At 37.2% G+C, this 576,716-nt stretch overlaps 19 protein-coding genes across 40 annotated transcripts in view; 9 read left to right on the forward strand and 10 right to left on the reverse strand.

Moving 5' to 3' along the window:
* Positions 1-19,527: 19,527 nt before the first annotated feature.
* Positions 19,528-65,308, reverse strand: pms1 (PMS1 homolog 1, mismatch repair system component). Of its 2 annotated transcripts, XM_073854628.1 has the most exons (14): positions 65,163-65,308; positions 64,841-64,982; positions 63,065-63,247; positions 62,856-62,958; positions 62,598-62,761; positions 60,194-60,310; positions 52,115-52,237; positions 50,170-50,319; positions 49,858-50,089; positions 49,323-49,749; positions 35,654-36,133; positions 35,349-35,479; positions 23,142-23,302; positions 19,528-19,810 (listed from the first exon to the last, which is right to left on the reverse strand). In XM_073854628.1, exons 2-14 carry the CDS (start codon positions 64,970-64,972, stop codon positions 19,619-19,621), a joined length of 2,595 nt encoding a protein of 864 aa, XP_073710729.1. In that variant the 5' UTR covers positions 64,973-64,982; positions 65,163-65,308; the 3' UTR covers positions 19,528-19,618. The 2 variants fall into 2 exon arrangements, with proteins under 2 accessions (XP_073710729.1, XP_073710728.1); XM_073854627.1 differs by having other exon boundaries at positions 49,323-50,089.
* Positions 65,309-65,782: 474 nt separating this feature from the next.
* Positions 65,783-71,815, forward strand: ormdl1 (ORMDL sphingolipid biosynthesis regulator 1). The gene is made up of 4 exons (XM_073854629.1): positions 65,783-65,939; positions 68,678-68,859; positions 69,246-69,397; positions 70,575-71,815. The coding sequence occupies exons 2-4, from the start codon at positions 68,686-68,688 to the stop codon at positions 70,708-70,710; spliced, it is 462 nt and encodes a 153-aa protein (XP_073710730.1). The 5' UTR covers positions 65,783-65,939; positions 68,678-68,685; the 3' UTR covers positions 70,711-71,815.
* A 1,347-nt stretch (positions 71,816-73,162) lies between these two features.
* On the reverse strand, positions 73,163-77,922 carry adat3 (adenosine deaminase tRNA specific 3). Its single transcript, XM_073854632.1, has 2 exons — positions 77,744-77,922; positions 73,163-74,415 (listed from the first exon to the last, which is right to left on the reverse strand). The coding sequence occupies exon 2, from the start codon at positions 74,379-74,381 to the stop codon at positions 73,359-73,361; it is 1,023 nt and encodes a 340-aa protein (XP_073710733.1). The 5' UTR covers positions 74,382-74,415; positions 77,744-77,922; the 3' UTR covers positions 73,163-73,358.
* A 145-nt stretch (positions 77,923-78,067) lies between these two features.
* osgepl1 (O-sialoglycoprotein endopeptidase-like 1) lies at positions 78,068-82,414 on the forward strand. Its single transcript, XM_073854631.1, has 7 exons — positions 78,068-78,417; positions 79,784-80,171; positions 80,254-80,458; positions 80,663-80,811; positions 81,420-81,550; positions 81,637-81,708; positions 82,286-82,414. The coding sequence occupies exons 1-7, from the start codon at positions 78,221-78,223 to the stop codon at positions 82,368-82,370; spliced, it is 1,227 nt and encodes a 408-aa protein (XP_073710732.1). The 5' UTR covers positions 78,068-78,220; the 3' UTR covers positions 82,371-82,414.
* Positions 82,415-84,495: 2,081 nt separating this feature from the next.
* On the reverse strand, positions 84,496-103,065 carry ankar (ankyrin and armadillo repeat containing). Its single transcript, XM_073854635.1, has 21 exons — positions 102,326-103,065; positions 100,353-100,790; positions 99,920-100,083; positions 98,775-98,890; positions 98,508-98,688; positions 98,188-98,410; positions 94,562-94,763; positions 94,256-94,464; positions 92,781-92,885; positions 92,422-92,669; positions 91,534-91,702; positions 91,171-91,409; positions 89,853-90,006; positions 89,073-89,234; positions 88,883-88,989; positions 88,666-88,788; positions 88,410-88,568; positions 85,107-85,224; positions 84,902-85,011; positions 84,631-84,827; positions 84,496-84,550 (listed from the first exon to the last, which is right to left on the reverse strand). The coding sequence occupies exons 1-21, from the start codon at positions 102,918-102,920 to the stop codon at positions 84,496-84,498; spliced, it is 4,074 nt and encodes a 1,357-aa protein (XP_073710736.1). The 5' UTR covers positions 102,921-103,065.
* Positions 103,066-103,521: 456 nt separating this feature from the next.
* LOC141350156 (mannose-1-phosphate guanylyltransferase catalytic subunit beta) lies at positions 103,522-107,112 on the forward strand. Its single transcript, XM_073854633.1, has 8 exons — positions 103,522-103,974; positions 104,064-104,153; positions 104,227-104,306; positions 104,379-104,494; positions 105,234-105,331; positions 105,425-105,493; positions 106,794-106,852; positions 106,937-107,112. The coding sequence occupies exons 1-8, from the start codon at positions 103,783-103,785 to the stop codon at positions 107,055-107,057; spliced, it is 825 nt and encodes a 274-aa protein (XP_073710734.1). The 5' UTR covers positions 103,522-103,782; the 3' UTR covers positions 107,058-107,112.
* asnsd1 (asparagine synthetase domain containing 1) lies at positions 107,031-110,389 on the reverse strand. The gene is made up of 3 exons (XM_073854630.1): positions 108,992-110,389; positions 108,710-108,891; positions 107,031-107,515 (listed from the first exon to the last, which is right to left on the reverse strand). Exons 1-3 carry the CDS (start codon positions 110,387-110,389, stop codon positions 107,269-107,271), a joined length of 1,827 nt encoding a protein of 608 aa, XP_073710731.1. The 3' UTR covers positions 107,031-107,268.
* On the reverse strand, positions 110,298-111,683 carry asdurf (ASNSD1 upstream open reading frame). Its single transcript, XM_073854634.1, has 4 exons — positions 111,307-111,683; positions 111,133-111,186; positions 110,518-110,593; positions 110,298-110,442 (listed from the first exon to the last, which is right to left on the reverse strand). The coding sequence occupies exons 1-4, from the start codon at positions 111,382-111,384 to the stop codon at positions 110,402-110,404; spliced, it is 249 nt and encodes an 82-aa protein (XP_073710735.1). The 5' UTR covers positions 111,385-111,683; the 3' UTR covers positions 110,298-110,401.
* A 215-nt stretch (positions 111,684-111,898) lies between these two features.
* Positions 111,899-112,899, forward strand: gemin8 (gem (nuclear organelle) associated protein 8). Its single transcript, XM_073854636.1, has one exon. It carries the CDS (start codon positions 112,033-112,035, stop codon positions 112,669-112,671), a length of 639 nt encoding a protein of 212 aa, XP_073710737.1. The 5' UTR covers positions 111,899-112,032; the 3' UTR covers positions 112,672-112,899.
* Positions 112,900-118,439: 5,540 nt separating this feature from the next.
* Positions 118,440-124,794, forward strand: slc40a1 (solute carrier family 40 member 1). Its single transcript, XM_073854637.1, has 8 exons — positions 118,440-118,749; positions 118,878-118,945; positions 120,103-120,262; positions 120,378-120,493; positions 121,163-121,289; positions 121,582-121,830; positions 121,917-122,543; positions 122,729-124,794. The coding sequence occupies exons 1-8, from the start codon at positions 118,716-118,718 to the stop codon at positions 123,040-123,042; spliced, it is 1,695 nt and encodes a 564-aa protein (XP_073710738.1). The 5' UTR covers positions 118,440-118,715; the 3' UTR covers positions 123,043-124,794.
* Positions 124,795-126,884: 2,090 nt separating this feature from the next.
* On the reverse strand, positions 126,885-180,838 carry wdr75 (WD repeat domain 75). The gene is made up of 21 exons (XM_073854638.1): positions 180,682-180,838; positions 180,194-180,323; positions 178,537-178,602; positions 178,337-178,436; positions 177,154-177,278; positions 172,344-172,414; positions 143,212-143,328; positions 143,037-143,125; positions 142,791-142,949; positions 140,216-140,275; positions 140,019-140,134; positions 139,611-139,786; positions 136,397-136,548; positions 136,094-136,278; positions 131,322-131,412; positions 130,960-131,055; positions 130,595-130,764; positions 130,455-130,514; positions 128,134-128,274; positions 127,621-127,712; positions 126,885-127,444 (listed from the first exon to the last, which is right to left on the reverse strand). The coding sequence occupies exons 1-21, from the start codon at positions 180,765-180,767 to the stop codon at positions 127,246-127,248; spliced, it is 2,481 nt and encodes an 826-aa protein (XP_073710739.1). The 5' UTR covers positions 180,768-180,838; the 3' UTR covers positions 126,885-127,245.
* Positions 180,839-181,803: 965 nt separating this feature from the next.
* Positions 181,804-228,397, forward strand: stat4 (signal transducer and activator of transcription 4). The gene is made up of 48 exons (XM_073854794.1): positions 181,804-182,086; positions 182,464-182,598; positions 182,844-182,979; positions 187,067-187,165; positions 187,676-187,768; positions 190,296-190,374; positions 190,521-190,606; positions 190,902-191,053; positions 194,837-194,995; positions 198,813-198,905; positions 199,035-199,094; positions 199,464-199,484; positions 199,677-199,767; positions 200,048-200,092; positions 200,281-200,364; positions 200,516-200,614; positions 202,157-202,292; positions 202,372-202,424; positions 202,543-202,637; positions 203,652-203,788; positions 207,590-207,781; positions 207,959-208,004; positions 208,087-208,189; positions 212,436-212,526; positions 212,686-212,726; positions 213,163-213,289; positions 213,775-213,920; positions 214,028-214,123; positions 214,333-214,422; positions 214,644-214,722; positions 215,180-215,274; positions 215,386-215,537; positions 215,685-215,843; positions 216,048-216,140; positions 216,284-216,343; positions 218,422-218,451; positions 219,049-219,139; positions 219,237-219,272; positions 219,372-219,455; positions 219,539-219,637; positions 219,719-219,854; positions 219,938-219,993; positions 221,858-221,952; positions 223,626-223,765; positions 223,855-224,043; positions 225,943-226,015; positions 226,325-226,380; positions 227,583-228,397. Exons 2-48 carry the CDS (start codon positions 182,471-182,473, stop codon positions 227,603-227,605), a joined length of 4,524 nt encoding a protein of 1,507 aa, XP_073710895.1. The 5' UTR covers positions 181,804-182,086; positions 182,464-182,470; the 3' UTR covers positions 227,606-228,397.
* Positions 228,398-229,918: 1,521 nt separating this feature from the next.
* glsb (glutaminase b) lies at positions 229,919-277,149 on the reverse strand. Of its 7 annotated transcripts, none has more exons than XM_073854640.1 (18): positions 276,706-277,149; positions 263,128-263,224; positions 262,653-262,774; positions 256,400-256,529; positions 256,226-256,305; positions 253,579-253,742; positions 251,389-251,447; positions 247,927-247,956; positions 247,780-247,838; positions 245,861-245,927; positions 245,638-245,688; positions 245,003-245,179; positions 244,503-244,634; positions 242,819-242,911; positions 235,555-235,616; positions 235,405-235,481; positions 234,316-234,379; positions 230,070-231,279 (listed from the first exon to the last, which is right to left on the reverse strand). In XM_073854640.1, exons 1-18 carry the CDS (start codon positions 276,993-276,995, stop codon positions 231,123-231,125), a joined length of 1,911 nt encoding a protein of 636 aa, XP_073710741.1. In that variant the 5' UTR covers positions 276,996-277,149; the 3' UTR covers positions 230,070-231,122. The 7 variants fall into 7 exon arrangements, with proteins under 7 accessions (XP_073710745.1, XP_073710746.1, XP_073710741.1 ...); XM_073854641.1 differs by having other exon boundaries at positions 230,071-231,279; positions 247,927-247,959; positions 263,128-263,218; XM_073854639.1 differs by having other exon boundaries at positions 230,071-231,279; positions 247,927-247,959; positions 276,706-277,148.
* A 14,689-nt stretch (positions 277,150-291,838) lies between these two features.
* On the reverse strand, positions 291,839-323,034 carry nab1b (NGFI-A binding protein 1b (EGR1 binding protein 1)). Of its 2 annotated transcripts, XM_055215425.2 has the most exons (8): positions 322,538-323,033; positions 315,600-316,408; positions 313,529-313,662; positions 309,464-309,515; positions 304,421-304,540; positions 301,108-301,273; positions 296,121-296,261; positions 291,839-292,249 (listed from the first exon to the last, which is right to left on the reverse strand). In XM_055215425.2, the coding sequence occupies exons 2-8, from the start codon at positions 316,404-316,406 to the stop codon at positions 292,167-292,169; spliced, it is 1,503 nt and encodes a 500-aa protein (XP_055071400.1). In that variant the 5' UTR covers positions 316,407-316,408; positions 322,538-323,033; the 3' UTR covers positions 291,839-292,166. The 2 variants fall into 2 exon arrangements, with proteins under 2 accessions (XP_055071400.1, XP_055071401.1); XM_055215426.2 differs by lacking the exon at positions 304,421-304,540 and having other exon boundaries at positions 322,538-323,034.
* A 31,087-nt stretch (positions 323,035-354,121) lies between these two features.
* nemp2 (nuclear envelope integral membrane protein 2) lies at positions 354,122-365,611 on the forward strand. The gene is made up of 9 exons (XM_055215676.2): positions 354,122-354,653; positions 355,161-355,270; positions 356,063-356,294; positions 356,373-356,445; positions 356,560-356,653; positions 358,451-358,565; positions 360,140-360,365; positions 361,189-361,377; positions 364,349-365,611. The coding sequence occupies exons 1-9, from the start codon at positions 354,563-354,565 to the stop codon at positions 364,650-364,652; spliced, it is 1,434 nt and encodes a 477-aa protein (XP_055071651.2). The 5' UTR covers positions 354,122-354,562; the 3' UTR covers positions 364,653-365,611.
* Positions 365,612-367,180: 1,569 nt separating this feature from the next.
* On the reverse strand, positions 367,181-390,928 carry mfsd6b (major facilitator superfamily domain containing 6b). The gene is made up of 7 exons (XM_055215456.2): positions 390,652-390,928; positions 387,032-388,520; positions 380,503-380,600; positions 376,549-376,710; positions 371,246-371,344; positions 370,890-371,161; positions 367,181-367,798 (listed from the first exon to the last, which is right to left on the reverse strand). Exons 2-7 carry the CDS (start codon positions 388,516-388,518, stop codon positions 367,562-367,564), a joined length of 2,355 nt encoding a protein of 784 aa, XP_055071431.2. The 5' UTR covers positions 388,519-388,520; positions 390,652-390,928; the 3' UTR covers positions 367,181-367,561.
* Positions 390,929-398,574: 7,646 nt separating this feature from the next.
* On the forward strand, positions 398,575-517,257 carry spegb (striated muscle enriched protein kinase b). Its single transcript, XM_073854646.1, is given in 44 exon segments — positions 398,575-399,078; positions 399,321-399,781; positions 443,349-443,391; positions 447,987-448,021; positions 448,294-448,395; positions 453,872-453,992; positions 457,598-459,141; positions 459,301-459,442; positions 459,563-459,747; positions 464,388-464,563; positions 464,699-464,787; positions 466,085-466,260; positions 471,586-471,846; positions 472,322-472,480; positions 472,567-472,756; positions 474,402-474,635; positions 474,739-474,854; positions 476,356-476,460; positions 480,079-480,285; positions 480,380-480,503; positions 482,680-482,852; positions 482,932-483,044; positions 483,511-483,679; positions 485,755-485,854; positions 493,058-493,258; positions 493,663-493,720; positions 493,900-493,977; positions 494,079-494,251; positions 494,352-494,378; positions 495,878-496,030; positions 496,162-496,204; positions 496,419-496,487; positions 496,576-499,207; positions 499,613-499,762; positions 499,926-500,042; positions 500,914-501,081; positions 501,733-501,855; positions 504,498-504,662; positions 506,285-507,050; positions 508,369-508,608; positions 508,714-508,937; positions 510,722-510,797; positions 511,398-511,547; positions 513,527-517,257. Coding segments are annotated over 43 exon segments (10,842 nt in total). The 5' UTR covers positions 398,575-399,078; positions 399,321-399,354; the 3' UTR covers positions 513,765-517,257.
* A 3,432-nt stretch (positions 517,258-520,689) lies between these two features.
* On the forward strand, positions 520,690-556,068 carry ctdsp1 (CTD (carboxy-terminal domain, RNA polymerase II, polypeptide A) small phosphatase 1). 2 transcript variants are annotated; one of them, XM_055215512.2, is made up of 7 exons: positions 520,690-521,641; positions 538,484-538,638; positions 545,547-545,648; positions 549,058-549,114; positions 549,919-550,011; positions 552,366-552,551; positions 554,193-556,068. In XM_055215512.2, the coding sequence occupies exons 1-7, from the start codon at positions 521,566-521,568 to the stop codon at positions 554,319-554,321; spliced, it is 798 nt and encodes a 265-aa protein (XP_055071487.1). In that variant the 5' UTR covers positions 520,690-521,565; the 3' UTR covers positions 554,322-556,068. The 2 variants fall into 2 exon arrangements, with proteins under 2 accessions (XP_055071487.1, XP_055071486.2); XM_055215511.2 differs by lacking the exons at positions 520,690-521,641; positions 538,484-538,638 and adding an exon at positions 539,165-542,476.
* Positions 556,069-559,389: 3,321 nt separating this feature from the next.
* obsl1b (obscurin like cytoskeletal adaptor 1b) overlaps positions 559,390-576,716 on the reverse strand; it is a 34,903-nt gene continuing 17,576 nt past the window's right edge. For 5 of the 13 annotated variants that reach the window (XM_055214984.2, XM_055214994.2, XM_055214991.2 and 2 more), the window contains 25 exons: positions 576,272-576,532; positions 575,851-576,144; positions 575,308-575,586; positions 574,342-574,629; positions 573,838-574,113; positions 573,323-573,598; positions 572,584-572,859; positions 571,819-572,094; positions 571,420-571,692; positions 570,912-571,187; positions 570,541-570,816; positions 570,110-570,448; positions 569,760-570,035; positions 569,126-569,395; positions 568,447-568,713; positions 568,058-568,327; positions 566,857-567,123; positions 564,947-565,213; positions 563,907-564,019; positions 563,348-563,501; positions 562,996-563,157; positions 562,793-562,897; positions 561,844-562,110; positions 560,367-560,636; positions 559,390-560,152 (listed from right to left, as the gene is read on the reverse strand). In XM_055214984.2, coding sequence (XP_055070959.2) covers positions 560,142-560,152; positions 560,367-560,636; positions 561,844-562,110; positions 562,793-562,897; positions 562,996-563,157; positions 563,348-563,501; positions 563,907-564,019; positions 564,947-565,213; positions 566,857-567,123; positions 568,058-568,327; positions 568,447-568,713; positions 569,126-569,395; positions 569,760-570,035; positions 570,110-570,448; positions 570,541-570,816; positions 570,912-571,187; positions 571,420-571,692; positions 571,819-572,094; positions 572,584-572,859; positions 573,323-573,598; positions 573,838-574,113; positions 574,342-574,629; positions 575,308-575,586; positions 575,851-576,144; positions 576,272-576,532 — 6,089 coding nt within the window. In that variant the 3' untranslated portion in view covers positions 559,390-560,141. The remainder of the gene's footprint in view (positions 560,153-560,366; positions 560,637-561,843; positions 562,111-562,792; positions 562,898-562,995; positions 563,158-563,347; positions 563,502-563,906; positions 564,020-564,946; positions 565,214-566,856; positions 567,124-568,057; positions 568,328-568,446; positions 568,714-569,125; positions 569,396-569,759; positions 570,036-570,109; positions 570,449-570,540; positions 570,817-570,911; positions 571,188-571,419; positions 571,693-571,818; positions 572,095-572,583; positions 572,860-573,322; positions 573,599-573,837; positions 574,114-574,341; positions 574,630-575,307; positions 575,587-575,850; positions 576,145-576,271; positions 576,533-576,716) is intronic. The other 8 variants (XM_055214997.2, XM_055214996.2, XM_055214995.2 and 5 more) reach the window with 6 other exon arrangements.

Below are 576,716 nucleotides of genomic sequence, written 5' to 3' on the forward strand. Positions count from 1 at the left end.
TACTTCATTGCCTGTGCTCTGTTGTGATGCGGAGTGCCTCCAATATGGCGTCTTCCGCTCTGATGACGCGTCGTGAAAACCCTCTATTCAAACAGCACTGCACCCCAGTTGGGTTGATGCGTACGGAGGGGGGAAATTCATTCAACTATCAATGAAACGACCCAAATATTAACCCAACTAACTGATTGGGTTACATGAAACTACCCAAAAATCTACCCAAGACTGAGAAAATAACCCAATTAAATGACCCAAAATGCCTAACCCAGAATTTGGGTAAAAAGTGACCCAGCATTTTTTGTAGAGTATTCATTTAATGTACCTCTGAAGTACAAATATGAACGTGCATATGTCTGTTTCTGACTGTGTAGCTTGCAGCCAAATGACATTGAATAAGTTGCAACCATAAGTTGCAACAAAAAGCTCTTCACAACAAAAAAACATTTTTAGTTTCCCAAAGATCCATTTAGGCAAAGGTTATAGAACAACTTCTTTCTTATCTTTTAAAGGGGACATTTCACAATAATTTTTTAAAAATGTTAAATAAATCTTTGGTGTCCCAGTACGTATGTGAAGTTTTAGCTCAAAACACCACATAGATTATTTATTATAGGATGTTAAAGTTGCCACTTTGTAGGTGTGAGCAAAAATGTGTCCTTTTAAATGCAAATGAGCTGATCTCTTTACTAATTGGCAGTGCCATGGTTGGTTGGTGCAGATTAAGGAGCGGTATTATTATAATAAGATCCCCTCACAAGGGGAGCAAGATTTCAATTACCTATTTTTTCACATGCTTACAGAGAATGGCTTACCAAAACTAAGTTACTGGGTTGTTCTTTTACACATTTTCTAAGTTAATAGAAGCACTGGGGACCCAATTATAGCACTTAAAAATGGAAAAAGTCAGATTTTCATGATATGTCCCATTTAAGGCACAATCCAAAATTGGTTCTTCTATGGCAGTGCTTCCTAATCCTGGTCCTCGAGGACCCACTCCCAGAAAGTTATAGATGTCTCCTTATTTAAAACCCCTGATCCATCAGCCTCCTTCCAAAATGGTAAACATGTCTCCCTAACAAGCTGATGAGTTAATATGTGTTAAATAAGGAGATATTTCAAACATTCTGGGAGGGGGCCCTCGAGGACCAGGATTGGGAAGCACTATTCTATGGTATCTTGTAGCACCTCTATTTTTAAAAGTAAACCAGTTTAAAAAATTAAATTCTGAAATAATAATTGGTGTGATAACCAAATATAAAAACTTAACTGTCCTCTCAAATGCATGGCTCAGTGTAAGCCAATATTTAGTACATTGATTATGATGTAAAAACATACAAAGAGAATGGACCACAAAACCTGTCATAAGGGTACTTTTATTAAATTGAGATTGATACATCATCTGAAAGTCGAATAAATAAGCTTTCCATTGATGTATGATTTGTAAGGATATAAGAATATTTGGCTGAGATGCAACTATTTCAAAATCTGTAATCTGAGGGTGCAAAAAACCCTAATATTGCAGAAAATCTAGCCTGATCTCACAAGAATTTGTACATATTTTACCAGTTAGCTAATTCGTATGAATTTATACAAAGTTAATTGTGCAAAAATGTACGACTATCTAAAAAAACAATTAACAAAAACCCACCCCTAACCCCAACATCACGGGGCAAAACCAATTTTATTTAAAAATAATTACGAATGTGGTAATACAAATTAATACGAATTAGCCACCTCGTAAAATACTTATGAATTGCCATGAGATAGCGTTGGAAAATCTCCTTTAAAGTTGTCTAAATAATGTCAACTGCATCCACTCACAAAAACATTACGTTTTGGTATATTTACAGTAGGAAATTTACAAAATATCTTCATGGTCTTAAAGAAAACTCAATAATTTTGACCCATACAATGTATAGACCCCTTCACGGTTCACGTCACAGGCAGTTTCCACTGCGCATGTCAGGGTCAGAAAAGCCATTACAGCAGATAGAGTTGCGTATTATTCGGCATCGTCAAAAATGCCTACTTACGTCGTGGGCTGTGAAAATCGCACCAGGTCTTTCGTTAAGTTTTCGCGATTCATGCAGAATCTCAAAAACAAAAAAATACAACATCTGCAGCTGCAAGCAATTAACGTGCAGACTGGGACAATGCAAGTATCAAAGAGGCTTGTGTTTGTTGTGTTCACTTCATTTGAGGTAAGTCATAATTTTTCAGCCCTGTTAGATTACATTATAAAGCCTGGATGGTATGAACAGTTTGACCCCATGCTGCGCGCGCACCCGATAGTCATTCAATGTTTACAAACTTTGAAGGGGTCTATTGTATTGGCTTTTGCTACAAATATACTTGTGTGACTTAAGACTTACGTTTTGTGGTCCAGAGTCACAATTTACATCTATAATAATCTAACTTGGAATGATAAGCATTTTGTAAATCCTCCTAAGTGACAGAAACGTTTGCCTAACATCGGGACGAAACACGGAGAACTCAATAAACGTTTTAACATCCGAATTGTAGCCCTGTACACTAGTAATCAGGTGCATCCCTCAATAATTCATGACATGACTCAGTTGCAGGATGATTGATTTGTTTTCTCATGAATCTGACTTTCAACACAGCCCCTTGAGCCAAGTAAAGACAAGTGCATGATAAACAGGAACAGCAATGGTTTCTCCGAGTTGTTATATCTGTCACACGGGAAAAGTTTTCCTGGTCTCCGTGGCACGACGGTTGCCAGCACATTCCCAAGTTGACAGGAGAGGAAGTGACTGTGACAAAATGGGAAGGCAAGCGTGGCTCCTTGAGGGACGAGAGAGTCCGGCGGGAAACACATAGCTCATCTCAGGATTCCCCATATCCGCACGAGCTGCAGGGGAGCCGAGTAGAGACGTGGTCGGACGAGGGAGAGCACGATGTGCGTGGAGGGAGAGGAATAGATGCCAGGTGTGGTCAAACATCTGCATCTTCACACTACTGTGCGTAGATTCTGAAACAGCTGGGGAAACACTTGGTTTGAGTAATGAGATAAAGGTACGGTGCTGTCATAAGACAGGTTGAAAACTGATATGGAGGTTTAGGACAGGCCGCATGATGCATTTTGTGCTATTGACATCTCACCTGCTCAATTGTTATATGTTATGAGGTATGAAAGTTGAGTAAAACTGGTAAATGCAATTATAACAAAGGCCAGCTGAAGTGAGAACGCTGTATAAACCTCACTACTCACTTGAAGACGTGGCTTTCGTGGATTCAAGCAGGACTGGTTACGGTGGTGCCGTGACCCAGGTTGGAGTAAGGGGGACATATCGAGTGGACCCTCCCCCTCATTTAAAACTAGCCAATAGTACTTAGTTTATCCAATATCCAGAAATCTGATAAAGAGCTGAAGTGCAGAATAATGTCATAAAAATCAAAGATTTGTATTAGGTGCAGTGAGAAAAGTCAGTTTTGAATGCTTGTTTGCTCTTTTAAATGCAAATTTTTTCAATGTTTTAGAGCGCAGTAGTACATATACTTGAAGCTAACGCATGCATACTAAAATGTAATTGTTTTAATTTGGTATGGGGACATCAAAAATGATTGATTTGATATAGAGGTGTGAAAGAAACTTAAGGTTGGTTTATATGGGCACATTTTTATTAAATGTAACTCTGTGTACAAGCTGTCACTGGGGTGAAAAAGTTCACTTTTGTAGGTGCATAGTGGTACCTCAAAGGTACATATCTGTACCAAAAATGGTACATATTAAGACTTTTTTAAAGGTAACGTCCCAGTGACAGCTTTTGCACATTTATTTTTGAGAGTGCATGATGTTACCAAGAGTGCACCATGAACACTCTCAGAAATAAAAGCTGTCACTTGGACAGTACCCTTTCAAAAAGGTACAGCTTTGTACCCAAAGAGTGCATATATTAGGTACCTCAAAGGTACATATCTGTATCAAAATGGTACATATTAAGACCTTTTTAAAGGTAACGTCCCAGTGACAGCTTTTGCACATTTATTTTTGAGAGTGCATGATGTTACCAAGAGTGCACCATGAACACTCTCAGAAATAAAGGTACAAAAGCTGTCACTGGGACAGTACCCTTTCAAAAAGGTACAGCTTTGTACCCAAAGAGTGCATATTAGGTACCTCAAAGGTACATATGTGTACCAAAATGGTAGATATTAAGACCTTTTTAAAGGTAACGTCCCAGTGACAGTTTTGTACCTTTATTTTTGACAGTGAAGAAGCCTATTTTGACGTATTATTTTATTAAAATTAGAAGCACATCACATATTAGCGATCAGGTGCTTTTAACAGTCTCAAGCTGAAGGTTTTTTATTAAAGATATTAAATTATGAAAGTAATAATCGCCTCGGTTTCCAGGGGACACTGGATTCAGTCTCATCCGTAGAAAGCAATAAAAGGCATCGGCCTCGGTCAGCCACTGACGGCTGCCTGTCAGCACTCTTGATGGATTTATCCAACGCATCCACATTGGGCCCTGCCTTCAACACCACTTGTTTTTTCACTTAGCTACGAAATAGACATCCGTCTCTCCCAAAACATGAATGACCCTTGTGGAATCAACATTTGATTGATTACATCGTAAAGCTTCCGGACGTCGAGGACGGGAATGTGTCCTGTTTTAGCAATGTGTAACTCAAGATCACATTCGGGCTGGAATGAGTCATTCAGCAAGTTTTGTCCATAAGTCTAAGTTCATTTACAAGGCACACTAATGACTGGAGTGGAAAAGGTCTGTGGCAGTAAACCATACGCCCTCGGGAGACCAATGACTGACAGTGATGGAGAATAGATGCGACTCTGAGGAGAACGCGAGATGTCTGGATCATTTGGAAAAACGTGTCATCACAATGCCTGTCGGACAGCTGGATGTGCAGGAATGCGAGGTGTCTCATATGGAGAAACAGTTTTCCTTTGTTATGAAATCAAGGCAATAATCTGTGTACAAAATAAATGAATTATTCAAAGAGCCCAAATAATCACTGGGTTTTTACATATTTGGGATTTGAAATGTATTATTATGTTTACAAGTGGATTATGTAAATGTATTTGACATTTGTTTCACTCTCTGGATGTTATGGCATTCTTTATGGCATCATGTAGCACCGATACTTGAGTCATTATAAAATCAAACCTTTAATTGAAACTTATCTTAAATTATGATGCTGGTATCAGATTGAAAGTATGCAAATTATCTGGTTACCCGAAATGTTAAATAAATCTAACACTGATAGGTTGTAATGGCCTGCAATAAACTCTGGCGATTGTACCAAACAATAAGTTATGCCCACCTGGGATGCTTATTTAACAGTACTACCGTGCTACGCTGAACACTTGTTGGCTCTTTTTCCTTTACTATACAGACCAGCTCATCTATTAAAAAATTGCTTTAAGTATTTACAGTTTTTCTCAGTTGCTTTGGAGTGTTTCTTCAATCATTCTTAAAATTTGCTAAATATTTTCAGAACAATTTCACTCTTAGAAAGGATGTGTTCATTTTTTACACATCTTTTTGTGTTAAGCTTTTAACACATTGTGTGTCATTTTCTGTTGATTTTGTGTTAAAATAAAAAACAAGTTGTGTTAAAAGTAAGACAAAATGTGTTGTTTCAATAATAACAAAGAGATTCTAGGAACGCATTTAGTGTGTTGTCCCAGAATCAACAATAATGTGTTGTATTTAACACATCTGTTCTAAGAGTGTTGTACAAACTGCACAACATAATGGATTTTCTGCAAAAGCCTGTAACTTGTTCAAAATCCTTAATTCATGTCTCAAAAGTACATTTTTGTGTGGTCCTGGTCAAGGCAATCTCCTGAACTCCAAACTAAATGTCAGAATGGGAAAGAAAGGTGATTTAAGCAATTTTGAGCGTGGCATGGTTGTTGGTGCCAGACGGGCCGGTCTGAGTATTTCACAATTTAGCTCAGTTACTGGGATTTTCACGCACAACCATTTCTAGGATTTACAAAGAATGGTGTGAAAAGGGAAAAACATCCAGTATGTGGCAGTGATGTGGGCGAAAATGCCTTGTTGATGCTAGAGGTCAGAGGAGAATGGGCCGACTGATTCAAGCTCATAGAAGAGCAACTTTGACTGAAATAACCACTCGTTACAACCGAGGTATGCAGCAAAGCATTTGTGAAGCCACAACACGCACAACCTTGAGGCGGATGGGCTACAACAGCAGAAGACCCCACCGGGTACCACTCATCTCCACTACAAATAAGAAAAAGAGGCTACAATTTGCACAAGCTCACCAAAATTGGACAGTTGAAGACTGGAAAAATGTTGCCTGGTCTGATGAGTCTCGATTTTTGTTGAGACATTCAGATGGTAGAGTCAGAATTTGGCGTAAACCAAATGAGAACATGGATCCATCATGCCTTGTTACAATTGTGCAGGCTGGTGGTGGTGTAATGGTGTGGGGGTGTTTTCTTGGCACACTTTAGGCCACTTAGTGCCAATTAGGCATCGTTTAAATGCCACGGCCTACCTGAGCATTGTTTCTGACCATGTCCATCCCTTTATGACCACCATGATGTACATATCCTCTGATGGCTACTTCCAGCAGGATAATGCAACATGTCACAAAGCTCGAATAATTTTAAATTGGTTTCTTGAACATGACAATGAGTTCACTGTACTAAAATGGCCCCCACAGTCACCCGATCTCAACCCAATAGAGCATCTTTGGGATGTGGTGGAACGGGAGCTTCGTGCCCTGGATGTGCATCCCACAAATCTCCATCAACAGCAAGATGCTATCCTATCAATATGGGCCAAAATTTCTAAAGAATGCTTTCAGCACCTTGTTGAATCAATGCCATGTAGAATTTATGCAGGTCTGAAGGCGAAAGTGGGTCAAACACAGTATTAGTATGGTGTTCCTAATAATCCTTTAGGTGAGTGTATATGTGTCAGTATTTTCTGATTTAAACTGTGGACAAATTCACATTTTCACTTTTATTTCTGTAAACAAATTACACACAGTGTTTTTTTTTTTAAATGATATTTTACAGTACAAATAAAAAATTACAAAATTAGAAAGGTTCACTGTACATTGTAAGAAAATGTTCAATTTTATATTTCGCTTGAGGGCAATTTATTAATTCAGTTCACATTTACAAAAGACTAAAACAAACCTATGAAAAACTTGCTTACAGTAACAGATTATAACACAAAGGTCAACAATTCTGCATGTCATGAATTATGCAATGAACTAATTTCTAAATGTTTTGAGATGCGAGACTATGCAGAAACCAGTATAATGTATCTTGATGATAATTACATAAGCAATTGAAAATGTAGCAAACAGCAAACAATTATATATAATCATCTGCATGATTGTATCAAAGCATTTGCAATGAAAATTTGCTCTTATGATGTGCGCAACTGACTTGATGTGGAGGTTAAACAAAGTGTTTGGAAAAATTCATTTCTGATCTGATAAATGCTCCAAAGCGACTAAGAAAAACTGTAAGTAAAGGTTTATGAGAAACATAAATGTAATCATGTCCACACATTTGAAGGAAACTGTCATATCTAGAATGCTAATATGTTCCCGGGCCGCACAGGAATCTGTCTATGAGCCACTGTGTTTTTTAACCTTAGCTCCTTGTTGCAGAGGCACTGGGATGGTATTTGGCAAGCTCACTGACCACTATATGCACTCCATCTCATGCCAGACCCTCCTACAGTCCTCAACCAGTGCCAGCTGCTCACTCTTTATTTAATGAATGCCATTTGACAGCTAGTTGTAGCCTATCCTTGCATCTAATAAATGTTTGGAGATTTGCACTTTATGGGGTGGTATCCCGGACAGGGCTAGGCCTCAGTTACATTAAAGGACATTTAAGTTTTTACACATATTGCATTGGTTCATAGCAGCTTTACATAAAAGATAAAAATAAATTATATTAAAAATAAAGTATATTGAATATAATTTGAAGAATTCAGATGCAAAACCCTTTTAGTGTGTCCGACATCATTTCTTGTAAATTTTAATTTTTTTATCAGGCTTTTATGTTTAGGTTCATTCATTTCACTTTAATGGTGAGGAAAAGGTTATAAGTTACTATCAATATTCTTTATTTTCACAAATGTTACTTCAGTCTTTTCATTGGAATTTAAAGAGCACTTATTGTCCAATTCACGTTTTTAAAGTAAACCAGTGGTCTTCACTATTTTTTTCATGAGAGCCACACTGATAGGAAAGGCTTAATAGGAGAGCCGCCTTTACCGCAAAGTATCAAAAGTTACATCCAGTCATAAATAGCATGTCTGACTTATTAATCTGTTGTAATGCAATAAATACAAGGGCAAATCATTCTTTATCATTTACTAGTCAAATTTGGAACTGAGACAATATGATTTCCCTTAATGACAAAAACTGGATTTTAATGCTAAGCAATCTTATAATATGCTTATTCAGTGCCCCCCAAACCACCAGGGGGCCACCTTTCTCGTAATTTCATGCAGCGCTGCACAGAACGGTTGGTAAGTGACATTACTGTGCCACGAAAGCAATTCGAAGCAGTCTTTGATGTCTCTCATGGTACTTTGATGTCATTTGACGATCGTTCTGTGCAAGCGCTGCATGCGATTGAACACGCTTATCTACGTGCATCTTGATCTAACATGGTTTTCTAACAAAGTTGGCGTCCGGAGCAGAAAAGACAGAAAAAGCGCATGCCTGCATGATCATAACACTGTATTACTTACTGCCATGTGAGCCACAAAATAAAGCCTGCCGAGCCGCGCAATGAAGAACACTGAAGTAAACGATGACGCAAGTTATCATCTCCAACGTAAATCTCTTTTCTTGGACTACAACAAACACACAGATTGTAGGCAACAGTTTACTTCATGGGATTGGTGATGTAGACAAGACCGACATTATCATAATTCCTCCCACTTCGGACTCACAGCCTGTAAATTAAGTCCTGTTAGCAACCAAATCTTTCAAACATGGTAAGGAGCGTCACATTTCCGGGTGACGTCAGAGGTATCAGGTCAATCACAACATACAGATTAGCTGGCCAATCAGGGACAGAGTTTTTAAAATCCATGCATTTCAGGAAGAGAGTGAAATCTGGAGCTACAAAAATGTACAGTATGTGGAAAAAAATGTATTATTTTTTCACATTGTATTATATCAAATACACAAAATAACATGTTTATGAGCAACATGTGGCTGCCACATTCGGGTTGTATTCAAGTACTCACGAGGGACCCAAATCTGCAGACTCCGAGAGCATTCGGTTAATATCATTATCAAATTTTTGACAGAGGTGACGTTTAGTGGTTTTTGGATCTGGACTTTTCATATAAAGTATTATTGTCCTTAAAAATAGATTACAATCCAATAAAACTGAATGGTTCTTTGGTGAACCGAAAACACAGCGGCATCGCTGTGAATAATTGAGGAGCTCAGATGCAAAAGCTTCTAAACGCCACCTCCGTCAAAAAATTGCTAATGATTTTAACCGACCGAAAGAGTCGGCACGTATTATACATTCATCAAATACTTTCGCATCAAATCTGCCTAATCCCATCTTCAGGCCATTTAAAAATACTGATTTGTTGGCAGAATCCATTAAGAGTCTAACATGAGATGCACTTAGGCGGTTTTGCATCGGAGCTTTTCAATTATACATACTATTAGGTAAGAGGAACATTTTACTTGACAATAACGGGAAAACAAGACGTAATTATCAAATGCAGGCCCCCTCGTTTTTTTTTAGCCAAATGGATTTTGCATGCAACCTCCAAATAAAAGAAACGTCCATATATCTGTTACTCGTCTTTTTATCTGTTCAATATCCACAATATTATCTAGGGCTGCAACAATTAATTGTGCAAATGTGCGTTTTCTCAATGAATGAATTTTAATGAATTACGGTAAAATCCCGGCACATCCCAAAGCCAGGGGGCGCTCTCGTGCAAAAACTCCCTTTGTGCCACAGTCAAGTAGCATTAAAAACGCTAATCCAGGAAATGATTATGGAATATTTATATCGCTGTTCTTTAAATTGTTACAGGTATTTTCATGATAACATTTATAAAAAATAATATTTTGAATGCTTTTGTTTAACGCGTATTGCTTTTTTAAAATGCACATTATGAAAATCCGACTCATAATGATTTTAGATTGATAAGGACTTCATACTAACCAAATGCCGTAGTACACGCAAAAGCTGTGCATGAAACACAATTTCAGAGGCATTTTTAATGGGACACATGATTAATTGTTGCAGCCCTAATATTATCAGTTCTGTCACAACCTTGACACATTTCACAAATTTTTGCCGTTTTTAGACATCATCAGTAAGCGCGGTCTCCTTGCTGCCGCATTTTGCTATCTGAAAAATTAAAACATTGTCAGAAACACTAACAACATTTGAAGAGTTTGACTCCAACACCAGATAACTCGGTTTTAAAAATTTTTGTCAAAACATGTTTATTATTTTGTATCATGTTTTTATTGTGCTACTTAGCTGTAATTTTTTAGTTATGAAGGCTCTAATCAAAACAAACCTACTGCAGTTGGAATGATATTAATTGGAATGCACAATCAAAAAAATATTTTTTTATCAATTATTTCGTGTGCCCCCTTAAAAAATTGGCGCATGTCACCCCTGATTGTTTCTTCAGTGTTTAAAAAAACTTTGTGTACCAGTTTTGTGTATACTTGGCAGGCTGTAGTGTTTTTGCACTTAAACCACATTTAGAAAAACACATTAGGACTAATGAGCACACATGTGCTGAACCTGAGCGCAGAGCCCACGTGGCAGTGAATCCGATCATGCAACAGGACTGTAACTCGATAGCACGTCTTATGATAATATTGTATTTAACATAGGGAAAGGTCAAACCACAGCACGCGTTTTAGTTTTCACCGCCCTCTGCTGCGACTTCAGCACTTGCTCTCGCATAGCTGCAGGGTGCAAATTCTCCAGCGAGGGAAAGCAGGGTAGAGGTGAGAGGCTCCGGGCACTCAAGGGCCTCATTTCTCACTGAGCCCTGTTCGAAACCTGCGTTTAAAGTGCACCCTCGAAACAGCCAGAACAGATCAGATTAGATCGGGCTCTACTGTACATGCTCTGGCATAAATATCAGTCTGACTCGTCAGGATTAGACGATCATTTCTTGAACATATGATCGCTCTGTTAAAAAAGGTTAAAAAAGGTCACACTGGATTCATTTTAACAGCTGTCATTCAATTTACTCTGACTTATTCAACTAAAACCATTTCATTTAGAAGACTGCAAATGGTTTTTACAGAATGAAGTGTGTGGTGTAAAACACTCCTGACAATATTTTTAAATGGTGTTTTATAAAGTACTGCGCCCCCTCTTTGGCTTCACATACAGAAACTTTGCACATTTACCAGTCCTAAATGAAATTACAGGTGCTATATGCATCTACTCCATGCTACTTTTAGCTCACCTCACCAATGAGGATTGTGTAAGGACCCAAGCACAACATCCACCTGCTTTAATATAGCAATGGAAACATGGTGTAGGGCATGATTAAGCAAAAATGTTTAAAGCAGAATTTTTGTGCATGACTTTATGTGCTGAATTAAGCGCAATTCTATTCACACTCCTTTGTATGACACATACACATACTACAATCTCAAAAAACATGGTATAAAAGCTGTCCCTGGGATGGTACCATTCCTCATATGTGCCATTTAGGCACAGAAATGTATACATTTGGTATAAATATGTACCTTTGAGGTAGTAATATGCACCCCTTATAAAGTATGTGCTTTTTGCCCTAGTTACACCTTTTGTACCTTAATTTTTGACAGTAAACTGTATTGAATATTTTTTTATTGTATATTATTGGATTTATTACTACTTTGGTGTCTTTCTAGAAAGTAAATGAAGAGTTTGGTTCCAAAACGCAATAAATTTTGACAAATTTTGGTAAAAACGTGTTTTCTATACCAAGAAAGTGACAAGATGAAAACCACTATTTTCTGTTAGAAACTTTCCCATAGCATCTTTAGGTTATAAAAACATAAAAAAATGAAAATCCATAACTTGATTTTCAAAGATTTATTATAAAAACGAATTATTTTTTCCACAAAATGCAATAAATCCATGACAGTTTTTGTTTCAAAATGCTAGAAATCTATTAATTCAATGTACAAATGTGCATTCATCTTTACCATTTTATATTCATTTAGTTGAACAGTTGTACACACTGACTAAAAAAATAAACCATAATGTCATTAATCAAAACACTTACTTTGTTATATTAAGAACACGGTCATTGCTGCGGTTATACTTGACGTCGTTGCTTAGCATTTTTCACAGCAATCAGCTGTAAAATGTTGACTTTGAGTAAAATAATGTAAAGTTATTCATAAGATCCTCTGGGGTCAATGTGTTAGCATGAGAAACTTGATGCTGTCGGGAGATAAGCACCAGTCTCCCGAGTGCTTCGCGTAAATTATTAGATGTTGATGACAATCTTTCCCATCACAGAAAACCATCACAGGTTTATCAATGCCATTAGTGCCAATGCCAAGTGTTATTTTGTTTTGTTTGTTGATCACGAAGTACAAAGATGAGGAAAACTAAGATTCTGTGTACTTAACGCTCCGCCATTGTTTGTTTACATTGCGTGAACGGTGGGCTGTAATTTCTGGAATGGATTTATTGCGTTCTGTAAAAAAGGAGGAGTGACGTTTATCGCATTTTGGGAAAAAGGGAGAAAAGATGACAGAATAACACGGCAGATATTGGATTTTGCGTAAAATTAATTATTTACTTTTAAATACTGACCTGATATAATACTGATTTTGGCAGTAACTCATTTTTTTCAAAAATTGCGTTTTGGAACCAAACTCTTCAAATACAAATGACTGGATGACCATGTCACTCTTTTCCCATTATAAAGTCTTTATTGGCTCACAGCTACAAACATAAAGTTAAAGTGCACCTATTTCATTGCTAAAAACAACGTTATTTTGTGTAGTTGGTATAATACAATGCGTTCACGTGGTTTATGGTTAAAAAAACGTTATTTTGCACATACCATACAGATTTCCCTCTCTTCCTCAAGCACACTGATTTTGTACTAAACTCATCGATTTGAAAAGTGCGATTGGCCAGCTAATCTGTACGTTGTGATTGTGATATTTAAATACATCAAAATATATAATGTTTAAAGGTAAAGTGAAACATTACAAAATGAATAATGTGGTTGTAATACTTTGGACCCCTCTGTATTGACCACAAGTGAGTGTACTGCAAATCCAACTTTAAATCAAGTGCTAAAGAAAATGTTTTAGTCAAATAGTAAATGCCCTTGTTTTAATGGCTTGACTGGTTCAAAGGTCTTTCAAATGACAATAAAGACTAAAACATGTTTCACATTAGTGATATTTAACACAGAGCATATGGTTTTGAGTACCAGAGTGAAAGGCAATTGCTTTATGGCTGTCGACTGGTAAAATTATGGCCGCATGCGGACATGCATCAGAGTCATTTAGCGCCGCTCAAATGCTGCGTTGAACTCAACAGCTCTGTTAAATAAGTATAATGTTATCTCACCCATGAACCAACCACAACTGGTACAAATGGCACAATAATCACTACACACTGTTAGAGAAAATTAACAAAATTTGTACCCCTGCTGCCACTGGGGCAGTACATTTTATAAAGGTCCTAATACCATTAGATAGGGGAGATCAGGGGCGAAAGTATCATTTTTCAGAAAAACTTCATTTTAAAAGATGTTATAGACAGAGATATATTTTTGTTGTCGTCAATAACTCACAAGTGTGGTCTATCAATACCAGGTGGAATTTTGTAAAAATGTAAAATTACTTCAGTATAATTTCACTTTCAACATTAGTCGCGCATTGTTACACAACTGAACAAGATAGATTTTTGTGTTACACTTGTGTTTAGTAACCTTGCAAATATGTAACCGCACACATATTTTGTCATTTAATTTAGCAAAAAATAATTAAACATTTTGATTTTAAATTTCAGTTTCATCAAATGTTTCAAAAGGGGACATGGAGCAAAAATTAAATAAAGTTTAGTTTCGCTTGCGCAGGTGAAACTATCGCGTGCTCACATAAAACAACTGTTTAGTTTTACGTGCGCACGTGAAACTATCACTTTTAAGTGCGCACACAAAAGTTTGATGTGAGCACGCAACAGTTTGACGTGAGCACACGAAACTAAACTTTAAAAAAAAATCTGCACATAAAGGTTTCGCGTGAGCACATGAAACTAAACTTTCGATTTTTTTACTCTAATGTCACCTTAGGTACTCGGTAAAAAAGCAACAAACAGTACAAACTTTAATTGTTGAGATAAAAAAAAATCAACAGTTTCTATGAAAATTTTATTGAATCACATCACAGAATAATATGTTTTTTTAACATAATGCAACAATATTAGCAGCAGGACAAAAGTACAGAAAAGGAACTCCTGCCATTTAAAGCTGATTTACTTTTATTTAAAAAAACTCAGAAAAGACAAACTTCAGGATTTGTTAGAGTACTAAATAACCTATAGATTGTTCAGTACTGTTAAACATAAAATGAGAACTACAACGCGCTATTAAAAAATGGCCGCTTTAGGAATTTAACTATCATGGTCAAAAACAGCTTTCTGGACCTACATGCGCAAAACGGTGACAAAATAACGCAATATTTGTCAGCTCTGTCAAGGGTTACGTGCTAAATAACACGGTCTCACACCCATGGCGTCAATATTTGACGACACTTGACCATGCGTCAATATGTTGACGCGGAGGGTATACCTTTCGCGTCATTTTTTGACGAACTGGGGACTTCAATACTATTAGGTACGCGGAATTAAACAGTTGTCGCCTGGCATTGGGGTTAGGGAAAGGTTTGGGTAGGGATGTCATTATGTAAATCTAACCCTAAACCGACGCGAAAATGGTCGAAAATGGTAAGAAAATAGGAAAGAGAATGCAACGGACTTAATAGTATTGAAGTCCCCAGTTCGTCAAAAAATGACGCGAAAGGTATACCCTCCGCGTCAACATATTGACGCATGGTCAAGTGTCGTCAAATATTGACGCCATGGGGTGAGACTGGGTTGTGCTAAAAATGCTGTCATAGTTTGGAATGCAAATGTAATCAGGGCTCAGAGAAAATCGCTTTGTTACTTTTGTCCCGCGTTACTTTCTCCGTGGTTCTCCCCTACCATACAGATATGAGGTACTATTAAAGCTGTACTTTTTGAAAGGGTACAGCCCCAGTGACAACTTGGGTACAAATTTTTACTTTTTCTGAAAGTGTATGTGAGGATTAATTTGAAATATGTTGACAATATGGACACCAATATGTATACCAATAGGTCAGACATCTGACAAATTCTGTCTACACAATCAAAAGAAATGTTAAAGAAAAGATCCTTAGCTATCACTGGGGCAAAAAGTACACCTTCATACCTAAAAAGTCCATATTAGTACCTCAGACGTGCATATTAGTACATCAAAGGTATATCTTTAATATCTGTACTTTAATGATACACATTAGGAACTCTTTAAAGGGTACTGCCCCAGACAGCTTGGGTCCGTTGTTGTTGTTTTTTTGACAGTGTATTAAAGGCGCTCTAAGCGAATTGACGCGTTTTAGACCATAAAATTTTTTTGTTACATACAGCAAACATCTCCTCACTATCTGCTTGTGCCTGTCCGCTGATCAAACTGTAAAAAAACTCGATCTCTGTAGACAGCTCAGGCTCGACAAACGGCAATATCAACATAGTAGCACAACAAAACATAACAAAGTGTTCCAGCCAATAAACGACAAGAAGGATTTGGGGGTGGGGGTTGGGCGCGTTCATGAAAGCACGGACGGGAGAGGGAGGGGGAGGTGTTAGCTACGCTCCATTTGTTTGAAAACAGTTCAAACATCAACAGGAAGTGACGTCGCACATTATTCGCTTAGAGAGCCTTTAAGAAATAAATTAAAACGCACTGAGATAAAATTGCATTTTGCTAAAACAAAATGACAAAAATGCATATTTAAAATTTTTAATGATGCATTTCTTGCCAAGTTATGCCAAATCGCAGTAACTGCAGGGGTGCGTGCACTACACAATACATCGGTATATTGTTTCTACATGGACTCAGCAATACATGAACAGAAGCTCTGGATTCCACAATGCCATTTAAAATGCAGTTCGTGGAAGTGATCAAACGCAAAACCACATGGGTAAATACGACTGCTATACCACAAACCACATGGCTACAGAGGACCAACAGTTAAAACTTCACAGATTTTCAGATGGTAATTGGAGGTCCCTCACTGCGACTGCACACTTTTCTGGCGAACCCCATTTCTTTGGTTTTATGAGTCCCCAGCACCAGCTTTCACGATGACCATTTGAGGTGCTGATTTTTGGGGGAGAATGAATTTACAACCATACTGCATTCAATTTTGTGGTTCACTGGCATCTGCTGTGGGTCAGTAGTTAGCTAGCTTGTTTTCTTTTCTAATCTAGTCATTAAAGCAAAATTTTAAAGTTGGGTACCGGCACTATTTTTAATTGCCAGTAATGCTGAAGACATTAAAAAAGCATACTCCTTAGCACCATAAAAATAAAATCTTAAACGAGTTGTCCTTACATTTTTATTGTTTTTCTCATAAAATGGTTAAAAGTATAAATCATAACATACGGTCTGTCAAATCCTGCTGTATGGACTGGACCCTGCTATTTTATTGACATGTAAAAATAACATTGCGTAATGCCGCTTAGCTCATTCCACAAAGGGTTGTGTACACATTTAATCTTGCCTTTTAAATTCAAGCTACGTCATGCACCATAAACCTTCCCTCAACTCAGCAGCTAACCTGGGTCATGCAAAAGTAAACTAAGAGAGAGAGCAGGGCTCCGATTTCTGTGCTGAAACCAAAGTCTGCGCCCGTTGACTGATGTGCTTACTTGAACAGATGCCTAATACATATGCATCTCCCATAGGGAACCTTCAGTTTAGGAATTGGAATATAGCTCCAGTTTCTGTAGCTCAATCTGCACTGCAAAAAAAAGAAAAAAAAGGAAAAATCCCGGTACCTGGGGTGCCGGAAAAATACGGGCACAATAAATTAAAGAAATGTTCTGTAATACAAAAATACATTTGTTTTTTTTTATTTTACATTATGTAGAGCATTGTGTTAGCAACACAAATATCCTGGGTTCGATCCCAGGGAACACACATACTGATAAAATGTGTATATAACCTAATGCATCGTAAGTCGCTTAAAAGCTAAATAAAAGCTTCTGCCAAATGGAGAAATATAAATATTTAAATAGTTACCTCCCTAAACAAACATTATTTGTGACCCTGGACCACAATACCAGTAAATTGAGATTTATACATGAACTCAAAGTTTAACCCTTTAACTGGCGCAGCCCTTTTTGAATGGGTGGGTGGTGAAAAGGTGATGTACACCTTTAAATTAAAATAACTCTGGCATTTTTTTGGTCTACAAGCCTAATTTTGGTCTTGTTTAAAAGAAGACACTTTAACATTTTTTACGGAGGTGTCTGGAGGTGAAAATATATTTTATTATAGCAGTTTACACTTATTTGTAATAAATAAAAATGCAATATAGTATTATTTTTAAATACATAAAATTATCAAAAAACTGAGATTTGTGTTGGTTTGCTGCATACTCTTGTCACAAATGAATAAATTACAGTTGCATTATTATTACTGCTAAAAGGTTTTGAAATATGAAAACTACATTCTTAGACCTTTCCAACAATATATAGTTTGTCGTGATAAATTAACATTTACATGAAAAATATTGAAGTAAACTTAGGTGGGTTAATTAATAAGGTTTACTTTGTTGTTAGGAAAATATTTGTCTGAAAAAAATCTAAATATTTAGAAAATCGCCTTTAAAGTTGTCTAAATGAAGTCCTTAGCAAAATATATTACTACTGATAAATACACTTTAAATATATTTATGGTAGGAAATGTACAAAATATCTTTATGGAACATGATCTTTACTTATATACTAATGATATTTGGCAGAAAAAAATCTATAATTTTGACCCATACAATGGTTATTGCTATAGACCTTTTGCGTGTTTGCAAGCAGAGACGTTTTTTGTGGGCGGAGCCCAACTGGTGGCAGAAAGTGACAGCTCCGCAATAGGGGTGTGAAGTGTTTTAGCGTTAAACTGGGATTTTTTGGATCCGGTGTTCTGTAGAAGTCTATTTCCCTTATATTTCTCTTAAGTGTAATGTTTCTTATAACGTTTTCACCAAGTTACGTTTATTTTTTAAATAAATTAAAAGTTTAAATGACTTGGCTACTGATATGTGTGCATGTATGTAATGTATATGTATTGTTTTTTATTGGTAAATCAATTATTTTTATGAATCGCTGAAGTATAAGAGAAATACTATCATGTATTCTGTATAATATCATTTATTAAATATTTCATCATTTCCTGTTTTCAATTTCTTCCTTATATTTTTGAGCCTAATTGTTTGTTCTAAAACTATTATGTTTACATACAAATTAATTTGTATAGGCCTGTTTATATATTATTAACACTTTACATCGTGTGTGTGTGTGTGTGCTATGTTTATATATTTATAAGTAAACATCATAAATTAGAACAAAAAGGAAGAAGACATAGGCTAAGATATAAGGTAAAAAGAAGTAATAGAAAACAAAAAAAATATGAAAACTTTAATAAATGGTAATATTATTGATAGTATGAACTCATTCAAATCTTTAATCTTTCTAAATAAATTATAAACGTAATGTGATGAAAACGCTATAAGAGACACATAGAGGGATCAGACTTCGACAGAACACCGGATATCTTCTCTAATTATTTTCTATTCTGATTATTAAAAGATTTCCAAATGATTTCATCACTCCAGTCTGTCCGGTTGAGGGCTTATTGCAACCATAAACACCTACTTTTATCTTCAAATGGTGTCTTCGATGACGGTATACTATAAAAATGAAGGTCATATATTTTGGCATTCCTATTCTGACACTCAACAGCACAACAACACATTTTCTAGTGAGTTATAATGTTCGTTTTACTCGTGTCTTATTCATTTCCACTGTTTTTCTGCCACCACATGACGTACGTAACGTGACGTAACTGTGACGTCGACTCGCAAAAGGTCTATTAACCCATGCGACTTGTGACGAATTTCTGTAAACTATTCCCTAATATAACCCAGCAGGCATATCGATACCATACCGACCTTCAACGTTGAAATATGGTTGAAATAATGTCAGTTCTTATTTAAAAGTTGAAACAACTTTGACACAACAGTTAATGCTAAACGGTCAACGTTAAAATTCGGTTGAAATTAAGTCAGTTGTTTGTTCAACGTTGATCCCATTTGCAAAATCAAAAGATTTTTCACCTCTGTCAAGGACAAGGTTGAATCAACGTTGAAATGCCGTCTGGTAATTATATCACCTTAAGAAATTATATCTCACTGAAAGTAGCCATAATCTAGAAAAAAATATCTTTATTTTCCAGAAGACAACTCTGCAACATACAGAAAAGAAAAAAATGTATGACCTGTAATAAAGATATTAACATCCTTAACTAGACATGATCTGAAGAGCGTCCTCTTCTGATTCAGGAACAGTAAGTAGATCATGAAAAAATGGTCGTCCATGAAGGCAGACTTGACTTTCTTCAGTAAGTTCCTCTGTCATTCGACTGAGTGTGTTTGTTACATCAGCTCTGGAAAGATTCAGTGGTAACTGTCGAGCTAGTCTTACAGCCTCACTCTGCATGAAAAATGGTAGAAAGTTAGCATGTTTCATGAACAATAACTAACAAGATTAAAGTACTACAACAAGTCTATATGGGTTAGTTCTCCCAAAAAGTGAAAATTCTTACATCTGTCAATAGTCCCTTTTACACATACAGACTTTTCTGGTAAATTACTGCCAAATTGCAGTTAAAAGATTAAGTGTGAACAGAACCTTTCTGGTAAATCAGTGCTGCTAATTTACCAGTAAGAGAGGTTGTAAAATTAGCAATAATTTACTGGTAAGCGTTATGTGTAAACGGAAAATAAGGATTACCGAATTAAAATAGATGATGTCAGAAAGCGCTGACAGCTTTGGGCCAATCATAACGTTTTGAATCAGATGACGCATTAACCCCCGCACTGTTAACGTCCATATCTCTTCACCAAAGTTGTTTAAAACAGTTTCAAGATGCAGGTTGAGACTCTTCCCCAGTTCAGTTCCGTTTGAAGTTACCTAATACAATGTTTGGTCACGAGCAACTGCACGACTGTCAGCGTTTGCCACAGATGTGAAAACAAAATACGGACCATGGATATGAAGTCATTACCTGCCATTGTTTACAAATACAACACTGAGCTCGCCACGCGGCAGTTTAGAGATAACTTCTGCTTTGCCGGTATTTTGATACTGTACTGATGTTTGAATGATATCTTACTGGTAAAAAGACAGAACTGTGCTGTTCACACACACACATTTACTGGTAAAGTCGTTCTGGTAAATTTATGGTAATTACTGTGTGAAAAAAAGCTAATGTGTGACAAATATTTTTTGTTAAACATGACTTTACATGACTTTAAGTGAATGTTATGTACTAGTCTTAATCTTTAATATAAAGAATTTGGTTCCAAAACGCAATAAATCAATTTTGACTAATTTGGGTAAAAACGTGTTCAAGAAAGTGACAAGATGTAAAGCACTATTTTATGTTACAAACTTTCACATAACATCTTTAGGTTATAATAAAATAAAAACATTCAAATCCATAATTTTATTTTTCAAAGATTTATTGTGAAAACTGATTCTTTTTCCGCAAAATGCAATAAATCCATGACAAGTTTTTTTTAAATGCTACAAATCTATTGAATCAATATATAAATGTGCATTCATCTTTGCCATGTTATATTCATTTAGTTGACTAGTGGTATACACTGATTAAAAAAACAACACATTAATTTCATTAATCAAAACACTTTGTCATTTTAATAACACTGTCATTGCTGCTGTCATCCTTGGGATGTCGTCGCTGAACTTTTTTGACAGCGATTAGCTGTAAAATGTTTTGGTTCTGCTCGATTTTCGTTGACTTCGAGTAAAAATAATGGAAAGATCTTCTAGGGTCAATGAGTTAGCATGACAGAAGCTTGATGCTGTCGGCAGAACAAGCAACAGTCTGCATTTTTCCTTCGCCAGAGTGCCTCTAACGTTAATTATTCGATTTTTATGGCTTACTTTTCTTCAACGCCACAGAAAACCACCACAGGTTTAGCAATGCCATCAAAATTACTATTTTGTTTTTATTTGTTTGTTGATCACGAAATACAAAGTAGATGAGGAAAACTAGGAATCTGTGTGTATTCAAAGCTCTGACATTATTTAGCGGATTTATTGCATTCGGCAGAGGACTGGCGTTTGTCGCATTTTGTAAAAAAGGTAAAAAGATGACAGAATAACACATTGGAAATTGGATTTTGCATAAAATAAAATAAAATATTTTTAATACTGACCTGATACAATACTGATTTTTGATGGTAACAAATTTTTTTTAAATGGCGTTTATCGTGTTTTGGAACCAAACTCTTCATATAATAAGCTTTGGTAAACAGATAAAATAACACAAAATGTGCTTCTGTTCCAATATTTATGGAGGTATACATTTAGTACCAATATGTACCTAATATGAACTCTTTAGGTGTAAAGGTGTACTGAAAGGGATTTTTTTACCTTTTTTTTCTGACAGTGTGTCATGTTTTCTGCTGTAATTAAATCGGCCAACTTTTCTAAAATTCATGATTTTGTAAACTAGATTAAACTTATTGGGGTGGTTTCTTGGACAGGAATTAGCTTAAACCAGGACTAGGCCTTAGTTTAAAGGCGAAGTCCATGATGTTTGAAAGCCAATGTTAATATTTGAAATCACCTAAACAAACACGCCCCTACCCCAATAGAATCTGAACCTTCTTTTGATAGACCCGCCCCACACATACGCAACCCGGCAAGGATGTTGGTTAGTAGACACGCTTCTTACTGCTGATTGGCTATAAGTGTGTTTTGGTAGTCGGCCCGTCTCCTTTTCCAAAGCGTTTTTCAAACATCGTGGACTCCGCCTTTAATTATGAAATATAACTAGTTTTAACAAGCATGCCTTACTAAAAACATTTTTTGGCAAAACAAAGGGTACTGATGTATTTTAAGATATGTCAGCGCAAGTTGTTTTCAGTTTGGACAGCTCTTAAATTGATTTTAGTCTAGGACTAGTCTAATCCCTGTCTGGGAAACCGCCCAATTAACTAAAAAGATGACTAAGAAAAATAATCACTTCAACTAAGAGGAGTAGTTCATTCAACAAACTGTAAAAAACCCTGTAAAACAAAGATTTGTTGGTTCAACTTAAAAACTTAAGTTACCTGCCTTAAAATGTTTAGTTAATTGAACTTAAAAAATGTATGCAATTAAAAAACAACATTGTGTAAAAATTGTGTCTAATACTTTTAAGTTAAATGAACTCAAAATGTTAAGGCAACCAGGTAACTTGAGCCAAGGAGAGCCAGGGTGAAAATTTTTAGTAAGTCAGAGACTTTCGGTTTTTCCCAAAATTTTAATCTGTTCCTTAAATAAAAAAAATCATGGACCACTTTCTTGGGGGGGTTTTTTCTAGGGGGTTTTTCAACCCGGGGAGGCAGCCTTCTTGGGCTTAACTTCTATACGTTACATTAGTAATACATTCGCTTTAATGTTGATTTATAGCCGCAGCAAATTTTGCTGCTTGTGCTATTGTGTATTATGTTGTGCTATCTGTCGATTTTCTGTGATTTTCACTGCTGCTATTAATGTAAAGCTGCTTTGATACAATTACCAAATTGTGAAAAGCGCTATATAAATAAAATTGAATTGAATTGTGCATGTAACTCAATGTAACTGGATTTCCTCTTTCAAGTTATGTGGAATCAGAAAAGTCATACGGTTTTGGAACAACACAGAGGTATAATTTTCACTGTCGAGTGAACTACCGCTTTAAAAATCTCTCCCTATTCAGAAATGGTACAATGGCTAATTGAAAAAGTGTGTTCCAAAACGCTTCTCTCACCTCTAGGTAGTTTGACACTTTGAGAGGTCTACAATGCTCCACGGTTTTTGCATCCCGAGCTTTAATAGCCTGCAGAATCTCCCTCAGGTCTCCTATCCCGAAGAAAGGCATGCAGTCAGCCATGCCTGTCACTTCAACACATCTCTCAGTAGACGAGGAACCTGGCCAAGAGAAGCAACAAGCGAGGATTAATTAACTCCAAGTACAACTTTTCTCCAGGAAAAAATAATAAATAAATATTGTGATTTACACGCTGGCTGGAAACTGAGTCAAGCGGGCACTGCACCAAATTATGCTATTACCATGTCTTTGCGGACTGGAAAGAAAAACCAAGATGGAGCAGCTTTTCAACAGATGATATAAAGATGATTGCTTTTACCAAGAGACATCTCAATGAAAATCACTGCTCTGGGTCAAATGCATGGAAAGGTCATCAAGGAAGCGCAGGCTAGATGTCTTCCTTCCCTAACTGCCAGACACATGGCCATTTAAACATCTACCAATAACATGGATGATATTGTACAAACTGACTATTTAAAAAAAACACCTTTAGCTTTACAGCTGTTGCAAAGGAGTTGTTTACTGGCCCATTTAAAAAAGCCTTTCTCAACTCCTGTCCTCACAACCCCTTTTACAGAATGTTTTAGATGGCCATCTATATAAAACACCTGATTGAATTCATCAGCTTGTTAGGGGCCAGTCACACCAAAAGCGCTTTAAACGCTTGCAAACGCAAGGCGCGACGCACTGCCTTTTTTTAAAAAAGAGCAGTGCGACGCGCCTTTTTTTAAAAAAGAGCAGTGCGACGCGCCTTTTCATATTGCTAAGCAACCACCGAGTCAGCTGTCTTGTCAATCAAATATTGAAGCGTGAGCGCTCTTTTGCTGTTAACTGTCATATTAGCAGAAACTTTAAAAAGAGGACGCTTGCTCTGACCTTGTTTGAGGGTGAGAGATGCACAAACACGCAGGAGAGAGTGAGCGAGTGGAGTCCGGTTCTTCAAAGCAACTGTAAACTTCCCTCACCACAACGTAAGACCCGCCTCTCCCCTCATTCGATTGGACAATGCAAAGAAGTGAATGACGTCGGGCGCTTCTCCGCTCTCAACGCTCCTTCAAAAACGCGTGCGCGGTAGGCGGCAAAAAACCGCAAGGCGCTCGGCGCGCATTAACAGCGCGCAAACGCGCCCTGCCCATAGAATATCATTCAAAAAAGGCGCCTGCAACTGCCATAAACGCTTTTGGTGTGACTGCAGCCTTAGTGTGTTAATTATGAAAACAGGTTTATTCGACTTCAGTGGCACTGTACACACCAAACGGCGAGGATTCTATATGCTTTTTAATCGAGCAAGCTTTTTATGGAAGACAGCTGATTAGTTGAATTTAATGTTTTTTTTATTTAGAGAGGCAGTGAAAATGTTCTGAGAGGGGAAGTTTAAAAACTTTGTATTAAAACACTGTATAAGAAAATTTGATATGCGTATTTGCTTAATAGCACTAAGTCCCCATGAAATCAAAAATGAAATTCTTATTTTTTAAAGAGCACCATTTTCATTGCTAAAAAAACATTAATTTGTGTATTTGGTATAATAGAGACAGAGCGCAGTTATGCAAATTTGAAAACCACGCCCACCGGGGGGGAACTCAATCCAACCGTCTCCATTGACTTTGTATTGCGAGAAGCCGCCTCCTCGTTTTTTGGGGTCGACAGCTTATAAAAACGTATTTACAGATTAAACTTAAAAGCAAAATATTACAGAAAAGCTGCTGTATGACAAGTTGTACATCTAACAAGCCAAAAAAAAAAAACAAATACGTTTTTATAAGCTGTCGACTTCAAAAAACGAGCGTTTAAAGACACAGAAATGGAAACAGGCAACTTTTCCTGGTACTCATATTAGTAAAACTGCGTCCAATAGGGGGAAACGTAGTCGGTGATCCACTTTATTCTCCTTAAAGACTGGGTTTTACGGCTCGACAGCTTATAAAAACTTATTTCTGGGTTCGTTGGACATATTGTCACACAACATCTTTTAGGCATTATTCAGTTTTTTGTTATAAGCCAGAAATGACAAGGAGGCGGCCTCTCGCAATACAAAGTCAATGGAGACGGTTGGATTGCTCCCCCCGGTGGGCGTGGTTTTCAGGTTATGACGCGCTGCGCTCTGTCTCTATACAATTTTCCTGAAAAGCACAGATTTGAAAAGCTCCCTGATTGGCCAGCTAATCTGTACGTTGTGATTGGCCTGAATTCCTTTGACGTCAGCCAGAAATGTGACGCTCCTTACATGTATGAAACATTCACTCACAATGCAATGCTAACAGGAGTTAACTTACAGGCTGTGAGTCCAAGCGGGAGGAATTATGACAATGTAGGTCTTTACTACATCACCAATCCTAGGAAGTAAACTGTTGCCTACAATCCCTGTGTTTGTTGTAGTCCAAGAAAAGAGATTTAACGTCTCCAACGTCAATAGCAATTTCCTGTTCATGGGGACTTTAAATAAATTTTTTATGAGAAAAGTAATGCACAGGCTTGTTTGACAGTGCTCTTTAGGTACAAAGATTAACATTTTTTAAAGGTACTGCCCCAACATTTGTACCTACAGTGAGGAAAATAAGTATTTGAACACCCTGCTATTTTGCAAGTTCTCCCAATTAGAAATCATGGAGGGGTCCGAAATTGTCATCGCAGGTGCATGTCCACTGTGAGAGACATAATCTAAAAAAAATCCAGAAATCCCATGTAGGATTTTTTAACTATTTATTTGTATGATACAGCTCCAAGTGAGTATTTGAACACCTGAGAAAGTCAATGTTAATATTTGCTACAGTAGCTTTTGTTTGCAATGTCAAAACATTTCCTGTAGTTTTTCACCAGGTTTGCACACACTGCAGGAGGGATTTTGGCCCACTCCTCCACACAGATCTTCTCTAGATCAGTCAGGTTTCTGGCCTGTCGTTGAGAAACACGAAGTTTGAGCTCATCAAAGATTCTCTATTGGGTTTAGGTCTGGAGACTGGCAATGCCATGCCAGAACCTTGATATGCTTCTTACAGAGCCGCTCCTTGGTTATCCTGGCTGTGTGCTTCAGTTCATTGTCATGTTGGAAGACCCCGACCCATCTTCAACGCTCTAACTGAGGGAAGGTGGTTGTTCCCCAAAATCTCGCAATACATGGCCGAGGTCATCCTCTCCTTACAGTGCAGTCGCCCTGTCCCATGTGCAGAAAAACACCCTCAAAGCATGATGCTACCACCCCCATGCTTCACAGTAGAGATGGTGTTCTTGGGATGGTACTCATCATTCTTCTTTCTCCAAATAAGTTTAGTGGAATTATGACCAAAACGTTATATTTTGGTCTCATGTGACCACATGACTTTCTCCCATGACTCCTCTGGATCATCCAAATGGTCATTGGAAAACTTAAGACGGGCCTGGACATGTGCTGGTTTAAGCAGGGGGACCTTCCGTGCCATACATGATTTCAAACCATGACGTCTTAGTGTAATACCAACAGAAACCTTGGAAACGGTGGTCCCAGCTCTTTTTAGGTCATTGACCAGCTCATCCCGTGTAGTTCTGGGCTGATTTCTCACCTTTCTTAGGATCATTAAGACCCCACGAGGTAAGATCTTGCATGGAGCCCCAGTCCGAGGGAGATTGACAGTCATGTTTAGTTTCTTCCATTTTCGAATGATTGCTCCAACAGTGGACCTTTTTTCACCAAGCTGCTTGGCAATTTCCCCGTAGCCCTTTCCAGCCTTGTGGAGGTGTACAATTTTGTCTCTAGTGTCTTTGGACAGCTCTTTGGTCTTGGCCATGTTAGTAGTTGGATTCTTACTGATTGTATGGGGTGGACAGGTGTCTTTATGCAGCTAACAACCTCAAACAGGTGCATCTAATTTAGGATAATAAATGACATTTTAAAGGCAAACTAACAGGTCTTTGAGGGTCTGAATACTAGCTGATAGACAGGTGTTGAAATACTTATTTGCAGCTGTGTCATACAAATAAATAGGTAAATAAAAAAAAAAATTAGATTATGTCTCTCACAGTGGACATGCACCTACGATGACAAGTTCAGACCCCTCCATGATTTCTAAGTGGGAGAACTTCCAAAATAGCAGGGTGTTCAAATACTTATTTTCGTCACTGTATGTATGTATCTTATTCCTAGAATTAGTTAAGGGGATTATGCTTCTTTGGTTCTAACTTCCTATTCTGAAAGTTTCATCAATTGTGCATAATGCCATGTGCAACAACTGCATAAAGTTAAGTCTATTTAGTATTTTTCAGTAATGCAGTTTTTTTGGGAAAATGTGAATAATTGCATTGTAATAATTGCAGGCTTAGTTAAGGTGTGCCCTAATTTTTTTTTGCTGGTGCTCCTAAAATTTTTAGTCAGGTGCTCCTAATAACAAAAAAGTTTTGTTTAAAAAAAATGGGGGGGGGCACTTCAAATGTGGTCATCCTGGGGCACTACACTGTGTTAATCTGGGCCTGTGTTTAATCATTTTTTGTCCACCAAATAAAAATGCTACTTTTCAAGTCTGTTAAATTATAAAATTAAAAAATGACCAACTCGGCAACTTCACATGGAAGCACCTACAGGATTGCTTAAATCCCTAACCCTGCCTTGGCCAAAATAATTTAATTTTAAAGTTGGCTCAAGAAAGCCTTGCCTTTGGTAAAGGGCAGTTTTTCTCCACATCACCAAAATTTAGTGCCAATCCACTGTGCTGGCAAAAGCTCAGGCAGTGAGCCAGCATCAACCAGGATGCCCCTTACCAGTGCCAAAACAACACTTACAGGAACAAGGCAAAGTGGGGAGTCTTGAGTGCATTTCATAACCAAGAAGCCAAATAAGGTCAAATGAGGACTAAGATGGCAGCCTCCAAGGAATAGAACAACACTAAAGATTAGATTGGTTAACCACAGAGACCAACATACCACAACACATTTGTAATATTGGGACGATTAAAAAAATATTACATTACATTTATGCATTACATTAGGTCTACATTTTATCAGTAAAAAAACATTTTCATCAAACCCATGATCTTTGCACCGCTCTACGCAATGAGCTTTACACTGTAAAAGAAAGATTTCTTGGTTCAGCTTAAAAAGTAAGTTACTTGTTTAATTTTTTTTATATTTTTAAGTTGAACCATTTTTTACAGTGAGGAATTGCATAGTTTGGAGCATCCATGGAGAAGCTATTTGACAGCTTATACATAATATAAACAGAAAATACTATTAAATATTATTTAAGTCTTTTCTAATATGAAGCATTTGTCACCAGCCCGAAGATTGTCATAAGGACATTTAAATACCTGCGGTATCTTATTGTAAAATGAAAAAGCATCTTATGAAACAAGAAACAGTACTTCAAATGCTCACTAGTCAAACGCAAGCATTTCTGTTAAAAATAATTGACAGTAATCCTGTTATTCAAGCCGTAATGTTTGACATTTCTAAATCATTTGTGAACTGTGGCATTAATGATGTCCAGCGGGTCTAACCTTTGTTAAATCAAATTGGACAATCCTTAAGACCTTTAAACAGCATGACCCTTGAATTAATAAAGGCACATTTTCTCAGGGGAAACCTGGCACAGAAAAAACAACAAACCGTGTATGGAAGTATTTCTGAATCTCTCCCACTCCACAGCACACGAGGAGTACGAGGCGGGAAGGTGGGGTGCAAATTCAAGCGTACGCGCTTAATGACCATCTCAAAAACCCTTACAATGGCAGAAGAGGTTGAGTCATACAGGAAGTAGACTAATCCCATAGAATTAGACCCCCTTTAAAAAAAACAGGTTTATATTGTTAAGTGTGCCCACTATGAGCTGCGTAGGGAAAGGGAATGCTGACCAAGCGCTTTCCACTTAAGCAATTTGTATAAACAATGACCTCATCACTGTGCACAGCGGGAATTCATTTCTCTAAAGTAATAGTGTGGATATTAAAAGTTATTAAAAGCTCTGAAAATATTTTCATGCTTAATTAACATAAGCTGAATGATATCTTCCAGTACTTATAGGTCTAGGTTACCACAAAATAAGATCTTTTGTATTTCATTTGCAACTCGTTTTATGAACCTGTCACATGTTTTAGGCTTAAACAAATGCGTGTGAGGATCAAATCTAGGCTTTGACCACATTCTTGGACCATGTTGTGGAAAAGCGAAATGCAGATAATTAAAGTTGAGTAACCGTGTCTAAGGAGGTGGGAAGTTGAAATTAAATCCCATCAAATACAATTACATCATACGTCAAAAACATGAGCTTTAAGACACACTTCTAAGAAAATGACGCAATGTTTTTAACTTTTTATTTAATGATCACTGTAAATTTAAAGTTTACTATTGTATAGTGCAACTTTTGTGTATTTACTGTAATGTACCATGTTTGTTGCATGTCTAGGGAATTATACATAAGATATAAGAGCGTATAGTAATAATGTGTTGTATTTGTATTTATTTATCCATTATTTTACCAGGAAAAATCTCATTGAGATCCCTCTTCTTCCAGGGAGTCCAGGCTAAAATAGCAACATCAAAGTTTCACATAAAACAGTTTAAAAATACTAGAGCTGGGCATAGATTAATCTAGATTAATCTCATGCAAAATAAAAGTAATTTTTTGCATAATATATGAGTTTGTGCTGTGTGTAATAATTATGTTTAAATAAATACACACACATTCAGATATGAAACATTTACATGTGTATATATATTTATTTATATTTTTATATATTCTATATTATATATAAATAAAAAATTATATATAAATAAAACATTTCTTAAATGTACATATATGTATGTGTGTTTACATATACATAATATTTACACACAGCACAAACTCACATATTTAGCAAAAAATTACTTTTATTTTGTATGAGATTAATCTACATTAATCTATGTCTAGCTCTAAAAAATACACAAAATGCAAACACACAAAACCAACAACACACACTGTCAGAACAATTGTCAAAATTGTTTACCATTTAGGCAAAGAAATGTATATATTTGGAGCCAGTATGTACAGTTTAAGTACTAATATGCACTAATGAGGTACTATTATGAACTTTAAAAGAGGGTACTGCCCCAGTGACCCATTTTTCACTATTGATTCCAACAATGCACAAGTAAAATTTTCTCAATCCCACACAGGGCTTGACATTAATCTTTTTTGCTTATCAGCCACAGTGGTTTTCAAAGTTACTAGCCACTCAACATTTTCACTGGCCACTGGGAAAATATGCAGCTTGACCACCCCAAATTAAGACTAAATACAGTTAGGCCCATAAATATTGGGAGAGAGGCACATTTTGTGTTATTTTAGCTGTTCACCAAAATTTATTCCAGTTACAGTCATATTATGAATATAGGCTTAAAGTAAACACTCTCAGCTTTATTTTGAGGGTATTTACATTCAAATTGGCTGAAGGATTTAGGAATTACAGCTGTTTAATATGTAGCTCCCCCTTTTTTTAAGGGGCCAAAAGTAATGGGACAGTTGACTTAAAAGCTGTTTTATGGACATTTATTGTCTATTTTTTTTATGATTTCCCCATAAATGAAGCATGTTAAAGGTCTGGAGTTGATTGAAGTGTGGCATTTGCATTTGGAAGCCACATCATGTGGTTCAGAGAGATCTCCATGCAAGTGATACAGACCATATTTTGGTTTCAAAAACACGACAAATCCATCAAAGATATAGCAGGAACATTAAGAGTGGCCAGATCAACAATTTGGTATATTCGGAATAAAGAAAAACACACTGGTGAGCTCAGCAACAAACAAATCCTAGACGTCCATACCAGATAACAGTGGTGAATGATCGCATTATCCTCTCCATGATAAAGAAAAAACTCATTCACAATATCATGAGAAACAAAAAATGAATCTGGATGTTTCTGCCTTCTGTTACATCCCCAAAAAAACAACAGTGCCCAGTGCCTTAGGAAACCATGCATGGAAATGCACTCCCACTGCCTGAACACTATTTTACTGAAGATGTTGTCTGCTGATATCATTAGATGTTTTTGGCCTTCTTCATCATTTTTATTCTCATTAGTCTTATACAGGTTAATATTAATTTAATCTCTCCAAATAAAGCTTTTTGAGAGCTTATCAGACTTTTTTGGAGTCTAATCTCCCCTTCCTATTCTTGTGGCTTTTGTATCTTGAGGTGAACCCTCTGTATTTCATCTTGTAATATCTTCTCTTTATTGTTTTGATTGACAATGACATCTTTACCTCCTGTAGAGTGTTCTTCATTTGTCTGGACATTGTAAATGGGGTTTTCTTTATCATGGAGAGGATAATGCGATCATCCACCACTGTTATCCTATATAGACATACAGGATTTCATGTTGCTGAGCTAACCAGTGTGTTTTTTTTTAGTCAGGATGTACCAAATTGTTGATCTGACCACTCTTAATGTTCCTGCTATCTGATGGATTTTTCGTGTTTTTGAAACCTAAATATGGTCTGTATCACTTGCATGGAGATCTCCCTGAACCACATGATTTGGATTCACAGCCACAGCTTTCAAATGCAATTGCCACATTTAAAAATAAACTCCAGACCTTTAACATCTGTCATTCATAAGGAAATTATTTAACAAATAGACAATAAATGTCCATAAAACAGCTTTTAAGTCAACTGTCCCATTACTTTTGACCCCTTTAAAAAGGGGAAGCTACATATTAAATGGCTGTAATTCCTAAATCCTTCAGCCAATATAGATGTGAATACACTCAAAATAAAGCTGAGAGTGTGCACTGTAAGCCAATATAATATGACTGTAACTGGAATACATTTTGAAAAACAGCTAAAATAACACAAAATGTGCCTCTGTCCCAATATTTATGGATCTAACTGTATATCAGATGGTATATATAACACTACAGATCATATCATATGTTTAGCTGCATGAAAAACATGCAGTAGAGTAAGGCATAAATGGAGTAGCTTCTACTAAACATTATAAAAGTGATGCGAATTTTGAGATTTAAACAAAAAAAAAAAATGTATTAACCCCAATTGTGCAAACAAATAAAACACATTAGAAATATGCACGAAACAGTTAACATTTTAATGAAATTTGCAATTTTACTGTCAACTTGTTTGTGCAGATTGTTTTTGTGTAAAGTGATTTTAGACTTCAAGGCGCTATTTTAATGACAAGAGTAGAGAGAGGGCATTATTGTTGCACAAAATACATTAATATGATGCGCAAGTGCGAACCTCTCATTTCAATGGTCTCATTTGCCTTCCACAAAACTGGAACAAAACACTCTTGCCCAGATAGTGTGCACGATTCAATCGCGTATCTTTCCCCTTGCCTAAAGTGTGCTCACACTGCGTCCCATGCATTCGCAAATTCATCAGTGCTCGTTGCGCTGGGTGCAGGGAGTGCTAATGGGAGTTGTATTGTCACACTGCGCATTGTTTATTAAAGAGCACGAATTACCCGATTTTATATTTCATTTGGTGTGTAAGTGTGTATTAGTGCGTTAACGATATGCAAAAGGTACATACCCCAAAGTAAACGATGACGCAAGTTATCGTCTCCAGCGTAAATCTCTTTTCTTGGACAACAACAAACACATGGATTGTAAGCAACAGTTTGGGATTGGAGATGTAGTAAAGACCAACATTATTATATTTCCTCTAGGGATGGGCACGGATATTCGAATATTCAATCGGCAATAATAATTCGAATTTAAAAAATGCTATTCGAATGTTTGTTTGTTTTTAATGTGCCACCAAAGGGTTACGACTTATTTAATGCTTTTTCACTTCATCTATACTGTCTTTTACAGACTTACATGTAAGATATACATGAACATTAACTCATATGTATTTCTGATTGTTTGGCAATGCAGATTGCAGACGAATTTAAGTTTTTCCATTTATCTCCAGGTTTGGCCGCGCCGCGCCGTATTTGGCCACTGGCTCAGTGAGGGCTCACGTGTTATTAAACGTGCTTCTCTGCCGCCCGCATCAACACATCATGAGAGATTTGTAAGCTTTCCGTTATAAAGTCTACTTTATTTTGTTAATAACGAGACAGACACGGAGAACGAAATGAAACGGAGAACATTTATTATATGTGGTGCTCTTTCGAAAATGAACCGGATAACTGCACATGGCAGTTTAAAAGCAAAGCTCCGTCTTTGTGAAATGTTGTTAAATTAAGCTAACGTTAGTAACTTTGCACAGTCAACAAAAATCTATTGAGCCAGCTTACGTTATTTGTAAAATAATGTTAAACACAGATATTCAATCTTGTTCAATCCGTCTGTTGTTTTTATCGGATAACCATCATCACGAGGAAGAGTTTTCTCCGCAGCACCGGCATTATTGTCTCTAGTCAGAAGAACGGGCTTTCACCGAAGCAGGTAGGATAAATAGGGTTTTCTTTATTAACAAATACATGTCAAACTAAACTGAGAAGATATTTATATGTTGACTGAGCAGTCGGTTATGTAGATGTGTTTTTTCGTTTGCTCCGGGCTCTTACTTGGAGTCTGTTTAAGGGTTTAAATGATGATAGCGTACTTTGTCAAGTCCTCAAACTTTAAACTTCGCAAGTCCTCAAACTTCACTTAGATTTGGGGTTAGTGTATAATATTTAGTATAGTATAATGTATGTAAGATCAAACAGTAATGAATTCATACTAACGACCGACTTGAAACTAAGGGTTTGACTGACTCAGACTTCGCTCCGCATGGGGTTTTAACGCCTTTTTTTCTGTAGGATATTTTTTAAGAAGAATTAAAAAAAAAAATATATATTTTACAATGTTTTCAACTTAAAAATACATATATACATACATACATATCATAAGTTTAGCTTGTTGTGGATATTTCCTAATTATAAGCCTTCCGTGAAATTATGACAAAATGAAAAATACAAAAGACGCATGTCTTAATTAACATAATTTAAATAAACGAATATTCGAATATTCGTTCTTTATGAGCTTAAATATTCGAATAGTAAATTACTGGAAAATGCCCATCCCTAATTTCCTCCCGCTTTATCACAGCCTGTAAGTTAACTCCTGTTAGCATTGCATTGTGACCGAATCATTCAAACATGGTAAGGAGCATCACATTTCTGGTTGACGTCAGAGGTTTTAAGGCCAATCACAACGTACAGATTAGCTGGCCAATCAGGGACACAGGACTCTTCAAATCAATGAGTTTTGTACATGAATCAGTGCGTTTCAGGAATATAGGGAAATCTGGAGCTACAAAAAATGTATGGTATGTGGAAAATGATGTGTTTTTAACCATAAACCACGCGAACACATTGTATTATACCAAATATACAAAATAACATTGTTTTTAGCAATTAAATAGGTGCCCTTTAAACTATAATTTAGAAATGAAATTCAACCCGCTAAAATGGCTAGTCTTACCCGCCACAACTGAGATCTATCCACATTTGGCAGGTTGGTGGGTATTAATGTCGAGCCCTGAACTTGCGCTGTGTAACTGCGGTGACACTTTGGGGACGCCTCCAGGGGTAAGTGCGTCTGAATGTGTATATTAAATTCAACCAATAGTGAGGCTTAACAACAAAGACAGGGTGACGCAGGAGCCAGGAAGTATATCGCTATCTGAAATATTGCCAAAGACGGCGTTACAGGGATGCAGGAAGTATGTCAAGGGAGACGCAGCGTCTCGTTCCCTTCTCAGGGAACAACAGTTACATACATAACCCGAGACGTTTTCATGTGTCAAACACAATTATGCAAAAAATCATTTTGGTATGAATCAACATTCACATACAGAAGATATAAGCATTTAAAGTGAACAGTTTAGCACGTGTGCTTAAAAAGTCTAGAATTTTTGTGATATTATCCTACACTACACAGGGAATAATATGGATTTTTTTCCAGAAAACTTCTTGCATAAAATAGATTCAAGCACTTTCAATGACCTGTATCTATGTATGTAGATTTTCAAAAACTTCCCAGGGCCTTGAATTTTTCCCCCCAGATTCACAAACTTTCAAGGATTTCAAGGACCCGTGGGAACCCTGAAAACAGGAGTCACTAACATGTTGTAATATGTGATACATTCTGTGCACCGGACACAAACATAATCTGGCTGCTAGTGCAATTTCTGGATGACCCTGAATTTCTGGTTAAAAAAAATTGTAAAAGTACAGAACACTGTTACCTGGAGTAAGCTTAATCTCAAAACCATTTGCCACAAGCCTAGGATCAGTAAAGTAGGTGTCTCCATTAAGACATGGACTGCCTTTCTCCATGTTCATAAGAACATCCATGTACTCCTGACCACCAAGTACCCTAAAAAAAGACAGAAACTGTACGTTAATGTACAAGGCTAAAATAAAAAGGCCTATTGATGATTGTAATGAATATACATTTTTTTATAATAATTCTATCATCATAAATCCAAAACAGAGCTATAGAAACAGAAATCATGGTTTTGTACACATCCAAATTAAGAGACATCGCTACCCATCTGTCAGCTGTACAGGGGTCTGCAGTCGCGCTGTTGGAAGTATATTATTCTTCAGAAGTCTTTTAAACAGCAAGACCTCCTCCACTCGAAACGGGTTCAACAACATGAGCTTTCTGCCGCATAAAACGACCCAGGCACCGTGAGAAGCCAATCGGTTTACAAGCCTGAGGCCCTGCGCACTCGAGCTCTTCTGGTAAGAGAGGAGGTTAAGACTCCGCTTGAGGGTTGCAATACTGAACGGGAGGGGTTTGGAGATCTTGGCAGGGCTCCTCTTGCTCGAGGGCTGTGTGGAGAAGAGTTTGTCCAGGGCCTGCTGGTTGGAGAGGGGGGCCTTGCGCTTCACGCCTTGAGCTTTGTTCAATGAAGAGTCGGCATTCATCTGCTTCTTGCCCTCTGCACACTGGCCACCTCCCTCTGTTGCCCTCTTCCTTTGAAGGTTGGAGGAGTTCAGTGATTCTTCTGCCTTGCTTTCATACCTAAGAAGCGATACGAGAACATTTAGTTACAGAGCAAGAAGCACATTTTGTATTTTATTCAGCGTGACTACTTGATCTGCGTCGGGAGAGACACACTTTGTAAGGAAGTGCAACAGAAAACGTGATTAAACATCATTTACTACCTTTCTAAAAATCTTGACTGAATTTGTTTCTGTTGATCCTAAGAACCTGTAAAACTTTACGATTTACTAAACAAGTACTGTGAGTTACATTTTTTTTACAAAGTCAATGCATCAAGTATCAAGAAGTATACAATAATTATAAATCTAGGTTAAAGGGACATTCCACTTTTTTTTTTGAGAGTATGCTAGTTTTCCAGCTCCCCTGGAGTTGGGCATTGGTTCTTGCCGTTTTGGGGTCCATTCGGCTGGTCTCCGGGCCTGGCGCTGGCACTTTTGGCATGGCTTGGCACAGTTCATTGAATCTGATTAGACCATTAGCATCACACTAAAAAATAACTGAAGAGTTGAAGAGTGAATATTTTTCCTATTTAAAACTTGATTCTTCTGTAGTTACATTGTGTACTAAGGCCGACGGAAAATTAAAAGTTGTGATTTTCTAAGCAGATATGGCTAGGAACTATACTCTCATTATGGCGTAATAATCAAGGACTTTGCTGATGTAACATGGCTGCAGCAGGTGTAGTGATATTACGCAGTGCCCGAAAATAGTCCCCTGCTATAGAGACAGAGCGCAACGCATCATAACATGGAAACCACGCCCACCGGTGGGGAAAACAATCCATCCGTCTCCATTGACTTTGTATTGCAAGAGGCCACCTCCTTGTTATTTCTGGTTTATAACAAAAACAGAATAATGCCTAAAAGCTGCTGTGTGACAAGATGTACAGCTAACAAGCCAAAAACCCTGAAATACGTTTCTATAAGCTGTCGACCCAAAAAAAATGAGCGTTTAAAGATTCAAAAGTGGAAACAGGCATCTTTTCATAGTACTACTATTAGTAGAACTGCGCCCACTAGAGGGAAACATAAGGGGTTTTCACACTGCGCTTAACCCTGGGTTATCTTCATTCTAAACCCCGCTTTTAACCCTGGGTTAAGGAGCGTTTCACACCTGTAATTTGAAAGCGGTGTTAGCACCGCTTTTTACCCAGGGTTATGAAACCCTGCTCTGGAGCAGGGTTAGCACCGCATTTGTGGTGTTAACCCCCCATTGTGGTGCCAAACGCATGCAGGGTGAAACGAAGCAGGGTTAGAATGTTATGACCCTAATTAAACACAGCTGAAGTAGCTAATCAAGGCTTGATAATTACAGACAGGTGTGTTGAAACTGGGTTGGAGACTCCTGACCCAGGGTTTAGGAATGCACAGTGTGAAACGTCAAATTATGAATACCCAGGGTTATCTCTTAACCCCTGGTTAAGTTTGAACAGTGTGAAACATGAAAAAAATAACCCAGGATTCCGTTAACCCTGGGTTTAGAATAACCCAGGGTTAACAATTTCAGGTGTGAAAAGCCCTATAGTCGGCAATCCACTTTTTTCTCCTTAAAGGCTGGGTTTTACGTCTTGACAGCTTATAAAAACTTATTTCTGGGTTTTTTGGCTTGTTAGCTGTGCACCTTGTCACACAGCAGCTTTTAGGCATTATTATGTTTTTTGTTATAAGCTAGAAATGACGAGGAGGCGGCCTCTCAGAATACAAAGTCAATGGAGATGGTTGGATTGCCCCCCCCCCTGGTGGGCGTGGTTTTCTAATAAGCATAACTGCGCCCTGTCTCTATTGAAAGTAACCAAGGGGACTATTTTCTGGCAGTGCGTATTATCACTACGCCGCTGCAGCCATGGTACGGCAACAAAGTCCTTGATTATTATGCCAGAATGAGAGTATAGTTCCTTGCTATATCTGCCTAGAAAATCGCAACTTTAAATTTTCCGTTGGTCTTAGTACACGATGTAACTACAGAAGAGTCAAGTTTTAAAATATTGAAACTCTTTGTTTATTTTTTTAGCGCAATGCTAATGGTCTCATCAGATTCGGTGGATTGTGCTAAGCTATGCTAAAAGTGTTAGCGCCAGACCTGAAGATCAGCTGAATTGATTTCAAAATGGTAAGAATCAAATGTTTAACTCTAGGGGAGCTGGAAAACTAGCATATTTAAAAAAAAAAAATGGAATGTCCCTTTAAAGTTAGTTTATAAATATACCTAGGTTAACTGTTCATTCAAACATAAAGCATTTAATCTAAATGTTAAAAAAAATTAAAAGCAGATGTAAATTGTGTCTATGTACACATCTTTTCAACAAAAGGTTTGAAAAATGTATATGCGCAATATATAGGATTAGCATTGACATTGCAATGCACACATCTGCAATAGTCACATCGCAGACCATTTAAATCCAAAATAAAAACTATTCTGGATGCTTTGCACTCGCAATATCTACAGAAAAAATAGCAATGTCAGTCACTCCCACGAAATATTGTGCAGGCCCAGGATAAAGCTAATAAATCTATTATATCTTAAATCTAGTTTGGCTACTTTGATGATCAAATTACGGAAAACATATTTAACCAATTTGTTTTTTCACAGTTTTGATAACTTTCGTATTATTCTAAAAAACTGAAATATATGTGTGTGTGTGTGTGTGTGTGTGTGTGTGTGTGTGTGCTTATTCAAACTCATAGTGCATAAATAAAACATGATTTGGAAACTTAACGTATGGTTTAATAAAGGCTCCTAACAAAACTAGGACTGTGACTTAATAACATATGAGAAACAATAAATAATTCAGATGTGTCACAATTCCAGTGCAGATGAATTTGTATCGTCCTCTTCACCAAAAACTTTCAGAAAGTTTGAACTTGTCAGAAGTTGTAACTAATGAAATAACTTAAAGTAACCTTGATTTGATTTGCAAGTGTGATCCTAAATGGGCTGCTTTAAATCACAGCGCAGAAAACCCACAGAAACAGGCGAGATAAAAAACATCTGCTACCTGTGACCAGATGGGGGCCGAAGAGCAGGAGGGAGGGGGGAGAGCCTGTAAAAACATGCAGCCTTGACCCTCCACTGGAAGTTTCTGCATGGGTTTGCCAATTAACAGCTGTGCCATTGCATGGAGCTCGCTACTGTACAATAGACTGGGCACTATTTCAAATGCGCTGTGTGGTTTCTCAGCTTGGGTGCGAGGAAAAGATGCAAATCAAGACCAAGGCATGAAATGTGCTAAAAACAAGAGAAACGCAATAACAGGCCAATGGGGGAGATAAATGATTTCATAATAGAGCAGAAGGTTGAAGCTGGAGGCTACGCCCGGCCATGCACACTGAATTGGATTTTAACCTGAGGGCTTTTGGACTTCAGTTTGCTGTTTGAACACACAGTGGAAATGCATAAAAGGTCTTTGTGGTTGACATTTAAGTGTACCAGGTTAGAAAAAATAGAAAAAAAACATGTATTTAATTTTTTCTGTCAATTTTTTTATCCTAGTTTAAAGGGGACATTTCACAAGAAAGTGCCGGAGGCAATCACAGCCGTGATATAGAGCTATATCACACAACTCCGAGAGCGATATTGCTTTTATACAACAGTTCGACGGCACACGTTTGAAAAACGAAAACTAGAAAACAACAACGGAGCAATTTTAAAAGCCTCTTTGTTTGAGAACTACTTCTTCCGCCACGTATTTAAAGGCGGCCAGAATGACAGGTAACACTTTCGGCTGCTTTGAATCTCATATTAACTCAATGGACGGATTCGCCGTTTTTAAATATTACAATTTCTTGGTCACAAAGTGCAGTTTTAAGATTAGTTCAGTCGAGAATATATATGTATTATATTTAAATCTACAGTCGATTAGTAAAGATAGCACCTGTTTGAACGTTTGCTTAGTGAGATTCGGTACGTATGAGAACCAAAGCATAAGCGGACGTCAGTGTTCACTTGCCCCGCTGACCACCGCCCTCTCTGGGCTACATCTCTGACAGGGATTCCCTGGCTCTCATGTTGGCCTTATGGTCAAAAATTTGATCAAATCACCAGTATTTGGTGTCATGATGAAACTATTACTTGTTTTCTTATTCATATTTAGTGTCTTTTGTGTTGTTATTGTTTTGGTGCGAGGTAAAAGTTAATAAAACTATACTTCTATAATGTTACTATTGGTTTACCATTTCATCTTAACGCGATACGAGCACTCGGTTATTATTAGACTTCGTTCTTGTCAGTACTATATAAAACGGTTTTTTATAAGTGTCAGAGAGATGTTTTTGCATGCTGCTTATAAATATACCAGTGGCGATATCTCATAACATGTTTTAATAGTCACGTCGCGATTAAATAAATGATCAATGTCCACATTGAAAAGCTGCGGTGCTTACCTGCAGTTCCACGGTGTTTTCGCGTTCTGATAAGAGATATAGCTCCAGAAAAAATGAGTGTTTACATTCCTCTTTCCAAGTGTCCACACGATGTGACAAGACATTAATCCCATTAACTTTAACGTAACATCCAAGAGCGCTGATCTTTGACGGAATAATAACTTCCGATTGGGGATTCACAGACTGATTTATGAGCTATAGTGAACTAATGAGACACACGGAGAGTGTTGAAAAACAGGGCGTCTGTGTTTTTCCATTCAGAGATGAGCCTGTTTAGGACCTCCATTCACAAGGTGGCGGAATGATATGAAAGGTGAAGCGGTTACTGTGCCGTTATCAGTACAATATCGCATAGCTCGTAGCCAATCAGACTCGAGAACCAGAAAGAACAGTTGTATAAAAAGACATAATATATAAATACAAAGTTACTTTCAAATACGAAGTAAAATTATTCACTGGCTTCTATGTTGACTCAATGAGGTATGAGTAAATGTCCGGGTAAGACACTTCTGGCCACTGGGTAGCGTTGTTACAAATTTGACGCTGGGAGAATGAAAGGGACATGTTTTTAAATTGACCAAATTAAATCTGATGATGTATCTTTCACGCTCTATGACAGGCATGGTGGACATATAATAAATTGACATGTTTAATCTGAGTGATTTTTTTGTTATTTACGCCTGTTGGCTGTGTACGGACGTTGATTTGTTCTGCTATTTTGTATGAAAGTCTATGGGAAGTCTAGTTTCTTTTCCCCCAAAAAGGGGTGGTGACAAAATTGACAGTCAAGTTCCCAGATGTGCAGGTAGTCCGTATAGGGGAAATCGCAAGAGTCAGAATTACTGGGAAGTCCCACCTCCCAGTAAAAAGAGCCAATCGTCAATCAAAATCTTCTGGGAGAGTAAACAATAACGGGAGTTATCGTTTCCAACGAAAACCTCTTTTCTTGGACTACAACAAACACACGGATTGTAGGCAACAGTTTACTTCCTGGGCCTTGACGTAGACAAGACCGACATTATCATTATTCCTCCCGCTTGGACTCACAGCCTGTAAATTAACTCCTGTCAGCATTGCATTGTGAGCAAATCTTTCAAACATGGTAAGCAGCGTCACGTTTCCAGCTGACGTCAGAGGTATTCAGGCCAATCACAACATACAGATTTATTAGCTGGCCAATCAGGGACACAGCACTTTTCAGATCGATGAGTTTTTTACAAAATCAATGCATTTGAGAAACGCAGTATTTCTAGAGCTACAAAACTGTATGGTATGTGGAAAATAATGTGTTTTTTAACCATAAACCACGGGAACACATTGTATAATACCAAAAACACAAAATAACGTCTTTTTTTAGCAATAGGTGCACTTTAATTCGTTTGACCACATTCATACATTTTTGTACGATTTGCTTTTGCCACGTGACGTTGGGGTTAGAGGTAGGGTTTCGTTATTGTTTTTTTTTAATGCCAAAGCCAATCGTATGTTTTTGCACAATTCACTTCATTCGAATTCATACGAAGTTGCCAACTCGTAAAATACGCACAAATTCTCGTGACATCAGGCTGGTTATTTTTACCCCAGCAATGGGTCAAAAACGGACAAACCCAAACCATTGGGTTGGAATTTAACCTGTGCTAAGTTGTTTCAACCCAAAATGCTGGGTTGTTTTGATTTACTGTTGGGTCCAAAAAAAAATCTGGGTTAATTTAACACAGAGTCTGGGTTATCAGAATTTTTTGAGTGTACCTCAGGGATGACATAAAGGCGAGTAAATCATTAAAATTTTATATTTGGTTGCAGCCTTTTAAGAAACGGACAGCATTTCACCTCCACGAGAAATCTTGTGACATAATTAATTTTGCAATACATATTCAATCGTCGCACGAGATCTCGTCACACCCCTAGAATGTATAATACGTGCCAAGCGCATTTGGTCAATATCAATATGTAATTTTTGAGGGAAGATGGTTTTTAGCAGATTTCGCATCTGAGCTCTACTATTGTTTCTCCAATGTGCAGATAACAAATTCAAAGCAAACTTACAGTAACTTAGTATGGTGATTAAATGGGTTCAAGCATATACCCCAAAATAACCTGTTTGATTGGTTATTTCTAAAGCACCCTCTATTAAAATTTCAAATACAATTTTATTACACTGCGCCTGTCCAAAGCGGTTTCTGGAGGTGCCTTCATGAGCAAAAGCTCATGACATTCTAAGCAGGTGTGTTTGATTAGGTCTAGCTAAACTCTCCAGGACGTGGCCCTCCAGGAACAGGACTGTAGACCCCTGCATTAATAGATACCATGCACCCTGCCCAGAGGGTGATGGCATCAAATCTCAGGTGGGTTACCAGAGCAATGACCTGCAGTCACAGAGCGTAACCTTAATAAGCCATAATATCTCAAGCACATGGAAAAATAAGACGCTCTTAGCTTTTTCTCTCACCTCCTGAGATAGACCTTAGTGGACACTAAAAAGCCACTTAGGGAGCCCAATATGCATTTTAAGCCTTGAATTCATAACGAGCATCAAAAGCACATAAACTGTGCAATAAGCAAGCCATGCTCCCTTGTTGTGGGCACTTTGGACACAAACCAAGTTCATATAGAGTCCCTGGATCAGTGCCAAGCCATTTTATTGCTGCATCAGAACACCGCAACCAAAATATAACAAGCATTGCGTGGTTCTGTTGAAACTATACCACTCTTGATCTCCCTCCCCCAAGCATCCATGACAACAATCTCTGACCCCCATAGCTCAGCATGCCCATATGTTACATGGACCTATGTTACATGGATTCATGTAAATATCCTTTAGAAGTCCCTGCGAGCATAGAGCTGCAGGAAAGGGGGCAAGTACTTGATAAGGCCTATTTTTGGTTTAAGAGAGCAGTAATGTGCAACAGAATTTAAACAGATGTCTTTTTCCATACATTACATAAGCGCCACCAGCTATGCTGGCATTTCCATACCATTTAATTATGCATCCCTTACTTTAGACTGTTTTTTTGTTGGTATATGTATGAAATAACTAGAGGTAGACGATAAATCGGTTTTGCAGATTAATCGGCACCGATAGTTCAATGGTGAAACAATTGCCATTGGCAAAAAATAACATGCCGATAGTTGTTTTCCGAGTTGCAAGTGATTAATTTGTTAACTAGATGCTGCATTAGCAGAGAAACAAAAGCAGAAACACAAGTTTTTCCTCAAGGCTGACATAATGCTAATATCAAGTAGGACATCAAACAGTTACGCGGATAAATCCAACCCAAATATTTTACGTCATGATTATTACCATCTACTTGCATTAGTTCATATACATCTGGTTACTTTTATCCATGATTTAGCCGGCTAAGCTGCATATTATAAGTTAATAGGTAGAGAAAGCGAACTACTGTATATTCAGCTATAGGCTACATTAATATATCCAGCGTTAGGGTAATCCATTACAAGTAACGTGCATTACGTAATAATATTACTTTTCTGAAGTAACAAGTAAAGTAACGCATTACTTTATAAATGTACACATTAGTATTCTAGTTACTTTTTGGTTTAACTAATTGGATTTAAAAACAACACAACGTACTGAATTAAACTGAACGTAGTCACACAGAATTACGCACTATAGAGGGTATGCATTGGCGTCACTTTTGCACGTGACCATGCAGGATCACGCCCTGTTGAGTTGCAAAACTTTCAACAAAATGGCTGGTTTCATAGCGGCTGCTGCGAAAAGGCCAGTAAAACTGACTATTATCAGCTTAAATTGAATTTAGTTGGACTTGACAGCAGAGGTGAACAATACTTAGTTATATTTTCCAAGCATCTGTGCTTTATTAGGGTGTTTGTCTTGGGAAAAATTTTACTTCACTACATTCTAAAGCATAGAATCATACTGTGTATTATTTTATATTGCATATTAAAATGTATTTAAAACCTTATTAGATTATGTTAATGTACTTAAATATTAAATGTAAAACAAAAACTTGTATTTATTAAATGTAATATAGTAAAAACTTATGATAATATGCTTTGGTATGTATGTTTTTCAAAGAAAAACACTGATAAAGTACAAATACTTGAAAAAATACTTTTAAGTAGAAAGTAAAATACTTAAGTAACTTAAAAGTAACAGAAGCATTACTTTCCATGAAAAGTAACTAAGTAGCGCAATTATTTACTTTTTTGGGAAAAACTTAATATTGCAATGCATTACTTTTAAAAGTAACTTTCCCTAACACTGTATATATCCAATAAATCAAATCTGATTTCAGTTCTTTTTTTATCATCACTGCAATACTTTTGTTATTTTGATTAGATAATCATTATGGGCTCTATCTTACACCTGGTGCAATGCTGCGCAAAGTGCAACGCAAGTGTATTTTGCTAGTTTCGACCCGGTGCAATTATAATTTTCACGTTTAACGCCACGTTGTTTAAATAGCAAATGCATTTGCGCCCATGTTTGCGCTCATGGGCGTTCTGATCTAAAAACAAGGTGTGTTCAGGCGCATTGTTGGCGCGTTGCTATTTTGAGGCAACTAAAATAGACTACGCCATTGACCCACAAAAACCTGGTCTAAAGTCTAAAGTCAATCGCGCAATATGTTTTTTGTTATTTAAAGAGCGCGTTAGAAATATGCGCTATATAAACGGGACGAAAACGCAGGTTTGCTTATCACATATGAATGCTCAGCAGCACAAAAACGCTTTTCAAATATAAAAAGATTAAATGATTGAAACGTAAAAGATTATTATTGAGTCTCTTGGACGTAAATGAGGACCAATTATGAGACGTTAGAAGGCGCAAAGAGCTGCTTCACCTGTAGCCTGGTAAGTAAATAAATGCTTTGCTTTAAACAAATGCATTTGTTTTTAAATGTGTTTTTTTAATGCTACCTCACGGATTTATTGTATATAATAACTCTGTACCTGTGGATAAGGTTAGATGAGAAACATTTTTAAGTAATGCTTAAAAACTCTCTGCTTCAAAACGCTGTCCAAGTGCTGAAACGTTCGGCGAGCCGTTTGTAAATTCTTTATCTCCTGTTTGTACAAAATAAAGTATTTTTAGAATACAAATCTTTTCTTACATACTTAAATAATAAATTAAATAAAGTAAACAATTTTTTATGATATTTGATAGCCATACATTTGAAGCAATTAAAAGCCTGCTTTTTTACTTCCATGACTAAAAGAAAACGGGTTTTAAAGGTTTTAATAAAATAAAAAAATTCAAAACAAGTGAAAAACAACACAATTATTTAACATTAATCTTAAACTGGGGATCTTCTTCATCCGCTTAGTTTTTCAGTTTACAAAGTCCGTCATCTAAATAGGTATTAGACATAGCGCCAGCGCAACTGGCTTTTAAAGGGGATGAGAGCTGAGACTCTCATTGGTTTATTGCACGTTATGCCCATAATACTCCCATTACTCAATAAAAAAATAGGACCAACCCTTTTCGACCATGCGCTCGGCGCACAAACCATATTTCCCGTCGTTAAGTTAGCAAAAGTGGATTCGGACACGCCCATGTAGACGTTGCGCGGTGCGCTTTAGACAATGCGCTTAGATCGTTAAAATAGGGCCCTAAGGGTTTAAATAGAAGCAAATAAAGTACAAGACTTATATAATATACAAGTGCACATATAATAACTTCAATACTTATTAATATAAATAATACATTTTATTTGTATTTTTACACTTTTTATTTACTTTTTTATGGTTCAGTACTGTTGATTTATTACTTTTGTAATAAATTTCAGCACTGTTTTGACTTTGAGTTCTATGTTTGTTTTTATCCACATTTACATTTGGGCATTTACGCTTTTGTCCAAAGCAACTTACAAAGATTAGGAAACAATAAAGGCAATGTGTCATAGGGAGGCAATAGTACAAAAGGTTCTTATAACAAGTTTTCACTATTTCTAAACAATACCTGTTTGAAAGAAAAGAGTTAGTTTAGGTATTGAAGATACAACGTCTCCCTCTGTGACAGACTCTAGGATAAGTCACTGGTTGGCACACGGAATCCCTTACAAGTACCAGAGTCCCACCCCGACCAGTGGGCTTAACACTACAAATCAATACCCACCAAGGGTCATCAAAAAACGGTTGAGTAAGGGAGTAATGGGAGACGGAGAATGCATCAGCCATCTCCCTGATGCCTCAGGAGGAGGGCCGAGCAAGTGATAACATTATGCAATACTTATCTTTAATCTTACTCTTTGTTTGGGAATTAATAGCCCGATTTGGGGTTTTATTAGTCTTGTTTTAGACTCATGGCCTCGTTTAGTGGACTTATTTTAACTGAAAAGGGAGAAGAGAAAGAATTGTGGTCAATATGTATGTCAAGTTTTATTTTTATCTATTTTAAAAACTATTGGTCAATTAATCTGTTATCGGCAACCACAAACCAACCTAGTAATTGGTAAAATCCAGTATCGGTCGACCTCTAGAAATAACCATATTCATTATGTCTTAAAATCATATTAAGTATATTAATGTTCATTCTCATGGCATGTAGAAGAGCTACATGCTCTACATTAAGTTATAGACACCTCATAAAATTGATTGAGAAACTGCCGGATGTGCAACCACCTAGGCAAATAATACTTCTTTGAGGAATCTAAAATATGAGATTGCTTTGATTTGTAAAAAATTATGTTATAGTTTCAAAGACATTTTTTTAAATGTCGAAAGGGGCTTGCAAAATTGCTAGCCCGACGTCCCTGGGCTATTGTGTCTTGCAGTCGGGCTACCAAAATAAATCTCTGCTCTGCCCATCGGGTTATCTTGACTTATAGGGAGGAAAGATATATTTAAATGCTTATGCATTCTCTCACAGATTTGAATGGGTAATTATGGTGTATGTAGTTCAGACATCAGGTATTTAAATTGCGTTTGAACGCGCGCTCGCGTTTACTTTCGCGAACTGTACAGGAAGAAAGCAGTACTGATTTGTCATTGACGATCTGGATCTGTTGCGCAAAATATCCTTTAACGTCATCCGGTCAGTCATTACTATCTTTGCGTAAAAAATGAAATCTCTCGCAGCAAGCTTTAAAGTGATAAAGATTGCATATGTGTAGTGAAGAGAATTACGAAAAACACTACAGTATATGGAACTCGCTCTTAAAGCGACAGTAGCCACTATCTTTCTATCTAAAAATTATCCAATCTGTAGTTGGAAAAGCATTATATGATCCAAACTGTGACCCACTGAACCACTATTAAATGGTGAGTATATCCAGTGTTGAGATGAGCAGGAACAGTTGGCTTGTATGGAAATCCAGATTTTTTGTTTGTTAAAAAACAACAACATGAATAGCAGAATAACTATTATGATCAGTGGCCCTATAGGCTTTGTACTGGCCAAATTTGTTCCGCGGTGAAAACGAAATGAGGAACACAACTGTGCTATGCCCACAACTTCGAGTGGCATTTTCTTATCTGTGACTTCAGTTAATATTTCAGATTCAGAATATGAAGTTTATAAATGTTTCTATTTAGTTAGAAGCAAATATTTGTCTTGATGATTGTAATATGATTATTTTATGTGTTATTTGTGTTTTGCTAGATGTTTTGTCTCAATAATCTACATTAAATGTCTTTTTATTCTGGCTACTTGCATTCATTTCGGGCTACCAAAAACTGAAGAGTGCCTGGCCGAAGGGCTACCAGGGAATTTAAAATTGTGTGAGCCCTGTTAAATATAGTAGCCTACACTCTAACTGTGCATTCACACCAGACGTGGAAGAGGCAGCAAGCGCGAGTGATGTACATGTTAAGTCAATGCAAAGCCACGAATAGGCATCCTGCAGCGCAATAAGCGTGAATGGCGCAGCACGATTGGTGCGGAACGTGCAGAAAGCAAGGCGCAAATCGTGCAAATTGAGCGTTGCCACGGGAAACGCGCGAGCTGAAAAATCGTAACTTTGGTGGATATTCGCTTCGCGTGAACCAATCAGGAGCTTGCTTTAGTAGTGACGTGATTACAAGAAGTGAGCGGAGTCGCAGAAGCCCCTCCCATGATGCGAATTTCCACGTGAATGTCTTGATTGACAAGAATGTAATGCGCAAATGAAGCGAATGAACTAAAAATGTTCAAGCGTTTATCTACATGCGAATAGCGCATTTTTAGTCGCCTCTACCGCGTCTGGTGTGAATGCACAGTAAGAAAAAATTGTCAAAAAATGGGCCCTAGCTGTCACTGGGGCAGAACCTTGGAAAAAGTACACATTTGCACCTAAATAGTTCATATAGTACCTCAGAGGTGCATACTGGTATCAAATGCAAAGACATCTGTACCTAAATTGTAAATTTAAGTACATTTTTAAAGGGTACCGCCCCAATGAAAGCTTGGGATGGTTTTTGACCATTTTTTTCTGACAGTGAATCTTGATAAAGATTATACAGCTTTAGCCATCTATAAAATCTGAATATTCCCAGAGCTCATAAATAACCAATAAATTTGGCTGTAAAAGCCTTCATCTGCTATAGAATAAACCAGATCACCTGGCATCTGGGAATTCAGGATTGTGAAAGAATGTGGCATTCTTGAAAAACAAAATACCTCTTTTACAATGGAAAATTGAGCGATTGGCCATCAAACCATCAAGTAATCAAATGCAGTTTTCTGGAAAATACAAACAGTTAACAATTCTTCCTGTGGGCAGCAACACGAACAGGCCAGACAGACTTTCCAACCCATATTTTACACATGCTAGTGGCAGGTCTATTTTTCTCTTTCTACGCAGAGAAAGTAAATCACAACAACTGGAAACTGAGTCTTCGACGGGTGAAATCTGGAAACTTACTTCTTTCTGTCTTCCTCCCCCAGGCTTTCCCATCGCTCTTTTACAGCAGTTGTGACATCCTGAGGACTGGCTGTTGGGTTCTCCTGGAGGACTTGCGATCTGGTGTCTTGCTCAAACAGCGAAAAGGCAGACAAGGGCTGACGCACAGAGCGGTTGCTGATCAGGTCGTAGGCTGTCAGCTTGGCCATCTTCTCCATGATCACACTAGATGGCTTCTTGGACGGGCTATCCCCCTTAGCTATGGGCTTTGCTTTCGGAAGATGGAGTTTCACGGGTTCTAGGCCCTCTCCTGTGATTGGATTCGAGAAAGACTTGCCCATGCTCCAACTCTTGGCAGATATTATAGGCTCTTGACTTTCGCCACTGTCACTCTTTGGAGAGTTAGAGTTAAGATCGGCTGTAGAGTTCATTGCAATGTCGTCCACAGCTGAGGAATTAACACTGTCAAAATCACTTGATCTGTTGATTATCCAATCCTCTGATGATGATGAGGAACTGGTATTTGTGGTATTGTCCAAAGATAGCTCATGTTTACCTGCATCTGTAGAAGTGTCTTCTGGTGTTGGGTCCAATAAGCTGATGTCTGTGGTGTTTGTGCGCACAGCTATGCTACGGTGTTCAGGTGGGTCATCCTTATCGGCACAAATCGCGTGTTGATTTTGGACATGTGCAGTGCTAGTTTCTCCCATTTTAAGATTATCATCGCCAATTGAGTAAGACCCATACAAGGAGATCAACATAGTCTCCACAGCCAATAGCACGTCTTCCTGGTAGAAAATGTTAAAATGTTTCATCATTGAGGGAACAACATTTTATTCATGTAAGTAAGGGCATCTGAATTTTGTACCTTATTCTGCAGCATGACTTCAGTTTTGTCGGGTGTCAGATTGACGTCCAAAGTTGAGGCAGGTATGGTGATGTTCATCATTACATGAGGATACCGGCGGCTTACAGATTCATTATTAGAATGACTATTGGTGTAGTACTGCTTGACCAGCTGACAGGTAAACAATTAACACGAGTTAACACATGAATTAACAAGAGTCTATACTTAATGGCCACATAAAAGCACATTAAATAGGATCCGGATACCCAAGATGCGGCATCATTTCCATCACACATTTGGCAGATACTTCTATCCAAAGCGGCTTAGAGTGCCTTACATTATATGAAGAGTTTGGTTCCAAAACGCAATAAATCCATTTTGACTAATTTCGGTAAAAATATGTTTTCTATACAGAGAAAGTGACAAGATGAAAACCACTATTTTCTGTTACGAACTTTCACATAGCATATTTAAGTTATAATAACATTAAAAATTCTAATCTATAATTTGATTTTCAAAGATTTATTATAAAAACTGATAATTTTTTTCAAAATGGTATAAATCTATTGAATGAATATATAAATGTGCATTCATCTTTGCCATGTTATATTCATTTAGTTGACTAGTGGTATACACTGATTAAAAAAATAAACATTAAATGGCATTAATCAAAACACTTACTTTGTCATATTAAGAACACTGTCATTGCTGCTGTCATACTTGGGACGTCGCTGAACTTTTTTGACAGCGATCAGCTGTTAAATGTTTTGGTCCTGCTAGATTTTCATTGGCTTCGAGTAAAATAATGGAAAGTTTTTCATAAGATCCCCTGGGGTCAATGTGTTAGCATGACAGAAACTTAATGCTGTCGTGTGAGAATTACCAACAGCCGTCATTTTTCCATCGCCTCCAACGTTTCTTCCCCGCCGCAGATAACCACCACAAGTTTATCAATGCCATCAAAAGTATTATTTTGTTTTATTATTTGTTTGTTGATCACAAAGTACAAAGTAGATGAGGAAAACTAGGATTCTGTGTGTATTCAACGCGCCGCCAATGTTGTTTACAGTTCGTGGAATGGTGCTCTGTGATTGGTTGAGCGGATTTATTGCATTCTGCAGAGAAGGAGGACTGGCGTTTATCACATTTTGGGAAAAAGGGGGAAAAGATGACAGAATAACACGGCGGATTTCGGATTTTGGGTAAAATGAAGAATTTACTTTTTAATACTGACCTGATACAACACTGATTTTGTTGGTAACAATTTTTTTTAAAATGGCGTTTATCGCGTTTTGGAACCAAACTTCTTATATGTTTTCCTTGGGAATCGACCAACTGAGCTACAGGAACATCATCATTGCGATAATTAAGTGAAGAGTTTCGTTGCAAAACGAGATGAATCCATTTTTTAACATTTTTGTCAAAACATGTTTATTAATATGTTATCATGTTATTATTTTGTTTTATGATGCTACTTAGCTGTATTTTTTAAGTTATGAAGGTTTAAATCAAAACAAACCAACTGCAGTTGCATTGAAATTAATTGTAATGCACAACCAAAAAACGAGATTTCTGAACAATTAAAAAAAAACGGTGGTTTTCTCGTTTTGCAACGAAACTCTTCAAGTATAATAAACATTACACATTAGTACACATTGGATCAATAGGTGGAGGCTGTGTTTTGTGGCTGCTCGAAAACATGTGCGTCTGTTCTCGACTTCCTCTGAATGTGGTCGATAGTGGACAAGCTCAAAATGTTTTACACCCTATTTACACCTGTATTTAGCATCGTCCACTTGTGATCCAATCGATCAAAACGCATCTCAATACCAGGTGTAAGCAGCCTTTTAAATACAAAACATATATCTTGAATGCACTGCAGCGTCTGCCAAATGCATAAATGAATTGTAAATACAGTAATCAAGAAATGTAAATTGGTGTCGATGGTGTGTGAGGGTCACATTACCTTCAGTATTTCTTTTTGATGCACTGGTCGGCTATTAACAAAGATAAACATTTTATCGGGGCTTGAAGAACTTGTGGAATTAAAATCTGAGCCTGGTTTGGGAAAGAAGCCATCGATGTTGATCTGTAAAAAACATAAAATTGAAAATCACCTCACGCCAGAAGAGCAGTAAAATAAAGAATAAGCATCTATGCTGTTGAGTAATAATCTTAACCCATCCAAATGGATATTAGGCAAAAGTATCCAGACCTTAAGTCATTTCAAAATCAGTTATCTGTCGTTATACTGTACTTATAAATGTCAAACCACATTAAGGTTTCCCTAATCGCTTTTACAAGACAAACAAAGTGACACTTTGCATGCATGACACTGTTGCACTTTAGCCCACTTTGCAGCAACCAATTAAGATTTCGCAGTGCTATCAGAGCCCATTTGTCAGCTCCTAACTATGAAGTGGCCAAGCTGCAATGAAAACAGTTTCTGTTGGCTAAATGTACCACCGGCGAGGTGACGGGATGAGAAACGGCAACAAATTATTCAGTGATCTCGCGCTAAAGTGTGATGCTTCAGCTCACAATTTAGAATTAACAAGCACAGCAGTTGGCTGGCAAAAGGACATTTTAATTGGAGTCTCTGACAAATTTTATAATCAGGGGTATTGTGACTTTCACAATCACCACTTATGGTCCGTGTACTTTGCCACATTTGTCTGTTACGTAGCGTAGGTGACACAGTCGTTTCTGTTCCAGGCTCTGAATGGAGGTTATTTTTGCGGATTTTTAATTGCAGAAAGATCCGGCCACGATGCAAAAACAATCGAGTGATAAAACCCGCTTCATACGAAAGCATTGCTATTTAGAAAACCTGAGTAAAGAAATTAAGAATTGCAATGGGATATAAAAATTTATTTACAATTATACAAAAATAGAATCAATATAATAAAATATTTAGTTGCTGATTTATGCTAATGAAATGATGACATGACACCATCACAATCTGAAAAAAGATGCGAGTGTTGTTTGTCTGTGAAAAACTCGGAGCCTGATGGTGGTTGTCATGTGGTTGCTCAGCCTGATCTCACATGAATTACCTATGATTATTATAAAATACAATTATATTATTATTATTATATAATATTATATAAAATAATTAATGAAACCTCAAACCCAATGTCACAGAGTCGAAAGCAAATCGTAAAAAAATGTACAAACGTAGTTGTAAAAATTCATATAAATTAGCCATCTTTTAAAACATGTATGAATTGCTATGACATTGTCTAGGGCTGTAACGATTAATCAATTAATGAATTTAATGAATTACGGTTAAATCCCGGCACATCCAAAAGCCAGAGGGTGCCCTCGTACAGAAACTCCAATTGTGCCACAGAAGAAGTACCATTATAAACACTATTCCAGGAAAGTCTATAAGAATATTTATATTGCCATTCTTTAAATTGTTTTTAGGTATTTTGATGATGATAAAGAATATTTTGAATGACTTTGTTTAATGAGTGTTGCTTTATTTAAATGTACGTTATAAAGGGTTCCGACTCATAATGCGGCTTTCACATAGGACGCGGTGTGCGCCGCTGGGTTCAGCGCAGCCAAGCGATTTGTGCTCTGATGGTCAGACCAAAGTAGGCAGGGTTTTCAGTAAATTACTACAGTGTTTATATTTGCGTTAAATAGTCGATGAGAAATACAGAGACTGATGTAGCCCGTCTCCATTTCACGTAACTTTAAGCTGCCTACCTACAAAAAGCTACTTGACACGGCTTTCCTTACGATGTCTCTGTAGTAGGAGCATAAACTTGTATTATAAAGCTCCGGGAATTCCGAGTATAAGATTTTGGTCCATTTTGCTTGTTTGGATGCCCCATTTCTATTGGCCGCGCGGGCAACTGTCACAGAGCGCAGCGTAAAAGTTAAACTATTTTGAACTTTGACCTTGATTTTGAGCTTTGTTCGACGCAACAAAAAAACTGCCCTCGCACGGCACAAGCCATTAAAATGAATGGGTTTCATAGTGCAGCGCATACCGCGTACTATGTGAAAGCCGCATAAGGACTTTTTACTGACCAAAACGCTGTAGTACACGCACAAGCTGAGCAGCCTCGCGATTCAGAATCGATTTCAGACAAATTTTTTAATGGGACATGCGATTTATTGTCACAGCCCTAGCATTGTGTTGGGTTGCTAGCCATCATATGTGTTTTGGCCTTACAATTTAAAAGCTATAGTTTATGTCCATGTCACAAATGGTACCACTAAACCCAACGTCAAAGGGTCAAAAGCAAATCATACAAAATTGTATAAATGTGGTTGTACAAATGAATATGAATTAGCAATCTCGTAAAACGTACGTATTGCCATGAGATTGTGTTGGGTTGCGAGCCATCAAGCGTGTTTTTTGCATCATATTTTGAAAGCTATGATTTATGTCTATGTCACAAATGGTACCACTAACCCCACCGTCACAGGGTCGCAAATCGTACAAAAACATACAAACGTAGTCGTACAAATAAGTATGAATCAGCAACCTCGTAAAACACATATAATGCAATCATGTGTTTTGGCATCACATTTTGAAGCTATGGTTTATGTGAATGTCACAAATGGTAGCCCATACCCCAACTTCACAAGGTCGAAAGCAACCCGTAAAAAAAACGTACAAACGTAGTCATACAAATAAATATGAATAAGCCACCTCGTAAAACACGTACAAATTGCCATTACACTGTATTAAGTTGCTAGCCATCGTGTGTTTTGGCATCACAATTTGAAAGCTATGATTTATGTCCATGTCACAAATGGTACCCCTAACCCCAACGTCACAGGGTTGAAAGCAAATCGTACAAAAAATGTACAAACGTGGTCGTACAAATAAATTTAAATTAGCCACCTTGTAAAACACGTACAAATTGCCATTACACTGTATTAAGTTGCTAGCCATCGTGTGTTTTGGCATCACAATTTGAAAGCTATGGTTTATGTCCATGTCACAAATGGTACCCCTAACCCCAACGCCACAGGGTCGAAAGCAACCCGTAAAAAAACGTACAAACGTAGTCATACAAATAAATATGAATTAGCCACCTCGTAAAACATGTACGAATTGCCATGACATTGTGTTGGGTTGCTAGCCATTGTGTGTTTTGGCATCACAACTTGAAAGCTATGGTTTAAGCCCACGTCACAAATGGTATCCCTAACCCCAACATCACAGGGTTGAAAGCAAATCATACAAAAAATGTACAAACGTGGTCGTACAAATAAATTTAAATTAGCCACCTTGTAAAACACGTACAAATTGCCATTACACTGTATTAAGTTGCTAGTCATTGTGTGTTTTGGCATCACAATTTGAAAGCTATGGTTTATGTCCATGTCACAAATGGTACCCCTAACCCCAACGTCACAGGGTTAAAAGCAAATAATACAAAAACATACCAATGTGGTCCTACAAATGAATATGAATTAGCCACCTCGTAAAACACGAATTGCCATGATATTATGTTGGGTTGCTAGCCATTATGTGTGTTTGGCCTCACAATTTGAAATCTATGGTTTATGTCCATGTCACAAATGGTACCCCTTACCCCAACGTCACAGGGTCGAAAGCAAATCGTACCAAAATGTACAAACATGGTTGTACAAATTAATATGAATTAGCCACTTCGTAAAAACACATATGATGCCATCCTATGTGTTTTGGCATCACAATTTGAAAGCTATGGATTAAATGTTGCAAAAAAAGTTAAAGTTGCCATGAAACGGAAGTAGCGATGGCCTTATTATTATTATATTATTTATATTTTACGTATATCCGAGTGAAACCGGCTTCTGAAATAAGGCAGGGCTGGATTTGAATTTGTCGAGATCTGATTGGATCATTTGAAGTTGGGTCGTGTTGCTAATCGCAGCGATCTTCTCCCGGACCCTGCCCACCTGCCACACCATATGACCTGAGGTAAAAAGAGATCGTTTTGAGGAGGGGAGGAGATTTGCGTTTTTTATTAAAGACTATGAGGGCACATAAATTTTTTTTAAATAATGAAGCTCACAAATAAGTCATTTGTAAAACAAAATACCAAAATATTCCCAAACAACTGATAGTTTTTCTTTTTATTTTCATAGCGACTTTAAGTATTACTGACTGAAAAAGCAACATTAATAAAATAATACAATATTAATACAACTACTAATAATAATAATCTTGGTGACATTCTAATAAGAGCAGATGTCATGTTTATTAATTCATAACAATTATGGCAGTTGTGAATTTCAAAATAGCCAAACGATTATGTTTGCACGACATGGTTTGGTACGGAGGTTTATGAAAAATCCAACACTCCACTGCAATCTACATATGGCTTCGCATGTCAAAGCCACGAGGGGGGCTGAAAGGTTTGCAAAGGTCTTGGCATGGTGCTCGACCTGACGATGATTGTGCAAGCTAATGACTGATTACTCCAACAGATCCTCCTCTCTCAGGCCATAAATTAACTCCTGGTAAAGCTCACCAATTCCTAGAATGCTAGGACGGCTCGCAACCAATAAACATTGAGCGAAGGTGCGTTCTCGTCTGGCACATGGCTTTAGAGAACATTGGCAAGACTCAGCGAAATCCATCCTTGAGCGTAGCTGTATGCGCAATGTGTTCTGATATACGTTCAGCGGGAGATGACAGGGCTGCCAGTATCCAACCGAGCCAAATACTGTAGTGTGCCTACAGAGAATTATTTTTTACACGCAAGCGGGGACTCTATACAAACTGCACGGCTCCGCTAAATGCGTATTCTGTAGGAGGATGCTTATCGTGAATAAATCACAGTTAAATGATCCAATGCTAGCGTTCTCCATCAACTTCACATATCAAAGTAGGACACCATGTGTGCACCAACAATAGCATCCTCTCCAGCAGGGCAGCGATGAGATCGGGCCAAATGCCTGAATTAGATTCACCATGTCATGCATGTACCGTATGACCCATAGGGTTCTTCACAGCGGGGGGATAATTATAGAAGGAGAGGCAGATTTTGTGATAGGGGAGCTTTTGCTGAAAGAAAGAGGGTTAAGAGTGTGCGAATGCTGACGAAGGTGGAAGTGTCAAGTGCATCATAAGAAGGTGAAAAATAGAATCGGGTCATTCCTATAATGTATGCATCTTTTGAACTCGTTAACCTTTATAAAATGAATATTCTTGTGCGTTATTTCCCTAAAGTATCTCTATAATAGGATACAGTAGACCTTTGGGAATATCCTTTGGTCAGCCACATAAACTTTATTAATATTTATATTCATATTTAATCTTTGTTTATTTAAAAGAAGCAAAACAGTACAATAGGAGAACAAAAATTAGGACAGGGTTTTTTTTTCACTTGTTTCACAAGTTTTTAAAGGAGAACACCACTGTTTTCAATATTTTACTATGTTCTTACCTCAACTTAGACAAATTAATACATACCATATCTTTTTTCAATGCGTGCGCTTACTTTTTGTACAGCGCGTCGTGAATGTGTTAGCATTTAGCCTAGCCCCATTCATTCCTTAGGATCCAAACAGGGATGAATTTAGAAGCCTCCAAAAACTTCCATATTTTCCCTTTTAAAGACATGAGTAGTTACACAAGTAAATATGGTGGCACAAAATAAAATGTGGCGATTTTTTAAGCGGATAAAAAATGAGAACTATGTTGTACGGCGGACTTAGCACTTAGTTTGCAGCACTTCGACCTCAGACGCAAGTTTGAGTAGTCAGGAGTGATGATGTTACTGCGCGCCATTTTATTTTGTGCCACCATACTTACTCGTGTAACTACTCATGTAACAGTCTTTAAATATGGAAGTGTTTTGTGGCTTCTAAATTCATCCTGTCTGGATCCCAAGCAATGAATGGGGCTAGGCCAAATGCCAACACATTTACGAGGCGCTGTACAAAGATTAAGTGCACGCATTGAAAAAAAATAGGCATGTATTAATTTGTCTAAGTTGAGGTAAGAACATAGTAAAATATAGAAAAACTGTGGTGCTCTCCCTTAAGCAAACATTTTTGGCAGTATACATAACAAAAAGATCAAATTTGCAAACATTTTAAATAAAGTGATACAGATTAAAAAACCTGTTTAAGCTTAACAAATATAACAATATTCTGTTTAAGTTACACTATTTAAAATTCACCCCATGCTTACTTAGTTGTTATACTGAGATAAAAGAAAATTTGCTAAGGTTTAATAACTTCAAACTTATTATAAAATAGTTTAGGTAATAGAATACAATGGTGACATGAAAATACTGCATAGTGGGAATAAACTAACTAAATTTATTTAAGCAGGATTAGGAGAGTGTACACCAAAGCATTTAAACATGGCTAAAAATGCCAGGCGGATGCCAACTGTGGGCGCTTGCCAGCGTTTATTAAGCTAAGCGCTTTGGTTGCTATGACACTTCCTGTGATATTTGTCCCGCCCTTCCTCCACTGTGATTGGCAGCTGTGTGAGAGTGACAATGACGAGTTTAGCGTTTAACCCAAAGTTAAAAAATGTTCAACTCTGGCCGCTCAGCGTTGAGCGCGGAAAGAATGATGAGTGCGGGCACTCGGCGCAAAAAACAGCCACTTCCATTGAAAACAATTAAAAACATACGCCCGCCGCCGGCGTAAACGTCTTGGTGCACGCCCCTTAATAAGCACAGCATGCAGTGAGCCTGTTACACCTGCAAGTATCATTAAATGTTTGCAGCACAGATACGCTGCCTGTTATGAATGCTGCAGCAAACAATAAAGCTCAAAATGTGTATATTTGTATTTAAGAGAAAAAAGTCTCCAACTTTAGTTGAAATCACATTGTGATAGCCCTCAGCTTTCACACGTTCATTGCATTTGTGGCACTATGTTAAAATGGTGCCAAAAGCAGTGTGATTCTGGCCTCAGGTTATGATCCCCCAGGGCCCTTTTACCACGTACACCGCAGTCTCCCGTAGTCACCTTTAATTCACTGCTGCATTTGTTGCAAAGTTTGCCGCATTCAGTCCACAGGTCCAATGCTGAAACTGATATGTAATCCACCGCTGAGGAAAGCGACGCATGACAGCAAATACAACAACACATGGCGCAGCACGTTACGGTTATTAGGCCTGCATGATATTAGGAAACTTGCGTAATAGATATTTATTGCTTTTCTGCTTTGTATATTGCGGGATACAAATATTGGAAGACTTCTCCAAATGACTTAAATAGCTCTATTGGGGAGGAATTAACTTTTGCCTTGTATTTCTCATATAGCTCTGGGATGGCAACTTGAGGAAACTAGTTGCGAGGTGGTATACATACCTTTTGTCAAGCGACCAGATTGTGTTATTAAACCTTTTTGGAGCTGTAGTATTTGGTACCACCATGTCTTTGGTGAAATGCTTTTTTTATGTTTTTTGCCATAAGAAACCATTCTTGTATAGTAAAACACTATACTATTGGGTACATTGCAATGTCAATGATGAAATGATATATTGTGCAGCCTTTATTATCACACATTATAAAACATTTTGAATTTAAAAAAAAACTTTGCTTTTTGCTATGCAAAATCTTGCTAACCTTGTGCACATGGCACACAACACAATGCTTTTTAATATATTGTGGCAAGTAAAGTAATTACTTTACTACACCCACCTTTTCAAAATGTGCTTATTTGTACACATTACAAATATTGCATCTAAATATGAGCGTATCATAACTCATAAAGGCTTTTATGTAAGATACAACCTGGGTATGAAAGCAGAGTCTTTCATGCAAAAAGTCATTGCTGCGGAATGCACAGCCAAGAAAAAGAGAAGCAGCTCTCCGGGGAGAGGAAAGCCGCTGGGAATTAAATTATTACACAAGTGTTTGGTTTAAGCAACTTGACAGAAATGCTTAAATCTAATAATGTTTTGCATACATTTTAAATGATTAATTTAAAGAAAGTTTCACATCGCAAAGTCAAGCGAGTACTTTCATATGACGACCCTTGAGCCGGTGCATCTGTGGATCCCTACTGCTCATAGTGGGAACGATAAATATGCCGGTGTTTTCTCAGTACTTCACTGACCTCTGGTTGCTCCTGGCGATGCTGGACGGGGAGCAAGTTGGCTACGAAGGCAGCTCCGAGCACGGCCATGAGGGCAGCTCGGTGATCCGACACCCTGGATTTCTGCCAGACCACAGCCTGTAACAACATGGTAAAACGGGTCAAGTTATTTTTTGGTCATCCTAAAATAAGACCACCTGTGGGAATGTATGCTCGCAAACAGCCATTATCTACCAATCAGGTCTTCATAATAAACAATTATCCTCTGGGAATGTTTGGATATACCAAAACAACTATCCAGTGCACTGTTTGCAAAGGCACTAACCAAGACTCACCAAAACATGAGAAATGCATTAGTCATCATTATAAATCTTTTATATTGGGCACCGGCAGCACATGACATGTCATTTAAACGTAAGGAGCGCTTATTTTCACACCCATGATTTTCCTGTCGTTGGAAAAGTATATATATCCAAGGTGTTGATTTCTGAAAGCATGCGGTCCGCAGCACACATCCCTGCTACGAAATATACAATTTGGTGTCTGTAAAGAGATCAGACTAGTAAACAGCTTTTGGAAAAGTCATGAAACCCAATGCAGGACGAAGTGCAAAGTTTGTGATACGAGATATGCCCTGGAAATGCTGATGGCATGAAATGAGCGCACGGCCCTCCCCGATGATCTACAACCTGAATGATATGAATTTAATGAAAGTTACGAGAGGTCTCACCAAGCAAGGCCAGATACATACGCTATAATGAGAGCAAGCTGTTGTCGGACGCAAAAAAAAAACAGTCTGTAAACTTATACCGCGTTGCTTGTTACTTTAGGATCATATGGCAGTGTTGTATTTGAAGGCTTAGTGGCTCGTCCTGCGGTTGCGCTGCTAATTTTGGATTAGAAGCAGTTGAAATGTCTACTTTCTCTTCCTCGTAAGAAAACAAACACAGCTTGAGCTCTAATTGATGACAGACCAGCATCCTTAGACAAACATGTTTAAATCCTGGTCATGTCCAGGCTGTCATCAAAACAAGCACAGGTTATTAGATGAAGGATCTCTAAAAATGTGCAGATTTGTCTGCATACGTGTGCCGCCCAGTTTTACATATAAATTATCCTATTTAATAAACCTCATTACATTCAATATGTACTTGTCAGCATTTAAAAATGTCATGGAATGCAGGAATGTCTGTTATAATCTTTGCTCATTCATATCAGGGCCCCCAAAAATGTATGATTGAAATAGCTAGAAAAGGTCACAGAGTAAAAACATAGTAAAATACTATAGTAATTCATATTATTAGCTCAACTAATCTAAGGTTGTATAAATAGTTAAAGGTCGGTAAATGACTATGTGGGAAAAACAATACATACAGTTATAGCGCTGTTATATCACTGTAGTATTTGTTGATGTCTGAGGCCACCTTGTGGTCAGAAAAAAAATGCCTTATTTTCTCAAATTAAAAACATGTATGCTCTCGTGTAAATGTATATTTATCTACACCTCTTGTCCAATTAATTTTTATGATTTTTCCATGATTAGGATTTTAAAAATCGTTAAATATAAGTTGCACTTAAAGGAATAGTTTACTCATTTTCAATATTAAAACATTTTATTACCTTAACTAAGAATTGTTGATACATTCCTCTATCATCTGTGTGCGTGCACGTAAGCGCTGGAGTGTGCTGTGACGCTTCGATAGCATTTATCTTAGCCCCATTCATTCAATGGTACCATTCAGAGACAAAGCCAGAAGTGACCAAACACATCAACGTTTTTCCTATTCAAGACGAGTAGCCACACGAGCAAGTTTGGTGGTACAAAACAAAACGTAGCGCTTTTCCAAGCGGATTCAAAAGAGGAACTATATTTTATGGGGTAATAGCACTTTTGGGAGTACTTCGACTCGCCTGAAAAGTCCGCTCCCCTTCTCACTCTCATAATGGGAGAGGGAGGGTGTTACTGCGCCGAGTCGAAGTACTCACAAAAGTGCCACCACGCCACAAAACGCAGCTCCTCCTCCAAATCCGCCCAGAAAAGCGCCACGTTCCACCCTGTACCACCAAACTTGCTCGCACAACCACTCGTCCCAAATAGGAAAAACGTTGACGTGTTCGGTCACTTCCAACTTTATCTCTAAATGGTCCCATTGAATGAATGGGGCTAAGCTAAATGCTATCGAAGCGTCGCAACACGCTCCAGCGTTTACGTGCACGCACACAGATGATAGAGGGATGTATCAACAATTCTTAGTTAAGGTAATAACACATTTTAATATTGAAAATGAGTAGACTATTCCTTTAAGAGCAATATGTAGTTGCTGAAGTATTCCCTTTAGAAATTTACTATTTAAGATTATATTCACATCAAGGAGTTTCGGCCTACTTATGAGATAAAGCAAGAACTACATAATTTATAACAAACCCTGTTGTGACTCAACGTGATCCTTAATTCAGGCTTAACAACTGCATAGGCCGTCAGTAAGTTCTGGACTCTTCTCAGTTCCTCTTTGCATTTCTTAGTGTTGGAGTAATACTGCCGTCTGACAGGGAGATTCTTGAACAGATTTGTAGCACAGACTGTGGTACCTAGGGAGAAGGTATATTAAAAGTGGTCTGATCCTATAAATCAAGAGTATTAAAAAATACTGCCTCAATCAGGCTCTTATTAACCAACACCTACCATTGCCAAGATGAGATGGTTTCTGAGAGACAATTTGACCAGTGTGGTCAACAGTATATTGGATGCTAAAATCATCATCTGCTGTTTTGGTAGTAATGACCACCTGGAAGCAAAAGAAAAGATTCATTATTAAGGGAACATATTCAAGATTTGTAATATACTGTTTATGAAGATTCTTATGGGGTTTCATAAAAGACGAGAGATGTAACCTCTGAAATAGCACATATGGAGGCCAGTGCTTCTCCTCTGAAGCCGTACGTCACTAGGTGCTCCAGGTCTTCGTGACAGGAGATTTTAGATGTGTAGTGTTTTACAGCCATCACGGGAACGTCAGAAGCTTTGATTCCAGAACCGTTGTCTCTGACCTCAATGCGATCCAATCCATAATTATCCTGATTATAAAATATTAAGAACTGTTTAATATTAAGTATTGTAAAATAAATGAAAAATAAAAAAATAAAAAAATAAAACTTTGATGTTTTGTTAAAGGAATAGTCTACTCATTTTCAATATTAAAATATGTTATTACCTTAACTAAGAACTGTTGAATCATCCCTCTATCATCTGTGTGTGTGCACGTAAGCGCTGGAGCGCGCTGCGACGCTACGATAGCATTTAGCTTAGCCCCATTCATTCAATGGTACCATTTAGAGATAAAGTTAGAAGTGACCAAACACATCAACGTTTTTCCTATTTAAGACGAATAGTTATACGAGCAAGTTTGGTGGTACAAAATAAAACGTAGCGCTTTTCTAAGCGGATTTAAAAGAGTAACTATATTTTATGGCGTAATAGCACTTTTGGGAGTACTTCGACTCGGCGCAGTAACACCCTCGCTCTCCCATTATGAGAGTGAGAAGGGGAGCGGACTTTTCAGGCGAGTCGAAGTACTCCCAAAAGTGCTATTACGCCATAAAATATAGTTACTCTTTTAAATCCGCTTAGAAAAGCGCTATGTTTTATTTTGTACCACCAAACTTGCTCGTATAACTACTCGTCTTAAATAGGAAAAACGTTGATGTGTTTGGTCACTTCTAACTTTATCTCTAAATGGTACCATTGAATGAATGGGGCTAAGCTAAATGCTATCGAAGCGTCGCAGCGCGCTCCAGCGCTTACGTGCACACACACAGATGATAGCGGGATGATTCAACAGTTCTTAGTTAAGGTAATAACATATTTTAATATTGAAAATGAGTAGACTATTCCTTTAACTAATCCGGTGTCGTTTACATGTATTAAAGGGGACATATCATGAAAATCTAACTTTTTCCATGTTTAAGTGCTATAGTTGGGTTCCCAGTGCTTCTATCAACCTAGAAAATGTAAAAAACTAAATGTGTGGTAAACTATTCTCTGCAAGCATGTAGACATCCCCTTGTGATGTCAGAAGGGGATAATACTGCCCCTTTATCTGCAATATCCAAGCACAGCAATGCCATTTAGTGCAGAGATCAGCTCATTTGCATTTAAAAGGACACACCCAAAAACGGCACATTTTTGCTCACGCCTACAAAGTGGTAATTTTAACATGCTATAATAAATTATCTATATGGTATTTTGAGCTTCTGACTTCACATATGTACAGTGGGGACACCAAAGATTTATTTGACATCTTAAAAAAGTCTTGTGAAATGTCCCCTTTAATCTAGCATGCTTTTATCCAAAGCAATTAAGGTGCATTAAAGATGTCATCTATATACATACATATCTATATCTATATTTATTGTATAAATGTATACAATTAATGTATACAAATATGTGTATGTATATATTCACTATCCACATATATAGATTTTTGTGTGGTTTGTATGACAAAATACTTTTGGGGATCACTAATGTGGTCAAAAAGTCATCTAATTATTGCATTTTTTAAATGTACCTCAATGCATGTGATGTCCCTGCTTCTATTTACAAGAAATAAATTGACACCCAAAGTACACAACAAGTTCAAACAACTACATTTTTATAAAAAGTTAATTTACCAATTTGACTTCAAGGCTTGTAGAACCAGCATCAAGTGAATTTTCAACAAGTTCCTTGACAACATTCAGGACAGATGTTATAACCTGTGAACTGCACAGCAAACGCACAGTCTCCGCTGGAAGTGCCTTCATGGTGTGGACCCTAAGGAATAAGTAAGTTAACAATTATTAAGTAAAAATGAATACTAAAACATTAAGACAAGCGATGATCACTAAGCTTTTCGTTTTCAGAATGTCATGAAAAGACTTTCGAATGGAAATGAATCAACACGCCATTAAACAATTGTATTTATTATTTTGACTAGTATAAAGACCTACTTACTTTGAGAAAAAGTAAAGAAACCGTTAAAAGATATCCAAAAAAATCATATCAAAACTGTAATACACGAATGTTTACACGACTTCGCTATCAGGCATGGCTTGACTGGGCGCCTAAATGACGTCATTCTTGTTCTCTACTGTGATTGGTGTCTCCCCTGTCAATAAATGAATGATTGCACTTTTTCATTTCTGCTTATGCTTGTAAGTAACACATACTCATTGTGCAGGTTGGACATTACATTTAGTATTACATTCTCGAATAATCGTATGAGGGTGAAGAGAATTGGGACAATATGAGATTTACAATGACTTTTATTTCGTAAAAAATATGCTGCAAAAAGGCAACATGCCTGAAGAGGTTTATCATATTCACATTATTAACATTAGCGGCTAGATTTAAAAAAAAAATAAATGTACATGAATATGACTGAATTACAAGCGTTACATGTTTAGCACGTTTTTTGTCATAGTTTATTCCAAATGGTTAATTTATAATTTAAAATAATGTATAATTTAAAGAGAATCCACTTGTTTTATGTAAATGGAATTTTCCTAATAAAATGCTAATAATTATCAGCGTTTTCCCGGCTTTTATTTTGTGAACCTTTCTCCCTCTTAGTAGGCGTGGCTCGCCGGTCTCGCGAGGTTTGCTGCTCTGATCTCGTTAGCTAGGTAGCCCGTGAGCTAGCGGTGTATGTGTGTGTGGTGAGTCAACCGCAGTACGCGCAGCGGAGGCCGGCGGCAGCGCTCCAGCCTGCTCAACCTGAACGCAAATAAGGTACCGTTACACATTTGTAATGAAGCCAGTTTATTCTTATTCGGCGTTTTAAACGAGCCGTTTTCGAATGTGGCGATAACTGCATCATTGATAAAAGCTTTTATTGATGTTTCGTGTGTTTTTTCCTAAGTATAGTGAAACAAAAGCAACTGGTGTTTGTAATCAAAGCAGCTGATGTTAAAAACCATGTGTCAGCCTCTAAAGCAAAACAACTCTTTGTAAAATGCGCAGGCTGGTGGGGTAAATGTGTTTAAAGAGTATTATAAAAAAATGGTTGCAGATGGAGGAGACAGTGTGAATTGTGCAGAAATGAAGAGTGTTTTGTAACGTAGCTGTGCTGCTAACTATCTGTGGTGGATTTGTTTATTTTCTGCAGCTGCTATTAGAAAGTTAACATGCATATGATGCCTTAATGCTTATACTGTCTCTTGCCTTTGTTATTAAGATGAAGGAGCTGTTTAAAGGAGTAACTTCGTTTTTTTATATTCCTGTCTCCATACTGTCTTTTGCTTTAGGGGTTATGAAATAAACAAGGTGTCCTCATTGAATCATTAGTGCCTGAAAAAAATGAATATGTTCATGGAAGTCACACATGCTTTAGTTGTTATTGAGAAATTGTTGACTTTTTATGATCAGATCAGATGAAAGACTAAAGCTTTACTTTGATCTGTTTCTGCTGTATTGCATTTATTAATTATTTTTAAATTAAATAAATATCAGTATTAAGTACATATTTTTCAGATATCGAATCGCAGGTGACAGAATAGATTTGGTTGAGACATGATAATAGAGCTAACTTTGTGCCAGTGATAAAGCTGTTGTATTAGGCAACACTGAACTTTGATTTTCAAACATCTGTCTGAGCTGGTCTGTGCTGTGACCGATAAGCCCAAAGTTTTTGGTTATATGCCAGTGTTCCTGTAGCTCAATTGGTTGAACATTGTATTTGCAACACAAAGATTGTACGTTTGATTCCCAGGAAACACACATAACTGCAATGTATACCTTAAAGGGATAGTTCACCCAAAAATGAAAATCCCGTCATTATTTACTCTCAACCCTCATGTTGTGCCAAACCTGTATGTGTCTCTTTATTCTGTTGAACACAATAGATATTTTGATTCACGCACGCTTTATAGGTGCTAATTTCTCCCCAATATTATCATATGTGTAGTATAAAAAGGTAGGGGAGAGGGGGGGCACAACCTAACGCTTTTTTGTTAATTATATTTTTACACAAGCAACACGCACATTCTTTGCTACAAATGAACATTTAAAGTTTGTTTCTAGTACTTACCATTCTTGGACAATTACATCAAACGTGACAGAAGTGCAAACGTTACAACTTACCCCATATGTGGGGTTAATTGTAACAGGCAGGGGGTTAGTTGTAATACTTGCTAAAAATTAAGTGTGCAGGAAAATATTCCAATACTATTTTGTCCATACACCTGAAGTGGATATTGTTTATATATCTGTCTATAATAGACACATATCCACACTGTATTCATTCATATAGCCCTTTTCTAACAATAGTTCAATTATAAATGGATACAAATGTCTAAATATGTGAGAAAAAGCAGTACAATTATGACAAAAAAAAGTTTATATGTGACCCAGTCTGCAACAACCACACCACAGGTTCAAAACCAAACTCCGAGACAATGAGCATCAAAGTCTGATTTTAGCCATTTCATTATGATTTCAATCTTTGAAGTGACCTTATTCAGTCAATATTAAAGATATGAACAAAAATACATTTGACACACGATTTTTGATAAGACAGGCACATTTATTTTGTTGGCAGCCAGAAATGATTCATGTGTAGCCTATTTAAAACAACAGCAAGAACTACGCTAACGTTACCTGTTTTCATATCGTAAGTGCTGAGGGGTTAGTTGTAACACAGTGTTACAATTAACCCCGCTGGGTCAAAATATTTTCAAGCCCACCAAAAAAGTTGCTAAGAGCTGCAGACATATTTCAAAACGATGCTATGTTTTAGTCAACAAGACACTGATTAATATGATATAGCATTGGATTTGTTATCTTACACACCCAGCTTAGAAACCGAATAAAACATATGATGAAAAAATGTATTTACATGCCACCAAAACACTCGTTCATCAATAACTCTTTGGAAACACATTATACATTTCCAGTAATTTGCGGTAGATCGTCTTACCAAAATACTAGAAAAACGAAAAGCTCAACCTTGTGCAATAATGTAAACAGTCCATCTTACAACTAACCCCGCATTAGTTTTTGCCCTGTGCACACCTATATCTTAATTAATTAACAGGTATTATATCACATGGTATTTGCAATAAAATCTGGTGTTCAACAGGTTTAAACAATAAATTTGCTAGTATAGTACAATACATTACTAATTTATTTAATTTTCTTGAAATGGTAAGCAATCAGCTGGTCCAATTCTCTCACACTGGCCTCGGGCCAGGTTGTGTTTAGCCTTGTGTTAGCTGGCATGATTAGTAATACATGAGTGTGATGTATTATTATGATGAATCACCCTCTTGTGAGTGTGTAAAGTGTTTCTTTTGGCATGGACAAGACATCATGCAGACCACATACTGTAAGACACCATCTACACCCTAAACAATATGGTTGGAAGTCTCAGCTGCACTATTCAGAGCTATTTTTCATACTATTTACTCATATCCATTCATATTCTTAGACCGTCTTTTAAACATTATATGTCTGTTTGTGTCTCCTGACAGAAAGCAAGATGAATGTCGGCGTGGCGCACAGCGAAGTAAACCCGAACACTCGAGTGATGAACAGTCGGGGGATATGGTTGACGTATGCACTTGGTGTGGGAATGCTTCACATTGTACTGCTAAGCATTCCTTTCTTCAGTGTTCCTGTTGTGTGGACCCTCACAAATGTTATTCACAATTTCGTAAGTGTGCCCTGTGTCGCGACAATTAATGCTTCCTTAGTAGTCTGTGCAGTATTGTTAGGCATGGAATTGACTTGGAAAAAAGAATACAACAGTATGACATCACTTAGCAAGTTTAAGCTCTTTGGCACATGATGATGTGTAATGCCAGTGTCTGCAGTACAATGATAAAAGAAGCTATTCAGATGGAAACTGTATGCTTTCTGTTGTCTGGAAGACAAATTTAGTAAGCTTGTAGAAAAATCGGTCATGATTTCCTATGGAATGCCATTTAAAGACATCTACTTTTACAGTATTAACCAATATTATTTAATTTTTAACGGTACGATTGTAAAACTAGTGAATGTTATGTGTCTAAATTGATTCAGATCATGGTCTTTCCACAGGGTATGTATGTGTTTATGCATGCAGTTAAGGGCACACCATTTGAAACTCCAGACCAGGGCAAGGCGAGACTTCTCACACATTGGGAACAGCTGGACTATGGTGTGCAGTTCACATCATCCAGAAAATTCTTTACAATCTCACCAATCATTTTGTAAGTAATTTATTTTGGTACGTTTTGCGCTGTCAGCATGTTGCAATGAGTTACAGCCCATGAATCAATAAAGTTACATTCATCCGGTATCAAAATATGCATTTGTGCATTTAGCTGAATATTGCTTTCTGATACAGTATTTTATTTGGTGGGGCATGGTACCAGCAATGCCAAAGGCATGGGTGTGGTACCCAAGCAAACCATACAGTATACTAAATGGGTGATTCCCAGCCACGAAATCCAGACTTAGAAGGTGTCCAGCATCAGATTTTTTAAAAAGCCCTTGAAGCCAATTTTTTTTGCCCATATAAGATTAAGGTCTGAACTTACTATAACCATTACTTTTAGAGGATTTAAAACATATTTCCTATAGAATTATTTACATTTTTTAGATTATCATTATAAAAAAATCATTATCGCAACATGATATTACATTAAATATATGCATTTACAAACTCATGTTTCGGTAATGAGAACTAAAAGGTTGTCTAGGTACTATGACAAACAAAATTTCAACTTTTATCTGGAGAGAAAAAATAAGAACTGCTTACCTGGTAGCCATCTTGAGTGTCACAGTCAATTATGTCCCTTCCAACTAAATTTATTTTTTAAGTGTTAGTTCCTTGAGGGTTTAAACAATGATTGAAAATTGTTGCGGAGGATGAGAAATTTGGTCTTGGACAGATTTATATTCCTTATTATTGTCTCTACATTTACCAATGATCATCAAATACCACATGTTTCTTTACTGTAAATGTTTATAGTATAACATGCACTAAAGCTTTTTATTTTTATTTTTTTTAGATTTTTTTAATTATAAATATTTCCATGTCAAAAAAAAACAAATCCAGTCATGGAAACATTGCGTTAATGAAAATTTTCCCCTTAAATGTGGGAAAAAAAACAAAATTGGTTTGTATGATGTCATTTGAAATCATGTGCCAAATAGTACATGAAGAGATGTTTGTAACTGTATGCTTCTTATTTTGATACTTTTATTTGCATTTACTTTTTTATCAAAATGTTTCATGACACCTCATAAGTCTAATTTCGTGAGAATCACCCAAATGCACTGCAAGTTGCATTAAATAAAAATCAACCAAATGTATGCAAATGTAATATGGGACTTTAACTTGTTATAAATGCATTACTCCACTCTTTTTTTTTTTTTTTGCAGATATTTCCTTGCCAGCTTTTACACGAAATACGACCCAGCTCATTTTGTGATAAACACAGCTTCCCTTTTGACTGTTCTCATCCCAAAACTGCCACAACTTCATGGCGTCAGGATCTTTGGAATAAACAAGTATTAAAACCCAGTATTCAGAAGGCACAGGTCGACACCGTTGCCTGATATGGGAAAGATGATAACCCTTTGTACTTTGTACCGCGGTTGTGTACATTTAGCAGTTTTGTACAGTGTGTGTACTTTGTGAGTCTTCTTGTTTGATATATCTGGACAAAACCATTTTAGGGATATGTTAGGAGGACAATTCCACAAGCATTAATAATTTAAGATATTTAATATTTGTTAGATGTTTTGTGTGCCTTGTGGATCTGGGCTGGCCCAGGTTTCATGGTTATTTTTAGGTTTTTGTTGTGTGTTTTGTTTGTTTGATACACTAAAATTAATGCTTTTAGTGTCATTTCTAAATGCATTCTTTAATGATGCCATATACTGAGAAAAATGTGTTTTTAAATCATTTAAATGCCATGAAACCGTTTGGTGGTTCTTGGGTTTTGCTGATGTTATCATAGACAAATAAAAAGTCAATTTGCATGAAAGATTTCTGTTTAGTCACAATATTCTGTATAGGTTTATATTTAGGTTAATGCTAAAGTTAAAGGTCACAATGAAAAATTCATTAACAAAACTTTAGTGTTTAGGTTAGGTATTTTTACATATTCATTACAGTCAACATAAAATCAAAATTGTCCTTATTTTACATATACTCTTATGTTATTGGTCGTATTGTGCACACTTCATCTGTGCAAATTTAAAGTATTTTTTAATCAATTTCACCTCTGAAACTCTTGCAGAAGACGTTCAGTAGAAGTCCTAATCGATGATAAAGTCATTTTGTTAAAAATTCTAACTCTGATATACGTCACATTATGGAAATGGGTTGTAAATGCTATTTCATGTTGACTTTAAACGCCACCGTATATTATACTGTGAAACTGAATCTTTACCAATCATGTCCACAAACTGTCTGGTTTCTTTGATCTCAACTTAAACTGAAAAACTGTAACAGCCCGTTTTAACATCCGTACCCTTCCACCGTTTTAATTTTCTTTTGACAACACCTGCAATGGTTGAATTGTGCCAATTGTTTGTGTTTTTAAGAGGTATGGACATAGTATGTTATGTGCTGTATGACATGCTGCAAGCAAATAAACTTTGGAAAGTATTTTAAACATTGTCGTTTCCTAAAATTAAAACTATGAAGAAAAACGGATAACTTTGACATACATTATTTACAGCGTTGCTGTTTTAAAGAGCACCAATGGTCCGATTCACGGTTTTATATTTCCTTTGGTGGGTTAGTGTGTATTAGTACATGTTAAAGGGACACTCCCTTTTTTTTTTTAAATATGCTCATTTTCCAGCTCCCCTAGAGTTAAACATTTGATTCTTACCATTTTGAAACTTATTCATCTGATCTCCAGGTCTGGCGCTAGCACTTTTAGCATAGCTTAGCACAATCCATTGAATCTGATTAGACCATTAGAATCGCACTAAAAATAACCAAATAGTTTTAATATTTTTCCTATTTAAAACTCGACTCTTCTGCAGCTACATCGCGCACCAAGACCAACAGAAAATCAAAAGCTGCAATTTTCTAGGCAGATATGGCTATGAACTATACTTTAAAACTGGTGTAATAATCAGTGACTTTGCTGATGTAACATGGCGGCAGCAGGCGTAGTGATAATACGCAGCAGCCGAAAATAGTAATCTTGGTTACTTTCAATGGCAGGGGACTATTTTCGAGAAGTGCGTGTCACAACAGCAAAGTCCTTGATTATTACGCCAGAATGAGAGTATAGTTCCTAACCATATCTGGCTAAAAAAATAATCACGACTTTTAATTTCCTGTCAGTCTTAGTACACAACGTAACTACAGAAGAGTCAAGTTTTAAATAGGAAAAAATATTGAAACTCTTTGGTTTTGTTTTAGTGGGATGCTAATGGTCTAATCAGATTCAATGGATTGTGCTAAGCTATGCTAAAAGTGCTAGCACCAGACACGAAGATCAGCCTGAATGGATTCCAAAACAGTATATCAAGGGGCGGTTTCCCGGACAGCGATTAGACTAGTCCTAGACTTAAACACTTTTAAGAGCTCTCCAAACCGAAAACAATTTGCACTTACATATCTTAAAATACATCAGGGCCCTTTGTTTTACCTCAAAATGCACACAGGTAATGTTTTTAGTAAGGCATGTTTGTTAAAACTAGTTATATTTCCTAATTAAACTAAGGCCTAGTCCTAGATTAAGCTAATCCTGGTCCGGGAAACTGCCCCCAAGTGTTTAACTCTAGGTGAGCTGGAAAACTAGCATATTTTCAAAAAAAGAGTGGAATGTCCCTTTAAGACAGCTTGCAGGTTCCTGCTATTGCTCAAGCGTAAGGGGGTCTCATACTACACACTTGACACTTAAGTTTACAGTTTTATTCTGTTTTAAATATTGCATACAAATTTCCTGTATTTTAATTAAAAAAATTATACCATTGCAAAAACAACATATCTAATGGTGGCATAATGGCCTACGACTTTCGCACACTACTGTATGCCTGATATCTGATGAAATAATAAATGAATGTAGTTTTAAAAGCAAACAACAACCCAGTTTTTTTGCCCATACTTTTTATTACAGCCCCATTAAAAATGTTATAAAACAAATAAAATGGCATCAGTGCTGTTGCATACATAACTTAAAAACGAACAATAAAAAATCACTTTCTAATTAAAGCCTCGCATGTTTTTATCATCACCCCTTTAAACACTTCAAAGCGGTGATTTAAATCTTTTTGACAATGAATTTTATACTTGGTTCCCATGGCACCATCCACAGAAGATGCTCCATAAAACACTCTGCTTATTCTAGAGTGAACCAATGCCATTGCACACATCACGCACGGCTCCCTAGTGACATAAAGGTCATATCCAGTGCAGATGTATGGCAGGCCGGTGTCTTTCTCATTGACGTCTTTGCAGGAATTCCTAAAGGACTCTTGGCTGCTGTACCGACAGGCTGGATATCTGTCATAGTTGTAGGCACCACCTCCCTGCCCACAGGCCACAAGATCAATACAGACCATGACAGCATGATGAAGCGGATGTGAGCCGTTCTTACAGTCATGACCCACGGCGACAATCTGCTCGGATTCTGGATCAACAATCACTGCACCAACAGCGTCCATTCCTCTTTCCTGCCCTGATTTTGCTGCCTGGATGGCTGCAGTCATGTACTCCTGAATTTTAGCTTTCTGAGCGGCAGTGAATAACTGACCTTTCAGAGCTGACGTAATTTGTTTATCCTCATGAAACGATGTGGGCCAGTGTTTGCTAGCTTTTTCAAACTGCGGTCTGGTCAGTGGAGGAGTAGCTGGGATTTGAACAATAAAAGGTTCTCCCAAACCACCTGAGTCAAAGGACAGATCGGCAAGTGTGACACCTTTGCCGTCTGTCACTTCTTGCACGTCTTTGACCAAACACACAATGACCTCCAAGGGATGAGGGCTGTTTTTGTTTTTGCAGGCCCTTACTCTTTTAATGTGTTGAAGTCCAGGTAAGGGGTAAATTAGGGAAAGCTCTCTGACCAAGCGAGATGTTTCTCTTTTCTCGATGATGGGTGCTGCATAGGCTGGTAACAATTCGGTGTCCTGAGACTGCTCATCGGAGAGAACGGGAAGAATATCCCAAGATTCTGTGTCATATCCATCCATTTCCTTTCTCCGTTTGGCCTGTGGCTCCATCTTGTTTCATACATCAGGACTGTATTGATGTCATCTGTGAAAGGTAAATGTAAAGCGGCAGTACATATATTATATTAATATTAAAAGTGGCAATGCCTTATTAAAGTCAGATTCAGTAAACAATAACCAAAACTGTATTCATGTAACTCAGTTGGTAGAGCATTGTTTTAGCGATGCAAAGGTCACCGGTTTCATCCCCAGGGAACACATATAGAATGCACTGTGAATCACTTCGGATAAAAGTCTGATAATTGCATAAATGCAAAACCACATTAACAGCAAGAAGTGAATTTAATAAATAATGTTACTGTTTTTCAAAAAAAAATCTCTCTTATGTTTTCCTACATAAACCAGTAAAGCATACTTGCAGTATTTGCATTCTTGTATGTAGTGTATGAAAGTAATCTAATCTAGCTGTTAGTTTGCTTTTAGTGTATTTGAATAAATAAATCATATTTATTTATGTAGACATACAAATTTAATAAATGTAGAAATACAAAAATAAATAAATAAATGCATAAATAAATAAGTGATTAATTAAATGCATAAATAAATAAATGCATAAATACGGAAATAATTAAATAATATAAATACGTACTTTATTTTTTATTTATTTCAACATGTAATTATGTATTTATACATTTATTTATGTATTTCTACATTCCTTTATTAATTTATTTATGTATTTGTTCATTTATATACATTCCACCCACCATATCTTCATTAATTTATTTATGTATTTCTACATTCCTTTATTAATTTATTTATGTATTTTTACATTTATGTATTTACTCATTTATATACATTTCGTCCACCATATCCTTTCACTCTTTAACTATCATACTATTGTATTATATAACTATATGTAACTATTTAATAATTCAATCAAGACTAATGGTACATGGTATTTATACCCTGTTGATAAGCTCATTTGTTATAAAATACGTTACATAAAACTAAGTGCAAGACTAGTTAACGATTAAAAGTGATGTTTTTATCAGGGTTCCCACTCTTTTCTTGAAAAGATTTTCCAGGACGTTTCCAGGACATTTTCAGGACATTTTCAGCTGCTACAGTGTGAGTCAAGTTATCACAACTTAGGCTGGGTAGTAGTGATAGTATCATATCATCGTTGCTGATATCAGTTTAAAAATCCAAACTCTCACAGTCAAGCTGTATTCGCAATCAGTCACTAATGTTAGAAAATATTAACTATTATCGGACTTCTAAATTAATTGCATCTGCTCGCACCAAGGCACATTACGCATCTGGTATAGCATAAACTGATGAGTTATGTGTTTTTGACTCTAAATTATTTCGATTTATCCTATCTTTGTAACTGTTTTGTCAATTATATTGCTGAAATGGATAGACCTTTTGTAAAGCTAAATGTGTTTAAATGCAAAATCCATTTAGCCTACTGGTGTATGAAATGGATCTGAAGTATATCATATATCCCAAGCTTTGGAGAAGCTTTGCTATTTTCTACAATTGTACCTTATATTTTGTACATTTAACCAGATTGCTTAAAATGTTTATTCATTTTATTCATAGACACTTTTTCTAGCCATTCCCTGAACTGGGGGTTTTCCTTCCACTCAGTTTTGAATTTGCTCTGTCTTCCTGACATCGTCACTAACTCCTGCCTATAAAGGACAACAGAAATTTGAAAGTCTAAAACTACTTAAATTGACTGATTACTGAAATTAGGCCTACTTTTCATACCTTAGCATTTTCATATCTTTCATATTCTATTAGGGGTGTGACGAGGCACTTAATCCACGAGACGAGACACGAGATTGGGTTCACGAGAACGAGACAAGATTTTTATATTTCTTAAGAAATCCTCAATTATAAAATAAATAAATGGGAAACTGAAATCACATTATTTTGAAATGTTTTAACTAATCTAGGACTGTCCCTAACAATTATTTTGCTAATTGATAATGAAGTAATTTGATATTTTTGGTAATAAAATAATAACCTTTAACATTACATAATAATGACAATGCAATAATAATTTGTCCAAATAAAGTATCAAAACTAGTAAACACATTTATATAGCCTAAAAAAACAGAATTATGTACTATAACAAATGCCTACAGGGGGCGGTAAATGACCCACTTCAGTTACTTTAATTTTAAATGGATGCTTTTAGCCAAACAACGTTTAAATCCATTTAAATCTTTAATATTTGTCCAATTCTTTACAGTAGAAATGATACAGTCACTGTTATTATTGAGCAAGATTTAAAAAGCAAACGCAGTAAAAGAAAGAATATAATGCATTTAATTTATGACGTATGCAGTCTACAAATGCAACCTCTGGATGCAGCATTTTGTATAAGAAACGGCCAGCATTTGACCTCCCCGAGAAATCTCGTGACATAATTAATTTCGCGATACATATTTAATCGCACGAGATCTCGTCACACCAGTGCCATTGAGTAGAGCGGTGCTGAGGCAGAGGGGAGGAGGAGAGGGACGGGAATGTTACGTTGTAGGTTCAGTAGACTTGTTATTCTCTGCTTTTCTACAATGATTAGCTGAAACTGCTTCACCACGCTGCTGAATCGTGTTGTCAGACAGGAGTACCGCACGTGCATATTTGCCACAGAACTCACATGTCCGTAGTTTAGAGGAGCAAGTCCTACCAGCGTACTATGTCGTCAAATTGCGCACTTGCTACGCAAACGCGTACATTGGCAGGTATGTGTCACGTGGGGCGGTGTGCTGGCTACATGCGGAAATGAAGGAAGAAAGCGCTCCAGCCCAATATTACACGTTAAAGGCAGGTCAAAACAGACATTCATGCATAACATTTTTAACCCGTTTGCGTTCATCCTACCAGGAGGGAAAATAATTTTCCAGGACAACGCAAGCGTTTCCAGGACATTTGACGTTTCCCCCCATTTTTTATGTGTTTTCCAGTACTGGAAAATTGGTCTTTCATTTTCCAGGTTTTCCAGGTTTTCCAGGACGCGTGGGAACCCTGTTTTATTTAAAGCCCTACTGAAAAATCCAGCTAAGACCAGCATAAGCTTGTAAGCTGGTCTCCTAGCTTGGTTTTAGCTGGTATTGCTGGTGTAGCAAGCTGGTCTAGCTGTGTTTTGGTCACTTTTTAAGTTGGTCTAGCTATGTTTTGGTCACTTTTTATGGTCAGCTTTGCCAGGCTGGGAGAACCAGCTTAGACCAGCTGGTTTTGCGGGACTTTTCAGTAGGGAGCAAATCAATGAAAGTGTATTCAACAGTTCAATCACGTCATTCAGAAATATACATGGAGCGGTTCGAAGGTTACCTTATTTTTTAGACAGTTATGTACTCTAAATGAGACAAAAAATATTTTAAAAACATTATACGTACGTTTTTAGATCAGCCACAGTCCAAAGATTGTATCTGTCAGTGCAAAACATCTCTCCCACGTGAATCTCTAACTTTCCGTCCAGTATCATCGTCCCCTGCAATGACTCGATATGGTTCCTACAGTATAATTTATTTTCCACTAATTGCTAACCCGTTTACAAGGCATTCGTTAGCATATTTATTATTATAACGTATAAGTCGATATGAACCATCTGCTTGTATATCCAAATCGTAATTTCCAGTTTAAATCGTCCAACGGAACACAGCTGATCTTGTTTAGAGTAGGAATTATTTATATGTAACACACGTCGCTCCTTACAGTTTTAACATTGAACTTTAATAACATACGAAGGTGATCAGGCTTTAAAAAGAACATAATCGTCTTTCTTTTAAAAAGTACATAATCGGCTGTGATCTGGTAGTTGACTGTCGGAGGTAATGAGAATATATTAGTGTTAATAAGTGTACGATTACAGCATGAATACGGGAGCTTGGACCGGACCGGTTCGGTTCTGGATGAAGCGCTGCATGACCGTGAGAGGATTTAGTGTGGATCGGCCGAGATTAGTACTGGGAATTGAGACAAGCTGTGATGAGACGGGTGCAGCGGTACTGGATGAGAATGGAGTGATTTTGGGAGAATCTTTGCATTCTCAAAAACAGACCCACCTAGAGTAAGTAGTTAAAGTTTAGGGGCATTTATATTTTTATAAATTTGAAAATAATGGTAAACTCATCAAAGTTATTGAATAACATAAATGTGTCTTTTAAGAATTCTTTTTTGACAAAACAATTTCAAAATAAATAAAATAATTATTATTTTTAGTGTAGTCACCTAAAATTTGTTTAAAAAATAATCTTGGCCTTTTATCAAGCATCTTATCCGGGTGCCCTCAACAAACTTTCTCAAGATGACTTTGACTTTAAAGGAAAACACCACCAATTTTTCAATATTTTACTATGTTCTTATCTTAACATAGACAAATAAAATAATACATCCTATTTTGTTTCAATGCGTGCACTTAATCTTTGTACAGCGCGTCGTGAATGTGTTAACATTTAGCCTAGCCCCATTCATTCCTTAGGATCCAAACAGGGATGAATTTAGAAGCCACCCAAACACTTCCATGTTTTCCCCATTTAAAGACTGTTACATGAGAAGTTACATGAGTAAGTATGGTGGCACAAAACAAAATGTGGCGATTTTTAAGCGGATAAAAAATTAAGAAATAGACTGTATGGCGGAAGAGCACTTAGTTTGCAGCACTTTGACGTTCGAAAATGTTTTTTCCTTTTAAATAAATAAAAAAGACAAAACAACCCCATTAAAATAAGCTATAATTTGAGATATTTCTTAGTGATGGTTATTTCTGTAATTAATTCACATCTTTCTATGCCAAGAGGCATTTTATTTAGTGATGCTCCGATGTATCGGCCGCCGATATTTATCGGCCGATTTTTTATGAATTTGAAACCATCGGCATATCGGCAAAAGCACGAGAAAGGCCAATACTGATCGTTTATTAATTAACTGCATAAAGAAATCCATTATATGTAAAAAATGAGTTAATGTTGTTAATAAAATAAATGCTGAATAGCAAAGACCACCTTTGAAGGTTGTCATGCTGTCTTATTATATTTGTTTTAGCTTAATTTGTTGGTCAGTTGAATGTTAATTAGATTAAATCCATGTTCAGTAAAAATAATTTGATGCAGAAATAAACTAGCTAATAGACCAACTGTATAGCATTGTATACAAGTATTTAATATCTTTGACAAGACACGTGATGCACATAGGATCCTTCGACGCGCAGAACACATATTTTGAAATTACAAACTACACACATGACGGGCTACATACATGTTGTAACAAACTTCGCATCGAGCGCCCTCGAATAAAGAAGTTACCGGCCGCCACTGGTAAAAGTTGATTGAAAAATGGTGAACCGTTCTTGCACTTTGTGAGTGTCCATGTGGTTTGTCAGCTACCTAATTTTTGCTTTATTGTTGATTGTTTATTGTTAATTTGTTGTCTTATAGTGCTGGTGGCATTATCCCAACCGTAGCCCAACGTTTACACAAAGAAAACATCAGCCGAGTTGTTCAGGAGGCCTTAAGCAGGAGTTCAATTGAACCCTGTGAACTCACAGCTGTAGCCACAACAGTGAAACCCGGTCTCGCCCTCAGCCTAGGGATCGGCTTGGAGTTCAGTCTGAAATTCGCAAGGCTTCACGAAAAGCCGTTTATTCCTATACACCACATGGAGGCACACGCCCTCACAGTAAGAATGCTTCACCCGGTAGACTTCCCATTTCTCGTGCTTCTTGTCTCCGGAGGTCATTCCCTCCTTGCATTGGCCAAAGGCATCGATGAGTTTCTCCTCTTAGGCCAATCACTGGATGAAGCAGCGGGGGACACTTTAGATAAGGTATCAGGATATCACATCAAATTGTAGTCCTTTGAGTGGGTGTGTCTGTCATATGAATAATCATCTTTGCTTTGAATGATAGATTGCCAGGCGGCTTTCCCTTAGGAATCACCCCGAGTGTTCCACGTTAAGCGGTGGACAAGCCATAGAGCTTTTGGCAAAAGAAGGGAACCGACTCGAGTTTCATTTTAGATCACCAATGGGACAACTCTTCGACTGCAACTTCTCATTCGCTGGTTTGCGAAATCAAGTGACCATGGCAATAATCAAAAAAGAGAAAGAGGAGGGTACAGCTTTTTTTGACCTAAACAATTCAGACACCATAAATGTTGTATACATAGGCCACTTACCTGGATTTGGTAAATTATTGTAATTATTTCATAAAATGATTAAAAAATGTAAGGAAATTGTGGTTATGTTTGATATGCAGTATTACTTCAGAGGCCTATTCAGTATTTTATTAGTTTCAGGAAAATGTATTGTTTTCTCAGGTGTTGAAACAGGACAGTTATTATCGTGTGTTAAAGACATTGCCGCTGCCGCGCAGCACACCGTGGCATCTCATATAGCTAAACGTACACATCGTGCCATATTGTTCTGTAAGGCCAAAGGTCTTCTACCACACCATAATCCAACCCTGGTAAGTTCACAACACCACATGACTTGTTAACTCTTTCACCGCCAGCGTTTTTAAAAAAAAGTTGCCAGCCAGCGCCAGCGTTTTTCATGATTTTCACCAAAGTTTAATGCCTTCCAGAAAATGTTCTTATTTAAATATATAAACATACAATATACCAAATGAAAGAACAGACCCTCTGCTTTCAAACTAAAAAAAATTTTGTCATCCTACCTTCAGTGGTTCTTTTGTAATCAGCTTTTGAATATGGGTAGGTTTCTGCAAAATCACCACATTTTGAGCAAAAAGCAGAGATAATTCCATTTTTGTGACGGACCTTTCATAGAGATCCCATTCAGAGCGATCTTTAAAACAGACACGGACATGCAGCCGCTTGCCATAGGGCAATACTTCCGGGTTTAAAAAGTTGTGGAAGGGCCTGGTGGATAATAGCGGTATTGCGGGAAGACGGAAAATCACGTCATTGGCGGGGAAGCGTTTTCTCTTAATTGACGAGATATCTCGTCAATGGCGGTGAAAGAGTTAATGACATTTCACATATAATCCCACTCCAGCTCTTTTATTTCAACAAAAATCTTTCCACTGTCTCTTGTGCACGACGCCCCCTATAGGTTCTTTCGGGAGGTGTAGCGAGCAATGAATACATCAGACAGACTGTAAAAATCATCACGGATGCCACTGGGATGCAGTTGGTCTGCCCTCCATCAAAGTTTTGCACTGATAATGGAGTCATGATTGCTTGGTATGAATACAACATGGGCTTACTTTGCTTTACACGCTCAGTGTAATGCAGAAGACCCTTACTTTTGTCCCTTACTATTGGTTTAGGAATGGTATAGAGAGACTTAAGCATGGAAAGGGGATTCTGTCGCATGCTGAAGAAGTCTACTATGAACCAAAGTAAGTGAAAAGTGTTGACATTAAAGTCTAAATGAATTTAAAGAGCCCCTATTACGTTGCTAAAAAACAATGTGTACGCAAGATTTATGGATAGGCGCAATATTACCCAGTGCCCGAAAATAGTCCCCTGCTATTGGAAGTTACCAAGGGGACTATTTCCGGGTGCTGCGTGGTATCATTGCGCCTCCTGCAGCAATGTTACAGCAGCAAAGTCCTTGATTATTGCGGCAGAATGAGAGTATAGTTCCTAGCCATATTGACTTAGAAAATCACAACTTTTAATTTTCCCTCGGTCTTAGTACACGATGTAACTACAGAAGAGTCAAGTTTTAAATAGGAAAAATATCCACACTGTTTAGTTATTTTTGAGCGCAATGCTAAATGGTCTAATCAGATTCAATGGATTATGCTAAGCTATGCTAAAAGTGCTATCGCCAGACCCAAAACACCAAAGGAAATGTAAAATCATGAATCGGACAATAGGTGCTCTTTAAAATCGCTGTGTGCATCACCTAAATAATAGTCTGTTTTAAATATAAATAAAAAATCTGTTATAAAAATGTATATTTATTTTTAGGGCACCACTTGGATTGGACATAACAGCAGAAGTTAAAGAGGCTGCAATCAAAGTGCCACCATTAAAACTGAGGTTAAATTCTTGATATTGTTCCTAAACAGCTTTCCTTCTTGTTAATAAATTATTTTTTATTAATTTTTAATGTTTCTGTTTTTTATATGCATAAATTCAAAGTATATTATTAAGCATTTTGGCATGAATGGCAATGCCAAGCTATGATAAATGTACATTGTCATGACCTGACCATAATAAACAGTCGGAGAGGCTTTAAGGCGTCTGTCCCACCCTGACTCTAGGGTTAGCGGTTCTTGCCCTGTGTTTTTCATGGTGCGGCACACTGGCTGGTGTCTCCCTCGCACGGCTTGCTGACTGACTACGTCCAGCACTCCAATTATTCCGCCCTGAAAGTGGTATAGCACAAAAAAAAACTGTGTTTGAGATGTATTTTACTTTCTCTGAAGAATGTTGTAAAAATGTGACCTGTGAAACCTAGCTAAAGTCATTTTTTGTGATTTACATAAATGATTCTACATAATGTAAATAACATACCTTGATACACTCACCTAAAGGATTATTAGGAACACCATACTAATACTGTGTTTGACCCCCTTTCGCCTTTAGAACTGCCTTAATTCTACATGGCATTGATTCAACAAGGTGCTGAAAGCATTCTTTAGTAATGTTGGCGCATTTTGATAGAATAGCATCTTGCATTTGATGGAGATTTGTGGGATGCACATCTAGGGCACGAAGCTCCCATTCCACCACATCCCAAAGATGCTCTATTGGGTTGAGATCTGGTGAATGTGGGGGCCATTTTAGTACAGTGAACTCATTGTCATGTTCAAGAAACCAATTTGAAATTATTCGAGCTTTGTGACATGTTGCATTATCCTGCTGGAAGTAGCCATCAGAAGATGGGTACATGGTGGTCATAAAGGCATGGACATGGTCAGAAACAATGCTCAGGTAGGCCGTGGCATTTAAACGATGCCCAATTGGCATTAAGTGGCCTAAAGTGTGCCAAAAAAACATCCCCCACACCATTACACCACCAGCCTGCACAGTGGTAACCAGGCATGATGGATCCATGTTCTCATTCTGTTTACGCCAAAGACTTTATTCCAAATTTTATCAGACCAGGCTACATTTTTCCAGTCTTCAACTGTCCAATTTTGGTGAGCTTGTGCAAATTGTAGCCTCTTTTTCCTATTTGTAGTAGAGATGAGTGGTACCCGATGGGGTCTTCTGCTGTTGTAGCCCATCCGCCTCAAGGTTGTGCGTGTTGTGGCTTCACAAATGCTTTGCTGCATACCTCGGTTGTAACGAGTGGTTATTTCAGTCAAAGTTGCACTTCTATCAGCTTGAATCAGTCAGTCCATTCTCCTCTGACCTCTAGCATCAACAAGGCATTTTCGCCCACAGGACTGTCGCATACTGGAGGTTTTTCTCTTTTCACACCATTCTTTGTAAACCCTATAAATGGTTGTGTGTGAAAATCCCAGTAAATGAGCAGATTGTGAAATACTCAGACCGGCCCGTCTGGCACCAACAACCATGCCACGCTCAAAATTGCTTAAATCACCTTTCTTTCCCATTTTGACATTCAGTTTGGAGTTCAGGAGTTCACCCCTTAATGCGTTGAAGCAACTGCTATGTGATTGGTTGATTAGATAATTGCATTAATGAGAAATTGAACAGGTGTTCCCAATAATCCTTTAGGTGAGTGTATATTTAAAGAGATAGTTCAACCAAAAATGTATCATTTATTCACTTTCATGTTGTTACATACCAGTATAAATGTCTTTGTTCTGATGACCACAAAGGAAGATATTTTGAGGAATGTTTGAAACCAAACCGATCATGAGCCCCATTGACCTCCATAGTAGGAAAAAAGAATACTGTACTATGGAAGTCAATAGGGCTCATGGTCGGTTTGGTTTCAAACATTTCCCAAAATATCTTCACTGCATCAGAACAAAGAAATTTATACAGGTTTGTAACAACATGAGAGTGAGTAAATGATGGCAGAATTTTAATTTTTGGATGAACTATCCCTTTAATATTGACTTCGTAAGATCATGTCAAAGATTAAAATCAGTGACTGAAATCAAACTTTGATAATTTCATAGTTAGATTAAGGCTTTAGCCTGGATTTCAAAAATGTCACAAATGTTCAATGCAGTATTAAACTGCTAAACACTTGTCAATCATATACCTTTATTGGTACGCTGAGCCACAGGGGGGCCACCATTTATCTCCAAACTGCAATGAACAAAAACCAAAAGAAAAAGATTATGCTTTGTATTGCAAGGTCTCATATTCATTTACTTCCTGTGACACACCTGAGGGATGGAAGCCCTGTTCTTTTATGTCTTTCAAACTCTGCAGTGAAGAATTGTGATATTTTAGCATCTCTTGCTATATTCTTCATTAGAAGATCATATGTGTCAGGGACCCGTCTGCATTTCCCCAAAAGTTGTCGATGAGCTTGACGATTGAAGGTGAGGTAACCCAGAGCGCTTGCACAAGCCGTTCGAACCTGAAATATAGAACAAATTTGGTATATTGTTGCAGACACTAAAGATTTGCATAGGGTGAATATAAAGGATCTACCTCTTCATCCTCTGAGTTCAAATGAGCACAGAGATCCTCTACAGTGCCAATGGTGACAATAGCATCAGTTAAACCTGCTCTCATGTGTGCCAGACTAGCAAGGTGTTGTGCTGAAGTAACACAGACATTAAAAGCTGTGTATTGGTTCTCATTCACTTTTTAATTTCTAAGGACAATGTAATGATGTTTTTGTGGGTTGCCTCACCTGCGATGATAACAGTAGTAGATTGCAGGGACCGCAATAATTCAACAAGAACAGTGATTCCCCTTGCAGTCAAAGCAACTTCATCTGACTCTGTAATCGCTCTGGCTAACGCAACTATCTGACATACAAAAGACAAGCATGTTGAAAATGAGCACAGAATATTGTTTTACCTTTGGGTTTGTTATTGTCAAATTATATTGGAATAACAACTAATAACTAGAGTTTTGCACAAACTTATGAAGTTTATTAAATGACTTTGTTTCATTTTTATCAGTAGAATTTTACACAGTTATTGTTATTATCTTTACAAAGTTATTTTCTTTTATTGGTAGATTAAACATTTTGCATAAGGTAAATTGTAGTGTTGTGTAATTGTCACGTGACATGCAGATTAAACAAATAAAGTATAGTGCTTTATTTAGACTTTTTTGTTCTACAATTATTTATTTACATGGTAACACTTTACAATAAGGTTGTATTAGTAAACATTAGTAAATGCATTTACTACTTTGAACAAACAATGAACAATATAGTTTTTTAACATGAATGTATGTTAGTTAATGTAAATACAGTTATCCATGTTCATGGTGCATTCATTAATGTTAAAGGATTATTTAAAATTAAATCCCGATAATTTACTCACTCCCATGTCATCCAAAATGTTGATGTCTTTCTTTGTTCAGTCGAGAGGAAATTAGTTTTGAGGAAAACATTACAGATTTTTCAAAATTTAATAGACTTTATTGGACCTCAACAGTTTACAGTTTCAATGCAGTTTAAAATTGCAGGTTCATTGCAGCTTCAAAGGGCTTTAAACGATCCCAAATGAGGCATAAGGGTCTTTTGCAGCAAAAGATTGTCGGCAAGAAAAAAAATGAACTTCTCGTCTTGCACTAGCCGTGTGACACGCTAGCGCGACCCTACGCGTTGCGTAAGCACGTGGAAAGGTCACGCATGATGTACAGTATGTGAAATTACCGCTCCAGTGTTTACAAGTGTGTAGAAAGAGGACCGTTCCAACATTGTTGTATGTGGAACGAAACTAATTAATGTATTTGTGTCAGTTTATTGTTTAAAATGGTCCGCAAATGTGTGTTTCACATATGTGATGCATGACCCTTTGACGTGCTTACGCACAAACGTAAGGTCACGCTGGCATGTCACACGGCTAGTGCAAGATGAAAAGTTGTGGTTTAAAAGTGCTTTTTTTTTATTCTTCTTGTGGAAAATGACAATCGTTTCACTAGATAAGACCCTTATGCCTCGTTTGGGATCGTTTAGAGCCCTTTGAAGCTGCGTTAAAACTCCAATTTTAAACTGCATTAAAACTGTGAAATGTTGGGGTCTAATAAAGTATTTTAAAGAATAAGTCCATTTTCATAAAAAAATCCAGATAATTTACTCACCACAATGTCATCCAAAAATTCTACGTCATTATGCAATTACGAGAGGTCGCGCTGGCGCGTCACATAGCCAGAGGAAGAACAGAAGTTGTGGTTTAAAAGTGCATATTTTTAATATTTTTCTTGCCAAAAAATGACAATCGTTTATGCCTCGTTTGGGATCGGTTAGAGTCCTTTGAAACTGCAATTTTAAACTGCATTAAAACTGTTAAGTGTTGGGGTCCATTAACGTCCATTAAAATGAGAAAAATCCTGGAATGTTTTCCTCAAAAAACATAATTTCTTCTCGACTGAACAAAGAAAGACATCAACATTTTGGATGACATGGTGGTGAGTAAATAAACTTTTTTTAAGAAAATCGACTAATCCTTTAAAGGTGCAGTGTGTAAATTTTAGCGGCAAATAGTGGTGAGGTTGCAAATTGCAAACAACAGCTCAGTTCACAGCTCACCCCTTGCTTTTGAAATGCATAGAGAAGCTACGGTAGCCGACACAGGACAAACATGTCATTGTTGGAGACAACTTAATAAAAAGCTCTTCGTTAAGAGACATGGTGGCACAAAATGGCGTCTTCCATCTAAGGGGACCCTAGGGGGTGTATGTAGATAAAAATGTCTCATTCTAAAGTAATAAAAACAGAACGGTTCATTATGAAAGGTCTTTAAACACCCCTGATAATATAGTTTTGTGTATTATTTTGCATTTCTGTAAAGAGATCCTTTTAAAAAATTCACACTGCACCTTTAAAATGAGAAAAATCCTGGGATGTTTTACTCAAAAAGTTTAATTTCTTCTTGACTGAACAAAGAAGGACATCAACATATTGGATGACATGGGGATAAATTATCAGGATTTTTGTTTTATGAAAGTGAAATCTTCATTTAATAGTTAAAATGCTTAATTTTAAAAATGTATTAGTAAATTAACATGAAGTAAGATTTATAAATGCTGTCTGTTAGCTAATGGATTAACTAATTGTTAACAAATACAACCTTATTGTAAAATGTTACAATTTACATTTTATTATTCAATTATATTTAAAGGAACAGTATGTAAGAAATGTATATCAATGAATCATAAAATGGCCCTGATATCTCACTAGACATTAAGAAATCATTTTCATTTCAAATACTTATATCACTCACAACAGTTGTCTGGCCAGGATATTGTCATTTAAAAAGTGCAGCCCTCAACTGATGTTTATGTTCATTTTGTGTATTGGCCACCAGTTGTGTGATTGCTGTACCAGTTTTAGCCACAAGTTTTGTGATTGCAATACCAGTTTTGGCCACAATCCTACATACTGTTCCTTTAAAGGCACACAAGGCAAGTCTGAGTATTATTTCTCTACTAGCTCCCCCTAGTGTCTGGGAGTAAATGCTATCTATATCTGAGACTTTACGAGACTGAAGGACACCGGGTCGGATACAGCGAACCTGCAAGTGGGGTATTCTTCCTACAGATGGTAGGGACGGACGAGAGGGTCTTCATTCGTCATGTAATGAGTCATTTAACCATATACCGACCTACGAAGATGATTTATTAACATAAAAATGCTGCCTTGTGTCCCTTTAATCCTTTTTGAGTAAACTTGCTCAAAAAAAAAAAAAAAAAAACTCAAATTCCCCTGCAAACCACCAGGGATTTGCAAACCCCGAAATATGCATATTTGTTATTTTGCATAAACTGATTTCTGTCATGACCATCACAGAAACATTCTAGAGAACGGCTGAGCTTTCCAAACAAATCTTTATATTTGCCTATCATGACAACGAGAAGTGACGTGAACCAGATCTCTGCCAGCAACAGACTGACAGTTTCTGATGAATCAGTCTTTAATGTGAAGTTAAAGAGAAAGAATGCATATAAGAAGCATAAACATAAATGTTATTAGAAATACCTGAAATGCACCCTCAGCTCTTTCGATCTCATTGTCTGAGTTCAAAAAGGTATCATACATGTTCATTGAAATTGCATTCATTTGTCGAATTGCCCTCTGTTGAGATTTGCTGTGAAATACAAATAGAGATAATGCATATCCAGCATCCAGGCAAATGTTCTGAAAACCAAAAACATAAAATATCTCAATAAGCAGGTAAATTGAATGACAAACAGAGCATCATGAAAAGTTAAATGTCAATCCAAATGTAAATTACTTTGTCTTCGGCTTTTAAAAGTTCCAGAATGACCTCATAAGAGAAGTCCTCTTTTTCCCAAAATGCGTTTTGGAGTTTTTGGTTTCCCAGCAGCAAACGGGCAAGTGTCTGAACCACTTGCACCTAATGTGGTTAGAACACAAGTAACCCTTACTCCAATGTCACATCCTGATTCGGTTTATTTAAAGTTTCAATACTTAACAAAATAAATACTCACCTTGACCTTCAGATTTTCATTGACTTTTAAAATCTCCAATAATATAGGAATGGCATTTGCCCGGCAGATAATATTTTGACTGTTTTTATTAGCGGTTAGTGCCACTCCTGCAACCATGGAGGAAAGTGTATCATGTGCACTGTTAAACAAATTATTATTTTAATACCAAATCAAGAAATAAATACATTACCGATACATAGAAAACCCAAGGCGTTGATGGCACTAAGCAAGGTCTTCTGGGATATTTGAGACCCTCGAAGCAAGCGCACCAAAGGCGGTACCCCATTCACCTTGCAGAAACCATCCTGATGGGCACGACTATCCCGGGATAAAGCAATAGCCACTTGGCACCCTGCAACAAAAATTATGTAACCAGAAAACATCCAAATTTGTTTTAAACATTCTAAGGTGAAGACAGTTCTGTCTGCAAATAAGCTTTTTACAAAAACATCTGCTTAACAAAACGCTTAAGCAGATGATCCAGAGTACAACACAAGCCAAACACCTGTCTGAAAGGGAAGTACTTTTGGAATACCCCATAGTTTTATAATCACCGTCTGTAATCGGGTCATAGCTTAACATTAATAGAAATACAAGCTACGGAGACGATCTTGTAAGCAATGTTTACAGAGAAACCCACTGGAGGGAAAACATTCCTCTATGCATGCCTTCCTGTCTTATGACTCTAACAGATTGACACCGTCTCAAGACAGGAAGTGCTGGCCGTTTACCCGCTGGACCGGACCCGTGCTGTCAGAATAGACTTTCCAAACAGCATCTGCCTAGTTTATTTAGTCCCTGTCAACACTCAGTAAATAGGAAGTGCTTTTATTGCATTTGCTGAGGCGTCTGTCTGGACGACAGCTTTGTGGAGAGTTTTCCTTATATTTATGTGACTCAAATGTGAATAGAACTGGCTGATCACTTTTGGGACTGTGCATAATGACAGCAAAAATTCATCAGGCCTTACCTATGTATTGTAATTTATTTGAGGAGGAGAGGAGAAATTCTAGTATGAGAGGGTTGCCCATCTGCTCTGCCATGAGTTTCTGTTGCTTTAGAGTTTGTCCAGCCAAAGCCCACAGAGATGCTGCAGCCTGTTCCCGGACGTCCATCTGAAACACCTTGACATGGAGAGTAAAGGACAGCTGGTTAATTGTGCTCCACCACAGGTTGACTTGGTAACATTTAAACAATTCCACATAACATACAAATTTATGACTCAGAATATGAAGTTTACACTTTAAAAAAAAGTTGAGTTGTTTTAATCAGTGCTTGGGTAAAATATGGACAAACCCAACTGTTGGGTCAAAATAAATGTCCATATGTAACCCAATTAAGAGAAAACATTTGCACCAAAAAAAAAAACGTGTTCCTGATTAATTTTTATGTTAATCTGCAATTAACTTTGATTATCCACTAGATGGCGCATTTACCCAATTTATGAAAAAACTGGAGCCAAAACGTTATTTACTCATTTTAAAATCTGTGTATGTTTTGATAATCGTTCTGAATCTGATCTCTAATGTTGAGTTTACACCAGCCGCGTTTGAGGTGTCAAAATCGCCTAGTTTGCAAAAGTCCGCAAAAGTTAATATTTTTCAACTCGGGCGTCAGCCGCAAATATTGTCAAACGCAAAAAGCACCATTCACACGTACCGCACCAGACGCTCAATTCGCGCAAACTAAACGCACGAATGAGGCGGAATCGCGTCAACCGCACCCCGCTAAACGCCTTATTCGCGCTGCGAGACCTCCAGACACGCATCAACGCGTCTTCACATTGACTTAACATTGAAATTTACTCGCGCTTGACACGTCTACCGCAGCTGGTGTAAATGCAGCATAACAAATTTCTTCACAAAAATGCAATTATTTCAGCTTTTTGCATAATTTTTTTTAAAGAAAAATACCTATATTTAAGAGTTTATAAACAGAGAAAAAAATTAAGATAGGATGATGATTTTTTTTCTCCGTTTTGTTTGTTTGAAAGCAGAGGGTCTGTTTTGTATTTGATATATTTTTAAGTTATATTTTCCTTGAAGGCATTTTGTAAAACTTTGTGAAAATCACAAAAAATGCTAGTGGGCAACTTAAAAAAAAGGCTGGCGGGGAATGAGTTAAAAACAAAATACAAATCCTTTCAGTGCATTCTCTTTTTTGTTTTATTTGTTACTTAATATTTACCAGTTATTGTTGTCATATATGCCTCAAGTCCTTGCAAAGTGAAGAAAATGTGTTTTCGTGAGGCAACGTGTGCAAAAATATGATACAAAAACTGGAATTACCTTTAAAAGTTGTAAAAGATGTTTGACAGCTGATTGCTTAAGGAAGCACTGCTGTATGGCTGGATTATTGCTGGCTATATATTCAAGTGCTTTTGCTGCTTTAACCCGAACTGACATCTGCCTCTCTTGAAGAGCTTGCACCAATGCCGCGATCGCTCCTGCTCCACAGATGAGCTCCTGGTTTTCCTTGTGATCCCAAGCCAACTCTGCAAGAGCCAAGCAGGCCTCCTCCTGCAGTACTTTTGTCAAAAAACAATATGCTATTGCTTATCTTTCTTATATTTTTAAAAGTGATCAGCCAGTACATATTTATTGTTTTGTTAATGCACATTTTTATCTCTCTTTCCTGTATTTACACAGTACCAGAGTTCAAAGACAGGAATTCGACAAGATGTGGGATTCCTCCAGCGTGTGCGACAGCAGATTGGTTGCATGGGTTTCTGGTGCATAATGCATTGATGCACCTGATGGCGTTTACCAGAACATCTTGGAGGTCAGAGATCAGGAGCTTCACTACCAGGGCCACCCCACCCTATACACAAAAAGAGAAAAAAAGTAAAAAAAAAATAAAAAAAAAAAATATATATATATATATATATATATATATATATATATATATATATATATATATATATATATATATATATATATATATATATATATATAAAATGAATGCACTGCAAAATGGGATGAAAAAAAGCGTCTAAAAAATGCATAAATCTAAAAGATCTTTGTTCTTTAAAAGAGTTCTAGCACTGTTTTGGCCAGTGGCGGCTCGTGACTGCTCATCCGAAGGGCACTAATTCAAAATAAGTGTTCGGAGTGTCATGTGTGTGGTTCCTTTTTTCAAAATATGTGTTCTGCGTGTCGAGAGATCCTGTGTGCATTATGTGTTTTGTCAAAATAGGTGCCTGCTGCACACACGTCAAAACCGTTTATGATAAAAGAGATGCTCACGTTCACAAAATACATGCAAGACACTCCCTTAACAGTAAACTTTGATTACTTTGAGTATCTGGCAAGCACGAGCATGTCTTTTTTATCATGAACCCTTTGGACGCATCTGCAGCGGGCACTTGTTTTGGCGGAGCATGTGATGCACGCGGGATCTCTCGCCGTGCAGAGCGCGTGTTTTGAAGAAAAGAACCACACACATGACGGGGTACATACATGTTGTGACGAACTTCGCATCGAGCCCCCTTCGAAAAAAAGAAGTCACCGGCCGCCACTGGTTTTGGCTTCAGGTCTCACCAGTTGAGCAATAAGGGTTTGGTACTGATAACTTTGTCCTGCCAGATCAGCCAGTATGACAGCGCAGCGAGACAGCAGTTCTGACTGGTGGCTGCTGAGGAGGTTGATCATGACCGATATGGCCCCATAATGCACCAGATCTTCAGCAACTTTGACATCTTCTGAGATGTGACACAACACAGATGCAGCCATGCACTGCACCACCTGTTCACCTGAAGAAAGGAGTCCCACCAGAACTGGAACACCTCCTGCGGTACAGTAACATACATATAAAGTATTATCGGTGACCCCTGTCTGTGAAATCCTATCCTACTGCTCCCCAAATGCAAAAGAACAATCCAAGTGTATGCCTGTGTGACCTGCTTCCATGATGTTTTTACAAAAGGACTCTGTGTTTACACAAAGAACCTCAAGGGACCTGAGAGCCATTTCCAATCGCCTGGAGTCTTCACTCTGAATCATCTCTGATGAAAAACATGGACATCAGGTGCACATAAATCCTTTATTTATGAGATAATAAATATACATTAAAGGTCACGTTCTTTCTGATCCCATTTTTTAAACCCTAGTTAGTGTGTAATGTTGCTATAATAGCATTAATAATACCTGTAACATAATAAAGCTCAAAGTTCCCTACTAGGCAATATATTTTTTCTTTAACAGAATTCACCTTTCAAAGCCTACAGGGAACGGCCGGTTTGAACTACATCCCTCTACTTCCTGCTTTAATGACGTTACTAGAACAGTTTTTTGACTAAACTCCGCCCACAGGACTACGTCAGTTGCCAGCTAAGCTAACGGCAAGCTAAGCTGCTATCGAATCACAACACACTAAACAAGCTATACAATCAGAACTCGTTACGTATTTCTGAAGGAGGGACTTTATAGAAGAAGGAAGACATCAGCCCGTTTTGAGGACAGTGAAAACAGCGCTATACAAATAAGTAAATTGTGTGAAAAATAACACGTTTTTTTACACTTGAAACATGAACACATGTTATATTGCGCACTGTAAACACAATCAAAGCTTCAGAAACACAGAAAAAACGGGACCTTTAAAACACTCTTGAAAATAAAGGTTTGGAAAAAGGTGCTTTACAACAAAGTCATAGACAAACCATTTTTGGTTCCCCAAAGAACCAGTTCAAGAATCATTTCTTTACCATTTTTTATTGTCTGTAGAGCTTTTTCCACTACAAAGAACCTTTTTTGAAAAAGAAAGTTTCTTCAGATGTTTAAATGAAAACACAGCCGTTTTTCAATATTTTATTCAACTTTTAATATTAATAAATATCATTCTTTTTCAATGCGTGCACTTAATCTTTAGGTAAAGTAATATTGACGGAAGGGGGGAGCAATCAGGAGTGATGATGTTACTGTGCGCCGAGGTCGAAGTGCTCTTCCACCATGTATAGTTCTCATTTTTTATCCACTTAAAAATTGCCAGGTTTTATTTTGTGCCACCATACTTACTCGTGTATCTACTCATGTAACAGTCTTTAAATAGGGAAAACATGAAAGTGTTTGGTGGCTTCTAAATTTATCCCTGTTTGGATCCTAAGGAATGAATTGGGCTAGGCTAAATGCTAACACATTCAAGACACGCTGTACAAAGATTAAGTGCACGCATTAAAAAAAAGATAGGTATGTATTAATTTGTCTTAGCTAAAGTAAGAACATGGTAAAATATCTAAAAACGCTGGTGTTTTCCTTTAAGCTTCACACAGTTCTTCATCATGTAGCACCTTAATTTTTAAGAGTGAAGATGGAAATAATGTTCCATATAGACAGTTATAGAAAATTGGAGCATTTGTCAATATATACAATACCATACCAACAAGAATCTTCCAGACACGAAGCCCGTCCAGATTTAGCTGAATGAGGAGTCTAAGAACATCTGTGTGAAAGTAAAGTGCAGCTAGGTGCACTATGTTATTTCCCCTGCTGTCTTCATCTCTCCAGTTTGCCTCGATGGACAACAAGAAGCTCAAAGCCTCCACTGAACCCGAGGTAGCTGACAACAGCAGTGGTGAACTGCGATACCTGTGAAATACCTTGCTATCACTGGAGTATGGAGATAAAAATCCTATTGAAAACGTATGCATCTATTTAACTTTTCTTTTGTAAATAGAAAACATACTCAGCAGAAGTTTTAATCTCCAGTAAAGTAGGATCTTTTCTGTATAGTGCTTGGATGCAAGCCACCTGGCCATAAAAGGCTGCAAAATGAATGGGCATCCAGCCTCTCCGGTCCACAACTTTGTAGCATGCTCCCAGTGCAAGAAGGCAGTTCAGAGACTCAAGGGATCCACATTGTGCAGCGAGGTGCATTGGTGTGAGACCTACAAAAAAAGGTGTCCACCCATATTTATTTTTCAATCTATTTTATGAAGATACAAACAGAAAATACAGAAAATATGTAAAAAAAATCCAGGACTAAATGTCGTCTTTAGGCATCGTCAGTGTTTTGTTGTGTGACCTCTCCTGGCACTAAACACATCTTGAGTTTTTGAGCAGAATGAAGTAAAAAGACTAATCTCTTTAAAATAAGAAATTAGGATTTAATTTTATTTAGGTTTAAGAGATCCTGCAGTTTCCTGCTATTGCTCAAGTGGAAGGGGAGTTTACCCTAAAAATTTGACACATCAGTTTACATTTTTATACAGTTTTTAAAATTATATACACATTTTCTGTATTTTCTGTATTCTACTAAAGAGACTGAGAAACAATTAACATTGCTAAAACAACAAATCTAATTCTGGCATAGTGGCCTAAGACTTTTGCACAATACTGTATATATATTTATACAACAGTTCTTTCTGGTTCTCAAATCTGATTGGCTAAGAGCTATGCAATATTGTACTGATAACGGCACAGTAACCGCTTCACCTTTCGTATCATTCCGCCACCTAGTGAATGGAGGTCCTAAACAGGCTCATCTCTGAATGGAAAAACACAGACGCCCTGTTTACTCTCCGTGTGTCTCATTCGTTCACTAGCTCATAAATCAGTCTGTGAATCCACAATAGGAAGTTATTATTCCGTCAAAGATCAGCGCTCTTGGATGTTACGTTAAAGTTAATGGGAGAAATGTCTTGTCACATCGTGTGGACAATTAACACTTGGAAAGAGGAATGTAAACACTCGTTTTTTTCTGGAGCTATATCTCTTATCAGAATGTGAAAACACAGTGGAACTGCAGGTAAGCACCGCAGCTTTTAAATGTGGACATTGATCATTTATTTAATCGTGACGTGACTATTAAAACATGTTATGAGATATCGCCACTGGTATATTTATAAGCAGCATGCAAAAACATCTCTCTGACACTTATAAAAAACAGTTTTATTTAGTACTGACAAGAACGAAGTCTAATAATAACCGAGTGCTCGTATCGCGTTAAGATGAAATGGTAAACCAATAGTAACATTATAGAAGTATAGTTTTATTAACTTTTACCTCGCGCCAAAACAATAACAACACAAAAGACACTAAATATGAACAAGAAAACAAGTAATAGTTTTATCATGACACCAAATACTGGTGATTTGATCTCATTTTGACCATCAAAAACAAACAAGGCCAACATAAGAGCCAGGGAATCCCTGTCAGAGATGTAGCCCAGAGAGGGCGGTGGTCAGCGGGGCGAGTGAACACTGTCGCCGCTCATGCTTTGGTTCTCATACGTACCGAATCTCACTAAGCAAACGTTCAAACAGGCGCTATCTTTACTAATCGACTGCAGATTTAAATATAATACATATATATTCTCGACTGAACTAATCTTAAAACTACACTTTGTGACCAAGAAATTGTAATATTTAAAAACGGCAAATCCGTCCATTGAGTTAATATGAGATTCAAAGCAGCCGAAAGTGTTACCTGTCATTCTGGCCGCCCTCAAATCTGTGGCGGAAGAAGTAGTTCTCAAACAAAGAGGCTTTTAAAATAACTCCGTTGTTGTTTTCTAGTTTTTGTTTTTCTAAACGTGTGCCGTCGAGCTGTTGTATAAAGCAATGTCGCTCTCGGAGTCGTGTGATATAGCTCTATATCATCACGGCTGTAATTGCCTCCGGCACTCGGAGCTATATCACACTCCTACTTGAGCGATATTGCTTAAATATATATACACACACACAACCTCAGGTGTGCATTATTTTCAAATAATTCAATAGACCATTACTATGGTCCATGAGAATAAAATATTGTTCAGGTGCTTTATTTTAAGACATTTGACAGGTTTTTGATTATAAAATGTTATTGTGAGTAAACCTTTCGGAGTTGGCCTATCAATATTTATATATTTTATTTACAATATTTATTCATTAATTTCTTCTAGTTTTATATTATCAAGCAAAAAGCAGGTAATCTGTTTATTTACTGCTTCATTTTCTTCTATTTTTAATTATTTTATTTACTTTTTTAAATTTATTTCTTTGGCTAGCAAACATATATTAGTGCTTTATTTCTTATTATTAAAGGAATATTCCATTTTCTTAAAAGAAAAATCCAGATAATTTACTCACCACCATGTCATCCAAAATGTTGATGTCTTATTTGTTCAGTCGAGAAGAAATTATGTTTTTTGAGGAAAGCATTGCAGGATTTTTCTCATTTTAATAGACTTTAATAGACACCAACACTTAAATCAATACGTAACGTTTTTTTTTCAATGGAGTTTCATAGGACTATAAACGATCCCAAACAAGGCATAAGGGTCTTATCTTGTGAAACGATTGTCATTTTTGACAAGAAAAATAAAAAATATGCTCTTTTAAACCACAACTTTTCGTCTAGGTCCGGTCCAGCGCGACCTAATGTAAATGCGTAGTGGCGTAGGGAGGTCACGTGTTACATATATAAAGCGCAAATTTGCGGATCATTTTAAACAATAAACTGACACAAAGAAATTAATAAGTATCAGTTGACATACAACAACGTCGGAACGGTCCTCTTTCAACACACTTGTAAACACTGGGGCGGAGTTTCGCGTTCGTCCTCTGTGACCTCATGACGTATTGCGTCGGGTCACGCTGGTGCATCACGACCGGATCTAGACGAGAAGTTGTGGTTTAAAAGTGCATATTTTTGATTTTTCTTGTCAAAAATGACAATCGTTTCCCTAGATAAGACCCTTATGCCTCATTTAGGTTCGTTTATAGTCCTTTGAAACACCGTTGAAAAAACTGTAAAGTGTTGAGTTAAGTATTAAATGTTGGGCTCTATTAATGTCCATTAAAATTAGAAAAATCCTGCAATGTTTTACTCAAAAAACATAATTTCTTCTCGACTGAACAAAGAAAGACATCAACATTTTGGATGACATGGTGGTGAGTAAATTATCAGGATTTTTCTTTTAAGAAAATGGAATATTCCTTTAAATTAAATAAATGTGTTATTACCGTTAAACGTGGCGTAGTGATATGGAACTGTAATGCGATTGATAGACCTGGAAATACTTCATAGGTGTGCATTTACTGAAAAACAATGCACACCCTTAGAAGGTTTGTACTATATATACAATATGTATTATTACATTATTATTGTAATGTATTATGTATGTACATATAAAATATATTTTTTTCCCACATAAAAGTTTCTCTTACCTACACCTTCTATGAAGAGGCTGCCATCTCTTGGTTTTCCTAAAAATAAATAACATATAACATTAGAACTACTCCAGTTTCTCCTACAGTCTAAAGACAAAGTGATGAATTGGATTTTATACAGCTGTACATTAACAGACAACATGTCAAATGTTTCGACCCGCTTTAGTGAATCGGATGCTGCGTGTTTGATTGAGGTTCACGCCTGCTGCAGCGAGCTGGATGATGATGTGCGTTTTGTTATTGGCTGCAGCGTGGTGCAACAGAAAGAGACCCTTCTCATCGTGTCCATGCAGATGTGATGAACCGTTCATTCGAATTAATGAGTGAAACACTGCACACAGTCCTCTCTCTGCAGCTGCCTTCAGTCCAAACGCCACATTCTGCATTACAAACACATTTTTACAAACATTTTTAGCTTCAGTACAGAACACGTTTGTGGAGGTATTCACAATCCAAAGACGAAATGCCATTTATCACCTTGCACTTGATAGTTTTCGCATGGCCAAACGTTTTCTTAAACTGTTCATGTAGCTCAGTGTCTGTCAAGGGAAGTCTCTTTGCTTTTAAAGTTTTGATACTCGAGTTCAAGGCTCCCCACCACTGAACCGTGTTATGGTGGGTATAAAGTGACTCTAACTCGAAGCAGATGACATTATAGCTGCAAAACACAAATGTATGTTTAGATGGGATAAAATGTAAAATTATATAATTGGGTGTGTTTTTATAAAAAAATTACATGTTGACCTTTTCTCCTCAATCTCACTGAGTGGTATTGGAAAGTCTGTTTTATAAGTGAAGTCCTGATGAAGCAGCTCATGCAGGTAATTCACAGCTTCTGTATGCAGAGTCTTGAAAGCCACCTTAAAAAAAAAAAAACATTAAAGGAATATTCCATTTTCTTAAAAGAAAAATCCAGATAATTTACTCACCACCATGTCATCCAAAATGTTGATGTCTTTCTTTGTTCAGTCGAGAAGAAATTATGTTTTTTGAGGAAAACATTCCAAGATTTTTCTCATTTTAATGGACTTTAATGGACACCAACACTTAACACTTAACTCAACACGTAACAGTTTTTTTCAACGGAGTTTCAAAGGACTATAAACAATCCCAAACGAGGCATAAGGGTCTTATCTAGGGTCTTAACGATTGTCATTTTTGACAATAAAAATAACAAATATGCACTTTTAAAGCACAACTTCTCGTCTAGATCCAGTCCAGCGCGACCTAATGTAAATGCGTAGTGACGTAGGGAGATCGTGTGATATAAATATATAAAGCGCACATTTGCGGACCATTGTAAACAATAAACTGACACAAAGACATTCATTAGTATCAGTTGACATACAACAACGTCGGAACGGTCCTCTTTCTCCACACTTGTAAACACTGGGGCGGAGTTTCGCGTTCGTCCTCTGTGACGTCATGACGTATTGCGTGGGGTCACACTGGCGCATCACGACCGGATCTAGACGACAAGTTGTGGTTTAAAAGTGTTTATCTGTTATTTTTATTGTCAAAAATGACAATTGTTTTGCTAGATAAGACCCTTATGCCTCGTTTGGAATTGTTTATAGTCCTTTGAAACTGTTACGTGTTGAGTTAAGTATTAATTGTTGGTGTCTATTAAAGTCCATTAAAATAAGAAAAATCCTGTAATGTTTTCCTCAAAAAACACAATTTCTTCTCGACTGAACAAAGAAAGACATCAACATTTTGGATGACATGGTGGTGAGTAAATTATCTGGATTTTTCTTTTAAGAAAATGGAATATTCCTTTAATTCAACGGGGAAGTGTATCATCCTGCAGCATCATACAGAACTGCAAAAATCATTGTTTGGGTATGAAAATTGAAATTAAGTTTGAAATGTTTGTGAACTTGTGGCACCTCCATTTCCTCAGTAATGTCGTTCAGGGGAGGAGTCCCAACATCAAATTCAATCCCTCCATGTAGGTGAAAATATTGATCCTGCTTGTATGGAAAGTGCTTGCATGCAAATTCTGGTCCGACAATATGTGGTGGTACCTCTCGTTCGGTTTTCAGTGTGTCTTCTTTACAAACAAATAAAGAAAAGTCAGTAATAATCACGTATACATACGAGTACAGTTATATATCGGCCAATAATCAGTATTCACTATTGGCTATTGGCCAATAGTTAAAAAAACAGCCAACAGTCGTGGCCGATATATCCTGTGTACAGAAAATGTTAAAGGGACATTCCACTTTTTTTTTAAATATGCATTTTTTCCAGTGGAAAAATGTAACATTGGTGCATCTTTACTTATGAGTCTATACAATTAAATTTAAAAGGCTAACAAACCTGACCAAGGTGGAAGCATTTGAGACAGGTTAGGAATCAACATCTTTTTTCTCAAGGAAATCAGCAGGGGTACCAGGAACGTTATCAGTTTCAGATAGGCAAGATCCCTGGAGACTTCTGCGGTTCTTCCGAGGTGATTTCTCACCAGTCTTATGTGACCAGAGAGTTTTTTCTGTAACCTCTGGTAGGTGGCAAGGTCCATCTCTTCCTCGGTGAGTCGAACAACATTAGACAGGCTATGAGTCCCCTCAAACACAAACAGATTTTGGTGCTGGCGGACAGAGGTCAGGTAGGAGCTCAGTTTAATCAGGATGTCTTCAGAGTGTTGTGAGAAGAGGGTCTCTTCTTCTATGCCGTTGGGATCGTAGGTTGGGTCTACATACATGTCATCATTATAAATGTCCTGATAACAGGGATTATGTGAGATGTCCATTAAACCTGGTGAGAAAAATTTTAAGAAAGTTACATTTATTAACATCAATATATCATATATACACTCACGCAAAGGATTATTAGGAACACCATACTAATACTGTGTTTGACCCCCTTTCGCTTTCAGAACTGCCTGGCATTGATTCAACAAGGTGCTGAAAACATTCTTTAGAAATGTTGGCCCATATTGATAGGATAGCATCTTGCAGTTGATGGAGATTTGTGAGATGCACATCCAGGGCACGAAGCTCCCGTTCTACCACATCCCAAAGATGCTCTATTGGGTTGAGATCTGGTGACTGTGGGGGCCATTTTAGTACAGGGAACTCATTGTCATGTTCAAGAAACCAATTTGAAATTATTCGAGCTTTGTGACATGGTGCATTATCCTGCTGGAAGTAGCCATCAGAGGATGGGTACATGGTGGTCATAAAGGGATGGACATGTTCAGAAACAATGCTCAGGTAGGCCGTGGTATTTAAACGATGCTCAATTGGCAATAAGAGGCCTAAAGTGTGCCAAGAAAACATCCCCCACACCATTACACCACCACCAGCCTGCACAGTGGTAACAAGGCATGATGGATCTATGTTCTAATTCTGTTTATGCCAAATTCTGACTCTACCATCTGAATGTCTCGACAGAAATCGAGACTCATCAGACCAGGCAACATTTTTCCAGTCTTCAACTGTCCAATTCTGTTGAGCTCGTGTAAATTGTAGCCTCTTTTTCCTATTTGTAGTGGAGATGAGTGGTACCTGGTGGGGTCTTTTGCTGTTGTTGCCCATCCGCCTCAAGGTTGTGCGTGTTGTGGCTTCACAAATGCTTTGCTGCATACCTCGGTTGTAACGAGTGGTTATTTCAGTCAAAGTTGCTCTTCTATCAGCTTGAAACAGTAGGCCCATTCTCCTCTGATCTCTAGCATCAACAAGGCATTTTCGCCCACAGGACTGCCGCATTCTGGATGTTTTCCCCTTTTCACACCATTCTTTGTAAACCCTAGAAATGGTTGTGCATGAAAATCCCAGTAACTGACCAGACCGGTCCATCTGGCACCAACAACCATGTCACGCTCAAAAGTGCTTAAATCACCTTTCTTTCCCATTCTGACATTCAGTTTGGAGTTCAGGAGACTGTCTTAAAAAGGACCACACCCCTAAATGCATTGAAGCAACTGCCATGTGATTAGTTGATTAGATAATTGCATTAATGAGAAATTGAACAGGTGTTCCTAATAATCCTTTAGGTGAGTGTACATCAGATTAGTGTTTCTCAACCAGGGAACCTCCACAAGGAGACCCCAACAAACCTCCATGGGGAAATCAAAATGACTTAAAAAAGATAGAAAAATTAACTGAACAACTTAAAATCAAGAAACTGTATATCTTAGTTTTTTTTAACAAATACACATCTTTATCTAAAGTATTTTATTAGGTAGAAATAATGAGTTTTACTCTTAATAAATTGTGGCTGATGTGATGGGATGATGGATACAAATGTGTAGACTCACTGCTTTAGTAACAATAGATAAAAAATCTCACCTGCATTGAGAAACTCAGCAAGAATATCTTTCTTGGTCTGAGGCATACCATCTGCATTCACATCCATGCTGGTTCTCCAAAAATCTGAGAAACCTACACGTTTTTCTCTTGGAAAATAACAACCATGCCAGAGAGTCTTCATTGTGTAATCGATGTTAATTAGAATCTGGCCAACTTTTGTATTATAATATGCTGGTGGTAACTGGCACGTGGAGCTCTGGTCATAGTTTGGTTCAAGACTGATAACTGGCAGCTGGTTAAACCCATATATTCCCACAGTCAGCTCTCTCACAATCTGGTGAACAACCTTGTAGTCTACGGGCAGACGTGAATCAATTGGAGCAAGAATGATTATGTTGGGGTCTGAGATGCCGCTCATTTGCCCGATTATTCCCGGAGGTGTATCCAGATGAAGACCGTGTTCTCCTCCACCGAACAGCCAACTGCAGGCGGTCATGCTGAGTAGCTCCTGCAGGTCCCTGCTGTCGTATTTCTGCAATAAAGAGTTTGCAGTCGTCTGCGCAGCCAGCGCAGCTTGGACATTTTCCCCACTGCACTGATTTAATGGTAGAGAGCTCCGGTACACGCTCTCCATGATCGGAGGAAAAACTGAATGCACAGAACCTAAACGACAAACGATCTTTAGAGTGACATTAAATCATACATTTATTTCAAAACAATGTTTCGGTTAAAATACTTCGTTCCTCGGTGAAGTGTATGAGTTTGAACCGCGTTGTCCTTGGCAACCAGCGACGCATGTCAATGCTTAAAATCGACCGCTAGATGGTGACGTTGTACGTCTTCGCGGACACGTCAGTGCAGCGCGCAAGCTTAGCTCATGAATATTAATGAGATGTGTTGACGTGGAGACGTCCTTTACGAAAAGTCTCCGCACTCCGCTGCCATTTTTGCAACGACTCCGGCAAATGGTACAGTCTTACACGACAAATTCTTATCGTCTTTAATGGGGAAAGACTGATGTATTTATAATCGTTCGCTAAGGTCACAATTAAACAAAATATTTCTGACCAACACTTAAACCTAACATCAACTGTACCCATTTTTTTTCTCTTACGCTCAAATTAAGCCACAAATACTTTTGAGGATATTCAAACTTTCCATGCGCATGCGCACCCATTGACAACACTCAGAGCCGAGCCCCTCCCCTATGGAATAGAATTGATGATTGGCTCTTTTTACTGAAAGGCGGGACTTCCTTCTTTTCAGCGCCGTACTGTACAATTCATAATAATAGTGCGACATCTTGGTAATATTTATAGTCTTTGCAAGAGAAAGCGCATTTCTGGGTCCAACTAACAAAGTTGAGCAACCTTTGACCAAGAAAAGACAGCACTCGATTGTCACACGAAATCTGAAAGCCAAACAACTTTTAGACTTTACCAGACCTATTGAAAATCACATGTTGATAATTCCTCCTGTTATATTTTCTACTGACAATGAAAGCTGTCATTTTAGCTGCAGGTTATGGAACAAGACTGCAAAGGGATATCGAGAATGACACGACTGGGAATTTCAAGAAACTGGAAGGAATTGCCAAGCCACTGCTTCCTGTTGGTCCGTGTGCTCTTATCTCACACTGGCTTCAGGCTTTGACAAAAACAGCATGTGTGGACACAGTATATGTAGTTGTGAGTTCATAATAACAGTTTTTAAATGATATATACCTAGTTGATGTACCAAAGAATTGTGGGTAATCAAATGCACCATGCGTTAACAGACAAATGATCTTTACCATGAAGCATTTCAACTGTGGGCCAAAGAATTCCCTAATGTTCAAGTTATAACTGATGGCACAACAAAAAATGAGGTAAGTATAGTAAAACAGACCATTGCATCGGTATTAAATATATTTTTTAATTCCCGTTTAATTATATCTGCAGGACAGACTTGGGGCTGTTGCCTGTCTGCAGTTAGTGGTCAAGCTCTGTGCTGTGGATGATCACTTGCTTGTTATTGGAGGGTATGAGTAGCATCAGATTGAAGTTTTGAAGCATTGCTGCTATACTTTGACTAATTTATTATTATTTTTCAGAGATACTTTATTCAAAGAGGATTTCAGCATTCAAAAATTCACAGAGAGGTTCTTTGAAGTGCAACATAAAGACAAAGAAAGCAATTTAGTGCTGTCATACCAATGCAAAAATGAGGGTAAGTATGAGTGCAGAATGATGTCAATCATGTGAACAGACTCAGACTTTGACTCAGATCTTTAGATTATTTACAGCAGTGGTTCTCAAACTTTTTCCGCGTGCGGCCCCCCTTGTGTATGGTGCATTCCTTCGCGGCCCTCCCAAAGAAAATTTATGACAAAAACTGTTCTAAAATGTAACATTTTAATTAAACAAAACATATTAAATTATACAAAACTAGTGCTGTTGGTTGTTAGCCTTATTTTTTTTAGGTTTAATTACACAGAATTCATGATAAATTAATGTATTTTATAAAATGTCATAAAACTGGGGCCCCCCTGGCACCATCTCGCGGCCCCCCTGGGGGCCCCGGACCCCAGTTTGAGAACCACTGATTTACAGACTCATTTGTGACCCTGTACCACAAAACTAGTTATAAGGGTACATTTTTTTTTATATTATAGAAATTAAGAGATTTATAAACATTTGAAGTTGTCCAACATTTTTTAAATAATTACGGTATGAAATTTACAAAATATTTTCACGTAACATGATCTTTACTTAATATCCTTATGATTTTTGGCATAAAAAATTATAATTTTGATCCATACAATGTATGGTTTGTTATTGCTACAAATATACCCATGCTACTTATGATTGGTTCTGTGGTCCAGGGTCAGATTTTTCATTGAAAAATGCACATTAAATGATTCATTTATAATTTCCACATCAAGTATTCTCTACATTTGTCTGCTCAGAAACTTCCAAGTATGGGATTTTGGAACTGGATGAAGACCTTAAAGTACAATGCATGAAGGAAAAGCCTCGACCAAGTGAAACAAGTGCACGCAATGCAGTGTGTTTTACATTTGTTAGGAAAAAAATTGTGTTATGTCTTATACACGTATCATAATATAATATACCTTATTTGTTTTCATTCATTTTACAGTGCCCTTGTTTCTACCTGTTTTCAAAGACCTCACTTCCACTTCTAGACACCTTTCTCAATGAGAAGAAGGTAGAGCTTGTTGTTATTTTACACTTCCAGATGTTCTAATGCAGTGGCTTTCAAACACTACCTGTGTAGGGTGCATCCCGTCGTGGCCCCCGAAAGAAAATTCATGATATAAAACAATCAACAAACAAAATAAAGCAATCAAACTTAAAATTTAAATATTATACAATGAAGTGCTGTTGGTTGGTAGCTATATTTTTTGAGGTTTAATTACAGAATTATGAGAAATGTATGCATATAAAAAATATAGTGCCAGGAGGGGCCCAGTTTGAGTACCACTGGGTCTCATTCATTAAGCATACGTACGCACAAATTTGATGTTTTCACGAACAAATCATGATTCAACAAAAACGTTTGTATCAACATTTCTTCTAGATGTATGCAAAAATTCAAGAAAACCTAAAACCACTGTTTATATTGTAATAATGTTAATATATAACATTTGCATGATTCTATATTATATTATAATATTTTCTGTATTATATATTATTATACATGATCTATATTATTATTATAATATACATTATATATACATTATTATAGCCTACTTATTTTTTCTACACACAAAGAAGATGCATGTAATGACAAATCTTCACACTTTCCTTTCTCACTTTTTAAATCTCTATATGAAAGCGTCTGCTTAAAGGGGCACTCGACTTTTTTTGAAAATATGCTAATTTTCCAGCTCCCCTAGAGTTAAATATTTGATTTTTATCGTTTTGGATCTCCGGGTCTGGCGGTACCACTTTTAGCATAGCTTAGCATAATCCACTGAATCTGATTAGACCATTAGCATCACATCATTAGCTCAAAAATGACCAAAGAGTTTTGATATTTTTCCTATTTAAAACTTGACTCTTCTGTAGTTACATTGTGTACTAAGACCGTCGGAAAATTAAAAGTTGCGATTTTCTAGGCAGATATGGCTAGGAACTATACTCTCATTCTGGCGTAATAATCAAGGACTTTGCTGCCGTAACATGGCTGCAGGAGGCGCAATGATATTATGCAGTGCCCGAAAATAGTCCCCTGCTAATTTAAAGTAACTGTCGGTCTTAGTACACGATGTAACTACAGAAGAGTCAAGTTTTAAATAGGAAAAATATCAAAACTCCTTGGTCATTTCCGAGCGCGATGCTAATGGTCTAATCAGATTCAATTGATTGTGCTACTGCCAGACCCGGGATCAGCTGAATGGACTACAAAACCGTAAAAATCAAATTTTCTGTGGACCAGCGCAACTATTAGTACACAATTATTAGTAAATGAGACCCACTGTTTTAATGTAACATTTTTCATGCAGAACGCACCCATTGAAGAACGGGATGCACCAGGGAACTTCCTGTCATGGCTTATATTAAGGTATAATAAATTAAGTTTGCAGACACTGGTAAAACATTATGTTTACTGTTATTCTATAATATTACTTACATCATTTTATTTCAGGAGACCCGTGTATGTTCAAAGGATATCTGGTCGATTTGACGTGGGGAATCTTGCATCATACACTGAATGTGACAAATACTTTAAGGACCAACTACAAAATCCAACTGTTTATTTATTGTAGTCCAGACAATTACAATCAAACTCTGCACAAGAATAAAACTGGATATCAAACTTGATTTGTATTCTCATTGAATGAATTGATTTGTACTCAATGACCCAAACCAGTAATGACTTCTAAAATGTAGATTAACAGACCAACAGTGTATCTATATTAAAATTAAATTACCTTTTAACCCTAACCCTAATGTTCCAAGTCCTTACATAATGTTAAATTACACTGTGGCAAGCCTTTGGCACTTATCTGAAGCCTTTTCGTGGTTGTTCTCCAACTTGGCGATTCTGGAGCCGAACTGCATGGCTCTCTTAGGTAACAGAGCCGAGAGTCCCAGTCCTAGCTCAACAGCTGCTAACCTCAATAACAACTTTTCTCCAAGTCCTCTGGGTAGAGACAAATCGGCCTTCTCCCACACAGGCAGACTGTTAAGAAAACTGACGACATCTTCATCCAAATACGGAAATCTGAGTTTCAACGAAAAACATTTATTATACACAATGTTATTTCATAGACCAGATTCATCAGGTGGACTACTTTTATGGTTCTTTATTGGTGTTGTTTAGTGTTTCACAGTTAAGGTCATTATTACCTGTCATCGTATGATTTACAACAAGCTAAACAGAGGTTTCATATTCAAATAACCTAAACCTTTAAAGGACAGGTTTGGTATTTTGCACTTGGAGCCCTGTTTTCAGATTGTTTGAACGGTTTTGACATTTTGACGTGTGCGGCTGCCCCGAGAGTTTTGGGTGTTTGTTGTTTCGCCTCCCACCTCTACAGTGGCTGTGTTGGTGCACTGGAACAATCCTTCCTAAAATGTTTACAAAGACGTGAAACTCACCGAGTGGTCACAGGTGTTCACTGATATGCTCACACAAAAATCGCTGCAAAAGATGCTTTCCAACAGGTGTTTTACCATTCGTTGTAAACTTGTGGACCTATTTTTCCAAACGCCTCACACCCGTACATTCTTCTGCTGAGAGCTTGAATAATAGACACTCCAGCCCAGTTGGTGGCGATAATCCGCCTTTTCCAATTGCAAGAATACAAACAAAGTTCCCGGCGCGGAGTAATACCGTACCTCACAGCACATCTAATACAAGTCAATGGAGTTGGCAAAAACTACGATAAAATCTGTTAGAAAGCATCAATTGCAGCGATTCCTGTGTGAGCATATCAGTGAACACCCCCGACCACTCGGTGAGTTTCACGTCTTTGTAAATGAAAGTTTAATGCATTTTAGGAAAGATTGTTCCTGTGCACCCACAGAGCCATTATAGAGGTGGGAGGTGATACAAGAAACACCCGAAAATTCTCGGGCCAGCACCACACGTCGAAATTTCAGCCAAAACTGCTCCACTCCATCACAAACAATCTAAAAACAGGGCTCTCAGTGCAAAACACCAAACCTATCCTTTAAAGTCCCCCTGAGGTGAAAATCAAGGTTTTTTTATTGTTTATATGTCTATATGGTGTTTTAATATGCTTTAAGACGAACCATGTGCACTCATTATTCAACACCATTGCAGAGTATTTTCTTCATAAAATTTGAGTTTTCCAAAGATGGTCTCATTCCTGATTTTGAATATTGAAAAACGGTGATGTTTTCCTTTAACACTTATAATTTTGTTTATTTAGTGTCAAAATTTAACTCTTGCCTGGCTTCTTTTCCATGGTCCCCAATGATCCGGTCATCCCTTCCCAGATTTCTTGAGGATATTCGGCCCAGTTCCATAACCAGCTCTTTGACAAGCCCTTCTAGCCCAGAGGTTTTATACCGCACCCTGTGTCTAGAGTATCCAGCTAGCTGTTCGTCGGCTCCGATGCCAGTCAAAACCACCTGCAAGAAGACACAATGTTATACATGAAAACCAACAGTGTGACCAAGGCCTAGCAGAGGTTTTAAGCCTATACTATTTAAATGTAACCACAAACATTACCTTTGCCTCTGAAGTATAATGCTCTTGTTCAGTGACGTCATTTATAAAGCCACTTCCCCTGGCCGCAAACCATAGGGCACATCCAAGGCTGTCATCCAAAACGGTGTCCAAAGGATGCACTAAATGACAGATGCGTTTCTGACGCAGTTCTTTAAGCTCCTCTTGAGTTACGTTGACTTCGATGAAGTTCCACTTGCGCTGCGGATTAAGATTTTTTAGTTCCTGCAGACCAGCTCTACCCGTAACTCTGTCTGGTACATCAAAACAGTTTAGGCTTTGCAGATTTGATTTTGCGTTAGCAACATCATCAGGGTCGCTTTTCTTATTCTTTCCTTTCTTCGAGGACTTGGGCGGCACCTTTGCATCTTGAATTTTGAAAGCAACATTGAGCAGGTCAATGGGTTTTTCTGCAGGAATGTGTCTATCAGCAATGGCGGCTAAAATCATTGAATCAATTCCCCCTGAGAAGAGAACAGCAACATCAGCTTTGGCATTGTTTAAGGGGAAAGCCGACTGGTCTTGAGAAGGTAAGTACTGTACTCTTTTACGGATTGCCTCACTGAGAACATCAATAAGCGTGTTAACCATTTGTCTCTTCTCAGCATTTGTTAGAAGTCCTTTCAGATTTTCAATAGAGGTTTGTGAGGCATTCTGGTCATGTTCAACAGTTCCAGGTGGAGAAATAGATGTGTTCATTGGACAAACAGGGGAGGTCAGGTAAAGTCCAGAACTATTTATGTTTACAGAGACAGAACTGGAAAAACCTTCCCATTTCGATTCCAGTATGTGATTTGGCTCATTGTCACTTGGAAAAACCCATGGATAAAGTTCAAAAGTAAATGTCCCTAGGTCGAACCTGTAAACTCCATGAGGTGGTACTTCCTGCCATTGGGAATTAATGTTGTCCGCTGGCTGGGATGCAACTGACGTGAGTGTGAAAAACGATCTTTCCGAATTAAATTTCCAAAGGAGACTTCTTCTTCCAAAAAAGTCCCTTCCAAACCAAATACAGCGTTCCATTTTTTGGTAATAGATAAAGGCCCAGGGTCCCTTCAGTTGTGACAGTAAAGACACCATATCTGAGGCACTCTGCACCATTCTCAAATGATGGAGAAGAACTTGTGTGTCATTTTCATCCTCCCCTACTGTAAGACCACCAAAAACCTCTCCGTTCCAAAGTAGCAAATTACCATTTTCGTCTTGAAGAGGCTGAGGGGTCAAGGAACCCCTCATGTGAAGGACATGGGCAGAAAAATGCAGACTGCAATTTGGATTTAATATTGTTTCTGTGATGTCCTGGCTACAGTTTGGTCCTCTGTTTTTAAGCTCTTCACGCACACTCTCCTCGAGTGGATTTTGCAGCGTGGTCAAACTGACCACACAACAGATCCCACACATTTTCACACAGTCCTATATATCTTGATAGTCCTTTCTCATGGTGTCTAATTCCTCTGTAAGAAACAAATGACGACAGTATTAGAGGCAGTCAAATTTGTACCGTGGTATTGTTCAAGTGTGAAACTTACTTTTACAAGAGCTGAGAACCTCTTCCTTGTCTGCCATGAAGAATATATTGCTGTTGGGGTGCTGCTTGTAGACTCTCTAAGCGAAACCAGGTAAAAAAAAAAAAGGGGAAATTAAATACAATTTAATTCAATTATACTTTTTTTAAGCACTTACATCAACTGTGATATTTTGAGTCACGGTTTATTTCCATACACTAAAAATCAAATCAAGTATTATTAATATTTAGTATACTTTATCAAGTGCACTTAAGTACAACTGTAAACGCTGCGTCCAAACCACCTACTTCCATACTATATAGTAGGCAAAGTAGTGCTTTTTGCATACTATATAGTATGGTAGTAGGCAATTTCGGACGCAGCAAAAAACTATACTTTAAATTAGTATATTTGTAGTGTATTACTTTTACCCTGACTGATATTAATGATATTTGAGCAAATTTGCACACATCATCATAGGGGTAATTTTACAACTGTAGCGTCATTTTCATCTGAAACCTGTTTAAAATGTGTATACATGCATGCAGCTTTGAGTTTCCACCATCTACGTTAAAACAGACAGCACTTGGCACGTGGCTGTAAAATGACGAACATAGTTCAATAACACGACTTACGTACCCTGTTTTTCTTCAAATTGGACAATTCGTCGACTACAATCTTTTGTTCTTTGATCTGTGAATCGCAAATGTTTGTAAACAGTCAATACAAACAAGAATAATTAAACAAACGTGTTTAAATTGTGACCGCTAATGTCAGACACGTATGAAATGGTACATAAACTGTTTTAATAACCTTCTTGTTAAGTTCTTCTTTTACCGCGAGCTCTTCCTGAGCATCGACTTCTGTTCGCTGGAAGTTTTGAGTGGACATTTTATATCAAAACTTTTCGGATTGTTTAGGGAAACATTTTCACAGGCAGTAGCAGTGGATGAGTGGTTGTGGCTAGAAGGAATACAGCTACGGCCAAAGTCTCGTGAAATCTCGCCGGAAGAGCGATGTTTTCATCCTAATCATACCCGCAAACCTAGCCCTAAATCCGACATTTCACGATATTTAGGCGGTATTTGTATACGTTCTAGCCAGAACAGCTGTTTTCGTCCTAATTCTACCACAAACCTAACCCGAAACCCAACTTCTCGCGAGATTTGGTTGCAGCTGTATCCCTTCTAGCCTGAGTGGAACCTTTCGTCGCACACAAATGATGTAGCGACTATCAAGAGTGTGGCGCTTTAAAACTACGACAAATGCCTGCATATGATTGCGCAACTATGATATCACAGTACCGCGAGAGTGATGCAAAAATCACAACTTTTAAAAAAACTCTCGCGGTACTTTGGTATAATACAGCGATGAGTCTGCGCAGCGCCGTCTCGAATATTACATATTAAACGGGCGGGTTTCGTTTTAGAGGAACCATGCGACTTTTCAGAAACAACTGCTATCTGGTGCTGTCTTGTTTTAATTGATCTCTTTATTATCAACCGGAAACGGATACATACAAGTAGTCGATCTGTCGTAATGGCCAGTCAAGGTGAAATGGATTTGTGGTATGCCCATCCAGTTTATTCCCGCTACTGGCAGCACTACCAACAGGCCATGAACTGGCATCAGAGGCATAAGCAGACATACAAAAGAGCATTGGAGGCTGGCTACATGCAGTCCCTGTTCTTCATGTACCCATCCGCTGTGCAACGGTACTCAGATTGGCAAGCAGATGAGAGCAGGGTGAACAATCATGGAGACAGAGCCACAAACGAAAACCAACAGATTGTTGATTCGGATAGCGAGACCGATGAAAGTTCAGATGAGAGTGAGATTGAGTGTAATGTCAGCAACATGGACATCTCTGAGGAGCTGCGGCAATACTTTGAACAAACAGAGCAGCACAGGGAAAAGCTCAAGAAGCAACAGCAGATGAACGCAGAGGAGCTGGACTCTTATGTACTGGCCGACCAGGACTTGCACAGAGTTTCCAGGCAGAGCATCCTGCCTCCTTCTGAACGACCTGGAGAGACGAGGACTGCAGAAATGAAGAAGCTGTATGGCAAAGATGCAGCAAAGATTCAGGGGATGGAGACAGCTATGCAGCTCACCTTTGACCGTAACTGTGACAAAAAGCAGCCGAAGTACTGGCCTGTTATACCACTAAACTTGTAAAATGACCAATCTCCATCAGTAGCCTATACCCATATCTAAACCCATTTTCTGACCTGATAATAGACTGTATAGAATTTGCCATACTATGTCTTTTGTTTCAGTGTGATTTTTTTTCATGTTGTCAACTGCCTTCTGTGATCCATTTTTTATAATACAGGGATTTCCTTTAGTTGATTAATGTAACTGAATAATAAAACATTGCATTGAAATAAAACCTTTTTAATTATATGTACGTCTTTTTTAAGCAAGCCTGAAGAGGTTTATTTTGCAATAACAACTGGCTGGATTTTTGTTATCCCACTTATTACACAACTACTTGCCACATAAATAATTGGGCACACATTTTTTTTCTTAGAATTTTAAAAGAATGAATTCGCTCATTTGTACCTAATTAAAATCTGGCATGAATATAGAAACAGCAGATTGATACAGAATCCATCTAGCGGCCGATGTTTAAAGGGACCATGTCATGAGACTTTTTTAAGATGTAAAATAAATATGTCTCCCAGAGTGCACAAGTGAAGTTTTAGCTCAAAATACCATGTAGATAATTTGTTATAACAAGTTAAAATTTACTTTAGGTGTGAGCACAAATGTGGCATTTTGGGTGTGTCCTTTAAAATGCAAATGAGCTGGTAAGCAAACACTAATCGCAATCATGGTGGTTTGTTGCAATTGAAACTTAATTGTGCGTTGAATTATTTTCTCTCTATCTCTCTCTTTCTCTCTGCACTAAATGGCTGTGCTGTGGTTGGACAGTGCAGATTAAGGGGCGGTATTATTATTATAAGATCTCCTTATGACATCACAAGGAGAGCCAAGTTTCAATGACCTATTTTTTTACGTGCTTGCAGAGCAGTGCTTCTCAATTATTTTCTGTCACGCTCCCCCTAGGAAGAATTAAACATTTCGCGCCCCCCAACTCTCCGCCGTGACTGTAAATAGTATAATTTGTCTATAAAATGACACATCTGCAAAACATTGTATCCTTATTAACATTAAAGAAAACACAAAAATAGAAATATCGATCAACAACAAAGAATAACTTTATTAACATTGTTTTAGTCTGTAACAAAAAAGACTTAAAATGCATCAATTTGCCTGAAAAAACACAATCCTTATTTAAAGTATAATATTTTTTGACCATTTGATACTGAAAAATTAAATTAAATATAATCAATAAATAATAATAAAAACTCAAGCGGCTTATCAGCGTGATAATGTCTTTAAGTGACAGTGCAAAAAAAAAATCACTTCCTGAAAAAGTATTTTCCCCGGGGTCTCGCGCGCCCCCCGTGGTGTTGCTTCGAGCCCCCCCTGGGGGTCCCGCCCCACTATTTGAGAAGCACTGTTGCAGAGAATGGTTACCCAAAACTAAGTTACTGGGTTGACATTTTTCACATTTTCTAGGTTGATAGAAGCACTGGGAACCCAATTATAGCACTTAAACATGGAAAAAGTTAGATTTTCATGCCATGGCCCCTTTAAAGTCATGTAGTGTGAACTTGCCATAAGTAATGGTCAGGATGCTTTGCAGTACACAGATGTGTATTGCTGTGTTATCAGTTTACCCAGCTGTTATCGGGGAACAGCAGACCTTGAAATCTCTCTAGTGACCAATCAGAATCAAGTATGTTAGAGAGTAACGTATAATGCCAACTGTCACACTATCAGTGTGTTTAGAAAGAAAAATAAATCATAAGTTATTATCATAAAATAAGAAGACTTTTATATTTAAAAAAATAATAAAAAGCCAAATCAAGGGGAAAGGCCTGAATAAACATGCTATTACACCTGCCTGGAGCTGTTTTGTATAGTGTTCGTGCAATATAACGAAATCTGGTTTCCAAGAATAACAGCTCAGCCAGGTCAACACCACAATGCCTTCAAACATATTTTATAACCACTAAGGACGGTAACCCAATAGTACTAAAAAGTTATTGTCACTTGAAACGACCAAACCCAAAGTAAAAGGGTAAACAGATTTAATAACTGAGTGCAAAACATCTAAAATGATGTGGGAAATTTTTTATGTTCACAGAATAATTAAGACTCTTTATTCATACATATAAGGAGATATGGCCTAATGGTTGCTTGTAACCGAGAATTGCCGGTTTGAGTCTTTCACTGGCAGGTTGTGACTGAGGTGCCCTTGAGCAAGGCACCTGTCCCCCATTGCTCCCGGATGCTATAGCTGGCCACTTCTCCGGATGTGTGTGTGTTCAGTACTCACTGCATGGGTTAAATACAAAGGTCACATGGGTTACCATACATTGGTCATTACGTCACATTCGCTTACATTTATTCACTTAGCCGACCACTTTATCCAAAGCGGATTACAAATGGGAGAGCTAAATATTGGGTATACTAGTAAAGGCAAAAAGATTATTAAAAGATTACAGGAGCTAAAGGACCTATACATATTCCTTTGCAAGTATATGAGTAAGTTTAACCTATCAAAATTTTAAATGCCAACTCCGTACATAGATTAAACCTATGCAGGAAGTCATTGTAATAAATCTGTTTTTCTTCAGTCCTTCATATTTGTCATTTCTAATTTAAGCATTCCTGTTTTTAATGCCTGTTAAATCCCACTCTCCGGTTTCGTAAACTTTAAACCTCATTCATGAGTCGCGACATTGAAGACCAGCATTTAGAGAATTACAGTGTTTGTGTTTGTGGTTCTGTTGATTGTGCATTAGCCCCTGTCCTGTATAGTTCTGTTGATTGTGGTCACCCATAAAGGCTTAAGTGCTAAATCACGTGGACAGTGTTGTTCAAGTGTTGCTAATATCCCAAACACACAAGTTTGTTTGGGTTCAGTCATGGTCATTGCAACAGGTGACTGTGTATTGATTCCGCACACCTGTGTAATGTTTGCACCCTTATCATATCGTCAATGTTCAGGGTTAGGAAATGATTTGGGGTAGCCTACAGCTGGAATGTCAGGTCAAAGAAAATCAAGTTAGAAATAGCTAAAAAATTTTTTATCTTAAATAGATTATAGATTGTAGGCATGAAAATATAGATTTATCAATGTGGGTCGATTCTTTCATGTCATAGATGTGATGTTATGTGTTGATGTTATGTGCTTAAAAGTAAAGGATATAGGGAATCAAGGTGTGAATCCATCAGATTAGCAGAGCTAGAACACGTTAGTAAAATTGTGGTGGGAAACAATAAAAAGTCTGTGAACTGAGTAATCTGTTTCCTCGTCTCAGATTTCTATGGACAGGGTGAATCTGCACGCAGCGTGACTCAGCTTAGAGTCCTCCATGAATGGGATGCTTCCCTATTGTCAGACTTCTTAATCAAAACCACAACAGGTTTTAGGTTTTGTCTTGTCATTGCTTGCAAACAAAGCAGGCACACAGTGTTATAACCATGAACAAAATATAATATAATTACTTTGTTATTGAATGTATCCTATCATTGCATGCTATTATTTAACAGTACAACAAAGCTTCAAAAATATAAAAAATATTTAATTAAATGACTATTCGAATGGTTCTTTTTTTTAAATAAAAGACTGCTCTACACACGCCAGTCTCTTATTAAATCTTTTTTTTTTATATTTTTGAAGCATTGGGTGTGATTTTTTGGCGACCCATGTGAGGTCCATGTGCGTGCTTTTGTTTTCTTTTGTCATTATTTAAAAGTACCCAAAGAGATAAATCATACTCAGTTTTCATTTTATAGGCCTTTTTATAATGCATTTTGTTTCATTGCTGTTCACAAAAACGTATAAACGATGTAACTTTAATGTATTGTTATTTACAAAACGACAATAAAAGTAAACAACATACACAATAAACGTGTTTTAGACTGTGCCGATTTACCAAAGAACACACATCATGATATGGAATTTGCCATGACTTTCACGTAGCCAATTCTGAAACAAAGCATCTTCTTTGAGAAATGCTGGGTTATTTTCAACCCAGTGTTGGGTCAAAAGGCATAAACACAGCTTTGGGTTATGGGTTAAAACAACCCAGCATAGGTTACATTAATTGGGTTTGTCCCTTTTTGACCCGAATAATAATAAACCAGCATTTTTGGTGTATACCTTTATAGTGTAAAATAATCTTGAGAAATTATAAAGACTTACTTTGCAGTTCCTCTCATAATCAGGTACTGCAAGTGAGCATGCAATAAAGCAACAACTTTCTTTAAACCAGTAAAGGTGGGCAAAACCTTTTCACAATCATATACATTACTAGACATACATTACCCTTTGGGTATACTATATCTTTTTATGTTTGTATAAGTTATGTTTGCTTCCCTGCTGAGGGCCCCTGTTATCATTTTTTACTAGGAGCACTGGCCTAAATAGACCGGATCTGGATTTTATTGGGAAGAGCACTGCCAAGATGTTGGGAAATAGCTGTCATTGCTCCAATACAGAACAGAGTACAGCTTAAAAGAAAACTGACTGATGGTTTCTCAATGTTAAAAACCACATGATCTTGAAAATTACATTTCCGAAACAGATAAGGCGTCCACAGTTCACTTATCTCCAGGTAAAGACAGAACCAGTTGAACTGCAGAGTTCAGAAACTGTCTGGAGGGCAAGGCAATGTGCTTGTATCAACCCAGAATTGGGTCAAAAAGGGACAAACCCAGACATTGGGTTAAATTAAGATAGAATTTGACTGGGTTCAACAAGCCATTTGTTCCCTTTGACCCAATGCTGGGCTTTTTATTGGAAATATGAGAAAATATACACAAGTTGTCTTCTCATTGTCTTAATGAAATTTAGGTTTAATTGCAACACTAAAATGCTTTATGCTAAAATATCAAATATTCTAATTGATATTCAATATTTGGGCTGTTTTATTTATTCACAATCACAAGTGACTTGGCAACCCACAGTTTAAAAAAATTATACAGAAATCAAAAGTAGACTGAAATGAAAGTCACTAGAAAGCAGCACAGTGCTATAGATTTAATGTTTAGTGAATGCATTAGTTTTCACAAATTAATATTTAACAGCACAGATTAATCTCTGTTTATGTTGGTTAATGCAAATACAGCTGTCACTGTTTGTTTATTTTAGCTCACAGGGCATTAAATAATATTAGCACCTGCAAAATTTGATATAAAAATGTGGTAATACTTTACAATAAGGTTCATTAGTTAACTACATTAGTAAACATGAAGTAATAATGAACTGCACGTATGCAAAATTTATTAATCTTTGAAACCAGTAATTTTTGGTAATTTTAATTAACAATTACTAATATTTTATTAAAATCTTGTTAACGGTAGTTAATACACTGTGAACTAACATGAACAAACAATGAACAGTTTTATTTCTATTAACTAACATGAACAAAGATTAATAAAGACTGTGACAAATGTATTGCTCATGACTTGTTCATGTTAGTTAAATTATGACCCTTATTGTAAAGTGTTACCAAAAATGTATAAAATGTAAATAAACTATTAATTTTGGTTTAATAAATGCTAGATTAATAAATGCTGTAATATTGTTCATTGTAATTACCTAATATTAACAAAAATTAAAAATATTATTATAGGCAGTGACAGATTTTCAACTCTGATATAAGACATAGCCTATAGATATAAACATGAACACATCCGATCATGTATCTAGTGCATTCATAAAATCTGATTCAAGAAATTTACCTCGGATCATCAGATGAGCTTGTCTTATTAAATGTAGGCTACTGCTGTGTCACGGAAACACTGGCTGTCCTTTTGTTGCGTGGAGGAAGGGGGAGGAGTATATATATAAGCATATTTAACAGCAGTCCGTCCGGTCACAGCAGTAAACACGGTCCGTGCGCGCGGTTCTACCGCTTTCGCAAATTATTTAATCTCACACATTTAGGCTTCATCTAAGGCTATTTCTCTCCAACTTCAGCTACAGTGATAGCTAAGTTTGGAGAGGAGAAAAGAGAAATATTCGTGTTTTTGCCAGGAAATATTTGAAACGAGGATTTGTTTATCGCGAAATCTGCAGAGGAATTTAAACCCTGACAAGTAAAACCGAACAAAATACTGCAAATATATAAAGCGACATGGACAACTCCGAGACAAAGAGAACTTGCTGTGGTAAGTTATGGGATTTATGGATTAGTCGGGCAATGCATGTATGTAGTACATTACGCGTTGTAGCAAAAACGATAAATGAAGCATTGCTTGACAAACAATAAAACCTTGAATTTGTGTTTTTTTTCCAGAAAGAACTTCCCAATTCTTCACATCTTCGAAATTCCTTATTTACCTCGGCCATGCGATGTCAACCTGGGTAAGCGCGTGTTTACATTAGGATCTGTGTTTGACAGCTATTGTAGGCTACTTGTAAGTCACTAAAGCCGCACAACTAAAACCAAAATTTGTATTTGTTGTATTATATATTGTTATATTTGTTACAATAAATCTATTTATCGTGTTATGTAGTATGCCATTTTTTATGGTATATATATGTATATTTTTTCGTTTATTTTTATTGTTACAATAATAATAATAATGCTATCACTTAATAAGGTACAAAAGATTTAATTTGTTATTACACGCCTTTCGAAAATTAACCGTGGTTTTACTATAATAGTTAAGCCATTGTTACCACAAAATAACCATGGCTTTGCTACAAAAAAAGGTAGCCTAATCCATACACCAAAAACATGGTTAAATTTCGTAAGGAATTAGTTAACTTTAATTAACAGTAAATAATACCTCAACAACATGGATTAATCTTAATATCTACCAATTTTTCAATTTTTTTAAATCTATAAATTGTATCTGTTAACATTAGTAGCTTTACATTTCTCATTTATCTGCATGATACCTTATTGTAATGGTTTACTGAAATAATAATACACTGAAAATATAGCATAAATATGATTGACAACTAATATATATATATATATATATATATATATATATATATATATATATATATATATATATATATATATATATATATATATACATATATATATATACATATACCTGGAATATATGTATATATATATATAATACAGAATGTTATGAATATATATAAAATCTATATATATATATATATATATATATATATATTTATATTCATAACATTCTGTATTCTATATATACATATATCCCGGGTAATATATCACTGTATATATTATCTATAATCTGCATATTCGTATATATTTATATGTATATGCACCCTGTACTTTTATGCATTCTGTATAGTATATATTTTATATATATTATATATTTTTACATATTCTCCACATAATTTCACATTCTGTATATTCACATAGAAATTATATGTATATCTAGGCTATTTATTTTGCATATCTGTACATGTCACACTGCGCTGCTACTACTACTACTACTACTACTACTACTGAATCTAATGTGGTGTAATGTAGAAAGAAATAATGTGTACTATTGATTTATTATTGTATTTTTTGATTACAGGGGGATCGCATGTGGAATTTTGCTGTGGCCGTGTTTTTGGTGGAGCTCTATGGCAATAGTTTACTCCTCACAGCCGTGTATGGTCTGGTGGTCGCAGGGTCTGTCCTCTTGCTGGGCGCTATTATTGGTGACTGGGTGGACAAAAATCCCAGACTAAAAGGTAACTTCCAGATGTTTATTGTGCATTATACATTATTGAGGTTCTGTTAAATAAATAATTATTCTTCATTAATGCATTTACTGTAACTCTCCTGATTTGTTTTTTTACATTACAGTTGCGCAGACGTCTTTGGTTGTGCAGAACAGTTCTGTCATTCTCTGCGGCGTGCTGCTGATGGTCGTTTTCCACTTTAAAGAGCAGCTTTCTACCATGTACAGTGGATGGTTGCTGGTGAGTGCCTAAACGTTGCATCTTATTTATAGTTTGATGTTATTTTTAGTTATCAGAACAATGACCCTCTGTTATACACACATAGTTGTAGTTTCTGGCAAAATGCAATGTCCAAGGGCAAAACTTTCTTTTTATTTAGTTTAGTTTCTGCGATATTTCCTTACACTGAACTAAATTACTGTTTTAAGTTTGGTAGGGCTAAACTGGTATTCTGGATAATTTAAAGTTTAGTAACAATTTCAAACATGCATAAAAGCAATGCTGGGTCAGTCCGAAAAAGCAGCCCACCCCCCTTTTCCTGCATGGGCTCAACTTAAGTTCATGTTCTCGTCAGGGGTGAAACACGACACCTTCCTAACAAACGCTGACGTGTTGTCAGCAGAATCCAGTGTTGTCACATGAACATAAAGCTTGTTGCTTGGTCAATATTTGTCCTTTGACACAGTTTAAGGGCTGGAAAGTTGTAATTTCAAATACTCAATGGAAAACAAAACCTGCTTTTTGTTTGTACGTCACCGAGTTTGGAAAAACCCATATAGCAGATACCCGTATACGTTGTGGACTATGCCTGAAAATCATGTTCGGCAACATCAAGGGCATTTGTAACAAGTGGATGTCCTATTATTGTTACAATAACATCTTTTAATCTCCATGTTTGTTGCATTTCAGACAACATGCTACATTTTGGTCATCACCATTGCTAACATCGCTAACCTGGCCAGTACAGCAATGTCCATCGCCATTCAAAGGGACTGGGTGGTGGTGGTGGCTGGCGAAGATCGGAGCAAATTGGCAGGTCAGAACCAAATGGACGCCTTCCACCTTTGAATTGCAAAAATTTTTTGCACATAACTTTCTATTTGCTAAAAGCTTATAAAATACATAACAACTGCTCAGCTGTCACCATACAACGTCTTATCTTTACAAAGTGCTGCATCAGCTGTCACTCTTTATAATCTACGTTTTAAACCTGTCAGTGAACCCACTGACCTAAAGGAAATCCATAAAAACTAGAACATAGTTTCATCATGTTATTCAAGTAAATTCATTCCCAGAAATAAATGTTTAATATTTTTGTATCTTACTAGATATGAATGCCACCGTCAGAATAATCGACCAGTTAACCAACATTCTGGCCCCGATGCTTGTGGGCCAGATAATGTCGTTTGGTTCCCATTTCATCGGTTGTGGTTTTATCTCCGGCTGGAACTTGATCTCCATGTGTCTGGAGTACTGCCTGCTTTGGAAGGTTTATCAGAAGACTCCAGCGCTGGCCATCAAGGGAGGACAGAAGGACTGCGACGACCAAGAGTTGAGACAGCTCAACGTACAAACAGGTAAACTATTGCTATTCATATGCTCTTATAGCCAATATACTCAGAAATTAATTTTTTGTATCTCGTGTCCCAATTTAATGTTGCAGAGATCGGAAGCAGTGAAGCTCCAGTTGAAGGCTCCCAGCTCATGAACGAAACCGCTGAAAAAAAGAAAGACCCGGAGAAGGAACCCAGTTGCTGCTACCAAATATCAGAACCGATTCGTACCTTCAAGGATGGCTGGGTTGCTTACTACAATCAGTCTATCTTCCTCGCTGGCATGGCTCTAGCGTGCCTCTACATGACCGTGTTGGGCTTCGACTGCATCACTACAGGTTACGCGTACACACAGGGTTTGAACGGCTCTGTACTCAGTCTGCTCATGGGAGCCTCGGCTATATCTGGGATCTGCGGAACGGTTGCCTTCACATGGATCAGAAAGAAGTGCGGCCTGATCCGAACGGGCTTCATCGCTGGAGTGACCCAGCTCTCTTGCCTCGTACTCTGCGTGGCATCCGTCTTCGCTCCCGGCAGCCCCTTTGATCTCAGCATCTCGCCCTTCGATGAGGTTCTTAGACATCTGTTCGGAGATGGGAAGCCTCTGCGTGAGAGCCCAACCATGGTTTCCACCATTGCACCAACGGTCAACTCAACCATTTTCGAGGAAGCCCCCCAAATAGAGTCGTATTTGTCTGTCAGTCTTCTCTTCGCTGGTGTAATTGCTGCTAGAGTTGGTAAGTAAATGAGTAACCAACAGGAAACAATACTGAAGAGTTTTATTCTCTAAATTGTCATCAGGGGAAAAAGATAATATCCGGATCTCTTTATCACTATAGCCATAAAGTCAACCTTTGAGTCATGTTTGCGATAATGTACATTTTACATGACTTTGGATTCATTTTCCCCAATTGTTTTTCAGGCCTTTGGTCTTTTGACTTGACCGTGACTCAACTGATCCAAGAGAATGTGATTGAGTCAGAAAGAGGAATCATTAACGGCGTCCAGAACTCAATGAACTATCTTCTCGATCTCCTGCACTTCATCATGGTCATCCTCGCACCAAATCCAGAGGCCTTCGGACTTCTCGTCATCATCTCCGTTTCCTTCGTAGCTATAGGACATATGATGTATTTCAGGTTTGCCTATAAAAGCCTCAGGAGTCGGCTCTTCCTCCTCTGTTCACCCGAGCAAAAGCCGGATCCCAATATTCCCTCACTTCCAAACTCCGTTTAACTCCTTAAAGAGACCGTACTCCCACTCGAGTATTCTTCGTGAACCCAATTATATCCGTTTTACTAACATGCAGCTCTTATCGCTTGCGTATCGGAATGCTGAATGGAGAGCTGTTGGAGACTGACTGATGTATATAAAAGCATGCTTTGATGTGTTCAAGGTGCTGTATTATTGGCTAACAAATTGTAGGGGTAAAGATACAAACGGAAGCTATGGGTCTTGCTTTAATGACTTTTTAAAGAGCTCCAAAGCAAACCAAGCATATTTATTCTAGTTTTGTGTATTTTATGGTTTTTATGATCATAGTAAACCTTTAGACTAGGCATGCAAGTTTTGCAGTGCATTTTCTTCGCTCGTTTTGAAAACTATGGGTAAAGTCTCTTTAATAGTTATTCGGAGTATACTAGTTATTCAATTAGATATGTTTATATATCTGTAGTCAGTATTGCATATTAGCTTTCGTGGTGCTAGTGCTATACTATATACAAAAGCTATGCAGACACACAGTTTGTAACCAAAGTGGACCTTTTGTTGGAAGTGAGGGAATTCTAGCCGTTTTCTTGGTATACATTCCAAATATTGTTGTCATTCAAAATGAAGGCCCTGATATCTCAGCCCATCGACACTTTTTATAGCACTGTAGTTCATTTTCTGTCCTGTTTGATTCGAAAGTGATTTTTAGCACACAACTCTAATTTTTTAAGATTGTTACACATGCACTTTACATGATTATACTTTGTTAAATATACAGAAGATGAACGCAACTACACACTTCAGGTATTATAACATTTGCACAAGACGCCTCAATGCCTACTTAGGCAATGCCTGGCTGAAATTTTTAATTTTTTTGGATCAAAACTTGGCATTTTGTGATCAAGAATGGGATCCTGAGCACCAGGTGCATGCACTTAAAACTACCGCCGTGAACCTTGTGATTTCATCTGCCCGCCACGCCTCAAATTTGCCTTCATTCAAATCAGTATGCTAATCATGTAACACAAAATAAACAAACGTAGGTTTTAAGTGACGCTTGGTACTCGTGCCAGTCTCAAAGCCACAACCTTTATACTTGTGCCACCAGCATCCTTATGAAAACCACTGTTGGTTTGACATACACGTGAGGTATTTTGTAGCAGTTATGTAATATTGATGTTGGACCTCAGCACAACGGATTTATTCAGTCGACCGTCTGTGAGTCAGCAAAAGTGGTTGGTTTGTTGGCTTTAGGCAGTGCAGGTGGTTACCAACACAGGTGCCAAGTTGATCCTTAGCATTGACCAATATTAATTTTCAATATACTACTAGACAAAAGGTTACATCAGCCACTTTGTCCTGCTGTTTTACTTTACTGATAAAATTTAAAAATATATATATATTGTGTGCATTGTGTAAGATGCATTATACATTGATGCATTATACATTGTCTGTTTCTTTGTGAATGTGAAGCCTTATTTACATCTCTACATTTTTTATATTCTTGTGTCTCGTGTTAGTTTGAAGTTTTGTCCACCTATCCTAAAAGATTTTTCCCGCAAATCATACAAGGAAAGATTAAACATGTTGTACAGACAAAAAAACAACACCCGGTTGAATGTAAAATAAGCACATATGCAAGCGTTGTTTCTTTTTCGGGAGCAAGATGATTTTGCTCCCGTTGTGTGTATTGCTTGCAATAACTGTGGTTCACACTCCTTCAGGATGGACAGACAGCTCAAGATTTGTAGTACAGAAATAAAAAATATTTACATCCAATTGCGACGTCTCAGTCATTGCAAGCAGTTCAAGTGGCCACTCAAGTGTAAACCAGCTTGAAATGATGTTTGGAAGAACGCCAGCTACAATGGTACAGGGGTCAAATTCCTGAGAAAACCTTGCTATTAATTTTCTTTGAAGGCTTTTCAAGTCTTGTTTAACACGTAGACAATTCGTGTTCATTTTGTGGGAACTAAGTGGATGACAGAAACCCATTCTGAGTGAGCAACAAAACAGGCCAGTCTTCTGGACGTTAAGACGTTAAATTTGCATGCAACAAATACAGACTTTATGTTGTAAGAACCAGCCCTGTAAAATAACCTCTGCTTTAAATAGGTTAGATTAAAAAGCTTAAACTGGCGACAAAAGTGGGAGCAAAGGTCAATGTCTACTTTGCTTGAACTAAAGATCCAGATGCACTAAACAGATAAGATGCAATTTTCTCCTTAGTGATTTAATGTTGTATTTGTCAACACAAACTCACAAGGAGTGATATAGGTTATACACATTTATTAATCTTTGTTTAATGCTAGTTAATGCCAATACATTTGTTCATGTTAGTTCATTATGCATTATAACTCATGTTAACAGTTTTAACTATTGATTTGAAAAATGTTTTAGTAGATGCTGAAATAATTTTGAACTAAGAAGAATAAATGCTGTAGAAGTTTGTTCATTGTTAGTTTAGATTAACTAATGCATGGGTCTTCAACAAGGGGTCTGGGGACCCTTGGGGGTCCGTGGTGGTATTACTGGTGGTCCCCCAAATAATGTTTGAATGCAAATTTATTTTATTTATTTATTTTTAAATATAAAGTTACTAAGAAAATAAACATTTTAAATAGAGGGCTTAACTTTCTTATGATAAAATCTATTAAGTTAAACGAAATGTTTTAGTAAATTCTTAAATTATTTTGAACTAAGAATAAATGCTGTAGAATTATTAGTTCATTGTTAGTTTATATTAACTAATGAATGGGTCTCCAACAAGGGGTCCGGGGACCCTTGGGGGTCCGTGGTTGTATAACTGGGGGTCTTCCAAATAATGTTTGAATGCAATTTTTTTTTAAATATAAGGTTAATAATAAAATAAACAAAGTATAAAGGGCATAACTTTCTCATGATCAAATCTATTCAGTTAATTAAAATGTTATGTATGCCCATTTTTTTAAAAATAATTTTGTAACGTAACCATCATAACAAAGTATGTGTTATAAATAATAATAATAATAATAATATTATATACAGTCTTAATTTGATACATCCTTGGCCTGAAAAAGGTTGAAGGTTGAACTAATGCATTAACTAATGTTAAAAAATGCATCCTTATTCTAAAGTGAAAAATTAAAACCGCCTTAATCATTTTAAAATAGTGCAAGCTATATAATGCTATATATATTGTTTTATAAAAATAAAATGTTTAAATTATTTTGACTTATTTAATATTGACTTCAGATACTAAAAATAGAAAAGCCTCTGTTCTGTTTTAATTTAAAATCATTTTAGCTGATTTTCATCTAAAACCTGTGGCAAGTTGCATAAACATAGCCACTAGGTTAAGACTTTGCCTTATGAACTAATCTGACAAACTAACAATTAGTTAAGACTAAACAGACTCACTTTTGGCTTTAAATTAGGCCAATATACCTTTGTTATTACAGACTTTAAAAAGATAAAGAAAAAATTAAATGACAACTTTTTAAGACTAAATCCAAGCAGTTTATGCAACCAGCCCCTGGCCCGGTTAAAATCTATATTGCGAAACATATTTAAGAGTTTCGTGCTTGTCCTCACATAAAAACCATATAACCATCAACAAAAGACCTTTGATACATGGATTTTTTCCTGGAAGCACTTACAGTTCGGGGGGGGGGGGTCGACGTTTACATTAGGATACAGAAAGAAAAAAGTAACTAGGAGCAAATAATGAGCTTGATCTTGTCTTAAACCATTTTGGTGAAATGAAAACACATTGAGGGGTAAATTATGATGGTAATTATCTGCCATGAAAACTTCAAAGCACTGTCAAAAATAGAGGATTTTCCACCGGTTCCCTTCAAAACAGAAAAAATGTGCAAGGTTTCACACAATTTAACCAATTCATGTTCCAGCCTTTTAATAACAATAATAATTGAGTATTATTTTTTTTATAAAGAGTAAGTATTTGGAAGGACAGATTTAAAACACAAATGCACAAATATACTGTAATAAAAATTCGACTGCACTGTACACGGTTCAAACGTTGTTTTTTTATAAATTATTGTTGACGCAAATAAGCTGAACGTTACAATAATCTTCACAATTACAAAATAGCATTCATGTTCCTAAATTACTTAGAAAGTCCTCAAAATAAACCCCTACAGGTTTGCTGTAGTCCTGTTGACCAAACACACGTCTCTCCGGAGTCGAAAGAACTTAAACGTATTGTGAAATTGCTACATCATGATCGAGTCAAAGGCAAGTTATCCAGCTAAAGTCAGTCTTTCTGACTTTCTTCAGTTCCTTTTCCTGTGCTTTAGACAGCTTTGGTGTCACCTCATCCACAGAACCCTGAGCTCGGAGCTCTTGCTGACTGTCATGTGTCTCCATTTCCCCCTCCGACGACTCTTCCTCGCTGTCCATTTCTTGCTCAGATGATTCCATTTCCTCTCGGAAAGCGCGAGGCAGCAAATAAAAAAGGAAAGGAAACAGTTTATGTACTTTCATTTCAGTAACTTTCTCATAAAAAAAGGAAGAGAAACAGACAAGGTGGCTTTAGCTTGAGTAAACATTCAAAAAACAAGTATCCATCATGATATTAACAATGAACTGTGTGCCGTGTCTTACCGGACTCCAGTATTGGAGATCAAGAGGGAACTGATGAACAGCGAGCACAGGACTGAAGCACCCGGCAAAACATGAGCCGGCGTGTGTAACAACTTAAAGAAAGCAGAGAGGAAAATAAATGGGAAAATCTCATCACGTTAGCATTCTGACAAGATGAACACTATGAAGAATTTTCTCCAGATTGTAAATAATTGTGTGCGAGCTTTGAATGCCATTTAATTTAATTTTCATTAAATTTTATTAATTGAGAAAACAAAATGAGAAACAGATATTGGTTGTAAAGGCATGTTGGAGTAACACGGCTCTATATTTTAAGGATACACATACAAAAGTCCTGAATCGGTTTTGCAGAATTTGTAAAGTTGCACAAAACCCCCTAAGCTAATGTATGTTTTTACACTGTATAAAGTTAAGTCAAGCTCGATTTGTTTCACAAATTGAACCATTTCTTTGACTCCCCTTCATATCATCTATATTGCCCAGCCATGCTTGCGTTCATTCTGATAGTCTTACCTCTTTGATAGTAGCTGAACTCTGTGGCTGTTGGTGTTTGTCAGTCAATGGATGGGGTGTACTGGGTTTCTCTTGCTGTTGTCTGTGTTTTCCCAACAGCAGGTAAAATGGAGTTACAGCAACACTGTCGTCAATGACCAGCCGTACCGGAAAGACACATGTTGAGTATACAGGCATGACGGCCTTAAATGATCACAGTAACCAGTCCTTCCAGAAATAGACGTTTTTTTGTGGTTGTTGCGGGCAAAAATCCTTGATCTTGTGGCACTTTTTCTTAAAAAATGCAATGGAGTAAGAGGAATATTTATGCAATTTTATAGCCTGGGTGCCAGCCGATCTTAGCCCCGCCCACAAGAATTTGAAAACGGGAAGATCGGTCTGGCGTTTCTCCGTTACGGAGCTACTATGCTAAGACAAATGCTGGTCGAACCAATCAAATTGCCAGGGCGGGCTTTATACGATGATGGACAGATAATCAACAGTAACGTAATGAACCACGTCACCAAAGAGCGCGTGTGTTGAATGGCTGCCGCTGTAGAGTTCAGATGTGTGGATTCTGACATTGAGTCTGTTCTAAAAGATATCGACAGAGCATTGATTTTAAAAGAGGAACAGAGAAACGCGAGCAGGGCATTTGTTGACGTTTTTGCCGTCCTTCCTATTCGGCAAAAGTTGGTCTCAACTGAAATGGCTAACGTTATCACGGCAATGCAACTCAGCGTGCACGATGAGATGGATATAATTAGCGGTCGTTGCCAGCTTCTTTTTCGGAAGCCCGGAATCGTGGTTGCTGAATAAGTGGAGGGACATGCAAGGCTCCAATAATTTCAAGCCAACTAATTGGGTATTGTCGTGGATGAAGTTCACCTAACGTACAAATGGTAAGAGATAGTCTTACTCTATGACTTAGTAAATACTTCATGTTGTGATATAAACGAAATGTTGTAAACATAATAGGTGTTGATGTACATTCGCTAACTCAGTATAATCACAATGTTAGTGTCATTGTAGCGAAATAACTAGCAGTTCGGTCAGGCTGCAAAGACGTAATTTCAACATACATCACACACTCCGTTGCTCTGATTGGTCGTGGGTCTATCCAATTGAGTGCAGAGGCATTTTTCGGTTGAGACACGCCTCATAATTATAGCTCAATGGAGCGGTATCAGACTCAAATTCTGACTAGAATTGAGTATGACAACGTCAGGCTAGCAATTTTATGCAATGAACGTGCAAAAAAAATCGAGCGAACTTGCAAAAAAAACAACAACAAAAAACGCGTGAACTTGAAAAAAACCATTTACAAGTAAAAAAACTGCGTGAACTTGCAAGAAACCCCGCGCAAACTTGCAAACAAAATAAACGTGAGAAATTGAAAAAAAAAAAACGCATAAACTTGAAAAAACTGCGTGAACTTGCAAAAAAGAAGTGCAAAATTGCAAAAAAACAAACATGTGAACTTACAAAAAAAACGTGCAAACTTTCAAAAAAAAACCTGCGTGAACTTGCAAGAAACCAAGCGCAAACTTGAAAACAAAATAAACTTGATAAATTGAAAAAAAAAACGCATGAACTTGAAAAAACTGCGTGAACTTGCAAAAAAGAAGTGCAAAATTGCAAAAACACAAACAAACATGTGAACTTACAAAAAAAACTTGCAAACTTTCAAAAAAAAACCCTGCGTGCACTTGAAAAAAAACCCCGCAAACTTGAAAAAAAAAGATTGAATTAAAAATAAATAAATACAAAAACTGTGTGAACATGCAAAAAAAAAAAACGCTAACTTGAAAAAAAAACCACGTGAACTTACAAAAAACAACAACTTGCAAACAAAAACTGCGTGAACCTGAAAAAAAGTGCGAAATTGCAAAAAAGCGTGAACTTACAAACAACCTGCGCAAACTTGAAAAAAAAAGTTTGAATTAAAAATAAATAAATAAATACAAAAACTGTGTGAACATGCAAAAAAACGCTAACTTGAAAAAAAAAAGTGCGAACTTGCAAAAACAGTTTGCAGCTTTTTAATGATGTTCACATCACATAATTAATAATTACGTCACTTCCTAACATTCCCATGACAACAGGGGACATGGCGGCGCATGTGTGAAGTAAATGCTACATTTTTCAACTTTCTGCTAAGATATATATATGACTTTTTGAAAATGCGGGGATTATAAACTTATGCAAGGTTGCATATTTCTGCTCGGAAGCATATTTATGCAGACTTTATGCGATCGCATGATTCAATGCATTATCAGCCAATCACTTTTTCTGGAGGGACTGAAAAACACCTAGATGAATAAATCCAGAATAAACTGTACCCGTTTACTTGAAGCCAACATCCGATCATCTTCTGTTGCCATGCTGAAGGTCAATAAATCCTGTGAATTGCATGCGGTCAATATTAACAACACAGATTCATATAAATGAACAAAAAGCAAATACATAGAATTATCTCTACCATGTCTTGTGTGAGGAAGTATAGTTGAGATCTGTTAAGCCACTGGGAACCTTCATCACATCTGGCCAACGGCTCTTCTCGGGGAACGAAGACGGCACGGTGCACCTTCTTCGAGCACACTGACTTATGAGTAAATAAAGGCCGGAGCTCGCTGGGTTTGAAAACAAACACTGCACATATAGCGGAGAATAAATTAAAGACAGCTTGTGGCACGGATGACAAATATGCTACATATAAAGAGAGACAAAAAACGTTGCACGTTACACTGTCGTGCAGCCGGGCGCTGAATGTTTGCATTGGATTTGCATAAGAATGTTTTTTTCAAAATAGGTCAAACTGGCATTGACCAACCTGCAAATACTTACAGTCGGTTTGTTTAGAGTGGTATGAAAAAGCAGCCACGTGTTCAGAAAGAGGGTCCAGCTGCAGCGTGCAAATGTCTAGGTGAGTGATCCATTCCACTGTGAACAAAAGATTCACCAGTCACAACTAAGCATAAAAACCCAAACAATAAAACATGCCCGGTGAATTTTAAAACTGGTTAGACTTGGTCTATGTATAGTTTCAGCAGAACTACGCAGAAAGAGAGGAATGTGCACAAAAACATTTCCACGAAGATAAAAATGATTAAATATTATTATTAGTATGGAAACATAAGAGGGTCATTTATTTGACTGACAAATTCCTGTAAAGTTTGTTCTGATAAAAACATTTTAAATGCACATACATGCGCAAGTGAGGAGGTTCCAGCAGAACAGACGGCTCTTGGTGTTGGTGCCAAGTAGGTATTTGGAGCAACCTAATCGCCCGAAACAAAGGTCCCTGTTGGATCAAAGAGGTTGCCTTTAGTTAAAGCATTGCATGCATTCAAAGACCACCGTGATCAGCCCATGTCACTCACTGTACATTTTTTAATAGATTAGTCTCAATGCAATAAGCCTCTCTGATATTTAGTTAACTTACTGTTTATTAAAAACTGACAGGGCAGAGCATAAAAGTAAAAATGCAGATTCTCAAAAGGTGTCATGAAGTGCATTTCAATGTTTATAATGTTAGCAAACATCCTGTTTTTGACCTTCTCTGTTAAGGGTTCTGAAAGCTGTGTCACAATCTAGATTTTAAAGTAAAAGCTCACTACTATAATTGGCACGGTTTTGCATATTAAAATAATTTCATTAGCATTACAACACACTTACACTTCAAATACAACAATAACTTCAATCAATAACTTCAAAACTCAAGTGTGTGATCTTCATTTATTTTTTATGTATTTTTGAGGTAGTCATTCTATTATTGTTTAACTGAAAAGGTCAAAGAAGGATGTTTATACTGTTATATAGTAAAAACATTTGCCTACCGTGAAATATTTACATATTCTAAAACACTGTTACTCACACTTGTGTTACGACATTACTGTCACTTTAAAAATTACATTGTTAAAAAAGTTTTAAACTATTTAAGGTTTATAAAGGTTTTAAACTATTTAATCAGTGTCTTACTGATGCAATTTAAAAAAAAAAATGTGGAGGCACTTCATTTTTATCAATGTAAAAATCAAGGATGCATAAAAGAGTAATCGTGATTAATTTATAGCAGAATAAAAACTTTTGTTTACATAATATGTGTGTGTTTGTTTACATAATATGTGTGTGTGTGTGTGAACTGTGTATATAAATATGCACACATGCATGTATAATTTTAAGGGAAAAAAATCTATATTTATATATTAAGTATTTATATTTAAATATAATGTAAATTATACATAAATATACAACATTTCTTAAATATATACACATGCATGTGTGTGCATTTATCTATAAAAAGTTTTATACACAGTTCATATACACGTATATGATAAACAAAAACTTTGAATCTGCTATAGATTAATCGCCATTAATCGTTATGCATCCCTAGTAAATATCCCATGAAAAGCAATGCAAAGACACTGCAATCTTGTAATCCTTGAAGGAAAAAAACGTTGTTGGAGAGAACAAAGCTGCCTTGACCTCATGACTTCAGTGCAAGATCAAATCCACTTCAAAAAGCATTTAACACTCTCCCTAAAATCCCTTATTATTGTAATGATCAAGTATCACATCTGGCAGATGCGTTTATTCAAAGTGACATACATAAAAAATAAGGTATGACAGGTTGTGCTTTATCGTGAAAAAGTCATGCCATTGTTAGGCACGACACAAAGCAAAGTCAATGTAAAGCCTTTTTCATAATACAGTACTAGCCTCCAATACCTTAATGCTTTAATATTTGTATGGTGCAGTAACCATTTTATAAAAGCAAGATATGTATCAAAGCAACTTTCAGGATGTAAAATCACTAAAAGCATTCCTTCCGCTGGAAAAAATAGTCCCTGACCAACTGTAAACAATGTTTTCAATTTATACATTGCCAAGGGTGCCATGCAGTGATGCACGGAATCATGGGGTGCAATGCTCTGTTCTACCAATCAGAATCAAGGACTGGAACTTACCACTTTATAAAGTAAATTTATTACATTAATAATTGTAAATTTTTTAAAGATGTAAATTAAGTCTAACTGTGCTTTCACAATGCCACCAGCGAGAGCGTCAATAAAAGCTCTTGCTGCTCTACTAACGACGCTATAGAAAACGTGTAGTGGACGCTCTGATGCTAGAATGCATTCTCTGGAATTCTCTCAAGCTGAGGTTTCTGCCTTCTGATTGGTTGCCCCCGAACGCTTCCGCCTTTCGATTGGTTGCCGCCGAACCGCGTCATAGCTCATTACCATACAGTTGATCTGATTTCAACTCTCCTTGACGCTCACACTGTACATGACGCACCGCTGCTCCACATAGCTCACTGCCAGCTCTCTTGGAAAATAAATGACTTCCGGCCTCTATGACGCTCTCGTCGCAGGCGGTGTGAAAGCACAGTAAGGTGTCCCGAGATTGTGTCTGAAGTTTCAGCTCAAAACACCTCACAGATCATTTGCTGTAGCATGTCCAAAACGAGTGAGAGCAAAAAAGCGCTGTTTTCAAGCCTGTACTTTTAAATGGAAATGAGCTACAACTTCTCACTCACTCTGATTCCTGTAAATACAGTCTATTGCTACGTACACATCAAACGCAGGGCATTGCGTTACTCACTCTAGATTACTCGCAGGATTTACCTTTGTTTAATGCGAATTTTTCGCTCGAGATGAATATTTTCAGCTTGGGCGAAGGCGCGTTTGAGGCGAATACAGGGCCGGCATCAAGGGGGGGCAACGCGGGCCGTGCCCCCCCCAAACAGGTTGTTGTGCCCCCCCACAGTTTTTTATTAATTTAATATATATCAATTAAAATAAATTAAACATCGAATGTTTCATGACTTTTAATGTAATCAAATGAGGAAAATATAGTGGATATATGTTTTCTTTAATTAAAATAGACCAGTTTCTTTGATTGGTTGTATTGCGGCATCTCATGCGTCTTTACGTCTTTAGCATATTTGTGACTTGATATTAGCAACGTGTTTTTTCGCGGCATTTTATGGATCGTTAGAACATTTAGAACAAACCAGAACCGCCTGCTCCATCTGACTTCATGCAAACACCGATTGACTCAAACGCGGAGATTAGAGGTTGAGGTGGAATTTTCAAATCTAACGTTACAGGACACTGTTTTAAGGTAGTTTAATGTTCGTACACCCCGGCTTCAGCTTTTTTAAAGGCAAGTTAGCTTTGTTTTCATTTATGTAAGCTTATATGTGAAGTGTGGCTATAGACCGTTAACAGCATTACGACGTGATTATGGTAAAGGGGCTTTTAGAACGCGATGTGCGCTGCACTATGAAACCCTTTCATTTCAATGGCTTGCGCCGCGCGAGGGCGGTTTGTTTTTGCGTCGAGCAAAGCCGCGGTTGCGCACAGTTTGTGATCTTCTGTACTATATATGTGAAATGAGCTGACAGTCTGTACCAGTTGTATGAGTGTGTGCTTGCACTGTATTTGTTGTTTTAATGCCTTGTTTCTGCAAGTTATTGCTGCTAATTGCGTGCCCCCCGTTGGAAGCCACGTGCCGCCCTGTTAGTTATGGTTTGGCGCCGGCTCTGGGCGAATAGCGCGTGTTTTTGTGATAAACGCGCCGCCCATATCGCGTCATTTGCATCGGCCCACGCAAGGACGTGTCTGATCGCGTCTTTGCATTGACTTGGTATGTAATCTACTCGCGCAAATCCTTGAACTCGCGTCTGGTGTGAACCCACAGTAAGACTTAGCCACATTAGCACTACAATGTGCAATGAGAAACACATTGGAAATGCTTCTGGGCAAAATGAACCAATCAGTGGCCATGGGGCAAAGCTTTGTTTTTGTGATATCACATTAACAAGTGAAACAAAACAGCACTTTTAAGACTGCTTTGGTTTAATGGGAATTAAAGAAGTACTGGCTGGATTTTTTTCTTTGTAGGGTTCTTGAATTCACACACATTTATGTCCAAGCACATTATAAAAGTGGATTTTGCATAATATGTGCCCTTTAAGTTTTCCTTAAGTTAACTGGTTTGCACTTCATGTTACAAAGCAAGGAAAGGCAAAACGGGGTACATCTCTAGTAAGTGTGTGACATTCCTGGTCAAAAACAACTCCAAGTGAACCCATTGAACTTCCTTTTTAAACACAATAAAGAAGCAAAACTCCAGTTATTGGCTCGTGGCCAGCTCCTAAAGCGGCCTGAATCCCTAAAGACTCTGGCTAGCAACTAAAAATTAAAACACACGGTTACTACTATTTAAACTGCATGCTGGACATTAACGTTTGCTTGGGATAACCACTAGAAAACGTTGGCAAGTTAAACTTTGAATAATTGTGTCTGATTGTTCAACAAATTCTTGCAGTCCTTTAAAACCGCAAACAAAGCACAAAATAAACGTGACTGATTCAGGGATTATGAACGTGACACACAAACAATATCTAACCTCATTTAAAAGAATTTAAATGGTGGGAAACTTGTGCAGATTTGTATGAAATATGACTAACAATGACAATGCAGTCTCACTGCATTAAGGTAAGTATGCAGTATTTTTGTTTGATTTTAACTTATTGCATAGTAAGATAAATAGACATGCATTCAAAATAGTATTAACATTTATTAACGTAACTGAACCACGCACTGGGTTGGGTGATGGTTGGGAAAAATACGGACAAACATAACAATTGGGTTTTAATTAACCTAAGTTGGGCTGTTGGGTTAACAATGGTTGTGTCAAATATGGACATAAATGTGTCAAATATGAACGCCGGTCAAGTTTATATTTTCCAAATCAAATTATAAGGTTATTATAAGTTTTGTAAGAGTTTTAAACATGGCAATCAATCATGCTTGGATCTCAAGACATGAAACAGTGTGAGAAACACCTTTAGTGGAAAGTTCAGACTCAAAAAAACTCTGAAACCTTCACTTCAAATCAGGCGATCCAGACTCTTTCTGACATGAATACAGGAATTGTCTGCAATGGCCTTAGCGGTTGAGAAACAAAGGTCCCTTATTTCTCCAGGTGGCTGGCAGAAGGTGGTGAGCAGCTCCCAGGTCTCTGGGCTCCATATGGTGACGACTTCCTGAAAGCTCACGGCCAAAAGAGAGCCATCAGCCGAGAAACAGCTCTTCATGGCCCTTAGGTTATGGTAGCTACCCACAAAATCACATGACCAGAAGGCCTGGTCCTCTGAAATACAAATGGAAACACTGCGGTAAGACGGGCATGTCTAGATTCAGTCGGATAACCTTTCCGTTCACCTTTTCATTCCAACACTAACACTACAAGTCTACAGCGATCGACTCACGTTGCGTGTCTGCGTCAGCTCCCAGCACCCATGCTTTAAACTGTCGGTCTTTGGATGTGGTCACCAACATGGTGGTCTCCTCAGAAGAGCTGAAGCACATGGACATAATCTGATCCTCGTGGGCAGCGGCAATGGTGGTGTTAAGCACAAAACTAAAGGAGAAGAAAATGTGCAATTATTGTACCACCATCTAAGATTTGTATTAGGAAAGAGAAATAGCAATTGCATGGGTCCAAAACATACATTTTAATGAACTGAAAAGATTTTAAAGGGAAAAATATGCTCATTTTCCAGCTCCCCTAGAGTTAAACATTTGATTTTTATCTTTATGGAATCCATTCTGCTGATCTCCAGGTCTGGCGCTTCCACTTTTAGCATAGCTTAGCATAATCCATTGAATCTGATTAGACCATTAGCATCGTGCTCAAAAAATAACCAAAGAGTTTGGATATTTTTTCTATTTAAAACTTGACTCTTCTGTAGTTACATCGTGTACTAAGACCGACAGAAAATTCAAAGTTGTGATTTTCTTGGCAGATATGGTTAGGAACTATACTCTCATTCTGGTGTGGTAATCAAGGACTTTGCTGCCGTAACATGGCTGCAATGATAATAGTCCCCTTAGTATCTTTCAATAGCAGCGGACTATTTTCAGGCGCTGCGTAATATCATTGCGCCGCCTGCAGCCATGTTACAGCAGCAAAGTCCTTGATTATTACACTAGAATGAGAGTATAGTCCTAGCCAGATCTGCCAAAAAAAAAATCACAACATTGAATTTTTTTGTCGGTCTTCATACACAAAGTTACTTCACAAGAGTCAAGTTTTAAATAGGAAAAATATCGAAAGTCTTTGGGGTTTTTTTTGTGCGATGCTAATGGTCTAATCAGATTCAATGGATTGTGCTAAGCTATGCTAAAAGTGGCAGCACCAGACCCGGAGATCAACCGAACGGACTCCAAAACGGCAAAAATCAAATGTTTAACTAGGGGAGCTGGAAAATGAGTACATTTAAATAAAGTGGAGTGTCCCTTTCAGGCCGTTATAAAATATGAATAAATTCACAAGACTGATCAAACACACATGCATCATTTTGTGAAATTAAGAAAAAATTGACAACCAAATTATTTGAAAATAATGCACACTTAAAGGAATAGTCTACTCATCTTCAACATCAAAACATGTCACCACCCCAACCAAGAATTGCTGATACATCCCTCCATCATCTGTGTACGCAAGCGCTGGAGCGCGCCGCGACGCCCCGACAGCACCCAGCCTAGCCCCATTCATTCAATGGCACCAATCAGAGACAAAGCCAGAAGTGACCAAACACATCAACGCCTTTCCTACCCAAGACGAGCAGCTACACGAGCAAGCCTGGTGGTACAAAATAAAACGTAGAGCTTTTCTAAGCGGATTTAAAAGAGGAACTATATTGTATGGCGCAATAGCACTTTTGGGAGCACTTCGACTCGCCTGAAAAGTCCGCTCCCCTTCTCCCTCTCATAATGGGAGAGGGAGGGTGTTACTGCGCCGAGTCGAAGTACTCCCAAAAGTGCTATTACGCCATAAAACACAGTTCCTCTTTTAAATCCGCTTAGAAAAGCGCTACGTTTTATTTTGTACAACCAAACTTGCTCGTATAACTACTCGTCTTTAATAGGAAAAACGTTGATGTGTTTGGTCACTTCTAACTTTATCTCTGATTGGTACCATTGAATGAATGGGGCTAAGCTCAATGCTATCGAAGCGTCGCAGCGTGCTCCAGCGCTTACGTGCACGCACACAGATGATAGAGGGATGTATCAACAGTTCTTAGTTAAGGTAATAACATATTTTAATATTGAAAATGAGTAGACTATTCCTTTAACTTCTGGATGTCTCCACATTACCATCTCGGGTGTGCGTGATTATTAAAATTTTACAAAATTTTGATTAACATAAATAAACATCTATTTAATGAACATTGATGTCTTATTGTATTGCTGTATGGCAGGTTTCAGGCTATATGGCAATAACAAACTTTACATGTGACACACCCATGGAAAACAAACAAAAAAATCCTCATCCAGGCATTTGTAGGATTTGCGCATTTTGAAAAGCCATTATATGCAAGGATACATTTTATAAAAGGACTTGTATTACTATAAAGGGCCTAGTTTTACAATATGCAGCTCTGCAAACACAGGCTTTTTAAAAAGTAAAATCTATTTAAGTGCCTGGACTTTTTTCCTTTCATGAGAATGATCCATAGTATACTATTTAGATATTTTTTGAGTACCGGACAATTATTTTTCAAACTCATGTATAATCAGACCTAGCTTTCTTGGCACATGTAAAGTTTTTGGGTGGCACAGTGGGTAGGACGTCGCCACACAGCCCTGGATGGGTCAGGTGGCATTTTTGTGTGGCGTTTACATGTGCTCTCCGTGTCAGTGTGGGTTTATTCCAGGTACTCAGGTTTCCTCACACAGTCCAAAAATACACAGCTTAGGTGAATTGGAGATATCGATATGTACATGTACAGATCAACTTGCACGGATTAACTTGTGTACAGATCAACCAGTTTTCACCATGAATATAGCTATAGATGCTGGAATGGTGTTAAGAATAAATACATAAAAGCCTGGTTTTACAGACAAGGCTTAGCTAATAAGGCTCATTTTAATGGACCCCAACACTTATTAGTTTTAATGTAGTTTAAAACTGCAGTGTCAAAGGACTCTTAACGATTTCAAACGAGGCATAAGGGTCTTCTCTAGTGTCATTTTTGGCAAGAAAAATGAAAAATATGCACTTTAAACCACAACTTCTCGTCTTCCTCCGGTCCTGTGACGCGCCAGCGCAACCTTTGTGATCATTTAGAGTCCTTTGAAACTGCAATTTGAAACTGCATTGGAACTGTTATGTGTTGGGGTCCATTAAAGTGAGAAAAATCCTGGAATGTTTTCCTCAAAAAACATAATTTCTTCTCGACTGAACAAAGAAAGAAATCAACATTTTGGATAACATGGTGGTGAGTAAATTATCTGATTTTTTTTTAAATGGACTAATCTTTTAAATGTGTAACACTGTGGCCTGGTGAGACACAACATTTGGTTCCTCTGTATGTCTGTACACATTAAAGCTCAACTTGACTTTAGAAATAATGTGTGATTCTTCGATTGCATTACAATTAAAAAAATTTTTTTTATCAAGAAACAGTGCTTCAGTACCTTTGCGTTTGCTTATCAAAAGCCCAAAGTTTAAGGTAAAACTCTAGGCAAGAGGATTTTTGTCCTCTTTCCTCCACTGTTGCGAGCCAGTCGCCTTTAACATCGAAGGCCGCCTTGACCACCTCAAACTGATCCAGTCCGGCTTCATAAATATACTCTTGTTGCACAATATCCAGCTGTAAATGCACAATATGAAACAAAATATAAAAAAAAGCATCACAAGATAAGGAGGACCAAGCTCACATGACTTCGCCAGACATGTGCTAGCTCAGCTGAATTTTGATCATACCTTCATAGATGAAACTTTCTAACCTTTCCCAAATTACTTCCCCATATACTTGCTTACATATACAAAGGTTTGCAAACAACGCTGACTGTCACAGTATTAACTGTCCTCAAGTGACTTACGTTATAGAGATGCTTGTCACGCGGAAGGGAGTAAAACTGCAGATGACCGGGTTTCCCATTCAGCACCAAAGATTTACTATGCGGGTCAATCATTAGATCGGTCAAAACGGCATCTCCTGAAAGCATCAAGGACATTGGAAGACATGAACCTTTATTGTAGCAGTTATGAAATCTAAACGGTAAATGACTCCACAAACCTTTAACTAAGCCCTGAATGACTCCAGTCACTTTGAAACTGCTCTCGATAATCTTGATCTCTGAAGAGAAAACAAAAAGTCAAATATTAAACACGTTGCATCTAAAGCACAAAGCCTGACTTTAAAGGAATAGTTTATCCAAAAATTTTAATTCTGTAATAATTCCTTCACTTATAGACGGTTTCATCGAACACACGTGCGGTGACGCGATACGCGTCTGGTCCGACTTTACTTCTGGTTTCAGTTTTTTAAATGGTCCGACTAGTTGCTAAACTGAACTCTCGTCGAATACCTCGTCGAAAATAACAAATGTTTTGGTTTCCTAGGTAATCTACGTGTTGTTTATTTTGCTTGTCATATAAATAAACTACGTATAAAGTACTTTGTTGTTATTTATTCTTAGCGGAGTTTACCGGAAGTTACGTGTTGACCACGAACGCCTCTTGTTTATGTTGTTACTGCTGAAACCGTCTATAGCTTGAATGCACTGTAATGGTGCGTTTACACCGGTCGCAAATGAAGCATTAAGCAAGAGTGATTTACATGTTAAGTCAATGCAAAGATGCAAATGACGTGGCACGAACTGAGCGTTTCGGGCACTGGACGCAATAACGCTTGATTCGCGCTATTTGAAAAATCGGAACTTTATCCCTATTCGGACGGGATTAGTTTTACAGGGGGACCTCTGAGAAAATCGTGCTTCTCAGAGGTCCTCGGTGTTTTTAATCCTGTCCGAATCGGCCATGTCTGTGTTTTTCTCTGACGACCTCCGTAAAAATTCCAGAGCAATTTACCTACTGTTTTTCCGCCGAAGTCAGAGTTCCTCTGAGAAATGTAATCCCGTCCGGATGCAAATGTCTGTGTTTGCCCGCAATATCTTTTGAAAACGCGGTTCATTTCGTGTTTTGGCCAACGTGATCTGCCGTAAGGTCTTACTAATGCGCGTATATTGTATTTCCTGAGTCCCATTCATTCAGATATGAATGTTTTTCGCATTCGGCAAAATAAAGTTATTAAATCAAGATGAGATGAATATCATACACTGTTAAGACTAAACACTGTAATATCATTAACATTATAAGAAACTCAGTTGAAAGTTGTTCAACTCCGATGTGGTAATGTTAATTAATAAAGATATTAAATTTTATTAATCATTATTTCTTCATTTCTTTGTGTTTGTTATAAGCAGACAGTTATATAAAACACGTAGGCTAACGTTACTTTAGTAGGATTTGTATATTTTATTTTGATTTGTTAAAATAAAATTAATAAATTACATGTTCTGTCATAATTTTACATTTAAAGCAAAATATTTAACATTACAAACACGCGTATCCAGAGCATGTGCTACTGCAACGCTCAAATGCATGAAACAGACACTCCCATCTCTGGAATAGCCTGCATCATTTTAATCCCGTCCGAATCGGTACATAAAAATCACAGACGTCCTGGGGGACACGCTGAAACTCAAACGTCGTTTGGAAAACTAATCCCGTCTGAATAGTGCTTTTGAATAATATTTGCGCTGCGTTAACCAATGATGAGCTTGCCCTAGTAGTGACGTGATTATGACGTAGCGAGCAGAGGCAGAAATACGAAACAACAATGGAGGACAAAATCATTGTCGTGTATTTGGACACCTGGAGCTGTGTGACACATCTTCGTACTTACAGGTTTTTTTTACATTTACTTGATTGATAATAATTGGAATGTACAATAAAAAAATAAAATAAAAACGGAGTTTTGGAACAAAACTCTTCATATATACACACATACATACATACATACATACATATGGAGACTACAAGCCAGCTAAAGACGAAAAATTGAGCGTATTCGCGTCTCAATTTCACGCGCGAATAAAGCGAGTTAAAGGGCCCGTTCTTTCTGTGTTTTTAAGCTTTGATTAAGTTTACAGTGCGCAATATAACACGTGTTCATGTCTCACGTAAAAAAACACGGTATTATTCACACAATTTACTTATCTGTATAGCGCTGTTTTCACTGTCCTCAAAACAGGGTGATGTCTTTCTTGTTCTATGAAATCCATCCTTCAGAAATACGTATCGGGTTCTGATTGCCTAGTTTGTTTAGTGTGTTTTGATTCGATATCAGCTTAGCTTGTCGTTATTTTAGCTGGCGACTGACGTATTCCTGTGGGTGGAGTTTAGTAAAAAAAAAAACTGTTCTACTGACATCATTAAAGCAGGAAGTAAAGGGCTGTAGTCCAAACCGGCCGTTCGCTGTAGGCTTTGAAAGGCGAATTCTGTTAAAGAAAATATATCGCCTCGCAGTGAACTTTGAGCTTTATCATTTTACAGGTATTATTTATGCTATTATAGCAACATTACACACTAACTAGGGTTTAAAAAAAATGGGATCAGAAAGAACGTGACCTTTAACTCAAGATGTTCAAGCATCCAACTACGCGTGAATGGCGTCTGGTGTGAACGTAAATGTAATCATTAGGTGATCATAATTATTGCAAAAAAACATTAGATTTAGTTATGCAAAAAGTAAAGACTTCAACACATTCATTATTTTTAAAGATTCTCCTCCCAAAATGCGGACGTACTGTTGTCTGAATGAGATGTGCAGTAAAACTGTCCATCAGATGATGCAGTTATGTGTAAGATTGATCCTCCGAGACGGGGCAGGAACTGTTTCGTGTTGTTTGCCCCATAGTGCCACTGGACAAGCACTGACTCGATGCCTCCACTCAACAGATTAGTACCTACACACACGGTAACACATGTTAATACAGCATTAAAAACACCCCTAGTGGTGAAAACTTCAAATGACATTGTGTCGTCTTTATTACCTTCTGAGGTAAAACACAAAGTGTTGACAATATTGTGATGCCAGTGCAGTGTAGTACATGTGTATTTCTTCTTCTGATTGAAGTTTCTCCTGTGGAAGAGAAAAAGGGATCAGTATGTGTTCATTTATTTAAATCATGTGACCTCCACATGAAAGAAAGCTGGAGGAACACTCACCAAAGGCGGATTTTGCCATCCTCGTGACCGGTGGCGATACAGTCATCTTTGGGATGACAGGCTACGCACGTGAATGTATTTTTGGTCCCGTGCTTACCCGTGAGTTTTAGCGAAAAACTACACGGAGAGAGAAAAAAGTCAATTTACAAATGAATTACAAGTGAATTTATAATAATGAAAAATCTTATATTCCCCCAACCCTTATGTCGTCCCAATATTAAAGGAGTATTTCGCCCAAAAATTCAGATTTTCACTATTTACTTAATTCTTTTAAAGTAAAATATCCATCCTTTATGCAATTATATAGATCACAAAATGTGGAAACTGCACAAAAATTCATCATAATAGTAACACAAATAAAGTAATCCATACTTTTATTTTGTATGAAGAAACCTTTGCGTTCAACTACTACAGGGTTCCCAAACCTTAGTTAACTTCAAATTCAAGGACCTTTCAAGCACTTTCCAGGTGCAATACCCTGAAATTCAAGGACTAAATGTGGGGACATATTTCAAGTGAGAGCAAGGTTACATCGTGTTACCTTTTAAGATACATTACCGTTCCCTTTTGAGGGAACTCCGCTGCGTCACTTTGGGGACGCCTCCAGGGGTAAGTGCTTGATTAGTAGCCTTATTTGTTTTTTTAGGTTTAATTACACAGAATTCATGACCAGTTAATATATTGTAATATAGCTGCAAGCAGCGATACCGGGGTCAAGCCAAACATGGCAAAAAATGATTCATACGTGATGACTGTCATGATTTAAGATCTAAGTTTGCATTAGTTTTATGAATTTTTTCGTATCTTGAGACCACTAGGTGGCGCTGTGCCGAAACAATAGATGGTGCCTCAGGTCATTACTGTGATGACACCCACCAAATTTGGTGTAAATACAATAAAGAGATGCAGAGATATAGCCTTAAATGACTTGACCACTAGGGGGCACTGACCAAAAAATAAATTGTGACTCAGGTCTTGATTGTGATGACACCCACCAAATTTGGTGTAAATACGACAAAGAGATGCAGAGATATAGCTTCAAATCTCTTGACCACTAGGGGGCACCGGAAAGTTTACAAGTCCTCCTAGAACATGTTGCTGATGAACCATACCAAGTTTCATAACAATACGCAATTGCGTTTCTGAAATACTTGAACTTAAAGAAAAATTCAAAATGGCCGACACACAAAATGGCCGACCAAAAACCATTTGGTATCGTTTGACTCACCATGCCCACGAAATCTAACAAGACCTGTCTCATAATTTTACATTCAAATTTGCAGTAGTTATAAGCAAAAATAGACATTTTTATATCTCGTGACCAGTAGGGGGCAGTGTGACGAAATGGTGCATGCACCCTCAAGTCATCACTGTTATGACATATACCAAGTCTCATATTAATACGCAAAATTTTTTGAAGATACAGGCACAAACACATTTTGGCGTGCTCGCCCTCGCATTCTTTGATGCGTTATACGACAACGGATAGGTCTACCGAAAATCTTTTGATAACTTTTTGTCTAGAGTGTCTCTACATGATGCATACCAAAAATCAAGCCAATCACACGAGCGCTGTAGGAGGAGTTAGAAAAAGTAGGTGTTCAATATAATTCAAAATGGCCGACAGGAAGTAGGTTTGACTCAGACATATTTGGTACAGTCGGACTCAGCATGAGCCAAGGGATCAATAGACTGAAGTTGTATGTCATAGTGGCAATTTAATCAAATGATATAAAGATTTAAATTTTTTTTTTACATATCCTGACCACTAGGTGGCGCCGTCCTAAAGATTTATAGGTGCGCTCAGAACATGTCACTGATGAACCATGCCAAATTTCGTAGCGATACGCCATTCTGTTTGTGAAATACTAAACTTAATGAGAAAATGTAAAATGGCCGACACCCAAAATGGCCGACCGAAAACCGTTTGGTATCGTTTGACTCGGCATGCCTCAAGGAATCTAACAAGACCACCTTCATTATTTTAGACTCAAGTTTGAAGTAGTTATAAGCGAAAATAGGCATTTTTCGAATCTCGTGACCACTAGGTGGCGCTGTGACGAAACGTTGCAGGCACCCTCAGGTCATGAGTGTTATGACATATACCAACTTTCGTGTCGATACAATAAAGTTTTGCGAAGATAAGGCCTCACGTCCGTTTTGGCGTGCTCGCCGCCATATATGTTGTCAATTTATATGAGAACGCAATAGTCTATCAAAAAGCTTTAGATAACTTTTTGTCTTGGGTGTCTCTAGATGCTACATACCAAAGGACATGCAAATCGGACAAACGGTCTAGGAGGAGTTCGAAAAAGTAGGTTTTACGAAAAATTCAAAATGGCGGAAAGATGTGCATGACACAAATGACATCAATGTGTGCATTTGAATCATCATGAGCCAAGGATTCAGAGGAAACAAGAATTTAGTTTCTAGGACTCACGGGTCAGAAGTTTTGAGCATGAACATAAGTGGAGTTTTGGACTGTTGGTGGCGCTAGAGGGTTTGAGTCAGACACACCAATGTTGCTACAGTAACTTCTGAGACCGTCCTCTACATGTGTGCCAAATTTCATAACTTTCCTATGTACGGTTCTATGGGCTGCCATTGACTTCAATGGCGGAAGAACAAGAAGAAGAATAATATATAAATATAGCTGCAAGCAGCGATACCGGGGTCAAGCCAAACATGGCAAAAAATGATTCATACGTGATGACTGTCATGATTTAAGATCTAAGTTTGCATTAGTTTTATGAAAAAATAGCAATTTTTTGTATCTTGAGACCACTAGGTGGGGCGGTGCCGAAACAATAGATGGTGCCTCAGGTCATGACTGTGATGACACATACCAAATTTAGTGTAAATATGATAAAGCAATACAGAGATATAGCCTTAAATGACTTGACCACTAGGGGGCACTAACCAAACAATAAATTGTGACTCAGGTCTTGATTGTGATGACACCCACCAAATTTGGTGTAAATACAATAAAGAGATGCAGAGATATAGCCTTAAATGACTTGACCACTAGAGGGCACTGACCAAAAAATAAATTGTGATTCAGGTCTTGATTGTGATGACACCCACCAAATTTGGTGTAAATACGATAAAGAGATGCAGAGATATAGCTTCAAATCTCTTGACCACTAGGGGGCACCGAAAAGTTTACAAGTCCTCCCAGAACATGTTGCTGATGAACCATACCAAGTTTCATAACAATAAGCAATTGCGTTTCTGAAATACTTGAACCTAAAGAAAAAATTCAAAATGGCAGACACACAAAATGGCCGACCAAAAACCATTTGGTATCGTTTGACTCGGCATGCCTCAAGAAATCTAACAAGACCAGTCTCATAATTTTACATTCAAGTTTACAGTAGTTATAAGCAAAAATAGACATTTTTTATATCTCGTGACCAGTAGGGGGGCAGTGTGACGAAATGGTGCATGCACCCTCAGGTCATCACTGTTATGACATATACCAAGTCTCATATTAATACACAAAAGTTTTGCGAAGATACAGGCTCAAACACATATTGGCGTGCTCGCCCTCGCATTCTTTGATGCGTTATACGACAACTGATAGGTCTACCGAAAAGCTTTTGATAACTTTTGGTCTAGAGTGTCTCTAGACGATGCATACCAAAAATCAAGCCAGTCACACGAGCGCTCTAGGAGGAGTTCGAAAAAGTAGGTGTTCAATATAATTCAAAATGGCCGACAGGAAGTAGGTTTGACTCAGACATATTTGGTACAGTCGGACTCAGCATGAGCCAAGGAATCAATAGAGTGAAGTCTTATGTCATAGTGGCAATTTAATCAAATGATATAAAGATTTAAAACAATTTATTTACATATCCTGACCACTAGGTGGCGCCGTCCTAAAGATTTATAGGTGCGCTCAGAACATGTCACCGATGAACCATGCCAAATTTCGTAGCGATACGCCATTCGGTTTGTGAAATACTGAAATTAATGAGAAAATTCAAAATGGCCGACACCCAAAATGGCCGACCGAAAACGGTTTGGTATCGTTTGACTCGGCATGCCTCAAGGAATTTAACAAGACCTCCTTCATGATTTTAGACTCAAGTTTGAAGTAGTTATAAGCGAAAATAGGCATTTTTCGAATCTCGTGACCACTAGGTGGCGCTGTGACGAAACGTTGCAGGCACCCTCAGGTCATGACTGTTATGACATATACCAAGTTTCGTGTCGATAAACAAAAGTTTTGCCAAGATACGGCCTCACGTCCGTTTTGGCGTGCTCGCCGCCATATATGTTGTCAATTTATATGAGAACGCATTGGTCTATCAAAAAGCTTTTGATAACTTTTTGTCTTGGGTGTCTCTAGATGCTACATACCAAAGGACATGCAAATCGGACAAACGGTCTAGTAGGAGTTCAAAAAAGTAGGTTTTACGAAAAATTCAAAATGGCGGAAAGATGTGCATGACACAAATGACATCAATGTGTGCAATTGAATCATCATGAGCCAAGGATTCAGAGGAAACAAGAATTTAGTTTCTAGGTCTCACGGGTCAGAAGTTGTGAGCATGAACATAAGTGGATTTTTGGACTGTTGGTGGCGCTAGAGGGTTTGAGTCAGACACACCAATGTTGCTATAGTAACTTCTGAGACTGTCCTCTACATGTGTGCCAAATTTCATAACTTTCCTATGTACGGTTCTATGGGCTGCCATTGACTTCAATGGCGGAAGAACAAGATGCAGAATAATAATAAGAAAACTAACAATAACAATAGGGTTCTACGCCCCTTCGGGGCTTGACCCCTAATAATAATAATAAATATAGCTGCAAGCAGCGATACCGGGGTCAAGCCAAACATGGCAAAAAATGATTCATACGTGATGACTGTCATGATTTAAGATCTAAGTTTGCATTAGTTTTATGAAAAAAATAAGCAATTTTTTTCGTATCTTGAGACCACTAGGTGGCGCTGTGCCGAAACAATAGATGGTGCCTCAGGTCATGACTGTGATGACACATACTAAATTAAGTGTAAATACGATAAACCGATGCGGAGATATAGCCTTAAATGACTTGACCACTAGGGGGCACTGACCAAACAATAAATTGTAACTCAGGCCTTGATTGTGATGACACACACCAAATTTGGTGTAAATACGATAAAGAGATGCAGAGATATAGCTTCAACTCTCTTGACCACTAGGGGGCACCGAAAAGTTTACAAGTCCTCCCAGAACATGTTGCTGATGAACCATACCAAGTTTCATAACAATACGCAATTGCGTTTCTGAAATACTTGAACTTAAAGAAAAAATTCAAAATGGCCGACACACAAAATGGCCGACCAAAAACCATTTGGTATCGTTTGACTCGGCATGCCTCAAGAAATCTAACAAGACCAGTCTCATAATTTTACATTCAAGTTTGCAGTAGTTATAAGCAAAAATAGACATTTTTTATATCTCCTGACCAGTAGGGGGCAGTGTGACGAAATGTTGCATGCACCCTCAGGTCATCACTGTTATGACATATACCAAGTCTCATATTAATACGCAAAAGTTTTGCGAAGATACAGGCTCAAACACATTTTGGCGTGCTCGCCCTCGCATTCTTTGATGCGTTATACGACAACGGATAGGTCTACCGAAAAGCTTTTGATAACTTTTTGTCTGGAGTGTCTCTAGATGATGCATACCAAAAATCAAGCCAATCACACGAGCGCTCTAGGAGGAGTTCGAAAAAGTAGGTGTTCAATATAATTCAAAATGGCCGACAGGAAGTAGGTTTGACTCAGACATATTTGGTACAGTCGGACTCAGCATGAGCCAAGGAATCAATAGAGTGAAGTCTTATGTCATAGTGGCAATTTAATCAAATGATATAAAGATTTTAAACAATTTATTTACATATCCTGACCACTAGGTGGCGCTGTCCTAAAGATTTATAGGTGCGCTCAGAACATGTCACTGATAAACCATGCCAAATTTCGTAGCGATACACCATTCTGTTTGTGAAATACTGAACTTAATGAGAAAATTCAAAATGGCCGACACCCAAAATGGCCGACCGAAAACCGTTTGGTATCGTTTGACTCGGCATGCCTCAAAGAATCTAACAAGACCACCTTCGTGATTTTAGGCTCAAGTTTGAAGTAGTTATAAGCGAGAATAGGCATTTTTCGAATCTCGTGACCACTAGGTGGCGCTGTGACGAAACGTTGCAGGCACCCTCAGGTCATGACTGTAATGACATATACCAAGTTTCGTGTCGATACAATAAAGTTTTGCGAAGATACGGCCTCACGTCCGTTTTGGCGTGCTCGCCGCCATATATGTTGTCAATTTATACGAGAACGCATTGGTCTATCAAAAAGCTTTTGATAACTTTTTGTCTGGGGTGTCTCTAGATGCTACATACCAAAGTACATGCAAATCGGACGGACGGTCTAGGAGGAGTTCGAAAAAGTAGGTTTTACGGAAAATTCAAAATGGTGGAAAGATGTGCATGACACAAATGACATCAACATGTGCAATTGAATCATCATGAGCCAAGGATTCAGAGGAAACAAGAATTTAGTTTCTAGGACTCACGGGTCAGAAGTTGTGAGCATGAACATAAGTGGATTTTTGGACTGTTGGTGGCGCTAGAGGGTTTGAGTCAGACACACCAATGTTGCTATAGTAACTTCTGAGACTGTCCTCTACATGTGTGCCAAATTTCATAACTTTCCTACGTACGGTTCTATGGGCTGCCATTGACTTCAATGGCGGAAGAGGAAACATAATAATAATAATAATAATAATAAGAAGAAGAATATAGCTGCAAGCAGCGATACCGGGGTCAAGCCAAACATGGCGAAAAATTATTCATACGTGATGACTGTCATCATTTAAGATCTAAGTTTGCATTAGTTTTATGAAAAAAATAGCAATTTTTTCGTATCTTGAGACCACTAGGTGGCGCTGTGCCGGAACAATAGATGGTGCCTCAGGTCATGACTGTGATGACACATACCAAATTTAGTGTAAATACGATAAACCGATACGGAGATATCGCCTTAAATGACTTGACCACTAGGGGGCACTAACCAAACAATAAATTGTAACTCAGGCCTTGATTGTGATGACACCCACCAAATTTGGTGTAAATACGATAAAGAGATGCAGAGATATAGCTTCAAATCTCTTGACCACTAGGGGGTGCCAAAAAGTTTACAAGTCCTCCCAGAACATGTTGCTGATGAACCATACCAAGTTTCATAACAATACGCAATTGCGTTTCTGAAATACTTGAACTTAAAGAAAAAATTCAAAATGGCCGACACACAAAATGGCCGACCAAAAACCATTTGGTATCGTTTGACTCGGTATGCCTCAAGAAATCTAACAAGACCAGTCTCATAATTTTACATTCAAGTTTGCAGTAGTTATAAACAAAAATAGACATTTTTTATATCTCGTGACCAGTAGGGGGCAGTGTGATGAAATGTTGCATGCACCCTCAGGTCATCACTGTTATGACATATACCAAGTCTCATATTAATACGCAAAAGTTTTGCGAAGATACAGGCTCAAACACATTTTGGCGTGCTCGCCCTCGCATTCTTTGATGCGTTATACGACAACGGATAGGTCTACGGAAAATCTTTTGATAACTTTTTGTCTAGAGTGTCTCTAGATGGTGCATACCAAAAATCAAGCCAATCACACAAGCGCTCTAGGAGGAGTTCGAAAAAGTAGGTGTTCAATATAATTCAAAATGGCTGACAGGAAGTAGGTTTGACTCAGACATATTTGGAACAGTCGGACTCAGCATGAGCCAAGGAATCAATAGAGTGAAGTCTTATGTCATAGTGGCAATTTAATCAAATGATATAAAGATTTAAAAAATTGTTTTTACATATCCTGACCCCTAGGTGGCGCCGTCCTAAAGATTTATAAGTGCGCTCAGAACATGTCACTGATGAACCATGCCAAATTTCGTAGCGATACGCCATTCTGTTTGTGAAATATTGAACTTAATGAGAAAATTCAAAATAGCCGACACCCAAAATGGCCGACCGAAAACCGTTTGGTATAGTTTGACTCGGCATGCCTCAAGGAATCTAACAAGACCACCTTCATGATTTTAGACTCAAGTTTGAAGTAGTTATAAGCGAAAATAGGCATTTTTCGAATCTCGTGACCACTAGGTGGCGCTGTGACGAAACGTTGCAGGCACCCTCAGGTCATGACTGTTATGACATATACCAAGTTTCGTGTCGATACAACAAAGTTTTGCGAAGATAAGGCCTCACGTCCGTTTTGGCGTGCTCGCCGCCATATATGTTGTCAATTTATATGAGAACGCATTGGTCTATCAAAAAGCTTTTGATAACTTTTTGTCATGGGTGTCTCTAGATGCTACATACCAAAGGACATGCAAATCAGACAAACGGTCTAGGAGGAGTTAGAAAAAGTAGGTTTTACGAAAAATTCAAAATGGCGGAAAGATGTGCATGAGACAAATGACATCAATGTGTGCATTTGAATCATCATGAGCCAAGGATTCAGAGGAAACAAGAATTTAGTTTCTAGGACTCACGGGTCAGAAGTTGTGAGCATGAACATAAGTGCATATTTGGACTGTTGGTGGCGCTAGAGGGTTTGAGTCAGACACACCAATGTTGCTATAGTAACTTCTGAGACTGTCCTCTACATGTGTGCCAAATTTCATAACTTTCCTATGTACGGTTCTATGGGCTGCCATTGACTTTTGGGTGGAAGAACGAGGAACAAGAATAACAATAATAATAATAATAATAATAATAATAATAAGAAAACTAACAATAACAATAGGGTTCTACGCCCCTTCGGGGCTTGACCCCTAATAAATATAGCTGCAAGCAGCAATGCCGGGGTCAAGCCGAAAAGGGCACAAAATGATTTAAAATTGAGATCGGATAAGCAGATTGAAGAACCTAGGTAAACCTAATAACTTTAGATGAAAAAACAAAAAAGTTATCAACAAAAATAATCTAAGTTCTTGTCTACTGCAATCGTCCTTCTGTTGTTGACAATAATGGAACATTAGAGCACTGAAGGACATGTGAGTGGTGTTTTCAGTGGCAAAACATGGGTCACATCATGTTACAACAAGTTTCATTAGTCAAAAGAGACCATCCCCGTGTCTCTACGATGTTCTGATGCAGAGATATAGCTCTTGCAAAAACGGTTGATAAGGTATTCTCAATGGTTGCTAGGGAGTGAATTGGCAACCACCAGTGATTGTAGTCAAAGCCATGAAAGGAATAATCCATGATGACTCATGGTTTTAGTTGTGTTGTTGCAGTAGTTTAAAAATACCATATTCTATCTCTAAACCAGTAGGTGGCGCAATGAAAAAATTGTGCATGCAACATCAGGTCATGATTGTGTTACATCTAGCTAGTTTTATGACAATACACTTTAGTTTAGTTAAGAAACAGTTGTATGACCATAAGGCTGGCTTGTTATCAAAGGTTTTGTTCAATTATAAGGCCATCTAGTGGTGCAAGCATACAATTTTTTTTGTGTTGCCTCAGAATGTGCTCATGCATCAGCGTATCAAATCTGGTGATAAAATATATTTTCTTTACGAAGTTACAACCATTTATATGTAAAAAACACAAAATTTGAATGTAATTTTTCGTTTTTTGCAATTTTCGGCCATTTCTGATGAAAATTTTAATATAACGCCAATAGAACTTTTTGTTCAGAAGGTAAGGTTAGTTTCTTCCTATGGTGTTTTCGAGTCGATCGGAAAAACGCTCGCGGAGATATTCACGCGTGTTTTTTAAGCGCTATTTTACTGTGCAGGGTTAACCGTAAGGCGAATTCTGGCATATTTGGTATCTTTGGACTCGGCAACTATTCAGAACTCCAAAGAAATAAGTCCCGTGAAAAAACGTCGATCGGAGCCAAAGTTATAGGCATGTAAAGCATAAGTCTGACCACTAGGTGGCGCTGCGACGAAACTCTGCATGCACCCTTAGTTCCTGACTGGCATCACAATTACCAAGTGTCATGTCAATAGGCCTAAGTTTGGCGAAAATACAGCCTAAAATCAATTTTTTTGCGCTCTACATAAAATTCGTTAAGGCGGTTTACGAGAACGGATTGATGTATCGAAATTCTTTTGATAACTTTTTGCCATGAGTGTCTCAAGATGATACATACCAATTTTCGTGGCAATCGGACAAAAGCTCTAGGACGAGTTCGAAAAAGTAGGTTTTTTGATTAATTCAAAATGGCGGGAAAATTTACATGACGGAAAATGACATCATAGGGTCCAATCGAATCGTCTTGAGCCAAGGAATCAGAGGAAACAAGAATTTCGTTTCTAGGACTTACGAATCAGAAGTTATAAACAAAAACATAAGTGCAACTTTGGACTGTTGGTGGCGCTAGCGGGTTAGACATAGAGACTCCAAATTTGCTGTGGGGACACATTGGAGTGTCCTTTATCAGTGTGCCAAATTTCATAACTTTCCTACGTACGGTTCTATGGGCTGCCATAGACCGCAATGGCGGAAGAAGAATAACTAATAATAAATATAGCTGCAAGCAGCGATACCGGGGTCAAGCCAAACATGGCAAAAAATGATTCATACGTGATGACTGTCATGATTTAAGATCTAAGTTTGCATTAGTTTTATGAAAAAAAAAAACATTTTTTTCGTATCTTGAGACCACTAGGTGGCACTGTGCCTGAAAGAATAGATGGTGCCTCAGGTCATGACTGTGATGACACATACCAAATTTAGTGTAAATACAATAAAGCGATACGGAGATATAGCCTTAAATGACTTGACCACTAGGGGGCACTGACCAAAAAATTAATTGTGACTCAGGTCTTGATTGTGATGACACCCACCAAATTTTGTGTAAATACAATAAAGAGATGCAGAGATATAGCCTTAAATGACTTGACCACTAGGGGGCACTGACCAAAAAATAAATTGTGACTCAGGTCTTGATTGTGATGACACCCACCAAATTTGGTGTAAATACAATAAAGGGATGCAGAGATATAGCCTTAAATGACTTGACCACTAGGGGGCACTGACCAAAAAATAAATTGTGACTCAGGTCTTGATTGTGATGACACATACCAAATTTACTGTAAATACAATGATGACTGTCATGATCTAAGATCTAAGTTTGCATTAGTTTTATGAAAAAAATAGTAATTTTCTTGTATCTTGAGACCACTAGGTGGCGCTTTGCCGAAACAATAGATGGTGCCTCAGGTCATGACTGTGATGACACATACCAAATTTAGTGTAAATACAATAAAGCAATACGGAGATATAGCCTTAAATGACTTGACCACTAGGGGGCACTGACCAAACAATAAATTGTGACTCAGGTCTTGATTGTGATGACACCCACCAAATTTGGTGTAAATACGATGAAGAGATGCAGAGATATAGCCTCAAATCTTTTTGACCACTAGGGGGCACCAAAAAGTTTACAAGCCCTCTCAGAACATGTTGTTGATGAACCATACCAAGTTTCATAACAATACGCAATTGCGTTTCTGAAATACTTGAACTTAAAGAAAAAATTCAAAATGGCCTACACACAAAATGGCCGACCAAAAACCATTTGGTATCGTTTGACTCGGCATGCCTCAAGAAATCTAACAAGACCAGTCTCATAATTTTACATTCAAGTTTGCAGTAGTTATAAGCAAAAATAGACATTTTTTATATCTCCTGACCAGTAGGGGGCAGTGTGACGAAATGTTGCATGCACCCTTAGGTCATCACTGTTATGACATATACCAAGTCTCATATTAATACGCAAAAGTTTTGCGAAGATACAGGCTCAAACGCATTTTGGCGTGCTCGCCCTCGCATTCTTTGATGCGTTATACGACAACGGATAGGTCTACCGAAAAGCTTTTGATAACTTTTTGTCTGGAGTGTCTCTAGATGATGCATACCAAAAATCAAGCCAATCACACGAGCGCTCTAGGAGGAGTTCGAAAAAGTAGGTGTTCAATATAATTCAAAATGGCCGACAGGAAGTAGGTTTGACTAAGACATATTTGGTACAGTCGGACTCAGCATGAGCCAAGGAATCAATAGAGTGAAGTCTTATGTCATAGTGGCAAATTAATCAAATGATATAAAGATTTTAAACAATTTATTTACATATCCTGACCACTAGGTGGCGCTGTCCTAAAGATTTATAGGTGCGCTCAGAACATGTCACTGATGAACCATGCCAAATTTCGTAGCGATACGCCATTCTGTTTGTGAAATACTGAACTTAATGAGAAAATTCAAAATGGCCGACACCCAAAATGGCCGACCGAAAACCGTTTGGTATCGTTTGACTCGGCATGCCTCAAGGAATCTAACAAGACCACTTTCGTGATTTTAGACTCAAGTGTGAAGTAGTTATAAGCAAAAATAGGCATTTTTCGAATTTCGTGACCACTAGGTGGCGCTGTGACGAAACGTTGCAGGCAACCTCAAGTCATGACTGTAATGACATATACCAAGTTTCGTGTCGATACAATAATGTTTTGCGAAGATACAGCCTCACGTCCGTTTTGGCGTGCTCGCCGCCATATATGTTGTCAATTTATACGAGAACACATTGGTCTATCAAAAAGCTTTTGATAACTTTTTGTCTGGGGTGTCTCTAGATGCTACAAACCAAAGGACATGCAAATCGGACGAACGCTCTAGGAGGAGTTCGAAAAAGTAGGTTTTAAGGAAAATTCAAAATGGCGGAAAGATGTGCATGACAGAAATGACATCAATGTGTGCAATTGAATCATCATGAGCAAAGGATTCAGAGGAAACAAGAATTTAGTTTCTAGGACTCACGGGTCAAAAGTTATGAGCATGAACATAAGTGGATTTTTGGACTGTTGGTGGCGCTAGAGGGTTTGAGTCAGACACACCAATGTTGCTATAGTAACTTCTGAGACTGTCCTCTACATGTGTGCCAAATTTCATAACTTTCCTACGTACGGTTCTATGGGCTGCCATTGACTTCAATGGCGGAAGAACAAGAAGATGAATAATAATAATAAATATAGCTGCAAGCAGCGATACCGGGGTCAAGCCAAACATGGCAAAAAATGATTCATACGTGATGACTGTCATGATTTAAGATCTAAGTTTGCATTAGTTTTATGAAAAAAATAGCAATTTTTTTGTATCTTGAGACCACTAGGTGGCGCTTTGCCAAAACAATAGATGGTGCCTCAGGTCATGACTGTAATGACACATACCAAATTTAGTGTAAATACAATAAAGCAATACAGAGATATAGCCTTTAATGACTTGACCACTAGGGGGCACTGACCAAACAATAAATTGTGAATCAGGTCTTGATTGTGATGACACCCACCAAATTTGGTGTAAATACGATAAAGAGATGCAGAGATATAGCTTCAAATCTCTTGACCACTAGGGGGCGCCGAAAAGTTTACAAGTCCTCCCAGAACATGTTGCTGATGAACCATACCAAGTTTCATAACAATACGCAATTGCGTTTCTGAAATACTTGAACTTAAAGAAAAAATTCAAAATGGCCGACACACAAAATGGCCGACCAAAAACCATTTGGTATCGTTTGACTCGGCATGCCTTCCGAAATCTAACAAGACCAGTCTCATAATTTTACATTCAAGTTTGCAGTAGTTATAAGCAAAAATAGAAATTTTTTATATCTCGTGACCAGTAGGGGGCAGTGTGACGAAACAGTGCATGCACCCTCAGGTCATCACTGTTATGACATATACCAAGTCTCATATTAATACGCAGAAGTTTTGCGAAGATACAGGCTCAAACTCATTTTGGCGTGCTCGCCCTCGCATTCTTTGATGCGTTATACGACAACGGATAGGTCTACCGAAAAGCTTTTGATAACTTTTTGTCTGGAGTGTCTCTAGAGGATGCGTACCAAAAATCAAGCCAATCACTCGAGCGCTCTAGGAGGAGTTCGAAAAAGTAGGTGTTCAATATAATTCAAAATGGCCGACAGGAAGTAGGTTTGACTCAGACATATTTGGTACAGTCGGACTCAGCATGAGCCAAGGAATCAATAGAGTGAAGTCTTATGTCAGTGTGGCAATTTAATCAAATGATATAAAGATTTAAAATTTTTTTTTACATATCCTGACCACTAGGTGGCGCCGTCCTAAAGATTTATTGGTGCGCTCAGAACATGTCACTGATGAACCATGCCAAATTTCGTAGCGATACGCCATTCTGTTTGTGAAATACTGAACTTAATGAGAAAATTCAAAATGGGCGACACCCAAAATGGCCGACCGAAAACCGTTTGGTATCGTTTGACTCGGCATGCCTCAAGGAATCTAACAAGACCACCTTCATGATTTTAGACTCAAGTTTGAAGTAGTTATAAGCGAAAATAGGCATTTTTCGAATCTCGTTACCACTAGGCGGCGCTGTGACGAAACGTTGCAGGCACCCTCAGGTCATGACTGTTATGACATATACCAAGTTTCGTGTCGATACAATAAAGTTTTGCGAAGATACGGCCTCACGTCCGTTTTGGCGTGCTCGCCGCCATATATGTTGTCAATTTATTCGAGAACGGATAGGTCTACCGAAAAGCTTTTGATAACTTTTTGTCTTGGGTGTCTCTAGATGCTACATACCAAAGGACATGCAAATCGGACAAACGGTCTAGGAGGAGTTCGAAAAAGTAGGTTTTACGAAAAATTCAAAATGGCGGAAAGATGTGCATGACACAAATGACATCAATGTGTGCAATTGAATCATCATGAGCCAAGGATTCAGAGGAAACAAGAATTTAGTTTCTAGGACTCACGGGTCAGAAGTTGTGAGCATGAACATAAGTGGATTTTTGGACTGTTGGTGGCGCTAGAGGGTTTGAGTCAGACACGCCAATGTTGCTATAGTAACTTCTGAGACTGTCCTCTACATGTGTGCCAAATTTCATAACTTTCCTATGTACGGTTCTATGGGCTGCCATTGACTTTCGGCGGAAGAACGAGGAAGATAAATAATAATAATAATAATAAGAAAACTAACAATAACAATAGGGTTCTACGCCCCTTCGGGGCTTGACCCCTAATAAGAAAACTAACAATAACAATAGGGTTCTACGCCCCTTCGGGGCTTGACCCCTAATAATAATAATAAGAAAACTAACAATAACAATAGGGTTCTACGCCCCTTCGGGGCTTGACCCCTAATAAGAAAACTAACAATAACAATAGGGTTCTACGCCCCTTCGGGGCTTGACCCCTAAATATAGCTGCAAGCAGCGATACCGGGGTCAAGCCGAACATGGCAAAAAATGAATCATACGTGATGACTGCCATGAACTGATGACACCCACCAAATTTGGTGTAAATACAATAAAGCAACACGGAGATATAGCCTCAAATGTCTTGACCACTAGGGGGCGCTGGTTAAAACAATAGATGGTGACTCTGAACATTACTGTAATAACACCCAACAAATTTGGAGTAAATACGATGAAGAGATGCAGAGATATAGCCTTAAATATTTTTGACCACTAGGGGGCACCAAAGAGTTTACAAGTGCTTTCAGAACATGTTGCTGATGAACCATACCAAGTTTCATAACAATACGCAGTTGCGTTTATGAAATACTTAACTTAAAGAAAAAAATCAAAATGGCCGACACCCAAAATGGCCGACCGAAAACCATTTGGTATCATTTAACTCGACATGCTTCAGGAAATCTAACAAAACCACTCTCATAATTTTACACACATGCTTGCAGTAGTTATAAGCAAAAATAATCAATTTTTAAATCTTGTGACCACTGGGGGGTGCTGTGACGAAACGGTGCATGCCCCCTTACGTAATCACTGTTATGACATATACCAAGTCTCAAATCAATACGCAAAAGTTTTGCGAAGATACAGGCTCAAACACATTTTGGCGTGCTCGCCCTCGCATTCTTTGATGCGTTATACGACAACGGATAGGTCTACTGAAAAGCTTTTGATAACTTTTTGTCTAGAGTGTCTCTAGATGATGCATACCAAAAATCAAGCCAATCACACAAACGCTCTAGGAGGAGTTCGAAAAAGTAAGTGTTCAATATAATTCAAAATGGCCGACAGGAAGTAGGTTTGACTCAGACATATTTGGTACAGTCGGACTCAGCACGAGCCAAGGAATCAATAGAGTGAAGTCTTATGTCACTGTGGCAATTTAATCAAATGATATAAAGATTCTAAACAATTTCTTTACATATCCTGACCACTAGGTGGCGCCGTCCTAAAGATTTATAGGTGCGCTCAGAACATGTCTCTGATGAACCATGCCAAATTTTGTAGCGATACGCCATTCTGTTTGTGAAATACTGAACTTAATGAGAAAATTCAAAATGGCCGACACCCAAAATGGCCGACCGAAAACCGTTTGGTATCGTTTGACTCGGCATGCCTCAAGGAATCTAACAAGACCAACTTCATGATTTTAGACTCAAGTTTGAAGTAGTTATAAGCGAAAATAGGCATTTTTCGAATCTCGTGACCACTAGGTGGCGCTGTGACGAAATGTTGCAGGCACCCTCAGGTCATGACTGTAATGACATATACCAAGTTTTGTGTCGATACACATAAGTTTTGCGAAGATACGGCCTCACGTCCATTTTGGCATGCTCGCCGCCATATATGTTGTCACTGTATACAAGAACGTATTGGTCTATCAAAAAGCTTTTGATAACTTTTTGTCACGGGTGTCTCTAGATGCTACATACCAAAGGACATGCAAATCGGACAAACGCTCTAGGAGGAGTTCGAAAAAGTAGGTTTTACGGAAAATTCAAAATGGCGGAAAGATGTGCATGACAGAAATGAAATCAATGTGTGCAATTGAATCATCATGAGCCAAGGATTCAGAGAAAACAAAAATTTAGTTTCTAGGACTCACGGGTCAGAAGTTATGAGCATGAACATAAGTGGACATTTGGACTGTTGGTGGCGCTAGAGGGTTTGAGTCAGACACACCAATGTTGCTATAGTAACTTCTGAGACTGTCCTCTACATGTGTGCCAAATTTCATAACTTTCCTACGTACGGTTCTATGGGCTGCCATTGACTTCAATGGCGGAAGAACTAGGATGAATAATAAATATAGCTGCAAGCAGCGATACCGGGGTCAAGCCAAACATGGCAAAAAATGATTCATACCTGATGACTGTCATGATTTAAGATCTAAGTTTGCATTAGTTTTACGAAAAAAATAGCTATTTTTTGTAACTTGAGACCACTAGGTGGCACTGTGCCGAAACAATAGATGGTGCCTCAGGCCATGACTGTGATGACACATACCAAATTTAGTGTAAATACAATAAAGCGATACGGAGATATAGCCTTAAATGACTTGACCACTAGGGGGCACTGACCAAACAATAAATTGTGACTCAGGTCTTGATTGTGATGACACCCACCAAATTTGGTGTAAATACAATAAAGAGATGCAGAGATATAGCCTTAAATGACTTGACCACTAGGGGGCACTGACCAAAAAATAAATTGTGACTCAGGTCTTGATTGTGATGACACCCACCAAATTTGGTGTAAATACGATAAAGAGATGCAGAGATATAGCTTCAAATCTCTTGACCACTAGGGGGCACCGGAAAGTTTACAAGTCCTCCCAGAACATGTTGCTGATGAACCATACCAAGTTTCATAACAATACGCAATTGCGTTTCTGAAATACTTGAACTTAAAGAAAAATTCAAAATGGCCGACACACAAAATGGCCGACCAAAAACCATTTGGTATCGTTTGACTCGCCATGCCTCACGAAATCTAACAAGACCAGTCTCATAATTTTACATTCAAATTTGCAGTAGTTATAAGCAAAAATAGACATTTTTTATATCTCGTGACCAGTAGGGGGCAGTGTGACGAAATGGTGTATGCACCCTCAGGTCATCACTGTTATGACATATACCAAGTCTCATATTAATACACAAAAGTTTTGCGAAGATACAGGCTTAAACACATTTTGGCGTGCTCGCCCTCGCATTCTTTGATGCGTTATACGACAACGGATAGGTCTAACGAAAATCTTTTGATAACTTTTTGTCTAGAGTGTCTCTAGATGATGCATGCCAAAAATCAAGCCAATCACACGAGCGCTCTAGGAGGAGTTCGAAAAAGTAGGTGTTCAATATAATTCAAAATGGCCGACAGGAAGTAGGTTTGACTCAGACATATTTTATACAGTCGGACTCAGCATGAGCCAAGGAATCAATAGAGTGAAGTCTTATGTCATAGTGGCAATTTAATCAAATGACATAAAGATTTTAAAAAAATGTTTACATATCCTGACCACTAGGTGGCGCCGTCCTAAAGATTTAAAGGTGCGCTCAGAACATGTCACTGATGAACCATGCCAAATTTCGTAGCGATACGCCATTCTGTTTGTGAAATACTGAACTTAATGAGAAAATTCAAAATGGCCGACACCCAAAATGGCCGGCCGAAAACCGTTTGGTATCGTTTGACTCGGCATGCCTCAAGGAATCTAACAAGACCACCTTCATGATTTTAGACTCAAGTTTGAAGTAGTTATAAGCGAAAATAGGCATTTTTCGAATCTCGTGACCACTAGGTGGCGCTGTGACGAAACGTTGCAGGCACCCTCAGGTCATGACTGTAATGACATATACCAAGTTTCGTGTCGATACAATAAAGTTTTGCGAAGATAAGGCCTCACGTCCGTTTTGGCGTGCTCGCCGTCATATATGTTGTCAATTTATATGAGAACGCATTGGTCTATCAAAAAGCTTTTGATAACTTTTTGTCAGGGGTGTCTCTAGATGCTACATACCAAAGGACATGCAAATCAGACAAACGGTCTAGGAGGAGTTCGAAAAAGTAGGTTTTACGAAAAATTCAAAATGGCGGAAAGATGTGCATGACACAAATGACATCAATGTGTGCATTTGAATCATCATGAGCCAAGGATTCAGAGGAAACAAGAATTTAGTTTCTAGGACTCACGGGTCAGAAGTTATGAGCATGAAAATAAGTGGATTTTTGCACTGTTGGTGGCGCTAGAGTGTTTGAGTCAGACACACCAATGTTGCTATAGTAACTTCTAAGACTGTCCTCTACATGTGTGCCAAATTTCATAACTTTCCTATGTACGGTTCTATGGGCTGCCATTGACTTCAATGGCGGAAGAACAAGAAGAAGAAATATAGCTGCAAGCAGCGATACCGGGGTCAAGCCAAAAATGGCAAAAAAAGATTCATACATGATGACTGTCATGATTTAAGATCTAATTTTGCATTAGTTTTATGAAAAAAATAGCTATTTCTTTGTATCTTGAGACCACTAGGTGGCGCTGTGCCGAAACAATAGATGGTGCCTCAGATCATGACTGTGATGACACATACCAAATTTAGTGTAAATACGATAAAGCGATACGGAAATATAGCCTTAAATGACTTGACCACTAGGGGGCACTGACCAAACAATAAATTGTGACTCAGGTCTTGATTGTGATGACACCCACCAAATTTGGTGTAAATACGATAAAGAGATGCAGAGATATAGCTTCAAATCTCTTGACCACTAGGGGGCGCCGAAACGTTTACAAGTCCTCCCAGAACATGTTGCTGATGAACCATACCAAGTTTCATAACAATACGCAATTGCGTTTCTGAAATACTTGAACTTAAAGAAAAAATTCAAAATGGCCGACACACAAAATGGCCGACCAAAAACCATTTGGTATTGTTTGACTCGGCATGGCTCACGAAATCTAACAAGACCGGTCTCATAATTTTACATTCAAGTTTGCAGTAGTTATAAGCAAAAATAGACATTTTTTATATCTCGTGACCAGTAGGGGGCAGTGTGACGAAATGGTACATGCACCCTCAGGTCATCACTGTTATGACATATACCAAGTCTCATATTAATACACAAAAGTTTTGCGAAGATACAGGCTCAAACACATTTTGGCGTGCTCGCCCTCGCATTCTTTGATGCGTTATACGACAACGGATAGGTCTACGGAAAAGCTTTTGATAACTTTTTGTCTAGAGTGTCTCTAGATGATGCATACCAAAAATCAAGCCAATCACACGAGCGCTCTAGGAGGAGTTCGAAAAAGTAGGTGTTCAATATAATTCAAAATGGCCGACAGGAAGTAGGTTTGACTCAGACATATTTGGTACAGTCGGACTCAGCATGAGCCAAGGAATCAATAGAGTGAAGTCTTATGTCATAGTGGCAATTTAATCAAATGATATAAAGATTTTAAACAATTTATTTACATATCCTGACCACTAGGTGGCGCTGTCCTAAAGATTTATAGGTGCGCTCAGAACATGTCACTGATGAACCATGCCAAATTTCGTAGCGATACGCCATTCTTTTTTCGAAATACTGAACTTAATGAGAAAATTCAAAATGGCCGACACCCAAAATGGCCGACCGAAAACGGTTTGGTATCGTTTGACTCGGCATGCCTCAAGGAACCTAACAAGACCTCCTTCATGATTTTAGACTCAAGTTTGAAGTAGTTATAAGCGAAAATAGGCATTTTTCGAATCTCGTGACCACTAGGTGGCGCTGTGACGAAACGTTGCAGGCACCCTCAGGTCATGACTGTTATGACATATACCAAGTTTCGTGTCGATACACAAAAGTTTTGCGAAGATACGGCCTCACGTCCGTTTTGGCGTGCTCGCCGCCATATATGTTGTCAATTTATATGAGAACGCATTGGTCTATCAAAAAGCTTTTGATAACTTTTTGTCTTGGGTGTCTCTAGATGCTACATACCAAAGGACATGCAAATCAGACAAACGGTCTAGGAGGAGTTCGAAAAAGTAGGTTTTACGGAAAATTCAAAATGGCGGACAGATGTGCATGACACAAATGACATCAATGTGTGCAATTGAATCATCATGAGCCAAGGATTCAGAGGAAACAAGAATTTAGTTTCTAGGACTCACGGGTCAGAAGTTATTAGCATGAACATAAGTGGACGTTTGGACTGTTGGTGGCGCTAGAGAGTTTGAGTTAGACACACCAAATTTGCTATAGTTACTTCTAAGACTGTCCTGTACATGTGTGCCAAATTTCATAACTTTCCTATGTACGGTTCTATGGGCTGCCATTGACTTCAATGGCGGAAGAGGAAGAATAATAATAATAATAATAAGAAAACTAACAATAACAATAGGGTTCTACGCCCCTTCGGGGCTTGACCCCTAATAATAATATAGCTGCAAGCAGCGATACCGGGGTCAAGCCAAACATGGCAAAAAATGATTCATACGTGATGACTGTCATGATTTCACATCTAAGTTTGCAATATTTTTATGAAAAAATAGCAATTTGTTTGTATCTTGAAACCACTAGGTGGCGCTGTGCCGAAACAATAGATGGTGCCTCAGGTCATGACTGTGATGACACATACCAAATTTAGTGTAAATACGATAAAGCGATATGGAGATATAGCCTTAAATGACTTGACCACTAGGGGACACTGACCAAACCATAAATTATGACTCAGGTCTTGATTGTGATGACACCCACCAAATTTGGTGTAAATACGATAAAGCGATACGGAGATATAGCCTTAAATGACTTGACCACTAGGGGGCACTGACCAAACCATAAATTATGACTCAGGTCTTGATTGTGATGACACCCACCAAATTTGGTGTAAATACGATAAAGACATGCAGAGATATAGCTTCAAATCTCTTGACCACTAGGGGGTGCCAAAAGGTTTACAAGTTCTGCCAGAACATGTTGCTGATGAACCGTACCAAGTTTCATAACTATACGCAATTGCGTTTCTGAAATACTTGAATTTAAAGAAAAAATTCAAAATGGCCGACACACAAAATGGCCGACCAAAAACCATTTGTTATCGTTTGACTCGGCATGCCTCACGAAATCTAACAAGACCAGTCTCATAATTTTACATTCAAATTTGCAGTAGTTATAAGCAAAAATAGACATTTTTTATATCTCGTGACCAGTAGGGGGCAGTGTGACAAAATGGTGCATGCACCCTCAGGTCATCACTGTTATGACATTTACCAAGTCTCATATTAATACGCAAAAGTTTTGCGAAGATACAGGCTCAAACACATTTTGGCGTGCTCGCCCTCGCATTCTTTGATGCGTTATACGACAACGGATAGGTCTACCGAAAATCTTTTGATAACTTTTTGTCTAGAGTGTCTCTAGATGATGCATACCAAAAATCAAGCCAATCACACGAGCGCTCTAGGAGGAGTTCGAAAAAGTAGGTGTTCAATATAATTCAAAATGGCCGACAGGAAGTAGGTTTGACTCTATCATATTTGGTACAGTCGGACTCAGCACGAGCCAAGGAATCAATAGAGTGAAGTCTCATTTCAGTGTGGCAAATGAATCAAATGCTATAAAGATTTTAAACAATTTATTTATATATCCTGACCACTAGGTGGCGCTGTCCTAAAGATTTATAGGTGCGCTCAGAACATGTCACTGATGAACCATGCCAAATTTCGTAGCGATACGTCATTCTGTTTGTGAAATACTGAACTTAATGAGAAAATTCAAAATGGCCGACACCCAAAATGGCCGACCGAAAACCGTTTGTTATCGTTTGACTCGGCATGCCTCAAGGAATCTTACAAGACCACCTTCATGATTTTAGACTCAAGTTTGAAGTAGTTATAAGCGAAAATAGGCATTTTTCGAATCTCGTGACCACTAGGTGGCGCTGTGACGAAACGTTGCAGGCACCCTCAGGTCATGACTGTAATGACATATACCAAGTTTCGTGTCGATACAATAAAGTTTTGCGAAGATACGGCCTCACGTCCGTTTTGGCGTGCTCGCCGCCATATATGTTGTCACTGTATACGAGAACGCATTGGTCTATCAAAAAGCTTTTGATAACTTTTTGTCTGGGGTGTCTCTAGATGCTACATACCAAAGGACATGCAAATCGGACGAACGGTCTAGGAGGAGTTCGAAAAAGTAGGTTTTACGGAAAATTCAAAATGGCGGAAAGATGTGCATGACACAAATGACATCAATGTGTGCAATTGAATCATCATGAGCAAAGGATTCAGAGGAAAGAAGAATTTAGTTTCTAGGTCTCACGGGTCAGAAGTTATGAGCATGAACATAAGTGGATTTTTGGACTGTTGGTGGCGCTAGAGGGTTTGAGTCAGACACACCAATGTTGCTATAGTAACTTCTGAGACTGTCCTCTACATGTGTGCCAAATTTCATAACTTTCCTACGTACGGTTCTATGGGCTGCCATTGACTTTTGGGTGGAAGAACGCGGAACAAGAATAATAATAATAATAATAAGAAAACTAACAATAACAATAGGGTTCTACGCCCCTTCGGGGCTTGACCCCTAAATATAGCTGCAAGCAGCAATGCCGGGGTCAAGCCAAAAAGGGCACAAAAGGATGTAAAATTGAGATTGGATAAGCAGATTGAAGAACCTAGGTAAACCTAATAATTTTAGATGTAAACACAAAAAAGTTATCAACAAAAACAATCTAAGTTCTTGTCTACTGCAATCGTCCTTCTATTATTGACAATCATGAAACATTAGAGCACTGATGGACATGTGAGTGGTGTTTGCAATGGCAAAACGGGTCACATCATGTTATAACAAGTTTAATAACCCAAAAGAGACCATCCCCGTGTCTCTACGATGTTCTGATGCAGAGATAAAGCTTTTGCAAAAACGGTTGATAAGGTATTCTCAATGGTTGCTAGGGAGTAAATTGGCAACCACCAGTGATTATAGTCAAAGCCATGAAAGGAATAATCCATGATGACTCATGGTTTTAGATGTGTTGTTGCAGTAGTTTTAGGCAAAAATACCATATTCTATCTCAAAACCAGTAGGTGGCGCAATGAAAAAATTGTGCATGCAACATCAGGTCATGATTGTGTTACATCTAGCTAGTTTTATGACAATACACTTTAGTTTAGTTAAGAAACAGTTGTATGACCATAAGGCTGGCTTGTTATCAAAGGTTTTGTTCAATTATAAGGCCATCTAGTGGTGCAAGCACACAATTTTTTTTGTGTGGCCTCAGAATGTGCTCATACATCAGTGTATCAAATCTGGTGAAAAAATATTGTTTCGTTGCGAAGTTATAACCATTTATGTGTAAAAAATACAAAATTTAAAGGTCAATTTTCGTTTTTTGCAATTTTCGGCCATTTCTGATGGAAATTTTAATATAACGCCAATAGAACTTTTTGTTCAGAAGGTAAGGTTAGTTTCTTCCTATGGTGTTTTCGAGTCGATCGGAAAAACTTTCGCGGAGATATTCACGCGTGTTTTTTAAGCGTTATTTTGCTGCGCAGGGTTAACCGTAAGGCGAATTTTGGAATGTTTGGTATCTTTGGACTCGGCGACTACTCAGGACTCCTAAAAATCAAGTCCCGTCAAAATACGTTGATCGCAGCCAAAGTTATAGGTGTAAAAATCATTTGTCTGGCCACTAGGTGGCGCTGCGACGAAACTGTGCATGCGCCCTCAGTTCCTGACTGGCATCACAAGTACCAAGTGTCGTGTCAATAGGCCTAAGTTTGACGAAGATACAGCCTAAAATCAGTTTTTATGCGCTATATGTAAAATTCTTTAAGGCGGTATACAACAACGGATTGCTGTATCGAAATTCTTTTGATAACTTTTTGCCATGAGCGTCTCTAGATGATACATCCCAATTTTCGTGGCAATCTGACAAAAGCTCTAGGACGAGTTCGAAAAAGTAGGTTTTACCAATAATTTAAAATGGCGGAAAAAATTTCATGACGGAAAATGACGACATAGGGTCCAATCGAATCGTCTTCAGCCAAGGAATCAGAGGAAACAAGAATTTTGTTTCTGGGACTTACGGATCAGAAGTTATAACCAAAAACATAAGTGCAACTTTGGACTGTTGGTGGCGCTAGCGGGTTAGAGATAGAGACTCCAAATTTGCTGTGGGGACACATTGGACTGTCCTCTGTCAGTGTGCCAAATTTCATAACTTTCCTATGTACGGTTCTATGGGCTGCCATAGACCGCAATGGCGGAAGAAGAACCAGAATAATAATTATTATAATAGGAAAACTAACAAATACAATAGGGGTCTTCGCCCCTTCGGGGCTTGACCCCTAAATATAGCTGCAAGCAGCAATGCCGGGGTCAAGCCAAAAAGGGCACAGAAGAAAGTAAAGTTGAATTGGATAAGCAGATTGAAGAACCTAGATAAACCTAATAATTTTAGATAAAAAAAACAAAAAAGTTATAAACAAAAATAATTTAAGTTCTTGTCTACTGCAATCGTTCTTCTGTTATTGACAATCATGGAACATTAGAGCACTGAAGGACATGTGAGTGGTGTTTGCAGTGGCAAAACATGGGTCACATCATGTTACAACAAGTTTAATAACTCAAAAGAGACCATCCCCGTGTCTCTACGATGTTTTGATGCTGAGATATAGCTTTTGCAAAAACGGTCGATAAGGTATTCTCAATGGTTGCTAGGGAGTAACTTGGCAACCACCAGTGATTATAGTCAAAGCCATGAAAGGAATAATCCTTGATGACTCATGGTTTTAGATGTGTTGTTGCAGTAGTTTTAGGCAAAAATACTATATTCTATCTCAAAACCAGTAGGTGGCGCAATGAAAAAATTGTGCATGCAACATCAGGTCATGATTGTGTTACATCTAGCTAGTTTTATGACAATACACTTTAGTTTAGTTAAGAAACAGTTGTATGACCATAAGGCTGGCTTGTTATCAAAGGTTTTGTTCAATTATAAGGCCATCTAGTGGTGCAAGCACACAATTTTTTTTGTGTTGCCTCAGAATGTGCTCATGCATCAGCGTAGCAAATCTGGTGAAAAAATATATTTTCGTTACGAAGTTACAACCATTTATGTGTAAAAAACACAAAATTTGAATGTAATTTTTCGTTTTTTGCAATTTTCGGCAATTTCTGATGAAAATTTTAATATAACGCCAATAGAACTTTTTGTTCAGAAGGTAAGGTTAGTTTCTTCCTATGGTGTTTTCGAGACGATCGGAATAACGCTCGCGGAGATATTCACGCGTGTTTTTTAAGCGCTATTTTGCTGCCCAGGGTTAACCGTAAGGCGAAATCTGGCATGTTTGGTATCGTTGGACTCGGCAACTATTCAGAACTCCAAAGAAACAAGTCCTGTGAAAATACGTCAATCGGAGCCAAAGTTATAGGTGTATAAAACATTTCTCTGGCCACTAGGTGGCGCTGCAACGAAACTGTGCATGCACCCTCGGTTCCTGATTGGCATCAGAAGAACCAAGTGTCGTGTCAATAGGCCTAAGTTTGACGAAGATACAGCCTAAAATCAGTTTTTTTGCGCTCTACGTAAAATTTGTTAAGGCGGTATACGACAACGGATTGCTGTATCGAAATTCTTTTGATAACTTTTTGCCATGCGTGTCTCAAGATGATACATACCAATTTTCGTGGCAATCGGAGAAAAGCCCTAGGACGAGTTCGAAAAAGTAGGTTTTACGAATAATTCAAAATGGCGGAACAATTTTTATGACGGAAAATAACGACATAGGGTCCAATCGAATCGTCTTGAGCCAAGGAATCAGAGGAAGTAAGAATTTTGTTTCTAGGGCTTACGGATCAGAAGTTATAAGCAAAAACATAAGTGCAACTTTGGACTGTTGGTGGCGCTAGTGGGTTAGACATAGAGACTCCAAATTTGCTGTGGGGACACATTGGACTGTCCTTTATCAGTGTGCCAAATTTCATAACTTTCCTACGTACGGTTCTATGGGCTGCCATAGACCGCAATGGCGGAAGAAGAATAACTAATAATAATAATAATTATTATAAAAAGAAAACTAACAAATACAATAGGGTTCTACGCCCCTTCGGGGCTTGACCCCTAAATATAGCTGCAAGCAGCAATACCGGGGTCAAGCCGAAAAAGGCACAGAAGGATGTAAAGGTGAGTTTGGATAAGCAGACATAAGAACCTAGGTAAACCTAATGATTTCAGATAAAGAACGCAAAAGTAAGCAACAAAAATAATCTATGTTCTTGTATACTGCAATTGTCCTTCTGTTATTGACAATCATGGAACATTAGAGCACTGAAAGACACGTGAGTGATGTTTGCAGTGGCAAAACATGGTTCACAACATGTTACAACAAGTTAAATGAGTCAAAAGAGACCATCCCCATGTCTTTACGATGTTCTGATGTAGAGAAAAAGCTCTTGCAAAAAAACGGTTGATAAGGTATTGTCATTGGTTGCTAGGGATTGAATTGGCAACCACCAATGATTATACTCCAAGCCATGGAGGAATAATCAAGGAATAATCCATGAAGACTCATGGTTTTAGATGTGTTGTTGCAGTAGTTTTATGCAAAAATAGCCATTTTCTATCTCAAAACCCCTAGGTGGCGCTATGACAAAACTGTCCATGCAACCTTAAGTCATGACTGCGTTACATCTAGCTAGTTTCATGACTATACACTTTAGTTTAGCTATAAAATAGTTGTATGATCATAGGGCTTGCTTGATATGAAAGATTTTGTTTAATTATAGGGCCACCTAGTGGTGCAGGCATACAATTTTTTTTGTGTGGCCTCAGAATGTGCTCATACATCAGTGTATCAAATTTGGTGAAAAAATATTGTTTCGTTGCGAAGTTATAAACATTTATGTGTAAAAAACACAAAATTTGAAGGTAATTTTTCGTTTTTTGCAATTTTCGGCCATTTCTGATGAAAATTTTAATATAATGCCAATAGAACTTTTTGTTCAGAAGGTAAGGTTAGTTTCTTCCTATGGTGTTTTCGAGTCGATCGGAAAAACGCTCGCGGAGATATTCACTCGTGTTTTTTAAGCGCTATTTTGCTGCCCAGGGTTAACCGTAAGGCGAATTCTGGCATGTTTGGTATCGTTGGACTCGGCAACTATTCAGAACACCAAAGAAACAAGTCCCGTGAAAATACGTCAATCGGATCCAAAGTTATAGGCCTATAAAACATTCGTCTGGCCACTAGGTGGCGCTGCAACGAAACTGTGCATGCTCCCTCAGTTCCTGACTGACATCTCAGGTACCAAGATTCGTGACCATAGGTCTAAGTTTGGCGAAGATACAGCCTAAAACCTGTTTTTTTGCACTCTAAGTAAAGTTTGTTGACGCGCTATATAACAACGCAATGGTTTATCGAAATTCTTTTAATAACTTTTTGCCGTGAGTGTCTGTAGATGTTGCATACCAATTTTCGTGGCAATCGGGCAAAAACCCTAGGACGAGTTCGCAAAAGTAGGTTTTACGAATAATTCAAAATGGCGGAAAAATTTTAATGACGGAAAATGACGTCATAGGGTCCAATCGAATCGTCTTGAGCCAGGGAATCATAGGAAACAAGAATTTTATTTCTAGGACTTAAGGATCAGAAGATATAAGCAAAAACATAAGTGCAACTTTGGACTGTTGGTGGCGCTAGCGGTTTAGAGATAGAGACTCCAAATTTGCTGTGGGGACACATTGGACTGTCCTTTATCAGTGTGCCAAATTTCATAACTTTCCTACGTACGGTTCTATGGGCTGCCATAGACCGCAATGGCGGAAGAAGAATAACTAATAATAATAATTATTATAAAAAGAAAACTAACAAATACAATAGGGGTCTTCGCCCCTTCGGGGCTTGACCCCTAAAAACTAACAATAACAATAGGGTTCTACGCCCCTTCGGGGCTTGACCCCTAATAAGAAAACTAACAATAACAATAGGGTTCTACGCCCCTTCGGGGCTTGACCCCTAATAAAATGTCAAAACTGGGGCCCCCTGGCACAATCACAGGGCCACCAGTTTGAGAACCACTGAACTAAAGGATGTTATATACATCTGAGATGGCCTAAGAGTGAGAATTTTCATTTTTGGGTGAACTACTCAGACTAATCTGCTGTTTCACAATAAAATGGTTATATTTTGAACAAAAACAAAAGCCAAAAACAACCAACAAGATCCAAGTCATGTGTTCACTGAGGCCAGAAAATAAGCAGTGCGGTCAAACACGTTCCTACATGTTCACTCAAAATACAGTATTTATTACCTGTTTGTTATCTGCTTCCTGAAGAAAAAAACTGTAAGTTTGAGGGCTTTGGCAGACGCTATATATTCACCCTGAAAACACAAGAAAAATATTATGAATAGATAATAAAATCTTCATGTAGTTTCAAAAGCTGCGGGACATAACAGTAGATGAGCAAAGCTTTGAAATCAATGCAAATGTATTTCTATAGCACTTTTCCCAATGCTGAATTGTTGGAAGAAAAATAAGGAACAAATGTCAAATTTGTAGCAATAGCCAACAATACATTGTATGGGTCAAATTAGCAATATTTTTATGGCAAAAATCAATAGGATATTAAGTAAAGATCATGTTTAATGAAGATATTTGTACATTCCCTACTGTAAATATATCAAAGATGGATTTATCATTAGTAATGTGTTGTCAATGACTTCATTTTGACAACTTTAACCTTTTAAGCGTCACCCCCCCCCCATTGAGTTAAATCTACACTATTGGAGCTTTCAAACAATATACAGTTTGTCATGATTATGCAAACATTGAAGTAAATGTAGGGGTCCTGCTGGTGGGACAGTGACATTTAGCAGAAAATAAATGTTTTGAGACACACTCTCTTCATAAATGAATCAATTACTCTCCCTACATAATTTATTTTATAAAACACTGTTGAAATGTTTATTCTGGAGGCTTAGACCTTTCCAACGAAATATAGTTTGTAGTGATAGATTAAAAATTTACATCAACAATATTAATGCAAACTTAGGTGTCCCGTATTCGGGACGGCGACGCTTAACAGTAAAGGCGGGGTGCATGATTTTTGAAAAACACTTTGGAAAAGGGAGTCGGGCCTAGTATCAAAACACACTTGTAGCCAATCAGCAGTAAGGGGCGTGTCTACCAACCAACATCTTTCATGGGTTGCGTATGTGTGTATGGGTATCTGGGGGCGGGTCTATCAAAAGAAGGTCAAGATTTTATTGGGGTAGGGGCGTGTTTAAGTGATTTCAAATATCAACATTGGCTTTTAGAGATCATGCACCCCACCTTTAAAAGGCGATTTTCTAAATATTTAATTTTTAGAAAATCGACATTTTCAAATAGTTGTATCTCGGCCAAATAAAAAAAAATTAACCCTTAAAAGGGGACAGATCATATGTTGTAATTGGGTCCCCAGTTCTTCTTTCAACCTAGAAAATGTGAAAAAGATCAACCCAGTAACTTAGTTTTGGTAAACCATTCTCTGCAAGCATGTGAAAAAAATAGGTCATTGAAATTTGGCTCTGGCCTATAACAAAACAAACAATCATAAAATACACGTCATTACAGCAAAAACATTAAATGGATAAAATCAATCCTTATTCATATACCTCAAACAGCAATTAAGTGCACGGTCATGACTCATGACTCTTCAAAACCTTTCCCTGTGTTACACAGAGCTAAGTCACATTTACACACCACATTAAAAATTCAGAAGTCATGGTGAGTAATGACTTTACCAAAACAACTAGCTATCATGTAACACGGCTACTGACGCTACAAAAATAACACCTGTGCTGTGCCACACTAATTAACCTTCAGAGGTTTAAACTGTTTACCGTACCACATCAACCAACTTACAAAGGCAATGACTACGCAGGTTGGCAACAAATTTTACCATAACAAGAGGAGTATGTTTGATGTAGTGTTTGCCTAAAGACACCTCCCGTCTACCAAACACGACCCATTTTAAATATTTCTTAACGAAATACACACACGTTTTGCTCTGGTGTAAAGACATTAAATTAAGGCAATTGTTGTCATTTATGACAGTATCTTCATTGCTTTGTAGGCTTGCACTTTATTGGGGGAAATGACAATGCAATATTTTGTTTTTTTGTGATGATATTGCAATATGAGAAATACTGAAGTGAAAGGGACATGTTTGTTAAGTATGAAATGCATACTCGAAGTGTGTCCTCTGCATTTAACCCATCCCAGGGAGTAGTGAACACACACACACCCGCTCAGGGCAGTGTGCAGCTTTCCCAGCACTCATGAGGCGTACACACCAGACGTGAATTCAATGATCTGCGCAAGTAGATAACATACAAAGTCAAAACGAATTGGCGCTGTGCGATGTGAATTAGGCAGCACGATTGCTTGGAAAACATGTGCTACTTACCTAAAATGAGTGTTCATGCAAGTTGAAAATATTTAACCGAGTGAAAAATTTGGATGACACAAAGTTAATACTACGAGTAATCTAGAGCGAGGAACGCGATGCTTCGCGTGTGTATGCTGCATCAGGGAGCATTTAGGGTTAAGGTGCCTTGCTCAAGCGCACCTCAGATGCAACCTGCCGGCCGTGAGTCTCGAACCGGCAATTCTCGGGTTACATTAACCCTTTAACTGGCGCTGCCCTTTTTGAGTGGTGGGGTGGTAAAAAAGGTGATGCACACCTTCAAATTGATATAACTCTGGTCTAACTTCTAGACAAAAAATATATAATTTTTTTGGTCTAGAAGCCTAATTTTGGTATTGTTTTATAGACACTTTAACGTTTTTGTGTCTGGAGGTGAAAATATATTTTTTATAGCAGTTTACATTTATTTGTAATAAAAATAATACTATATTGCTTTTTTTATTTAATAGATAAAATTATCAAAAAACTACTACTAATAGGTTTTAAAACATAAAAACTACATTCTTAGACCTTTCCAACAATATATAGTTTGTCGTGATAGATTAACATTTACATAAGTATGTTACAATAAGTAAAAATAAGTAAACTTGCTCATGGCACAGCGTCAGTTAACAGTATTAACCAACAGCAGAATTTTTTTATAATGGGTTTTACATGCATGGCTTTTGTGAATTTGTGCTTTATTAACACAGTTATATCTGCAACAAAGTATTCTGTCGTCAAATAATTACATAACAGTATATTTTTGTTTTACTTCCTTTGACTATATTTAACAATCTGTATTATTTATTATTTACCCTTTTATCTTAGATGTGACCTTTCTGTGAAAATCTAGCTGACTTCCTTTGACTATATTTAACAATCTGTATTATTTATTATTTACCCTTTTATCTTAGATGTGACCTTTCTGTGAAAATCTAGCTGAAGTATTTACTGTTTTCTACTTAAATCATCATAATGTAAAGAACATTTTTTGAAAATATAATCTTAATAATAATAATAATAATAATAATAATAATAAAATATATATTATATTATATTATATTATATTTTATATATTATATTATATTATAATTTCACAAAAAAATAACGCGTTAAACATTTTTAACGCATTTTAATCGCACTTAGTTTTGCACCGCGGAACATTTCTCATTGGATGAGTTTCGGCGGACCGATTATACTGGAGCACCGACTAGCGTTCATGACTTCAGACAACAACAAACCACAGTGAACATGAACGAAGAAGCTGATGAGATCGCTTTGGTTGGCCCCATGGATGGGAAATTTTTAAAATAAAAAACAAACGGATGGAAGGGTCGATAAGAGCATGTTTGTGTGTAAGCTATGCAACAAGGAATTCACATATCACCGCAGCACATCGAGCCTCAAGTATCATCTCAATGCAAAACATATAGCAGCTAGCGTGGACATTAGCCCGACTCCGAGTACAACAACTTGGTTGAACAAAAATAAACAATATTTTGTTGCTTAAGCTTATGTATTCAGTCATTATTCATGGGGTGGGTTGCACCAACAAGGATTAAATTAAGCAGAGTTTAGAGCTAATCTAGGGTTTGTTGATCCCAGTTTAATTTTAATTCGAGTTGTGTTGCACCACTTAAATTTAAACACAGATTAACAAATCTTAGATTAAATCTTTAAACTGTATTAAATCCTTCATCTGCGATTTATTTTGTCCGCCATGTTGAATTTTCCGGTGTAATTAAACAGCAACAATGTTGACGTTGTCATTCAAAGAGGAAATAAACAGTTTATGCAAGCAAAGGTTATGTAATTGTTGTATTATAAATCACCTACATACACCGGTAGGATAATCTAAAGGTCTGATTCAAATAAAAACATTTGACAATCTTTTAAAAACAATTAACAGACCAGGAAATATTGTGACAGGAAATATCGCAAAGCTCAGATATTGTGCTATAATGAACAAGATGTGTCGACGCATTTGTCATGAAGCACCACCGTGTGTCCGTACATTCACAGTCCTTCGTCTGACTGGAGCGCGCGTGACAGAGGAGAAGCACATACGAGCATCGGTAGCTGTCACCGGTGCTGTTAATAATCTTTTTGAGCCGCCAAACTCACTTTGTTGAGATTTTATAATAAACGCATCTTTAAATAGCGCCACCACGCTCGCGGTATGTGTTTCTAATAATTTAGCCAGACATTAAATTGTAAAAAAACATATTTAAACCTCCTCATATGCAAGTTTAAAGTTAATCCCTCACTGAGATTTAAAACGGAGTTTAAAGTAATGGAGCAACAGGATTAAAGATAATCTAGATTTACTGTAAGATTTAAACCTGGATCAAAATGACAGTTTAAATTTAAACCTGTTTATTTTTAAACAGGTTTAAAGTTTGGTGCAACGGAATTATTAAATAAGCTTTGATTTAAACCAGATTTAGGCCTAATCCTTGTTGGTGCAACCCACCCATGGTATACTAAAAATCCATGTGAAAAAATAACTTCTCAATGTTCTCAGATCAAATATTTATATGTGATTAAAATGTGATTAATTTCGATTAATTAATTACAAAGCCTCTAATTAACTAGATACATTTTTTTAATCGAGTCCCGGCCCTAATATATATAAAGATCCAAAACAGTGGTGAGGGAGATTCTTACCTCTCTGCCAAACGCTGTGCAGGTGGGGTTTGGACTGATATCGCCCAAAACAGCTGACAGCTCTTTGACCTCCACTTCCTGTTCTGCTGACTTGGGCAGATGAGCGGCAACCAGCTGGAAACACTCTGGACATGCAAAAAAATCAAGGCCAAAACCTCAGAAAAACTATAGTCAGTGATATGGCCTGCAACAGTTTCATGTCCTTTTACCTCATGAACTTGACATGCTATTAAATGGTACCAAGTTTAAGGGTTTTGGTGGTTTGATGAGAGCATGTTACAAAACAAGTTGTGTCTGAGCTAACCCAGCAAGCAAATTTGGGTTTAAAAGACGTCTAATAGCCATCCAAACAAAGCCCAGACATCTAGGCAAAATTGAGGCTGTCAGTGAAAATTTAAGAGGTATAACAATAGCCCAAAATTAATAAAGAAAAAAAAAACAAGCACCTTATAATCACTGTATAAGACTATATAAGATATTTTGACAAAAATGACATGCAACCAAATTCAAGTTAATTTTGGCTAGAAGTGGGTTACTCATAGCTGGTGTATATCAGGTCTATAGTAAGCCTAGACAATGAAATGACAACTACAGCTTGCTGGGCTTTGTGTGACTACCCACAGTGCATTTCCGGACCCCTCCCACAAAAATATTGTGGTGCCTTTTAATTTTTTATATAAATTAAAAAAAAATCTTTATAAAATCTTTAAGAATAGGCTTTATGCCCAGCAGCATTACTTCCTGAACTTCAGCCAGCTCCTTGTTTCCTGTCTGCCATTATTGGACAAACTGATTAATCCAGGCGTGTCCGATTATTGTTGTTGTGACTACTGAGGTCAGGCACACCTGGATTAATCAGTTTGTCCAATAATGGAAGACAGGAAACAAGGAGCTGGCTTAAGTTCAGGAAGTAGTGCAGCTGGGCATAAAGCCTATTGGGAAATAAATTTTTCCTTTTGACCCATAAAGAGGACAAAACAAGTTTATGGTCACAAAAAATTAAATGTCGGACATAGTATCATTTCTTAAAATAAAAAAAAAACACTCTAAAACTCATCTCCTCATGTCTAAGATAAGGCATGTGTCTGGTTAAAAAAACTTAAATGTGAATCAAATAAGTTTGATGCCTACTATTGAGTGCCAGCTATCAATGACTTCATTATTAGACCTAAAACCTACATACCAGCGACTGATTCTTTAGCCAAAGGGAAAAGCAGGAAAATGACTCCCTCGTGTTTCTGGGACACACACAGTGAAAACAACGGATATCCAAAGACAAACGTCTGAGAAAAAGAAGATAAAAAAACAGTAATATGAGAGGAATGAAAACATTTGTACTAGTTACTGTAACAGTAGCTTTGTCATTCAAATCACGAGTCATACCTTGATGAGAATGCCATCAAGGAAATCCCATAATTTAACAGTGCCATCTGCTGAGCAAGAGTAGACCTGCAGAAGAATAAACAAAGACAGCAAGTAAACAAACTGTTGTTCAATTACTTTTAAGACACAATAAAGAAATGGCATGATGGTTTAGATCAGGGGTCTCCAACCTTTTTGTGAGCAAGGGCAACCACAATGGATAAAACAATCTGAAGGGCTACTTTTTTTTATATAGTTTACTTAAAACCTTTTTCTTTTACTTGTTGAAATGATTTATAATTGTTAAAAATGTTAACATGCATAAAAGAAGCAATGCTAATAAAAAAATCTTAAAACTGGAGCTATTACAGAATGTGCTTTGGCGCACAGCTCACAGACTCTGTATGGGCAACCTGGTGGAGACCACTGGTTTAAATGCTTTGTAAAGGAATAAAATCCTGTTGTGTTGTTCAGTGAGCTAACTTATTACAACAATCTATGAACTATAGCCTGTAGCTTGCAATATTATTGACAAAAATTATTCTTGTTTTATTAAAAACCTGCAATTTCTAAATGCATCCATCATAGCAATAAAGAATGTTACTGTCAGAGACTAACCTTAGTGTCAATAGCTGCATTTCCATTACAAATTTTCGTAAAACTTTAGCATTATAATCTAAATATCGACAAAATTATTGGGAAATGACAGCATTATTTAACGATAATAGGCAACTAAAGAGTAGTTTTTCCTCTTGCAAAAAGTCATTTCAAACATCACCTCCACCACTGTAGGTTTACTAGTATCATATCCACCAAATAGGCATTATTTTTAACCGAAGAAAACACAAGAGTATCCAAATATTAATGCCAATACTTATAATGCCCTTATACTTAGGAGCGGCAACGTATAGGTGTTGCTCAGAGGTATTAATACATTATTTTAAATCAAACGAGATGCAGGAGTATTGGCAAGGAAGTCTTTTTTTCTCTCGAAATTGTCGGAGTAATATCTGATCAAAGTGTACTTGCTGGAACAGAAAAGATTTCCTACTAAAAAAGACCCTCTAAAACAAGACAAATCTGATTGGCTGGTTTTAGCTGTTCTTGCAGCCTGGTTTTAGCTGCTTAATCTGGTGTACCAGGATGGTTTTAGATGGGGTTTGACCATTCATTTTTTAGCTGGTCTTAGCTGCTCAAAACTGCAACAAACACAGGTTCTGTTATACCATTTTCAAAATATACATTCACAGTAACAATCTACCTTCTAGTATGATTGACTATACATACAAAAAGGCCATATAAATGTCAGTTTTGAGCTTTAGGGTTCTCTATAGTACTTTAATGATACAATCACAGCATCTCTATGATCATCCTAAACTGATCAAACATAACATAGGCTTGTCTTACATAATCATGCCTGCCCTAAACCCTGTAACATACAGATCTGACAGACCAACTTTAAATTGCATAATAACATAATAAAGACCAACGTGTCTCTCTTAAGAAAAGAGAACCCCAATTCATCTTACCATACTTTTTTTCTTGTAACTCTTGTGTTTCTTAATTTGTACATATATGTTTTTGAGTACATCACAGTCTAATGTATTATGTCTATGGTCCGAGGAGAAGCATTTAAGAGTTGAATACGACAATACAGGACTCTGATGTTCACACTAACCTGTAGGTGATTGGAAGGGTTCAATGCGATGCCGGTTACTTGTTTGGTGTGGCCCTGTAGATTATGTATCCACTCTTCTGTCCGTGTGCTGTAGACCTTTATTAAATCTCCAGATATGCACAATACAAACCTGCAAGGATGAAACAACTTTCAACAACTTTGAAACAATCTGTGGTATGCGTCATGTCTATGCTACTACACTGTACTTCCAACATAGTACCACCAACACACACTGTTAGCAGGGACCAACAGAGTCCATTATAGTTCCCATTTAAACCAAAACAATTTCCATTATAAACGTTAGATCCATTAGCATTTCAGTGATGGTTTCTACGTTTAATTTTCAAAAGAGGTTAATAAATAGGAACGTTGTTCTCTGAGGGAACAGCATTCCATTCACCACAGCACACGTTTGTTAGTGTTGACGTTTAAGTTATATAACAAAGAGAAAAACACGCATAAAAATATATTCATGAATTAACAGATACCTCGAGTCTTGGGAGATAATCGGCGGTCTCAGGTTTATTTTGCTGCCGCCGCAGCGAACCACGCGGATGTCACTATTCTCCACCATATTTTTAACTCCGAAATGTTCACATGTGGCCGCTGTGCAGTTCTGCTTCGGCTGCAGTGAAGTGACAGTCTGGAGCTTAGCGCCATCGTGCGGCCCGGAGCAGCGTCCATAGAAAAAACTGTACTCGAAAAACTAAAAAATAAAGTGCAATCTTAAATTAATACGCTCAGATATAAAAAAGCAGAGAAAAGAAAGCAGAGACTCAATACTTGTATGTTTATAATTATTGGCGTTCATAGTATCTGAAAAGGACAAAAACTTAATGAGATAACTGGATTTGGGTTTTTGACCCCCGGGCGTCCTCTAGTGGAAGTTGTTTATGCCTCATAGAAAACATACATTCTTGCATAAAACAGCCCTCAGTGTGATGTGAAATCTTGTTATATAATTAAATATTATATAATATTAATATAATATAATTAATTTTTAATGATTAATTAATTTTTGTTCACTATAAAGGAAGACTATGATTTGTTTGTACATAATAAATTAATATAACATTCAAATTGACATAACAAATTAATAAAAGTACAAATTCAACACACTAAAATGTGATAAAATACAAAATATAAATTGTTTATTCATGTAAAAATATATTTTTAGTATTGTTTATTTGCATGGACTGTCTTTCCATTTATGTCCAGTCCAGCATCATTTCTTGTGTTACGTTTACTTTACACATATAAATAAAGGTCCAAAAACAGGGACATGTCCTAGTCTGAGTACTTTTAAAGTTGGGGTCATTGGCTCAGATCTTCCTTTAACTTCTTACTACAGCCACTTCATGAATGAACATATGTGTTTATACTTGATAGAGTGCGCAACTGCTGTAAGGTCTGCAAAATACAAGCATCAAATAAACATCATCTTACACTAAAGCTGAAGCATATTATTAAAATAAAATAAAAATCTGTTTTTTAACAAAGTTACAGAATGTCCGAGGCTTGTTGTCAATAAAAATTGAAAGTAGCTAATGTCAAGTTGGGGGACTTCCCCTCGTGCTTTTCTTTTACGTTTCCTCGTTCGTCAAGTGCTCAACATTTCCTTGAAGAAGCCACCTGTTTACTGGATGTAGTAGCTGACATTCATGCTTTTGAGCTCGACCAATGAACGGAAACGGGTCATTAAAACCATTTCCAGACCTCTAGGAACATTTGATGTAAATATAATTTCATTTCAGTTCTCTAAAAGCACCGTCGCGAGGTCTATGGGCACGACGTTTGAAGTAACAGAAGATTTAATACGTGCTTATACCGAAGGCTGATCGAGCAATATTGTGTAAAGGGCATTCGAGATCGACACTTTTATATAAGACACAGGTAAGCAGCCACGTGATGGTAAATAGTGTAATATGCAAACTATTTTCTTACAAACTATTTTCTGTACCTTACCATGGTAAATATTAAAGTATAGTACAGTGTAATGCATTTTATCAGTTCACTAATACTGTAGTATATAATAACAAAGCAATGATTACAATAGTATAACATACTATGGTAGTTTTGCATGTGGACAGTGATATATTTAATTTGAAATCAATTTATGAATATTAAAATTGAATATGTCATTTTAGGTATCGATTTGTAGGTTCAATAATTAAGATAATGAAAGTTTAATGGATGTAGATAGATTCAGGAAAGGAGTTAAATATAAAGAAATATAAATAGGATCTAACTGAATTTTTCTTCCTCCTCAGTGCCACTATGAGTCAATGGAAACAAATTCAGCAACTGGATATCAAGTTTCTCGAACAGGTGGATTATTTTTATGATGATAACTTTCCTATGGAGTTGAGACAGGTGTTGGCCACCTGGATTGAAAGTCAAGACTGGTGTGTGTTTTTTTTTTACATATTTATCAGAAATAGATTTTTGAATGTTTAGATTACATTTTCAATTTTCTTTCATTTTGTAACACAACTGTCACCGCGTTCCTGTAGTTGGTAAAGCGTTGCACACATGCATTGAATACACATATTGTAGCTTGAATGCACTGTATGCACTTTGGATTAAAGTGTCTGCCAAATGCATAAATGTAGACGTATAAGGAAATGTGTTTATGTTTATATGCCTATAGGGAAACAGCTTCAAACCATGAGTCCATGGCTACGGTCCTCTTCAATAACTTCCTCATTCAGTTGGAGAGGCAATGTTCCCAGGAGCAGAACTTTCTTCACAGACACAATCTCAAACGAATATTTCATCAGATCCAGGTAAAAACACACCCAGCACGTCCCAAAACTGTTGAATTGGCGTTTAAACTGAATAATTATAATTGAAAGCCAACATAATAGTTGTATTTAGTGATGCCGTGCCGTCTTTGTGCTTTACAAAGAGAAGTTGGAGGGGAGGTGTTGTGATTGTGCATTTGTCAGTAAGGCAAAAGAAACATGAAAATTATACATTTAAGTATAAATAAATATAGGTACTTTTCAGTTCAGTGGAAAGAGTCCTAGGTTACCACTAAGGTTACCCTCCCAACCCAAAATTTACCACATTTAGTGAGAAAAGTTTTTATTTGTTACAAGTATATGCCAGACCCTTAAAATAAGGGATGCCATAGAAGAACCACTTTTGGTTCCTCAAACAACTTTTGTATTTAGTTAAATGTCCTTTAATGAAACATTTCTTTCATACCTTTTTATAATCTAAAGCCTTTTTTTGACTGCCAACAACTTTTTTTTAAACAGATGTTAAAGGTTTAGCCAAAAATGGTTCTTCTATGGCATCTTGAAGCACATTTATTTTTAAGAGTACAGGTTGCTGAAGACACCAGTTTATTAAACTGTATGAAACCATATTATTCAACTGACTTTTGAACACATTTCTTTATGCAGTGTTTTCTAATGAGTGGGTGTTGTGGGGATTTCTTAGTATGCATATCGAGCTTACGCACAAAACCAAATGTCAGGGGTTTCGCTTGGGGAAAACAAATTGCATATCTGTCTGTAGCTGGTGTTGCAATACAAATACAAAATATGATGAACACTGCACGGAGGAATAGCAAAAATGAATTTTCACACGCAGTGCTGTTGAAAAATGTATTTATTTTTGTCTTTGTTTTGTTTTGAACATACTTTCCACTTTTATCAACAATATCTGGAAATGTTGTCATCAAAGTCTGAGCAAAAAACACCTAGACAGAACACCTACATGATGTCTAGAAGATTTCCCATATTCATTCAGACGAATCTTGCATATGTGATCATTGTCACCTGTGAATTCCTCTTAGACAAGGCCTTCTTAAACTGTTTAAAACCAATGAGACTTTCTGATACACTAAATCTGTTGTTTGTACACAGGATGTTTTGCAAATGACACACTGTAATTATCTAGAGCAGTGGTTCCCAAACTTTTTCAGCGTGCGGCCCCCCTTGTGTACGGCGCATTCCTTCACAGCCCCCTAAAGAAAATTTGTGACAAAAACTGTTCTAAAACTCAACATTTTAATAAAAAAATATTAAATTATACAATTTTGGTTAGTAGCCTTATTTTTTTAGGTTTAACTACACAGAATTCATGATAAATTAATGTATTTCATAAAATGTCATAAAAGTGGGGCCCCCCTGGCACCATCTCGCGGCCCCCAGTTTGAAAACCACTGATCTAGACTAGATCAAAAAAAGATCCCTACTGAAAAGATCAGCTAAAACCAGCCAACCAGCTTCCAGCCTGGTTTTATCTGGCTAAGCCGGTGGTTTTAAAGGGGTGTTGGACACTTTTTTAGCTGGTCAGGCTGGGTGACCAGCTGACCCACCATCTTAAACCAGCTTGTTGGCTGGTCTTTGCTGGTTTAAGATGGCAGTAGCTGGTTGGTCTTCCAGCCTGGTCAAACTGGTGGGTCAGCTGGTCTCCAGCTAAAATGTGTCCAAAACCCGTATACCAGCCTGCTACACCAGCTAAAACCACACTGGGAGACCAACTAAAACCAGTACAACTAGCTCTTCCAAGGGGTGCAAATTCAAAAAATGAGTTTGGAGTGTCATGTGTGTTACTCGTGTCATGTTACATAATGTGTACCATGTGCATCACGTGTTTTGTCAAAATAAGTGCCTGCTGCACACGCGTCAAAACCGTTTATGAAAAAAGAGACGCTCGCGTTTACAAAATGCACACAAGACACTCCCTTAACACTAACCTCTGATTACGCATGAGATTTTGGGAGTATCTGGCAAATGCGAGTGTTTTTTTATCATAAACCTTTTAGACGCATCTGCAGCAGGCACTTATTTTGACAAGACACGTGATGCACATAGATTAAAGGGGGGGTTTAATGGTATTTCAAGCATTCTGACTTATTAACACAGTTATAGAGTTGTTTCCTCATGCTAAACGTAGGCAAAGTGTCAAAAATGCAGTTGGGCGTGTTTCAGAGTATTTCTGTGCCGAATGCACTTCACCAGGGTTCGTACAAGTTTCGGCTAATTTTTTTCGATTACGGTTCTAACTAACGTTTCAGGGGTTTTCGATACGTATCACTTCTTTATATGGGCTTCCGCCGGAAAACTTCCCCCGGAAAACCCCGCCCAGCCTTCAGTCAGCGGGCGACGCTAGAGCTTGCTAACAGCTTATCACGTCACTCAGCTTTGTTTAATTTCAAAAGTCAACAATGGCACAAGAAGAAGTGTGTTTTTGGATGTAAGGAGAAGACATCCAGCCTTATGGAAACAATGGATATAGTTTATTATCCGGATTAGCAGCGGAGTTTTGCGTGTGTGTTTGATGCGGTGGATTTTCAGAACCGGGTCATGACGAGTTACACGCGGTAAGTAAGACTTCTGTCATATGTTGGAAATAGTCGCGTGTATATTATATAAATGACACGAACATGTAGTGAATCATAAGTTAAAACAGTGTTGTATAGTGTTGTATGACTCGTACTCGCTCCTCCCGTGTTATAACTCCTCCTTCTTCATTTTTTCGTACGTTATCGGAAAGATTCGGTAAAGCTAATCTTTCTTTTATAAATCTGATTAAACTAAAGACTCTTCAGAGATATAAAGGATGTCATACTACTCCATAGGTACTCCAGATTAATATCAGAAATGCAGAAACAGCGTGTGTTACGTGAGCTTTAACTCAACGCGCCAAACACATATTTTGAAATGACGAACCACACACATGATGGGCATACATGTGGTTACGAACTTTGCATTGTGCGCCCTCGAAAAAAGAAGTCACCGGACGCCACTGTTGTGATGTATCTGTAATATCTCATTTTATGCCTGTATATTTTGCTTTTTGGTGCTGGTTGTTTAGATTTTAGGCTGAAAACTGTTCATTGTAGGTTAGGTTACAAAACTTTATTAATTAAAATTAAAACCTAAAGAATTCTTTAGATCAAATGAATGGGAAATATCTAGAGAGTGAAATATCTAGTGTTTCAAATTGTTTGAATAATGTGGCAGTGAGATATTCGTTCACAATCTAGAAATTCTCAGAGTACCTCTTGGTTATTTAGACAGACCCCCAAATTTCTACATTTTTCCCACAATCTAAAAAATGCTGGTTATTTTCAACTCAGCGTTGGGTCAAAAATGGACGAGCCCAGAAAACGTTTATATTTGACCCAACAATGGGTTAAACAACCAATCATTTTGGGTTAAAACAACCCAGCATAGGTTAAATTAAAAGGCAGGAGGTTGAGTGCAGTGTAACATTGGGGGTGATAAACCTCTTTAACTTTATGCATGCTTTTAAGGGATAGTTCACCCAAAAATGAAAATTCTGTCATCATTTATTATACTTTCTTTGTTCTGATGAACACAAAGGAAGATATTTTGAGAAATGTTTGTAACCAAATCATTTTGTGGACCCTATGTACTTCCATAGTATTCTTTTTTCCTACTATGATGAATGATGACAGATTTTTCATTTTTGGGTGAACTATCCCTTTAATCACACCAACAGTTTTAACTTACACTTACCCACATTGCATCATTCCTTGCAATGCCACATTCCTGGTAAAGCATGATTCCTGTAACTGTGACGAGATTGAAACACGCGATCAAATTTCTGAAGAACTTCGGCCACAAGTTATACATTGAGGGTTTGCTGATCTTAAAAATGTCTGTGCAATGCTACATATCTGCTGACACAAAGGAAATGCATATATTTCACTTTGTTTGTGGTGAGCATATTTGTTATGAAGTGTTATACTTAATGTACTCAACATCACACAACTGTATTCTGTTGCATTGAATGTCAGCATGCATCGCAGTACAACTCACCCTGACTCATGTAGCCGCACAGTATGGGCATTCACGCAGTTAACCATTTCTCATTAAATCACGTTTACAGGGGAAATACAAGGCAAATCCCCTCCACATGGCTGCTGTTATCTGTAACTGCCTAAGGGAGGAGAGACGCATATTATCAACAGCCAGCATGCAGGAACAGGTAATGCAAAACGTGACAAAAAACTTGCAGAAACCACATATGTAACTGTCCCACCATGTTGTTAACCAGGCTTTAAAGTTTTGCAAAGACCCTTCATGACATTTTGCCAGTGTGGTCTACACCACTAGTGAAAGTTCTTCTGTTTAGTATTTCTGTAATTTAACACAATTTTTTTAAGCAAGTTATATTAAGAATTAAAAAATAATTTAAGGACGACAAACACTTGAGCGTGCATAGACTCATGCAAGATTGTTTGGTCTTTTGTACAAAGCAGTTCACTTGATCAGTGTCACACAAAGATCAAAGATTGATTGTTTTGGTGACCTAAAACTTAACTAGTGTACAATTGCATCTGTTTTTTATTCGTATTATGTCATAATGTTTATTTGTTTTATTATTAATGCATCTTATATATTTAGATTTAAATTAGATTTTTTGACTCTCGGATGGTTCAGTATGGCCTCTTATTCTAATACTTTCAACTTCTTTCCTTTATTTCTTTCATGACAGGGTCCTCTGGAGAAGTCGATGCAAAGCTCAGCGGTTCTAGAAAAGCAGAAAGTCCTTGACAACAAAGTTGCAGTGATAAAAAGCAGCGTTCAGGTAAGTTATGTCTAGTATTGGTTCATTACAGCCATACATAGATTTACATACACTACTGCTCAACAGTTAAAGGTGCAATGTGTAACTTTTAGAAGGATCCCTTAACAGAAATGCAATATAATATACATAACTATATTATGAAGGGTGTATAAAGACACTATAAAATGAACTGCATTGTTTTTATTAGCTTAGAATGAGCCGTTTTTTATCTTCATGGAAGTTGCCGTCATGTTTCTACAGTAGCTCTAAATGGACAAACTGTACTATAGAGCAGTGGTTCCCAAACTTTTTCAGCGTGCGGCCCCCCTTGTGTATGGTGCATTCCTTCGCGGCCCCCCAAAGAAAATTTGTGACAAAATGTTCTAAACTCAACATTTTACTAAAACACATATTAAAGGTATAGCGGAAGATTTTCCCGAATTATTTAAAAGAACCGCCCCTCCATATTTTTTAAAAAATGCACACGAAACTCTCTACCTCCTCCCGAGAGGGAACGCCTGTTAAACGCGTGCACGAGACAGAGAGAGAGAGAGAGAGAGAGAGCATGCAGGAGCCTAGTTCTTCTATTCGCTCTGTTTACAAGTTGCTGTCGGCATGTTTACCGTGTCTGTGCGGTTCGTGACTCGTGCCAGGGCTAGCATCGCTAATCATAACTTACATCAACTTTACTAGCAGTGTTTTAAATGGATTTCTCCAAATAGCATGACAAAATGTACCTTTCCTGTAGAAACTTCGCGTGGGAAGCCCAACCTGTCCTTTTAGCTCACACCAGCAGCCAGCGTGTGAAATAGTCTCCCATAAACAGTCTGGTCTTGTTTCTTTCTTTATACGGTAGTCCTTTCTCTTCTTGTCATATAATTCGTAGACACTTTTTCTCTTGCGACCCTCAGACATTTTGAAAAAAAAAACACAGCGAGAACGCGAGCTTCAATGAATGGTTGAAACCGTAGCACAACACACATACACGTGAAAGTGCGCATGTGCAGAAAGCGAACCGAGAGGCGAGCACGTACGACGGTTATACGTCAACATATAATCAGAATGATTGACATCTGGGATGACCAATAACAGAGGTGATCCACCCGGAAAACGAAAATCTTCCGCTATACCTTTAATTATACAAAAAAAGTAGTGCTTTTGGTTAGTAGCCTTATTTTTTTATGTTTAATTACACAGAATTCATGATTAATTAATGTATTTTATAAAATGTCATAAAACTGGGGCCCCCCTGGCACCATCTCGCGGCCCCCCTGGGGGCCCCGCCCCCCAGTTTGAAAACCCCTGCTATAGAGTAGAGCTGTGACGATGCATCGCATTTCCCATTATAAAAACCTGTCTGAAATTGATTCTGAATCGCAAGATCGATTCTGTGTTTCATGCATAGCTTGTGCATGTACTACGCGTCTTTGATCAGCAGGAAGTCCTTATCAATTTAAAATCATTACGAGTCGGAGTCGTTTACAACGTGCCTTTAAAAAAGCAACACTTGTCAAACACAATCATTCAAAATATTCTTTATTATCATGAAAATACCTGAAACAATCTGTAGAACAGAGTTATTAATATGTCTCTAGACATTTCCTGGAATAGTTTTTGTAATGCTACTTCTTCTGTGGGACAAATGGAGTTTCTGCACGAAAGCGCCCTCTGGCTTTTGGAATGGATGTGATGGCATTTTACCGTAATTCATTAAAATACATTCATTGAGAAAACGCGCATTTGAACGATTATTTGTCCGGCCTTACTATAAAGCGCGTTTTGTAACTACATTGTCTCGATGACGTGTTTGTCATATGGTGGCTACCATAGCTTCACCATGCGTTTCGAAAGGAAGAGGTGAGCTGTGAACTGAGCCGCTAGATGGCGTTAAAAGTCCCACATTGCACCTTTAAGATTTGCTGTGTGTGCTAGTGCAAACGGCTCTTTTGCCATTAAAAAACTAGGGGTTACTAAAGACACCCATTGGAAAATTTGTGCTGAAAAGGCTGCTGACCTTATTGCATATGCATTTGTTGGAATTTCCCTTTTAGATGCAAAATGTATAGGAGTATTTAAATGATTCACGCAACATGATTTACTAAGGTTTGGCTCATCAGTTTACTGGCATTTGCGCTATTATATAACGCCCAAATACCATGTATTAAATTGCGTTGGTCAAATGGAAATTAGATTTTGAACCTGTGCTCTTTAATGTGCGCCTTTGTCAGTAAAATTTCACATTAGCATTAGAATGTCTGATATTTGCAGAAAATATATAATTGTGCCATCAAATAATTTATTATCAACCTATAAAATAAAAAAGTTGACTAGAACCACATAATAAAGAAAATCAGAAAAGCATCCCAAGCTGACATCTTAAAGGTTAAAGGCCAAGAGTACATTTTGCATATATTTTGTACTTTATATACTTTGTATAAATACTACAAATATAACATAGTTTTGATTTATTTTTGATTTTTTACATAATTCCCAGCTACATTTTTGTTATTTTTCATAGTTGAAATGAGTTATTTTTGCTGTCGTTCAGATGCTGGATCAGGCAGTGAAATATCTTGAGGACATGCAGGATGATTTTGATTTTCGCTACAAAACGCTCCAGCTTCGAGGTGGGTTTAAAATTTGGCCGTTTGTCTGAATGCGTTTAGAAATGTAGTCTTTTACCCTACATTTTTATGGTATGTCTATGAGATACAGCATAGGAACAGTTGGTATGCAAAGTTGTATATAAATATATCTCTCTGAAATACTTTAGATACTGCTGAGAGGAACTCTTTGACTATGAAACAAGAAGTCACTACACTTCAAGAGATACTGAACCGTCTGGATTTTAAACGAAAAGTATGTTTCTATAGTACCATCACACCCTCGACTTTCTGTTTTGATAGTTACAGACAGTCACTGTTTTATGATTCAATTTAGTAACCCTTGCTGTCTTTAGTTGAATGTTTAAATTAAATATGGATGGTGTTTTGCTTTTTGTGAGGTACTCTCTAGTGACATCCTGCCTCAGCTAAAAATATCATGGGTGTTGTTCACACGTATATGGTTTATTTTTTTGGTTATGTTATGCCACGTGAGTGCTGTTGTTGTTGATCGGTTACTATTATCATGCCTTTTTGACCTGTCTTTGCAGGAGATTTTGTCAAAGATCGCAGATGTTATAAAGGAAATCGATGGCCTGATTTCCTCACAGCTCAACCCTGAACTAAAGGACTGGAAACGGAGGCAACAGATTACCTGCATCGGAGGTCCGGTTCTGATAGGACTGGACCAGCTTCAGAACTGGTATCACTTTTTAATAATAATAAAAATAATAATGATATAAACTATAATCATTTTAGTATGATTTCTGGCTGGTTGCTATGCTGTTCTGTTGCCACATAGCAGCTTGTGTCTCTTGAGTTGTGGCTAGAAGGGATATAGCAACAGCCTAAATCTTGTGAAATCTTGATGGATGGGTGCTGTTTTATACTAATACTTCCACTAAACCCAACATTTCATGGGATTTAGGCTGTAGCTGTATCTAATCTAGCCAGAAACGCTGTATTATTCTAATCCTACCCCAAACCTAACCCCAAACCCAACATCTTGCGAGATTGCTGTGGTAAGATTGTTGCTAGGGTGTTGTAACAAGATTGGGGACTGCTATTACTATGAATAGGGGACAATACCTAACCCCAAACCCAGTGCTGGGCAAGCTACTTGGAAAATGTAGTGAGCTAAGCTACCAGTTACTTCACATTAAATGAAGCTTCACTACACTGAAGCTACCCCCCTGGGAAATGTAGCAAGCTAAGCTACATCAATAGTAGCTTGCTACATCCAAGCTACTTTTTTATTTTTAACCAGTTTTTATTATGTAATTATTTATTCAGTTTCAATTTATCATTTTGGTAATTTTAGGCAATACAAGCATAATATAGGCCTAGGTACTTCACATTTTGGGGCTGTTTGCTGGACTTATCCTACTCCCAGAAGAAAATGCATGTTTGAGCTGTCTTTATTCAAAAACCCCTGGCCCTGACATATCTTAACACAAGGGTCTCCAACGTGGGCCCGCAGGCAGCAGGTAGCCTGCACAGAGTCTGTGAGGTGCCCGCCAAAGCACATTCTATTAATAGTTTCAATTGTAATATTTATTACATGTTTTTATATTAGCTTTGCTTGGTGACATAACCCAGTCAGAGGTAGAGCACGAGTCTTCACAGAATGCGAGTGGTAATGTTTTGTATGAATGAAGGCTGCACAACTCGAAAATACGGAACAAACAACGTCCTGTGTCGATTCAAATGACGCGCTTATTCTCAAATTCAGGACGACTTCAGAAATGTTTGGAAAATTGTAGCTTGTGTGGAAGCTACCTCACTACTTGGTCAAAAAAAAGAGCTTATAGCTACTGAAAAGCTATTTGATTTAGAAAGCAGCTAAGCTACCGCCAAGCTACTGAAAAATGTAGTTAAACTACTAGCTTCGCTACTTGTAGTGAAGCTACTGCCCGGCACTGCCCAAACCCAACATCTTGGGAGATTTAGGCCATAGCTGTATCCCATCTAGCTAAAATTGTTTCCTTGCTGTGGTAAGATTGTTGCTTGGGTGTTGGACATTGTAGCAAAGATATTGGATATAACAAGATTGGGCACTGCTATTACTATGAATAGGAGACAATACCCAACCCCAAACCCAACATCTTGGGAGATTTAGGCCATAGCTGTATCCCATCTAGCCAAAACTGTTTCCTTGCTGTGGTAAGATTTTTTGCTAGGGTGTTGTACGTTGTAGTAAAGATATTGGATATAACAAGATTGGGCACTGCTATTACTATGAATAGGAGACAATACATAACTCCAAACCCAACATCTTGCGACATTTAGGCCATAGCTGTATCCCATCTAGCCAAAACTGTTTCCTTGCTGTGGTAAGATTGTTGCTAGGGTGTTGCACAGTGTAGTAAAGATATTGGATATAACAAGATTGGGCATTGCTATTACTATGAACAGGGGACAATACTTAACCCCAAACCCAACATCTTGGGCGATTTAGGCCATAGCTGTATCCCATCTAGCCAAAATTGTTTCCTTGCTGTGGTAAGATTGTTGCTTGGGTGTTGGACGTTGTAGCAAAGATATTGGATTTAACAAGATTGGGCACTGCTATTACTATGAATAGGAGACAATACCTAACCCCACAACCAACATCTTGCGACATTTAGGCCATAGCTGTATCCCATCTAGCCAAAACTGTTTCCTTGCTGTGGTAAGATTGTTGCTAGGGTGTTGTACAGTGTAGTAAAGATATTGGATATAATAAGATTGGGCATTGCTATTACTATGAACAGGGGACAATACTTAACCCCAAACCCAACAAATTGAGAGATTTAGGCCATAGCTGTATCCCATCTAGCCAAAACTGTTTCCTTGTTGTGGTAAGATTGTTGCTAGGGTGTTGTATTTTGTAGTAAAGATATTGGATATAACAAGATTGGGCACTGCTATTACTATGAATAGGAGACAATACCTAACCCCACACCCAACATCTTGCGACATTTAGGCCATAGCTGTATCCCATCTAGCCAAAACTGTTTCCTTGCTGTGGTAAGATTGTTGCTAGGGTGTTGTATTTTGTAGTAAAGATATTGGATATAACAAGATTGGGCACTGCTATTACTATGAATAGGAGACAATACCTAACCCCACACCCAACATCTTGCGACATTTAGGCCATAGCTGTATCCCATCTAGCCAAAACTGTTTCCTTGCTGTGGTAAGATTGTTGCTAGGGTGTTGTATTTTGTAGTAAAGATATTGGATATAACAAGATTGGGCACTGCTATTACTATGAATAGGAGACAATACCTAACCCCACACCCAACATCTTGCGACATTTAGGCCATAGCTGTATCCCATCTAGCCAAAACTGTTTCCTTGCTGTGGTAAGATTGTTGCTAGGGTGTTGTATTTTGTAGTAAAGATATTGGATATAACAAGATTGGGCACTGCTATTACTATGAATAGGGGACAATACCTAACCCCAAACCCAACATCTTGAGAGATTTAGGCCATAGCTGTATCCCATCTAGCCAAACCTTTTTCCTTGCTGTGGTAAGATTGTTGCTAGGGTGTTGTATATTTTGTAGTAAAGATATTGGATATAACAAGATTGGGCACTGCTAATACTATGAATAGGGGACAATACCTAACCCCAAACCCAACATCTTGAGAGATTTAGGCCATAGCTGTATCCCATCTAGCCAAAACTGTTTCCTTGCGGTGGTAAGATTGTTGCTTGGGTGTTGGACGTTGTAGCAAAGATATTGGATTACACAAGATTGGGCACCGCTATTACTATGAATAGGGGACAATACCTAACCCCAAACCCTTGGGAAATTTAGGCCATAGCTGTATCCCATCTAGCCAAACCTGTTTCCTTGGGAAATTTAGGCCATAGCTGTATCCCATCTAGCCAAACCTGTTTCCTTGCTGTGGTAAGATTGTTGCTGGGGTGTTGTACATTGTAGTAAAGATATTGGATATAACAAGATTGGGCACTGCTATTACTATAGGTAGGGGACAATGCAACACTCAATATGGCCGCTCTTAAGTCTCGCCTTCCAGTTTAAAGAACCAATCATCAATGATTCTCTGGGGAGGGGCTCTGTACAGAGGCGCTTTCCAACCTGTGTGCATGCACAGTAGCTGAAACAACCTTGAAAAAAAACTTTTTTTATTACAATTAAGATTAAGAAACAAAAGTTATGGTACAGTTGATATCAGGTTTAATTGTAGGTCAGAAATGTGTTGTAATCGTAATTTTAGCACATGATATTAGAGATATCTGTGAAGTAGATAGAACTTTATTCTTGCATGACTGAAATAACTACCCAGATGCATTGCAACATGGCCGCTTAGTAGTTAGGACATATGCTAGAGTAGGTGGGTGGTTGCTAGGTGGTTCCTAGGAGGTTCTGACCGGTTGCTCGGGCGTTGCTAGGTCGATGCTGTTTCAACATCCTGTTTTGTCACTATTACATTTTGGGATTATGCCTAATTTTGTCTGATATCACTTTTACAGGTTTACCCTGACAGCCCAGAGTCTGTTCCAGATTAAAAGACAGCTCGACAAATTGGGGGAACTGATTCTGAAGGTCACTTATGAGAGTGATCCAATCCCACTCCAGAGACCTCAGATGGAGGAGCAAGTCAAATATTTAATCTACCATCTCATCAAAAGGTAAAATATCTGAACTGAATTTACTATGGACCTATCACATGTGACACAGTGTATGAACAGATGCAGCACAACTACAGTCAACATTATAGCTGTTAGTAATTTAGTTATACATTCACAGATTTTTATTGACAGGTATAGTTTATATTAGTAATTTATATTAGTTTATATTAGCACTTCTGTATAGCTCAGCGGTAGAGCATTGCGTTAACAGCACTGGCGGCCGATGACTTTTTTTTTCGAGGGCGCACGATGCGAAGTTCATCACAACATGTATGTAGCCTGTCATGTGTGTGTTCTGCGCGTCGAGAGATCCTATGTGAATCACGTGTCTTGTCAAAATAAGTGCCTGCTGCGGATGCACCTAAAGGGTTTATGATAAAAGAGACGCTCGCGTTTGCCAGATAATCCCATAATCTCATGAGTAATCAGAGTTTACTGTTAAGGGAGTGCCTTGCGTATATTTTGTGACCTTGAGCGTCTCTTTTATCATAAATGGTTTTGACACGTGTGCAGCAGGCACTTATTTTGGCAAAACACGTGAAGCACATGGTTCACATGATGCGACAAACACATATTTTGAAAACGCAAGCCACCACACTCCGAACACTTATTTTGAATTAGCGCCCCTCAGATAAGCAGTAACGAAAAACAATGTCGTAAGGGGCATGCCGTAGTGAGGACCAGCGTGTCATCGCAACAAGGAGTTATGTTTCAGCTCTTTGACACAGGGATTTAAACAAAGATCAACATTCACAACGAGAAATATCGGCAAATTGGACTGAATCAGAGCTCATCACTAACATGAAAGAACAGCACATCACACGCTCCTTATGATCTCGAGAGAGAAATCCCGGATAATTACCACACTTCAGACAAAGCGTAAGAAAACCTAGGAAGTGCAGGACTTTAAATACGTCACTTGTCTTTATGGGATCTTTACGATATGTGTGTGAATGCACACACAGATTTCGGAAAATCATTGGCAGTGTAAATAAATTAAAACGATCTCGGACAAATCCCGCACGCTTTTTACATGTATTTTCCGTAATCTCTGTGAAAAGGACTATACTACTGATATAAGATGTATACCTTGTGATGCACTGTATGTCACTTTGGATAAAAGCATCTGGCAAGAAATGCAATGTGCTTTCCATGATTTAAACCCTGCGACTTACAATACACTTGTACATAGAATTTGAAAAAAATATGGACTATAGATATAAAATAAGGAAAACATTGATGTGTGGTTCCCCAGACAGGGCTTAAGCCTATTCCTAGACTAAAATGCATGTCTGAGCTAAAACTATCTTTCATGCACATATCTTATATATACCGTTTACTTAATAAAGTGCATCTTTCCGTGCCGTTTTATGTATTGGCTTGTTTCCGATTTTTTTACCATTGTCGCTTGGGTTTGAGGTTAGAACAACTTTTTGTTACATAAAATGACATCCTAACCCAAACCCCAATTCGAACCCTAACCAAGCAACCATGGTTTAACTCTTTCCCGACATTGACGAGTTAACTTTTCAATTAAGAGAAAATGCTTCCCTGCCAATGACGAGTATTTCCGGCTTTCTGCAATACCGCTATTATATTATTCTGCAACTTCTAAAACCTGGAAGTATCGCCCTAGGGCAAACAGCTGTACGTACGTGTAAGTTTTGAGGATCGCTCTGCATCTGATCTCCATCAAAAGTCCTTCACAAAAATTTTATTATCTCAAGTTTTGTCTCAAAATTTTGTGTTTTTGAAGAAACCTACCCATAATTGAGAGGTGATAAAGAGAAGGTAGGATAAAACTTTTTTTTTTGAAAGCAGGTCTGTTCTTTCATTTGACATATTGTATTGTATGTTTATATATTTAAAGAAGAACATTCTATAAGACATTACAGAAAAAACGCTGGCGGGGAAAGAGTTAAAAATAGAAAAAAAAAACATGGAGAAACCTATATACTAAATGCCATCCAAAAGCAAATCCCAAATCTAACCCCAAGCGACAGAAAAATACAGTATGCTAGGAAATTTTAGAGCTCTCCATTTTACTACAGTAAAAACAAAAAAAAAAAGTTACTACAGTTATACCATTATTACCAAAAACATGGTTAAACCATGGTTACTGTAGCAAAACCATGGTTCTCCCAATGGTAATCAATACAACGAAATAAACATGGTTAAAAGGATTGAAGAAGAGCAATACTTACAGTAATTCATTCATTTTGTTAATTTCCCAAACAAGCATAACTATTGTGTTATTACTGTGGTAAACACTGCTTTAAACGTCCCAACTCCCAACACTCGGGCAGTTATTTAAACAGGTTGTTTGCCTGTCGCAAGCTACTTATCAATGTCAACTGACCTCATGCCATGATTCAATATATATGTACCATTGTTTTGTCTCAAGATGTACCCCAGTAATGTTTTTGTAATGTATATTTGTATAAAGTTTATAGTATACTATAAATATACTATAAACTACTCAAATGCCCAAATATAACTAAGGACTAGTCCTGGCTTAAACTGTCACGATCGGTATTAACCGGATTGTGGAAATGAAAAAGGAGAACCCAAACGCAGATCAGATGTAAGAAAATAACTATGTAGTTTAATCAGACGGAACAAAACAAACCCACGTGGGGGTAAAACAGAACATGAAATAATAACACTGTGATGAACACAAACTAAACACTGGTAAATAGGAACAGATATGGACACGAAGCACATGAACAGAGTTTTCTCAAACAACGCACGCACACCACACAGAGAACACGAGGGCATTATATAGACAGCACATCAATGGGGAACAGGTGAACATAATTAATCACTTAAGACACGAGTACATAAGGGAGTAGGGTAAAAGTGACAAGAGACTGGGAACACGTGTTACACATACATGATGTGAAACAACACGTATTCCCACATAAACACCATGCTGCCATAGTCTTGCCCTCTAACATACCACCTGGATAATAACCAGGGTCAGGCAAGACTATGACAGCCACAAAACACTGGGAACACGTGTTACACAGACATAATGTGAAACACACGTGTTCCCATGTAGACACAATGCTGTCGGGATCTTGCCCTCTAACATAGACCTGAACTTATACTAAGGTCTGGCAAGATCACGACAGCAACAAGACACCGGGAACATGTGGAAGCCACACACACCATGTGACTCCACATGCGCCCACACAGAACATGATACTGCCACGGTCCTGTCAGATGCACTCAGACCTACATCTAGCAAAGATGTCTGACAAGACCGTGACATAAACTAAACCCTTTCTGTGGAACTGGCCAATATTGTTTCTGTAGCTCATTTGGTAGAGCATCGTCTAAGCCAGTGGTTCCCAAACTTTTTCAGCGTGCGACCCCCCTTGTGCGGGGTGTTTTTTTCGCGGCCCCCCGAAAGAAAATTTATAAAAAAAACAGTTTTAAAATGTAATATTTTAATTAAACAAAACATATAAAATTATACCTAGTAGTGCTGTTGGTTAGTTGGCTTATTATTATTTAGGTTTAATTACACAGAATTCATGATAAATTAATGTATTTTATAAAATGTCATAAAACTGGGGCCCCCCTGGCACCATCTCGTGGCCCCCCAGTTTGAAAACCACTGGTCTAAGCTGTGCAAAAGATCATGGCTGCGATCCCAGGGAACACACATTCTGATAAAAGTATATATTGTAATGCACTGTAAGTCGCTGTGGATAAATATCTGCCATATGCATAAATGTAAAATATCCATGCAATGCCATTACATATGTCAAGCTGTGTGCAATCTGGACTCTTTTCTTTGTCATGTTTGCAGTTCTTTTGTGGTAGAAAAGCAGCCATGCATGCCTACACACCCTCAGAAACCTCTTATCATTAAAACACAGGTGCAATTCACCACCAAGGTCAGGTATGAACCACACCTCCCCACCAAAAACAATTCATGTAAACACATATGAATGTATAAGATATTAAAATTTAATATTTCCTTACTATTCTAATTATACTGTTTATGTTTTCTCCTATGTTTTTTTTTTAGATTACTGGTTAAGTTACCTGAGGTGGATTATCAACTCAAAGTTAAAACAACATTTGACAAGTAAGATCATGTATACAAAATCACTAAGCTGACGTATTTCAACAAAATGGTATATCAAACATTTTAGAAACATCCTGTGGTAATTTTATTAATAATTTTGTGCTCATTTCTAAAATGGTTTTCCCAGGCTCGAATATACATAGTAAATAAAGTATTAAAGTTACCCATCGCGTACTAAGCTGATGATTTATAGCCACCTTTTCAAATATACATTTCTTATGATGAAATATTTATCAGTGAGACTACCGCAGAATATCACAGATTTAATAACACATGTCTGTAATGTTTCAGTGTGTTTATATCACCTGTGCGTTTAGCACAATGTGACCTCACTGTTTTCTTTACTCTCTTTTGTGTGTATGTTTGCAGAGACCTTCCACCAGGCAAAGTGTAAGTGCACCCAACCGCAAACAGAAGAAGCAACTTCCTGTTGTTTATTTAGGCCACATCTCAATATGAGTATATGGGGAGGGGTGAGGAGGAGGGGGTTACAGCAGAAAAACAGTTTTGGTCTAAAATAAACAGAAGATATAGCCATATAGTATGAGACCTGTTTCAAATGTTTCTGATGTTTTCCTTTAGGAATAGACAGTTCTTCATCCTTACCAACAACACCAAAGTGATGGATGTTGAGGAGTCGACCGGCTGCCTTTCTGTCGAGTTCAGACACCTGGTACTGATGTTGAATTCTTGCATGAGATTCTAGTGCTAGATGTTAAATGGTTCCTTAAAGCATAGTTCAGCCAGAATGTAAAAAATCGGCTATCATTTACTTACCCCTATCTTGTTCCAAATCCATACGCCGTTTTTTCTTTTATTAAAACACAAATATGAGAAGTTCTGCATTCTGGAGGTCAGGACAATGTCAGGGTGATAAAATAATGGCAGAATTCTTGCAATTTTGTTGTTATTTTAAGAGGCAGCCAATGTTATGAAGTGTGTGTGTTTTGCAGCAGTTAAAAGAGAGAAAGTGTCCCACCGGGGGAAAAGGTAATGAGGTAAGACTACATTATATCTTTTTTGTGGCCCATATGTGAATTAATAACTATTATGTTACAGGTCTTCTACCTAATGTCGTGTCTTGTTAGGACTTGTTATGTTTTGTGATGGTGCATTATTAAATGCACCATCATGCCAGTAGAGGGCAGATTCACACAGCTGATTAGATGTAATGATTATATTTCAGGGGCCTCTGTCAGTCACAGAAGAGTTACATTCTCTTAACTTTGAGGCCATGCTGATGTTACAAGGCCTGGATATTGATCTTGAGGTATATTTTTTATTTTAAAATTATTTATTTAACAGTTTACTCTTTATATTTGTGGTCAGCATCAGCCTTGTGGTCAACTAATATCTTACTTTTAAATGTTTGACTTGACGTCTTATGCCACTCATTGGGTTTATATTTTGTTCCCGTGTAGACTTGTTCTCTGCCACTGGTGGTCATATCAAATGTCAGTCAGCTTCCAGGGGGCTGGGCCTCCGTCATGTGGTACAACCTGCTTACTGATGATCCAAAGGTGAGGACGACTTAGATATGATGCAAAGATGAAAAATTCCAGGGTTCCCACGGGTCCTTAAAATCCTTGAAAGTTTGTGAATCTAGGGGAAAAAATTCAAGGCCCTGGGAAGTTTTTGAAAATATACATACATAGATACAGGTCATTGAAAGTGCTTGAATCTATTCTAGATTTCTTAAGCACACGTGCTAAAGTGTTCGCTTTAAATGCTTATATCTTCTGTATGCGAATGTTGATTCATACCAAAATCATGCTTTTTTGTTGTGTTTGACACATGAAAACGACTCGGGTTATGTATGTAACTGTTGTTCCCTGAGAAGGGAACGAGACGCTGCATCTCCCTGCCATACTTCCTGCGTCCCTGTAACGTCGTCTTTGGCAATATTTCAGATAGCGTTATTCTTTCTGGCTCCCGCGTCACCCTGTTTTTGTCGTTAAGCCTCGCCATTGGTTGAATTTGATATACACATTCAGACGCACTTACCCCTGGAGGCGTCCCCAAAGTGTTCCTGCAGTGAAGCAGCGCGAGATCCCTCGAAAGGGAACTGTAACAATGTATCTTAAAAGGTAACACAATGTAACATTGCTCTCACTTGAAATGTGTCCCCAAATTTAGTCCTTGATTTTGAGGGTTTTGGACCTGGAAAGTCCTTGAAAGGTCCTTGAATTTTAAGTTAACTAATGTGTGGGAACCCTGAAAAAATATATATATTAAATAATTGGACCAAATAATGTAAAAAAGCAGTCAGTCAGATCCCATAGTAAAGAGAGGTCCTTCAGTATTGTTTATAAATCATCTCAGGGTGAGACTACGGTGGCCGAGAAGTGCAAAACAAATTTAAAATCAAAATAACAAATTATTATTCCGTAGTTCAGGTGCAAAAATATCCAGGTTTTAAAAGAGACGCGACAGAAAACAATTTACCTCATATCAATAGACGTTACGGACATTTTCTGTCTTTTGACTACTTTTTTAGCAGTGACAGAAAAATCATTTTGACATTACACTGAGCGTGATTTAGTGTAACTTGTAAATGTAATGCCCACCGATGTCCAGTTGGTGGCAACTGCATCATTCATTCATTTATCTGCTTTACATGCTGTTGAACATGTAAAGTGAGACAGAAATGATAAAGTCTAATGCCGAGTTCAGACTGCACGATTTTAGCTCCAACCTTGACTCGCCGACAGGTTTCGACTAGGTCGCAGACAGATGCCCAAAATCACAGGCAAATCTGTGCCTGTGCACACAAGTGACAATGTGAGTTATCAAATCTGAGAGAATTTGAAAGAAACGCTGACGTTTCGCCAACACTCGTGAGATATCTGGTATGCTAGATATCTGGACCTGGCGGTGATTCAAAATAATGTCGTGTGAAATATGTTCTGACTGAAAATAACATTGGCAATGATCTACAGCCAATTAGAGAGCAACATATAGGGCAGCTGGAAGTTCAGGGAGGAGTTATGAAGGTACAGACCACAATATTAGCATATTTTTAATAATAATCCCAATTTTCACATGTTTTCTGTCTGGTTTAGAATCTTGGATTCTTTAGTAACCCATTACGGGCGAGTTGGAGTCAACTCTCTGAGGTGCTCAGCTGGCAGTTCTCAAGTTTTGCTGGACGAGGTCTCAACAGGGAGCAGCTTAACATGCTGGGCGATAAACTTCTGGGTACACTATCAATATCTCCTGTTTTTCGGAAATGCAGCATGGCCTCGGTCTTAACTGAGTTTTGTAATTGTTTCTAAAGGTCAGCATGCTTCTTATAATGACTGTCATGTGTCTTGGTCAAAGTTCTGGAAGGTAATGTTGAATTATCTAAATATTATGCTTGCACTATTTTTAAATGGCTCTTCAGCATCTTAACAAAAAACATGTAATAAATATCTGATATTGACTGTTTCTCTATGTGCCTTTCTAGGAGAACATCCCTGGCAAATCGTTTAGTTTTTGGCTGTGGCTGGACTCTATCCTGGACCTCATTAAAAAACATTTACTTCCTGTTTGGATTGATGGGTTAGTGAGTTTATCTTTCTGTATTTTAAGTTCAAATATACTGTAAATGATGCTCAAGTTTGTTCTTAATTCACTACTACATGGGCCTCCACTTTATCAAAATGTTTACATAAGAGTACATTAGAGCAGTGGTTCTTAAACTGAGGGCCGTGGGATTGTGCCAGGAGGGCTTGACATTTTATAAAATACATTAAAGGTGCATTGCGTAACTTTTTTTTGTGTAAAGTTTGCATTTTTATTTGGGAGGTTTTGCTGTCACTGGAGGAAGCCAGTGCTGGCCACCGACCGGAGTAACATTAAATAATTATTGGATTCGCTAACAAATTTGACATTTAATTAATATGACAGAGACGTGCATCTGTATCTAAAATAAAACAAGCATGAGATCAAGGGATTGACGTTTGAACTTCTCATTACATTTACATGACGTTTACATTAGGCATTAAGCAGGCACTTTCATAAAGAGATTTAAAAATTAAGGAAGGAAAGCGTGAAGATTTGTCAATGCGTGCATCTTCTTTATATGTGTAGAAAAAATAAGTAGGCTATAATAATGCATAATATAATGTATATAATAATAATTTAGATCATGCATAATAATATATAATACATAAAATATTATAATATAAAATATAATCATGTAAATTTTATTTATCAACATTATTATAAACATTATTATTATAGCCTAGTATTTGATTATAGCATACGTGATTATTGCGTATGAGTGGTTTTAGGTAATCTTGAATTTTTGCATACATTTAGATAAAATTTTGATACGAACGTTTTTGTTGAATCACGATTTGTTCTTGAAAACATTGTATATATACATTGTATAATTTGATATGTTTTTTATTCAAATTTTAAGAATGTTTTATATCAAAAATGTTTGTTTGGGGGCACAAAGGCATTCACGTACACAAGGGAGGCCGCATGCTGGAAAAGTTTGAGAACTGCTGCATTAGAGTCAATCAGTCTTCCTGGTATCATTGATTTCTGCTGTTTCTTTGTTCTCAGCTACATTATGGGATTTGTAAGTAAAGAGATGGAACGTGCCTTGCTGAAGGAAAAGGAGCCTGGTACCTTCCTGCTCCGCTTTAGTGAAAGTCACCTAGGAGGAATTACCTTCACTTGGGTAGAACAAGATGAAAATGGTGTGTTTTTGTCCATTATATGTTATTAACCTGTTGTCTCAAGTGTCTTAACTCTTTCCCCGCCAGCATTTTTAAAAAAAGTTGCCAGCCAGCGCCAGCATTTTTCATGATTTTCACAAACGTTTAATGCCTTGCAGAAAATGTTCTTCTTTAAATATATAAACAAACAATAGATCAGATGAAAGAACAGACCCTCTGCTTTCAAACAAAAAAAACGTTTCATCCTACCTTCATTAGTTCTCTTGTAATCACCTCTCAAACATGGGTAGGTTTCTTCAAAAACACCCAATTTAGAGCAAAAAGCTGAGATAATTAAATTTTTGTGAAGGACTTTTAATAGAGATCAGATGCAGAGCGATCTTTAAAACATACACGGAGTTCTTTCTCTTTTACGTGAGGCACTACTTCCGGGTTGTGTAAGTTGCGGAAGTGCCACCTGGTGGATAATAGCGGTATTGCGGAAAGACGGAAAATCTTGTCAATGGCGGGGAAGCGTTTTCTCTTAATTGACGAGATATCTCGTCAATGGCGGCGAAAGAGTTAAGTGAGGAGTTCAAATGCAAAACCCTATAAGTGCGTCCGACATGAACCCAATTCACACAGCACTTTGATCCCAGAAAATTTGCAGAGAGGCTTCTGTGTGAACACAAACGCGTCCTGTAAATGTTCTGGGATCGCTACCATAAAGAAAACCTAGTAACATTGCCGTAACATTCACGGAAAGTGTTCTGTGAGAAGACGCAGAAACAATGCTGTAGTGAGGACCCGCGTGTCATCGCAACAAGAAGTTATTGTTCAGCTCTTTGACACAAGCATTAAAATGCAAATCAACATTATTGAGGAGAAATGTCTGCAAACTGGACTGAAGCAGAGATCAGCGAGCTCGTCACTATCCACTCTGAAACTGAGATCATTTATCAGCATGACAGAACAGCGCATCACAGCGTGGTTTGTCGAGAGAGAAATCCCGGATAATTAGCAAACTTAAAGGAATAGTCTACTCATTTTCAATATTAAAATATGTTATTACCTTAACTAAGAACTGTTGATACATCCCTCTATCATCTGTGTGCGTGCACGTAAGCGCTGGAGCGAGCTGCGATGCTTCGATGGCATTTGGCTTGGCCCCATTCATTCGGTTGTGCCATTTGGAGATAAAGTTAGAAGTGACCAAACACATCAACGTTTTTCCTCTTTAAGACGAGTAGTTATACGAGCAAGTTGGTGGTACAAAATAAAACGTAGCGCTTTTCTAAGCGGATTTAAAAGAGGAACTATATTTTATGGCGTAATAGCACTTTTGGGAGTACTTCGACTCGGCGCAGTAACACCCTCCCTCTCCCATTATGAGAGTCCCAAAGAGTAACTAAACCCTAAACCAACTTTTTTACTTAATGATCTGTAAGAATGACGCTTTATTAGTGCTCTTCATTGATTTTAGTAAGTTTTTTGACATTTGTATATAAAGTGTTTCAATACTACAATATATGGTGTAAAAACGTCTGAGTGCTGCCCTCTTCAGGTTGAACGGTGGCTACTGCAGTTGAATTTTCCTATTGGATGTTAGGTCCAAAAAATAACTCGTGACGTAAGCAGGTTCAAGCTCACCACGCCCTTGTTACGATCTCACCACACACTTGGTACGAGCTTAGTTCTTAATATTGCCAGTGGGTGGAGTCAGGCTCTGACCAGGGGTTTAGTTGCGCTTTAAAGGCAGGATAGGCAGCAATTATCTAAAAAAACTTTTTTAGAAATTTGTTTGGACTGTCTTTATATACAAATATGCATAGTTAAAATGTGGGTACTCTAAAGGGGGGAGTGTGGAACTCGAGTGTCTGTAGACCTCTCACGATTGTTTTAAACACAGCTCATTATTTCCAGACGAAACAAATGATTGGCTTGCGTAACTATCACTCTCTCGCGCGACCATGGCACCACCCCTGTTGCTATGGATCTGCCCACACATGCGCACACCGATTGATTTGAACGTGCACGAGGCACTCTAGGAAGAGCAAAAGTATGGCAGAGAAAGTGCATTCAGAACTCACAGTACCTGCATATCCAGTCAGCGAAGGGCAAACAAGGCAAAAAAAGGAAGAAACGAAGCAATCAACGAGAGTAAATATTGCGTGGCTTTTCCTCGAGTCGACGATGCGGTAGCGGTATTGTCTCTGGAGTGTAGTCCTCATCAGAGTCAACAATGCTTTCATCACGGAAACTCTTACATACAAAACACTGGCTTAAAGGAATATTCCATTTTCTTGGGGGAAAGATCCAGATGGTTTGCTCACCACCATGTCATCCAGAATGTTGATGTCTTTCTTTGTTCAGTCGAGAAGAGGTTGTGTTTTTTGAGGAAAACATTGCAGGATTTTTCTCATTTTGGTGGACTTTGGTGGACACCAGCAATTGACACTTGACTCAACATGTAGCAGTTTTTTTCGGTGGAGTTTCAGGGGACTATAAACGATCCCAAATGAGGCATTAGGGTCTTATCTAGCAAAACAATTGTCATTTTTGACAAGAAAAATTACAAATATACACTTTTAAAGCACAACTTCTCATCGAGATCTGTTCGTGATGCACCATATGTCATGACGTCAAGAGGTCACAGAAGACGAACGCGAAACTCCGCCCCAGTGTTTACAAGTGTGTTGAAAGAGGACCGTTCCTACGTTGTTGTATGTCAACTGATACTAATTAATGTCTTTGTGTCAATTTATTGTTCACAATGGTCCGCAAATGTGCGTTTTATATATGTAACACGTGACCTCCCTATGTCACTACGCATTTACGTTAGGTCGCGCTGGACCGGATCTGGACGAGAAGTTGTGCTTTGGAGGTGTATATTTTTTGTTTTTCTTGTCGGGAGTGACAGTCGTTTTGCTGGATGGGACCCTTGTGCCTCGTTTGGGATTGTTTGTGGTCCTTTGAAACTCCATTGAAGGGGGCTGTTGAGTGTTGAGTTGGGTGTTGATTGTTGGTGTCTATTGAAGTCCATTGGGGTGGGGGAGGTCCTGCAATGTTTTCCTCAAAAAACATAATTTCTTCTCGACTGAACAAAGAAAGACATCAACATTTTGGATGACATGGTGGTGAGTAAATTATCTGGATTTTTCTTTTAAGAAAATGGAATATTCCTTTAATAGTGAGTACTTAAACCTATCGTATTTGTTTATATTCATGGTGATAAAGTTAATTGTATTATTACATGTGATTGTGACATGATGTTACTACATGCACCGCACTCCTTCCCCTCCGCTCGTCTGGTAATGCTTCTCCCAGCAGAGCTGGTCAGCGTCGTGCGTTCATGTGTTTTGTGGGCGTGGCTTTAGAAGAAACCCAGAAGGGAGGGGGTGGAGTGAATTGAAAAATGAGCTTTGTTAAAAACAGTGGTGAGAGGTCTACAGACACTCGATTTTTATACTCCCTTTTTCAAAGTACTTACATGTTACTTATGTATTGGTATATAAAGACAGTTTAAACAAATTTGTAAAAAAGTTTTTTTTAGATAATTCCTGCCTATCCTGCCTTTAAGTGTAGCACAATGAGAAACCATGCAAGGTTTATCAGCTGTCAACAGTTTAAATGCTCTGCTTACAGTGACACAAAAGTCAAAGTTGGAAGAGTTTAACTACTTTTGGTTATGAAACTGTTTTTCTTCTTGGCATGAACTAACAGGAATTGATTTGGGAATTTCCGCGCTGGAGCTTTTCCAAACTATACCATTGTTCTCCATGCTTGTTTTTTTCAACATTTTCTTCACATTATTGTTCCTAAGCCCATGTTATGTATCTACAGGAGAGAGAAAGTTCATCTCTGTTGAACCGTACACCAAAATGCGTCTTAATGCTTTACCCATTGCTGACATCATACGTGACTATAAGGTCATCGCTGATGGTGTCGTTCCAGAGAATCCTCTGAAGTTCCTCTACCCTGACATCCCTAAAGATGAAGCTTTCGGGAAACATTACAACAGTCAGCAAAACAAAGGTACAGTAAGCTGCTTGTAAACTTCAGCTAGTTCTCGTTTATGATATAGTGAGCATTTCAGAGTAGGTCACTAAATGCTCTTATTCCAACTTTCCAAGTCGTATTATTTACAGTGTTTTAAATAAAAATTGCACATGCTGTTTCTAAAAAGTGCCTATATTTTTGTTTTTTTTACAGTTTGTCCTTACATTCAAACACATTTAGTTCCTGTTTCGCATCTAAAGTGAGTATCCAATATTTTTGGTTTCTTTTTAAAGCATGATGTTATTGCATGATTTGATGATTTTTTGTGATCATTTTCTTAGTGGACCAGTCCAACATGCATGCTCTTCTCCTGAACCCCCAATGTCTCCTGGAATGTTTGACATTCTGAGCCAGCACCTCAGTCCATTTGAGATTGAAAGCGCTGTAAATAACATTTCTAACTTAATTTAAAGCTTGCTATATATTTACACTACCATTCAAAAGTTTGAAAACACTAACTCATTCTTCATGCTTTTTAAATGTTACTAAAGGGGTTACCATCTATTCTGGGCTCTTATTGGCTGCTTTCTCTTCATTATTCAGTCATCCATTTCAAAATATATATTTTTTTAATAAAATTGTAGTTTTCTAATATAAGAAATGAATATTATTCTGTACAAAAGTAATTTCAAACATTTAGAAATAATCCTTTTTAAGATTATTAGAAACATTTAAGTGAAGTGTTATATATCTTTGAATGGTAGTGTGTGTGTGCGCATGTGTGTGTGTGTGTATATATCTCTAGGACACTGATCAAATGTAACACCAGTTTAACTTATTTGTTCAAAAGATCAGATTTCCTAGCTTCTATTGAAGCACACAAGATGACCTTTGAAACATTTTAAGTTGTGCATGGGTAATCTTGTTTTCCATAAACTTGTAAAATAGGTAAAATGCATGCTGTCATGCAAATAAATGGCGTTACAGACATTCTGAAATAAGTTTTCAATGTAGGGTTTTTAAGTTATGCTGACAAACCTTAGGACTTAAAGGTGCAGTGTGTAATTTTTAGAAGGATCTCTTGACAGAAATGCAAAATAATATACAAAACTATATTATCAGGGGTATATAAAGACCTTTTTATAATGAACCGTTATGTCTTAGAATGAGACATTTTTATCTACATACACAGAGGGTCCCCTTACATGGGAGTCGCCATTTTGTGACGCCATGTTTCTACAGAAGCCCTTAACAGGCAAACGTTTTTACTAAGTTGTCTCCGATGATGACATGTTTTTCCGGTGGCGGCTACCGTAGCTTCTCTATGCGTTTCAAAAGCAAAGGGTGAGCAGTGGACTGAGCCGTTGGTTCGCAACCTCACCACTAGATGCTGCTAAAATTTACACACTGCACCTTTAAGACCTCACTGTATATTATTGACACTTTTCAAAATAATGGCTTTTATGTGTAACCTAATATAACTTAGACAGTTTTTTCTTGTTTACATTGCAGATGAGTTCGCCCTAAAAAGAAACAACCACATTTTGCTTGGATCCAAGATTTTGCATGAGTTCAGTGCTTCTCATAACCGTATTCATATTTCTGTACTTTTCTGGCTTCATTCCACTATAATATGTCATCTCTCTTTATTGATGTGCAGAATAGATTGCAAGTATATATTGCCAAGTATTGTTAATATTAAACTATCACAGATGAATAATTCATGTCAAGATTCAGGTTAGTAACAATCAATTTATTGTATATATATATATGACCAAAGTTCTCCCAATCTGTACATTTATCTGGTTTGCCCAAACTTTCTGCGGTAACATTATACATACTCTTGATGTACATATTTATGACATGTTTTCCGTATTATTCTTATTTTTAAAATAAAAATCTCTATATTTATTTTGTTATTTTTTATTCAGATAAAATTGTTATTTTCTTACGTATACCATTATAAACAGGATACATCTTGCAATGTAAGGTGGGTAGGCCTACGTGGTGGTAGTATTAGTAATAGTGAGAGTATTAGTGGTTAACAAGTTCACTGGTGACTTAAAAACAGTCAAAATTACCCATCAGTGATGAATGATGTAAAATTAGGGAATTGCAGTATTCGAGCAGTAGCCTATTTATGCGGTGGCTGACTAATGATAGTTGTTACATAGAAACCTTTCTAAGTTGGTAATAAACAGAAACTGAATTTCTTGGTAGGATGTGGAATAAACACATTTGCTTCAGTATAGAGAAATAATTAAAGAGCATATATTGTCCGATTCACGTTTTTACATTTCCTTTAGTGTGTAAGTGTGTATTAGTACATGTTAACTATACTACCCTAGAAAGGCTAAGTGCAGTAACTATGCAAACACTGAAACCAAGAAAAATGCCCTTAAAGTTTTTTTTACTCCAGCCAGTCAAACATGTTACTGCAATTTTGGCACACACGTTTCTCTGAAATGCGACAAAATTGAACCAGGAGACTCTGTCACAAGACACAACAGATCTCACAAAGCCCATTTCAACCGTTAACTCAAGTTTGACCGAAAGCATAGTTACTGCGCTTTGGCTTTGTAGGGCATATGCGAAAGGTAAAAAAACCCAATGTAAAATCTCTTTACAAAAACACGGATTGTAGAAAACAATTTACCCGATTCCTCCCTCTTCGGACTCACAGCCTGTTAACTCCTGTTAGCATTGCATTGTGAGCTAATCTTTCAAACATGGTAAAGGGCGTCATATTTCCGGCTGACGTCAGAGGTGTTCAGCCCAATCACAACGTACAGATTAGATGTCCAATCAGCAACACAGAGCTTTTCAGATCTGTGCGTTTCAGGAGTGAAATCTGGAGCTACAAAAATGTAAAGTATGTGGAAAATAATGTTTTTTTTTTAACCATAAACCACGTGAACACATTGTATTATACCAAATACACAAAATAACGAACAATGAAATAGGTGCACTTTAATGCTACAGCATATAATAGAGGGTATGCATTGACGTCACTTTTTCACGTGACCATGCCGGAACTCGCCCTATTGAGTGGCAAACGTTTAACAAAATAGCTGGTTTTCATAGCGGCTGCTGTAAAAATGCCAGTAAAACTGACTATTTTCAGCTAAAATTGAATTTAGTTGGACTTGATAGCAGAGGTGGACAATACTTAGTTACATTAGTTACATTTTCCAAGCATATGTGCTTTATTAGGGTGTTTGTATTGGGAAAAATTTTACTTTAAACCCTACATTCTAAAGCATAGAATCATACTGTGTGTATTCTTTAATATTGCATATTAAAATTTATTTAATACCTAATTACATTAAAATTGCAATGTTTTACTTGAGTAAAAGTATGTTAATGTACTTAAATATTAAATGTAAAACTTAGAGTAAGAGTAAAAATTCTGATAATATGCTTTGGAATGTATGTTTTCCAAAGAAAAACATGGATAAAATACAAATACCTGAAAAAATACTTTTAAGTTGAAACCTAAAATCTCTGTTTGATAGTGACGCTAGCAACTTGTCAACCCAAATGTGGTCTGTGGACGTTCGTTGCACGAACGATCTATTTACTTCTCCTTTCGGTGTTTTTTGGCAGTCTGTAAAACAATAGCTCCGAATTCTTGTTAAATCTGTTAGTACAGTCTTTTGCACAACAGGTGTTTCCCATTTAGACCCGTTTTCCCCGTGTTTTCGCTGATTTCACGTACACAAATACTGCTGCTCTGTCTTTTGCCACTCAGTGGGTGTAACCGCAGGCACTTTTGCCGAAGGTGACGTCACGTGCATACAAGTACCCTTACGATAGAAACCATCACATCAGTACTATATATATATGTGGTGGTCCCAAAACACACAAAAAGAATTCTGTTTAAAAACTAATGGTTCCTAGTGGTATTTTAATGGAAACCATCAGAATTTCTATGTGTGCCTGCATAATTTCTTCAATTTTCATTATGAAATATAATTGTTTCTTGTTGGGCTAGCAAATACAACATTAATTTTGTATTGTACAGGGTTCGATTACCAGGAAACACGCATGCCGATAAAAATGTATATCTTGTAATGCACTGTGGGTCAAAGCGTATGTCACATTCACATGCACACACAACACGGTGTACTGTCTTTTTAAATATCTGGCGTTTCGACGTTCATTGCGTAAGTCGCGTCTGATCCTCTTTATATGTGTCTTTTGTAATACGAATAATAAGGAAAACCAACTGCTCTCCTTAAACATCCCTTGTCATTTCTGAAATTTCGTAGGATAGGAATTGACACACATCCAAGGGGCTTTAAGTTTCGTTTCTGTCTCATACTCTCGCTTTCTCAGAAAGCGCGTGGTTACATGGGCTGTTCCGTAAGTTTCACTTTGCCCCTCCACCGCGTGAGCGCTCTTCTGTGAACAAGTCTAACGTCACATACCTTATTTATTTAACCTTACAGTTTCTTTCAAATTGCTTTTACAATTAATTAAATAAAAACATACTGCTGCAATGCTTTTGCTGTTATTTTTCCAAGATTGTCAGCGACGCACGCGGAATGTTGATCTTTTATACCCATATTTTTTTTTAACCATTAATAATACTTAATTAATTATCACTGTAATGAAAGTCAAGCACTTGTCAAACTGGATTGCGTGGCTTTTTGCTTAAAAGCCAAATAAGTTTCTATTTTCCCATCAGTTGCGCATCTGTAGGACTCACAAAGTCATGGGAGGGAGCCGCTTTTCTCACAACAGCCATTCTCTAAAAGGGGCGTGGTTTATCACACGCAGTCAGAAACTGATTGGTTGTCATCGCAGAGCTGTATAAATATTACAAACGCAGCGTTTTGATGGGTTCAAAATCGCAAAGTGGGCAGAACCTGCGGCACTAGATTATGGTTTACACGTTTTTGGAGTCATTAATGAGAACCTAAATCTGAAGAGATAAGACGATCTGTATACACGCTTGAAACCTCTTCCATGTTTAAAGGTAATTTTTGGTTTGTTATAAACATTTAACTATGTGAAACTACTATAGCATTGACGGCTTAAGAGTCTTTTTATTTAAAGGTGGGATATATGTTATGTAGCCTTTAATATAACATTGCTTATTGTTGTAAACAATGCAAAATGAGCAGAATATCTCAGATAAACCTTTTAAAATGATATTGTAATATTAGTTAGTGCTTTAGTTGTATTATCATTTTATAATTTATTATTAAATGCGTACTTTTACAATATATATTAAGAAGTATTTACAATACAAAATTATAATTTGTAATTTTTTGTTTGTTTTATAATTAACTGTCATTTGCAACGTATTGATGATTGTTAATCTCTAAAGTGACACATGAAACAATAATGTCAACACGGATAGGATGTTGTAATGTAGGAATCTTGTTGGTAATGGTTTGTGGTGTTTAAAGATGACACTGTGGAACCAGCTACAGCTGCTGGACTCTATGTATTTAGAGCAAGTGGATCAGCTTTACGATGAAGCTTTTCCTATGGAGATCCGTCAGTATCTCAGTCAATGGATTGAGAGTCAAGACTGGGAAGATTTATCAAAACATTTTACATTCCTCTATTTTGGATGAAGATAATGTTTGAGTTTTGATAGATCAATAGTCTCTGTGAAAATACTGAGACATTCCCATATCTGTACTTAAGAAGAAAATGCAGACCCAACATAAGATTAAACTATAATACAAGTAATGTAGAATGGAAGATGATGAGTTCAATAAAATCAATATAGGCTACAATAAAAAGAATGCAAAAATGGACTATATAAAAATGAGTAGACTAGTAAATACATACAGTATAAGAAAAATAAAAGAAGTAAAATACAACACAGATGTACAATACACAAACATACATACAGGTTGCTTTTAAAAAAAAATTGTGTTGTAAGATCCTTCAGTTTAATGTTTTCATTTTATTAATAAATTCCTAAATTGAAATCATATTTTATTTAATTATTACACCTTTGTTATTTATTCTGTGCCATCCATATTTGCTTTACCCTATTGTTGGTTGTAGGGAAACAGTAGCAGCAAATGTATCTTTGGCAACCGTACGCTTTCATGAGCTCCTAAGTCAACTCGATGAGCACTACAGTCGCCTCAGCCTGGGAAACAATTTCCTGTTACAGCATAATATACGCAAAATCAAGCGTAACCTACAGGTGAGCAATGTTTTTTTCTTAAACTACAATACAACGAAAACAACAATGGCTGTTATCATCCCATAGTATATTTTATGGGACAGTCATAAATGATCGTGTTTTATTAGATTCACTTTCTGGAGGATCCCGTTCACATGGCTATGATCATAGCTAACATTTTGAACGAAGAGCGGAAGATATTGGAAATTGCAATGAGCTGTCAGGTAAGGCACATTATAAAAAATGCAGCATTTTTGTCAAATAAACATATATTTACAAATTGACAAATGAAGTTAAACAATTTGTTTTTTCACTTGCAAAACCAAGTTGTTTTTTTTACAGTGCATTTTTTCTTGATTCCCTGACACTCTTAAGCTTTTGTTGTGTAAAGTTGTTATCTTTCGTCTAAGTACATGTCTGGATTTGTGTATAGGGTAAATCTGATTCATCGCAGGGGAGTAATATGATGGAACAACAAAATGAGTTGGATAATAAAGTCAACGGTTTGAAGAGGAGTGTGCAGGTAAACCGTCCGACTGAGGGATTACGTTTTAGAAAATAAAAAAGTTAAACAACTGCATAATTTACTTAAATCATATTCTGTAACATTTCCTTTTTAAACCTGAACAACATATAACAGTAACAGTCTTACCACATTTCCTTTATTGTTTCACCACAGTAATGCATTATACAATAAACAGACATATCAGTTCTGATGTGTGAATTAAAATCTTTTTCCCCCAGGGAACTGAACAGGACATTCAGGTTCTGGAAGATGTACAAGACGAGTATGATTTTAAGAAAAAGACCTTGCAAAGTCGAGGTAAAATAAGATTTAGGATCCTATATATATATATATATATATATATATATATATATATATATATATATATATATATATATATATATATATATATATATATATATATATATATATATATATATATATATATATATATATATATATATATATATATAAGATTTAATGTAAATATCAAATCTAATCTGATTCTGAATATTTGTTACCCTGTCTTAAAAAAGAGATATTCATGGATGGACATGGACATGGATAGAGATAGACATGGCGTTACTAAGTCAATATTAAGGATATTTTATATTGTCACAGAATATTCTTTACATTATGTATAGGACTACTTTATGTAGAAAACAGCAAATCTCAAAAAATTACTTTACATATGTGTGTCATGCAATCGGTTACTGAATAAAATAACATGTGAACTGAAAAGTGAAACTTGTATGGTTGTTGCTTCTTTGTATAGTGGAAGTTGAGATGAATGGTCAGATAACCAAAGAGATTCAGCAAGAGGAAATGGCCATACGACAAATGCTTATTGGATTGAACATAAAAAGAGAGGTAGGTCAACGGGAAAAACCAACACACCTATTTAACCTATTTAAGTGTGAGCACATGACTATTCAGATTTATGGCACAATGACTCTTTTTTTTGTATACTCTTATGTGTAGGTGGTGATAAAAGAAATAGCAAATGTGCTGACTCTAGCCGATCAGATTGAACACACACTCATATCAGATGAGTTACCTGAATGGAAGCAAAGACAACAGATGGCTTGCATTGGAGGTCCACCTAACGCTTGCTTGGATCAGCTGCAAAATTGGTAAGAAACAGGAGTTTTGTTTATACAAAATTACACATCATTTTTGGAGTTGGACAAAGTTATTTTGATGGGTTAGAGGATTGCTTAGTACCCAAGTCAAGCCCATGGAGAACACATGGAGATAAATCAGCATGAATTGTGTTACAGGTTCACCATAGTGGCCGAGTGTCTGCAGCAGATTCGTCAACAGCTGAAGAAAGTTCAGGAATTGGTGCAGAAATTCACCTATGAGAACGACCCGCTCACGCTGGGCAAAAGTCAGCTGGATGAACAGGCCCTGTCACTCTTCAAAAACCTTTTATTAAAGTAAGATTAACATACCAACACACTTTATCCTTAACAAGCATTTTTATATAGGTGAACAAGATGTATTAGGAGTTATTGTCGGCAATCTTGTTTGAGGTAGGGTGAAGTGAGGCTTTAAATGTTCACAGGGGAATTTAACTGTCATTTGTGGTAAATGATTTAAATATTGGGTGAGGATGAAAGTGTTTGTGATGTGTCTTTCAGTTCTCTTGTGGTGGAGAGACAGCCTTGTATGCCCACACATCCACAGAGACCACTGGTGATAAAAACAGGAGTTCAGTTTACTGTCAAGATCAGGTAAATTCCTTTGAAGTTGTTGTTTTTGTTGGGTTTTGCACAGACATTGAAATGACACATTTTTCATGAATAGTAAATATTTAAGAAAATATATTTTTTAATGAAGATTGATTTGTGTAAATCCAGTATCATTTGTTTTGTAGGTCACTAGTCAAACTCCCAGAACTGAACTGCCAACTCAAAGTAAAGGTATCTATTGACAAGTAAGTGTCTATCTGTCTGTCTATCTATCCTTCCATCTGTTCATCTATCTATTTCTGTCTGTTAATCTGTCAGTCTGTCTATCTATCTTTCTGTTTGCCTGTCTGTCTATCCATCCACCCATCTATCTCTCTGCCTCTCCATCTGTCCATCTATCTACCTTTCTGTCTGTCTGTCTGTCTATCCATCTGCATGCCTGTCTGTCTATCCATCTGCCTGCCTGTCTGTCCAACTGCCTGTCTGTCTGTCTATCCATCTGCCTTTCTAAATATCTATTTGCCTGCCTGTCTGTCCATTTGCCTGTCTGTCCGTCTGTCCTTCTGCCTGTCAGTCTGCCTGTCTATCCATCTGCCTGCCTGTCTGTCTATCCATCTGCCTGCCTGTCTGTCCAACTGCCTGTCTGTCTATCCTTCTGCCTGTCTGTCTGTCTGTCTCTCCTTCGGCCTGTCAGACTGTCTGTCTATCCATCTGCCTGCCTGTCTGTCTATCCATCTGCCTGCCTGTCTGTCGGTCTATCCATCTGCCTGTCTGTCTGTCTGTCTGTCTGTCTGTCTGTCTATCCATCTGCCTGCCTTGTCTGTCTGTCTATCCATCTGCCTGTCTGTCCATCTGCCTGTCTATCCATCTGCCGCCTGTCTGTCTGTCTATCCATCTGCCTGTCTGTCTGTCTATCTATCTGCCTGCCTGTCTGTCCAACTGCCTGTCTGTCTGTCTATCCATCTGCCGCCTGTCTGCCTGTCTGTCCAACTGCCTGTCTGTCTGTCTATCCATCTGCCGCCTGTCTGTCTGTCTATCCATCTGCCTGCCTGTCTGTCTGTCAAACTGCCTTTCTGTCTGTCTGTCTGTCTGTCTGTCTATCCATCTGCCTGTCTGTCTGTCTATCCATCTGCTTGTCTGTCTGTCTATCCATCTGCCTGCCTGTCTGTCCAACTGCCTGTCTGTCTGTCTATCCATCTATCTGTCTATCCATCTGCCTGCCTGTCTGTCTATCAATCTGCCTGCCTGTCTGTCCAACTGCCTGTCTGTCTGTCCATCTGCCTGCCTGTCTGTCTATACATCTTTCTGTCTATCCATCTGCCTGCCTGCCTGTCTGTCTATCCATCTGCCTGTCTGTCTGTCTGTCTGTCTGTCTGTCTGTCTGTCTGTCTATCCATCTGCCTGCCTTGTCTGTCGGTCTATCCATCTGCCTGTCTGTCCATCTGCCTGTCTATCCATCTGCCGCCTGTCTGTCGGTCTATCCATCTGCCTGTCTGTCTGTCTATCTATCTGCCTGCCTGTCTGTCCAACTGCCTGTCTACCTGTCTATCCATCTGCCGCCTGTCTGTCGGTCTATCCATCTGCCTGTCTGTCTGTCTGTCTATCCATCTGCCTGCCTGTCTGTCTGTCAAACTGCCTTTCTGTCTGTCTGTCTGTCTGTCTGTCTATCCATCTGCCTGTCTGTCTGTCTATCCATCTGCTTGTCTGTCTGTCTATCCATCTGCCTGCCTGTCTGTCCAACTGCCTGTCTGTCTGTCTATCCATCTATCTGTCTATCCATCTGCCTGCCTGTCTGTCTATTCATCTGTCTTTCTATCCATCTGCCTGTCTGTCTGTCTGTCTGTCTATCCATCTGCCTTCCTGTCTGCCTGTCTATCCATCTACCTGCCTGTCTGTCCATCTGTCTGTCTATCCATCTATCTGTCTGTCTATTTATTTGTCAGTCTGTCTATCTATCTTCCTGTTTGCCTGTCTGTCTATCCATCCACTCATCTATCTGTCTGCTTATCCACCCGTCTGTCTGTCCATCTATCTACCTGTCTGTCTGTCTGTCCATCTGCCTGCCTACCTGTCTATTTATCTGTCTGTCTGTCTGTCTATTTTCCTGTTTGCCTGTCTGTCTATCTATCCACCCATCTATCTGTCTGCCTATCCGTCTATTGTCTGTCCATCCATCTATCTACCTGTCTGTCTTGTCTATGCATCTGCCTGCTTATCTATCTGCCTGTCTATCCATCTATCCATTTATCTGTCTATCTGTCTGTCTGTCTGTCTGTCTGTCTATCTATCTATAATAATTGATTCATATGTTGTTTTTCTACAGGAATTTAAATGAGATGGAGGCAGGGAAAAGGTATGTATATTCTTACATAGAAATAGAGTGCACATGTTATTACCATGTTGTGATGTTTTGATATAATATATTACATAGTTCGTACACATAAAATTACTAGATGATGTCATAGAGGAACAATTTTTAGCTGTATGGTTCAATAAAGAACCTTTAACATCCATAGAACCTTTCTAATTCACAAAAGGTTCTTTCTACTGGTAAAAGGTTCTTTAAACTACAAAAATGTAAGAAGGGAATGGTTATTTTAAAATGTTTTGACTGGGAAAGGGAACGAAAATGGTTCCTCTATGCCATGGCATCACTGTGTAAAGAACCTTTTGTAGCACCTTTATTTTAAGAGTGTATATATTTATACTGTTTATACACTCTCAGAAAAAAAGTTACAAACGCTGTCACTAGGGCGTTACCTTATCAAAAATCCACATTTGTACCTAAAATGTGAGAGCATATTAGTACCTCACAGGTGCATACCTAAAAGGTACATATTTGGAGCTTAAAAATGAGGATGTTTTAATAATTATAATATCATGATTATTTAAAAGCTGTTTTATGCACGCCACCAAACCTCGCATGATGCAATGCCCTGTCTCATCCTAGATTCCGGAGATTCAACATTTTAGGCACGCCTTTTAAAGTCATGAACTTAGAGGAATCCAGCGGATGTTTAGCAGCTGAATTTCGTCATTTGGTATGAAACGACAAATGCATCATGAAACTGATAAAGCAGGCATTATGAAACAAGTGCATGCTTTATTAACGTTATTCCTTTGCTTTGTTTACAACAGCAATTAAAAGAAATGAAAAATAACAAAACAAATGAGGTAAGCCAGAAATGTACATACTGTAGATTATTAAATATACATTATACTGTAAATCGATCACCGGTTGTATGTAAAAATAAATATATTTTTTTGCTTCAGAATCCTTTCATCATTTCCGAGGAGCTGCATTTAATAAGCTTCGAAACTCAACTCCTTCAGCCAGAAATAAGCATTGATTTATCGGTAAAGTGACCTGTCTGATATACAGCAGTTGAGCGGAAGCTACTTTAACAAGTGAAGATGACTCCAACATTGTTTTTAAACAGATCACATCATTGCCTATCGTGGTGATTTCACATGTGATGCAATTACCCAGCGCCTGGGCTTCTATCCTGTGGTACAACATGCTTTGCAGTGAACCTCATGTATGATTCTCGTCTTCGGTGTATTCAAAAATGTCTCTGTCTTCTGATGTTTCTAATCTCGATCTCCCGTCTCCATTTCAGGATCTGACCTTTTTCTTGAATCCACCTCCAGTGAAATGGGGGCAGCTTTCAAAAGTCATAAGTTGGCAATTTTCATCCGTCACTAAGCGAGTGCTGAATTCTGAGCAGCTCAGGATGCTGGCAGACAAACTTCTTGGTGAGTTTTTTTTTTTTGCTTTGTTACAAGAGTTATAGTAGTAAATGCTCCATACGGTGTTATTATATATTTCACATTCACAGGGGCTGAAGCTCAGGGTGACGCTGAGGGCCTCATCCAGTGGAATCAATTTGCAAAGGTGAGTTTGTTAGTGGAAACGATGACAGACAGAATGTCATTCGCTTACTTGAACAAAGCACACATTTGTTTGCTTCTCTGTTGTCATCACATGGTTTACTGGTAAAACAAAACTTAGTGATACTGTGGTTGTGAAACCAATGCCGCGAAGAATGCATGTACTGTATGAATATAGATTGCTTCTTGAAACACCTGGACCTTCTCAGAGGACACATTAATTGCTCTGCTGATCTTTTATGGACATTTAATTTAATTATTACAGTTTTTCTCAGTCGCGTTGGAGCATTTTTCAGATCAGAAACGAATTTCTCAAAACACTTTGTTCAAGTTGTGCATCAAGTTGTGCACAACATAAAAGCAAATTCTCATTGTTTTGGACAAATTGCAAATGCTTTGATACAATTATGCAGATGACTATGTACAATTGTCTACTATTTGCGTCATTTTTATCAAAATACTAGGAATGCATAACGATTAATCACGATTAATCTATAGCAGAATAAAAGTTTTTGTTTACATATGTGTGTGAACTGTGTAATATAACTTTGTATAGATAAATGCACACACATGCATGTATACATTTAAGAAATGTTTACATGTGTATATACATTTGTATATTTATGTATCATTTATATTATATATAATACTTAATATATAAATATTTTTTCTTTTCTTAAAATTATACATGCATGTGTGCATATATACATATACATAATTATTATACACAGTTCACACAAATATATGATGTAAACAAAAACTTTTGGTGGTAGTTGAGGAGATTCCCCCAATCATATGTAAAGCGCTTTGAGTGCTGCAGAAAAGCGTTATATAAATGTAACAAATTATTATTATTATTAATTATTTTGCAATAGATTAATCGCGATTAATCGTTATGCATCCCTACAAAATACATTATACTGGTTCTGTTGAATAGTCTTACACCTTAAAACATTTAGTTCATTGAACAAGGCGTGTCATGCTAAACAACACAGTCTCAGGGCAAGTCGTTTTATAGTAATGAACATTTTTATTAATTTATTTGTGTTTGATGACACGAATTTCCGCTGTTTTTTCCAAAGTCTTTTTCGTCCTTCCGAGCACGAATTTCTATCAATGGCTGTTCGTGTCTGTGGCACGACTTTTTTTATTGTGTCATTTTATATTTTTTTCTCATCGTTCTTTCATATTTTTAAATCATTGTCACTTGGGGTTAGGGTTAGATTTGGGGTTTGCGTAAGGATGTAATTTTATGCATTGGTTTCTACATGTTTTTTCGTCCGCTTTTAAAACTATTCTCGTCTGGAGTTGGGGTTAGAGTTGGGGTTTGGGTTAGGAAGTCGCAGAAAGTGATTCTAACCCAAACCCCAAGCGACAATGTTCAAAAAATAGAAAACAACAATGAGAAACAAAATGAAGAAAGTCGTGCACGAACAGCAATTGACAGAAACTCGCGCCGGGAAGGACGAAAAAGACATTCGTCTCCAGGAACACGAAAAACGGCAGAAATTCGTGGCATCAAAATTTTCGTTACTATATCACGACTTGCCTTGAGACTGTTTATCTGTTACTGTAAGCATGTTTTCCATATTTTTTTTGTCTTTTGTAAGTATGAGCTGAATTAATAAATTGCTGTCAAGTGAATCTTGAAATTTTGAATTACAGAAAAATTTACTTTGAGATGACAGGCTTTTGCAGGACATCCATGATGTTGTGCAGTTTGTACAAATTATTCTGAGAAATTCACGCATTATTTTGCAAATTTAAAAAATGATTGAAAGAAATACTACAAAGCCATTGAGAAAAACTAACACTTTTAATATATTTTCATATATTAAAAATAGAAATATGAATCGGTGTCTACACAGGTCTCTGCTAATGAGAGGGCTGTACCGTTCTGGCTGTGGATCGATGGGATATTGGACCTTATTAAAAGACACCTGCTAAACATCTGGAATGATGGGTACGAATTTTTATTATAGTTGAACACATTGGGGCCGTTTCCCAGACAGGGTTTAGGTTAATCCAGGACTAAGCCTTATTTATATTAGGACAATTTAGAAGTTTTTAAAAACACACCTTACAAAAAACACTACAGATGTGCATCTTGAGACAAAACAATGTCACCGATATATGTTAAAATTAGTCAGGGCAAGATGTTTTTAAATTAAAGCAGTTTAAACATGGATTTTAGTCTGGGATTAGGAAAAACCCTGTCCAGGTAACCAACCCATTGTGTACTAGTAATGGGACAAAATATTTGACACTGCCTGTGAAAACCAGACTAAAGTCATTTTTTGTGGTTTACTTTTTTTTTTACATAGAATGTTCTTTACATTATGTAGGATGATTTTGTGAAATATAACCCTGATATCTTTAATATTGAATGAGTTAAGGTCATGTTAAAGGATTACTCCACTTTCTTAAAAAACACATTTAGATAATTTACTCACCCCCATGTCATCCAGATTGTTGAATGTCTTCCTTTGTTCGGTCGAGAGGAAATTGATTTTTTTGATGAAGGCATTCCAGGTTTTTCTCCATTTAATAGACTTTATTGGACCTCAACAGTTTGCAGTTTGAATGCAGCTTGAAGTTGTAGTTTCAAAGCAGCTTCAAAGGTCTTAACCGAGGCGTGGGGGTCTTGTCTGGCAAAGCGAGTGTCATTTTTGGCAAAAAAGTACTTTTAAGCCACAACTTCTCGTCTTGCACTGTCCGTGTGATGCGCCGGCGCGACCTCACGTAATGTGTCATGACTTCGAAACGTCACGGGTTACATTTGTGAAACACACATTTGTGGACCATTTTAAACAATAAACTAACATAAGGACATGAATTTGTATCACTCCACATACAACAACATCAGAACAGCCCTCTTCTCCACACTTGTAAACACTGGGGCGGTAGTTTCGCATACGTCATACTTGACCTTTCGACGTCATGACACATATTGTGAGGTCGCGCTGGCGGGTCGCGCGGATGGTGCGAGACGAGAAGTTGTGGTCATTAAAATGTATGTGTGAATGTGTGTGAGTCATTAAAAGTACATATTTTTTATTTTCTTGCCGAAGATGACAGTCATTTTGCTGGATGGGACCCTTATACCTCGTTTGGGATTGTTTAGAGCCTTTTGAATCTGCATTGGAGCTGCAATTTTGGGCTGCGTTGGAACTGTAAACTGTTGAGGACTATTGGATTGAGAAAAATCCTGGGGTGTTTTTCTCGGGGAGCTTAATTTCTACTCGACTGAACATAAAAACATCAACATTTTGTAGGGCATGGGGGTGAGTAAATTACTGGGATTTTTTTCTATGAAAGTGGAGTAATCCTTTAAAGATTAAAATCAAAATGATGCTTATTTCATTGATATTTTAGGCTGGATATCACCGACAGGGTCACATATATAAAATAAAGCAGGAATGTCGCAAGTTATATCACATAAGTCATTAACAATAATGAGAAAGTCACAACTCATTTGCTCAGTTTTTTTGGTATAAGCATTTCTTGTATTATTGCCTCCCTATAATAAATCGCTTTATGGTTTCCTAATTTTTTCTACCTCGCTTTGGATGAAAGCATCTGCTTAATGTATTTTCTTATCCACCAATCAATTTGCACTTTGCTACACATATGTAGGTTTGTTGTGGGCTTTTTGAGCAAGCAGCAGGAAAAGATTTTGTTGCAAGACAAACCACCCGGTACGTTCCTTCTGCGCTTCAGCGAAACGTGTCGAGATGGAGGAATCACCATCACATGGGTGGAGCATTCAGATGACGGTGCGTGTTGGTTTGATTTGGAAATGAGATGGTCTATATTTTAACTGTGTCACTTATGATTGTGTAATTATGTGTCCAAAAAAATGTAGGCAAACCTAAGTTCCATTCTGTGAAGCCCTACACAAAGGCAGATCTGGTGAACATCTCATTACCGGATGTCATTCGTGACTATACGCTCACGGCAGCAGAGAAGGTTCCTGTAAACCCGCTCATCTATCTGTACCCAGACATCCCAAGAGACTTCGCCTTCGGTCCTTACTATACCAGCCCCTCTGAAGGTACATACGCTTTTTATATAGGATTGTTTTTTATTTATTCGTTGTGTTCTCTCCTCAAATGAAATTAACCGCACTGGTAACATATTCCAGTGCAGATTTTTTTCTTTTGTTAGTCATTCCTCACTTAGTGAACCAAACAGTATGTGCTATTTGGATTCAACCTCATTTTTGTGTCTGTAAAGTTCCTCTTTTTCGCTCTCTTTGCCATTATTGCGGTGAGGGAAAAAGCACAATCACATGACTTATAAAGGGAGGTGTTGTCACCACATATGATTCATTGGAGGCATTTCAGAATGCAAATGACCATGAACACGCACAAGCTTTGTGCTTAAGAACACATGGGATTTATCAACAAGGATAATCCTGATTATTTCGTACTTACGCCTATACTAAAATTCATTCGTAGGTCAAAATATAGATCATTTTATATGCACTGTTGATAAATGAGGCCCCAGATGTTTCAAAACTTCTTGTAAACCTTAGCTGGGATTTCACACATGGAATTTTCAGCTGCGATGTCCATGGGGCCGTAAAATCACCCACCTGAGGATCAGTTCTGCTTATTTGCGACGCTGAACTAGATTGTGTTGGTCATTATGGAAATGTTGCGCCTGTGTTTTTTCATTTGCGCCTTTTTAGTAAATAACCCACTACCATTTTTTGGAATTGTGCTCTTGTGCTAATTTGCCCGGTTTAGTAAATCTGGCCCTATATATTTAATAAAGTGACTCTAGAAACTATACTTAAGCATAATTTATCTTTCTTTTCCTAAAGATTTTATGATTTTTTTGAAAAGTATATCTACATTTTTTGTTCAGTAATTAATGTGCTGAAATACATACATTTTTACTGTAAAAAGATTTGTTGGGTTAACTTATAAAAGTAAGTTATCTGGTTGTCTTAAAATTTTGTGTTAATTCAATCTAAAAATATTAGTTAACTCAAAAAATTGTTGTCAACTAATATTTGTAAAGGGACACTCCACTTTTTTTTTTTAAAATATGCTCATTTTCCAGCTCCCCTAGAGTTAAACACTTGATTTTTACCGTTTTGGAATCCATTCATCTGATCTCCGGGTCTGACGGTACCACTTTTAGCATAGCTTAGCATAATCCATTAAATCTGATTAGACCATTAGCATTGCGCTAAACACCATTACCAAAGAGTTTTGATATTTTTCCTATTTAAAACTTGACTCTTTTGTAGTTACATTGTGTACTAAGACCGACGAAAAATTAAAAGTTGCGATTTTCTAGGCCGATATGTTTAGGAATCATACTCTCATTCTGGTGTAATAATCAAGGACTTTGCTGCTGTAACATGGCTGCAGCAGGTGTAGTGATATTACGCACTGCCCGAAATAGTCCCCGGCTATTGAAAGTTACCAAGGGGACTATTTTCAGGCACTGCGTAAATTAATTTTTCTTGCAAAAATTAATTTTCTGTCGGTCTTAGTACACGATGTAACTACAGAAGAGTCAAGTTTTAAATAGAAAAAATATTGAAACTTTTTGGTTATTTTTAAGCATGATCCTAATGGTCTAATCAGATTCAATGGATTGTGCTAAGCTATGCTAAAAGTATTAACACCAGACCCGGAGATCGGCTGAATGAATTCCAAAACAGTAATCAAATGTTTAACTCTAGGGGAGCTGGAAAATTAACATATTTTCAAAAAAGTGGAGTGTCCCTTTAAGTTGAATTTTAAGTTGTAATTTTTTTTAACAGTGCATAAATTAGCTGACTCCATGCAGCCACAAAAAAATCAACCTTAGACTGATTTGGTTTACTTTGGCATTAATTTCTGTGGCCACTGTATGTTAGATATCTTCTATGTCTACACTGTGAATATATAAATCATCTAAACATTTGAAATGAAAGCGTTTTTCTTTCCCACAGCTTCAGAAGAGATGGAGGTAGACAGGCCAATCTGCCCATACATGAACAGACGCATGATTTCTGTATCAGTAGTGTAAGTAACTTTCTGTTAAAGTATCAGTGAACACCATGCATATCCGCATTGATGGACATTTACCTTTCGGCCGGTGTTATGGTGTTAAACAATTGAGAAAAGTCCTATATGAATAAAGTTGAATTGAATTATGCTGATTTCTGACTTCCTTTATATAAGGAAGGAGCATATGAATAATGGTGGGAAGTCAAAATTTGGCACAATAGCAGCCCATTGGTTAATTTTACAACCAGTCCAGTGCTAAATATAAAATTTAATGACTAACTGAAATCATTAAAATGTGTTTAACATTTTCATTTTTATTTTTAGTCCATATTCAAGACTCAAAAACACTGCTAGAACACATCAAGACAGTTGGTTGGACTCACTGGTACGTGCACAACACTTATATTCATTTTATTTATAGGATTTTGATGAGGAACATGATACTGTTGTTAAAAATACTGTACATTTTTAAAGTCACCATGAAATAAAAAATGATTGTTTGTCATAAAAAATTATGGGGGCAGATGAATTAAAAAGAATGATGAGCATAGATAATTTTTTTTTCAAAACTGTTAACTTACCCGCACCCTCAAAATGACATCTCTTCCGATGATGACACAGTATGTCTCAGCCTGAGGGCGGGGCTATTATGATTGGCAGCTTTTATCCTTCTCCTCCAGCAACTGTCACAACCCGCAGTCGCCTCGCCTTCTGTTTCAACTTTTGTTTCATGATGACTTAAAAAATTAAGATGCCTCACGATGCCATAGATACGGAAGAGGATTAGGTCCACTGGTGAAAAAAATATTTGAATTCTGACTTTAAACTCAGAATTCTGACTTTAAACTCAGAATTCTGACTTTACTCTCAGAGTTCTGACTTTGGTCTCAGAATTCTGACTTTGGTCTCGGAATTCTGACTTTAATCTCGGAATTCTGACTTTAAGCTCAGAATTCTGACTTTATTCTCGGAGTTCTGACTTTACTCTCGGAGTTCTGACTTTATTCTCAGAATTCTGACTTTATTCTCAGAATTCTGACTTTATTCTCAGAATTCTGACTTTATTCTCAGAATTCTGACTTTATTCTCAGAATTCTGACTTTATTCTCAGAATTCTGACTTTAAACTCAGAATTCTGACTTTAAACTCAGAATTCAGAATTCCGACTTTAATCTCAGAATTCAGAATTCCGACTTTAATCTCAGAATTCAGAATTCCGACTTTAATCTCAGAATTCAGAATTCCGACTTTAATCTCAGAATTCAGAATTCCGACTTTAATCTCAGAATTCAGAATTCCGACTTTAATCTCAGAATTCAGAATTCCGACTTTAATCTCAGAATTCTGAATTCCGACTTTAATCTCAGAATTCTGAATTCCGACTTTAAACTCAGAATTCAAATATTTTTTTCACCAGTGGCCCTAATCCTCTTCCGTACATAGAAGAGTCATTTCTGGCTGAATCTTTTTTTTGGGGGGAACCAAAATTTGATTCTTTTATGGCATTACTGTAAAAAAGTGTGTTTACAACACGCACAGATATTAGAAATAACTGATATAACTAAAATCTCAATTGTTTTCACACTGGTCTCCTCTGTATCATAATAGTGTTTCAGCTCTAGTGCATTTATTCTGCTCCTGTCAAAAGAAGAAGAATTGTGTTTCTCACTATAATCAGTGTTGACATTTAGGGTTAAAACTACTTAATCTTTCTCTTTTTATAACAAAACGTGTAAAAAAATGTTTAGAAAGCATGTATGTTGTTACTGAGAATGAAATTGTATTGTGTGAATTTGCATACCACTCACTCACCAGCTAATGCAGCAGATACTACAACTGTAAATGCATATAAATCTGCTTCTGTAAAGTCATTCTTTCAAGAAAAAGACATCCCATTTCATAATGTGAAGCATTTATTTATTATTGCACATCAAAACTCTGTTTTGTAAACCACTGCCTTCATTGCACACATACAAACACTTTAGTCAGACCGTTAAAACCTACTAGAAACTGTCAGGATGTAAAAACCAACCTACATTGTATAGTCAAATGCTGTTTCAGATTTAACCCTGTATCTGTCTGTTCATATACTTTAACATAGGACAATGGTAGATAGTGTAAATCAGTGGTTCTCAAACTTTTTGGTGCCCCCCATCCCTTTTGTGAGGTGCATCTCTTTGCATCCTCCCAAAGAAAAGGCATAAAAAAGGATTAATGATAAATTAATGTATTTTATAAAATGTCATCAAACGGGGCCTCCAGTTTGAGAACCACTGGTGTAAATGCAAATTAATTGTATTGTTTGATAAAGATTGTCCAACATGTAACTGTTGGTTTTTCAGTTTTTTTGTTGTTGAGTTTTTAAAGATGTAAAATAAATATTTGCTATCCCCAGAGTATGTATGTGAAGTTTTAGCTCAAAGTACCATATAGATAATTTATTATAGCGTGTTAAAATTGCCACTTAGTAGGTGTGAGCAAAAATGTGCGTTTTGGGGTGTGTCCTTTAAAATGCAAATGAGTTGATGTCTGCACTAAAGGCAGTGCTGTGGTTGGATAGTGCAGATTAAGGGGCAGTATTATCCCCTTCTGACATCACAAGGGGAGCCAAGTTTCAATGACCTATTTTTTCACATTCTTGCAGAGAATGGTTTACCAAAACCTTTTTTTTTTACATTTTATAGGTTGATAGAAGCACTGGAGACCCAATTATAGCACTTAAAGGGATACTCCATCGTTTTGTCATATTAAAATATGTTATTCCTTAACTAAGAAGAGTTGATAAATACTTCTATCGTCTTAGTGCGTGCACTTAATCGCTGTGACACTTTGATAGCACTTATAATAGCTCTCATAATGATAGGGAGAGGGGTAGCGGATTTTTCAGGTGTGACTTTTTACTGCACAGAGTCGAAGTACTCCCAAAAGTGCTATTCTGCCATACATTATAGTTACCCTTTTAAACCCGCTTAGAAAAGCGTCACGTTTTTTTTGTGCCACCGTACTTGGTCGTATAACTACTCGTTTAAATAGGAAAAACATTGATATGTTTGACCGGAGATAGACGAGAAGTTGTTTTTTAAAAGTGCATATTTTAATTGCCAAAAATGACAATCGTTTCACTAAATAAGACCCTTATGCCTCGTTTGAGATCGTTTAGAGTCCTTTAAAACGGATGTCGTATGTGAAACTACGCCCCAGTGTTTACAAGTGTGGAGAAAGAGGACCGTCCCGACGTTGTTGTATGTGGAATGATACTAATTAATGTCTTTGTGTCAGTTTATTGTTTAAAATGGTCCGCGAATGTGCGTTTTATATATGTAATGCGTGACCTTTCGATGTGCTTACGCAATTACGTGAGGTCGCACTGGTGCGTCACATAGTCGAAGGAAGAAGAGAAGTTGTGTTTTAAAAGTGCATATTTTTTATTTTTATTGCCAAAAAATCGCTAGATAAGACCCTTATGCCTCGTTTGGGATCGTTTAGAGTCCTTTAAAACTGCAAGTTTAAACTGCATTAAAACTGTTAAGTGTTGGGGTCCATTAAAATGAGAAAAATCCTGGAATGTTTTCCTCAAAAAACAATTTCCTCTCGACATAACAAAGAAAGACATCAAGATTTTGAATGACATGGTGGTGAGTAAATTATCTGGATTTTTTTAAAAAAATGGACTAATCCTTTAAATTACATTTTACATGTTTTTTTTATAATAAAGATATTTATTTGACTGTTAAGTAGCTTAAACTGATATTTACAAGTAAATGACAGAAATATGTTGTAATTTATTTTTATCTAATACTATTTCAGTAGTACACACAACTATTCTGAGAATCAAATAGGTTAATTAATTTCCCATCTGTTTATTGTATTTACTAACCACCTTCAGCTTAAGGAGATGTATGGTGACATTTGTTTTTATTTGTCCTGTTTCAGGAGTCCAAGAACTTCAATAATACCTGCTGAACTATTGGACAACGTTATCACTCATAATACTTTTGTGCAAAGAGTTTGAATGGCGATGTTCAAAATATGATTTGATATCCAACTGATGACCTGAAGTGGACACAACTCTAAAACTATTAACATTTTTTTTTACCTTTTTTATTGATTATTGCACATCAAAATAAATATTTATAACATTGCTTTTACTGCACACATATACTGTACTGTACATACACTACTGCCTGCAGCCAGATACAGTCACATAAACATAAGACATAAACATCAGTCTGCTGTATTCAGAAAAACATTAAATAGTCTTTAAAACTAAACATTTTTCAACATGAATTTCTTTTATAGCTATCTAATTGATTCTTATCTTCATTTATTTTATGGTTCGTACAAGGCTCTGATCGAACAGAACTATCACTTTGTAACGGCTAAGACTATTCCTTACATTTACTGCAATTTAACAGATTAAATATATAAGAATACACCAATAGTCATTTGCATTTATGAATATAGCAGTCTATTAAAATCCTAATATAAGTTTATAACAATTATGTTAAATAATAATTTACAAGATGTAAAATAAAATAATATTTATAACATGACTATAACACTCCTGCAGCTTTCTTTTCAGTGTAACTGTAATACTGTATTTTTAACCCTTTTATATTCAGATTACAAACTTTATTAAAATGCAGTCAACAATGTGGATGTCTTCGAGTAAAGAATATTAAGATCTGTGTGTTTTAAAGAATCAAAAACTGAGATGATGCAGGAATAACTGTGTCTTTGGCAGTGGTTAAACCTTTTTCAGATATTTATAATTAAATAAACATAAAAATCATGCCAGCTATTGTAGAAATAAAACAATAAATTGTTTGGTATTTTTAACTCTATAAACAATAAAAATAGTTTGTCAGCTTTAACAAGACATTACTGGCACTTAAGCATAGAATGAACAATAAACATGTGTGTATTACAGGGTTTTACACCATTTTACATTACAATCTTACTTCTAAGAAACAAAGACGTCTCACGAAAAACTTATTAAACCCACAAAAGATAACACCAAAAATATATATCTATTTATTTATTTTATGACAAACAATACACTAACCTTACAAAGTCCTTCATTAGTGTGTTAAGAAGAGCTTCCATTACTGGCAGATACGAGTTATGTTTCCAGCATCCCATCCAGGTGTTTCTCGGTGGTCTCTTTGTTTTGGACAGGGTTTGCAGTTGGATTGTATTTTTCATTGTACTCTTGCAGAAGCGTGACGACGTCATGATGACCAAAGTGCCGTGCCTCTTCGATTGGTGTGTTGCCCCATCTGGAGGGAGAATTTCATTATTTTATGCAGTATGCACTCACAAAGAGCAATTTCAATCTGCATATCCTAAAGCTGAGCATAACTACAATTATTATAATTATAGATATTGATTTCTATGTACTTCCCATTCAATTTCCAGGACTATTGGAAGCATAACAATCATTTTATTTCTGAAATATGCAGATCTTTAAATAACTATCCATCTTAAAGAACAAGTTCGGTATTTTACACTTAAAGCCCTGTTTTCAGATTGTTTCTGATGAAATTGAACAGTTTTGACTGAAATTTCGACACATGCGGCTGCCCCGAGAATTTTCGGGTGTTTGTTGTATCACCTCCCACCTCCACAACGGCTGTATAGGTGCACTGAAACAATCCTTCCTAAAATGCATTAAACTTTCGTTTACAAAGACGTGAAACTCACCGAGTGCTCAGGGGTGTTCACTGATATGCTCACACAAAAATTGCTGCAAAAGATGCTTTCCAACAGGTGTTTTAGTATTCGTTGTAAACTTGTGTACCTATTTTCCCAAATGCCTCACACCCGTACTTTCTTTCGCTGAGAACTAGAATAATAGACACTCCAGCCCAGTTGGTGGCGATAATCCGCCTTTTCCAATTGCAAGAATACAAACAAAGTTCCCGGCCCGGAGTAATACCGTACCTTACAGCACATCTAATACAAGTCAATGGAGTTGGACAAAAATTACGATAAAACTTGTTGGAATGCGTCTTTTGCTGCGATTTTTGTGTGAGCATAGCAGTGAACACCCCTGACCACTCGGTGAGTTTCACGTCTTTGTAAATGAAAGTTTAATGCATTTTAGGAAGGATTGTTCCAGTGCACCTATAAACCCATTATAAAGGTGAGAGGTGATACAACAAACACCCGAAAATTCTCGGGGCAGCCGCATATGTCCAAATTTCAGTCAAAACCGTTCTATTTCATCATAAACAATTTGAAAACAGGGCTTTAAGTGTAAAATACCGAACTTGTCCTTTAAATCGCAAGTGTATTACTTATATTTGATAATTCTACATATTTAATTTGTCTTTATCTTTTGTTTATATATATATATATATAGGTCCTGCAATGAATAATCCTTACAGTATGTGTGCACACTTGCCAATTGAAACTCATTCACATTTAAAAAGAAAAAAATCTAACAAAGTAAACTTTTACTTTTAGGGGCTTTTGTGCATTATTTGGACATGAAGTGGAGAGTCGACTTGAAAATGTTACCGTGGGTTTACACCAGACGTCAAATTCGGGTCTACTGCGTCTAGTTTGCCGCTTGAACATTTTGGGCCCTATTTTAACGATCTGAAACGCAAGTGCGAAGCGCAAAGCGCAAGTGACTTTGTGGGCGGATCTTGGGCGCTGTTGCTATTTTCCCGGCAGGAGAAATAAGTCTTGCGCCAGGCGCAAATCAATAAGGGGTTGATGTGAATAGGTTCATTATTCATAGGTGTGGTTTGGGCGTAACGTCAAATAAACCAATCAGAACGCTATCCAACATTCCCTTTAAACGCAAGGGCACAAGTTCCATGGCGGGTTGCTATTATAATGACGGATTTACCAGGTGCACGCCAGGAGCGGTTCACAGCTGAGGAGACCCACGTTCTTGTAAGAGCAGTCAAAGACAGAGAAGTTGTTTTGTATGGGATGGGAGAAACCCGCCCAAATCAGCGTCGGTTAAACAGGCGTGAGAGGAAATAGCCACAATTGTCTCATCAGCTGGCTTCCCCATCGTTGCGCCAAACGCTACAATGATGTCAGGAGACGGGGGAATCTCAAGCTTGCCAGCATAAATCGGGCATGCCGTGTAACGGGAGGTGGATCTGTCTCTACACAGGACCTGACGCCAGCAGAGGACATCACTGCATCCACCCTCACCGCTGAAAGGGTTTGGGGGCATTGAAATTGGAAACTCAAGCAAGGTCCAATCCCAAAGTACACTTACAAATCAAGTTCATATACATTAAGGTTTCTTATGAAAACATTTTAATTATTATTTACATAAAATAAACGTAATGCAGCCACACAACAAACTTATAAAAATATTTTAACCGTTATTTGCATGAGAATTTTTTAACGCAGACACACAATAAATAAAAACTATCACCACAATGCTCACCACTATGATTTCCCTCATCTCATGTGTTAATTTTTTTTATTGTAACAATTAATGATTTGCAAAAATAACTGTTGCATCTGTGTAGATTAGATAAGCAATGCGCGTTGTGCTTGCTATACATTATGGTCAAGCATGCGCCCTTAAAATAGCATAATGAACAACGCGCAACGCGCCACTGACTTTAGACTATTTTTTTCTGGTTAGTAGCGCAATTGTTTTTTGAAACTGCAAAAAAGCATCAGGGATGGTTTGCGCCGGAACACGCCTCCTTTTTTGCGCTGAACCGCCCAGGGAGCGCAAGTTCATTCCCTAGTTTGCCGACGTGCGTCTGTGGAGGGAAAAAATACGAAATGATACATGCGTCACTGACAAAGTCAATTGCGCTGGGTGCAAGATAGGGCCCTTTGAGTTTACTCGCTTTATTTGCGCGTGAAATTCTAGTCATTGAGACATTCACGCGAAAATTCGTGTCATGGGAGGGGCTTCTGCGACTCAGCTCGCTTTCTGTAATCACGTCACTACTAGAGCAAGCTCCTGATTGGTTAACACAGCACGTTTTTCCGCCCAAGGTTAAAATTTTTCAAGAAGTGCGTTTGCCGCGGCAGCGCTCAATTCACGCCAATTGCATTTTGCGTGACCTCCAGATACATTGAACTTAACATTGAAATCACTCGCACTTAACGCCTCTACCGCGGCTGGTCTGAACGCAGCATTATGTGCAGGGAGATAAGGGAGCAGGATCTGCAAAAACCTAAAAGACAGAAATCAAACCCGGGTCACCGTGAGCGCACTGTACCGGATATGTCTGCTGACTAACCACTGGGCAATTGGCGCTGCCGTAAAGATGTATTTTTTTTAATCAAAAGTTGATAAAGCAGGTATATAAATATATGCTCACCTGTCCTTGGGACCAGGGTTCACCTTGCAGCCCTCCAGCAGAAACCGCACCACTTCCATGTGTCCTATAAACAACAGGGGAAATCTCTTTATCAATTTCTTTTGGAATTATATATACCGTATTTTCCGGACTACAAGTCACACTTTTTTTCATAGTTTGGCTGTTCCTGCGACTTATAGTCAGGTGCGACTTATGTCAAAATTAACATGAACCAAAATAAAACATTACTGTCTACAGCCACCAGATGGCGTTATATGCTGCTCCTCTAGCCTACCCCTGAAAAAATTAACTGAAAACAACTGAAACTGTAAACTTAAAGACAACTGAGAAAGACTTAACAAAATGCCCCCAAAAGAAAATTCTATTCTGCAGATTACAAACTGCAAATATGCAGCCAAAAAAAAACCATCTAAATAAATGTGACTTATAGTCCAGTGCGACTTATACATGTTTTTTTCCTCTTCATGATGCATTTATTGACTGATGCCACTTATACTCCGGAGCGACTTATAGTCCGGAAAATACGGTAATCAAAAATAAATCCTTTACAAACTAAGATCAGGGTTCCCACACCTTAGTTAACTTCAAAATCAAGGCCCTTTAAGGACTTTCCAGGTCCAATACCCTCAAATTCAAGGTCTAAATGTGGGGACACATTTCAAGTGAGAAAAAGGTTACATCCTGTTACCCTTTTAGATACATTGTTACAGTTCCCTTTCAAGGGAACTCGCGCTGCGTCACCGCGATGACACTTTGGGGACACCTACAGGTGCGTCTGAATATGTTTATCATATTCAACCAATGGTGAAGCATTTAAAGTGAACAGTTTAGTATGTGTGCTTAAATAGTCTAGAATTTTTATGATATTATCCTACACTACACAGGGTATAATTTGGATTTTTTTTCCAGAAAACTTCTTGCATGAAATAGATTCAAGCACTTTCAATGACCTGCATCTATGTATGTATATTTTCAAAAACTTCCCAGGGCCTTGACCCCCCCCCCCCCAGATTCACACACTTTCAAGGATTTCAAGGACCTGTGGGAACCCTGAAATTAAGCTGACAATAAAACAACTTGGTGTTATACCTTCAGCAGCTGCTACGTGCAGAGCTGTCCTGGAGTCATAATCCCGCTGCTCCATGTCCATGGATGACAACGCAAATCTGGATGACAAACACAAATTACAGATATTACAGCAAACAGACACTTCTAGTGAATAAATGATCAACTGTGTACCTTCTCAAAGCAGACACATCTCCTGTGTAGGCAGCAAAGAGAAGATTGATGACGGATTTCACCTGAAATTATAAGAGAAGAACTTTTGTGGAACCTTTATGTGGTTTGCTATGATGAAGGGATGGCAGAAAGACACTGATCTCCGTTTCTTTATCTCTAATAGATGAACAGAGAACCGGCAAGATTGAAACATAAAATGAACAATGCAAATGAAATAAAATGCATTAAAATATGATTACTTAATTGCTGGGATCTTCAAGTTTCTCAGATGGACCCACTGATGGGGGACAGAAAGACTATGCTGGGACCCTCTGTAACTGGTGCTGGCAACACCAAGGTCGTGGGTTTGATTTTGAGGGAATGCATGTCAGTTAAATCAATGTTTAAAGTATGTTTAAAGCAACTACACTTCAAAAAACTATTTTCAAGAAAAAAAATCTTAGTATTTTTGTCTTGTTTTCAGTAAAAATATCTAAAAAATCTTAAATTAAGAAGCTCTTTCCTTGATGAGCAAAACAACCCAAGAAAATAAGTCTAGTTTTCAGACCAAAAAGATCAAACTCAAGCGATTTTGTGCATAGAACAAGCAAAAAAATTTGCCAATGGGGTAAGCAATTTAATTTAGTGTTTAAGAAAAATGTTCAAGATTTTTTGCTTACCCCATTGGCAGATTTTTCGCTTGTTTCATTCACAAAATCACTTAAATTTGATCTTTTTGGTCTAAAAACTAGAGTTATTTTCTTGTGTGCTCATCAAGAAAAAACATCTTAATTTAAGAATTTTTAGATATTTTTACTGTAAACTACGGAGCCCTGCTAGGGTCAGGTGTGGAAAAAATAAAAGTCGTTTGTAAACTGTTCCCTCGGATTACTAAACCGTGCGCACGGATTAATAAACCGTGCCTTTAGTTTTACAATCCGTGCGCACGGTTTAGTAATCCGAGGGAACAGTTTACAAACGACTTTATTTTTTCCACACCTGACCCTAGCAGGGCTTCGTAAAAACAAGACAAAAATACTACAAATTTTTTTCTTGGAAATCATTTTTTGCAGTGTAGCGTCTAGCACAAATCTTAACGTACTAATTATTTTGTACAGTAAACCTCAAGTCTCATTAATGATTTGCATATTGTATGATATTTTAACATAATTTATTATGATTACATTTCAAAGCCAATTTTAAGCCAACCAAGCCATGCAAAAAAAAACCTGAAACTACCTTTGTAATGACATACATTTGAAGAGCTTAGATGCAAAACCATCTAACTTTGTCTGACATGTTTTCTTGTAAATGAGTTTTTTCAAACCGGTAATTCTGAATGGCCTGACTCAGGCTGGGATTTAATGGATTTAAAGCTTAAGTATTTAATAATCGTATATGCGCCGAGAGCATTCAGTATATCATTCTCACTTTTGGCGGAGGTGGCGTTTAAAGGCTTTTGCATCTGAGCTCCTCATTTGTTTGTGTATCAAATGATACTGTGCTAATAAAGTCACTCATATATTTATTATCACATGTTAAAGTTACATGAACAAATTAAGTAAATATGATTATACAGTTTCACATTACTAGGCTAAGAGCAAAACACATGCGATTCAAATTCAAAATGATTCATTATAATATTTCTCAAAATCACTAATTTGCATTAAAACGGCATCAAATGAATAATAAAGAAGCAAAAGAGCCACATGGTCACAGAAACGAAGGTCTTCATTTAAGTTTCTACTCTTATATTTGTTCACAGACTGAATATTTGTCAATAGTAGGGCTGTGTATCAGCAAGAATCTGTCGTTACGATGCATTGGGTTGCGATATGATACAATGCTATGTGCTGCGTCACTGTACGCAAGGCGATATATTGGGATATTTTTTATTTTGGGAATAATTTAGGATATAGTTCTAGGAAGGCTGTCATCAAGAACACACCACCATGTGTCAAACAGTAGGGATGTAAACTAAAATTTTTTTTACTGATATTGCTGTGTTGTTGTTTTTTCTTAGAACCAATACAGTATCAGCAAACAAAATATCCTGATTGCACATGTATCGATATTGCCTAACACCACTAGTCAACAGACTGAATTTGTACATATAAATTACTGTTTGAAGATCTTTGTGTTTTTTGCACGCCAGGATAAACAGGATTGTCTAGGATCAATAAGATTAATGGAATGCCAATAACAAGGTTCTGGAAATTGATCATGTAAAACAGCACAGGAACTGTGATTCACTGCATTAACAGGTACTGAAATACAGTGTCTGGATTCCCAAAACCCTTTGATTCATACATTTAATTTCTGTTTCCTGGAAAAAAATGCTTTTATAGAGATTGAAGCCCATGAGATATTTTGAAGTTTAATGATTGAGAATATCAGTGGAGGCTGGTGACTTCTCCTCCAAGCGGCGCAAATTTAAAATGTGTGTTGGGAGTGTCATGTACAAAATATGTGTTTGTTGCATCATGTAAACCATATGCATCACGTGTTTTGTCAAATTAAATGCCTGCTGCACACACGTCAAAACCGTTTATGATCAAAGAGACGCACACATTCACAAAATACACGCAAGACACTTACTTAACAGTAAACTCTGATCACACATGAAATTATGCGAGTATTTGACAAACACGAGCGTCTCTTCCATCATAAACCCTTCAGACGCGTCTGCAACAGGCACATATTTTGACAAAACACGTGATGCACACGGGTTCCCTCGACGCGCCGAACACATATTTTGAAATGACGACCACACACATGACGGGCTACATACATGTTGTGACGAACTTCGCATTGTGCCCCTCAAAAAAAGAAGTCACCGGTCGCCACTGGAGAATATACACAGAAATATATATGTTAGGTACATTTCATAAGTACATCAATATCTATGACTTGTTTTTATGTCTGGGAATCCAAATTTTTCCATGATTCTGGGAAACCACAAATTTGTTTAATGTGATATTTTTTCTCTTAACAGTGATTAAACCCATGCAAAAGTAAATGCAAAAAGCTGTTTTCATGCAGGTTGAAACCATACCGAATCAAATCAATCTGATCAGAACGGAATTTTAATTTTATTTAAAGACTTTGAAAATTATTTCAAACAGTCAGATAAAAAGCAAACGAAGAAGCATTAAGGCTGTTTTAGCTTGCTTATCCAAAAACATAGATGAAAGTAACAAGAACAACATAAATTTCAGGTAACAATGAGATGAGATGAAATATATTTATTATGATACAAAACGTAAAACCAGGACAAGTTACAGTACATAAATACACAATGAGAAAACAGAATAAAAATACACAACTGTTTATGAGGGTGAGACAGGTTACAACCAAAATCAGGTCATGGTAAAATGTGTATAAAAATTAGGTAATGAGCGTGAGCTGTTACTACAATAAGTCAGAGAGCTGTTATACTGCAAAAAGCTCATCTGTTTTGTTAAAAAATGTCAGTGAGGACATGAAAATCACACCCAATGTATAATCAAAAGGTCCAGTAACACTAGCAGCACAAAACATCAAATCATGTAACATGACATGAAAATAAAGCACACATACAGCAGTCGTAATATATATATAGGCAGACATGCAGTGATATTCACGCTTGTGAATGCATGTACAGTAGCAATATATGCAACAATAAAAGGATAAAATGAAACCCTTTGTACAATGAAAACTATATGAATTAATAAACGAAACAGCCTGATGAGGGCAGTGTCTATCCAATAATAAAGCGTACTTTAAAAGATTATAAAAGCTCAGCTTCATATGAACCCAATTGATAAGGTGCGTAACATTTTTGCACTGCAAAAATGATTTTCTTATTTAGTATTTTTGTCTTGTTTTCAGTACAAATATCTAAAAAAAAATTAAAATTAAGATGCATTTTCTTGATGAGCAAATTGACCCAAGAAAAAGAGTCTAGTTGTTAGAGAAAAAATATTTAATTTAATTGAATTTGTACTTAAAACAAGCAAAAATATCTGCCAATGGGGTGAGAAAAAAAACTTGAAATAAGTTTTTTTTACTTAAACACTGCAAAAATGATTTAAAAAAATCTTATTATTATTAAATTAAGATGCTTTTTCTTGATGAGCAAAACAACCAAAGAAAACAAGTCTAGCTTCCAGTCCGAAAATATCAAATTTAAGCGATTTTGTGCATAAAACAAGCAAAAAAAAAAAAAAAATCTGCCAATGGGGTAAGCAAAAAATCTTGAAAATTTTTCTTAAACACTTTTTGCTTGTTTTTTACACAAAATCACTTAAATGTGATATTTTTGCTCTAAAAACCAGACTTATTTTCTTGGGTCGTTTTGCTCATCAAGAAAAAGCATCTTCATTTAAGAATTTTTTTATGTTTTTACTGAAAACAAGACAATAATTTTTTTTTTTGCAGTGTTAATTCAAGAAACATGTTCTTACCCCATTGGCAGATATTTTGCCTGTTTTAAGCACAAATTCACTTAAATATGTATATTTTTTTCTAAAAACTAGACTTATTTTCTTGTGTTTTTTGATGAGCAAAATGACCTATCTCAATATAAGAATTTTTAGATGTTTCTACTGAAAACAAGACAAAAATACCAAGTAAAAAAGTCATTTTGGCAGTGCACTGCAAAAAATGATTTTCAAGAAAAAAAATTATAGTATTTTTGTCTTGTTTTCAGCAGAAACATCCAACATTTCCCAAACCAAGATGCTTTCCCCTAATGAGCAAAACGACCCAAGAAAACAAGCATTTTTTAGACCAAAAATATCAAATTTAAGTGATTTTGTGCATAAAACAAGCAAAAAAAATCTGGCAATGGGGTAAGCAATTTTTTCTTGAATTTTTCTTGAATTTAGTGTTTAAGAAAAATGTTCAAGATTTTTTTGCTTACCCCATTGGCAGATTTTTATGCACAAAAACACCTTAATTTGATATTTTTGGTCCAAAAAATGCTTATTTTCTTGGGTCATTTTGCTCATCAAGAAAAAGCATCTTAATTTAAGAATTTTTTGATATTTCTACTGAAAACAAGACAAAAATACCAAGTAAAAAAGTCATTTTTGCAGTGTAGCAATAGATGTAAAAATTTGAAAGAATCCAAATGCAAGATCTGTGATGAATACTCAGTATTTCATTACAGAAGTGCCCTCAGGTACAGGCTTACCAAGAATGTGTAATGACTAAAAATTTATAGCTAACTAAATGTAACCAAAACCAAGCAGCTGATTGGAGTCGAAGTATTCGGACTGCAAGGTCATAATCAAATGGCATTATCCTAAGGGAAAATATGTTAACTATTCTTTTAACAAACCTGGCTGACCTTTACTAGAAAAAACACACGCCGACTTATGTGTGTGTTTGTAACACCATAAAGATAAAATCCATAGAAAGTGTTGCAACACTACTAATATCATTACAGGCTATGTATGGCAGAGTTAAATATATGACCAAAACGTTTAAACGTAACATAAAAGTGAACCACCTGCAATCTGTTCAACACTTGCTGGTCTAGACGGAAAAAAGTTAGGCCTCAAAAATGCACTGACTACTAGCTACACGAGATGTAAACACAATCCAAACGTCCCAGGAAATAATGTCTTTGGTAAAAACCCCTGACAACCAGAAGAGAACCGAGCTGTCCTCCACCAAGAGAATCATCAAGTAAGAAGACTTTGGTCAGAACCACATATACGATATATATACACTACATACGGTGGCCAAAATTACAATCCACTGAAATTCATTAAAAATAAATAACTGCATTGATAACATACTGTATATAAATATATACTGTCAAACAGCCCCCACAGTTGAGTCAGGTCCATTTTAGTTCTGCTCTCCATCCTTATCCATCCTATAGACTACAGTAGTGGAGCTGTCTTCATTGCACTCGATAGGCAAGACCTTTCTCCAAAAATTGTCTTTAAGAGCTAACTCTTGTTGAAGGCTCTCGTAATCCATCGGTCCAAAGGTGAGCCGCTGTGTAACATGGAGAATGTATTAGTTTAAGTGCGCCTCCGGAGATGGGCTGGATTTCGAAGTCAACAAAAACAAAACCTTTCTATTCACAATGGAGCTGGAATTTTCAAATTCCCAATACATCAGTACAAAGGTCAAAATGGCCTTCTGTCTTATTGTGCAAACAAATGACTCTTAGAGCATAAATTGCACATTACATCAAGGTTAGCTCATGATCATTATTAACCAGGCCCACACAGAATCTGCACGCGCTCAACTCGTGAAGAAGAATTAACATAACCGTAAAGCACGAATTCCCACCCCTGACGTATATGCTAGCAGCTTGAGCTCACGTCATTGTTTGAGCGATACTAAACTTTTCTGCCATTAACACAGACACGCCGCAGATTTTGTCTGGGCCTGCACATGGCAAGCAAAAAAAAAAAAAAAAAAACTCATCCAGATAAACATGCAAAAGCTGACATTCGACATGCAGAATCAACTCTCATGCACAGCTGAAAGGATTCGATCTCCAAAGACCTACAAAACCGACTACACTTTTAGAGTTTAGTGCAGATATGTAATGTCAAAATATTCCTGTAGGGCAGTGCTTCTCAAATAGTGGGGCGGGACCCCCAGGGGGGGCTCGAAGCGACACCAGGGGGGGCGCGTGAGACCCCGGGGAAAATACTTTTCAGGAAGTGATTTTTTTGCACCGTCACTTAAAGACATTACACCCCAAACATGCTGATAAGCCGCTTGCGTTTTTTATTATTATTTATTGATTATATTTAATTAAATTTTTCAGTACTAAATGGTCAAAAAATATACTGTAAATAAGGATAGATTTTTTTATTTCAGGCAAATTGATGCATTTTTAGTCTTTTCTGTTACAGACTAAAAAACAATGTTAATAAAGTTATTCTTTGTTGTAAGTTGATTGATATTTCTTTTTTTGTGTTTTCTTTAATGTTAATAAGGATACAATGTTTTGCAGATGTGTAATTTTATAGACAAATTATACTATTTACAGTCGCGCCGGAGAGTTGGGGGGGGCGCGAAATGTTTACTTCTTCCTAAGGGGGGCGTGAGAGAAAATAATTGAGAAGCACTGCTGTAGGGGGAGTAATGTGCGTAAAGCTACACAAGACTGCTGTGTTTAGTGGAAAAACGTTTCCATTGCGATATTCTCCGATTCAGAGTCTTTGGTAAATAATTAGTATACGTGCAGTCAATCGTACAAAATGTGGTGTAGTGTGCCGATGGAGCACGTGGCAAGGGCAAAGCTGGCAGTCAAATGGAAGATGGCACTCACCCGCTGTTCCCCTCCCTCACGACGAGGGTCGAGCTTCTTAGCGAAATGCCTCAGGTTGTCGTAGTTGTGGAAATTGAACAATGACACCAAATCCTAAAAAAAAGAGACCAAAGTGTCAGAGACCAGCTTTGTTGTTTAAGCAAAGTTTTTCACTCTCTTTATTAAAATACAAACAAAAAATACAGGAAATATGTACAAACATTTTCAGAACAAAATGACGACTTCTGGCAAACGTCAGTATTTATTGTCATCTTTCTTGGCACTAAGCACATCTTGAACTCTTTTGAGGAAACTGAAGTCATTAGATTTGAATAAGAAATGATTCATTTTAGTTTAAAAGAGCCTGCCTATTCTGTTTTTTAAAACTGCATATGAACTAGGGCTGGGTGATAGAGCTAAAATGTTTATCATCAATATATAACGCGTCATTCAATAGCGATAAATATTGATCGAACTACAGTGATCGAATTTTGGCCATAGTGCCTTACCCCATCAACTTGACCAAATGTGACCCTGTCTGTAAAATCCATGCCAAAGTCTCATAATCTAATAATGAGATTAGGAGCATCAAACTTTGGTTTCAGTCATTGATTTTTGACATGAGCTTACCCAGTTAATAGTAAAGATATCAAGGATATACTTATACACAGAATGTTCTTTAAATTACGTAGAAAATCCCTAAAAATGACTTCAGCTGGGTTTTTACAGAACCTTTGGTTCCCTTGTAGGGGTCATCGTACGCAGAGCATATTGTAGTTCATGTTAATGCTGAATTCATCTGGACACAGAGAGTAATGAAAGACTCCTTGACCTTTAACAAGGGTCTGACAGGCTCTGCTTTAGGTCACTTCACGGATACATGCTAATGAGTTTGCATTGTGGGATTAAGCAAAGGTTAAATACTGAGAATAAACATCATAAACAGGCCTTAGCCTGTTTATGAGTTGTTTTCCAAAGTTACAAGCCACTCAGCATTTTTACTGGCCACAATTTTGTTTGTATAATACATTTTATATGATTAAAGGTCATGTTCATCCTGATCCCATTTTTTAAACCCTAGTTAGTGTGTAATGTTGTTATAATAGCATAAATAATACCTGTAAAATGAAGCTCAAAGTTCACATCCAGGCGATATATTTTCTTTAACAAAATTCGCCTTTCAAAGCCTACAGCGAACGGCTGGTTTTGACCATTTGATACTACAAAATTAAATTAAATATAATCAATAAATAATAATAAAAACTCAAGCGGCTTATCAGCGTGATTGGGGTGTAATGTCTTTAAGTGACAGTGCAAAAAATATCACTTCCTGAAAAAGTATTTTCCCCGGGGTCTCGCGCACCCCCCTGGTGTCGCTTCGAGCCCCCCCTGGGGGTCCCACTGGATTAAGCGAAGGTTAAATACTGAGAATAAACATCATAAAGATGGCACCTTAAAACAGCTTTATACAACATATGTTTACGATTCTAAAAATTAATTACATAATACTTTTAAATTAAGATATTAATGTAACTACTGAACATTTGTATCGATCATCACATGCTGTTGCCGCCCCCTGCTTTGCATTTTGCTTAAATTGCAATTCATGTGTCGGTTCGATCTACATGATCCAATCTTTGCCATTATACGAGCAGAACTTATCAGGTAAATGTATGCGAATATGCAAATGAGAAAATTCACACACCGTGCAGAACTGGATGCCTCTGACGCTGTTGCCGAGCTTGTCCAACGGAGGAGACCAGCACATGATGCCCATCACATTGGGCACAACAAGCAAAATACCTCCAGAAACACCCGACTTGGCCGGAAGACCCACCTTAACAAAAAATAAACAAGACAACTAGTATTAAATACATTTTTAAGTGATTAAACACGGTAGCTGCTTTCTAGCTAAATGGTGCTTAGCTGGTAGACCACCTAGTGGGTACCATAGTTTTGTATACATAAATTCGTCATTCAACCACTCCACATATGTTGCTGTGTCCACCAAAAACATTGTGCATTTAATCAAATTAATACAACTGCAATGACTTGATGAGGGCTGATGACTGTAAATGTTAAAGTGTGATGATCTGGTAAAACACAGCCAGCAGTTGGTGAGTGGGTGCACATAATGAAGGTGCGACTGCATGTGGGAGCTGTTGTGTTATAAATGTGTGTGAATCTACATGCATGAAAACTTACATGGAAGGCGAACTGTCCGGAGAAGTCGTACATGCCGCAGGAGTGCATGAGGCTAAGGGTGTTTCGCACGGCCTCTGGGTTCAGCACACGCTCGCCTGTGATTGGACAGAATCCGCCGTTGGCTAGCGTGGCAGCCATGACACTAGCGCTTTCGCACGTTACTTCAATAGAGCACAGCTGCACAACACAAACAGCATGTAAACATTAACAAATGGTTTAATATGCAAGAGCTTTGCTAGGTATTGCATTAATTAAAAATAGGGTAAAAAAAATCAAACTTTTTGGGGTAATTTATGACGCATCTGAATATCATCTACAGTAAGCCAATTTTGATGATTTTTGTTTTAAGTTCATGTAGTTTGTGTAGCTCGCTTTGAATAAAAACATCTACCAAATGCATAAATGTAAATTTGGGCATCTGATCAGAGTCTTCAGGATTTAAGTGCCTGGTTGTAGTGTCTTCAAATATTTCAGTCATATAAAAGTCTTTGATAGCTAGTGTGGCCATCTGAGGGCTCAACACCCAATGAATTTAAATGTGTGCAGAAACCGCAATCTCATTTCACACGAGTCATCAAAGGACATTCATCAGACTGCACAACTAAAAGTGTCTCTATAGGTGTCTCCGTACACACCTGAAAGTAGAGGTCCAGGACAGCCGTCATATCAGTACCATCTGGAAAGCACTAGATAAAAAGAACAAAAGGTTAATGTTGGGCCAGTATCAAAGCTCACACAATCCAAACAAGCAAAGCATCTGCAGGGAAGAGCGACAGAAATACAGAGATGGCTGGTGCAATAATCAGAGATAACAGGGATGTCATAAAATCACATAGAAAAATGGCTTGTGATACAAACCTTCTTCTCTTTCAGATAGTAACCAATAGCGAAATTCCTATCTCCTGACTCACGCTCCGATTGGAATCTAGATCACGATAGACACAAGCATTCAGATGCTTTAATCAAATGCAACACACATGCTATACTTGTCACAGACAATTTATCTTTCTCTTTTTCCTTTGGTTAATGCTCTGTGCTCATTCTGTAAAATGTTAGCTTTTAACTCTTTCCCCGCCATTGACGAGTTATCTCGTCAATTAAGAGAAAACATTTGCATAAAAAATACGTCTCTGAAGAATTTTCATGTTAATCTGCAATACCGTGATTTTTTAGTTTATGAAGTACTTATTTTATGAAGAAACTGAAGCCAAAATGTTATTTACTTATTTTAAACTATGGGCCCTATTTTAACGATCTAAGCGCACAGCCTAAACGGGCGTGTCCAATTTCACTTTTGCTAATTTAACGACGGGAAAAAAGCACACGGCCTAAAAGGGTTGTTCCCATTCTCTTAATGAGTAATGAATGTGTTTTGGGTGTAACGTGCAATCAACCAATGAGAGTATCAGCTCTCATCCCCTTTAAAAGCCAGTTGGGCCTGGCGCCTTGCCTAATTCCTATTTAGAAAGCGGAATTCATTTTCGTTTTCATTTTTATTTAAATTGTTTTTTTTTTTAATTAAAACCTTTAAAAGCAGCTTTCTTTCAGTCATAGAAGTAAAAATAGCAGGCTTTAAATTACTGTAAATGTACTGATATCCTATATAATCAATGTAATCTCATGAAATAATTTGCAAATATGCAAGAAAAGGTTTGTACTCTAAAAATACTTTATTTGTAACAAACAAGAGATAAAGAACTTACAAACGTGGGGAGAGCCGTTTCAGCACCATGGTTTTTTTTAAAAGCATTACTTAAAAATGTTTCTCATCTCACCATATCCACAGGTACAGAGTCATTATATACAATAAATCCGTGGGGTAGCATTTGAAATAAGATTTAAGAATAGATGCATTTGTTTAAAGCAAAGCATTTATTTACTTATTTACTTCATTTGCTACAGGTGAAGCAGCTCTTTACGCCTTCTAACGTCTCATAATCGGTCCTCATTTATGTCCAAGAGACTCAATAATAATCTTTTACATTTTAATCCTTTCATTTTTCATATTTTAAAGCATTTTTGTGCTGCTACGCATCAATGTATGTGATAAGCAAACACGCGCTGTCGTCCCGTTTATAGGTGCATATTACCAACGCGCTTATTAAATAACAATAACAGTATTGCGCCATTGACTTTAGACCAGGTTTTAGTTGGTCAATGGCGTAGTCTATTTAAGTTGCCTCAAAATAGCAACGCGCCAACAATGTGCCTGCCCTGAACACACCTCGTTTTCAAACCAGAACGCCCATGAGCGCAAGATTGGGCGCAAATGCATTTGCAATTTTAACAAGGTGGCGCTAAACGTGAAAATGATCATTGCGGCGGGTTTGAAACTAGCAAAAGACACTTGTGTCGCGCATTGCGCCAGGTGTATGATAGAGCCCTATATATGTTTTGATAATCATTCTGAATCTGAACAAAATTCCTTCACAAAAAATTCAATTATTTCAGCTTTTTGGTTGAAAAAATTTGCACTTTTTAAAGACAAATTCCCATATTTAAGAGTTTATAAGCAGAGAAAAATAATATAGATAGGTTGAAACCTTTTTTTCATTTTGTTTGTGCATTGTTTGTTGACATATTTTTAGAAGAAATATTTACTGGAAGGCATTTTGTGAAACTTTTGTAAAAAAAAAAATCACAAAAAATGCTGGCGGGCAACTTTTAAAAAAATGGCTGGCGGGGAATGAGTTAATAAGTATCCACATAAAAGCAGTCGAAACAAAATGTCATAAGACACCCACAAAACTGATAGCCCAATGCATATGCTATCTTACGTTGCATTGCTGAAGCCGACATATTCATTTCCTGCCATCTTCTTTAGGAAGTTCATCATCTGCGAATCAGAACAGTCGAATTAAAACAGCACCAGTGAGAAAAGTACCAGTAAATATCAATGAGAGCTGTAATGGGATTTCACTCACATAATCAAACTTCTCAGCATTGCCTGCCCCCTGCTGAAAAACACACAAAAATGTGTACAATGGTTAGAATGAAAAAGGAGATTTTTATTCTATATAAATGATCAGTGCAAAACTCAAATCAATTATTAGTCTGTGGTTAGAAATCAATGAGAGGAGAGACTACTGTAAGATGAACCTTAATAATGATCATGTCATAACTCAACTATGGTAAAGTATTGTTATTTTCTACAAAGGAAATGATGATGAACCGCTACAGAACAGAAACTTGAGTTAAACTGTATATCAAGACCTGTACGCTAGGAAAAACGGAGTAAATGTGAATCAGCCATGTGTATATAACATCCCCTAAAAGGGTTTGTGTGTATAAGACAAGGCTGGGAACAGGTTGTTCAAGAATGAGCTCAATTTCAATATCTAAACTAGATGTCCAAAAACACGATGTCTGACTCAAGCGGCTTTGGGACTAAAAGTTTCACATGTGCCTCAGACACAGGTCGAGTACAATATTAGCGCCTCTGGTAAAATTAAAATGAATGTGTTTTTGCGAACGGACCAGAGAAGACCCGAACGATCTCGCGTGTGTGCATCGAGTCCTTTTCCAACCCCCCTCTGTTTGCCAAGAGCGCTTGCGACATTGTGCGGCTGGCGGTAGATAATTTTTCTTTAAGCCAGACCTGTCAATCAATTTTAAATGCACACTTTAGCGTGTCGTCGTCAGATAACAAATGAAAACAAATTGAGCAGCAGGCCAAATTGTTTGCGAGCCCACCACCCAGCAAAAAATTATTTTCAAGAAAAACAATTCTTAGTTTTTTTTGTCTTGTTTTCAGTAAAAATATCTAAAAATTCTTAAATTAAGATGCTTCTTCTTGATTAGTAAAATGACCCAAGAAAATAAGTCTAGTTTTTATAGACCAAAAATATAAAATTTAAGTGATTTTGTGCATAAAACATTCTTGAATTTTTCTTGAATTTAGTCTTTAAGAAAAATGTTCAAGATTTTTTTGCTTAAATCACTTAAATGTCATATTTTTGGTCTAAAAACTGGACTTATTTTCCTGGGTTGTTCCGCTCATCAAGAAAAAGCATCTTAATCTAAGAATTTTTAAAAATATTTTTTACTGAAAACAAGACTCGTCGGTGCGGTTTAAATTCAGGGAAAAAAATTGCCAGGGGTCGGGTCAGACTCGGGTCTAATTTGCCACCGAATGTTCGGCAACCAAAACTATTCGACGGGAAATAAAATGTTTTTTGGTATTTTCACTTATTCGTCCGAACACCGAAAATACAAATAATTTTCTAACCTTTGGTGCATGACAAATTATGTGTATAAAGGAACAGTGACGAAGTGCTGCAAACTAAGTGCTCTTCCGCCATACAATATAGTTTCGCCTCAAATCGTCACGTTTTATTTTGTGCCACCATACTTACTCGTGTAACTACTCATGTAACAGTCTTTAAATAGGGAAAACATGGAAGTGTTTGGTGGCTTCTAATGTCATCCCTGTTTGGATCCTAAAGAATGAATGGGGCTAGGCTAAATGCTAACACATTCATGACGCGCTGTACTAAGAGTAAGTGCACGCATTGAAAAAAGATAGGTATGAATTAATTTGTCTAAGTTGAAGTAACAACATAGTAAAATATTGAAAAACAGCGGCGTTTTCCTTTAATGCTACATAGATTAGCATTCAATGTCGCCTTTACAACCTGCATATTTGTATGATCCGTCAAGCCATCATCACAGTTAGATTATATTGGGAGAATAAGCTGAAAACAAGATAATAACACACAGCCACGGCTGGTCTCCGTAGTTGTCAAAACAATATAAAAAGTAATGAAAGTAGCTATGTGATCCTGCACGTATGTCCGTCTTATTAGGGAACACATGACACTACTGCTATTTTAGTATCCAGGCTTTGATCATGGGGAGGGAGAAAAAATGGAAATAAAAAATTACCAACGTCATTGACCTGCAGCAGTGGTCAAAAAATCCCACAGATCCTACGTCTGCAAAATATGCAACAACAAAAAAGCACACAGAGAGCCTTCAACAGCATATCACACGGTTTAGTGCGCGCTCGTGGCGCGGCTCAAGGACTCGGGAGGAAATGATGTCATGCGTTACTGAAGTGCAAAGGACATCGAATGACGTGACATTACATTACAGTTCTGACCTTCCAAAACACATCAGGGGTGAAAGACATTCACAAGTGAATTTCACTAATGATTTAAAGTTGTGTGTGTTAATGAGTTGTGATGAGAACTGTGTTGGTTACGAGATGCTAAACAATGTAGTGGTGCATCCGCTTATGTTTGGATTTGTGCTGGTTAAAACAAATAAATGTGAAGTTTTTCTTATGTGAGCCTATAACAGCAGAGGATGACGATTTTTGCTGGCCCGGCCCAGAAAAGCTTTCTGAAAATGTGTATGTATTTATTCACAAATGGCTCACTTCTGCATACATGCACACAGTAGGGCAGGTGGTATGACACTCCACACAATAAAAACATGTCAATTGGTGGATATTTGGCAATAAAGAAACATGGACAAATTTAAATAGTTTTTGAACTACAATATGAAAATGTATTTGTGTTGCTGAACCTCATTTGGTACAGCAGTGTGTTAGCAGTGGTTGTGGGTTCAAGACCCAGGGAACACACATACTGATAAAACGACGTATAGATTAAAGGTAGGTAGGTAGGTAGGTAGGTAGGTAGGTAGATTGATAGATCGATAGATAGATCGATAAGATAAGGATATACAATTACTTAATGTTGTGATGTTATAGTTTGGTCATACCGCCCACCCCAACATGTTGCATATGCTGTAAGGGCTGACGTGTGAGCAATAAGCACATTAACAGTCCCATCTGTATGTAAAGAAATATAAATGAACATAAAATGTAAAGCACTTGAATCTAATACTTATATTTTAAAAACACACTAGTGTGTTTTTTCTTGTGTACTTGCACAAGAGTTCAAACACATGATTGAGCTGCGCTGGCCGTCCACCTACACACACAAACATCCAAAAAGTGCAAACAACTAAAAGAAATACCAGCCAGGTGTAACAACCCCACTATAGTTCAGTATGCATACCGCAAATACTTAACACAATAACATGCATTTCTTGGGAATCACGAGAGACGATAGAAAGAAATGTTTGGCAAACGCAAAGTCTTAATGAATTTTTAAAATTCACTTCTTAAGACTTTGGTTTAATGATCACCACACATTTGACTTTACAATGAGAGTAACCTTGAGTATAAGTGTCAGATACTGATCAATAGGTTATGTACAGTAAAAAAAACACAAAGTATGATTATTGCATGTAACAAAACATTATCATAATTGGTAACAAAGTAAAACACTCTATTCTGGCTAATTTATATCACTTCAATGTAAGTTCAGTTAGAAGGAATAGTTTAATATTTTTACCATAAAATCAAGTGTGCTTACCTTAATTAGAGATGTACACACGATAGCACCAGCATTCACCATTGGATTATGTGGTTTATCTGTGATCCCCCAAAAAAGTATAAATGTAAACAAAGATATTTCAGATAAAACTCTGGGAAAATTTTGGGAAATTGTTACACACACACACACACATAAATAGTTCAAATAATGCTACTTAAAACACCACCATTTATTAATATTTTACTATGTTCTTACCTCAGTTTCGACAAATTAATACATAACATATCTATCTTTTTTCAATGCGTTCACTTAATCTTTGTACAGCGCCTCATAAATGTGTTAGCATTTAGCCTAGCCACATTAATTCCTTGGGATCCAAACAGGGATGAATTTAGAATTTAGTTTGCAGCACTTCGACCTTGGGCGCAGTAATATAGTTTGAGCGTGAGAGGTAGTAGTCAGGAGTGATGATGTTACTGCACGCTGAGGTTGAAGTGCTTTAAACTAAGTGCTTTTCTGCCATACAATATAGTTTTCATTTTTTATCCGCTTAAAAAAATCGCCACGTTTTATTTTGTGCCACCATACTTGCTCGTTGGTGTTTTAAGCCCTCAACGAAGCCTTTAAGGCAGCGTGCCGGTGCCTCGAGCGTTTCAGCCAATCACAGCACTGATGCTACATATCGGGCCTTCCACCAGCTTCTGGCAGTTCGAGCTCACCATTGGTCAGGTGAGTAGCGCAGATATGGTAACATGGGAATGTGACTGTATTTGAATCCAACTTGAAATGTTTCTAGCATTTAAGTTACGTGTTTCCGCGTTTTCACGTGTCTGTGGCACGACTTTCTTTTTCGTGACAGTTTCACATATTGGTTACTAAATTTTTTTTCCTATTTTCTTACCATTGTCTCTTGGGATTGGGGTTAGAAGGACTTTCTGTTACATAAAACGACATCCTCACCCTAACTCAACTCTAACCCCAACCCCAAGCGAAAACAGTTTAAAAACCTGACGAATAAATGTATAAACCAATACTTAAAATGACATCCTAACCTAAACCCAACTTTAAAAACGGTTTAAAAATCAGACGAAAACCACAAATCTAACCCCAATCCCAAGCGACAATGGTTTGAAAGTTGGCACGCAAAAGAAAGTTGTGCCACGGACACGTGAAAACGCGGAAACACGTCACTTAAATGCTCGAAACAATTCGAGCTGAATTCAAAAACAGTCACATTCCTATCTTACCATATCTTCGTTCAGGGCTTAAAACACCAACAACCACCATGCTCACTCATGTAACAGTCTTTAAATAGAAAAAAAATGGAAGTGTTTGGTGGCTTCTAAATTCATCCCTGTTTGGATCCTAAGGGATGAATGGGGCTAGGCTAAATGCCAACACATTCACGACACACTGCACAAAGATCAAGCGCATGCATTGAAAAAAGATAGGGATGTATTAATTTGTCTAAGTTGAGGCAAGAACATAGTAAAATACTGAAAAACGGTGATGTGTCCTTTAAGTAGGGATGCACCAACAGATGTTTTTGGTCGATACTGATTTTAACAAATTACTGGCTGAATATGAGATTTGATAAATTTTGATAACTGATGTCTTCCATAATTGATATAGATCACTGTTTTGATCATGTTTTGTCGATCATGATCATGTCAAAAATGGTGGATATGCAAAAAACATTACACTCAGTGCTTTCATGCAGTTAATCAGCGTTATATCAGCGTTTGGCATGTCATAGCCAAAATGATACAATAGTGCATCTCTACCTTTAAGTAATAGTTAAATATTTGGGATGCACTGAATGATCGGCAACCAAAACTATTTAGCCGTAAAAAAAACTATTTTTGGTATTCAGGCCAAAAAAAGGCCGCATAAATTATACAAAACAATGATGATTTTGATGACATAATAAATAAGCAATAAAATAGGCTGAATACATTTTACTGAACAATAACAATCAAACAGCAACCAGCGTAAAGTGAAAGGCATGCACGCTTTATAAATGCAGCCAAAATGTCGGCAGTGTGGAAACATTTTAAAGTGTCCAAGAAGAAAGACACTTATTTTCGGATCGAATAGTTTTGGTTGCCGAACATTCGGCCAATCCCTATTAAAAATATGAAATGTATGCAATATATGTGATGCTTTGACAAAACAGCCAAATAATTTCACTAATAGCATAAGCCTATTAGTAAGGGTTGAAATCCTCACCATCCTCATCCAGAAAAAGTTTGTTGAAGCGTAAGCCGCTGGGCTCTTTCCCAATGAAGCTGTGCACATATTCGGTGCTATGATCGTGCACAGCAACAGCGTACTTGAGTGGCTTCACGCACGACTGCAGGCAAAACGGCACTTTAGTGTCACCCACTGTGTGTCTCTGCAAATAAACGAACAGAGATCAGAAACACGGATGTGACATACAGATGGTTAAAGGTAACTCGGTCAGACATGTGTGAAAAGATCTTAGTGTTTTGTTGTTGTAGAGGATTGCTTCTGAACTGAGTTTGCTTCAAGGTGCACCTTTTACTTTGGAAAGGTAAGTGTGTTTGCTACACACATACACACACAGTACCAAAACATGAGTTGAACAGGATAATAGACAGTCCTGGTTTCTAAAGGTCCTCTGACTTTTTAAGTTTTTACATTTAGCAGTCCATCACTGCACAAAACACATTGTGGTCACCACAAGCCTTGTTTATCCTCACTGCAAGTAAACCCTGGATGTAGTATGGGTTGCGTTTTATTTTACCTTCCATCACATATTTTCATAGTATTCAGATATGGAGGCATGGAAATAACCTTGTAAAAGATAAAAATAATAAATACTGCCTCAACAGCAAGTTCTCCCTCTTAAACGCAGATAAGGGTATTTATTTTGTACAATTATATGGTTACTTGCATTGTATAACTTCTACGACCCACCAGTTGAGACCCTGCTATAAAGCAGAAGATAACTGAGGTTATTCAATCAATATCTGCTGATGGGCCAAGGCTCACAAATACAAGCTACAGTTACTATTTAACAGGCTTGTGAATCATCTCAGTGTTTGCTATATAAATGTATATATATACCCCAGGAATCTCCATAACATGATATAGATTTTATCTTTATTACCTCCTAATTATCAGAGATCAAAAGATGTACCATGGCACTTAGGGCTAAATGTTGAGAGAACTGTTATTGATTTTATGGTCCTGTTATCAGTTGTCCTCACGTGACTAACACTATAACACATCCTTCCTGCTCTACAGTCAACATGTTTTATTTTTACTTAGGGCGCACTCACATTAGGGCTAATCCAATCAAACCGTGCCCCAAGTTAACACGATGCTCCCCCCTCCGTACTCCCCCAGTAGCACGTACTCACACTGTACTTTGAGCAAAACAAGCCTGGGCACGCTTTTGTCATAAGGATGTGATTGTTTTAAAGAAAACAGAAAGTGCTAAACACTGGAGCCCATCGTAATGTTAAGTCTGTTTTTTTATTCCGAGTCGTTTGGTGCGTGATGACACACAGCCCTTTCACATGCCTATCATATTTCTTAGTTGATCTGTTGCATGTGAAGCTCAGACATTCATATGTAACCCTGCTGCACGCATCAGAAGGTTTTTACCAAGGCAGATGAAGGTGAGTGGTTGCCCAATTGACGTATCTCCTTTTGACCGATTTGTGATCAGGCTAAACCCAAGTGAACCGCGCTTGAGCCCTCCCCTGCAAGTCGGCCAGGGCGCAATTAACCAATCCATGCCCGGGCACGGTACAGAGTGATCACACTAAATCACACAGAGTGTTTAAAAAACGAACCAGGCTTTGGGGGTCAAACACGCCCGGGCGTGATTTGATTTGGATAGTGTAAGTGCGCCCTTAAAGGAATAGTCTACTCATTTTCAATATTAAAATATGTTATTACCTTAACTAAGAATTGTTGATACATCCCTCTATCATCTCTGTGCGTGCACGTAAGCGCTGGAGCGCGCTGCGACGCTTCGATAGCATTTAGCTTAGCCCCATTCATTCAATGGTACCATTCAGAGATAAAGTTAGAAGTGACCAAACACATCAACGTTTTTCCTATTTAAGACGAGTAGTTATACGAGCAATTTTGGTGGTACAAAATAAAATGTAGCGCTTTTCTAAGTGGATTTAAAAGAGGAACTGTGTTTTGTGGCGTAATGGCACTTTTGGGAGTACTTGGACTCAGCGCAGTAACACCCTCCCTCTCCCATTCTGAGAGGGAGAAGGGGAGCGGACTTTTCAGGCGAGTCGAAGTACTCCCAAAAGTGCTATTACGCCATAAAATATAGTTCCTCTTTTAAATCCACTTAGAAAAGCGCTACATTTTATTTTGTACCACCAAACTTGCTCGTATAACTACTCGTCTTAAATAGGAAAAACGTTGATGTGTTTGGTCACTTCTGACTTTGTCTCTAAATGGTACCATTGAATGAATGGGGCTAAGCTAAATGCTATCGAAGCGTCGCAGCGCGCTCCAGCGCTTACGTGCACGCACACAGATGATAGAGGGATGTATCAACAATTCTTAGTTAAGGTAATAACATATTTTAATATTGAAAATGAGTAGACTATTCCTTTAAGGTTCAGGACAAAAAAAGAGTGCTTTTATGCCTGTTTTATGTCTGTATGCTGCAACATAAATTGCCTTTGGAAAATTAATAAAGTTGAACTGAACTTTTCCGATACTCCACATGGACCGATTAATAGACATCCAAGACAGCATAGGTGTTAAATATGTGATCTTTTTAAAACTCCAGGTCAATGCCTCTAATATGTGACAAGCTCAAACTTAATGATATTAAAGGTAAAACAAGCAACAAAAGAAAATACATGATTCATACCTCTGTCCATCTACTGTGCAAAGGGACACGGCCCACAAATCTGGGCTAAATTTGGCAAGTTGAGGAATGTAGTCGGCCACCTGATAATTAAAGAAATCACATCAGATCCAAGTTCATCAAGGTTTAACATACAGTAATTAGTCGAAAAGAAAACACAACGCAAAAAAATCCTACCAGTCCACCAGAAAGCTTTTGACCTTTGTTATAAAGACTGTCAATGTGGGAGGCAAACGACTGGAAATCAGGGATAACAAACTTCTTGCGGAACGCCTGGGTTAGGAGCACAATGTTGCTTTGGACACACCTGAGGCAAGAAAAAAATTTACATTTATTTCACAGCTCTCTTATGCCAGTATTGTCTCAAATGTGTCTCAGTATTATGACTTAAGAGATTTTAGGAGAAACATCTGAGATAAAGTTAATGAGACATAATGTGAAACTAGTGTTGGGCGATATTGTCCACAGTGAGATCATCCTGTCTTCCAAGTGTCCGGCACGCTGACTTTTCAGATGTGAAAAAGATGCTAAGAATCTTACATGCGTTTCAAACAGTGCTCGGACCTTAAACCAACATTTACAATCATAGAACAGATTTCAATATAAACTCAAATATTTTTGATAAAATTCTCCATGATCATATTAATCAAAATCATTTCATATCTCTATAAACGGTTTCAGCAGTAACTTCCGGTAAACTCCGCTAATAATAAATAACAACAAAGTTCTTTTAAACGTAGTTTATTTATATAACAAGCATAAAAACAACACACAGATTACCTAGGAAAGCAAAACATTTGTTATTTTTGACAAGGCATTTGTTCAAGAGATCAGTTTAGCAACTAGTCAGACCATTAAAAAAACAAAACCGAAAGTAAGGTTCGGATCCAGATGTGTATCACGTGCGTCCGATGAAACCGTCTATACTCTAACTATATGTCAGCAATTGCATCAAATGTGTCTCAGTATTATGCCTAAAAGATTTCAGGAGAAACATCTGAGATAAAGTTGATACTGAGATGAGACAACTGTACCAAATGTACCAACTGCTATTGAAAAACTTGTTATGATGAAACCACAACATGACCTTTCTATACGCAAAAAACACAGTGATGTAAGAATGTGATGTAAGGAATTTAACTGACGTGTGACAAACCCAGTCATACCAGTATCACCGGATGAGGGAACAGGTTTAAAATGGCTTATAGATGCCTGTGCAGCCGTGCACATTTTACTTTTACTTTTGAATTCGTTGTAATTTTTTTGAACAAGGTGCTTGAAGTGAGCCGGTGCACGCTGGTACTTCTGACATGTTGTACGAATGGAAGGCCATAGTCATTGTTACCTAGCCATCACAACTAGCCAACCTGGATGACCTTCTACATTAGCCCAAATATGGAGTCTAAAGCAAACCACACTGTACTAGATACTGTTTCCCAACAGGGATGCAACGATTATTTGTTGGCACGATAAATAATCACGATTGTACGATTATATGCATTCATTCATTTTACAACATCATTGTATAAAATCACATGAACACACTTTTGAATAATTGTTAGTCTTTTGTGTATTTGTGTCTACAATTCTTTTGGTCCTGAGTAGAGAACTTAGAAACAATAAAAAATAACCTAGCTGGCTTTTGACATAAACAGTATAGCTGAAAAAAATGTAGCGCAATTAATTGAAGTCAGTCAGACCACCAGAACTGGACTCGAGCCATGAGCAGATGGTTTTTAATGCTGCACGCACCTATTGGACTGTTGCTTTGTTTCACGCATGCACAAACCAGATCCATGAACAACCAAAGAGACACGCGCATATGCTTTCGAAATGCTCTCGCGGAGCTTTGTCATACATTGCGCCAACCGACGCGCGTCTCTTGGATTGTGGATCTGGTTTTTGTGTGTGTGCATGTGAAACAGAAACACAAGGTGTAACAGAGCATTTACGATTACTTAACTGTGGCATTTTAATGCGCGGTTAATAGTGAAACTGGTTAATCGCTGCATCCCTTTTTCCCACAATGTAAATCACATTTTCTGCTGCCAGCAACTTCTTAGATTAGTCTTACAAGTCAGTCATATTTTTTTCTATAAGACTGATTAGCCCCAAACCAATTGCTAGTTAGTCATACATACTAGTTCTTGAGACACAGTCTTAGGTTAGCAGCTGGGCGATTCTCACAAAATTAGACTTATGAGGTGTCAAGAAACATTTTGATAAAAAAAGTAAATGCAAAATAAGAGTAACAAAATAAGAAGCATACAGTTACAAACATCTCTTCATGTACTATTTTGCACTTGATTTCAAATGATATCATACAAACCAATTTTGCTGATTTTTATACATTTAAGGGGAAATTTTCATTACCGCAATGTGTCCATGACTGGATTTGGGTTCTTTGACATGGAAATATTTATAATTAAAAAATCTAAAAAAAGCTTCAGTGCATGTTATACTATAAACATTTACAGTAAAGAAGCAAGTGGTGTTTGGTGATCAATGGTAAATGTAGAGACAATAATAAGGAATATAAATCTGTCCAAGACCAAATTTCTCATCCTCCGCAACAATTTTCAATCATTGTTTAAGCCCTCAAGAAACTAACATTTAAAAAAATTGTTTTAAGGGACATAATTGACTGTGAGACTCAAGATGGCTACCAGGTAAGCGGTTCTTATCTTTTCTTTCCAGATAAAAATAGAAATTTTGTTTGTCATAGTACCTAGACAACTTAGACTAGTTCTCATTACTGAAACATAAGTTTGTAAATGCATATATTTATTGCAATATTACGTTGCGGTAATGATCATTTTTGGTAATGATAATCTAAAAAAAATCTAAATTCTATAGGAAATATTTTTTTAATTTTTTTAAATAATGGTTATAGTAAGTTTAGACCTTAATCTTATATGTGCAAAAAAATGTCTTTTTAAAAATTCTGATGCTGGACACCTTCTAAATCTGGATTTCGTGAGAATCACCCAGCTATGTTTATGCAACAGCCACTGATCTTCTTCTATTTCTACAGTGACTAATGAAACGCAAGTAATATTCCCTTATTGTAACATTTAAAATCTTTAATATTTATTAGTGATGCACCGATGTGAAAATTTTGGCCGATGCCGATAACCGATATGACCCTTGTCTGTTATGGCCGATACCGATATTTGCCGATGCCGATATCTCTGTATAAAAACACATTTTAATGATAATCAAATAAAGAGCTATTTTCCAAAAAAAAAATGTACTTTTGTAATTTATTCCCAGAAATGACTGATTGGGCACCTTTACCCATGTGCAAAATGTCATCAATTAGCTGATTGATATGTAAGCTTATTCTTTGTAAGCTTCGGGATGCTTATTTTTTAAGTGGGTGATCAAATTGGTTGTGTTGAACAATTTGTCCCGAACTCCCCCTCGTATCACCCGGCCCTCACTCTCATTGCACACAGCAGCAGGGGTGTCCGGACTTTTTTGTGTGGTGATCTACTTTTAAAATGATAAAGCCGACAAGATCTACATGCTAAAAAACACTTTAAATGCGTGGACTAAACTGCATATATCTCTACATTAGATTTAGGGCTGTCACCATTACTCTATTTTTTTGAGAAGTTGAAAAAAATCCTGGAGTTCATGTACTGTATAAAATAGCAGAGACACGGTTTAGTAAAACAAACTAGAAAGAAAATGACAATAGTATCAGAAGCATATAAATCAGCACAATGCTGCAGCTCTCTCTCTCTCTCTCTTCCTCCCTCGTTCGCTCGGGCGCGCGTACACACACCGGGCGCGTGCATCAGCTGCATGAAGGAAAGAATGCGATTGCATCCTGGTAAATTTCGGAAGTTTACACTGCAGCGGGCAGGCATAAGATTTATAAAAACACATTTGAGAAGAAAAGCACAGCAACTCAAAAAGACTTTGTGTTTCACAATTACTCTAAGACAGTGGTGTCCAGACTTTTAGCCGACAAGTTCTACATGCTAAAAACACTTTAAATGCGTGGACTATACTGCATATATCTCTACATTGGATTTAGGGCTGTCCACCATCAGAGCATGTGAGTGAAGCAGAGCGGTGTGACGCTCCGCTAAATATTCCGTTCTACTGTTAAAGCGCTCCACTCAGTCGCTCACCGCCCAAGCAAGCGCTCCGTTAACTTTCCGCTCACGCTCGCAAATAAACCAATTCCCGCTCAGATCCCGCTCCGATATAATTTTTTTAAGTAAGCCAAATTGTTTTCTTGGATAATTGCATTTAATTAAAGTATTAGCTGATAAATCGCAGTTATGTACAGTTGTGTGTTGGCTATTATAGTTTAACTGATACGGAGCTCCGGATATAATTAAAATTAACAAATTGTTTCCACGACATTCACATGTTTTACTAATTTTAAGTAATAATAAATGTAATAAGTAATTACGAAATATTATAATAATTCGTTCCCCTTATGAGAAAGATTAACAAACTATTCTGTTGTATAAATATATTATTTGAAAAAACTAAAATAAATTGAAGAACAATTTCTTAACAAGAAGGTTTTTAAAGTGCAAATTTACAGTGCATCAGTAAATACAGAACACAGCTGTGTCTTAAAGAAATTAAAATTAGACAGTATTTATGAACCTGTAAATGTACAAAACGAATGCAATACAGAAGGCCATGAGTATTTATTTATGGCATTTTCAATAGTATATTGGTAGATAAATTAACGTGTATCTATATAGTATGAAAACGAATAAATCATTATTTTGGCTAAATTCATCTGGATATATCATTTTAGTCAGACTGATTTGTCATCATTTCAGAAGCTTAAATGCTATCTAAAACAACTTACATTTTATCCCGAGTGTTACTTGGTCAAAAATATTTTGAAATATAGCCGCGAGAGCAAATTATAGCACAAAAATGTTTAGCTCACACGGACCGAATGAAAAGCCGTTAATTAAGCGAACTCTCTGTAAAATAGAGGACGTGCTGAATCAGTCGAGTCGGCAGATTCTCATCAATGTTTATAATGTTCCACGCATGCTGTTGATGAAAAAATTATATCTAAATGTCCAGGGAAGAGTCCAGTGTTCAGTCAGTTAATATTAAATGCGTTTTTGGCTGAAGCTTTCTCATCCACGGAGCGGAGAACTATAAAGATTCTTATTTTAAATGGTTTTAATGCTGGTAAGCAATCAGTTAGCCTATATTATGGCGCTTTGTATTTGTGTTGATCAGTTAGATTAAAGTAGCTATTCTCGAACTAGCAAATTACCAAAGGGCATTCTGGGATGAGCGAGCGGTGCTGAGGGTATTGAGCGAGCAGAGCGGAAATTTCGGAAATGCGCTCTGATGGAAATATTACCGCACCGCTCACATGCTCTGGCGGGCAGGCATAAGATTTATAAAAACACATTTGAGAAGAAAGGCACAGCAACTCAAGACTTAAGTTACGTGTGTCACAATTACTCTTGGAGGCATTGAGCAGCATAAGGATACACAGTTAATTTATGTGCAATCTACCGGCATTGCCTTTGCGATCGCGATCGACGTATTGGACACCCCTGTCACACAGCATAGCGAGGATCTTCTTCAGACACTTTGAAGAACGACCAGGCAAACGACAGAACCTGCTTCAGCACATGTGTAACTTATGCCCTTGTGCAAAAACAAACGTACTCGCCCCCACACTCACGTCTCCTACACACACACACGTCAAATACACAGGAATGATTATCGGCCTGTTCACATCGGCCCTATTTTGACATCGGACCGATGCCGATGTGTAAAAAAATGACCATATCGGCGGATATTATATCGGCGGCCGATATATCGTGCACCACTAATATTTATTGGCCCTTAAAGCAACACTATGTAGTTTCCATGTAAAAATGACTTACAGCTCCCACGTGTGTTTGAAAAGCGCAACAGTGCCTGGTATCAGACACTCTTCTGCAGGCAGGGGGAGGGGCGGGGCTGTGTTTCCTACCCTTCACCGCCACTTTCAGAGTGTGCTTGTAGCAGCTAGGAGGCTGCTCAGGTTGCAGCAACAGTAAAATTTGCCCAGTTAAAAGTTCTTCTATCACTGAAATAATTTTAGAGACATTATTTAAAGGTAAAAAAACTACATAGTGTTGCTTTAAACGACAGTACTCTTGTGTTCGTTTCAAAACACAAGTCTCTTTATGGCCCTGTCTGTTAAATAAAGTCATTAACGGCTGCCACATTTTATCAAGCCTCTATGAGCTGACACACGCTCAATGCATCCATCTTCATCTTGTAATGAAGCCACCAGCGCCAGCCGGAGTAAACACACCACCACCAACATTTGTCTTTTAAAAACGGGCACTGCTGCATATACCCGAAAAGCAATTTTAAAAACTTTCTGACAGGGTTTCACAACTGAAGGAAGACTGAAGATAGCGTGTCAGCCTACTTTTTGAAAAGGTGTCGGTCCAGCATTACACCATCTGAAGTGGATTTCAGGGTAACTTTCAACATGTCCATACATTCTTTCAGCCGTGGATCTCCCGTTCGAAGTCCGGTGGCCTTCAGTGCCTGTATTTACATGCACATACAAAAACAAGACATTTCAATAGTCACTCACTTTATGTGCATTACTCATTATACAATCACAGCACTCCTATCGGGTATACACGCTTTGTCGGTCAGCTTCGATAAGATTAGAGTAATAAAAACATGGCTCTGTGCCCTATTTACTGGTGCTGTTAATAATAACACAGCAGTAACGGTACACGCTGACCCCGTGCCAGTCATTCTGTCATGCTATCATAAACACCACCACAGATAGATTGCAGTTGACCTACTAGCATTATTCGTAAACAAAATATCCATTGATTTATAATATCTCACATCAATGTGCGTAAGAGAGTGCAAGTGTTTTCACTCACGGTAATGAATTTGTGGGCTGGGATCTTCTCTTGGCCTTCAGCAATACTGTAAAAGAGCAGATCCTCCAAACTGGGCAGGATTCCAGCTTTCCTTCTCCTGGAAGGAGAGAGAAAACATTGGGTGAACTGACTTTTGTGATGTCATGTCTGGAGTGATGCAGGTGTTTACCCATTTGTTAAAATGCAAGCTGATTAAGGAATTTGGTTATTTGTGGATTAAACAGGAGAGCTGAAACATGCATGCAACAAAGGTAAGAAATAGAAACAGGAATTAATTATTTAAAGTAGAGTTCAAGACCCCATGAAATGGCCCAACCAGGTTTTCCTTATGTTTATGTATTTTCTACATGCTCCCAGTTACTAGATAAAGTTTCCCACAATGCAATTCAGTTGATCTGACCTATTCCAATGTGACATATTCCAGGGTTCATTTCATGGGGTATTTTAAGCAAGAATGGCCCTTGGTGATTGCAAATATTCTAGATTGTATATATATTACACCAATCACAGATTTTATGCATGATCACTACAAGGCTGCAGCTCACTCATGCTTAGTTAAAATAAGAGCCTACCCAACTTAGCCATTGCACATTTAGATGGGTTTAACTCTAATGAAGCTCTGTCTGAGCTGTTGTGGCTTTAAGCAGCTCATACTGTAGCGTCATACACAACTCATGTTTGATTCATGTTAATTGTGATGATTATGCAATAGAGAAAGCCAAAGTGTCAGTCGAGTTAGTCAGTAGATGAAAAGTCTGGCAATGACAAAAATAATTCATACTTACAATGCAAACAAACAGCAAGCAGAGCAACGTGGGAGACAAAACATGCGGATTTAATGAGACACACAAAACAGACCGTCAAAACACATTTTGATAAAACACAACTATGTATGTCTTACATGATGTAACATATTAAACAAAATTAACTGATGATGAGTGTTGCGTCCGGGTTGAAAACAAGCTTTATTGTTAAAACTAACAAATTAGATATGCACCGATATATCGGCCAATAATCGGTATCTGTTGGTAAAAGCTATTTTTAACACTATCAGCCGATAGTTTAAAAACTGCTGTACTCTTTTCTGATAAATCCAGCAATCAAAAAAATAACAGAAAAATCCAATGAATTTGAGCTCTGTGTATAGTAAATGTAAAGAAATATCGCAAGTTTAATTTGTAATATTAATGGTCATTATATCAATTAATAACAATCAGGAATATCAATCTTTAGAATTTTGTTAATGCAAGTTAATATAACTACCAAACTATCATTAAAGGATCGGCCGATATCAGCCTGAATAATCGCCGATAGTTTAAAAACTGCGATAGTCATGGCTGATAAATCATCTCAATTAAAAAAAGAACAGGAAAATCCAACGAATTTGAGCTCTTTGTATAGTAAATGTAAAGAAATATCACTAGTTTAATTTTCAATATTTATGGTCATTATACGAATGAATAACATTCAAGAAATTAAATTTTCCCGGTACAACCGTGGTTACATGATTCGGTAAAACGTTAGGTCTTCCGGGCAACATGTGTAGTTTTCTTCCGGCCAAGTGAAGCGAGTGGAGGGCCGCGGAAACTACAATTCCCATAATTCCATGCGTGCCACTCTGATGCCTCTCTACAAGTGGAGCGACAATGACAGAAGCAAAAGAAACGCGAATTTTAAGTCTGATGTGTGGAAAAAGTTTGCGTTCGCTGTGACAAGAAACGAGAAAGGACAAAATGTGATGGACATACAAAAAACGAGTGAATAATCCGTGAATGAGGAGAGTGTGTATGCCGTTTCTTAACTCATTCACCGCCAGCCTTTTTGAGAAAAGTTGCCCACCTGCATTTTTGTGATTTTAACAAAATTTTCACAAAATTCCTTGCAGGAAAAATCATTTTCTTTAAATATATAAACATACAAATTATATCAAATTAAAGAACACACCCTCTGCTTTCAAACAAACAATAAACAAACAAACAAAATGGGGAAAAAACGTTTCATTATATATTTACTTTTTCTACTTAATTTAACCACTGAAATATGGATATTTCTCTTCAAAAATACAACATTTTGAGCAAAAAGCTTAATAAATTGCGTTTTTGTAAAGGAATTTATGTTAGAGATCAGACTCAGAATGACTATCAAACATAAAGGCAGTTAAAAAAAATCATTAACTCTTTTTAACTTCCGTTTTTGATAAATTCGATTTGGCGCCATCTGGTGGATAAAAGCGGTATTACACATTCACTTTGAAATTCGTCCAAAAAGGCATATTTATTAGTTAAATATGAACTCATAAATGACGAGATAACTCGTCAATGGCGGTGAATGAGTTAATTAGAAGGCAGCCTCCTTAGGTAACATATGCAGGCTGCATCCGTCATTATTACACGCCTGGTGTATTTAAGTTAACTGAGTATTACATTCGCAAGTCATAAGCGTGTTATAACAATATACGATTAAATAAGAATAATTGTCAACTTGAAAAATGTTAATATTCTGAAATAAGACGGTCTTCATGACGTATGCAGCCTGCGAATGTGACCTATAGAGGCTGCTGACTTCCGATTGGGAAACGCACCGCTGTATTGAGTGAGCTGACCTCAGCTCTATGTCCAGCTACAATAAGTAAGCTGCTATTTTCATTTTTACTGGGTTGTTTTTGTTTTCAGGAATTGACCCATCTTAAAACCCATTATCTTGATTCTACAATCACAACCGTTGTTTTCAAATGAGTACCAAGCATTAGCATTAATAATAATAATAAATAAAAAACTAGATCAATTGAGGGAGTGACTCAATTCTTAAAACCTGACTTATTGGGAGTTGTTTAAAGTTGATAAACTAAACTAAAACTTAATTTTTAAATTGTTAACACTACACTACACTTTGTACATTGTAATGTTCAGTCTTGTTTAATAAACGCTTATGGCAGTTTTACAAGTCTTCCTTTGTTTTTTCCCTCCTGTAAACGTTCCAATAATTACCGTACCCCGGGCTTGATACCGAAATATCACCGTACCGTGAATTTTTGATACCTTTACATCCCTGGTATCGGTATAATTGTAGTGCAACTCTACTAAAAATAGAATTTTCCAAAGCCACCTTCAGACAGACAGCGACTACCAAAAGCGGAGCGGCATGATCTCATTCACTCCAAAGGAAGCTTGGTGACTTCCGGCAACACGAGTGACAGTGACCGATGGCGACAAGAAGTTGACAAAGTTTAGAAAACTTTGACTGTAAAAATAATTAGCGACTTCGGAAGCAACTACCAATGAAAGTGAAGCAGTGGAACTCATGTCAAGGCCTGTTTTATGACAACCTTCAAAGACATTTCAGGGCTCCAGACTAACTTTTTTCACTAGGAGCACAGTGGCCGCCAACTGAAAATTTTAGGGGCGCAACCAGAAAATTTAGGGGCACACACCGTAAATCAACATGCCTAACAAATATTCACATTTCTATTAATTTCCACTGTATTACAATAAATATTTTAATGATAGATGCAGGAAGTACAATGTGCTGTTTCAAATTCAGTGTCACATCACAAAAAAGGTCAAATTAACTGGTCGCACATGTGCGACTTGTTGTAAAATTCAGTGGCACACTCTCAAATTTTGGTGGCAAAATGTCACCATTTGGTGGCAGTCTGGAGCCCTGCATTTGTATTGTGACTTTTTTACATCAATAAAGCAAATTGATTCTCAAAATCCTACATGTGACTATGGAGCCCAAAACCAGTCCTAAGGGTCAATAATAAGTTAATATTAAGCTAATAAGCTTTCCATTGATGTATGGTTTGTTAGGATAGTTCTCGACTAAATATTGTACTATTCATTCATTTATTCATTTATTAAGCACTTTTCCACAACTTGTCATTGAACAAAGTGCTGTACAAACACATAATCATAAAAGCATACATCATTTACACCACATTTAAATAACAGTAAAATAAAATAAAACCCCCAAATTTGATAACCTAGAAATTCAAAATACTATACCCTATTAAATGCTAATGCTAGAGGGTATTCTTTAAGCTTATGTTTAAAAGCAGTAAAAGTACGTTCCAATCTAATAGAAAGGGGTAGATAATTTCACAATTTAGGAGCTATAGCTATAAACGCTCGATCTCCACTTCTCCGCTTTGTCCTTGGAGTCGATAAGACCAGCTGGTCAGCTGACCTCAAGGATCGTTTTGGTTCGTATTTCTTAATAAGATTTGTCAGGTACAACGGAGCCATATCATACAGTGCTTTATAAACGAAAATTAAAATTTTAAAATGTATTCTGTAGTCGATCGGTAACCAGTTTAAAAAGCTCAATACTGGAGTAATGTGCTCTCGCTTACGAGTACCCGTCAAAAGTCTCGCAGCAGCGTTTTGAACTAATTGTAAGCGTTTAATCAGTGTCTTATTTATGCCGACATATAGCGCATTGCAGTAATCTAATCTTGTAAATATAAAAGCATGAATGAGCTTTTCGAGATCACGAGTTGACAGAAATGGTTTCACTTTCGCTATTAATCTACTATTTAAAAAACCTGGAATCTGAGGGTGCAAAAAAATTAAAAGATTAAGAAAATCACCTTTAAAGTTGTTCAAATGAAGTCCTAAGCAACAAATATTACTAATGATAATTTTTTTATATTTTACGGTAGGAAATTTATAAAAATATCTTTATAGACAGGCTATATTTTCTATAAGTATATCTTTTTTGTATAATTTAAAACTCAATGAGACCTGGACATATTTTTAGACAGTAATATTCACTGTACAACCCTGCATAGCCATGGGATTCCAGGAATTCTCAAAGCTTAATTTCACAGCGGAATGTTTTAAGTAAACATAACACATCTATTCATACTACCGACTGCTCTCAGAAGACAGAACCAGCATGCAACCTTAAACCACAGACTGTGCAGACTCTATCCTGTCAGTAGAGGTTAATGGGTTCAGCTAGTTTATAATGTCTCAGCTTCATCAACATTCCCCTTTTTATGGGAAAGAAACATTTCATCCAATGGCGACACAAGATATCTGGTGACTACAGAGGGCATTTTAGCCAAAACACACAGGCAAGAAATTAAATTCCCAGAGATGATGCCGAAACATCAAATCAATATTTAACCTGCTGGTCATACAAACAGTCATCACATTCTGTTTACTGTTTTTCCACTGGGAGTCACATGCCAGTCAATACTAAATACTACACACACTGGTATACAACACTGTTGTTAACAGGCCTCAACACTTTTATCCTCATTAGAAGAGACTGTGTGTATTTAACTTCTCTGTGCTACTAATGTGCTCTGCTGGTATTTATGGGTTCAGTTGTTCCTGACATCCATTTCATAAACTTGTACAGGGTAGGCCAAGAGACAGAGCTCCATACTGATCACTGATAAATGGTGCATTAAACAATAAATGACTGAGATGTGGCAATACAATTTTTTGCTAATAACTGTAATGAGGTGTTGGTCTTTATTATAAATAAATTGTCCAATCAAATAAATAAAAAATGAATGCTATTGAGAAATCTGGAACAATATGTTTTCTTATATATACACTCACCTAAAGGCTTATTAGGAACACCATACTAATACTGTGTTTGACCCCCTTTCGCCTTCAGAACTGCCTTAATTCTACATGGCATTGATTCAACAAGGTGCTGAAAGGAATGTTGGCCCATATTGACGCACATCCAGGGCAGGAAGCTCCCATTCCACCACATCCCAAAGATGCTCAATTGGGTTGAGATCTGGTGACTGTGGGGGCCATTTTAGTACAGTGAACTCATTGTCATGTTCAAGAAACCAATTTGAAATGATTCGAGCTTTGTGACATGGTGCATTATCCTGCTGGAAGGAGCCATCAGAGGATAGGAACATGGTGGTCATAAAGGGATGGACATGGTCAAAAACAATGCTCAGGTAGGGCGTGGCATTTAAACGATGCCCAATTGGCACTAAGGGGCCTAAAGTGTGCCAAGAAAACATCCCCCACACCTTTACACCATTGCATTAATGAGAAATTGAACAGGTGTTCCTAATAATCCTTTAGGTGAGTGTAAATCATTAAATATCTACTATTTGCATAATTTTCATGTATTCATTTAACACTGTATACACTATATGATATTTGGCACATGTGTTTTCTTTGTTTACGGCCTCATCACATTGTGTAAAACATGATTAAGACATGATATTCTGTAAAGTTGCTTTAACACTATATGTATTTTATAAAGTGCTAACGCATATAAAAGTGACCTCAATATAGTCTAGTTCACATTCCACATTCAGCTTGAAATAGAGATCAGGTAAGATCTTGAAAAAAAGGCGTAGCGGCCAAGGGAAGAAAACACTTCAGCTTAGTTGCCAGGAAACAGAGAGTATTTCTCCTTTAGCACAAGGAAGTCATTTGGAAGTGAATGGATCGTCTGGATTTCTGCCCCTGATGTGACAAATCAACAGGACTTTATCAAAACAACAAAACTTCCATACAAAAATCATCAATGGCAAATCTAGGCCATTTTCAAATAATACGCTTCAACCAGAAACAATGCCACTTGCGTCAATACCATTGTTGCTTTCTAAACAAGTTTGAAGTAACGGTTGACATTATTATCTAATATCTACTGTATATTATCAAGGCTTATGTAACTAAGGCCTAATCTGTTGCAAAAAGCATCCATACATCTTCTCTTAGCATACATTTTTACTTGACAGATGCTGTAATCTATAAAGCTGCCGAATTATGTTCGGTTGACGGCTCCCTGCCAGGACCAGTACATTAGTCACTTTGTAAACCGGACAGTGTAGGTTCAAGGTTAAGTGTTTGTTTATCAGAGTGCATGTGGCAGGTGGGAATTGTGGAATGGACAGCATTCTACAGATGCGACGGCTTATTGGTCCAAACCCCTGTGGCAACTGGAAATAGCCATAGCCATTCATATGGATACAGACACAAAGCACCAAAGTTCAACTAGCTGTTTGCTTACATCATGGCTATGGTCACTTTTTATAAGCATTTTCAGAGCAAATACATATACTGTATATGGAGAGGTTAGTTTCTTTAGATTGTTTACACCGCTCAAACTCTATATAAAAGCCACTAGAAAGGGGCACGTGCCAGTCTGTGAAGCTCTTTTGAAGACCATGACAGCTTCTGTTGCACATCTAAGTGGCCTTTGTAGCAGATAGAAAAGTGCTTGCTGGTTTCAGGTTTCCGATAACTACACAATGCACCCTGAGGGAGAGAAAGAGATCAACGGCAGATCAACACGTCAGATAACGGCTTTAATTGCAGGTGTTATAGCTTTACATTCACTTCCCTTTTCTTTAGCAATCTCAGCATTTTGCTCAAATACACAACTATAGTGGTTAAGGGATTAGCTTTACATGAAACCATTGACTGCTAAGAAAGCAAAATGCAGTCTAACCGGTCTGACAGATTCAGAAATTCTGTGCTGCTTACTTAAAAGAAGTGCATATTTTTGTGCATATTATAGCTACATACTATATATGTTGAGATAAGCATCACTTTTACCATTGCTCATATGGTACGAAATGTTTCTAAGTTTAAAAATTAGCAACTCGTACCTAGCAACACCTTAAAGGACAAGTTCAGTATTTTACACTTAAAGCCCTGTTTTCAGATTGTTTATGATGAAATACAACGCTTTTGACTGAAATTTCGACATATGACCTGAGAATTTTCGGGTGTTTGTTGTATCAGCCCCCACCTCTACAATGGCTGTATAGGTGCACTGGAACAATCCTTCCTAAAATGCATTAAACTTTCGTTTACAAAGATGTGAAACTCACCGAGTGGTCAGGGGTGTTCACTGATATGCTCACACAAAAATCGCTGCTAATGATGCTTTCCAACAGGTTTTATCGTAGTTTTTGTCCAACTCCATTGACTTGTATTAGATGTGCTGTGAGGTACGGTATTACTCCGCGGCGGGAACTTTGTTTGTATTCTTGCAATTGGCAAAGGTGGATTATCGCCACCAACTGGGCTGGAGGGTCTATTATTCAAGCTCTCAGCGGAAGAATATACGGGTGTGAGGCGTTTGGAAAAATAGGTCCACAAGTTTACAACGAATGCTATAACACCTGTTGGAAAGCATCTTTTGCAGCGATTTTTGTGTGAGCATATCAGTGAACACCCCTGACCACTCGATAAGTTTCACGTCTTTGTACACGAAAGTTTAATGGATTTTAGGAAGGATTGTTCCACTGCACCTATGCAGCCATTGTAGAGGTGGGAGGTGATACAACAAACACCCGAAAATTCTCGGGCCAGCATCATATGTCCAAATTTCAGTCAAAACAGTTCTATTTCATCATAAACAACCTGAAAACAGGGCTTTAGGTGTAAAAAAATACCGAACTTGTCCTTTAAGGCCGGGTATACTTCACTTTGTTGAGCGTACACTTGTCCGCACAGCTTCCAAAAAATTTCCGACCAAGGATAAAGGCAAAATGCTGAATACATGCACAGTGAATGCTGAATACATGCACAGTACAAATGATTTTCTACCAAACCATCAGAGGGCAGCACTGAGTGGTGTCATTTACAGGACATTCACAAATTTAGGACAGAATAAGAAAAGTAGAAGATACTTCATTGCAAGCAGTTTAAAGTAAACAATATGGATAAAGCACAAAAATAAAACATTATGGAGAAGGAACTGCTTCTTAGTTGATTGTTCCTGGAAGTAGAGGAAAGTAAACCAAAAAAGAAAAGGCGATGGTGTGTGCAACCGCTGTGTATTGCCACCTAGGGGACTCTCTTGTCTCAACATTTTCCCCATGCATGTGCTGTTGTACGCATTGTACGGGGTAAACAGACGACCGCAGAACCTTCTGATGATGATGAAGTAACATTGCTAACAATATTCTGGGAATTAAAGCTAAAGGTCCTCAATATCCAGATAAAGCAATGTTTGACAGCTTTGTTAATCTGTAAAACAAGTGCCCCACTGCAGACAGAAGCAAGAGTCAATTTTTCACATTCGGTGACCTTGGACAACAATTGGTTAGAGAGCCCAAGAGCATATATTTCACTCATCAGACAGGAGGCTACCTGTCAGAGGATATAACAAGTATCAACAGAAAATCTAAAGCCCACACCAGGCTTTCCACCATCATGACTCACCTGTTAGACACTGAGTTTTGAATAAATGTTAGGCACAAATAAGGGAAAACTTCATTGATTTACACGCCAATTTGGCATATAATTGCACTTTGGGCACAGACTAAGGATGTTCATTTCAGTTCGTTTTTACAACCGCAGCTTGTTAACTGAACATAACCTTAAGCTGATATGTTTTTCAAGTTAAATTGGCATTGAATACAAAAACAATAGAAACATTTATTTTAATTTGAACGTGCAAACAGCAGAAACAGAGCAACAACAGAACCAGGAATTATACTTATCAAATTTTCATGCAACATTACATTATCAAAAAGCATGCGATCAATCCAGAAGTTTCAAAATTTTCATCTACCACAGTGGCCATTTGTAAAGTAGGACATTTCAAAAAGTTTTGCTTTTGGGTCTTTTTTCTCTGTTTGGGCAACAAGAGAGATGTCAGGATCTAGGCCTGCATGCGAAACCGCATACTGTACAGTACGTACTGAATGAGATGAAGTACCTACTTACTGACTGTTAATACAGCGGTTACTGTATAGTATGAATCCTGGTAGTATGAATGCGATTCGGATATACTACATCTGCCATGTGATACATCACGTGACATACGTCGTCATGTCATACCAGCGCAAAATCAGCCGCATCGCCGCTTTCACCTCTTCTTCTTCGTTGCATAACTCCGCTCCCGGGGCATCATGGGATAGTGAAGTGTCCATCATATGCACGCTGCAAAATCTAACCGGAAGTAGTACGTCATCTGGGTACTTTTCGCCAACTGTTTTTGGAATACTATCTATTCGGACATACTACTCACCTTGCCTACTGCTTTTCGCCTACTATATAGTATGGAAGTAGGCGGTTTCGGATGCAGCATAGGACAGAGGCGATCAGCAAAGTCTATCCAGACGCGTGCGAGATGAAGTCCATAGCATCATATGTTAACAAATTATTTTTTTTACTGAAAATATTAATCAGTTCGATTAACCTGTCAAGATGAGCATCTCTAGCACAGCCTGTACATCTCTAGCACAGACTGTACTTTTAAGCACAGAAAATTGCCTGACAGTATGAGAACAACTTTTGCTGGTTATGACTTGTGAGTTGCAGATACCGTTTATTTCCAAATGGGGGATTTTACAATGAGATTGTTGCAATGCATTATGAAATTTTGTTCACTGCTAAGGATACACGCAATTAAAATAATGCCTACAAAGGCTGCTTACATGGTTTTGAAATTGAAACAGAGCCATTCTGATCATTAATCTTCAAAACAACAGCAACTGCACCCATCCTGAACATTTCCAAAGGCTGATTTACAAAAGATTAGTCTGCAAGCCGTTTTTGGGCTCTAGACCTGCAGCCACCACACCCAAGCTGAAGAAAAGAGTGGAAAAATCATCTGAAGAAAATAAAAGTAAAAACTGCCTGTGAATCAAAACTATGACAGCAACTTCAAGAGTCAAAAACTCAAATAAATGATACAAAATGGGTTACGAGTGTGAGATCATACAATAGAAACGGGGGAAGACAGAAGACTATTTATGAGCCAATCCAATAGAGGGAAAGTGGAAAAATGCATTCTGGTTTTCCCAAAAGATTAGCTGACATTTCACAGAACAGTAAGAGAAATACTGACAAAGTCATTGTTGACAACGGGGTAGGAAGTATGAGCAAAGTCTTACACTGGTCGGTGTGAGTCATTTTATGTGATGGTTATGGTATAGCAAACAAAAGTGCAGTAGGCCTATGCAAATGCACAAAGTGTTTGTTTAAAGAGCAACTATGCTCAGATTCACAATTTTACATTTCCTGTAGTGTGTAAGTGTGTATTAGTACATGTTAACGATATGCAAAAGGTACATAGCTCACACGTTGTTGTTTCCAACTTAAATCTCTTTTCTTGGACTACAACAAACACACGGATTGTAGCCAACAGTTACTTCCTGGGCCTGTTGACGTAGACAAGACCGATATTATCATAATTCCTCCCGCTTGGACTCACAGCCTGTAAATTAACTCTTGTCTGCATTGCATTGTGACAGAACCTTTCAAACATGGTAAGGAGCGTCACATTTCTGACTGACATCAGAGGTATTCAGGCCAATCACAAGTTACCGATTAGCTGACCAATCAGGGACACGGTGCTTTTCAGATCTATGAGTTTTGTACAAAATCAATGCGTTTGAGAAAAGCAGAATATCTGGAGCTACAAAAATGTACGGTATGTGGAAAAAAGGTGTTTTTTTTAACATAAACCTTGCGAACACATTGTATTAAACCAAATTTACAAAATAACGTTGTTTTTTAGCAATGAAATAGGAGAGAGTATCATTCAAATGTGTAAATGCCCATTGTTTTGGTAATCTATGATTTTCACCATTATTGGCTGAATCGATCATAAAACAAAAGGTAATGTAAAACACTGTCCAAACAACAACAGGTTTCATGTATGAATCACTTCCATAACCTCAGGAAAAAGGGGGACAGGTGCACCCTGTCCACCCACTTCCCATTATTGATTAACTTCCTCTATTCAAGCTGAATCTCTCAATTGATTTTTGCTTGATGATTATTTTTCATGTATGCAAAATATGCAAAGTATGCAGTTTGGTATGTACTAGGCTGACTCTGAGTGGCATATACCATTGTCACATTGTAACATGCAGTACAGTATGTAAATAAGTGGGTTACTCACATTTTGCTCATACCACCCACTCTTACACATTTGTTTATTATATTTGTGCATGTTTAAGGACCATTCACACAAAGACTGATTACAGTAACTACAAAGTTTAAAATATTGCTTTAAAAATAAAAAACAGTCCAACATGATTTATTCAAGCCTCTTAATGTACAAATTGTAGAAGTGACATAATTGACAATGTATGGTGCCTGCTGATCTTGTGAATTGAACTGGCGAACTTTGGGTTACAAGCTCAACTTTCTAACCACTAGGCCACAACTTTTTATTTTATATATCGTGTAGTTACCATTGTGTGAATGGACCTTTATTGGGTATTTAAGCTATAGGTTTGTGCCAATAGCTACATAAAGCCAAACAAAGGCATGCTGGTCCAGTTGAGCTATGGAAACTCTTCTTAACTAAGCTTCCTAAATTAAATTGTGCCATTTTTTTGGAAACCCATAGTATTTTTCCTGGCCCAGCTCCAGTCCCAGAAACTGGTTGTGTGGGTATAACGACATAACTAGTAATAAGTGTCTGTTTAACCAGTTACATATTTTAGGTATGCTTCTCTCTACTAGATGCGGTTGCAGGTTAAATGCCCCACAGAAAGTATCACAAGCTTTACAGGAAATCGTTTAACTCTACCCCCCCCCCCCCCCCCAAAAAAAAACCTGGAAAATGAAGGTCATCTTTTCCATCCGTGGTACAAGATGGTAACCAGACCAGCCTCAATAATATCATGAGAGTAAGATCAAGCTCTCGATTAAAGAGTCTCAGTAGGGACGAGCACGAACCCTCTGCGTCATCCTATAAATAATCCATTATGGACATACGAGCGATGAGTCACGCGCACCGTGTGAACAAGACGAGCGCGAGCATTGATGACCGTATGTGATCCAGTATGTAAAACCAAGGTCATTTTTGTGATTTACCGTTTTCTTTCGATTATGAGACTATAGCCTGGATTTCATAGGCAGGGTTACATATTGCCAGTTTTCCAACGAAAAAGGCTATACATATTTGTGTATAAAATAAATATAGTATATTCATGTATTTTCTCCTATAGAAATAATACGCCTAACGTTAGTAATTTAACTGACAAATATTTAAATTATATAAGCACCTCAGGTAAAATATTGCGCTAGCGCAGATATGTAATATGAAAATTTAAACGTGAATATTTTCGCATGCGCAACTTCAATCACACACACATTTCTACTTATACATGAAATTTTTTTTTTAATTGATTTAATAATTTATTATACCCTACCCGTAAACCAAACTGTCAAAAAAACTATAAATAAGCAAAAGATGACATGAACACACTAGATGGGTTATTGACATTCCTCAGCTGCCGTTTATGGTGTCGTAATTAAGCAGCTGATAAAAGACACAGCCACTCCCCTCTAACTTCCAGTTAGAAAAAAAACATAGCGTGCTACACTTCAGATCTACACGATGGGCCACATGTTATTTACTTGTAGTTTGGTACAGTAATAAAAGGCTTCGTTAACATAAGAAACACTGTATACTTTACATAAGTCAATGTTATGGTCGATATTATACGCCGAAGTAAAAAAAAATGAGTCTACATGCTCTCCAACCACCACTGTAAAAATGTACACACAACGCCACGTTGTCGCACATTCGGGAATGTTTTGGCGATTGTATTGAACATGCTGCATAATTTTAACTGATAAAACATTAAATAATTGACATTTAAGTACGTACTCTGCCGTCGTTTCCTGTACGGTCTCATCTTTATTCACAGGCTCCGTGGGTTCAGTCGCTCCATCGGTCTTTGTACATAGGAATCTTCTCCAAGGTGAAGGTTGAATAAAAGGTGGTTGTCTTCCATTCCGGACGATTTTCAACTTTGGTGTTTGGCCATTGAAATAAGCAGCGCTCAAGGAGTACGCGTTTTGTAACGTATTTTTATGCCGTAAAATGTTAGATAACGAACGCTTAGGGCTGGTCTGAATCAACTCCTTCAGCACAAGTGAAGCCCTAAACTGTAACATCTCAGTCCTGTCGATCTAATTGAGTTTAATCTTTGTGTTTATAAATAAAACTAGAAAAGAAACTATAGTTGTTGTAGCTACGTCAAATACAGACCTAACACTTTACGTACTAAATGACTGAGGTCTGTGAAGAGCTCCCACTGACGTTCAGTAAGCAAAAATGACTAGGGACACGCCCACCTAATGCGCTATTGGACGGAAGGAAAACGTCTTAAAATATTCTGCCTCGTCATTGGATGGATCAGACATATTTCACTTTTTAATAAGGTGTGTTCGACAGGAAACCGCGCTGCACAGACTTATCGGCGTATTACATCAAAGTACCGCGGGAGCGTTATGAAGCTGCATAGATGTATATGTGTAACTGTCTGCTCTCGCATTGCTATCGCGGTACTTTGATGTCATAGACTAAAAGCTCTGCGCAATGACGCTTCAAGTCATCACATGTCATTACATCCCACAGTAACAAAAATATTTTAAGACCACATTTAGATACGTATAAATATAATTCTTAAATAGTATATAATTATTTGAATTATTTTTATACACGCACGTACGCCACAGTTTTATACCTAATATTGATCATATTATCTATTTATTAAATGTTATTACATATATAATGTTATATATGCGTACTTTACTGTATTGTAGTATGATATATAATATTTACATTATCACAACATTAACACTTGTTTTAATTAGTAACATGGTTTACAGATAAGAGGCTACTTTCACATTTTTAATACAAATTGCACAAAATAAAACAATGCTGTACAGTATAACATCAGCATAACCATACTGCTGACAGTCTACACTGTTTTTGTTTCACAAATACATAATATACACAAGCAATTTGATAGGACTACTATTTCTTAAACGCTATTTATCTTTACTGCATGGCATTTATGAATGGTAATATAATCCTAGAAGTCATCTGAGCTCCCTCAGCTGTCATTCAACATATCACTTTATGCATGTTTAATTGTAATAGTACCTAATGGAAAATTAACAAATAAATTGCATATGTTAAAGAGTCATGGATGTAGCCTTTCCATTTTTATTGCATTTATTTTTTTTAGTATTTATTATAACAGTTGACAGTTAGTCAAATAATTGGACAAAAAGGTATTTGTTTTAATTACTGAAGAGAGTAAGTACATTTCTAAAAAAAAGCCCTGGTTAATGATGCAATAATCTCATTATTATCTCTAGCTTTTCAGTCTGTTGTCAGGAAACATCAGTATAGGGAGAGACATGTGAGAAGGTTGCTAACAACAACACTGGATTATGACATGTTTTTGAATAAGCTGCTTAACTGTAGCTGCTGTAAAGTAAAAAAGCAATGACCTGCATAAAACAACTCTCGTTGCCTCCATATGAGAAAATTAAAGATGATGTCTCATCAATTTTGGTGCCGGTTTAACAAACTATAGGCTGAACATTTTAATGTAATAGATAAACGCTATCCTTTGATGTTCTGTTTGTAAACTCTGAAGATATACGTTAGAAATAACCCAATGTTTGTTTGGAGGAAATGTTGATTAGGATCAGTGTGTCAAGCCATTCAATCTCTTCAAATGTCTGATCTATTGTTTAGCATTCAAATAATTTTTTTCTTTCTGCTTGGAAATTCTTTTACAGCACACACTTTCTGCACCGCAAACCAATCGGAAGTTATTTTATGAGTCATCAACCAATCTACCCATTCTAGAAATTTCTCATCTGTAGTTGTAAAGGGGTTTTACAGGAAAAAAAATGTTTTTGCACCCCCTAGCGACAGAGTGCGGTACTACACATCTGCAAAAGGAAAAATTCGAGGGACATAAAGGCCGTTTTTCTAATGAAGGCTGCATCCTCCGGCTGCATCCAAGCCTTGTTTATTTTAGTTAACTGAGTATTACATTCGCATAAACATATTACAACAATTAACAATCAACTAAGAATAATAGTCAACTTTATAATTGTTAATATTCTAAATAAAATAACAAGCCAGTATTCATGATGTATGCAGCCTACAAATGCGACCTCCGGAGGATGCAGCCTTCCGTTTGAGATACGGCCAAAAAGCCGTGTGTTGCTGCCATCTTATGTATAATTTAAATACTACGATGTAAAATAGAAATAATAATAATAATAATAATAATAATAATAATAATAATAATAATAATAATAATAATAATAATAATAAATACTATTTATTAATAATAATAATAATAATAATAATAATAATAATAATAATAATAATAATAATAATAATAATAATGTCTATTAATTTTTAGTTAATAGACATTAACTAAAAACTATTTTTACAAAATATACTGCCACAGTACCGCATGGTACAGTGATAGTGACAGTGTTGAAAACAAAATGCTTGTTTTTAAGTCATTACAACTCGCACATATAACTCGGACTGGTTGAGCACATATTTGGATTTGAGGCAGGGTATAAATGCTGGTTTAAAGTTGGATTTAGACTTAACCTCCTAAGATCCAAGCCTTGCTTGAATTTTAAATTTCTTCCAGCTATTTGGGGTTAAGAATAACCAATAAATATAATAGCCAAACATTTTTCTTTGAACATGAGTGTAATGTCCACGTTTGTGTATAACAGGTTCCAGTTACACATAACTAAGTATTATGGTGCAAAAAACAAAAATATGACACCAGGGGCACGTTCAATCTCACACCGGTGCACAACGTTTTGCTACGGTTTCCGGGTTGAACGGCATGTTTCCTTGAAACGGTGTGCAACGGAATGCAACAGGTTTTAGAAGCGTTTTCTCTTGTTTGGTGGGTGTGTCCGAAATGTCAGCCCAATCAGAGGCAAGATGTATAAAACCACGCGATAGTAAAGAGACAGCTCGCTCAATGTTTTCAAGTTGGAATGTTGTCTTTCATTCTGGACGGCAAGGTCAGTGACTGTAACATCGAGGGTATTTTACAGTATTAAACACACATTTATAACGATTTCATCAGGCTTCAAAACATTTATAGAAGATAACAAAGAATGGCCTCTCAGCTACCGTAGTTGCAACTCTTGCGTCATCACAACAGAGTGTTCAATGCATCACCGTTTCAGTTTAATAAACGTTGTGCAACGTTTTGTCGGGGCTGAACGCAGCCCTGGTTTTAGGAGGTTAAACTGAAAAGGTTTCAAGATCTCGTGTCAGACATAAATGCATTCGTTAATGCATTAGTTAACATAAGCAAAAAAAAGAAAGAAAAGAAAAAAGTTAACATAAGCAATAAAGTTTTTCTGCATGTAAATCTTTGTTAATGTTAGTTAATGCCAATACAATTGTTTATGTTAGTTCATTGTGCACTAACTAATGTTAACAGTTACAACGTTTGATTTTAAAAATGTATTAGTAAATGCTAAAAATGACTAAGATTAAGGGTGCAGTGTGTACATTTTAGCGGCATCTAGTGGTGAGGTGGTGAATTGCAACCAACGGCTCAGTCCACTGCTCACCCCTTGCTTTTGAAACACATAGAGAAGCTACTGTAGCCACCCCCGGACAAACATGTCATCGTCTGAGACAACTTAACATAAGCAAAAAAAAGAAAGAAAAGAAAAAATTAACATAAGCAATAAAGTTTTTCTGCATGTAAATCTTTGTTAATGTTAGTTAATGACAATACAATTGTTTATGTTAGTTCATTGTGCACTAAATAATGTTAATAGTTACAACGTTTGATTTTAAAAATGTAGTAAATGCTAAAAATGACTAAGTTTAAAGGTGCAGTGTGTCAATTTTAGCGGCATCTAGTGGTGAGGTGGTGAATTGCAACTAACGGCTCAGTCCACTGCTCACCCCTTGCTTTTGAAACACATAGAGAAGCTACTGTAGCCACCCCCGTACAAACATGTCATCGTCGGAGACAACTTAGTAAAAAAAGTTTGTCTGTTAAGGGCTTCTGTAGAAACATGGCGGCCCAAAATGGCGATTTCTATGTAAAGGGACCCTCTGTGTATGTAGATAAAAACATCTCATTCTAAGATAACAAACACATAACGGTTAATTATGAAAGGTCTTTATACACCCCTGATAATATAGTTTTGTATATTATTTTGCATTTCTGTCAAAAGATCCTTCTAAAAATTGCACACTGCACGTTTAAACATTGTTTTAGCTAATACATTAACAGATACAACCTTATTGTAAAGTGTTACCCTGTCCAGTCTAGCATACAAAATACTGCAGAAATGTTAAAAATAGGATGGTTGTCTTATCAGCCACCTGTGTAGGGTGTTTAGGTGGTATATGGAGAACAGGGTGAATGAATGGATCATTATGGTAGTTTTCTGTCTCGCTGCACTAGGGGGCGCTACAGAGGGCTGTCCTCTAAATGCACATTTCGGATGTAACTACTACTTTCATGCCATAGGTTTCATACTACATACAGGCCCAAAAACTTAGTCAGTTATGAGACACTAGAGGGCGGTACATGATGGTGTCTTCTATATGCACACTACACATGTTTAAATGCAACTTACATTTAGTCCGTTTCTCAAACGGAAGGCTGTATCCTTCGGAGGTCGCATTTCCAGGCTCCATCTGTCATAAAGACTGTCTTGTTTTAGAATATTAACAATTCTAAAGTTTACTATTATAATTACTCAATCGTAAATTGTTGTAATAGGCGTATAATTTATGAATGTAATGCTCAGTTAACTAAAATAAACCAGGCTTGATGACGTATGGAAAAACGGCCTTATTTACAGCTCCCAGATCTTAGTCCCCTATCAGACACAAGGGGGCGCTACAGATCAGATGTTTGAATGTAAGTGTACAGGTCCCAACCTACTGTAGTCCCCCATGAGACACAAGGGGGCGCTACAGAGTTGTGTCCTCTATATGCACACTACAGACGTCTGAATGTTACTGTTACATACTTACAGGTCCCAAAACTTACTGTAGTCCCCCATAAGGCACAAGAGGTGTCCTCTATATGCACACTAGTACAGATGTTTCAATGTAACTTACTTATTTGCTTTAAAAGTTTAGTCAGGGAAAATCATACTCTCTATTTATGTGAACATGTGACAAATTTACTTTCATAATGTGACATAATTATGAACAAAATCAGAAACTTAAATAGACATTTTTTAAATGTCACGATGTTACCTATTGCACTCAAAAAATGATTCATTGGATTATCTCAATAAAATTGTGGGCAGGATTTCCATCCAATATGAATAAAAATTACTTTACAGGATAAAAATATATTGAGTTAATCCAACTTAAAATTTAAAGTAAATAGCAATATTCAATTAGTTGCCTCAACTCAACTTAGTGTAGTCTGAATAACTCGATTTAGCATAGTTTGAATAACTCAGTGTAGTGTAGTCTGAATAACTCAATTCTGTTATTTTATATAAAACGTGTTTATAACATACTAATTAGCATAAGCACATGTTAGCATGCTAATAATAATAACATATGATACTTTGGATGAGCATGTGAGAAGAGACTGATCTCCAAATAGGCATTAACACAGTTAGTGCTCATTGAGAGAAATACGTCACATCCACAACCTAACCACAAGCGCCACTCTTCTGCATGATGGTAACCAAACAATTTGAAAAAATATAACACAAACGCTTCTAAATCAATAAGATAAACGGACAGTAAACACTATTAAGTCTTTCTCTTTACCTAAAAATGCATAAAATAACACTTAATTAAAAAAATTACTCTCCAAAAGCAGTTGCATGCAAAGCATGCTGGGAAATTATTTTTCCAGAACCCAGACTCAAACTAATTGTGTTAACGCAATTAAAAAGAAATCAGTAAATTATAGTACATATTCATTTTGTGTTAGACTAATTAAATATACTTATTGTTCTTAATGAGGTATTTTAAATTAATTGAACACAATTTTAATGTGTCATTTCTAAGAAGGGCTTGAATCTTTTTTTTTTTTTGAGTGTATGAATTGAATAGTTTTTGAAAGGTTATGTCTATATGACAGGTGCTCGGAGGTGTTTACCAAATAGCAGGGCTTGGTGATGTCACAAAATAAAAAGGAAAGTCATGTCAGAAGCTGAGCCAACATGAGATAAGTTATGAAACCGTCTTATTGTTAATTGCGGTAGTGTGCAGCGATGAATAGGATCAGGAATGTGTAAAAAAAAAAAAAAACAAGGGTCTGTTTTGATAAAATGTTGAATTACGCCATAGGGTGAGGTACCAGGAGACCTACAGTAATTGTGAAGACACCCCTGAAGGAAAGGCGTCATTCTGGGCCGATTGTGGGCAGTCAGCAGTGTGTTAATCTACACAGGGTTTATACCCACAGACTGCACAACAAAGGGTGGATGCACAACAGTGTGTGTGTATGTGTGCGTGAGTCATTTTGCAGTTTCGAAATGTGTAAATATGATGTAGATGCAAATGAATGGAGGTGAAGACACATCAACCCACACGCTACCCTCTCTGTCATCTGCCTGTATCTATGTCATCAAAGGCTAACATGCCTACATGAAAGCAGATAAGATGTAAATTAGCTAAACTTTACGTTGCGTGCGCTTTAATATTATAGTGTGTTGTCCCACATTGTAAATAAAACCCATTCAGGGCTCCATGTCATCTGAAATTTGACATAATGTTGAGGCGGATGCAATTTTAATTCTGTAACGTCAGGTTTGTACGTAAAGGTTACAGGAATTTCTTGCTTGATAAATCACTGCCTTCTCACAGAAACTATAAATAGTTAAATCCTCAGACCACCACAGCTGAGGTCTTAAAATAATAGCAAGACCTAATCTAAAGGAAAACACCACCGTTTTTCAATATTTTACTATGTTCTTACCTCAACTTAGATGAATTAGTACATACCTATCTTTTTTCAATGCTTGCACTTTTAATCTTTGTACAGCACTTCTTGAATGTGTTAGCATGTAGCCTAGCCCCATTCATTCCTATGGCTCCAAACAAACGTTTTATTTTTTTTGCCACTATACTTACTCGTGTAACTACTCATGTAACAGTCTTTAAATAGGGAAAACATTGAAGTGTTTGGTGGCTTCTAAATTCATCCCTGTTTGGATCCTAAGGAAAGAATCTGGCTAGGCTAAATGCTAACACATTCACAAGGTGCTGTACAAAGATTAAGTGCACGCATTGAAAAAAGCTAGGTATGTATACATGAATATCAGCTGACGTCACTCACTTGTCTTCCGCCATTTTGAGTACCTGAAGTGGTCGCAAAAGAACTAGAAGCTATGCCTTCAATATGTTGTGAGCATCAAAATCGCTATTTTTACAACACTAAGAAGGCTCGACACAACATGATACTTTGCTTGAAGTATCGCCTGTGTCTCTACACGTGAACTCGAGCATTGAGAACATTGTTTGTGAACACAGAGTTTACTAAAAAGAAGGTTTTGAACAACTGACTTCCGCTCGCCGCCATCTTCCCAGTCAAAATGTATCGATCTCCGAATGTGGCGTAAGGAGGGAGGAGAGTAAAGATGGATAGCTCCTAAAGCATAGTTTCATATAAATGCACTGATGATTCGTTGTTTTGTCGCAAGTGACAAACAATATTGACCTTTTAGTTGAAAAAGGAGCCTCGTATGAGATTCATTCATTCGCATTTGGAAATCGATTATTTACGTCTGGCAGAGATGACGAGCGGACACCATAACAGCCAAAGTCAGTTGTACAAAACCTTTCTTTTTAGTAAACTCTGTGTACACAAACAATGTTCTCAATGCTCGCGTTCATGTATAGAGATCCAGGTGATACTTCGAGCAAAGTTTCATGTTGTGTCGCGCCTTCTTTTGTTGTAAAATAGTGGTAGTTCGGTAGCAGCGAACAGCGGCTGGAAGAACGCATCAGGGATCGAGTAGGGATCACACCCTAACTAAGATATATTTTTTTAAAGTAGCGTTTCTTTTCATGACAGTCGAGGTGCGACATGTTGTCTTTCGTAGCTATTTACTGTATCCTTAAGAATCATAGACAGTAAAAGATAAGAAATCTGTAAATCATAGCAAGGTAGCCAATGCTTTTTGCACACACCTACAAAGTGGCAATTTTAACATGCTATAATAAATTATTTATATGGTGTTTTGAGCTTAAACTTCACATATGTGCTCTGGGGACACCAAAGATTTATTTGACATCTTAAAAAAGTCTTGTGCCATGGCCCCTTTAAACAGAGGCCCGTTTGTGTTATTTTAGCTGTTTAACAAAATGTATTGCAGCTAAAGTCACTTTCAGCTTTATTTATAGACAATTCATGTCCATAAAACAGCTTTTAAGTCAACTGTTTAATTACTTTAAAAGGGGGAGCTACATATTAAACGGCTATAATTCCTTAATCCTTTAGCCAGTTTGGATGTGAATACCTTTTAAATAAAGCTGAGAGTTTGGACTTTGAGCCAATATACATTATATGACTGTTAGTGGAATAAATTAGCTTAAATATCACATAATGTGCCAAATATTTATGGACCTAACTGTACACCTCATTTTAGTAAAAATTACATGTAATCAAATTCAAGTTTATTTTAACGAGAGTTTAGCTATAGTCAGACTATATATCGGGTCTATAGATTGTAAAATGACGGCTATTGGTTGCTGGGTACAGACTATAAAAAGGTAAGAAATGGTTCATTTAGTAACTTTAGACTAAAAGGTTTTTGGAAACCTTGTGTGATAAACCTTTTAGCACCATTATTTTTAAGGTCCATGCAAAGTCATTACAGAGAATTGTTTCTGAGAGAAATGTTAGAAATGTATTGCCGAGACACGTTACAAAGACTGTGAACCATGTTGTACTGAATTGTGGAGTTACACTGTTAAACAGCTTTGCCACATTTCTGTGTTCAGGATTATTTGGGGCTAAAATGGTGGCCCCGACCCAACACAGCCACGAGCATTCATTCAGGTTGTAGCGGTTAAGTTAAGAGATGGCAGCTTCCCACGAGTGGGCGTGGTTTCAGCGCCGACGGCGACACGCCCCCGCCGTTTGAGAGCAGAGAAACCTGCCAGTTTTTCCAAGATTTTGATAACTTTTTTGGCGTTGCTTTAATTATTCAAATTTGGCTGGGTGGTTAATAACACATTTGTCTGTGTTTGTCATCAAACTTTAAAGTGCAGTTTCACAGACAGTGCTTAAGACTAGTCCCAGACTAAAATGCATGTATGAGTCGTCTCAACTTAAAACAGCTTGCACTGAATTATTTTTAAATATCAGTGGCACTGTTTTGTTACAAGATCCACAGCAGCAATGTGTTTTTCAAAGGTATGTTTAAAAAAACAGCTTAATTGTCCTAATATAAATAACAAACCAGGACTTTAAAAATGTCTGGGTTATTTTTGACCTATAATGGGTAAATATTGGACAGAACACATGATGGGTTAAAAATGACCCAATGTTGGGTTGTTTTTATGCAACCATGGGGTTTAATAACCCAGCAGTTGGGTTAAAACAACCCAGCATTGGGTCAAATTTAACCCAGACATTTTTAGAGTGTATGAGTGTGTCTCATGTGTTTTACATTTTGAAGTAAACATGATTGTTTAATCCATTAGGGTGATTCTAATGAAATTAGACGTATGAGGTGTCATGAAACATTTTGATAAAAAAAAGTAAATGCAAAGTAAGAGTATCAAAATAAGAAGCATACAGTTATAAACATCTCTTCATGTACTATTTTGCACATGATTTCAAATGACATCATATAAACCAATTTTTTCCACATTAAGGGGAAAAATTTCATTACCGCAACGTGTCAATGACTGGATTTGGGTTCTTTGACATGGAAATATTAATAATTAAAAAAAATCTATAAAAAAAATAAAAGCTTCAGTGCATGTTATACTATAAACATTTACAGTAAAGAAACATGTGGTATTTGGAAAATAAATGTGTCCAAGAAAAATGTTCTCATCCTCCGCAACAATTTTCAATCATTGTTTAAGCCCTCAAAGAACTAACATTTAAAAAAATTGTTGGAAGGGACATAATTGACTGTGACACTCAAGATGGCTACCAGGTAAGCAGTTCTTATTTTTTCTCTCCAGATAAAAGTTAAAATTTTGTTTGTGATAGTACCTAGACAACTTTTGTAATATCATGTTGCGGTAACGATCATTTTTGATAATGATAATCTAAAAAAAAAAAAAAAATCTATAGGAAATATTTTTTAAATCCTCTAAAAATAACGGTTATAGTAAGTTCAGACCTTATATGTGCAAAAAAATGGCTTCAAGGGCTTTTAAAAATAATCTGATGGTGGACACTTTCTAAATCTGGATTTCGTGAGAATCATCCATTAGCATCTTTTTCTGCCCAGAAAAACATAACATGAGTTTTCAGAAGAGACGAAAATGAGGAAAAAATACTTCACAATCAAATCTCAAAAAAATAGAGTTTAATGTTCATGTGCTGTATAACAAATTAAATATATTAGTGTTTACAAAACAATATGTGCAGGACTACTGTATGCATATCCTAATGTACCCTCTACTCAAAGTTAATGAGAACAAGTTTTACTGACAACACACAGCTTTATCCCACAGAATGCATAAGTCTATTACACAAAGCGAGTACAAAGATTAGAGAAAGACTGATGGTTTCTGTAAGTGGTTAGAGACAAGCAAGGAACAAAAGTAGGCGTCTAGATACGTCTTGTTATATAGGTCATTGGTAACTGTGATATCTGCGAGGTCCAATCAGATGTGAGATTTTTCCATTGTAAGACTGACCACTTTTTTGGTTTTCTCAACTAACTTGTGATCTGGTGCTTAATATTGCAAAGTGTTAAAGCCTCAATGTTCATACAACTTCCGAATCTCAACACGCATCCAAAATAAACTACCACCTTTACAGAAACAGCTCTTGGTTAACTGAATACCTTAAAGGGCATATATTATGCCGATTTTTACAAGATGTAATATAAGATTCAGGTGTGCGTCTGTGAAGTTTCAGCTCAAAATAGCCCACAGATCGTTTGTTATAGCATGTCCAAAATGCAAAATTTGGGTGGAAGCAAAAAAGCGCTGTGTATACCTTTAAATGCAAATTAGCTACTGCTCCTGACTCCCTTACCACTTTTGGTTAAAAATAGACGAGATTCGTGTGAATATACTAGTATCTTTAGCCACATTAGCCTATCAATGTTGTAACAAACACATTTAGAAAATCTTTTGGGTAAAATGAACCCAAGTCAGTGGCTGTGGGCGGGGCTTTGTTTGTGTGACGTCACATTAACAAGAGAATCAAAACGGCATGTCTAATGAGACTGCTTTGGTTTAATAGAGATTAAAAAAGAAGGAGAGAATGTGTTTTTGTGTTCACACACTGCCACATTTATGTCCAAACACCTTGTAAAAGAGGATTTTGCATAATAGGTGCCCTTTAAATGTGGAATGCTTTAAACTAAGGCAAAAAGTTGAAAATGCAGATAAATGTTCACACAATCATAAAGTTTTTTATAATCCACCATTATAACACTCATCATACTCTCAATATCTTGTAATCCTTGGATTACAACCACACTCGCTTACCACACATTCAAAAATATATCTAAAATGGCACTTAAATTAAGATTTTGCATACTTAAGATCTCTTTAGTCTTTTAAAGTAAAAAAAAAACAAAAGCACAGACGAGCACATCTCCGCATATTCCATCGAAATACTGAAGTGTATGATCAGGACGTTCAAATCGGTCTCTTGTACCGACAGAGAGAGGTATTTGTCATTGACACAAATACAGATTATATAACAGCTTGACCGGTACGTTACAAACATATAACTGTGGAAAACCTGATTATCTTGTGCCTACTTCATCCTACGTGGTACTCTGAAACTACAGAAAGAGTGTAACTCAAGGCCAAACCAATAATAGGCAGATATTACGGTACAAGTCACAAAAAAACACGCATCACTGTTGAAAAACACGAGAAATGTAGGATGCAAATTTTAAGAATAAAACACTATAGTGCATATCAGTTTCACATACATTTGCACGTCGAATCTAAGACTATGTTTACACTAACAAACAGAGTAGAAATACTGTACAAAGAGTGTATTTCGAGACTGGGACGACTAGACACGTTCACTGAGTTAAGTGACAACAGCTACCCGGTATTGCTCTACTACCATATATTTAAAATTACAATACATTGATTATGTGTTTATCTGTGTGATAGACTGAAATGGTGCAATAATGAAGCCCTCCAGTCATTTGTTAATGTGTTTGAACTATTTACAGTACTAGTATGTCTAAGGACGGGAACTGTTACTTTACTTCACAAACGTGATTTTCTGTGTTAGCATTTTGTAGGTATCACTCGTAAAGCTGCGTGCACAACGCCAGCAACTAGCAATGGTGGAGCGACTCAATCTCATTTCAACAAAAGCTTGAGATTTTTGGCGACAGGAAGTGGGCATGTCCAGCTAAGCGACAAAGTTGAGAACAGTTCGCCTTTATGCAAAGGCAAGCGTTCGCGAGTGAAGTGTTACTGTGCGTTCACACCAGACGCGGAAGAGGCAGCAAGCGATTTCAATGTTATGTCAATGTAAAGGTGGTCTCGCGGCGCGAATGAGGCGTTTAGCGCGGCACAGTAGACGCAATTCCGCCTCGTTCGCGCGAATGGTGCAAATTAATTGTTGCCGCTCTAGTAGTGGCATGATTACAAGAAGCTAGCGGAGTCGCAGAAGCCCCTCCCATGACGCAAATTTCCGTGTGAATGATGACTAGAATTTCACGCGAGAATGAAGTGAGTACACTAAAAATGTTCAAGCATCCAACTACACGTGGTAGACGCGAATTTGACACCTTAAATGGTCTGGTGTAAACCCACAGTTACTGTGCGTTCACACCAGACGCGGAAGAGGTGGCAAGCGCAAGGGATTTCAATGTTAACGCTACTGAAAAATCCAGCTAAGACCAGCATAAGCTGGTAGCTGGTTTTAGCTGGTTTAAGGTGGTTTACGCTGGTCCTCCCAGCCTGACAAAGCTGGTCATGCTGGTGGGCCAGCTGGTCTTCCAGCCTGACCAGCTAAGTCCAGCTAGACCAGCTTAAAAAGTGACCCAAACACAGCTAGACCAGCTTGCTACACCAGCAAAAACAGCTTGCTACACCAGCAAAACCAGCTTCCTACACCAGCAAAACCAGCTCACCAGCTTATGCTGGTCTTAGCTGGACCCTTCAGTAGGGAAGTCAATGTAACGACGCGTTGACGCGCATCTGGAGGTCTTGCGGCACAAATGAGCCGTTTAGCGCGTCGCTGTAGATGCGATTCCGCCCCATATGCGCATCTAGTTCGGGCGAATGCCGTAAATTGAGAGTTGCCGCGGGAAACGTGCCAGTTGAAATCTCTGAACTTTGCCAAAAAAACACTCCGTGTTAACCAATCAGGAGCTTGCTCTAGTAGGGACGTGATCACAGGAAACGAGTCCCAGAAGCCCCTCTCATGACGCGAATTTCCGTGTGAATGTCTCGATGACTAGAATTTCACGCACAAATGAAGCGTGTACACTCAAAATAGTCAAGTGTCCAACTACGCGCGGTAGACGCGAATTTGATGCCTCAAACACATCTGGTGTGAGCCCACAGTTACTGTGCGTTCACACCAGACGCGGAAGAGGCGGCAAGCGTGAGTGATTTACATGTTAAGTTAATGCAAAGACATGAACAGGCATCGTTCTGCGTGGTAAGCGTGAATGGTGTGGCGCGACGCAATTGGTGGGGAACGTGCGCACAGATGGTGCGCATTCCGTGCGAACTGAGCGCTGGCGCGGGAAACGTGCAAATTGAAAATTCTGAAGATATTCGCGCCGCGTTAACCAATCAGGAGCGTGATTTAGTAGTGACATAATTACAGGAAGCCAGCGTAGTCACAGAAGCCCATCCCATGACGCAAATGTCCGCATAAATGTCTCGAATGACTATAATTTCACGTGCGGCTTTCATGCCGAATGAAGCGAGTAAACTCAAAATGATCAAGCGTCCATCTACGTGCGAATATCGCATTTTTGCTGTCTCTAACCGCGTCTGGTTTAAATGCACAGTAAAACGGTGAAGGTCACATTTTCCGTCATTTACTGAGAGGATGGTTACTCATTTGTTTATAGTAGTTAGTAGGACAACCAGAATTAGGAACACCTAACAACCTGTTTAAAAAAGAAAAGAGGAGTCGCTGGTGGTGTGCACGCACAGTAAGAATGTAGAGATAGGAAATATATTACTTGTGCTTAGTATCTTAACAACCAGAATAAATCAAGCATAACTATTCATTCAAGATAACAAGGAAACCCAAAGATTTCAGTTCAAAGATTTCAGTGTTTAAGTAGCAATGGGTAAGTACCACAGACTCCCTGTGCAACCATAGCACCATAGTAGAGACTAAAATTCAGATTCTTTAGCAACTCTGATAGAGAGCGAAAAAATCAACTACCTAGACTCTCAGACCCCACGAAATACAGTCTTTAAGATTTTGTGACGATTCCGGGCCAAATCCGCGCCGAAGTAAGCAGCTCCGGGTTGGATCCGGCACGAAGACGTCTGCTGTCTGGGATATGTTGGCCCTAACAAATGTGTTTTAAAATGAGAATGTCTCTTTTCCAAATACAAACTGCAATTTGTTAAATAAGCAGACATGAGCAGAAAAGAAAACTCTGCTCATCGAACGACTTCACGGGGGCTTTCGAGAAATTCAAATTTAAGATACTCACTTAAATAGGTGACTACTAACAGCTGCATACTAAAAAGTTTTAAGACAACAACACTGTGTCCCTCCCCGTTCGGAGAAACTCCCATTTTTACATGCATTCATATATACATACGACACATACTGTATTTAAATAACATTGTTTTCAAACAGACATTTTCTTTGTATTTACAAAAAGCGGACTTCACGGTCCACACCAATAAAAAAGGACGTGAGGAGGAAAACAAGTATGGAGACCTAGCGGACAGCGACGAGAATTAAACGTCAGTGACGGCACAAACAGTGTGAATCTACTCAGGTGAATGCAAATAAGGGCTCTAGGTGCTTTGGCAAAAACAAAAACGGTGAGAAACTAAAATAAACTCTATTTTGAGGCAACATTGGTTTTTAAGGCTCTACTGTAGTTGTGCTTGGTTAGTATTCACTGACAGACGACGTGTGTATCATTACAGGGTCGACACAAAAGTATTCAGGGCTGCTATCTGGAATCCTCTGGTTCTGATTTGATGACCTTCTTCTCTGAGAGATTGAGGGCACGTGAAGAGGCGTCTCCTCCATTTTCTGAAAGAAGATTAAAAGATGGATTACAGAAACCCTTGGTGGTAAGTCAATGATGAACATACTATAATATACAGTGCTTAACAAATGTATTAGGTTAAACTAACAGTTTTGGCGATTAGAAAAATTATTTTATTCCAAGTGTTTGTGTAACTTTGTCTAAAACTTACATTTTTATGTAACATTTTATGTAATATTTATCTTGCTTTGTCCACCTTCCTGGATGAATTCTTTAAAGGACAACACCACCGTTTTCAATATTTTACTATGTTCTTATTTCATCTTAGACTAATTAACACATACCCATCTTCTTTCAATGTGTACACTTAATCTTTGTACAGCGCGTCGTGAATGTGTTAGCATTTAGCCTAGCCCCATTCATTCCTAAGGATCCAAACAGAAATAAATTAAGAAGCCACCAAACACTTCTATTTTATTCCTTATTTAAAGACTGTTAAATAGGGGTGTGACGAGGCACTTAATCCACGAGACGAGACGAGACACGAGATTGGGTTCACGAGAACGAGAAGAGACGATATTTTTACACTTTTTAAGAAACCCTCGATGATAAAATAAATGAATAAGAAACTGAAATCATGTTATTTTTAAATGTTTTAACTAATCAAGGACTGGCCCTAACAATTATTTTACTAACTGATAATGATGTAATTTGTTATTTTTGGGTAATAAAAATAGACCCAAGTGAGCAGTAGCCTTTAAAATTACATAATAACGAAGATGCAATAATAATTGGTTCAAATAAAGTATTAAAACCAAGTAACATTAAACAACATTACATTAACAAACACATTACATTTGTGGTCTATAAATAAAAAGCATTATGTATATATTATAACAAATGCCTGCAGGGGGAGATAGTTGACTCGTCTCGCGGACGCTATCTTTACTTTCACTTTAGACGGAGAGAAACGCTTATTTTTTAGCCAAACAGTTTAAATCCATTTGAATATTTAATATACGTCCATTTCTTTACAATAGAAATGAACATGCAGACATTAAATCATGTAAACTCTGTGATGGTTTAATCTGCTGAGACTTCACATCTGACACTTATCACCAGACAAACACAATACGTCTCAGACTTCATACGAGCTCCTAAACGAACATTATTGGAAACCCAAACAAAAAAGCAAATGCAGTAAAAGACAGAATATAATGCATGCACTGTAAGAGGCTAATTACACCAACCAAGCTTTAAACGCTTGGAAACGCAAGGCGCGACGCACTGCCTTTTTTAAAAAAAGAGCAGTGCGAGTCGACGCGGCTTTTAATATTGCTAGGCAACCACCTAGTCAGCTGTCTTGTCAATCAAATATTGAAGCGTGCGCTCTTTTGCTGTTAACTGTCATATTAGCAGAAACTTTAAAAAGATGACGCTTGCTCTGACCTTGTTTGAGGGTGAGAGGTGCACAAACACGCAGGAGAGAGTGAGTGAGTGGAGTCCGGTTCTTCAATGCAACTGTAAACTTCCCTCACCACAACGTAAGGCCCGCATCTCCCCTCATTCGAGTGGACAATGGAAAGACGCGAATGACTTGGGGCGCTTCTCCGCTCTCAGCGTTCCTTCAAAGGCGCGTGCTGCGGCCGCCGGCCAAAACCGCAAGGCGCTCAGCGCGCATAAACAGCGCGCAAACGCTCCATGCCCATAGAATATCATTTAAAAAAGGCGCCTGCAACTGCCATAAACGCTTTTGGTGTAACTGGCCCCTAAAAGGGTCAAACAGAAAGCTGCATCCTCCGGAGGTCGCATATGCAGGCTGCATACGTCATTAAGGTTTATTTCAGATCATTAACTGAGCATTACATTCGCAAGTCGTGAGCATATTACAACAATTTGCGATTAACTAAATTATTAGTAAACTTTATAATTGTTAGTAGTCTCTAATAAGACAGTCTTTATGAAGTAAATGCAGTTTAAAAATGCGACCTCCGAAGGATGCAGTCTTTTATTTGAAAAACGGCCAGAATTTCACCTACACAAGAAATCTCGCGAGACACACTTAATCTCGCGATACATATTTAATCTCGCGAGATCTCGTCGCACGAGATCTTGTCACATCCCTAACTGTTACATGAGTAGTTACACAAGTAAGTATGGTGGCACAAAATAACACGTTTTTTTTAACACGTTTTTAAAAAAAATACTATATTGTAGGGCGAAAGAGCACTGAGTTTGCAGCACTTCGACCTTGGGCGCAGCAATATTGACGGAGTGAGAGGAGGAGTTGTTAGAAGTGATGATGTTACTGCACACTTTTTTATCCGCTTAAAAAAATCACGTTTTATTTTGTGCCACCATACTTACTTACTCATGTAACAGTCTTTAAATAGGGAAAACATGGAAGTGTTTGGTGGCTTCTAAATTCATCCCTGTTTGGATCCTAAGGAATGAATGGGGCTAGGCTAAATGCTAACACATTCACGAAGCGCTGTACAAAGATTAAGTGCACGCATTAAAAAAGGTAGGTATGTATTAATTTATCTAAGTTGAGTTAAGAACATAGTAAAATATTGAAAAACAATGATGTTGTCCTTTAAGATGAGCTTATTGTGGTGCATTATGGGATTGAGTTCTTTTCACAACATGCATGCTTTTTGTGTTTTTTGTCAGCCGAAACCCCTTTACCTCAATTATTTACCTCAAATAAATATTGAAATAATTGAATAGCACATTTGCATATTTAGCTTTATTTATTTTTTATTTTAACTTTATTTATTTATTTTTCATCCATTTTAAAGTTTTTATCAGTAGTATTTTACATAGTTATTGTTATTATTACCTACATCTGATAATTTTTTGTAGCGCTGTGTAGTGGTCACATGACATGCAGATAAAACAAATTAAATATATCTTTTTTTAGTAAAAATCTACTTTTTAAGTAAGTGTTTTATTTAGATTTTGTTAATTATATTTGCATCTTATGATTTAAAGGTGCAGTGTGTAATTTTTAGAAGGATCTCTTGACAGAAATGCTAAATATTATGTAAAACTATATTATCAGTGGTGTATAAAGACCTTTCATAATGAACAGTTATGTGTTTATTACCTTAGAATGAGACCCCTTAAGCTGCCATTTTGTGCCGCCATGTTCATACAGAAGCCCTTAATTGACAAACTTTTTTACTACGTTGTCTCCAAAGATGACATGTTTGTCCGATGGCGGCTACCGTAGCTTTTCTATGTTTCAAAAGCGATAGATGAGCAGTGGACTTAGCTGTTGGTTGCAGTTCGCAACCTCACCACTAGATGCCACTAAAATTTACACACTGCACCTTTAATTGTAAGTAATTATTTAAATGTTTTTCCGTCAACTCATAAACCCACTGCAATTCATGAACTCGTGACTGCTCTTCCGAGGGGTGCAATTTCAAAGTATGTGTTCGGAGTGTCATATGCGTTGCTCGTGTTTTCAAAATATGTGTTTGTTGCGTCACATGAACCACGTGCATCATGTGTATTGTCAAAATAAGTGCCTGCTGCACACGCGTCAAAACAGTTTATGATAAAAGAGATGCTCGTGTTCACAAAATACAGCAAGACACTCCCTTAACAGTAAACTTTGATAATGCATGAGATTATGCGAGTATCTGGCAAATGCGAGTGTCTCTTTTATCATAAACCCTTTAGACGCGTCTGCAGCAGGCACTTATTTTGACAAGACATGCGATGCACACAAGATCTCTCGATGCGCAGAACACATATTTTGAAATGATGAACCACACACGACGGGCTTCATACATGTTGTGACGAACTTCACATCATGCGCCCTCAAAAAAAGAAGTCAGCGACCACCACTGGTGCATATGTATATGTGTGAGAGTCAGAATTTCTTGAATGTCTTTCAATACACACCTGTGGCTCCTGATGTCTTGCTCTCTATATTAGCTTGGTGATGCCTCTTCAACTCATTGGCCAGCTGCTTTCCAAGAGGCGTCTCCCCATCAGACGTGTTTGTCCTCTGACCGGTCACCCTCAGATTCAGCGGTCGCTCACCTTCAGAGATACAGGACAAATGACACACAATAAGCCAAACCTGTAATTTAAACTCCTGTTTACATTGCCCTTCACCTGTGACTGCATTCATGACCATTATGTCCATTACTGAGCCTTGTGTTATGAGCTAGTTACGAGACAAGCATCCCGCCTACCAGAAGCGCTCGGCACAATGCTCTCGCTCGTGCACGCAACTGATATTTATTTAATACGAATGCACCTTTTCTTCGACAACAGTCAGCCAACGCAAACGCCGCAACAGCCTGAAGACAAAGGATGCAGCTTGAGGCCGTTGAAAGCAGGTTGCATTCAGCACAAAAACACCTCTACATTTATTGCCAGATTCCTTCATAGAGCACATTAACCTTTTCTCTCTCTGGCTGAATGATCTCATTTGTGTTTATAGACGGTACCAGCAGAGATCAACACACCGTGAGTCACTCCTTTAGTTTTACTGGGACTGTTGGTTTAATGCAGGAATTTTGTGAGATTAATTTCTTGTAAAAAACAATTATTAATTTACGATCTGTATGTAAGTTCTATAATAAAGAACTGTGACCCTTCCCATAGAAACCGTTTTTACATAAAATCACCCTACATAATACAGTACAGTGATTCTGTGAAAATACAACCTTGATATCCTTAAAATATGTCAAATATTGAAATCAATGTGAAATCTTAGACGGTCTGGATTAAAGGATTAGTCAATTTTCTTATTAAAAAAAATCCAGATAATTTACTCACCACCATGTCATCCAAAATGTTGATGTCTTTCTTTATTCAGTCGAGAAGAAATTATGTTTTTTGAGAAAAACATTCCAGGATTTTTCTCATTTTAATGGACCCCAACACTTAACAGTTTTAATGCAGTTTAAAATTGCAGTTTCAAAGGACTCTAAACGATCCCAAACGAGGCATAATGGTCTTATCTAGCAAAACGATTGTCATTTTTGATGATATGCACTTTTAAACCACAACTTCTCGTATTCCTCCGGTCATGTGACGTGCCAGCGCGACCTCACGTAATATGTCATCACGTCAAGAGGTCACGGATTACGCATCAAAACTACGCCCCAGTGTTTTCAAGTGCGAAAAAGAGGACCGTTCCAACATTGTTGTATGTCGAATGATACTAACTAATGTCTTTGTATCAGTTTATTGTTTAAAATTGTCCGCAAATGTGCTTTTCATATATGTAACACGTGACCTTTCCACGTCATTATGCAATTACGCGAGGTGGCGTTGGCTCGTCACAGGACCAGAGATAGACGAGAAGTTGTAGTTTAAAAGTGCATACATTTTATTTTTCTTGCCAAAAATGACAATCGTTTCACTAGATAAGACCCTTATGCCTCTTTGGGATCGTTTAGAGTCCATTAAAACTACAATTTTAAACTGCATCAAAACTGTTACGTGTTGGGGTCCATTAAAGTCCATTAAAATGAGAAAAATCCTGGAATGTTTTCCTCAAAAAACATAATTTCTTCTCGACTGAACAAGGAAAGACATCAACATTTTGGATGGCATGGTTTTAATTATCTGTTTTTTTTTAAGAAAATGGACTAATCCTTTAATGTATGCAAAAACTGAAAAGGGAGTGTCAGAGCCAGAAAGGGATAGATTTAGATTTAGTTCTCATCTTATTCTCACTTTGTTTTTTTACACTGCCTCTCTCTCTCTCTCTCTCTTTCATTCTTCCTCTGCAGATCCCATACGCCCACTTTGGAGTTTGGAGAACACATGGGATATTAGGAAGCTGAGAGAGATCATCTACTCAAAGAGTTCATGAAGAAGTGATTCTCAGAGCAGGGGAGGAGAGGGCTCTGTTAGAACAGTGTGAAACCGTAAATCAGAACGACAAATAATTATCATAAATACAGAGCACAATGTCACATTAAGCCAAAGCAGAAATAAAGACTGATTATGCAATTTTTCCAGACAGAACTGTAATACTCAGAGAAATCCACCCATCCAGTGGCGAGTGCCTCTTTTGGGAGGGCAGTTGTAGCCTAATGGTTAGAGTCGGGCTTGTAAGCCGAAAGTCACCGATTCGAGTCTTACGGCCAGCAGGTAGCACGTCAGCGTGCATCACTCGCGGATAACCGAAAAAGTAAATTCTTCATTTTATGCAAAATCCGATATCTGGCGTGCTATTCTGTCATCTTTTCTCCCTTTTTTCAAACCGCGACAAACGCCAGTCCTCCTTCGCTGCAGAATGCAATAAATCCACTCAACCAATCACAGCGCACCATTCCACGCATTGTAAACAATAATGGCTAAGCTTTGAATACTCAGGGAATCCTAGTTTTCCTCATTTACTTTGTGCTTCGTGATTAACAGCAAACAAAAACAAAATAGTAATTTTAGCATTGATAAACCTGTGCTGGTTTTCTGTGGCGGGGAAGAAACATAAGCCATCAAAATCGAAATAATTTACGTAAGAGGCACTCGGGTTTCTTGTTCTCACATGACAGCATCAAGCTTCTGTCATGCTAACACATTGACTCCAGGGGATCTTATAAAAACTTTCCATTATTTTACTCGAAGTCAATGAAAATCGAGCAGAACCAAAACATTTCAAAGCTGATCTTGCAAAAAAAAAAAAAATCAGTAATGACGTCCCAAGGATGACAGCAGCAATATGTTCTTAAAGGAATATTCCATTTTCTTAAAAGAAAAACCCAGATAATTTACTCACCACCATGTCATCCAAAATGTTGATGTCTTTCTTTGTTCAGTCGAGAAGAAATTATGTTTTTTGAGGAAAACATTGCAGGATTTTTCTCATTTTTAATGGACTTTAATAGAGCCCAACATTTAATACTTAACTCAACAGTTTTATTCAACGGAGTTTCAAAGGTCTATAAATGATCCCAAACGAGGCATAAGGGTCTTATCTAGCGAAACGATTGTCATTTTTGACAAGAAAAATAAAAAATATGCTCTTTTAAACCACAACTTTTCGTCTAGGTCCGGTCCAGCGCGACCTGACGTAAATGCGTAGTGACGTAGGGAGGTCACGTGTTACAAATATAAAACGCAAACTTGCGGACCATTATAACCAATAAACTGACACAAAGACATTAATTAGTATCAGTTAACATACAACAACGTCGGAACGGTCCTCTTTCAACGCACTTGTAAACACTGGGGCGGAGTTTCGCGTTCGTCCTCTGTGACCTCTTGACGTCATGACGTATTGCGTGAGGTCACGCTGGCGTATCACGACCGGATCTAGATGAGAAGTTGTGGTTTAAAAGTGGATATTTTTTATTTTTCTTGTCAAAAATGACAATCGTTTCGCTAGATAAGACCCTTATGCCTCTTTGGGATCGTTTATAGTCTGTTAAAACTGTTACGTGTTGAGTTAAGTATTAAATGTTGGGCTCTATTAAAGTCCATTAAAATGAGAAAAATCTGGCAATGTTTTCCTCAAAAAACATAATTTCTTCTCGACTGAACAAAGAAAGACATCAACATTTTGGATGACATGGTGGTGAGTAAATTATCTGGATTTTTCTTTTAAGAAAATGGAATATTCCTTTAATATGACAAAGCAAATGTTTTGATTAATGCCATTAATGTTTATTTTTATCATTGTATAACACTAGTCAACTAAATGAATATAACATGGCAAAAATAAATGCACATTAATATATTGATTCAATAGATTTATAGCATTTAAAAAGAAAGTCACAAGTCACCGACTTTTTTGGATTTATTGCATTTTGCGGAAAAAATAATCAGTTTTTATAATAAATCTTTGAAAATCAAATTATGGATTTGAATTTTTAATGTTATGCTAAAGATGGATGCTATGTGAAAGTTTGTAACAGAAAATGGTGGTTTTCATCTTGTCACTTTCTTCTTATAGAATTTTTTTTTACCCAAATTAGTCAAAATGAAACCAAACTCTTTATGTGTTCCCCTGTGATCGAAGACACAATCAATGCACTTCTAATGCTCCATTAATTGAGCTACAGCTACACCTTTACCTAAACTTAAATTCAAACAAATCCAGCTAATCTGTATCAGCCATTATAAAACTCCTATCAGCCTACCACAAGTTTTTAATGACAAGTCTTTACATTGCAAACCTGTGCTGTGATGCAGATAATAAATGCTCAGATTCACAGTACATGCAGTAATTATTCTCATGTACCTTCCACCGCAAGGGTCAAAATGAACCACAGTCAGACAACATCAAGATTAGCAACAGAACGCAAAGCTCTGTTCATATTTCCACCCATCACCCCCTCCCCTTCCTGACACCCACCACCCCGCCTCCGCCTGCAGCTGCCAGATGAGCCCCTGAAATGAAAGTGCCAACGAGAAACGAGAGAAAAATCAGTCTGGAACAGGTGATGCAAGCTAGTGAATTATCTGAGAAAATGATACGCCTCGTCGGTTTTTCGTACGGGTATAAAAATAACCTGGATGGTCAATCAAGAGTAAATAACAGTAGCAGTTTTTTGGTTTTGCTTATTTGTCAAGAAAAGTGAATTTTTTTCCTCTAACTGTTCTTCATGTTAAATAAATTGGAGGATTGCATGGTTTAGCTACAGGACTGAGAATTTACATTGGCAAGTGGAAACCAACGTCCCAAAATCAATCATATATGGTACCAAAATGAAAAGTCCTTAAAGGTGTATGTTCTTTAATGGTAACAACAAAACAAATGGGAAGCATACAGTTTTACAATTTAAAAGTCATTAAAAGTCAATAGGCTTATTTATTTAGCTATGCACAAAGAACCTCCAACGCCTGCATTAAATTATTTTGCTGACAGACAAAAAAAAGATTTGATCTACAAGCATTGCTTCTGTAAATGAAGTTTCAAACTCACCCTGTTCGGTACTTTTATCGGTGGATACCCCATTACTTTTTTGTCTGTCTCCGCTGTGTTTGTACGGTCCCGGTGGAACCCTCCACTCCAGAGCCTGGAGTCTGTCCTGCGCCGCGGCGTCATGCAGGATCTCCATCTGTTTGGCCAGCAGACGCTCCAGCTGAACCTGTAATATGTGCAAACAGCAGGGAGTCAGGCAAGTGGATGTGGAGCAACATACTGTACGTACGGTGTGTGACAGAAATCATTTCCAATATTCACCGTACACAAACATAACGCAACCAAGTGACGCAAAACAAAACTAACAGTAAACACACACCTACATTCAAAACACGTGATGCTCCTTAAAATATTCGCATTTGAACGTGAATAGGGATTTTAAGTTACTATAAAAGTACTATTTCTGATAGATATTCGGAAGTAATATTCTCTTTATAGATTTACATAAGAGGCAGTTAAGTTTAATACTAATATCTACACACAACCCAGTTATCCTCTATTCGGTCATCTTTCCATTCAGGATTACCTGAGTCAGCAAAGATTTTTTTTTACATTTGGCATGTAAAGTTATGTGTGTCTATACTGGCTTACACTTTTCATGGCTTACACTTTTCATTTACTGGCTTACACCGCTATGAATATAAAGGACCAATTACAATTCGACAGACAATTATTTTTTACATTTAGTATCACTAATGTTATTTAATATCTTATATATCCCTCATAGGTCGCCTTGATTTCACCAAGTAAGATGTGATCCTGGATCAATGTTTTAATCAAAGATACCCCAACCTACCCTTAACTCAAACCCTAACCATTTTAAACCCTCAAATTAGTGTGAAATAGTTTGAGGAGTATTTCTTAAAAGCCCCTAACCCAATCCTTAACCTAAATCTAACATATACACTAATCCTAATCCTGCAATCTGATTGGTTAATGAAAGTGTTGTTCCAGGACCAACAATGGTGTTGATCCAGGATCACATCTTACTTGGTGAAATCATGTTCACCATCTTTCATATCTTTTGAAAAAATAAGATATGAGAGATATATGTATTCTACACATAGGCTATGTATGAAGAGCTCACATGCAAAAGCATCTAAACGCCACCTCTTTCAAAAACGAGATAACGATATTGATATCGGCACATATTATACGTTCAACAAATAATTTGCTTCAAATGCACTTAATCCTGACGTCAGGTCATTTAGAAATAGCGGTTTGTTGGCAGAATCCTACGGAAGCAGAGAAAGGTCATCCATATTTTTATTTTTGCTTGCTTGTTTTCTCGTGTTCACAACTTAATTTTCTCGTGATCTCGAGATAACAAAAGTTGTTTTTGAACTTGGGGCTCGAGCCGAGCCTCGGGTTTGTGCTCCCTCTGAGTACAGCAAGCCAAGTCTTATTTTATCACCATTCAATAGACTTAAAGGAATAGTCTACTCATTTTCAATATTAAAATATGTTATTACCTTAACTAAGAATTGTTGATACATCCCTCTATCATTTGTGTGCGTGCACGTAAGCGCTGGAGTGCGCTGCGACGCTTCGATAGCATTTAGCTTAGCCCCATTCATTCAATGGTACCATTTAGAGATAAAGTTAGAAGTGACCAAACACATCAACGTTTTTCCTATTTAAGACGAGTAGTTATACGAGCAAGTCCGGTGGTAAAAAATAAAACGCAGCGCTTCTCCAAGCGGATCCAAAAGAGGAACTACATCCTATGGCGCAACAGCACCTTTGGGAGTACTTGGACTCGGCGCAGTAACACCCTCCCTCTCCCATTATGAGAGTGAGAAGGGGAGCAGACTTTTCAGGCGAGTCGAAGTACTCCCAAAAGCGCCACCACGCCACAAAATATAGTTCCTCCTCTAAATCCGCCCAGAAAAGCGCTATGTTTTATTTTGTACCACCAAACTTGCTCGCACAACCACTCGTCCCAAATAGGAAAAACGTTGATGTGTTTGGTCACCTCCAACTTCATCTCTAAATGGTACCATTGAATGAATGGGGCTAAGCTAAATGCTATGGAAGCGTCGCAGCGCGCTCCAGCGCTTACGTGCACGCACACAGATGATAGAGGGATGTATCAACAATTCTTAGTTAAGGTAATAACATAGTTTAATATTGAAAATGAGTAGACTATTCCTTTAATGCGCAGGCGAACTAGCGAAATTAACAACGGTGCGAACATGTCGAGCTGCAATCATTTTTTACCTGGTCACTGAATATATTAGGAAATTGACCTAATTTTTGAGTCTTTTATCTTTATTCAGAAAAGAAAGTGAAGTGAGATTTCTGAAAATAAAACATTTCAATTACTGACTAACAACCTTTTCATTGCCATTAAAGTAAAATGACTAAACTTACTGAACATAAAAGGCAGATAAAAATGCTCATTTTCAAGAAAACATGTCAGACGCACTTAGAGTGTTTTGCATCTGAACTCCTATTATATTATATTAAACATTTAATAAATATTTACATTTTTCAAAATCCACGTAAAAGAAAACACTTTTAGCTATGTGGGAAGAGTTCACTGCATTCTGAAATGCAAGTACGCATTATATTCTTAGTGTTGCCGCAAGGACTTTACAATAAACTATTAACATAAACTACTGTCATGGCAACGCAACGATTTGAAGAGAACCTTATAAACATTTTTACGATTCTTAGTCTTCATTTTGACAGCAGTGATTGAAAATCCAGTTGAATTGACACTGCCACTTAAAAAGTTACCTATCACCTCCTTTATGTTTTAGTTCATACCATCAAAGTATGAAGAGCATGCGTAACTCTAGGGCTACAAAATTTATATAGGTTTTATATTCTACATAACAGTCTTCCAAGAAAAGTTAATCTTATGAGTTACAAACAAATATTTCTTGGCAAATCTGAGATCCAACTAAGACACTAGAGGCAACAAGACATTGTAATCTGTAAGATGGAGATACATACTAAATTTTGCTCTTTGTTTAGTCTCATTGCTATCCACAAGAAAATATTTTTCTCATTGGTAAGAACAATTACTAACTGAGGACTGTAAATATTAAATAACAATACTTCCACTTAAGACATGACGTGTTTTTGACCAAAAAAACAGGTTGCGTAAAATGGGACAAGAGGGCAGGTGAAACACTTTGACCCGAAAACCAGCATGATTGGATACCAGAGCGAGACGTTTGGTGGTAGTAAGACAAGAAGATGGAGTCAGCCAGGCGCCTGAGAGCATTCCTTTCCCACACACACATAAACACACTACACATACTACACACATAAACACACACACAGTCATAATGCAGTCAGTCACCTGGATGTTCCGCCCAACCGTCTCCTCTCCCTTAGATCTTGCGTGGGCTAACTGCTCCTTAAGGGTCTCCTGGCGCATGTGAATTGCCTGCAGCGCCTCTTGAAGGTCAAAACATCCCTCCTGTAGACCAACAGTGTGAGATATTACATTTAACTGATCTTTGTCTTCGTTAAATGCTTTGTTTACCGCAAGTGCTATTTCTGTCTCCGAAACAGTCCCCCTCATTCAATATTCCCTATATTAATCAACTAATTAGGGCTGGGTGATATTTACCCAAATTAATATCTTTGTAATTTTGGTATGAATGTCAATACATGATCAATATCTCTGTATTTTCGGCAAGTGGAATAAATGTTTACATGCTGGTCAAAGCCTCATGTGAGACGTCACACCTTCACAACATGCGAGCTGGTTGGAAAGCTTAATACGTCTGACCTCAGTGTACATTTCTGGGAGAGCTTCTGTTGCAAAGAAGAAGGGATATATCACACCTTACCGATATAGACAGTTGGGTAAAAATACTCGATATACCGCCCAGCCATAGCACTCATATAGTTAACTTAAAGGAGTGAATGAAAACAAGCAAGTGAATTTGGACACTGAGTGCTATGAAAGCACGATAGGCCTCATCATTGTTTTGAGATGTGCACTCGATAATGTCCACTATGATTTTGGACAACTGACCCCTCAAATAGTGCACTATGTAAGGGTATAAGTAGCTATTTCAGACACAGCCTAAAAGAATTGTAAAAATAATTATTAGAGATGCACTGGTGTCGGTAGAAAAAAGCTATTTTTAACACTATCGGCCGATAGTTAAAAAACAGCCGATAGTCATGTCTGATACATCAAGAGAACAGAAAAATGCAATGAATTTAAGCTCTGTGTATAGAAAATTTAAAGAAACATCACTAGTGTAATGTTCGATATTAATGGTCATTATATGAATGAATGAATAACATTCAGAACTAACTTGCATTAAGTTTAATCAAGTTAAAGGAAAACAACACCGTTTTTCATTATTTTCCTATGCTCTTACCTCAACTTAGACAAATTAATACATACCTATCTTTTTTCAATCCGTGCACTTAATCTTTGTAATGCGTGTCGTGAATGTGTTAGCATTTAGCCTAGCCCCATTCATTTCTTAGGATCCAAACGCAGTGCCGACCTGAGCCTTTTAGGGGCCCTAAGCAGAATGTGTTTGGGGGCCCCCTCGACTTTTTTTATTTATTTAAAAATAAAGAAATTACAAACATTTATAAAAATAACAATGTTGCACATTAAGTAAGGGCTAAAATTAGCATTAGGTAAAGAAATCAAATCAAATGAATCATAACACTGTCTTTATTGTATGAATTAAATATAATTATTATATTTTTAGAGACACAGAAGTGATTTTCTCTTTGTCTTGGATTGTTTGATTAACATTAATGACACAGACTTAAGTAGGTTAATTGAGGTTACTGTCTCTTTAAGAGAAGCACGGACCTGGTTTCTGCTTAATCTATACATAAACCTAAGACATAAACAAATGTTTTTATTGGAAAAAGAATACTGTGGAGATCCTTTTGTTTGTATGTGCCCTGTCAAGAACAGAAAGATTTTATGTTTGCTTGCTTTCTGAAACGCATCTCTCCATGTGTGCACTACTGAGTGCACTTAAATGCACGCTGGCACACGCACATACAGATGGTGGACGAATTACAAATGGTGCAGCATAAAAACATTGTTTTTCCGTGCTCTATTACTCAAATGTATGTTAATTTAAGTTATTTAATTGTAAAAGAAAAAAGAAAAGCGATTGGGGGCCCACTGGTGGCCACGAGGCCCCAGGCAGCCGCTTAGTTCGCTTATGCCTCGGGCCGGCCCTGTCCAAACGGATAATTTAGAAGCCACCAAACACTTCCATGTTTTCCCTATTTAACCCTGGAGAACCCATGGGGTCAAATTTGTTCAATAGAATAAGTGGGTTTTTAGATTTTTCTGGGTTCTCCAGGGTTCAAGACTGTTACATGAGTAGTTACACGAGTAAGTATGGTGGCACAAAATAAAACTTTTTTTCTAAGCGGATAAAAAATGAGAACTATATTGTATGGCGGAAGAGCACTTAGTTTGCAGCATTTCGACCTCGGCGCGCAATAACATCATCACTCCTGACTACTCCTCTCTTGCTCAAACTTCGGTCAATATTACTGCGCCCGAGGTCAAAGTGCTCTTCCGCCATACAATATAGTTCTAATTTTTTATCCGCTTAAAAAAAAACACGTTTTATTTTGTGCCACCATACTTACTCGTGTAACTACTCATGTAACAGTCTTTAAATAGGGAAAAATGTTTGGTGGCTTCTAAATTCATCCCTGTTTGGATCCTAAGGAATGAATGGGGCTATGCTAAATGCTAACACATTCACGACGTGCTGTACAAAGATTAAGTGCACACATTGATAAAATACAGGCATGTATTAATTCGTCTAAGTTGAGGTAAGAACATAGTAAGATATTAAAAAACGGTGGTGTTTTCCTTTAATATGACCACCAAACTATATTGTAAAATATTGAAAAATGGCGGTGTTTTCCTTTAATATAACCACAAAACTATTGGTATCGTCGGATTTCAGTTGGAATAATCACCAACAGTATCTGTATGGGTGAACAAATTTAATATGATACGATGCATCTGTAATAATATCATTTTAAAATAGGTTTCCCCTCAGTTATTAATTGGTCAGGCAAACTAATTGTCCAGCTATAAACCTAAACCATTAGTTTAGCAAATCCCACTTGGCATGTGGCACGTCAATATACCCAACAAACAGCACAATTTCAACAGCACCACAAAGCCAAAATGGTTACAATGTCGGGGTCCATAAATGGCTAATTTAAAACTGGCCCTGCATATTAAATGTTTTTTAATAATTCCACACTTTACCAGTAAGAGTTAAAGTAAAGTGAATAATTTAAATCACCCCTATCTTCTTATATGGGAGTCAACATTTGGATTACTTTATTGATGGATGGATGTGCTTTTTGGAGCTTTTGCCATGTTGACCCCCATATAAGAAAATAACACAAAGGCATTTTAATATAAAATTATTTGTCAACAAAGAAATTCAAATACATCTGAAAATGGCACGAGGGAAATTAAATTATGAGGAAACTTTTTCATTTATGGCTTATGTGTATTTTTGAATAAACCTCAAACTCAAGGCCCCGTGGTTTAGAGGTGACATTTGAAGACAACCTTAAAAAATTCCATGAGATGTTATAAATCTCAAGCAAATAACTTCAAAGCATTACGGTACTCATTTTTCACAGACATGGACTAAAAACACTTCATTCCTCTCGAGCAAAAAGGTCAGATTATATCTAATGAAGGTCATTCCACTTATGTCCCACCACCGGATGAGTTTCGTACAAATCTTTATAATCAACGGACACGCCGCATCCTAAACATTTTGTATGACGTGCCTCCACGTCCAAGTCACTACAGGAGCAAAACGCCAAATGTTTACACGCATCACTATAGCTACGAACTAGCAAAACATTCCAGTCTTTTCATTGCTAGCTGGGTGTTGGGTTTGAGGCGGAGAGCTAACTGTTACTAACAGTTCTGACGCAAGTTAGCCAACACTCGCACTGCAACAATGAAGTCACCGAGCCACTCCTAATAGTCAAGAGATCTTCTCTTCCGTGACACGGAGGCTGATCTTAAAAACAAAGGTGCACACGTCTGTTTGCCTGCGTGTATACGCATGTACCTCAAGAATCGGCCCCTTTTCACTTTGCGGTATCTGCGCAAATGCATGGGTGTGGGTGATTCCAAGCGCACCCACGTAATGATGTCACTTCTACATCAAGAATACGGGTAGGCGCGCAACTGATCTCATTTGGACCTTGTCTGGGTGCATGTGGGCGAGTGGCTTATTCTTATTGGTGTGGATGGGAGTGTAGTGTGGGCAGAGTCGAGGCCAGACAGGGACAGTGGAGGGGGGGTTGCTTTTTCTCACTAATAAATGTTAAACCTTTGAAATGAGTTAAACGTGGAAAATTCATCCTAGAGCGATTGTCTGATTTATTAGTTTGCAATTTGAAGAAACTTTTTAAAGCAATAATGCTACTAATTTAGCTTCAATATTATCTCAATATCATTTCAATTATCAGTAATTCTTTTTGGGTTATTAGGAAACAGTGGCTTACAAAACAATTGTGCTCATTCACAGCTTCAGTGTGGGAACATGACTTCTTAAAGTGACGTAAAAGCAATATTAAGTGAGTAACAATGCAAATTAGGGGGAAAAATAAGGCACCCAGTAATTTGCCACAGACTGACAGCGTTGTACGAGGCGTACTCATTTCTCATTAGAGGCGGGGTGGGTAATAACCACCGATTTTCCGAGACGGTCACATGTCTGTGCCCGTACGTACGCAGATTGAAACCAAGGCAGAGGTGAGTCGGGTAACCATCTGCACTTCCTGAGACACCAGCCCATCCCATAACATTGATGTGGGATGTTAAAAGATCTAAAGACTGGACGGTAATCAAATATGTCACAAGAGAGCCCTGAATGGACAGCTGCCATAGATACAAAAGCAGAGCACAAAGGAATCAGTTTGCTATGTATAACTCTGATAAAGTCACGGAGGTGTGGGTTATGGAAAAATAATGAGACGCTAAATACGGATTTAAGGTGCGATTGAGGGAGTGGGCTCGCGAACACTGACGCTTTGTAACTTCTGCAGGCTGAACTTTGACCTTTCCCCTACACCGTGACAGGCAATCCTGATGGATCTCCCCCGCACGCTCCTGCAAAGACTTCCTACACATCTCAGCATGCAGACAGGCAGCTATGCAAACAAAAGCCACTGGACCCACCCAGTGTCAATCTTGCCTCCTACCCACTATTTCCTTGCATGCTGGTGTTGGAGTTGCAACTCGGCGCGCGACGGTAACAAACCAACTTGAGAAATTCGGTTGGAAAGTTTAGTTCTGGTCCGTATAGACTGTGTAGAAGTAAAGAGATTGTGAAGTAATTTTACTCACTTCTGTTTTGATCCTCTTTGGGGACGGCTCATCTCTGTCTCCACATCGAGATCTGTAGGAAAGAAGAAAAAGTGATATAAGCAGGGATAAAATGCTAGGAATTTAACCATTTTAGCCACTGCATAATTTGTACCTAAATAAATTAGAGTAATAACAACAATAATCTTGGATTTATGAAATCGCCTGATAACAGACTTTTCTGGTTTTGTAATGTAGAAACATGCATTTTTAGTAAAGCTACATGTATTGTGGAATGCAATATACAAATAAATGTTTTATTTAAAATCTTTCATTTCCAACATGAGGCTCATTTACATTACATTTTAATTGGTCGTCTCATTTGGAGAGCAATTCATATTATTATCACGAATGGTTATATAGCATTCAGATTTTTAAACCAACATTGATAAGGTCCTAGATTTAGAAATATTTCATTTTTAGTAGGGCTGGGCCAGTACCACTTTTTTCATGTCTGATACCATCTCTATCGCCCTTTTAATCAATTAAGCTGCAAATAACACATTTGTTAGCCGGGTGATTCTCACGAAACCATTGAAACACCATGGCACTAATGATTTTAGCTTTAAAATGTGTAATATAGTAACAATAAAAAGCATCAGAATTAACACAATACTGTGTTCTACCTTGCACAATGTGTGATTTCAACATAAGAATTTATAATTGTAAATTTTATCTCATTTTCTGCTGAAATTCTCATTACTGCAATGTGTTCGGCTGTGTTTGAACATGCGTTATGTTGTAATTTAATCAAATTAAAACAAAAATATTAAGAAAAAAAATAAATGGATGTTTTGCTAGACTACTTTAGATGACAGAAAATATATTTACTGAATATTCATGTATAATAATAATGAAGAAAAATTAGGAAAATGATGTGTCCATGCCTGATGTTCTCATCCTCCGCAACACTTTTTGAGAACAGTTTAAGCACACATACAGAATTTTAATAAAGTTTGATTTTGAGTGACCAAGCACATGGACCAGTTACTTCAAGATGGCTACCAGGTAAGATCATTTTTTTATAGTTAATTTGAAATATTGTCGTCGTCAGAATGCTTACACGACATTTTGATTATCATTACCGCAACAGATGCTTATTAAATGTTAATTTAATTAATAGAAGCATAATACTTTGATTTTAAATGCATGTGCAGAATCTCCAAATTATGTTCTTTCAGGTTTGTCATGTCATTTTGAAAATATGTCAGTGTTGATGTTTTCTGACTGTTGCGCTAATGAGATTTTTTAGGACTAATTTTTTAAATTATGTTACAAAAAGTGTTAAATGATAAGTAAAAGTTTTTAAATTAATGTTCCCATTTACTCCAGACTTTGTTTTTCAATGTCTGGTGGGAAAAAAAGTAAATTTAAGCAATTTTTACATTTTCATGCTTGACATTTTTAAAACCAAGTTTTCGTGAGAATCACCCAGCCGTACAAAAAGCTTAAATAGAGCTACAGAACTCAAACTCAAATTTTACTGTGCAACAAATGACTGTGCAAATCCAAGAGTGAAACATTGTGCAATACTGCTGCTTTATTTTTATTTAAATGATTCACACAGACTAGTAGCAACATTTTTAGTTAATCAGCACAAAAATATAAAATGAAATTTAAGGTGTAACTTTGGACAATTTAAAGTGCAACTCTGTGCAAATTCATATTGCTCAGCAAGTCGCGCTTTAGTTGCCATGACAAGGTCTGTGTTGGTATTGGATTGGATTGTAATCCCCGACTTCTACAATATTCGATCCAATCATTGTTGCCAATATTGGACTAATATCGATTGTATCGGCCCACCCCTAATTTTTAGGAAAAAGTATTGCAATGAAATGTATTTCTGAAAAGAATTTGTGACACTGTCTTTGAAATCCAAACTAAAGTCTCATAATCTAATGTGACCCACGCTAGCAAAATGAGTCGCAATTGAGTCTTATTTTGAGCTAGAGGCAAAGGAACGTATAAATGTCGATTTTGGTCGAAATTGAGGTTTTTATAAAAACAAGTACATTAAGCCCTAGTCTGGCGATCCCAATGTTCTAAATAGTCAATAAACACAGTCAAAATGATCTTTATTTGTACGTTTTTTGAGAGGTGTACCATCCGAAATGCTTACCCTAACCCTTATACAAAGATGCGTGTCCACCCACTTGCATGTGACATTTTGGTTTCGGTTTTAAAACATGCAGAAATTAAAAGTGCATGTAAAGAAATTTAGGAAAAAAGGCTGCACTATGTGACTCTGTGTATAACTTGCTCTTAAAGCGACAGTAGCCCCTATGTTTCTGATAGAAAAAATTATCCAATCTGTAACTGGAAAAACATTGTATGGTTCAAACTCTGAGCAGTGTGGAGATGAGCAGGAACAGTTGGCTTGCATGGAAATCCAGATTTTTTGTTTGTTAAAAAAAACAGCATCAAAAACAACAAAAAGAATAGCGGAGCAAGAAATTTGACCGTGGTGAAAACTAATTGAGAAACCCTGTGCTATGCCCTCAATGTCGAGTGGCATCTTCTTATCTGTGACTTCAGTTAGTTAGAAGCAAATATTTGTATTTGTAATGTGATTATTTAATACATGTTATTTTAAAGGTCACGTTAGTGTGTAATGTTGCTATAATAGCATAAATAATACCTGTAAAATGTCAAAGTTCACTGCCAGGTGATATATTTTCTTTAACAGAATTCGCCTTTCAAAGCCTACAGCAAACGGCCGGTTTGGACTACAGTCCTCTACTTCCTGCTTTAATGACATCAGTAGAACAGTTTTTTGAGTAAACTCCGCCCACAGGAATATGTCAGTCGGCAGCTAAGCTAACGGCAAGCTAAGCTAACGGCAAGCTAAGCTGCTATCGATTCACAACAAACTAAACAAACAACACAATCAGAACTCGTTACGTATTTCTGAAGGAGGGACTTCATAGAACAAGGAAGACATCGGCCTGTTTTGAGGACACTGAAAACAGTGGTATACAGATAAGTCAATTGTGTGAAAAATACCGCTTTTTTTAACTCGCGAAACATGAACACATGATATATTGCGCACTGTAAACACAATCAAAGCTTCAAAAACACCGAAAGAACAGGACCTTTAATAGATGTTTTGTCTCAATATTCTAAATTAAAAGAAATGTCTTTTTTATTCGGCTACTTGCATTCATTTTAAAACATTGTTTTACTGGTGATTTTAAAGTATGAATGCAGTGATTTTGTTTTTGAACCTTCAAAATTCTTTAACTTAATTTTTCTACTTTAAACAGGTCTGTCTAGAGAAAGTCAAAATATAAATAACTAATTTTAGAAAATTTGCTCATTCCGACTCAATTTACCAGCACGGGTCACAAATGATGAGATTAGGTTCTGATTTCAGTAATTGATTTCAATCTTTGACATGACCTTACTCAGTTAATATTAAAAATATCAAAGTTATATTTTCACAGTATGTTCTTTACATATGATGATTTTATGTAATCACAGTTAAAATGTTGCCAAAATAATTAAATTTGGAACATGTTACAAAAAAATCACTGTAGCTTTTTTCGCAAATCTCATTATGACGTCAGACACACACTTAAAGTCAACCTGGCCTAGATAACTTTCGCAACACGCAGTCCACTGCTGTGATGCAATCTTGATTGAAAGGTTTCAATGAGCGCCTGGAATTACGTAACGGCGAATGGAATTTTCCATTCTCTGACACGCAAGGCTGGTAATCCAGGATACACCTGTATGTTCTCTTTGGATGTCAACTATTGACTGCTTGATAAAACCTTTAGTAGGGAGTGTTCCAAGCCCTCCAAAGACCTCAGTCCCTTACTTCACACTTTAACACAAAAGCCATAAACAAAGCTGACTTGATATCCTGGCTCGGCTCTCGACTTGATGCATTTGCTATCTGTCTTTTTGGTGGCTTAAAGGCTAAATCACATGCAATTAATCCAGTAACATATGGCAGAAAAATTTAAAAAATATAAATCCACAAAATAAAAAAAGTGCAACAAAAATAGTGAAACGTGGTGTTTGATGATTGAAGAAAGTTCCTACTTGCTGGTTCTGTAGGTGTATTTATAGGTGACCTCTCGGGAGACCTGACGCGCCAGTCCAAAAAGCTCATCTCTGCGAGTCAGCAATGCCACCTCCTTCATACAGAGCTGGGCTGCGGCTTCGTTCACTGTGAGCTGTGTAAAAATCAGGAACACATTTAAAGAATTACATTAGTTGCACATCGCATGATCCCGATGAGACTGAAAGACCAAAATGAATTACATAACTGAATTCCAATTAGGGTCCCTGTAGCTCATTTGGTAGAGCATCACGCTGATGCAAAGGTGCAAATACTGATAAAAAATGCAATTTAAGAAACTTGGACTAAAGTGCTTGCCAAATGTGTAAGCATAACTGTTAAATTAGGTATATTATTGTATAAAATAATTATTAATAATAATTATTAAATTATTATTAAAGTTCACCCAAAACCCTTTGCCTTCATCTCATTTAAACTTGCATGACTTTCTTCTAGGGCTGCAAGATATATCACAAGCATGAATATCACAATAGTTTGCAATAGCTGAATTATTTTAAAACTTTAAAAGGTTATGCATATTCAAAGCTTTACTGTAGGTTGTTGAAGATAGCAGAAAATTTCCTCACACCATTTAAAGGGGACATCACATTTCACAAGACTTTTTTAAGATTTCAAATAAATCTTTGGTTTTCCTAGAGTACATAAGTTTTAGCTCAAAACACCTTATAGATCATTTATTATAACATGTTAAAATTGCCACTTTGTAGGTGTGAGCAAAAATGTGCCGTTTTTGGGTGTGTCCTTTAAAATGCAAATGAGCTGATCTCTGCACTAAATGGCAGTGTTGTGGTTGGATAGTGCAGATTAAGGGGCGTTATTATCCCTTTCTGACATCACAAGGGGAGCCAAATTTCAATTACCAATTTTTCACATGCCTGCAGAGAATAGTTTACCAAAACTAAGTTACTGGGTTGATCTTTTTCACATTTTCTAGGTTGATGGAAGCACTGGGGACCCAATTATACCACTTAAACATGGAAAAAGTCCATGTCCATATTTTTCATTATAATTTAAACAGATTTTACAAACTATTATCTTATCGCATATTGCATTATTTAGCAAGTTATCGCACACAGCATTTAATTGAATATCATGCAGCCCAATAAGACAACATTTTTGAAGAAAGTACTGGTTGCTCGTTACACGCAAATACAACTAGGGACTGAAGCGTTTAATCTTCAAAAAGTCTGAAGGCACCACAAAAAGTCTGAAGGCACCACAAAAGTAACTTCTTCAAAGAAGCTCCTTTTGGGTGTCACAGAAGAAATACGGTTTGAATAAGGGTACAAAAATTGTGCTGGGCAAAGATTAATCGCGATTAATTGCAAAAATAAAAGTGATTTTTTTGCATAATATGTGTGTGTGTGTGTGTGTACAGTCTGTATTTATGATGTATATTTACCACACACACATACATATATTCATTAATTTATATATATTAATTTTTTTTATTTATATAGAATATAGACCGTTTCATCCGGCGCACGTGCAGTGACACGATAAGCGTCTGGTCGGAACTTTATTTTCGGTTTCTGTTTGTTTAATGGTCTGACTAGTTGCTGAAACTGAAGTCTTAAACAAATATTTCATAGAAAATAACAAATGTTTTGGCTTCCTATGTAATCTACGTGCTGTTTATTTTGCTTGTTATATAAATGAACTACTTTAAAAGGACTTTATGTTATCTATTCTTCACAGAGTTTACCGAAAGTTACGTGATGACCACGAAAGCCGTGTTATTACTGCTGAAACCGTCTATATTAAAATCTAAATAAATAAATAAATAAATAAATAAATAAATAAATATATATATATATATATATATATATATATATATATATATATATATATATATATATATATATATATATATATATATATATATATATATATATATATATATTTAGATTTAATTTATTAATTTTGTATGCGATTAATCGATTAATCTTTGCCCAGCACTAAAAAATATAGTGGAATTATTCTTTCAAATACCAAAAGCATCCAAAGTGATGGGAGCTTTATTGTAAGTACCTCGTGCAGAGTTAAATGCTTTCCATCTTTTCGTTTCGAGTCGAATCGGCCATATATGGCACTATACTTGCGAATCTCCTCTTCTCTATGGGGATCTTCCTCACTCATATCAAAGATGTGGCTGATCATTTTGGCTAACTTCTTATTTCCCTTCAACAGTTCTTTAACCTCTCCTGGGTCACTCTTAGGCAAAGTCTGTGAGATTCTTTCCACGCACTCCGCCACGGACTGTACCGCAGCCACGTCCAACACCTCCAGCCCATCCCGAGGAGAAGACGGTGAGCCCAGATCTGCAGGGGACAGACTGTGCTCGCTCTCCGTGCCGTGACTGGCCCAAAACCGCGGCTCGCTGCCGCTCTGGAGGGGCGAAACTGTCGCAGAAGAACTTCCGTTACCCGCTTCTCCTTTTCCAGGGTCTACGCAAGCAGTCGCCAAACATTTGGGCACTTTCACACTTTGAGCTTCACCACGGGCGCCGTTACCGGGCAACAATGTAGGTGACCCCTCGGGTAGCTTATAGACAGGAATACTGCAGACGGGCAGGGATGTGAGGGGTTGATTGAAAAGGGCAGGGTTTGTGACCCAGTCACGCAGTGCTTTCTGTAGGCGTCTGACGTGTAGGGGCTTGCTGGCCATACCCACGAGCGCCATGATTTCAAGGAACTCATCCTCACCGGCCTCGCACAGCTGCTGAACATCGTCGCCGCCCTGCTGGATGAAAGCGTCGTAGTAACACAGCAGGTTGGCTCTTTGAAGAATGCGGTAGAGCTGCAACTCTCCAAGGGTTCTTGGTAAAGTCGCTGCCATACCTAAAAGAGATGAAAGAAAAAATATTAGTTTTTGGTCACTCTTTCATCTGGCTGAGTTTTAAAAATGCAAGAACAGTGACAGGACAGTTGTGAGCCATATAAAAGTTCCCTTAAGTGTTCAATTACATGTAAACACAATATCAACTTCACACACAACAAAAAGGGAAGCAGGTCAGAATCAAAAGAGCTAAAAAAGAGATGACACTGCCTGCTACGGAGGGTGGGAGGGAGGCAAAAATGTGTGGCTGTATTGAAGACTATAACAGCGTGCCTGTCAGGCTCCTGAACTGCTGGGAGTGTCACATGCCACACTCCACCTCTGCAGCAAGCGTAGGTGGGCTCTCTCGGCACAGGCCTCATTTGTTTCTGCCGGGATCCCGCTTCTACAGCTGCCACTATCAGGATCTGATGCACAGCAGCCGCAATGAGAGCGAGATTGGCTGCAGGGGAGGGAGGTGGGGTAATGGAGTTTTGTGTGGGAGTGGGCCAGTAGGTGTGCATGCTAAAGTGATACAGTTCTGCATTTCACTTTAATTCACCCACTTCTTCCTTAAAAGGATCCGAGGATTATACGATGATGCCAAACATACAACCGCACATAATACTCTCAGCAAACTTTGTAAGAGACACTGTAATGCATACTAATATGGTAGCAAAACTCACTTTGTTTGCTCATTTGCGAGTTGTGCGAGATGAGTTTTAGAAATTATATAGCTATAAACGTTTGGAAATTATATGATACCAGAGATTGGGAAAAGGCACAGCATGTCCTCCAATACCAGTAGATAGTGTGTTGATATTAGGACTGTGCATCAATATTAAAAAAGCTAACTGGTCATATATTTTTGACCATGCTGTGTCAATTTTCCAACCTCTAGTATATTTAAAAACATTTCATATGTCATGCAAACCATTTTAAAGGAGTGGTTGCCTGCTTGGAGTCTGTGATGTGCCCGCCAAAGCAGATTCTATTAAGAGTCTCAATTTTAATATTTATTTATTACATATTTTTTATACTAGCTTGGCTTCTTTTATGTATGTTAACATTTTAAACAATGATAAAACAAGTAAAATAAAATAAAATCAAGAAGTAAAACAAAAATATTTCGTGTACACTATATCAAAAAAGTAGCCCTTCAGATTGTTTTATCCATTTTGGTAGTTTTAAGACTTTTGTTTACTTTTATAATGCACTTAATTTTTTTGATAGAGGAGTTATAAAGCAAGTTTAGCTTAATTTTTATTTATTGTTTTCTTTAAAAGCACCATAATATACCGCAATATGTACCGTGCCGCAGCATGTACAACGTCCCATGTATCGTAGCATGAATAGTATCGTGAGGCCCAAGTTGATATTTATGAGTCTATAGTATGGATTATTATTACCAATATAATTGTTTTCAATGTGTAACCTTATTCACATTAACAAAAGCAAATAAATATTCACAAAATACACATGAACATGTCAGTATCCACAAGTGAGTGACAATGTGCAAGTGCAAATTCAATAAAAAAACATTTAATGAATTTGTGAACACACTTTTATGCATCTCAGTTTGGGTTAGTAAATTGTATTTTGTCAATGTGAATTAGGTAACGCATTTGCAAATTATACTTTGCACATATATGCAACATACTGGAAGAAATATAGGGGAGAACCGGGGCAAAAGTAACGCAGGATGAAAGTAACAAAGCGATCTTCTCCGAGCCCTGATAACATTTGCATCCCAAACTATGACAGCATCTTTAGCACGCAAACCTTTGAAAGAGCTGACAAATATCGCGTTATTTACTCACTGTTTTCCGCGTGTAGATACAGAAAGGTGTTTTCAACCATGAGAAGTATTCCAAAAGCAGTCATTTTTTATTGTAACGCATTTTGTTTCTCGTTTCATGTGTTACAATACTGATCAATAGTGTTGTATATGTTGAAAGTTGGTATTATTCTAATTTGATTTAATTTAATTTTCATATTCAATATTTTTTTTTTATTCTTAACAATTCAAGTTTGTACTGTCGTTTGCTTTTGAAACATTTAATAAAACTGAAATTTAAAATGAAAATGTAATTTCATTATTTTTTACAAAGGTAAATGATAAAATGTTTGCAGCTACATATTAACGAGGTCATAGTCTTGTATATTTACTAAAAACAAGTGTAACACAAAAATCCATCTTGTTTTGTTGCATTACTTTTGACCCACCTGTGTGTTACTTTCGTCCCTGCAGGTGGGGTCAAAAAGTAACAATGCGCTCCCTATGTTCAAAGTGAAATTATACTGAAGTCATTTTACATTTGTACAAAATTCCACCTGTTATTGAAAAACCACACTTGTGAGTTATTGACCACAGCAAAAATATATCTCAGTCTAAAACATTATCTTTAAATTACGTTGGTAATTTGGTACTTTCGCCCCCGCTATCCCCTACTGTAGTGCCAAAGACTCCACCATTTCGTGATTTTGGGTCAACAAAGCATCATGTGACATCATTGAACCCCTCAAAAACATCAAATATTTTCTCTAAGTACAGTATGTGTCCTCTTATTTTGAATTACAAAAAACCTGCTTTGACAAAGGTTTGAACATGTGTTTTAGTTTGATACATTAAGGGGCGTTTCCCGGACAGGGATTAGTTTAAGCCAAAATAAGGTCTTAGTTTATTTCGGAAATATAACTAGTTTTAACAGACACGCTTTATTAAAAACATTATTTATGTGCATTTTGAGGCAAAACAAAGGGCACTGATGTATTTTAAGATATGTCAGTGCAAGTTGTTTTCAGTTTGGACAGCTTTTACATTTGTTTTAGTCTACACTGCAAAAAATGATGTGTTAATTGTAGGGATGCATCGATATGGAAATTTTACCGATAACCGATAACTCTTTATATTTGGGGGCTGATAAGCAATATATATATAGGCAGATAAATATTCATATTATTTTCACAATGAAAAACTCCCAGACCGCGGACATCTTGTCTTTGCACTAGACTAGCTACTCTTCTTAAGCCCGCAACACGTGTCATCTTCGTGCTATGTCACAGAAAGCACCGATCAAAACTCCACATGGCCAGCAATGAGCAAGTGAAGTGGTTCAACAAACCAAAATAATCCATCATTTATCGGCTTTCATTTATCGGCCTAATTTTGCTATCAGACCGATAACCGATAATATTAAAATAAGCAGTTATCGGCTGATAACGATATGTCGACCGATATATCGTGCATCCCTAGTTAATTGTTTACACATTGTGTGTGTCATGCCATTTAAGGCGTTATTTCATGTTAAAATAAATGAAAGGGACAACACAAGTTGTGTTAAAAACTGATGGGAGTAACACATTACAATTAATTCTGTTACTGTAATTCCACTAATTTTAGTAATAAACATGTAACGAAGAACACATAATTTTTTATAGTGTAGGACTAGTCTAATCCCTGTCCGAAAAACCGTCCCAGAGCAATATATTGCAATATTTCCCCAAAACATTTACATTTAAGCTAAAATACAAGTTGCTGTATGCCACCTGCCTATTCCAGTATGTGTATTGCTTTATATTGATAACAAATAAAACCATCCATTTAAGTTTATAAGCAAAGCTATTTGCATGGCACAGTAGTGTCACTTAACAGCACAGTATGAACTGCATATTGTGTCACCGAACACTTTTACTTAAAAATGCCATAAAATCATATAAACTACACTCTTAAAACGAATGCGTTAAAAACAACACATTTGTGTTTATTCTGTGAATCCACCCATATCTGTGTTATTACTGAAACACACAACTTGTGTTATATTTTAACACAAAATGACACATAATGTGTTAAAAGCTTAACGCACAAAGATGTGTAAAAAATTAACACATCCTTTCTAAGAGTGTAAAGTGCATTAAGTAAACATTCATAATACTAAAATATTTAGTATGCTCTAAAATGTATCAACAGTAAAGGTTTGAATACCAATACACAGAAAAACTATCTGATCATTATCTGTATCAATATTTTCCCACAGCTCTACAATTTTAATTGTACAATACATACATTCACGTTCTGTATCGCCAATACCATATTCTTGAGTGGCGTTGCGAGATGACAGATGCTGACGACGAGTCATAAAAACTATTAGTGCACCAGAAGTGAGTAAGAACAGGAACCCAGCGAGGCTAAGCGCAAGTACTGAAGAGTGAATGTATGAAGTCTAATGAGGACTCCCCGCCGAACGGCAGAGTGTTCCTGCCACTCTAATGGATGATGGAGGCCTAGACCCAAGTGAAGGGTGCCTTGTTGAAACCAATTCAATGTGAGCATGAATAGCACTTAGGCGGTAATTTATCCCAAACTCTCGTTCTCCCCAGCACACCCTACTCGTAACGCTGAAGCACTCACAGCATGCGTTCATGTTACCCAACAGCGGCCTCTTATCAATCTCAATGAATAATGGATTCACACTGATATCAGTCCTAAATAGCAGCACAAAACTATCAAAAAGGAGTTTGTCTTGTATAGCAGATCGATCAGTCGGGTCAAAAAAACTAAAAAGTAGAGAAGTATGATCTCTTTGCTTTTTAAAGACTTGAGAAAATTGTATTATTTTTGCTGTGCTAAAGTGTTTTATCACAAGTTTCGAAGGGCTAGTTCAAACCTTTAAATGAAAGACATGATGCAACTAAAAGGTAGATGATACATAACACGTCACAAGGTGTATCGCAACAAACCTGGAAAACAACTCATTCCCTTATTTGTTATATAGCACACTTTACAATTTGTGTCTTCTCACAAAAGTAATCAACATTGCTTTTAAATCTCTTAGTTTCATTATAAGGACCACTGACTCAATTACAGCCTAAGCCTTGATACTCTTCACTGTGAAGCCTGAAAGCGCCTCAAGGGATGCAATGTCAACAGAGCCTAAATGCTGACAGTACCTTAAATATGATTCATTACAGGGTCTGTTTGAAACAACAGGGGGAGGAAAACCGGCATGACAAAAGTTTACCCCCCTGCATTTATATTAGTAATATCTGAGAAGGTCTATTGGAGGGTCTGATGGTGTTAGGTGGTAAACAATGAGTCATCTGCACGAGACACAGAAAATACAATACAGTAAATTTCCAATTACCTCATTTAAAACACTGATAGTAAAAACAAAACAGAAGGCATCAACTTGAAGCGTAATGGCGTTTATGGGAATAATTATTAAGAAGAACCGGATATTATATATGTAAATATGTTGTTTCGAATAATTATTGGGTCAAATAATAAAATAAAAAATCAACAGTTAAAACCGTAAAAAAATTCTATAGAAATAGTGCAGCCAGTTGCCAGTAATTTACTGTAGATTTAAATTTATGTTATTTACTGGCAACAGTTTGTTCAAAGTTAAATGAACATTAAACATTAAGTCTTTGTCTTTACAGAATAAAACTAAAATAACAACATCATGCAAAGCATTCTGAGAACTAAAATCGGATGGAAAAAAAACAAAAAAAAAGGTTGATGGGGATTTGTGGTTCCCAGAAATTATAGTTTTATTCTGTATAGACAAAGACTTCTTAATGTTTATTGTTTATTTTTATTGAACAAACTGTTGTCAGTAAATAACATACATTTAAATCTACAGTAAATTACTGGCAAACAGCTGCATAACTACAACAAATTTCTTTATAGTGTAACCCTAACCTACCCTTCATATATACATACACACACTGTACATAAACACATACGGTACATATGCACGCTTTTGAATTGTTTACAAACTTTGTAGTATGTATTAGAAATTGTTTAAAAACTATTATGTTAAATAAAAATGATAACAGATTTGTCAATTTGTTGACAAAAACGTATTCTCTTCTTTTAACCTTCCATCATCACACGTTCAAAGGGTATTGCACAACCAAGCCAACTGGGAAGTATTAGGAAAACTACACTGGGAAGTAAGGATGCTGTCGGCACACAACCGCCCACAAGGCGATACACAAACGGTATCTCGCGCTGTCCGGTGTGCACGGCGCGCACATGGACGGCAAAACACAAGCGCACGAGCAGCAAAGTTGCACGAAACATACGATCTCAAACCCGGTCCTTGAGTGCATTTACACCAGACTGAAGGAAAAACTGCGAAACGTACCTTTTTGTTGCCTTTATTTTCTCTCCCAAACACTCTTTCCTTGTTCCACAGTCGAAAAAAGTTACAAGTGACGATGCTCCGTTCAACTGGACGACGTTTCACCTGACGTCCCGTTGGCGCGTGAGAGAATGCGTGTCACCCGCTGGTCGCGTACTTCAACTGTTCGACTCTCGCGCACTCTTTCGTTTAAACAACCGACAAACAGAGGGACTCTCAAACTAGTCGCTTTCCGCTCTCTCCCCTACTGCCAGAATTGGGATATTCCGCGCTTGCTACATTGCTCTCTCACTCCCACGCGGCTGCGTGACGCAGATCCTGGCGTGGGCGGTAGCGGCGCGTGGGAGGCTGCTGCATGGAATACCAAACCTCATATCAGCCGCGCGTGCACCGCCGCAGACATATAGGCTACATGCATGGACGTTTATCGTGTTTGTTAACCCTACTCAAAAATACCCCATCGTGCGCATGACGGACGCGTACGGTTCAGTGGCCGCCTGTACGCCCACACCTGTGCTATTCTTGCCCCCTCCCATCCTCAAGCGTAAATTCACCTGCTGCCCACAGGCTGTCACGCAGAGTCCTTTTGCATTACAGCTGGCCCAGATCTTATTAGTCCTACCTGTTCCGTTTTTAGTATTGCACAACTGATGTCCATATTGTAAGACAAGCAATGTGGGTACTTATAAATAATGTATTACTTTAAACATGAAATCTTCTGAGGATTTAGTTAATTAGTGCATGTGGGTCTTTAAAGTATAAGAAAATACTGAACAACAAAAACTTTGCATTTGATAGGGACCAGTGGTGAATTTCGATATGCAATCTTGGTATAACTAACTCAAAAATAACCTATAAAACTGAAACCCTGATTTGGTTAGATATAATAGTACATGTGGGTCTATAAATTAAAATGAAAGAAAATACTGAAGTAAAACTATAAATTATAAGCTTAATATTTATATTACAATTAATAAAACATGTTTAGTTGATGCTTCAACCCACCAGTGTTCACGCCAAACCTATGTCCTTGGTTTTCCGCCCTTGGTGTTCCTGTAGCTCAAATGGTGTTAGCAGAGCAAAAGGTGTGGGTTCGATTCCTAAGGAATACATACTGGTAAAATCTATATCTTGAATGCACTATAAGTCGCTTTGGATAAAAGCATTTGCCAAATGCATAAATGTAAAGTACAGTTGGGACTATTGAAGGGGATAGCGCATGAAGGTCTCAAATAATTAAAAAAGACAATACTGAAAAACTTAAAGAAAAATTATAATTGCATGCAATGGGGAACACCAGTGATTGTAAGAACAAAAACAATGAAATATAAGTTTTAGGTGCATTTCATTTTCAGACTTTGGTACTATATTAAATGCTTAGATGCATTGCCCAAAGCTCTTGTCATGACAAAAAACACTTATGACACTAGAAGAAATTCGTACACTGCAAAAAATGATGTGTTCATTTTTTACACATTTTTTGTGTCATGACATTTATTGCGTTATTGCATGTTAAAATAAATAAAAGGGACAATACAAGTTGTGTTAAAAACAGTGATAGGAGTAACGCGCTACAATTAATTCTGTTACTGTAATTCCACTACTTTTAGCGGTAATAAACATGTAACGAAGAATTTTTTTTTAAATCGAGTAACGCAATTACAATTAGTGAAATTTAAATGAGTTGTTACTCACGTTACTCTATTTTGTGATAAATGAACACTTGCAGACAAGACATTTCTGATCTAACCTCACATTAAATGTGTCGGCCCTATACTAACACACCTTCTGTGTTATTATTCGTTGTGCCACCCCCCATGGTCCTGCGACGTTAGATCAGAAATGTCTTGTCTGCAAGTGTTCATTTATCACAAAACAGAGCAACGTGAGTAACAACTCATTTAAATTTCACTTATTGTAACTGCGTTACTTGATTAAAAAAAAAAACTTCGTTACATGTTTACAGTGCTGACCTGAGCCTTTTAGGGGCCCTAAGCAGAATGTGTTTGGGGGCCCCCTCACCATTTTTTTTATTAAAAAATAAAGAAATTACAAAAATGTATAAAAAGAACAAAGTTGCACATTAAGTAAGGGCTAAAATTAGCATTAGGTAAAGAAATCAAATCAAATGAATCATAACACTGTCTTTATTGTATGAATTAAATATAATTATTATATTTTTAGAGCTACAGAAGTGATTTTCTCTTTGTATTGGATTGTTTGTATAACATTAATGACACAGGTTACTGTCTCTTTAAGAGAAGCACGGACCTGGTTTCTGCCTAATCTATACATAAACCTAAGACATAAACAAATGTTTTTTATTGGAAAAAGAATACTGTGGAGATCCTTTTGTTTGTATGTGCCCTGTCAAGAACAGAAAGATTTTATGTTTGCTTGCTTTCTGAAACGCATCTCTCCATGTGTGCACTACTGAGTGCACTTAAATGCACGCTGGCACACGCACATACAGATGGTGGACGAATTACAAATGGTGCAGCATAAAAACGTTGTTTTTCCGTGCTCTATTACTCAAATGTATGTTAATTTAAGTTATTTAATTGTAAAAAGAAAAAAGAAAAACGATTGGGGGCCCACTGGTGGCCACAAGGCTCCAAGCAGCTGCTTAGTTCGCTTATGCCTCGGGCATTGTTTATTACAGCTAAAAGTAGTGGAATTACAGTAACAGAATTAATTGTAACGCGTTACTCCCATCACTGTTTTTAACACAACTTGTGTTGTCCCTTTCATTTATTTTAACATGAAATAATGCCTTAGATGGCATGACACACACAATGTGTAACGGATTAACACATAATTTTTTGCAGTGTAATGCAAATAAGGGTACAAACTGCACTTCAGTCCTTACATACTTTATTACAACGAAGCTGGTTACATTTTAAATGATGCATTGCACACTGAAGTCTGGGTAGCACGCCAAAGGCTGAGATTATTATTTATAAAACAAAATTGAAATAAAATCTGAACACAGAGCAGCTAAAGCTAAATTAATTCTGGACGTACTTTGAAACAGACCTTAACCTGAACATCTTACACTGTATGAATATGGTGCTTGTCTTGCAAACACAAGTCCTTTTTGAACTTGCACAGATGTGCACGCTGTCTTTGAGTGTGGTCCTTATGTAGCCTTTTTACTAAAAACCCATCGGGAACAAGAAAACTTCTCGATATGGGGATTGATACTGAAGGGCTTTTATTGTTACAATGACTCAACCAAAACAAACCTCTCCCCTCTGCACATCCAGCTAGCTGCTCCTCGGTGCTCATATGCAGTGTTTCATTCAGGGATGTTCTCACAGACACATTTTGGGGTCTGCCACAGGAAGAGGACTGAAAAGAAAGATGGGAGGGGCAGTGGTCCTGTATGCAGCCACTACACACTCCTCTTTCAGGATATTTACACTCCCACACACAGTGATTCAGCTGGCTCTAATCCTTTCCACACACACATACATATACTGCCGCTGGATTAGACTGCATCAGACACCCATGACCAAAGACTATGGCTGAGATCCTTTTCATGCAAGTAAAAACGTGCGTGCCCCGGCTTTCAGTGGGTCACAAGCCAAAAATGGCTCAAAGGTGTGTTTTGATATAGAAAGAATGGAAAATGCACATAGTAAAATGTAATATAACCATGCATAGTTAGGATATGAGAAAAAAACAAGCTTGTCAACTTTTAAATGTAAAGAAAACAATAGTGATGATGATATCTTCTGTTGCTGACATCACGGGCCATTCGTCTAATCAGACCCACCCTGTGATATCTCACTCCCCAAGGCGTCAAAATCTGAAGCATGTCCAAACGCCTTCAGCGTCAGTATAAAGACGCGAAGGGTGCCCCTATGCGTCACTATATCGACGAAATGGGAACTCTGTTGCTTTCATGCTAATCCCTCAGCGTCGGATATAGACGAAAGGGAATCCCGGAAGGTGATGCCGTCACATTATGCGACGATCGGCAGGATCATGCGCCTTCTGGACGGTAATGAATCAATTTTTGTTCCAAATTTTTTACCATTGTCGCTTGGGTAACGACTTTCTGTTACATAAAATTACATCCTAACCCAAACCCGAACTCTAACCCCAAGCAACAGTGGCTTAAATATCAGAAGACAAAAAGTATAAACAAACTGACATCCAAACCTCAAGTCTAACCCCTACCCCAAGCGACAATGGTTTAAAAATTGGGTAGTTACCGTCCAGAAGCGGCATGATCCTGCTGATCGTTGCATAACGTGACGGCATCACCTTCAGGGATTCCCTTTCGTCTATATCCGACGCTGAGGGATTAGCATGAAAGCAACGGAGTTCCCATTTCGTTGATATAGTGACGCATAGGGGCACACTTCGCGTCTTCGTGCTGACGCTGGGGGCGTTTGGGCATGCTTCGGATTTTGGCGCCTTGGGAAGTGAGAATGTGTTGGATATTTTGATGATTTTATGTAGAAAACAGTAGGGGTGCACCGATATATCGGCCGATGATGCTTGCTATGCTTCTCAATGAATTACGGTAAAAAACTCCCGCTACATCCAAAAGCCAGAGGGCGCTCTCGTGCAGAAACTCAATATGCGCTGCAACTGAAGAACCAGACACATTCAGCTACAAGTCGACACGCAGCTCCAGGAAATGGTTAAGGATATATTCTTAAACATTTTAAGGTATTTTCATGATAATAAAGAATATGTATAATGATTATGTTTGACGAGTGTTGCTTTTTCAAGTGCATGTTATAAACGAGTCTAAATAACTGTGAATTCAGATCGATAAGGGCTTACTGATCAAAAGCCGTAGTACATGAAATAGCTGTGAATAATATCGACTGTGCCATTCAGAATAGTTATCGGCACATATTATTAATGTATATCGGCATTTATTGGTGCACCCCTAGAAAACAGTAAATCACTAAAAATTACTTGAGAAGTTACATGACATAGGCTTCCTCCATCCTTACTAGAGCTAAAATAATAATTATAGTAGGCAAGGTAAAAAAAATCTGATTCATATAGGAGTTTATATTTTATCAGGGCTGACTAAGCTGTTTATACATAATGCATATTTTAAATATGGTTGTATGTATCATCCAAATGCAAAGAAAACATTTACACATATATCAATTCTCAACAGAATTTGTTTAATATACTTACATGTCACAGTTAATGATATAAATAGCTAAACAACACTTTCAGTGTGCCTACTAATAAGTGAGGGTGTGAGGAGGGATACTGAGATACACAGAGACAAAGAGAGAAAGTGGAGGTTGGGTATGGCGAAGCAGGGGATGCCAAAATGGGTGAGAGAGAGCGACAGGGAGAGAGAGAGAGGAGTACAGTAAAAAAATCTTTGAATCTGCCTTGGTATTACATTCTATTTTTAGGAAGTAGGCCAGCAACAGCTAGCAGCCCAGCGAAGATGCCATGCATGCTTGATTATTTTCTTTTTCTTTATTCCCCTGATGCACAAAGACAAACTGAAACGATTTTTGGAAGATGATAAATGTAACAGTACTATGCCAGAATAAATGATGAAAAAATGCTGGCAGGAAAAATATTACATATTTCTGTTTTGACAGTCGATTGACAGATGGCAGCCACATTGACTCTAAAGCCAACTGTGCCAGTGACAAGTTGTTGTATATAAAAAGCTTGAAATAGCACAAAGGGGATTAAAACTGATCTGAGCTGGACTTACAGGTGTTAAATGCATTTTCGCTGTAACAAATCTTGCTACGTTGTTATCCTGCCATATACAATGAAAAATCAGTAACACTTTATTTGAAGGTGTCCTTGTTACCAGTGGCGGCCAGTGACTTCGTTTTTCGAGGGCGCTCGATGCGAAGTTCGTCACATGTATGTAGCCCATCATGTGTGTGGTTCCTTTTATCAAAATGTGTTCTGCGCATCGAGAGATCCTGTGTGCATCATGTGTCTTGTCAAAATAAGTGCCTGCTGCAGACGCGTCCAAAGGGTTTATGATAAAAAAGACGCTCGCGTTTGCCAGATACTCACATAATCTCATGTGTAATCATCGTTTACAGTATCTTGTGTGTATTTTGTGAACGTGAGCGTCTCTTTTATCATAAATTTTGACGCGTGTACAGCATGCACTTATTTTGGCAAAACACGTGATGCACATGGTTTACATGACGCAACAAACACATATTGGGTTAAAATGGGCCGAGCCCAGCTGTTGAGTTAAATTAACACAGAAAACATGTATTTTGACCCAACAAGGGTTAAAGCAACACAGCATTTTGGGTTGAAACAATCCACATAGGTTAAATTACAACACAAAGGGATGGGGTTAATCCCTTTTTAACCAATGCTGGGTTGAAAATAACCCAGGCTTTTCTACAGTGTGTGTAGCTTAAAGGTGCAGTGTGTAATTTTTTAGAAGGATCTCTTGACAGAAATGCAAATTATATACAAAACTATATTATCAGGGGTGTATAAAGACCTTTCATAATGAACCGTTATGTTTTATTACCTTTGAAAGAGACGTTTTTATACATACACTAAGGGTCCCCTTACGTGGAAGTTGCCATTTTGTGCCGCCATGTTTCTACAGAAGCCCTTAATGGACCGTTCTTTTTTTTACTAAGTTGCCTCCGACGATGACATGTTTTTCCGGTGGTGGCTACCTCAGCTTCTCTATGCGTTTCAAAAGCGAGGGGTGTGGAGTGGACTGAGCCGTTGGTTGCAATTCGCAACCTCACCACGAGATGCTGCTAAAATTTACACACTGCACCTTTAATGGTAAAGCATTGCATTAGTATTGCAAAAGGTCATGGGTTTGCACCCAGGAAACACACACATGTTGATAAAAATGTATGCCTTGTAATGCACTGTAAGTTAATTTTAGATAAAAGTGTCTATGAAATTCATAAATGTAATGACTAACAACATACTTACTATAGGGCTGGTATTAGGGTTTGGGTTTAGTTGAATGTAATTATTATTTTTCAACTTCTAAAAGTTTATGCTCTCACCTCACCAATATGTTTGAATAAATAAATAAATTTAAAAAAGTGATTTTTCCCCAAAATTAAATAATATTTAGAGGTTGCTCAAGAACTTTGAAGTTTAACACATTCGCATATTATGTGATACTTTGTGCTAGCATGTATTTAATAATTGTTTAATAATATATACTTATGGCAGCAATGGACTTATTTGACCATGCTCCATGCAATTAAAACGCCTGTTTTAGTTTGTGTTATGTCTTTCAAAGCAAGAAAGCTTCAATGTGAATGAAGCACAATAGACAATATACACTGAGACAATGGCTGAAGCAACACAAAGCAAGCCCGCTATATGGTTACTCGCATCAGAAGAGACTGAAATAACTGGAACAAATTACCCTCCAAAAAGCAAGTTTTATTTGTGTTGTGCGTTTTAAATAGTACAGTTTTTGCAAAAATATGTGATTTCAGAAATTTTCAAAGGCTTTGAGCAACCTCTAGATATTGTAGGAACAATTCAAAATTTTGCACAGTGTGTTTTTATTGATATCCTAACACAATTAGGGGGTGAAAAAAATTGACCCATTATAAGGACCACCCTATAGTAATTATGCAAAATGTACTGTTTTTACTGTCTAAGTCACTGTGAAATAAAGTGTTATTTTAAATTATATAAGAAAGTGTCACATTAGGTCATATTCAATTTAACAGTATATGTAATGTTATTATTTAAAGAAAAATGTGATTGATCATATAATTTATGGCTTTTAATACAGCTAGTTATAAATTAATGTGCACACATGCAGTACTAATTGAAGTTCTGGGTGTCAACATTGAGGTCTGTTTGAAATGAAAGTGAATGATACTTGTCGAAACAGTTCACGTCAGAAAGAGCTCAAAGAAGTTAATCATATGCAGAAGCAGGTGAATGGGAAGTCAAGTGTTTCCCTTTAGCTTTAGTCTCAATTAATATCATTTACTCTCTCCACAAAGGATGTTACAATTGCTTGACCTTATAGAGAATCAGTACATGTGATCTGATTACACTTAATTTTCAGAGAGCAGCTGTCCACAAAAACATGACACTTGATAGGCCTATTTCATAAAAAAGTCAAGATGAAATTGCAAAAATACTAGCTGACAGCATGCAATGATATTACGCAGCACCTGAAAATAGTCCCCTGCTATTGAAAGTTAGCGGGGGGACTGTTTTCGGCTGCTGCGTAATATCACTATGCCTGCTGCAGCCATGTTACAGCAGCAAAGTCCTTGATTATTACGCCAGAATGAGAGTATATAGTTCCTAACCATACCTGGTTAGAAAATTGCAACTTTTAATTTTCTGTCGGTCTTAGTGCACGAACTACAGAAGAGTCAGGTTTTGAATGGGAGAAATGTCGAAACTCTTTGGTTTGTTTTTTAGCGAGATGCTAATGGTCTAATCAGATTCAATGGATCATGCTAAGCTATGCTAAAAGTGCTAGCGCTAGACCCGGAGATCAGCTAAATGAATTCCAAAATGGTAAAAATCAAATGTTTAACTCTAGGGGAGCTGGAAAATGGGCATATTTTCAAAAAAAGTGGAGTGTCCCTTTAAAATGTTATCTACTTAGGCAGCTTCTTTTTCAGATGCAATAAAGAAATCATAAATGAGGCATGCAGTGTACATCTAACAAAGTTTGATGTAGTTTCAATGCATATGTAGATAGCAGAGATGAAAGTATGTATTTCTGTGTACATAGCATCCACTTTATGTAACAGGCAGTTTAATTGGCTGAATCTCCTTCACAACCATTTCTCTCATGTGGTTTAGTCTCACAGGACAAAGGGATGTTTTATCCGATCACTGACTGAAGAAGAAATGCAGCAGCTGTTAGATCTGTGTGCCCAGACCGTAATGACATCGGCCGCTATAGAACAGGTAGCCCACTCTCTCTGATCGCCCACGGCCCGTGGTTCATTTCCCCTGGGCTTTGAACTGCCCTTACTCTGACCTCTCTTTCCCTCTTTCTCTCTCTCCTGTGTTTGGTATTGTGCTTACCCTCACCTCTCTCTCTCTCTGTGTGGAGCTCAAAATTAGATTCTTGATGAAAGTGAAAACGTGTGAAACTCGGGATTGGAGGTGTTGGGTTTGAAGCCATTGTAAAATGCAGATAAATCTCTTGCTGTGACTACCAAGGAAGACCAACATGCCTGTAGTGAACAAAACTGTTAGCTTTTTAATTCATTTTAATGGGCGTTTTGATCTTGATTGCTGTTATTTTTGTTTCATGGGTGCTGAATTGTTACCCATTTTTTGTCAAACATCTGTAAATGTCATATGACGTCAGTTTGACACAATATGTGGCTATATTTACATGCATTAACTAAATTCTGAAGATTCAATTTTTCTGAATGTCATTAATTCATATAATGACCATTAAAATTGAACATTAAACTAGTAATGTTTCTTTACATTTTCTATACAGAGCTCAAAGTCAATGCATTTTCCTGTTTTACAAGCCATGACTATCGGCTGTTTTTAAACTATCTGCCAATTTCCAATAGTGTGAAAATTGCATTTATCGACAGATACAGATTATTAACCCAACGGCGGACTGACGTCAAAACCAAATGTTGGACTGACGTCATAACGCAACATTGGACTGACGTCATAACCCAACGGCGGACTAACGTCAAAACCTAATGTTGGACTGACGTCATAACACAACGTCAGACTGACGTCATAACCCAACAGTGAACTGACGTCAAAACCAAACGTCAGACTGACGTCAAAACCAAACGTCAGACTGACGTCATAGCCCAATGTCGGATTGAAGTCAAAACCCAACGTCATCTGATGTCATAACCCAACGATGAACTGAAGTCAAAACCAAACATCAGACTCATGTCAAGATCCAACATCGGACAGACGTCAAGACCCAACGCCAGACTAACGTCAAAACCCAACACCAGACTAACATCAAAACCCAACGACGGACTGACGTCAAAACCCAACGGCGGACTGATGTCAAAACCTAACGTCGGAATGACATCATAACGCAACGTTGGACTGATGTTATAACCCAACGGCAGACTGACGTCAAAACCAAATGTTGGACTGACGTCATAACGCAACATTGGACTGACGTCATAACCCAACGGCGGACTGACGTCAAAACCAAATGTTGGACTGACGTCATAACCCAACGTCAGACTGATGTCATAACCCAACAGTGAACTGACGTCAAAACTAAACGTCAGACTGACGTCAAAACCAAACGTCAGACTGACGTCATAACCCAATGTCGGATTGAAGTCAAAACCCAACGTTGTCTGAGGTCATAACCCAACAGTGAACTGAAGTCAAAACCAAATGTCAGACTCATGTCAAGACCCAACATCGGACAGACGTCAAGACCCAACGGCAGACTAACATCAAAAATCAAATGTTGGACTGACGTCATAACGCAACGTTGGACTGATGTCATAACCCAACGGAGGACTGATGTCAAAACCAAATGTTGGACTGACATCATAACCCATCGATGAACTGACGTCATAACCCAACGTCGGACTGACGTCATAACCCATCGATGAACTGACGTCAAAACCAAACCTCAGTCTGACGTCAAAACCTAACGTTGGACTGACGTTAAAATCCAATGTCGGACTGAAGTCAAAACCCAACGTCGGTCTGACGTCATAGCTCAACGTCGGACTGACGTCAAAACCTAACATCGGACTGATACCACAAAGCAACGTTGGATTGAGGTTGTTACCCAATGGCGGACTGACGTCATAAAAAACAAATGTTGGACTGACGTCATAACTCAACATTGGACTGACGTCATAACCCAACGGTGGACTGACATCAAAACCAAATGTTGGACTGACATCATAACCCACGCCGGACTGACGTCAAAACCCAACTTCGAAGAACGTCAAACCCCAATGTCGGACTGATGTCAAAACCCAACGTCTGACTGACGTCAAAACCCAACATATATGTTGAAAATTAAACTAGTGATGTTTCTTTACAAGACCCAACATTAAGACTGACGTCGAAACCCAACGTATATGTTCAGTACTGAAGTATATTAAGAATACGTTTAGTAAAAAAAACACAGCAATGTTGGACAGATGCCAAAACCCAACGTCGAACTCATGTCAAGACCCAACGTCGGACTGATGTCAAAACCCACGTCGAAGGACATCAAATCCACACAATGGACGTCAAATCAGTTCCAATGTCGGATTGACGTCAAAACCCAACGTCAGACATATGTCAAAACCCAATGTCAGACTCATGTCAAGACCCAACGTCTGACAGACCCCAAGACCCAACGTCAATCATCTAATTACATATGCGTTTTATTTCTCAACCATTCACTTAAGACGTTTTATACTTGTCAATACAATTATTATTTTGACATAATTTTTGTCGGTCCTTTGTCAGTGCTGAAACCACGCCCACTCCCAAGAAAAGCTGCCGTTGTCATGACACCCTCTCTCTCAACTTTCAAATACCCTTACAAGTTACAATTTGAATAGATGCTTGCGATTGTGTTAGGGGCGGGCCATGCTCGATGGCTCCAGTGCGTCATCCAGACATGATTTTAGACATGGAGAATGGAGAAAAACTCTATTCAGTACTACATGGTTCACATAGGTTTTTGTAGCAATACATTTCTAACATTTATAATGTTTAGAAACAATTCTCTGAATTCACTTTACATGGACTTTAAAGTGTATTAATCAGAAAACCACCTACAGGCTAATAATGAACTATATTGTTAAAACTGATTAGATTGATTAATAAATGTAAGTATTTATTGAACATTGGTCTCTTCGCATTTCTGTTGCCACCACGTTTTGCACATATTGCTCCGTTTTTGCATCACCCCTCACGGCCTCTCATGGCTTATTGCTTTATTCTGATTCAGACGTGATTTATTTGTGCCTATGACAGAATTTTGATCACATTCTGTCATATGAAAAATCTTTTGGTGCGAGGGAAATATGCATCCAATTATTCTGCTAAGAAGTTGAAATCCAATTTGTTGTACCTGTAAGGCCAAATTTACATCAAAATGTATTCTAGAAAACTTTCGTTGCACTGTAACATGAAACTTTGTGTGAACTGTGCACTGCGGGTATACTTTACTGCCAATGTATTTCAGGCTGTGGAGAGCGTATACTTCAACTCAATTAGCACAGTTGATAGAAGCCACAAGGCCCCGGTTTGTGCCCGACAGTCTCTGCATGGCCGTCGCCCTGAGGACGCCCACACTGCACTGCTCTCTCTCTCTCTCTCACACACACAGCTGCCATAGACACACTACTGTTATTCAACATCTAATACCTCCCCCTCTTCACCACTACACCCACACTCATACACACTCACAAACACACAATTCTGCACTCGATAGGGTGCAAGTGAGAAGAAGAGGAAGAGCGAGAAGAAGAGAGAGGAAAGCCACAGACGTGGACACAAAGATAGACAAACAGCATCTCACAATGTATCTGAAGTACGTGTTTGGGGGAGGCAGAAAGTGTGTGAAATTATTGCACGCATGTGTGACAGGGGAGTCAGTTCGGTTTAGACGCACATTGGAAAGTATCAGAGCGCATAAAAGTGTTTCAACCGGGCGGTTGTGACTTCGCATATACTTAAACGTGTGTCAGTGTGGGCAGGTATTTATGTGTTAGTGTATTTGAATGTTTAGGAGTGTGTGTAGGAGGGTGAGCTGCACACATCTGTGTTTTCGTGTGTTTGTATTTGTGAGAAAGCATGTGTGTATGCGAGCGTGGGCAGATTTCTAGCGTTTGGGTGTGTTTCGGCGTGGGTGGGGGGTATCTGGCATCCAAAGATAGAGATTGGGACTCGGAAGCGTCTGGCTATGTCTGTCCCTGCTTTCCCAGCAAACTTTCCCATGGCTCCAGTGCGAAGTCAGAGGTCATTGCTCACTTTGGTGAAGATGATTTTCTATAGATAGATTTTAATCGGCTCGCTTTATGCAGAACATTAATGATTCAGATTCAGTCATGTTAGCATATTAGCATTGCTCAGACAGACTTTTTATTGTCCATGTAAAATCTGCTCAAGTTTGAGGCCGATACTGGCCAAATGTACAAAAAAGTAAAAAAAATGGTCCTAAGCTACCCTTTAGAAAAGGTCCTAATATGCACCATTTAGGTACAGATAATATATCAGGGTTCCCACCGGTCCTTATAATCCTTGAAAGTTTGTGAATCTCGGGAAAAAAATTCAAGGCCCTTGGAAGTTTTTGAAAATATACATACATAGATACAGGTCATTGAAAGTGCTTGAATCTATTTTTTGCATACACATGAAAACGTCTCAGGTTACGTATGTAACCTGGGTCACGCTGGGTCTCCCTTGGCATACTTCCTGCGTCCCTGTAACGTTGGCTGAATCCCAAACCGCCTACTTCCATACTATATAGTATGTAAAAAGCGCTACTTTGCGTACTATATAGTATGGAAGTAGGCGGTTTGGGATTCAGCCGTTGTCTTTGGCAATATTTCAGATAGCGATATACCTCCTGGCTCCCGCGTCACCCTGTCTTTGTCGTTAAGCCTCACCATTGGTTAAATTTGATATACACATTCAGATGCACTTACCACTGGAGGCGTCCCCCAAAATGTCCCCGCAGTGACGCAGCGCAAGTTCCCTAAAAAGGGAACTGTAACAACGTATCTTAGAAAATAGCACGATGTAATTAATGAAATTGAGGGTATTGGACCTGGAAAGTCATTGAAAGGTCCTTGAATTTAGGGCCTTTTTACACCTGGTCACTTCATGTGTTTTCTCTGATCGGATGGCTATCTGATCGTAAAAAGACCAGGTGTAAATGCCCTCTGAAACGATTTCGAGACGGATTTAAATCCGATCGCTCAAACCACTTCAGGAGGTGGTCTGGGACGCATTTCAGAGAAGTGTAAATGTATCTGGTTGATGAATCCACATATGTCACGCTTTACTCCTCCTAAACGTAAACACGTCACTCGCAAGTAAGCTGGAAGAGCGCCAAACAAACAAAGATGACACGCCTATTGCTTTATGGAGTGATGACAGCGGGTAAAAAAGCTTCATAGAATCAATAAAAGAGTCTAATGACAAACTCAAATGATATTAAACAAAGAAATATAACTTTAAGAGAGAGTTTTGTGAATGCTTTTCTCATCATGGACCTGCATTAAATCATCGCGCTGTCACTCTCCTACTGCGAGCTTCAGCTCATGCCGAGCAAGGAGAGACGCGCGTCCCCTGCCCAACATACAGTACAACATACAGTAAGTGCTGCATATTGTTGCATAAACGTCATCTTAAGTTTTTTAAGGCGGAGTAATAAATAGTGTATTTGCATTTCGGGCGTGGGTAAAAGATCGGATTCATATCTGTTTTGCCAAGACGCATTTATGTGGCCAAATGTAAATGGAACAGTTTTAACAAATCAGATAGCTATCCGATCAGAGAAAACACATGAAGTGACCAGGTGCAAAAAGGCCCTTAAAGTTAACTAAGGGGCTTTTGAAACCTGGTCACTTCATGCGTTTTCTCTGATCGGATAGCTATCCGATCATTAAAAGACCAGGTGTAAATGCCCTCCGAAACGTTTTCGAGACAGATTTAAATCCGTTCGCATAACTTTCAGTGCATAACTCCTCCCAAACGTAAGCACGTCACCCGAAAGTTTGCCGTCAAAGAGGTAAACAAACAAAGACGACACGCTCATTGCTTTATGGAGTGACGACAGCGAGTAAAAAAACTTCCTAGAACCAATAAAGAGTCTAATAACAAACTCAAATGATATTAAACAAAGAAATAAAACTTTGAAAGAGAGTTTTGTGAACGATTTTCCCGACATGGACCTGTACGTTAAATCACCGCTTCGTCACTCTCCTGCTGCGCTGTACTGCGAGCTTCAGCTCATGCCGAGCAAGGAGGCGCGCGTCCCCTGCCCAACATACTGTACAACATACAGTAAGTGCTGCCTTCTGTTGCATAAACATCGTCTTAAGTTTTTTAAGGCGGAGTAATATTTGCATTTTGGGTGGGATTAAAAGATCAGATTCAAATCCGTTTTGCCAAGACGCATTTATGTGGCCAAATGTAAATGAAACAGTTTTAACAAATCAGATAGCTATCTGATTAGAGAAAACACATGAAGTGACCAGGTGTAAAAAGGCCCTAAGATGTGAAAACCATGAGATATACATGTGGTACTAATATACTGTTGAGGTACTAATATGCACTCTTTGGTACCAGTATGTACCGCTAAGATCTCTTGAAGTGTAAAGTGTATTGCCACAGTGACAGCTGACCGTTTTTTTGACCATTTTTTTCTAACAGTATAACTTTTAAACAATTCGGCCTACAGATTATTATTTTATGATGTAAGTAGATTTTGTTACTTTAAACATTTAAAAAGTATAAAAATATACTTTTTTGTCTCAAACAAAACTCTGATTAGAACAAGCTATTGTGTGTTGTCCGTATAAGAAATTTCAAATAGTTTCACAAAGAAATTACAGATATTTCTGACCCCTGTCCATTTCTTAAAATTGTTTGTTTGTGTTGTCATCATTTTATTTAGAAACTAATTACAGTCTTACAGACAATAATGTTTACATCTAGATTACATCTATTAGCTTTGTAAGCACTATAAATTAACACTTCAGTTACAAACCTACAGACTATTATTGTCACAGTTAGCAGCATGAATGTACATCTTATATAAAAAAGGGAAAATTTTATTTTTAGATATTCTACTAAGTCTTCATACCAACTTAATAAATAACTTAGCAACTATTTGCAACCACTTTATCAACTACTGTAACTCTAATTAAAGTATAGTGTGTTAGAGATGGGGTTAAGGAAGGGGTTAGTAGAATAAGTTGACATAGTAGGTCAGTAGAATGTTAGTTGGGGGTTATCACAATTTCACAATAAGTTATATTAGCAGACAGCCTACACTGTCAAAAATAAAGGTACGAAGCTGTCACTGGGGCAGTACCCTTTAAAAAAGGTCCTAATATGTACCATTTAGGTACAAATATGTACCTTTAAAGGTACATTTTGGCAGTTCAAAGTACTAATATGCACTCTTTGGGTACAAAGGTGTACCTTTTTGAAAGGGTACTGTCCCAGTGACAACTTTTGTACCTTTATTTCTGAGAGTGTACTAATACTCATAATAACTGGTAATTCACTAGAAGTTGCAGAGAAAAAACGATACTCTGTCACTGGGGCAAAACCCTTTCACTTTTACACCTTAAGAGTTCATATTATCACCTTAAAGGTACATATTGGTACTAAATATTTATATACATGCAGTAAATGGTACATTTTGGACCTTTTTAAAGGGTACAGCCCCAGTGACAGATTGGGACCAAAGTTAATAAAATGTCTAATTTGTCCATATGTCTACTGTTCAACCTAACATATATGCACTTTTAAGATGCTTAAGTTTTGACACACTACAGCAGGGAAGTTAGAACTGTAATGGATAAATGAAAGGGTAAATCTAAAAAAAGTTATAGTTTACACAAATATCCAGTAAAGTTTTGTGAATTTTTTAAGCATGTCCCCTCATGTCCGATGGCAGTGTGAACACTAACTTCCTGTGAAAATGTTTATTGTGTGTGTGTTTCTTCATGAATGGATGTATATACATATGAGAAAGGAACTGAAAGGAGAACTTTAAAAAACAAACTTAGCGTGGGACGTAGAGAGGAGTGCTATGACCCCAGAGCACCACACACACACAGTTATATGCGCTGGAGAATCATTGGCCTGTGTGAAGGGCAAAGAGGAATGGGAGTGTGAACGGATGTCTGTATCAACCCTTTGAATGCTTAAACAAGTATCTGATCATTCATTTCAGGAGTAGACTGGTTATACTGTTAAAGCTATAACACATGCATCTATCCAAAATGACTTTCAGTGCAGTGCATAAGATATACATTTATCTACATGTGCTCTTTTGGATTGAACCCACAACCTTTTGAGCAGCTAACGTATTGTTTTACCTCTGAGCTGCAGGACTCACATAAGTTTATGCATTACAGTGATATTTGTGAAATTATACCATGCAAAATCACCGCAACACACAGCCTTAAAGGAATATTCCATTTTCTTGAGGGAGGAATTCAGATGGTTTGCTCACCACAGTGTCATCCGGGATGTTGATGTCTTTCTTTGTTCAGTCGAGATGAAATTGTTTTTTTGAGGAAAGCATTGCAGGATTTTTCTCATTTTAATGGACTTTAATAGACACCAAAAATTAATACTTAACTCAACACTTAACAGTTTTTTTCAACGGAGTTTCAAAGGACTATAAACGATCCCAAACGAGGCATAAGGGTCTTATCTAGCAAAACGATTGTCATTTTTGACAAAAAAAATAACAAATATACACTTTTAAAGCACAACTTTTCGTTCAGATCCGGTCCAGCGCGACCTAACGTAAATGAGTGACGTAGGGAGGTCACATGTTACATATATAAAACGCACATTTGCGGACCATTGTAAACAATAAACTGACACAAAGACATTAATTAGTATCAGTTGACATACAACAACGTAGTAACGGTCATCTTTCACCACATTTGTAAACACTGGGGCGGAGTTTCGCGTTCGTCCTCTGTGACTTCTTGACGTGATGACGTATTGCGTCGGGTCACGCTAGCGCATGACGACCGGATCTAAACGAGAAGTTGTACTTTAAAAGTGTATATTTGTTATTTTTATTGTCAAAAATGACAATCGTTTTGCTAGATAAGACCCTTATGTCTCGTTTGGGATTGTTTATAGTCCTTTGAAACTCAGTTGAAAAAAACTGTTAAGTGTTGAATTAAGTATTAATTGTTGGTGTCTATTAAAGTCCATTAAAATGAGAAAAATCCTGCAATTTTCCCCTCAAAAAACACAACTTCCTCTCGACTGAACAAAGAAAAAAATCAACATCCTGGATGACATGGTGGTGAGTAAATTATCTGGATTTTTCTTTTAAGAAAATGGAATATTCCTTTAAGGAGTATATTGCATATATATATCACAGCAGCAAAAAAAAAAAAAAAAAACCATACCAATATTTAATAAGTAGAGAAATGTATTACTTACTGTATTAAGAGAAATAAATCAATTATTTCTTAAAGAAAAATGTTCAAAAAATAGTCGAAATGATTGTCCTCGTCCCATATTTATATTGGTTAAACCAATGTTGAAAGTTGTTGAACAATAGTTTTGGCGAAATCAAAGATCGGCTTACTCATAGTTGCCTCTGCACATGAAGTATGGGATATGAGAAAGCATTTATGAAATGAAAAATTACACACATCAACCTTTAATTCAATATTATTTCAAAGATAAACGGTGAACGTGAAACAGCATGTAGCTTTTGCAATGAGCAACATGTTGCTTAAAGAAAAGAACTGAAAGTAAATAAATGACTGGTTAGGACCATATGACCCAAGCTTTGAAAAAATCAATAACTCACATCAAACCGGTTCAATGGCACTCTTGACCGTACACTAAGATCATTTATGGGAAACACAACCATCACACAAATACATTTATACATTTCAAATGTTGAATGCTCTCTCTCACTGGATAAAAATGAATGTGGATAAAGGCGACTCCTAAATGAATGTAAATCATGATGAAAGAATGACATTTGCAGAATCCTGCAGAAATGATACTGCAGCAGGCAATAAAGATACTATGATCAAGAAATCAGGTTGAGGAATGAGATTAAGTTAATCGGTATGAGCTGCATTCACACAGAGCTCATGGGGGGGCTATAATAGCATGTCAGTGACTATAATTTGGTGTATGATTAAATTTCACCCTAATTCTCTTATTTGCTACGGGGATTGGCCGGTGTAATCCTGCAGTTTGAACACACAGGCTTCCCAGAGTGCATTGCTCCAGGGGACTCTTTCACACGTCAAGGTGGCTTTGCTTGTGTGATGGTTGAGTTCAATGAATCACAGCTTTAAAGAGACACTCACTTTTTTTAAAAAATAGGCAAATTTTCCAGCTCTCCTTGAGTGAAACATTTGATTTTTACCGTTTTGGATCCATTCAGCCGATCTCCGGGTCTGGCGGGACCACTTTTAGCATAGCTTAGCATAATCCATTGAATCTGATTAGACCATTTAGGATCCCGCTCAAAAATGACCAAAGAGTTTCGATATTTTTCCTATTTAATACTTGACTCTTCTGTAGTTACATCGTGTATTAAGGCAGACGAAAAATTAAAAGTTAAAAATAGTCCCCTTGGTAACTTTCAATAGCTGGGGACTATTTTGGGGCAGTGCGTAATATCATTGCGTCTGCTGCAGCCATGTTACGGCAGATTGAGATTAAAGTTCCTACCCATATCGACCTAGATAATCACAACTTTTAATTTTAGTACGCGATGTAACTACAGAAGAGTCAAGTTTTAAATACGAAAAATATTGAAACTCTTTGGTTATTTTTTAGCGCAATGCTAATGGTCTAATCAGATTCAATGGATTATGCTAAGCTATGCTAAAAGTGGTACCGCCAGACCTGGAGATCGGCTGAATGGATTCCAAAATGATAAAAATCAAATGTTTAACTCTAGGGGAGCTGAAAAATTAGCCTATTTTTAAAATTAGCACCCCACCAGTGCATATGAATACATTTTTTTTTTTGAAAGAACTGCATAATTAAGAAAAAAAAATTGTCAGTTATTTCCCCTGACATTGTATTAAAAGTTATCATTTTAATTAAATAGTATTTACATTGTTTTCATTTCATTATCACTGTATACCCGAGGCTTAAAGGGGACATATCATGAAAATCTGACTTTTTCCACGTTTAAGTGCTATAATTGGGTCCCCAGTGCTGCTATCAACCTAGAAAATGTGAAAAAACCCAACCCAGTAACTAAGTTTCGGTAAACCATTCTCTGCAAGCATGTCATTGAAATTTGGCTCCCCTTGTGATGTCAGAAGGGGTTAATACCGCCCCTTCCTTTGCACTATCCAACCACAGCACTGCCATTTAGTGCAGAGATCAGCTCATTTGATTTGAAAGGACATATCCAAAACGTCACATTATGTACTCTAGGGACACTAAAGATTTATTTGACATTTTAAAAAAATACCATGTCTCCAAAACACTTTTTGTTTAATATCTTAATGAAAACACATCAAAACGTTTCACAAATTCACAGGGGATCATCTTCTGACAGAAAAAGAAAAAGACCAAAAGCACAGATTGCTCAACCCTGTATAAATATGTAACATACACAGCAAAATCTGGAACCTCAGAATAACTCTATAAGAGTTAATTTCAACACTTTAAAAGTGTCTCATGGGGTCCACTCCCAGTAGAGTTATTTTAACACTTTTGAAAGTGTTGGCACATTGACTCCTTTAAAGTGTTAGCAATTGACACTATACAGAGTTAAAAATCTAACTATAAATTTACACTAATCAGTGTTAAATATTTTTTATTTGTTAAAAATTAACTCCCTCTGTGTAATTTTTCTCCAATGTAGTGTTATATTTTTTAATATGGTGTTAATATGGTAAATGTAAAGACAGAAACATATTAAGGTACTTTTGGGACAAAAAAACTTTATTTTAAACAGTTTTTTATGTAACAATACAGCAGTATTGAGTATCTATCATTCTCATTTTAAAACTATTAATGATTTTTTTAAAATGTCATCCACATTTATTTATGACAGAAAAATTGTCCTCAATGTATCATGCATTTAAGTGTTCATTAAATTAACATATTAACATCCGAGACAACTAAAAAGCACATTCCCAATGTATAACAACAGTAAACACAGTTTATGGGATGCTTCAGTTCATACAAACAAGTTTGACTTCATTTCAATCCAAAATCCATGTTGGTCTTCACATATTAACAGCAGAATATGATGAACCAGTAGCTGTAAGGAGGTGATATGATCCTCGACGGTCAGACCTTCAGACTGGATATTGAACTTTTCTGTTAATACAACAAAAATAAAAGGGAAAAATTCAGTATTAAAAAACAATACAAAATGCAAAAAAAAAACAATTTATGTTTTGCACAAAATACTCACTTTGTTATAAAATTGCTCTTCGTCTGAAGACATTTTCATGTAGGCCTATTTCTGTGCTCCTCTAAAGTCCCCAAAGCAAATCTCCTGCACACATTAATGGATTTAAAAATATATATATATTAAACTTAAACAGCATATAAAGCAAAAAAAACCAACAAAAAAACTCCCAAAAACATTATACGAGTATGAATTGCTCCATCTGAGGCTAAGACCTAAACTCAACTGCCGGATTCATATAATGACAATAACACATGACTCTTAATGTTAAACTTGATACTAACAGCAATATAAAACATAACACCTCACAACTCACAAATATTATTGATCAAAATTTTATTTATTGAACATTTACTTACCATTTACAGTAAAAGAGATGACCTTCTGCTTGAACTGCATCATCCAAAAACACGGTTCAGTGTGTGCTGTAAAAAGTGGGAGGTCTTCTCTATTTAACACCCTAAGAGTTAACAAACTCCACTAAGAAAACACTGTGGGAGTTGATTTTTTAAAAAAGTGGTAACACTCTGTTTTGACACCAACTCTTTATTTTTATAGAGTTAAATAAAATAGTTTTAACTCAATCCAGTGTTAAATTAACTCTGAACTCTTTTTATTTCCATTAACACCGTAATTTTAACTCTGCTAAATTTGCTGTGTAGCCGTGTTAAATATAACCCTGCGTTAGTTTGTTCTTATCTCACCCCTACCACAACATACATTTTCTTGTTTCATTCATTCGTGTAAATGTGTGTAAATATGCAGGTATTAGATTTTCCACAACTACACCTCATCATGCAGTAATATATGCAATGCTTTGTGAATTACACCTCAGGTTAATATGTAGGTGCTTAAATACTGTTGGCTGAATTTAGAATATGAGCAAGTCCTCCAAATAACCCTGTCAAATGCAAGGTGCCGCGGCACCAAACACAAATTTCTGTCTGCATGTCCAAGTAATTACGCACTGTCAACTCCCCAGAGTCAAACTCTGCATCCAATATACCTCACAGAGGACTTAAGGTCTAAAGCATGGGCGTGTGCTCAGCCCACGTCTTCCTGTGTGATTCTGGGCACCACCTACAGTTGAACACAATAATGACCAGTGTCCCTCCCACCCCTGCACATACATACCATGTTAATGAACTGTAATCAGTTCTCCGGGTCTCTGGTGGACCCGACTGTGTGGGTGGGGCTTCAACCACTAGCAGAGTCTGATTGCCACCCACCTTTCATTTTCTGCACAGCATGGTTAATGACGACTGAACCAACCAATCATTGCACAACCTTAAATAAAAAATAAGAATATTAGGATTAATCACCAGTTATTCAGCCCTTAAACCCTGGCAACGATAGCTGTTTGGATCGTTATTTGATGTCTTACTGCTCAGAGGTTGATCTTTCAAAGCTCAAGAGACTTAAAGGGATAGTTCACCCAAAAATGAAGTCATTATTGACTCACCTTCATGTCATTCAAACGTGTATAAACACAAAAGAAGATAATTTTGAACAACATTGGTAGCTAAAAAATACGTAGGGCCAAGCTATCTAACGGCATGTGTCAGCGCAAATCTCTTTTGCCGTTAAAAACTATCCTACTGTCAGGATTTACTAAAGATAAATTAGTGCTAAAAAGGCGTTGACACAGTTGTTCTTGCGACTGACCTTAGTGCATATGCATTTGGAGGAGTTTACCTTTCTGACACAAGATTTATGGGAGGAGATTTTTTAAATGAATCACGCAACGTGATTTACTAGTTTTGCGGTCGTTTATTGGTATTGCGTCATTATTTAATAGTCGTCCTCTGATTGGTTGAATTATACAGGATTTCTGTGAGATGTGTGTGTTGCATTCTTTAAAGGTCCACCAGGGAACAACACAAATCCATGTGATCGTAAAAGAAAGCTGTCATTGGTGACAATGCTTAAGATCAAATAAATGCTGTACTTTTACTTCAAAGTATGCAAGGTTCACCGTTCAAGTCTTTAAAGGGAACATTTCACAAGACTTTTTTAAGATGTCAAATAAATCTTTAGGGTCCCTAGAGTAAAGTTCTAGCTCAAAATACCATATAGATAATTTAGCATGTTAAAATTGCCACTTGGTAGGTGTGAGCTAAAATTTGCCGTTTTGGGGTGTGTCCTTTTAAATGCAAATCAGCTGATCTCTGCACTAAATGGCAGTGCCGTGGTTGGATAGTGCAGATTAGTGGGCGGTATTAACCCCTTCTGACATCACAAGGGGAGCAAAATTTCAATGAACTATTTTTCACATGCTTGCAGAGAATGGTTTACCAAAACTAAGTTACTGGGTTGATCTTTTTCACATTTTCTGAGGACCCACTTATAGCACTTAAACATGGAAAAAGTTAGATTTTCATGATTTGTCCCCTTTAAAAGATGAAAAACGAGTTTTGCTATAGTGGAATCTAAAAGAGATATTTTAAAAAACGTAAAAACTTAAATTGTGGGGGGAATATTGTGGTATTTTTTATCTGTAGGCTTCATTAGTGCTCTCATAATCTTGAATCAAAAATGCAAATCTTCTTCCCTCCTTGAAACAATCTCTCTTTACTTCAGATCACTGGGTATGGCGAGTGGGTGGGGCACGAAAAGAGATCGCAGCGATTAGCAAATAGCAACATGACCCAGTATCCAACTATCCAATCAATTCTTGATGGACAAAGTCCAGCCCTACCAATGTTATCTCACGAGAATTCATATATATTTTACGAGTTGGCTAATTCGTATCATTCATACGGCCACATTTGTAAGTTTTGGTACGATTTGCTTAGACCCTGGTGACGTTGGGGTTAGGGGCGGGTTAGGTTTCGTTGTTGTTGTTTTTTCCGCAATTAACTTCATATGAATTGATACAAATCAGCCAACTCGTAAAATATGTTTGATTCCTTGTGAGATCAGACTGGCTCTACCTTTTATCATAACAGAAGCCGTTTCACTCGGATATAAGTCACCACAGGGAAAATGAGACAATCACTACTTCAGTTTCATTGTGACTTTCAAGTGTTTGCAACTGTTATTATAAACATATAAAGACATCCGGGGCACATTCAAGTTCAAACCGGTGTGAAACGTTTTGCTACGGGTTCCGAGTTGAACGACTTGTTTCCTGGAAACATTGTGCACCGGTGTGCAACAGGGTTTGAAATCCAATCAGCAGCAACATGTAAAACCACATGGTACTAAAGAGACAATGGGTCCAATTGGAATGTTCTCTTTCAATCTGGACGACAAGGGTGGTGACTGTAACATCGAGCGTAATTTACAGTATTAAACACGTATTTATAACATTTTCATAATGTTTGGGAAACATTTCAAAAAGAACACAAAGACTGGCCTTCTCAGCTACCGTAGTTGCAATCTTGGGTGTGCATTATTTTCTTTTATACAACAGTTCTTTCTGGTTCTCGAATCTGATTGGCTAAGAGCTATGCGATATTGTACTGATAACGGCACAGTAACCCCTTCACCTTTCGTATCATTCCGCCACCTAGTGAATGGAGGTCCTAAACAGACTCATCTCTGAATGGAAAAACACAGACGCGCTGTTTTTAAACACTTTCCGTGTGTCTCATTAGTTCACTAGCTCATAAATCAGTCTGTGAATCCCCAATCGGAAGTTATTATTCCGTCAAAGATCAGCGCTCTTGGATGTTACGTTAAAGTTAATGGGAGTAATGTCTTGTCACATCGTGTGGACAATTAACACTTGGAAAGAGGAATATAAACACTAATTTTTTTCTGGAGCTATATTTCTTATCAGAACGCGAAAACACCGTGGAACTGCAGGTAAGCGCCGCAGCTTTTAAATGTGGACATTGATCATTTACTTTATCGTGACATGACTATTAAAACATGTTATGAGATATCGCCACTGGTTTATTTATAAGCAGCATGCAAAAACATCTCTCTGACACTTATAAAAAACAGATTTATATAGTACTGACAAGAACGAAGTCTAATAATAATCGAGTGCTTGTATCGCGTTAAGATGAAATGGTACACCAATAGTAACATTATAAGTATAGTTTTATTAACTTTTACCTCGCGCCAAAACAATAACAACACAAAAGACACTAAATATGAATAAGAAAACAAGTAATAGTTTCATCATGACACCAAATACTGCTGATTTGATCTCATTTTTGACCATCAGGCCAACATAAGAGCCAGGGAATCCCGGTCAGAGATGTAGCCCAGAGAGGGCGGTGGTCAGCGGGGCGAGTGAACACTGACGTCCGCTCATGCTTTGGTTCTCATACGTACCGAATCTCACTAAGCAAACGTTCAAACAGGCGCTATCTTTACTAATCGACTGTAGATTTAAATATAATACATATATATTCTCGACTGAACTAATCTTAAAACTACACTTTGTGACCAAGAAATTGTAATATTAAAAAACGGCGAATCCGTCCATTTGAGTTAATATGAGATTCAAAGCAGCCGAAAGTGTTACCTGTCATTCTGGCCGCCCTCAAATCCGTGGCGGAAGAAGTATTTCTAAAACAAAGAGGCTTTTAAAATAACTCCGTTGTTGTTTTCTAGTTTTCGTTTTTCAAACGTGTGCCGTCGAACTGTTGTATAAAAGCAATATCGCTCTCGGAGTCGTGTAATAGGGAAGAGCTATATCACCCTCCTACTCGAGCGATATTGCTTAAATAATTCAATGGCCTGTCGTCAATTACTCCTTATGTGATGTATGGTGCTCAGTAAATGTTAGACAGTGTGAAAAGTGTGACAACTCTCCCCTACAGTTGAATGATCATAAAAGCTAACCTAGCCTAACATACAGTAACCTAACCTGATTGCAGGCTTTGGTAACTCGGTAAATCTGAGCACAGGTTGTGACATTGTTCTGAAACAAACATGAGATTATTAAGGTTTGTTTCCCAGGCGTGAAAGCTGGAACAGCTGGAACACTCCATAATCTTATTGCAGTCTTAGAAAAACATTTGTTATTTTTCATCTTATGGGTGGGCTACAATCCCAAAACCCAACAGGGAGAAGAAACAAGAGAAGATATCACTAACTGAATGTAAAACCTCCATCATTAATTTAAAGAACAACATTAGCACAAAGATGAGCATGAAAACACTCAAATGCTCCCTTAAGTAAAAACTCCTCTTCAGCATGTGCACCGCTTATAACTCCAACAACAAAGCAAACAAGAGGTGACGCTGATTTTTTAACGACCCAAGACGGCAAGCGTCTCAGGAATGTAATAACTCTCAATATGCTCATCTTAAAGGAGAAGATGAAATCATACAGCGTTACATATTTTCCAAACCACTCTGTATCTTAAGACAGAAGCGTCTCCTTTCCTGTTTGATGTTTACCAGACGGCAATTAAAACCGAGCTCTGCTGAGGATTGGTCCGCCCCACTCATACGCCTACTTACAGAGAGACTCATGAGTTCTTCGGCTCTCTGCTCTTGTCAATCATCACGCTTACTTTCTGCAGCCTAGCAGCAGCCTGCCATCCTATCCTCCTTTAGGAAACAAGAATGGAAAAGCATAAACAAGAGTTTAAGAAAAAAAAAGAAACTGCCAATCATACAACTCGCAAAACAAAGATGAAAGAACTTAAAGCGTGCCACTAAATATGTGACAGAAAAGACTGCAGAGCATAATCATGAAAACAGGTATATATTCCAAAGCAGGTATTAAGATCAATTTTAGGTAATTCAAACACAATGACTCAGAGTAAATACAGATCTAAAGCAACCAGAAAGAGTCTAAACAAAACACATCTAACCATTGCATTTTAGTGTGTATCATACATACAGTATAGATGCCATATCAACCTCTTTGGCGTATTACATTAGGGATGTCTCTCTAGGGTAAACCAAATCCATGCTTGACAAGTATGAGTTGCTTATGGCAATGAACTATCAAGATTATAAGTACCTAAAACATTTTTGTACTCAACATAAACCATTAAAATCAGTAGAGAAATGTAAACGTCATTGTGCTTTTTATCAGTATGGTGGATTGATTGACATGGCGAAGCACAAGGCTTACATAAGTCTTTAAAGGGGCCATGTCACAAGACTTTTTTAAGATGTCAAATAAATCCTTGGTGTCCACAGAGCCCATATGTGAAGTTTTAGCTCAAAACACCATATAAATAATTTATTATAGCATGTTAAAATTGCCACTTTGTAGGTGTGTGCAAACATGTGCCGTTTTGGGTGTGTCCTTTAAAATGCAAATGAGCTGGTGATATTCAAACACTGATCACAATGATGGTGGTTGGTTGCAATTGAAACTCAATTGTGCTTTTCTCTGCACAAATGGCAGTGCTGTGGGTTGGATAGTGCAGATTAAGGGGTGGTATTATTATAATAAGAGCTCCTTATGACATCATAAGGAGAGCTAAATTTCAACAATCTATTTTTTCAAGTTACTGGGTTGATCTTTTTCACATTTTCTAGGTTGATAGAAGCACTGGGGACCCAAATATAGCACTTAAACATGGAAAAGGTCAGATTTCATCCCATGGCCCCCCTAAAAAAATTGATAATGGAGCATCCTTAGTAAACCTGATGTAAAGACAACGATAAACATCCTGCAGATCAGGTGGCCACTTAAGTGTATCTGGTAAAAATCTTTACAGGTACAAGCAGGGTCAAAAAGACAATGTCACCTATATCCATGCTCCAAGTCTAGTCAGCTTCAAGTAAAGATTGAAAATTTCATAAAGCAAAAAAAGACCCTTAAGGCCTTAATCACCTCCAAAAATCCCAAACATTTCTGGGTGTAGGATGAGCTTAAGTTCACCAGCATAAGGCCTAGCTCTGTGGGTGTCAGATTTTAGCCCACTAATCATAATCTCAGAAGTTCCTTTCTGTTTCGGAGAGGCGTTTGTCCGTGGAACGAAATTCTTTGCCAAAACTTCTTTTTGAAGTAGACATTGTTACAGTATGCTGAAACTTAACAATTTTTTTTATTTATAACAGTTTTGTCAATTAACATGAGGAATAGAAACAAATGCAAATTCAATATGGAAATTCAATAACTCTTCTCGTTTGTTTGTTTGTTTGTTTAATTCAGTTTCTATAAGAAATCATCACATATCCACTTGTATGTATAAGCAAAAAGTATTAAAGGGGCCATGTCACAAGACTTTTTTAAGATGTAAAATAAATCTTTGGTGTCCCCAGAGTACACATGTAAAGTATTAGCTCAAAATACCATATAGAAAATGTATTATAGCATGTTAAAATTTGCACTTTGTGCGAGCAAAAATGTGCCGTTTTGGGTGTGTCCTTTAAAATGCAAATGAGCTGATGATGGTGGTTTGTTGCAAATGAAACTCAATTGTGCTGTGAATTATTTTCTCTCTTTCTCTCTGCACTAAATGGCTGTGCCGTGGTTGGATAGTGCAGATTAAGGGGCGGTATTATAATAATATCTCCTTATGACATCATAAGGAGCCAAATTTCAATGACCTAATTTTTCACGTGATTGCAGAGAATGGTTTACCAAAACTAAGTTATTTAGTTGTTCTTTTTCACATTTTCTAGGTTGATAGAAGCACTGGGGACCCAATCAAGCAACTTAAACATGGTAAAAGTCAGATTTTCATGCCATGGCCCCTTTAATTCACAGCACACTAAGATACTTCTATTACCAGCATGCATAAATAAGAAGCTACTGTATATATACAATAGTTTAGATTAATATTTACTCAATGTCATGTGTTTTCTTATTGGATAAAACTGCATGTTCCTGGTTAATTATTCTTTTGTTCTGCATATATCCTTGGTTGAGCAATAAACGCTTGAAGATGCTTATTGTTACTGCATTTTTCCATGCATTGGGCAAATACCAATTGAGAGGTTTTGTATATCTTTATCAGCTGTTTTATTTAATGCACATGGGGATGCACATGGAGACAAGTGGTAACGTAATAAAATGTCATTTATTTAATGTTTACTTATTGTGTGAAGCTTGCTGAATGTTTTTGTATTAATTAATACAATTCCAATTAATGCATAAACCAGACAACACAACATAAGGTATTACCAAATTTAGTCTTGGGCTAAACTTTGAACCTCGTTAACACTTTTCTGTCGTGCGTGAGCAGAAAAATGTTGTTGTTAAAATGCCTGACTCTACGTCAAAAACGGGACTTTCTGTATTTTACCAAAAACCACAAAGCCTTCTTTCAACCAACACATTTTTTTCTTAATGCTTTTCCCCCGTGGGACATAACCTTAACTGTCTGCATGTCTACAATAGGAGTCAAAGATAAGGCTCATTGGAGTTAAATGCTCAGAAGAAAAAATAATCCAAAGCCGAATTTATTTTTTATCACTACTACATTTCCAAATGAAGTAAAATATGCACTATAGATGTCAGCAAAATACAATTTTTTTCTCAGTATGGGTTTATCTTTTATATATTAGGGTAAACAAGGTTATGATCCTTCCTAGAAACCAAAATGACAGCATCTGCATTAGTCAGATGCTTGCTGATTCCATCCAAGCATAAGTGACAGTGGGTCTGAGCCTGGCGTGGGTGTGCCTGTCAGGAAAAGCCGCTGTTGTCTCTGCGTCCTAGAGAAATGAGAAAGCAGCAGCCTGCTGTGTCTACGCCCACCACAAAAATCCCCCTTCCATTTCAAAGGGTGAAGACTGCGCAGAGATGACATTTTCATCTGGTCTCCTCGAGATTTTGGTTTAACGTTTTCTTCCCACAGATTATCTTTGTCTTTGCTTCAAGCCTGTATTTGGAAGATTAAACGCTGTTAAATGATAAATGCTGATCGCATGGTTTCAAACTAGGTGTTTCATGTTATTTCCTTTTCATGTTAATAATAGCAAAAAATACATCACTGGGCATCAGTAACTAAACGCAATTGACTGCATAGCACAACTATAATGCTCTTATTATTCCTCCAGTATGTAGTATATAGTTTTCTGTATGCATAAAATATCAGGATACTACTACACTAACAGAATGTACAGTGTATATCCCACAATGCAGTTGACGTTGCTTTTCCAGTGTTAGCTAAACAAGTAATGTACAGTACTGTGCAAAAGTCTTAGGCCACCATTTCACCATTAGATTTGTTGTTTTTGCAATGTTATAGTGATCGTATATAATTATTTCTCAGTCTCTTTTTTAAAATACAACCAGAAAATACAGGAAATTTGTATGTAGTATTCATAACAGTATAACGTATAAGCTGAAATGTCAAGTATAAACTCCCCTTCCACTTGAGCAATAGCAGACAACTGCAGCATCTCTTAAACCTACATAAAATGAAATCCTATTTCTAATTCAAATCAAATGAATTCAGTCTCCTAAAAAAAGCTCAAGATGTGTTTAGTGCCAAGAGAGGTCACACTAATTGGACACCATTTGCTAAATTAAACATGCAATGTAAGTCATCCCCAAACCAAACAATACACTAATAGTTTCTAATACAAATATCAATATAAACTACCAGCTGTTTAGCACTTAAACAATTACAAAATTCTGTAATATAGTGTTTTTTGGGTCTTATTCCAGTAGGATTTAATGATAATCTATTGGTTACAAGATGACATCCCACTAACCAGTTTTGCCAAGTCTGTTTTCTTTTTTCCTTTGAATTGTGCTACTTTAAACTGTTGTCGTGGGTTGAAGGTGGAAGGATTTTGTTAATCTGCTGTCCATCTTAAAGGGGACATATCATGAAAGTTTTTCCATGTTTAGGTGCTATAATTGGGTTTCCAGTGCTTCTATCAACCTAGAAAAAAGAACAAAGAACAACCCAGTAACTTAGTTTTGGTCAACCATTCTCTTTAAGCATGTGAAAAATTAGGGAATTGAAATTTGGCTTCCCTTGTGATGTCATAAGGGGATCTTTTTATACTAATACCGCCCCTTAATCTGCACTATCCATTCACGGCACTGCCATTTAGTGCAGAGAGAAAGCGAGAGAGAAAAAATAATTGACAGCACAATTGAGTTTCAATTTCAACAAACCACCATCATTGTGATCAGTGTTTGCGTTTTATCAGCGTTTGGACACGCCCAAAACGGCACATTTTTGCTTGCACCTACAAAGTGGCAATTTTAACATGCTATAATGAATTATTTATATGGTATTTTGAGCTAAAACTTTACATTATGTACTTGGGGACACCAAAGATTTATTTGGCATCTCAAAAAAGTATTGTGAAATGTCCCCTTTAAGCCATGATGCTCTTATTAATTAGAATTTGTTTATAATTACTTATAATACAGTGATTTCTTAATAAGACATTGTGTGTAATGCATTAATGTTAATGTAAAGTGTGTATTTTATGTATTGTAGTGGGTTATTTTAGTCTTGGCATTTGACCTACGGTCATTGGGCTTTTTTGGGGCTGGGTTTTGTTGCGCAGACCTGGCAACCTTGTCACCAACATGATCACATAACCAGTAACGGTTAGAGACCCACAGAGACCATTAAACGCAACACAATTCCCATTATAATCAGTAGAATTTTCTATTTTTGCTTTTCTATTGTTTTTAGCAATGACGCGACAACGTTGCATACAATAAAACACTGGCAAATATTAATTTATGGCATTGTGGACACATCCCAGTCGCGTTTACATTCAAACCTTTGACCGAGAAGTAAGACCTGACTAATCGAACAGTGATAAATATAGATATCCTCCACGTACTACATTTAAACAATCCTAATACGTTTTTAAACGTGCTCACTTGTGTACAATATGTTATTTACCGATACTACAATGTCTTTGGACGAAGATTGAATGAATTAAATAGCTTAAATATCGTTCACTCTGACCCCATTAGTCAGGTCTTGACAACAGGACAGCCACCGAATTTGAAAGCGAAAACATTAGCTTAGCTTAGTTTAAGCTAACCGTGTAAATATTTTACCTGCCGGCCCCGTCAAACCTGTCTGTTTTACACGAACCATGGGAAAAGTTGCTGTTTTTATATCCATTTTAATTCAAGTATGCGCTTGCTGGCAAAGTGCAGAAGGAAACAGGGAATATTCATACGCTGGTAAATATTTGCATGCCATGCTAAATAGACAACAACATACACGTAAATATAAACAACATTGCAAATATTACTTGATGATTATTGGTGTTATTTTGTGTGTTTATCTGTGGATTTTGCTGTAGATTTATGTAAAGCTATCTATGTGGATTTCATAGATTTTAGCTGTATAAGTATGCCATATTGACTTTGACATGTAAGCTCTCTCTCAAAACCAGTTGAGCTTGCTACAGGTTTTTCTTAATCCTGTTTAAACACCATTGTGTAAGAGATATAAGTTGTGTGAGTAAATCATACCCCTCTTGTTGCATATTGTGTAATTTTAGGACACGGCTGTATCTTAAATTCTATTGAGCTTTCTACCTAGACAACATTTGCAGGCATTTATGATACAAACTATCACATTGCATGTGTTTGGAAAAAAATTCTTTATATAAGTTAATGTTATAGTATAAAAGTAATAAGTAAAATAAAAAATAAATAAATCTGTCTTAATTGTGTATACTACAGACTGCACTTATCTGAAAGGGGACAGTGATCACGTATATTCGGGCAGTAGATGCTTCTGTTACAGCTCTGGTACTGTAATCAAATGGAGAGACATCTGGTCCACCTTCAAGGTAATATATAATATACTACACCCTACTTTCTAAATAGTTACTCATTTTGGTAGGATAAATAGCTGTGTCCAAATCTTATACTTTCCCCAATATACTTCAGAATTATAATCTGATTTTACCAACACTTTATTGTCCATAATGCACCACAGACGAAGAACTAAAAAGCTAAAAACCTTTTTTGTGCAGCGCTCGATTTAAAAGAAATTGAAACGGATAAGCTTAAATAGATTTGTTCATCCATCTGTTGTCAAATGCTGGCCAACTTGGATGAGAGAGTTTCAAGATGCTAAAAAATACATTTAATTTAATCTTCAAATGTGTTGATTCTATGCCTATTTTTTAATTATTGTGAACACATTTATTACACATAACAAAAAAATAACAATGTAAAATGTAAACAAGGATTATATGTTGTTGTTAGTTTTATTACACCCACACATTAATAAAAAATGCTGGTTGTTATGGATAAAGTCAACAGTTGTGTTTAAATTAACCTGTGCTGGGTTGTTGCAACCCTAAATGATGGGGTGAAATATGATTTTTTTGTTAAATGTTCATATTTAACCCAGTTTTTTTTTTTTTTTTTGAAGTGTTAAAACTTGTGACACCCTATGTTGGAGCAAAATGTAACATCTGTTATGTGGGGAAAAGTGACAAAATTGCCATGCAACGCTCAACAAAAAAGTCCCAAATCTGTCCAAAACATATGTTTATGCATATGTTTCATCATTGTTTTAAGCTCTTACAGCATCCATTATGAATGATGGCTTATCTAATCCCTGTTGTTCGCAGGTTAACGCAACTAGCAATGAGGACGTCTTCATTACGTTTCCAATGGAGACTAGAAATTGCCATCATCCGGATGATTTTCTAACAGTTATAAATTGCTTTGTTGAACACTATTGGCCATCCACTATTCAAAGGGAGAAGTCTTTAGACATTCCTTTGGTTGATGAAGATGTCTGCTTTATGACCAAATCGCCCAAAAGCAACACTCAGTACACACTACATGTTTCAAACAAAAGTAAGAAAGTGAATCACTCAAAAATGATAAAAAGTGCAGAATACTTGGGCACTGAAACATGATTGTTTTGTTTTACAGGGTTAAATAGAATGCGCTTCCTGCTCTTTATCTTTGGGGTGATATTGTTATGGAAAGCAGGAACCATATGCCGGTAAGTGCTAGTTTGGTTTGTAGAGAAAATGTGAAATAAACCTCTTTCCATACATTATACATTTAGGTGAACTATTCATTGAAGAGAGTCTGATCCCTTCTTAATATTTTCCAGGAGCTCATTGTTTTTCTACACCACTGGAGTTTCGTTGGGAATCATCGGCACATTTGTCTTTCTGACACTTATTCTCAGAAACTTCCTACCAAAGGTGCACAAAACGTCTCTCACTGCTTACTTGAGAAATTTTGATCAAGCAGTATTTTGTCTGACCACCCTCAACAAAGTGTTACATTATCACACTGATCAAACATGGATTACAAGTCTGTATAAACCTGTCAATGCTGCCATTATCTGTTGTGAAGAAATTAGATATGGGGGAGAATTTCCAGCACAAAAAATATAGTAAATGGGAGGATTTTTATATATCGTGTGGCCATTGGGACTGAACGAAAAAAAAATTTAAAGCTGAAAGGTTTAGCGATTGCATAAGTAAATAAATTAAATAACAGACTGTTAAATAACAAATACAATCCATGTGTTTGTTGTACTCCAAGAAAAGAGATTTGTGTTGGAAACGATAACTCGCGTCATCGTTTACTTTGGGGTATGTACCTTTTGCATATTGTTAGCACTAATACACGCTTGCACACCAAAGGAAATGTAAAATCATGAATCAAACCATAGTTGCTCTATAAAATGCCCAACTTTTCAGCAAAAAATAACACAATTATGCATTTGGCAGACGCTTTTATCCATATTTTTATATATATATATGTTTATAGCCTGGTACAAAAAGTGATTTTGGTCTATATAGCTAATTTTTTCTCTTCATGACAACTGTGAGGGGGGTGAATTTTTGTAACTCATCCGTTTAAATTATATTAAGCCTTAAAGTTCTGCATAATTAAGGGGCGTGGCCACTTGGGTGACGGGGAACTGCCACTGCTGTCACTACCGTCGAGCTAGGTGGGCGTGGTTTCAGAAACCAGGCACGTCGGCTTTACCCACGTCCCGCCTTTTTACCCATTTACGATTTTCTTGCGAGTGAAGCACGATGCTAAGTTGGCGACTGCAAGCCCTGCCAAATATTGGCTTAAAAAAGCACTTCACAAACCTATGGGTGACGTATACGGACAGACGCTTCTAAACAAGTCAAAAAGTCAAGACACGACCCATTATCAAAATTTCAGTGTCCATCACTGTAGTTCATCCAAAACAAACCAGAAATGAGACTTAAAGTGTTAAATACCTGAATTATTCTTTAAATTCAAATTTTTTAATGCAAAATGTGAAATAATGTAGGTTCAATGTAGCTTTAAGTTAAGTGTGCATAGACAAATACATAAGTATTCATGAAATTGATTTCCCTAAGAACGTTTAACATTGTTGATCTTTGTCACTATTAAACATTGATTTGATTATTTAAAGATCACCTAATATGGTACTTTTTAAAGATGTAACATTAGTCTCTGGTGTCCTCAGAATATGAAGTTTTAGGTCCAAGTCCCATATAGATTATTTATTATATCAGGTTTGAAAAGGCCCATTTTGGGTGTGCAGGAATATGCTGTTTTTGTGTGTGTCTCTTTAAATGCAAATGAGCTGCTGCTTCCCTCCCCATTTACCGTTATCTAAACCAAAAACATACAGTTTTTATAAACCAATCACTTTACTTCATTTTATATGATGAACGTGTGGTAAATGAATTATGCAAACAAGATTTATTATAGAAATTATGACCCAACTGTGATTTTTGACGTTTGTGGGCGGGGCATTCTCAAAGTGATGTCAGTTTGCTCAGAAGATAGCTTGTCCCATGAGATTGAAACAAAAAGGAGTGGTCAGATTTTTAACATTACTGGGTGGTTATGTACACACACAAGCAACACAATTATATTCACACAACATATAAAAGTAACCTTAGGTGACCTTTATGCATCAATGAGCGATTGATTGACAGTTCACAGCTTCAGGATAGATCTTAATATCAAGCTTTTCCCCACAGCGAGGGCTGTTCCTGGTGTTGTTGGGTGCCGGGTCGGGTCTGTCCTACATGGGGATCCAGCGGGTGTTGAATAATTGGGATGACATCATCTCTGAGCACTGGATGGAACTGCTGGGTAATTTAAAATCTCTATATTTTATAACCTATTGAATGAATTCCCATTCATTGTCTCCCATTATTTTCTACAGTAATACAGTAAGCCTTCCCCAATTTCAGTGCCAATGTTTAGAATACCTTTGAATTTGCCTTTGCTTGACATTTTTTCTATACAATGCCATAATTACTATACATGTCAGTTAGACAGATTATCCTTGTCTCATGTGAAATACTCGCATTTGAACAAGACAGCATCTTGCAGTAACAGATGAGACCTGATTGACATCTACCTTTTGTGTTATATATTCTGGCTCAGTTAATGTTATAATATAAAGGCCAAGTATTTTGAATGCTGTAATGACAGCCTCTTGACTGCTCAATAGACTCTATTCTCCGCCAAATCAATTTCCCTCTTCAAGCACTTACAGTATGTAAATGCATCAGTATTTAAATGTATAAACCACAGGGATATTAAGATTAAGGGAAAGAGACAGGAGGGCTGCTGGAACATTGATTTCTATGCATACCACAAACAGCTTTGCATGGATTAGAGACTTGGTGTTATACTGTATTCTGCCCGCTCTATTGGTCGTTTTCTTTGTTTCCACATATCTGCTGTAGCATTAATAGCCTTTATATTACATTTATATTTGAGTATTGTTTCTTTTGTCAGTAATTCATTGCTTTGTCGCAGCTATATACAGTAATGCTTGCATTCTGTGAAATGTCTATGGGTCGAAATGTTAATGCTTTGTGTAGATTTAAGACTTACATTTTAAGACTTAAAGGAATAGTAAATTTTCTTAAAAAAAATCCAGATAATTTACTCACCACCATGTCATCCAAATGTTGATGTCTTTCTTTTTTCATTTGAGAAGAAATTATGTTTTTTGAGGAAAACATTGCAGGATTTTTCTCATTTTAATGGACTTTAATAGAGCCCAACTTGCCTTCTTGTCTAGGTCCTTTCCTGCGTGACCTAACGTAAATGTGTAGTGACGTAGGGAGTTCACGTGTTACATATATAAAACGCACATTTGCGGACCATTTTAACCAATAAACTGACACAAAGACATTAATTAGTATCATTCCACATACAACAACGTCGGAACGGTCCTCTTTCAATACACTTGTAAACACTGGGGCGGAGTTTCGCGTTTGTCCTCTGTGACCTCTTGACGTCATGACGTATTGCGTGGGGTCACGCTGGCGCATCACGACCCGATCTAGATAAAAAGTTGTAGTTTAAAAGTGCATATTTTTTATTTTTCTTGTCAAAAATGACAATCGTTTCGCTAGATAAGACTCTTATGCCTCATTTGGGATTGTTTATTGAAACTCCGTTGAAAAAAACTGTTAAGTGTTAAGTGTTGGGCTCTATTAAAGTCCATTAAAATGATAAAAATCCTGCAATGTTTTCCTCAAAAAGCATAATTTCTTCTCGACTGAACAAAGAAAGACATCAACATTTTGGATGACATGGTGGTGAGTAAATTATCTAGATTTTTCTTTTAAGAAAATGGAATATTCCTTTAAGTTATTCTGTTTTCAAACGCTAACAAAATATTTCTCATCATCTGTCTTTGTTTTCAGCTTATGTGCTGATTTCGGGCCTGGTTAGCTTCGCTATTTGCTACAAACACGGCCCCATTACCAACAAACGCACATTGATCTTAATGACCTGGTGTATGCAAGTAGTAGGCATTGTGCTGCTTTACCATGGGTTAACTTACCCACTTGCCTTCTACATGCTGCTCGCTTTACTGCTGTGCGTGAAGATTCTGCCATTAGTCTGGAGTCTCCTGGTGGGAATATTCAGGTAAGAACTGACATATGTTTATATAAGGGAAAATGCAAAGAATTTTAGAAATACAGATAGAGAGGAAACAACATGACAAACCCTTTTAGAAATGGTATTACATTTTAATTTTCCTAAATATACAAGCGTAAATAAAAATGACAATGAAAAAAAATTAAAAAACATATTATTAATATTTTTTATTATTATTGTTTTTTTTTTTTACAAATTACTTAATTTCTTATTTGTAAGCTTCATTATTAAAAAAAAAAAACTATGATTTTTGATTTAAAAAAACCCGCAAATCTCCTTTCTCCACGAAACAATAAATAAATAAATACACACACATGCATGTATAATTTTAAGAAATATTTACATGTATATATACAGTAAATTTTTATATTTATATATAATTTATATATAAATACTTATAAATACATATTTTATTAAAATTATACATGGATGTGTTTGTGTGCATACATAATTATTATACACAGTACACCCACATAAATAATGTAAACAAAAACCTTTATTCTGCAAACATTTAATTGCAGAATCATTTTGCAGCCCTGTTCTCAATGGATGAATTCAAGTCCCACCCTACCTTTGTTTTGTTTTGTTTTTTATTTCAGAAGCCGTTTCACTCGAATATACGTCACTATGCGAAAAATAAGACAATCGCTACTTCTGTTTTATTGTGACTTTAAACTTGAATTAAGCGCACTGGACAGCCATGCACAATAACACCAGAAACATGCATTAATAATTTAGTAATATTTAAATAAATAGTTCATGTTGATGTTTTGATGACTTTCATTGAAGTCATAACTCTTTCTGTCTTCAGTCTCTTCTTCTATTTTCTGGGTTTGTCCTGGAGAAGGAAGCGCTCCAAAGTCAGACTTCTGACCGAAGATGAGTACAGAGAGCAAGGGGAGAGACACACCAAAGCCTGCCTGGATGAACTGAGAGAGCACTGTAACAAACCCGGCTTTAATGCGTGGGATGCGGTGCTGAGACTAAGATCACCGCAAAGGTAACCAAAATTTATGATAATTAGTCAGGGTTTCATGGGTTATTAAAGAAACACTCCACTTTTTTTGAAAATGTCCCTTTAAAAAAAAAAAAAATTATTATATTCTATAGAAAAAAATATAAGTAATTTGTTCTATAAAAACCTACCTGGTTAAGATAGAATAGTATTGGTTCTTTATTGATCCCATGTGGGAAATTCAGGAATAAAATGCTTTAGTTGGTAAAAATGTCTATCTGCTAGACATTACACTCTCAGGAAAAAGGTACAAGGAAGAATTAAAGGGATAATTCCCCCAAGGATGAGGATCCTGTCATCATTTGCTCACTCTCATGTTGTTACAAACCTGCATGGATGTATTTGTTCTGGTGAACACAAAGGAGGATGTTTTGAGAAATGTTTGTAACCAGACTGTTTGTGGACGCCAATCACTTTCATAATAGGAAAAATGAATACTATGGGGTCCATGAACTATTTAATTACAGATATTCCTCAAAATATCTTCCTTTGTGTTCATCAGAACAAAGAAATTCATGCAGGTTTGTAACAACATGACAGTGAGTAAATGATGACAGAATTTTCATTTTTGGGTGAACTATCCCTTTAAAGTTGTGACTGGGGGCTGGGGCAGTATTTAAAAAACAAAAACAAAAAAGCTTTTGTACCTTAAAGGTACTTATAAGGTACCTCAAGGTACACATTAGTAGAGGTACATACTAGTACCTTAAAGGTACATACTGGTACCTTAAAGGTACATATCTGTACCAAAATGGTACTTATTAATACCTTTTTTAAATGGTTTCGTCCCAGTGACAACTTTTGTATAATTTTTTTCTAAGTGTACTGTATTGTCTAGCACAGTGGTTCCCAAACTTTTTCAGCGTGCGGCCCCCCTTGTGTACGGTGCATTCCTTTGCGGCCCCCCAAAGAAAATTTATGACAAAAAAACTGTTCTAAAACTCAACATTTTAATAAATAAAAAAACATTAAATTATACAAAAAGTAGTGCTTTTGGTTAGTAGCCTTATTTTTTTAGGTTTAATTACACAGAATTCATGATAAATTAATGTATTTCATAAAATGCCATAAAACTGGGGCCCCCCTGGCACCATCTCGCGGCCCTCAGTTTGAAAACCACTGGTCTAGCATATTTGCATTTTTATCAACTAAAGCATCAAGTATATGTCAAGGCATGGATTTAACTAAGTGTATAAAACTAAATAGTAAACTAGGTCAGTGGTTCTCAAACCTTTTCAGCGTGCGGCCCCCATTGAATACGGTCGGTGCATCCTTTCGTGGCCCCCCAAATAAAATTTATGAAAAAAAATGTAAAACTTATACAAAACTTATTGAATTATTAAATGTAGTGATGTTGGTTAGTATCATTATTTTTCTGAGATTTAAGTGCACAGAATTTATGATTAATTATTTTATAAAAACCTGGGCCCCCCTGGCACCATCTCAGTTGAGAACCACTGAACTAGGCAACGCATTCAGCATAATATTGCCAATGTTATTGTTAAAACATACTAATCTAGTGTTAAAATCTTGCATTTTTAAATCTAGGTTAAAAGCACAATATGTAATTTTCACCACTGGAGGCCACTAAACAACAACTGCGTAGCTTGATGATGCTGTGAGAGTAAATTGAACTATGGGAGTTATTGTCTTCACCTACATTATTAATGAGTATCAATATGACAAGACAAATAAAGTTTTGTAACTGTTACATTATAATGTAGGTCCACAGTGTTGTTTAATAGAAGAAGCAATAACAGAGTGGCATCCTGGACGCTTCAAGTACTACTAACTCATATGGCGATGCGCAGATCGATTGGCGTATGACATCAAAGTATCAAAAACGGTAGTACTGCTTTCAGTCATGATACTTTGATGTCATTGCTCGATTGGTCTGCGCAGTGCCACATGAAGTCAAACACACCTATGGTTTCAATGGCAGCAAAAGTGGAAATTAAGAATAACCTGGACATGACAACATGTGACCCTATGAACAGAGGTGGAACGCGTTTTAAAAACAGCAAATTCTTTGAATTCAAACATTGTCAAAACATTAAAGTACTGAAGTAAAAAATGTTAGTGCTGGGCAAAGATTAATCGCGATTAATTGCATACAAAATAAAAGTGATTTTTTTGCATAATATATGTGCGTGTACTGTGTTTAATTATTATGTATATTTAACCACACACACATTCATTTCAGAATTGTTTTATTTATATATATATATATATATATATATATATATATATATATATATATATATATATATATATATATATATATATATATATATATATATTATATTTAATATAGATTATTTAAAAATATAAATAAATATATATAAACATGTAAATGTTTCTTAAATACATACATGAATGTGTGTGTATATATTTAGTAAGGAATAATTGACGACGGGCCATTGAATTATAAGAAAATAATGCACACCAAGGTGGTAATGCGGCACGACGCGAAGCGGAGTGCCGTTACACCGCAGGTGTGCATTATTTTCAAATAATTCAAAGGACCGGAGTCAATTATTCCGCTTATACCACGGTTACCACAAACATTGCTCTGGTGCCTATTTTTAAGACATTTGAAAAGATAGGTGTGCGGTTTACAGAAAAATAATCAACACCCATAGAAAATTTCTCAGCCAATCAGAATGCAGCATTCAACAGACCCGTGGTATAATACATAATAATTAGACACAGCACACACTCATATATTATGCCAATAATCACTTTTATTTTGTATGCGATTAATCTTTGCCCAGCACTAAAAAATATACAACACTCTGTGATTTTTGAAAAAATGTAATGCAAAAATCTTACATATTGTGCCTTTAAAAAGAATAGAAACCCCCTCTTGTAAAAAAAGAAGTCTGGCTTCTAACATTAAAATGTTACATCATATTATAAATATGAATTCCCAGCCTTTATTTCCATCTCTCTTCAGCTTCGCTAAGTTTCTGCACAGCGGTTCCCACGTCACTTCAGAGGAGCTTCAGAGTCATGAGAGTCATTATGGGGTTGGTGGGGCGTTTCATGAAGACTTGCTGTTTAACAGCAGCTCCAGCGACGGCCATCCTCAAAGCGCAGAGGAGGATCACACTGATGATGAGCTGCACAGAAACAATCCTCCATTCCAAAACAACCTCCCTGGACCCTCTGAATACAACCCCCCTGTCTGTCCTTATCCCCCAATAAACTACAGCCCTCAACCAGAACCCATGGATGTAGAAGACCAGGACTTCTTCTGAATCTTTGCCTGATGATGAATGAACAGTCATTTTTAAGTATTTACTTTTTAAAGATTTTTTGAATCCCCAATATTTATAAAGTAGGTAAGCATGAATCTAAGGAAACTTAGTAGGTCCATAATGATTTGTAAAATAGTGTTTCTCTCATTTGTGTATTTAAATGATCTCCATGAGACAATGTGGGTGGTTATTGTCTTAGCAGTGGACCTGAATTTTTATTTGAATTCCCGAGTGATACATCAATATTTTCCAATCCTGGAGTGCCTAACACTGCATATTTTTAGTGTCATATCTAATTCAGATGGTGGAGTCTCTGATGCACTAATGAATCAAACCAGGCAGGTTACATTAGGAAGATATCCAAAATGTGTATTGTTTGGGCATTTCGGGATTAGGAAACACTAAGTTTATATGTTTATATTGTTAATGTGCTGATCTCAGGTATAAAAGACCATCTGGACAACCTTTTAGTTACTGTACTAATATATTTTTGTCAACAGTAAAAATAATTATAATGGCATTTTCTACTTTAAGCAAACAGTGCCCTCTAGTGTCAGTTAAAGAATGGTTCAACTAAAAATAAACATTTCAGCAAGTGGTCATGGCCATGTTAAAACCCTGAATGTAGTTGTTGTGAAGGTGAATGGGCACTGGTGGTGTCAAATGTAGATATAAAATGATATGAAAAACACCATGTATGTATAGTTAAAGTAGTCCATATGCGCTTGGGGCTGTAAATCTTCTGAATATATTTATGTATTTGCTTCTGAAGTTATTGATTTCTGTACTTTTATAGCATTTTGGGTTTTAAAATTCATTTTTATTGTGTAAAGCAGAGCCAACATGGAGGATTCTTAACTTCTAAACTCAACATCTATTGTGTTTAGTCATTTGGAAAACGTTTAAGTTAAAATTTTATGTGATCAAGCCTTTTAAAATAAACCATAGACTGCAAAGCATGCATTGGACCAAGACTGGATTATTTTTTATTTTTTTTAAAGAACATGTTTTTATAAACAGCTGTTTACGTTTTACAGTTGAATCTTTTTATATTATCATATTAATTAAAGACAGATGGTTTTTAAAAATCTGCAATGTAAGAATGTTGTATTATTTCGTCATATCGCAGCATATATATACACTATATCAAGCCACCAGCTTTTATTTTAATATATATATATATATATATATATATATATATATATATATATATATATATATATTTTAATATATATTAAATATTAATATATTTTTTACAGCTGTGTTGGCTGGTGTGTGTGTGTGTGTGTGTGTGTACTTATATATATACACACACACCAGCCAACACATCGGTACATCTAGTATTTTTTTACTTAAGTAAAAAGCACGTTTGTACTTTTACTCCATAGTAAAAGTACACAATTTTTATGTAATTAGGTATTAAATCAATTTTAATATGCAATATAAAAGGAATGCACAGTATGATTTTATGCTTTAGAATGTAGTGAAAATTGTTTAGTAATTTTTTCCCCCCAAGACAAACACTCTGATAAAGCACAGATGCTTGGAAAATTTACTTAAAATACTCAAGTAGTGTCTGCCTCTGTTGGCCGGTAAAAAAAAATCAGATGATTATACCTGTTAAAGGCAGGGTGCATGATCTCTGACAGCCAATGTTTACATTTGAAATCAAATCAAGTGTGGTACTCGGACAGACTCCCTTTTCCAAAGTGTTTTTTCAAAAATCATGCACCCCGCTTTTAATTAAAGGAAGTGTTAAAAATCGTCACCAGCTTGATGTTCAGTGTTGATAATAATTAATTAAATGTATTAATTCATAAAACATAAGAAATACTATTTTAAAATTAAGACCAATTACTTTGAAGTTGCCGAAATAGAGAAAATAATTAGTGTTTTATTTGCATTTCTTACAAAATTGTCTCATCAGCATTCATTTTAAAGGGGGCATTTCACAAGACTTTTTTAAGATGTAAAATAAATATTTGGTGTCTCCAGAGTACATATGTGAAGTTCTAGCTCAAAAAAAAAAAAACAGATAATTTATTATAGCATGTTAAAATTGACACTTTGTAGCACAAATATGCTGTTTTTTAATGCAAATGAGCTGATCTCTGCACTAAATGGCAGTGCAGTGGTTGGATAGTGCAAATTAATGGGCGGTATTATCTCCTTCTGACATCACAAGGGGAGCCACATTTCAGTGACCTATTTATTCACATGCTTGCAAAGAATGGTTTACCAAAACTAAGTCACTGGGTTGATCTTTTTCACATTTTCTATGTTGACAGAAGCACCAGGGACCCAATTATAGCACTTGGAAAAAGTCAGATTTTAATGATATGTCCCCTTTAAAGAAAGTATAAAAGGTTAAACAACCAACCTATCAGCAGACATCGCTACTAATAATCAGTTATCGGTAGAGAAATGTATTATCAGTGCATCTCTACACAATATTATCCTCATATACTGGGTTTTACCATCTTGACCCTACAGATAATAGTAGCTACACACCTACAACAAAACAGAGCAAGGATGTAACATATTTTATTCAATACAGATTTAATTTACATTTGGTCATAAGTTATATGGAAGCATGATTACCTTGTTGAAACACTGAATCACAGTAATATTACGCTGAAGCTGGGCCACATTACAAACAACTACATAAATCTCACCATAGTTCGGACCTTCAAGCAGTTGGTCAGTACAAATATACGCAGGGTCTGAGATGGAGGGCCATTGCCCACTAATAATGAAATCCTTTGGCAGTGCAAAGCATATTAATTATATTGCCTCTGCAAACTGGCTTGTAACAATATACCCATCAACACGTTTCAGTCCAAAATCATAATTCTAATCCTTTACACCCCGCAGACTTAACATTAAGCCATTTACCAAAATAGATCAGTTTATTTTTGACTCTGTGCTATTGGGGGTATTGAGTTATCTACTGATGGTGGTAATTGTTCCATGGGGCTTATGGGATCTGTGTTTTGAGGAACAGATGCCCCAGCAGCAGGTTTTTGTGATGACGCAGACTCGGTTGGACTTAATGTATTGGGCTGCAATGATTTAGGTCCATTAGTAGATGGAGTAGATGAAGATCCATCAGCAGGTGGCGATGATGAGGTCTGCTCACTTGTGCCCTACAGGAGGAGAATATATTACTGCATTTATCAACAAACTCAAAATGATCATCCTACGTAATGTATAAAGAGCATTCTGTAAAAATATAACCTTGATACTGTATCTTTAAAATATTGACTGTAAAGTAAGGTCATGTTAAAGATTGAAATTAATCTTTGAAATCAAGATTATAAGATCTTTACCTGGATTTCACAGACAAGGTCACAAAAAAGGCCAGAACAGTAATAGGCTGATTCTTATCAAATATGTAGAAAAATTAAGAGAGAAAATTCTGTCACCTTTACTCACCCTTAAAGGGACACTCCACTTTCTTTTTTTTCTTAAATGCTAATTGTCCAGCTCCTATAGAGTTAAACATTTGATTTTTACCGTTTTGGAATCCATTCAGCTGATCTCCAGGTCTGGCGGCACCACTTCTAGCACAGTTCAGCACAATCCATTAAATCCGACTAGACCACTAGCATCGCGCTAAAAAACAACCAAAGAGTTTCAATATTTGTCCTATTTAAAACTTGACTCTTCTGTAGTTACATCGTATATTAAGACAGACAGAAAATTAAAAATGGCCCTTTTCTGGGCAGATATGGCTAGGAACTATACTCTCATTCTGGCGTAATAATCAAGGAATTTGCTGCCGTAACATGGCTGCAGCAGGCACAATGACATTACGCAGGGCCTGAAAGTAGTCCCCTTGCTAACTTTAAAAAGCAGGGGACTATTTTCAGACACTGCGCCATATCACTGCGCCCCCTGCAGCCATGTGAAATCACAACTTTTAATTTTCCGTCATCTTAGTACAGGATGCAACCACAGAATAGTCAAGTTTTAAATTGGAAAAATATCAAACCTCTTTGGTTATTTATGAGCGTGATGCTAATGGTCCAATCAGATTCAATAGATTCTGCTAAACTATGCGAAAAGTGGCACCGCCAAACAAGGAGACTGTCTGAATGGATTCAAAAACAGTAATAAACTCTAGAGGATCTGGAAAATTATCATACCTTCAAAAAAAGTGAAGTGTCCCTCTAAGTTGTTCCAATCTTGTTTACACTATAAAAAGGTAAAAATTACTTCAATTGGTAACACTTAAAAAACAATATTTTTTTTCAACTTACATTTCTTACCTAAAGTAAAACTAAAGTAAGGTGAAAAAATACATTCTGTAAGTTTTACCAATTGATCCAACTTTTTACAGTGCAAATAACTTTGTTTTGCTGAACACAGCTATGTTTTGAAGAATGTTACAAAGCAGTAACAAAGCAGAACTGGGGCACCATTGTTTTCCATAGTAAAATTTTTTTAGTTTAACTTACCTGGTTGCCTTATTTTTTGAGTCACCTAATATTTTTATGTCAAATCAACTCACAATTTTAATGCTGCGTTCAGACCAGCCACGGTAGAGGCGTCAAGCGTGAGTGATTTCAATGTTAGGTCAATGTGAAGACGCGTTGACACGTCGAATGAGGCGTTTTGTGCGGCGCGGTAGACGCGATTCCGCATCATTCGCGGAATCAATGGCACAATTTGAGAAATGCGCGAGTTAAAGGAACAGTATGTAGGATTGTGGCCAAAACTGGTATTGCAATCACAAAACTTGTGGCTAAAACTGGTACTGCAATCACACAACTGGTGGCCAATACACAAAATGACAACATAAACATCAGTTGAGGGCTGCAACTCCACTTTTAAAATGACAATATCCTGGCCGAACCACTGTTGTCAGTGAAATAAGTATTTGAAATGAACATGATTTCTTAATGTCTAGTGACATATCAGGGCCATTTTATGATTAATTGATATACATTTCTTACATACTGTTCCTTTAAATTTTTTTAAATTTGGCGGAAAAACGCACCGCGTTTACCAATCAGGAGCTTGCTCTAGTAGTGACGTGATTACAGAATACGAGCGGAGTCGCAGAAGCCCCTCCCATGACGCAAATTTCAGTGTGAATGTCTCGATGACTAGAATTTCACGTGCAGCTTTCACGGGCGAAATAAGCAAGTAAACTCAAAATGTTCAGGCGGCAAACTAGACGTGGTAGACGCGATTTTGACCCCTCAACGCGGCTGGTGTGAACTCACTGTCTAGCAATCAGGTAACTTTTTTTTTTAATTGAACCAACAAATATTTTTTACAATGTATAATGGTGCACCAGATCCGCTTTGCTACAAACATTCTTCAAAATATCTTCCTTTCTGTTCAGTAGAACAAATAAATTATTACAGGTTTGAAACAACATGAGGGTGAATAAATGATGGCAGTTTTTGGGTGAACAATCATTTTAACCTTTATCAATTTAGATGAACAAATCACTTACTATGGCCTACATTTTGGCAAAAAAGGCAGAAAAAAATCAGATTCCATAATACAGACATCCATGCAACAACAAATAAACAGCAATTCTTGACACAAAATAATATTTTCAAAACAACAACGCACAAATATTATCAGTGAACATGTAATTTACAGTACATACCACATTATTGCTAAACAGCTTTTAGCTAAAGCATTGACTATCAACAAGTTTAGTGCACAGAAGAGAAATGTAGACACATGACAGAGATGCATGATAAAAGTAAGGACAACAAACAAACAAAAAAATTACTTTAACGCATTTATTTCTGTAGGAAAAGGCTGATACAATGATAGTGCAAGTAAGATTCAAGCTGATGTTAGATAAGATGTCAAACTCTGCTATAGAGAGCCACAGTTTTACCTGTTATTGTTATTATTATTATTATTATTATGCTAAAGACCTTAATGAGATGATTCAGATGTGTTTTATTTGGCTTTAGGAAAAGAGTTTGACATCCTGCACAGTTGAAAAATCAAGTACACCAAGTGCATGCACAGTTTGGACACACTGACAAACATCTCCTCACCTTTACTCTGAGAAAATGACAGCAGGAAGGCAAAGAGAAAGAGTTAATAATTCAGTAAAATCAGTAATATGCAAGTTCTCATTGATTTGAACAGTTCCATACCAAAAGCCAAGATGACAGAATACAGAAAAACAGCAGGAAAAAGTAAAACAAATTAATGTTCATCTCCTTTCCACATCCCAAATCACAAAATGTGCCGCCCTACCTGCGCAGGTTGGCTTTCATTGCAGTTTTTCATCATAGCGACCGTATCTTTGATCTGATAGAGGGCGTAAGCGATGGTGACCCATGGGGATGCAGATACCACCCAGGCAGGTTTGTTAGTGTCCTCTTGCTCCTCTAAATGCCTGGTCTTTTTCGCAGGCATGCTGGAATCTTGATTTGGCTGAGATGCGGTCTGGTTCGGTACTACGGCAATGGTGGCAATAGGTACCGGACTGGAGGCTACTGGAATGTTTTTAGCCAGCATTAAATTATCTGTAAAAGAGCACAGAGAGCTGATCTGTCTGGTGTTACCCAGCGAAATAAACACTGTTGTGTAAGAGCAAGAAGAAAACTTACTTTTTTCTTCATTTTGACCTAACAACCACTGGATGAGAGAGAAGATCAGTAATATAACCAGTGAAGCCATACCGAGGCCTCTGAAGGTTAATGCAGAACCTACAGAGGAAATTTGCAAAACAAAAGGAAGTGAGTTGTGAAACCACCTTGATGCCGTCAGATAACCGTTATTTCAGCTTTTACAATATAAATGTAGTTTCATGATTGTAAAATATGCAAGTATTTAGTATTACAAGTTTAAACAGATTTATGAATTATTATTAGGGGAGAGAGGGGCACAACTTAACGCTTTTTGGTTTTGGCTCAATCATTCAAAAAATATTTGAGTTTGATTAATTATATTTTTACACAAGCAACACACACATCTCTGCTACAAATGACCATTTGAAGTTTGTTTCTAGTACTTACCATTCTTTAACAATTACACCAAACGTGACAGAAGTGCAAACGTTACAACTTACCCCATAGGTGGGGTTAGTTGTAACACTTGCAAAAAATTAAGTTTGCAGGCAAATATGTCAATATTATTTTGTCTATATACTTGAAGTGGATATTGTTTATATCTGTCTATAATAGGCAGGTATCTACACTTTTCATCCCTCATCTAACCATAGTTCAATTATAAATGGATATAAATGTCTAAATATGTGAAAAAAGCAGCAAAATTATGACAAAAAAACCCATTTTGTGACGTATACAAGTCACAAAATGTTTTTTTTAAGTTTTAAAATCAAATTCTGATTGGGGTATGCACCTTTTGCATATTGTTAACATGTACTGATACACACTTACACATCAAATGAAATGTTAAATCGTAAATCAGATAATTGGTGCTCTTTAAGTAAGTGTCTTGTGTGACGTGAGCGTCTCTTATATCATAAACCCTTTCTATGTGTGTGTACCAGGCACGTATTTTGACATGCACATAGGTTCCCATGATGCACCGCACACATATTTTGACATGATGAGCCACTAGAGTCATAACATTATACCGGTATGATGGTTTACCGCGATATAAACCTGCTCGATTATCGTTCCGTGAACATTTGCTTATCCACAGTTTTGGGCAAAAAATTAAAGCAGATCTCACAAAGCTGCTGCTGCTATGCAACTTCATTCCATGTGACTGTTTAGACTCCACTTACTCATTTTCAATGTTGAAATATGTTGTTACCTTAATTAAGAATTGTTGGTGCATCCCTCTATCGTCTGTGTGCGTGCACGTGGGCGCTGGAGCGCGCTGCGACGCTTCGATGGCGTTTGGCTTGGCCCCCTTCATTCGATGCTGCCATTTGGAGATAAAGTTAGAAGTGACCAAACACATCAACGTTTTTCCTATTTAAGACGAGTAGTTATACAAGCAGGTTTATACAAAATAAAACGTAGCGCTTTTCTAAGCGGATTTAAAAGAGGAACTATATTTTATGGCGTAATAGCACTTTTGGGAGTACTTCGACTCGCCTGAAAAGTCCGCTCCCCTTCTCACTCTCATAATGGGAGAGGGAGGGTGTTAACGCGCCGAGTCGAAGTACTCCCAAAGGTGCTATTAGGCCATAAAATATAGTTCCTCTTTTAAATCTGTAAGATTAAAATTAAAATATAGGAATTTAATACTTGGTTACAACTTGTCAAAACCTCCTGTGCTGATAGTGTGATCAAAGACTATTGTTAACAGCCAAAACAGTGGGGGTTAAAGATGGTCTTCTGATTGGTCAGTTTGAATGTATTATGTTGGGTTTGGTCAACTACAGTGGGGGTTACAGGTGATCTTCTGATTGGTCAATTTGAATGTATCAAGTTAGGCTTAGTCACATGGTCAAGAGATAGAGGATAAAGGTCAAGGTTTTTATGAGCTCTGGGCCTTTGCATTTTAGCTTTTGCCTTTGCATTGGCCTTTTCCCCTTTCCTTTCTTTCTTCACCTAAGTTCTGAGGTTCGGGCCATTAGGCCTAGATTTCAGTTCTCTAGTGTGAATCTCTTTCTTCTAAACTTTCTTTCTCTGTTCTCTATCTTATCAGGTAATATCTCACATACATTGGAAACAGTCAATTGTTTGTATTATTTACCATTTCATGCATTTATAGTGTAACCATTTCAACTGTAACTTTAAGTCAGTACTGTAATTAAATCTTTTCATTTACAAATCTGTTGTTTAGTTTTGATTTTGAGTTAATACTTAAACGCTCCATATTTCAATACAATATATTCGTACTCTAGCAACGCTCTCAGACATATTGTGTCCGAAACCGGGGAATGATTGCAGTTTTATTCTCCTTCCGAAACCTGAGATCCCTTACAAATCCGCTTAGAAAAGCGCTACGTTTTATTTTGTACCACAAACTTGCTCGTATAACTACTCGTCTTAAATAGGAAAAACGTTGATGTGTTTGGTCACTTCTAACTTTATCTCTAAATGGTACCATTGAATGAATGGGGCTAAGCTAGTTACGTGCACGCACACAAATGATAGAGGGATGTATCAACAATTCTTAATTAAGGTAATAACATATTTTAATATTGAAAATGAGTAGACTATTCCTTTAAGCTGAGAAAATATGTCAGACCAGAGGCTACAAATTCTTATTTCTGTCCTCCGACGAAAAAAAGTTAAAATCTGCAGTATTGGAATACTTTTGATATCTGAAAATGGCCCTGCACGTTTTGCTCTCCCATCTATGCTGTTCAATAGGAAGGACAGTTTGGTTTATTGATGTCTAATCTAAAGAGAAATAACTTATTCCTTATTTTGTTAAAATAGGAGATGTGCAGCTTTATTTTATCTGTAACTTTTTTCAAAAGGTAAACTCATGCTCATACTATAAAAAGTTTTTTTTTTTTTAAGTTTGATATAATAAACCATATGTTTAACCCCAAAACCCTATCTGTTTTCATTTATTTTAGGGTCATTGTAGCTGATGATTAATTGTTTAATAGCGTTTCAGCAACAACATACTGTATTTTCCGGTTTATAAGTCACACTTTTTTCATAGTTTGGTGGGTACTGGAACTTATAGTCAGGTGCGACTTATACGTCAAAATTATTGATCTCAATCATATGAACCAAGAGAAATCATTACCATCTCCAGCCGCGAGAGTCCGCTATATGCTGCTCCTGTATTTATGTAATTCAATGAATTTAGTGGTGCAGAATGACTTCGGGACCAGGACTCTGATGAAGATGAAATTGTGCATCGAAACGTTAGTCATTATTGTGCACCTTTATTAAAATATTTTTATACAGACATCTGTGCTGCACCGGCGATTCTTTTTTGTCTATGACTTCGGGACCTTTTTGAACTTGAACTTTTTGATTTGGCTTGTCGTGTTCATTTAGCCTATTCAGCCTCTCAGGTATGTTCTGTATGCTATTGTTTATCGTGTAAATAACTGATAATGTTACGTTAACGTACGGACACCTATTCAGCCTGCTGTTCTGTGCTATTGTTTAGTTGAATAACTTGCCTTTCCAGATTAAATGTTTGTTCTTGGGCTTGGATGTTGTGAAATCATTTTCTAAATAAACGCAACATATAGTCCAGTGTGACGTATATATGTTTTTTCCTCTTCAAAACGCATTTTTGACTGATGCGACTTATACTCCGGAGTGACTTATAGTAAACAAACAGCTTTCGTGAAAGAAACCTAACTGCCAGTAAACGTTAAAAATAGCGAGTCCTTTTAAAGTTGTTTATTTCTGATAACAAGTAAAATAAACAACAAGTAGATTACTTTAGGTCAAATCATAACTAAAGTGCATCAACAACTACACTGAGCTAACTTTACTGTGTAAAATGTGTATTCTATATAATGCATATGCTGTTAACTACAGATTGGCTGCCGATCCTCCTTTCACATAGCGGTGATCCATGATCGGCATCTCAAGGTAATAAAAACATTTATTATTTCCGACAAAGTATTTGTTCCAGAGTTTAGTTTAGCCACTAGCCAGACCATTAAACAAACAGAGACCGGAAGTTAAGTTCGTCCAGACACCAACCACGACAACGCACGTGCATCTAATGAAACCGTTTATACCGTGAAACCATACATTTTCAAAGATGACTATCATACCGTGAAAATCTCATACTGTTACAACCCTACGAGCCACACACGACACCCCGAACACATTTTATTTCCGCAGAAAGTATGGCCTCGTTCACACTGCAAACCTTCGGAAGTGAATCCCTTAAAGCGTAACTAAACCCCTGGTCAGAGCATGACTCCACCAACTGGCAATATTTGAAAAATGCAAGAATAGAGGGGACGAACTAAGCTCGTACCAAATGTGTGGTGAGATCGTAACAAGGGCGTAGTGAGCTTGAACCTGCTTACGTCACGAGGCATTTTTTTGGACCCAACATCCAATAGGAAAATTCAACTGCAGTAGCCACCGTTCAACCTGAAGAGGGCAGCACTCAGACGTTTTTACACCATATATTGTAGTATTGAAACACTTTATATCCAAATGTCAAAAAACTTACTAAAATCAATGAACAGCACTGATAAAGCCCCATTCTTACAGATCATTAACTTAAAAAAAGTTGGTTTAGGGTTTAGTTACTCTTTAAATGATCGGTTGAAGACTCGATGATTGCGAAAATGCGATGGTTGACACAGATGTAACCATAGTAACGTTCTGATGGTTCGTGTGGTTATAATTCACTGCTTTGACCAAAATAATATTACAGCAATATGTTTTGTGATAAACCACCTTCTTGGCATTGTGTGTTGTGCATTTGTGCGTGCGCTGTCTTACAGAGTTGCCAGGTCCACGTCTTGTTTTGGGCTTACCACTGTGGTGCTTAAATGTTTATGGCTTTGGCTCATGAAGCGATCATGTTTTTGGTGTTAATAAAGTTGGAAGGTGCCCGTCCCAATATTTTGATCACAAACCTGCCTAATTTTGGTTTATCATGTGTTCGTTATTTTCGTGCCAGACCTGGCAACACAAATAAGCAAATGCTAATGCCTTTGTCACCTTCTGCACCTCGCAACCACAAGACGTTTTTTCACCTTCTAGGCATTTATTTTTTCAGAAGAGAGACATGTGTCATGTGCATAATGCACGCACGTTTAAATACTTTAATGTGGTTTTTTAAGGGAGTTAGTTCTGTATTAATATGATTGTGTGTGTGTACAGAACAGGATTAAGCATTAAAAGGTGAAATGACAACCGAATTTATATGCATTGTGTACATTACAAGGCCTATATGATGCTGCCCTTTGTAACAGTGACTAGAATAAAGTATGCATGAAGCACGGACATGACATGTCTGTGATGTCACGTGGTCTTTGGTGACATACCAAAATGGTCGGTGAAAACTCCTCCAATCATGGCTCCACAGCCTCTTCCGAGTCCCAGGTGCAGGCCCTGCAAGATTCCCTGAGCCGAGGTGCGCAGGGAGGGTGGTACAGCTGCGCTCAAATATGATATGCATGCCGCCCACACCCCAGCATGTGTCAGACCTGAGTGACAGTAAATAAACATTCATGCTTATGTTCTTTGGAATACATGTCAGCAAAAAGTAATACAGTAGCCTACTTGCAGTTCTACACAACACAAATATTGATTTAATAATGTTTGCTGTAGGTACAGTATGATTCATAACAAATACTGTAAATGAGCTTGCATCACTGCAGAAACACCAAAAACAATAGCTAAACAGCATTTCTTCATAGCAATGCCGGGTAAAAAAGTGCACTAATACACCTAGTCTGGGACTAGGATAAGCCTGGGAAACCACACCTTTGGCTTTAAGTACACTTGGCTGGATTTACACTGCATATCTTAATGTCCAATTCCGATATCTGTATCTAATTTTCTGACAACCCGCTTACATCATCTTTTTAAAACAACTCATATGATATCAGCATTTACACTAAACACTTGGCAAAACAATTCTAGACATACTGACCCAGAATAGCTTAAACCACAGAGGACGTAAAATGCCACGATATGCAATGAACACAGACAACATGATTATACAAGATTATAAAGCTTCTGTAACAAGACATTAAGCTTCAACATCACTACATGGAGCTGTGATCCTTCATTGCGCTACTAAGAAGAGTCATGTGATCGTGGGTGGTGTCTACCTGAGTAGTCAGCATCACATTTATTAATGACGCATGACACGTCTTGACATGGAAATATGCGGATGCAATGTGAATCCAATTCATATCCAATTTTTTCCACATATGAATGAAGCCTGAAACCGTTTGAAGTTGGGTCATGTTGCTATTTGCTAAACGCTGCAATCTTATCACACCCTCACCCACTTGCCATACCATGAGATCGTTTTAAGGAGGGGAGGATGTTTGCATTTTTGAAGAAAGATTATAATGGCATATGAATTAAAAAAAAAATAATGAAGCTCACAGATAAGTACCACAATATTCCAAAACAAATGACAGTGTTTTATTTCAATTTAATTGCGACTTTAAAGGGTTTTCTCTAGAACTATACAGCCAAAAATGGCCGTTCTGTTGCATCATGTAGCACCTTTATTTTTAATAGTGCACATGATAATAATGTAAGGCAATAATACTGCCTGGGTGATTCTCACGAAACCAATGAAACACCATGGCACTAATGATTTTAGCTTTAAATGTGTAATATAGTAACATTAAAAAGCATCAGAATTAACACAATACTGTGTTCTACCTTGCACAATGTGTGATTTCAACATAAGAATTTATAATTGTAAATTTTATCTTATTTTCTGCTGAAATTCTCATTACCGCAATGTGTCCGGCTGTGTTTGAACATGCGTTATGTTGTAATTTAATCAAATTAACACAAAAATATTAAGATAAAAAATAAATGGATGTTTTGCTAGATTACTTTAGATGACAGAAAAAATATTTACTGAATATTCATGTATAATAATAATAATGAAGAAAAATTAGGAAAATGATGTGTCCATGCCTGATGTTCTCATCCTCCGCAACACTTTTTGAGAACAGTTTAAGCACACATACAGAATTTTAATAAAGTTTGATTTTGAGTGACCAAGTACATGGACCAGTTACTTCAAGATGGCTACCAGGTAAGATCATTTTTTTACAGTTAATTTGAAATATTGTCTTGTCAGAATGCTTACACGACATTTTGATTTTCATTACCGCAACAGATACTTATTAAATGTTAATTTAATTAATAAAAGCATAATACTTTGATTTTAAATGCATGTGCAGATTCTCCAAATTATGTTCTTTCAGGTTTGTCATGTCATTTTGAAAATATGTCAGTGTTGATGTTTTCTGACTGTTGCGGTAATGAGATTTTTTAGGACTAATTTTTTAAATTATGTTACAAAAAGTGTTAAATGATAAGTAAAAGTTTTTAAATTAATGTTCCCATTTACTCCAGACTTTGTTTTTCAATGTCTGGTGGGAAAAAAGTAAATTTAAGCAATTTTTACATTTTCATGCTTGACATGTTTAAAACCAAGTTTTCGTGAGAATCACCCGCCTACAGTTTATCACTATTAGCCATGAAAATATACAGTATCTACTGCGGTATGAAAGGTATTGCAAAACGCTCCACTTTTGGAATGTACTTAACATTCAACTCAGTTGAAAAGCTTGTTAGCACCCTCCGAACCTGTAATACAGCAACATGTTCCTCTTGTTTGTTTACAGACATTCATATGATAATGGTGACTAATGGCTTGCAGAACCTGATTTTGTCTAAAGTCTCAAAGGCCTTTACATTTGTACATCAACACAAGCACTGAGAAATGCCCTTTACACAGTAAAACAAGAGGTTTAACTACACTTTATAGAAAAGCTTATTTTCCAGCTCCCCTAGAGTTAAACATTTTATTTTTACCATTTTGGAATCCATTCAGCAGATCTCCGGGTCTGACGGTACCACTTTTAGCATAGCTTAGCACAATCCATTGAATCTGATTAGACCACTAGCATCGCGCAAAAAAATAACAAAAAGAGTTTCGATATTTTTCCTATTTAAAACTTGACTCTTCTGTAGTTACACCTTGTACTAAAACCGACCGAAAATTAAAAGTTGCGATTTTCTAGGCCGATATGGATACAGTAGGAACTATACTGTCATTCTGGTGTAATAATCAATAATTTTGCTGCTGTAACATGGCTGCAGCAGGCGTAGTGATATTACGCAGCAGCTGAAAGTAGTCCCCTTGGTTACTTTCAATAGCAGGGGACCACTTTCAGGCGCTGCGTAATATCATTGCGCCTGTCGCAGCCATGTTACAACAGCAAAGTCCTTGATTTTTACGCCAGCATGAGAGTATAGTTCCTAGCCATATCTGCCTAGAAAATCGCAACTTTTAATTTTCCGTCAGTCTTAGTACATGATGTAACAACAGAAGAGTCAAGTTTTAAATAGGAAAATATCGAAACTCTTTGGTAATTTTTTAGCGCGATGCTAATGCTAAACTATGCTAAAAGTGTTAGCGCCAGACCCGGAGATCAGCTGAATGGATTCCAAAACTATAAAAATCAAATGTTTAACTCTAGGGAAGCTGGAAAATGAGAGTGTCTCTTTAAAAGGATACTTCAGCCAAATATCAAAGTTACCCTATGATTTACTCACCTTCAAGCTATCCGAGATGCACATTTTCATTTTCTTTCAGATGAACACATTTGGAGTTATTTTAGTAAATGTTCTTGTTCTTCCAAGCTTTATAACAGGTAAACAGGGATCAGGGAAAAACTTCTGACTTTGAAACCCAAGGAATTGTATTCATCCTTCACAGAGGTAATCAACACGGCTCCAATGTGTGGGCAATCCATTCAATTTTGTAAGAAAAATATCCATATTTCAAAAGCAATAACTATGTTCCAGGAACGGCGCCATCTTGGGCGATTATTATTATAGTTTATAAAGGTTGAAATATGGATTACCCACAACAGACCTTTATTAACCCCTTGGAGTCGTGTGGATTACTTCTGTGAAGGATGGACGCACTTTTTTGGGCTTTAAAGTCAGAAGTCGTTCCCCGATAACTGTTTTCTCCCATTATTAGCTTGGAAAAGCAAGGACATTCACCCAAATAAATCCAAATGTGCTCATCTGAAAGACGACGGACTTATGCATCCCAGATTGCCCGAGGGTGAGCAAATTGAGAGGTAATTTTTATATTGCATTAAGAACTAACTTTTTCTAACATTTCTTTCAAAGCTGCTTGTCGTCAGTTAAACAGGGTAGCGTTCCAATCCAAACACATCCTGTTTGATAAACCAACAACAGCAGCCAAAAATCTCAGCTCTTACCTTGAAGTACCTCCATGGGTAAAACCAACCACGCGTTCTGCAGGTAGGAGATGTACAGATAGCGTGCAGTGTTGCAGGCCAGCCCGATATACAGGACTCTAAAGAAGAATACAAATACGTAACACTGTAAGGCCATCTTTTATTCAAACACATAAAACACAATGCTTTTATTTTTATAATAGCTATGTCATGCTGGGTGCAGTTAAATGAGAGTCTTTATAACGCCTATTGTGTGTTGTATTTTAAGACTGGGTGTTGCATCGCTGGTGATGTCATTCTCTGTTCTGATGTGCCCATGAATGAGTCACTCTATCTACAGGAAGGCCCATCGAGACATCTCTGTGCTAGTCTACAGCATTGAACTTCTAACAACAGGAACTCACACAACTCATGCCAATAAATTGAGATTTTAGATAAGATTATACAGTAATTCCTTTTTCTTGACTTTCCTGAAAAACTACTTTAAGAATGGTCTACCGATTTAGCTACACATTTCCAATTTTTTTTGTGCTTTAATGGTATTGTGCTTTAAGTTTCTGTGCCACAAAAAAACAAAAACAAAGACTGTATATGAGGAACTCAGATGCAAAAGCTGCTAAACATCACCTCCATCAAAAATAAGATAACAATTAATCGCAACTAATCGTTTGCAGAATAACAGTTTTTGTTTACATCATACATGTTTGTGTTCGGTATAATAATTATGTATATATAAATACACACACATGCATGTACACTCACCTAAAGGATTATTAGGTACACCTTTTCAATTTCTCATTAATGCAATTATCTAATCAACCAAACACATGGCAGTTGCTTCAATGCATTTAGGGGTGTGGTCCTGGTCAAGACAATCTCCTGAACTCCAAACTGAATGTCAGAATGGGAAAGAAAGGTGATTTAAGCAATTTTGAGCGTGGCATGGTTGTTGGTGCCAGACGGGCCGGTCTGAGTATTTCACAATCTGCTCGGTTACTAGGATTTTCACGCACAACCATTTCTAGAGTATACAAAGAATGAAAACATCCAGTATGCAGCAGTCCTGTGGGTTAAAATGCCTTGTGGATGCTAAAGCTCAGAGGAGAATGGGCCGACTGATTCAAGCTGATAGAAGAGCAACTTTGACTGAAATAACCACTCGTTACAACCGAGGTATGCAGCAAAGCATTTGAGAAGCCACAACACGCACAACCTTGAGGCGGATGGGCTACAACAGCAGAAGACCCCAGTGGGCACCACTCATCTCCACTACAAATAGGAAAAAGAGGCTACAAATTGCACGAGCTCACCAAAATTGGACAGTTGAAGACTGGAAAAATGTTCCCTGGTCGGATGAGTCTCGATTTCCGTTGAGACATTTAGATGGTAGAGTCAGAATTTGGCGTAAACAGAATGAGAACATTGATCCATCATGCCTTGTTACCACTGTGCAGGCTGGTGGTGGTGTATTGGTGTGGGGGATGTTTTCTTTGCACACTTTAGGCCCCTTAGTGCCAATTGGGCATCGTTTAAATGCCACGGCCTACCTGAGCATTGTTTCTGACCATGTCCATCCCTTTATAACCACCATGGACCCATCCTCTGATGGCTACTTTCAGCAGGATAATGCACCATGTCACAAAGCTCAAATCTCATTTCAAATTGGTTTGAACATGACAATGAGTTCACTGTACTAAAATGGCCCTCACAGTCACCAGATCTCAACCCAACAGAGCATCTTTGGGATGTGGTGGAACGGAAGTTTCGTGCCCTGGATGTGCATCCCCCAAATCTCCATCAACTGCAAGAGGCTATCCTATCAATATGGGCCAACATTTCTAACAAATGCTTTCAGCACCTTGTTGAATCAATGCCACGTAGAATTAAGGCAGTTCTGAAGGTGAAAAGGGGTCAAACACAATATTAGTATGGTGTTCCAAATAATCCTTTAGGTGAGTGTATATATTTACATGTTGTGTATATACATATATAAATATGAAAACTTAATATATACATTTTTTTTCTTCTTAAAATATACATGCATATGTGTGTGTTTATATATACATAATTATTAAACACAGTACACACACACAGATATGATGTAAACAAAAAAAATTGTATTCTGCAAATGATTAGTTGCGATTAATCGTTATGCAGCACTAACTCTATCTCTTTGAACATATTATACATTAATCAAATACTTTTGCTTTAAACCGCTTAAACCCAGCTCATGGCCATCTAGAAATACTGTTTGTTGTCAGAAGCCATTAGGAGTCTCATAAAAAAGCTAATTTACAAGAAACAAGTCAGATGCACTTAGAGCACTTTGCATCTCATATTTTCTGAACACTCCTTGTTTGCCACTAATCAGACAGAGAAATAGTCCCGCCCTAAAATCACATCACTGGTTCAGCTGAGGTTGCTTCGGTATGTTAGGTTAACTGAAATGCTCAAACATGCAAAGTTTTGTCAGTGCATGCATGGAGCGTTGTGTCTACAGATGGTTTACTTGGAGATGGAAGGCATTTTAATATTGAAAGAAATATGCACATTATCTTCAAACAGGAGATTTTAACTGCTTTCTACATGGACATCCACTCCAAGCTACCTTCAGGTGCAACTACAAGAAGCCATGCAAATTTAGACAAGAATGTCTCCATACACAGCTCAGGCTCTGCCACACCCTTTCGCCTATAGAGAGCCAAACCATTGATCCACGGGAGGAGAAAGCTAAGTGGATCAATGCCGAAGAGCCCAGACAATGCATGATGGGGCTAATGGGTGGATAAAGTTTCAGTACATGACCTCAAGGCATCCTCTCCATGGGCAGGACTGAAATCAGGCCACAAAACAAAGACCAGAGAGAACGAACACATGGTTAAGCAAAAAGATTCCCACCTCTGTATTTTTGCTTGTATTGCAGAACAAAGGAATGTATTATTTGTATTTTTTAAATGTAGTTTGTTTGTTTATTCTTATCGCCATTCCATCATCTACAGTATGGTTATAGACGGTTTCATCGGACGCACGTGATACACGTCTGGATCCGAACCTTACTTCCAGTTTCGTTTTTTAATGGTCTGACTAGTTGCTAAACTGATCTCTTGAACAAATGCCTCGTCGAAAATAACAAATGTTTTGGTCTCCTAGGTAATCTATGTGTTTTTTGTTTTGCTTGTTATATAAATAAACTACGTTTAAAGTACTTTGTTGTTATTTATTATTAGCGGAGTTTACCGGAAGTTACGTGCGGACCGCGACAGCCGCTTGTTTATGTTGTTACTGCTGAAACTGTCTATATTCATGCCGATAACTGGTTAATCCATACACGTTCAGGGAGGGGTAATTTTGGCATATCCAATTCACCTAAACCATGTTTTTGGCCTGTGGGAGGAAACTGGAATACCCAAAGTAAACCCACACTGACATGGGAAGAACATGCAAACGCCACCTGACCTATACTGCCCAACAAAGGCAGAAGGCAGTAACTTCGTTTTTGGAAAAAAATTACTTATTGATATTTTTGAGACATTCAAGACCTCCTTTATTATTTGCATTCGTATCTTGAGTCAATTTTATGTTTTTTCGAGAAAATAAAAATAAAGAAGAAATTAACTGACAACTGAAACTCACTATAATTCTAAACTTTAAGGTCATTTTTCTCAGTTTCACACTCTAGCGAGTTAAGGTCTTTTGCCTTTGTAGTAGTGCTGCCTCACGACCAGTCGCGACTAATCGCCCGCAGAACAAAAGTTCCTGTCCACACAATAAACGTGTGTGCACTGTGTATAATAATCATGTTCATATAAATACACACACATAAATGTATAATTTTAAGAAAAAAATATATTTATATAATAAATATTTATATTTATATATAATATAGATTATATATAAATATAAACATGTATATACACATGCAAATGTTTCTTAATTATATACATGCATGTGTGTATGTGTATTTACACACAACCATTATACACAGTACACACACACACATTATGCAAACAAAAACTTTTATTCTGCAAACGATTAGTCGCGACTAATCGTGAGGCAGCACTACTTTGTAGGGCAGTATACGGGGCTCGAACTAGGACCTTCTTGCAACAGTGCTACCCACTGAGCCACTGTGTCACCCCATTTATATGTGATAAATATAAATGTAATATTCAGAAAGTAAATGCTTACATGCCCAAAACACTTATGCTCCCGTAGCTCAATTGGTACAGCATTAGGTTACCATTGTAAAGGTCATGGGTATTCACATACTAATAAAATGTTATGTATATTGGGAATCCGCCAAATGCATAAAAATCTAAAATGTAATATTATGTAATCTCATACTCATATTCCAGGGTTTTCCGCAGAAAATTTGTTAGTTAAGGTGGTAGGGTTGGATGGGTGGGCGTGATCGGGCAATCAAAGGGGCGGGGCGTATGCGTCATGATGAAAATGAAAATAGTTTTATTTAAAACACTCAAATAAAACTTAATTTTGAAGAAACTATGACAGAAAATGAACAAATACTAGATTATTAATGAATTTAATGTTTTTTAACAGATACCTCTAACGAAAATAGCTGCGTGATGAAGTGAAACTAAAGGGTTAATAAACACAAACTAAAGCAGATTTGTAGAACGTCTGGTGAACGATGATAGATAGCGCGAAGATTATGTCCCAATATTAATTACATTAACTACTGTAGCATGTAAATAATGCACATAAATAACGTGAGCAAGAGCGCCCAACAATTATATCTAATCAACAGGCACGTGAAACCTAGCTAGCAGATTGCTCAAACAACAAAAATCACCAGCTAACTTACTTTAAATTTGCAAGAACTATAGACTAATACAATTACAGGCTTAAATAATCCAAAACATAAGTCCACTTACAGTTTTCACGGACACGTGTTTTATCAACTGGCAGAGAGTTGACGGACCATTTCGCCTGTGTGGCGCGCGTGCACGCTCACGTTTTTTTTTTTGGACGACCTAGTTAAGGCGGTAGGGTTTCCCAGCTTAGGCGGGCCGCCCGAACTGCAAAGTGCTGTGAGAAACCTTGTACTCTCTGGATACTATAAAGTGCTCTGCAATACTGCAAGTGCAAAATATGTTTATATTAATGAAAATAATGTCATTTTAATGCTTTTTATTAGGGATGCACAGATATAAAATGTCTGTGCCAATACCGATATTTGATTACTGATAGATCACCCAGTTTGAAATAATTACAAAGCATGAGTTCTGATGCATTTGCACTCCCTATTTATTGCCCTTATCATCAGCTGTTTTTTTAAAGGCGGGGTGCATGATATTTAAAAAAACACTTTGGAAAAGGGAGTCGGGCTGACTACCAAAAACCACTTGTAGCCAATTAGCAAATGGCGTGTCTACTAACCGACATAATTGCCTGGGTTGCGTATGTGTGGGGCGGGTCTATCAAAGCGTGTTTGTTTAGGTGATTTCTAATGTCAACATTGGCTTTCAGAGATCATGCACCCCGCCTTTAAACAATCGTCTGATGTCCATTATAGGCCAGAATATTGATGCATCCCTACATTTTATGCTTAAAAACAAGAAAAACATTGGCAAAGATAAATAAAATAAAACAAGCAGCATTTTAATTATGCTTATGTTGAACCATTAGTAGAAAAAAAGAGCGTACATACATATCAGGTCTAAAATGTTTTTCCTGTTTATAAAGCTGTTTTTAAAGCTGTACTGATTTTCAAAATGGTGAAAACTTGTTGTCTCGAGCATATAGCAGCATCACAGTCATAGTGACATTTAGCACAACCGCATGACTGCAAAAGTGTGACATCATCAATATGATGATGCCTCTAGAAACTGAGAGGCCTATTTGATAGGGCAGAGCGTTATATCTATTCTTCGTATATTATTAAAACGCACAAAATAGTGAAATATTTTGACTATCTTAAGATGATTTATGCAGGGTGGGAACTTACTGCCACACAGTTGTGAAATACCACAATGTTGACAGAGGATGTGAGCAGACCTTTCGATGTCTGCTTATCGAGTGCACGATAAACATCCTGAAAAAAGGCCTGAATCTTGGTTGTATTGTGTGTGCCCTAGCAAGGCAGTGCCCATGTAGAGCTTCGCCAAAGTCAACAAATACTAAGCCACAATAAAACCTTTAAACTTCCTGTGCGTTACACCCCTTCAGCACGAAAAGGCCGGTCTTTACATGTGTTAAATATAGGCGAGAGAGAAGAGAGGATAATAGTATCGCTTTCCAGCAGATGCGCCAGGTTCTCTTCTCATAAAATATTCAGCAACCAGTACATGCATGAAGGCAGTGAATGGGCACAGGTCCAAAATACATAAACCACAAGTGAACGACTGAAATAAAATTGTCATTCTCTGCTCCGTCTATACAAATATTTGCACAACACTAATCCCTGAGAATATAAGAGCCTCTATCAGCTATAACTTTTATAGACACCCAGCTATGATTGTGTGCATAGAAAATGCAATCAGAAAATGCATGCTATATGTTAATAAGGTCTATTAGTAAAAAAACCTACCTGATTTGTCCAACCAGCTCAATGAGTTTGTGGCTGATGAAATAGGCCACCACTTCAGACACATGGCTGAGCGCTGAACAGATCCCGAAAAGAGTGGTGGTCCCATGCAGGTCCTCCAGATGCCAGAAAAGGAAGGTGAACACAAAACCGTATCCAAACCCCATGAACCAGGCCACAAAGAGAACACTTAAACACCGGAGACCACAAAGGATCCGGAACAGTTCTTTTAAGGGTAAAGGTCGGGGGTTGTTTTCCGGAGACACGGGCGCCTCGTCCGAAACGGACTCGGGAGGGGACACCTCCTGAACGACTTGAGGTATCTCCACGTCTTGTTTCTTGCATTCCTCCTCACTTGAATGATAAACGCTGCTGTCAAATTTAAACTGCGTGCCCACAATTAGCGCCAAGGTCATAAGCACTCCAAAAACTATAAATGCGATTTTGTAGTTCTTGTACTCGGGCAGGACGCAACCCTGAATGATCATCTTGATGGGTGTGTTGTCAATCCAAATGCCCACTGACAGCATAGCGATACCCCATCCCAAAGATCCCCACATCCTTTGAAGTCCATATCGGTCTCTGTGCTGTCCCAGGTAGTGAAGAGTGACCGTATCCACCATAGTCACAGCTGGGGCGCTGAAAAACTCACCAAAAATGATGATCAAGAGTATAACCAGAAATATAGTGCTTACTTGTTCCTTACTATAGATTACTATATAATCGTTAGGTTTGCCAGTGGTCGTTTGCGTTACGTTAGTAGAGGTAGATTTCGATGTGGCATGCGGCGACTCTGTTGTTGAGTTAATCGGCATACTACCGTTTACATTTTCACTTCTAATGTATCTCGGGTGAGGTCTGTATGCAGCTAATAACGTCTGAGAGTAGTATAATTCCTCACTTAAGTATCTCCGTAGTCTGGTACGGTTACCAGATTGCGCATAGTTGGTAAAATTGGTTGGGGGCGTGATCGTAGGAACCCTAGCGACGCAGCTCATATCCGCTGGCTTGACGAAGCCGATAGCGAGGTTGAACACTATCCAACACAGGACGGAAAAGAGTAAAACCACCTTTCCCTTTCTGAAGCGGTCCGCCACTACACCCCAAAACGGCGCGCTGCAAAACTCAATGAAATAACGGATCCCTACCAGCAGGCCACTTTGGCTGGGTGTCATTCCCAGCTGCTTGTAGTACACGGCAAGCAGGGGGTGTAAAGAGCCATACCCCGCGTAAAAGAAGAAATAGAAGATCTTGGAAATCAAGAGACGATTGTCTATTCGTGCACAGCACCTCTCCATGCAGCCCATACTCTCAGAGGGCTCAGGTGGGAGTGCGTCTGTGGGTGCCGAGGGTGGCATTTGATTGGCACTGGACGGAGTTGTGTTTGCCACCTGCCCCAGGGACAGGGTATTGAATGGTTCAGACAGGACATATTTTCTCTTCTGGTCCTCCTCATCATCCGTAAGGATGGCCACTCGATCACTCGCCATTTCTGCAAGATAAAAACATACAGTAGGTTAAAGGGATTGTTCTCCAAAATACCAAACAAAGCTTGTTTGACTTTCTTTGTTCTGCGTAACACAGAAGATATTTTGAAGATTATTTGAAAACAAACAACACTATTGACCTTCATTGTATGCACAATTTCGTATATAGGTTTTGAGGGTAATGAGGATTTTAATTTTTGGGCCACAATTATTATACCAAGAAGAAGTTATATTAGCAAAACATTCAGTACACAACAAACACTATGTAGGGACACTATGGCTGCATCCCAATGGTGCACTTACAATGGCAACATGCGTGCGTGTCCGTTAAAGGATTAGTCAATTTTCTTAAGAAAAAAATCAAGATAATTTACTCACCACCATGTCATCCAATGGTGATGTCTTTCTTTGTTCGGTCGAGAAGAAATTATGTTTATTGAGGAAAACATACCAGGATTCCTCTCATTTTAATGGACTCCAATGGACCCCAACACGCAACAGCTTTAATGCAGTTTTAAATTGCAGCCCAAAAGGACTCTAAACGATCCCAAACGAGGCACAAGGGTCCCATCCAGCGAAACGATAAAAATAAAAAAAATATGCACTTCCAAACCACAACCCCTCGTCTATCTCCGATCCCGCGACACGCCAGCGCAACCCCACGCAATTGCGTAATGCTGTGGAAAGGTCACGTGTTACAAATATGAAACGCACATTTGCAGACCATTTTAAACTATAAACTGACACAAAGACATTAATTAGTATCATTCAACATACAACAACGTCGGAACGGTCCTCTTTCTGCACACTTGTAAACACTGGGGCGTAGTTTCGCATTCGTCATCTGTGACCTCTTAACATGATGACGTATTGCGTGAGGTCACCCTGGGCGCATAACTGACCGGAGATAGTAGAGAAGCCGTGGCTTAAAAAAGTTCATATTTTTTATTTTTCTCGTCAAAAATGACAATCGCTTCGGTAGACACGACCCCCACGTCTCGCCCGGGACTGTCTGGAGTCCTTTAAAGGTACTCAGTTGAAACTGCAATTTTAAACTGCATTAAAACTGTTAGTTGTTGGGGTCCATTAAAGTGAGAAAAATCTGGAATGTTTTCCTTAAAAAACATAATTTCTTCTCGACAGAACAAAGACAGACACCAACATATTGGACGACATGTCGGTGAGCAAATGATCTGGATTTTCTAAGAAAATGGACTAATCCTTTAAGTCTGTAGGGTGTCCTATTGGTCATTTTGGGTTTCGAAAAAATGCTCATGGATGTCCCCTTTTCAGTCGATATGCACCCCTGATGCATACTTTTAGGACTTGTAGGAAGCCAGATTGTTTATGGTGACATTTAGGACAGGGCCTGTAAAGTAGCTTTATCAGAGCAGTTTTATTTCCTATACTGACATATTTCCTGTTGAAACAGGAAGTTGAGGTTACAAATCATACTAACTACAGTATGATTCGTGACTTGAAGGCAAGTAGTACTAATTCATGGGTGTGTTTTAATTAGAAATAATTTTTGTACACACCCATGCGGACAAGATGAGTTTGGTTTTGGTTTTCTGAATTTACATTTTAACTTTCATCATCTAGTTGAATAAACATTACTACTTATAAAACTAGTACTCTAGCATCCTTTTGACCATAATGCCAAAAGAAATGGACTAATGGCTTTAAAACTTAACTTTTACATTATTTTCCCCACAAATATTGGCATAAGTACCATTACCCACCACGTCTGTACCTCTTTATATGTAAGGAGGAGGAGTAGTATCGGATACTAAAGCTACACAACACTAAGAATATAAAGAGTCACAGTTACAGGAAAATAAACATTCACATCAACATCAAAACCATTATTATGTGTCCAAGTAAACTTAAAAGGGTGTTGCCCTAGGCTGAAAGTACACAACGCCTATTGTTGACACATAACAGGCTGGTAATTATAGTCAAGAAATTAAATTTTAATCATGATTTAAATAAGCAAATCCATCACGTCCACGCGATGTCATCGATTATCAGCCAATATTACATTACTATATGCTGATAATAAAATCTGAGGCAATGAAACATGATATAAACATGATGTAAGTATAACACAAGCGGCGTTTCTATACTTTGACTTACCCAAATGTGTGTTTGGAAGTTTGCGTTATTTCACCGTCTCGCATTGAAGGAAGACGATCCAGATCATAAAGAGCCCGTCTATCTCTCCATTCATCATTTTATCACCATCCTGGATTTCTGTGCACTTTTCATTTCCACCATTTCCATATTCCTTAAACAGCGATGTGTTGAGCAGGTTTATCGTATGGTTTATTTCATCTGAACTGACGTCAATCTCTCACCTGTCTGCGATCTGCGCAGCTCGTGGGACGGCCTTAATTTCCAGTGATGTCATTTCAGCTGACACCCTGTCTCATTGTTATTATCAGACTGTTTTTCAGATGTTATGTTTTTTTTCTCCTATAGTGTCTGTTTAAGAGAACACCACGTCTGAGATCCTTATTTTAGTATTAATTAATATATTAATTAATTCACTTTTGTGTGAGCTGGGAGCAGTTATGGCACTGTTTATATTTGGATTATATTTCCTTTTTTTTTCATTTATAAGTGTGTTCGCGTTATCGAAAAGAAAAGAAAACAATTTTATTTGAAAGGCAAACTTGAGCTTTTGCAACATTTTCATGAACAGAAACCGTGTTAACATCGCCATCTACAGGCACACGATAAAATCACAATCGTTCACAAAGGATCGGAGATAACTGTACCATATGAAAAGGTCCACATCACCTGCCAAATATAACTTATATATCACATTGTATTTAGCTAATCGCTTTAAACGGGTTTTGCCTTTTCGAATAATGTGCTTTAACAGGGCAGTCCTTATATGGAATACCGGAAGCCCATTGAATTGGTTGGATGATTCAAATTTTAAACCATATTCAGCTTCATATTTACTTTAGTTTGTTTGTGTAAAGAGGAAAAGTAAAACTGTTGACTTATCTCTGTGTTTGCACAAATATCAAAGGTGCCTTGGTAGGGCGTGGTTTTGGAAGGAGGCGTGTCTAATCGAGTAAATATAACACTTTTTTCAACAATTAATTTAAACTATGTCACATCTAAGAAGAATGACATGTTTTAAACGACATAGGTCTGGTTTCACAGACAAGCCTTAGCTAAAGCCAGGACTAGGCCAAAATAAAATAAAACAAAATAAAATAAAATATTTAAGCATATTTTATAAACATGCGTTATAAAGACGTTACGGTGTATCTTGAGACAACTTATGGCACCGGTATATTTTAAGATCGGTCAGTGCAAGATGATTTCAGCTAGGCCTTAAGTTTTGTCGTCTGCAAAACCAGGGGATAGACACATACACATTTTTTTAATGCTTTATTAACAACAACAGATAGCACGTACAGTGCCGTATATCATATAACATAAACAATTCACATGCCTCAACAAGAAGGAACAACAAGAAGAAAAAAACAAGAGAAAAAAAACAAGAGGGTAGAAATACATTTTAGAAATATATATACATTATATTATATCATTCCAAAGGATATTACAATGCATACTTTATAGGTCAGCACCATTTATTATATCGTACTTTTAATATTATGTGAAAATGTTAAAGGAGGAGCATATAAATAGGCACATACACATACAAAGCTCGCTCGTGTAATATTCTAAGGCATTATACAACTATTCCAGCAGGTGGCGCAAGAAAACTACATACATTTCAGGTTCAATTAGATTTGAAGGTGACTCTGAGAAGGTAATTGATCTCCGGTTTGATGTCCGTGTGAGTTTCGGTCGGTTATATAACATGAATAAAACAGTGATTTAAGGCATACGGTAACTTCTATTTTCAACCTTAAATTATACACAAATATGTTAAATATATGCTGGTTTGTGATGTAAGGAAGTGTCATAACAACATGAGGAAAGTTATGCCATTAAAAGGTAAGCGGTTGTAGCCTGTTATGTGTACAGATGAGGTCGGACGACACTGCGTCTATATTTCAGTTTAAATTTTGTAAATATTGTCATACGATTTCTGATTGTTCAATACACGTTTCTGAGCAATAATTGTGAAAACGTTTAATAGTTGTTTTGTATCCAATATGTGTCTTTTTGAAATAAATATACTGGATGTAGTTATATAAAAACCAGATGTGTTCAATAATCTGGCTAAGTTATATTAATTGGTCAAAAAGTGTAGGAGCCTAAAAAAAGTACATTTCTAACTTAAAAAATTATCCTGGCAATAGATAAATATGGGCAGCCTTCGCGCTCAGTGACGTCATAGAGGAAACACCCCAATTACCGTGGTAATGTTTCATCCAGCAGAGGGCGATGTTTTACCCACACACCAGACTCTCCACTCAACACTGGATCACAGCACTCAGCCTCCAGCTTTAAATGAGAGACTCGACCACACGTACAGTAAGTGGAACTCTTACCTTCATCGTTGTCCATTAACATCATCCTTGCACCAGTCTCTTCATGCCTGCCATCCATCCATCCTTTTTCCAGTCACTTAGCCCCTAAAACATTGGCCAGTTGAACGTTTGCCATCTTCCCTATTGTGTTACAATAGTAAAGTCTTGTATCTGCTTCCCCGTTCCCTCCCACTCACTCAGAAACCTGTGCACCATCCACACATTGCTCTCAATTCAGCAGGCGAGAGAGCGATGCTGTTTCTATGACAACAGGGCCCTGCAGGATAAACTGCAGAAAGGATTTTCCTTTCAAAGGGGGTTCCAGAGAGGGGGAAGCACATGCTTAGCATAAAATTGACATTGCCGTGGATCGTTGCAGCACTTCGAGATCATTTCACTTGTTTATGATCTCATTTTAAAAGCAGGGAAACAAACATTAGTCATCTGCTGACTGTACTAAAGGGTTCAATAGTTCTTGTTTATGTTTGTGACAAATACATTTTGTATTAAACGAAGCAGAGATATGAACAGCTCGGAAGCTATAAAAGTTATTGATTCGTATAAATTGATACATAACTGTCAAAATGAATTTATCATCTTAGCATTTTATGTTAATTCTATGTGAGCAAATTGATTTGCATGAAATTGGAAGTTAATACGTTTTTTTTTAGTACATCAATTTATCGATCAGGCTGAATTTGTCCAATAGCCGTACGTGGTTGGCAAATTAACAAATGTGCTTATTTTGCTTTGTGTCACCCTAAAGCCTTGTCACAATATAGTGCACATATTTTATTTTTTATATATAAAATGTATTTACGTATGTATGTCTATGAGGCTGTTTACATCTGGTAATAAGATGCGTTTTGGTTGATCGGATCACAAGTGGATCACACTAAAGACGGGTGTAAACGGGGTGTAAAACATTTGGAGCTTGTCCAAGTGCGGCCACATTCAAAGGTTGTCGAAAACGCATTTGACCAGATTGCTTTGTGTACACGCGCATGTGTTCGAATGTGTTCGAGCAGCCACAAAAGACCGCCTGCTCTTCCCCTTTTGCACGATCTTTAGGTTTTCATTGATAAAACTGAAGCGGCTGCTCTCAGCCTCTTTCATTTGTTTTATTTTGCATGCGTTTGAAAGTTACGCAAGCTTTTTTTATCATTCGCTCTGAAATATCAGAGAAAGCTCTTAATGTGAGTTCACACCAGACGCTAAAGAGGCAGCAAAAATGCGCTATTCGCACGTAGTTGGGCGGTTGAACATTTAGGGGCGGTTTCCCAGACAGGGATTAGCTTAATCCAGGACTAGGCCTTAGTTTAATTAGGAAATACAACTAGTTTTGACAAACATGCCTTACTTAAAACATTACCTGTGTGCATTCTGAGGTAAAACAAAGGGCACTAATGTATTTTAAGATATGTAAGTGCAAGTTGTTTTCAGTTTGGAGAACTCTTAAAAGTGTTCAAGTCTAGGACTAGTCTAATCCCTGTCCGGGAAACCGCCCCTTAGAGTTTACTCACTTAATTCTAGTCATTCGACACATTCACGCGTAAATTCGCATCCTGGGAGGGGCTTATATAGCTCAAATTGAGTAAACTTACCAGGTTGTTCGACCTCCTCACTCTTCCAAACAAGATCCTTTTAATTCCTGTAAAAGTACGAATATGTGTCGTGTAGCGATGATGATTGTCCTCCATTGGTGTTTTGTTATTCTGCCTCCGCTCGCTTCCTGTAATCACGTCACTGCTAGAGCAAGCTCCTGATTGGTTAACGCGGCGCGAAATCCACCAAAGTTTAGATTTTCCGCACGTTGCGCGCCTTTGGCGCCGCACCATTCACGCTACCTTTGCCCCAGGATGCCTATTTGAGTCTTTGCATTAACTTAACATGTAAATCACTGGTGCTTGCCTCCTCTTCCACATCTGGTGTGAATGCACCATCACCCCCCAGTCACATTAGCTACAAGAGACAGAGCGACAGGCTACCATTCATTTTCAATGGGAGTGGCCGTTTGCCAGCGGCAAGCGACAAGCTCGCCGCTGCACGAGCAAGATGGGGCCAAAATAGACAAGGCGGCTATTTTATGCAAATGCTGAGCGATGCAACAAAGCGACTACCAATCGGAGTGAAGAGGCAGCATGACGTAGGTCTGTGGCCGAGTCGGAGAAAGTAATTCAAGATGGCGGAAAATGCGTATTTCTGTATATATCTGATAAGTTTGGCATTCTCATATATTTTGTTACTTTTATCGAGAAATAAATACTTTTAAATCCAAAAACACCGTTCTTGTAACTTAATAATACCTCTAAAGCAGTGTTTCTCTAACTTTTCAGCCCAAGGATCACTTTATCTTCCAGTTTTTTTCTGAGGACCACCTAACAGAATCCCACTCTAACACTCCCCCAAAAAACAACAAAATAGAAAGGATAAGCTAAGTTTAAGTTTAATATGCAACTGTTTCAAGTCAAAAACTAATTTTTTAAAAACAAATGCAAATATGTTCAGAAATTGTTATATGAATTTTATTTCATTTGAAAAAGTAAATGTGAAATGAGTTGCAGCTTAATATGAACAACAAACTGCACATGTGAATAAAAATGCAATTAAACATACTATAAGCCTAGGTCCCACTTAATGTCATTCCAAAGAGCCATTTGTTTAAAACTGAGGTGGTGGGTATATGAAGTCTATGGTTGTAACTATGGTAACAATAAAATACTGAAAAAAAATTCCCCTTAATGTCCAAAATCAATGAAATTACAGGGATTTTACACATGAACAAAAACTAGTACTTTACAAAGCTAATAGATCTGTGGATTTTAGCTGCTTTCAGTTGACGCTTGATCTTTTATTTTGACTCCTCTTTGGTTTAGCCATCGATCCATTTTTACGTTACTAAAACAGAAAGGCAAGAACTGATAACACAGTTTCGCAAGTGCATAAAAAATCTACTTAAATAATTGACTATTGTATAAACACTTGCCTAGTTTAGGTCATCTTTTGGCGGACCAGTGGGGGGGGTTTGGCGGACCACTAGTGGTCCGCGGACCACACTTTGAGAATTACTGCTCTAAAGTGACTTTTGATACCGCTTTTCCAGCCAAGGAACGCCCATCAAGCGAGTGCGTGTTGCTCGGTGTCGCTCACTTTTGTAGCTAATGTGACTGTAGGGTCACATATACACGTACAAAACTCTGTGCAGCATGTTTACTAACACAGACTAGAGGTCTTCATGGGTCCACTTAGATCCGAAAACCCGAGGTCCGACCCAAGACCCGATCGGGTTCGGGTCTAAAATAGTGCTGCACAATTAATCGCATCGCAATCGCGATGTCAGCCTGTGCGATTATATGACAGCAAAATGTTGAAATTATATTAAATAAATAAACGTGTGGACTTGTTAACACAAACTTTCTGATAACAGTTTGATGATTTTCCTTGCTGTTTAAAAAAAAAAAGAAAAACGAACAAAAAGACAGTGCACGTGTGGCATGCACGTGTGTGGTGTGCGTCGTCACTTATACCAGAGCGAAGATGGATGCTGAGGAGGTTGACAGTTATCTGGTAGCTAAAAAAAAACACTCCATGTCTGTTGTATGGCGGTATTTTGGATTTAGGATTACTGACACTGAGCAGTTGCTACATCACGTGTCTATACGTATTGATTTCTAGTTTTACAAATAGACATTTTAGCTAAACTGTGTGTGGATTTTCCTTAAAACCCATCAAGTTGACTCATGATACCATTTAGTATAATCGCACATTGCAATATTAGCATCAATAACCGCAATGGGAAAAATTACCCAAATCGTGCAGCCCTAGTCTAAAAGTTTCCTGTGTGTCTCGGTCACGGGTCAGGTATAATATTAGCGGCATCGGGTCTCGTGTAATTTAAAATGAATTTGTTTTTGCCGAACGGAGCCGAAAACCCGAACTCTCTCGCGTGTGTGCGTCAATGTCCCTTTCAAACCTCTTCTCTGTTTGCCAAGAGCAAACATTGTGTTGCTCGGCGGTAGGTTAATTTTCATTGAGACAGATCAGTCAATTTTAAATGTACATTTTAGCGATTACCTGGGTTTCGCTTACAGATAACAAAGGAAAACAAATGGAGCAGCTCGCCAAATTGGTTGCGAGACTAGCGGGGTTTCTTTCTGACTGCTGCGTGCGGAGCTGTAGATTGCACACACGTCGGTCGGTGCCATTTACATTCGGGTCCAGTCGGGGTTAAAAAAATGCCACTGGTTTGGGTCGGACTCGGGTCAAATTTTCTTGGGTTTGTCTTGGGTCGGGTCTTTCTTTAAAAAAATATTATTTATGCATGTCGGGTTCGGGTATAAATCCATTTTTTAAAACCATGCGTTTCAGGAAGAGAGTAAAATCTGGAGCTACAAAAATGTATGGTATGTGGAAAGTAATGTGTTTTTAACCATAAACCACGAGAACACATTGTATTATACCAAATACACAAAATAACATTGTTTTTTAGCAATGAAATATGTGCTCTTTAAGATAATTTGTGTAAACATTCGTTCAAGCCCAAAAAAACTCCATGAACTCTGATAGTATTTGCACGCTGTCTTTACCGTGTATTTGCGCGCTGTCTGAAGCCTTGAGATGCAGCTTTCTGGGCAGTGGCCACCCGCTTCACCACAAACGAGATCTGTTTCATGTCTCTTGTACTTAAATATTGAAATTGATACTGCCTGAAAACATGTGAAATTATAAACAAAATTTGAATGGGGACACATCATGAAAATCTGACTTTTTCCATGTTTAAGTGCTATAATTTGGTCCTCGGTGCTTCTGTCAACCTAGAAAATGTGAAAAAGATCACCCCAGTAACTTAGTTTTGGTAAACCAAGCATGTGAAAAAATATTAAAATGAGATTTGGCTCTCCTTGTGATGTCAGAAGGGGATAATACCACCATTAATCTGCACTATCCAACCACGGCACTGCCATTTAGTGCAGATGTCAACTCATTTGCATTTAAAAGGACACACCCCAAAACGGCACATTTTTGCTCACACCTACAAAGTTGCAATTTTAACATGTTATAATAAATTATTTGTGGTATTTTGAGCTAAAACTTCACATACATACTCTGGAGACACCTTTAAAAAGTCTTGTGAATAACACGTTATTTCCCCCCATAATTAATTTATGACATTTTATGTTTTATCAACATAGCACAGAACAATGAGTTTAATACTTGCATTGGAACGAAATCTCCTGCAGATGGCAGTCTATGTTGTACAGCAGCTGTTTTTTGTGTGTGTTTAGTGTGTTTTTATGCCACATAAAAAACTATAATCAGATAAGGAGGTAATTTAAACAAAAAGTCTTACAAGTCTGTCCCAAAAGAATCAGTGCTAGTTTTCCAGCCCAACTCTTCAACTAATGTTGGTGATGAAGTCAGTTCTTATCTTTGACACATGAATCAGAGTTCCCGTGCCCCTCCCTCTTAGACCCCCATGTCACACTTTATAGAGCTTGGGATTGGTTGCGAGTTTTGGGTAAACTAAAATGGGTTGGGCCAAAGCATCGGGGCAGTCCAAAAAATGTGACCTATCAGGGTACAGCTGTTGCTTGATGGCTTAGTGAGACTTGCCTGTCACCTTCCCGGGGGACGTGAGATTGGAGGGAGGGAGCGATCTTGAGTGGGGCAACTTTACTTCGAGGGCAAGGGGACGAACGTCTGGGCACCATAGGCATAAAGCTGGAAAGCACTACAGAGTTGGAAACCCTGCAACTGAGTAATCATCAAAGGATCTAGCGGTCATTTTTCCATTGAGACCCTGAAGAACTCTGGGATTTGAGATTGATAGGTGACAAGCTGAGGCCGAGTCTTCCAGAAGGCTGTAGTGGTAGCTGCTAATGCAATATGATCCACTTGGACTCGCTCTAAAAATACCATCCTGACGGAGTACATGCGCAGGCCCTATTCGCCTAATTGGTGAAAAGATTAAACTTGTTTTTTAACTCTCTAGATGGACACCATCTCAAGGATGTGAGAAACATATTCCAAAACATTTATGTTGCGGAATCCCGGGAGAGTTTTTCGGATTCATATTTCGGATTCTGTGTGCCTTTTAATGCAGGTAGGCCATTTTCTGTGCCACTACTTTTCTAAAGCAAGCCACTTTTTAGTCTTAGAAGTCATGTGAGTATTGCAGTCTACGGTTGGTGATAAGCTTATACCTGGAGTGTTGCATTTAATCTGCTGAAATGTTTGGAATATGTTTACCATATCAAAGCGAATAAAAAAAATCATTTTTATTTATGAAAGATTTACTATGCATTAATGAGTTATAAAATTACATTAAAGCATTAAACTGTAAAGTCCTATAGTGTTTGAAGAACTTCTCCACCGCATCATGAGGAAGGCTGAGTTCCAAATGACCCTCAAGAAGGGTGCCGATGAAGAACCAGGAGGAATGGCACATCCAAGTCCCAGGATACCATCGAAACGAGCAAAAGTTGGTTCTGATCAATTCGTACCAGACCCTTCTGGTTCTGTCTACCCAACCACGACCCCTCCAGTCTTCATTCGGAAGATGAGGAACGCCGCTGTAGGCACCGGCTGTGATATCCGTCTCAAAGTGGCCATTGCCGGAGACCCACAACCTACCCTTTATTGGTACCATAACGATGATCTGCTCAACATGGACAACCAGGAATATGGAGGTCTGTGGATCAGGGATTGCAAGCCCAGTGATGCTGGTCTGTACACCTGCATCGCCATCAACAGTCTCGGAGAGGCCAGGAGCAGCGCAGTCTTGGCTGTTTTGGATTTGGGTGAAGGTAACTAGAAGCACACGTGTTACATATTAAGATGTCAGTAATTATCAGCTAGGCTTATTATCAGGCCCGTGTTGCTAATTATCAAGTTAAGGAATAAAGGCGAATGATCTTGCTATGTAATGTGACAGTGTGATAACTCGCTTAAGTGGTAACACATCCCTCGGGTGGTCTCAGAAAATGACGCTTAATCCAACGTGAACAATAAGGTTAAATGGCAACTCCACCTTTCTTATTCACCTTGTTTGGTTGTGGTTTATTTGAGGCAGTATGGTGGCAGAGAATGACGGGGGCAGCTGATAAGACGTCCCAAAGTGGAGCTGCAAGATTGCGGCCCCTAAATTCACAATGCTTCGTCTTCCAACATATTGAATCTGCACTCACTATATCATTTTAAAATGGAAAATATAGCATGCTTTTTAGGGATGGTGCTTGAATAGGGAATTGTTGAAAATGTAAGGAGTATTTTATGAGTTAGCCTCACCTCAGTGCCTATCATTTTGGCAGTGTTGTGTCATTAAAGGATTAGTCCATTTTCTTAAAAAAAATGCAGATAATTTACTCACCACCATTTCATCCAAAATGTTGATGGCTTTCTTTGTTCAATCGGGAAGAAATTATGTTTTTTGAGGAAACATTCCAGGATTTTTCTCATTTTGATGGACTTTAATGGACCCCAACACTTAACAGTTTTAATGCAGTTTAAAATTGCAGTTTTAAAGGACTCTAAATGATTTCAAACGAGGCATAAGGCTCTTATCTAGCGAAACGATTGTAATGTTTGGCAATAAAAATAAAAATATGCACTTTTAAACTTCACATAATTGCGTAATGACGTAGAAAGGTCACGTGTTACATATATAAAACGCACATTTTAAACAATAATCTGACACAAAGACATTAATTAGTATCATTGGACATACAATAACGTTGGAACGGTCCTCTTTTTCCACACTTGTAAACACTGGGGAGTAGTTTAGCATTCGTCATCCGTGACCTCTTGATGTGATGACGTATTACGCGAGGTCGCGCCGGCGCACCACAGGACCGGAGGAAGACAAGAAGTTGTGGTTTAAAAATGCATATTTTTTATTTTTCTAATCGTTTCGCTAGATTAGACCCTTATGCGGTTTGTTGGGATCCCTTAGACCCCCTCGAAACTGCAATTCCAAACCGCATCAAAACTTTTACACTGCAAAAAACTATCCTCAAGAAAAAAAATTCTTAGTATTTTTGTCAGTAAAATATCTAAAACTATCTTAAATAAGATGCCCCTTGATGAGCAAAACAACGCAAGAAAAAAAGTCTAGTTTTTAGACCAAAAATATCAAATTTAAGTGATTTTGTGCATAAAACAAGCAAAAAAAATCTGCCAATGGGGTAAGCAAAAAATCTTGAAAATTTTTCTTAAACAATAAATAAAAAAAAATTCAAGAAAAATTTGCTTACCCTATTGGGAGATTTTATTTGCTTGTTTTATGCACAAAATCACTTAAATTTGATATTTTTGGTCTAAAAACTAGACTTATTTTCTTGGGTTGTTTTAGTCATCAAGAAAAAGCATCTTAATTTAAGAATTTTTAGATATTTTTACTGAAAACAAGACAAAAATACTAAGAATTTTTTTTCTTGAAAATAATTTTTTGCAGTGTAAGTGTTGGGGTCCATTAAAGTCCATTAAAATGAGAAAAATCCTGGAATGTTTTCCTCAAAAAACACAATTTCTTCTCGACTGAACAAAGAAAGACATCAACATTTTGGATGATATGGTGGTGAGTAAATTATCTGCATTTTTTTTTTTTTTTAAGAAAATTGACTAATCCTTTAAAGTTTATTGCCAAACTAAGGTGCATTTTATGTCTCTGTATTTTATTTTATTGCATTGCATTGTATTTTATCAACAGGAATAGTTTGTTATTTTAATTATTCCAACTTTCACATTTTCTTGCATCTTAATGGTTACAATGCAAAAGTTTCTTATTTATTGCATTGTTGGCAGCTAAAAGCATTAAAGTATGTGGCTTCAAGGATTGTTTGTTACTCTTCCTTCAGCCTGTCGTGCTGTGCGACAGTGACGTCTGTGGGTCATGATGCACGTGTCAGTCCTCCGGACAATTTGAGTTCACACCTGTCCCGTCAGTCAGCTAAATGCCATATGTCTTTCCCTTCCTTAGCGTTACAATGGGAGACTTTCAATCACTGACCGTATGTGAATGCTAGGCCTTTCATGCAGCACATCTTGAATTGTTATATAATTTTTAAATGTATCAAAATTAACTCGTGGTGGCCATGAAAAAAATGCAATATGTTTAGGTGACATCTTGGGATATCCGGGATAGGTTTTGGCATTGAAATACAGCTGGTGTTTAGGTGTGTATACTAGTTGTGTTGTGTAAGCCTACATAAAAGATTTATTGTGTTAATAACTGGTTCTGAAGATGGTATACTCGGCTTTCCTTGAAGATCTTTTAGTGTGCAGTGTAAGGCAAGAGCTTGTCTTTATAGTTTGATGAATGTCTGTACAGGTGAGCTTGTGTGCAAACCCCATATATGGACAAGGTGGGGGTGTGTATTATGCAAATTGCATATTGTCTGTGGGCATGCACTTCTTCATTTAATATAATATAGTCTGGTTTCATAAACATTAAAGTGGAAGACACCCCATTATTTTCATCTGCTTTTTATGCTCCTTTCTCTGCCCCATTTCACTCTCTTGAATTTTATTGACTGCGTTTACATTTCAATAGGAATCTGATCAATAGTGTGATTGCTAATAATCAAAGTTAAGAATAAGTGGATCAATATATTATATGTGAAATGAAATGACCTGTGCTTGTTTGTTGGTACTTAAAGCAACAATGAAGTTCATATTTACCCTATAGTTTTATTCAACAACACGAATATCAGTGTCAGTAGTCAGCGTCTCTTCTGTCTTGAACCGAAGGACCATCTCTGTCGCTCCGGATATTTTGGGCACTGGAATGTGCCAGGCCTCAGATTTTCGCGATGTTAATAGGCCGCTCATTCTCTGGTTACGCAGGAAGACATCACAGCTATAAATAGGCTTTCAGTGCTGTAGTTTTGTCTGGGCTTTATTCAATTAAAGTCAGTTTGATCAAAGGGAAGAGGACATTTTACCTAGTTTACTTTTTCAATATTGTAGCTGTTTACTCAAGTAGTGCTATTGGTACCCAGCCAGCAATAGCCGTCATTTCACATTCTAGGTTAACTACTGATATGCAATTTTCCGGCTTCCACTTCTAGCCAAAATAAACTTGGTTACTTGGAATTTGGTTACAATACATGTCATTTTGCCAAAATCATTTTTGAGATATATGATATGCCTTCATGTAAGCAAAGTTAACATTAATATTACAAGGTGTTTGGTTTTATTTATTTGATTTTTTAGAGGGGTATGGTTAGAAGTCTATTAAATTTACCTTGTTTTAGCCTAGACATCTAAAACAAAATTGCTTGCTGGATACGTTCTCAAAATCAGTATTGATATAGACACTGAGACAAGAGACCAGGATTGTGATCTTATTTTAAATATATATTTTTCTATCCCAAAACAACCACTGCAATTTTCTTGAAAGCATTGTATGAGGAGACCTTGTAGTATGATCTGCATTTGCCCCAGTGATGTTGTATTGTTTTTTCCATCTTGAAAAAAGACTTTCCTATGAGATTAGGCTATCTGTCCCCAACTTGTTATGCCACGACAACTAAGTAAAGTGTTTAAAAGTTGATTTCCTTTAAAATAACTAATTCTGTGGCACTATCAAAAAAGGCTTTGTTTGTTGGAACATCCAACCACCTTGACATGGAAATGCGCCAATTTTGTGAAACTCCCATATATCGCAAAAACTTTTTTACGCTCACATTAGGTGGTTTTTCAGGTAATTTGGAAACAGTGTATTTCGCAAATCTGCAATGGAAACAGTTTATTAGCATTTTCAGGTCACCTGATGCAAGTCAGTCACGTAATTATTATTTAAAGATGACACGGTAACCTCCCAGAAACGTATAAGAGGTTTTCCTTGCCAATTATCTCTGGATAACACTCCTATATCTCTTTTGATTTAAAATAATGTACTGTTACCTCCAAGAAAAACCTACACTTAAAATTACTTTCTAACTTAATATTTTTGTCTTGCTTTCAGTACAAACATACAAAAATTCTTAAATTAAGATGTTTTTTCTCGATGAGCAAAATTACCTAAGAAAATAAGTCTAGTTTTTAGACAAAATATCTTACATTTAAGTGAATTTGTGCTTAAAACAAGCAAAACAAATCTGCCAATGAGGTAAGAACATTTTTCTTGAATTTTGTGTTTAAATTCTTATTTCAAGATTTTTTTTCTTATGCCATTGGCAGATTTTTTTTGCTTGTTTTAAGCACAAATTTCACTAAAAGCAACACTATGTAGTTTTTTTACCTTTAAATAATTTCTCTAAAATTATTTCAGTGATAGAACAACTTTTAACTGGACAAATTGTACTGTTTCTGCAACCTGAGCAGCCTCCTAGCTGCTACAAGCACACTCTGAAAGTGGGGGTGGAGGGTAGGAAACACAGCCCCGCCCCTCCCCCTGCCTGCAGAAGAGTGTCTGATACCATGCACTGTTGCGCTTTTCAACCACACGGGGGAGCTGTAAGTCATTTTACATGGAAACTACATAGTGTTGCTTTAAATTTGATATTTTTGTCTAAAAACTAGACTTATTTTCATAGGTCATTTTGGTCATCAAGACATTGGGTCTCATTAAGCATGCGTACCACAAATTTGTTCGGACGTTTTAACTTACATGTTGTCTAAGTTGTTCTTGTGTTTCTGCAAACATTTCGAAGAAATTTTAGTATGAAAGTTTTTGTTGAATCATGATTTGTAAGTTAAAACGTCTGTACGCACATTTTACAAACAAATTTGTGCGTATGCATGCTAAGTGAATGAGACCCAATGCATTTTGATTTAAATGTTTTTAGATATTTGTACTTAAGACATGACAAAAATACTACACTGTAAAACATTTCTATAGAAATTACAGTATTACTGGGTATTACTGGCAACTAGCTGCCAGTTACTTACTGTAGATTTTACATTTATGTTATTTACTGGCAACAGTTTGTACAAAATTAAATGAACATGAAATATTTTCAGTCTTTATCTTCTACAGTAAGTTACTGGCAACCAGCTGCATAATTACAGCTAATTTTTTACAGTGTAAGTAAGAAAGTCATTTTTTGCAGTGTAAACTTTGCCGCTCCTAAGTTTAAGAGGCTTTTCTTGGCATTAATGTTTGGATAATCAGTCCTTCCAGAAATCGCTGAGTTTTTTTGTGATTGTTGCGGGCAAAAATCCTTGATCTTGCGTTTCTTAAAAGATTCGATGGAATATGTGGGATATTTATGCAATTTTATGTGATGAAATTGCGGGAACTTGCCAGAATTACGAGAACTTGCAAAAACTGTTTGCAGCTTTTGGAGCTTTTCATTGATGTTCACGTCTCATAATTACGTCACTCACTAACATTCCCATGACAATGGCTGTGCATGTGTGAAGTAAATGCAACGTTTTTCAGTTTTCTGCTATGCCATAATGCGGGAATTAAGAAATCATGCAAGCCCTGCATATTTTGCCAGCAGAAATCTGCAATTTATGCGGCAAATGTGCAGCGTATTTAAAAAAAAATGCATCCCCGCATAAATATGCGGACTTTGGCTGATTATGCATTAAATAATGCAATCGCATAATTACATTTTTCTGGAGGGACTGGATGATACTCTTACATCTCTTTTGGTTAAAAATAATGCCTAGTACGGTGGATGTGATATTAGTTATTAGAAATTACTTATCGCGAGAGGAAAAATACCTTTCAGTCACGTATCATCGGTTAATGGAGACGTGGTCATTTTGCTATAATTTTTTGTCAAAGTTTAAAAAATAACGCTTACATTTTTTGCAAATCTGCAATAGAAACGCAGCTATTGCCTCAACCAATAGCAAGTTTCGAGCAGGACACTCATTATATTTTCATTACCTATTGATGACACTAGTGGTACAGTATAGAAATTAGACACTTTAAATTTAGATAATTCGAGTAGATATTATTTTATACTAATACATTTAAACTACATGAATTGTGATTCATCCAAAATACTTGGAATTGGGAGAAATGCTAGAGCAACAAGACATGGGATTTGGTTTCAGCCCACACACAGAGCGCTCCTTTCGGAGCAATTACTGCTGTGTGTAATTTTCCATTGGCCTCACAGGTCAGGTGGTCCGCACATATGCTCCTCGGTGTGTAGTGTGCAAAAGGTCTCAAATGTCATTTATATTTGTGACACACACAAATGATAATCCCCAACAAACTGCTCAACATTTGGAGGACTTTTGTGTTTGCTTCTGTTCTTTGCGTTAATGGACCATTGCAAAGTGACAAAGTCATGCATTTATCATCAGCACGTATGACTCATAGAAAATGATGACGGCTTTCAAATATTGTTCTTTTCTTTTGTGGGAGGTGAAGTGAATATTTCACCACTAGCAATGAGGGTGATGCATACTGTGGTACATTTTGTCACCCTCAACAATGCGCACAGCTGTGTCTGCTCCAATCAGTCATTTTCTGTCTATCACCAGCTTTTCTTTGTCCACCTGAGGACATAGGGAGGAATTAATCGATGGTGAATGTAAAAAGACTAATTTGGTGCATTAGAATAAACTGAGTTATAAAGAATTTATTCTTATTTCTTGAAAATGTTCTTTAATAGTAATTTCAATGGTCTGAAACCTCCCTCAGGCTGTGATAAAACATTATTGCCTTTCCAATAGGCAATCGGTGGCATTCTGCATCACTAGAAAGCCCATTTCCTTTCCACTTTAAGGAAGTTATCCTTTCCTTTTGACTGCGTTTACATTAACACTTAATGGTGATCCACTGATTTTAATTTTCTTAAAAGCATCTTGTTTACTTTCTGCTTGCGCTCACATTGGCCTGTAGCGTGTGGGTGGTTTTAGCAAACCACTGGTGTTGCACTTTTATATGCCCTATCAATAAATCTGTTCCTTTGTTTATTGCATATGCACGCTTGAGATTTCTTATGCTAAACCTAATTTTGTCATTCATTTCTAAGCCAATTGATTGCCGGTACACTGTAAAAAATCTTATTATTTTTGTCTTGTTTTCAGTAAAAATTCTTAAATTAAGATGCTTTTTCTTGATAAGCAAAATGACCCAAGAAAATAAGTCTAGTTAGTTTTTAGACCAAAAATATAAATTTAAGTGATTTTGTGCATAAAACAAGCAAAAAATCTGCCAATGCATGGGCTAAGCTAATTTTTCTTGAATTTTTCTTGAATTTAGTGTTTAAAAAAATTACAAGATTTTTTTGCTTTCCCCATTGGCAGATTATTATTAATTTTTTTGCTTGTTTTATGCCGAAAATCACTTAAATTTGATATTTTTGGTCTAAAAACTTGAATTATTTTCTTGGGTCATTTTGCTCATCAAGAAAAAGCATCTTAATTTAATCATTTTTAAATATTTTACTGAAAACAAGACAGAAATACTAAGACATTTTTTCTTGAAAATAATTTTTTTGCAGCACTGAAAAAAAAAACGTAAACAAAAAAATCTACTTAATAATGCATGAAAAACATGTTAAATAATTAAGTAAATGTTACTTTTTTTAGAAGTTAGATTTATTTTAATCGTTTAGGTAAAGTCTATTAGTTGAAAATTGAAGCATTGCTGTCCTAAAAATATTAAATAAATTGTATTTACTTTTTGTTATTTTCTTTAACATAGTTCTATGGACTATAAGCCAGTCATTAAATAAACTTGATTCTGAACAGAAATGCACACAAACTGCGTTTTTGACATGCATTGTCAGCACTGTGGAGAGAAATACAATATAATGTTCTAAACAGGGTTCATGTAAAGAAACACTGATCACATAAACGGTGACTTCACAAAATTATAATTTACAACAAAACAAAATCAATAATATAAGAGCTTAATCCTTTATGACATTTTATTAACAAATATTTAAGTAGTTAAAGTTCTTATCAGTTCTTATTCTGTGATAAAGCTTAAAAAAGAAAAAATATTCAGGCACAAAGGATTATGGGTATTCCTTACAACATGTGCAAATAAATGTAAGTTCATTTTACTTGAATTTTTTTGTTTAATGGATTTAATATTCTTAAGTTCAATGAACTAAGATTTTTTACTTGAATCTGCTAAAGTTTTTGATTAAAATGTACTTAATTATTTTAGGACTATGTGCAGTGACTATAAAAGAGTTAAATAATACAAGAAAATATCTAATACGACTTACTATTTTCACACAGTTTATTTTCTACATGAATTAATTGTCTATTTATCATCATTTTACTTAGGAAAATCTAGTTCTCAATAAATGTTAATATTATTATGTAGAAATTATGAGAGTTAATCTAATATATATTACTACACCAAAAAGTTCCTTTTTTCAGTGAGTGTAGTTCAGTCATTGTATTGGCTGATTGATATAATGAGATAAATAAGACATTTAGGTATGGTTTCACAGACAAGGTTTAAAGGTATAGCGGAAGATTTTTTCGAATTTTAGAAAAGAATTGCCCTCTCCACTTTAAAAAAAATGCAATTGCGCATCACCTGCTCCCGAGAGGGAACGGCTTTTAAACGTGTGCACGAGAGAGCATGCACAAGCCTAGTTCTTCTCATGCACGCTCTGTTTACAAGTTGCTGTCAGCATGGCTCATACATTGAGATTTGTATTGTGTCTGCGCGGTGCGTGACTTGTGCCAGGGCTAGCATCGCTAATCAAACTTACATCAACTAGCAGTGATTTTAAATAGATTTCTCCAAATAGCGTGCCAAACTTTACCTGTCGAGTAGAAACTTAGCAACTGAGGCATCAACCTGGCCCAACCTGTGCTTTTAGTGCACGCCAGCGTGTAAAATATTCCCCCAGAAACACTCGGGTCTTGTTTCTTTCTTCAGAGGCTTTTCTTTTCTTGTCATACAATTCGTAAACACTTTTTCTCTTGCGACCATCAGTCATTTTGAAAAAACGCGAGCTTCAATGAATGGCTGAAATCGTAGCTCACCACACACATATATATATATATACCTGAAAATGTGCATGTGCAGAAAGCGAACCTAGGGACAAGCACGTACGACAGTCTTACGTAAACATATCACCAGAATGATTGACAACTAGGATGACCAATAGTCTTGATGATCCATCCGGAAAAAGAAAATCCTCCGCTATACCTTTAAGCCTATATACTCCTAGACTAAAATGAATATGTGTTTGAGCTGTCTTAACTGGGAACAACTTGCACTGACATTTCTTAAAATATATTGTTTGGCCTCAGGAGGATGCACACCAGTAATAGTTTTTTTGAAGGCACATTAATAAAGACTAAACTAAGTCTTAACTTAATCTAAGCCTTGTCTGTGAAACCGCCACTTGAAGATTTATTAAATTTGGTTTTAGCAATTCAGTTTGGTAATGCTAGGCTTCATCTTTAATCAGATACATTTTCACTCTGCAGCATTGTATGAACCTGCAGATGTGTTACATTTAATTTTGTAAACAGTGAGATTTTCTCAAAATGTCAATCGAAATCTAACAGAGAACTGTTTTTCACCAGCACCTTTTCTAACGTATTTTTAATTTAAGAAAAATTTGAGATTTATTAAGAGTTAGCTCAGATTTGGTTTGTAGTGAGTCATTTTTTCTTAAACCTTACCTTTTTTTGTTGAGAAAAATTATTGCTGTGCTGCGTATGCTGTGATTCAGTGATTCAGAAAATAAGTTTAAAGGTGCTGTAGCAATATTTTTTAGTGTGACGAAATGTGCTACCTGACAGATCACACCTGTGTCTTTGACAGCCCTGGGTCCTGAAAACACCGAAAAATCTGTTGAATTTTAATGAGGAGATGGTTTTTCGAATCAGTGTAGCTAAATCTGGCAACAGCTCCAGTACTTGATACCTGTTTATGCCATTGCATATAAAGTTAGTCAAAGATGTGTATAACAAACATTCATAGTCTACCAAATCCTTGTAATGTCACCGAGAAGCAAGCAAGTGTGGTAAGACTACAGATGCATCCTCAGAAACACATGTCACTTTTATATAAACCTTCACTTGTTGCTATGAGACCTCAAGGAAAATGGCATTTCCCTCAGGTTATCCTGCAACTTAAAAGCTGCAGAAGTTAATAATGTGAGGTTGTCTGTGATCCACCCATCCATCTAAAAATGAAAAATTTTCTTCCGTTTTGTCGAGAGCTAAAGATTCAAACATTTGCAAGTCAGCAGCCGCATGTGTCAAGTAAAAGAAACGTGAGGAAATATATAATAGTATAATAGTAAAGGTTTACCAAAACTGATTTTCACAGTAGTTTGTATTAGACTTTTATCTGAAAGCTGAACAAATAAGTTTTTCATTGATGTATGGTTTATAGAATAATATTTGGCTGATATACAACTAGAAATCTGGAATCTAAAGGTACAAAAAAATTAAAATATAAAAAATAGCCTTTAAAGTTGTCCAAATTAAGTCTTTAGCAACACATTACTTAAGATAAATACAATTTTGATATATTTAAGGTATGACATTTACAAAATATCTTCATGATACATGACTTCCTAATGATTTTTGGCAATAAAAAATTGATCCAATGTATTGTTGGCTATTGCTACAAATATACCTATGCAACTTTTGACTGGTTTTGTGGTCCAGGGACACATATAATTAATAAAAACATTTGAACTATTATTTTGATGTATTAGCATAGCTTATATTCTGTAGTAAAAGAACATAGCTACTTTGCATTTAAGACCCACTGAAGTGCATTGTAATTTTACATGGATTGTTTGGTGGGTTGACGTAATTTTTTTATGAAGCAGGAAGTTAGGGCAGGACGTGACTCTCCCTTTTAAAATAGCTAGTAGTGTTTTGTTATAGACTGAAATTGTATGAATGGCTAAACTGAAAAATGTCATTAAAATGTTAAAAGTTGATCAATATTGGTGAAATGTGAGACATACATTTTAAAGTGCACCTATTTTCTTGCCAAAAACAACATTATGTTGTGACTTTGGTATAATACAATATGTCCACATGGTTTATGGTAAAAAACACATTATTTTCCACATACCGTACATTTTTGTAGCTCCAGATATACTGTTTTTATCAAACGCTCTGATTTTGCACAAAGCTCATCGATCTGAAAAGCTTTGTGTCTGAATAGCCTGACGTCAGCCGGAAATGTGAGGCTCCTTACCATGTTTGAAAGATTCGCTCACAATGCAATGAAAACCGGAGTTAAATTACAGGCTGTGAGTCAAAGTGGGAGAAATTATGATAATGTCGTCTCGTCTACATCACCAATCCCAGGAAGTAAACTGTTGCCTACAATCCGTGTGTTTATTGTATTTCAAGAAAAGAGATTTACATTGGAAATGATAACTTATGTCATCGTTTACTTTTGGGTTATGTACCTTTTGCATATTGTTAACATGTACTAATACACACCAAAGGAAATGTAAAATGAATCGGATAATTGGTGCTCTTTAAATACTTCTAAATGCACATTTTTTCAACGTTGTGGAGTTTGTAGATTTATATAATGCTAACATGTTCATATATAAAAATTTATATCCAAAAAACTTAAACTTGGATTTCAGTGGGACTCTAAAAAAGTATGTGCCGTTTATTAGCATATGGTACTTTGAATGAGGGTCATCCAATCAGAAAGAGTCTGCACTTTATAAACAGTAAAACTGTAAAGAATGCAGGTTTTCCATTCCCGTTGCATTCCCACAAGTCAGATTTCACTCATGGCACTCCCCGTGTTTTCAATTAAATGCTGTGAATTAGCATACCTCCGAAATGACATCAATTCATGCAGAGTTCTGTCCCATGATACCACACTTATTAAACTGGGGCGAACACAACAATTGCTCCAGACCCATAGATTACCCCTAGAGCTATGAAGCTTACACTAATTGAATAAACACTTTATAAGCAGAATATGCAAGAGTTCATTTGGGTTCAAAACCCTTTGCACACTGAACTATTGGTTCATACGGTATGTATAAAATTCATAGTTTCAGCTTAATTCTGATACACTCTAAAAAGGATGTTTAAATTTTTTATTATTATATTTAACACATTATGTGTCATTTTTGTGTTAAAATAAAAAAAAGTGACAACACGAGTTGGTTTAAAAGTAACACAAAATGTGTTGTTCCAATAATAACATAGAAATGTGTCAAGTTTGGGACAACGCAAAAAATAACAGATTGTGTTGTTTCTACCACATTAGTATTTAGAGTGTAGGCTGTGGATTATTCAAAGAAATTATGAAATGCTGAAAAATACACACTTATGACCACCTAAATCAAATGAAGCCTAGGGATGAATTTATAAGACTTAATTGCCCCAAAGAGATTTCGGAAGTCCTATCTGAAACACTACAATAATTTGCAGTCTTTCTCTGTAACTATGTGAATACTTGTGATGCATTTAACAGTTTTTAACAACGTAGCCGCGACGGCGTATGTTCCGCGTCGGTTTTCATTTATACTTTTGCGTCGTCGTCCGCGTCGACGTGCAAACACACCCACAGACCGCTGGTAGGCAGTAACCATGTGTGTAACCACAGTAGCAGCGCGAACGTCAAAGAAGAAGAAGCTTAGCAAGTTAACCCACAAACGAAGAAGAACAGCAACTTGTTGTGTATAATTTGAGAAGACCAGCAATGATGGAAGTAAATAAACAACGACTTTTAATGCAGTTTGAGTTAAATCACTCCTCAATTTGTCCAATCTTTGTTTTCACCGTCACAAACGGAAATACATATGACGCAGTTTTTTTTTACCTGACGGGAGGGGTTCTGGTGGACCAATCACAGCGCTTGCGATCTGACGCGCTGTTAAAATTTTTGCGAGGTGCACGTTAGGCTACGGATAGAACTTACACACGACTATAAATCGGGCTTTAGAATTTGTCCAGCATCAGATTTTTAAAAAGCCCTTGAAGCCAATTTTTTTGGACATATAAGATTAAGATCTGAACTTACTACAACCATTATTTTTAGAGGATTTAAAACATATTTCATATAGAATTATTTACATTTTTTAGATTATCATTATCAAAAATTATCATTACCGCAACATGATATTACATTAAATATATGCATTAACAAACTCATGTTTGGGTAATGAGAACTAAAAAGTTGTCTAGGTACTATGACAGACAAAATTTAAATTTTTATCTGGAGAAAAAAAATAAGAACTGCTTACCTGGTAGCCAACTTGAGTGTCACAGTCAATTATGTCCCTTCCAACATTTTTTTTTTTGAAAATGTTAGTTGCTTGAGGGCTTAAATAAGGATTGAAAGTTGTCGCGGAGGATGAGAACATTTTTCTTGGACACATTTATATTCCTTATTATTATTGTCTCTAAATTTACCAATGATCACCAAATACCACATGTTTCTTTACTGTAAATGTTTTTAGTATAACATGCACTGAAGCTTTTTAGTTTTTAGATTTTTTTAATTAAATTAATAAATTTTCCATGTCAAAGAAACAAAATCCAGTCATGGACACGTTGCGGTAATGAACATTTTCCCCTTAAATGTGGAAAAAACAACAAAATTGGTTTGTATGATGTCATTTGAAATCATGTACAAAATAGTACATGAAGAGATGTTTGTAATTAGGGATGCACCGAAATGAAAATTCTTGGCCGAAACCGAAAACCGAAAAAAGGAAACCAAGGCCGAAAAACCGAAACCGAAACACCGAAAGAAATTATTATGCCAATTATTAGTACAATTGCATTTATGGCTATCACTGTGTACTAACTTTACTAGGGGTGTGTGACAGATCAAAAAACTCACAGTTCGGATCACATTACAGTTTTTTCAAATTATTTTTCGGATCAGCAAAAAGCGGGTGGGAAAAATCTAATTAACAATAAAGAAATTGCAAACATTAATAAAAAAGAACAAAGTTGTACATTAATAAGGTCTGAAATTAGCATTAGGTACAGAAATCAAATTAAATGAATCATAACACAATAAATTTAATATATTATTATTTTTAGAGCTATTTGTCTCTTTGTCATGGGTTGTTTGATTAACATTAATGACACAGACTTAAGTAGGTTAATCTGACTGTAATGTATACATACACTTAAGACATAAACAGATGTTTTTATTAGAAAAAGAATACTGTGGAGATCATTTTGTTTATATGTGCCCTGTCAATAACAGAGATTTTATGTTTGCTTGTTTTTTTTAAACGCGTCTCTCATGTATGTGCACTATTGAGGGCACTTATACGCGCACACACAAAGAGACGGAGAGTGAATCCAAACAGCGCAACAGTCGCTCCACATAAAAACGTTAAGTTGGGTTTCGTTGCTTTATTCGCCAAATGTATGTTAATGGATTACAGTATGAGACACATTAGCGCGACTCTCTCTGAAGTTTACACATCAAGACATGCTTAATCTTTGCAGACGCTTGCAAACAGGTAGACCGTGAGTGAAACCTGCTTGAGCACGAAGGGGAGGGGTGTGTGACGACTGATCACCGTGAGTGAAACCCAAGCGCTAGCGCACAGATGGGAGGGGCGCGGTTGACATTTATTTTCGGTTTGATTTTTATTTCGGCCCGAAACCGATAATGCCAATTTCGGCCGAAATTTTCAGCGACCGAAATTTCGGTGCACCCCTATTTGTAACTGTATGCTTATTATTTTGATAGCATGTACTGTTTTATCAAAATGTTTCATGACACCTCATAAGTCTAATTTCGCGAGAATCATCCATGTTTTATCAGTTTGGAATCGAACCCACAACCTTTGCAGTGCTAACACAGTGCTTTGCCAATTGAGCTACCGAAACAAACCTTTGATTAAGTAGATACAGAAACATAGTGCAGCTTATCTTTTATTCATGACAACCATTTCCAGCATCAGTGACCGAAGGTCAGCACGTTGATGGTGTGGATACATGTTGAACAAATGCTGTGCTATAAACTGTTTATGATCCATCTGATTCAGATAACATGATGGTATGATTCTTCTATGAATCTCACAATACTGCCTAAATAGGAATATATGCTTTGTCAGTTTGATCGTGTTTGTGTGGCATTGTGTGTGGTTCAGCTGTTTAAGGATGCTCCTAGTGGGACTTCCCCTAAGCAAACTGCATTTGTTGCTGTCCTTCACAGGGTGGATAAACACTCATGTTGTGTATTTGTGTGTGTGTGCTTGAGATTGTAAGTGAGTGAGATTGTCTCACATGTGACCTGCCAGTGAAGGCATGTGTTTGAGATGATAACCTAAATTAAGCCAGCAATGATCAAAGCCTATAAACACCCACTGCACTGCTAGTCATGATAACCCTGTCGGTCTAAGATACACAATTCACACAATTCTGCTCTGCTTGGTTATTTGGGGGGTGCTAAGACACGCTTGTCCTGGGTATAAGAAAACATATGTGCCATTAAATGAGTTATTTTACAGGTTCATCTTACATTGGACTAGTAATACATTCAGAAATGCAGTTGCCTGTTTCTTGGGCAGTGGTGCACAAATTTAACTTCAAAAGTAACATCATTGTTTTATTGCCTACTAAGTAGTTTTTGTTTGGTATACTCTGTAGTTCAAATGTTTTAAAAAACTTGATCTTTTAATGATCTTAAAATATTTTAATATGGTGTATAAATGTTTGAAATAGACTTTTAAAGGGACATTCCACTTTTTTTGAAAATATGCTCATTTTCCAGCTCCCCTAGAGTTAAACATTTGATTCTTACCGTTTTGGAATCTATTCAGCCGATCTCCGGGTCTGGCAGTACCACTTTTAGCATAGCTTAGCACAATCCATTGAATCTGATTAGACCATTAGCATTGCGCTAAAAAATAACCAAAGAGTTCTATTTTTAACTATTTAAAACTTGACTCTTCTGTAGTTACATCGTGTACTATGACCAATGGAAAATTAAAATTTGCGATGTTCTAGGCAGATATGTTTAGGAACTATACTCTCATTCTGGCTTAATAATCAAGGACTTTGCTGATGCAACATGGCGGCAGCAGGAGTAGTGCTATTAAGCAGTGCCTGAAAATAGTCCCCTGCTATTAAAAGTAACCAAGGGGACTATTTTTGGGCAGTGCGTAGTATCACTATGCCTGCTGCTCTTTGGTTATTTTTTAGTGCGATGCTAATGGTCTAATCAGATTCAATGGATTGTAGTAAGCTATGCTAAAAGTGGTACCACCAGACACAGAGACCAGCTGAATGTATTCCAAAACAGTAAAAATCAAATGTTTAACTCTAGGGGAGCTGGGAAAAAAGCATATTGTAAAAAAAAAAGTGGAATGTCCCTTTAAATTAATTTTAAATTAATGATTCGGACCATATAATGAAGAAACAGCAGCCAAAAAGACCACAGAATAGACTGACATTATTTTAATTTTCTTAAAATAAACATCTGAAACTGCTTGATAAAATGAGCAAAATGTGCAAATTCTAGGCAACTTTGAAAATGTTAAAATATTGAGATAGTTTGATTTATCTTGGATGCTTTTAGTCATTACATAATTCCCATAGTTATATTTGTGTTGTTTCACAGTTTTAGTGGGTTTACTATTATTTTATATTGTGAAAAAATCTTTAAATGGTATTGTACATTTCTTTAGGTGTCAGAAAATGTGACCCTTGTCATATGTCACAGGTATCTGTAGAAATAGCCAACAATACATTGTATGGGTGAAAATTATAATTTTCTTTATGCCAAAAATCATAAGGATATTAAGTAAAGATCATGTTATATAAAGAGATTTAGTAAATTTCCTTCCATAAATATATCAAACATTTATTTATTATTTATTTAGTAATATGTGTTGCTAGGGAGTTCATTTGGACAACTTTAAAGCCGATTTTCTCAATGTTTAGATTTTTAAATAGTTGTTTATTTTTAAACAAACCATACATCAATAAGACGTTTTCTTATTCAGATCAGGGGCGTCATGCACCAATTTTTTTTAAGGGGGCACAGTGTGCAGCTCACAGAAATTTGTGCATACACAGACATCAAACGAAATATAGAGCTTTCAGTCTTTTCCATGGCACTTACATTTCTAACAATCTGAACACCCCTGCTTTCATGCAAAACCTCCAAAATAAAAGTGTTGACGAACTTTCATATCAAATACTATTCAATTGGAATAATCACATATTGGTATCATATTTACATCTGAAACGGCACGTTTTATTTATTTAAGTTTTAATAAATTACTTGTTTAATTGTGTCATTAATGCATTTTGCACAAGAACGGCATTATTCTATTAAATTAATATAATTTTAAATCCATAAAGTATACAAACAACAAAAATGACATAAGCTATAGCTATATATTTTAATCTTCAATAATGATTTAAAAAAAAATTGTAGATAAAATTATTGTGTGATAAAATTATGTGTGATTTCGTGTCCCCGTGAACTCTGGCGACCTTTGTACCAAGATAAATCTAGAAATCTACTAATATAACGTACTGCGTACTGGGGTTTGAAAAAGTTGTGAGCGTTTCACACGTTTCAATTCCTCAGATAGCAAAATGCAGCAGCAACAGCAAAAAGCCCATGAGCGATAATGGCGACTGCCGCCAGAATAAAGTAACGTAACACGATCAAAACACTATCAAAACGGCGAAAATATCTGAAAAGTGACAAGGATGCAGCACATAATTGATAATATTGTGCATATTAAACAGATTAAAAGTCAAATAATAGATTAATGGATGCTTCTTTGATTTGGAGGTTGCATGCGAAATCCATTTGGTTCAAAAAAACCAAGGGGGCACGTGCCCCCTCAGTTTGAATGGGCATGACGCCTCTGATTCAGATTATGTATAAATCTCATTTTCAAAAAGTGTACCATTGTGACTTATGTGGTCCAGGGTCAGAAATATGTTTTAAAGCAAATGTCTTACTGCTATCTGCATTGTCATTTGAAGTAATTACATTTATCACAAATATATTGAATAACTGATCAGTCGAGAAGATCTCAATTTATTCATGCACTTGAACCAGATAAATGGTTCAGCTTTTCATGCTGACCTAAATATTACAGGACAGGCATGTGTGTTTGATAAGGCTCAAAGATAAACTCTGCCCTTCAAGAACAAGATAGCCCTGCATGATATGTTTACAGGACATAGTTCTAAATACAAGTACATTATCTTTAGATTTTTACATGGCATCTGACCACTGATATATCTGTATTTCCTGAAGTAATTGTGTAGCCGTTGGCACCTGATAAACACTATTGAGAGTCACTATTGTCCTGCTCTGTTTGTTAAAGCACTCTGTAAAGCTACAAAGACTCCTAAGGGAGCAGAAGACTATTATCAGCATCCACAGACATTACCCATAATGCTCTTAAGAGCCTGACTTTGAGCGCTGAGTGCATCTGCAGTGTGACTGCATTGTTGCTCAATGGCCTTTTGTTATTGGCTTAGTGCTGCATAGTCGGCAATGTGTTATGCATTTACCTCGTTCTGAATTAACAAGCATTTTTAAAAAGCTTTGCGCGGAGTTACAAATGTAAGTGACAATTGCTTTAATTAGGTAGAATGGGGCATCATGTTATTTTCTTGGAGCTCAACAAAATCCCACCATTCCAGGTTATTCCAGTTATAATGGCAGCTGGAAATGTGTGTAAAGAGGAATGAGAGTTTTTTTGTCTCAGACGTGTGGTTAAACTAGACTTTGTGTTTCATTGACATTCATATGTATGCAGGGGGACAGAATTCGGTTTGATCTCTGACCCGCAAAAGAATATATTAAAGAGAGAAATTATCTAATGACCTTGTGGATTAATATAATGAATATAGTTTTAAAGCTGAAGTAGAGTATTTAAAGATTTTAAAGGGGACATTTCACAAGACTTTTTTAAGATGTTTCCGGTTTTCGGTTCAACCCTAAAATTCACGTTGCTGAACCGGTTAGAACAAAAAAATAAAGTTCCCGAACCGGTTAATAACGTTTCATGTCAGCTGTGGGACATACAAATAAGTAGGCTGATCATTAGGACATTAAACTTAAATTATGAGTCTACATAATTTTACTTAAGGGTCTTGTCATCAAACATTAAAAAAGGGTACATTATTTGTTGAGTGCACTTAAATGACTACAGTATGAGACACAGTAGCGCAACTCTCTCTCAAGTTTATACATCAAGAGTTCTGATCTTTGAAAGGCGGAGTTGGACCAGACACATTCAACCACTTTAGTGCCTTTTGCGGTTCAATTGTTTAAAATCACTTAAGTGTGAAAATTTGCAAGCCTTTGAAACATGTGCAAATGATCAACTTTCACCCTATTTAAATTTGCGTAGTAATCCGCGAATCGCATGCGAGCCGAACCGTGGGTCGTGACTCGTGATCTGTACGGATCAGGGATCAACTGCGATCCGTTACAATCCTAAAACAAAACAAACATCTTGAGATACTTGGTAGCCTACAATATTTAGGTTACCATTATTTTAATTTACGTTTCTGTTCCGGAACATATATATTTTGAAAGTTTCTGGTTTCGTTTCTGTTCCTTGCAAAACATCAAAAGTTTCTGGTTTTCGTTTTCGTTCCGTGAACCGGTTCAAAGCCTTGTACAAAACTTTATAGTACTTTTTCTGTCGCTACCCCCAAAGGTTCGTTTTTGTATCTTTATGGATATACAATACAAGGACCTATTGTGTACTTTAAGGAACAATTTTGTACCGGTAAATTTTATGGTTACCAAGCCGTGTTAACTGTACCTTTTAAAGTTACACAATATATCCTTAAGGTACAATAATGTTCCCCAAAAGGTACAATATTTTATTATGTTTAGTATACCTGCAAAGGTACAAAACAGAACTTAATGCTGCTTACGCACCAAACGTAAAGCATTACATTCCTCACTCTAGATTACTCACAGGATTTAACTTTGTGTCATGCAAAATTTTCGCTTGAGTTGAACTTGCATGAAGACGCGTTTGAGGCGTATAGCGCATGTTTTCGTGGCAATCGCGCCGCCCAGTTCGCATCATTTGCATCGCAGGTTCGCATCTATTTGCGTCTTTGCATTGACTTTGTATGTAAACTACTCGCAAATCACTGAATTCGTGTTTGGTGTGTATGCCTCATTAGGTCTTTACTTTTATTTCTGACAGTGCATGCTCGAATGGAAGCCAGCACCTCTCATACTGACCTATGTTCAGTTTGTAATGGAACCAATTTATTTGTTTTGTTGTGTTGTGCACCTCTCAAAATCTATGGTGGATTGTTTTTTTTCCGGTTTCTCCCATTTACTGTTTTAACAGTAAATGGAAAAGACCAGGTACATTGGATCATATTTGATAAATGGCTGATATGTGCCTTCAGCTCAAACAAAATCATCTCTCATACTGAAGAAGACAGAGAGATGCTACGGTAATATCTGTGTGGCCAGAAGGACAGTGATATAACAGGCTAAAATTTGTCTCTGTAATTGTATCACTGTTCCATTATGCGAGTGTACGTCAGAGACAGGACAGCTCTTACTTTGTGATAAATGTCTGTGATGGATCATCTTGCTATTTGATCTGGCAGGATCTTTAAAGAGACCGTCCAGGTTTAATACAAGTCAGGCTATATTAACAGCATTTGTGTCCATTTTCACAAAAGTCATTTTGTAAGGTGCCCAGGTTGAAAAACACTCTTTCAATGTCACGACTAGAAATTCGGATAAACGAGGTCAGTTTTGCATCGTATGTGCAAGGAAGGATATTAAAACAAGTCTGTTAATAATTAGTACGCCTTATAAACCTATTGTTTTGTATCAGGATGCTGGTCATTCATCTATCAAAACAAAGAAAATACATTGTTTTACACATTTCCACAGGACAAAGAACCTCAGAAATCATGGTTTGTTAAAATGAGAATGGACATATGATCTAATTTTGAGATAAGAGCAGCGCAATGTGTACATAAAATCTGTTTTGGTATTAGGCTGTTGGCTAATCACTAATTTTTAATGTACATATCTCCAATTCTTACAGATTACAAAAAACCAAGGCATAAATAGGTTAAAAACTTTTCTCCTGTAAGTGTTTTAAACATCTTGGTTGCGCTGGTTCCAGTAGTGTATATTCATGATAAAGAATTGATCCAATTATATTTTAGCCAGCGGCTGACATCATATGTTTCCAGGGTCAAAGAAATCTGCCTAGGCCTTCAGAACGAACAGTGCAGGCGCCTTTAGCTTAAGATAAATGGCAATGAAATCATTGCATTAACCTATTAGATTTTGAGTTGGTGTCATTGGCACCATAGCAGGCTAACAATGACGTCAGCATTTTCACGTCATTTGATTGGATTGACCCCCAGATGTTTTAAAAACATAGCGGAAAAAATTCCTGCGAGCGTTCTCCAGCTTAACGCAGAGTCACGTAACACTATTCGATCTGTCCCGGATAAAAACAGAACTGACTGTAATGTATGCTATGACTTCCTTCAGCATAAAAATCTGTGTGAGAGCATGTGACAGCTGTATGCATTGACATGTTTGGCAGTGACTATTCCTGTGTCCACTGCTTTGGTCAAACGGACATTCTTAGCCCTACAACGAATCAAGACTTATGCCAGAAATACTACTGGACAGTCTCGACTTTTAGCATTAGCCTCTATGGCGATAGAAAAGGACTTCTTGTTGTACAACAGAGTGATTGAACTCTTCTTGAGAAAAGAAATGAGGATGGATTTTGTTTATAAATAATCCACATGCTAATTTGTTGAGTTTAATTCCTTTTATTTAGTAAGCAAATAATATTTGTAAAATGTACATTTTGTGAATATCACTTTTTTAATAGTAAACTCTTTGCAGTATCCTTGAACAGTAGACTGTCAACAAAGTAATTTGTTATACTTGTAAGATTGTTCAAGAACCATTTATGCGATTTCTTTAGCAAAAAGACCTCATTTCAAATACCTTTCAAACGGGTTTCTTGTATAATATTCGCTGCATCTCATTTTGTGGTGTTTTTAATAAAGTAAAATTTGACTGTTATTCCTTGAGGTGTAAAATACAGTAATTTCTATTTCTATTGACGTAACTTCATAATGATACTGTAGTATTATGAGATGGATTAATTCAGATAGGACACCACTGAAGTCCTAGGTGTGAAATGCACGGACCGCCACTGCCATAATCTGAGATGACAATGGAGCTGTTTGTTGCAAGGAAAACCATCCACAATCACAACAGCTCTTTTTATGCACTCAGACCATTAACCTCCCAGCTTCAGTTACTGTAAGGGATGATTAAGCCAGATTTGCTTCGATCATTTTTTGCAGAGTGTCTCCAAGGCACCAGCAGGCTCTTAGAGAACCATCTGCTGTGGATTTATGACATTTCGCAGTGGAAAACAAATTGCTTTGTTTTCATATTGCTGTATTTTGTTTCCTCTTTAGGATTATTCAGGTGATTGTTCCCCCAAAACTTTATGGATGTCAAGTGGGGTGTAATACCCAGTTGTCCAAATTCATAGCAGGATCTTAAAGAACAAGTTCGGTATTATACAATTAAAGCTCTGTTTTCAGATTGTTTATGATGAAATAGAACGGTTTTTGACATATGCGGCTGCCCCGAGAATTCTCGGGTGTTTGTTGTTTCACCTCCCACCTCTCACCTCTATAATGGCTGTATAGGTGCACAGGAACAATCCTTCCTAAAATGCATTAAACTTTCGTTTACAAAGACGTGAAACTCACCGAGTGGTCAGGGGTGTTCACTGATATGCTCACACAAAAATTGCTGCAAAAGATGCTTTCTAACAGGTGTTTTAGCATTCGTTGTAAACTTGTGGACCTATTTTTCCAAACGCCTCACACCCGTACATTCTTCCGTTGAAAGCTTGAATAATAGACACTCCAGACCAGTTGGTGGCGATAATCCACCTTTGCCAATTGCAAGAATACAAACAAAGTTCCCGGTGCTGAGTAATACCGTAGCATAGAGCATAGAGGTGGGAGGTGATACAAGAAACACCCGAAAATTCTCGGGCCAGCATCATATGTCCAAATATCAGTCAAAACTGTTCTATTTCATCATAAACAATCTGAAAACAGGGCTTTAAGTGTAAAATACCGAACTTGTCCTTTAAGTATGCGTGCATACTGTCTAGGTTGACCATGTGATACTGTGATGCAGGCCCAGCCGCAGAATGAAATGACTGAGGGGGCACGTGAAATTTTAAGGGGGCTTAACTTTAAACCAAAAAACACACATAGAATGCTTGCTTTCAGCAGATTTTGGAATGCAGCATTTTAGTAAAGCACAATATTTGTACTAGTATACTGCACGGCTAACCAAACAGAGAAAACTAATAAAATTGTAACTTTAAATTTCGATAAAAAAATCATAATATTAATAAATCTTACCTTTTCAGAAGATCTGCAATCTGCTTGTTTTTGTATTGAATTTTTTCATTAACACACAGTGTATGCTTACTGAAATAATATCATAGCGCATATCATAAGTCATAACCCGGATAATAGCGCAGATAATTGTTGGATAAACCCCTATCCTTTCCATATATACAAATTTTGGGGGAAAATGTAACTCACAAAAGATTATCGTTTTATTACATACAGTAATTGTTACCATGAATCAAGGTTACAAAAGTTTAGCATTTTACATACATTATTATTTTGTGAATAACACAAATCATGAATGCACGTTTATCCTTTCCTGTCCAATCATCTTTTAGTGCTATTATTCATCTGTACTTCATTAGCCAGTCGGAGACTCATAGCCCTGTTGCATATAAAAAAAGAAAATAGCAAAACCTAAATGGATTTTCTTTATATTTTTTGTTTATTTTAGTTAGTAAAAACACAATACAGTTGCTTTAGTTATATTTAGCAGTGGCGGCCGGTGACTTCTTTTTCGAGGGCGCACGATGCGAAGTTCATCACAACATGTATGTAGCCCGTCATGTATGTCGTTCCTAATTTCAAAATATGTGTTTGGCACGTCGAGTGATCCTGTGTGCATCACATATCTTGTCAAAATAAGTGCCTGCAGCAGACGCGTCTACATAGCCTGTGTGCCAGCCGATCTTAGCCCCACCAACAACATTTTAAAAGACGGGAAGATCGGTCTGGGGTTTTTCTTGTTGAGGAGCTACTATGCGAGACCCAAAGCTGGTAGACCAATCAAATTGTCAGGGCGGCTTTATACGATGATGGACAGATGATCAACAGTAACATAACCAACCACGTCACCAAAGAGCGCGTGTGTTGAATCTATTTACAACGAAATGGCAGCCGCTGTAGAATTCAGATAAAAATGTGGATTCTGACATTGAGTCTGTTCTAAAAGATATTGTCAGAGCATTGATTTTAAAAGAGGAACAGAGAAACGCGATCAAGGCATTTGTTGATCAGAAAGATGTTTTTACCGTCCTTTCTACAGGATTCTGCAAAAGTTGGTCGCACTTATGGAGGACCAATTTAAAGAAGCAACTGAAATGGTTATCAGGGCGAAGCAACTCGGCGTGCACGACGAGATGGATATAATTAGCCGTCTTTGCCAGCTTCTTTTCGGAACCCCGGAATCGTGGCTGCTTAATAAGTGGAGGGACATGCTAGGCTCCTATATTTTTCAAGCAAACGTAATTTGTATCGTCGTGGATGAAGTTCACCTAACGTACAAATGGTAAGAGATAGTCTTACTGAATGACTTAGTAAATACTTAATGTTGTGATATAAATGAAATGTTGTAAACATAGTAGGTGTTGATGTACGTTCGCTAACTCAAGCTAGCGTCTACAGGGTTTATGATAAAAAAGACGCTCGCGTTTGCCAGATACTTCCATAATCTCATGCGTAATCAGAGTTTATTGTTAAGGGAGTGTCTTTTGTGTGTATTTTGTGAACATGAGCATCTCTTTTATCTTAAATGGTTTTGATGCGTGTGCAGCAGGGACTAATTTTGACAAAACTTTTTGTAAGGCACAGTCTTCTTTTTCTCCATGTTGTATAACAAACTGGTCCTTGATTTATCTGTGACTGTTATCCTTTTAATCCAAACACAGAATGATAATCTCATCCCAAAGCCTTCTGGACTCTTCTCCTCAGCCTGACACGTTGCAAATGATTATGTGTTCAGGGAGGCAGAAGTCTTTTTGTTTGAATTGTGTGTGTGTTAAATTAATAAGCTAGCTGTATGCTGCTCTCTGTATTCAGACATAATGGTGTCTGTCTGGCTTCATCTCAAGCCTGTATTACATTTGCCTGGACCAGAATATAATTCACCCCAAAATCACCTTTGCCTGTATTATTATATATTCCATGAAGCGCTATGTATGCTTGCAGAATGTCTGACCTTAGGTTTTTTACAATGAAAGTGGATGATGGTATTGCTGGGCTTCAAAATGCCAAAAAACAACAACAAACAGTAAATATTTTATAAGAGTCCAGCTTATGCTATCACACTATTTGTCTTGTTTTGCATTAGAAATATCAGGTCAGTTTTAAAAAGTCAATACTTCATTTTACGCAAAATCTGATATCTGCCATGTTATTCTGTCATCTTTTCTCCCTTTTTTCCAAATCGCAACAAACGGCAGTCCTCCTTCTCTGCAGAATGCAATAAATTTAACCAATCACAGCACACCATTCCACGCATTGTTAACAATAATGGTAGCGCTTTGAATACACACAGAATCCTAGTTTTCCTCATCTACTTTGTACTTCGTGATCAACAAACAAACAAACAAAAAATAGTCGTAAGGCATCAAAACCTAATAATTTACATGAAAGCACTCGGGCGAAGGAAAAATGCCGGCTGTTGCTTGTTCTCACACGACAGCATCAAGCTTCTGTCATGCTAACACATTGACCACAGGGGATCTTATTAAAAACTTTCCATTATTTTACTCAAAATCAATGAAAATCGAGCAGAACCAAAACATTTTACAGCTGATCGCTGTCAAAAGAAGTTCAGCGACGACGTCCCATGATGACAGCAGCAAAGATTAATGTTTATGTTTTTAATCATTGTATACCACTAGTCAACTAAATGAATATAACATGGCAAAGATGAATGCACATTTATATATTGATTTAATAGATTTAAAGCATTTTGGAAAAAAATGGATTTATTGCTTTTTGCGGAAAAAAAACCCCAACAAATCTTTAAAAAACAAATTATAGATTTGAATTTTTAATGTTATTATAACCTAAAGATGCTATGTGAAAGTTTGTGACAGAAAAAAGTGGTTTCATCTTGTCACTTTCTTGGTATAGAAAACACAAATTGGTAAAAATGGATTTATTGCATTTTGAAACCAAACTCTTAATTTGCAATGGTGCAGCACTGGCCTGATCAGGCAAGTGACAGTGTCAACTGGCCCAAGCATCATTCATGTCGGCCCCAGGGCCATCGGGCTATTCTTATTGTCAAGCTTTGTTGTTTTATGTTAGTGTTATGTAAATATTATTGACATTTATACAATTAAAACCATAAAAAAACAGTTTATTATATTGTTTATATACTTTAATATAGTTTCAATAAATATTATATTCTTATATTCTTTTTCTAACAAAATTTTAAGGTTGTTTTGATATTTTACTGCAAACAACAACCAGAAAAATAATTAGCATGTAACAATTTGCCTGTTTCACTAAGAGAGGCGAATAAATAATGACAAAATGTAAATTTTAGGATGAACACAATACAATGTTACAGGCCAGCCTGATCACATAAAAAAATGTGTACGTATTTTACCGAGTTGGCTAATTCGTAAGAATTCATATGAAGTAACGAAACCCCACCGTCACAGGAGCAAATCGTAAAAAATGTCAAATGTGGTTGTACGAATAAATACAAATTAGCAACCTCATACATATGAATTGCCATGAGATAGCATTGGACAGGCACCTTTAAATGTATTTAGTTCCAAGGCCAGTCTGATTTATTTGAATTGCTCTTGTTAAATGGAGTCGTGTTTGTTATTAAGCAGTGTTTGTAGGGCTTATGGTATTGCTGCACATTTCATTTGATGATTCCCCGGGGAGAAGGGAATGGGAGTCCCTGCCGAACCAGCCATGGTGTGTTTTCAACATAAGTGTAAGTCCTTTACTGGAGAGACCGGTTCCTGAAAGACGATTCGCTGCTTGCTTTAATCACTTCAACATATCTCTCATGTTGTGTACAGTATATATAGCAAGCCATTCACATTAAGATGGGCAGCCATTATTTAACTGCCTGCTGGGTGTAAAGGGTTTTGGAGACAGGGGTGTTCAGAGAGGGCTGTGTTTTGAAAAGTGCAAAAATGAGTCATTCTGAGAATCAAACTGGTATGAGATGCTATCACATTGCAGTTTTGCCTCCTCTGCTTTTTGGTTGTGTCTGTATACAGGCAAAAATGGTTCTTCTATGGCATCATGAAGCACCTTTATTTTTAGGAGTGTGACTATTTCTTTATAAATGATAAAGAGAACGAAAATTAAAAATTCTTCTATATTTACTCATTCTCATGTCGTTACAAACCTGTATACATTTATTTGTTCTGATAACAACAAAAGGAAAAATTTTGAGGAATTCTTGCAACCAAACCGAACAGAAGCTCCATTGACATCCATAGTAGGAAAAATAATACTATGGAAGTCAATGAGGCCTCTGATAGGTTTTCTTACAAACATTCCTCTAAATATCTTCCTTTAACCAAAAATTGTATCATTATTTATTCAACATCATATTTTGTATTCCCTGCTTGACTTTGTTAAACACAATCTTTAAGAAGATGGCACAATGTTAAGGACTAAGAGACCCCTGTCACCATTCACTTTTACTGTATATAATGAAAGAGCAGTGCTGATATTCTTTATCTTTTATGATCCACATTAAAAAATTATATGGATTTGGAAAATAATGTAGATGTGTAAATGATGCCAGTTGTGTCTTCATGATCAATTTCATAAAATCAACAGAAGAGGAAAAGAGATAACTAGATGGCATTCTTAGGTAGCGACCAGTGAGAGACACATGGATAAACTTTATAAAGTAGGGAAAGTGTTTACATGATGTGAGATTAGGTCAATTGGAATCTGAGAAATATTGATTTAAAGCCAAAGCAAAAAATCATCTCGGGCTGGATGCACAAGCTGAGCAAATGTTATTGAGATGAATGTTATAGCTCTTGTCTAGGCATATTATTTCATTCTAGCTAATACATAAGACCAAATGTACCAGGTGTCGACAGCAGTACACAACAATGAACGAAAAATAACCATGAGGATCATTATGGCCGCTAATGTGAATAATTCAGGGATTGTTTAGCTGTCTTGCTCTCTTACAACCCAACTTAATGTACCGCAGACAGATGCTTTTTGGACATGAGAAATAGCAATCCATTTCAACAGCACACAGTCCGTCTCTGCACCTTTCTGGGTGTGTTTTTGTTGAACGACATCCATGTACCGTATCTATAGAGTAATGGATTGCCATGCTCTCCTAAATGAAAGACCTTAAAATCAATGTGCCCTCCTCCCACCCTTCTGCAGATGTCAAAGGAGTGAGATGCACGATAATTCATGATTTCATTATGCAAATTATGCAGCACATGATTGCCTCGGTCATCTCATTAAGAATATTTGATTTCTGTCCAAGGAAGGTAAATTCTTACAAACCTTTAATAATACCTTAGTTAGCTTGCAATGGTGAATAAATAAATGAGAAAACAAGTAGACGCCTCAGGGGGAAGGGTAGTGTTTGTCAGTATGTAGAGCTGGGTATCGATTCAGATGTTCCAGGTCGATTCGATTTCGATTAACAAGCTGTCAAAACCATTCGATCTCGATTCGATTGCGATTTTCAGGCCAATTTTTATACTTGATTATCGATTCAATGAATATAGATTTAATACAAATACTATATTTATAAAAAAAGAACAGTGAAGAGGGTAGGGTTGCACCAATCGTTCGTAAGTTCTTACTTAAACTGGGACGTAAAGTCCAAACTAGAGGCTTAATAACTACTAGCTAGTTTAAAACTAACTCTTTACTTTATTCGGTTGCACCATTTATTCTTAAGGCAGAAAGTAGCTACTAGGTCGTAAGCTCTCCGTAAAGTAATGCGTTGTCGCATAGAATGACGTCTAGTTTTCTTAACCCAATCACAAGCCTTATAATGGGTAAACAGGAAATAGTCTGAACAGTACGTAATTTCAAACTCATTCTTGACTCACCTAAACTGAAAGTTAAAAAAGACGTTAAAGCAAACGTTATCGAACTCAAAACATTACACTTTTAATTGAAAATATCTATTCCACACATGGAGGAGAAAATAAACAGGAAGAAATTTTAAATCTTATTTTAATTGATGGATACACAGAAAATTAAACAGTTCTTGAAAACTCGTTGACGAACTTTCGGCTCTTCATAATTAATTACGAGCTCATCGATGTAATATAATCTGGCTGACATCTTATTCCAATCGTTATTCATGGACGGAGGCTTCCGTAAATATTTAGTTACAACCTATTGTTACGTTTAAGCTAAGTTTAATGGTGCAACGCAAAAATATTTAGTTTTGCGGAAGTTGTAACTTAGTGCCCATTTACTGTACGTCGTAACTTTTTATCTGAAGGTGGCATCAACATCAACGAAGCACCTAAACCGCCATATTAAGCACTGAATGAATGAATGACAGGCTCGCCTCTTGCTCCTTGCTAACATCGCGCAAGGCAAAAAAGAGGGTGACATCTAGTGAAGAAGACTAGTAATTAGATTAACGTTAATCTTACGTTATGTTTGTGGAAATAAATATGAAAAAAAATTTGATTCGTGGCCTTTAAGAATAGATTTTGAATTGACCACGTAAAAAACAACAACAACGATTAATTAAAAAATCTATTTTTTTGCCCAGCCCTATCAGTATGTACTATATGCATGATGTTACAACCCATGCGTAAAATATGGACCAATGCACACTCTGAAAAATGTTGGGTTGTTATAACCCATGGTTGGGCAAATATTAGTTTGAACCAATCATTGGGTTATAAATCAACCTGTGCATACAGTAGGTTTATTTATAACCCACTATTTACCCAACCATGGGTTAAAACAACCCAATTAGTTTTTTAAAAATGCAGCTGCTGGTTGAAAAGGTAATATTTTACAATAAAGTTGTACTTGTTATCATTACAGGTAGTTAATGCATTAACATGAACTAGTGTTGTAGGACTCGAGGACTCTATTTTTTGATGGTCTTGGTCTTGTCTCAACTGTCTTTGGTCTCGGTCTTACTGTATCTTGGTTTCGGCCCCTCAAAGGGTGCGTCTCATTTCTCTGTCTTACCCCTTCCCTTTACCCCTTCCCCTCGGTTTTGTGCATTCATGTGAGGCAAAGTGGCGTCTCAATTCTCAGTTTGATCAAGGGCTAGGGCCAAGGCGTAGGGATACATAGCCCTTGAAACGAAGTGTGATAAGGACCACACTTAAAAGAGAGGGGTAAACTTTAAAGTAGGAGAGCCGGCATCAAGATGTTTTATGGCTGAACATCGAACTGTGAAGGAGTCGCACAAATGAAAGTAAAGTTATTTTCGGAAGTTTAATTGATATTATATTACGACACTCATGTTTTATGATACTTCAATAAAATGTTCAAGTGGTTTTAATTGTAATGTTTTTGTTTTGAATCGCTAGTTAAGGCGCCAGCTATAGCAGCTAATTTATGCGCTATTTGTTGAGCTCAGCTCACAACCTGAGACGATGGCATCTTCTTTGTTTATGTCAACGCTTGTCTGTTTACATAGCAGCCAGTTAGCGGCAAGGGAAGGTGACGCAAACGGTAATCGAGTGGTGTCTCATTTTTTTAGACGAACGATCTGTCTTACCCTTTCACTCGGTTTCGAGGGGCAAGGGGAAGACGAAGACAAAGGGGAAGGGGTAAGGCAAAGAAATAAGATTGGCCCAAAGTCTTGGGCTGCGTTCGAAATCACATACTTTGACATTAGTACTACTACATTAGATGAAGTCGACCTTTCTCATCGACTTTTAAAACAGTAGGTACTATATAGTAATGAATATGGATAGTATTGAATATGGATAGTATTGAATGCTATGAATATTGAATAGTATTGAATATTTATTCTATCCATGAGATACCCATAGAATGAATTCGGACGTACATACATCACATGACATACATCATCATAACAACAAGTTAGTCGTTAACTGAAATGACGTTAAACAATCACAATTTAACCACAAGGGACAGGTGTTTAATATATATATTTGCATTTGAATAGAGCCGCGTTACCGCTTTTAGGATCAGCTAATACATTTACTAAATTTTTCAAATACAACCTTATTGTAAAGTTTATTGTTTGAGTTAACCTAAAAATGTCCATATTTAACCCAACCATGACTTGAACAATCAGTATACAGTAGGTTAATTTATAGGTTGGCTTTGTTCATACAGTATTTTACCCAGCAAAACAACCAGGGCTTCTTTTAAAAGTACAGTTAGGGTTCCCACGGGTCCTTGAAATCCTTGAAAGTTTGTGAATCTGGGGAAAAATATATATCATAAAAATTCTAGATTTTTTTAGCATGTGCTAAACTGTTCGCATTAAATGCTAATATCTGCTGTATGCAAATGTTGATTCCTACCAAAATGCTTTTTTGCATAGTTGTGTTTGACAGATGAAAACGTCTCGGGTTACGTACTATATGTAACTGTTGTTCCCTGAGAAGGGAACGAAATGCTGCGTCTCCCTTGCCATTCTTCCTGCATCCCTGTAACGCCGTCTTTGGCAATATTTAAGATCCCGCCTCACCCTGTCTTTGTTGTTAAGCCTCACCATTGGTTAAATTTGGTATACACATTCAGATGCACTTACCCCTGGAGGCGTCCCAAAAATGTCACCACAGTGACGCAACACGAGTGCCCTCGAAAGTGAACTGTAACAATGTATCTTAAAAGGTAACACAATGTAACCTTGCTCTCACTTGAAAGTGTCCCCATATTTAGTCCTTGAATTTCAGGGTATTAGACCTGGAAAGTCCTTCAAAGGTCCTTGAATTTGAAGTTAACTAAGGTGTGGGGACCCTGTACCTTCTTAATTGTAAACTATTTAACTCACCGTACTATCCAATATTATCACAATTACCATATAGTTATTTAATATATAGTATAAAACATTTTTCATTGAATCACATATTAACCATATCATTATGCACACTCTTATCATGATATAAAATTACTCACAACATGATATTTTGATGATGCCACCCACAATTACCCCGGGAGGCAAGGAAACAAAACAGTTGAAATATTTTTAAGACGTTCCAATTGTGGGCTGCCAAAGCTCCATCAGCTGGAGGCAGCTGTGACGTCACAGGCATTGATCCAGCATATGAGGAGGGGAGACTCCCCTACCGGAGCTGTTGTTAAGCCTCTGAATTTGCTGCTGCCGGGCAGGAGAGACGTTCAGCATCAGTGCAGAAACAACAGGAACGTGAGGGAGAGAAACGGGGAAAAAAAATCAAAGAATGACATGAAAAAGGATTTGCAAACTGGTACCCCATAGCACTGACTCATTCTTTGTCACTCTCTCTCTCTCTCTCTTTATCGTTCCCCCTCCTCCCTTCCCCCTAAACGCGGCAGGGTAGTGGTTTCTCTCCATTTCTCTCGCGCCCTGCCCGCCTCTCTAACAAACGCACTCCTTCGCTCGCCGCAGCTGCCTGTGTTTGCTTTTCTGTGCTCTTATTGGTCTCCCCCGAAGCTGTTTATCGATGGTTTAGAAGCAGCTCTGATTATTTTTCTGTGAAGAGGTGCAGTCTGCCGAGGCTTATTTTTCTCGAACGGTTTTATTTTCAGCCAAACTGGAAGCGCAACAGTGCAACATCTGCGTCAGAAGAACTTTAATATTCTGCATTTATGTTTTCAGCGAGTATGTTTAGAGCTGTCAAGTTCCTGGGAAAGAACTTAAACATTTTTAAAAGCCTTCTTCTCTTTTAGAGCAAATTCTGCGTGCGCCTCTCGCTTGGGTACGTTTTCATATTTCCAAGCGGCTTTTCGCAGCAGTCCAAGCTGGATTCCGATCATGCTCTTGGCGATACGATCAGGTCACCATCGGGTCTGACCGTCAATCCCCAGCTTCCAGAAAGCATCGCTCCCAGCTCCGTTAAACGCAACAAAAGACCGGGATTACTCCAAGCTATGAAGAAAATTTGGTCCAAGAAACGATTTCAGGTGAGTCTTGCATGTCTCTTTTGAAAGCATTATGCATGTTAACTCGTTACTTTGTGTATCTTAGAGTTTGAACGGTTTGGATTTTGTTTGGGTTCTGTCACCCCGGTGGACTCTGAGGGGAGTCTGAAGGAAGCTTGACCCAATTCCCTCCTTTTTAGGGCTGCACGTTCACTCTCGCGCCCCACCCTTTTATTGTAAACAAACGATGGCACCCATCTGGCTAATTGCATTAGGATGATTACAGCTGAATAGGTGGATGTCCATGGCTCATTTAACTCTATGCTTATGCGTTCCAGTTGACTCTAGAATTGCAAATCGGAGAACAAGGATCCTTGGATGTTTTGCTATTACATTATTTTGGGGAATATTATTATTCATGAAGAAGTTGTATATTAGAAATCAGCAGAAAACGTTGGGTATGTCGTGGTATGAGTTATTAGATGTAGCACCACTACAGTAAAGCAAAGGCATATGGCAAGTCAGCATGTAGGTCCAATAAAACAATGCAGTAAAACAAAAATCCTTGTAGCACTCATCCACTCCTCCCAATGATGCATATATTTAGAGAGCTGTATAGTGTAGCATTTATATACATCTGCCTGCCTTCAACTAAAGTGCATGGGGAGGTTTGCATTACCTCTGTACTGTAGCCATTAGACAACAGATTGGCAGGTTTATGCAGCTGTTTGATCATCTACATGTTCAAAACTCGCAGCTTTGATGCCAGGCATTGCTATGCAGTTGCTTAGGTTTCCATTTGGTTGTTAATGCGTTGCTAGGTGGTCCATAAAGAACCATTAACATCTCGTTTCACAAAAGGTCCATTGTAGTGAAAAAAGATAGATTATAAGAAGGTAAGAAATTGTTAGACTAATTGGTTCTTTGATGAACCAAAAATCTTTCATTTTAAGATTGTAGTTGCTTGCTTGTGTTTTCCTAAATTTAGTCAGTTTAATCAACAACACTAAGACATTCCGGTCTATCATTTTAATTCCCACCTTTTAAAAATCACTTTGTACTGTGATGTGTGTTTCCTGTGTACAACACAAATGGTGTGAAACAAATTCAAATTCGATACTTAGGGTTAAATGTTTGTTCAAGTCCCTGACACTAATGTATGAGCGAAGCTAGCAGCGCATGACTTGGCAAGCACCACAAGTCGATGAAATCTCACCATAAATCCTGTCAGGTCAAAATATTAACCTTGTCCATCTCCTAAGACTGCATATGCAATGAGAAGTGCGCTATGGGCAATTGTCACTGTAAGTGCATGAAAGTGTCTGCTTTTTGACATTTTACAGTCTGAAGAGAACGAGTTCCTTGCTCTTCCTCTTGAGGTGATAGTGAAGATGAAAGGACAAGTGGGGGTGGGGGTGTGAAAGGGAACGATAATTAGATCTTAGTCGACAGACAGCGAGAGACAGGCGGATGAGGTGAAGATGTAGCTTATAGACTAGACAGATCTAGAACAGGTGGCTGAGTCAGAATTTCAGATGTAGGGTAAATGGTGATTCATTCTCCGTCTTGTCATGTGAATAATATTGTATTGTCTTTTAGGTTGATGAGTTTTTTCCGACCTGAGCCTTTGTTTTAAAACCTGATGCGTTTTCTTCCTTGGTTTGGTTAGTTTAGGCCAGCCCAGTCTCACAAAATTACGTACCTATACCATATACATTTTTATTATTTTTCATGATACTGGCACGAATTTTGTATCACAAATTTCTGTTTACGTGTCATTGTCAAGTATTGGTTACTCAACTGTTTTGTCCTATGTTCTTACCATTGTTGCTTCGGTTCAAAGTTAGATTTACATAAAATGACATCCTTAACCAAACTCAACTCTAACCCTAACGCCAACAATGGTTTAAAAATCAGAAAATAATCAGAAAAAATTGTATAAACCAATACTTAAAGTGACATCCTAACCTGAAGCGACAATGGTTTGAAAATAGTAAAAAGCAGTTGAGTAACCAATAAATGACAATGACACGTAAACAAAAATTCGTGATACGATCACGAAAAACTTGGAAATTTGTGACAGTATCACGAAAAAAAATCTAAAATTTACGTGATATAGGTGCGTAATTTTGTGAGACTGGGTAGTTAAGGCATATGTGAACACTGCGATCCGCACCAAAACAACTCATCCGAGATCGTCTGAAAGAGGTGGTCTTGGCCCGATTGCAAACGAACTCTAGAGTGGTTAGCTATAAGTATGAAAGCAATCCAAAGCAACGGACCAATGAAAAGACTTATCTTATTGCTTTATTAACCATAAACTGACATGACTGCTCTTTGTTGACAAATTCTGGCACATCAACACCATTCACAACCAAAACGCACCTGTTCCTTATAAAATGTCTTCAAATTGCTTTTCTCCGCAAATAGGTACATAAGTAAGAATGTTGTCCCGCATAAGTTTTGATGCCGCATTAAAATAATAAAAAAAGACACACATTAATCCCGCAAAGATATCGTCTGTCCATCCTGACGGACAACTTTGAGCAGAATCACGGAAAATAAACAGATGCTCTCTCACCAATTAAATGATAGTTTACTTGCAATTGACTTGTATTAACAAAGTCTGGTCCATTTGGAAAAATTGCCTTGTGAATATGGTAGCTACCCAGTCTCACGAAATTACGTACCTATTCACGTAATTTTTGATTATTTTTCGTGATAATGTCACAAATTTCCGTGTTTTTTCATGATCGTTTCATGAATTTCTGTTTACATGTCATTGTCACGTATTGGTTGGTTACTCAACTGCTTTTTCCTATTTTCAAACCATTGTCGCTTCGGTTTAGGGTTAGATTTGGTGTTTGCCTTAGGATGTCACTTTAAGTATTGGTTTATACTATGTTTTCTGATAAATTTTATTATATTTTCTGATTTTTAAAACACTGTCGCCTGGCGTTAGGGTTAGAGTTGAGTTGAGTCATTTTATGTAAATCTAACCCTAAACAATGTAAGAAAATAGGACAAAACAGTTGAGTAACCAAAACTTGACAATGACAGGTAAACAGAAATTTGTGATACGATCACGGAAAGCACCTGAAACACCCTTAGGCTAAATAAGCATATTCCCCGTTAGTGCTGTCATTGCTGACTTGGAAAATAATGAAAGGTAGCTACTTGTGACACAAGAATACATGTGTTTAAAGTGCAAGTACACTATCAGAAAAATTTGTCAAAAATTTTCCTTAGCTGTCACTAGGGCAGTGCCCTTTAATAAGGCCAAAATGGTACAGATGTAGGTACCTAATATGGTACCAGTATTTACCTTTGAGGTACTAATATACACTCTTGGTACCTTTAATAAGGTACAGATTTAGGTACCTAATATGGTACCAGTATTTATATTTGAGGTACTAATATGCACTCTTTGGTACCTTTAATAAGGCACAGATTTAGGTACCTAATATGGTACCAGTATTTACCTTTGAGGTACTAATATGCACTCTTTAGTACCTTTAATAAGGCCATAATGGTACAGATTTAGGTACCTAATATGGTACCAGTATTTATCTTTGAGGTACTAATATGCACTCTTTGGTACCTTAAATAAGGCTCAGATTTAGGTACCTAATATGGTACCAGTATTTACCTTTGAGGTACTAATATGCACTCTTTAGTACCTTTAATAAGGCCATAATGGTACAGATTTAGGTACCTAATATGGTACCAGTATTTATCTTTGAGGTACTAATATGCACTCTTTGGTACCTTTAATAAGGCACAGATTTAGGTATCTAATATGGTACCAGTATTTACATTTTGAAGTACTAATATGCAGAAGTACACATTTAGGTACTAATATTGTTAGTACCTAATATTGAAGTACAGATTTATAGGGTACCAGTATTTACCTTTGAGGTACTAATATGCACTCTTTGGTACCTGTAGTAAGGCACAGATTTAGGTACCTAATATGGTACCAGTATTTACCTTTGAGGTACTAATATGCACTCTTTGGTACTTTTAGTAAGGCACAGATTTAGGTACCTAATATGGTACCAGAATTTACCTTTGAGGTACTAATATGCACTCTTTGGTACCTGTAGTAAGGCACAGATTTAGGTACCTAATATGGTACCAGTATTTACCTTTGAGGTACTAATATGCACTCTTTGGTACTTTTAGTAAGGCACAGATTTAGGTACCTAATAAGGTACCAGAATTTACCTTTGAGGTACTAATATGCACTCTTTGGTACCTTTAGTAAGGCACAGATTTAGGTACCTAATATGGTACCAGTATTTACCTTTGAGGTACTAATATGCACTCTTTGGTACCTTTACTAAGGCACAGATTTAGGTACCTAATATGGTACCAGTATTTACCTTTGAGGTACTAATATGCACTCTTTAGTACCTTTAATACCTTTAATAAGGCACAGATTTAGGTACCTAATATGGTACCAGTATTTATCTTTGAGGTACTAATATGCACTCTTTGGTACCTTTAGTAAGGCACAGATTTAGGTACCTAATATGGTACCAGTATTTACCTTTGAGGAACTAATATGCACTCTTTAGTACCTTTAATAAGGCACAGAGTTAGGTACCTAATATGGTACCAGTATTTATCTTTGAGGTACTAATATGCACTCTTTGGTACCTTTAGTAAGGCACAGATTTAGGTACCTAATATGGTACCAGTATTTACCTTTGAGGTACTAATATGCACTCTTTAGTACCTTTAATAAGGCCATAATGGTACAGATTTAGGTACCTAATATGGTACCAGTATTTATCTTTGAGGTACTAATATGCACTCTTTGGGTGCAAAGGTACTTTTTGAAAGGGTTCCACTGCAGTGACAGCTAGGGGTGATTTTTTTGTACCATTTTTAGTGTAAGCTGCAGGTTTAGGTCTTGGTTCTGTTTAAATAAAATGCTACAACAGATGATTTGAGGTCCTCTATACAACATATTAACTGTTAGGCATTTTAATATTTTAAATGCATTTTAAATGTGCATTTTTTTCTGTCTCTGATAAATGGATTTAAAATTTTGATGACCTCATTTGCATGCATTTATGCATGTGATAGTGCGCTTTTATCCAAAGCGACTTCCGGTGCATTACAAGCATATACAGCACTGTGCAAAAGTCTTAGTCCACCATGCTACCATTAGATTTGTAGTTTTTGCAATTGTATAGTGATCTTATATAACTATTTCTCAGTCTCTTTATTAGAATACAACCAGAAAATACAGGAAATGTGTATGTAGTATTAAAAACAGCGTAAAAGTATAAGCTGAAGTGTCAAGTATTTACGATAAACTCCCCTTCCACTTGAGCAATAGCAAGCAGCTGCAGGATCTCTTAAACCTAAATGAAATTTAATCCTAATTTATAATTCTAATCTAATGACTTCAGGACTTCAGTCTCCTCAAAAAACGCTCAAGATGTGTTTCGTGCCAAGAGAGGTCACACTAAATACTGACTGATGCCTAAAGAAGACATTTAGTTCAGAAAATTGTTTTGTTTTTAATTTTGTATTTTTTATGTATTTTTTGTTTGTATCTTCAAAAAAAATGAAAAATAAATGTTGATGAACATTAAAACTTTGCTAAAACAACAAAGCTGGTGATGGTGGCCTAAGACCTTTGCACAGTACTGTATAATACTAGATATATTTTATCAGTATGTGTGTTCCTTGGGATTGACCTCATGACCATTTTTGCATTATGTAACGCTCTACCAACTAAACTACAGGAGCATTTAGGGGTGTATCCAAATTTTTACCATAAAAATAATAAAGTTTTATTAAGTTTCCTTTTATTATCTCTTACTTTTGATGGCTTTAATGGCTACTGGCCATTTAAAATAGAAAAAGAATTCCGTATATACCACAAATGCATGTTCTAGTCTCAATAGGACTTGGCAAAGAAAAATGTGCTCAGCAATCCATTTAATGAGGTGTGTGCTGAACAGGGTTTAGAATAAACCCCTTACCAGAAGGTTTGAGGATATCAATACAGTGCTGTTATGCAAGCACAGTTACAATCTTAAAAAATCGGATTGGGGGGCAAAAATCACGTAAACTGCCACCCTTGTCTATAAAACCTGCCACGCTGACTCACAAGGTTTAGCAAACCCAGCGGGCAATAAAGAGAGATGTGTCTCTTAAAGTGTGAGGTGATTCACATGCTACATTGGCAGGAATAATGAAAAGTTAGGCTGGGTGGGATTGAAATAGCCAACTCGCTTGGGGCTGAGTGAGTGGAGCTGAGCACAAAGCAGATACAGCAACCAGGATTAGATAGAACAGCATGCATCAGATCTCAGTATGTCTAACCTGGCAACAAATAAATTACCTGGTGACCAAAGGCCACGATGATTCATTGAAACAACCAGAGCTCCCGCCTGGAGTGCCTTGATTCATCCAGTATGAATGACTATAGTGTGGGCCGAAAAGAAAAGTGGAGCTCTCCAAGGTGCTGACCAATAGACCTCTGATATTTGTCTGAGGAAAAAGGTTAGCTGGAAACCAATAACAATTGCAGCTTTAACACCGGCTGCTTTGATGTCGGGTGATGGCTGTAATCTTCGAAATTAGTGGTTCTTTGGTAAGTCGTCTCTATATACTTCGGGTTAGAGGTTTTAAAAAAGAATGAAACCTTTGTGTGTATCTTGCCCCACACCGTTCTGGAAACCTCAAATCGTGCCTCTTGCTGGTAAAATCCCAGAGATTTCCCTTAACGTGTTTAGCACGTATCAAACTTTTGGAAATAAATAACATAACATATTTGATATATTTTATAATATGCATATTATACTTATAAGGAGTGACATAACTGCATATATACAGTACTGTGCAAAAGTCTTAGGCCACCACCACCGGACTTGTTGTTTTAGAAGTTTAATGTCCATCCATATTTATTTTTCAATCTTATATCACTAAGATACAAACAGAAAATACAGGAAATATGTACAAAAAAAATAATTTTCAGGACTAAATGTATTCTTTAGGCATCGTCTGTGTTTATATATGATTACTATAAAATTGCAAAAACAACAAATCTAATTCCTGGTACTAGGAATTGAGCTGTTTGTCAAACACTTCAAGTCCTGACGAAAGCCTTGTTGGCTGAAACGCGTAGGCATGCTTTTATTTTACTAGATTAGCCATGGATTAATAAAGGCTTTTTAATCTTCATCCTCCTGAGTGCCTCAGACCCTTATTTTAAGATATGTTTGTGCATGATAATTTTTAAATTAAGGCAGCTTAAACATGCATTTTTGCCTGGAACTTGGATAAGCTTTGTCTGGGAACCCACCCCTAGGTATCTAGTAAATGTATTGAAGCATATATGTATATGCTTCAATACATTTTAGGGGTGTGGTCCTAGTCAAGACAATCTCCTGAACTCCAAGCTGAATGTCAAAATGGGAAAGAAAGGTGATTTAAGCAATTTTGAGGGTGGCATGGTTGTTGGTGCCAGACGGGCCGGTCTGAGTATTTCACAATCTGCTCAGTTACTGGGGTTTTCACGCACAACCATTTCTAGGGTTTACAAAGAATGGTGTGAAAAGGGAAAAACATCCAGTATGCGGCAGTCCTTTGGGCGAAAATGCCTTGTTGATGCTAGAGGTCAGAGGAGAATGGGCCGACTGATTCAAGCTGATAGAAGAGCAACTTTGACTGAAATAACCACTTGTTACAACCGAGGTATGCAGCAAAGCATTTGTGAAGCCACAACACGCACAACCTTGAGGCGGAAAAAGAGGCTAAGCTCACCAAAATTAGATGGTTGAAGACTGGAAAAATGTTGCCTGGTTTGATGAATCTCGATTCAGACATTCAGATGGTAGAGTCAGAATTTGGCGTAAACAGAATGAGAACATGGATCGATCATGCCTTGTTACCACTGTGCATGCTGGTGGTGGTAGTGTAATGGTGTGGGTGATGTTTTCTTTGCACACTTTAGGCCCCTTATACCAATTGGGCATTGTTTAAATGCCACGGCCTACCTGAGCATTGTTTCTGACCATGTCCATCCCTTTATAACCACCATGTACCCATCCTCTGATGGCTACTTCCAGCAGGATAATGCACCGTGTCACAAAGCTCGAATCATTTCACTTTGGTTTCTTGAACATGACAATGAGTTCACTGTACTAAAATGGCCCCCACAGTCAGCAGATCTCAACCCAATAGAGCATCTTTGGGATGTGGCGGAATGGGAGCTGGATGTGCATCCCAGAAATCTTTAAGATGCTATCCTATCAATATGGGCCAAGATTTCTAAAGAATGCTTTCAGCACCTTGTTGAATCAATGCCACGTAGAATTAAGGCCAAACACAGTATTAGTATGGTGTTTCCAATAATCCTTTAGGTGAGTGTATGTTAGTGCAAGATGGTTTTTAAATTAAGGCAGCCTAAACATTCATTTTAGGCTGGGACTAGGATAAGCCTGGGAACCCACCCATATATAATTCTCTATTTAGTTTGTTTTTACCACATTGCCACAGACAAAGAGGACACAATTAATTCCACTTTTAAAAAAGAAACGATTAAGCCCTATGTCTCCATTTTTCATGTTGATACAATGACTAAATGTTAACCGTAACATGGATGGATCCTGTTTACTTCTGTATGACCCAGATAGAGGAGCGTGGCTGTGCTCTTCACAGCACAGATGGCTGCATGAAGATCCTCCCCTGGTGGCCTGCTCACAGTCAAAAGAGCGAGTGTGCTTTTTGGCAGGTCACTTTGGATAAGTGTCAGTTTGGAGAATGTAATTGAAGCCTGAGGGCCCTCTGTTAGTAACAGGTTTCAGAATAAAATCATGGGACAGTGAAGCAAACCAAAACTCAGTGTTCGGTTCTCTGTTCGTTTGAGGTATCATTTAATTCTGTAGCACACAAAGTGGAAGTGGGTATTTTACATGGGGGACTCTAGTTGAGGATATAGGTAATTATACCATATAATACCATATGTAGAGAAAATTATGGCATTTGAAGGATATTAAGTGGATAAAAGATTGAAATTCTCAATTTTTTGAACTGGAATTCCTTCATTCCAATTTTCAGCCCTCTTCATGCGGCATAATATGGGATTTTTGCACGTTTTGATCAATGCATTTGGGATAGAAGCTTCTGCAAGCAAATGCATGTAAATAAAAGCTAACAATAGTCATGCATACAATTATGCTCAGGCTTTGTCAATCTTTTAAGTATTGGTATTTGAAATTGCATGTGCATTTTTGCAGCAGCTATTTGTTTTAAGCTTTGACTAATGAAAGCAATAGAAGAATGTTGATCTTTTGTATAATGCATGTCACTTGTGCCTTGAAGTGGAACCGACTATTCCTCCATTAAGCTGGCAAACATGAAGGTTAATGACGAATTAACTGGCATCACATCCACAAGATTTCTTCTCCGCCTATGAATTATTTAGAGCTTTAATGCCCCGTAAATGTTTTCTTTACAATAGCGGACAGAGCTGAGCTTAAGCAAATGATTCCGAACGGCCGGCTGAAAGGTCATCCATGTCCCCTGGCATTTCTTTTATTTTCCTGTCCCTTCTACCACCTCTCAGCCCTGCAAACCTCCAGGCAACAGTCTTTGAAACCGATAGCTGCCATCCTTAGCTAATGCAGTAAGGGAGTTGATTCACAGAAGTTGATGCATCAGCTATTAGGATTTCATTTCTGCCTGTAACTAATGGATTGAGAGTGACAGACAGCCGCTGCCCACTGCGTCCTCAGCGCTGCTTTAGATTACGCTCATCCATTGCGAGAATTGGAAACAGGTGGATGTGAAGCTACCGGGAATCGCATTAAATTTTCCACTAACCAAGATGAATTTGTTTGGAAATGAAGAAAGAAATTGCATGCCTTACAGCATATTTTGCTTTGACAGTTCTGCTACGAAATAAGATCATCAACCATTTTGCATTAAAGCTGCATGTGCTTTCATACTTACCAAGGTGACTTACTGATACCTTGCATTGCTATAAACAGGGCAATGTAAAAAAAAAGAGCGTTTCAGTCACCAAATGTCCTACATAACGTTTAAAATCTGGGTTAGCAGAGCAAAGCTGGACATGTATTTTTTTGTAGACCAACAAGGGGGACATTAACCAAATCCAAGTCCTGCTCTGATTTAGAAAAGAGTGTCATCTGTACCTTGTGTTAGTTTTTGTGCTTGTTTGAAGTGATATTCATACCGTTTGAAGTTGTACCAAGTGATACTAAACAATTTTTTTCTTTCCTTTTTTTTCAGAAGACTGGACACTCTAACCGAACATTTGGACGGTTTACTCATGGTGTGTTTGGCTTTATAGATACCAGGTTATTACAAGACAGATTTTATGATAACACCTCAGAGTCTGTCGGTCGTTTAATGTCTGGTCTTTGTTTGAAATCAAGGAAGCATTGTTGTTTATATCAGTATTAAATAGGGTTGCAAAATTTTGGGAATTTTGGAAACTGTCTATAAAAATTACATGGGAATATATTAGGATTGTGGTACATGGTTGAAAATGAGTCAGATGTCAAAGAAGCTAACACTAACCCTAATAAATTACCCAATATGTAAAAATAATTTAATTTAATTCCTCAAGTTTCCAACCATTTCCAATTTTCCCAAGCTATACAATGCTAGTATTAAAGAGCACCTATTGTCTGATTCACGATTTTACATTTCCTTTGGCGTGTAAGTGTGTATTAGTACATGTTAGCGATATGCAAAAGGTACATACCCCAAAGTAAACGATGACGCGAGTTATCGTCTCCAAAATAAATCTCTTTTCTTGGACTACAACAAACATATGGATGTATGCAACAGTTTACTTCCTGTGATTGGTGATGTAGACAAGACCGGCATTATTATAATTCCTCCCGCTTTGATTCACAGCCTGTAAATTAACTTCTGTTAGCATTGCATTTTGAGCGAATCTTTCAAACATGGTAAGGAGCATCACATTTTGTATTCAGGCCAATCACAACATACCGATTAGCTGGCCAATCAGGGAAACAGAGCTTTTCAAATCTGTGCGTTTCAGGAAGAGAGTGAAATCTGGAGCTACAAACATGTTCGGTATATGGAAAATAATGTGTTTTTTAAACCATAAACCACACGAACACATTGTATTATACCAAATACACAAATAACGTTGTTTTTAGCAATGAAATAGGTACTCTTTAAATAAATATTTTTAACACACATAACACAAAGGGCCATTGTTAAAGTACACTGGGCCCGAGACAAAGGTATTATGGGCACATCCAAAGAGTAGACTTTACCATACAAGTGTTTGTTTCTATCCTGACAAATATTCAATGCTATCTCATGGCAATTCGTACGTATTGTATGAGGTGGCTAATTCGCATTAATTCATACTACCACATTCATAAATTTTTGTACGATTTGCTTTTGCCCGTGACTTTGCGGTTATGGACAGGTTTATGATAATCATGTTTTTGTACGATTCACTTTGTAAGAGTTAGCCAACTCGTAAAATACGTACAAATTCTCATTAGATCAGTCTGGAAATATTACAGAAACGTGTGCAAAACAAAATATGTAGAAATCAAAGCATCTTCAGATTGTAATGTGGATAAATCACAAAGCTGGATTCCTATTGGCCGACACTTGGGGTCAGTCATTCAACCGTTGATCGTTTTCAGCTCTATCGTGTATGTAATTGTAAAAAGTTTAAAAGAAAACATCACTGTTTTTCAATGTTTTACTATATTCCTAACTCAACTTAGATGAATTAATACATACCTATCTTTTTTTCAATGCTTGCGCTTTAAATCTTTGTACAGCACGTCATAAATGTGTTAGCATTTAGCCTAGCCCTGCTCATTCCTTAGGATCCAAACGGGGATTAATTTAGAAGCCACCAAACACGTCCATGTTTTCTCTATTTAAAGACTGTTACATAAGTAGTTGCATCATGAGTAAGTATGGCGGCACAAAATACAACTTTTGTTTGGAGCCATAGGAATGAATAGGGCTATGCTAAATGCTAACACATTCACGAAATGCCGACAAAGATTATAAGTGCACGAATTGAAAAAAGATTGGTATGTATTAATTAATCTGGGTTGATGTAGGAAGATAGTGAAATATTGAAAAACGATGGTGTTTTCCTTTAAGAATTAAGGTCGTATACACCTCGAGGATTTAGCATCAATTCAGTCACTGATGATCTAAATTATGTGCCCTAAATTGTGAGCACTGCCCTGCTCATATCACGTCTCAGAGAAACATTTATTATTATAAACGAATACTAATGGGGATATAATTTGGCCTATATTAAATCAGTCCACACACACAAAAGACATCCCACTAATGCTACAAACAATGAATGCAACCTTGGTTTTAAATACGGACCACGTTTTTTATTTATTGTCATGTTGTGATTTTAAATAATGTAATATTTTTTCCAATTAAATTGTAATAAATCATTTCGTTGTGATTATTATTTCCTTTGTGTTTGTATTACTTAATGTCATTTTTCATTTACTGTATGTCAGTGCTTGTCGTTTCTGCTGTCTGTGTGATTGAATTGTGACAAGTCTTACCGGACACATTTTGTGAAATTGTCTGTATGCTCTCTCTGCTAAAGAGAGAGGCCCGACAATGAATCAATCCACTTTATGTACCAATGCACATTAATCTCGGGCATCAATAATGCAAAAAGCGTAGCAGTGCTTAGCATTGAAGCAATTTGTACAAACTGCTGACACATTTGCACTGATGTGGTGAGATTTAGACGTGGCTCCCTACAGTATAAAAGCTCTTTAAATTGAAACCATGCGTTAAATAATTAATCAGACATGCAGAATTAATCTGGATTATTTTTTGTGCCCTCCATTGTAGAACATGCATTACTATAGCATTACCATTTCTAAACTCAAGGAATTAATATTATTTCTTTTTTTATTATATAGACATCATGGATTGACATAATGTCTGATCATTATTTTTTTTACAAATGGCACAATAGTAATAAATCGGTAATGAAACAAGGTTGTATTTGGTAAGGTTAGTAAATGCATTACTGTAGCTAACATGAACTAACAATGAGCAATATATGTTTGTCAGCATTTACATTTATTATGCATTTGGCAGACGCTTTTATCCAAAGCGACTGACAGTGGATTACAAGGTATAGATTTTTCAGTGGGTTCGAACCCATGACCTTTTGGGCTGCTAACCCAATGCTCTACTATGGAGGACTACAAGAGTCATCCAAAGTGTAATAAAGCACTTCAATATTTAATAACTACCTGGACAATAAAAATAGCAATTAATAGATTTGTTTAAAAATTCATTAATTAATCAATAAATAAATAAATAGACAAAGTTACAAAAAAAAATCATTGTTACATTTTGTTAGGCAATATAAAGTGAGATTATAAAAAAGAATGTAGAAATGAAACATTAATCCATTAACAAATAGTTCAAATTAATACAACAATCCACAAAAACAACACAAAACACTCAACAAGTTCATCATTCTAAATTGCATTTATAAATTCTTAATTAAATAATGGAATTTCAAAATGTATTTCAAAAAGAAATTTAAAAAGAAATAAATAACTGGATTTATAAATTGAACTACAAATACAAGTTTAAATTAGGCATTTAAAAGGGCATTTCCGTTTACCATTTCTATTTTCATTTTCCGATGGTTCTCCTTATTGTTTTCGCTGTTCGGTTTGCTTTTCGTTTTGGCCTCTCTATTGGGCTTTTCCGTGACTCTTTGGGTCCTTGCAAATGTTCAAATGAGAAATGCAAATTAGCTATGGCCGGGTGGATGTAACAAGCTCACTGATTGGCTCTGATTGAACGTCATGCGCAGATTTATAGATCTCGGATGAGGACCCAAAGAGTCACGGAAAAGCTAAATAGAGAGGCTAAAACGAAATGCTTATCGAATAGCGAAAAGAATAAGGAGAACCATCAGGAAATGAAAACAGAAATGTTAAACGGAAATGCCTAATTTAAACCTGTATTTGTAGTTCAATTCATAAATCTGATTTCTCTTTTTAAATCGCTTTTTGAAATACATTTTAAAATGGCATTATTTAATTAAGAATTTATAAATGCAATTTAAAATGATGAACTTATTGAGTGTTTTATGATGTTTTTGTAAATTTTTATATTAATTTGAACTATTTAGTAATGGATTAATATTTTGTTTCTACATTATTTTTATAAGCTCACTTTTTATTGCCTAATAAAATGTTACATAATGATTTTTTTGAAACTTTGTCTATTTATTTATAGATTAATTAATGCATTTTTAAACAAATGTATTAATTGCTATTTTTATTGTCCAGGTAGTTATTAATATTGAAGTTCTTTATTACATTTTTCATGACTCTTGTGGTCCTCCATACTCTACGACTGAGCTATACAGGAAAACATTTATTAAGCTTTGTTAATGTTTGTTAGTGCCAATACAATTGTTCATGTTAGTTTATTGTGTGTTAACAGTTTCAACTTTTCTTTTTAAAAACGTATTAGTAAATGCAGAAAATAACATGAACTAAGATTAATAAATGCTGTAGAAGTATGGTTTATTCATGTTAACTAATGCATTAACTAATGTTAACAAATACAACCTTATTGTAAAGCGTTACCAATAAATCTCATGTCTATCTGCAGTGCAATGTGTTTACCTGATTAGCATTGCTTAACCAGCACTGGAAAACAGTAAACAGTTTTTAATAGCAATTTAAAGTTGATACGAGACCATCAAACACACTGCTAGTTAATCTAGGCATGTTAATCTATCGGGGGAATGTGTTTTATCAGCAGTTGCATATCTGCTTTAGAGGCTGCGATTCAGCCATATAGTAACGGTGATGTCTTGTCTCATTTTCTCCTCTGCCACTATGGAAGCGAAGTTTTCCGCTCCTGTCGGAAGCAAAGTTATGGTAATGTTTTTATCTCTGTGCTCTCTACAGTCCTCTGTTTTTCCATCATGCCACCCATATCAAACACCATTTTCATTTATTAATTTCATTTATCACTATGTAACAGCTTTCCCAATTGGCGTGGTACTCTTCTCCCCAAGGGAAGAATGAATATATGCAATACAAAATTACTCTATCCTTTTGAATATTTAGATCAGACGGTACTTTTTTACCATAACTACTTTCTTGTGTATTCAGTTATCATTCAGGCTAAATGTGCTTTTCTCCGACAGACTCCGAGACTACAGAAGACGAAGCCGCTGAACCACAAATACCCCTGGAAGCTAAAGAAGGAGCCAGAGGTTTTCAAGATGATGCCCAACGTGTGCCTGCGGGTAAATATACCTTTAGAATAATTTACAATGTTACTCACTTAAAGGATTAGTCAATTTTCTTAAAAAAAATCTAGAAAATTTCTCCACCACCATGTCGTCCAAAATGTTGATGTCTTTCTTTGTTCAGTCGAGAAATTATGTTTTTTGAGGAAAACATTCCAGGATTTTTCTCACTTTAATGGACCCCAGCAATTAACAGTTTTAATTCAGTTTAAAATTGCAATTTCAAAGGACTCTAAAAGATCTCAAAAGGTCTTATCTAGCGAAACAATCGTCAGTTTTGGCAAGAAAAATAAAAAATATGCACTTTTAAACCACAACTTCTCCTCCGATCCTGTGACGTGCCAGCGCGACCTCACGCGGTATGTCATCACGTCAAGAGGTCACGGATGACGTATGCGAAACTACGCCCCAGTGTTTACAAGTGTGGAGAAAGAGGACCGTTCTGACGTTGTTGTATATGGAATGATACTAATTAATGTCTTTGTGTCGGTTTATTGTTTAAAATGGTCCGCAAATGTGCATTTCATATGTAACACGTGACCTTTCAACGTCATTACGCAATTATGTGAGGTCACGCTGTCTCGTCACACAGCCGGAGGAAGAAGAGAAGTTGTGTTTAACAAGTGCATATTTTTATGACAATCGGTTCGCTAGATAAGACCCTTATGCCTTGTTTGAGATCATTTAGAGTCCTTTAAAACTGCAATTTTAAACTGCATTAAAACTGTTAAGTGTTGGGGTCCATTAAAGTCCATTAAAATAAGAAAAATCTTGGAAACATAATTTCTTCTTGACTGAATAAAGAAAGACATCAACATTTTGGATGACATGGTGGTGAGTAAATTATCCGTTTTTTTTTTTTTAAAGAAAATTGACTAATCCTTTGGAGAACCTAAAATGGCATCACTGTGGAGAACCTTTTGTAGCACCATTATTTTTGCCAACTGGTCATGTTTTAAGATGTATTCTATATTGGAGCATGCATACAAATAACTCTGCAGACCTTGTACATGGTCCAAAATTACTTATTATGACTTCATATAAAATATTCCTTTAATATTTAATGGTCTGTCATAGACCCAGTACCACATATGAGGTACTGTTTGTACACTTAGAATCTCTACTTTCTGCAGATATGCATCACTTTGAGATATTTTACTGTAAGAAAGTTATTTACACTTAAAGGGACACTTCGTCCATTTGCATTAAGCTGTGTAGTTAGAAACCCAGTCATGTTTTTAAATGGTCGTGCATCATTCCCTCTGTTTCCCATCAATCATTTTGCATCATTGAAAGAAGGAAGTCCTATAGCCCCCCCCCCCCATTTTTATATAATTTAATATTCACATATTTTTTTAGATTTTTCAAATATGACAAACATGGGCAAGTCTTATATCAAATGAAAGCTCTCACTCTCAGGAATAAGGCCACATCATTATTTTTTGTTCTATTATTATCACATTTCCAACAATCGTCGAATGAATAATAAGGTAAAAAATGGTCTTTTGATAACGTATGTAAAACTTGAGCGTGAACTGCCTCAGATAGCAGAGATAGCCACAAATGCTACACCATCTTTTATCTTAGGTCCTACTCTAAAAAATGAGTCCATTCACAGCATTTTATTTGGTTGTGTGCATATAATAATACCTTGCTATTTATTATATGTGCAAAACAAAGTATTTTTAAATGAAAAATATATTTTCACACCCTTCATGCTGCTAACAACCAGAACTGTCTGCAGTCTGCTAGAGCACACAGATCCAGAGTTATCCACTTTCAAAGACAGTGTTTACAACATAAAAATAGAAAATTGGGTGTTTCATCATATGAAAAACAACCTAAATAACAATATTTGTCACAAACAGCAGTTTTTTATGTAACTTCAAAGAGTTATTATTATTCATGACCCTTTCAAATAAGGTAATAGTAAACCATTTCATTCTAAAGGCAAATCCTAGACTAAATGGACATATAAAAGCAATCTCTGGATAATTTTTGCCCTTATTAAAGCCACATACCTTCTATGTAGATATCAGAGTCAGAACAGTTTAACTTGTTATTTTAATGCGTTCTTCGGCACCTTTAATAATAACAATTTTGGATGAACTATTCCTTTAAAGGAATCACTATTTATCTTTGAAGAATCACTGTTAATTTTTACAGAAATGTCTTGACACTGCACTATTGAATTTTCTCTTTAGTTTTTTATATTAGCTGAGATAAGATTACATGAATAATATATTCTGCTTTCAATGGAAGCTCTTAACATCTATTTCACACATTGTGGTAGAGCTCCAAGGTTTTGTCATCACAGATCTAATAAGTCAGACCGGTGCTCATTGAAGTGTAAATAAAGAAGTAATCACAGATGAGCTATACTGTAGGGCAACAACAAGCCATAAATCAAATAAAACTATCATTTTTGGTTAAACTTAATAAAATCATTTTGCACTTTTTTCCACTTAATGATTATTATACAAGGGTGATCTCATTCATATTTGTAGGAAATAATAACTAATGTGTACACGTGCATTTATGTGCATTCAGTTACGGAAACATACAAAATCAATGAATGACATTGAATTTGTGTTTTTGTGATACGTTTTTATATTATATATTCAAGAGATGAACAAAATTTTAGATTTAAAAAGGTCTTCATATATTATTAACTTTGCTGAAAGACCAGCATGAATTTCAATGCTTGTTTTTTGCTAGTAAGAGTCAAGCTGGAAATATTTTTAGTATATACAGAATGTTATTTTTTATGTGAACTTGTTTATTCTGTTTTGCTACACCTTTAATTTCGTATTTTGTATCTGACAAATTATTTTTTTATATTCATGAAATACTTTTTTGCATTTTTGCAAAATGCACGGATGTGTTTACAAAGAGAAAAATCTGAGACTAACTCTCTATATTTACGTAGTCCCTTTGTAGAGTCTATGCTTAGTTGTCAGTATTGTTATTTTGACAAAAGCTTTCCCATAACCCCCTGGGAGAAGCAGACGGTAGTGTATTTTTTTTAAAGAATGCATGCTTTTTTCCATTTCTTCCATTTTTCATCATTGTGAACAGCTACCAAAAACTGAGTCGAAGAATAGAGTGATGTTTATTTGACGTTCGATTTCTGCTTAGAAACGAGAGGTGTGGGAGCAACATGGCCTGTATATAAATATCCATTTTGATCTTACCGCATGACATTGAAATTCATCTTGTGTACAATACAGCTTTCAGCAAAGATGGATTTGAGAAAAACACTGCAAGCAATGAAGTTTAAATTAGATTTTCCACTGTAAAATTGCTTGATTGTCATCATCAGAATTATGAATAATGTACTTTTACATGGAATATGTCTGTACGATCCAGAGTTTTTCTACAAAATCTACAAAGTTTCACCAAAGAGATAGTGATAAAATGTATGTGTTGAAGATTGGGTGGCATGCATGATCTCCGTAGTGGCGTAAATGATTGATTTGATCTGTTAGGGTGGGCGTAAAGGGGGTGCAGCTGCCCATTGTTATTGATTTTGATGGATGCTTCCTGACTACAGTCTAATGCATTCAGTCATTCTGAAACACGCTTCGTCTAGAGGCATCAGTTGGGACCTGGCTGAAACAAAGCTGATATACATCACCTGGGCTTTATCTCTCACACTTCTAATATCATAATATCCACAAATATTTGCGTTGGTTGACATTTTATTTAGATCAAATTAATGCATTAGGTCTTAAAATGCATGGATTACTTAAATTCTTGCACCAAAATAAAAATGTTGTCAATCATTAACCCCTTTTCACCCTCACTTACTTTTAGAATGAAATGTGCAATGCTTTTGCTGCTTATATGTTTAAACGTTACTGTTCATTATTATTTTCAACAACAATATTTTCATATAAAGAGTCCTCAAGAAATTAGCTCTTTAATAAATATTTTAAGCTTTGCTAGTTGGTTAAAGGGATAGTTCACCCAAGGATTACAATAATGTCATTGATGACTCACCGTCATGTCGTTCCAAACTTGTAAGACCTCCGCTCATCTTTGGAACACAGTTTAATATGTCTTATATTTATGCTACGTACACACCAAATGCGGGGCATTGTGTTACTCGCTCTAGATTACTCGCAGGACTTAACTTCGTGTCATGCAAATTTAATCTACTTGCGCAAATCGTTGAACTCGCATCTGGTGTGAACCCACAGTTATTCCAAGAGCTTGTTGACCCTTCATTGAAAATGTATGTACGGTGTACTGTCCATGTCCAGACGGGTAATAAAAACATCATCAAAGTAGTCCATGTGACATCAGTGGGTCAGTTAGAATTTGTTGAAGCATCGAAAATACATTTTGGTCCAAAAATAAAAAAAATTACGACTTTATACAGCATTGTCTTTTCTTCTGCGTCTGTTGTGAAGCACATGCGCGAGACTAAAGTCACGTGACTGCAGTGACGCAGATGACATGTTATGTTTGTGAATTTTTTTTCCAAACCTACAGCGTGCATCTCCTTCAGACTGTACACGAAGCCCAGGCGCAAAAAAAAACACAATTAAAAAAGCTGGGGCGCACCAGATAACACGTCAGCCGTGTTGTACGTCATTCAATTCAGTTCAATTGCATTCAATTTTATTTATATAGCGCTTTTCAGAATTGTTAATTGTTTCAAAGCAGCTTTACATTAATAGATGTAGGAAAAGCATAGAAAAGTGAGCGTAGTAATAATGCAACGTATACAGTAAAGTATTACGTTAAGCCAATGGTGGATGAAAAACCACCCTAGGAGAAAAACCCTACTGGCTAGTCCAGGGGGAAAACCCCTAGGAGGAGAAAAACCTCTGAGAGAGATACATACAGGTATTTATATAAATACTAAGGAGGTATGTGAAGGGGTAAGCGGATTAAACTGGTTCCGCCGGTGGTCTTTGGTCAGACATCGGCTGGGCATCACGTTGAAGGACGGGAGAGATACAGAATCCTATTAGCGCAGGGGCCGTTCACATGTAATGCAAGTGTCATACAGTATTGTGGTTTAAATCAGCTCGGTTCCAGACAGGCTAACTATTGCGGCATAAGTATGCGATTCACAACAGACGCGGAAGAGAAGACAATGCTGAATTAAATCGTAATTTTTGTTATTTTTGGACCAAAATGTATTTTCCATGCTTCAACACATTCTAACTGACCCACTGATGTCACATGGACTACTTTGATGATGTTTTTATTACCTCTCTGGACATGGACAGTATACCGTGCATATATTTTCAATGAAAGGTCAACAAGCTCGGACTAAATATAAAACATCTTAAACTGTGTTTCGAAGATGAACAGAGGTCTTACGAGTTTGGAACGACATGAGGGTGAATCATTAATGACATTATTTTTTATTTCTGGATGAACTATCCTTTTAAGAAGTTGTCATTTGCCATTCATTACTGTTCGTTCTATAATCCGTTCCCATTTTGCTCTCCTGTAGGTCATCGGATGATGGATGTCGCCCCAGATGCGAGCGAACGCTGGGCCGTTGGTGAGACCACAGTGTTGGAAAAAGAAGCACCGGCCCTGGGATCCAGAGCGCCAGGGCAGCAGTCATCCAGGCAAGCCAACAGCCGGGAGCCGACGGGCACCCAGATCAGGCACCTAGGGGTCGAGCCTCTGATTCGAGCATCGCGCGCCAATCTGTCCCGTCCGGTGTGGGGGTCCGAGGAAAGTGTCTCTTTAGCTAGCGATTACTACGGTAGCACGTTCAGTCTTTATAGAGGAAGGACTTTTTCCGTACCCCTGGAAGTGAACCTTCCCAAGCTTAAATAAAACCTCAGTTTACCACAGCCCACAATAAGCAGACCAATACACAAATTGCAAAAAGATCCCTAATCAATAGATAAACAACCACAGCCCCAGTCACACACAGAGTCACAAGAGACCCTCGCTCTAACATGGTGGCCGCTGTAAGTGCTAGGGAAGGGAGGGGCCTGAGATTTAGATTCAGGCTTTGATTGCTCTTCTTTCTCTGAAGCGTGTGTTGTGGTGGCCCCATGAGGCGGCTTACATCACCACAGGAATGACAGAAGATACAGTGAGTGGGCTCTCTGGGTTTGGATGAAGTTCAGCTCAACCCACAAAGCGTAAGAGCTATGTAAGCTGCCAAAAAGCCGAACAGTTATACGTGACTCATTCGCAAGCGGCAGCGCAGCTAAAGTTGTTATTTTTTAATATTTACATGTAATATTTTATTATTGGACAGACGCATTGAAATGACTACTTCAGATCATTTTTATCTGGCCATACACTCCTTTTTAAAACATTTATTTTTAACGTATAGGTTTAACTTTTAGTCAAGTAATATTGCCTTGTGTTGAATTCATGCCCTGTAAGTTTGCAATGTAAATGGTGTGATGTCAAATTTAGCAATATCACACAAATAAGTGTGCTGTTTACCTGCTGAAAGATTACTTTTATAATGTTCAAAGTATTTGTCCCACATGCCTCTCCCAAAATTCCCAACCTATCCATTGTACACGGTAGAAAATTTGTATGAAATCGAATAGCATCGCTAAAATAACGCCCACTCCGTTCCCCACTGGGGCGAATGCATATCGTACTAAAACACAGCAAAAGACTCCATCTGATTTCTCACATCATTGCCGCCTGAGAGAAACAACAGATATTAAAAAGATCTCATTTCAGATTTTACTGACTGCAGGTTTTCTCAGCCTCACTGATTTTAATGCCGTGGCATACTGCAATTGTTAGTGTGATATCATGTTTGTACAACAGTTGTTTAAACAGGAAGTAAACAGTGCCGCTTATGTCAAAATGGTTGTGAGTTAATGAGCAATGCACAGACTTACAGCTTCACTGAGAATAAAGAAGCAGATTGATTTTTTAGTGCTATTATACTAAAACATAACATAAATGCAAAACATAATACATTGATAAGCAAAGAGCGCAACTGATTGCATCTTCTGTATCATTCATTTCTCCATAGCACTCCTCCATGTTCGAGCCAGGGTTGATTGTAACTCTCAGCACCCAAATAATCTCACATCTTGAAGTTCTCTATGATAAAAAAAACATTTTAAATTTCATCACATATTGAACTATACATGTACTATACATTCTCAAGCTCACGTTTATCCATCAGTTTCTGTTTCTCATCCCCGTTATTTAGTTTTGCTTTAAAATTGCTTCTTGTCTGTATCCGACACGGCTGAAATGTGGTAACGACAGGCTCTCCAAAACTCAGATAATAACCTTAAAGAACGTCATTGCTCTATCTGAGAGATGGCAGACGGAGGGCACGTCATGACTCGGGTAATGACCTGGCCTTTAAAACTGCCAGTTTATAATCTGTCAACTCTGTGTTACGTCGTGTTCAAACTGAGAGCACAATGACCTTTTGTGGGGGTCAACATTTTTAAAGAAGTCTAATAATAGATCGTCTCAGGAAATGCTGCTGTAGGCCAAACTGTGTTATATTTTAGACAAAGCATTTAATTCTAGAATAGTACTTGCTGAGTAAACATAAAGTGATGCATCTTCCATTGCTTGAGATGTATTGTGTTTAGTGTCACCACCAGAACATGTACTGTAGTCTACAGAGTTATCATCAATAAAAGTGTCATATAAGCGAATAATATGTATAGTTTTGAAATGCGTTGTGTTAAACATGTAATTTAAGGTTTAAGGCCTGAATTTAGTGAAGCATAGCCGAGCACCTCCCTCACGCTCCGTTATTGCCTATTCATTCCTCATTTAGTTCATACTTTCCTTTGACCCCCATTGTCCATATGCAAATTATTTTAGTTTCGTATCCACGCGGCAGTCGATGCAAAATTGAAGCTGACCAAAAGTTTTCATTTAAAACATGCTTGCATCACATTTTTGTGTTCGGTATCATCGACCCCTTCGGTTTCCCCCTGGTTTTTCGTGCATGCTGTTTTTTGGTGAACTGCACAGCATGAATCCTTGCATGCATGCTTGACTAGCAAGGATGAAAGGGCATAACGTCTTGTAAGAACTCTCAATGCGTTATTTTCGAGTCTTTGTACAAGGAAATGTTTTAATATTTAAATATGTTTCAGTGTTTTTTTGCCAAAGCCAAACGTTAGTGTTTCAATGCAATTTCAAATAAAGTAATCTATACAAAGCACGTAACGTGTTGAGTATTATTCTCTCAAATAAAGATAAAATTGATAAAGCTGTAGATGATAATCGTGTGCCATCCAGAACCGTTGCAGGTAATTGTTAATTTTACTAACATCATATTTTACTAACATCACACATTTCTAAGTATCATCCCTCTGTTTTAACCAAATTTGTGCTTTGCCGTGTTCGCATGATTTTGAAGCTTCACACATTGTAATGATCTGGATGTTCAATATAAGAGTAAGTTTGTCAAACTGCCCATTGGGGAGGAAGCTGATTGGATTTTGAGTACTTTTAGTCTGTATCAGCTCGACAGAGTTTTATTGGGGCCTGTGCTGTGTAAACCATAGATGTTCGCTGTACAACTCTTCAAACATATTGACTCTTTAGTACCTTAATAGTTATGTGTCTGCCCTTATCCTTGTCATAAAACTCTTCCTTCCTAGTGCTGGCAGGTGACACTTGACTTATTCTTGTAGATATCCAGTGATGTGTGGTGATCTAGCCCAGTGATTTTGGGAGGTATAGGCTAGTAGGCACAATTTAGTTAGCTCAACAAGCTACATCCATTTTTCTGTTGTGTTGTAAACCTCTAGACAAAGATTTCTATGTCTGGGAGACGTGGTGTAATTTGAAATAAATTTGGTCTTCGTGGTCACTCCAAGATTGAAATGGAAACATTTTGTTGCGTTTCGAACATACCTTTACATTATTTATGTATTTATAAAATTCAGCTGTAATGAATTTGATTTACCAGATACTCATGATCACTTTCATTTTCTTTATCGCTCCTGACATTTGAAATTTTTGTAGGTTACAACCCTTCCACTTTCAGCCTTATGAATGTTATTTTATATCTATTTAATTTAAAACATTACAATTAGACTTGTAAACCTGTACACACATGCACACACAAACACAGTCCCATTTTTAAGTCCCACATTAGTAAACAAATAGCCTGTCTGGCCCTAAAGTCCTCATCCAAACAGTTGGGCTCCTCCTCTTGTATAACCCCATACCCTAACAGAAAATTTCCCTCAAACACCTTTTTTAGGAGCCCATATGAAGAAGTTTTGAGAGAATCCCCCCCTCAAGTTCTACCACCCCCTTCCCCTAAAATTGGCCGTTCTACTGCCTCTCCTTTGCCCAGCCGTTCTGGTTCGTCCCCTGCCACTTCCTTAGCCCCACGCAAGAAAGTTATTGTGCCAACTGAATATCAAGACACGCTACCAGAAGAGTTTGAGGAGAAGATCAAGCAACCCAAATCCTCAAGCATGTCTCAGAGTAGTGCTCAAGACTTCCGATCCCAGACCCCTGTCAGTGAGTATTCCCGTAAGGAACCTCGGCCCTCACCAAAGCTGAAAAGAGCTAGGTCAGAGATGACGTTGAAGTTTGATGAGCAGAGGAGGAGTATTGATAACCCAGAGGAAACTCTATCGGGACGTTCTTGGGCTGGATTTAATAGAGCTTCATCTGTTGACTCTGATGAAGAAGAAAGTCGAATGGGGATCTCGAGGGAGGGCTCCAAAGGGGACCATCGTGAGGCTAAAAACGCAGACACAGCTCAGAGAAGGTCCATGTTTAGGCAGCGGGCTGCTTCCCTGGAGGACAGACCTCACTACTCCCAGAAGGTGCAGGACATTGAGAACAAGTTCGCAGAGGAGCTCCAGCGCATCAAAAAGCTTGTGGGAAAAGCACATATGAAGAGATCCTTCTCAACAGAGCAACTCTCCACTTTACACAACAGCAGGCAGCCTGTAAGAAAGTTAGAGCCCCTCCCACCCCAGGTTCTTCAAAAGCTGCAGGATAGAGAGCGTGCTCAGCTAGAGCGAGAGAAGAGAAAAAGCGAGCAAGCCAAAGAACGGTCGCCACCAAAATCTCCTTTCCGTAAGCGAAAAGACCAACTGACAGAACAACCAATGGAAAAAGTTAAAGGTGAATGGTCTGACCCAGCCACTAAGACATTTGTTAATCAACCATGCCCTCCAGAAGCCATGTCACCTTCTGATCTACCTGGGCAAAGGTCTCCAAGATTTGTGCGTGGCCCAAGCCCAAGCAGGGGGAGTCCTCGAAGGTCTCCAACTGTAGAGATTACTGCCATGGCTGAAGACCGCTCTAGAGGAAGAGCCGAATCTCCATCCAGAAATGTCATAGAGATGACATTACGCAAGGGTGATCCAAGATCTGCAAGTCCGTTGGTCAAGAGAGTTGTTCGTGTTCAGGAAGTTCCACAAACAGACGAATCCAGGAAGACACCTGTAGAGGTCACCCTAAGAAAATTGGAGAGAAGGCCTGAAAGTCCTTTGTTGCAGGGAGAAACTGTAGCTATTCAAGAACGCCCTTTCCAACCTCCCCCCAAACCTCCAAGAGTGTCTCTGTCTTCCTCCTCTGAGGAGAAGATGGAGTTGGATTTGAGTCCTCTACAACCAGCACCTAAGCTAACCATACCAAAAATCGTTGTCGAAGATGAGCCAATGGAGACAGAAACACCCACAGAAAAGATTGAAAAGACTGTGAAAAGTGCCACTGGTAAAGTGGTAAAAACCCAAAGAAACAGAGGAAGGGGACGCAGACAAAGACCCATGTCACCTGAATTTGGTAAGTTTTGCAGAGATAGTAAACAAGCAGGCTTATTAAGTAAATTCTTGACCTCAGATTTGACAAAAGTAAATGGAAACTGACTCATAATCTAGATTATCACATCTGAAGATACCGCATCTGTTGGAAAATTCTGATGTATCTCTCCCATTGTTGCAGAATCTTCAGACGACTCGTATGTGTCTGCAGGAGAAGATCCTCTAGAGGCTCCTGTGTTTGAGTTTCCACTACAGGACACTGTAGCATCGACTGGAACAGATGTGCATTTAAAATGCATCATCAGTGGCACCCCTCTGCCTGAAGTTACGTTTTGTATTGAACCCCAAATTTGTTTAGTGGATTTAAATCAACATGGTCATTGCAGTGTCAATTCCTTTTTGGACATTGTTGGCCGTAACAGTAAAGACGTGTTTTTATGTATAGTTACGTGGAAGAGAGACAACATTGAGATCAAGAACAGCCCAACTCATGTTGTAAAAGTGGAGGGAGAAAGACACTCTTTGCTCATTAAATGGACAAAGCCAAGCGATGCAGGAACGTACACAGTTACTGCTACAAATGAAGTGGGCAAAGCTTCCAGTAGTGCCACCCTTTTCATCAAATCAGGTAAGTGTGTTTTATGGAAAACACTGTGAGGTGTCTCTTCACAAGGGGTGTTTATACCAGTGGGCAACCTTGCGATCTCTCTTATGAAGCCAAGATGGAAGTGATTTAATTTGCAATTCATTGACTTGCCACTAGAGACTCACTAGAGTCAATCCTATAGACCCCCATGTTAAAATGGCTAAACTTACAGCAGATGAATATGCTTACAGCCTGGTACAAAAGGTGTTTTTTGTCTATATAGCTAATTTTGCCCTTTATGACAACTGCAAGGGGGGTGAATTATATTAAGCCTTAAAGTTCTGCATAACTTGCCACTTGAGTGGCAGGTGAATTGCCTCTGCTGTCACTTTGGTTGAGCTAGTTGGGCATGGTTTCAGCAACCAGGCACCTCAACTCTGCCTCGTTGCCAATTTTTCGGTTTTTTGGTGAGTTACGCCTTGCCAAGACGGCAATGGCATGCTCCACCAAGTTTGGGCTTCAAAAAAGATGCCACGAACACTACGTCCATGTTTTATACAGTCTATGGTTCATACTGATGTTGAATAAACTAGAGGTTACCAACCCACTGTGATGTTAATTAATGGTAGGCATTTTGATTCCACTACAGGTGTATCAGGTGGTTGATCTATGTCTGGTAGTTGCTCCATCTCATCAGTGCTGATTTGCATAAAGTAGAGATCATCTTAGTGTTCCTACCTCCAGTTGACACTGTGGCCCGTGTTGCTGCAGAATGAATAATAATGACGTCAAGCTATTTTGTTGCTGAAAATTAGTTTCAGTTTGAACACTCTTTAAGAAGAGAGGTATTGAAATCATCAATATTGCTGCTGAAAATAATGTGAAAAAGGATTGTAGGTGATGTTTTTGAGCAGCGAGGTTGAGCATATTGTGTTTTGAGTCTGAATTGAGGGGGTGGAAGTTTGAAGAGTAACGTTTGTGAGAGCAGTGCATTTCTTCTTGAAAATCAGTGAATTTCATCTTGAAAAATATCAGTGGGATCAAAGGAATGAGGGAGGGAATGAGTCATTCAGTCAACATGTGGCCCTGCAGGCTAGGGCTGCCATCTCTCTGTTGGTGTTAAAATCACTTTAAGAGCAAATTACTTTTATTAAATTATTAAAAGCATTTACCATTTTGCCTCCCTGCCATTTTGCTTTAAGGTTACGGCTCCTTTGCTTCCTTAATCTCTGGTTTTCTCTGTTTTCCCTTTCTTTTGTTTTCTTTCCTTGAGATCCTTAGTTGGTAATAATAAAGAAGACCAAAAAACATTGATCGTAGACACTAATCCCATTTTTTTAGATGCCAAAATAAATTTTTATTTTGTAACATCATAAATATACTAGTATTATAATATATATAGTATATATATTAGTTCTTAATTTATTCAAGTCAAGTCTCATTTTTTGTATAGCGCTTTTTTACATGGTTTCATTGCTTCAAGAAAGACAAAGTGAAAACACAGAAAAACATGGAAATTATTAAATATATGAAGAGTTTGGTTCCAAAACGCAATAAATCCATTTTGACTAATTTCGGTAAAAATGTGTTTTCTATACCAGGAAAGTGCCAAGATGAAAACCACTATTTTCTGTTACAAACTTTCACATAGCATCTTTAGGTTATAATAACATTAAAAGTTCAAATCCATAATATGATTTTCAAAGATTTATTATAAAAACAACAAAATGCAATAGCATGGCAGAAGCTTGATGCTATCTGGAGAACAAGCAACCAGCATTTTTCTGTCTCCCGAGTGCCTCTCGCGTTTAGATTATGATGGCTTACGTTTCTTTCCCATCACAAAAAAACACCACAGGTTTATCAATTCCATCAAAGTATTATTTCGTTTTTGTTTGTTGATCACGAAGTACAAGATAAGGAAAACTAGGATTCCTTAAGTAATATGCCGCCATTGTTTGTTTACAATGCTTGGAATGGTGCGCTGTGATTTGTTGAGCGGATTTATTGCATTCTGCAGAAAAGGGGGCGTTTATTGCGTTTTGGGGGAAAACAAGGAGAAAAGTTGACAGAATAACACGGTGGATATTGGATTTTGCGTAAAATTTAGAATTTACTTTTAAATACTGACCTGATACAATACTGATTTTGCCGATAACTTTTTTTTTAATGTATAATAAATGACAGACATCTCATTAAAATAGACATGCCTTTGCATGAAAATGGCCTCATAATTTGGTCCCCAGTGCTTCTGTCAACCTAGAAAAAAAAACAGTAACTTAGTTTTGGTAAACCATTCTCTGCAAGCATGTGAAAAAATAGGTCATTGAAATATGTCTCCCCTTGTGATGTCAGAAGGGGATAATACCGCCCCTAATCTGCGCTATCCAACCACGGCACTGTCATTTAGTGCAGAGATCAGCGCATTTGCATTTAAAAGGACACACCCAAAAACTGAAAATTTTTGCTCACACCTACAAAGTGGAGATTTTAACATGTTATAATAAACTATCTATATTGTATTTTGAGCTAAAACTTCACATACGTACTCTGAGGAAAACAAAGACTAATTTTACAATGTTAAAAAGTCTTGTGAAATGTCCACTTTAAAAGAGGAAAAATTTACATTACAAGGTGTATCGGCTAGAATCTCACAATACGATATGTATCATAATGCTATATGTTGTAATACATTGCTATACTGTAAGGGGCCAGTCACACCAAAAGCGCTTTAAACGCTTGCAAACGCAAGGCGCGGCTTTTCATATTGCTAAGCAAACACTGAGTCAGCTGTCTTGTCAATCAAATATTGAAGCGTGAGCGCTCTTTTGCTGTTAACTGTCATATTAGCAGAAACTTTAAAAAGAGGGCGCTTGCTCTGAACTTGTTTGAGGATGAGAGGTGCACAAACACGCAGGAGACAGTGAGCGAGTGGAGTCTGGTTCTTCAAAGCAACTGTAAACTTCCCTCACCACAACGTAAGGCCCGCCTCTCCCCTGATTCGATTGGACAATGGAAAGACGCGAATGACGTCAGGTGCTTCTCCGCTCTCAGCGCTCCTTCAAAAACGCGTGCGCGGCAGGCGGCAAAAAACCGCAAGGCGCTCGGCGCGCATAAACCTGCCCATAGAATATCATTCAAAAAAGGCAACTGCCATAAACGCTTTTAGTGTGACTGGCCCCTAAAGCAACCAAATATATTGGGATATGTTCTTTTTTAGGAATATAATGGGATATAATCATTAAGAAGATTTTTATTTTTTTATTTTTTTTTGAGAATCGATACAGTATTGCCTAACAAAATATCACAAAAGTCACATGCAATAATACCATGAACAACATCCTAACAGCATACTGGAGGTGTTAATTTATTATAATTTTCTTAATCTGTTACACCCATTAAATGTTTTACAAACAAATCCAACAAATTAAAGATGAAATTTCTAAAGTGGAGATGTCTGATTCGTTCCTGCTAATGGTTAGAAAGCGAAAGACAAGCTTTGCCATATTAGGGTGGTGTATACCAGGGTTATTTTTAGCTTTCCTTCCTCCATAAAATGATCTTGAAATAATCTCATAAATAGAGGATCCTTATGTTACTTCATGCTTGCTGTTAAAAATGACTTGCCAAGTAGGTCTTTATTTTTCAAAGAAATATGACGGCACGTTTCTGAGAACCGTTTATCAGCCGATGAAGCACCTGCACAGAAATCATGTTCTTTACGGTTCATGATACCTTAGCAGGTTTGCTGAGCTACAGCAGAAGAGAGTGATTTTGTTAAAAGGCATATAAATAGGATGGTTGATATGAGAAGATTTTCATGCCAGTTCTTTTGACTTGAATGGAAAAATGGGAGGACATATGTGTGTTTGTGCCGAACTAAATGTTAAAGGTAGTGTCGTGTTGACGTTGAGAGAGCAGGAGAGAACAGCAAGGGAGGCTACAGAAGACATCTGCTCCACATGACTGGTGCTTTTGGGTGTTGACTTATTAAAAACATGCATTGGAGCTGTAGGTGTTGGCTTTCTACGTGGCAGATATCTGGTTGAAGGTGTGTGGCTGGGTAGGTTTGTGTTAAAGTCTGTGATTAAAGATTTGCATGATGGATTTCTAGAAAATTTGAGCATAATTTGACAAACTTTTGCATTAGTGTAAAGTTTGTACCTTCTCTTGCGTGATTTATTTGACAACTATTATGCTTTATCGTTGATAATCTTATCTTTTATCTAGTGGTGTGGCTGTGAATGTCTTAGACTTAAACTGAGTTTGCAGTAATGTATATGCTGTTGTAAGAAGAGACATCGTGTCTATTTTTTCTTCTGGTGCAAGACGCGGAGAGCACATAGAAGTTTCCCTGCTCACTTCAGGCCCCTCAAAGCAAATTGTTTAAAGTGTTTGCACATGTACCATATTTAAGGAACAAATTTCAATTTGTAACTTTCTGAAACACCATTATCAGTTAAGGGTGAATGGATTGCTGGAAGCATCCTAAATCAAATGGCTTTACTTTATGTTTTTTCTTGTGTCATGTGTTAAAAGCGATACCGGTCTCCAGTCTTTGGTTTTTAAATTGAGGTTGGATTTGAGTCCATGTCTTTCAACCCCCACCTCTCCAAATTTGCTCAGTTGTGTAAATATACATTTTGAAAGTATTGGTTGTAAAATCAACTACAATCTCTCAGATCCCAGTCAGGACCAGCGTGGGAACCTTGGTGTGCCCATGGACATCAGCAGTCCCATCACATCTGATGAGGAATACCTTAGTCCTCTGGAGGAGGGGATGGATTTTTCATCCTACAGAGGTCCTGAGCCAAGGAAGATTGTGGACACTCGATTTAAAGAGCCTCCAGCCTTTCAGGTGTCTAAGAATAAGATGTTTAATGGTTTTAAAATACTACATTACAGTGCTTCATTGATAACGTTTTCATTTACGTTATTTTCTAAACAAGGTATATCTATCTATCTATAACCTGTGCGTTTACCAACATTACAGGCTGTTTTTGGAGACCAGACAGTAACAGAGGGTCAGGAAGTGACCATGTCTGTTCGAGTGGGTGGACAGCCTAAACCCATACTTTATTGGTATGTTTTAAAAAGGCATCACAATTTTAACAAAGTTTTGCAAATCAGGTGTGCCGTGTATTATTTGTTAACATTAGTGAATCTGTTAGCTAGCAATGAGCATCACTGTTACAGCATTTTTCTTTGATAATTTTAGTTCAAACTAATTGTTTATTGTTTGTTAATTTAGTTGATCATCCTTTAGTTAACAGATATAACTTATACTTAAAGGAAAACAAATGTAAATCTTAAAATGAACATTTATTAGAAATAATAAATGTTGTAAACGTATTGGGTCTCATTCACTAAGCATGTGTACGCACAAATTTGTTTGTGAAATATGCGTTTAGACATTTTAACTAACAAATCATGATTTAACTAAAACTTTCATACAAAAATTTCTTCTAAATGTTTGCAAAAACGTAAGAACAACTTAGACCACACATACGCAATAACAAGGAAAAAAACTATAATATATATCTGTGTTATATATATATATTTTTTTTTTCCCGTGTTCATGATTATTGCAAATGTGTGGTAAAGTTGTTCTTATGTTTTTGCATATATTTAAAATAAATTTTAGTGTGAAAGTTTTTGTTAAATCATAATTTGTTAGTTAAAACATCCGTACGCACATTTTACGGATTTGTGCGTATGCATGCTTAGTGAATGAGACCCATTGTTTTATATTAGTTCATGTTAATGAATGTAGTTAATTATTTAGTTAACATCACAGTTAAGAATTTGATTGCTTGGTGTCAAATGTTCCTCTTACTGCTGATTAATTCCCTTTGTGAGACATTTTCAACACTATCTTATGGTACACAGCCTTAACTATTTTAAGAGGTGGCTTAAAGGCGGGGTGCATGATCTCTGAAAGGCAATGTTGACATTTGAAATCTCCTACCCCAATAGAATCTGGACCTTCTTTTGATAGACCTGTCTACACATACGCAACCAAGGAAACGATGTCGTTAAGTAGACACCCCCTTTACTGCTGATTGGCTACAAGTGTGTTTTGGTACTTGGCCCGACTCCCTTTTTGCAAAGTGTTTTTGTAAAATCATGCACCCCGCCTTTACATTTTTTACAATCTGCTTTCATCCCACTCTTACGAAAATGAACAATTTTTTTTGTAAAAATGTAGTAACCATGTTTTTTTTATCTGTAGTAAAACCAATGTTCATTTTCGTAAGGGCAGTGATGCTTTGGTTTAGGGGTGGGGTTTTATTATTGCTTTTTTGTAATAATTAGTATGAAATTTTGTGTTGCATTTGAGAATAAAAGTCATACTTAAACTTATTTTCTTTGATGTCAGGCTGCGAGACAGAGTGACAATAAAAACAGGTCCACGACATATTGTTCATGAGACCGGAGAGGGCAACTTTGAGATGATAATAAAATCGGCACAGAAGTCGGATGCTGGCATTTACACCTGCAAGATCATCAACGAGTATGGAACTAAACAGTGTGAGGGCAAACTGGAGGTTAAAGGTGAGCATGCTTTTACACAACTTTCAGCATGTTGGGGAAGATGTATGTTGATTGTGAATCATTTGCATTATAATTCACACAGATGACGTGTTCATCTGTTGTTGTTTTTTTAAGTCTGTCAGGGTTTCCGCGGGGTTGTAAAAGGTAGTAAAAGGTAGTAAATTAAATTATGCCAAATTAAGGCCAGTAAAAAGTAGTAAAAAGTAGTAAACGTCATCTGACGAGGTAGTAAATTTTCGATTGCCTTTTGTAATGTTATGATGCCTGGAAATTAGTTCAAATCACCTGCATATCTGGTCAAATAATCAAAGATCTTTCGTCTCTGGGATGTGATCAAAGCCTGGAGTGGAGCCAAATCACGTTCCTCTCTCCGCAGTAAGCGTTCTGTTATCACTACGCACCGGATCCACTCCGGGTTTTCTGACTGTATCACGTTATAAGCTAAGGTAAAACTTTTTCAGCTAGCATGGTCAAACTTATAATGCAGGAAGGCTCCGATGTTTTGAAGATCGATAAAGGTGTAAAAGACGATTGACTTGGCTTAGCGAAATGATGAAGATTGGCAAAACCTTCAGTTCGTGGGCTAAGAAAACCAAACAGGTAACTTGCGTGTCTTTGCACAGTATGACTAACGTAAGGGGTCCTGTATTTTGGGGGTAAATGATTTCTCACGTTACTGATCATCCGCGTCACGCTTTTTAATGCTATGCTGATATAGCCAGTGGCTGGTACAACGGGTTTGTTTAACTCGTGGGTAAACTGCATGTGGCGCCACAACAACCAAAAGGCAGATGACATCCAAATCCCTTGAGAGCGATTGACGAGGAATCATAAGAGGAGACTGCTTCCGAAATGGTCTCGCGGGACTTTGATGTCATCCACCTGTCGGTTCTTGCAGTTGCATTTGCGTTTGGTCACAAAAACGTAACATTTGTACATATATTTAAGCACCGCAGTTTAAAAACAAGTGATTTTAAGCCATTCAAACACAAACAACAGTGCGTCCGCTGTTTCTGTGTCAGAGGAGCACGCTAGCCGCCCATTCGTTTCTCATTGAGCTTGTGTTGTACGTATTTTTGCCGCTTTATTGGCCTTAAATAACACATATGCCTCAAAAATCCCGTCTTTGCAAATATCCTCATATAAACACGACCATTTAGGTCTTAGGAGAAAGTAAACAGCAGAAACTTTTGCGCATAAAATAGCACATCGGCGCTGCCTCTATTGTAACGTAATATTTAGTTGATAAAGGTACAATCATTCAATTTCGTTCACTATGGTTACAGACATCCTGTGCGATTTGTACACTACTTTAACTCGAGTTGCTCGTTCAGGGTTTATATTCATACGTTACTGTATTAGAGCTGTGACTGTAAGCTGTTGTGTGAACAGAACAGACCCTGGATTATTTGTTTATGTGTACTGAATAATATTATTTGAAAAAGTTGTATTTGTTCACATTAGTAAATGCATTATATAACATAAACAAACAATGAAAAATTTAGAGTATATAAGCATTAATTAATTCTTGTTTATGTCATTACAGTAATTGACGGTGGTTCATGGTGCATTCACTAATGTTAAAGGAATAGTCTACTCATTTTCAATATTAAAATATGTTATTACCTTAACTAAGAACTGTTGAATCATCCCTCTATCATCTGTGTGTGTGCACGTAAGCGCTGGAGCGCGCTGCGACGCTACGATAGCATTTAGCTTAGCCCCATTCATTCAATGGTACCATTTAGAGATAAAGTTAGAAGTGACCAAACACATCAATGTTTTTCCTATTTAAGACGAGTAGTTATACGAGCAAGTTTGGTGGTACAAAATAAAACGTAGCACTTTTCTAAGCGGATTTAAAAGAGTAACTATATTTTATGGCGTAATAGCACTTTTGGGAGTACTTCGACTCGCCTGAAAAGTCCGCTCCCCTTCTCACTCTCATAATGGGAGAGGGTGGGTGTTACTGCGCAGAGTCGAAGTACTCCCAAAAGTGCTATTACGCCATAAAATATAGTTACTCTTTTAAATCCGCTTAGAAAAGCGCTACGTTTTATTTTGTACCACAAACTTGCTCGTATAACTACTCGTCTTAAATATGAAAAACGTTGATGTGTTTGGTCGCTAAATGCTATCGTAGCGTCGCAGCGCGCTCCAGCGCTTACGTGCACACACACAGATGATAGAGGGATGATTCAACAGTTCTGTGTTAAGGTAATAACATATTTTAATATTGAAAATGAGTAGACTATTCCTTTAACAGTTTCAACGTTGATTAAAAAAATATTAGTAAATGCTAAAATAAATACACTTACAATTAATAAATAATTAATAAAAGATTAATTTAAGGTGGTGATATTCATGTTTTCTTTTTATACAGTATAGTGAGTTATTTAGCTGTTTCGCCTTAATTTGAAATGCCCTGCAAACTACAGCTACCTATATATGCCACAGGAGACTTCAATATGGAATTTATGGCAAAAAAAAGTCTCCCCTTAAAATGCTATTGGTCTCGCCTACATAAAGTGTTAGGTAAAGGAATATGACTTGGCCTGAAAAATATTTCAATCAGAAGAATTTTTTTCACTTTAATTCTTTTTTGTATGTTATATATGTCAAAATCTGTGTAAATAATAGAAAGGTCGCTGATTAACACTTGCCATTCAGTGTCGTGATGGTTTTAAAAAATATTCTGAAGGTAGTAAAAAAGGTAGTAAAAAGTAGTAAATTTAACTTAAGGATTTCTGTATAAACCCTGTCTGTTTTGCTAATGTCAATAACTTCATGCAATCCAGATTAGCATGCTGAGACAACGATGCCTTAACAATAGCTTTAATTATTTTAAAATAGTGTAAGAACACTATGATTATAAAAAAAAAGAAAGAAAATGGTTCTTTTAGAAAGCTTTGATAAAAGGTTATATAAGGAGACAAATTTTCTATGGCCTTGCTGCGAAAAACCCTTTCTAGCACCAATAGCACCTTTCTAGCACTTATTTTTAGGAGTGTATTGAACCACGGAAGACATTTTTCACATCACTGGGTTTCATTTGAGTAATTCAATGTTCTCAGCACTTTTGCCCAAAATGACTTTTATGCAATAAAAGCAGGTTTTTAAAGAGTGCACAATGAGAAGCTAAACTATTGAATGATAAACAGTTGTTGCAGTCAACTGGGTGAGTTTAAAGTAAACATTGCGGTTTCCCGGACAGGGATTAGCTTAATCCAGGACTAGGCCTCAGTTTAATTAGAAAATATAGTTTTAACAAACATGCCTTACTAAAAACATTACTAGTGTGCATTTTGAGGCAGAACAAAGGTCACTGATGTATTTTAAGATATGTAAGTTCAAGTTGTTTTCAGTTTGGACAGCTCTTAAAAATGTTTTAGTCTAAGACTAGTCTAATCCCTGTCCAGGAAACTGCTCCCTTATCGCTAATAATTTTTTTTAAGGGTCCATAACACTCACTGTTTCTGGGTATCTAATATTAATCTAGAGTACCTAAAGAGTAGTATTACATCCTTCATCTGAAGAGTTTTAAGTTTTATCAGATTTATAAAAGACAGATTAGCTTTACAGATTCTTTCCGATAACGTACGAAAAAAATTGGAGGAGTTACGAACTGCGGGAGGAGCGAGTCCTAGTAAACACTTTATACAACACTGACTGGATAACTTATGATTCACTAACTTACATGTTTGTGTCTTTTATATAATGTGCACTTACACGCCTATTTCTTACATAACACAGAAGTTTTACTTAATGCATGCAGTTCATGACCCGATTGGGACTTTTTAATGAAATCCAGTGTTAGTCAAACACACGCAAAATTCCGCTGTTTCCCGGGATAAACAAACTATATCAATTGTTTCCAAAATATTGACTTTTTTCTTCTTGCATCCAAGAACACACTTCTTCTTTCGTTCCATTGTTGAGTTTAATATAAAACAAAGCTGTCGCGTGAAGTGATGCCTGTAACTTAGCGTCCTCGGCTCTCAATCTCCCGCTGATTGACGTCTGGCCGTGTTTTTCCGGGGGAAGTGCCCATAAAAATAAAGGGCTTGTTATAGTTGTGCATAGGTCCTACGGTGTAGCCGCGACGGCGTAGGATCCGCGTCGGTTTTTATTTATACTTTTGCGTCTGCGTTGACGTGCAAACACGCGCGCAGACCGCTGGTGGGCAGTATCCACGCATGTAACCTCAAAAAAAGAAGCTTGGCAAGTTAACCCACAAACAAAGAAGAAACAGCAACTTGTTGTGTAAGATTTGAGAAGACCAGCAATGATGGAAGTAAATAAACAGCGACTTTTGTTCTAGTTTGAGTTAAATCACTCCTCAACTTGGCCATTCTTTGTTTTCACCATCGCAAACGGAAATACCTATGACGCAGTTTTTTTACCTGACGGGTGGGGTTCTGGTGGACCAATCACAGCGCTTGCGGTCCGCGTAGAACTGACGTGCTGCTAAAAATTTTGCGAGGTGCACGTCAGGGTACGCAGAGCTGCGCACAGGCTACGGATAACCAAACTTACGCAGGACTATAAATCAGGCTTAAGCGATACGTATAGAAAACCCCTGAAATGTCAGTTGGACCCGTAATAAAAAAAACTTTCCGAAACTTGTACGAACCCTGGCGAAGTGCATTCGGCACACAAATACTCTGTAACATGTCCAACTGCTTTTTTGACACTTTGCCTATGTTTAGCATAGGGAAACCAATACTTAAACTGTGTTAATAAGTCAGATTGCATGAAATACCATTGAACCCCCCCTTTAAGTGCACTTCATTACTTTTTAAAAATTCATGTGCCCTCATAATCTTTAATCAAATACGTTAAACTCCCCTACTCAAACGACATTTCTTCACGTCCCGTCAAGAGAAATGGCGTAAGGGCGGGGCTATCAGAGACTAGTTTCTGCCCAGGAAAAGACCCAATCAGTCCTGATGGACGAAATCAAGTCCCGCCCTACATTTTTGTTCTCATTTCAGAAGCCGCTTCACTTATTGGAAAAAAAGACATTCACTGCTTTAATTTTCTTTGAAAATTCACCAGTTTAGAAGACCACCAAAAAGCCAAAAAAGCAGAGTCTTAAACCGTATGAAGCAATTTCAGGACTGATTCATGCTGAGCTCATTCAATTTGAGATTGATATTGATGTAGGGATTAAGCTGACAGACAGCGCATTAGCTCTTTCGTCTAATATCTCTGCGGTACAACACAAGCCATTAGCAGACTTCATCTCTCATACTTGTAGCAGACTAAACACCCCAATTTCCTTGTATGTGATGTTTCTCTTCTCCATCTTTACTATTTTTTCAGCTCGTCCAGTAGAACCAGGCCTGGCTATTATTCGGCCAGTGAGGGATGTAATGGTGGAAGCAGGTGAGACGGCTCTATTCGAGTGTCATGTGATTGGCCCTCAAGACACAGATGTCGATTGGCTGTCAGACGGGAAGCTCATCCAGCCGGCGCTTTTGAATTGTAAGATGCACTTCGATGGGAAAAGGTGCAGACTGCTTCTTAACTCCGTACACGAAGACGATAGCGGGACATACACCTGCAAACTAAGCACTGCTAAAGGTGAGCAGCTTGCAATTTGTATTTCCAACATCATGCTTTTAAGTAAATCAATACGGTATACAGTATGCATGTTATAGGCTGTTATTGAAGGATGGGGATGTTAAAACTAAATTGAGGCTGATAGTAAGCCAGTACTCTGTATGCATCTCATTTCACATTTACGAATACGATTTTGTCCAAAGTGACTTTCAGTGCATTACAATGTATACCTTTTATCTGTATATGTGTTCGCTGGGAATCAAACCCATGACCTTTTGTGCTGTTACCGCAATGCTGCACTGAGCTAACATATTACATCTAGCATTTTAAAGACACAGCAGCAAATGCAGTCTTTTGGAGGTCAAAGTGAGGGGGGATTATTGGTAATGAAAAACTATATTATGGATCTTTGGGAGAAAGTGTTTTATCTATATTACCAGTATGAATCTTGTTAAATTGTCTTTTTCACTTCCATTACCTCCTCATACACATATAGAGGAATTGACCTCTAGTGCCAAACTGAAGGTCAAAGCATCCATACAGCCACTCTTCACCCGTCAGCTGGATGTTCTGGAAGTGATTGAGGGTCGTAACGCTCGCTTTGACTGTAAGGTTAGCGGGACACCACCTCCTCAGGTCACCTGGACCCATTTTGGTAAGAGTCACATCATGTCAACACTATTAAACAACACCAGCAACATCAAAACAAAGGTTAAGTTGTTTATACCGTATCTCCAACAGATCATCCACTGGAGGAAAGCGAAGACGTACGAATCTTAAAAGAAGGAGGGAGGCATTCATTAATTATTTCTCACGTCTGTAATGAAGATGAAGGTTTCTACACGGTAGTCGCACGAAACGCGTACGGACAGGCCGAGTGTTCGGCCGAATTGTATGTGCAGGAGCCCAGGCCGGCAATATCCTCTCAAATGTATGACTCTTGACTAATGTTTCAATAATGTGTGATATATGAAATAATATGAAGAGTTTGGTTCCAAAACGCAATAAATCCATTTTGACTGATTTGGGTAAAAATGTGTTTTCTATACCAAGAAAGTGACGAGATGACATAATTTGATTTTTAAAGATTTATTCTAAAAACTGATTATTTTTTCTTCAAAATGCTGTAAATCTGTTCAATATAAATGTGCATTAATATTTGCCATGTTATATTCATTTAGTTGACAAGTGGTATACACTGATTAAAAACATTATAAACATTAATGGCATTAATCAAAACACTTACTTTGTTGTATTAAGAAAGCTGAAGTTTATCAGCTGTAAAATGTTTTGGTCCTGCTCGATTTTCGTTGACTTCAAGTAAAATAATGGAAAGTTTTTCATAATACTGATTTTGGCGGTAACTATTTATTTAAATGGCGTTTATCACGTTTTGGAACCAAACTTTTCATATGTTTAATGAACAATTTAGCCAAAAATAAAATTCTGTCATTATTTATCTATATGTTGAACATAATATTTCTGTAGAGCATGAAAGCAGAATTTTTTACAAATTTTACACCAATCCCTAAAAAAGGGCAGTCATGCCCTAATGGTTAAAGAGTCAGGCTTGTAACCCAAAGGTCACCAGGTTGCGACTGTGGTGCCCTTGAGCAAGGCAGCCTTTGCCTAATTACTCCCCGGGCACTGCAGTAATAGTTGCCCACTGCTTCAGCTGTGTGTGTGTTCACAACTCACTGGGATGGGTAAAATTTTGAGTATGGGTTACCATACTTGATAATCACTTTACTTTCACGTAAAAATATCATAAATGCAGGGACATCGTTTTTAGGGATGAGGTAACCCCCAACAGTCAAAAACTAGCAATTGCAACCCCCCGAAAAAAAATTATGTATGACCTACGCCCTTAAATAGTACAGATTTGAGAAGATTCTTCTTTTTAAAGGGGTCATATGGTGAAAATCAGACTTTTTCCATCTTTAAGTGCTATAATTGTGTCCCCAGTGCTTCTTTCAACCTAGAAAACTTGAAAAATATCAACCCAGTAACTTTGTTTGGGAAAGCCATTTTCTGCAAGCATTTGAAAAATGTGGTCGTTCAGATTTCGCCTGTTTTGTGATGTAGGTAGCAAGGCCAATTACAATAATACCGCCCCCTTTATCTGCACTATCAAACCACGGCACTGCCATTTAGTGCAGAGAGAAAGCGAGAGAAAAAAAATATTGACAGCACAATTGAGTTTCAATTACAACAAACCACCATCATTGTGATCAGTGTTTGCATTTCATCAGCTCATTTGCATTTTAAAGGATGCACCCAAAAACGGCACATTTTTGCTCAGGCCTACAAATTGGCAATTTTAACATGCTATAGTAAATTATCTGTAGGGTATTTTGAGCTAAAACTTCACATATGCACTCTTGGGACACCAAAGATTTATTCTACATCTTTAAAAAAATCACATAATATGACCCCTTTAATAGTCATATACAGGTTGGTAACAACATGAGTAAATAATTACAGAATTACGTTTTTTGGGTGAACAATTCTTTCAATCAAAAAAACTAAAATAAGTATTTTCTGGTCATCCTGGTGTTTATGCTGATCTTTACCAGGGCAAAGCTGGAAAAAATGCCTTCGATTCCTGAAGAGCCCGAGGTACCTGAGAATGAGGTGGAGCGGTTTACAATGCCAGACTTTGTCAAGCCGCTCTATGATATGGATGTAGTGGAGGGTAGAGAAGCAGTTCTCAGGTGCAAAGTGGCTGGCCTGCCGTACCCAACCATCATCTGGTTTCACAACGGCAAGAGGATTGAGAGCACAGAAGACAGAAAAATGACACAGTGTAAGTTTAATTCTCTTACAATATGAGAGTCCTTGTGAATTAGATGTATGGCTGGCATTTAAAGTTTTGTTTGTGTGATGATTTCTTATATCTTTTCTGCAGTTCAGAGACATTCACAGCCTGGTGCTTCGCTCTGTGTGCCATGCCCACGGTGGAGTCTATAAGTGCGTCATATCCAACAAAGTGGGAAAGGCCACCTGCTATGCCCATCTTTATGTAATGGGTGAGATTAAAATACATTATGGCACTTACTGTCAATGAGCCCTAACTTGAATTTCTTACAGAAGAGGAGTTTAACGCTTAAATGCATAATTGTTTTGCTAAACATTATTAACTTTTTAGGATTTTAGCTCTTAACTGCCTTATTACTATATAAGCTGTCATAGTATTTTATTAACAATTACGAAATGATAAAACACACTACACTGAAAAAAATTATTAATTGAATTTAATAAATTTTTTAAGGTAAGTGGTTGCAATCAATTTATTTAAGCTACATTTAAACAAAAGTTTTATATTTTATTTTACTTTACTAATCTTTTTTGTTTAAATGTAGCTTAAATAAATTGATTGCAACCACTTACCTTAAAATAATTTATTAAATTCAATGAATCATTTTTTTCAGTGTATCATATTTTGTTGATATTATTTCTAATCAAACAAATGCAAAAAATACACAACAATAAATTCATGAACTAATAATTCAGAAACAAGAATAGTCAAAGCACTGGAAAAAAACCATCAAATCATTTCAGTCCCCATAACAAAAATTATGAAAATATTTCTTATATCTGTAATCAAAATAGCATTTTTTTACAAAAGTTTTACAAAATGCCTTCCAGGAAAATTTTCTTATGAAAATATCTAAACATACTACGGAGCCCCTAAGGGGACATGGAGAAAATTTTTTATAAAGTTTAGTTTTGCGTTCGCACGTGTAACTATCACGTGAAAGCGAAAGTTTTAACTAAACTTTTTTTTTAAATTCTGCACATGAAGGTTTCGCGTGAGCACATGAAAGTTTCACGTGAGCATGCGAAAGTTTCACGTGAGCAGATGAAAGTAAACTTGAGGTTTTTTTTACTCCAATGTCACCTTAGGGGCTCGGTAACATATATCAAATGAAAGAACAGACCCTCTGCTTTCAAATAAAGAAACAAACAAAACGGGAAATGTTTCTATTTAAATCCTATTTATATTTGTTTCTCTGCTGATTTTAAATATGGGCATTTTTCTTTAAAAATACAATTTTTTTAGCAAAAAGCTGAAATAATTGCATTTTTGTAAAGGAATTTTGTTAAAGATCAGATTCAGAACGATCATCAAAACATACACAGAGTTTAAGATTAGTAAATAACGTTCTGGCTTCAGTTTATTCATAAATTGGGTTGCACCATCTAGTGGATAATCGCGTTATTGCAGATTAACATAAAAATTCATCAGGAACACGTTTTTATGCAAATGTTTTCTCTTAATTGATGAGATAACTCGTCAATGGCAGGGAAAGAGTTAAGTTCCGAGTAAGCAGACAAATCTATACTGCATATAGCTGTCAGATAAAAACAGATTTTTTTCTGATTATTTTGCCCAGAAAGTTCAAAATCATATTACAATTTGTTTGTACTGTCTGGAAAGAGCATGTGTTTGTGTATTTGTGAGTAATGGCTTCTCTGGCACTAACTACTTGTATTTAATTTTTCTCTATGACGCTTGTATGGTTGTAGACATTCTTCCCGACCCACCAGATGGGGCTCCAGTCATCGAGTCCATCACAGGCAAGACTATCACATTAAGCTGGAAAAAGCCTAAAAGACTGGATCCAACCATCGGTATGAACAATGCTGTTATGTCCCTCTGCCTCATTGGTGTGACAGGCACATTTCGTTTTGGCTACCCTTCTGTTTTTTTTTCAGTCTTCCTCCCCTGTGCGTTTCTTAATTCTATGCACCTGAAGGTCATCTACTTCATCTACATCTACTTTAAAACCCCTATAGACTAATCGCTAAACATTGTGTCCTAGTCCTTTTATGTTCTGACCATAACAAATGCCTTCCAACTGCATTCATGAATGACAAGTATATAAGTTCCTACTGATATTTTTATTCTCATATTTATTCATAGTTTAGGGTACTTATTTTTAGGTAAAGTCAAAGTATGGTGGTCAATTTACAGTAAGAAAACCTGAAAGGTGAAATTGAATCTGAGAAGCAGGGGACATAAAGTTTGTGTCTGGCCACAGGGTGTGTTTGAAACCAGTTATTATTTTTTAATGAACACATTTCACCTTTAGGACAAATTCTCCATTTGCTTTCTATTTTATTTCATTGCTGTGCTAAACTCTTTATACTATTTATTGAAGACATCTCACTTTTCTTTCCGACAGGTCATCTCAGTGTAGCAAATGTACTTTCTGCATGTATAGTTTATAATGATCTTGTAAATGACCCAACCCTCCTATTACTTCAGACATTTCCATGCATGGACACCCAATATATAGTCATTTTTTAATAGTACGCTCTAGGGAGGTCTGGGTTATTTTTGACCCATAATGGGTAAATATTGGACAGAACAAAATTGACCTAATGCTGGGTTGTTTTAACCCAACTGCTGGGTTATTATACCCCATGGTTGCATAACATCAACCCAATTTTTGTGTTCAATTGTGTTCTGTCCAATTATGGGTCAAAAATAACCCAGCCATTTTTAGAGTGTAACACCATTTTTATACTTAATGTAGGGATGCACAATTAATCCAAATACTAATCGGGATTACATTTACAGGTAAAACAATAGCTGTGTCCCAATTCAAAGGAACACAAAAAAATATTCATTCAATTTACTAAATTTTTTAAGGTAAGTGGTTGCAATCAATTTATTTAAGCTACATTTAAACTAAAGTTATTTTTGTTTTTCAATTTTTTTTGTTTAAATGTAGCTTAAATAAATTGATTGCAACCACTTAACTTAAAAAAATTTATTAAATTCAATGAATCATTTTTTTCAGTAAACACAAAGAGTATTCATTCAATTTACTCAATTTTTTAAGGTAAGTGGTTGCAATCAATTTATTTAAGCTACATTTAAACAAAAGTTTTTTTGTTTTTCAATTTTTTTGTTTAAATGTAGCTTAAATAAATTGATTGCAACCACTTACCTTAAAAAAATTGAATTAAATTCAATGAATAATTTTTTTCAGTAAACACTAAAAAAAGTATTCATTCAATTTACTAAATTTTTTAAGGAAAGTGGTTGCAATCAATTTATGTAAGCTACATTTAAACAAAAGTTTTTTTGTTTTTCAATTTTTTTTGTTTAAATGTAGCTTAAATAAATTGATTGCAACCACTTACCTTAAAAAAATTTGATTAAATTCAATGAATAATTTTTTTCAATAAACACAAAAAAAGTATTCATTCAATTTACTCAATTTTTTAAGTTAAATGGTTGCAATAAATTTATTTAAGCTACATTTAAACAAAAGTTTTTTTGTTTTTCAATTTTTTTGTTTAAATGTAGCTTAAATAAATTGATTGCAACCACTTACCTTAAAAAAATTGATTAAATTCAATGAATAATTTTTTTCAGTGAAGTCGCAGCCTCCAAAGTCTGCGAAGAGAACCGAAATGAGACGGTCTAGCCTTTGGACTCGAAGAATCCATAAGTTAAAGGAACACAGCGGAGATGTTTCTGACTTATTAGACTAAATATGGAACCAGAAAAATATTTATTTTATTTTAGAAAATATGACACGTTGATGTAGAATAAACAAACCCACAGTATATCAAATGAATCAACCTTAGAAATATACGCAAAATACACAGAATAATATTAATACTTATAATACTAAAACAGTGACAAGAAACTTCTGCTAAATACACACTTTTATTTAATAAATATTTTAAGTGTTTATTTTAAAATATCCAGGAGTTACATTTAGCCGTTACAGACGTGCAATGAATCTCGGGATAGTCATTAGTTTTGGATTTTTTACTAACAACATTACTCCCATAATTATTTGTTATTAACATTATATTATTTAGTTTTGGATGTTTAGAATTTACCATGAAGCTGCTTCACAGAAAGTTATAAAAATGTCGAACTTCAGTGTAAAAGTCTTTTAATCATCAATAATTATTGCAATTACAATATCAAAGTGAATAATCATACAATTGTTTATACACACCAAAAGATATTAGAGCTTTGGGCCGATTTCCCCCCTTCCGACAATCCTAGCTATGTCCCGATTATTTTGATGGATAGATTATCTTATCAGATTTTCCCTTGGTGTGAGGTGTGTTAAAGTCGCAATGAAATTGAAATGAAAAACTATATATATATATTTTTTAATATTGTGGTATTATTATCAAATGACTTATCTGTGAGCTTCATTATTTTAAAAAAATTTGTGTGTGCTCATAATCTTTAATCAAAAATGCAAATCTTCTCCCCTCCTCAAAACGATCTCTCTTCACTTCCGGTCATATGGTATGGCAGGTGTGCGGGGTCCGGGAGAAGATCCCAGCGATTAGCAATTAGCAACACGACCCAACTTCAAATGATCCAATCAGATCTCAATGGACAAATTCAAATCCAGCCCTGCCTTATTTCATTTCAGAAGCTGTTTCATTTGGATATCACCACGGGGAAAATAAGGCAATCGCTACTTCCGTTTCATGCCGACTTTAAGAATGTCCGAAGCTGATCGGAAGAACGTCGCAGCCGCCCCATTGCGAATCGTAAATATTAAACGTGTTTAATATCAAGATCAGAAATCCTGATGTGTGGGGGGACCCCGAGGACAAACACATGCACGCTCTTGAGATTATCACGTGAAACTAAACAATATCCAATCAGAAAGCAAGATGATGTAAGACGGAAGCAGTCATGGCACAGCACAAAGTGAAGTTGTTGCAAAGTAAACTTGTACAAACTTGTTCCTGCTGTCTCCATGACTTCACCCAAACCCTTGAATTTTCTGTGCAAATCATTCCAAACACTATCATTAACATTTCTTCCTGCATATCGTGCACCATGCTTATTCTGAAGTCTCGCGAGATTTTGCGAGATTTCCTGTGTTCACAGTCGAGACTCTGGTTGAAAATCTGTTTGTGTGTGGTGTGCTGTTTTTGCCACATCATGGCACACCACACACTATAGGAGCAAAGGGGTTAATTCTAGGATTTTTTTATCCTTATGTTTGTGGTCTATGACATTTTGAAAATCTTATAAGATGTAAAAAATCTTTTGGTGTGTACCCAGCATAAAGTTATTGTATGTGTTTATAACATTATTGCATATTTACTGCTTTAGTGAGTTTCCAAGTCATACATTTCAATGAGCTTGTTCCATATTGTCAACTTTATTTTCTTTCCTTTAAGAGTTTAATTTTTTTTTGTTTTAGCTTTAAAACTTTATGATAAAACATTGTGATGTATGTGTTATTCCAGATCCGAGTTCCTTGATGTATGCCATTCAACAGCAGCCCATTGGGTCAATACAGTGGACTATTATCGCTTCATGTCTGAAACAAACCACCTATACCATCACCAATTTGTCTAAAGGTGTCCGCTACACCTTCCGGGTGCTATCAATCACCAGCAAGGCTTTCAGCAAACCATCGTCTACCACCGAGCCGGTGCAGCTGCTAGATAGGGGTATGGCTCAGTAAACAAGGACAGCTCCAGACAGCCGGGTCAATGAGATGTATGAGTTACTACAGGAGACTGACTTTAATATCTCTGTCTGCAGGCCCGTACCTCCAGGAGGCTCCTGTAATCATTGACAAACCGGACGTCGTGTATATGGTGGAGAAACAGCCCATAAGCATCACGCTCACTCTCAATCATGTCAATGCCTCGGTCACATGGAAGAGGTATTTTGCATTTTGATTGCATTAAAAAATTGTTTTTATGAGAAGCTTTGGGTAAGACTTTACTTGAAGGGGTGTGTATAAGACTGACATGTCACCTTCATAATCATGACATAACACGTGCCATGAACATGAAGGAGATTTTATGCACGTTTATGACAACTGTTATGTCATTATGTAATTTTTAATGCAAAGATGACATTGTTTGAGATGTCTTTGTTAAGACAACTTGACATAAACCAAATACATCAAAACTTGTCATAAAACTGTCATAAACATGACATAGGAAAATAATGATCAAACTTAAGAAACATCCAAGCTTTATGGGTTAACATCACATTAAACTGTCATTTAAATATCATTAAGTGTTAATACTCTGTCAAAAAGTTTTATAACAGCATCATGAATATTTTTCTTGACCTCAGCTACAGTGGTATAAATTAAACTTTATTAAAAGTGTTAATAATACTGTCAAATAACTTTAAATACCTTAACAAAGTGCACCAGAAATGTCAAAAGATTATACTTATACTTTATGCGATAATGCAATAAAATATAATTTTATCCATTTTAATTATTATTATTACATTATCGGATTTTATTTCTTAAGCACCTGGAGAAAAACTGAAGAATAATTATGATGTTGTTATAAAACAATTTGTCAGAGTACACTGCAAAAAAATTATTTTCAAGAAAAAAATGTCTTAGTATTTCTGTCTTGTTTTCAGTAAAAATATCTAATTTTATTAAATTAAGATGCTTTTTCCTGATGGGCAAAACAACCCAAGAAAATAAGTCTAGTTTTTAGATCAAAAATCTCAAATTTAAGTGATTTTGTGCATAAAACAAGCAAAAAAAATCTGCCAATGGGGTAAGCAAAAAATCTTGAAGTTTTTTTTAAACACTAAATTCAAGAAAAATTCAAGAAAAAATTGCTTACCCCTTGGCAGATTATTTATTTATTTTTTGCTTGTTTTATGCACAAAATCACTTAAATTTGAGATTTTTGGTCTAAAAACTAGACTTATTTTCTTAATTTAAGAATTTTTAGATATTTTCTAAACAAGACAAAAATACTACGAATTTTTTTCTTGAAAATCATTTTTTGCAGTGTATTAACACTTAATGACATTTTAATGACAAATTATATTTGTTCCACTGTAGTTGAGGTCAAGAAAAATATTTATGATGCTGTTATAAAATGATTTAACACAGTAATAACACTTTTAATGACAAATTTAATTTGTATCACTGGTAAAAAGTGGTCAGTTGTTGTCTTTGTAATGTCAAGTTTTCATGACAAGTTATGATGTAATGGTTAATGTCAAGTTGTCATAACAAAGACATTGCAAACAATGTCATCTTTAGATTAAAAATTACATAATTGAATGAATGACATTTAACCCTTTTGCCGCCAGCGTTTTATAAAAAAGTTCCCAGCCAGCGCCAGCATTTTTCATGATTTTCACAAAAGTTTAATGCCTTCCAGAAAATGTGCTTCTTTAAATATATAAACATACAATATACCAAATGAAAGAACGGACCCTCTGCTTTCAAAAAAAAAAAAAAAAACGTTTCATCCTACCTTCAGTGGTTCTTTTGTAATCAGTTTTGAATATGGGTAGGTTTCTGCAAAAACCCCACATTTTAAGCAAAAAGCAGAGATAATTCAATTTTTGTGACGGACTTTTCATAGAGATCCCATTCAGAGCGATCTTTAAAACCGACACGGACATTCAGCTGCTTGCCATAGGGCAATACTTCCGGGTTTAAAAAGTTGCGGAAGGGCGCCACCTGGTGGATAATAGCGATATTGCGGAAAGCCAGAAAAACTCGTCATTGGCAGGGAAGCGTTTTCTCTTGATTGACGAGATATATATTGACGAGCGAAAGAGTATGACAGTTGTCATAAATGTGCATAAAATCTCCTTCATGTTCATGACACGTGTCATGCCACGATTATGAAGATGTCATCTCAGTCTTATGAACACCCCTTCAGGTAAAGTGTTACCAAAACTTTCAATTTGTTCAATGTTTCTTCATATTTTACCCAACCATGGGTAACATCTCTGGGTATCACACAATCAACAACAGTCTTTCTTTCTTTAACAACTATGATTTTTATATCTTCTGTCGGTGGTAAAGGAAGGAAGTATTTACCTTTTCATTAATTTTTTAGAGGTGGGGTGACGTTGTCTAACAAACCAGGCCTGTTTGAGTTGAGCATGCCCGACGATGACCAACATACACTGAAGCTGTTCAAGGTGAGCAACAATGATGTGGGTCAGATCACCTGCATCGCCAGCAACCAGTATGGTAGTGACTCCTGCATCCTGGTCCTGGAAATGGCAGGTGTGTTTCAGTCTCTTATTTAAATATTCATCATGTGAATTACTGTATGTGTTTCATTGTACGAGTTGTCTATCTCTAGTGCCTCCAACTTTTGAGACCATCATGGAAGATCTGGATGTGAATATAGGCGAGACTCCTCGTTTTGCGGTGGTGGTTGAAGGGAAGCCCATCCCAGACATTTTCTGGTACAAGGTGCGTCTTTTTTACTCTTGTGCAAATGAGTCATGTTATATAGACTGTCTCTTCTGTATTATTCTGGCTTAGGGGAATGTGTTATAACATAAAAATGTACATACATCATCTTTAATGTTTGAAACCCCAAGGTGTTTCCAGAATCCTTTATTGTTATCCCACCTAACTGATGATACTTTATCAAAATATTGAAATCAGACCACGTAAAACCTCTTTCTTACTCACTGAGCACTTAATAAAACTCGTTTTCGGTTATTTCTTTAGCCATATCACTTCCCATGAAGCATCCCCATGTCCTGTAAACCATGCCAATTTACTCTTTGAAAGATACTGCTCCATTTCCTGCCCAAGGGCTTTGCTTTATTTTGTTTCTCCCTGCCCTTTTCACCCCAATCCCACACAAACTAATTTCAAATTCAAAGCAGTACATCACTTACTCTTTGCTTGTTCCCGCTTTGATTTTTAGGATGATGTCCTGCTGTCAGAAAGCAGCCATTTCACTTTTGTGTACGATGACAATGAGTGTTCTCTTGTGGTGCTGAACACTCAAGCAGATGATTCAGGAGTGTATACCTGTACTGCTAAAAATCTGGCTGGTTCTGTGTCCTGCAAGGCTGAGCTCACAGTCCACACCGGTAAGGACTTTCATTTTAAAAGCTGGTTGTGTTCACTATGTGTTTATACCCAGTGGTCTCCCCGCATGGAGTCTGTGAGTTGCCCGCCAAAGCACATTCTACCAATAGCATTAAAGGAATAGTTCACCCAGAAATGAAAATAATGTCATTAATGACTCACCCTTATGTCGTTCCAAACTTGTAAGACCTCCGTTCATCTTCGGAACACAGTTTAAGATGTTTTATATTTAGCCTGAGAGCTTGTTGACCCTTCATTGAAAATCTACGTACGGTATACTGTCCATGTCAAGAAACGTAATAGAAGCATCATTAAAGTAGTCCATGTGACATCAGCGGGTCAGTTAGAATGTGTTGAAGAATCAAAAATACATTTTGGTCCAAAAATAACAAAAAATACGACTTTATTTAGCATTGTCTTTTCTTCCGTGTCTGTTGTGCGCAAGACTAAAGTCACGTGACTGCAGTGCTGTAACAACGCAGGTGTGCATTATTTTCAAATAATTCAAAGGACCAGAGTCAATTATTCCGTTTATTCCACGGTTACCACAAACATTGCTCTGGTGCCTATTTTTAAAGGGACATTCCACTTTTTGTGATAATATGCTCACTTTCCCTAGAGTTAAACATTTGATTTTTACCGTGGCTGCAGCAGGCGTAGTGATACTACGCACTGCTCGAAAATAGTCCCCTGCCATTGAAAGAAACCAAGGGGACTATGGGACAGCTTATAAAAACTTATTTCTGGGTTTTTTGGCTTGTTAGCTGTACATATTGTCACACAGCAGCTTTTAGGTATTATTCTGTTTTTAAGTTTAATCTGTAAATAAGTTTTTATAAGCTGTCGACCCAAAAAAACGAGCGTTTAAAGACACAAAAGTGGAAACTGGCAACTTTTCATAGTACTAATATTAGTAGAACTGCGTCCACTAGTGGGAAACGTAGTCGTCGATCCACTTTTTCACCTTAAAGGCTGAGTTTTACGGCTCGACAGCTTATAAAAACTTTTTTCTGGGTTCTTTGGCTTGTTAGCTGTACATATTGTCACACAGCAGCTTTTAGGCATTATTCTGTTTTTGTTATAAGCCAGAAATGACAAGGAGGCAGCCTCTCGCAATACAAAGTCAATGGAGACTGTTGGATTGTTTTCCCCCCGGTGGGCGTGGTTTTCAGGTTATGACGTGCTGCGCTCTGTCTCTATACCACGAGTCTGTTGAATGCTGTATTCTGATTGGTTGAGAAATGTTCCACGGGTATACGTTATTTTTTGATAACCGTACACTTAACTTGTCAAATGTCTTAAAGGGACATTCCACTTTTTTTGAAAATATGCTCATTTTCCAGCTCCCCTGGAGTTGGAATATTTGATTCTTCCCGTTTTTAAGTCCATTCAGTTGATCTCCGGGTCTGACGCTAGCACTTTTAGCATAGCTTAGCACAATACATTGAATCTGATTAGACCATTAGCATTGCAGGAAAAAAAAATACCAAAGAGTTTCGATATTTTTACTTTTTGAAACTTGACTCTGTAGTTACATCATGTACTAAGACCGACGGAAATTTAAAGATTGCAATTTTCTAGGCCGATATGTTTAGGAACTATTCTCTCATTCTGGCGTAATAATCAAGGACTTTGCTGCTATAACATGGCTGCAGCAGGTGTAGGTGATATTACGCACTGCCCAAAAATAGTCCCCTTGGTTTCTTTCAATGGCAGGGGACTATTTTTTTAATAGGCCAGATATGACAAGGAGGCAGCCTCTCGCAATACAAAGTCAATGGAGACGGTTGGATTGCCCCCCCCCCGGTGGGCGTGTTTTTCAAATTTGCATATATGCGCTCTTTCTCTATAAGCTATGTGTAAATTATGCTTTTGTGTGTCACATTGTGCTGCATTTGTTACTGTAAGTGTGCATGTAAAGTATGCTAATAGCTTGTGTCACACCTAGTTAAGATACACCTAGTAAAGGTGTGACAGTTTCCTTCAAAAAGATTTAATACACCTGGAATGTGAGGCTCGTACTATATAGTCTATCAATTTTCTGATGATTGCTTTTCATCATTGCCTGCACCCGTAGCTAAAAAGGACAGAGAAGACTCTTTGGAGGACGAGGCATCTATCCTAAGAAAGATGCGGAGGCTCACTGATTACTATGACGTGCACAAGGAAATTGGGAGGTGAGTCACCCGAACTGAACCGCTCTTGGACACACACCGTTTATTTCTAATGATTTCCTCTACCGGCATAGAAAGAGCAAAACCATCTCAGTGATGACACATCTTACGTCTGACGATCTGACTCATAAAAAAACAATAATATTCAAAAGAGCACCAGCCGAAAGGTTTAGCACATTATTAAAAAACACTTTAAGTTGTAAAGCACAAATTTTTTTTCATGCTTCTCGTTCAATAAATGATTCAGTCGCAACTCAGAAGTAGACGGTTACATTTTCTAAAGGGCGATTTATAGTCGCGCGTAGGTTCTACTCCGTAGCCTGTGCGTAGCTCTGCGTAGCCTGACGCGCACCTCACACAAAATTTAACAGCGCGTCAGTTCTACGCGGACTGCAAGCGCTGTGATTGGTCCACCAGAACCCCTCCCGTCAGGTAAAAAAACTGCGTCATAGGTATTTCCGTTTGTGACGGTGAAAACAAAGATGAGCCAAGTTGAGGAGTGATTTAACTCAAACTGCATCAAAAGTCACTGTTTATTTACTTCCATCATTGCTGGTCTTCTCAAATTATACACAACAAGTTGCTGTTTCTTCTTCGTTTGTGGGTTAACTTGCTAAAGCTTCTTCTTCTTTCACGTTTGTGCTGCTACTGTGGTTACACGCGTGGATACTGCCTACCAGCGGTCGCGCGTGTGTTTGCACGTCGCCGCGGACGACGACGCAAAAGTATAAATGAAAACCGACGCGGAACCTACGCCGTCGCTGCTACGCCGTAGGACCTACGCACGACTATAACGAGCCCTTAAGGCTATAAATATACAGCATCCCTATACCAAATACGATACAGATTTCTTAATCAGTTTTAATTATCAGTAGGGCTGTCACAAGTATTAAATTATAACTTGATCGCGATTTTGTCCTAACCATGATTATTTCAGATAATAGCAATTATTTAGCCTGACTACGTCAGACTTCGTACTTCCGCTAAATTTCATTACGCTTCTGTACTCAGTCTGAGATACCTCCCATTCAAACCGTTTTCCCCCCGTCTCAAAATGACCGTCCAATCAACGAACAGAGGGCGGGCTGAGAGCCGTGACGTAGACGCTAAACGCCGAATCACGGTTGTTGTGGACATGGAGACACAGAAAGCTATTTGCTCTGTTGTGGAGAACCGGCACTTGCCAACTTAAACCCGAACAAGAAAAGTGTTTGTTAAACATTTGAATGGAGATTATGCTGTTGCCCTGCTCCCGACAAGTTTTTGGAAAAGTTTAATTTATCAACTTTACCGATCGTCAGCGAGAAACTGTGTGCAGTGTTAGACGTGAGTGGAAAGCCACCGTAAGGATAGTGTTCAACTAGCTCTGGCCCGATTTACTTTACATAATCTGCTAAAGTCGTTCATAGCCATGTTAACTCTGGTATTTCGCTCGATGGGTTTGTTTTCACATCATACGTGTATTTTACAGCAGAGATTCGATGCGGCTGATCCGGCGCATAAAGCACATCATATCCAAATGTTATGTGTGATTGGCTTACGTTTAGACCAATGATTTTAAACTTCAGACAAGCCCCTCCCACGAGAAGGAAAACGATTGTCAATTATGCCCAGCCAGACTCTGTCTATGAAGCGAAGCAAAATAGCAGAGGATGGTATTACCAGGCTAGCAATTATTGCACACCTTTAGAAAAGCTTCGGGAAGTTGTATCTGCAGCAGACCTTCATCCACCATCTCTTACTGTTATATTCAAATGACATTGATGCTTAGGGCTTTACTGTACTATCTTTTCTGTTATGGTCACTTTAAAGTCATTGTTTCTGTTCATTTTCACATGAACAGATATATGTGCTTCTATATATCACTAAAAGATATATGTGCTTCTTTAAAGTTCAGTGGTAGAGCATTGCTTTAGCAACGCAAAAGGTCATTGGTTCGAACCCAACAAACATACTGATACAATATATACAAGTGGAGGCTCGTGAAAAAGGAGGCTCGTTTTGTCAAAATAAGTGCCTGCTGCACACGCGTCAAAACCGTTTATGATAAAAGAGACGCACGCTCACATTCACCAAATAAACGCAGACACTCCCTTAAAAGTAAAATCTGATGCGAGTATCTGGCAAACGCGAGCGTCTCTTTTATCATAAACCCTTTAGATGCATCTGCAGCAGGCACTTATTTTGGCATGGCGCGTGATGCACACGGGTTCGCTCGACTTGGCGAACACATATTTTGAAGTGACGAGCCGCGCACGTGGCGGGCTACATACATGTTGTGACAAAGAAGTCAGCGGCCGCCACTGATGTATACATTGATGTATACATTGTTATGCACTATAAGTCGCTTTGAATACAAGCGTATGCTAAATGCATATCAATATAAAATGTAAATATCATAATAATCGTAACAGTGTCAGAGAATGAATTGTCAAGCAAATGTTATAATCGTGACATCCCTAAATATCAGTTTCTGTAATGAGAACCACCTGGAAATCTTTCATGTAAATAAAATGTGCCAGTCTTAAGTCACACGGGTATATTTGTAGCAATAGCCAACAATTTGTGGATCAAAATTATCGATTTTTCTTTTATGCCAAACCTCAATCAATTTTCAAATAGTTGCATCCCGGCCAAATATTGTCCTATCTTAACAAACATAAATCAATGGAAAGCTCATTTATTCAACTTTCAGATGATGTATAAATGTCAATTAAAAAAATTTACCCTTATGATTGGTTTTGTGGTCCACGTTCTCGTATGATATATAACACATTAAAATTGCTTTTATAGTATCTCAGTTTGGGAGCTTTATGATATGTATGATTAATTGTGGTTTACTTTAAATTGTTGTTCAGCATATTGTTATACCTTGTAAGACGTGGGCATCACAATTTTTGTTGTTTGCACCATAATACTTAATTATGTGTAACTGGAACCTGTTGTACACTAACGTGGACAACACTGCCTCATGTTTAAAGAAAAATATTTGGTTATTATATTTATTGGTTCTTCCTAACCCCAAATAACTGGAAGAAATCTAAAATGCAAGCCAAACCAAAGCTCGGTCTTAGGAGGTTAAAGTAATTGCACATTTTAATTTCTTCACTACCCTAGTAAATATACCCATCATACAGTACTTCTCAAACAATTTTCATTTCTATCCTTCGAAAATGGATATGATTTGCATTAACAATTGCACAATGTAAGAGCTTCAAGAGATTTGTGGTGGGAGGGTTATTTGTTTGGCACAATAGTAAGTGCTTGGTTGGGCGGAGAGGAGTGCAGTCAGTATCTCTGCACTGCGTGCTGTCGCTTTCTGTGCTTTAATTATAATCTTCATGGCTGACTGCTGCAGTTTTATTAAGACCTGAACCCAATGCATGTACACACATGCTACAGCACTACACACATAATAGCTTTTTTCTAAAACCTTATGAGCTGCCTGCCTAGACAGCATTTTAAGGCATCATAGACACACACCCAATATGATGGCTATTCATAAATGTCACCTTAAAAGGCATAGTTCACCAAAAAATTTACATTATGTCATAATTTTCTTATTCTCTCATGTTGTTCTAAACCTGTATGTATTAATTTTTTTCTGATGAACACAAAAGAAAATATTTTGATGAATGATAGTACGCACACAGCTGATTGTAACCATTGACTACCATAGTAGGAAAAACAAATATGATGGAATTCAATGGGTACCGTCAACTGTGTGCTTAACATTATTTATCAAAATATCTTCTTCATCATTTATCACAATACTTCCATCGTATTTGTTTTCCTACTATGGAACTCAATGGTTATGGCAGCTGTGTGCTTATCATCATTTATCAAAATATCTTTTTGTTGTCATCAGAAAAATGAAATGTATACAGGTTTAGAACAACATGAGGGTGAGTAAATGATGACAGAAATTTAATTTTAGGTGAACTATCCCATGGGTGAGCCTTGATTACTTCTGTTACATGTGATTATTAAAAAAATGAATTCACCTTACACCTGTTAACTCTTTCCCCACCAGCATTTTTTTTTAAGTTGCCAGCCAGCGCCAACATTTTTTATGATTGTCAAAAAAATGTATGCCTTCCAGAATTTTTTTTCTTTAAATATATAAACAAACAATATATCCATGAAAGAACAGACTCTCTGCTTAAAAAAAATAATATCCTATCTTCATTTGAAGAGTTTTGTTGCAAAACGAGATTACTCCATTTTTTTAATTTTTCAGAAATCTTGTTTTTTGGTTGTGCATTCCAATTAATATCAATTCAACTGCAGTTGGTTTGTTTTGATTTAAACCTTCATAACTTAAAAAATACAGCTAAGTAGCACCATAAAACAAAATAATAACATGATAACATAATATTAAACATGTTTTGACTATAATGTTAATCTCGTTTTTCAACGAAACTCTTCATTTGTTCTTTTTTATCACCTCTCAAATATGGGTAGGTTTCTTCTTCTTCAAAAAAAAAAAAATTGAGCAAAAAGCCGAAATAACTTCATTTTTGTAAAGGACTTTTGGTAGAGATCCTCAAATTCAGAGCGATCATCAAAACATACACAGAGTTTTTACTGTTTTTGGATCAGTGGATGCTTCAGTGCTTTATAAGTTGAGTACTACGCCATCTCGTGCATAATAGCGGAAATATGGATTGCCATAAAAACGGCATTGGCAGGCAAGAGTTTTCTCTTAATTGACGAGATAACTCATCAATAGCTGGGTTTCCATCCAAACGTAAAGTGAATCTTTTTAAAATTATGCAAAAAATGCAAATCAGGTGCGTTTCCATTAAGTTGTTCAAGCGAATGATGGTGGTATTGGCAACCTAGTAACCAGCCGATGACTTCTTTTTTGAGGGGGCACGATGCGAAGCTTGTCACAGCATGTATGTGGCCCGTCGTGTGTGTGGGTCGTCATTTCAAAATATGTGTTTAGCGCGCCGAGTGAACCTATGTGCATCACGTGCCATGCCAAAATAAATAAGTGCCTGCTGCAGAAGCGTCCAAAGGGTCCATGATAAAAGAGACACTCGCGTTTGCCAGATACTTAATTAATCTCATGTGTAATCTTAGTTTAGTGTTATGTTAGTGTTTTGCTTATATTTTGTGAACATGAGCGTCTGTTTTATCATAAATGCTTTTGACGCGTGTGCAGCAGGCACTTATTTTGACAAGCAGTGTTGGTAACGTTACTTTAAAAAGTAATTAGTTATAGTTACTAATTACTTCTCGCAAATAGTAACTGAGTAAGTAACTGCGTTACATTATAATAAAAGTAATGAATTACCAGGAAAAGTAATTACTGCGTTACTTAAAAAATTCTAATATTTCAAATAACTTGAATGCCCCTTACAAAATTAAATATGTTAAATGACTAAAATGGATACTACAGAGAAATCACAAATTTTGTGGCAGCATGTGACGATGTGAGGTGCTTTATTAGATCAGAATTACTTGCCACAGACGTGGAGAGACTTTTTCTTTCATGTCCATAAGTATTACACAAACGTTCTTGCCTTTCACCTCAACAATGGAAAAGTTGTGCTTTATACTTTGTGTTTGCGACCGCTACCTTTGAGCTTGTTTTACTTGCCATCGCCCTGTTGCCGGTGTTTTTGGAGTGATTGATGCGCGATGACCAGGCTGCATGTCAGTGCTTTGAGATGGGGCACAGCAGCAGCACCGCTGCTCGTTGAGAAGAGAAAACGACACGTATTTTCATGTCAGTCTACAAAAGTCTCCAACCACACCAGAAAAGATAACTAGATTTGTCCTATAAAGTCGCTAAAATGATAGAAAGTTGCTTAATGTAGCGACAAAGTGACCAAGTTGCTCAGACTTTTTTACACTGCACGCTCGGACTCGGACTGTGCGAGTGTGCGACGCGTGCCTATTGTGAACTCTGCCTCTGGTTGGCTAACGATGGAAATTAAGCCAATCATCATCAGCTATGTGGTTCTCCCACCCCCTCTAACACACACACACACCAATCATCATCAGTTATGTTTCTCACAACACACACACACACACACACACACAAGAGAAAAAGAGAGAGCGAGCATACGCGGGTAAAAATCACTACAGTGAGATCAATTTTAGTAACCCGCAGCATTTTAATGTCAGTAACGATAACGGCGTTATAACGGGGGAAACAGTAATTTATTGATTACTCGTTACTGAAAAAAATAATGCAGTTACTAACGCCAATTACTTATAACGCCGTTAACATGCCAACCCTATATCACGCAATTACGTGACTATTTCACGTATGGACCAACGTGAAAATGTCACGTTTTGCCACGTTTGAACGTGAGCATGTCACGCTTTTCTGTTTGTGTCACTGTCACGTATTGGTTACTCAACTTTTTTGTCCTATTTTCAAACCATTGTCGCTTCGGTTTAGGGTTAGATTTGGTGCTTGCGTTATATGTCACTTTAAGTATTTGTCACTTTAAGTATTGGTTTATAAAAAAAGATACAAGACTTATTATTTTATATTTTCTAAACTTTAACTAATTGTCGCCTGACGTTGGGGTTAGAGTTTGTTTAGGTAAGGATGTCATTTTATGTTAATCTAACCCTAAACCGAAGCGACAATGGTAAGAAATTAGGACAAAAAAGGTTGAGTAACCAATACGTGACAGTGACATAAACAGAAAAGCGTGACATGCTCACGTTCAAACGCGGCAAAACGTGACATTTTCACGTTGGTCCATACGTGAAATAGTCACGTAATTTCGTGATATTGGGATGCAACATGACGCAACAAACACATATTTAGAGATTGAACTTGACAAACTAAATGCTGTGCACAGAAGAAGGAATGCAGCATTTTTTAAGCAGGCACTAGCACCGTCGAGCCCCATATATGGTAAAGACAACTTCAGCGGAAATAGGGTCAGTCCCGTGGAATTAATGTTCCCTACTTCAGAATTTATTCGCAAATGCGTTTCCATCTCCCATTATTCGCATTTGCTCAAAAACCACATCAAGCGAGCATAAAAACTTTTTTGCGAATTAAGGGATTTTTATTTGCCGTTTCCATAACTCGTTTTTGATGCGATGCTTGATGCGCATAAAATCATGGTGATGGTGGGGAAAGAGTTAAATAAACCATTATTCACCTTTAAGTTTTTTACAAAGAATAGAATGCTTATACTAAATAAGTTTATAAAAAACTTTCTTTTTTAGAGGGGCATTCTCGTATGTGAAGCGTGTGACACAGAAGACAGGAAAGAAGGAACTTGCGGCTAAGTTCATCTCTGCTCGAGCTAAACGAAAGGCTTCGGCTCTGAGAGAGATGACCATCCTGTCTCAACTGGATCATGAGAGGATCCTGTACTTTCATGATGCTTTCGAGAAGAAGAATGCTGTCATTATTATCACAGAGCTGTATCCTTTTTTAACATGCTTTTTTAAAAATGTGTCTTCCATACAGAAAGCTTTATGAGAAAATGCTTACATTTAACTTGATAATGTTTGCCTTTCTGCATTGAAATCTGATACAGCTATATGTGCAATAAAGTACTGATCTAATAACAGCTGTAGTCATATGGCCAATATAATCCCAGAGTGCTTCGATCTATCTGTGCTGTAGCTGTCCCATACACTTATGTTATGCATTTTTCAAGTCTCCAGGGAAGGCTCATAAAGAGAAGACATCTTTAATAAAACATGTACTGTACATATATGCATAAATGTAGTTTTGGATGTAATATACATGTTTACATTCATTTCTGCACAATGAGACTTTCTCTCACATGTGTTAAATTATTTACCTTTGACAATATGTAAAGATGTCATGAGGAGCTTCTTGAAAGGCTAACAAAGAAATCAACATTAATGGAGTCTGAGGTGAGTTAACCTGTAGTGTACTTTGATGTGTTTTTCGGTCTGTTATCTTCTTGTCAAGTTAATTATACTATTTACTTCATAGATCATTAAACATTTTACTGAGATATTTTCTGCATCGAGCGTAACAAACATTTACAGTATTCGTTTGAATAAGAAATTGTCTTTATGGTTTGTTGCAGATCCGATCCAGTGTAAGACAGCTGTTGGAGGGTATTTACTATCTACATCAGCATGACGTACTTCATCTGGACATCAAGGTAAATATGTCATTTTCAGTATTGCTGTTTTCCTTTCATAGGCATGCAGTAATTGCAGTAAGTAACGTGTGTTGACTGAATCCCTCCATTTTTCCTCTCAGCCTGATAATATCCTCATGGCAGACTCCAGCAGTGATCAGATCCGCATATGTGATTTTGGCAATGCTGTAAAATTCACACCTGATGAGGCACAGTATTGCAAATATGGCACTCCAGAATTTGTCGCCCCAGAGATTGTTAACCAGACTCCTGTCTCCAAGGCAACGGACATCTGGTAACGCACCTGGTCCCTCCATCACAAAATAGCTCTTGTACAAATCTGTATACAGCATCTAATGTGTCATGAATGCTCAGTATTTATCTTTTTCTTACAGGCCTGTTGGAGTTCTAACATACTTATGGTAAGCTTATGTAAATTATCTGTACTATAATAAGGTAACTTTTTATTTAATTTATGCTAACCCCTTCAAAAACTGCGTCCACTGGAATGGACATCACATTTTGTGGTTCAAACCAATAAAAATGCTGATCAACCAATCAAAATAAGGCACATTGATTAAACATTGGAAAAAGGTCTGAAGGGGTTAATATATTAAATTATATAAAAAAAGATATAGCAGAAGCGTTACAAAACTGTTTGGTTGGGGATTTTCTAATGTCTACCAGTGTCTAATGTATAAACAACCCGCACCCGACCGACGTTTTCAACTAACCTGCCCGGGTGATTCTCACGAAATCCAGATTTAAAAGGTGTCCAGCATCAGATTTTTTTTTAAAGCTATTAAAGGCAATTTTTTTGCACATATAAGATTAAGGTCTGAACTTACTATAACCATTATTTTTAGAAGATTTAAAAAAATATTTCCTATAAAATTATTTACATTTTTTAGGTTATCATTATAAAAAATGAACATGATATTACATTAAATATATGCATTTACAAACTCATGTTTCGGTAATGAGAACTAAAAAGTTGTCTAGGTTCTATGATAAACAAAATATCAACTTTTATCTGGAGAAAAAAAATAAGAACTGCTTACCTGCTAGCCATCTTGAGTGTCACAGTCAATTATGTCCCTACCAACATTTTTTTTTTTTTTTGAAAATGTTAGTTCCTTGAGGGCTTAAACAATGATTGAAAATTCTTGCGGAGGATGAGAAAATATTTCTTGGACACATTTAAATTCCTTATTATTGTCTCCAATGATCACCAAATACCACATGTTTCTTTACTGTAAATGTTTATAGTATAACATGCACTGAAGCTTTTAATTTTTTACATTTTTTAATTATAAATATTTACATGTCAAAGAACCAAGATCATCAGTCATAGATACATTGCGGTAATGAAAAATTTCCCCTTAAATGTGGAAAAAAACTAAATTGGTTTGTATGATGTCATTTGAAATAATGTGCAAAACATGAAGAAATGTTCGTAACTGTATGCGTCTTATTTTGATACTTTTACTTTGCATTTACTTTTTTTATCAAAATGTTTCATGACACCTCATAAGTTTAATTTCACGACAATCACCCGCCCGCAACTCGGACCACAAAAAAAACGACCCGCTTTCTGGCCCGCATTTTTTAAAAGTTGTAATTGTTTAAAATAGTTAAATGGCATCTTTATTTCAAACGACCCGACCGACCGTGCAACCGAATAAAAAATATTTTTGGATGACTCGTAACCGCGGGTGACCGCAGGCACCCGCTCATTTTAAATCAACCTGCACATCACTGCTGTCTACCAAAGACAAAATATAGAAGATGTCAGGTGACATTAATAAAAATGAAAGTCTTAAGCCAAACATCAATAATTCTAAAGCAAAAACATTGTTATAGCAATAGAACTTAAATATAATTGGACATTGTTAAGGTTAACTGAGGTTCTTTATTACAGTCTTACTGGAGTTTCTCCTTTCGCTGGAGAAAACGATCGCAGTTCTGTTCTCAACATCAGAAACTATAATGTGGCTTTCGAAGAAAGCATGTTTATGGACCTCTGCCATGAAGCCAAGGGATTCGTCATCAAACTGCTGGTGGCTGATAGATTGTAAGTGGAAACTACGGTGCTTATCTGCTGCGCTATGCACCTGTTGATAATTTATTGTCAAGAAAATGATTCCCACTGCTAAAAGCACTTTGTGTTAACTGGCAATTTCTTTAATGTTACTTTATACACAGGAGACCTGATGCTAATGAGGGTCTTCGTCACCCCTGGTTCAAGGTACTGTCAGTGTGAAGTTAAAGAAAAAATGCACCTTTAGGCTTGTTGCAAACATTTGCTTGAAGTGCTAGAACGTAAAACATTTTACCACATAAGATACATTTTACACCATTGAAAGATTGAAAATTTTTGAACCATCTAAATCCACTCTAGAACTGTTATGGTAATGTTATTTTAGACTCTAATCTTTATTATACACACTTTTCTACTTTAGACCCTGAATAAGGGCAAGAGCATAAGCACAGAGTCCCTCAAAAAGTTTTTGTTCAGAAGAAAATGGCAGGTAAGATGGTGTTTGCGGATAATTTTTCAGTGCTTATTGTTTAAGTTTTAACAATATGTCATTGTAATGTTCATCCAATCTCTTACAGCGATCTCTTATCAACTATAAATCTAAAATGGTAATGAGGTCTATACCTGAGCTACTGGATGACTCCACCAGCCATATTTCCATTGCTATTCCACGACATAAGAAACAAGGCTCACCACCCCCATCATCATCTTCAGATTCTGATGAAGACATTGATGAGCTGCCTTTTATCCCGATGCCTCTCAACATGGAATTCTCTGGATCTAGAATGTCTTTGACTGAAATTGGGGGAGATGATGAGATGGTTGGTAAACTTAACGGAAATGCTGAGAAGCCTACATCAAGCCATACAAAGCCAGAGCCCATGGAAGTGGAGACATTAAAAAGAGAGGATGGAGATGCAGCTGCCAGCGGTCGAGGCAAGAAGAGGTCTACACAAGTAGAAGAAAAAGGCTCATCTGATGAGGAACCAGGAGAACTGGCCAACATGGCAGAGCAGGCAAAGAGACCAATGCGCAGAGGCTCAAGCATGGAGTTAGATGAGTCGGAGGGAGCACGTCGAAGGGGCGAGCTACGAAGGGGAAGCTCAGCTGACAGTGCCCTACAGCTCCACATCAAACAAGAAGAGGGTACAGAGGAAAGTCCTTCAGATGGAAAAAGAATTTTGCAAAAGTCTGTATCTATGGAGCTCCCAAGGAGGAGCCCAAGTCCAGGTGCTGCAAAGCTGAGCCAGGAAGACTACGCCTTGAAATTGGAACTGATGAGGCAGAGGCTTCTCAGGGGTGGCTCTGTAGACAACAAGATGAGCGGATTACGAGGTCCCTTGCTGGAGACCTTGGGTATGGGCGACGAGAAGCGATTTGGCCGAACATCTCGGACAGGCAACCCTCCACTTGTTAGAGCGGCATCCAGTGAGTCACCTAGAGATGATGTCCCAAAGACCAAGATACTCCGCAAGAGTGCTTCCTTTAGCCAGGGCGATCCAGAACCCATGCCTTTGCACAGACGAATTGGTGCACCTCTGGAGATTCCACTGGCACAAATAGAGGAGAGGCGGCTACAGGAAGCTGTATCTATGTCTGTTCTTACAGAGCCAGTCAAGGTGGATTCTCGCCCTGTCACGCCCAAAGCTCCAACACCAGAGCCAGAGAAATACGAGAAAGATGAGGAAAAGGAGCCGACATACGACAAGGACAGTAAATCAGAGGAGATCACTGCGTTAAAGAGTGTTGCAGACGATGATAGTGTTGATCAGAAATCAAGGGAGGCTGACGCACAGGAAAAGGAACAGATAAAGTTAGAGGAAATCAATAAGGAACCTGAACAAGTGGCTGAAAGTAAGCCAGAGACTGCCTTGGCCCCCATGGCTGTTTTAGAGGAAGATGTTGAGGATGACCAAGAAAGAGAAGATATAAAGCATAAGGAAGATACTGAGCCTAGTGCTCCAAAGATGGAGGTTAAAGTTAAGGATGAGGTAAATGCATCAGCCAAGCCTACAGCGATTCCGATCTCTACAGAGATTCCGATTTCCGCCAGCTCAATCACAGTAACCCCAGCAGCAGCCCCAGCTAACATTCCTCACAGTGTCTCATCACCCTATGTGGCACCCTCTCTCCCTGCACGCACAGTTCTCCCAGATGGTAGGACTTCAGCGTATGCCAGTATCATGCAGACCATCATGGTCCCATCAGTTCAGGCATCGGGCCAACCTTCTGCACTGCCACCTACTAGACCATCATCCACCCCACCATCAGTTCCAGTGTATGCACCCATTTCCAGACACACCTCTGAACCGACCCTTCTGTCAACCAAACCTGAAGTTCATCAAAGGACTGAACATCCCGCAGTCTTTTCTCGAGTTGCATCAACAGAGCACCCTCCCAAAGAACCAAGTCCCCCAAAAACTCCCACTCGTGCCTCCCCTAAGCCAGACCCATCTCTTGGAAGCAACATCCAGGATCTTGCATCTGAGGAGGTCTTCGAAGCTCGGTTTAAGAAGCGTGAATCCTCTCTAACTCGTAGTCTCAAGCGTTTCTCGTTGCAAAAGACAGAAGAAAAGCCCACCACTGTTGCACCTGAAACAACAGAGGAAATGTATCGCCCAGGACCTGTTGGAGCTCCATTAGAGTTTGTGAACAGGAGGTTAGAAGAAAAGTCCAAATCAGTTCAGGATCTTCGTGAGGCACAAAAGGACCCTGGGTTCATGAGGAGACTCTCCATGCGCTTAAAAAGATCCCCATCCTTGGAGAGAAAGGAGGACAAGGTCAAAGAGGAGGAGGCTGCAACACCCAGGCGACGTCTATCCTGGGCACTGGGACGGAGAGGATCCCAAGACAAGAAGGAGATAGAGATGATGAGGATGGATGGAGGCCCTGAGAGTCCCCCAGAGCCAGAGTCCAAAGTGCCATCTGAGTCACCTGTTCTCGCCATGCGCAAGAAAATTGGCAGTACCATAGCAAGCATATCCACAAGGATTAGGAGTCAGTCTGAGGAGAGAATAGACGACAATGAAGGCAAGACGGAGGTCAAAAGGACACCTATATTCTCTATACTGAGGCGTACCTCCTCAGAGGGAGGAAGTCTGAAGAAGATGGGTGTCCCACAGCACCAGCTGACCACCCAGTCAGGAAAAGGGGCTTCATCCGAATCTCTAGATTCCATGTCAAGCATCCAGTCAGAATCAGCTGTTAAGAGTTTGCTTTTTTTCTTATTAAATACATTCTGTCATCATTTACCCACCCTCAAGTTGTCCCAAACCTGTATCGGTTTCTTTGTTCTGCTGAAGATATTTTGGAATATGTTAATAAACAGATCTGAGACACCCTTCACTTCCATAGTATTCTTTTTTTACTACTATGGAAGTCAATGGTGCCCTCAAACAAATCTGCTTGGTTATAAACATTCTTCAAAAAAAATCTTTATTTGTATTCAGCAGAACAAAACGAATCTTTACAGAAATTTGAAAGAATCCTTATGCAATTGGTTTTGCATGTGTCACATGATTATATTTTTTGTAAAACTTTAATCTTAAAAAATAATACAGGGCCATGCTGTTTTCAATTCTCTTGACTTTAAAGGCCATAATATTTTATTTCCAGGTGCAGAAACGGAACGGAGATCACGGTGGGACCGTTGGGGGTTGACAAGAGGAAAACGAGACAAGACCGTTTCCCAACCAGACATCCCAGCTTCCATCGCCAGGGAAAACGGCTCTCTCCGCTCTCGCAAATACACTCAGCTAGCATCTGGTATTTCAGATATTGTTTGTTTATTTTACAATAGCTTTTGTTTTATGTCTCCTGCTTTTTTGTTTATTATTAAATCAATTATTCATGTGGATCAACACGGCTATGGAAAATAAATGATTGTACCCATCTCATGGATCTGTTGACTGGTTCTCTCAACAATTAGACTTCCCACCTGTGTTCCATATTAAACTGAGGGACCACGTTCTCTTGGAGGGAGATCCCGTCACTCTCAGCTGCCTCCCTGCTGGCAGTCCTCACCCACAGATCTCATGGATGAGAGGTTTGATTCGAAATCCTAATCTGTACTTCTGTGGAAATAAAGATTGAAGGCAATTTCAGAAAGTATACAGCTAAATATTAAATACCTGTAAATGAATTTCAAATGGATTATCTCACAGCTAGTTGTATTGTCGAGCAAAGCATATCACAAAAAGGCAATTTCACAATGATTGATATCTGTTTGTCTATATGAAATGCTTGAACATTATTGAAACTTGGGAACAGTTTCAGTCAGAAACGGAGATTGCAGGCACAAGCTTGACTTTTGCGATGGAAATATGCAAATTCTGAATGAAAAACTTTTCAGTCATAAAAACACCTGCAAGGCCTAAAGGAGATCAAGCCTCAGCCAAGTAAGAAAAAGTAACGCAAAAGTAACTTAAAAGTAACGCAAAAGTAACTTAAAAGTAATGCAAAAGTAACTTAAAAGTAACGTAAGCATTACTTTCCATGAAAAGTAACTAAGTAACGCAATTAGTTACTTTTTTGGGGAGTAACTTAATATAGTAATACATTAATTTTAAAAGTAACTTTCCCCAACACTCGGCCTCAGTATGTAATTTGAAATTAAACCTGGTATATGTAACAAAAGATTACTTTTGTGAGTGATCATCATACATGGTAGTCTGAAGTGAACCTGTTCTGTACCATGAGTACCAAACCATGGTGTATTATTAGTCCAGGTGCTGACACATCCAACGCTGTTTATTTTTGGCTATATTTAGAAGCTCTTTTCGCTTCCAAGTAAATGTCAGGTCAAAGTAACACCAGAAAGTCATGGTGTAAAATGTTAGCATTAACTTTAGAAAATGCTGTGGCTTTGTTAAAGTAAAGGTTCATGAGTAACTCTCTGATGCTTTATTTATTCTCAGATAAGAAACCTCTTGAGATTGACCCGAGGATGAACATGATATCCTGCCCTGATGGGAGACAGCTGCTGATGATTATGAAGACTACTAAAAAGGATGCAGGCGTATATGAATGTGTGGCTACAAACCCACTGGCCTCTATCAGCAGCACGAGTGTTGTGTCCCTCGCACGTAAGTTTTAGGAACAAAGCCAGAATCATCTTTATTGAAACGTGTGGGGGTGGAGGCCCCCTCTTCCCCCCATATTCAATGTGAATTTCCCACTGGGATGAATAAAGTATCTGTCTATTTATCTATCTTTGCTTATGGTTGCATTTACAACGTTTCAGCATTTCTCAAACCACAGAGTAGACAAAAACAGAGATAAAGTGAAACACAGGGAACCAGTGAAAGAAATGAGTTTTATTACAGTTACTGCAAAACTCACAGCTGCAAACAAGAAAAGAGCTCTTAAGAGCAGAAATGCCATTGGCTCAGGCTTTCAGCATGAGCAGGATAATGCGCTGTTCAATTATCATTGTGCATTTTCTCTTGGAACAGAAGGCCATCAATTATTCACTTCACTAAATTGTAGCTCAGTGCTGAGGCGACTCACTAGCAGAGCTGAAAACATCATGTACAGTAGTCAGCTTAAAAATGTGCTTTTAAGTGTAATTTTTTTTATAAATAGTTATAAATCCTAATGTAGTAACTGTCATGGAAATTCAGAGTAATTGTGTCACCACAGTGCCAAAACTTCTGAAGATGAAAGGCTATTCTGTAAAATTACACTTTTACAGTACACTAAGCATTTAAGCATATAAATATCAAATTCTTTTTTAGGTCTGCCTAATAGTCCTGGGACACCCGAAGTTCCCCAGAAGTATAGGAACACTGCCTTGGTGGTGTGGAGACCCTCCGACACCACAGCACCATGCACATATTCCCTTGAGAGAAGAACAGAGGGTTGGTCAATTCAATTCATATTATTCTATTAAAACTTGCTCAATATTCAACGCTTGCTTATATATTTAAATATTTTGGTTCCAAAATGCGATAAACGGCATTAAAAAAAAAAGTTACCATCAAAATCAGTATTGTATCAGGTCAGTATTAATAAGTAAATTCTTAAATTTACGCAAAATCCGATATCCGTCGTGTTATTCTGTCATCTTTTCTCAATTTTTTTCTAAACGGCGACAAAAACGGCAGTCCTCCTTCTCTGCAGAATGCAATAAATCCGTTTAACCAATCACAGCGCACCATTCCATGCATTGTAAACAATAAGGGCGGAGCTTTGAATACACACGGAATCCTAGTTTTCCTCATCTACTTTTTACTTCGTGATCAACAAACAAACAAAAACAAAATAGTAATTTTGATGGCATGGATAAACCTGTGGTGGTTTTCTGTGGTGGGGAAGAGACGTAAGCCATCAAAATCGAATAATTTACCTGAGAGGCACTCGGGTGATGAAAAAATGGAGACTGTTGCTTGTTCTCACACGACAGATCAAGCTTCTGTCATGCTAACACATTGACCACAGGGGATCTTATGAAAAACGTTTCATTATTTTACTCGAAGTCACCAAAATCGAGCAGGACCAAAATATTTTACAGTTGATCGCTGTCAAAAAAGTTCAGCAACGACGTCCCAAGGATGACAGCAGCAATGACAGTGTTCTTAAAGGAATATTCCATTTTCTTGAAAGAAAAATCCAGATGGTTTGCTCACCACCATGTCATCCAGGATGTTGATGTCTTTCTTTGTTCAGTCCAGAAGAGATTGTGTTTTTTGGGAAAACATTGCAGAATTTTTCTAGTTTTGATGGACTTTAATAGAACCCAACATTTAATACTTAACTCAACACTTAACAGTTTTTTTCAACGGAGTTTCAAAGGACCACAAACAATCCCAAACCAGGCACAAGGGTCCCATCCAGCGAAACGACCGTCACCTTTGACAAAAAAAAAAAAAATACCTTTAAACCACAACTTTTCGTCAAGGTCCGGTGCAGTGCGACCTAATGTAAATGCGTAGTGACGTAGGGAGGTCACGTGTTACATATATAAAACGCACATTTGCGGACCATTTTAAACAATAAACTGCCACAAAGACATTAATTAGTATCAGTTGACATACAACAACGTAGGAACGGTCCTCTTTCAAGACGCTTGTAAACACTGGGGCGGAGTTTCGCGTTCGTCCTCTGTGACCTCTTGACGTCATGACGTATTGCGGTGACGTAGTGGGGTCAGCTGGCGCATCACGACCGGATCTACATGACGAGAAGTTGTGCTTTAAAAGTGTATATTTGTTCTTTTTATTGTCAAAAATGACAATCGTTTCGCTAGATAAGACCCTTATGCCTCGTTTGGGATTGTTTATAGTCCTTTGAAACTCCGTTGAAAAAAACTGTTAAGTGTTGAGTTAAGTATTAAATGTTGGGTTCTAATAAAGTCCATTAAAATTAGAAAAATTCTGCAATGTTTTCTTCAAAAAACATAATTTCTTCTCGACTGAACAAAGAAAGACATCAACATTTTGGATGACATGGTGGTGAGTAAATTATCTGGATTTTTCTTTTAAGAAAATAGACTAATCCTTTAATATGATAAAGTGTTTTGATTAATGCCATTAATGTTTATTTTTTGATCAGTGTATACCACTAGTCAACTAAACGAATATAACATGGCAAAGATGAATGCACATTTACATATTGATTCAATAGATTTATATCATTTTGAAAAAAACCGTATGCATTTATTGCATTTTGCAGAAAAAATAATCAGTTATTATAATAAAACTTTAAAAATCAAATTATGGATTTGAATATTTAATGTTATTATAACCTAAAGATTCTATGTGAAAGTTTGTAACAAAATATAGTGGTTTTCATCTTGTCACTTTCCTGGTATAGAAAACACGTTTTTACTGAAATGAGTCAAAATGGATTTATTGCGTTTTGGAACCAAACTCTTCATTTAAATCCTCAACGCTTGCTTATATATTCAAATATTATATATTTAAATTTTCAATGCTTGCTTATATAGTCAAATAGTATATATTTAAATATTCAATGCTTGTTTATATATTCAAATAGTATATATTTAAATAGTCAACGCTTGCTTATATATTCAAATAGTATATATAATATTTAACGCTTGTTTATATATTTAGATATTTAACACTTGCTTATGTTTAAAAAAATACATATTTATATTCATATATGTGTGTATAAGAATATGTCCCTTTTTTAAGTAAGTATATTAAAAGAATAGTAATGGAGAATGCAGATAACATACATTTAGTATTGACATGTATGCATTTAGCTTTCATCCAAAGTGACTTACAACAATGAGGAATAGAATAAACCGATTCTTTTTAGGCATGCAATTATATGAGAAGTGAAATACAAATACCTCTTGGAAGAGGAAGAGTATATAGTAGGCCTAGTATATAATATTTTGGTAATAATAATCCAGTAGTAATTTTCTATTGCTGTTGTGCCCTCACCTGGCTATGATGGGTATTGCAACTGATTATGTTCTTTATGTTTGTTATAATTGTTAGTGTATAACATTAGATCATAACATTTCTGTTGATAGGTGAGAGTAACTGGCTAATAGTGGCCACTGGTGTGGCTGACTGTTACTACAATGTCATGGACCTTCCAATGGGTGCCACATACAGGTTCAGAGTAGCCTGTGTGAACAAGGCCGGCCAAGGACCTTACAGCAATTTATCTGATAAAGTTGTCCTGGACTCGACAGGTACAGTAGTGTTTTATATACTGAAAGACCTATGATATCACAAGAATGTGACCCTGCTATGTTATTTGGCTCCACTTTGGGAGTAAATTAAAACATTTTGGAAAATGAAGTGCTCTTCATCATGATCCATAAAATTAAAGGTTGATCATTTTCGTTTAATTTATAATCTAATATGTGACCAACTCTGTGAAAACTCAGCTAAAGTAATTTTTTGAGATTTATTTTATTCTTCCTACAAAATTGAAGTACATTCTGTAAAAATGTAACCTTAATATCTTTACAATTGACTGAGTAAGGTCATATCAACTATTCAAATTAAAGTGAAGTCATTGATTAAAATTTTATGCTCCTAATTTTATAATTATATAGTATGGTTGAGTGAAAGGTGCCAAAGAATGCCTTGCTAAAATATGTTAAATTGTTCTTTATTATCTACATAGAAGGTATGTGGCAAAGATGATCCAGAAACGATTTTATGTGTCCATTTATAACTCTAGGATTTGCCTTTTTAAATGAAATTGTCTGTTATTGGCTCATTTGAAAGGGTCATGAATAGTTATGTTGAGCTCTGCTCTGATTGGCTGTCTCTCAGAGCAGCTCCTTTAGTAGCTCTGTGTGTGTGCAAACAGAGCCTGTATCAGACAAAGATACAGAATATGAGGATAATCAATTATTTAGAGATTGTTAATGGACGTTTCTGAGTGGTAAGTTTATATATAGTTAATATATATAGTTATATTTTAGTATGGACCTGCAAAAACGTAACTGTAACTTCAATGGTAGAACTAGCATATAGCATTAACTCAGCAGTGACAACTATGTTTTTAGCATTGTAACAACATTGTAATTTATTGAATGTGTAATTTAATATTGGAGGCATACATCTTAACTGTAACATCAAAGTTGGTGCTATTTTGAGATTGACCTGTTTACCAGCGGTCTTTTGCATGCACATGGTTTACATAAGAAGGAGGAAGCAATCGTGTTTGAGGCTCACGATATGTCATTACTATGTACAGAACTCTTATTATTCATCTATGCCTAGTTAAATACAGTTTTACAATCTATGGTACCTTGAAATATGGGCCTTTTTATGCAAATTTAACCCAATTGTTATGTTTGGTCCGTATTTTACCCAACCATGGTTTGAAGCAACCTGGCATTTAAGCCATTCTTAAAGGGAATTTTTTTGGAAAATTTTCCAGCTCCCCTAGAGTTAAACATTTGATTTTTACCATTTTGGAATCCATTCAGCTGATCTCCGGGTCTGGCGCTACCACTTTTGGCATAGCTTGGCACAATCCATTGAATTTGATTAGACCATTAGCATCGCGCTAAAAAATAACCAAAGAGTTTTGATATTTTTTCTATTTAAAACTTGACTCTTCGTGTACTAAGACCGGCGGAAAATTAAAAGTTGCGATTTTCTAGGCAGATATGGCTTGGAACTATACTCTCAATAAGGCGTCATAATCAAGGACTTCGCTGATGTAACATGGCTGCCGCAAGCGTAGTGAAATTACGCACTGCCCGAAAATAAGCATATTTTCAAAAAAAAATGGAATGTCCCTTTAATTAACTTTTAAATGACTTTGAATTTTTAAATCCATTTTTTTCCACAGCACCCCAAAAGTCAAGTGGGACAGTTGTAGTCAAAACCCTTCCACCAGCTCCTGTACCTGCAGTGGTAACATCTACCATGACCATACCTGCAATAAAGCCTGCTGGCATTAAAACATCTCCACCAGTGACTTCTGTCCCTTCTACAACCCAGCCCGTAAAACCCATCTCTGCTCCACCTGCCTCTACTGCTACACCTTCCCCTGCTCCCCCTGTTCCCACCCACCATACTGCACCTGATACCCAACCTCCAGCTCCTGGCACCGCTACCCCGGCCAAAGCCAAGACCACTCTCAACATCACCATGGCCAAACCCTCCCCAGCATCTCCTGTAGCTCCGCCTCCTCCCACAAAACCTTCACCTCCCGCTGTACTGCCCAAACCTCTGAGCCCTGTCACTGTGATCACAACCTCAGCCAGAACTCCTCCCGTGTCTCCGCCCCCTCTCGTGTCTCCTCCGCCCACCATCGGCAAGCCCATCTCATCAGTGCCAATGTATGTGCCGGCCACCACTGCTGCAGATGTGACCCCAGCCGCCCCCAAAACCTCGGCTCCTACGCTGTCGCCACCGGTGGTGTTAGTTACAAGTTTAAGTCCTTTAGGTGAAGGTACCACAACACCCGGTCGTATGACCCCAAGCGGAAGAGCCACTCCATCTGGACGCATGACTCCTACAGGACGCAGGACTCCTTTGGGAAAACCCGGAGAGTCCACACTACGGCAGGGAGTGCCCCAGAAACCGTACACATTCATGGATGAGAAAGCGAGGTAATTGTGATCTGATTGCTTATTTGTTGTCCTGTACCAGTGTCAGAAGGATGTGTTATGAAGTAGCAATATTTGACATTTAAAGTGAAAATATAATTTTTTAATTATATTGCTCATGGTGCATTCACACCAGACCCGGAAGAGGCGGCAAGTGCGAGTGATTTACATCTTAAGTAAATGTGAAGACGCGAGTAGGCATCCTCTGGCGAAGGTGTGGTGCGTATGGCGCAGAACGCACTCAGCATGAATTGAGCATTGTTGCGTGATCCGTGCAAGTTGAAAAATCTGAACTTTGGCAAATTTTTGTGCCACGTTAACCAATCAGGAGCTTGCTCTAGCAGTGACGTGATTACAGGAAGCGAGCAGAGGCAGAAAAACAAAACAACAATGGAGGACAATCATCATCGCTACACTAGACATCTTCGTACTTTTAGGGGCTGGACACACCAAAACTTTTAAACGCGGCTGAAAATGCCTTGAGGACGCCGAATGCCAGTTGTTTTTCAGCCGAGCACTTTGGTAGCTCTGATACTTCAGCTGTGAGCCGGATGGTTGCTGTGGTAATGTCCCGGTAATGTCACTGTAATTGGACGGCCGTGTGAGAACTGACATTGACGAGCGGAGCTTTTCACTCAAAGTTGAATATTTTTGAACTCTCGGCGCTCAGCGCTGGGCGCGAAAAACCCTGATCGCTGGTTTTCAGCGGGGAAAAAAACAGCTAGCTGCTTGCTTATTTGAGTTTCCATTGGAATCAATTGTAAACATGCGCCGGCCGCGGGCGTAAAAGCTTTGGTGTGTCCAGCCCCTTACAGGAATTAAAAGTGTTTTGTTTGGAAGAAAGTGAGTGTGATGGTCAAATAATCTGGTAAGTTTACTCAATTTGAGCTATATAAGCCCCTCCCATGATGCAAATTTAGGCATGAATGTCTCGAATGGCTAGAAACGACTTTCACGCGCAAAAGAAACGAGTAAACTCTAAATATTCAAGCATCCAACTACACGCGAATAGCGCGTTGTTGCCGCCTCTTCCGTGTCTGGTGTGAACGCACAGTTAGCGTTACCTAAAATCCAAAGTCCAGTAAAGCTGTAATGCACAATGTTTCAAATATTATGCACAGTGTTTGTGGTAGATTTTAATTTTATTTAAGTTCAAGTTTTTCAGAGTAAATTTTTGTCTACAGCAAATAGGTCACTCAACCACTGTGTTTTATTTAAACCATTAAGTTTATTTTATGGCATGTCCCTGGTCAAACCTGGTTCATTTTTGAGCACTTTTTTTTAATAAGATGTGTACTTACGTAATGTTTTCTCTTTACAGAGGTCGTTTTGGTGTTATCAGAGAGTGTCGAGAAAACGCCACCGGCAACCTATACATGGCCAAGATTGTGCCGTACGAACCTGAAAACAAGCAGGTCGTGTTACAGGAGTATGACATCCTGAAATCCCTCCACCATGAGAAGATTATGGCCCTTCACGAGGCCTACGTCACCCCGCGCTACCTGGTGCTCATTTCAGAGTGCTGCTCAGGAAAAGAGCTCCTCTATAGTTTGATTGACAGGTCAGAGACTGTCACAATGTGATCATTAATCTTGTGACTTGGTGTCTGCAACTCTATGCTGGGTGTTCAAAATCTGAAGCTTATTGTTTTGATCTCCCTCTTTAGATTCAGATACTCTGAAGATGATGTGGTGGTGTACGTTGTACAGATTCTTCAGGGTCTGGACTATCTGCACAGCCGGAGAATTCTGCATTTGGATATCAAACCAGAAAACATCATCGTCACCTACATGAACGTGGTTAAGATCATTGATTTTGGTAGCGCGCAGAACTTCAATCCACTCTTTCTCAAGCATTACAGCCCGCGCATTGGAACACTTGACTACATGTGTAAGACATTTTTATATGCTCATTTTTTTATTATGTTGGCTTGACAAAGCCATCAGCCTGTTATTGTACCAGCATGAGTTAGGACCTGAAAGCCAATCTTTCCAATAATCATCCAGAACACCCTAACAACTACCTAGCAGTGCCCTAGTTCAATGGTTCTCAAACTGGGGTCAGGAGATTGTGCCAGGGAGGCTCTATTGTTATGACATTTTATAAAATACATTAAATTATTATAGATTTTGTGAGATTAAACCTTAAAATTAAATTGAATATGTTTTGTTTAAGACTTTTAAAGGTGGATTGCAAGATTTCTAAAAAACGCTTTGGAAAAGGGAGTTGGGCGGACTACCAAAACACACTTCTAGCCAATCAGCAGCAAGGGGCGTGTCTACTAAACAACATCCTTGCCTGGGTTGCGTATGTGTGGGGCGGGTCTATTAAAAGATGGTCCAATTCTATTGGGGTAGGGGCATGTTTGTTTAGGTGATTTCAACACTGGCTTTCAGAGATCATGGACCCTGCCTTTAATTTTTAAGTTTATGAAGGGATGCACAGTGCACAAGGGAGGCCACACCCGAAAAAGTTTGAGAACCACTGCCCTAGTTACCATCCAAATTATCCGAAAGGATGATAAATCTCTACGACTAAAACATCTCAGCATCAACTCATAACACTTTAGCAGTGTTCCTGTAGCTAAAAGGGTAGAGTATTGCATTAACGCAAAGGTAATAAGTAAGTTCAATCTTCAGAGAAAACACTTACTGTGCGCTATTCACGCGTACTTGCACGCTTGAACATTTTGAGTTTACTCGCTTCATTCGCGCGTGAAATTCTAGTCATTCGAGACATTCACGCGGAAATTCACATTATGGGAGGGGCTTCTGCAACTCCACCTGCTCCCAGGATGCCTATTCGCGTCTTTGCATTGAAGTCGCTTAGAATATAAGCACCTGCCAAATGCATAAATGTAAAATGTACAGTAGTGTCTTGGTAATGCAATGTCGAAGGCATGCTGATATTTAAACGCAAATTGTATAAATAAACATGTAGGTAGGCTATGATCTTTTAAATTTTGAGCAAGGCATTTTCAAACCAAAGCTTGACAAACTTTACGTCGTTGCCCGATGAAACTCACGTATGTCCAAATCTCCGATCTGTGATCCGATCCGCAGGGGAAAAGTATGTATGTAAATGCGTGAATCGTCTCACCAGGCTGTGTTTATTCGGCTATCCAGTCCTGAGCTTCGATGAAACTTCACGAGACCAGCGAAATGCTTCCACAGGGCGGAAGATACGCGGCGTGATTGACAGCTTTGACACCAAATGGATATACGTGAAAAGCAGATGACATGATTTCACAACTTTTTTATTGGCCATTTAGATATGTGAAGCATACTGTATACGGAAATTAACCTGGACATTCAATCTGTTGAAAAATCTCAAAATCGGCAAAATGGACATACGTGGTTTTCATCGGACAGCGATTAGTACCTCAGAGATACATCTTGGTACCAAAGAGAGCTTATTAGTACCTTAAAGATACTCTACATACTGGTACCAAATACATATCTGTACCTTATGTAGAACATATTAGGACCTTTTTAAAGGGTATTGCCCCATATTTTGATCATTTATTCTAACAGTGTAGGTATTGATTTAAAATATGTTACTTATTGTCCCAGTGTTACCTTCTATAATTTATTTCTTGTATTTTGGAAAAATTCTGCATCTCTTTGCATCTTGTAATTTGTGTTTTTTTCTGTGTCCATGGTGCCTATTGAAAGCCCCTGAGATGTTGAAAGGTGATGTGGTGGGTCCACCAGCAGACATCTGGAGCATTGGCATTGTAACATACATCATGTAAGTGCCGTCTCTGAAAGTATCCAAATCAATGTTACCTTGGCCTGGGACACACCACACTGGAAGATTTTCAATTCTTAACCTATTTTAAATCTATGGGCGACCACAGATGTAAAGATTTTATAAGTCGATATTCTTTCTCAATACTTCTCTTTCCTGTCATGTTTGTAGGTGTCTTGTTTCAGCTATATAAGCATGCAACATTTAATTGAAGCTTGCTCGCTCTCATTGGCTATTGCAGCTGTCATGTCGGAGGAAGCCTGATCAAAAGTTTTCGGGGAGGCTCCAACGCAATCGGGAGCAGCAAAATAATCCCTATGACACCACAAACCGGATGTTTTTTAAACAAAAAATCAGCTGCTTTAAAACACTAATCGGGTCACTCCCCTTTTGATCGCAGAGAGTGCAATTCGGCTTAAAATGTTTCAGTCTTAGTTCACAACCATATTTTTGTCAGTAAGATGGCCCTTGAAATTGTTTAAAATAATTTTGTTGTCTTTTATCATATGCATTTCAGAAGTTTACAGATTGTGTCTGTAATTACTTTTAATCCAAACTTTGTACTGTTTGGCTCTAAAATATCCTGATGTATACATTCAGGCTCAGTGGAAGACTGCCATTTACAGAGAACAACCCTGCTGAGACGGAGGCCAGAATCCAGGCGGCAAAGTTTGACATGAGTAAGCTGTACCAAAATGTGTCCCAAAGTGCCTCTCTGTTCCTCAAAAAGATCCTGTGCAGTTACCCTTGGTGAGTACAATGAAATGTTTTATTAAATATTTAACTTACAAGTCACAAAAACTTCTAGATAGATAGCTAGATACCATATTTTCCAGACTATAAGTCGCTCCGGAGTATAAGTCGCATCAGGCAAAAATGCGTCATATATATATGAGTTGCACTGGACTATAAGTCGCATTTATTTAGAAAACTATTTTTACTAAATCCAAGCCCAAGAACAGACATTTAATCTGGAAAGGCAAGTTATTCAACTAAACAATTGCACACAGACTAGAAGGCTGAATATGTGTCCGTACATGTTAAAGTAACATAAACAGTTATTTACACAATACAGAATAGCATACAGAACATACCTGGGAGACTGAATAGGCTAAATTAACCTAACAAGCCAAATCAAGTTCACGAATCTCCCAAAGTCATTCCACGTCACTGAATCCATTGAATTACATAAATACAGGAGCAGCATATAGACTCTCACGGCTGTAGATGTTGTCTTTTGGTTCATTTTAGTCAGTATGAATTAATTTTGACTAGGGGTGTTACGATTCTCCGAATCCTCGATTCGATTACATTTTCGATTCTAATGTCACGATTCGATTCTCGGTTTTTACTTTTTTTTGTGAAAGACAAAAAATGCTATGGCATTAATATTTATAATTATTATTATTATTATTATTATTATTATTATAGTTTCACATTAACAGGCACATTGTATGCTTTTCCTCGCATGGGGGTTTGTGGGCTTTACTTTACGAAAGAGAGCTTGTGGAGAGAGGATTCCTTCTTGCACGCACATGGACTTACTGCGCGGTCTTGGACGACCATCTGAAATAAATCCAGCGCATCATAAGCAGCTGCGCCTCTCTCTGTCTCACGTGCGCGCGCTCTCGCGTCTGTCCGAAGTCTAAACATAAACTAAAGTAATCATTACGTATTTGTTTAGTTTTATGCCTTTCATGTGAGCTGAGGCAAACAATCCCTATTGTTTAAAATATAATCCGCTGCATCTTGGCGCCCTACTCTCGCGCACGTGCAGAGACAGAGCTGTGCTCTGCCCGAAGTCAGATCAGTAGGTAGTAATCCTGTTTATGATATGCATTTCAAGGAGTTGTAGCAATACATCCCTCGTGTTTAAAATATAAATCTCTGAGAGCTTTTTTCCCTCGCTTGGCAAGCCAACCGGACGTGACATGGGGGCGTGGCAGAATCGACGATCCCATTTTTTATTTCGAAGTTCATGGTTGTGAATTAATTTTGATCGTTTTCAATTTGAAATCGAAATCGTGACACACTTAATTTTGACATATAAGTTGCAACTGACTATACGTCGCAGGAGCAGCCAAACTATGAATAAAGTGCGACTTATAGTCCGGAAAATACGGTAGATAGATAGATAGATAGATAGATAGATAGATAGATAGATAGATAGATAGATAGATAGATAGATAGATAGATAGATAGATACGGATAAGATCATACAAAAAAGGACAAACCCAGTCATTGGGTTAAATTAACCAAGAAAATGTTTATATTTTACAATGGGTTAAAACAACTCAGCATTTTGTGTTAAAGCAACACTAAGTAGTTTTTTTACCTTTAAATAATGTCTCTAAAATTATTTCAGTGATAGAACAACTTTTAACTGGACAAATTGTACTGTTGCTGCAACCTGAGCAGCCTCCTAGCTGCTACAAGCACACTCTGAAAGTGGCGGTGAAGGGTAGGAAACACAGCTCCGCCCCTCCCCCTGCCTGCAGAAGAGTGTCTGATACCAGGCACTTTTGCGCTTTTCAACCACATGGGGTAGCTGTAAGTCATTTTTACATGGAAACTACATAGTGTTGCTTTAAAACAACCCAGCATAGGTTCATCTCTTGTTGGCAAATAACCCAGCATTTATTAGAGTGTATCTTTCAGTTCGGACAAGGGCAAGGCAGTGTGCATTGACTCATTGTCTAGATGTCTTACGGGCGCACGTTGTGTTTCAGGGCCCGTCCTACTATTAAAGACTGCTTTAACAACTCCTGGCTTCAAGACGCTTACCTGATGAGATTGCGCAGACAGACTCTCACCTTCACCACCACACTCCTCAAACAGTTTCTGGAGCAACAGAAGCAGGTCAGGGCCGAGGTGGCAACAAAGCACAAAGTCCTTCTTCGTTCCTACCAGAGCAGCCCACAGACCCCATCCACACCCGGCACCCCCGCCACACCCATCTTTCAGTGATCTCCACAACTGGATATTCTCCAGAGATGAGAAGAAAGCTCCAGGGTTCTCCAGAGTCAGAGACACACAGCCTCAGGGGATCTCAGCCCTTCTAAACTACCCACCTGATGGGGATTTTATGGGACTGGATGTGCAGTAAGCAGAACAAGCACAGGATCCTCTGGCCTTGGAAACCTTGCTGACAAAAGTATCATGGATGGTGGAGCATTTACCTCTTCTAGCTGTGGCCAGCATGCACAGTGAAATTGTGTTTATTGTCCAGAATCTCCACTGTCTGACACAATTTTATAGCAGGTTAGCATTGCATCTCTTGCAAGGGGTCAGGACCTTTAAACCCATTTTGGTTGAAAAGAGACTCATTCAAGATGTAGTCCATCACTTGACGCAAAAAAAATGTCATGTTAATGTGTATTTTTGTGGTGTCTTCCACTTGTAAACCAGGGCCTTGAGACTTGTGGAAAATAGTGTATATGTTTTTTGAACTAGTTTTTATGGCACAAGTAATACTTTTATTACTGGTACTTGTTATACCTTAGTGATGATCAGTATACTGTATATGAAAATCATTGATATGATGCCATCAACCAATATCATTTTTTTGTCTTTTACTAAAGTGTATTAGTCTAAACATGAGTGGATTGAATTCATTGTAATATTAAAAAGCCTTTTTTGGCGTCAGCGTTGTTTCTTAATACAACTAAAGTTTTATGGAGTGACAGTTTTTTCAGTATTCAAAACCGTGTTTGGCTCTCTCGGCCTCTTAGATTCAACTTTTTATATGTTGAAGTCTGCTTTAACATCAGGAATGTATTGTGTATTGCAGATTTTAGTGCATCGGAATAGCATACAGCATGCATCAATACAAAATTCCTCTCCATAGTGTAACTTGAGCACCACTGGTTGAAAATCTCAATCCCTGTCAACGCAAGAGGATGATACAGTTTGTTGGCCAAAGTTATCTGTATGTAGAAATCAACTTCAGAGATGCTGGTTTATGTGCCTGGAAACTGGTGATATGTAAGGAGTTTGGATGGATTGAAGATGTCTGACTTATTTTTATTTTCTGTCCTTTTAAAATAAACTAGAATATGTTTTTAAAAATATACATCGGCTGCTGCAGTGAATGGTGATGAGAATCTTATTTTTTAAGTAATTTTAATACACAGTATATGAATTAAGGGAGATTTGGGGTTGATAGATTGTCAGGTATTATCTTTGATCAATTACAATTCCCTTACTTTTATCAAGATAATACAATTAATAATAAAGTATATGAAGTTATATATCAGTACAAAAACATAAAATGTATTAAGATTTAAAGATTTAAAGGTGCACTGTGTAGATTTTAGCGACATCTAGTGGTGAGGTTGCACCTCTGTCCACCACTCACCCCTCCCTTTCAAAACGCATAGAGAAGCTACGGAAGCTGCTACAGTACAAACATGCTGTCATCTGAGACAACATGGTAACGAAATGCGCTTTGTAGAGCAGTTGGTCCGTTTCGGGCTACCTTAAAAACATGGTGGTGCAAAATGGGGACTTCCACATAAGGGGGCCTGCAGTATGCAGTATGATGATTGGCTTAATTTAATCGTTAGCCAACCAGAGGCAGAGTTCACAAACAAGCACATGCACAGTCAGTCCGAGCAGTGTTGCCAACTTTGTGACTTTGTCGCTTGATTTAGCAACTTTCTAGACCCCTTTAGTGACTTTCTTTCAAAAAAGCGACTAGGCCAAATCTAGCGATCTTTTCTGGCGTGGTTGGAGACTGATGTGAGAGCACGTATCGTTCTCAATGAGCAGCGGGCGTCACGGCTGCACCCCATCCCTGTTTTAAGGCACTCAAAGGCAGCCCGGTCCTGGCTCAGCAATCCCTCCGAGTCGCACACACCCTTAACGACAGAGCGATGGCAAGTACAACGAACTCAAAGGTAGAGGTCACAAACACAAAGTATAATAAGCACTATCTTTACATCGTTGAGGTGCATGCAACTTATGCCCATGAAAAAGGAGTCTCTCCACGTCTGTGGCAAGAAATTTTTATCTGAAGAAGCACCTTACATCATCACATGCTGCCACAAAATTAGTGGTTTTTCTTTAGTGTCAATTTCATTCATTTAACAGATTTAATATTGGGGGCATCCAAGTTATTTGAAATATTTGAACTTTTTTTTAAGAAACTCAATAGTTACTTTTCCTGGTATAATTAGTTACTTTTATAATGATGTAACGCAGTTACTAATTGTAACTAATTACTTTTTTAAAGTAACGTTCCGAACACTGATATTTATATTGCATTTTTGTCAGGAGATCCTCCTAAAATGTACACATTGCACCTTTAATACTTAGTAAAATGAATTCAAAACATCCCTCTTTTAAATGATCTCTACATGAAGAGATATTTGTCTAAACCGTGTACACCAGTTATTATTTATTAATCTATAAACAAGATTTTACTTTAGAGTATGAATGGCTGTTGGTCTTGATTTTATTGTATTTGAGTCAGTGTATTTTAATGCTTACCGTTTCTATTATTTGAATTTATTTTTGAACAGTTTGCTTGTTTGGTGAATGCAGAAACATGGTTTGTGCTTATTATTTGTTTGTTTGTCATCGTTTAGTTGTTAATTTATCTAATGTGAAAGTTCACAAATTTTCTAACACAAAAATATGGTAATAAATATTACAAAATTTTAGTACAAACAAAAGGGGAAGAATGGCTGATTTCACACAAGGCAACAGTTTGGTATGATTTTTCAATGCAATCTATTTGGTCTCCTTGCATAACTGCTAGCATAAGTTATGTTCTTCTAGCCAGTTTGTTTATTATTTCCTTTATCTTCAGTTTATTTAAATAAGAGTGATGTTCTTGTTGAAATTTTAGATATGATAACATTTTTAGTGCAAAAATTATAACTGAAATAAAGTAAAAATGATGTGTTGGATTTACTTGGGGTGTATATGCACCATTTTTGCATCACCCTTTTTAGGTAGTTCCAGCTTGGATCATTTTGCTTGGAATTAGCAGGAAAACCTGTGTTTTATGTACTTAAATTTTTAAGTAAAGAATGTTGGTGAACTCAGATATTTGAGTTCATATAGCACATATTTTCTTGTTAATTTTAAGTGGAGTGATTCCAAGTTGGGATTACTTGGGGGGTGTGGTGCAAGAATGGTGCATATATGTTTTAAGTAAATCCAACACATGATTTTTAGAGTGAAGTTTGAGCTGTTGGCTTTGCCAAGCCAACATCATAACATGGGAAAAGATTGAAGTAAGATTCAGAATCTTCTCAGTTGTTAGGAATAAGGTTTTATATTTCATTTTTGTGTGATCAAACGATCAACCCTTTAATGTGAAACTAAATCAAGCTTTTTTGGAATGAAAAACAGTGGCAAAATGTGGAGATAACATGAATGTTTTACAGTAGAATGAAGTGTGTATATGTGGAAAACCTGACCTTTCATGAATAAAATCAGCTGTCAGCAATACTGAACAGACTCTGCATTCATTTCAAACAAACGTTATGTTCTTTTCACAAATGTCCCTCTGTTTGCATTCAAATATGAGATGCAACCGAAAATGATCAAAATCTAATTATAAAATAACAAAATTTGGATTGGACTACATAAAAAACATTAGTCAACCCTGATGCATGGGTCAGATGCAGTCAACCTAAGTTTTACACGTCTCGTTGGCTGTCCATTTTTTTATTTGGGATCACTCGCATTTCGCATCTCAGCATCTGCCATCACTGCACCTCAGTTATAGCCTTACAGGTCTTTAGTAAAACCCTGTTAACAACACATGTTGATCTTTTATTAGACCCACACACAGTTGCATCTTTAGGAATTGAGGGGGCTGCAAAGGAGTTTTGAAAATCAGACATATAATGTATTTGAAGGCTTTAACATTTTAATCTAAGTCTATGTTTATTAGGTTAATTTGAAATTAGGAAGTAATTTCTTTTATTTCTTTTGATTAAAGTTATTTGCTGGCTAATTTATGAAGCCGAGATTATCCTTAAGCCTCTCCTGATACTGATATCTTTCACCACCATATCATATTTACATTTATGCATTTGATTTACACCAAATTGATTTACAGTCAGTATGGGTTTCCCCTGGGGTTTAAAGCCATGACCTTTTGCATTGCTAACACAATGCTTTACCAGTTATGACACAAGTATGGGTATTTTTGTAGCAATAGCCAATAATACATTGTATGGGTCAAAATTATCTATTTTTATGCCAAAAATCATTAGGATATTAAAGGAAAACACCACAGTTTTTTAATATTTTACTATGTTTTTACCTCAACTTAGATTAATTAATACATACCTATCTTTTTTTAATGCATGCACTTAATATTTGTACAGCACGTTGTGAATGTGTTAGCATTTAGCACCATTCATTCATTAGGATCCAAACAGGGATGAATTTAGAAGCCACCAAACACTTCCATATTTTCTTATTTAAAGACTATGGGGCGGTTTCTCGGACAGGGATTAGACTAGTCCTAGACTAAAACATTTTTAAGAGCTGTCCAAACTGAAAACAACTTGCACTGACATATCTTAAAATACATCAGGGCCCTTTGTTTTGCCTCAAAATGCACACAGATAATGTTTTTAGTAAGGAATGTTTGTTAAAACTAGTTATATTTCCTAATTAAACTAAGGCCTAGTCCTGAATTAAGCTAATCTCTGTCCGGGAAACCGCCTCTGTGAGGTAAGAACATAGTAAACTATTGAAAAACGGTGGTGTTTTCCTTTAAGTAAAGATCATGTTACAAGTTATTTTGTACATTTCATACCGTAAATATATTAAAACTTTATTTATCTTATGTGTTGCTAAGGACTTCATTTGGACAACTTTAAAGGTGATTTTCTCAATATTTTTATTTTTTGCAACCTGCCAGATTCTAGATTTTTAAAGAGCACCTATTTAATTGCTAAAAACAATGTTATTTTGTGTAATTGGTACATTTTTGTAGCCCCAGATTTCACTCTCTTCCTGAAATGCATGGATTTGAAAAGCTCTGTGTACCTGATTGGCCATATAAAATCGTGAATCGGACCATTGGTGCTTTTTAAATAGTTGTATTTTGGCCAAATATTGTCCTATACTAACATATCCATACATCAATGAAAAACTTATTTATTCAGATGATGTATAAATCTCAATTAAACAAATCGACACTTAAGACTTTTGTGGTCTAGGATTACAACTGAGCTATAGAAAAACAATATTAAAAATCATTATTTTTTTATAAATAAATAATATATTACACACAACATTAAAAATCTCATTGGAAGTTGAAGACATAACATCCTAAATATTTTTACATTGATGAAACTTTATTAAAGGATCACCCATATATTTTGCCTCCATGGATGTCTGAGGTTAAGGCTGCATGACCTCCACCTTCAGGGTGCACTTTGAACATGAATGACCCTCAGGACCAAAAGTGCACTGGTGAGTCACAATATAGTGTACTGTACTGTATGTCTAACAGCTGGTCTATGTTTCAGCTGTATGAATGTATGCCATTGTCCCAGAAGCTTAAGGAAAAAACTGTGAGAAAGGCCCTTCAAAGTTCTTGCAGGAACTGAAAGATTTGGTTTTGCTGGTTGTCTTCTAGGCCTATTCATCATTTGATCAAAGGATAGATATAAAGAAAAGATCCTGACGTGATATTCCTGGTAGTATGGGGTGGTAGTAAGCAAAGGCCCTGACAATGTAAAGACCAAGAGAGGCTTCATTGAGCTGCTAAAGGCCGGCAGATATAAGTGAAGAACCACTTCCACCTAGATTCGGCTTATGGATGGAGATTACATAGAGGAAAATTATCAGTTGGTCTATTAGTTGTGCAAGAGTTCTGTGGTAGCCTATGTCTGTTTCGAGGGTAATAAAATACTTTTTTCCTGACCATTAAAAGCATGTCTGAAAATAATTCAATGTCCTCTGAGATGTTTACTTCATTCATAGACAAGCAGAAAAACATCTTGTTGTTTTGTGGTATAGGGTACTTCACAAAAATGACCTTCAAATAACAGCAGACAGGGTTGTATCTCTGTTATTATGCTACAAAAAAGAAAAAAAAATAGAACGCTGTCAGAAAAAATGTCAATACGTATTGTGAGATATACGTTTTGAACTCTTGTATCTTGTAAATACGAACTGTTTTCGTATTTTAAAGCAAACTATTTTTATCTAAGTTAACCATGTTTTTTTTTTTTTTTTGCAGTAACCACGGCTTTTTGGCATATTAATTGCACTGGCAAACCATGGTTTTACTACAGGTACCATGGTTTAGCCACGTTTTTGTAGCAATATCATGTTTAACCATACTATAGTAGGCCTATAGTATATTTTTTGTTTTTAACTGTAGTACTCTAGAGATAATGTTTGTAAGGGTAGTCTATAAATTTTATTTACAACTTATAGGTCTATTAATACGTAAAGCCAAAAAATACTATTTAAGTCTTAAAAAATGCCCATGTTGATGTTCAAATGTCAATTTCTTGGTTTGAGGAAATGAATAAACAAACAAAAATTATCTTTAATTTTTTTATTTTAAATAATATAAATGGACGCATTTGGACATTTGGAGCACATAGAAAAGTGCGAAACATATTGGAAATATTAAAACAAAACAAAGTACTTATTATATATTATGTAACAAAAACTCATAATCTGGACAAACTTTCTCATGCTTTGCGGTGGATGAATGTAGACAGCAGCGTAGTGTGTCATGAATACCAATGATGTACACTTGGTAATCAACACGACAGAGTGTGCGAACTTTCTTCTTCTTCTTCTTCTTCCCTAAGTGTGCGAACTTTGAGGACTCTCCCTATCCTTCATTCTGATGACGGTCTCAAGCTCCCCGCTCGCGCAGCCCCTGACAAAAAAGTTTGCAAGAAAGTTTTCCGCTTTCTCATAAGCGGAAAGCGGGCCAATACTTGGTATACATTTTAAAACTTACTACTTACGAACAATGACATACATCGGACACTAAATAAAAGGCATTCAAGTCAGAACTGACCGTTCTCTTACGGCGAGGCAAAGAGATCTTTTAAACTTTGTTTGCGTGCTAGATTTTGTAGATTTTAAAGGGGCAACGCATATTGATTAAGTACGATTTCGACGAATAGGGACATTTTGTACAAATGTAGATTAATTAGGTTGTTTTGGTAAAAGAACAATATTAAGTGGTGTAGTTAACAAATTATTATTTTTTAATAAGTTACCAAGAGCGCAAGACGTTTTGAATGTGTTGTGAGTCTCTTGTTTTGTGGGGACCACCGTCCCATTTTATATATTGACCAGAACTAAAAATAGCTACTAAATAGTTGTTTGCATGTGTTTTGATTTTGAAATCTTAAATAGTGTACTGATGTTTATTAAAACCGTTGAATATTTATTTTAAGTCCTTCAGTACAAGTTGTCGCCTTACTTCAGTGTCGTTGCCGCTTTAAGACGACGGTCGCCTTGAAACCGTCAAGTTCCATGTTTGTATCTTGAAATTGAGAGCAGAGCCGAACTCCATGTTGTGAAAAGTTATCTTCTTAAAAGTTAACTTTTTATTATGAGTTTTATTTAATTTTCTTTATCTCGTCTAACTTATAAAAGCACAGATATCACATTTATCCTCGTATGGTTCCGCATTATGTATGTTCTCGGGCGGTAAAAGTTATCTGGAGTTTTGGGGGCATTTGCAGGGAGGGTTTTTTCAATTCAATCGTAGCCAGCGGAAATATTTTAAAACGACAAACATTTTTAGTTTGCGGATCTCATGGACCACCCGTCCTCCTCGATTATCACACAAGTGAGCAGGGATGAAGAAGCGAGTGCGCCCTTACGGGACAGAGGTAAGTTTAGGAGAAAGTTTTGCATCGGCACATGTCAAACTTATTTGATACATGTTTGGGGCGGCAACCGCTTGATACAAAGTGCCGCATTCATTCGCAGTTAGTGCGATTTTAGTGTTCAATCCAGGGTTTATAGTGATATTTCAATACAAAAACAAACCCACAAAGTTGATGATGATGATTGATGCGTCAAGCATCCGGATCAGTTCATCTGTTGGTATATAATACAGTTGCGGCACGTACGGTTAATTTTAATCTTTACATAAATGCAACAGGATTTTATCGGCAAGCATCTTTTATCATTTATTTTTATGTTGATGTAGAGGGGGCGTGGCCAATGTGAGTTCTCTGACGTTTGAGGAAAGGTTGTAATTGTTTACTTCGTAGTGTAAACCTGAGTCAGCCTATGAACATGTGAGCACTTAAGACATAATGAATGATTTGGGTTGTAACAGAGGTTATCAATGCACAGTAATGTCAATATGTTAAGAAACCAACTAATCAATACTGGTAAGGACTATAGGAACATATAGGCACCGTTTATTTTTGTCTTGAACAATAGTTTTAAACATTTGAGTATAAACTTGGATGTTTAAAATTATGAGAAACAATTTATCAGTCCTAAATTTTAAGTAGTGCAAATGGAAAGTCACAGGTTATCATAAGCCACTGTTTGCAGGTCAAAGATTGGATGAATAGTGATTATTTAATCAATTTTTGAAAATATTATGCCATGTTTAAACAGAAATTTCTTAGGGTTGTGCAAGATGTTGAATTATTCACAAGTCAGATATTTAAAAAAATTTAATCTCAAAAAATTACTTTGCTTATCTGGAGAACGGTTTTAGTTATCTGTAATTTGATTATTTAATCTCTAAATATGATTGTAATTTCTGTGCCGTGTTTTGACTTTAGGGTACTATTTAGGGCTTGTAAAGCAAATCGATTGCATTTTGTGAGAAATTTAACGTTATGTGCAACATTATTAGTAGTGATGCACCGATGTATCGGCCGCCGATATTTATCGGCCGGTTTTTGATGAATTTGAAACCATCGGCATATCGGCAATAGCACGAGAAAGGCCGATACCAATTGTTTATTAATTAACTAAATCCATTATATGTAAAAAATGAGTTAATGTTGTTAATAAAATAAATGCTGAATAGCAAAAACCACCTTTGAAGGTTGTCATGCTGTCTTATTATATTTGTTTTAGCTTAATTTGTGCCTCTCTTATTATGTTGGTCAGTTAAATGTTAATTAGATCAAATCCATGTTCAGTAAAAATTATTTGATGCAGAAATAAACTAGCTAATAGACCAAACGGTATCTGCATCGGTATCGGCCAGCAGTTGTCTGTTTAAATCGGTATTGGTATCGGCCCAAAAAATCCTATCGGTGCATCCCTAATTATTAGCGTTATGCAGAGCATCTGCCAACAGCAGGTGTTGTGGTGTTTGCGGTTGGCAGTCACTTAGTGCCCCCTATAGAGCTGGAGCATAAAGAGCACTACGTATCGCAGGCGATAAATTCGCGATAATTCATGCAAAATTGCACCGATTGTCAGTGTATGCGATATGGCCCAGAATGTAATTGAACTGCGGCTTTGTATAGTAAATGCCTCTTCATCTGAAAGCAGGTGATGGCGATTACATTTAATCAAGGAACCGGTTTTACTGAGGAGATGTGCATGACACATGCATGCGATTCATTGTGCAGCACTAATAGTTTTCATCAACAAGTCTCTCTCTCGGATTGAACCCATGATCTTTGCTCTGCTAATGCAATGCAACTGTGCTACAGGAATCACCATATTCCTTTTATTCTTTCTTTTTATTTCTTAATGCTTACTTTTACTTTATATAGTATGAATGCATTGAAAAATAATTAAAAAAGCGTTATTTTTGTGCGTATTTAGACACAGCTGTGTAATAGTCTGGTTTTGATGCACTTCAATGAACGCATACTTTCTGAATGATGGTGACTACATTTGAGGAGAGTATCTGCTGTGGGTTCAGCCATAGCAGTCCCCTCACTGCTTGTTTTTCCAACCACTGTGTTTTCACCAGCACTCCTTTTCCCCTCTTACGCACACAGAGATGGAGATGGTTTGCAGGGCTGTGTTTTTGTTACTTACATATTGGAAGAAAAACGCTCCATTTAGCAAGTTTAGTACAGAGAACAGATCTGTCTAACCATTTCCTGAAAAATGAAAAATCTACCAAATAATTACATTTTTACACCTGTGGAAGAATTTTGATTTCGGCCAACATGAGCAGGGTTTCCCGCAGAAAATTTGTTAGTTGAGGTGGTAGGGTTGGGTGGGTGGGGTCAAGGGCGTGGCAATCAAAGGGGTGGGGCGTATGCGTCATGATGAAAATTAAAATATTTTAATAAAATAAATAAATAAAATATTTATTTTTAAAACACTCAAATAAAACTTATTTTTGAAGAAACTATGACAAAAAAATGAACACATACTAGATTATTAATGAATTTAAATGTTTTTAACAGATACCTCTAATGGGAATAGCTGCGTTATGAAGTGAAACTAAAGTGTTAATAAACACAAACTAAAGCAGATGTTGTAGATCATCTGGCGAACGATGATAGATCGCGCCTAGGAGAACTCGGAGGTATTGTAAACCGGAAGTGCACATTAAATAGCACGAGCTTTGTCAGATAGCGTCTACTTCAAAATGTAAAATATACGTTAGCAGCCAATGTTAATCATTCATGATGTGGGACAAATATGATGTTATTTAATGTTAAGTTAAACTATGTGAGTGGCGCTGTGTGGTGCGACAGGGATTTGAGCAACTTCCTGAGTTCCAGCTGGGCGGCGCGGACAGGCGCCACCTGGCGGCGCCGGTGTGCGCATACTCATAGAAAACAATGTGTTCGATTTTTTTTTTTTTTTAGAACGGCGCGGCGCTGAGCTGCGCGCGGGTGTGCGATCCCCTTAACTGTAGCATGTAAATAATGCACGTGAATAAAGTGAGCAAGAGTGCTCAACAATTATATCTCATCAACAGGCACGTGAAACCTTAGCAGGTTGCTCAAACAACAAAATCACCAGCTAACTTACTTTAAAAATAGAAGAACTATAGACGAATACAATAACAGGCTTTAATAACCCCAAAACATAAGTCCACTTACAGTTCTCACGGACACGTGTTTTATCAACTGGCTATCCTCCAGACATGACGTCTTATCTCATTTCGGCCGTGTGGCGCACGTGCACGCTCGCGGTGTGAAGCACGTCCACGCTATTCTCCGAGATGTTTTATCAACTGGCTAGTTATCCTCCAGACAGTGACGGTCCGGAACACGTCTTTCTCATTTCGGCCGTGTGGCGCGCGTCCCCGCATGCGGTGTGATGCGCATATGCGATATTCTCCGAGATGCACTCAACGGCCTTTTGTGCAGCGATTTTATTATTTTTTTTTTTGGACGAGCTAGTTAAGGCGGTAGGGTTTCCAAGCTTAGGCGGGCCGCCTTAACTGAAATATGCTGCGGGAAACCCTGATGAGGATGCAGTATGGTTATTAAAGGAAACGTACCAAGTTACCTTGATGTGTCTGTGCTTTAAACATGTTTGTTTAAGAGAATGTTGCCGAACTAGCTAGTTTTAGCTTGTAAAATTGAAACGATCTGTAAGAAAAGGTTTGACATGCTTGAAGAGAATTCAGGTGGATTTACTGACTCATAGCCATGTGTGAGATTGTTTCATGGTGTCTTTTAAAGGTCCCGTTCTTTCTGTGTTTTTGAAGCTTTGATTGTGTTTGCAGTGCGCAATATAACACGTGTTTATGTTTCAAGTGTAATATTTGTGGTATTTTTCACACAATTCATCACTATCTGTATAGCGCTGTTTTCACTGTCCTCAAAATGGGCTGATGTCTTCTTTGTTCTATGAAGTCCCTCCATCAGAAATGCGTATTGATTGTATAGTTTGTTTAGTGTGTTGTGATTCGATAGCAGCTTAGCTTGCCGTTAGCTTAGCTGGCGACTGACGTATTCCTGTGGGCGGATTTTGGTCAAAAAACTGTTCTACTGATGTCATTAAAGCAGGAAGTAGAGTGCTGTAATCCAAACCGGCCGTTGGCTGTAGGCTTTGAAAGGCGAATTCTGTTGAAGAAAATATATCGCCTGGCAGTGAACTTTGAGCTTAATCATTTTACAGGTATTATTTATGCTATTAAAGCAACATTACACACTAACTAGGGTTTAAAAAATGGGATCAGAAAGAACGTGACCTTTAATATGCTTCATATAATAAAATAAATTATTTTCTCAACTATACAGATAAGAGGCATAAAAAGCTTTGTATTACTTGTTTGCAATAGGGCAAAAAAATCATTCAGTTATTGAATAACGTTGCGGTTTGCACATTGCGATATGCACACTTTGCGTTAGTTGTGATATTTTGGTGTATTTTGTGGCCCTATGAAATACAGTGAAGTTGAGACTGAGCAATAACCTACGGCAATCGATTGCTTTGCAAATTGGTGAATGCAGTAGTAGTTTGTAATGCTACCATCTGGCTAGCGTTCATCTTTCAGCCCCGCCTTTCAGCAAATCAGTTAAAAGTGAATTGTTATTGGGTTGAATTAATATTCATGACCCCAGCAAAACTGAACCTCTGTAAAGTATCTTTGGATAGAAAACACAATCAATTGAAGAAAAGTCTTTTTTTTTGACATTTTTCTATACATGGCAGTGTTAACAATGTTTTAGGCCTGATTATTAAACATGTTTTACATTAGAGTTGGAACACTTATGTTATGGACATTTTTCAGGTGTGACAGCATAGCTCTTCATTATTAGATTTAGTCATTTTATTTTTGCATCATACATCTGTTAGGCGTTCTTTATCAAAAGTGCAGTCTCATTGAGGCTGTTTACACTTGGCATTAACATGTGTTTTCGTCGATCGGATCACAAGTGGACGACGTTAATGCCAGGTGTAAACGGTGTTCAAAACGTTTTGAGCTCGTCCACTTTCGACCACTTTCAACCACATCCAGAGGTGGTCGAAACCACTTTCGATCGGATCGCTTTGGAGTTGCGGAACGGACATGTGATTGAATGCGTTCGAACAGCCACACGCGACCGCCTTCTCTCCGCCCATTTATCTAATCTGAGGTATTAAACACAAGTTTTACGTCTTTTTTTGACTTCTGGCGTGAACATTCGGTGAACAGCGCTATTTTTAGCCTTTCATTGATAAAACTGAGCGGCTGATCTCCGTAGTTTCGTTTTGAAAGCGTGTGAAAGTTGCGCGATCCTATTTCATCAATTGCGCTGAAAATTCAAAGAAAGCTCTTACGTACAAAACAATGTGCAGCATGTTTACTTGCTAAACAAGCAGTGCACTCCGACATAATATTAATTTGCGTCCATATAAACTCATAATTACTCCCGCTCGGGTTTGAATGACAGCAGAAAGACTCGCCCACCGTCTCACAGACCACCCCCTCATAGTATTCAGCACAGCAGCGGTCGAAAGTGGACAAAAGAGACAGATTTAAATACCAGGTGTAAACGTAATGTGTCTCTCTCGTCCACTTGTGATCCGATCGATGAAAACACATCTTAATACCAAGTGTAAACAGCCTCATTGTGAGAAGAATACATAAAGTGTGTTCAGAGGAAGAAGAAAAGTTTTGTGGTCATCAGGGGGAGAAAGTAAGATCTTCACACACTTTCGTTTCTGGGACTGAATTAAAGTATTTGTTGTAATGCATAACTAAATCAACTCAGTTAGGGCTTTCCATTTGTTGCGTAACATAACATCAATGAGAGCATTTGAACATCACGTGTTACATTCTTGAGGCCATCAGTATGGATCACCTTTTCATGTAAGGCTTGTTACTACAAGCCGGGACGCTCGTGAGGAATTTGTTGATTTTCTGCTTGTTTGTGAAATGTCAGCATTTTTTGATTATATGAGAGGACTACAAGATGTACCAAAATTGCTGTAATATTGCAAATCACAATATGTATATGGCAATGGTTTGCAATAACCAAATTATTTTAATACTTCACCAATTTTAGGTCAATTTAGATATCAGAGAGACTGGTGAGACAGAAAGATTGATTATTTAGTTTCACCTTTTTATAATATTCAGTATTTTATTTTTTTAGCATTTTTATTGATTTTATAAACTTATAAAGCACTACTGTGTCGCATACTGCATTATTTAGCAAGTGATATCGTATTTGCTTTAATTTTGTGCAGCCTCAATGGTAATGGTGAATGTTGACTTTAAAATGTAACAAACAAGTAAAGTTTGCACATGTTTTGTGTATTGTTCAAAAAAATAGTTCACCCAAAAATGAAAATTCTGTCTTCATTTACTCACCCTCATGATGTTATAAACCAGTATACACAACACAAAGGAAGATATTTGTAATGAAGCAGGAAACGGAAGCACTATTGACTTCCATTGAAAAAAAATCCTACTGTGGAAGTCAATGGTGCTTAAGAATTGTTTGGCAAACACTGTGAAAAATATCATCCTTTGTGTTCAGCAGAAATTTATATGTGGGTTTTGAACAACTTGAGAGTGAGTAAATGATGACAGAATTTTACATTTTTGGGTAAAATATCCCTTTATTGAAGAATAGCCACATTTACCCATTTAGCTTGCTTATACGATGCTTGCGTGGTAAGAACTCAGGGTTTCCTGCAGAAAGTTTGTTATTTAAGGTGGTAGGGTTGGGCGGGTAGGTGGGGCTGGGGGCGTTGCAATCAAAGGGGCGGGGCCTACGTGTCATGATGAAAATGAAAATATTTTTATTCGAAACACTCAAATAAGCAATGAAGCAAATTATTATTATTTTTTTTGGACGATTGTTAAGGCGGTAGGGTTTCCCAGCTTAGGTGGCCAGCTCGAACTAAATAGTGCTGCGGGAAACCCTGAAACTACATTTCCCATAATTCTTGGTAGCAGCATAAGAATAATGAAATACTGAAAAAGCAATTGCCCACCAAACATTTAGTGGAAAAACAGAACACACAAACCCTAAAAACACCGGACTGCTCTGGTAATTCAGTAATAGGAACATTTTCGTACCTTGATTAATTTAAATGCCGTGATTCATGTGTCGACAGCGAAGATCAGTTACTAGATAATGTTGTTTACTGAGTCTTGGCTTTTTATGTGACCCCGTGAGAAGCGTTCAAGACATTGTCCAGGAAGGACCATCGGATACGTTTTGGGCATGGAGTCGAAGCACCTGTTTGCCACTTTGTTATAGTACAGTATTTTTAGAAAGACCAGGCTTCAAAGCACCGCCCTTGTCATTTCTCCATGTTTGGGATTGACAGCAGCGAGTGCAATTTGCTCCATGCGTTCACAAAAAATTTCTTCGATTAATTGTCGATAAGAATTTACTCGATAAAACTTAACGATTGTTGAAAAACAAGATCATGCACGTGTGTGCGGCGCCTGCGCAAAACACATACAGTCGGAGAAAAAAAATTAAGCGAGCGCGCAAAAGTTAAACTACTAGCTATGATCACAACAATGCTCGATGCCAAGCACACGCATGTGCTTTTTAACGTCATGCGAGACGAGGCTGGCTGGCTGCCAACGCAACGAAATTACATCCGCAGTGGATCTGACGGTCCGACGCAGAAAATGCAAATACGTTTAGGATACTGAAAGCAAAGACCCTCTTCGGGGAAGCCTGCAAGATTAGCATAGCAACGCTGCTATATACAGAGAAGGAGACCAGAAGCCGTTTTTAATGAACAGATTAAAATGTAATCTTAAATTATGGCAAGAAACTGTCAAATGTAAACTGTAACTGACTGTCGTTACACCCTGAATGCCCGCAACATATATCACTGATCATCATTATTGACTGGCTGAGGCGCTGCGTGTTTTCTAATGGAAGGTTGGCATCTCCGTAATATAAGCATCTTTGCTGAAAGTACGTCTAAGGTGAGGTGACGACGAGAAAAGTGCCCTTCGTGTGCTTCTTGGATATAATTACAAACAGTGTATCAACGACTCGGAAAGCGAGGTAAACAGCTTGATAAATAACACTTGATGATAATAAAACTGTTATTTTGACATGGACTTTCATGCGTCTGTTGCAGGGTGCCCATGTGAGGCGGAGTTATACACTGTGTCTATTAGTCATTATATTTCATTACGAGATAAGTTTAAATTGATGATTCTATCAGAACAACAACTACATTGACTCATTTTACAATCCCACTAGCATGTTATTTAGACAAAATAAAATCTTTTAATTCGCTGTCGTTTTTATGCACACTTTTATGTCATTGGCTATATGCCACTGCAGTGAAGGCTTATTGCACTATTACTGTTAACGATTATTCGATTGATTGATCGTTAATTTAAATGATCATCGAATATGGGAAATTGCATAAATTGACATCCCTATTTCAAAGTCCTTTGTTGTGCATGTCTCAGAAGGTGTTACGGCTCCAACTAAGTGGGTCAGTGGATGTGGCCGGTAATTGTGGATTATCTCGACACAGCGTTCCCAGGCCTCCGACGTTCTGTACCTGTTTTGTTGTGTGTGAAACACGATCTGGCGGAGGCGGGACACAAAGAAGGCTCAGTCCGGGCCTTCCATTGCCCTGTGGCAGCATTACTTCACATCCTCACACTTCCTGTTCCTATTTTGGTTTGTCCGGGCACGGCACAGTAGAGCTATGAGCCGGAGATATGGCTGCATTCCAGTCAGGGCGAGTGAGAGTTCTTTGGGGCCCTTGGAGGGAATCTCATGGTTTTTGAGTATAGTTAGAGCGTCCGGACTGAGGATCTGCTTGTTTTTTCCTGTTCTGACCACTTTGTGCCTTTATCATCTTTTGCATTTGTTAAAAGTGACATTTTGCATTTTTGTAACTCAAATTAATTTATTATATGGGCAAATACAAGTCTGTAAAACGACGTTAGCCAAAGAGACATAATCCTGAAGACTTTTATCAGCCGTTGTGCATTATATTACTACTAGTTAGTTTTTGTTGCTCAATTAGTGTTGCATTAGTAGTGGAAAAGGTTATGGGTTTGATTCCCAGGGAACACAAATACTGAATGCACTAAAAGGCGCAATGGATAAAAGTGTCTGCCTAATGGATAAATGTAAATGAAATGTAACTGTAAAGTTGGAGCTTAACTTCATCGGCCTTCAGAAAAAGCATTGTGCATCCCCAGTTTATAATATGTGAACCTGGACCATAAAACTAGTCATAAGTAGCATGGGTATATTTGTAGCAATAGACAACAATACATTGTATGGGTCAAAAATATAATTTTTTTAAAGCCAAAAATTATTAGTATAAGGTAAAGATCATGTTCCATGAAGGTATTTTCCTACTGAAAAATATCAAAAATGTATTTAACTTTTTTAATTTGTGTTGCTAAGGACTTTATTTGGACAACATTAAAGGCGATTTTCTCAATAATTAGATTTTTCATATGATGTATAAATCTCAATTAAAAAAATTGACCCTTATGACTGGTTTTGTGGTCCAGGGTCACATTTACATTTGCTATGACTTTATTAGGGTTGTTGAAAAAGTAAGCAGCGTTGTGAATATTAGAAGGGTATCAGATATGACAGCCAGGGTTTTATTTTTTACACCTCGCTCATGGACTCGCGACTGCAGGACTGTTAAGACGAAGATATTTTAATAGCGTCTCAGGTTTAAAATTGGTGCTTGGGTTGGAAAGTTTGATTCAGCAGTTTAAATGAGCCTTTAAAAAATGTCTGTGTCCTTTAAGGATAAGTGATGAGTAAATTTTTTCAATAGAACTCCTGAGCCATTTCAAAGCAAAACCGTGAACATTAATAAATGCATAGTATATCATAAAAAATATGAATGATAATGAGCAGCACTGTAGCTCAGTTAGACAATTAGTAGTGCAAATGGTCATGGCTTCGAATCCAGGGAACACACATGCTGATAAAAATGTATATCTTGTAATGCACTGTAAGCGCTTTGGATAAAAAACACATAAGTGTGAATGTAAATGTAGTTAAAAATAGGAATTGTTTAGTATGCAAAATGTTTTTTCAGATTCATTATCCTTTGCTCCCAAGGGGTGGTTTACAAGTTGTGATTTGTAGTATGGGACGCATGTCACAATCGTAAAGTCGAGCTCTGAGTGTCCTCTATCCGTCGGGTTTGGAATAGCATGAAGTCCTAGACAAACCACATTAAACTGTCTGGACCTGTTGACCTGAGTGGAATCGATACTGCCATACAAAACCATGTAGCCTCAATACCAGTAGTGATTTAAGAAGAAAGTCTTTATGATAGAAATTCAGATAGAAAATGTTTGTAGAAATTATATCTGATTATATCTGTGAATGAATTTCTTCTTTTGCTGTCCAAACTAAAATACCATACGTAGCAGTAAAGAAATTTATACAAAGTTTTATATTGTATATTATAATATATTAAAAATCTATACATTTTTGTCAGAAAATAATAACAAAAACTGTTGATTTTGTTATTGTTTTTCAATAATGCCTAATCAAGGTTTAATGATTCTTAAGAATATTTTCTATGATGTGCAATAATGCTAAAGAGATAGTACACCCCCAAAACACAAAGCAAGATATTTTGAGAAATGTTTGTAACCAAACCGATCAGAAGCCCCATTGACTTCCATGCAGGAAAAAAGAATACTATGGAAGTCAATGGGGCTTCTCAAAATATCTTCCTTTCGGTTTATCAGAACAAGGAAATGTGTTCAGGTTTGTATCAACATTAGAATGAGTAAATGAAGACAGAATTTTCATTTTTGGGTGAATTATCCCTTTAAGTGAATTTAGATGTCAATATTATAATATATTTTAAATTATTTTAAATCTAAAATGCATGAAAACTGTTAACATGGAAAATGATTGTTGTTATGATAGTGTTGTGTTTATTACAACAACATGCATTTAAAGAAATAATAAATGTAAAGGCTAACACACCTAAATATGTCAGCCAATACGGATAAAGATACGAGCGTATAAAATAAAAACGTTGTATTCCTATAGATCAGGGCTAGTCAACTGGTGGCCCACGGGCCAAATGCGGCCCTCCAATCATGTTTATCCGGCCCGCCGGTCATCTTTGTCTGATTTAAAATCAGTGTGGTTACTTTTACCTTTCCATTGTACATGACAAATGACGGCCAATAAAGCGGAAGGAGAGTCGGAAAGGGGCTGCGTGGGTGTGCCAACCATCTGCGGGTGTGTAATTATCCTATCCGATTTGAGTTTTGGATGCATAAAAAAAGTTTGATAAGCGCTTTAGCCTATATACCTTTAAAATATTAAAAAAGAAAACAGGAAGTGCAATTTTAGTCATGAGGAGAAATGTTGTAAAATGTATAAACAAAATAAGTTTTGTGCAATGTTGAACTATTAACATTTGGCTTTTGCAATGTTAAACAGAAATTGTTTTTAAAATATTAAAAAAGAAAGTTCGTTTTCAGTAAAAGGCAAAATACTTTTTTGAAAATGCATGTTGTTTTAATATTCTATAACAAAAAGTATATATAGGTCAAAGTTAAAATATATAATACTGTGCAAAAGTCTTAGGCCACCGCCACCAAATTTTTGTATCAGAAGTTTTAATGTCCATGCATATCTATTTTTCAATCTATTTTAATAAGATACAAACAGAAAATACAGGAAATATGTACAAAAATTTAAATTTTAAAACATTACATTTTCAGGACTAAATGTCATCTTTAGGCATAGTCAGTGCTTAGTGTGACCTGTCTTGGCACTAAACACATCTTGAGCATCTTTGAGCAGCATGAAGTAAAAAGACTAATTTCTTTAAAATTAGAAATTAGGATTTAATTTTATTTAGGTTTAAGAGATACTTCAGTTTCCTGCTATTGCTCAAGTGGAAGGCGAGTTTACCCTAAAAACTTGACACTTCAGCTTACAGTTTTATACAGTTTTTAATACTTATACACATTTTCTGGATTTATTTTTTATTAAAGAGACTGAGAGACTGAGAAACAATTATATATGATCACTATAACATTGCAAAAACAACAAATCTAATTCTGGCATTGTGGTCTAAGACTTTTGCACATTATATATATATAAATATCATTTGTTTACTTGCCACCTTTGTGCCCATTATTTATTTATATATATATATATATATATATATATATATATATATATAAATAATGTGCAAAAGTCTTAGACCACCATGCCAGAATTAGATTTGTTGTTTTTGCAATGTTATAGTGATCATATATAATTGTTTATATATGATCAAATCTAATTCTGGCATGGTGGTCTAAGACTTTTGCACATTTTATATATATACCACTCAGATTTTAAAATTGGAATTACAATGCGGGCCAAACTTTTACCCATATTATTACCTATTATATATATAAATGGGTAATAATAAGGGTAAAAGTTTGGCCCGCATTGTGTTTGCAATTTTAAAATCTGAGTAGTTGAAGACACTTTGAATAAGTGTCTGCCAAAGGCATATTTAATAACAATAAATAATAAAATATTTGATGCTATGGTTTATTGCTGCACATATAAGACTCCTCAATCTCAGCCATTCTTTGATCAAAGTTGTTTACAAGTTGCTCTATGCTAATAGCGCAAAATGCTTCGGCATCTATCCTTTAATTATGTTATTCATCAAGTTATCACATATACTCCAGAGATAAACATACGGTCATGCTATTTGTTTTTGTCCCCAACTGGGAGCACAACAAAGTTTTGTTTTCCAATTCTGTTTATGGCTCAAACCGAGTGCCGTAAATGACCAAGTCTATATTTGTGTAGAGTGCCATCACCAACCTCTGTAAGCAGCTGCCCGCAGGGTGTATTTAAACCCCACTGATGTGTAATATTAGAAAAGTGCATGTGCAAAACTGTTTTTCTTTATGCTCCCCCACCCCTTTTATTCCTCTCATTTGTTTACTTGCCACCTTTGTGCCCATTATGCTGGATGCAGGTGGGCTCACTGTACAGTGTTTCAATATTATGACCTGTCAGATTCTTCGAGTTTTTATGTGGGAGTCAAGTGGGTTTGTGGTTAGAGTGAGAGCTGGGTGTCTAAAATATAATACGGTTGACATGTCTTTGTATGTTTTATGTTTTGAAGGTTAAGAGAGATGTTTTATATCCTGATGATTGGTTGGCATCACATTGCATGTGGTGTTTGAGTTAAGTTTGGTTTTAAGGGAGAAATTGAGAAATAAGTTTAATAAAGAATGATGATCCAAAATGTAAACACCTCCCACCTCCGAACACTTTATGTAACCATCCACCTAATATGTCCTATGTAACTACATTAAAAGTACTTTATGTTCTGTACATACCAGCGTGTCACGTCTTGGTTGGATACATGAGCTTTTAGTTTGAATTTTGATCGTCATGCTAATCCCTCCTGTTGACAGCTTCCTTTGCTCTCTCGGTTGCCGCCTAATTTGTCAAAGATTTTGTCTAGCAAAGAGTAGCTTTCGTCACTGCTGTTCGCTCTTGTAAGTCACTCAGATAGTTTGCTGGGCTCATCTGCCCTGAGCCCAACATAGATCTGTAATCACGTGGATTCCCTGTTATTTGTCACCATTCAGGGATACTTGGCCTCTGCCTGCTGTGTTTGGCGATACATTTCTGGCTTATTAGCAGCCAGGAGTTTTTTGGCACAATTTTTTTTACCTTATTTTATTTTATCTTCTTATAAAGCTCAGATTTTAAAATACGTTTTAGGAACTCGTGGGTGTGACAGACATGTGTTTTCAATTGATGAAAGCCTCTTTGTTCTCCACCCTTTCTGAAATCCATATGTGCCGTTTTCTACTGTAAAAAATATTTTGCTTTAAAGTAGGGTTGCAACAACTAATCGATACAATCAATAATAATCGATAATGAAATTCGTTATTGATTAGTTGGTCTATCACATGCTCCCGCACCACCGTCTGCTTTATACAGCGTGAGCTTTGCGTTTATAAAGTCAAGAATTTCTTCTGCATACAGCACAAGCTGCGTGCTTATAAAATTAGGTGCTTTTTCCACCATGCGACCAGCTTGGTTAAAAGCAAGGTCAGTTGCGGCATATAGCACATGGCAGCGGGAGTCATGTGACGTCCTGGAATATAGATGAGATTGTCTTTGTGTTGTTGGGTTTTCATGATGTATAATAGTAATAACCCACAGTTGCATCTGTTTTAAAGTAAGTTGGAAATACAGGTCTTTGTTTATGTCAGTAACAACGCATGTATAGCCTATCACTGTCATATTATTACATGAATGTCTTATTTGTTAGGTTTATAACAAATCATGTTAAGACTCGTCAGGGTCTAACGTTTAAGATCAAAAGTAGTTTATTAATCTGTGTCAAAATTGCAACTCAACAGCACATCCCTAAATACAATTTTGACATTTAAGACGTTTTACTATTTAAAAATTGCTACTTTTTTTATTTAAGGCTTAAAATCGAAAAATTAAAGGACAAGTTCGGTATTTTATACTTAAAGGCGGAGTGCACAGTGTTTGAAAGCCAATGTTGATATTTGAAATCACCTAAACCAGGGGTTCCCAAACTTTTTTTCCTGCGCACCCCCTTCTATGTCCCAACCTGGTTGGCGTACCCCCAATCCCCACTAAAAAAAAAAAACCGTAAATAAGCTTTGTTTACTCGACATACAGACTCGTGTTTAATCATGCGCAAATAACTAGGGGCCGGTTGCACCAGCGTTAAGAAGTTGGGTGTAAGTCCTACGTCGGGCTTAGCTACGTTGAACATTGTGAAAAATATTTACGCCTGTTGCACCATCTGAAACTACGACCAGACGCAGCTACGCTCAGCATAGATGATGCGTGCCCCCGTGTATGCGTTTAACCACTGTGATATTTAGACGCCATTCGAGTTAACTATAGTAAAAAACTTACACTTACTGCCGTCAGCTAATAGATGACATATGAGAGCATTCCTCATGTTTACCGGAGCGCTCTCCCTCAAGATGCCTGCGTCACGTGCAGACCCATCAAACACTTTAACGAAAGCCTTAAATGTTCGCACAAAAGGTGTATAATTGTTTGCAGATTCATTATAACAGCTCAATTTTCAAACAAAATTAAATGAAAGCTTTTAATAAGTTCTCTGCAGTGTCTGTAAGTATTTATGTATTTTATTTTATATTTCATTGGCGGTCTCTCTACCATGCATGAAAACACATTGCTTGCGTATCCTGTGCATTAGACGCGCCCATGTCTCGTCACATTTCATTATTTCTATTTTTGCCATAAAAAAGTCTCTCTCTTTTGGTCCCTCTCCTCCTTCGTGACTAACAACTTTATCATAAGACATCCCATTTTAGCCAGTTAAGCATATTTATAATATATATGGAATGAATGAAATGAGTTAGCACGCATATAGCGGCTGCAGTGCATAACAGAAGAGCAGTGTGTAGAAAAAGACAGCAGCTGGCTTCTACGTTTCTTTCAAAAACTAATAAAGTTTTTATTTAAAATAAAAGCAATTACAAAGGAAATGTTTACTGTTCATTTTTTTATTTATTATATTTATTGTATGGAAAAATCCCACTTAAAGAAACAGACCGCCATTACATTTTTCCTCTCACGCACCCCCTGGTGGCAGCTTGCGTACCCCTGGGGGTGCGCGTACCACACTTTGGGAATCCCTGACCTAAACAAACACGCCCCTACCGCAATAGAATCTGGACCTTCTTTTAAAAGACCCGCCCCACACATACGCAATCCGGCAAGGATGTCGATTAGTAGACACGCTCCTTACTGTTGTTTGGCTATAAGTGTGTTTTGGTAGTCGGCCCGTCTCCTTTTCCAAAGCGTTTTTCAAACATTGTGCACTCCGTAAAGGCCTGTTTTCAGATTGTTTATGGTGAAATAGAACGGTTTTGACTGAAATTTCGACATATCCTTCCTAAAATGCATTAAACTTTCGTTTACAAAGACGTGAAACTCACCGAGTGGTCAGGGGTGTTCACTGATATGCTCACACAAAAATCGCTGCAAAAGATGCAAGGCCAGCATCATATGTCAAAATTTCAGTCAAAACCGTTCTATTTCATCATAAACAATCTGAAAACAGGGCTTTAAGTGTAAAATACCAAACTTGTCCTTTAAAGATTATATAAGTAAAGCTTAATGTATGGATTTTGCACTTTTTAAAGTACACTTTCACTTTTTGATTTAGCTATAATAAGTCTAATTGAAAAAAAGAAAAAAATGTAATCAAAAAGAAAAATCTTAATTTACAATAAATGTTTAGGTTTTTAAATTAAAATTTATGGCGCTTTTCCATTGCGTGCTAGGACTAAGCTTGACGCAAACGCAGCTCGGATCGGCACGCTTTATTTTGGCTTGGTTTCCTTTTCAGTTTAGTATTGCCTTAAAGTGGGTGGGATTATAGATCAGTGATCTGCTTTATTTACATGTCACATTTTAGTATCAATATGACTCACTTGAAACCTCATCCGAGGTGGTACAAAAAGACCAAAAGTGAGCTGTACTGAGCCGCTTCGAGCCATAATATGCAGTGTAAAAACGGCATAAGTATATTCCTTGGTTGTCCTTACTGACACTTTGCAAAGATGCATTATTAGCCTTTTAATGTAATACATTTTTATGACGTTGGTATACGTTTTGAAGATATTTAAAAACGGTTATTTCCAGACGTTATACGTGTGCATCTGATTAAAGATATATAATATCAAGTAACCCTGTTGTGAAGTATAAGCTGTCAGAACTAGTCGGGTATGCAGAGATGTGGCATTGAAAAGCGGGTATCGATACATGTGAAATAATATGGTTTTCGTTTCTTAGGTACCCCTCCACATCCTGCATCCTCTTCGAAGAAACCCCGCAGTCGTGGGATTTTCCGCAGTCTCTTCTGCTGCCTGTGTCATGACGAAACGGATCACGTACCCGTCAATAACAACGCCCCTCTGCTGGTGGAGGAAAATGGAACCGTTTCAAAAGTAAGAGTTTATTTAGGTTTTGCTAAGTCCTCCCTTTCACCTAATTTTTGTATTTTCTGTGTACTGGTCAGCTTGTGGGTAAGAGCCACATGATCCACTGCAATAGTGAGGAAACAAAAACCTCATGTTTGTTTTGCGCAATTCTTTTTCTGTTTACATGTTCAGTTGAATGTGCCGCATAAATCTCATTTGCATTGGGGTAAAAATTATTATAAACATCACCAAATAACAAAGAAATCCACTTTAAATGGACACTACGTTGATTTAGCAAAATGAAAAACTATCTGAATTCTCTAAATCATAAGTGCCTTTGCCAAAAATGTTTGGCACATATCCACGTTACCTTTAAGTAACTTATTATCCGAGAAATAAACACGACTGCGAACATCTACACGCAGATTGGGTGTCAAGACGCTCTAGGTGTCAGCTTCAGATTTATGCCTTACTTCAGCTTTTTATAGTGATTTGATATGCCACGGTTATTTGTCACGTCTCTGAAGCACCAAAAATAATCGGTACGTCTCCTGAAGGCGGGCTGGGAGCGGGGTTCAGTGAAGTCTCAACCTCTCCGTCATGTCAACGTGCACACTGCTGCTGGTGTCTCAGGCAGGCTGTGGGCTTACCAAATCCCTTCAGTTCTGTGAGCCCTCGCTGCAAGCACAATCTCTGACTCCACACCTACGGGAGAATGCTTGGAGTGTTACAGATCTTCTGACCTTTACCAATGTTTTGGAGAAAGCAAGTCTTTTGTTGAAAGCAACATCACAGAATACCTGGAATCTTCTGTTTTTTTATTTGCGAGCACTTGGAAGGTCAAATGCCTGCTGAACTGTGCTTCGGTCCTTCTGAGGTCTCCAAACAAGGAGATCTTAAAAAGCAAAGCCAGTCTTTGGAAGAAGCTGCTGAACTCTGTGCAGACTTTTCAGATGGAGAGACGCCTATTCACACCTCTGTGCACCAAAAGGAAATTGGGTTAGACAAATCTGATGGACTTTGCTATGAAAATAGTCAAATTAATGGTGAATATTCTGATCAGTCTAGTTCATCCGGATATAGCTCTTTGTTGGACAGCTGCTCTGAGCACAGTGAGTCTTTTGAGACGTTGGTTTCGGTTGACTTGGTTGAAATAAGCCAAGCTGATGAGTTTAACATGCCATTTGAGCCCAGTGATCAAAGTGAGATTTCTGAAAAAGATGCTGAACAATTATTTTTATCTGAGATGAACCCAGATGTTAGTGAGTATTTTCAAGAAGATGATACAGAACAGTTAAATTTACCTGAGATTGACATAAATATTTGTGATTGTATTCAAGACGAAGCAGAACAGTTGGATTTATCTGAGATGAACCCAGATGCTTATGAGTATTTTCAAGAAGATGAGACAGAACGGTTAAATCTATCTGAGACGAACTCGGATGTTTACGAGTATTTACAAGAAGATGACACAGAGCAGTTAGATTTATCAGAGATTAACTCGGATGTTTATGAGGATTTACAAGAAGATGACACAGAGCAGTTAAATTTATCTGAGATGAACCAAGATGTTTATGAGTATTCTCAAGATGATGATGAGGAACAGTTCAATTTATCTGATATGGACCCCGATCAAAATGAAGCTGTTGACTCCTTTCGATTAGATCTATTAGATAATGAAACCATTTCAGGATGTGATGCTGAATATGAAGGATCCTTATCTGAAGAATACAGCCTATCTGGTCAAAACATAGTAGCTGAACTGAACACACATAAAGAGTGTACGCTGAATGATCAAAACAAGCCCGCTGAATACCATGACATAGATTTTGATTCCCCGGATCTGTGTCAAGTCTCTAAACAAAGCATGCTATCTGACCACTGTGTGTCCCTTGAGCAAACACGGGTTACTGGGCAAATGGACACCCCTGATGACAGAGCGACACTACACAGCCCAGACTGTTGCACTGAAGAGACCGTAGATTGTAGCCGGACATGTTGTGCCACTGAAGGTACTTCACAGAAACGACAGCTGTTTAAGCAGGAATGTAACCAACATTTTGAGCAAAACGAATCCTCTGAAGACCGTGCTGCATGTGTTGCAACTTTAGAACAATGCACAAGTTGTGGAGCACGCTTTGAGAAATGTGACGATCGGGAACAATGCAGTTCCTCTATGCCTACTAACCGGTCGGAGAGCCCACATCAAAGCAGACTTGCTGACTTGCCAACAGCACAACGGTCTGTCTTTCACAGCTCTGAACTACCCAAAGAAAACCAGAGCAACAGTTCTGAAATTAGGAAGCCATCTGCATGTGATGCCCTGTTTTCTGGCTCAATGGCAACTTTTGAGGATAGGTGGCTCTCTCAGTTTCTTACAGATCTTTTGAGACACAATCAAGAATCTGCAGATCTTGAGGTCAGTCAGTCCAGTGAAGATTTTAAAACTCCTGAATCTGATTCATGCTTTGTGCCTGAAGTTCGGGCAACTAAGTTGTGTAAAATGTGTTCTGATAGTGAGCAAGGGATGAAACCGCAATGTTTTCCGCTTGATAGTGATGGGGAAAGAACCTTTGTACTGCACCCAAATGTTCATAACTCTCTAGATGCAGTAACTAAAGGCGGTTCTTCAGATGAATCAAGCGAGGAAGAGTATTCGGACTGCATTGACAGTAAAAGTCAAGACAGCTCTGAAACCGATGAATCGTTCACAAGTTTTGCTGATGAGTCAGAATCATTTGAAATCTTCTCAGATAAGGTAAAACATCTCAGTCTTACAGAGGATAGTGATCAGTCGCAAGAGTACCCTGAAGATGAAACGACCTTTGACACATATACACAGGAAGCATTAGATGTTTGTGAAATTGATTCTGAAGAACAGGACAGGAAAGTCACAGGACAGAAAAGCAGTAAAACATATGCTGAAGTTGTTCTGGTCGGACTCCCCATAGATCCATGTCAGATCCATCAGTCTTGTGCTAAAGATGAGGTCTATGAAACCGAAGCTTACGAGCCTAATTTAATTGGTGAGAATTGCTGCACGCTATATTCTGAAGAAGTCAAGGGCATTGAACCTTGGCACAAAAATGGAGAGCTCGTCGAACCTCTTGATGGTATGCTGGCACAAGTGTCTTGTGTTGCAGCTGTTGAAGGTTACGAACATCAAACATTACTAGAAAATTCTTTGGAAGATTTGTCCACCGAGTTCTGTTACCAAACGTTTACGTATCATGAAGATGATACTCCCGAATTGCTTGATAAGGAACCAACATTGGGAACTGAGGACAGTCAGGATTTAAATAAGCTTAACGGATTTCAAAACGAGGAAATCAGAAAGGACACTGTAGTTGAAAATGAAGAGACCTTTACAGAAACCGAGGAGGCTCATGGACCTTCTTGTGGAGAGATTGAAACTTCCGAAGATGAAGAAGGATCTCTGTTTGACTTTGAAGATGTTGTGGTGCGTGCTGAGGAACATGATACAAGCAAAGGGAATGATGCCAATCAAGAACTCATCAAAGATGAGTCAAAAGATGGCACTGCTGTTCTTGAGTGTTCCGTCTCAGTTGGTCAGCAAGAGTCATCAGTGTCTCAAAATGAATCGAACGATAGCTCTGAAGTCCTTTATTCCCATGAAGCAGACCTATCAGAGCAAAGCGACCGAAGTGAAAAGCTAGAGCAGCTTATACATCAAGTTGCAAAAAATGAAGCACCTGAATATAGTGAGCAGGACGGGTTCATTAAAGTTTCTGATCAAAGCACAACATCAGAGCAGACTGATTCCTCTGACGACAGTGAAGTGTCTGAAGATGAAGAGTATTCAGAGTTCTGCGACTGTGAATTCTGTGTTCCACCCACAGATCAGGTACCGTGTAGTTTTAATCACTTAGAAGGCACTTGCTTGTAAATTATTGTAGGATTTTGTAAGTGACGACCGATTAGTTTTGTATAGGCACATTGTAGGTATATTCATGTGTATCTATTAGTTACTTATACCCATTATAGATATACCAATTCAAGTAGTTTAATCAATTATGTATCGGCCTACACTGTCTGGGAAAAAAAACGGTCACTGGGGTAGTACCCTTTCAAAAAGTAAATTTTGTTCCTAAAGAGTCCTTGTTAGTACCTCAAAGGTGCATATTGGTACCAAATATTTACACATTTGTACCTAAATGGTGTATATTCGCCTCTTAACCATAATGTACCTCTGAGGTACTCTTATGAACTCTATAGGTGGAAAGGTGTACTTTTTAAAGAGTACTGCCCCAGTGACAACTAGGGACCATTTTTGACCTTGTTTTATGTGTCTCCAACCCTGCCCCTGGTGAGCTACCGTCTAGCTCCAACATACCCGTCTATAATTATCAACCTAATTAGCAACCCTGAACACATTGATTAGCTGCTTCAATCTGCAAGACGGTAGCTTACAAGGAACAGATTTTGAGACCTCTGGTGTAGACGATATGTTGTTCTTGTAAAGCATGTTTTGTTAAGCATCTATGCTGGCTTTTGTGCTTGCATCTGTCTACAGTTTTTGCCAAACATTACTGAATTTTTAGTTCTCACTTTTAAATTTTATATAGGATAAAGTCAGTAGCAACAGAACTAAATAAAGCATGCATGCAGGATTCTTATTCCAAGTCGTATCTGATTATGTTATTTAAATCAGAGTAGTCTCCATTCTCTTCGACCTGGAAGTGAACTTCAAACCCCAAAGTCAGCGTGTCACGAGCTATGTTACTCTGTAGCTGTAGGGCAGAGTTAGTTTCAGGTTCAGTATACTGTGTCCTGTTGGGTGTGAAGATTTGTGCAGGTTTGTAACCATAGCTGATGTCGGTCACTCGATCATCACTCAGTGGAATGTTTGCTCTCAAAGAGCCACTTATACACCTAATTAGGGATGGGTGACATAACCAAAATCTGTGTTACAAGTAATTTTAGGTTGTGTAAATACATTAATGTTTTGTGTAGTGCAGCAAATAAATTGTTTTTATATAGTAAATATTTTATTTAAAGGAATAGTTCACCCAAATATGAAGATTCTCTTTTTACTCACCCCCATGCCATCCTAAATGCATAAGACTTTCTTTCTTCATTTAAACACGTAAGGTATTTTATACTAAAATGATGTCAAATGCATATTTCTTCTTATATGCGGCTCAACAAGCTTAGAAAAAGCTTCCATCATTTAAGTAATCCAAGACTCAAGTGGGTTAATATATGATTTCTGAAGTGAAACAAGTGCATATTTTCAGCTTATTTAGTGATCAGTATGTTATGTATAATTTAAAACATGCATATCAGCATGTTAAATTAAAATATGGCGGTATGTCGATAACTTAAAATCTCATTGGTTCCTGCTTGTCTTGTGATGAAACTTGCATATGACAACACATGAGAATATGGGTTGGTGACAAAAACGGTTTGGCAAGATGAGAAGTAAAAAAAAACAACTCGTTTTAAAAACATGCATCAGGTTTATTTCAATGCACAGTGTATTTACGTTAATTTTATGCAATAAAAAATTACATTTGCACCATTTTTATGAAAGTTAAGACTGAATGGACCTGAAAATGTCAAATGGTGTAACCCCCAATTGTGCCAAAGAATGACAAATATTAAATATTTTATCCACCTTGATGGCATGTAAGTGTTATCAAAATAATAATAATAATAATTTTAAAATATAATTTTATTAGTTATTTCTAAATGTAAATTTTAATGCGTTTTTGTAATATTTGTCCTGACATATGTTAAAAAACAACTCTATTTTTTCAATAATATTTGACAAATGATGTAAAAATGTATGTAAAAAATCATATTACACTAAACTAGATGATTATATTTTATTCCACATTTTTATGTACATATTTATAGTTTAATTTAAAAAATACTAGTTACACCAATTGACACAGACCGGTTACACCACATTGACATTTTTGCAATTATCCCCCAAATATTCTTTCAAAATGAAATAAAACCAGAAATTTTAGAAAAAAAGAGAATGTATGCTAGTAATCTGCAAATTTATCTTGAAATTTTAACCCTTTTACATTTAATTACGGACACAAAATAATGAACGTCACGTCATTGACCTGAATATATCAGTATTCACACATTAACCCACTGGAACCTTGGATTACTTTATTTACAGAATTACATCTGAGATGGAATGAGGGTAAATAAATTAAGAGAAATTTCATATTTGGGTGAACTACTCATTAAAATATTTACACGGTAAGTATAGTTAAAATACACATGAATAGGTTTCATGTTTTATAACATCTGGGTACAACAAAATAACCAAATCAGTAAAACTAATAAAATTGATAGTTACAAACTGATAGCTTGAGTCACGTTAAAGCAGCTGTAAAATAGACTACACATAAACAAACCATATACGCCCCTGTGACCACACTTAAATTGAGTTTTCTATTTATATGCATTACATGGTGACTGTAAACAACATACAGCAGTATAGAATAGATGTATAGTGGGATCTTTAATAGTTGACACTAGGGATGGTCCGATCAGGAATTTTTTCAGCCGATACATTCTTGTCATCATTGTCAAAGTAATTTTACTATTATAAATCATATATTGGTATTATAAAGATTCAAAATATGAAAGCAGAGACAAACACTCTATGTTTACTGTAAAATTTAAAAAGTTTGGTGCAACAGAATTATTAAGTAATCATTTATTTAAACCAGATTTAAGTCTAAGCCTTGTTGTTGCAACCCACCCTTAAGTCTTAATAATGAATTATGATGTTTACCACAGATATGCAAATGCAGTCTTTATTAATCTATTTACTTAATAATTTTGATTTGCTTAATAATATTTGCGAAGTAAGAACCTGTATTGTGTTTTTACTTTGCTCTTATAAACACCACCACAGCTACTTATTTACCAAGGAATTTTTATTACAGGTCCCAGCCAAGCCACTTCTTCCACAAATAAAGTCTAAAGATGTAGGGAAGATCTGTGTGGTGATTGATCTGGATGAAACACTAGTCCACAGTTCATTTAAGGTAAGTCAATGTGTTGATCCCTCTTTTTCCAACAGTTCATTACTGGCAGTGGGTGAGAATAAACTATGTCACATGATGTGTGCTGTTGGCATCTCAGATCATGGTTATTGGATACACTTGACTCGAATGTTACAGCTAAACATTTAACACCATTGCACATAGGCCACATTCACATCAGATGTATTGTGAGGAATCAGATTTTACCGCTTTAATTTGCTTTGCTTTATGTGACATCCACACAACAACATAGAAACCCTTCCATTTTCTCCTTCGAAATTTTTTTTGAAATTGTTTTAACCAATTAAATGCCCGTTTGTATTGTAATGTAAAGATTGGTTGCATGCATGATTGTAAAGGAAGCATGCATATCACAACAACGTCCCATGCAATGAGAACAAAGCTATATTGCAAATGTTAAACATTTGTAATTTACTTTATAGTTAGCAGAAAACGCAGCAATATGCTCATGCACGCGCACACAGCCGCCTCTCAAGATTCTCGCAAAAAGTGACAGACTGAGTTATTTTTCACAACCTACATATTACACATACATGTTCAGATACACGCACAGCTATGCTTAAATGCCTTGGCGACATATATACTTAAGCAATAGGCTATTGAACCAACTAAGTGTGCCTGTAATATGGTATTAATGTTATAGTTTCATGAAAACATTTGCAGTCTTTTCAACAACATACACAATGAAGCTATGAAAGTAATTCAATTATTTACAATCATTGGGCCCTATTTTAATGATCTAAGCGCATTGTCTAAAGCGCACGCTCTAAATGGGCATGTCCGATTCCACTTTTGCTAATTTAACGACGGGAAAAATGGTTTGTGCGCCGAGCGCACAGTCGAAAAGGGTTGTTCATATTTCCCTAATGAGTAATGGTTGTGTTATGGGCATAGCGTGCAATAAACCAATGAGAGTCTTATCTCTCATCCTCTTTAAAAGCCAGTTGTGCTGGCGCTATGTCTAATCCCTATTTAGATGACGGACTAAGCGGAGGAAGAAGACCCCAGTTTAAAAATAATGTAAAAAATGTGGTGTTTTCATTTTTATTGAAATTGAACGTCTTTTAAAAGGTTTTAATCCAAAAAAGTTTTCTTTCAGTCATAGAAGTACAAATAGCAGGCTTTTAATTGCTGTAAATGTATTGATATCCTACATAATCATTGTAATCTCATAAAATAATTTGCAAATATGCAAGAAAAGGTTAGATAAAGAAGAGATAAAGAATTTACAAATGTGCGAGAGCTGAAGAGTTTAAGCACTAGAACAGCGCCATGCCAATGGGATTTTTAAAAAGCATTACTTAAAATGTTTCTCATCTCACCATATCCACAGGTACAGTGTCATCATATACAATAAATCCTTAAGGTAGCATTTAAAAACATTTAAAAATATTTGCATTTGTTTAAAGCAAAGCATTTATTTACTTACCAGGCTACAGTTAAAGCAGCTCTTTGCGCCTTTTAATGTCTCATAATCGGTCCTCATTTATGTCCAAGAGACTCAATAATAATCTTTTACATTCAATCCTTTAATCTTTCATATTTAAAAAAGCGTTTTTGTGCTGCTGCGCATTCATGTATGTGATAAGCAAACCCGCGTTGTCGTCCCCGTTTATAGGCGCTCTTTAAATAACAAAAAACATATTGCGGCATTGACTTTAAACCAGGTTTTAGTTGGTCAATGGCGTAGTCTATTTTAGTTGCCTCAAAATAGCAACTGGCCAACAATGCGCCTGAACACACCTCGTTTTCAGACCAAAACGCCCATGGGCGCAAAAGTGGGCGCAAATGTATTTGCTATTTAAACAACGTGGTGCTAAACGTGAAAATTATAATTGCGCAGGGTTGAAACTATCAAAAGACACTCGCGTCGTGCATTGAGCCAGGTGTATGATAGAGCCCATAATATAAATTCAAATTTAGTTAATTGTTATATTCTTAAGATAGTTAATACCTTGATGTGCAAGATGATCAGCTGAATAGTTATACTTTTGTATGCAACGATTAAATCATCAGAAAATAATTAATTGATTCAATTCAGTGTTTTTTCATAGTTTTTATGCGCATATAGTTTATGGGTGGTTCCTGCTATTTTTTTATTATTAATATGATTGTTATAATTAAAAATATTTTAGAGTCAGAATTAAAAATGTTTCAAAGCATTGACAATAGGTTTCATTTTTACACCAGATATATTGCTGCAAAATATCGGTCTACTCGATCTGTAATAATCGGTATCGGCCCTGAAAAACGCGTATCCGTCCACCTCTAGTTTATTTGTCACATACACGGTTATACACAATATACAACTTGCAGTGAAATGTAGGTGTAGTCAGCGTTTTTTTTAGACTGTGGAAATAATAAAATTCAGATGACCTGTTGCATATTTGAATGAAACGTATTAAATGACCAGAAGTGTTGTCTTATTAAACTTGGTATTTATGAAAAATTTGTCTTGACATTTTGTGTTTTTACAAACATGTTTACATGCTTCAGTCCGTTTATGGATTTGTTTCTTGCTGCATAACATAATCCGAATGTAATGTGCAAAATTTGGAAAACCAGACAGGAATGTTATTCTCCCACAGTGACAATTTGTTATTCCTTGTCTAATTTCATTTTGTTCAATATTTGTGCAAGCACTTTTCTTAAGCTCACTTTGTAAGAGAGACATCTCTATAACACATAACCCTTTTAAAGATCAATCTTGTTGTTTATAGGAGTATTTAAAAAAAGACTGAACACTAAAACTGAGCTTGCTGGATGTTTGCACATTAACCTCAATATCAACATATTAATAATTCCTGATCCAGTTACCTGCAGAACACATAACACATCTTCTTAAAGAAACACTTCACCCAAAAAAATCTGTCATCCTTTTCTGGTTTTAGCATTATCAGTGTTTTTATTTTTAGGTTTTTTAGACAATTGTTGTCTGTTTTGTTTTAAAACAATTTTTGAAAGTGTCTTTAAAGGAATAGTTCACCCACATTTCTCTCATAATTTATTTGCCCTCATGCCATCCCAGATGTATGACTTGCTTAAACAAAGAGTTGAAAACGAAAAATATATATATTTTTTTATTAAAATACCATCCTCCTATTGGTTCTTACATGTCTTATGACAACACACACATATGATATCATACAACATTCAAGAACCAATGAGATTACTAAAGCTAGACGCATATTTCTGTTTTAACGTATACGCGAGGGTCCGTGTACATTACGTCATCAAAACAGTATGTAAGTGCACCACCGGATTTTTGTAACCGTGTGTACATTTTTCTTTTTATGCCTAGATGTGAACAAATAAACATTGGCTTTTCTATATTTTTTTCCTCACAATAGTGTTAATATTAATTTAAGTTTTATTCTTTATTTCTTTCCAGCCAGTGAACAATGCCGACTTTATCATTCCAGTGGAAATTGATGGAACTGTACATCAGGTTAGTCTCAAGTGTCCTGGTACAGTACATGGCTGTGATTTGATAACTGATGTGTGCAGAGCGAGGGAATGATGTACTCATAACCTATGACCTTTGCGTATCGTCACGGCAGCAAAAAAGTGGAACAGAGCTCTTTCAAACAAGCATTTTTTTCTGTTTACATGTGCTTGCTTAACATGAATGTTGCTGTCTGACAGTATCACATCCATCTCAGCTGATGGCTCAGAGCAGCAGGTTGCTATTTTTGGTGCTGTGACGAAACCGAGAAACCCTGACAGGATTCTGAGAACTCACAGGCTATAAATCTTTCCTCAAAATGTGCCTCCTGCTCTCCTTCGACAGTACGACGCCTTGGCCCTTTAAAGGGCAACCACAAGACCATTGCGCCCGGATTTTCAAGATGTCTGACCACCTCCGGCTTTGGCCTGGTTCAAGTAATCCAGGATAGGCTTGTAATGTCAGGAAAGCCTATTCGGGATAACTTGGGTCAGGAAGGAGACCACCAGCTTCATAAATGAGCTTCGCTGACCCAGTTTTATTTTTGTAAATCGAGTCGTGTTTGTGCGTCTCGTAAAAGTTTTTCACTCTGCAATCGTATGAAGCCAGTCATTAACTAAAGTGTCAACTGTAGAATCAATCTTGTTTATTTAGTAATAAATCTACTGCTGGAATTGAGAAAGCATTACATGCATGTGATCTAATTCAGTCTCAGGTTTTTGATCTCGGGCTGGTTTTCTCTTTCAGACACAAGCTGTAAAAAGCTTAGTTGTAAAGTACAAGTTTCTTTTCTCTGTCCAAATGTAGGTGTATGTTTTGAAGAGACCTCACGTGGATGAGTTCCTCAAGCGAATGGGTGAAATGTTTGAGTGCGTGTTATTCACCGCAAGCTTAGCCAAGGTAAGATGTGTTAAAGGAAATTTGCACTATGCAAGGTATTCAAATGTATGTTTATTAATAGGTGGCCTTTAACATCGTTTACTGTAGCACTAGCAGTAAAGTTTTATAGATGATTCCCACATCATTTTCAAATGGATATCACAAGAAGTAATGGAAAAGTTTACATGTTTTAAAGTGATCCTGAGATTTTATTGTCTAAAAGCATTGGTCTTCAACATGATGCCCATCTGTGAGTTGCCTGCCAAAACAAATTCTATTAATAACCTCAATTTTAATATGTATTTATTACATATTTATTCGTTTTGGCTTCTTTTTAGGGATGTATATGGTTTTTTTTTTTTGCCGATACCAATTTATACAGGCAACTATAGGCTGATACCGATATTAAACACTTTTATACAATACTATACAGTTGGCCTATTAGCTAGATTATTTCTGCATCAAATATTTTTTACTAAACATAGATTGGATCTATTTAACATTCAACTGGCCAACATAATAAGAGAGGCACAAAGTAAGATAATATTTTGACGGTTTTTGGTCTTTTTCCGAGATTTTGAAAAAACCCGGACCGCTGACATTTTTCTGAAATACTCTTTCTCTGACCGCATTGCTGACGTGCATGAGTAATCTCTCACGTTATTAACTATGTGACATACTATTTTTCTAGGGCTGAATAACAACTAATCGCAACTAATCATTTGCAGAATAAAAGTTTTTGTTTACATCATATATGTGTGTATTGTGAATAACAATTATTTATATATGAAGAGTTTCGTTGCAAAACGAGATAAATCCATTTTTTTTATTTTTGTCAAAACATGTTTATTATTATGTTATCATGTTATTCTTTTATTTTATGGTGCTACTTAGCTGTATTTTATAAGTTATGAAGGTTTAAATCAAAACAAACCAACTGCAGTTGAACTGAAATTAATTGGAATGCACAACCAAAAAACGAGATTTCTGAACAAATAAAAAAACTGTGGTTATCTCGTTTTGCAACGAAACTCTTCATATATAAAAAAACACATGCATGTATAGACGGTTTCAGCAGTAACAACATAAACAAGCAGCTGTCGCGGTCCGCACGTAACTTCTGGTAAACTCCGCTAATAATAAATAACAACAAAGAACTTTAAACGTAGTTTATTTATATAACAAACAAAAAAACAACAACACATAGATTACCTAGGAAACCAAAACATTTGTTATTTTCGAAGAGGCATTTGTTCAAGAGATCATTTTAGCAGTCAGACCATTAAAAAAACGAAACCGGAAGTAACGTTCGGATCCAGACGTGTACCACGTGCGTCCGATGAAACCGTCTATATATTTTAAGAAGAAAAAGTGTATAAGTATTCATATTTATATATAATATAAATTATATATTAATATAAAAATGTATATACACATGTTAATATTTCTTAAATATGCACATGCATGTTTGTGTATTTATATATACATCTAATTATTATACACAATACACACACAAATGTATGATGTAAACAAAAAAAAACTTTTATTCTGCAAACGATTAGTTGTTATGCAGCCCTTCGCACGTCTGACAAAGTACAGATTTTATTTCGTTTTGGGAAGAATTTAATTATTTTGATAATTATTTAAAAAAATGATGGATTATGCAACAGACATGCAACTTATTGCCTTCATGCAAATTATTGCCTTTCTTATGCCATTGCCGATATGCCGATGGTTTCAAATTCATCACAAATCTGCCGATACATATCGGTGGCCGATACCATCGGTGCTTCTTTTATGCATGTTAACATTTTAAACAATGATAAAACTTATCAACAAGTAAAATAAAATAAAACTTTTTTGTTTTTCTTGTTGATTTTATTTTGAGTATACTATATCAAAAAAGTAGCCCTCCAGATTGTTTTATCATTGTGGTAGCCCTTGCTCACAAAAGGTTGAAGACCCCTGCTCTATAAAGACTACACTGTCAGAAAATAAAGGTTTGAACTGTACCCTCAAAGGTGCATTTTTGTACCTTTATGGGAATAAAACACTTTAAAATGTTGTACCTTTTAGGGTGCAATATTATACCCTACGGACTTATTATGTAGGTAGGACCAATTTTGTCCCAGTTAAATGTTAGGGGGTACAAAACATTTAACTGTACCTTTTAAAGGTACACAATAAGTTGTATATTATTCTGTTTTGTATACCTGTAAAGGTGCAAAGAACCTTTTGTTAAACAGAAAGAAAGATTCAAGGTTCATAATGAAACCATGCAGTCAAAATGGTTCTTCTATGGCATCATCTTTCTTTTTTTCAAGTGAGCTCTACTTTTTTTTCCATCTAACCATGTGTCTCGTTCCCTCTGCCAGTATGCCGATCCCGTCTCAGACCTGCTGGACAAGTGGGGTGCTTTCCGAAGCCGTCTTTTCCGGGAATCCTGTGTGTTTCACCGTGGAAATTATGTCAAGGACCTAAGCCGTCTAGGCAGGGATCTCGACAAAGTCATCATAGTGGACAACTCACCAGCCTCGTATATCTTCCACCCAGATAATGCTGTACGTCTCAGTATTACCCCCTTGCATTGTTTTGCAGTTGAAATTAACAGTATGTGATCTTGCCCTTGAAAACCAGCTAAAATTATTTATTTTTTGCTATTTACTGGTTTCTACATAAAGTCATCCTACATGTAAGGGATAATGTATGGGCAGCAGGTTGATATCTGAAAGGGGCTTTTTTTTGCGAAAACAACCGTCTACCTGTACATTATTTTGCTTATTACACGGCTATTTACCTCATAAGCGAGGTAAGATTTTTTTTTACGAATAGAGACCTTCCTTGAGGAAAACACGTTTACTTTTGGTTTTAAGATGAGACAAGACGTTTAAATGTCACAAACCAGAGGTGTTATGCGCTTTCAAACTGAGGGGGCACGTGCCCCCTTGGTTTTTTTTAGCCAAATGGATTTTGCATGCAACCTCAAAATCAAAGAACCGTCCATTCATCTGCTATTTGACTTTTAATCCGTTTAAAATTCACAATATTATTAATTCTGTGCTGCATCCTTGTCACTTGTTGAAGATTTTCGGCGTTTTGATCATGTTACGTTACTTTATTCTGGCGGCAGGCGCCGCAGACAACTCACTCGCAGACGTCATTAGCGTCTGAGCGTGCTCAAGGGCTCCTTGCTGTCTTTGCTGAGGAATTAAAATGTGTAAGAAACGCTCACAACATTTCCAAACCTCAGTACGGTAATGTGCAGTTAACCTCCTCTGTGTCGAAAATGTACGGTATGCTTTAAAATGTGACAGTCTCGACGTTATATTAGTAGATTTCTAGATTCATCTTTGTACAACGCCAAAATTCGGCAGTGTTCACGGGGGCGCGGAATCACACATGCTCACATATGAGGTAAAATTTGATGCAATAATGCGTTCGTCAAATATTTTATCTACTTTTTTTTTTAAATCATTATTGAACATTAAAGTCAATCACATGGCTATAGCTTATGTCATTTTTCTTGTTTATATACTTTATGGATTTAAAATTACATTTATTTTATAGGCTAATGCAGTTGTTATGCAAAATGTATTAATGACACAATTAAACAAGTAATTTATTAAAATTTAAATAAATAAAACATGCCGTTTCAGATGTAATATGATATCAATATGTCATTATTCCGAATGAATAGTATTTGATATGAAAGTTAGTCAACACTTTTATTTTGAAATAACACTTTTACTTTTATTATTGTTAGAAATGTAAGTGCCATGGAAAAGACTGAAAGCTCTATAATATTTCGTTTGATGTCTGTGTATGCACAAATTTCTGTGAGCTGTGCAGACTGTGCCCCCTTAAAATAAAATGATGCATGACGCCCCTGCACAAACGCATTATTTGGTTTAATAATTTGCCGTATATGTTATTAAAAGACATATTTATATTTTATTTTGAGTAATATTAAACTGTACCTGTAAAAGTTATTTGCAGCATCCGGGTTATCGTGTGTTATTAGTTTTGAGCGGTAGTCATCGAAAGAAAAGATCCTTGGAATGCGACTGGCCAATCAGAATCAAGCATTTCAGAGGCAGTGTCGCATATAGTCAACATTTTATTTACTAATATACTATATTCAGTGTATAAAGGTAGTAAATACCTTCATGGTTTTGACAGGAAGTCTCCTTTGTTTCGTTTAGGTACCTGTAGCTTCCTGGTTTGACGACATGTCCGACACAGAGCTGTTGGATCTCATCCCTTTCTTTGAGAGACTGAGTAAGGTGGATAACGTCTACACTGTGCTCAAGCAGCAAAGGACTACTAGCTAGTATGACACTATGGGCAGCTGTCACTATGGGGCCAGGGAGGCTGCTGGGCTCGGAGCACCACGCTGCTTCCCTTTAACAGGACCAGCCATTAGCTCAGTCCTCGTCACCTACCCAGAATTCCATTCACAGGATGTTTGATGGAGAATAGGAAGTGGAATAACTGTGAAGGACTGCTTTATCAAATGCATAATTAAAGGAGCTGATTGATTGTTGTAACACTTGAATGGGTGAATCTCAAAATAAAAGATGTCTTGGTTATATTTAACCCCAAATTATAAACAATGCAAAAAATCTAGTAATCATTCTAAACACTGCAATCGAAAGGAAACAATTTATTTAAATTGTAAAGAAAGTATTTATACATCAGGGTAGTATTTGTTGCACTGCCTATAATTTATATTAATTTTAACGAAATACTGTATTACAGTAATATTGAAATGAATCACCATTAAGCAATATGTGCTTAATTGTTTTTTACAAATACGTCTCCCTGTTTGTGGGGTAAAACGTAACCTGGACATGTTTTCACGAGACTAACCCGATTATGTGTTGTTTCAGTATCAAGATTGAGGGAAGCCCTGTTGTAATGAAACAAGTTCATTGTCCTCTTTGGTTGGTGATTTGAGAAGATCTGATGTAAGAACATAACTACATTTCGTACCTTCCTCTTCTTGGGCTTTATTTTGAGCTAAACTTCCCTCATTCCCTGTGTTTCATGAGTTAAGTGCTCATATACGGACAAAAACATGAACGGCAATCATATAGAAAACTATGCTGTATTTTTTAATCTAGCCAAAACGTAATTCATTGAACTTTGAAGATTTTACTATTTCATAAACCCTTGTTTTTTCAAAATCATGTTTGTGATTTACAAAACTCGATTTCCTAATCGGGCACGAAAAAGGCCTGATGATACAATCAACCAGCACGTCAAGTTTCACAAAGCAGAAGATTTAAGGAAGGGAAATAAACCCTGCGCCTGTTTTCACTTTGAAAGTTGCGCTGATGCATCTTTTGATTTATACACAGTATGCTATTTTTATCTTCAATGTGGCATTACGGTAGCAAAAAAGATGTGGTCTTATTTACAAAATCAGTATGTGTCATACTGCATAGTTTTAAATTCATGTCAGTATGCCATTTGTGTGTCTATATAAATCAAAACAAGTAAAAAACTGGAATCAAACCCTGATCGTTCAGTGAAAGCAGAAATTCAACTTTTAATGCTTTTACTCTCCACTAAGCTGTCAGATGGGCAAACTGGTTTATTGAGAAAGTGATGTGGGCATTGGGTGGCCCCTGTCAACATGCAGTGCCATTTAATATGGACGTATCTGTTTATATGGATTGAATACTTGCTCAGCACTATCATAGTTGATTTGTTTTGCAAGTGCCATTGATGTTGTGAAAAGTAATGGTGGTGATGTTTATGTGTCCAGGATGTGTGGAATGGTAAATTATGGTTTTTATTACTGCCGTTTTGTCAATTTACACAGTGTTTGCCTTTTTAAATATAGGTATGGTGATGACACAACTTTGCCATCTTTCTACAATTGTGATCTTAATGAAAAGTGCTGTGCCATGGAGAGAGAAAAAACATTTTGTTATTCATAAAGGCTTAAAGAGGGTCTCGAGTGACATTTGATTCTTGAAAAGCACAATTTTGTTTTGTTTTTTGTACTTGAATCTCACCCTGTATTCTGTTTTGGTATTATTTTCAATAGTATTTGAATGTACAGTAACATGATTTGTGTAGCAAGTTCTTTGAATCATTGTTGAGACGAACTGTCGAACATGAATCATATCGAAAGGTACCCATCAAAATATGGAAAAAATTAACAAATTAAACTTAAAGGATTAGTAAATTTTCTTTAAAAAAATCCAGATAATTTACTCGCCACCATGTCATCCAAAATGTTGATGTCTTTCTTTGTTCAGTTTTTTTTTTTTGAGGAAAACATTCCAGGATTTTTCTCATTTTAATGGACTTTAATGGACCCCAATACTTAACAGTTTTAATGCAGTTTAAAATTTCAGTTTAAAAGGACTCTGGATGATCCCGGGCGGGGCATGGGGGCCTTGTCTAGCGAGGCGATTGTAATTTTTGGCAAGAAAAATAAAAAATATGCACTTTTAAACCACAACTTCTCTTCTTTCTCCGCTGTGACGCGTCAGCGCAACCTCATGTAATTGCGTAATGACGTAGAAAGGTCACGTGTTACATATATGAAATGCACATTTGCGGACCATTTTAAACAATAAACTGACACAAGGACATTAATTAATATCATTCCACATACAACAACGTTGAAACAATCCTCTTTCTCCAAACTTGTATACACTGGGGCGTAGTTTCGCTGGCGTCTCAGGACCGAAGGAATACGAGAAGTTGTGTTTTAAAAGTGCATATTTTTATTTTTCTTGCCAAAAGTTGCAGTCGTTTCGCTGGATGGGACCCTTGTGCCTCGTTTGGGATCGTTTGGAGTCCTTTTGAACTGCATTAAAACTGTTGAGTGTTGGGGTCCATTAAAATTAGGAAGGTCCTATTATGTTTTCCTCAAAAAACATAATTTCTTCTCGACTGAACAGAGAAAGACATCGGCATTTTGGATGACATGGTGGTGAGTAAATTATCTGGATTTTGTTTTTTAGAAAATGGACTAATCCTTTAACAAAATATATATTTGTTGGGTAGATGGGTACATCATGTCTTTCAACATTTCAAAGTGATGATCCTGTGAAAGACGTGTTACTTAAATCGTACTTGGTACATGCTACTGAGGTCTGGCTATTAATCAATATCTGCATAACATTTCACACTAGCTCACTTATGCAACAGGACCAGCCCAGTCCCATGTTTTTCTGAGGTTACGTAATAGTGTTGGTAGTACTTGTTTTGAATAATAAGCTCCCTTTGCAATACTCTTGCACATTTGAGCTTGAAGCTACTTTTTATTGTTGAACCAGAAATGTACCACACTGATTTTGACAAATTTGAAATACTGGGTAAGAATTAAGGCTTAGGTTTTGTAAGATGTTTTAACATTATTTTTCCCCTAAAATTTTTTTAAATTCTGTCATAATTTACTTCTAATGTTGTTCCACACCTGTATGAGTTTCTTGTGTTGAACACAAAAGAAGATATTTTGATAAATTATGAAAACTACACAGTTGACAGTACCCATTGACTTTCATAGTAGGATAAACAAATTTGACAAAATATTTTCTTTTGTGTTCAACACAATAAAACTCATACAGGATTTAAAACAACATTGTTAAGGTCAGTAAATGATGACATGTTTTGGATGAACTGTCCCTTTAAAATAATAGTACCCAAGTATTTTATTACTAAGAACATTAAGAAGCTATTAATTATTTTAGTAATTATTGCTCTCTCTAGTGTTGGACACTGGACATGCAGTATGTACAGTAATATTGTTTATCTAGTATTTTCTAACAGTAACACAATGCAATGTTATATGCATAGCCTATTTATTTTTAACGAATTTAAATGAAGTATGAAGGTATAAGTACATGACCTTAGATATCCTACTTGATCATTTGGGATTAATCAAAATTAAACTACATTCTACAAAGTGAGATGTTTCAACCGGTAAAATGTGGACAAACTCAACTGTTTAAATTACCTTTTAAAAAATCCATATTTGACCCTAAGTTAAGTAAAGTTAAGTCAAGCAGTTGGGTTTGTGGATATTTTACCAAACTTTAGAGCATACAAGTTGCCCCATGACAAAAGCTGATTAAATTTTTGGTAACACTTTACCTGAGGGGGTGTTCATAAGACTGTCATGAACATGAAGGAGATTTTATACACATTTATGACAAGTGTCATTAAGTGTCATTTGTTCAATTATGTCATTTTTAATTCAAAGATGACATTATTTGTTGATGTCTTTGTTATGACAACTTGACATAAACCAATACATCATAACTTATCATAAATCTGTCATAAACATGACATAGCAGAATAATAATCAAACTTCAGAAACTACCTAGCTTTATGGGTAAACATTACATTAAACTGTCATTTAAATGTCATTAAGTGTTAATTCTATGTCAAATAATTTAAATACATTAAAATGCAACAGACACGTCAAAATATTATACTTAACTTTTTATGTATTGTGCACATACAGTAAAAAACTGACAACTAACAGAACTTGTTCTTCCTCACACAGAGGGTTCTGACATTTTCTGACGTAGAAGAAAAACGAACAAATATTTAATCAGTTTAATTTAATGTTACTAACTGTTTTTCCAACGATATGGATCCCACGCTGCATGGCTTAATCCATTATTTTCATTTAATTTGAGGTGAATCGGTCTCCAAATGCAATATATAATTATCAATTTGAATTATTATTATTATTGAATAATAATATTATTAAACACATGGAAGAAACTTATAAAAACATTACGAACTGAAGAATATTCATGATATTGTTATAAAACTATTTATTAACACTTAATGACATTTTAATGACAAATTATATCACTGGTAAAAAGTGGTCAGTTATGTTGTCTTGGTAATGTCAAGTTGTCATGACAAGTTATGATATATTGGTTAATGTGAAGTTGTCATAAAGGCATTTCAAACAATGTCATCTTTGCATTAAAAATGACATCATTGAATGAATGACACTTAATTACAGTTATCATAAATGTGCAAAGAATCTCCATCATGTTCATAGCACCTGTCATGTCATGATTATGAACACCCCTTTAAGTAAAGTGTTACCAAATTTTTTAAGATACCAAATAAGATTAGTTGCATCTTAAAATTGTACCTTCACCATTCTCTGAAATATCAATTTAATTAACACCGATAATTAGAAAGATCATCCAAACAAAGTTAAAATAAGTGAAGTAAAAGTTTTGGCTTTGTTGTTAGATTTTGAAATAAGTTTAAGATGTACATGTCACATCATTGCAGTGCATATATATTTCAGCACTGTTATAATATATTCACAGAAAATAATGATAAAAAAAGATAATTTTAATCATTTCATTCAAATAGCTAAAGACAAATTCAAGTTGAAACTAGAAGCATGTTCTGTAAAGTTTATTGAAAGATATTGATAAGCAAGGGTACATTGCAGCCCTATATTTGGATATTTAGGTATTGTGAAATGTGATTTGAATATAGTAGCAAACTACAACTCACAACAGCATTTTTAATTTATTTGTAAATTACACTGTGTTTTTACTACTCTGAAAATGATTGTATTCATAAATTCAACGTATAACAGTAGTTACATAAACTAAAACTGCTTTCGTTCCCGAACCCTCTTGTAACCTTTGGCCCTGCGCATTATTACATCATTGCCTTAAATCTGCACATTACTCTGCATTCCACAAATCATAAATAAAAAAACACAGAAAATGATATCTATACAAGGATATAGTACACAAATTTACCTGTCCCGAATTAATGTGCAAACATTTAAGTCATAACAACATAGATGAATGACATGTCTGGGTTTTCGGCCTGATGCGGTTCATTCATGTCATTAACAAAGCAAAAAGATAGTGTTTAGGAAATGTTTCTATAATGGATGGTAGAAATTGTTTTCTAGATAATTTCTGATGGCTTAATAATAAAACCCAGACATGTTTTCCTATGGTTAGTGCAGGCCTCAAGTAAAACTGCTGTAAAAGTCACATACTGTATGCATATATGTGTAACAGCATTTGTATTGACATTCTCTATAATGCGCCTAATTATTGACAGACTTATCAGTTTTTGGTATATAACTGGTTGGGACATAATCACTGTAAGTGCTTACAGTGAGTTGTTTCTCAATGACTACCTGCAAAAAAAGAAAAAGATTAATAAGTCAGCAGTCTTTTAAATAAACCTAATCTTAGATACCAATCACGATGTCCAGGCTATACAGTAGTGTATCAAGTTCTTATTAAACCAAGATCAGACTCCATGTCATCTGTTGTAATATACTGTGCATCTAAATATTGATCAGCCATTTTGGACATTATAAAAACTAAAGGAGCTCAATACATGACTACTTCTGACATGCAGATGTGCAGTGCTTTTGGCTTGTCCAATGATAAAGCACAGCGTGCCACTCATCTCCTCTGACGTCTGTTTGAGAGTGAGCCTATGGACGGTTCCCACTTTCTCCATGACAACTTTAGGACCCGGATGCAGCGTCTGTCCATTCAGTGTCCAGGTAGGAGCCTTGGCCTCAGGCAAAGACACTTCACATGCAAAGCATGCATCCGCAGGAGCAATTACCTCCACATCCTTAAGATCATTCACTATAAGGATTGACTGAGCTGGTTCGGTAAAGTGGAGGCAACAATTAACACAGTGTTTAATAATTAAATTTTTTTTCTACAATTAAACAATATAAATGTCCCTTTATAATTATTTGTCAGTGACATTGCAGTGCAGAGCCAAACACAGTTCCAAATTTACCACTAGGGGGCACTGTTAAAGACAAAATTTGACAAATACCTTATTTAAATGTACTTTTTATAATAATAAACCATCCAAATGTGAACTACGTTAATTGTTACATATGATTAATTTGTAATCTAAATTATTTGCCACAACATATGTGTAAAAAGGTCGCTTGTAATAATGGGGCTATTATCTCCTCGTCTATATACAAAAATAATGTACTATACTTTAAACTTGAGTAAAAGACAGTGTTTTGAAACTTACCATATAAAGTATTATTATATAAAGTTCATTATACATTTATACATTACATATTAAGTGCAGTACAGTTTACAATAGTCAATACTAAAGTTTACTAAAGTTAATTCATAAACATTATTTTTTTGCATTTGTACAAAAGTGTATGTTTTGTGGCTCTTCAATGAAGAAAATTGTTAAAAAGCGGAAAAATTCAATAGGATAGTTATCGCCATCTGTTGGTTATTGGAATTATGACAGAGGTGCTCGAGCGCATCACGTCACGTGACAAAACACTACACCGATGACTGAGGTAAGATGCGCTGTCCCCTTTGTGCTAAGATTTGTTGGTAAAAATAGTTAAAAACACACAATCTGCTCAAATAATTGTGTTACGAACTTGTTAAGAATATATTGTAAAATTTTAAAACCGGATTTGTGACACGGTTTTAGGCAAATTAATCTTCGCGCCAAAACAAGACTTGATTAAGACCCATGCAAAACAGAGGTGTCAGTCAAATATCAGCTAACACCAGAGGCGGACACTACTGAGTATTTTAATTACATTTTCCAAGCATCTGTGCTTTATCAAAGTGTTTGTCTTGGGAATTTTTTTTTACTTTTACTTTACTAAAAAATGTTCGCTACATTCTAAAGCATAGAATCATACTGTGTATTCCTTTTATATTGCATATTAAAATGTATTTAATACCCGATTACATAAAAATTGTGTACTTTTACTTTTCTCTTTTTATGTAGAAAGTAAAAATACTTAAGTAGTGTCCGCCTCTGGCTAACACCCACATTTTCTAGTATCTCTGCAGAGGATTCATTTTGCCTCACCTTCTACAGTAAGTTTAGCTGAGGATGTGTAGTTTCCAACTTGAACACTATAGATGCCCTCATCCTCAAGCTGGACCTGCTGAATCACAAGTTTTCGGTAACATCCCTCACTGCAGATCTCAAAGCGCTCTGAGGGCAGGATGACATTCGGTCCCTTATACCAGCGAATACTGCAACGGGGATTTGCCACCGTGCAATCCAGCACGACACGAGTTTTCTCCAGAGCGGTTTTATCCTGAAGTGGCTTCACAATGTTTGCTGGCAGTGCTGTAAAAATAGAGTTTTAGATTTAATCCCTCATCAAATCACAGTGGAACTGATTTAACTACACAACTGTGTCATGAAATATTGCTTTAAAAGTACTTCTATAAACAAGTCAGGCGTCGCAATTTGTATAATGTTTGTCCTAAATAGTTTTCGAAATTAAAACTAGTATGTCCCAAATCATAGATGTTAAAATCAGTGGTGGCTCGTGACTGCTCATCTGAGGGGTGCTAATTCAAAATAAGTGTTCGGAATGTCATGTGTGTTACTTGCGTTTTCAAAATATGTGTTTGTTTCGTCATGTGAACCATGTGCATCACGTGTTTTGTCAAAATAAGTGCCTGCTGCACACGCGTCAAAACCATTTATGGTAAAGGAGACGCTCACGTTCACAAAACACATGCAAGACACTCCCTTAACACTAAACTCTGATTACGCATGAGATTATGCGAGTATCTGGCAAACGCGAGCGTCTCTTTTATCATAAATCCTCCAGACGCATCTGCAGCAGGCACTTACCCCGACAAGACACGTGATGCACACACAGGATCTCTCGACGCGCAGAACACATATTTTGAAAAAAGAAACCACACACAAAGGGCTACATGTTGTGATGAACTTCGCATCGAACGCCCTCGAAAAAAGAAGTCACTGTCGGCCACTGTTTAAACTATAAAATACAGACCTTCAACCTCAAGGTAAGCTGTCGATTCAACATTCTTGGCAGCAAACTTGATCTCCCCAGAGTCCTCTCCTTTGACATTGCATATAAGGAGGAAGTGCTTAGTACCTAAGACAACACATAAGAGGCAAGTTTTAGATCAGGTAATAATTGAAATGTTAATAGGTGAAAAGGTTGCAACTTTTAGGAGCAGGTGTTGGAACAACCTTCCTGGCGGATCTTAATGGTGCTGGTTGGTTTAATCCTCTCGTTGTTTTTAAACCACTCTCCAGGAACATCGTCTAGGGACACTTCACACACGAACACAGCATTCTGATCTTCTTGGATATCCAGATCCTCTAAACCCTGCAATATCTCAAGCTCCCTTTCTGTCAAAATATGTCATTAAACATAAAAAGCGACGCATAATTAATGGAGCAAAAACATTTCCCTGTTTGTTATTTTGCTTTTACCAGTAGATGGCAGTGTGGTACTTTGAGTGAATGAATTCCCCAGTAGGATTACATTTATAATTTTCTTTCTTACTGTGTATAATCTGCAAAAAAAGTGTTTTCTTACCATATACATCCACTGAACAGGATGTTTTAGCATCCCCGGCATCGCACATATATATACCAGTATCTCCCTGTTCACACTTCAGGATCTGTAGAAAGCATTTTCTTCCCATTGAGTATATACGGAGATTTTTTCCTGGCTTAAGCTGAACTCCATTCTAGAAGAAATTGATTTATTTTGAAGAAGATATGTTACTACAAGCAGTGTCTGCTTCAAGCTATTTTGCTATCATTTCCTTACTAGCTATTGCTTGAGATAAAGGGATAGTTCACCCGAAAAAGAACATAATGTCATCATTTACTCACCCTCAAGTGGTTCCAAACATGTATAAATTTCTTTGTTCTGTTTAACACAAGATATTTTGAGCAATGGTTGTAACCAAACAGTTTTTGAGCACCGTGACTTGTATAGTATTTTCCTACTATGGAAGTCAAAGGTGCTCTTGCATTCTGCTTGATTACAATAATCTCCCTTTGTGGTGGCATGACATTAACTTGAGGGTAAGTAAATACATTTTTATTTCTGGGTGAACTATCCCTTCATATACGTAGTTCAGTTTTACCTTTGTCCACTTTACGTCTACGTTATGACGTGACAGCTCGCATTCAAGAGTCACTCCAGAGCCCTCTGGGTGCCTACTATCCTCAAGCTTTTTCAAAATTGATACTGGGATTTCTAAGGAAACAAAGCACATTTTGTAAGCCATACTAAACAATTTATGTTGTTACAAAACAATTGTCCATATTGAATTACGTGAAACAAAAACACTTTTGTGTTTCTCACTTAAAGTCGTTGGGACTTGATGAACTTGATCACCTTTGAAAGCCTGTGGGCTTCAAACCAGGTCACTTTTACTTACGCACTTATTTGACTTTTAAGATCACATGATCTCATACTTGCTTATGTACATGTCAATCTGTTTAGTATAACAGAGGCTTAGACTTAACCGTACCTCAGCTTTGTGCTGAGATGACTTTGTGAAGAGTCCTTTGTCGCAGTGGTATTTACATGTTATTGTCATTCTCATTGACAGCTTTGTGACTCCAAAGGGTAAGCCCTATTGAGTGACTTGGCGTAGAAGAGATTACCTTACACCAGCACCTTATGCTTGTGAAGGTTTGAAATGTTTCAGTAGCTGCAGTCTGATCATGTGATCCATATCTTTTTATATGTGTAACCTGACACATGGTAAGAGCAGTGGCAAAGCTGTCTGTCCATGCCATTGTACTGTCATCAGCATCTGAAATTTAACCAGTTTGATGACTTACATCACTGCTCTGGACCCTCTTACTTCGAATGGTGTTGATTGTGGCCAAATTTCACCCCGTATAGGTTATTTGTTGCCAAAGTAGTTAAGATAAAAACGTTTCAGCTTACGTACTGAGGCATATTGACTAAATATGGGTATTTGCATGACCTTTATGGTTTATTTATTTTATCCAGTATTTGTGTTTTGGCTGTCTTTTATGTTAACATTTCTTATTATAAACATTCAGGAGAATGTTTTTGTTTGTTTGTTTAGATTTGTTCAAGTTTCTTTGGAATACGATTTGTCTCCCACAGTCATATTTCCAATATGCCGTTAGGGTTAGGTACCTTTACCTTTAACAATCAATTTCGCTGATGATCTGATGTTCTCAACAGAGAATGTGTAAGTGCCAGTGTCATCTAAGGTCAGGTTGGAGATGGTGAGGCTGTGCACCCGTCCCTTTGCAGTCATACGCAAACGGTTGTTGTTTTTAAGAGCGTGTCCATTCTTCTGCCACACGGCCTCTACGTTGCTATGAGAGAGCTCCACCTCAAAAGAGGATGTCTCTCGCTCATAAGTCTGGATCTCAGCTAGACCCTTTCGGATCTTGATTTTTCTTGCTGCGTGAAAGGCAAAGTAAAAGTGTTGCTTATTGATGATGCAATTACAAAAAAAATCTAAAAAAAAACTGATGGTAAGATGAATGAGATTAACTAGTATTAAAGACAAGGACAATAAAGAGAGGCCTATAACACTACACTAAAAAAATGTTGGGTTGTTTTCAACCCAAGTCTGGGTCACAAACCCAACCGTTGGGTTAAATTAACGCAAATAATGTTTACACTGCAAAAAATGACTTTCTTACTTAGTATTTTTGTCTTGTAGAAATATCTAAAAATTCTTAAATTAAGATGCTTTTTCTTTATGAGAAAAATGACCGTAGTAAATAAGTCTAGTTTTGAGACAAATAATGTACAATTTGGGTGAAGTTGTCCTTAAAACGAGCAAAATTGTCTGCCAATGGGGTGAGAAAAAAATTGTGAAATAAGATTTCTTTTTTCTTAAACACTTAATTCAAGTCAAATTTTCTCACCCCATTGGCAGATATTTTTGCTTGTTTTAAGCACAAATTCGCTTACATTTTATATTTTTTGTCTAAAAACTAGTATTATTTTCTTAGGTCATTTTGCTCATCAAGATTAACATCTCGATTTAAGAAATTTTTGATATTTCTACTGAAAACAAGACAAAAATACTAAGTAAGAAAGTCATTTTTTGCAATGTATATTTGACCCAACAATGGGTTAAAACAACCCACCGTTTTGGGTTGAAACAATTATGCTTGGGTTTACTTACAACCCCACCATGGATTAAAAACCACATAAGGATTTTGTAGAGTGTATATATTAATAATGCAGAATAGCAATTGGCTCAGTGTCTTCTGCTTGGTGTTGGAAATACACCAATATACTACATTCTAGTTTTGATCGAGGCTATGCCAACATTTATCAAGTATTCCAAAACAGACAGGCATACAGGCATTCCCTGTGGAAAAGAGAAGTTTATTTTAGAGAGGTGGTGACACCACCCTAGATTTTGAAGGCCAGCGCATAAATTTAGCTGCAATGAAAACAGATCCAGATTAATAGATGGTGCCAGGAATGGCCAAAGCACAGACTTTCTCTCATCGCTTGCGCATTTGTATTACAGCTTCCTCCTCAACTCATGATATCTTGAAAGGAACGTTTATAAGTAGTAATTGTTTGTCTTTCAAAGAGCAAGTGTATTTTTTTGAGAAGTTTTGAAAAGGTGGGTCAATTTTGAGACAGGCTAATAAATTAATTTAAAAAATCACAAAACAGAAGAGCCGTGCATAACTTTTATCATCCTCTCATAATATCTATATTTCACAGACTGTTAAGAGGAATTAAAAGGTTACCCAGGCAGGACCTTGTACTAATTCTTGATCCATCTCATTTGACATGCTTAATTGAATTATCATAGCTCATCTGATCTAATGTCAATACAGAAAGATACTCCCTGGGACTCAGTAAGCAGTCCTACAGTCACCTGTTTGTTGCTGTCAAACTCTGGAACAAGTGTCACCAAAGTAGCTGCCTCTTGCTCATGTTACTGTTGGTCAATTGAATTTGTTTGAGACAACAACATCGCAACGGCCCGCAGTAAGGGCCATCGCTGTGAACCAAGCAAAGATTGCTAACAACACCGCATAGTGAGAAAAGAGCAACACGTGCAAACTCACGTTCCACACTAAGCCTGGCTTGCGTGCGGTCATGGAGCGTTTCGCAGCTGTAGGTGCCCCGGTCTGAAAGGACGAGCTTGTGGATTGTGATAGAGCGTTTTCGGCCATTCTGCTTCAGGGTGAACTTGGGCCCTGGATGTATAACTACTCCTTGTCTCATCCACTGCACCTCCCCTTTCTCATGGCTGACCTCCACCTCCAACGTCACGTCGCTGTATTCTTCTGCCACAGCCGACTCCATGCTTTTCGTAAAAAACACCTGTGCCTCTAAATAAAGATTAGGGTGAATTATATTTTTTTTTACATTGCAGCTCCTTATATCAGGCAGGCAATGAGAAGGACATTATTTCATGTGCTTGGCCAAATACAGCTCTTCATTCCACATGGCTATGTGTTGTATGTAGTAGAAACACTTGTCTCTGTCAGTTAAGAGTGGAATTCTAACTGGAGAAGCCGTTAAGCACAAGCCATCATAAGCACCTTTTCAACAATTCAGGCATGTCTGAAGGGGTCACTATTAAACTCAAACATGTTGGCATGACATTAAAGACAATTACAGCCTCCTAAAGAAAACACCATTGATATACATAAAACAACCCCATAAAATGTAGTTATCAGTTGACATAGAGAAGAGGCATCACCTAGGGGTGGAATGATACGTGTTTTCATCCCGAAACTGAACTGACGCCACGGTTTGGTGCATGCAGTCTGATGTCGGATACGTGTTCCACAAGAGCCGTTCGAAGCCTAATATTAAACCTAAGGAGCAAATCACTTTGATGTCATGGGCCGATCGGTCTGTGCAGTGCACATCTGAGTCAGTCACAGGCAATCCATGAGTGGTAGATAGGACAAGCCTGGTGTGTGAATTGGCATTGTAAAGGTGGCGTTTATACTCTCACCTGACTCAACAGCGTGAGTCTCAAATGAGTGCACGCACACCTCATAAAACGGAAATCTTGACCCCTGAACCGAGGTATGTCCTGACCGTTATAACGTTCCACCCCTAGTATCACCCATGCTCTCTTGTAGCACTAACAGCCCTGTATATTTATCTTCCTGTCATCATACAAATACAAGATTTATTTGTGTTTATTTTTCTGTCCAGTTGCTTTGTTCACTAATTATCCAAATTCATTTTATGTCATTTGTGAGCAAATAAAAAAGTTAAGCTGTTAAGTCAAGATACATTTTGTCCTACCTTGGACCTGAAGGATTGCTCTGGAAATCACACCTTCAGCCTCAGCGGTCAGCTTGCAGCTGTCTGACACTTGGCAATTATTGATCTGCAGCACATGGCATAATCCAGTGCTTGAAATGTGGAACTTTTCATTGGATGAAATTGGCTGGCTGTTTCTAAACCAGGCCAAGTGTGCATCCTCTGGAGACACCATACACTTAAATGTGGCATTTTCTCCTTCCATGACAGTGATGTTGTGCAGCTCCGCTACAAACTCCACAATTCGGGGAACTTAAGAAGAGAATACAAGATAATAATAATTACAGCAATAATATGATTTCAGGTTATATTTCATCCTCATATAGAGTCACACCACACTCGATAAAGTGCTTTGATGGAACTTGACCTACTGTTGACCACTACTGTAGCTATTGTCCTTTCATCTTTGGATTCACAAGCATATTCTCCCTCGTCATCTTCTGATACACTGTGTATCGTGAGACTTCTCACACGGCCCTCAGCCCGGATTGTAAAATGTCTATTTGGCACAATCTCTTGGTTGTCCTTCAGCCACTGAACATCTCCTTTTGGCGTGTATAGTTCACATTTCAAAGCCACGTCGCAACCTTTGAGTCCCACTACATTTTCCAGTGGTTTGGAGAATTTCACCTTTATTGCTGATTAAAAATAAGAGAGTTTTAGGACAGACCTCAAAGTTAGTAGCTAGTGAAAAGTAGCAAAGTTAGTATATTTCTCCAAAAATTGCTTCAGAGAAATAGAAATATATTCAGATGTGCAATTATTGAAGTAAAATAAAGGTATACAGCTATAAAATTAGCTAAACTATTTTAGCTTTGAATATATTAGATGAGCAGCATTTGAGTTCACATTGAATTTTTTAATAGTAGTCACATTTCCAGACTTTTGGGATCAAATTTGAGCACAGTTTTCTTATGAAATTTTAGTGGAGACATTAAGTTTTCTTGGTTGTTGTGTATTCAGAAGTCCTATGAGACTTGAGCAAAATTTCCATCTGCTGTCTACGAGAAACATGTTTTTTAGATTTTAAATACGATTTTAAAATCTTACCTTTAACATTGACACTGAAGTTCATCTCATCAGATCCCACATAACATGTGTACAGTCCAGTATCACCTCTCTTGAGTGGGTTAATGGTAAGGCAGTGAGTGTTTCCATCACTTGTGGAATGGAACCGATCACCTCTGATTGGATCACGACCTCTCTGCCATTTCACAGGTGCATTGGCTCTATTAACAGTGGCACGTAGTGTTACACTGTCTTCTTCATAGGCTGAAATATTTGTTTGTTCATCTTTTTTGATGAATTGGAATGGTGGTTCTATAAAAGAGAATTTTGCAGTTATTAATGATTTACACATTTTGGATGTACATTCAAAGCAAAATTTATTCAGACACAAGATATCATTTTTAATGATGGATGGACAACTTCGGTCCTGGAGGGCTGGTGTCCTGCAGAGTTAAGCTCCAACTTGCCTAGTAAGACCTTAATTGGCTGTTTCAGGTGTGTTTAATTGTGGTTGGAGCTAAACTCTGCAGGGCACCGGCCCTCCAGGACCGTAGTTGCCCATTCCTGATGTAACTACAGTGAATAAATTGTGAAATGTAGAGGGTGTCTAAAATTTTTTTGGTTTGACTGTATATCGATATAATTAATTTTCTTGCTATATTACTGGTACATTTACCTTGAACAAACACCATAGTTATCATTTTGTCATCAATGGCATCACAGATATACTCTCCAGAGTCAGATGTTTGAAGATCTCGTATCACAAGCTTTCTCATTGTGTGTTTGCTTTCCAAGTGTGTACGTGAATCCTCATGTAGTAAAACTCCATTGTGGTACCACTGAACTGTAGCATTTGCTTGTGATACTTCACATTGTAGGACAAGGTCGTCTCCTGTGTTTAAAGTGTGGTGTTCTGGCTTCTCTGAATTCCCAATAATGGACACCGGCGCCTCTGAACAAAAAAGATTTGGTTAAGATTTGCATATAAATCAGGCAGATGCTTCTATCCAAATTGCATACACTTACTCTTGGGTAGAAAGCTACAGAAAGGCACATCATCATTCAGTTTTTTGTTTAACCAGGTCGTACCTTCTACAGTAACACTGAAGACGACTTTATCATCCTGTGTATGACAGACATACTCCCCTGAGTCGTTCAACTCAGCACTCAGGACAATCAAAGATCTAAATGTGCCTTCCTCTTCACAGATGAAATGCTCCTTTCCCTCGATCCTCTCATTGTCTTTAAGCCAACTGACCACCCCGTTTGGTCTTGAGATCTCACATTTAAGCACGATGGCATCAGATTCAAGAAAATGCAGCTTTGTCTCGATGTCAGCCTTTCGCATAATTGTCAAAGGTGGTTCTGGAAAGAAGATGGTGAAATGTTTTGCATTTGTTGAAACCTGTTGATGCATTTATTAAACCATGTTTGATCTCTGTATCACCTAATTTTACCTTTAATCTTTACAAGGAAGTCCATTACATCATCTCTGGCATCACAGACGTATTGGCCTGCATCCTCTAAAGCTGCCGAGTGAATGATTAATTGTCGACTTGCTCCGTCTTCTATGATGGTTACGTTGCTGTTTTCATCAATCTCTTCTCCCTCCCTTTTCCAGCTAACTTCAGCATTTGCTCGAGACACCTCACACTCAAGGACCAACGTGTCTCCAACCAGTTTCTCCACTCCATAGGCCATTTTCCTTGGCCGAATAAATCTAACTGGTGGTTCTGCATGAAGAAATTATGATTAATTTGAATATGATGAATTGAAACAAGGGAAAAGCATACTTATATTTTATTTAAGAATTATACTGTATACGGACCTGCAATATTGACAATGAAGGTCACCGAGTCATCTGCTGTGTCACAGACATATTCTGCAGAGTCTTTGACTGTAGGTTTTGGAATAATAAGTCTTCTATAGACACTGTCAACCTCCAGTATTAGGCTGTTGCTCTCCTCCACTTCAAGTCCATCACGATACCAGCGCACAACGGCATTTGGTCTAGAGATTTCACAGCTCAATACCATCCTCTCGGATGTCTGTTGGCAAAGTTCCATTTGGGACTGGCTTGGAGAAATAATACGCACTGGCGGTTCTGTTGGGACAAATACCCCAAAACCAGTTCATGATGTATTACTACAAAAGTAGTACTGTTCAAATAGAACATGAAATCATATGGATATTCCTAATCTTAAGCACAATTCTTCGAAATCTTTTAAGAGACGATTTTTCTTTTGCGCTAACAAAAATGACCATTTCTCTTTGACCCAAAACAACCACCGACCAGGATTGCTTGTATGTACTTTTAATAGTGAACATTTTGATACCTTTTATGGTTAGATTGAAGAATATTGAATCGTCGGCTGTATCGCAGACATATTCTCCAGAGTCCTCAATACCACTGTGCAGAATTTTTAACCGTCTGTATGGACCCTCAGCTTTTAACTTTATGTTTTCACTCTCCTGCAGTTTCTGTCCATCTTTGTACCATGTCACCTTTCCATTTGAACGTGAAAGTTCACAGCTGAGGACAATTTCCTCAGGAACATGCCGATCAAGGTGGACATCCTCCTTGGGATATACAATCATCACTGGAGGCTCTTTAAAGCAAGAAAAATGGAAATAGTTTTGCAGCACACTAGACGTTATTTTTCAGGTTCTCCTGTTTGCTTAAGTATAATTATATTTATATGTAGATGTTTGTATGTACATCAACATATACTCACCTCTTACATTGACTTTAAATATTAAGGCATTATCTCCAGCACGACAGGTATATGTACCAGAATCCGAAAGTTGAGCTGACAGGATGATAAGCCTGCGTACAATGTTTTCTACCTCTATAAGGACATTGTCGGTTGACTTTATCTCTACTCCATCCTTGTACCATTGTGCAACAGCATCTGACCTGGATACCTCACAATATAGGAGAAGATTGTCTTGTTCCACAATATTTCTATGCAGATCGTCTTCTGAGATATAAGCAAATGTCACAGGAGGTGCTGCAATGAGAACAAAATGGTTGTCAGTTTTATGTTTTACGGTTCATGCTTTGTCACGCAAGTATGCCTTGTTAATCATGCAATTCAAGCACATCTGATGATTGCTTGAGCAGCCCTGAAGATGTCTGTCTCCACTCTAAAGGCAAATGGAAGGTAACAGTTAATAAAAGCTTTGTGAGAATGAAGTGCTGTTTAGTACTGAGATAATGGTTGCATTGCATGCTTCTCCAGCTTGAATTGTTTCAAAGGTAGAGAACCAAGATGCTGGGTGAATGGCAACTAAGAATAGCAAAAATGAAAAATTGACTCGAAGCTTAAAAAAAGTTGTCCTGCATTAGGGAAATGGTTAAGGAGCCTATAAAAGCAGATGAATGGATTTGTCGAAAGATGAAGAATAATGCGTTCAACCCAATGTAAACTGAACTCTACAAAGTGACATAGTTGTTAGTTATATAATAAAATGTTTTACGCATAAGCTTTGTATGTCACCTTTAACATCCACAAAAAATTCGCTGATATCATCAGCTGTATTACAACTGTAAAAACCAGAGTCGGATAATTTTGCTGATTGGATAACCAGTGTCCGCGTGGTGTGCTCTGTTTGGATGTTAACGCCAGACTGGGGCAGGAGCTGTAATCCATCCTTGTACCATTGGACCAGGGCTGTAGGATCAGATATCTCACATTGGAGAATGATTGGACAGCCTGCTTCAAAGGACTTGTTCTTCTCAGTCTCAGGAACAGCTGAGAACATCGCTGGTGGAACTAAGAGCATTTTTGTTCAGTAAAAGATCATAGAATTACCAAAAAAAGTAATTAAAATAAAAAGTCATGTTTTCAGCTGCTAATCGATGAGGGGAAATAATGGAATTTAATAGTGAAAAAAAAAGAAAATAGGGCAAAGATTAAGACAATTTGCTGAGGTGAAGCATGTTCTTACTGTTTGTAAATATGGTAACAGCATCTTGAATATACTTATTAGGAATAAGTGATTGAACAATGTTCATAAACCTTTATAATCATTTGTATTACTATGGCATGCCAGCAAAATTTGTGAAAGATTTAGAGCTGGTGAAATAATTTTAGTGTTTAAGAAAATGAGGCTTTGATTATTTGGTTATTAAAGCTTACTTTGTTAAAGTCTTAAAAGGGCAAACAGCATTTAGTGGATGAAGCATAACTTGAAATGTTAGTGTTTTTGAGAAAAAATATTTAGACTCAAAATCACCTGCAACATCCACCTTGAATGCTATGCGATCATCCACAGCCTCACAGCTGTATATGCCTGAGTGTTTGGGCTCAGCTGACTGGATAATCATTGTCCTCATAGTGCCCTCTGATTGGATGTCAAGTCCAGTTTGTTCTTGGAGCTGGACTCCGTCCTTGAGCCAGCAAACTTGAGAAGTAGGATCTGAGATTTCACACTGAAGGATAATTGGACAGCCTGCTTCAATGAACTTGTTTCTTGCGATTTCTGGAAGTTTTGAGAACCTAACAGGGGGAACTATGAAAATTTTTGCAGATTATTTAAAAGCAAATTTAAACAAACTTTAGGCAATGTTAACCTACAGTACAAGGTTAGTAAGAGAATGTTTAGTTGTCAACATGTATAAGAAGCAGTTATATACTGGGGTTTAAAAGGATGGTAAAATATGTTGAGGATGATTTTTTTTCTTCAAAAATTGTTTAGAAAGGAGATATAAAAGGGAAACACTCCTTTTTGTTGTACTGTTATGAGATCACCTTGAACGTGCACCTTGAATGATATGCTATCACCTGGAACATGACAGGTGTAGTGTCCCGTATCAGACAGCTGTGCCGATTGAACAGTTAGTTTCCTCATATTCCCATCTCTTTGGAAATCAAGCCCAGAGTTTGGAGACAGTTCGGTACCATCTTTGCACCAGAGAACCTGAGCATTGGCATCTGATAGCTCACATTTCAGAACAATTGATGATCCTACTTCAGTTGACTTGTTCTTCTCCTCTTCTGAGACTGGTATGAAGTTCGGTGGTGGAGCTAAACAATGGTTAATGGAATAGAGAAAAACTGCATGATTTAGGGAAGCTAAACAAAATAACCGATTAACATGCCAAGCTGTTTTTTCAAATGCTGCTTCTAAGGATGACAACATTTGGTTTCCCTTCTGCTTCTGAATAACCACAATACTGTTTAAAATTAAGAAAGAGATTGCCTGCCTTGATTTACACAAATGTTGCGTCTTCAAAAGAGACAACATTGAATCACCTTTGATTTCCACATGGAATGTGATGCCATCATTGTTTGTCTGGCAGCTGTATGTTCCACTGTGATATAATTCAGCAGTTTCCACAGAGAGGGTTCTTATTGCTCCATCAGACAAAATGATCAAGCCATCTTGAGGCAGTACCTCATTCCCATCTTTGTACCACCAGACTTGGGCATTGGGGTCTGAGACCTCACATTGCAGTTTAAAGGGTCCTCCACTCTCAATGCATTTGGTCCGTTGACTATCAGGGACAGTGGAGAACTTCACAGATGGAGCTACAGACAGTTCTGTACAGACACATGTACTTAGCTTAGAACATACATAAAACATTAAGAGTTAACAAAAATACATTTAGCGTTGTATGAAAGAGTCTATTTGGCATGTATACAGACACTTAACTGTAATGATCAGTAAAATGGAAATGCAAACATCAGAATATAAGATGAAGAATTAGTAACGCAAGAGTATCCGACAAAGAACATTAAATCACAAAGTACGACGAAAACAAAACAGTGACAACAGACTTCGAAGAAACAAATGTACTGATATGTGCAAATGTTACTTTGTATGTTGTTAGCAATGGGGTTTTATTTTTCTTCTTAGTATTTTTTTGTCATAATTTCTGAATAGATCTCTAAAGAAGATTATTGATAATTGTTACCTAACAATGCAATTAAAGTTTACCAAGTGAAAACTTACTGAAAATCATATTATTGCTAATCTTGTAGTTACTGTTTTGAAATTAAGGTGTCCTAACTAATTCACTGTGTTAGTTTAAATCTTTCAGTAACAAAGATAGCTTGACAACCTATTATCTACGATAAGAGGTTGTAATTTCTCTGTTGCAACGTTTAGCCACTTAATACTTTCTATAAACACTGTTAGTGACCATTGCATGATTGAAGTGGTTAGTGTGATAATCGGATGAATTGAGCTGGCGTAGATGACGTAGATGAATCAATCACCTGGTAGGTCCACTGCACACTGCACGGTGACCTCATCCATCTCACAAGCATGTAGTCCAGAGTGAGACGGTTCATCTGATTTGACAACAAGAGCTGTAAAAGTCTCCTCAGAATGGGTGACAATGTCACATTGTTGATGGAGTTCCTTGCCTTTTTTGTACGAGCTCACTTCCGTCATTGTGCTTGATAGCTCAGGTTGTGGATAATTAGCATTATCTTTTTCACCAATTGACATGTTCCTCTCAGTGTCATGGGTAGTAGACTTTTGCAGGGATGTAGCTAAGGGTTTAATTTGATATGTTTTAATGTAAGCATTTGATCTAGACAAGAAAAGTTAATATAATTGTTGTTTTTGAGTAGTATATAACATGCATTTGGTAATTTCCTCGAAGCGCAAAGTAGAGAACCACAATTTAGTGCAGCCTGTGTTGCGATCAATTTTCGACTTATTTCAAATCTTGTAAGCTTTCATTACTGTATCTCATTTTAAAACAAATTGAACTGTTTATATAGCAATGTGGATGTAAACTAGTTTTAAATCACCTTTGACATCCACCTTAAATATAATGTCATCATCCATTGTCTTGTTGTCATGAACTCCTGAATGACCAAAGTCTGATGCTGGAACAATCGGTTTTTGTACACCTTCCTCTGTTTGAATCTCATATCCGTTTTGAAAGTAAAATTGTATTTCATCCTCCAATGAAGAGTCCAATCGACTGATTCTCAAGTCAACTGGAGAATCACTTTCAATGGGCGTGACCCCTTTAGCTTTAGATGGTTGTGTAAATAAATCTTCTTTGCAAACAGGTTCTTCAGGTTGAGGGGACAAGTTATCTATTAAGATTTTAAGTGTGAATGAATTTGAATTGTCTTGGGCACAAAACATTTATGCAAAAAGCCAGTTGAAGTTAGTTGCTTGTATGTTTACTAATACTGTATTAGACATATAGTCTTGAATCACCTTTTACTTTCTCTTGATATACAATCGATTGATCCTTTGCGTCAGTCTTACACGCCGCGCTGAGACACGTCTCTGCTGACTGGACAAACTCTTTCCTTGTGGGATTATGGGATATCATTTTTGTCCCGACTTGTTGGCAGGATATAGTTTGGTCTTGGGTCATGTGTTTAGAGTTCTCAATTAGTAGTACACTGGAACTGTCTGGATCAACGGGCAAGCTCTCATCCATTTCACAAATTGGTGGGGAGTTCTTCCTCGAAGCTAGGAATGTTTCAAGTTATATAAAAAGAGACATATATTACTATTATGACACATTATATAGAGAAATTAACGTTAACAAGATGAATTTGTTTTACATTTCAAACCTTTGCAATTTAAGCAATACATCTTTAGTTTTGATTACATTTTCTATAACTTTTTAAGCTAGAGGTTTGAGATGACACTA

The sequence above is a fragment of the Misgurnus anguillicaudatus genome, chromosome 17 (assembly GCF_027580225.2).
Source record: "Misgurnus anguillicaudatus chromosome 17, ASM2758022v2, whole genome shotgun sequence".
Classification (NCBI taxonomy): Eukaryota; Metazoa; Chordata; class Actinopteri; order Cypriniformes; family Cobitidae; genus Misgurnus; species Misgurnus anguillicaudatus.

Coding starts and splice junctions, on each gene's coding strand:
- asdurf (XM_073854634.1), bottom strand. CDS start 111,384: ATGTCCACTCAAAACTTCCAGCGAACAGAAGTCGATGCTCAGGAAGAG. Junction 110,594..111,132: donor CCAATTTGAAGAAAAACAGG/GTACGTAAGTCG, acceptor GGTTTCGCTTAG/AGAGTCTACAAGCAGCACCC. Junction 110,443..110,517: donor GGTTCTCAGCTCTTGTAAAA/GTAAGTTTCACA, acceptor TGTTTCTTACAG/AGGAATTAGACACCATGAGA.
- gemin8 (XM_073854636.1), top strand. CDS start 112,033: ATGGCCAGTCAAGGTGAAATGGATTTGTGGTATGCCCATCCAGTTTAT.
- ankar (XM_073854635.1), bottom strand. CDS start 102,920: ATGGAGAGCGTGTACCGGAGCTCTCTACCATTAAATCAGTGCAGTGGG. Junction 100,791..102,325: donor TGCTGAGTTTCTCAATGCAG/GTGAGATTTTTT, acceptor TTTTCTCACCAG/GTTTAATGGACATCTCACAT. Junction 98,689..98,774: donor AGTGAGATTGAGGAGAAAAG/GTCAACATGTAA, acceptor TGTGTTTTGCAG/CTATAATGTCATCTGCTTCG.
- pms1 (XM_073854627.1), bottom strand. CDS start 64,972: ATGAAGGCACTTCCAGCGGAGACTGTGCGTTTGCTGTGCAGTTCACAG. Junction 60,311..62,597: donor TCACGTTGAGTCACAACAGG/GTTTGTTATAAA, acceptor ATGTTGTTACAG/GCTGTGGTCTGGCAGAAATC. Junction 23,303..35,348: donor TGAGATTAAGCTTACTCCAG/GTAACAGTGTTC, acceptor TCTCTTGGCCAG/GTTCCTCGTCTACTGAGAGA.
- osgepl1 (XM_073854631.1), top strand. CDS start 78,221: ATGAATACGGGAGCTTGGACCGGACCGGTTCGGTTCTGGATGAAGCGC. Junction 80,459..80,662: donor CAAAAAAGAGAAAGAGGAGG/GTACAGCTTTTT, acceptor TTGTTTTCTCAG/GTGTTGAAACAGGACAGTTA. Junction 81,709..82,285: donor GAAGTCTACTATGAACCAAA/GTAAGTGAAAAG, acceptor ATTTATTTTTAG/GGCACCACTTGGATTGGACA.
- nemp2 (XM_055215676.2), top strand. CDS start 354,563: ATGGGAAAAGTTGCTGTTTTTATATCCATTTTAATTCAAGTATGCGCT. Junction 354,654..355,160: donor CAGGGAATATTCATACGCTG/GTAAATATTTGC, acceptor TGTATACTACAG/ACTGCACTTATCTGAAAGGG. Junction 361,378..364,348: donor AGACTAAGATCACCGCAAAG/GTAACCAAAATT, acceptor ATCTCTCTTCAG/CTTCGCTAAGTTTCTGCACA.
- stat4 (XM_073854794.1), top strand. CDS start 182,471: ATGAGTCAATGGAAACAAATTCAGCAACTGGATATCAAGTTTCTCGAA. Junction 212,727..213,162: donor AACCTCTTCCATGTTTAAAG/GTAATTTTTGGT, acceptor TGGTGTTTAAAG/ATGACACTGTGGAACCAGCT. Junction 214,124..214,332: donor AAATTGCAATGAGCTGTCAG/GTAAGGCACATT, acceptor ATTTGTGTATAG/GGTAAATCTGATTCATCGCA.
- ormdl1 (XM_073854629.1), top strand. CDS start 68,686: ATGAATGTCGGCGTGGCGCACAGCGAAGTAAACCCGAACACTCGAGTG. Junction 68,860..69,245: donor CAAATGTTATTCACAATTTC/GTAAGTGTGCCC, acceptor GTCTTTCCACAG/GGTATGTATGTGTTTATGCA. Junction 69,398..70,574: donor ACAATCTCACCAATCATTTT/GTAAGTAATTTA, acceptor TTTTTTTTGCAG/ATATTTCCTTGCCAGCTTTT.
- nab1b (XM_055215425.2), bottom strand. CDS start 316,406: ATGGCAGCGACTTTACCAAGAACCCTTGGAGAGTTGCAGCTCTACCGC. Junction 313,663..315,599: donor AGCATTTAACTCTGCACGAG/GTACTTACAATA, acceptor ATTTTTACACAG/CTCACAGTGAACGAAGCCGC. Junction 309,516..313,528: donor TACACCTACAGAACCAGCAA/GTAGGAACTTTC, acceptor TCTTTCCTACAG/ATCTCGATGTGGAGACAGAG.
- mfsd6b (XM_055215456.2), bottom strand. CDS start 388,518: ATGGCGAGTGATCGAGTGGCCATCCTTACGGATGATGAGGAGGACCAG. Junction 380,601..387,031: donor GAGCTGGTTGGACAAATCAG/GTAGGTTTTTTT, acceptor ATTCTTCTTTAG/AGTCCTGTATATCGGGCTGG. Junction 367,799..370,889: donor ATGAAAGCCAACCTGCGCAG/GTAGGGCGGCAC, acceptor CTCCTCCTGTAG/GGCACAAGTGAGCAGACCTC.
- adat3 (XM_073854632.1), bottom strand. CDS start 74,381: ATGGAGCCACAGGCCAAACGGAGAAAGGAAATGGATGGATATGACACA.
- asnsd1 (XM_073854630.1), bottom strand. CDS start 110,389: ATGTGTGGGATCTGTTGTGTGGTCAGTTTGACCACGCTGCAAAATCCA. Junction 108,892..108,991: donor ATTATACTTCAGAGGCAAAG/GTAATGTTTGTG, acceptor GTCTTCTTGCAG/GTGGTTTTGACTGGCATCGG. Junction 107,516..108,709: donor GACCATGGAAAAGAAGCCAG/GCAAGAGTTAAA, acceptor GTTGAAACTCAG/ATTTCCGTATTTGGATGAAG.
- slc40a1 (XM_073854637.1), top strand. CDS start 118,716: ATGGACAACTCCGAGACAAAGAGAACTTGCTGTG. Junction 118,750..118,877: donor GACAAAGAGAACTTGCTGTG/GTAAGTTATGGG, acceptor TTTTTTTTCCAG/AAAGAACTTCCCAATTCTTC. Junction 121,831..121,916: donor ACAGCTCAACGTACAAACAG/GTAAACTATTGC, acceptor TTAATGTTGCAG/AGATCGGAAGCAGTGAAGCT.
- ctdsp1 (XM_055215511.2), top strand. CDS start 539,456: ATGCCTGCTGAACTGTGCTTCGGTCCTTCTGAGGTCTCCAAACAAGGA. Junction 545,649..549,057: donor TAGTCCACAGTTCATTTAAG/GTAAGTCAATGT, acceptor ATTTCTTTCCAG/CCAGTGAACAATGCCGACTT. Junction 549,115..549,918: donor TTGATGGAACTGTACATCAG/GTTAGTCTCAAG, acceptor GTCCAAATGTAG/GTGTATGTTTTGAAGAGACC.
- LOC141350156 (XM_073854633.1), top strand. CDS start 103,783: ATGAAAGCTGTCATTTTAGCTGCAGGTTATGGAACAAGACTGCAAAGG. Junction 104,495..105,233: donor ATACCAATGCAAAAATGAGG/GTAAGTATGAGT, acceptor TTGTCTGCTCAG/AAACTTCCAAGTATGGGATT. Junction 105,332..105,424: donor AAACAAGTGCACGCAATGCA/GTGTGTTTTACA, acceptor TTCATTTTACAG/TGCCCTTGTTTCTACCTGTT.
- wdr75 (XM_073854638.1), bottom strand. CDS start 180,767: ATGGTGGAGAATAGTGACATCCGCGTGGTTCGCTGCGGCGGCAGCAAA. Junction 139,787..140,018: donor GTGACAAGCATCTCTATAAC/GTAAGTCACTTG, acceptor GTGCATTTACAG/CTGGATATTGTGCAACAAGA. Junction 136,279..136,396: donor AGCTGACGCAGACACGCAAC/GTGAGTCGATCG, acceptor TTTGTATTTCAG/AGGACCAGGCCTTCTGGTCA.
- glsb (XM_073854639.1), bottom strand. CDS start 276,995: ATGTTACAGTTTAGGGCTTCACTTGTGCTGAAGGAGTTGATTCAGACC. Junction 245,689..245,860: donor ACTATCTGAAAGAGAAGAAG/GTTTGTATCACA, acceptor CTTTTTATCTAG/TGCTTTCCAGATGGTACTGA. Junction 235,617..242,818: donor GTGAGGGAGGGGAACAGCGG/GTGAGTGCCATC, acceptor TTATAATTTCAG/GTGAAATCCGTCATCAATCT.